This window comes from Strigops habroptila, chromosome 1 (genome assembly GCF_004027225.2).
Source record: "Strigops habroptila isolate Jane chromosome 1, bStrHab1.2.pri, whole genome shotgun sequence".
NCBI classification, from domain to species: domain Eukaryota; kingdom Metazoa; phylum Chordata; class Aves; order Psittaciformes; family Psittacidae; genus Strigops; species Strigops habroptila.
This window is the reverse complement of record NC_044277.2, coordinates 76,014,963-76,591,678: the sequence shown is the minus strand read 5'-3', so window position 1 is coordinate 76,591,678 and position 576,716 is coordinate 76,014,963. Positions and strand designations below refer to the sequence as shown.

General features: G+C 40.5%; 5 protein-coding genes and 2 long non-coding RNA genes across 10 annotated transcripts; 5 read left to right on the top strand and 2 right to left on the bottom strand.

Annotated features, from left to right (window-relative positions):
• Nucleotides 1-99,317: 99,317 nt before the first annotated feature.
• BASP1 (brain abundant membrane attached signal protein 1) lies at nt 99,318-150,774 on the bottom strand. The gene is made up of 2 exons (XM_030508053.1): nt 149,230-150,774; nt 99,318-100,932 (listed from the first exon to the last, which is right to left on the bottom strand). The coding sequence occupies exon 2, from the start codon at nt 100,921-100,923 to the stop codon at nt 100,192-100,194; it is 732 nt and encodes a 243-aa protein (XP_030363913.1). The 5' UTR covers nt 100,924-100,932; nt 149,230-150,774; the 3' UTR covers nt 99,318-100,191.
• A 450-nt stretch (nt 150,775-151,224) lies between these two features.
• Nucleotides 151,225-166,761, top strand: LOC115617494. Its single transcript, XR_003994612.1, has 3 exons — nt 151,225-151,296; nt 155,616-156,996; nt 163,469-166,761. It is a non-coding gene; the product is annotated as an uncharacterized LOC115617494 (long non-coding RNA).
• Nucleotides 166,762-233,222: 66,461 nt separating this feature from the next.
• Nucleotides 233,223-394,303, top strand: MYO10 (myosin X). 2 transcript variants are annotated; one of them, XM_030471577.1, is made up of 41 exons: nt 233,223-233,506; nt 264,667-264,765; nt 300,185-300,343; nt 317,182-317,369; nt 324,185-324,319; nt 325,290-325,414; nt 326,312-326,325; nt 326,449-326,533; nt 327,205-327,308; nt 329,371-329,500; nt 330,493-330,611; nt 331,330-331,476; nt 331,618-331,718; nt 331,946-332,012; nt 333,299-333,391; nt 334,136-334,204; nt 334,390-334,472; nt 335,925-336,033; nt 339,155-339,235; nt 362,340-362,464; nt 362,625-362,739; nt 365,350-365,456; nt 366,433-366,642; nt 366,946-366,985; nt 367,421-368,323; nt 369,618-369,741; nt 371,019-371,262; nt 373,507-373,602; nt 376,923-377,016; nt 377,789-377,844; nt 379,893-380,035; nt 380,491-380,685; nt 381,830-381,987; nt 383,210-383,333; nt 385,081-385,378; nt 387,054-387,261; nt 387,864-388,000; nt 388,915-389,035; nt 391,567-392,019; nt 392,388-392,579; nt 392,848-394,303. In XM_030471577.1, the coding sequence occupies exons 1-41, from the start codon at nt 233,486-233,488 to the stop codon at nt 392,956-392,958; spliced, it is 6,183 nt and encodes a 2,060-aa protein (XP_030327437.1). In that variant the 5' UTR covers nt 233,223-233,485; the 3' UTR covers nt 392,959-394,303. The 2 variants fall into 2 exon arrangements, with proteins under 2 accessions (XP_030327437.1, XP_030327526.1); XM_030471666.1 differs by lacking the exon at nt 264,667-264,765 and having other exon boundaries at nt 233,224-233,506.
• Nucleotides 379,598-404,124, bottom strand: LOC115601615. Of its 3 annotated transcripts, XR_003989433.1 has the most exons (6): nt 403,362-403,602; nt 402,929-403,132; nt 401,642-401,821; nt 389,553-389,614; nt 385,313-385,396; nt 379,916-380,002 (listed from the first exon to the last, which is right to left on the bottom strand). It is a non-coding gene; the product is annotated as an uncharacterized LOC115601615 (long non-coding RNA). The 3 variants fall into 3 exon arrangements; XR_003989426.1 differs by having other exon boundaries at nt 379,598-380,002; nt 402,929-404,124; XR_004389872.1 differs by lacking the exon at nt 389,553-389,614 and having other exon boundaries at nt 379,598-380,002; nt 402,929-404,124.
• Nucleotides 403,714-467,442, top strand: RETREG1 (reticulophagy regulator 1). The gene is made up of 9 exons (XM_030471794.1): nt 403,714-404,077; nt 415,043-415,149; nt 417,232-417,262; nt 453,893-454,019; nt 455,266-455,350; nt 456,998-457,135; nt 458,843-458,907; nt 460,060-460,186; nt 463,137-467,442. The coding sequence occupies exons 1-9, from the start codon at nt 403,836-403,838 to the stop codon at nt 463,646-463,648; spliced, it is 1,434 nt and encodes a 477-aa protein (XP_030327654.1). The 5' UTR covers nt 403,714-403,835; the 3' UTR covers nt 463,649-467,442.
• Nucleotides 467,443-468,423: 981 nt separating this feature from the next.
• ZNF622 (zinc finger protein 622) lies at nt 468,424-482,231 on the top strand. Its single transcript, XM_030489480.1, has 8 exons — nt 468,424-468,537; nt 469,582-469,645; nt 471,406-472,021; nt 474,536-474,790; nt 475,488-475,650; nt 476,453-476,565; nt 477,446-477,589; nt 478,209-482,231. Exons 3-8 carry the CDS (start codon nt 471,415-471,417, stop codon nt 478,334-478,336), a joined length of 1,410 nt encoding a protein of 469 aa, XP_030345340.1. The 5' UTR covers nt 468,424-468,537; nt 469,582-469,645; nt 471,406-471,414; the 3' UTR covers nt 478,337-482,231.
• Nucleotides 482,232-524,218: 41,987 nt separating this feature from the next.
• Nucleotides 524,219-557,962, top strand: MARCHF11 (membrane associated ring-CH-type finger 11). Its single transcript, XM_030506513.1, has 4 exons — nt 524,219-524,721; nt 525,856-526,011; nt 549,186-549,378; nt 556,656-557,962. The coding sequence occupies exons 1-4, from the start codon at nt 524,431-524,433 to the stop codon at nt 556,976-556,978; spliced, it is 963 nt and encodes a 320-aa protein (XP_030362373.1). The 5' UTR covers nt 524,219-524,430; the 3' UTR covers nt 556,979-557,962.
• Nucleotides 557,963-576,716: the final 18,754 nt, after the last annotated feature.

The window sequence follows — 576,716 nt, the reverse complement described above, 5'->3', positions numbered from 1 at the left end:
ATGCCATTGCCCAAGGCAAAAAACAACAGCAGAAAGTGATTGTGTCTATGATTTGGTCACTCCTTGATCTTTGCTTAAACCACCTGTGAAGGTGAGTTGCTCTAAAATGATAATTGCATACTGGAGCATGGAAAGTGTAAATACAGATTGTTTTCTGCGGAGTGTGTGTTAGGCACAGTAATGCCCAGGACAGGCAGAGTGCCAGTTCCAAGCAGTGCCTGAAACGGGCACTACCGATTTTACCTGTGGGTATAAGTCAGAACCCAGTGTTTTTCTAAAGGACTGCCTCAATTCTTTGCATTTAACTTAAGAGGAAAACTCAATTTAGGGTTTAGTAAAATCTAAGGTTAAAGAAATGTGACCAGACTGGTTTCAGTAATAATTTCTCCATGTTTTGCTCTAACTACCCCAAAAATACCACCACTCAGGGACAAGGATTGAACACTGATCCTTAGAGAAATTACCTTCGCTGGGATGTTCCTCATAATCTATTGACTCCTTTACCAATACACCAGGAGATGGCAAATAATCCAATTTGACTGGGATTAAATATAATTTCTGCTGCCCAACAGGGACTTCAGCATCAACTGGGTTCTCATTCATATGTTCACCTTGAAATCTCATCATTGCAAATTACTTCAAGGCGGGGTCTTCTTGGTCTTGGTTTATGTTGGGTTTTGAGTGGTTTTTTAGGGAGTGGGGGGGGGCATTTGGAGCTGGGGAGGAGCATTTTGAGGGGGAAGTGATCACAGCTTGTTTTCTTTAGCTTCTGGGGACTGGAAGTAGGAAGTAGGGAGAGAAACTAGAAGAGAAAGTCAGCAGAGGAACTTGATGGAGGTGGTGGTGGTCATAATGAGGACAGCAGAGTGAAGGAAGGGCAGCTCAGGAAGAAAGTCCTACTACACAAAGACAGTGAGGAAAAAGCCAAAAGCAGAAAAATTCACCATGTTGAATTATTTGATTGCTCTAGCTAAAGATTTTCAGAGAATGACAGTGACAAATACTTTGTTGCAGAGATGCACAAAATCTGAATCACTGTTGGGAATAATTTTACTAGCCACTCTGCAGTGATTAAAACAGTACTTACAGTTACATCTCAACTCCACAACGTAGAAGAGATGATATAAATTGATTTCACAGAAACACTTCATCTGAAGACTAGAAACACCTGAATATAGTTGAAAACGTGCAACATATTTCTAGCCAAACTTCCAGCTAAAACCAAGTTACACAGCACTGGAAGGCTCTAAAATCTATTTACACAAAAAGAGCAACACTAACAATAGTGAGTAATTGGCTAATCATGATGAAGGTGATGTCATTGGGAATAAAGAAAAGGTTTAGGCATGTATTATTTATTATCCCTCTTACAAACAGTTTATCAATAGCCAAGAGATTCTTAATAGCAGTTCTAAGCATGTCACAGACATTGATAGTTTGTTGTATAGTTGATTATAAGCAATGCATTGTTATAAATTATGCATGGATTTCTAGGGCTCTCTAATGGCACTTCATTAAAATTCTGCCAGGTCTATTATTGACCTATTCCACATAATTTATAAAACCTTAATGCAAAGTTTGAAAAACGTTTATTTTGACTTTTCAAGTATAGCTTTTATTCACCATTTGATGGTTAAATCAATGGGTGAAGAAAATTAATGGAAATTATTGCTGTAGAAAAGCACATTTTTACTAAGCATATATTGTCAAGGAAAGTAACTGTGTTATGTAAATGTGTTCACTTTTTATAAAGACTGAATATCAAGATTAAAGTTACTTTGGGCTCTGATTGCAAAGTGCTTTACGCTACCAATCTATTTATCAGTTTATTTGATGTGCCAAATTCTCTGGTTGTCCACCTTCTCTGTTTATGCACTACAGTAAGAGATAGATAGCTATAAAATGTACCACCTCTTTGAGACAGGAAAAATACTGAATCTGAAATGGTGCCACAGGAAGGGAAGTTCTGGTGCCTTTAATTATCATCTCCCCTTACAGGCTCAGATCTATTTCCAGACTGATCATTTGTAACATACATTTCCTACCTTTGTAGTTTTACTAGATCTCTGACAATTGTACACAAACTAAAACCCGATCCTTTGCCTGTACATGTATTGAAAAATGATGATTTAAAACATCCAGAAATTTCATCTGTTTTCCACAGGCCCTTATTATACGTGTGCTTTACTCCCTCCCATGTACTGTCTCCTGCACTGAATATTTAATGTTATTGTGCCCTTTAAACAATGAATTGGTGACCTACTGTGAAGAAAATAAGAATCACTGTTTAAACATTTACCCAGAACTCACTTGAAATAAAAGCTTTCAATTTGCTTTTTGATATCCTGAAAAACTTCAACACAGAAAATACTGAAAACTCTTCCAGTCACTGCTGAGGAATGATCCTTAATTCCTCTCCCTGTTACCTTCCCTCCCACAGGATATTTGCAGGGCCATGCAGATATCCTAAGGTATTTGCAGGGACACAATGGCTGACCTCATCCTTGCTTTGATTGTGCTCTGCTGAACTCCACTATGATGCAAATCAACAGTTACACACCTTTACCAAATTCTAACAATGCTGTTCCCTCTCCCAGGATCAAAGGAACCAGTTTCATTCAGGGTAACATAAAAACCAGGGACAATTTCTGAATTTCTTAGCCATTTCTTTCCTTTCTAGAGATTAGAAAGCTTCTTTGCTCCCATACACCAGCACCAAACATCCGTCTTACAGGCTACCAATATATTTCTCTTCTGTGAAAAAGACCTCAGAATAGGCAGGACTGGTATAGAGCTTCCAAGTGAAAGGCTTTTGATGTTCCCTAATCCAACTATTTCGGATTAAAAAGTATGTAGAAAAGCTCAAATCCTTCCCAGCTGCCCTTAAAATGACCAGCCAAGCCATTGTGTAGCTGTTCAATCACCCTTTCAGTCTAACCAAGCCACATACAAAGTGCTAGATCAGGAATTCTTTTCCAAAGGTACAGCCGAATGAACGTGCCAGGCAAGCCTGGTACAGTCAGTTATCTGCTATCAACTATTTGGCAACTCACTGTTTACACAGTATCGTCTGGTTTCTACTTGGAGGCAATACCTACTGAAGTCAGACTATGTACTCTGTAAATAGAAACAAAATTCCCAAGGGGACTGAAGCAGTGCCAACATTTCACTTTTAATTGTTTGACTAAATTAACCATTTCCTACTGTCTACGATTTGATTTGTTTTATACTAATCCCCTTAATAATTCAGTCTTCCTTTCACAGACAGCTCACAATGACCATGAACTAACCTGTTGTATAAAGTGAAATAATGCCTCAAGACTAACAATTGGTAAGGTATCATGCTGGCAGTTTTATTAATCTACATAGTTCACAGATTTTTATTACCTTCGCTTTTTGAGGTTTCCATCCAAAACCTCATTAGACCTATGAGCATGGCATACCTGAGAGTCTAACCCATTTATAGCTGATGAAATAGTATTCCCTGTTTTCTATGTTTCATTGCAGTGAAACAACTGACTTAAGCCTATCCTGGTGACTAACTCCGTAAACAGGTTCCTGCTTTTGTACTAAGGCATTTCTGAAGGTAATCCAGCCTCTCCTCTATTGAACATAGCCCATGAATTTTACATAAAAGAATGTTATCTTTCAAAGTGGCTCAACTATACTTCAAGACATTTTGCTATGAATCTAAGGAAAAGTAGGCCAAGTGGTAGGACTGTTAACTACCTGAGTAACTGTAAAAAACAACTCAATCACCTAGATCATTCAAGCCAAGGTGATGACACCTAAGGGAGTTTCCAAATATTCCTCGGAGTCTACTTCGGTTTATTTCAATGGGGGATTAAAGAGCCTACTTGCATCTTTCTTCTTCTGAGTATTTTTCAAATCTGACCATTAAGCCATGCAGTCTAAAATCTTTACTATTTTTGTCCCAGAGCCATAATTCCTCTCTAAACTTTGGACTGGTTGATCTATATTCCCGTGAGCTTCTCACCAAATAATGACATACAGAACATCATTAAAAATATCAGCTCACTTAAAGCAACATGATGCTCTCATTGCTGTACCTCAACCTCTACTTAGTTACAACAACTTACTATTAATAACACAGGAGAATCTTCTTTTATCTTGAAAACTATCATGAATGAAAACAGGCAGGGCTTAGTTTTATTTGCAAGAGATAAATAAAATTATGCGAAACCAAAGTTAAGAACACTCACCCCTCCAAGGGTGTTTATCAAGAATACAGTGACCTTTCTAATCTTATGAAGTGACCATGGGACACTCTGGAGGAGAGTGAAGTGATTACTTGAAGAAAAGAAAAATCATTTTACTTTTGCTATGTGTTAACATGTTTTGTTTGTGGCATGCACTTAGTCATTTGAATACTGAAGAACAACACAGTATAGAGTCAGAAGAGCCAAAATGCATTTCTGGAGTTTATTTCTAGCATATGGTGAAAGTTCACAGTCTAGCTCAGAAAAGACCTTTAGGTATTTGTGACTTTTTAACGTCGACTTGTCCCTGTCTACTGAAAAATAAGGTAGGTTATGCCCTGCAGTGGTTGAACAAAGTCCCTCTCCATACTTCCACTGTGTTATTGCAGAAGATCACGGGAAACCCGCTCTTTAAAAAACAAAATAAATCTTCCTGTAACTAAAAATAACTTGAACCAAAATAATAGTTGCAGACATATTTTTAAAGCTATCTTAAAAATGAGGCTTTTCTTGGCCAGTTACTGATGTTATTTACTTTGCAGAGTATTTTCACCTTTTCCTCCACTTGTTTGAATTAAATTACATTAAAAGGTCTTTATTGCAACCAGATCATCAGAAACATTTACTTACTCTTAAACTTACCCTGAAACTTTTTAAAGTTAATGTATATTTTCCAATTAAGCTCAGACCTTGCACCACTTCCCATTTCATAAGCATATGCTTTTAAAAGTCAGTACATAAAACTGTTTATCCAGAGAAATCCTTTGGGCCTGAGATGATATTGTACAGTATTGTTCTTCCCACCTGCAAGCTCCTCCACTCAGTTGGAATCATCACCAGATTCATCATCACATTACAAAGATCAGCTTTGAATAAAACCTAAGTTCTCCAGCAAGGCCCCAGACCTCTTGTTTCAGATCTATTTTAGTAAATTACTCACTACACAAAAAATTCAGTGATAAGGAATGTTATGATTTCTGCCTCTGATGGGACATCCCTCGCAGGTGTATATTGACATAGTTACACAGAAGTAAGTGGAATTGTATCTTTGGAACCCAGCAAATCATTGGGCTTTATTTCACTTTCCTCTAGTTTGAAATTGTGGTGTAAAAGAATAACTGTTAACCAAGTCCACCTTTAGAAGACATTGGACATGGCAGAGAGGTATTTAAGCCATTCAGGAACAAATTGGGGCAGTTTAGAGTTATGGGATCAAAAGCAATTAAAGGGATTTTAGCTCAAATGGCCTTCAGTGAAAGTTAACTATGCTCACACTGCCAAATTTTAAGGTTATTCAGTCTCTGGAGGGGCACTGGGCACTTAAGACATATCTTAATCATTATTCAGTTGTATGGTGCAGATTCAACCATTAGTAAAAATCAGTCTTCAGATGATTCAGGGCTGGGGCTTTTATGGCCACATGAGGAGGAAAAGTCTGCAAAACCATGGACATTTATATCCTGGATCACAATTCTATGAAAAGGATAATGGATGTAAGGTACTCCACAGGCATGGCACTAAAGGATGTAAATGCCTCTGTCCTTTCTGTGACGAGCACCATTACACGCAGCAACACTCTGTTTCTCTATAACACACCATAATGCTCAATTCCAGGAGCATAATCTGGGTACGGATCAGCACACATTACTGCATTACACCAGCAGGGAATCTCTCTTTATTTGCTCCCTGCTGCTTTTCCCTATTAGCCTTGTTGCTCTGCTCTGTTAGGTCTGCATTCCTGTCAAGTTCCTATCTCTGCTAGCTCTGTTAGTAAGGACAAGACTGTGAGATTTTCATGATTCCCAGCCTTTGAAACATGTAGGAGGTATGAGGAGAAGAAACAGTAGAGAGCTATATTAGCACAGAATGAGGAAAATTGTGACAAAACAAAAGGCTAGGAAACAAACAAACAAACAAACAAACAAAAACTGTGTATGACCACGATTCCTTTTCATTTAGAAGCTCAGCGTATTTTTCCAGATAATGGACTGCTCCATTTTAGGACATGAACAAGCTCAACCCGCTGACCTTCAGCAATATGTTCAAGGTCCTTTAAGCAGTCCTGAAATCCTACTCTTCCCTTCATAGTCCATTTGATTGAAATCTAGACTACATCTTAACAGAACAGATAGACAAAGAAAGATTTAACTATATCTTATGTATTTTAAACAATGTAAAGAAAAATGCTAAACCACATGGATAGGCATAATCCCAAACCTGGGTTACAGGTATTAAACATTCAGAGGAGTTGGACCCAGGCTTTTGCGTGTTCCTGCTATAGCAAAGGCCTCATTTGGAGAAGGCTGAGGTTCTTAATGACTTCTTTGCCTCAGTCTTCACTAGCAAATGCTCTGACCACACCACGAAAGTCTTGGAAAGCAAATGCAGGGACTGTGAGAATGAAGACCTAAGGCCCACTGTAGGAGAGGATCAGGTTCGAGACCATCTTAAGAACCTGAACGTGCACAAGTCCATGGGACCTGATGAAATCCATCCACGGGTCCTGAAGGAGCTGGCGAATGAAGTTGCTAAACCACTGTCCATCATATTTGAAAAATCGTGGCAGTCAGGTGAAGTTCCCGATGACTGGAAGAAGGGTAATATAACCCCCATTTTCAAGAAGGGGAAGGTGGAAGACCCAGGGAACTACAGACCAGCCAGTCTCACCTCTGTGCCCGGCAAAATCTTGGAACAGTTTCTCCTGGGAAACATGCTAAGGCACATGAAAAACAATGAGGTGATTGGTGACAGCCAACATGGCTTCACTAAGGGGAAATCCTGCCTGACCAATTTGGTGCCCTTCTATGATGGAGCCACGGAACTGATAGACAGGGGCAGAGCAGTTGACGTCATCTACCTGGACTTGTGTGAGGCATTTGACACTGTCCCGCATGACATCCTTGTCTCTAAATTGGAGAGACATCAATTTGATAGATGAACCACTCAGTGGATAAAGAACTGGCTCGATGGCCGCACACAAAGAGTTGTGGTAAATGGCTTGATGTCCAGTTGGAAACCTGTAACGACTGGTGTCCCTCAGGGATCGGTGTTGGGACCGGTCCTGTTCAACATCTTTGTTGGCGACATGGACAGTGGGATTGAGTGCGCCCTCAGCAAGTTTGCCAACAACACCAAGCTGTGTGGTTCGATTGATAGGCTGGAGGGAAGGGATGCCATCCAGAGGGACCTTGACACGCTTGTGAGGTGGGCCGATGCCAACCTTATGAAGTTTAACCAAGCCAAGTGCAAGGTCCTACACCTGGGTAGGGGCAATCCCAGGCACTGCTACAGGTTGGGCGGAGAAGAGATTCAGAGCAGCCCTGCAGAGAAGGACTTGGGGGTGTTGGTTGACGAGAAGCTTAACATGAGCCGGCAGTGTGCGCTTGCAGCCCAGAAAGCCAACCGTATCCGGGGCTGCATCAAAAGAAGCGTGACCAGCAGGTCAAAGGAGGTGATCCTGCCCCTCTACTCTGCTCTTGTGAGACCTCACTTGGAGTATTGTGTACAGTTCTGGAGTTCTCAACATAAAAAGGGCATGGAGCTGTTGGAGTGAGTCCAGAGGAGGTCCACGAGGATGATCAGAGGGCTGGAGCACCTCCCGTATGAAGACAGGCTGAGAGAGTTGGGGCTGTTCAGCCTGGAGAAGAGAAGGCTTCATGGAGACCTCATAGCAGGCTTCCAGTATCTGAAGGGGGCCTATAAGGATGCTGGGGAGGGACTCTTCCTTAGGGACTGTAGTGGTAGGACAAGGGGTAATGGCTTCAAACTTAAACAGGGGAAGTTTAGATTAGATATAAGGAAGAAGTTCTTTACAGTGAGGGTGGTGAAGCACTGGAATGGGTTGCCCAGGGAGGTTGTGGATGCTCCATCCCTGGCAGTGTTCAAAGCCAGGTTGGACAGAGCCTTGGACCACATGGTTTAAGGCAAGGTGTCCCTGCCCATGGCAGGGGGGTTGGACCTAGATGATCTTAAGGTCCTTTCCAACCCTTACTATTCTATGATTCTATGATCCTATCTTTGAAAAACATATTTGAAGAATTCAAAATAGACTTAATTCATGGTTAGGTAACTGAATTTTTTACTTTTAATTATGCAGCAAATCTTTCTTGTGAGGATTTCTAATTTTTGTTAGGAAGTTTTGCAATGTAACAGCTGGTTTCATCTGGTTAGCACGGAAGAAGAAGGGGAAGCAAGTTAACTAGCCTGGTTTTGTGAAAAAGCTAAGCAGGTAAATAGTTAATAGCTTTGATTTTTATGTTATATTTATTCAGTTCTATTGTCAACTTATTCATGTCACTAATGTCCCTAACAGGCATAATTCAGTTACTTGATCATGATTAATTTGCAATTAAAAAAAAAAAAGAAAAAAAAAGTTTCATCTTTCGAATCAGAATCATAAACATTAAACATGAAGTTAAAAAAATATTTGTCAGACGAAAGCCAAGACTCTAAAGATCAATAATCAAGGAAGAAATGGGCAAGTCAAGAATTATGCCAAAGTCTGAGCAGACGTTAAGGCCCATGCTACACAGAAAGCCACGTAAACCTGTTTTCAACACCCCCTCAGGAGGCAACAGGTTGAAATAGTCCTTAAGGTCATACAAAAAATGACAAGACATTACCCAGGAAACAGAAGGGGAAGTCATTATATGATCCAAAGCCATAGTGACAGTCAGTCATTAACAGTGCTTACTTTCCCTCGTCAAGTACAGACTGAAAAATTGTGAGCAAAATCTCTCTACCAAGAATGAAACAGTGATTATTGTCAATAAATTAGAATGTTGCCCAAGTACTGCCTACATTGCCTACATAACCTTTGTATAACACATGGCAATTTCTTTTCTATCCATGTGAGTACTTTGGCCTACAGACTTCTTTTATTCACTGTGCTTGACAGTGATCTTCAAAGGACTTCAGTTTCTCAACAACATTCATAAAGGGATTTGACCTCCTGGGACAAGTCACAGAAAAACAAACAAAAAAGCAGAAATTGAACTTTGAAATTATCAACATTCAAACACGAATATGAAGCCAAACACTGTCAAACCTCAGTAATGTCCATAAAGGACTATAGACAGTTACACCCAGAAAGGAATTAAATTAAATTAATGGTTTTCTAACTTTGATAAAAACGTGACCCATCAATTAAGAAAAGTGCAGGACGTGTTATTCAAAACTAGCAAGCTTAGTTTCAGAGGCCACAGACAGAATTTCTTCAGGTATAGAGTGATAAAGAACTTTAGAGGCATTGAAAGGTTTGGGTTAGGATTTTGTATTCACTTGCTCTTTTGAAATGTTATTAACCGTGCTGAATGTCTACCAGATGAATGTGCAAGCCTCTCTTGTATTTTCTCTAGCTGTTTCACTAATGCAATTTTGTACAGGTTTCCTAACTTCTATGGTAACTTTAAAATATGTTTTTACAATCAATCTTTCTGTATGAGGACTGAGTTTTCAATTTTGACCCCTAAGTTAGCACACCTGTAATCTCATCTAACACAGACAAGAAACATGATGTGATTTATTCAATTAATCTACCTGTGACAGTACACTTCAACTTGAACTTGACTTCCAAAACCTGCTTTTGGACAGGACACAGGCAGAAAAAGCAACTGTGTTCCTCAGGAACAGAATATTTTTCAAGCTACTGCTCAACACCTAATCATGGGATAATTTAGAAACCAAAAATTGCATCAAGAAAAAGAAACTATTTTCAGTAAACTTTAGGGACCAAACTGATCCTAAAAGGAGCCATCCCATATAGCAACAGAATCCTGTATGAACATCACATGTGTCCAGGTACAGGTGTAGACAGTTTAAGGAAAATATAGGAAGCTATATAGCTATTAGATCTAATTTAAATTAGTGTATAATGTCAAACAGAAAAAAAAAAAAACAAACACAGTTTTCATGCTATAGGCAAGACTTACAGAAGATAAGGACACTATTAAATTCTCTATGCTCAGCACAAACTGGATTTCCTCCTACTATTTGTTGTCATCATGAAATCTAAAAATTAAGGCAAAGCTTGAACAAGTTTGGTAAAACGGAATCCTCAAGGACATTTCAGTCTAACACAGACAAGGTCAGAATAAGTCAAACCAAACTTCTGTTGCCAAAGCTTGAGTTCAAAGAATATTGATCCTAAAAATACAAGACATATACAAGCTGTTCATGTAAATTCAGGCAGTAATGGCTGTACACCTTATTGGAAGCCTTCTTTTGAAGACTCCAGTTGGTGCTGTGCTTCTGCTCATTAGTTGGGGGCAGGGGAAAACATGTTCTGAATGGCAAATATGTTACACAAAAGATCAGGCTAGGAGAATGGAGAAAGACTTACGTTTCTATGTCCACTAAAGAACAACGAAATGTGCTAATTGGTTTTGTCAGAAGACAGAAGCAGGTGCTCTCTTTAGGACTTTAACAAAGACCTGAAGGCTTTTTGGCTGATTTGTGGCATGATCTCCACTGGCAACAAATGATCAGGCTACACAAGGGGCTGCAAAAGGAATATTCAGTCCTCATTGTTATAATATGTGCAGAAAATAGGTAAACATACTCTAAATAGAAAATTATTTGGTTCATTGTGCATTTTTTTTAATGGTATCATTCACTACATTATCTGAATGCTTGAGAAAAGTCGAATTTATCTTCACATTTCTACTGCCAGAAAATGAAGAAGGGCTGAAGTCTGAAAGGCAGCAGGGCTTCACCCAATTTAGAGATTGACAAGAAAAACATTTACAGGAGTGCTACCCAAAGATGAGTAATATCATTTTTTTCAGAATACTTATAATTCTTATAGTTATTCCTGTGCCCAAGTCTCAGTTTCCAATGGATCTGGTAGCAGCTGTGTATATTTAGCACTCTCTCTGAAACTCTGGCTTATAGTTAACAGGAGTAAGTTAAAGTTGTCGTGATAGACAGAATTCTCCTACACAGGGGCCAACTGCTTTAATCTAGCAATACCCTTTTTATTCCTGTGAGCCCTTCCCTCATCCTCTGGATGTCCTCCACAACTGATGTAAGCAACACTGAATATCTGCAGCAATAAATGAAGCCCAGTCTATATACAAAGATGATAAATTATAGATTATAATTATAAATACCAATTAAAATCTTCTTCCTTTATGTATTTCATAATGGTGGAAAAAATGAAAGTGTAAACCATCTTGATTTTGCAGCAACTATCCTTCTACAGTGCCTTCCATACAGCATGCTAAATGCGGTAGAGCCTAACAGAAAAAAAGTATGTCATCACATGATTTAATGTGAGATGATACGAACAAATTCAAGTTAAGCTGATGATGTTTTATTGAAGTTAAAAGCACAAACTGTATTTAATTATGTGGCAACACAGTGACATTAAATCATCAGTGGGCTTTTACCTTTAATGCATAAATCGCTGTCTTCGAGCAAGCAGCCAGAGCTGGCAAACACTTCTGAACCGAGACCAACTTTATAGTTCTAATTGTAAGGGAAAAATATGAAAACATGTTTCAGCAATGTCGTACTCATACACTTGCTGGTAGCCTGTCTGGTCTTTGGGTGCACTCCCCCGCTTCTAGGAGTGTAGCTGGCTATGTAAGGCCAGCTTGCTGATAAGAGCTTTTGTGAAGAAAAAGCTTTGTGGGGAGGCCTCCACAAGTGCTTTCGCCTTCCTTTGCAAGCTGCTTTTAGCTATGACTCTTACCACTGACTCCACCTGGGCTACACTGCAGCTGTATGTATGGTTGACATGCCTGTGCCTGGCTGTGTAGCCCATTGACTGGGATCCCTGATGCTAATCCACAGTCTGACCACCCTGGGACCTCATCACTTTGGACTTGCGTATCAATCTGGACCATGTCTTACTTTATTTTCACCAGCCTTGCTCTTCTCTTTGAGAACTGTGGGACTGCATCCTGCTGGAGAGGGTAGGTGGGCATCTGCCACCACAACCACTGCACTTGTAGAGCAGCCCAAGTTGCCCCTGACAGAAAGTCTCTGACATGTTGTGCTTTGTTGCAGCCACAGGAAAGAAAGACACTTCTTCCCAGTCCAGCCAGTCTTTTTGCCAAACTTCTCTTCCTAAGTGTTTATACCTTCTGGCTTTTGTTCCCTTTGTTTCAGAAACAAATATTGTTGGTTGAAGGAGAAAAGCAGGAAGTGGAGAGGGGCTCACTAGCAACACAAGAGAGATAAGCTCTCGATATGGTACCTGCAAACCAACCAGGTCAAACTCTTGCTAAAAGCCATCACAGTGAAAGCATAGCTTTGCTCCTGCACTTAGTCCCTTGCTGGTTTTCCTCTTTGTTTCTCTCTTAAAGTTGTTCTTAATGCAGTTCTTGCTATGTTAGAAGCTATTAGGGAATTCAATATTGCAGCAAAAGGCTATTAAACAGGAGAAAGCTGCTTCTGAGCATGTGAAGCTTGCACAGCGCAGCTTAGACAAATTTGGGAAATACAGAAAAAATACAAGAAACATATAAGAAATTCATCAAAATTTTGCAACAAAAATGTTTGAAAGCATGTATGGGTACAAGGCCTATTAACTGCCAAGCTCAGTTGTGCTACCATCTCTACTATGGAGTTAGGGAAAACCCATATTTAATGAATAACAAGGAGTCATCCAAATTCTTACAAATAGGAAACAGCATGTCAGTGAATAAGCTTCCTTTCATTATGGATGTATCTTAATATATTCTGTGACTATTGGACTAGAACTATTTCTAATAAAAGCTCATTCCTCACAGGTTTCTTTCACTGTCTACTGAAGTATCCCTTCATTCTTATATTTTCATACATTTAAAGTAGGTTATCTGCATAAGACACATGTGAGGGACACGTTTGTTAGGAAATATTAAAGTCACCATCGTTCTTTGCCCAGCAGTCAACTGTTTGAGGCATTACGATTTTGACCCCATTCTGACTGTAGAACTGCATCTCAGGACAGAAAATGCTTTCACCATGTTTCTTGGGATCAACGATTTTCACAAATGTTTTGTGTTAATGAATAAAATGGGATGCTTTCCTTACTTAGTTACATTATAGTTCTTATTCAAGCCCCAGAAGAATCCTTGCTTCCCAGTGATTTTGATGGCAGCCACAGAAAATGAAGATGAGAATTCAATGTATATTTTCTCACAATTCAGAAACTGGAGGACATCCAGTGAAATTTCCACATACCAAACTTAAAACCACATTACATAATAAACTGTACAACTCATTGACACAGTAAGCTGTTGAGGCCAAAAATCTGAAGGAGTGCAAAACAGAACTGGACAAAAATCACAGAAGACAGGTCCACTAGAGGCTTCTAAATACAATAGACAAATAACAGCCTCTGGCTCAGAAAGTCTGCCCTGTTTAATGCCTTAAACTGGGAGATTTCAAAGGAGTATTGTTCTGCGCCTGCCCTGATGCTTGTTCTCCCTCTAAGTATCATTTATGGGCTCCCATCAAAACAGGAGACAGCAAGCTAAACAGACCTTTTAGTCTCAGCCGACATGACATGCTGCTTCAGAAGAAAAAAAGTCTTTGAAAATGAGTGCATTTTTCCCCATTTAGTAGCATATTTTATTGATTTAGAAGTTTTAGGGTCATGATTAGGAATAATAACTGAAGAAGAAAAACATCAAAAGAAATAGTAACTTAATTACTAAATATGTAGCATTTCAGAAAAAAATTAATATATTGCTATTTCTGTGAGAAAGTAACAAAATTAAATGGCAAACATAGGACTGCTAAGAGAGAGTATGTCAAAGTTAGATATGCATAAAACTGTCAATTATCATTAGACCTGTAACACAGATGGTGAGACTTAATTATTTTGCAGCAAGAGTGAATTTACTGCCCAGAGCAAAATGTAATGTTCCAATTATCCTTGTGCTTTCATAATAATTATAATAATCTCAATGCACTTTGTTTTGAGGATCCCAAAGCTCTTTGAAGGTGTTTTCCTCTCAAGTCCTCCTTCACAGATACTTGAATAGCTTTTTATTAGTTTTAGAACTAGAAACAGAAATGCTAAGGGTTGTAATCACATTTACAGAAGTTTGCTCTTCATAAAGTGAAGACCACATTCATGAGACAGAGCTTATTTCCAAGCCTTATTCCACTGAAAACACTGGAACTGTTTATGAAAGAAGATTACCTGATCATACATGTCAAAAATTGTCCCACACCCTCTAAAACCATTGCAACTCATAAAACAGAGGCCAGATCATCAGAGGGTACAGATTTGTATAAAGCCATTGAAATTGCTTGTGACAAATAGAAAAGTGGAGGATCTCCAAATTTATATATGATGAAGTTATAGAAAATGTTCAAGTTACACTGTCATTTTCTTTTGTCAATATTTACACTGTTATGGGCATTTGAGGGTCTAAGAGTTATGGCAGTTTTTCTTTAATTCTATATTAAAACATTACATCAATGGTGAGGTTTCTATGTACATCTGGCACACTTCTGCCTGGATAAAATAATAAATCAAATAAAAGTAAAGCTAATGCTAGCAATAAAATGACCTTATGTGCTTTTTAACCCATGTAGGATCCTGAGCCTCCGACCTTTTGCCTCTCTTAACCAAAAGTCCCAGCTTTCAATAACAGCTCTTGAACTTCTTGATCTGTAATGCCCCAATGTAGTACCTGCAGGATCAAGTGCATGGTCATACTCATTTGAAAACAGCAGAGGTTCTGGGAGTGTCTTGGGCTCCCCAGGGTCAGTCACGGCAGGCCATGGGAGCCAGGGCTCATCCCATCTCCCTATCCAGGAACAGACAGGAGGCAACTGGACAGCCTCAGCCTTGGACATATAAGCATCATTCTGAGGATTTGGCTGGGATGTGGGTCCACAGGTGGGCCTGGCTCGGCAGGGCCCACAGCCAGGCAGGACAGGGCTGTGGGAAGGTGCAGACCAGCCCTGCTGTGGGGTCACTGGGGCAGGGGCGGGTAGTGCTAGGGGGCTGACATGGGGTGCTGGACCCTGGGGTGTGTGGAGGGGAAGAGCCTCAGAAGTGCTAGGTGGGAATGGTCAGGACTAATAGTGCCCTGGGGCCATGACACGAGAACAAAAAGTCATATACCAAGTGTCATGAGATCCCCAGTCTAACTGGAATCCCTGTTTAGAAGTGCTTGGGGCAAGCAGCCCATCCCCTTTCTGATACAGTACATCTGAGGCTGCAGACGCTACTTTTTCCACAGAGCAGACTGGCTTTAAAAATGACCATCTTAGTAGCAAGAGCATTGACCTCATCAGGGACTGAGTATTTTAGTGCAGTGAGACTCTTTCAAGATAAACTATTGATCATTCCACTTGCTGCCTGTTCTTGAGAGCAATACTGCATATAATATTCATGTAACTTCAGTTGCAGGGATTTCTAAAAATAAAGTATTTTTGAAGAAATCATTCTCAGTCCTCCTCTGCAATTTCACTAGTTGAAGTCACACTAGTCAGGTGACAAGTTTCAGGTCCTGACTGAGCAATGTAGTGTAACATTCATATAAAATGCTAGTATAATTCCAGACAGCCATTTCATTTCATGATAGTAGCCTTCAGGACTCATTTTCCCATCTGTTTGTCTTGGGGCTTTGAGCTCCATGTCCTTGTTCAGGGCTCTTTCGGACATTGCCAGCCTATGATTGTGCTCTATGGTCCCTGGTTCTCTTTTAGTTCCACATTGCTATCTCTAGCAGTTTTCTGCTCGCCAGGATATTGTCACAAATGCTAGTTTCTGCCCCACTGCAGCTTGAGTGCCTCTGTTCTTTGCCTCCTTGCCTACAATTCCCACAAAGGACAAATTTTTCCAGCTTGTGCTTATCCTACCTGTACACAACTGCTATCCAGCATGTTGTCTTGTTCCACTTATTCCAAGATGGTCATATGTGAATGCCTGAAAAAGAGTGAAGAAACAGGGAAGGCATGTAGTAGTGCCCTAAATATTTTCCAAGTCACTATAAATTTGCAGACTTGGCTCTTCCTGAGTTAAGAGTTGTTATCTTTGCGTGTAAGAGCCCACAACAGACTTCTCTTCCACAACATGAGTTTCCAACTTTTGATCCTATGTGAAGTTTTAGCATGGACACACTCCCATAGCACAGGTTTCTGCAGCTTTATTATATATTTTATAATACATCGTCTCATTTTTTTTTATTTTTTTTTTTTTTAGGGAAGGGGGATTGATCTTGCCATGCGACAGCTTAATCTAGTGCCACTTGGTTTGTGTACTGGAAAAGGAAGTAAATAGTTGTCCCATGCCTACCCTCCGCTCTGGGTTATCAGGCTTAATCAGATACTGATCCTTGAGACATTTAGGTAGTAGTTGGCTGGGATACTTCTACACCTTTCTGCAGTAGCATCCGCACTGGTAACATAGCTGTAACAAAGTGACCTGCAACTGCTAGAGTAGCTGTACTGACTGAAAGGAGAGATCTGAAATGTATTAAAATTTTTGGAAGTTCTCTTTGAAAGGCTTGCAATTTTCCTGAGCTGATGCCTCCAATAGAATGCAGAGGCAGTTTAGTCTGCTTTGTTCTACAGTGTTTAATCTTCTCTGCTTTTCCATTTTCCTTGGGGAGTAGGTGGGAGGAAACCACCACAAGCCAGTGTCAATAGGATGTTAGAGGTTAATGAGATAGATATGGATACATAAAGCCTAGAATGCAGTGAATAAGATAACAAATAGGAGGCAACGGAGTGTTTGCCTTCCCCCAACAGTATTCAGGAGAGGGCTGGTGAAGGATATCTGAATGACTGTTGCACTATACCCCTTGATCACTACTCACTAACCCAGTTAGATGCCCTTACATGGGATCTATTATTTTCTTAGTAACCAGTGAGCCTGACGACTACATAGGGGTGCATTTTACAACAGAAGGGGACAGCATAGTGCAATGAAGACAGAAAGGGGGGAAAGGGATGCATTAAAGAGATAAGGCTGAAATAACTGCTTCAAACAGCCACTTAAATAGATAGGTTACTCACCTGCAGAGACGCAGCAGTAGACAAAATTTCTGGATGGCGATTCTGTTTTCTCTTTCCTGCAGAACAGGCCACATCTTCTCATCTCATTCCTCTTTTTAATAACACATGATATAACCCCTGCCAGACTTATCTCTCACTTACAATTTCGCTGGTTATTTTATTTTTTCTCTTTTTTTTTTTATTCTTCAATTTTGCTTTTTTACAGCACATAACAGAATAGCATCAAATTTTTTTAGGACCATTCATCTGTCAATCTGTCAATCCCAGTTTAACAGGTATGACTGGTTACAGGCAATCATTTCAGAAGCAGTGCAGTGCTGAATTAGACCTTCCTGCTAGGAATTAAGATTCCCAATGAAGCACTATGCTTTCATACTGTCCTCAGAGAACCATGGTAGCTAACTAAAATAAAGACATGATGTCTACAAGCTTCTCATAAATAGCATCCGATTGCTTTATTTAAAGTGGGTTTAAACTTCAACAGGGGAAGTTCAGGTTAGATATAAGGAAGAAGTTCTTTACTGTGAGGGTGGTGAGGTGCTAGAAGAGGTTGTCCAAAGAAGTGGTAAATGCACCATCCCTGGCAGTGTCCAAGGCCAGACTGGACAGAGCCTTTTGTGACATAGTCTAGTGTGAGGTGTCCCTACCCATGGCAGGGGGGTTGGAACTAGATGATCTCAAGGTCCTTTCTAACCCTAACCGTTCTATGATTTCTAAGATTCTATGAAAATAGAATTATTTGAAATCTAATTAAAATCTTGTATGCAAACATACATTCTTATTATTGTACATGAAACTGATCTTGGGTATTTAGACACAACTAGCGAGTATTGAACAATTTAAATGTCAACATCAGATATTTGTCTGACTGTAATCTTTCAAACAGCTTAGGGTTTCTACAGCTATCCAACTCACAAAAGAGATCATAGACTTCCCTTGGATTTAGGGGACACAAATCTACCACTTAAAATAAAGAACAGTAAAAAAGTGCCTTATACAGATGAGGTTGTTACCAGCCACCATGAAACATTTTGGAGAGTTCAATTCCCAAACTAGTGGATGGGTGTAAGGTAACCTGAAATAACAAAATATGACCTAATTTTTCAGAAATCATCATCTCTTAGGATAGAAAAGAGTTAATTTAGAGTTCCTATAGGAATTGCTCTTATCAGTGAGCTGTGGTTTTAGCTGATGCTAATGTCACTATTGCCTCTAGCAAGCCAAAGAATCTTCTTTCCCTTTGGATATGTAGAAGATGTTGGACAACAGCCTCTGACTGCCCTCTTCCTCAATATTTACTAAATAAGAGGCTTTTCAGTTCCCTGGATTTCTTCATATGAAGCTGTCATGGTTTAATCCCAGACAGCAACTAAGTACCACACAGGGGCTCACTCACTCCACCTTGATGGGATGGGGGAGAGAATGAGAAGGGCAAAAGTTAGAAATCTCATGTTTCAGATAAAGGCAGTTTAACAGGTAAAGCAAAAGCTGCATGCACAAGCAAAGCAAAACAAGGAATTCATTCGCTACGCCTATATGAAGGTGTTCAGCCATCTCCAGGAAAGCAGGGCTCCATCATGTGTTACTGGAGAAGACAAATATCATCACACCCAATGCCCCTCTTTCTGCTTGCTGAGCATGACATAATATGGTGTGGGGTATTGAGATCATCTCTGTTTGTACTATATGATCTTAAAGTACATAAGATCATAAAAGTACAACTTTAGTTGATTCTATGTTTCTATGTTGATTCTATGTTTCTATAGTTGATTCTATGATTCTATAGCCCTTTGGTCAGTTGGAGTCCGCTGTCCTGGCTGTGTCCCCTCCCAACTTCTTGTGCACCCCTGGCCTACTTGCTGGTGGGAGAGTGTGAGAGGCAGGAAAGCCCTTGGCTCTGTGTAAGCACTGCTCAGCTGTAATGAAAACATCCCTGTGTTATGAACACTGTTTTCAGCACAAATACAAAACATAGCTCCATACTAGTTGTTATGAAAAAAATTAACTCAATCCCAGCCAAAACCAGCACAGAAGCCATGACATATGAAATGCAATTTCTTGCTGCTACTGTTGACTTGACTCTAGTATGGCTAGATCTTCCAGCCTTTATGAATCAACATACATAAGACATGTAAGTAGATCAAACATCTCAAAGTCATGCTGCCTGTTGGCAGTGCTCCAGTAAACTCACAGTTCATTTCCAAGCTGACTAGACCTAACTAAAGTGTATCTATCTATCTCAAGATACAACATGAGTAGGGATGTGTTAGAAATTAAGCATAAGCAAACAGGTTCATAAGGAAATCAGTGATAACTGGAATTTTAGATGGTGGCACTGGCTTACAATGTCCGGGCAGTAAGCATTCCTGTGGAGATTAAGAATTTACTGAAAATTCATGTACAGAATTTCATAGACTAAGTAATGAAAGATTTGAGCAGATGGAGACCCCTTTGCCTTTGGGGCAAAATTAAAATTTTCCCCAAAATTTTTAGAATTTACTGAAATTTTCCCCCATAGAATTTACTGAAAATTCATGTAGAGCCTTTCACAGGCTAAGTAATGAAAGATTTGAGGAGATAGAGATCTCTTTGCCTTTGAGGCAAAAATTAGTATTATCTAAATGCATGTACTTCCCAGAATGCTGCATGCCCTAAGAGGTCTCCCAGTTATTATTCTGCCATTTTATTTCAGAAAAATTGATCTGTTCTTAAATATGTTTAGGTAGCAAAGGATAGGAAAATAGCCAGGTAGGACACTGCATAAAGTGTGACTTCTAGTCATACTCAAAAGTTTCCATTACTTCTGGAAATTTAATTTTGCTCCAACATCTACCCAAAATGTCTGTGACTCCAGCATGACAAAGCAAGTTGATCTCAAGGAATCCATTTTCTGTCCTGCACTGTCATATCACTGGCACTGACAGTGATATAATTCTTCACACTAAAAATATGAATAATATCACCAGTAATATTACAATTCTGTAATCTCAGCCCCTTAACACAGAGGTTATCTAGGGTGGTACTTCAATGCACCTCAAGAGTTTACAAAGGAATTTAATCTCCATGGATCTCATTTTTTTTTTCCCCTTGAAAAGACAGTTCATAAATATCTAAGATTAATTAATTAATTAGATAGTAGAATTATATGCCAAAAATACACACACACACATATGCATAAATTTATATCTGTATTAGAGGTTAAGTGACCCTTTCCCACTGCAGGAGACCAGAGTGTTGTGTGGTGTTTTCTGACACCCCACTCTCCTGCTCAATAGAGAATGGAGCCATACCATGCCTTGTATTCTACTACTCCAGAAGAAAAAATAAAATAAATTAAAAAAAAAAAAATACATTTATAGACAATCCTTTATATGTAAATATTTAGGTCACTATAGAATATGCAAATAGCATGAGAATCTTACACCACAGTTGTGGTTTCCTCTGAACTGTTAATTCTCTATGGCTTTTTTAAAGGTTGGGAAGTTTAATTTTTTTGGTTTTTTTTTTATTATTATTATTTTTTAATAGGGTGTGTAAGAATGGAATTAACTTCAATTCTTGCCCTGCCATTGATTTAAAGTAACTCCACATCTGGAGCATATTACTGGGGAGGAAAGGTGGGGGAAATTACCTGCAATGATTATCCTGATAAAGCTACATGTTGCTGAATAACAACAGTATTAGAATACACAGGATAATATCTGGTCTTTTAAAATTATTTCACTGTAGACATAAACTTCTTAGAACCCTTCATCATATTACACCGTCAAAGTAACACCTTTTATAGCTATAGAGCTGAGAGAAGCTGCTGAAGTTCTTTGTGCTCGACCAAGCAGTACCACTTTAAATCAGAAAGGAAATGACCCGCTGAAAGCTAGTGGTTTTTAGGTTCCAAAGTTACTTTGTTTCTTTTATAAAGATGAGTGACTGGATATTTTGTAACTATTTTAGATACTAAGTAACAAGTAGTTAGCAGGTTACATAAAAGCTGCCTGGAACAGAACCTTCTGGCAGATTGGGTATTTTGAAGGTGTTAGTGTACTTCATGCACGAGGTAGAGTATAAGTTTGCAAGAAACCTGGAAAAGCAAGAAATAAACTTCTTTAGACATATTTGGTTGAGAAGCATTTAGACAGGTTTGTCAGCTTGGAAATTAAATAAAAGTACTCAGTCTCAGGTATCATCACCTTCATATCAGGGTTTGATGACATTCAAGGGAATAGTAATTTAATGTTTTCATTCCTTAAAATGACAAAAGCCTTTGCCTACAAGCTCTGTGTGTCATTTTACCCTTCCAAAGCTCTATAACCTGGATGTTGCAATAGTCAGGGAGACACACAGCTTGACCTGCCAGGAGTAAGATTGTCCTAGTCCACTGGCAAGGACCCTCCAAACAACACCACACTCCTGCAAAAAAAAAAAAAACCAAAACCAAAAAAACCCCCCACATACACACACACCCCAAAAAAAAAAAAAAAAAAAAAAAAAACACCAAACCCAAAACAAACAAACAAAAAACCAAAACAAAACACAAAAAACAAAACAAAAAAACCCAAACCACACAGACACACACAAAAACCCCCCAACAACCTCTTGTATTTCCTGCAGATCAGGAGTAAATCTAAATTCCAGGATGTGCCACTTTCTGGGATGAACAGCAGTCACTGTGTAAAGCTGTAGTTAATTCAGATTCCTTTCTCAAGCTATGTCAGATCAGTAAAGCATATAAGTGTGCATTAACTCTCATTAAATAAGATGTATAAAGGGCTTTCTGGGTCTGTCTACTTTAGCATGTACTGCCGCTAATAGCATTCTTCCTACCATGTTCAAAGAAGCAGGTCTTTAAACACAGCATAAATAAAAAAATAAATATATATACACACACGAAAGAACTACCCAGTCGTGTCTTAACTTTTCCTTTCCCAAAAACACAAACAACACACAACACTACTTGTTTAATATACAGCCTTATATACAATTCTGATATACAACTAAACAGCAGACCAAAACACATACTGAGGTTCCTTTTTGCTGTGGCAGAAGGCTTCTATCCTGCCCACCAGATAAAACATTTCATTGTGGCCCTGTGAGATTTGGAGGGAGATCTGTTACCAAAATGGAAGGTCAGAATGTGAACTACGGCTGTATTTTCCATGAATTATTGACTGAGATTTTTTTCCAGTAATAGGATAAATGCTTTCAGAAAAAGAACTAACACAGCAAGAGGTTTGAAGAAGTGTCCTAGAAGAAGCAGGGGAAGATTGGCATCATTTCATTGTTTATTTTAAGGAATGAGCCTTTTAAACAAAGATTACATCCATTATCACTCTAGTCACTGACCACATCAAAGTAAGAGCAGGTAGGAAATGTATTCCTTTGCCACTTCAGATTACAAATCAATAATTCCAATAACATTTAATATGTGTACATGCTCAGAGCTCAACAATGACTTTCTTTTCTTCTGTATCTATTATTGAGTGCATCTCCTATTCCAGCTTTATTGTATCCTGCCATTCCCTTTGCACTGAAGAAAACAGTGTCAATCAGTGCACATTACCAAGCACATCTCATGACTAACTGCAGTGAGTCAATCACAGCATTCATCATGAACCTAGGGCACCTATTCCTGACAATCACTTCTAGTGTCAGACAAGAGACTTTTTTGCTCATCGCCTTTCCCACATTTATGTTTCCTTTATGCACAGCCAGTGCCTGAAGAAAACTAACTAGAAGAATATAGGGTTTGGGTTGGGATTTTTTGTTGTTGGGGTTTTGGGAGGTGTGGGGGGTGTCAGTTCAATATACATTCTGCTCTTGGTTTAAAACAAAAACATGGGGAAAAAAGCTTAGTGTTCTGGTCACTCAATAAATGTAATCCCTATGAGCAGACGTTTTCCCATCTGGATTAGAAAGATGAGAGCAGCCAAGGCTTGCCTGTTTACCAGTCTATAATAAAATCATAGGGTGCAATTGCTTTTACTTGAATAGTACATAAAGATAATTTACAAGCTTACTATTAGCTGATAATTGCTGATGAATTTCTGTGATGTAGATACTAAAAGTATTTTCCTGAAGCAGAAAGTTTAGGTCCTAAAGTTATTAGAGCAAACAGTTCGATTTTTTTTTTTTTTTTTTTTTTTTTAGGGAAAAAAATTGTTTGGGTTTTTGGATTTTTTTTTTTTTTTTTTTAATGGCTATTGTGTTAAAATAGCCTAAAATTGGATGCATCTTAGTCCATAGAAAAGTATTCATACCAGGGTATGAAGTGAATTAACATTTCAGCATGAAATCAGAATGTATGATTTTTTTACAAGTATTTTTGTTCTGCAAGTGAAACTAATTTAGTTATACAACATTTTTAAGTACAAATATTCCTTCATAGAAGAAAATATTGGCTAGTTCTACCTATTGACAGATAAATCAAGCTGAATAGATTGTTTGCTAGATTGAATGCTGGATCCATTGACCTTCAAATCTGTCGTGTTTTGCAACATTTATTCAATTGTCTTACAGCAATACACTTTTCTTTATTCTCTATCAACCAAATACCTGATATAGTGTGTGAGCTATTGTCAAACAAGGTAATGGCGCTTTCACTGAAGTATGGCATGCAGGTGGGAGGGGAGGAGAGAAGTAAAGGTTATTTTAATTAAGTTCCCAGTTCTTTTTCAGACAAGTTGCTTATCTCACCATAAATTCATCACCACACAGCTCAGCTATTCCTAGTATGTTGCCTTCAGAAATTTATTATTTATGGATACGGTCATGGAGTAACTCAAATGTCTGGAACAATTCCATGACAGAAATTCAAAAGGAATATTACACCTTCTCTACATTTTCTAGTTGTCCTTTTGTGAGGTAAGAAAATGATTAAAGTTAAATGCACCATGATCCATGTTGCTGCACATCTATGTTCAGAAGATATTGCTTAAATCAGCCTATCTAAATCAGAGCGCTCTGTCACTGCAGTCAGAGCATATAAGGAAGGAAGCATAGCTATCAAAGAAGGAAAAGGCGATCAGCATGATGAACAGGAAAAAGTTAATAGCTAAACCAGAACTGGTCTGCTACACCCCATTCAACAGCTCCCTAAAACAAAGTACTATTGGATTACATTTTGTCAGTCAGGGTATTTGTATGAAATTCTAGAGCCATCTAGATGGGATTAAATAGGGTTAAGAGTGTTCTCTGTGACAATAAACATAAAATCCAGTGACTCAATAAGAGAAGGGGGGGGGGGTGTGGGGTGTGTGATCCTGTTTGTGGATGAGTGTGTGTGCATGCGTGTGCATGCTCACGCAGGCGTGTGTTCCCCTGCATGTGATGGCCTCTATAGGCTAGAGTGATTCAACTGCATTTGTGTCACAGCCTTTTGTCTGTATGCACACAGTCAAAACATTAAATATTTATCATTGTGGGGTAGAGCGATGCTGTGAGTTTGGAATACTGGTAACAATCTTGTCCAAGCAACTCCCTAATAAAGTTCAGATGTGGTTTCAAGATGGAACAGAAGTGAAGGACACACACATGCACTCGTGCATACACACAAAATATGCTGTGGGTTATTTACGTTATGCCTGGTATTGATTATTACCAGATGGGAGGGAAAAGCAATAGATGACAGATCAACCATATGGATCTGCTTTAATTTATCCGGAGTTATAGGTTTGCAATTCTTCCCCCTCCCTTTTTGGCTCAGAAACCAATGATTTGCTAAGGGGAAAAAAGAAGTAAATTTGCTGTAAGGCGCACATTTCTATCAAAAACCTCCTAATGCTACACTCAGGGATTGAGCTTTCTTTCTTTACATGAATTGCAGTTCCAGCACCACTTCCTAAAGCCACAGCCAGTACCATGAGCAGATTTTGCTACAGACCAATGAACAAAAAGTGTTTCAATACTGATGAGCCTTGCAGACAATAGATCCTAACTGAAGAAGCTTTGTTTAAGATTCTGCTTTCACAAAGCTGTTTCAGCCAGCCTCATATAACATACCAACAAAAAATCCAGAGACAGGAGTTGTCAAGGCATCATTCTATTCTGAAAACTGGGAGCCTTCAGCAGTGCTTTGAGCTTCAAAGCCTTGGCTCTGGAGGCTTTCTAAATAGCTGCTCTTCCTACAAGAGTCAGATATAGCAGGAGCTACAAACTCTCTCAAAGCAACAAAGGAAAATAGTCTCCCCACCCAGCTGTGACCTTCTGAGACTTGTGCATTTTGCATTAGAAGGCTGGAGTGTAAATGGATACTTCAGAAAGGCTTGAAAGAAAAAAAAAAAAAAGAAAAAATCCAAGTGACGAAAAAAGCTTTTTGGTCTTTCTGCTAAAAGCGGATTTGAAACAACGTATTTTCTGTACAGTTTAACCTTTAATTTCTATCATTTTGATTTGCAGTCACCTCCATCCCACTTCCAAGGGCAAAGGGCAAACAACCCTCTATTGCTCATTGGTTTTATTTATGCGTATGCACCATTTTAGTTATCTAACCTTTCTGCTTTTCAAATCCATCACTTATGCCTACTGCCAAACAAGTTGTAGATTTTTCAGTGCTCTCTAAATCCGTAAAAGAGCTCTGAAAGGAGGAGCACAGACAAGGAAACATGTAGACCTAAGACAGAAAAAACAGGGATGATGCAAGCTGGGAAATCAGCACTAGAAAGAGATGTACATCATGTTTCAATGTGTTATTCATATCTTCTGAGGGTTACAGGCAGATTCCAGCCTCTCTGGCACCAAAAGGCATGAATCCTTCCAATTTCAGTTCTTGAGTCAAGAAGAACTGTGATGATAGCTGAAGCTTGCGAATGATACGAGTTTCATCCCTCAATTTTGTGACTCTTTCTGTGCAATCTTGGACAACTAGGGGATTTTATTCCATTTTCTTACCCCTATATGGGAATAAACACTAATTCATGCACAGCAACTGCTAGGGGAATTAATAAAGCATTTTAAAACTCCTAGTTAAAAGCCATGCTCCATCTACTCCAGCTCTGCCTGGACATAATTCTAAAACCACAAAGAAGCTGAGAAGGTTGCACCCAATCTGGTAAACTATTCTCAGTTGAAAATTTAATAGTCTGCTGGAACAAATGGCAAAAGCCCTGCTGATTTTAACACAGTTAGGATTTCACCCCACTAAACAAATTCTTAATGGAAGTCATGCACTTTAAACACTTGCACACTACAGCCCTGTATTTTCAGTTTCAGAAAGGTTTTTGTAATTCATGCATGACTCCTGTTCTACAAAAGAATATTAAATAAAAAATCAGTGTTCAGTGAAACCTGTACAAAATACAGTAGTTGGCCTTAAAATCATGCTTTTTGTAAACAAAATTATATTTAAAAACAATGACTGCTTGAGCAAGAAATTTGTTTTCTATCATCATTTTTGACAAAAGCTTAACACTGTCTGCAACACATGTAATCAATGTCCGAAGACATGCTTTAGAAAACATGAAGCCATTTGTAGTATTTCGCCTTCCTCAGACATACTAATTCACTTTAAAAGAAGGAAGGTTACAGATGCCTCCCTGAAGGTGAGTAACAAAGACTAATATGCGAGTTCTTCTCTTGAGAGCGGAAACTCTGGCTGAGATTACTTGTGTGACCAGGACTAATGTTTATACCTCTGTGGAGAAACAGGATGATGTCCTGGTGATACAATCTTAGTAGTTTTCTGAGCGTGACATTATTGTTCATTATTGGAGGGTGTTGGCCCTTATTTTTAAGTGGTCCCCCTGGAGCCATGCTGGCAGAAGCTCGGAAAGAGGCAGAGCTGTACAGAGGCCCTTTAGCTTCAGTCAAAGGATAATGCATTTGTGCATTACTTCTCGGCTTGCACGGTGGAACAGTTAGTAGGATGCAAGGAGAGGTGGTTTAGGTTCAATCAGTGTTGTGGTGCAGAGAAGGAAAAACAGACTTGGGATGTTATATAAAAAACATACAAAAGGGTACATTGGGAACCAGGGTTAAAATCTTTAAACTTCAGCCATAAAGCATAGACACAAGTCAAATGAATGTCCCTAGCAGAAGACAGAAAATTTGCTTTCTTTGGAAAGCAGCTTGGAGAGCAATCTCAGTACAGAGCAGGTCAAGGTAGATTTCTTTCAGCTCTATGGATGTGAAAATCCAAACATTTACTCTGAAAAGTCAAATTCAGAAATATTAGGTTTCACACTGCTTTCACTAAACCAGAAAACGTAAGCAACCCTTGATAAACAGCTTTGCTCGTAAGTTTTCCCTCTGCATTTTAACTCTAAGTTTCAGGCATACCTAGCCAATGGTAAGTAAATAATCAGAATATCTGAGTGGGATTTAAATGGCAGTGTAGATGCAAGTCCTTTCTTATAGAGTACAGGCAGAGGTCATGTAATTCATTTACTTGAGATGCTATACATGATGTACTACACAAATGTTCAGATTATAATTGTATGGATAAAGCCCCTGAGTGCAGTTTGAATGTATTCAGTAGCTCTTCTGGGTTTCTTAGCTCCTTCTTTATCAGGGAGAAGTAATACCACTTCTGACATCAAGCAAACATGCCACTTACATGATTATATGCCAGTATACTATGCAAACTTGAAGATGCCTCCATATATAAAGCTATGGAAGAAATTTTAGCTAGATTAGTTATACTGGTTTAATCCAAAAGTGTGCATCTGGTTTGTAAAAAACATCCTTATGCTGCCTAAAGTCCTGGCTTGGTGCTCTGACATACCTACGACAACAGATTAAAATTAGTCAACCCAAGTGTCACTCTGCACCTTCCTCACAGATGCTGCTAGGCAGTGAAATAGACCTAAATTGAAGTTGTGGGCAATAACCCCTTCAACCATCTAGTTTTAATCCGTTGCACAAATCTGCTGGATACCATAGAAGCAGTTATATTGTCCAAAAGTGCTTTTGTCAGTATAGCTCATTTCACACATTGAACCACTGCAAACTATGCTAAGCCTAGCACTTTTTTGCTAGTATGTGATTCCATTAGTAGGGTTTTATCAGGAAAGTTATCCGGTAAAGCTATCTGTAAAGCCAGGTCTTTCATTAGGAATGAAACTGCTAACAAGTCTGACATTTAAATTACCATTACTAGTCAGCTGAGTTATCTTGCTGAAATGAATGGGCCATTTGGACTTCTCAGAACTACTGCTGCAAGCTCTTTGCTCTGTCCCCTGTGATTCAGGTTTCTGAGGATTTTTTTTGCAACCAGAACCCATAAAAACATCATATTTTCCAAAATTTAAAGTACCAAGCTATTGCTACAAAATGGTACCTGAAATGGTCTCTGCCACTTTCAGACCTATCCCAGGCACCTACCTGCAATAGCCTGGAAAATTCCCTAGGTTACCTGGAAAGTTCCGAAGCTCCCACTCTGCACAAGAAAATATATTAAGAGAAAGAGCAATATAATGGTTAATGTTCAGGTTCTCCTACATGACTTTGGGCAAATATTTTTATTTTCTTTGCTGCAGCTTTCCCACTTGTGAAAGCGGATAGTCCTCTTCCTCTTACCAGCCTGCTGTGATGGACCTTGTAACTCATTGCATGAGTAGGGAGAGTAAAAATCAGGCCCCCTTTTTCAAGTGTTTTGAGAAAAAAATAACAAAATAATGTTGATCAAGAGACTGCTAACAAAAACACTGTAAAATACAGCAATTGTGCTTTTTCTGGATGCTGCTATATTGGTTTCAATCTTTTCAGCTGAAAGCTGCAGAAGTCCTGCCAAAGTGGTCACAGGGACTCTTAGCTGAGGCTATGGCTACGTGATCAAAGATGCCATGCTGCAGGTATACACTTGGATCAGAAAAAAAGGTACCATGCCAGTTCCTGAGAAAGCAGCAGACTGCATTTGAAAGCCTGTGAAAGAAGCAAGATGCATGCTGAAAGACATTCAATCATTAAGAAACATAGCCCTGACTCATCCAAGGATGATTTGGGATTGCTCCAAGCTGTACTCAAGTCACATGATAGCTTTGCTGCTTGTCAAAAATCAGGACAGCTCTATTTGCCTTGTGTTAACTGGTCCACATGTCCCTTGCCTGCATGTGATCTCATGCAGCTGTTTACCAGGATGTCTATTTTGTAGGGGGCAAAAAAAAAAAGAAAAAAATCCAAAAAAATTATACAATGTAAATCCACAGATTTGAGTTTAAAAAACCAAACCAAAACCAAAACAACACGGGCTTTCAGGGTAATCAAACCCCTGGTTTCTTCAGATTTACTTGTTAATGTGATAGACTATACTGGTAAGTAACTGCATTCAAGGCAGCTGGAAAGAAACATATTCTTGTTAAATAAGTAAGACCAGAATTAGAAGGCAAGGATTTTAACTAAGGCTACATATTTCTAATGCATGTTTCTGGCAGCTCATTCCCTTGCACTAAATGCTCCAAGATGTGCAAAAATGTACACATATTTAAGACAGCTGGATCTCTGTGCCATGAAGAGTTTCTGAGTCTGCATTTTTCCTTACTGTCTTTTGTTTCCCAAGACAATGCAAGGATTCTTGAAGGTTACAGAAAAAGATGGCAGGAGCATTTTCTCAGGGACATTCACTTAAATCTACTTTTTGAATTGTGAGAGCTGGAGACTAGAAACATCCACAAGAAGGTATAAGACAGAGTAAGGTAAAAATACAGAAAACAGGTCAGGCTTACTGCAAGGTCTCAAAGATAAATGAACACTGTTAAGCTTTACCTTTTCAGTTCAATATAGCTGTCACAGGTTAGCTACTTGCTGGGTTTCACCCACACATGGCCAGAAGTGTGGGTGAAACATTTGAAAGTTTCACTTTGAGATGGTTTGTAGTCAAATTTAGAGTCAAATATAGTGACATTTTCAGACCTGATTCAAGAGCTTATTGCTCAGGCCCTGCTCAAACAGTAAAGACTTTGGCTAAAACTGTGCAAGCTCACAGGTACCGAATCAAAGCAAGTAAAAACTTCTGTGCCCTTTTATTCTTCTCTTTTTCTCTTTTTTTTTTTTTTTTTTTTTTTGTTCTCTTTCCTTCAAACTCACTCTGCTGGCTTCGTACAATGCACAGATCAGACTGATTTAAGAATTTTGCAGAAATGGTTCTTGACATAAACCCAAGATATTTGTTCTTGTTTCTCTGGGCACTGTTCTTTACTCCCTCCTGCAGATTGCATTCCAGCACCTCTCTGCTTTCAGAGCTCTCCACACAGCATGTATGGCTTTTGGTCAGCAATAAATATTTTGGTCACAGAGGTTTTCAAACACATGGGAGAAAAACGCCATGATACATTTGATTATTTGTATCACAGGGCTAACCCAAAAGACAGACCCATTCAGGTAAACTCTGATAATCAGGCCAGCTTTGACCTTTTTGTCTTCTTTCTCTGGCTGTGCTTTCTTCTCACTGAACCAAGACACGAACCCTAGGTGAGTGGGTGGGGGGAGGTATGGAAAAAGTGTTAGCTCAGCTACTAATGACTTGAGCTGCTCAACCTGATGACAGATTTTGGCAGGTGCTGAAAATTATGATAGTAGTAACTGGCCCATGTTACATCAAAATTATTTCCATCTAAGCTTCATAGCATACATTAAAGTAACCTGGTTTCTAAAATAATATTATTTTTTCATGTAGCACTTGGAACAAAAGGGAAAACAAACAAAACTGTTCTTTCACTTTCTACCAGGCCAATGATACTAAACCATTTACTGAGCTATGCTGAGGGTATAAATCACATGTTGGTTTTGTCATCTTCTTTTTCATAGAATTACAGAAAGCTGGGGGTTGAATGTTCATAAATATTTCTTTACTTATCAAATAACAGTCTTCCGTAAATAATCTCTAGTGAATGTCTTTTGATGGTAAAAATGACACTAATAGCAGTGAAAATAAATGAGAAACAGATTGTTTCAATTCTCATTGAAAATAAGAGACTGTATTAATGCAAAGACGACATTGAAAACAATTGTGAGTGAATAAAAAAATCTCTGTTTAATTACATAGATGATATTTAAGCCTAGAAGAAATTTATTGTGCAGTATTTGTAAGGTACATACTGTTCTTCAAAGTGCTTTATGAATGTTAGAATTCAGATCTTAAAATGCTCTGAGGTCCTTCATTTCCTATTCCAAATATTTCAAATTAGGAAGCCTCATTAGAAGCAGACTGTACAGACTTCTACGAAAATAACTTGTTTGTTCATGGATAAAGAAGAAGCAAACATAAAAGGTAGCACTGGATGTCCAAAGCTCCAGCCTCCTCCTTGCTCAGGTTTAGATCAGACTAAACCACCTTTTCCGCTTGTTCAGCAGTGTTTTCGGCGGTAATGATTCTTACAATAGAGCTATTGCTGTGAGTTTCCAACAGTTACTCTGTCTGGTTGTTAAGATACTGCCTTCAGCATGCAGAAGCAATAGTCTTTACCATGACCAGTGCCATTTTAATTCATTACAAAGTGCTCCAACAGTACCTAGATACCCATAGGCTCATAGAATCATAGAATCATAGAATCACAGAATGGTTTGGGTTGGAAGGGACCTTTAAAGATCATCTAGTCCAACCCCACCTGCAATGAGCAGGGACATCTTCAACTAGATCATGTTGCTCAGAACCCCATCCAACCTGACCTTGAATGTTTCCAGGGATGGGACACCTACCACCTCTCTGGGAAACCTGTTCCAGTGTTTCATCACCCTCATTATAAAAAATTTCTTCCCTATATCTAGTCTATATTCACCATGACCCATATTGGTCCCCCATGTGCTAAGGATCAGCCAAAGACAATTGTCCAGTAGTGGAATTTTTTCCTAATGAATAGATCTGCTGGGGACAGGCAAAGTAACAGAGAATAAATGATTCCCTCACTTCATTGAGACCTTGTAACTTTCCCACATTTCAAAGAAACCCAGGAATAAACCAGAATGGGTGGCTGAACCATCTGCTGTTGAGCCTAGAGGCAGTTTTCAGTAACTGAAACTATGAGTTCTAATTCAGAAAAAGTTTACACCCCAGTGCCTGCTGTCCAGAAAAACATTTCAGACACAGCTTCAAAGTACTTAGATCAGAGGCTGCAAGCAGGAAAGTAGCCACACCATAAATCTCAAAGGGTACTAAGTAGCTCAAATATTGCTTAGATTCTGAGGTGGGATTCATAACCTATCTTGGGCATCATGAATACAAGGAGAGCATTACTTGAGTTAGCTAGCTTTAAAGTTATATCGGAAAGGCCTTTGTTAACCATAATGTCTATCATATTGGCACATCCTTAGGTTGTGAGATTTTTCAGGAAAGAAAACGCACATTTGACAATACACTAACTCCAGAGTATCTCTGCTAGCAAGGGCAATGGCATTCCAATGTCCAGTTGGGATTTTACTCACAAATATCAAATTGGAAGTAAGATTTACTAAAAATAGGATGTCAAGTACTGTGCCAAACAGATGATTTTTGAGTATGCCCAGTAAAAAATAGAGTTACTTTGTTTTGACCAAGTTTAACTTTCAGTCATTTCAGCATTAAAGAAAGCAGTACTTAAGAAATGTAAAAGCATACATTTCAAACCCCTCACAAACTGAAACTGGAAGGTCTCACAAAAATCTCCATATATGCTGTAGTTAGTTTGCCATTTTTGTTTTTGTTGCTTCTTTCCTTTATTTTTTTTGAACTTTTGCTCTTGAAGTAACTTGCCGCTCCCACACATTCTTTGCCCATCATTCATCACCTAACTTCCTAGAATAATAATTAAGAGGGGATTTATGTCTAATTTGCTGAAATCACTGTATTAGTTTATTTCCAGTACAGAGTATAAAAAATAAATAAAAAGTAGAAGAAAGGCATTTTTTACTTTTTTTTTTTTTTTTTAATTGGAAGAATGTTGGTGGTTTTTCAATTCCTCAAGTCACATATAACTTTGTTGTCACAGATTCTGGGATTGTGACAGCACTTTTAAAAAACAACTTCTAAATAAGTTCAAATCATGCTGTACAGCAAACTGAAATGAAGCAAGGAGTCACATCTTCCATAGGTATAAGCCTGCAAAATTCCTTTCAGGTCAGTTGTCTTACACTGCTCTGACGAGAACGTGGTGGGGAGGGTTTAATCCCTTTTTGCATTATTCTTTCCCTCTTCTGCTACACTCCTATCCTTTTATCACCTCTTTTTGACTTGTAAGACTTAATGTCTGAAATATTTTCAGGAAGTTTTCATAATGCTGATGACACTTCAAATTTGTTACAAAGGGCAGAGAGAGAGAGATCAACTGGGTAACTATACTTGCATGCATTACCTCAAAAAGCAATTAACTGCTGTAACAGGAGACCTAACAGGTTGGTGCCTTGCAAGAGTGTATATGACTAGTGCTGTATGACTGTATCAAGAAGAGGTTTGCCCACTAGAGAAGCTACCATATTACTATACAAGAAATTACTCATTTTGAGCTCATATTTTCAAGTTTGTAGCTGCTCTCAACATTTTTTTGAGTTTCTGTTTCTTTTTTTCCATAATTATTTTTGACAATTCCGTCCCTCCTACTCAGCCCTGTCCAAAGCAATGCAGTGGAAAAAACATTGCAATTACACCAAGAAAATGGGTAGATGTATATTTTCTTGTCTGTCTAACCCTTCTCCCCTTCCTCCTGCTCAGAAAGCCCCAGACCTGAGGACAAAATAGAGAACAAAAGCAGAATATCCACTCTTCTAGAACAACAGAACACCTATCCATTCTGGTGACAGTGGTGTCTGGCTTGATATTAGAGCCTTTTTCACCTCCTACCTGCCCCCACACAGTTTATCCTCAGTGTAAAATGATCATCCCAGAAGGATCCATTTGTCGGTTCCTCCTTAGCAGTTACTTTGGACTGGAAGATTGGCTAAAAGCTAAAAGCAAGTGGTCCAACACAGGCCACATCCATGCTTGGTTTACAACAGTACTCATTTTGATGCGATTGTTTCTAGCTGCAGTGGTAACTGATACTGTGGTAACACTGAGAAATCACTGGAGCCTTGAGAGTTTGTCCTTGTAGGTTTCCTGAAAGCTGGACCTCTGGTCCTTGGGGAGGACGGAGATGGGTGGTGGGTGAACCCCTGCAGGACTTCAGGTTACACAGCTCAAAGGCAACCCAAATACAGCAGCTGTAAATTCAACATCTTTCATTCTCCTCCTCAGAGGACCCCCTTACCTGTGTCTGGAGTCACACATTTTATATAACTTTACATTCCCTTCCTAGAAAACAGATCCACGACTTCCTACCTAGCCGAGGCTGGAGGAAATTACACAACCCTTCTTCCTCCATTTCCCTTTCAGTAATACTATTAAATATTTTGAAGCCTCCAGTTCCAGCAGATGAATGACACTTGAGGCAAATCTTTAGCTACTGATTATTAGGTTTCCCTCTCACACAGCTGATAGGGTTCTCACATACTCAATTACATTTTATAAAAAAAGTAGTACAGGAAAACTGCTGCAGAAACCTGACACATATTAAGGGTGCGCAGGAACTGATAGACAATACAAAGGCTAAAGATCAATTGCTTTGAGAACGACTGATGAGATCATTCACTTACGAAATAGCAGGCTTGACAGCAAGGATCAGGTGTCCCTGAACTAGCTTCTGAAGGGTAACCATACCAGGTAATTAATATCAGCCCTCAGAGAGGCTAACATTTCTGTTCAAGTCACATTTCCTTCTGCCATCAGTGAGTTTTTCTGCAGGCTCAAGGCACAGCAGAGCAGAACAAGAGGGAGTGTAGTGCTGCTACTATACAGGCTGCATTGTCTGTAGAAGCACACTGCTAGCTGGTAGTGGAAAAGGCAACAAAGAGACTGCTGGAGGGTCACTTGGAAATAAATAATGAAAAAGAAAATGCCAGAGCTGTAGCACTGGATATGCTAGCTATTACAACTTGGCTCAGGAAACAGAGAACTTTCCAGGGCCATTTCCAGCCTTTGCAGGAGGCTGTGCTCTCCAAAACACAGAACAGTGTTTGCCATGCCCTGTCACACTATTCATGGCAATCTTGCCTGTTTTATCCTCTGCTTTTCTGAAGAGAAGGGTAAAAAGAAGTGTCCCAAACAGCTCTTCCAAAATATAGAAAATGCCAACTGAAAACAGCAAAAGTAATTAAAACCTAAGGCCAGCTTAAAAAACATGTTGGAAGTCATACAGCTGCAGTCTTCAAAGGCTTGCTTTTTTTCTGGAGAGGGGTGGAGAAGAGAGCTTTGATTTAAACACCAACACCACCACAATGGATCATTTGATCTTTCAGTTCCTCCTGTTTTATTTTAATTAATGTTTCTAAGTACTGATTTAAAGTCAATCCAGCTTTATTAAAGGTTTGTTGCAGGATTAAAAGAGATTTGAAACAAAGCCCGATACAGTCAGCAGAGACAAGTTCAAAATGGCCACTCAGCAAATAAAAAGTGTATCATGCTGGTGAGTGACCAGCCAATAAAATTAAGCAATATTTCTAAACACTGTTGGGGGGATGTTCCCCCTGGCAGAGAAAATATTTTAAACTCCTGGTTAATAAGCCCTGGTGCCACTTGCAAAATAGCCCTTTCCTTTTTTTTTTTTTTTTTTTTTGTTTAAGAGAACATTCATTCATTTAATGTTAGTGTTAAATAGGATCTTGCATATGTTCTCATCAAGTATGCAGTCATTACCCAAGCTAAATGCAACATACATTAGCAACTTTGTACCATTTGATTCCACTCTTTTGCCAGATTTGCAGGCTCCGAAACAGCAAGATTTCTTAGTTGAAAGGGATGCCAAGACTCTAACATAACATAGACTGTACATTCTTCACTACATGCAGAGTGTACAGGACACAGAAGGAGCAAGGCTTGTGAAGATAATGAACTTATTTTAAATTGTGTAGAATCAGTAGCTTTTCTAACCCATCCAGATAGGTTGCATCCAGTTGATAGCCTGCTTTGGTGGTACTGAGACAGTGTCTAGAAACTTATTAGTAGTTAATATGGATTAGGATCCAAACCTTTTTTTTCACACTCCATTAGAAGTACAGGAATCTGAGACCCTTTGTGAAAAAGCCCTGTATTTTGCTTGCCTTATTGCCACCTGAGATAAGACAGCATGCCACAGGTATCAAAATTGCGCCCTCCTCCCTTCCAGAGGGAATGTTACCAATGTCATACATGCTGAATTCCCCAGACCATTTCTATAGTATTGCCTCAGAAGTTCAGTGCTTCCAGTTTCTGCAGGTTTTGAAGATGAGAGAGACATACTGAAATTTCACATGAGGTATAACACCTTGGAAAGCACCATTCTTTCTCGCAGACTTCTCACAGCTTCTGTAGTGGTCAGGTGGGAACAGAGGAGTCATCCTGTGAAAGAGCTGCATCCAGTCATGAGGGAGACAGGGTATTAGCAGGAAAAAGTGTGCAGCAGAGTGGTGTGGGCATAGGTGCTGGTGTACGGCAGGTCCAGGATCAGCTGGTATGGCTCATCATTCCTCCGCTTCATTCAGCACAGCTAGTTCCCTCTCATTCAGACAAGCAACAGTCCACAGCTGTGTATATATTACCCTAATTCACTCTTTCCCCTCTGAGTGTGTCTACAGAGGGTGTCAGGGGGCCTTCATTGCATTAGTGCTGCTACTAAAGTAAGGCAGTACTTCCAGAAATGCACTTCAATTCTGAGTCCTGCAGACATGCTTCGGTTACTTTTGTCCACTTAATGAGAAAATAATCTAAGGCCCAGCTGGTGTAAGTCAGGACGGAAGCAATGAGGCTAAGGAAACAGTGCCAATTTACCTCAGTGAGGATCTGGCCCAAGGGATTCATAATGGATGGAGATGTCTACTCAAGAAGAGGTTAGAGCAGCTCAAAATGCCTGCATTTATCCCCCACTTTCACAGTTCAAACACCTTCTGCCAAATGGTATGAGCAGCTGGACATCTCTTTCAAATCCATATTTAATTCCATAAAGCTGCACGGAAATGAAGAATTGTCGTGGTTTGAGCCCAGCCGGTAACTCAGAACCACACAGCCGCTCGCTCACTCCCCCCCCCCCTTCTTCCTCCCCCCGCTCCCGGAGGGATGGGGAGGAGAATGGGAAGAATGCAACTCCCACGGGTTGAGATAAGAGCAGTCCCACAACTAAGGTATAACACAAAACCACTACTGCTACCACCAATGATAATAACGATTAGTGAAATAACAAGGGGAGAGGATACAATTGCTCACCACCCGCCGACCGATACCCAGCCCGACCCGAGCAGTGATCTGGGCCTTCCGGGTAACTCCCCCCGGTTTATATACTGGGCATGACGTGCTGTGGTATGGAATACCCCTTTGGCTAGTTTGGGTCAGGTGTCCTGTCTCTGCTTCCTCCCGGCTTCCCCTCCTCCCTGGCAAAGCATGAGACTGAGAAAGTCCTTGGTTGGAATAAACATTACTTAGCAACAACTAAAAACATCGGTGTTATCAGCGTTGTTCCCAGGCTGAAAGTTAAAAAACACAGCACTGCACCAGCTACTAAGCAGGAGAAAAATAACTGCTATAGCTGAACCCAGGACAGTATCCACCCCTTATTCCATACCATTCACGTCATGCTCAGATCCCACATCTCTCAGCACACCATCACCCCTGTCCCATATATACACATATATATACACCCACACCCACACACAGAGAAAGATATCGTTCCCTAGTCCATGGACCAATCCCTGTAAAATTGCTGAACTCATCCAGTCCATGATGTCAGGCTCCATCTCTTGTAATAGTCTTTCAGGGCAGGAGGGACGGTACATAGTGTTGGGTTGTTGCCTGCTGATGATACCGCCAAACTCATCTGGTCACTGCTGAGCTCGTCTGGTTTCCTCAAAATTCATTCTTTGTTGAGGTGATGATCGGAGGGAAGTCAGGGTCAACAGCTGGTGACCTGAAGATATCTAGCTGGTGGGCTACAAAAGTGTTATAAAGCAGGCAACAGCGTACAATTGAGTTCATTGGCTGTTTTCCCCCAAAATCAAATCCCCTTGAGGTACACATCGGACTTCCCCATCTTCCCGCATTACCCACCAAGTATATCCAGGTCCCTGAGCAAAAGCAACCCCACGAGTGGGTTTGCCTTTACCTGAAGCAGGAATAACCCAGACTGTCTTCCCCAACAAATTCTTTATGTGCACCACAGGAACTTTATCCCCCTCTGCAGTACGTAAAAGTTCTGATTGGGCTGGGCCAGCCCTGTTGGCAGATCCCCTACTGTTGACCAACCAGGTGGCTTTTGGTAAATGTGTATCCCAGTGTTTGAAAGTCCCACCACCCATTGCTCTCAGTGTAGTTTTTAACAGCCCATTGTACCGTTCGATTTTCCCAGAGGCTGGTGCATGGTAGGGGATGTGGTATACCCACTCAATGCCATGCTCTTTGGCCCAAGTGTCTATGAGGTTGTTCCGGAAATGAGTCCCATTGTCTGACTCAATTCTCTCTGGGGTGCCGTGTCGCCACAAGACTTGTTTCTCAAGGCCCAGGATAGTGTTCCGGGCAGTGGCATGGGACACAGCGTATGTTTCCAGCCAGCCGGTGGTTGCTTCCACCATGGTAAGCACATAGCGCTTGCCCTGGCGGGTTGGTGGGAGTGTGATATAGTCAATCTGCCAGGCCTCCCCATATTTGTACTTCAGCCATCGTCCTCCATACCAGAGAGGCTTTAACCGCTTGGCTTGCTTAATTGCAGCACATGTTTCACATTCGTGAATAACCTGGGCAATAGTGTCCATCGTTAAGTCCACCCCTCGATCACGAGCCCATCTATATGTTGCATCTCTGCCTTGATGGCCTGAGGTGTCATGGGCCCACCGGGCTAAAAATAATTCACCCTTATGTTGCCAATCCAAGTCCATCTGAGCCACTTTAATCTTAGCAGCTTTATCCACTTGCTGGTTATTCTGGTGTTCCTCAGTGGCCCGACTCTTGGGTACATGAGCATCTACGTGGCGTACCTTCACCACCAGGTTCTGCACCCGAGCAGCGATATCTTGCCACAATGCAGCAGCCCAGATGGGTTTACTTCTGCGTTGCCAGTTGCTCTGCTTCCATTGCTGCAACCACCCCCACAGGGCATTTGCCACCATCCATGAGTCAGTATAGAGATAAAGTACTGGCCATTTTTCTCGTTCAGCAATGTCCAAGGCCAGCTGGATGGCTTTCACCTCTGCAAACTGACTCGATTCACCCTCTCCCTCAGCAGTTTCTGCAACTTGTCGCAGGGGACTCCACACAGCTGCCTTCCATCTCCGATGCTTTCCCACAATACGGCAGGACCCATCAGTAAACAAGGCATATTGCTTTTCACTCTCTGACAGTTCATTATATGGTGGGGCCTCTTCAGCACGCGTCACCTCCTCTTCTGGTGACATCCCAAAATCTTTGCCCTCTGGCCAGTCCATGATGACTTCTAGAATTCCTGGACGACTGGGATTTCCTATTCGAGCTCGTTGTGTAATTAGTGCGGCCCACTTACTCCATGTAGCATCAGTTGCATGATGTGTAGAGGAGACCCTGCCTTTGAACATCCAGCCCAGCACAGGCAACCGGGGTGCCAGGAGGAGCTGCGCTTCAGTTCCAATCACTTCTGAGGCAGCTCGAACCCCTTCATAGGCTGCCAGTATCTCTTTTTCAGTGGGAGTGTAGCTGGCCTCGGATCCTTTATATCCCCGACTCCAAAAGCCAAGGGGTCGACCTCGAGTCTCCCCTGGAGCTTTCTGCCAGAGGCTCCAGGTAGGACCATTCTCCCCAGCTGCGGTATAGAGCACATTTTTCACATCTGGCCCGGCCCGGACTGGTCCAAGGGCTACTGCATGAACTATTTCTCGTTTAATTTGTTCAAAGGCTTGTTGTTGCTCAGGGCCCCATTTGAAATCATTCTTCTTCCGGGTCACGTGGTAGAGAGGGCTTACAATCAGACTGTAATTTGGGATGTGCATTCTCCAGAACCCCACGACACCTAAGAAAGCTTGTGTTTCTTTCTTGTTAGTTGGTGGAGACATTGCTGTTATCTTGTTGATCACGTCTGTGGGGATCTGGCGGCGTCCATCTTGCCATTTTATTCCCAAAAATTGAATCTCCTGTGCAGGTCCCTTGACCTTATTCCGTTTTATGGCAAAACCGGCCTTCAGCAGGATTTGGATTATTTTCCTCCCTTTCTCAAAAACTTCTTCCGCTGTATCACCCCACACGATGATGTCATCAATGTATTGCAGGTGTTCTGGAGCTTGCCCCTGTTCCAGTGCAGTCTGGATCAATCCATGGCAGATGGTAGGGCTGTGTTTCCACCCCTGGGGCAGTCGGTTCCAAGTGTACTGGACGCCCCTCCAAGTGAAAGCAAACTGTGGCCTGCATTCTGCTGCCAAAGGGATTGAGAAAAATGCATTGGCAATGTCAATTGTGGCATACCACTTGGCTGCCTTTGACTCCAGTTCATACTGAAGTTCTAACATGTTCGGTATGGCAGCACTCAATGGTGGTGTGACTTCGTTCAGGCCACGATAGTCTACTGTTAATCTCCACTCTCCATTAGACTTTTGCACTGGCCATATGGGGCTATTAAAGGGTGAGCGGGTCCTGCTGATCACTCCTTGGCTCTCCAGTCTGCGGATCAGCTTGTGGATGGGAATCAAGGAGTCTCGGTTGGTGCGATATTGCCGCCGGTGCACTGTTGTGGTCGCAATTGGCACTTGTTGTTCTTCGACCTTCAGCAACCCCACAACAGAAGGATCCTCTGAGAGACCGCGTAAGGTGGACAGCTGCTTAATTTCCTCTGTCTCCAAGGCAGCGATACCAAAAGCCCATCTATACCCTTTTGGGTCTTTGAAATACCCTCTCCTGAGATAGTCTATGCCAAGGATGCATGGAGCCCCTGGACCAGTTACAATGGGGTGCTTTTGCCACTTCCTCCCAGTCAGGCTGATTTCAGCTTCCAGCATAGTTAACGCTTGGGATCCTCCTGTCACTCCAGAAATAGAAATGGGTTTCACCCCTTGATACCTTGATGGCATCAGAGTACACTGTGCACCGGTATCTACTAGAGCCTTATACTTCTGTGGGACTGATGTGCCAGGCCATCTGATCCACACAGTCCAGTAAACCCGATTATCCCTCTCCTCCACCTGGCTGGAGGCAGGGCCCCTCTAATAGTGATCACAAAATTCTCCACTTCTGTCTTGTAGAAAGGGATTAGTATTCCTTATCACAGGAGCTGGAGTAAAATCAGCTCTTTCGCTCCATCTGGGAAACTGCTCGCCAGAGACTGGAGCAGCAGCTTTCCTGGGAGGATCATCCTTGACCATTGTTCTCCTCTTCAGTTCACGCACCCATTGCTCCAGAGCTGAAGTAGGTTTTCCATCCCACTTTCTCATGTCTTCTCCATGATCCCGCAGGTAAAACCATAGGGTGGCCCGTGGCGTGTACCTCCTATATTTTCTTTCTCGAGCAGTAGGGCGCCTTCTGTTGATAGCTGAGACATGGGTTGGTACGCGTGGAGAGCTGGATAGATCGGATAAATCGTCTCTCAATTGTTTGAACTCCTGGGACAGTTTTTCCACAGCTGAAATGATGGAAGGGGTGAGATTGTCTTCGAACTCTCGGAGTTGACGAATCAGGAAATCCACTGTTGGTGATACTCCGTCATTCCAGGTCATTGATGCCAATGTGTGGGCATATGATGATGGCGCACTCCGTGTAAGTTTCCGCCACATGGGTCGTGTACATTCGACTTCATCTGGGTCTACGGATGTGTTCCTGGAATCCGGCCTACGATAGATCATCTCTATAATGGCTGATTCCCTCAGGGACTGGATGCCTTTCTCTATCGTGGTCCAGTTGGCTGAGCGATTCGTAATATCGTCTTTGTAGGGAAACCTTTCCTTCACAGCTGCCAGGAGCCGCCTCCAAAGACTGAGGGCTCGCTTCTCTCTTGCAATCGCTTTGTCAATTCCTCCTTCCTTAGCAAGTGATCCCAGCTGCTTGGCTTCCCTACCTTCTAGTTCATGACCGTCGGCCCCATTGTCCCAGCACCGGAGCAACCAGGTGACAATGTGCTCCCCTGGAAGACGGGTGAAATCTTTTCGCATATTCCATAGTTCGGTTGAGGTCCGGGGTCGAGAAGTGACCTCTTCTTCTTCTTCCTCTTCCTCTGACCCACGTAGTAGTAACTCTTGTTCAGGTGCTGTTGCATATAGTAATGGCACTGGGTCTTCATCTTTCTTCGCTTCGCGGGTTGCTCTTTGTGCCTTTCGTTTGCTTTTGCTTACAGGGGCAACAGACATTGTCACAAACTGGACATTTGGTTTAGCTGCAGTGTTTGTCACTGTGGTTGGAGTGGCTGCAGTGTCTGCCACTAGGATTGGAGTGGTTGCAATGTCTATTGCTGGGGTTGGTGCAGCTGTTGTGCTTGGGAGTTGAGTAACACCAACAGCTGCATTATCTGTTGCTGTCGGGGTTTGAGTAGCTACTGTGCTTGTCACTGGGGTTGGTGTAGCTGCAGTGCTTGGAGTAGCCATATTGTCTGTTGCTGTCGGGGTTTGAATAGCTACTGTGCATGTCACTGGGGTTGGTGTAGCTGTGGTGCTTGGAGTAGCTATATTGTCTGTTGCTGTCGGGGTTTGAGTAGCTACTGTGCTTGTCACTGGGGTTGGTGTGGCTGTGGTGCTTGGAGTAGCCACATTGTCTGTTGCTGTCGGGGTTTGAGTAGCTGTTGTGCTTGTCACTGGGGTTGGTGTAACTGCTGTATTTGAAGTTGGAGTAGTTGCGTTGTCTGTTGTGGTCAGGGTTTGAGTAGCTGTTGTGCTTGTCACTGGGGTTGATGTAGCTGCTGTACTTGGAGTAGCTGTGTTGACTGTTGTGGTCAGGGTCTGAGTAGCTGCTGTGCTTGTAGTTGGCATAGCTGCGTTGTCTGTTGCTTTGCCATCAGATCCAGAGACATTTTTTTCCCTTTGAAGGTGCTGGATAGTGTTGAGCAGGGCTCTGTAGGCATAGGCCAAGCCCCAGCACGTTGCCAAAATTTGTCCCTCTCTGGTATAACCAGGACGACAGCACACCTCGTTTAAGTGTTTTACTAGTTTTTCCGGATGTTGCACTTGTTCAGTGGTGAAGTTCCAAAGCACTGGAGGGGCCCACTGGCCTAGGTACTTGCCCATACTATCCCACACACCCTGCCACTCATAACTGTCCAGCCTCAGGGAAAATCTCCTGGTGGTCCTCCTATATCGTCGTCTAACCCTAGACCAGATTCGAACCTGATACTGCTGAATTTTTGACATTAAACGAAATAGGATGTTCCTACGACGGGATGGCCGTGGGTAAAACACACTCCGTATGTTTGCCAACATGCTGATCCCCAGCACAATCAGCAGGCAGGTTTCAAGGGTACTCAATGGCCATCTAAAACCTTCAGAACTCTCAATTGCTGTTGCAAATAGGCTGGTGGGGGAACGGGGGGTGAAAGAGAATGCTTCCTTCGTAAGTTTACCCCCCGAGGAGAAAAAAAAAGATATGCAATTGCTAAAATATTTCATTATATACCTCCCAATGTATAGTGGTGATGGCCATGCTGGAAGCACAAACCAGACCAGTTTCATGATCAATGAGTCTATTGTATTACAAGTCATTACCATGAAGTACAGTGAAACAAGAACCTTAGCCCAGGCCCCCCAGCCGATAAACGCTAAAACAGCAAATAGTGGCTGTAAGTAAGGTACAACATGCTGAAACTCTGAGATCAAGCGCAACACGTCTGAGAGCCAAATAATCACCATTGTGACGAGTAGTAACAATGAATGCTTATCACAAATATGATTAAACACACCCTGGTCAGATCTGTCGTTATCTCAACCTTTCGAGCCCCACGTTGGGCGCCAAAAAGAACTGTCGTGGTTTGAGCCCAGCCGGTAACTCAGAACCACACAGCCGCTCGCTCACTCCCCCCCCCCCTTCTTCCTCCCCCCGCTCCCAGAGGGATGGGGAGGAGAATGGGAAGAATGCAACTCCCACGGGTTGAGATAAGAGCAGTCCCACAACTAAGGCATAACACAAAACCACTACTGCTACCACCAATGATAATAACGATTAGTGAAATAACAAGGGGAGAGGATACAATTGCTCACCACCCGCCGACCGATACCCAGCCCGACCCGAGCAGTGATCTGGGCCTTCCGGGTAACTCCCCCCGGTTTATATACTGAGCATGACGTGCTGTGGTATGGAATACCCCTTTGGCTAGTTTGGGTCAGGTGTCCTGTCTCTGCTTCCTCCCGGCTTCCCCTCCTCCCTGGCAAAGCATGAGACTGAGAAAGTCCTTGGTTGGAATAAACATTACTTAGCAACAACTAAAAACATCGGTGTTATCAGCGTTGTTCCCAGGCTGAAAGTTAAAAAACACAGCACTGCACCAGCTACTAAGCAGGAGAAAAATGACTGCTATAGCTGAACCCAGGACAAGAATCCTGCCCACAAAACAGATCAATATATTGCACTGCTTTAACTTCAAATTGTAATGAACAAGGGTCTTAGGAAGAAATCAAATAAAGTTACAGAATATCTAGGCTGAGGAAACCAAGGAAATAAACATTTCAAAACATTTTCAGTTTACTGCCTATGATGTAAACAAATTTATCCCTGATTGTGACACTTTTTTTTTTTTAATTCAGGGCAGGGGTGGGTAGTAGAAAAGAGATAATAATTACAGTCTGAGACTTGTAAGAATTGTGCAAATTAAATGAGAAAATTATGAGTTATTATCATTCATGATACTACCATCAATAGACAGAGATATTATGACTAAGTCAAACTATTTGAATCTGGATCAGATTATTGTTAATATTAATCTCTCTACTCAAGTTTTCTCTTTCCCTACAAAAATACACAAATTTCACATATTTACACAAATTTCACATATTTACACAAATCAGTGAATAACCACAGCTATGGATGGAAGATGTAAGCCATTTAAATTCTCAAATTTTAAAGCTTGAAAGTGGTATCTCTCTTCCTAAAACAAACAAATATACACTACAGAAGTAGCTCATCTCTAGAAATAAACATGGGAAAATATTTTTCCAGAGAAAGAGGCTCAGTTTCTCAGTCAGATGCACCTACAATATTTTCTGCAATGAAACAACTGTCATTTTGATACCCCACCAGTAAGTAAACTGATGGTACTTTCTGCTAAGAAACAACTCTTACTGAAAAATACTATAGAGTGTACACATACCTTATATAGAGTACTCATTAAATCAAAATGGGCCTGATTGATTGTGTCTTTCAGAACTTGTGTTTGCTATGCAAGGGATTCCTAGGACTGCCAGAGTTGGTGGGATTTTTAAAGTTAAAACTGCCTAACCATCAGGGAATGAGAAGCCAGATTACCCGCTTGACACAACTTCAAACACAACATGCATGTTCTGCTGCAAATTCAACTTCAAAAGAATTCCATAATCAAACAAACTGAATGTAAGAGGTATCCAAGGACAGCACAAGAAAAGGCTGTTTTGCAGGGACAGAGAGAAAGAAAGGAATGGGGAATAATATAGTCAGCCCTCACAGGCAAAAGAATGCAAACAGAGAAAGGAAGTGGAAAGTAAAGAATCCAAGTGCATTACAGCAAGGTAGAGTAGGGTACTTTTTTAATTAATTGCTTAAGCAAAAATGTTATACACCTCTTGCCCCACACAGACCAACCAGCTGTCCCTCTAAAGGCTTCCTTCACAATTTAGAAAATCCTTGCCTTAGAAATTGCAGATCCTACTTATCAAAGTCAAGACAATATGTATATTTCTAGTCAGATATCCATGGTTTTGTTGCTAGGAAAGTTTTTTTGCTGAGTAATTTTATTTATTCAGCCTGGATATGCAATTAACAATAGTCCAGACCCTAGTCATACTTTGTACAGTAGCACTAATTTCACAGGATGCAAACTCCACCGATATATTAATACTGAATAAAACCATTGTGTTTTCTAGTCAATAAGAGCATAATGTTGAAAGTTGGGCCTTTCTAATTTTGAGGGAAAGCATGGAGCTGATAATTTCAGTGGAGAGGAACTACAATATATGCTGTAGTATGGAGAACAGGACAAGGAGTTGGTAAATAGTATGGCACAGCAGAAAAAGAAGGACGGACTACTGTATGGGAAGGGGATAATTCTTTTGATTATCTTTGGCCTAGACCTGTTGACTGAATGCACACTGGTGCAGTAGGCGCTTGGAGCACATCTGCCATATTAATGCCCTCCAGAAGGAATCTAGTCTGCATACTCCAAACACATCTGCAGTGCAAACAAATCATGGTAAGAGGAGATACATGGGAGAGTGAATTGACAAGTGCTTTCCTGATACAAATTTAAACATTAGTATGAGTGCACCCGTCACCATCCTGAATGAAAAGCAGAACCAGAGCATGGAAGGAGCAAAAGGGCTTAGGCTGGGAGAAATGAGGCATAGGTGGGCACCACCAGGGCAAAGGCTTCTGCTGAGCTCTGACTGACCTGTGCAGCAACCCAGTAACTGCAAATTGTGCAGCTCTCCCATCTCTGGCTGTTCAAACCAACAGAAAGCAACCTTTTTCTGTTATCTTGAGTGTGAAAAGGTCTGTGCTGTCTCTCTAGAGGATCCAGCCTTGCCAGGTAAGGACGATTCTCTATCAGGGAATCTTTTTTTGGGGAAAAAAAAAATAAATCCAGAAAGCACCATCACATCCAAAAACTATTTTGTATGCTACTTGAGGACATCTAAATTCAGTTTGGAGGAGTGATGAGTATTCCTTGTGCACATCTGAGGCCGGTGGGAGCATGGCTAAACATGTTAGTCTTTCAAACCCAAGCATCTCTGTCAAACTAGATAAAACAAACCCAAGAGTCTGAAAAGTGTCCCTTCGAAAGGAAGGTGGGGAGGGGGAGGTCAGGTGCCTGTGATGCAGGCCAGATACAGGACAGGAATGTGCAATATCCTGCTTCCTTCAACACCAGAAAAATCAAAGAGTTAGAGATCGTCTCTCTGCTCACAGCTCCAAACCTTCCAGCCAATGAGCTCTCTGCTGAGGGGACCTCTCTCAGGGGACTGCTCCAGGTCCTTGGCTGTACCTGGCCATCTGTGTGGTTTCTGGTTTTTTTCCCTTCATTTTTCCTTGTTTGTTTGTTGTTCTTGTTGCTCTTTTCTCCCTCTGACTCCATTTTTCATCACTCATATATCCCTACGCCTTAGTCCACACTTTGCAAATTTCTGAAAGACCTTGGCCATATCTTTAGTTTGAAGACCAGTGCCGCTCCATAAAGCAATTTAAGGTTTTGCACTCAGGGTAGTATTTACACTTAACCACTTCTGTGCACCTAGGCCTTGATGCTGATGTGAGTGGGCATGCAGAGGGTGTTTAGCAAGTACTCGCATAGCCTTTTCCTGTGCCATGGTCCTTGGCTGCAGGGTACTAAGGAAGCACCGCAGTGATCTGCCTCTGAAATTGACATGGAGCTTTCTGAAGAACTCTGTTTTCAAAGCAGTCCCCCCCCGAATTGCCTGGATATATGTATACCCATACGCACACACATATAATCTTTAGTGTTCTGCAGCTTAATACTCTACCTGTACAATGGCAGCCATATACCTTAACCTCCCAAAGGTCATGGGACAGTAACTTAAATAATATTTGTGAAGTACACAAAAATGTTTTTATTAGTAGCAAAGCCCACACAGGAATTAATAATTATTTGCTTAGTACAGGCTTGGCTTGGAATGTACAGCAAACAAAGGGCACTGAACACTGAAGGCTAGTGATAAAGGAGAAAAAATATGGTCATTTCCTCACCATCTCGTGCACTGAGGCAGTAATCAGCGGAGGAAAAAACTAAGTGGTTATTAATTCAAACTTATGTTATATTTTATACTTGCAGCAATCGAGTCTGTACAGAACAGAGACTTTATTCTTACATTTTCTTACTCCCAAGTTATTTTTATTTTACAAAGATGGCTTTACGTGCAATACAAATGATATTTACAAAATATATTTTTCAAATTCAATTAATTACTAATGGAATGTGAAGTATTTCACAACCGTGGCCATCAACCAGTAGTCCAAAGCTTGCAGACACCCTTTTGCAGGAAAGCCCTGTAAGTGTCAGATAGTCATATTCTGTTTTCATGCAATCCTGTATTTGCACAATTAAGACTGAACACAACCAACCATTTGATAATCTCAAGAACAATACAAGACCTTAATGAATATTAGAAACAGCAAGAAAATGTCAGTATCTGAGGGCTAAATTAGGGTAGAGCACTGGGTCGGGGTGTAAAAAGCAAGTAAGCAAACCAGAAAGACAATTATTTTCCATTCGTCTTTGCCAGTTGCATGCTAGCCCTAATGAGAACAGCAGCTACATAGCCCTGCCAGCCCTCCAGGTTGGAGATGGATATGATGACAAGGAATGCGAGGACCTGAGCACTGCTGCTGCAGTTACATCTGTTTTAAAAAGTGACATCAGCCTCCCTTCAGATCTAACTAACCAAGCAATTTTCGCAACTGTTAATGGGACACATTTGCTATTAATGAACTCCAGGTGGCAGGAAGATGCAGACCCAAATCCACCCAGGCTAACGGCCTGATTGCTATTATTTTATCCTCTAAGCTTTTGTTGTCTGTACCTCTCGAGAAAGTTTGCTTATTTGTAAATTAAGTCCAGGACATTAAAAAAACAACTTTGAGCTCAGTCTTATTATATTCTAAAAATATTAAAAGGTGTAATACCTTTGGCCTTTATAAAAGACATCAAAAAATAAAAATGATGAGGACAGAAAGTGGGAAACGAATGCCTGCAGTTGGGAGTCCCCAGCTCAGTGTGCCTGTCACTAGTAGTGCATTATGCCATAACAAAGAAATCAGTAAACTGGAAATTCCTCCTGCTGTGCACAGATGAAGCCAGAAATTACTGTCACTGCTGCTTGTACAGACAACATCAACATCTACGTGATGCTTCACAAGCTGGATAAGTTTGGTAGCCCTGGACTGCAGAGCCTACACAGCAGAGAATATGCTGCTACAGAGTCAGCATATTCTGATGATTCAGCAACACACTTAGTCACAAGCTAGTTTCACTTCCATTCTGATGTTAAAAGATTTTTTGTAACTACTGGAGGATTTGAGATAGCCAAGGGGAGAAATAATAATTTCTTTGAATTTCCAGACAGAAAAAGACTGAATGCCACTCACTGATTTAGTGCAAACACAGTAAGGAAATGAACTTTTTTATTATCTCTTTTTTTCCACCAGTTGTTTGTATTCTACCCAGTGCTTTTTAAAGGCAGAATGATGCTTTTCTGGACAACAATTCTACAACATCCTAATCTGTACATTTGTGTGAGCAACCATTACTGATATAACTGCAAAACATAACAGTCTCTTTTTATGATATAATTAGGCATCAGGCATGATAAGATTAACCAAATTTAATTAACCAAAATTTATTGCCTTCCAGCATGGCTACTGCAAGTAAAACCATTCAGCTCTCATTTTATCTGATTGTACAAAGTGCCATAGCAAGCTTTATGTTTTGTACAAGATGCACAAAAGTTTAAACACAAATTTTAGACTGTTGAGCAGAAACTTTTATTGCAATGTTAGCCACTGTGTGATTTAGTGTCAGGCCACAATCTGGATGAGAAATTTTAAAGACTTTTCCATTGACCTAATTAGAAAGTAGACAGTTTTCACCAGTTGACGAGATTTTTACACAAATAAATATCAAACAGAACCAAAGGAAAGGCTGATTGTGGAAACAAATGAAGAGACCACCACTTTCTGAGTAAGCAACTCGGATGATGTGGTTTAAATAAGGGACAACAGAAGAAGCTACAAACCAACAAAATGGCCAGCAAGAAATGACCAGGGTTAAGATGATATTCACTCCAAAATGATAAAGGACCTCAAGCAAACAGCTGGGGAAAAAAAAAATGTAGTTTGTAATCTCTCTTTTATTAGCCCCTGCATCTGAGGACGGGGGACCCAGCTTTTAAAAGATATTTCACAAGGGAACTACAGGCTTCTAACTCTGGCCCTATCTGTGCTGGGAAAATTAATAGAAACTATAATAAAGACCAGAATTAGTGGATATGTGGAAAAAGATTTTGTATTTGGAAAAAAAATCACAGGAGTTTTTACATGGTCCTGCCTGGCAAACGTGGAAATTCTTCACAGGGTCAACAAGTATATCCAGCTCATAAAAACTACATAGCTTTCCTAAGGGAGGGTTTTTTTTAAAAGCCTCCGCTTCAGTACATTTTAGGAAACTAGTTAGTCATGGCATTGGATGGTGAATATCTGGTTAAAAGTCAGGAAACAAAGCAGGGTGAAAATAGAATAGAACAAGATCATTAAGATCAAGAAAAATCTGTGTTGGGACAATGTGTTCCTCACTACAGTGATGATCAACCTGGAAAGGGCATGAGCAGCAAGTTGAGAATATCTACTGACAATATGAACTGATACTGAATAGGAACAGGAGAGAATGGTGGTGAGAAATTGCAGAGGTTCTTTGCACACTGTAATGAAAAGGCAAATGAAGTTCAGTAGAGATTAATTTAAATAAATACACAAGGGGAAGAACAATCCTAATGTCATATACAAAATCATAAGCTCTGAGCTGACCACTAGCACTCAGGAGAAAGACCATGGGGCTGCAACAGATGAAGTGTTAATGGTTATTAGGAATAATACTGAGAACAAACCAGAGAATATCCTTGTGCCACCATAAGGAATCAGGGTTTCCTACATATTAAGCTGCATAATTCTGTCTCCCCATTTTAAAAGGGACACAGCAGAACTGGAATAAGTGCATAAAAAGATAATTATAAGTGTGAAACAGCTTTAATAGAGGTGATGACTAAGTGGAGTCTCATCTGGCTCAGAGGGAATCCTGGGGAATTAAGATAAGGGTCACTACAACCATAGGCAGCAGGGAGAAGGCACACAGAGATCAACCATTCATCTTCTCTTTTAACTTGAGAACTAAATGTCTTTGAAAAGCCATAAAGGAGCAGGCTTCAAAACAGAGGTAGTGCTTTACTTAGGTATTGTTAACTAGTGGAATTCCTCGGCAGAGAAATTTGTGGACCCAAAATTTACCTGGTTTGAAGAGAATATTACTGAAGTTCATGCAAGGGAAATCCCTCAAGAATTACTGTCTATTTGGAAAAAAAATCTAACTCATGTCTTTTCCAGGATATTCAAGGAGTAAGAGTCCCTCTCTGCCACCTCTGTCAGCCAACCTGGAAGTTGATAATAGACAGATATGTCTGAGTGATCTCTCTAGAGTCCAGCAACAGCCAAAAAAAAGTCTCTGGTGAGCAGCAGGAATAGAGAGATTTTGATGTATAATGCTCTAAGACTGAGGCAAGGATGATAGAAATCTGGATTTATGATAAAATAAGTTGAAAAAAAATTAATGAATTCTAGGAATACTAGAATTATCTATGAGGTCAAGGAGAGATGAGACAAGGCCCTAGGGAAGTACTGCTGTATGCTTGTCCTTTCCTTATAATCTTTGCAGTAGACAACTATTACTGTCAATAGCAAACTGAGCTAGAGGCAACTTAGATCTGACCTGATATGGTATTTTATTTGATCTGAACTCTGGTTTTATGGCATCATGCAAACAGTCAGTGTCAGAGCTTAAAGCACATCCCCCTGCTCCTGCTGCTTTGGCTGCCTGAGCTGAGGGCCAGCTTAGAGAGACCACAGCTGCTGGTGTGAAAGCTGCTGTGAACAAAACTAGAAGCCTCAGCAGACACTGCCTCTCCTACCCTTGGAAGCTGCTTTTAGCTGAGACTAAACCCTGGCCTCTGCCTGAGCTACGTTGCAGTTGTGTTATAGTTGTGCCTCACCTGGCCATATACCCCATTGATCAGGACTCCCTGGGACCTTTCTTATCACTGTGACTTCACCTGGTAATAACCAGCCCCCAGCTTTCCCTTGTCCTCAGCCCCAGCTCTGCTCTGCTTAGCTTGTTGGGGCATGGTGCGACTGTGCCCACCCAACGATGGCACAACCGTGCCAACCTATGGGCACCTACCCTTGCTGGGAGCAGTAATGCACCTACCATGCCCTGCCCATACCTCGTAGTCCATGCTTACCCCAACTGAGCAGCAGTACAGAAGTTTGATCAGCATCTTCTGCTAATATCCACCCTGGATGGGAAGAACACATGAATAAAACATGAGGAATCTGAACAGCCAGGATGCCTGGAAGTGCATCTTTTGTCTTTGAAAGAAAAAGTATCCGACAGCATACTGTCATCATTCAGAGGAGCTTCATTTATATAGAGATACACAGTGAAATTCTATTGATTGCATAATACAACATTTCCTTTTGACACTGGCAGCTAAAATAGATAAAGCTCTTTATCTAGACTTCTGTCCACACTTGGTATACAGTAAAAGTGGAAAAGAAGGCTAAATACAGGCTGTTCTCTTCTTCACTGTGTTTTTAGAACAATGTTCCCCATTCCTGTCTCTGCAAGCAGCACTGTGAGAAATACCTCAAACTGTCTGCTCTAGTAGGATAGCAAAATTGCAAAGCTCTGGCTCTGAACACAAATGTAAAGTACATTGTAAGCCAAGAAAAAAGAAAGAAAGGGGGAGAAAAGCACCCTCAATTGACATTTCCTTTACTGATTGGTTCATTGCAGTAGATATTCTCCTAAATAATATATCGCATTAAATTTTAAAGTACTGCAGGTTTCAAAATGTTTGGTCTGTCATTCTGGCTAGTAAACCTGTGGAGTTCATGTATTTGATTCTTTCCATTGTCATGAAGATTAGAATTTTCCTTTTTAGTTTTAACATGGTAATCTTAAGTCATTTAATCAGCTGATTCCAGGCACTGGGTAGAACATTAAGCATTGAAAAATTAGAAATAAAGTTCTAAGAGTTGGTAACAGTCACCACTGCAAGGACTTTTCTTTTTAGCCGTTAAAGTTTTACAGTCCTGAATCAATAGAGTTCTTTTGATATTGTCTTCCAAAACCTCTTCTCTTAAACTAGAATTCCCATAAAAGAAGTCTAAGCAGCAAAAAGTGCAACAGCTCTTATGCAGGATATCCAGTTACATGTGAATGTACTTCACTCCTGATCAGACACCTCACATTTCTTACTTTCCAAACCCATTTTGCTCATTCACATAATTGTCTGTTACCATGCATGATGAATATTGCTTTGTCCAGAATGTAATGATAGTTCTAATGATCTAGAGTAACAGGCTCACTGCTACAGCCAATTTAAAATATTAATTCTGTGAACTCAGGTCTATGTATATTATAAAAATTAAAAGTTAAAATTAAAACCAGAACATGAACAGTTTCCACTTCAGTCAAAAATGTCTTTTGTATTCAAGAAAAGAAGAATGACTATTAGGAATAGACTTGGAGAAAAAGACGAAGTTAGGGATAGGCTTAATTTTAATAACTCGTACTTTACATTAGAATGAATTTTACTTGAGTTCTACCAAAACCAGGATGAGATTTCAGGTAAAGCTTTCTGAAATAAATGTATGTATGTAATTATGATAGATTACACAAAAGGAAAAACTAAGGTTTGCATTAGTAGACCTTGCTCTCCTTCAGGCATTATTGCAGACCAGAACTGACATGTTTCATGAGCTCAGGAAAAGTTGCTGCTGATAACCCAGATGAGGAACATAGCTTTCTTTCCAGCTACATTTAGATGTGAGTTAACCTGTATTAGCAACGTTTTGGGGAAAGGTGGGCCTTATGTCTCATATTACTAGGTGATATTTGGCTCTTTCCTTCATCCTGCCTCTTGAGTTGAAACAAGAATGATAGGCTCAACTTCTCATGAGCATATTTGTGAAAAATATTTAGGAAATAAGCTTACCTTGTCATCTCTCTGCAAGGAGAAATTCAGATGCCTGACTTCCCATTTACAATGCCAAAACTTAAACATTATGCCCTCCCATAGTCTCTCTCTCTCTCTCTGGTAAACTTCATATTAATAAGACTCAAGGTTTCTTTCCAAAGAAGCCCTGGAGCATTTTGGCTGATTTACATAGAGGCTGATTTCTTCACATGTAACAGAAATACCATAGTAATCAATCCACTAAGGGAGAAAAATTAAATATTCCCCCAACCTCTCAACTTCTAAAGGATTCCAGCAGCTTCTGAATTTAATTACAAACAAGTTTAGATATGCTGGGAGATTCCAGGGCTGGTTTTATGCACTTTCCCTTGAACCTCTCTTGTCAGACTTTCTCACAGTTCTTCATAAATGAAGGCCCTGATTGTTTAGATTAAATTGGAACATTGTGTTTATGTCCATACAGTATAACACTAAACATAAACAAAGTCACATGAAAATTCTTGGTATGAGAAAAGCAGACAGATCTCCAATGTAACTCTTGTTGTATCACAGAGCACATAATTTCTCTTAAAATACAGAGAGAATATTACTGTTTAAATCCAAACAAATTACTGCAATATAAAAGAACATATAGATTTATCCCCAGTAAGGCGAGTGAGCCCTGATGCTTTCAACTGAGTATTCAGACAACTTATTGTGCTACAAATAGATTCAATGCTAGCCCAAAAGTCAAGGTCCCTACTCAGGCTCAGCTGAACACAGCAAGGAACACTAAACAAACTTGCACAAAGTTAGCTATATCAGTTCACGCATTTTCCAGTCCTTCAGCTGGGGAATGTTTGTGTGTACACAGGACCTTTGAATTTGAAATCAGGATTCCTAGCTACACAGAGCATGTAGACAGGCTGTTGCCCTTTTAGTTGTAACCTTTCTCAGCAACTCCTGGCTTTTGAGCACTGTAGCCTGAAGTCAAATAAATTGTTCAAAGACAATGTGGCTGCACATTCATGTTCAGCTACAAAGATCACATGCTTGGGATGCAGAGATCCAAGGAAAAGGCTGAGCAAGAAGTTGGTGGTTGGAAGCAAAGTTCTTGAAAATATTTTGCCTTTAAATTCATGTCAGAATAGTTTCAAGAGAGCCACTTGCCTTTTTTTTTTTGTTGTTGTTGTTTTTATGAAGAACACTTTGTAAAAAAACACCTGAAATTTCTTAAAATTAAAATGTAAGATCAAAAAAATCTCTTTCACACACGAAACTGAACATTTCTCTCAACTCTTCCCAACATCATTATAGAGCAGTCATCTTTTTTCTTTTCCTTCTATTTAAGTAAAAATACTGAGCAGAGGAAGTTCACAACTAAACAGATAGTCAACTGCAAAAATCTGAGAATGACTTCCTGAGCCCTCCTCCATCAGTCCTTCCATTCTTACTACAACTGTGGCCTATGCACCACCGGTAATCACATTTGTGATCACACACTGGCATCATATTTTATAATTTTAAATTCCAAGAAGTTGCAATGACAGTCAGCAAAGTCAAGTGTTTATCCATCTTAGACACTTGTTAACTTGCCCTGACTGATTAAAAAATTGTGTCAGTAATTACATTATTACCTGGGAGATACTGAAAACACTAGGAATAAGTGTAAACCTTTATGTAGCTTAAATATAGGAAGGTTTAAAGGTGTTACCCTTTGCTAATGCCTGTAGTGACTTTTTCACTGTAATGGACAAGAGGTCTAACTGGCTGTCTTTCGATGTCACTTAATAGAGAGGGAACCAAACTTTAATTAAACAGGTACTGTCAACTTTGAAGAACCAGGTATTTAGAGGTATTTAGACACACAGCCCAAAAGAAACCAAAACACATGACAGTGTTTCCAGGTATTTTTACAAGGTGCTTGACATACCTACTATGGGGTTATTATGAGGAAACAAACAACAACTGAACACAAAAAGATTTGTTTGCTGCAAGAGTAAAACTTGAATTATTTGCACTGTCTACATTCCCATGAAGTCATGAGAACTCATAAGTTATTGCTGTACCTCCAAAGACTTACATTTTCAGCCTACAACACTGTGTTTTAGCCTTAAGCCACAAATAAGTCTCTTGAGTCTATTTGGAAGAATTCTCATGCATGTGTAATCATGTTTTGGATTTAATGAGCAGTGAAGAATTAAGTGGCAATGATGACACTTCAACACAGTTTATAAACTGATATTTTGGCATGTACATGCACTGTAGAGGCAGTTCTATACTATTGTTTCAAACAAAAGTAAACAGCTATTAGTACCTACTTCCCTGTACAAAAATACCTCATTTGACAGCCTTACTTAATATTGTGTAAAAAGATCATATTTAGAAAATAACACACAGCAGAGAAATATGCTGCAGAGGTGGCTACTCTTAGAACCTAACTTTAGATCCAGAAAGCAAATCTTGCAGCTGGAGGTTACCTTCACCAGAACTCATTCTCTGATGACTGGAAACTGAGATTTCTTTTTAGGTTCCTTTTTTTTTTTCTGTGAAGCTGAACTGCCTTCTGCATGAAGACTTGAGCAGAAGAGTAGAATCAAATTGTGTGTAAAACCCCTAGTTCATCAGTTACCATTTCACCTTAGCTAGCTAGGTCCTCATCTAATTAAACATCTAAGATACGATGTTTAATTCTTAGCACCATTAAAATTCAACCAATATATGGCGTGACCTATCTTTACTATGCTGTACTAATGATGCAAAAAAAGTAGCAGTTTCTTCCCACAGATCCTCATCATATAGGTTCTTTGATTTGGCTTGAAGCTACCTGGTGCCCTCTTAAAAAAGGCATCTTAAACAGGTGTTATCATCATGAGGATAGATCAAGACCAGATGTACCTTAGCTTGAAATATATTAATTTTGTATAGAGGAGATGTAAAATTAAGGGAAGCAGAGTTGATACATGTCACCGAGGTGGAAGTGGATAAATACTAAAGGAGAAAAAAGCCATCTGTTAAAGTTAAGAACTGGAAAATAGCAGGCGAAAATACTATACAGATGGAAAAACACAGAGTCAAATGAAGGAGTTAACAAAAGGATTGGAATTATGGAACTAGGAAAGTGTTTCCTACTGGAGATAGGTAGGAAGAATGTTATTCTAATTCAGAGAAACATGGTTATGTCCTCTTTTCCTTTTTTTCAACCCAGCAATAAAAGGAACCACTGGACATTTGCACTGTTCTCATATGTAAACAGAGAAATCCCAAATTAAAAATATGGGAACCAACAAGTATATGCAATAGAGGAAATCCAAATAACCATGGCTAGGTAGCTCAGGATAAATAGGAAGGAATAACTATGGTAGAACTGTTTCCTTAAACAAGAGCTTGGAACTCAGCATGATCCCAGTTTTGAAGTTATAACTAGGAGACCTGATCCTTGCATTATAACCTACACTCAGCACTGATTTTCTTTAGAAGAGGTCCTCTCATGGACTGCTATAGAGGGAGAACTAGACTAAACCTGAGCAGAATCCAGCCTACAAAATGGTGCAATGAGACTTTATTCTAAAACCTCCATACCCAAGGGTACAGCAATATAAAAAAATAATAAAAGTATTGGATGAAAGTGAGGTGGAACTCAGCAGCAGGCACATACTATGGGAGATCTCTGTTAAAAAAATGGGAATGGGTATTTGCAAAGACTACAGAAAGAAAGGTGTTTGTACACACACTAACAGAAGGCTTCCTTGTACAAAACAAAAGCAAGAAAGGGAGACAGGAAGGAAATCACAGGGAATAGCTTGAATAATAGCCAAAATGAGGTTTCAGATCTGTGTAAATGTCAAGGTAGGGGACAAAAAAGGGTGAGAGCTCACATGTAGTGTTAAAAAGCAATTCTCCAATCAAACAAAATAATGTGAGAAGATAAAAAAAATGAGGAAGGGGCAAGTACTTCAACCAAGAGCATTACTTCCAAAATATATACTTTCCACCTGTAAAAATAAAAGCCAGAGTCCTAGCAGTGCCAGTAGAAAGAACAACAAATTGCAAACATTAGCTGAAAGAGGAAAAGTGTAATATGATAAACAAAACACGAAGCACAGGAAGAAGAATGTTTAGAATGAAAAGTGGTCAGGTGGAGAACATATTCCCAGATGAAAATTTAGTAATCTCTTCATCTTTCGGTTCCCAGGTGGAAATGGATGACCAAAATATTAAAACAAAGGAGGAAGAAAAGACAGTAGCAAATACTCTTTCTGCCATTTTCACTTAATGTAATGAAGACTGAAAGAAATTAAATGACTGCCAAAGGCAGCAATTAATGCAAGCGGGATAATTCTTTTTAAAGGAAAACAAATAATATTAGAAGGAAACAGGCTGTGTGGAGTTTCTCAGGTGTCAGAGTGCAACAGATTCATGAGTTTCCTGGCTTCCTTTTTATCAGTGCTTACATAGTCCTATCTTAAAGGTTTGCTGACTAACTCTTCCAGTCCTGCAACTCTTTTGCATACAGAATTTTTCAGATACCAGAAAAAAAACAAACAAAAAAACCCCACCAAAAAACAAAAACGAAAAACCAAAAAACAAAAACGAGAAACCAAAAAACAAAAACCAACCTAGGCTCAAAAATTATAACATCGCCTCTCATCAAAAATTTGGTTTTTTTTCCATAATCATAACAATGAAGCCTTACTGCCTTACTGCAAGGTGAGAGAAGGACAAACCACTAACTATAAAGTTAACATCTATCATCTGACCATGGTAGTTGTGGTGCTGCCCTCAGTAATAAACTAGACACATAGAAACAGGTGTTTCTACAAGATCAGGCTATATGCCATGTTGCACAGAAACATCATCCAGAGCAATTGCTGTGGAGTGCTTGCATGGGCATGCTATACTCAGTGTATCTTTCTGATTCTGTATCCTTGTCCAATATATAGCTGCTGGCGTGGTGGAGCAAATTCTAAATATGGAAAAGAAATGTTAAAGGGCAAGTACTAGAATAAAACAAAAATTAAACTGAAGGCAGAAAACCTCTTGTAACAGATCTGCCTTTTAGTCTTTCTTTCAGCCCTGGTCAGAAAGTGAAGCGCACTGAAAAGTCCTTCTCAGGCTCATTCATACCATAATTATCAAATATCTTCACAAAGAATATGAGACCAATTTAGGTTGCTCATCAGTAAACATGGTTGATATCAGAATCAGACTGTGTAACTCTATTTTGAAGTCCAACTAATGCAAGGCAAGGGTTTTTGATGATGAATTCTTTGAATTAACTGGGAATGTAGGCTGTTGACTCAGTATGGCTAAGGCTGGTTTCACCCTTTCTACGCAGGAATATGTATGGTGCAGCATTTTTTTCACCTAGTTCTCAATTCACTAGGTGATCCTAATGGTTTCCTTGTGGTGATCCACTGGGTGATCCACTAGCCTTCCAAATGGTAAACAAAGGTAAAGAAAAGAGGGTGACACTTTTCACACTACTTTCAGAACCAATGAAGGAGGTTGCCAACCTGAGGTGCAAATTTGGACTATTTGCCCATCTGCCCCAATTTAGGAGCTCTTTCTGACACCTGGAATAAAGTCCATCAAGAAACTGAAACCTGTTCTTTTCAAAAACAGTTGGGACTTAAGTGGAATGAAACCTATGTTTTCTTGACTAGAAATGTACATATATGTTCTTTTCTTTACAAGTGTAAGCATATAAATTGCCCAACAACTGAGAACACAGTAGATAATTAAATCAAGTTTTGAGACATCCAAGAAAAAAATAAAATAATAATAAGAATAATCTTAAATTCTTTTTTTTTTTTTTAATCCCTATAGGTAGAGTGTTGAGGTTTTTTAACCTTTAATTTTTTAAAGACACTCTGCTTTTATGCCCATTTCTGAAAACTCAGATCAAGACCTGTGAAGAAGACTGTATAGACTGTTACATTCATTTTTGAAAGAATAAAAGGGAGTTAAAAAGAAATTGCTCACAAAATCCTACTGTGAAGCTCAGATGGCATGTGGGCATGTTCACAAGCTTGGATGCTTCACAGATTTCCTCAGTGAAGAAATCAGATTGAGCCCCACCATAGGTTTCCTAGCATGATTCATTTCTGTGTTGTGAGAAGGTTGACTCTGGCACCACTGGAATGGCTGCATTGCAGACATAAGCCATGCTCCTTTAAAGGTCCAGGTCTGGCCATTTTTAATGCAAAAGTTAAAAGGATGCAATCCTTTCTTAGAAAAAGGCATACAAGCTCTGTTGTCAACTACTGTGAAGAATAATTGACCTTAAAACCTACAAGTGAGTTATAGAACCACTCACTGCCAAGTTTAATTACAGGTGGAATGAACTGTATGTGATGGAAAAGGAGAATCTAATTTTTTGCTGCCTTTCTCTTCACACAGCACCAACAGATGATATCAGAATATGATGTGGTAGATATCTACACTTGCTTTTATGCCAGTAAGAGGTAACATATATTTATATAAAGTGGAAAGCAAACATGGGGTAGAGACGGGGTGGAATCAAGATTTTCCACTCAAGAAAAAAACAAAACCAAAAACAAACAAACAAACAAAAAATTCTCTAATCCTCTGCAAGCACATACAAAAGTAAGATAAAGACACTCTGGAAGGTCCTTTTCCCAGAAAGGGCACACAGTACTTGCTGCTACAACCACCCATGGAAAGGCTGAACTGTGTCTCCTCATGAAACTGCTCCATGCACACCACCTTCCTTTCCCTACTCCTCAACAAGAGGAAAAATGTGATAAACTTCCTCTAACATCTCTGATGAAGTATAACCATTTACCTGATATTGTTTTATCTTGCCTGACCTTGATGTCCCAGTAAGGGCTTGTCCAATGCCTAATAACTGTAGTACTAGGAAATTCTGTTGATGGCTGAAAAAGGATAAATGGTCTTTCCTAAACTTCACATAAAACCAAAAATATTGTCAATGATTCATCTTTCTCTGAACAAAACTTGTTATTATACAGAACTGAAAATGAACATTTAGAGTATTATTTTGTCTTTAATAGCAATTGAGCATCCCCAGGAAAAGGCAATCTTCTATGGGAAAGTAAGGATCACAGGACTTCAGTCTCTTTTTCATCTCTAGCTGACATGTTCCAAGTCATATGGCTTTATAAATTCTTACTGATCTCCATCAACATGTCTCTTTGATGTTTAAAGTCTCAGCTGGAGTCACATTTGTAAGCCAACAACTCCTTTCAAAATATTTATGTCCTTTGACTCAAAGTTCAAAACCAGGCAAGATTCTTTTTGTATAATCGCTTAGAGCAAGCACAGTATTTCTGTTACACCAGCTTGAGGAACAGGCATGACGTGTATTTTAAGACACTATATCTCATGTAACTTTTGGCACTGGCGTCAAAGAACTATAACCTTTCAGTAAAGGAGAAAAATATGTTCAGTGCTTTTCACATTAAGCCAGTTTTGACTGTACTGAAATCAACTTCAGTGGTCTATCAGTTTTCCATGAGGAGACTAAAGCTATAACAACGCTCTAAAAATGGAAATCATGCACACAGTTTACTGTAGCTCCAGTATACACATAAGCTACCTATGAAAAAGTCCAATGAAATGCAGTCCATTTAGTCAGTAGGGGTCATAAGGCATTTATCTTGAAGCTTTTAATGGCCTCCTTTCTCCAGAATTTTTAAAGCGATATGTGCTTTCTCTAGAAGAAGAGCAAATGGTGAATTTCAGTTTAAAGAACACTGTGTGGAGTATCATTTTTATGTATATTGCCACAGATTTTGTTTTGCAAGACTTTTAGATTTATGGTTCTAGTGCCCTTCTGCTTCCTAGGTATTCTTGGCAAGATGTTGAAGCCCCCATCAGGATGTCAGTTCTTTGGCTAGCTGATCCAGAGAGACAGTGTGAGACAGATAGGGAGGAGGAGCAGTTCCTTCACTTTTCACCAGTTTGTGTAGCTCATTCGTGTCTGGACTGGAGGGCTTGAGCCAGCTGCTTCAGAAGAGATATCAATTGCCACATAGAAAGATACACCCCAAATAATTCCATAACCTGTATTCCAGATAACCCTGTTCTCAAAGCAAGAATCAAGTAGAGGATTATATTAAACATAGGTGGCAGTTTCAACCTCTCTGCAGCTGAGCCTGACGGCTGCTGCTGCCTTCTCTTTCTCATTTGCATCCTCCCATCTGTTCTTGCTTCATTTCCTGCCACCCCACACAAATTATTACATTCCTTTCTCAGTCCTCCTCCTCTATCTCTTTCCTTCTCCTGTTACAGCTACTGTCACTGCCTTCTAACTTGGCCCTGCCTTTCCCAGGCTGTCACATTCCTTCCTCCTTACCTAGCTTCAGCCATCACAAGTCCTTTCTTTCCTTGCTCTGCCTTGCTTCTCCCCACCAGCAGCTACGGCAGTGCCAGAACAGAGAGCACGACCACAGAGCTTCCTGAACCTGCTAACTTTATTACAAATCCTTCCCCTGTACAAATAGAGCAAAAACATGGAAGCCTTACATTACACTTTCATCTCTCATCAAGCATATACCTTGGAAAGAGTAGTATAGATAAAAGATGTCTCGCTTAACTGAGGGGCTTTTTTTTATTCTGTATTTCAGTTAATTATTCTTTCATGCATAGCATAGCGAAAGAAATCTCTTTGCATTCTCTCAGCCCCAGGAATTTTGCAGAAAATTCTGGTGACTCTCTGGTTGTACTATTTGAGGAACATGGGAAATTACGAAGGGAACTCCCATGGAAATTATCTTTCAGTATTTTCAACTTTGCATATTTGAGAACAGTGCACTGCACACAACAAAACTAATGGAATACGTCTGCTTCAGAAAATACATACCTTCACACTCTTCTCCCTATATTAAATTCATTAAATAGCAAGCAGAAAATGCCTGTGCAGTTTATGGTGAAGCAGTAGAGAACACCATGATCACTGACATCCCAGAGCAGCTCCGGATGTACGAAAAAGACGATGTTACATGGAAAACATGTACTACTGTTACGAGGGGTTGCCTTAGAAGACTGCCCAGGTGATTAAGCAATTACCCTGTCAAACTAGGAGACAGAGCTTTTAACCACAGACAAAACTAAACTGACAACTACAATGCTGTGGTTTACTTTAAATCCTAATGTGTTTTCTGCACTTTTAAAAAAATTATTTCACAAATGTAAGCACTGTAATGCAAAGCATAGGAAACCATATTCCTATCATCAGTCTTTACCTATACCCATGCTTGACCAACTGGGGACCACTTCTCTCTCAACTCAGACTTTGTCCTTTACATCTATATACCTTCATCCAATTGCAACAATTCACATAGAAATTCACTTTTCAGGCCCTGCTTGTGCCTCACTACTGTTGTACCCAAGTTATTAATACTTAAAAAGAAATGGCATGACACTTTTACAAACACCCTGTTAAGACAATGGGGAATTTTGTCTGTAAGATTTTGTGGCAGAAGGGAATTTTAAGAGGATGGTCAACGTCCACTTGACTCACATGTCTCTGTGTCCTTCTGTAGAAAACACAGAGACGTGTCAACTTTGTGAGGAAAACTATCTTTAAGAAAAAAATTGTTGTGATGCAAATTGACCCTACTTAATTTCAGGCAGGCTTGTTATTATCTTATGAGTGATCAGATGAGAAGGTCCAGTAAATTGATGCTCTAAAGAACAGGTTACAAAAATCCAGAGAAGAAATGGTTTTGCTTAAGAAATTTCCCCCCTCTATGATCTGCAGCATTACATCCAGTCTGCAGCAGCCGAAAGATGATTAGGGAAAACTAATCAGCTTACGATCCAGGGGTCCATTCTATACCAGGATTTTTTTCCGCTCACTGGAAAAGGTTGAAAATGACTGCTCTAGACCACTTAAAATCAGAATTTCTCTGCATGATTGCATTCTGCCAGAAGAGCTATATAAGAGGATTTCACTATGTTTTCACAAAAGAAAAGAGCTGCAACTTCAAGTGGCAGAGAAAGCTTGCTTCTCTGCACTGCCCTATATCTATGTGTCACTATTCTTACCCACCTTTACTGATAGCAAACCCTGGCTTTAGATAGGGCCGGACGAGAGTGGACTGATTCCACCTACACAGATCTCCAGTGAGTTTGCTGGGATTTCCCGCACTGAATGAGGAACTGAAAATGTATGTGATGTGTACAGCTGGTTGCATTTATAGGTTATGACTCCTCTGACCGAGCAACCACGCATTTGGGGATTTTGCTATTACGGAAGATACGCAACTTCCTTTGCTTAATACGAGATGTCAAGGAGGAAATTGTGCTTGTAGAAATAAGATGGCATAAGCATTTAGACTGAAAGCACAAAAATAGGTCTATTGTCATAGGGTAGCCTTGAATCAGGCCCATAAAAACGAGTTCTTTTACTTTGGCCTCTTGCAATTTCACTTTGATTTCAAGTAGGGAAAAGGGGATTCATGTGCATGATGTAATTTGACTATGTATGCCCCAAAAATAACTTATTCTGGCTAATTACTGTGTATGCAGTCTTGCATAGGTAGGTTTATTTTTATATCTATCTGTGACATCTTTATTTGCTGTTGGCTTTTTCTAAAAACAATAAGCTCTTCCTGTGCTTTTGCAGACTATTGTAAGTAAAAAACTCTCCTTTTGGTTTTAAAATTATCTCTTAGACAAGGAACATTTGTTCTACAGAACAGCCAGTAAATTAAAGAGGACATTGACCAGAAAATGCATCTGTGTATAATATATTACAGCAAGTTTGCTGAGTTCCTACAGAGTAACCTCTCTACTATTTTACAAGTGTGGTCCACGAGACATTCTGGGGTGAACAAGAAGTCAGAAACTTCTGAAGTGCCAGGTTTTCCATGAAGATTACAGCAGGCAGATGAAATTTTATGTAAATCTGGACCTTTCTCACCTCTTCTTCCACACTGGTTTATGGGCAGATTTTCAAAAGACCTCAACCACTGTAGTAGACCATTTCGAAGATCTGACCCAAAATATTTAAAAATCTTGGAAGTTAAAAAAATAAAAAAACCCAAAACCTAACACTCAGAACCCTGGAAATCCAGTCTGTATTCAGTATGTGACCTATTGATCCACGCTATATCTTTTTTTTTCTTTTTTCTTTTTTTCTTCTTTTTTCGAGATCTCCTGCAAGATATTAAGAAACCTGTTTAAAATGCTTCTACACAAGTCCTACCCCACTCAAATATGTTCCTTAGAACAGTTGGAGCAAATCACAGAGGGACTTCTTAGTCCAATAGCTATTTGTGAAAGATTATTCTTCAAAATATTTCCATTTCCTACCTCCCCCATTTCCATCTCTCCATTCTTCCACTTCAATTATTCCTTAGCTTAATTACATGCTACTCTTCTACTTTCCCAGCCCACCTTCCAGTTCCAGTAAGTACAAGTCCTGTATTCTCCTAGGTTTTTACAGCTGACATTTCCACCTATTTGTGGAAAGTGTTGAAAGGAACAATTCTGCTTGGTTGAATATGGTAAGAAAGAACTGTGTGCTCTTCACCTTCTGTTCTCCTTCCTGCCCAAGTGGAAGTGGATAGGCGTCCCTAGTCCATCTTTTGTGTTTGTTACAAATGCTGTCCCAGTTTTCCATTTTTAAAACCTGCAGGTTTTCCGATCAGGAAGAGACATGAAGGCAACCCTATGCTTAAGATGGTATACTTAGACAGAGGGTTATGCAGCCTCTGGAGATCAGTTTTGTTGCTGAATGAGGGAAGTCTGAAACAGCAGATAGAGAGGCAACAAGCTGAGAGAGCAAAGCAGGTTGTTGATCTCCAGAAGCAATTATCAGATCGACTTTGTGAGGCACACAGAGCAAACAGAACATGCTAGACTGGTGTCACAGGTAATAGAGAAAACAGGCAGTGAGTCCAGATCAGAAGACAAGGTGCTCTCTGGCAAATTTCACAGGCTTGTGCTCAATGTCAGCACAGATACAGACCAGAAGTGGCAATGCCGATACTAGCCATGGAAACCTAGTGGTCTAGTGCTGCTATCAAAATCACAGTGGTTTTTTGCTGACTACTAGAAAGTAGCTTCTGGAAAGCCTGTGCCCTCTCATCTCAGTCAGGCTGAGCAGGGGGTGAGCCCTGGCAACATATCAGGAAGTAGAACCTACTGCTGTATACTTGTCTGTGACCTTTCAGCACAAAACCCCAGCTTAAAATATCTGTCACAGCTTGTCAATGTAGCCTGTGATACCTTACAAGCAGTGTAACAATAGTCAGTCAGCAGTGGTATTTTATCAAGAACATATTTTAGACCTAGCTGGTTAAGTGGGAAGGGGAGAGGGGGAATGCAAGAAAATATTACATTTTTAATAATAATAATAATAATGCTTCTTGCTTTTTTAAGTTTCACCTTTCCTGAAGTGCAACCTGCTACAGGTTATCAGACCATGTGCTGTGGAGTCTAAAAGTATTTGTAGAGATAGAAGTCACAAATACATGCAAGCCTGGAATACTCCAGTGGAAATGGAGACTTATATGGGAAAAGTAAATGAAACCTGAAGAGATTAGTAAGAAGGACACATACTGTTTAAACAGCTCTTGATCCTTTTCTGTTGATAGTTTTTGAAGATATAGCAAACTGCACGTGGTTTAATAAGAGAAAAGTAGAATGCCTGTACCCATGTCACATCTTGAAGAAAACAGCTGTCCAGTTTCATTTCTAGTGAAGCCAACTGGACTGCATTTCCCCATGGAAGCCAACAGAATGACCAGAGGAACACTCTCCTGCACAGGTCAGTCAGCATTTAGACAGCACTTATAGAAGTAACTCAAAGAGACCAGAGCTTGGCACTGAGACAGCAAGTGGCACAGTGTGACACACCTTCAAATGGCTAGCTTTTCCCTTCCTCACACACAGCTGGACAGGCTCATCCATTCTGCTTGCGAGGAAACATCCTCAGCCTCCCCAAACCATGCCTAGAAGTGTATAAACAACCATGGGTCCTTTTACAGAAGAGCACCAGAAGCCCAGCTGAACTGTGACACAAGGAGGAGGAAACAAAAATCAGTAGAAATCAATTCTGCTCAATTTCAAAACTGAGGGGAGATGAGCTGTGAAACACAGGGATGTTATTTCCATTATTTGTTCTTGTGACGGGCTTGCTGTCATCATTCTACCACACACACCAAGTTCCAAAAATCAAAACATACCATGGCCAAATGCACAAATGGGTTTTGGCAATCTGTCACATACCTCACAATAAGTGCGTTTTTCCTATGAAAAATATTCTGCCTGATGCAACAAACCTCTCTCCTCAAAGGCCTTTTGTTCCCTTGCCCCTGACAAATACTTTCAGTGAAAATAAGATGAGGCCAAAGGGAGAAATGTACAAACAAAAATAAGAATAATAGAAAAACTGCTCAGGCCATTCATCCTTAAGACTTCTACAAAGTTATTTGTCATTGAATACCTGCAAGCAGCTTAGGCCACTTCAAAATGCCCCCCAAAAATATGGAGAGTTTAAATGTTGAAAGCTTCAATTCTCAAAACATTCCCCATTGATTTCATCTGATGGAAAGGAGTTTGATTATATCAAATGGGCCCTACATCAAGGACAGTAAAGCATCCTAGGGTAAGCCTCAAATGACTTCTAAAACCTGCAAACTAGAGTGAAACCTGGATACTCTGTATAATTGGATCAATTATCTATGAAGCAAACTGTTTGTTTTGAATAGCTGAACATTTCAAGGGGAACAGAACAGAGGGAACAGTGCAGGGGAGAAAATTTCAAGGTTGTGTCCAGTTTAAGTAACATCTTTTAATCTGAGACTTCTTAATCACAGTCAATGCTCAGAAAATGTTCTCCGATCACTTCACATACAGTGAACTTGGTCCTGATTTGTACTCTCTCTTTGGTTTGTGCAGTACTGTTACCAAACAAAAGAGATGTCCTAGGACCAAACATCTTATTGCTTTTGGGAAACAGTGTCTGGACCTGGTCTGCAATTATAATGAAGGCACACAAATATACTCAGAGGACTCAGGAGTTGGAGAGGCAGGCTATGAAACAAAAGTAATCTGACAAGGTCAACAGAAATGATTCTAGGAAGGCACTGAAGACATCATTACGCTAGAGGTTAAATGCTGAGCTGTTCATTTAGTGGTTATCCCATTAGTGCATAGATTGGAAGTAAAAGCTATTAAAGTGACATTATATCTAGAAGCTTTGTTTTACCCAAAAGTGCACTGTCAGGTAACATAAAATTGCCCTTCCTCTTGAGGCTTTTTGGCTTTCAAATCTGATCCAGACTGCTGTAGTACTACTGCACCCAAATACATTTTGAACTCATAAGAAAGATTTGCACCTATGAATTAGATTAGTCTCATCCGGAAAAAATTTATTTATTCTGAGTGAAGAGATACAGAATAAAATACTCTTGAGACATGGAACATTTTTATTTACTCCTTCAATTTAACATCTTATGGTTACCTATGTCAGGTGTTGACACTATTTCTTTTCTTTCTTCATGTGTGCAACTACCCCACAGTTTCTTTCATTAATGGGGAAAAATTTTCTCCTTAAGAAATGACTTCTTTCTTATTGATAAGACTTTTTTTTTTTTTTTGCATACTGATTCAGTGGATTTAGATGAAACAATTCCTCCATACAGCTCTTGTCCTCATTTCAACCCTAGCTAAAGCTATGATCTTTATGTACTTCAACTTTTTTCTAAATTCAGACTGAAGCTTTCTTTTAGTGAATTTATTATCATCAATTGTTATTGTAACTGTCTTACTCATTCCTCTGTAAGATTCCGCTCTTTTTTACTTGTGACCTTAACCCACTAAGTTTTGGAGATAAAGTTTTCTCTTCCTACTGGGTCAGCCTGTTTTTTTACAAACAGTGTGCCATTTACCATAGATCAGCCACTTTTGACAGACTAGGGAAAGAAAAGCATGGGGTTTTTTCAGTATTAATACTGGTGATCTTTCCTTTGAAGGTTACATGTTTTAGAGCAGAAACTACAAGGGGAACAAGGTAATGAATGGCCTTTGTATCAGGAAAATGTGCTTTGCGAGTGTGCATTCAAAATGATTTGTGCTACAAGCCTTCTGGTGCGGGGGGAATCATCCAGGTTTGCATATGTACAGCAGAGGTTAACTAGGGTTTGACAGTTAAAACTTCTGTTCTACTCACATTTTCCAGGAATAAAGCAACACCTTCTTTGCTGCATCAGCTTTCCATCATGTGTGACACATCCCAAGTAAGGAACAGGAATCTACCTGACTCCTACACAAAAGAAGATAGGATAAGCAAGCAGATGTGGCAAGAAGAGGTGTCAAGAGGAGTAGCAAAAAGGCGACTAAAAGCAGCAAACCTGCAAAACAGTGAAAAGATGCCCAAAGGGATAGGTGAGACAGATTTGATGAAGCGTGTGGGCATGGAGATGACTGGGCAAAGATACAATGACACAAACTGTGAGAGATTCAGAATGGAGCCAGGGGCATAAGGAACAAGTGACTAGAGGCCAGACAGAGAGTGAAGAGATGGAGGGGACAGAAAGGTGAGAGTAACATTGTCAGAACAATGCTGTAGAGCTCTTCCCAAATATGAAATGCTCAAGTTTGTGAGAGTGGTGAAGACCTTCTTACATGTGAAGGGAGGAACAAAACATGAATGTGGTCCTATTTGAACTATCTTTGCTTGTGCTTATGGACAACCACAGGATCAAAATTCAACGTGATCTTACAGCCAATGAAAATCATAAGCTAAGGGAATAGATAGTCCAGTGCCTGAGCAGATGAGCATTTAAAAGAGAATATATAGAACTACACAGACACAGAAAGAAAACAACAGATTGCAACATGGCTCTAGAAAACAGGAAACAAAGTAAGAGGAGCAGACTGTTACAGTTGTTATGGGCAAAGGGTGTTTTATACTTCAGTGACTTCCCACTATGCCAGTAGCAGACAAGGAGAAATCTTAGTGGTCCTGAGCATTTTTTTCATTAAAAAATCCTGTTACATGAAAGACTCCTTTTTCTATCAAAAACCTGCAGAACAATGGGTCAGAGCTTTGGCAAACTGCACAAAGATGACTGATTCATGCAATTACCAAACTCTACAGGCTGAACTAATTTGCAGTAGAATAATGACAGGACAAAAATCCAGGCACTCAAATGAGAATGCTCAGAGATCCCTTTAACTCTACAGAGAAGTAAAGACAAGTGTATGGCTAGTGAAAAAGCTTACATCCAAACAGAGAATATAAGCAAAGTAGTCACAAAGGTATTTCAGAAGGTAGAGCAAAGAAGTCGTGAAAATTTACTGAAAATTTGACAAAGGCAGCAGACGAACACAAAGCAGAAGAAATTAACAAAATCCAAAGATCTATGTCTATTGCGTGCGTGTGTGTAAGATAATAATGAAATGTCCTTTACTTGGGATCACATGCAAAAATTCTAACAGGACAAGTCATTATGCAAAGGATTGCAGACAACAAAAAATTGCCCCCATATTGAGAAAGTAGCAGCATCTCGGAGATCTTTGCATGTATGTGACATCAATGCAGAGCAAACCAGCAAAAAATAAATGGACTGTGAAGTTCAGACTAGCACCAGATGCAAGACAAGTTGGCAGAACACAGTAAGAAATGGAATGTAAATGAACAGTGGGCATCAATGTGCATGAAAAGCACAAAGACCTCCTTAGAAGTATACATGAAGGAAAATAGCAGAACCAAATTTTAAATTCTTTGATAATATAATCAATCCAAATTTTAAATTCCCTGATAATATAATCACAGTACCATGAGGCTTAGTAAATTAAAAGCAGAATACCAAGCAAGAGGTAGATAGAGTAAAAGTTCAGGTAGTACAAATTTCAGAGAGACATTTAGCATCAGTACTTCGTGCATGGTGCACAAGACAGATATATGCTTACCAAGTTATGCAGAGCAGCCTCGCACTATAAAATAAATAGCAATTAAGTCAGATTATGAGGTCTTCACCCAGCTAGAAGGATGTCTATCTTCCTGTAAGAGAGAAATACAAAATGTAAGGCTAAAGGACTGATCTGCCCAGGTTTCAGGGAAAGGATGTGGAAAGAGTCCAGTAACAAATCTTCCAGAGCAAAGATGAATACCTGTTCATATATGTTGTGGTGTTGGGCACTTGCAGCCAAATGAGTAGTATTTTGCCTCCTATATTCTCATAATATCCACACCAATGAAAACAGAAAATCTCCTAATTGATCAAAACCACTGGAAAAAAAAAAAAGGGCAACAGAAAAGGACCAAATAGAAGCCTACAGATGAATTAATATCTTCTAACTGCAGGCAGATGGAAGTTAGTCATGTCCTCTTGAGTACTTGCTTAATCTGCCCTGAAAGTTAATAGACAGCTACCTCTGGATGAGGTAACTTTCCTGGAGGCACCTACTCCTTCCTACTGATTTCAGGGGGAACCTTATCACTAGCTTAGACTACACACCTACCTTTTTGCTAACTAAAGCCAAGAAGACGAGTCCCAAGCAGTGCAGCAAATGTCACACGTAGGACAATACAGGAAAGGAATTAAGAAAAACATGGAAGAAAATGTACACATGAAACTCAGTCCTTGAAGAAAAAAGGAAGTGAACTTTCCACTGCAAATTATTTCATTATCATAGACAACTAGAAATTAAATGAACAACCCTAGCAGTCTTCTCAGACAAGACAACAAGACATTTTAGCAGCTATGATACCCAATAAGTATCACTTCAACCAATAGACACCACGCAAAATAACAAAACAACAAAATTCATTTTTTCCAATGCCAGTCAAATAAGGAAGCCAAACAAACTGATAAAATTGGTTATATACTACCAAAAGAAAGGTGAAAAAGGAAAAAAACACAGGATCACAGGATGGTTGATGTTAGAAGGGACCTCTAATCTGGCCCAGCTCCCTGCTCAAGCAGGTTGCCCAGGACCATGTCCAGATGGCTTTGGAATATCTCCAGGGATGGAGACTCCACAACCTCTTTGGGCAACCTGTGCTGCTGCTCTCTCACACTCACAGTAAAAAAGTGTTTCCTGATGTTCAGACGGAAACATCACATGGCACCATTCTTGAATTCCAAGAGACAGTCGTAAAAAAACACAGGCCAACACTTTTGTGACAAACCCCTATAATAAATAATATCATTGAGGAAAAGGGTTAGTATTTGACCAAGCACCAGGTTTTTTCTTCACTGCCTGCTGTATCAATGTGGTGCAGCTGATCTGTAAAAAATGCTGGAGGCAAGCTGTGGGGTTCACAGGGAGTTCATGCCATAGTAATTTTTAAGACTGATTATGAGAGAAATTTTACACCAAGAGATAAGAGGTTGTGTAAAACAGGACAAATGGCCTAGTTGAAGACAACTAAAACCCAAAAAGAACCCTCAGGGTGAGGAAAGAGACCACTGCAACAGGAAAAGAAGTAGATTTATATTCACAAATTCTCCTATATGAGGCAACCCAGTATTAAATTTGTATTTCATTGGCAAGCAAGACTGCTACATCACTGAGATGAATAGCCGGAAAAGAGGATACTGGTAATTACGGTGTTTTTCTGAATTTCACTCGCATTTAGTCTTTAGTCAATAAGAAAGAGTGTCTCTAGAAAGTCATGATGATGATGAAAAGGATCCAGATCTGTGAAACAATTAAAAAAAAAAATCACAATACTTCTGGAACTGGCCTCTCGGTAGGGCTACTGGTAAATAACTTTTCAGAACATACTTTTCCAAATATGTCACCAAGTTCCAAAGGCTACTTTTCAGTAAAATAATGTTGATGTAGTTCTTTCATTTAATCTGGTCTAGTAAGAAGGTACAGTTTTACTCCTGAAATACTTCTCCATTACAGGTGCATTTTGACAATCTACAAATGTTCACCATGTGGTTGCAATGGTCAACTTCAGTGATACTCAGATACATATCAGATCAGTAGAGAGAAAGCTCTTCTTTTACTGCTTATCAAGTACTTTGGCAAAAAGCAGCTGGTAGCTGTTAGCTTATCACACCTTTTTTTTTAAAAAAAAAAAAAAAGCACAACTAGATCCAAAAACTGGATATCAACTTGCTCTAACATAAAATGTTAAACCCAGACAATTTAAGGGGGATGTTGAGGTACTTGAATGCATTCATAGGAGGGCAACAAAGCTGGTGAAAGGGCTAAAAGGAATGTCCTGTGAGGAGCAGATAGGGATCTTTGGGGTTGTTTAATTTGGTGAAAAGGGGGCGGAGGGTTGACCCCATTGCTCTCTACAGCTTCTTAAGGAGGGAAAGGGGAGAGGGAGGTGCTGAGTTCTTTTCCCTGGGATGCAGTGATAGGACACTTGGAAATGGTTCAAAGCTGTGTCAGAGGAGGTTTAGACTGCACATTAGGAAGCATTTCTTTACTGAAAGGGTGATCAAACATTGGAACAGGCTTCCTAGAGAGACAACCAATGCCCCAAGCCTGTCAGCGTTTAAGAGGTATTTGGACAATGCCCTTGATAACATGCTTTAACTTTTGTTCAGCCCTGAAGTGGTCAGGCAGTTGGACTAGCAGTCCAATATGAATAGAACATGGGCCAAAATGCAACAGATGACAAAATAGATTTCACATATCCCAGCAGAAGTTGAAGCACGTTCAAGGCAGTAGCCAGTCATCAAAAGAAAGACTTGAAGGTTTTCCAGCATCTTGCTAAACAGGAAAAAGACTTTGTACTAAGACACATAAGTTGTTATACCTAAAACAAAATAATAAACTCTCAGTAGAGCTGGTGTTAATGGATTTTCAAGGAATGTACCTGAGAGTTCAGTATGTGCACAAGTTATGTTATTCATGTTTCATTTCATTAACTCCCATGAAAGTCACACAAGGAAAGTTAGAGTATGAACCTCCTAGTATGGGTCTGTTTGACATATGTTTATAAGTTGGTGCTCGGGAATTTAAAAGCACTTACAGAAAGTACTTCGTGGTTGCCATAACACAAAGAGCAGAATAAAGCCTGGGTACTGCTTTTTGGTGGCTGCCATTTTACATCAATTGAATGTGAACAGCAAGGAATGAAGGCAGGCCTGAGGAAGGAGCTAGGGGAGAGAAAGTGTCTGTAACAGGGACAGATTAAACAGAAAGGAAAAAAAGAAGCAGGCAGGAGAACCTGCACCCATAGACCAAACTCTCCCATAACCCGAGGGAGTCTGAGGGTTGTGAATCTCGTCTCACATCCTCTGTTATGGAGCCACTAAGAAACGCATTGGAAGAAAGACTGTTCTTTTTGCAGCACAGGTTACTACAGAGGATGACACCCCGTTACTGGAATCATCACAGTCTACAATAACCCAAATCCAGAGGTCTGGGTGGCACATCTAAGGGCCTCCAGTCATGCTTTTGAACAATGAAATGTGAATATGGAAAGACTTGGTGGAAGCTGGGTGGTGCAATTTGAGTCACTGCCTTTAAGCACTCACCTAATACTGTTCAGCTAACCAGTTCTTCTCTGCTAGAGCGATCTACACTTTTTCAGCCTAACTGGCAGTAAACCCCAGAGAACTGTCATGTTTTTGATGGCCAAGAGCTAAAACCAGGCTAATTCCTCCCAAGGTTGAGAAGAACACCAGGTATTATATGGAGTGACATATGCATGTGCTGAAATGTGTAGTTGGTAGCGAGATATTTTTAACAGAATTCTAATACAAGGAAACAGTACCTTTTAGTTCAACACTTTCTGAAATTTTCCCAAATGCAGAAGCAAAACCAAAATAAAAGAGAAGATGTACACAATAGGACAAGATATCTGTGGGAAAATCTAGTTCTCAGTTCAATGATCAAAGTTGAACTAACCCATGGAGGTACTGAAGATTTAGACAAGTGTTTTGAAAAAACAGTATTTGCTGGAGACAAAAGTGTCAATTAAAATGTTTACAGTCACAGAATTTAGCTTTTCATTGTTGCATGAAAGCCCGATATTTGTTCAAATAGCAGGGATAAGCCAAATCCACAGCTTTGGAGAAGCACAAGTAAGCAAATTCAAATAACAATACCATAGAAACAACCCTATGATCACTTCAGTGGAAGAAAATTGGATCCCTCTGGATCACTATGTAGACACTCAAGATACTGACACAGAAATCCTGAAATGTTATAGAACTGTTCTTAAAGCATTTATTTCACTTTTTTCCTATTGTCATTATCTAATCAGAGATGCGATAAATGAGATTTCCCACCATTCTATGCTGCGCTTTCTCTTCATGCCACAATTCACAGTAATTGATACTAACTGATTTCAGCACTGAACTGTTATTAGCTACAGCCCAGTGCAATTCTGGTTAAAGTTTGCAAGAATCTAATTTAATTTTGCAACACCAATCAACATCAGTATTAGTGAAGGGGAAAAAGAAAAAGTCAAGGTTATAATTTCTGGGGGAAAAAAAAAAAGGAGCCAAAATATTTTCTTTCAGGGTTAGATGAACTCATATTTGCTGGAGAGGAGATGTACGGCATCAGAAATCCAGTGGTCCAAAACGAGGTAATCTGCAGGGATCAGTGAAGAACAAATAGGAGAGTCACATATAAACAGGAGAGGACATTCAATTTCTGTGTCATTTACAGAATTTGCCTTTCACCTGCATACCTCAAGGATCACAGCACCTTTCTTTTCCACCTGCAGGAACCATGATAAAATCAAGCAGCCCACTCGCTTCAGCCTAACTGAAGAGTCTTCAAAAAATAAAGGTCCTGACCAGAACAGCCACTTGTAGCCAATGTACCATGACAGATCTGGTGCTTCACATACTGAAGTCAACGAAAAGCAAGATCAGCAACAAAATAAAACAAAACCTGAGATCAACTAAAAGCTGTACTGACAAAATAAAAGCCTTAACTTGTGCATCCTGTCTGGAAAGGAAACCATATGCTCATTCTGCTTGACCACTTAATTTTGAAGAAGACTTACTTTGATTGTATGTGTCCACATCATAGTCCATAAATTTCCTGGCTTGACATAAGTTTCTCTGTTCTTCATAGGTATTCCCATAAAGAGTTTAACTATTGTCTCTGCACTGCAAATCAAAACCTCATGTTTACAGTGATGTGTTAAAAGTTTTGACTTCTGAAACCCATGTCTTTCACTAAAATTAGTTATTCTCTTTATTCAGTAGGTCAAAAAAAATTCTTACACAGAAAATTCAAATAACTGAAGTTGGAAGCAGGGGTTCTCTAAACCAAACAACACTGACTTTACTCTTGTCGTAGCTACAGAGGTTTAAATTACTTTTAGAGGCAGAGTATTAAGATTAATCTCTTTTTCACAAATTTGTCTGGATATACTGCATAGCTGTGGCTGTTACTGGAGAAATATTATTTCACCAATAATATTTTAACTCATAAAAAGTCAGGAATTAAAAATCTAAGTGTTTTGATAAAACACAGGTAGAGCAATTTGGCAGTCTGCTTGCATAACTGAAGACCAATAGAAATACTTTTTTTCAATTAAAAAAAGAAAAAAATCCTGAGTAAATTTTGGAATGAAATCGTGGGTTTACTTCATCCATTAGTTTCGAGGCATCTGTCATGTGTTCAAACAAGTGGCAGAAAGTTATTTTAGTCAATATCACTGATAAAATTTCATTCTAAATAAAAGCTTTGCTTTGAACAACATTAAGTACATATTGTAGCTAGAACCATGCTCTACATGCTGGCAGGTAAATGAAAAAACCTAATTTTTCCCCACCGCTTTTCCCAAAGAGAGTTTGTTCATTTGAGAAGCAATTATTTACGTTACACATTGAGTCAAGAATTTCTTTTCCTCTTTTTTCCAGAACCCCATTCAAATACTTTAACTTGGTAGACTCTCTATCATTTCTGTTTGATGTTCCTTCAAAAGGTTGGTTTCCCCCCCCCAACCCCACTAACACAAGCAGCACAAGAAGGGGTTGTGGGTTATCAGAAACCACTTGTGCTCAGATCCTTTGCCACCAAGACTTTCCTGTTACTCACTAGTCAGTGATTGGCAGTGACCATTTTCTGTTGGCCTTATGATGGGAAGATAAATGAATATGCTACAGTCCTGCGTACCCTGTGGAGGTTTCTGAGGGCTCATCAGAGAAGGTAGAAATACCTGCCAGAAGTTCTAATGGCAGAAGTGAAGAGCTGCTGACCAACACGCACACTTGGAACAACTATGTTTTGATCAGCATTGATATACAAAGGGGAGATTAATTTATTTAAATCAGAATTGGCATTAAAGAATGTGTTCTTCATCCTAAAGCATTGTACATAGCATCAGGTGAAGTTTTCTGCCTCAGGCTGAGTAAGAGATCAGATGATGTAGTCCTAACAGTCTGCTGAGATATTAAAAATCTTTTGAGCTGACCATTAATCCAAACACAGTTCTTACAAAACATAGATAACTACGAATTTGAGGCCTACTTTGAATTTGCTGCCAAATACTTCATCACAGAAAGACTAGAAAATATAATTACATAGAACAGCAGCAAAAACTATAAAACCAATAAAATTAATTGTTTTCTTTGTTAATATCCTGTAAGAAAACAACAGCAACAACAGAACTGTAGGAACTGGTGAAGAAAGCTGGAAAAAATAACATAATTATCTGGATATTTCAGGTTTCTCATCTCTTTGTCCAAAGCAAAGACGTAAGCGTTTTTCAGGCTGATACAGTATTCTAATTTTACCGGCATTATTTTCCTGTCAGAGTGAACATATTGATGAGAACATTTAAAACACAAAACATTCCTAATGCTGTAATGTCCAATTAGAGCTAAGACACTAGCTAACTTCAAAGGAGGAGTTTACTGTATATGCCAGTGTTATGGAAATTGCTTCACATTGGAATGCTTAACTGTTAGCAGAGAATGAGACTCTTGAGTATCATATTTGACTTTAATCTGTTGTAAGAGATACATTTACTTCATTGAAAAGACTGCTATCTGTAGACACAGCTAATACAAATGAGTTTCCTTCTGGTAAGGCTATTTAATGCAGAACACTATCACAAACAATTATACCTTGCTATGGCAATTGCTTTGAATATGTATATATGTAAACATATGTACATTTGCACAGGACTCTTTATTTTTATATGAAATGCATGTGTTCATATATGTATCTGTGAACTCGGTGGCAGGTAGAACTCACATTCTGTTTTCTTAGTGTGAAACTAATGTTAAAAAAAAAAAAAAGAGGCAAAACCAGAACTCATGGAAATCTGAAGCATTTTTTCTATCCTTTCTACTATAAGGCTTTCCTACAGTTCTTGGCATGTCTTCCAAACTTCACCTATTTAGACTGAAGTATTTCACATCTGTATTCCTCAGAAGTAAATGAGCAATTTCTTCAGAAATAAAACAACGTAGAGGGACCACCATGTTAGAACACTTTAAGGGTATTTGCTAGGGGTCCACTGTGCTTTTGAGCAGGAGGTTCAGATTTGGCAGATGGATCATCCCAGTACTGTTTTTTTGCCCTCATGAATGTCCACTCAAACTAGTTTATAGGCCCCTGAATATTTCAGTTTGTATATGCTCAGTAGTTTGAAAGCAAAACTCTTAGAAAAGTCTATTTTCTTTGCTCAGATCTTCACAGATCCTGAGGGATGAATGGGATTTTCTTTGGAACTGCACCTGCCATGAGGTAGTACCTGCTGTAGTGACAGCACTACTCAGTGGCTGCTCTAACAAGACCCAGGCAGCAGAGCAATGGTAAAAGAAGCAGACTGTTTAGGAGCTGGAAGGAACAGCTGGAACCAAGATGCAAAACCAGAGCAGATGTTGGAGGTGTGGGATGCTGTGATAAAACCGTAAATGAGTGGCAAGGAGTTGCAGAACTGAGAGATAAAAGCCATATTTTTCCTCTGAGCTAGGTATTTTCTGTAACACTGAATATACCAGAGCCAAACTTTTTTCCACAACAGATGATCAGTACACAAAGTCTTTTAAAAATCAGTTCCCAAACTGTTTTGATTGCTCGCTCCCAGGCTCTGATCTGCAAGAATGCTTAGCATTTCATACTGACTGAGGGCTGTGAGCTATGCTCTGAGCAGAGGAGCTGCTTTCAAGGTTGTGTCTAAAGACAGCCACAGATCCCAGGATGCACATGTACAAACAAACAGCACAGTCCCTCTGTCCTACAGTTTTACAGGAATTTAGGTGCCTAACTTCCACAGAATTGATTTTGCTGGGAACTGGGAATCTAAATATCTCTTTTTTTTTTTTTCCTAAAAAAGTAAGAAGTGGCCCTCAGCTCCAACTGCCAAATGGTCCAGACTTTACTCAGGACTGCTCTCTGGGTCTGCCAAATAGTCTTCTGAATTTTTTTCACAAATCTTGTAACCATGTCATTTGCTCTTAGAAAACATTAAATTACAACCGGAAGAGAGAGAGGAAGATTCTGATCACACAGGATTTTCTGAATCAACAGCAAGATCCTTTGAATAGAGTCAGTTTAGTTGCAAACATCCGTCAGGCAGGTAGTTAATAAACAGATGAGGAGCCAGGCACGGACTAGCAAAAGACTTTATTTAGTCAAATTTGAATTTTACTTGTCTCTCTGGATAATAAAGATCTATCTAATAACGTAACTGCAGTCAGACGAATACAGTATGTCTAATCTGAGGAAGCACTACAGCAAAAGCCTCTCAAGGCTTTCTCAAGCTCTTCCTTAAACACCATTCAATCAACCAAAGCATTATGTCACTTGCCCCTCAAAGTAAAAACACTTCCTCTTCTACTCTCAGTAAGAAGAAAATATATGAGCTTCATTGGAAGACTAACAATTAGCATGTGAGTTAAAGATGGAAACTGCTAGCTGAAAGCAATACAAGGATTGCAATTGGGTTTCTGAGTAAAAGATACCACCCTTGGAGTGATGGTGTGAGGTTACAGGTGATTCTGAGCCTGCGTACTGTGTACGTTAGCTCACCACAACCTGATACTGCACTTGGTGGTACTTATTTCACAAAGAACAGCTTGAAATTCACCTCTTCACTACTGCTACTCCTAATTTAAATCTGAGCAGACTCGTATACTGCCTAACTTTCCCCTTATTCTGAGATATCTGCCTCTGACAAGATGTTTTCCATCTTTAAGATGGGAGTGTTCCTCCTTCTCAGGCAGGCCTACATATTCCTATTCCTATATGTCCTCTCTCAGACATCTAAATATTCCTCTGTTGTATATCAGTCACTCAGCAAAAAGGAGTCAAAGAGGTCTGATTAATCCAGAATCTCAAATATGTCACATCAGAGAGACACATCATAATGTGGTAGAACTTTTTCATATGATAGTTCCTGAAGTTAAATTAATTTGCTTTGAAGAATATGGTCTTATACAGAGATTCCTCTCTATTCCTAAAGTAATGGCGTATATATACAACAGAAATGGCTTCAGCTTTATTTTCATACATTTTCATTATTATTATAATAGTGTTGATACATGTTTCCATGTGCTTGTCAAGCTGAGACGTTAGCTCAGATTATTTGAAGGCTTCACTTCATTGATTTTCTGATACATAACGAAATTTTCTGCTGGCTCAAACTAGCTCAGCAACACTGCATTTGATCAGTAAAGATACAGGCATTTAGAGGATCAGCAGAGTATATTGGACAAATTCAGCTTTCAGTTGCTATAAATTGAGACTTAATTGATTTCAGCTAATGTATTGCAGAGTTGCATTTGTGCATTTGGGAACCAAATTTGGGTCAAGGACAGTAAGGACTGCAGTCACAAAATGATTGTGACATCATTTAGTATCATTTAAATTTAGGGGTTTAGAAGCAGGTAATAAGCAGACTATGACAACAGTGGGCTGGGTAACTGACTTATCAAAAAAGCAACTACAATTAACCCGTGGTTGGGTTACAGCTAGATTTATCCCAGATCTAAATTTCTAGCACTAGCACTATCCAACTAACTGTTGGATAGCAGTTTGTGGCTGCAGCACAGGTATACTCCAAGTTATACAACTCTCTAAAAACCCCCGTTTGATTAACCAGTCACCTACTGCTGATAACATTTTTTCAAACTAATTGCAAATAGTTCCTTACCACAGCTCCACTTTTAGAAGATAGCTTAGTACTTTCCCATGGTGTCATTTACAAAACAGCATGAAAACAACAGCCTCCAGGTGCTGTGAATTTCAAACTGTTCCTTGTGAGATAAGTACCATCAAGACTTCTTCATTTAGTTTTGGCAGTCACATATTTAACCATGTTTTTAAGTGCGCTGAAAGAAAAATCAGAAAAGGCTTTTCTCAGTTTTCATGTAAGTGTTGCTATAGAGCTTGCAGGTTGATTGTTTTTCAAATTTATTTTGAACTATAATTGTTCTTTGGTCTCTTTTCTTGATCATGGGCTGTTTTTTGGTTGCATTATAACTTCAGCTGAGAGCAGGGAAGTGCCTTTCAAAGTTGCACACTAACTCCTAAGGGTGAGACACTTTGAACCTGGCTCCAGATTTCAAAGGGGTACTATATGATCATAATGAGGAAAGATAACCCTGTGCTTCGAAAACATGCTTAAATGTAATTTTATAGATACAAGTTCTGTGTTTAATATGAAATGACACATTCTAAACTCACATTCAGCTTTTGAGATCACACTCTGCGCTAGTTTCTGTTTTCTTCTTGAGCTAAAAAGATACAAATATCAGTAAGCCATATACAATTAAAAAAAAAAAATCTATGCCTTTCTGCTCATAATCATAAAGACACTCTTGAAATCTCAATGTGAGGCCCACAAAGCCTATGTCTTAAAAGGTACTGCCCACATATATGTGACATAGATGTTTTAAACTACAGATGGATCAAGGAAGAACAGACCCAGGTTTAGTCTCTGAATTAAAACACATTACAGGCACTCCTTGTAAATACACAACTGTCTATAATAGTGGCATCTTTTACATCTTAAAATTAGCATGTGAAATGAAAATGTCTTGATCACAAAAAGTCTGCTTCTAGTAGATGAAAAACTTTCCTGCACCTCATGTCTCAGAGCCAATGAAACTGATAAAATCCAGTAAAAGCTTTCTTGAGAAGAATTGTCATTGAGAGCTTCGTCATTCCTTCTTTCTATGCCCAGTTGAAGCATTATTTCCCAAAAATGTACCAATTAGGAGGTTTGGTAACGTTTCCAAGAAACATTTCTGTGGGATGATGAAGTCCAGCATAATGACTATTTGAAAGACACAGCACATCAGTTGAGCTACAAAAAAGCTCCTGCTTTTCTTTGACCATTATTCATTTATTCATTAAAGAAAGCACTAGTAACTAGAACTAGTAACTCCTGTGCTTTCAAAATTTGCCACTCCATGCTCCCAGAGAGAAAAATCCCCTTTCTTCTTTCAGACAGGTTAGGAAACCTTCAGTGTCCCCCTCCTGGTGCTCCAGAGTTCTTCTGGAAAGCCCAGCTACAACTGAGAGGTTAGTTCAGTGGCCTCAGTCACTGCACCCTGAGATGGTGGCTGCCATGCTCTATTGAATGTGAAGGACAGAGAATAGCTGCCCTAATTATGCCTGAATCACTCTGTGTCACCAATGGACATCTGCAAATTAATTTATTTTCAGTACAAAAGTCCACATGTCACTCACCCTTGATCTGCTACAGAACTTCCACTGACAGTGTATGGATTTATGTGTATGACCTAAGGAAAGAAACAGATATCAGTTATTTACTATTGCTTATAGTTTTATTCCTGGGGGAACTATTCACATCCTTAGATGTATTCAGCCTCTTAGAATAAATATAACTCAAAGGGTTCTGAGCGTCAAGCAGTGGTGATTCATCTGCAGCACTGTAAATCACTGTGGTCCCCCAGGAAAGGAACAGCAGGGGAATTATACATCCATGCTTGAGCTTCCCCAGCCTCATACTGTACACATAAGTTCCTCAAGAATTTAAACACATGGGTCTGCGATCAGGAGTGGTAAAGCTGCCATCTAACATGTAACCAGTCATGCTTCCCTTGCTACCAAAGCAGAAGAGGACAAAAGAGAGGTCAGAAAGAAGGCATGGACAGATGAAGCCGGTCTGTTTGGCATCTTAAGCTGCCATGTTTAAATTCAGGAGTAAGAAGTAAGATCCAGTGTTCTTCCTAAATGAAATCTGATAAAATCAACATGATTAAAATTCCTGATTTGGAATCCCTGAGGTAAATAGCTCAGCTCATGTTTTAGAGCTAAACCTTTCAACAAGAACATTCAAGTTTAGGAAATGGTTTGAGGTAAAAGAAAGCAATGCAGAAACCCAGCCTGGAAGAATGTCTCCATCCCCACAGCGGTCTGGCAGGTTGTTTCCTGAGGGTAAAAGATACATGCCAGAACTGCAGTACAGGCTTTTGAAATGGAAAATGAAAGGGAGAAACTAGCTAACTTCATAGAAAGTTTTAATCTTAAAATAGAGTTAAGTGATCAGTATCCTACAGAGAGCGGAGACTGTATACCCTCATTTCTGCTCCTAAGACTTCTTTGCTGCCTACCACTGGGAGATCTGTACGAACACGATCACTAAGGGCTGTAATTTAACACTCAGAACAATGCAATAATAAATCTCATGAATAACACAATGAGCACAAGCCAGACTTGGGAGCTGCAGTCAATGCTGGAAAGCTGATGTGGCTACAAAAACTTTGTCTTATGACCAGCCTGGATTGCTCTGACATGAGTCACTGGACCTCAGAACGCGGGCCTGCGAGGGCTGGGCCTTCTGGTTACCCCTATTAGGGGCTTATTATTTCTCAGGTTTCACACTGCTGGACTGGCATTCCAGAAAATGACAGTGCATCTGATGGAAGCATCCCCCAGGGGTGGCCAGTGATTCGAGTGCTGTGATAAAATTGCAAAAATGTCTTTGTTGCTAGATAAGCAGCATGCTAATCTGATGACCACACCTAGAGGACTCTCTAATGTGGTGTTAAGAGAACCTGACACATATTTCTGATTATGTTTTCACTGTGTGGCAAACATGTCTGCATCAGAAGAGTAAGTCAGGTCCACATAACTGAATCACTGCAAAATGGCTAAAACAACAACAGAAGTACAATATACCAACTTAAGGTTCTCAATTTACTGAGACATGAAAGGATCACCCTTGCTAAAAGCTAATGAAAAATGTCCTTTGCATTCAGATTGCCACTTATAGTGGTAAATGCAAATACAAACTTACTCAAATGCTGTGTCTTCAGGCCTCAGATTTCAGTCTTGAGACTGAAAGGTTTGAATAAGGTTTGAATTCTGAAACCTGTCTAGATCTACATTTGGGATTTAGATTCTAACCCATCCTGGTTTATTACCAACTTCATACATACTTTTCTCCCACCCCACACCCCAAGAATATATTTTCTTTAATGTAAAAAAGGAAGTATTATCTTTGAAAATTTTAATCTTTTATTTCAATAACTCCTAGACGGTGAAATCTGTAGAGCTGCATTTTAAGCTTCATTTTAATTTCTATAGGTATTTAAGCAGTTCTTCCACTCCTATTTTTAAAATAAAAAACCATAATCTATTTCTCACTTACAAATAGCTCTACTGTAGGTGAAGAGGACACTGGCACAGGAGTGACTAAAATCCAGAAACATTTTTATTAAATATTGTTTCACATTTCTTTTCCCTTCTGGGGCAGGAACACTATGAACCAAACCTTTAATCTGAGTGATTGATACGCCAGTTTACACAACCTCTGACTTCGAACTTTCAGTCCTACCATAGTGCAAATTTGGGCCCATATTTGAAACTTGGAAAATCCCCTGGTTCTAATGTCTGCTTTTTCTCACTTCCCATTCTGAAATAGCTGTCTTTTTTGTGGTTCCTTTGAGAAGTGTAGCCCAGCACCTCCTCTTGAACTTTCATTTCTTTGTCTATTTAGACAATTAAAGACCACTGCTTCAAGATTTTTTGTATTACATTGCAACAATTCACATGGTAGAGATCTTCATTAATTCAAGAAATTCAAGAGTGCTTTCAAAAAAAATGCAAGTGTATATGACTTTTAAGTACCTGCTGAAGTCTCATTAAGCTCATGCCTGAAGTAAAATCAATCTCAGAATTTTGCTGAATAGAGCTCTTCTGGGTTTGATCCAATACAAATTGAATCCAGTCAAAAATCCCTATTGACTTCAGCGGGCTCCAAGCTGATTCCTGTGAGGTATTGAGTGTGTGAAGTTCAGCACTTCTCCTGCCAAACTTCAGTTCTTGCTCTGACATGTGTTCTTTCAGTTTTTTACACTGTCTCTTCTCAACAGAGAAATATAAAATTTTTAAGGCCTCTCTGAAAGGCCAGAAGACTTTTTACCGCTGCTTTAAATGCACTCTTGCCAAAACTGGAACATTTCAAAACCATTAATTTCCTCCTAAGAGAAACATAAAAACAAGTAGTTTCAGGTCTAATATAGAACTTTAGGGCTGATAAATGCCATTGCAGCTTTATAATTTTGAAGTTATGTTAACATTTCTATACAAATATTCAGGACATTCATTGCAAATTCTATATATATCTATAAACACAGAATGCAAACACACTATTGTGTTTACATCTTTACAATCTTCTAACAGTTTAAATAGTTTTAAAATATTTTTCTTTTTCAGAATTACAACTTTCATAAATTTGGGTTCAGCTAGAAATTTTAAAATAGAAACCTTTTTTAAATTTCTAAATATTCAGCTTTCCATAGCAGAAAAAATCAGTTTTTCTGTTGACATCTAATAGAACAGTTCAGCTTCAGTTCAGCTCTATATACTTACTTTTCCCTCCAGCCTTTTACTAGCAAACATGGAAATCCACTTTTCAACATCCTCCTTTATTATAAATACTTCTACATTATATATATGACCAGTATAAGAACACAGTACTCAAGCTGCATAAATGAACCTTCCAAGTTACAGTGCATCAGATATTCATCTTAAATGGGAGCTCACAGCTAATCATAGTTTATCTCAGACTTGGAGATTTATACTATGACCATTCTGTTGATTAGTAATTACAAATACACACAACATTTTCACCTTGGCTTGCCTTTTTGAAGCAACTTCAAAGCAGTAATAAATTCCTCTTTAAATAATCTAGCAGTTAAATAAATAGACTACATATACAGTGTGGCAAACTAAGCTAAATCCTGCAGAGGACAGCTCTGGTTTCCAGGCACGGTGTTAATTTTTTGGCAGCTTCATTATATGTAAAAATTGAGAGACAAATCTTAAGAAGTTTTAGGATTACTGAAGCTCTGAAGTCCAATGAGCTATACTGGTTCAATGCAACTGGAGACGCATTCAGTTCAATATGAAATTGAATAATAGGAATTGAATAAAAAGAAAGAAGTTTCTGTTTTATTAAGATACTACATTCAATTAATTTTTTGTGGTCCCTGAATTTTCAAATAGTCTCTTTACTTTCTTGCTGTTTTCCCATTGAAACTGTTAAGAGGGTTCTTGATGTTTAGATACTGGAGATGGGGCGATGGCAACCAAGAAGGTGGAGAAGGAAGTCTCAGTTTCTCAAAGAGTTTGAGTCTTAGGATATATAGACCGGAGAGATCAGGATAAAATTTAACCACAATTAAAATTTATCACCCTGAGATTTCACAGTTACTAGGCCATCAGAGTACACATGGCACGTCTTATCTTTCAGATCCAGGCACAGATTGACAGTACGGACTAAGGGGCCTGTTGCCCCCATCTTCAGAAGGGAGGAGAAGTTGAGGCACTTCTCCCTTCGCTGAGGGAGAAGCAAGGCACTACAAAATCCACTGCCCATAGCTGCTTTAGCCTTGCTGTTTCCAAGGCTACACCGAAGTGGCAAGTGCCTGGGGACAAGGGCATTGCCCCTGCTAGATCCATTCCTGTGGCAGCCAGTATTAGCTGCTAGGGTAGTAATGCTTTGGTATGGAGTTTGGCATCCAAACACCGCTTCCCCTGAAATACCTTGGCTTTCCACAGTACATCCCGTTCTTACCCCATGATGCTTACAAAGGAAGGACTCAAATGTTTCTTACCAGTTATTTGTATAAGAAGCCTTTCCCACATGTTTACAAACGCAAGTGACAGCTGAGTTATGAAATTTTTTCCACACCTGGAATATTACATAAAGCCTAGTGGCAGAAAGAAAATAGAAAGGAAAGTGAGAGAGAGAGAAAGGTAGCAATGAAAAAGAAGGGCCATATTTATACAGTAAGCTGTATGTGAAAAATGAAAATATGTCCAACACATGACGATTCACAGTGCCAAACTAGAGAAAAAAATAGTATACTGAGAGCATTTATAGGTGCAGAAACAATTCTTCCTCATTTGAGTGTAAAAATACCTCTTTCTCATTATCCATTGCCTATAGAGAATCCCCAAGAAAAACCAAGCAGAAATTTGGAATGGAATTATTTATCTATCTCTTCTATTATTTGCCAATGTATTATTATCTCTAGGGGATGCACATGTAGGGTTGACTTGTTTGATCTATTTTCTTTTTCCGAACAAATAATGGATTCAGAAACATTTAGCTAATGTTTATAAATCTGGGGGAATTGATGAGGGGACTGAACTTTCTTCATGGGAATTTAAGTCTCTTTCTGTGCTTGGGTAGCCACTGTACCGGCTTTAGATTGGTTTTTCACAATAACAAGCGTCCAAAGTGTGTCCCATGAAAAGGAAAATCAAAATCATTGTCAGTCATCTCCTTCAAGCACTTTTCCCTCCTCCATCTTCTCTGCCTGCCTGTTTGTTCAGAGCAGTAGCTCTTCCAAGTCAAAAAGAAAATCAGAGAAAATGGTGATTTAAAAAAACACCTTGATACTATTTTGAACTTATCCTCTCCCACACTAACATCAGTGGTGATGTAGTTAGTTCCTTCAGTGTGGTGCACAACCTGATCCTTGTTTTGCAAGGACCTTGTTCTTCAATTATTACCAGTCAAACCAAAACTTCTCTCAATTTCATTCAGAACAGGATTAGGTTACATATTCTTTTTTCTGACCATGTGAAGCAGTACTTGCTAGGATAAACACAGATGAAGTAGAGAGATTATTGGAGCATGTGAGTTCAGTGATTTCCTTTACTCCATGAGAAAAATAACAGATTAATCAGGATCTTTGTTCCCCAAAGGGAAAGCAGTCATGTTCTTTCCGTCAAGATTTTGAAGAGGAAAAAAAAAGAGAGAGACAGAGAGAGAAAGAAGAAAGCCTGAAAAACAAGCAAAAAAAAAAATCCAGAGACATTTATCTCTGAAACAGTAGTAGCTGGAGAAGGAGGGAAAGTGGGAGATTGGTAAGTAAGAAGAAAAATGTAGATAATTTTATTAGAGTACACTGAATAGATTCTTAAAAAGAATGGCTGGTCAGGAATGCTGCAGAGTAAACCGAAGGTGCACAGCAGAGACTCTATGCTTACAATATGACAGTGGTGTCAACCTGCAGAGGATCTTAGTAATATTACAATGAGAGAAGTGCCAAAAACTGCTGAGTCTACAAGTGGAGAGAGAAAATGAATAGTAGAAAACAGAAAGCCTCCACCCTTCATGCTTCCCTGATCTCTTAAGTTTAGCTAGTGCTTCTAAATCTTTTCACTGACTGTCTCCCTGGTGCTTCTCTGGCAACCTACCCTGTCTCCCACCATAGACTAATTAATCCAATAGTCAGTAATTTATACTACTGTAATTCACATGGTGCCTCTTCATCATTCCAGGATAATCCCAAACATTTTCTTTCTTAGTGAAGCATTAGGGTATGTTGTACAGATATCTACATAAAGGCAGCTTACCAAAATACCCAGTTGGAACAGCATTGTACACAGAGGTTAAATAAATCCTTATACTTTCAGATAATTTAATAGAGTTGGTATTATTACAAATACATGAAAACATAAGCTTTTAGGCTTTGCATCTCAGCAGCATTATTTCTTTCCCTTTTTTATCAGCAGCTGTACTAATGGTTACACCAGTGCAACCACATCATGTATTTATTTTCTTCCTCAGATGACACTGCCTGGCCAGACTACGATGCTTGGCTGCGAGACAAGAACTTCCCTAGGCTCTCACATGAGTGGGCTACATGAGTGGGCTACATGAGTAACTAGCACATGCCTGATTTCAGAACAGCAGTTAATAATGAACAGTATAGATAGATACCTTGTCCAAGATAAGGCTGTGTTTTTTCCAGTTTGGCTTTCCAAAACCAAAGTGAATTAGACTGTCACTCTGTAATGTATACTGCTTCTTTACCTGCTGCATTACTGCTCATGCGCTTGAAGCCCAAACTAGGTGCAGCAGTTTTAGAGTAATTTGAAACTTATTTTCAGACTGAGGGCATTTTTTTAAACTTCTATGTTATTTTTCCCTTCATTAAGATCATGCATTTAAGAACATCTACAGAAAGTTTCAGGTTCTAAAAACTTGAAAATAAGAGTCATCTCCTAAAAAGAATATATGTCAGTAAAGAAACTGCCAAATGTTGCATAATAAAAAATAAAAATATTTTTTCTCCCTAACTTTCCACTTCCTGCCCTCAAGCCTCCAACATCTCTTGGGAGCTGTTTTGATTATCCTCTTAGCCAATTGCTTTAAAATTAAGCAAATCCAGGGGAGCAAGTTCTTCGTCCCAAGGTGGAAAAATATCTCATTAAACATAAACTCACATCTCAGTAGTGATATTTGTGATGGTCTGGATGATCTCTCATAGCAGGAGTGGTATCTCTTACTATGTGGCACAACTGGATTGCAGCTGTACACACCATATAACATGACTAAGCTCACTGTAACAGCTGTATGTGATAGAAGTATATATATATCCTGCCATTTATCTTCCATAGTGAAATGAGCTGATCAAATATACCTTGTAGTCCATGAATGAAAGTTGCCAAAGTACGTATTGTGTAGTTCTGTTCATTTCATCATTTAAAATAGCATCACTTCTGCACAATGAGTGCAGATAATGAGTATTATGAGCAATTGCAATCATTGTAATGCCAAATACTTTACATGTAGGAGAAGTTTGGAATATTTCCCTAAAAGAAAATTATGAGAACTGAAAACATTATAACTTTCCAGAAGGAAAGAAAAGATTAAACCACACTGCTATTTCATCTTTCTTAGATCTTTGCATCAGGAAGAGAAAAAGCAGCTCTCTTCTTTTTATTACTGTGTTTAGGTCTGCTAAAATGGCACAAGGAACACGGGTCTCCCCATAGTTATTCAGTAACTTCTTATGACAGGTCGACTTGTACACTCTGTAACAAACTCATGTTTCCTATTTGGAAAAGATAAAGCTGTTCAATAAAGACCAGGGACTTTGTGGGAGTATTATAAATAGAGACAGGCAAGTACTAAAACACTACACACCCGCCTGTATCTGCATAGTGATATAACAATGGAGAAAATCTACACAATAACAGGGTAAGACACCCATTACTTTCAGATATCAAGTGAGCTGAATCTTTGGGAACCACCCATGAATAAACAGTCTAGATTTTGTGGAAGGGCATGGCTGATTACTCAGGAGATCCAGTTTTTATAATGGAAAAGATGTTCAATCATCTTGCCCACATGCAGTTGCTCCAGTTGAACAAACTCATTTTCCTTTTTCCTTCATTTTAATAGCTTTAATTATTATTTTGACAGCATAATTATCCTGGCTACAATCATGAGAAGCTGTATGTGCAGTCTGGTCCTTAAGTTCACTGAAATTTGGATTAATTTGGCCAAACTAAAATGGGAGGGGTGGCGTAAGCATGGAAATTGTGGTGGTTTCCAAGATTTTAATATAAAACCCAGCAGCTTTTGCAGATATTTTGCTCTGAGGTTTAGGTGTTAAAAGATGCCAGGAGTCAAGACAGAGTACAAAGGGAGATGAACACATGGAGTTTGCAACTGGTAAGAGTTTGAAAGAATCCTCAGAATTGCTAGTTCCTGAGTTTCAAATGGATCTAATTGTTCTTATGCACATGGCTGAATCACTGCAGAGCAGCTTCTAGTGCTCAAACATGGCTGTGTGGGGATACACAATGTCTGACTTAGCTTCAGTTTCTAATCTTGTTTCTTCCTCCCTGCAACAAAAATGAATAGCTTAGAAGATTAGTTTCTCTTCTGGATAAAAAAAAGGGAGTTTAAAATGTTGTGGTTTCCCCTTTGCCTATCCCAACTCTGAATTAACTCAGTACTAGTATATCTGTCACTGGCCAGCACAAAGGAAAAAGCACAGAACAGCAATCATTGCTCAGCAGTCAGCACTGTACATGAGGCAGGGATTTTCCAGGTCATTTTTGTCCAGTTCATCACTACAATTTGCTGGTCCAATTCTGCCAAATCAGCACAAGTACTTCGTAAAAGAAAGCCTTGCCCAGTTTTGCACAGGCAGCACTCTGAATTTGCAGGGTTACTAGCACTTTTAATCAGAGATCCATTGTGAATTTCACGTTTAAATAAAGCACACAGATTAGAAAATTCTCACCACTACTGGACATCTGCATATCCCCAAGTCAATTGAAATCAACTGATGATTTTGCCCAGTTGAAATAGCAATATTGTCCTTGCCAATAGCAGGCTGAGACATGAACTGAAGTGCTGCAAAAATATATCCAAGAGAAGATTGTGACCAAAACACGTTATTGTTTCTTATTTGTGGTTTGATTAATTACACAGGAAAAAGCAAACAGTTTTGCCTATAGATGGCCTGGTGGACAAAAGAATGGCTGGAATGAAATCACGTAAGAGAGGGGGGAAAGGTAAAGTCTAGAAACATTTCATTCTGGGCACTTAGACAACACTTCAAAAATCCATTTAAAAAGGGGATACTCAGTATCCCAGAGTAACAGTCTGCAGCTATTGAAGTACAGCACTATGGGTTTTATTTAAGACTGAATGGTACCTTGTACTTTCCTCAGTCCTGCTGAAGGCAATGTAGAGTGAATAATTATGCCATGAAAGCAGACATAATCTAGCTCTTACTCAGGTGAAGAAAAACAGTTCTAACTGGGATGATCTTTGGTTGTCACAAAACCACAGAAAACTTGAAAGACTTTGACTTTCAAAGTCTTTTAGGGCTCCCCATTCCCCTGCCCTGAGGGAGATGATACCATATCCACTTAATTCCTGACAAATAGTTCTCCTCCCCATTCTTAAGCTCCCCCAAGGCAGTTCCATGTCCTCCCCAGGTGATTTACTGTCTTCCAAGCCAAGTGTCTTCAGCAGGAGACTGGTGCAGATAGGCCCTAGGCAGAAGAAGTTGCAGCTGGTAGTCAGGGGCAGGCAGAAGCTAAAGGTGGACAACTCTCCTTGCCTGCACCATTAGTCTGGGTCAGTCCAGGGCTGGCAGCACACAGGGCAGCCAGAGAAGTTGCTCATAAAATGATCTCTCTAGGTTAATAGGACCATTGTTGTTTCAGGGAAGTACTAAATCTCTACACACCCACCTGTATCTGCTCAGTGATAAAACACTGGAGAAAATCTATGTGGTAACAGGGAAAGGCACACGATGGTTTCAGGTATCAGCTAAGCTGGTACGTCTTTGTTTCGTACAATATGCTTTGAAGGGCAAGGCTATACCTGAAGCCCTTCCGGAAGCACAGGAGCTCTCTGGAAAATGCGTGATGTGTGTCACATTCCTTTTAAATGGGTACTTTGGCCACTTTAGGAAAAACTTACTTGTTGACTAAAGCATACCTTGGGGACAAGAAAGACATCTTTGAGGGAAAGGTTAGGCCTTCAGGAAGAAGTAAATATCCATGTGGGAGTGCTGGACTGAAAGGGAACAGAATAGTAGTGTGTGACTGTCTCTGTGCCTCTTCTTTTCCATTCTCTGCTTGTCTAGACCAAGGAACTGTATAGCTTTTTCTCAAGATTTCAGCTTTTCCACTGAGACCCAAAGAAGCACTCTCCAGCTCAGCATGCTAGGATGTATCGGCCACCCTTACTTTTTGAGTGCAGGGACAAGAGGGTGTCAGTGAGATGTGGCTCACCCAAGGTACATTAAAGTCCACTGACAGCTTTTCCCAGTCCCTGCCATTGGTACAGACAATTAAAGCCAAAAGTAGAGCTCAGTTGCAATGCAGCAGCACAGAACTCGGTCTGGATGCTAGAGGCCCACCTGGGAGTTTGGGTCATTGCCTGTTCAGATCCCCACTAATGTAGCCATGTTGCTCCTGGCAGATTATGCTAGGAAAATTGATATAAAATTAGGTCAGGTATGGCTACAAAAATTGTGGCAGTGCAGTGAAAAGAGAGCTACTCTTTAGATCTTGTCCAAAAGTCTATTCCAGCATGTGTGTGATATAGCTAAGCTAGAACACCAAAATATGGTGCAAGGCAAAATTCAAGCCCAAGATATTTAAATGTGGCATGATGCACCAGTTTAAATTTAACACCTATTAGAAAGTGTATACCACTCCTTCCTGCTATCAGTAACTTTTCTTCTCCATTCATTTTTACATGCAAATGTAGAAATATGCTGTTCCTTTTATTGTCCCCCTTGTTTCACAGAAGCACTGTGAAACATTCGTACAAACTATCTAAAGTCTCAAATAAAGCCTTTAAATTTACTATTTCAGAAATTACATTACGTTCCTAATTGGTGTTCCTAATTACTATTCACACATTGCTTCAATTCAAATCCAAATCTGTCTGTTATTAGTTTATCACTAAGGTTAATTGCTTAATTCTCTCATATCCAATCATTCAATGCTACCGACTATAACGTGACTTACTAAGTTTTTTTTCAGATCTATATGGAATAATTGCAAATAAAATGATTTTCATACAGTTCAGTGGACCTGAATCAATGTATTTGTTAGCTGGTGAACTGGCCTCCCATGTTCCAGGTTTTCTTTCCTTAGGCAGTAATGTGTGACCAGACTCCATTAGATTGTCCATTTAGTTATTAACAACAGTTATTCTATAAAACTATTCTTTTATGAACAGGTCGTTGAAAAACTGTCTATCGGGAAACTTTTTCTTTTAAATAAAGTGTTGGAAAATATTCCTAAGTGATGTTAGAGCTTCTTCTACTGGAAAGGTTATGCAAGGTTTAATGGAATTGAAATTTTCATTTGGAATATGCTCAATATGGGCTTCTGGTTTTTCACCTTTTGAAACAAAAATGCTAGCTTAGGAATGCTGTCTTTTATTTGAAAAGAAAAAAAAATGAGGTGCAGTTGACAAAGTTCAGATAATTGGACAGAGCAGCAGAGCTTAAACCAACAATGTACTCAGCATACTAAAGTGATATCTTTTGAAATTTCCATAGGATCTTTTAGCTTACAGTAAGCCATTTCAGAATCCTGAACAAGTGCAGAATAAAGAGTTTGCTTTTTCAGGCTTGCACCAATTTTCAATGATATAATTATTTCTTCAGCTTCTCTTTTCTACCAGATCAATTCATATTCTACTTGGTAAACATATACATTTTTACAGACCCAGTCCAGAATCCTGCAAGTAATGACAGAACTCTGGAAAAAATATTAAAAACCAGAAAAATGCTATTAATAGAGCATTGGTATGGTCTCATTAACACATAATAAACCTAAAACTGGTAGAAAGCCAATAAGATAGGGATAGGGGAAAAGGAGTGCTAAAAATGAGAGACACTGGAATAGATAGAACAGAAGCCCAGCAGCTTCCTGCCACACTGGGTATCAATAGTAGCCCAGTTTCTCAGAGAGGCTATGTAGACTGTGATTAAAACACCTATTATTCATATTTGAGTTTTAAAGTACTGTTAAGTTTTAAAGACCACTTTTTCAGCTAGTATGATTTACAGTCTGGCTGCTATGAGCTTTGCCCCATTCCCAAAGTGAAAAGACCATCTAGGGACAGACTCCTGTTTCACACTGCTTTTCTGAAATACATAGAACAAAATGGAGGGGAGAAAATGGAATTTGATTACTTCTCTACCTCCTAATGTGAATAGTTCTATTCTGTCCTTGTATTGAGCTCAGTACAATTTGTTTAATTTTCAAGTCTGATTGTCAAACTTCACCAAGTGTTAATCTAAAATTACTGGCCAGCTGAACCAGTAGTGATGTTTAGCAAGTCTCTCATTTTGCAGCAACCTGGTGACGTTCCAAATACCAGACTGGTAGGGCTTGTAGGAATATTTTACCTTAGCCTCAGCTTTACATGATGTAGGAACGTCATGTAAAGCCTTTGAATTTTTGCCTAGTAAGGGAAACAAAGTTATAATTCAATCAAATCTGCACCTCACTTGACTGAACAACCCCCAAAACATTCATCTTGATCAAGCCAAGTCACCAAGAAGCTCAGTCAACCTTCTGATGCAACAGGAGACATTCAGAGATGTAAGACTTAAATCGTGAAAGGAAGACAAGCTAAGGATGGAGGCAATACATTTAAACAGCCATGAGGGTAAGAGCTGGAGTTAATGTTTGCTGCCCACACAACTATGCTAAAAGAGAGACAAATATCCTCACAAGCTGGAAAGACTTGGTAACCCGATGGTGGCCAGTTAACATACAATAGTCTTATCTCCAAGAAACTAGCAGATTGTGCCATATACCCCGTGTCTCAACTCCTGTTCCCACATTTTGAAATATCCACTCCTTCCCTCTCTCCCTCAACAAGAAAACACCAGAAAACTCAAAACAAACAAACAGAAAATAACAAAAACCACCAACCCTAAAAATAACTCCTTCTGCTTACCTGACTCTGTGGCTACATCTTGACCCGCTCATGATAAATGCAGCAAGCAAAGCTCTGCCAGTCCTGGAGACAACTCTTTTTTCCACAGTAGTGGAGGAAAATACATGTATACTGCTGTTCCTTGTGGTGTGTTTCTCCCATGACTAGAGGGCCATGGTTTCCAAATCCAACAGCTCTAAGAGCTGATATGCATTCATATTGCATGAAATATGCTGAGGAGATTAAATATAAACAGGGTGTAAAATAAAAAAAAAGTAAATGAAAAGCAGAAAGTCAGCCAAAGGATAAACGTGGAGAGTTTGGTGCAGTAAGAAATATGTGGCCCTGAAAAAGAAAGAGCAAATGAAGTGATTAGCATTTTAAAAGGAGCCTTAAAGACTATGAATTCAGTGCAAGGAGACAACAATTAAAGTAAATGAAGAAATGAAATGTACTGTGAGAAAATGCCTTCTGAAGCACTGACAACAAATCTGAGGTATTTCTTTGACACACTCCCCAGTTTGGCTAAATAAACATAAATTCACAGAAATGCAATCTAGTGACAAGAAGCTCCTGAAGCAAGGCTGAGGGCTTGATTCACCCACTGCTTCAAGTTCAGCTCTGTACACTAGCATCAAGCTGGAGTTCAAGCTGATCCAGTGAAGGCAATTGTTAGGCGAGACAGAGAACCGCTAGGCCTCCTAGCTAAGTGCTGGGACAAAGGAAGCAGCAGAAATTTGGGAGTCACTGACTGTTTAAGTACTGGCAGCCACACAGTCGCACAGCCACATGTCTAGAAGTGTAGTCATATAAGACACCAACACATCCTATGTTTTATTTTAGTTCATGGAAGTGTCTATCCTGTACAGACTCATAAGTGTACAGAAACCAGCTATAGGGCAAGTGGTAAGCATTGCTTCTAGGAAGCTATTTCATTGTGAATACTTTAACATAACTTTAGACATCTCAAAGTGTCATTATAAAAATACCAGCAGGTGCTTTCAAATACAGTGAAAAAAAAAAAAACCAAAAGAAAGGAATGGTTAAGTTTAACTTGCTGTACATTTAACAGCAGCTGCATTTCTCATTGCTGTGAAAGTGCAAGCGAAGTGTGAGCAAAGTCAATGGCACTGACTTTCCTATTGTCAAAGGGAGAGCAACGGATTCTTGACAGTGTCCAAGGCAAAACAAGGGAGACCTTGCAAACATCTCTCTGTAGGGGCTGTAAACAACAGCAAAGGTTCTTTCCCAGGATTGAATTTCTCGATTCCTTTGGCACACTTTCACAAAAGGGCTGGGTCCTTTGAGGTTATCTGCAATGTGCTTACGCTCAAAGCATTAACATGCCTTTTAGCTCCGTACATACTGTTAACTGTTATTCAGTAGTGATTATAAGGCAGAAAAAGAGGATCTTGGAGATGAGATACTGGACTGAGATGAAGAAAAGCAAGGCTCCAGGCTCTAACCTGTTCTCATGCCACTTCAGTCAAGCAACATGCTTCACATTTCTATTAACCATGTATTCTTAGTTCGTAAGTTCTTTGAACAGAGATGATTTCTTTACTTGCATATGTAGGTATAGAATAGGAGCACTGATGAGCAATGGCTTAAGCCAGGATGCCTTGGCACTACCGGTTACACACTAAGCATTTTAGCTGTTACTAGAAGGCTGATTTTGCAGGCTTGTCTATCAATAAAAGAATTAAAAACATTATATGGCAACTTCCCTTTTTATGTTTTGAGAATACTGAGCACTTAAAGCACATTGATCTTTGGCTGCACTGCCTCTCAGCTTCCCAAACACAAGAGCATATTTCTTTGACCATATGCTAGTGATTTCCAGCCACATGGGGCATAACACTCCCTTGCGCCATAAACAGTGTTGGGAAGAAACTACCATTGGCAAGGGGGTTGTGAGAACCACAGCATGTGTGGTGTTTGCTGTCAACTGCTGCAGAGGCTGCTAGGTTTGGATACAGCTATGGAACGCAGGGGTATTTTTAATTGCCTCAAAGAATTGAAGTAAGACTGCATTCAAGATCTTCTCACCAGCTTTAAGCATGCCAACTGAAGAAAGCTCAGAGGAAAACAAGGCATGTGTTGATTGTCAAAGTATTTTAGTAATAGAGATTAAGTGCTATTCTGAATATTATCTTGAAAGTGAATGGGTATACCAGCTAAGGTGTGATATTGTTAGCAGGTACATTTGTGTACCATCCCAGTAAACAAGTTACATACCTTTTGTCCATTGGCAGCCACTTCCAGCCCAAAGACAGAGCATGGATTTAGTCCCATCAGCTTCAGGTCGATTCAGTACTATGTCACCACCAAGTACTGCATGATTCCTGCACTCCTCCTCTCAATCCTAGACTCGTCTCAAGAAAATTCCTGGGGGAGCTGTGAAGTTCTCCCTTTCCAGGACACATCTATTCAGGGAAACAATGGCAGAGGGTTCTTTCTTACGGATTTGCAGGAAAGCCACAAACTTGGCCACACAAAGATGTAGATTGTGAGAGCTTTATATACACAAAGCCTGGTGAACTACTGCAAATGTGTTATCTGCCTAGCCCTTTGCAGTGCTTCAGCTATTTAATCTAAAAAAGTCTACCATCTTTTTAATCCAGAGTGCTTAGCTGACCTTTCTCTGTGCAAAGGAATCCGCTTTATTTTGATATGTTATGCATGAAATTGACTCCTTCGCATTAAGGATGCAAAAGCTTGGTGATGGTGCAAGATTCATGTAAGTGAATGACCTGATCTAAACCCAACAGAACTTTACTCCTGGCTGTTCCAGTAAGCTTTCCATAGGTGCATGTCTGCACATCAGTATCTGCAGCATGGTACAGAAACCTTGCATTTCTGAACAAAATAAAGAGTAAGAATTATGGAAGTCTGTAGAGTAAATCGTCCTTACTGAACAGAGAGTGTATGTGAAATAATTTATGTCATTTTAAAACACCATTTTCCTTTTTTACTAAATACAAGTTCACTCATCCCATCGGTATTTGTACAAGCTGTGTTTCTATTTACCATTGCCCATTTCTCTCAGAATTTCTGCTCAGACTAAGAGTTTGTTAATGGGCAAACCAAATATGCTTCTTTAACTAGTTTTGTGAATCCTGGGCTCTGCACTGAAATCACTGTCTGTGTCCACAAAGGACACCACTCAGCAGAAACTGCAATTATTCAGCAGTTCTGCTGTATAAAAATGGGACAAACAGGCAAAACTATTGAAAAATGTTGCTCATGCTAGGATAAACTCATAACAAAGTCTATCAGCACTAGAAATATTTTAATAGGACTAGGATTAAATTCAATTGCCTCATTTTGAACGATCAGCTTGTCAAATACACTATCTTACTCCCAGTTAAAACCCAGTCAGCATGCTCTTTAAAATCACAGGACAGCACTTTTTTCACATGTAAAGGCGGCAAAAGCCAGTTCTACATTGTCTAGGATAAAACATATATAAGATGTGCTGTTGATTAGCGATTTCTTCCAGCCTCACCTGTGAATGCTTGTGCGTGTTGAAGTAGCAGTTTATGGCAGCATGTTTCTAGGATCCTGAGGTTGATGGTTCTTTCTTTGCCTCTACTTCACTAAAAATAGGAGAGTGAACAGCCGCAGATTTAACAATCCTCTAAGCGTAAGAATCTTGTTCGTCTAGCTCCCAAGGGGTAAAAGTGAAGATTTAATCAGTCTTTACACTTTTATATTTTTTAAATTATTTAACTTTTATTACTGTTGCACCATTTATACAATTACATATAATTTCAATGCATCCATTGTACATTTTGTTTTTTCATTTGTTTTCCAATGAGTGTGTGTTGGTGTCTGTGACACAGAATGGAAGAGAAACTGGAACTGCAATGAACGCAGACTTTTTCATTTCCACTGACCAATAAACAGAACTACAGGTGCACCCAACCACGGACATGCATTAACTCGTCATGAGAAATCTAGGTAGGCTAAGTAGGATGAGAATGCTTTTTACTCCCAAAAAATATTTGGAGAGGAAGAATTGGAGGATTGGCATTGAGAAATATGTGGACAGCTAAGTGGGTTTTGTCTGAAAGTTGGCATTCATCCACTGCATAAAAAAAATATCAAAATAAGAAAGGCTGTAAATAAAAAAACCACAGAAAATACTGCTTTCATAAAGATCTGATTGCCTTGGCACAAACCTAGTGGGCAGAATCAAACGCATCACTCCCAAACCCCATTACAGAACAAAAAGAAGATTTTGATACATTGGTGGAATGCATTTACAGCAGTTCGGATACAAAAGATGTGCTGTACTTTCAGACATCCATTTATTTTACTTTTTTTTTTTTTTAAATCCAGGACTTGTGTCAAGTTGGCAGAAAGTATATTAGATATTTCCCCACAAAAATACTATTTGGATTCTCCCCCCTCCCTCCCTCCCAACTTGATGGGACATCCTTTTCATTTTTCTTTTTTTTTTTCTCCTTTTCTTTCTGGGCAATACATATTTGTTATTTCAGATCTGAAACGAGTTAGTAGAGCTGAAAAAATAAAAAAAAGACACAGGTTGTTTTAAGTGGTTGTTTCAACAGGCTGTCCATTTTAATCTTGCACTGCTATGGTTTGATCGGAATTAGTCGCTGGAACTTCAGAAGGTTTCGCTTCCTCTGGTGGGGCTGCAGGGTCCGAGGCCTTAGCAGTGGAACTAGGTGCTGCTGTTGCCGCGGTCTCCTTGGAAGAAGGCGCAGCCTCGCTGCTGCTAGGTTTTGAGTCTGAAGCTGGGGCCACTTCGCTTTTAGTTTCTTGGGCTGCAGGTGTTGCGGGAGCCTCAGTCTTTTTGGCTTCCCCTTCCTCTTTGCTCTTGTCATCTGCTTTACTGGGAGCTGTGGCTTCTGAAGGCTGGGAAGCTTTTGCATCGTTGCTAGGCTCAGAAGTTTTGGGTGCTTCGCTACTGGCAGCAGGAGCAGAGGCTGCAGTCGGCTCCTCTTGCTTGGTTGCCTGTTCGTTGTTCTTCTGTGGCTCTACTTTCGCATCAACAACAGCCTCTGACTTCTCTGGTTCTGGTTTCTGGATTTCTTCCTGGGTCATTGGTTTCTCCTTCTCTCCTTCTTTTTCTTCTGTCTTATTGGCGGCGACCTGAGTATCTTTTTCGCCCTTTTCCTCCTTGTTGTTCTCCTTCACTTCTGTGGTCTCCGTAGTCTGCTGGGCATCCTCAGCCTCCTTTGGAGTTTCCTCTTCCTCAGTTGCTGCTCCTTCAGCCTTCTTGTCTTTGTCTTTAGCTTTTTCATCATTGACACTGTACCCCTTCTTCTTCTTGCTCAGTTTGCCTCCCATGTCGGAGCTCTGTAACAGAAAAGAGAAAGAGGTGGTTATGAAAGCCCCGTATTTATTACTGAGAGAATCAAAATCAGATCAACTGAGGTGCAAAAGAAAAACTGATGCTGGCTCCTGAAAAGGAGACCACATCAGGTTTGGTAAGATGTTATCAGCTTATGTCCCCCTCAGCCCTGCAACGATGCAGGCAGCAAACTCCCTTTTGCTGCATCCCCATATGAACACTCCTTCCTTGAACCCGTTTAACCCTGATTACTTTTCAGAGGGGAAGATGGGGAGGGAGTAACAAGATGATGGAGGACTAATATACATCACAATCTCTTGTGTCCTCAGAAATAGATGTAAGGTATGGAAGCAGGAAAAAGTTGTATTTATATTCAGGTTGGGCACAAATCAAATTTGACTGGTTGTTCTTGGCATTCACCTCTGGTTAACACAAAGTCCATTCTCACTCTAGCAAAGGCTATGAACAAGCTTTTCACTAAGGTTTGGAAAAATCAAAGCAAGCCTAGACTCAGTGAGATGAAGAAGACTGCATCTACTTACTCCACTCTCACCACCTGTTACCCACACAGCCAGCTCCCACTTGCATATACAGCCTATGTGCAGGGCTGATGGTATCTGGAGGCCAGAAACATATATATCTCCCATACCACCCTGTAGCAGACCCAGAAGCAGAAGCAGCTCCCAGCGGGGCCATCCCCATGCACAGAGACCCATCCAGTCCCTTCCCATCCCACAGCTCCCACAGGGATCACACACCAGTAGCCTCACTTTCCTGCACACAGCAGTGCCCCACAACCCTCCACAGCAGGAAGAAAACATGGAGCTTGAAACATGGCAAGCCCGAGACCACTCCATAAGACAACAGAAGCAAATACAGGCACTGTTGAATGCAAACTTACATGTGGCATGTGACAGGATGCAACAAAAAATTGGTGATGAGGGGGGAAGAGAAAAGAGGGGTACATGCTTTGTAGCTTCTGCTCATGGTTTTCAAGCATGACAAGTGATCAGGTATACTGTTCAGATGCTTAAAAGAAGTTGAGCACGTGTGTAACCATATCAGTATTTACACACCCTTCATGTGGGAGTTTTAAACAAGAAGATACAAAATCCTGCACAGTACTTCAAACAAACTTTGTCTATTAAAACAGGAGACACTTACGGATACATTGGGTCATTAATGAACAGGAAAATCTCTATGGCTAAAGAATTACACTGCTGGTATTAAAACAAATATATCAGTCATAATCAATGAAATGTTAAGGAAAAAAAATCCTAGATTTGTACTATCTGAAAATAGGAGAAGCTTATTTTTTCAAAGTACTGTCAAACAAATGTTTAATTTAAGAGCTTCTCCAGGGGAGATGAATCATTCTAATTTTCTGGTTTGCAAAGGTAGATAGTTACATAGGCCCTATATTTTTCAAACACTTGACAAAATTGTGACTACAAACCAGTAAAAATTCATGAGAGTGCTCACAGAAGACTGAATATTAAATAATTTTAAATACCATTAAGAACCAGCTGCCTCTCAGTAGATTTTCTGCTAACACAGATAAAAGGCCTAGATACAGCCCAAGAGCAGACTTCCACATGCTTTGGGCAGAAACATGATATTATGGTCAGCAGAGACCTGTCTGATTTCAGCTTTCAAAAAGAATAACAATTTGCAAATACTGTTGAAGGGTTAGCACACAGCCTGGCAAAATGGTAGTATAATGTTACTGGAACACTATTTTGCTGTCTGAAATTTTATGGCGAACAGCAATAAAAGGATTAACTTCCACAGAGCCACAGCAGAGCAATCTAATCTCTACCTTCATGGCAGAGATACCAGCTTTTTAGGTATTTAGGGCAGGCTACGGACATTAGTTTATTATCTGAGAAATTTACAGGCTTCTTCATGTTCCATAAATATTGCTCCACCTTATTGTTTATGTACAGCTACAACCAAATACTTTGAAAAAGCTTTTGCAAGTCAGCGGGGTCAGGGATTTATACTGAAGTCATGTGTATCACAGTTTCCAATCCCTAATTAAGCCTGTATTTGTTTCCCAGCAAAGCCCAGGTACTGTGAGCATAATTGCATTTGCTGTGTTTTCTGTATTTTTCCAGTTTTTGCTGTTTCATGGACAGTATTAACTCACCACAATTTATATTTTTTTCCACAAAAAGCTTTTAACCTCAGGTACAGCTACAGAATGCTTTTGGCTAAAGGACCTTTAATAAGCAGAGAAGCATGCATATGAGAAATGTGCTCCCAAACTATGTAAAGAAACATGCGCTGTCTTTGCTCAGAAGTATACTGTGAAATCGCTGTGTCTCAATTTGCCTCACAGCCAGCTGGCTCAAGATACTGAAGCAGAAGATGGAAGAGGCTCAGACTATCATTATGACCTGTTAGCAAATATTTGCAGTTACAAACGGACTGCCACCTTTCAGCATAGTTTCAACTACTTTATAGCAGAATAGATTCACTCTTTGTGACACTGCATCTCACATCTCCCTATTTAAAAGACACCTAGATCATCATCCTAACAGCTACGCCAGGCTATCATGCAAAAGCACAGATATCATCAGGGTCATCACTCAGCCCTGCAGGTAGCAATGCTATGATGCTCCTTTCGTCCTATGTTTGAATACAAAATACTCCTCCTTGTCTCCCCAGTTTCCCGATAACGTATCTGAGCTCCTCTGTCATGTTCTCCAGAAACAGCCCCCACGTGCTCCACTGCCTCAAAGACATGCTGATCTGGCCCCTGTCCCACCTCAACCATGCCTGAAGCACAGCTCTGAACCATCCAGTGCAGGCAGTCTCAGGGTGCAGCAGGCACAAAGCAGACGTTAGAAAGTATTTAAAAATTACAACCAGCTCTACCTGTAAGAAAGGTATCATGTAGATCAAGCCACTTAAACCGTTTCATCCACCCTATGAATGGCAGATCCAGGAAAAAAAGATTGCCTACAAATATTTAACATACAGGCTAAAACTCAGTATGGCTTCAGTTATTTGCACTACCATTGACATGTAGTGATTTTCAGCTAGCTCTATCAGCTACCAGCTGAGTGCAAAGCACTTTGTAGCAAGCATGTCCAAAAGCAAGATCCTTTAGCATGTTGGTGCTGAGCACCACTCCTTTAAAATGACACAACACTTGATGGCCGTGCCTTTTCAGTACTGGATAGAGAATGATCTACAGAGAGACTGCCTAGAAACAGATTTCATATAAGAAGTAGCAGTTATATCAGTTATTTTCAGGGAACTTTGATGAACCATTTGGCAGACCAGTGCTTCAGAAGAGCAAGGTTAAATACAACACTTCTCAGCATGCTCAGTATTCTTTGACTATACTGCTTTTCTCATGGAAGAAGAAACAGATCCAGAGACCACCGAGGTGGACTTCTGCAACACAAACAAGGATTTCTACAGTTTCTAAGAACTGCTGCTCGTTGTGCTCATCAGGAAGAGAACTGAAGAGCTTACACAGGTGTCATTATGTAGAAGAAATAATCTGACTGTATTACAAAATATCATGTTTACAGGTCATCTAGAGCATGTTAAGGACTTTGAAAATTTAATATGCATGATTATCAGGAATTTGTGAGATAACTGTGTCAAAAAATGGCTTAATGTCCATAGGACCATAATACACCAGGAAGAACTCACAGAACCTTTCAGATTTTACACCCGAAGACTAAGCTGATCTAATGGAGATGAGTCCCTGGAACACAGGCAACATACGTTTGTACAGTTTGGGAAAAGAAATATAATTTTGAAGTTTTATATTTCAAATTATGCCTTCATATTGAAGCAGTCTCTAGAAATAGACTCTTACTATCTCTCTTTTGTCTGTCCAAGTAGATTTCTTACATGCTTATAAATTTCTAAATGTTTCATTTAGCATACACTTTCACATACCATGAAAGGGTCTGGCTGTTACAAGAATGGACTGGCTATCACCCTCATTCTCAGTACAGAGTATATCAGGAAAGCACAAAACCACAAGTATCACCTGTATACTACCGTAGTCTGATTGCCAAAGCTAAGCTTCCAAAGCTCCTGTTCAACTTCATGCAAAGCGTGGGGAGCTCAGCCCACCTCCAGAAAAACCAGTTCAGGAAGACAATAGGTATCTTCTGAAATCCCACTGCCTTGTAGCGCAATATAGGCATGTGTGGTGGGTCAGGCCAAAGTAGCCCTTGCACAAGCCTGTTCCCAGGCATGAGTTATCTCACATCGCCTGCAGACAAGTGCTGTAAAATGCACAAACCTCCCAAGGCAGGGTTTCAACACTCCAAATCAAAGGAAATACCAATCCCAGAAAGTGCCCCACCTCCCAGCTGCTCAAAATAAATAAAAAGATCTTGAAGAAACCATTACATCTCTGTAACTCACTGATTCATCCTACACTTCTGTTTAAAAATAAATAAGCAAATGAAAAAAACACCACCCCCCCCAACAAGCAAGCTTTTATAAAGGGACATATATGGGTACTTAAGGCAACAAGGAATTTCCAGACACAGTTTTTGAAAGATTTTCTGAAACTTGTATGAAAGAAAAAATTAACTTACCAGTTCTCAAAATATGCAGTACAATTTCCTGCTTCCCATTACACACATACATACACCCAGAGACACTCCTATCTCAGCAGCCCAGGTCAATCAGTTTACCAGGTGAGTGTTAGAAGATGTCTGTAGCATACCCCTAGAGTGAATTAGACTCACTAGCCTTGTCTTTTAGCAACAAAGCCATGTTTTTCTCTTTTCTCAGTTATTCTCACACATCTTCCTTTTCCTCTGATATTACATGGAATTAGCAGAACAGAAATGCTAGGTCTCGCTCACGTTCAAGCCTTTTCACACCTCAGTAGTGGGTACTTCTTGTCTTGTCTCCTCTTCCTTTCTTTTTCTTTCTCTCTTCTTTTTCTCTTTTCCCTTTCCCTTTCCTTTTCCCTTTCCCTTTCCCTTTCCCTTTCCCTTTCCCTTTCCCTTTCCCTTTCCCTTTCCTTTTCTTTTTTCTGCAAATTACTTCTTTTAAAGGAAAAAAAAGAAAGAAAAACTAGGAACTTCAATTTTTATATTATTTTAAAAATCCTGGAGGGACACACACCACACAAAAATAGGAAGGATTATGTGCTTTTTTTAATATGGGCCATTTGTCATTAACACATCTGAATTATGACAATTGATAATAGATGCCAATTATGAGAGTTATAACAATTTGAGCACACTGCAGGCAGATATAAAATTGTGTCTAGCTATTTAAGAACTTGTGCATGAATAACTGCTTCCTTTGAGAAACATAAATAATAATAATACAGCAAGTTATCCACAAAGTTAATAATCACATGACAATTATTTTGAGAGCAAATTAAAAAGCTGTACCTGAGATATTACTAAGATTCATGTGAAATACTTGAGTTCTGACGTATATATTAATTCAACAATTAGGAGCGTATTTTTCCAAGAACAGAACAGGAATGAAGACCAGCAGTTTCATTACTGGTAAAGGTTTTGGCAAAATTATCAATTCATTTAACATGAACCTGAAACCACAAGAATTTCACACATATAATTCATCTTTGCACTTTACGTGGAAAAAAGCTAACTAGCTGGGCAGAATTCCTAAGTAAAAATACAATTTATCCGTTATTCGATCAAAGATTGATGAAGATTTTGTGGGTTACGTTGAAATCAACTATCAAAGACTTTGGACTTGCATCCTCCTGACTTGGAGTACTGTACAACTGAAGAACCTGGCGACACATAGTGGCTGAAGATCCGCTGCCCAGTCTGATTCTGGTCAGACACCAGCACTACTTTAGCTGTAGGAGAGTCTGCAGAAGCAAATACACCAAGGTACTGCCTTGCGCAGTCGCTGTGTGTGTCACCCTGTATTAAAGCCACTTTAAGTGAAGCTGCAGAGCCATTCTGTAGGACCATGCTCTTGAACATAATATACCTCATTTCTTTAAGCTGATACATCATTAGCTTCTCCAGCTACATCTGCAAGTGATCTTGTAGAAAACATGAGCAGAACTTGGACCAGTCTTGCCTTCCTGAGTCAGCAAGCAACATGGAAGAAATGCTCTGTTGTGTGCGAACTCCCCACTCACCCCAGGCGAAGCTGTGCTTTGTAGGTAGAGATAACATTTTTTATTAGACCAGCTAATGTGGATAGAAATAACATCACACCTATTCTTTTTAGGCAATTGTCTACAGCTGATCTATCTTGGTGTTAATGTTATTTGATACTTTCCTATTGCTGGTTTCAAATCAGAATCACGCTGTTTTGCCACAAATGGGTTTTTTTCAGTGATACAACACAACACTACTTTGCCCAGCAACATAAATAAAACTGCCAGTGCCTCCAGTTTCATCCCTGGCAGCTCCTCCAAGGCTATTTTGCATTGTTTGTAACAGAAAATCAAGCCATACGAAAAACAGAGTGACACAGAAGCAGCATAAAATATGTTATTTTTATGGTACAGTGTACGTGTTGCTCAGCCTTGAGTTCAGTTCATTCAGTGCTCTGACTGCTTAAATTAAAAACGCTGCCCCGTTCAGTCTACCAATCTTCCTACAGACTGGAGACCCCACTAATGTTCGAAGCATGTCTCCTATATTCAGATTAACTGCATATGTTCTTTTTGTTGAATAATAAAAGCAGCTTGCAGACATGCTCGTGCAGGTACACACATGCAGTCAGAAGTCAGCCTGCCCCAGACTGAGATCTTAATCACACTATTGTTAGGCACATGGTTGGAAGGGGAAACTCTGCTGTAAACACCTGTTTTGCAGAGACTGAGATTAATTTTACAAGAACACCTCTTGTAGAAACAGTTTGCAGGCTTTAAAATAACCTGAAAGACTAAGCCAAAAATATAAGCATCTGTCTCCTCCTTATTCTAAGTTGCCACATCACTTCGAGGTTTGCGTTTGACTCCTCGGAAGCAGTTTAATAAATATTTTATGCTAGCCAAAGTTTTCTAAGAATCCTAGAATGAAGTTCCTAAATAGGAAATTGTGCAAATTTCAGAGGTGGTTATTACCCACATCTTTCAAACTGTTCAGGTCCCAGGAACTTGCCCAGCCAAGGCAGAGGCAAGATTCCACACATATTATTCCAATTATGGCCAACCACTTTTTGCCTCCCTCAAATACTTAAGACACCACCATCATGCCTAATCGCAAAAACACACCAGGTGATAAAAGCCCAGATAATGGGATGACTTCCTTCTAACTCACATTTTGCTTGAATTTTGTCTTTCTAGTGCTACCTCTATCATGGATCTCAATACCACAAATATGCTTGGCTTGCAGACACCTGAACTGGTTTGGGTCCCTCCAAGAGACACTCCAAAAATGTAACAGTCAGATGCTAGTTAGCAATGAAAACATTAGCCTCCTCCCCACTACAATCCTAGAGAATAGCAAATGTGGGAAGACCTCATTCCTGGAAGGATTGCTCTCTGAGAAAGGGAATTTTTTCAAGCCTAACACATATACCTTGTATTTCTCTAGCCTCATCCTGAACAAAGAACATATAGTATAAGGCACATGAAAAGATTCCAAATTCATGCTTTCTATACCACAAATTACTGTATAATCCTTATTTACATATTTTCTTCAACAGCAAAGGTTTTCAGTTACTGTTTGCATAAATAACTTACCTGCCATTTCCTTAACAAGAACATGGAGAGCCACATTCACTTTTTGAGAAAGACCTTAGGGTATTTAAATAGGTAACTGTCACTGGAGACAGTTATTTATGGGGATCTACATTTACATTATATCTGTGTAACATTCCATGCTTAAAAAAACTGTATTACTTTAATGCCCATTTAACTGGTCAAACTAGTTTTAATCAACTTTGGGACAGTCCTCAGAATATAAGTTACAGTATGCTATAAGAAATGGATACATTAACTTTGAAATCTTGGAACTATCAGTTTTACTTTGAAAATGGATTCTCCAAGTGATAGCTAAATTCTTCAGGATTTTTCTTTCCGATCTGTAGGGTGCTCTTGGTGCTGCTCACTGGAAAAAGCACTGGGCATACACCGTGGTGGTAAGAAAACATCCTATTGCTAGGAACAGAACTCTTAACAGGCAGCGTAAGCCTATGATAGATCACGACAATCCTTAGACTATGTATTTTCTTCCTTCTGGTTGCATGACACCCTCCCTACAGGCAATGAAACCATGTTTACAAATGTGAACTAAATCCAGTTCTCAATTTTTCCTATTTTAAATACAAGCTACATGGACTGCAGCACACCATTTCTGAATGCAGCATGTGGCTCCCTCCACAATTGCACCACAGCAAAGAGTATAACAGGAAAGCAAGACCAGCTGCCATCCAACAACGCAGCACTGGCCACTGTGATGCTTGTTGTGGTGTTTCTGAGAACATTGCAAGCACTTTCTTTCAAAATACACAGTATCTATCTAGTTTATTTAGCAAAACAAAAGATTAGCAATTTAAATTAAGTATTGTTGTTGACTGCTTTATTCCATTACCTCTTCAACTACCATTCCATTAAGATACAGGATCTAGTCAACCTTCTCTATTTGCTTTTGTCTGTTACAGCTCTATATTAAGCTGCAGCAATGGCTTTTCTCTATTTTCCCTCCAAAAGAAATGATTGCACATCCACTTGATGCTCCAGGACGTACCACAGCTTCACGTTTTGACATTAAAAGAGGTTGGCTGATTCTAAAAAACCACCCATGGTTCTCCCAAATCTCCACAAAAGAACATGCAGCTGCTTCAGTTATGGTGACATGCCCACCTTCCCGATGGGCCCTGAACACTGCAACAGCATCCCTCAGAAATGAAGGTATACCCAAGAGTCACAGGGTTAATCCAATTTCATCCTCCAGTTAATACACCACTGCTAATGACAGTTAAATTAGTAACTGGAAAGTTATTCTGAAAATACCTGCAAATTAAATGTTGCATTAGAAAGCTAAGTACATTTACATCTTTAGGACAGTATCACACATCATACCTCTGGTGGAATTTAACCTCCTGCAAGCAACAACCACAAAACTCACTTATCACCTCGGCAGTGCTCACAGGGTATTTTACACTGACTTCCTGAAGAGCTGCTGCATTTCTCCTCGAAGTAACAACTTTTAACTTTTAGTCTTGTGTACAAATTTTCATTTTAAACTAAAAAATCTGTAATGAAGTCGATGTACACAAGTTAAGTCATGTTTTGTGTAACATCAAAACTATCTATAATTAAACCTGCAAGACTTTGGACTGAATTACAAGTATTTTTCATGTTGTTAAGAAAAAAGTCCTCCTCGTGACCACAGTATCAGTGTCAGAATCTTATCAGCTCTCAGCTGCTCACAGCTCTGTTGTAATAATGTCTTGTAGTAAAGACGTGCTCAAGATAAAGGAGAGAAACGTAAGCCTGAAAGCTCAGCATCTTGGAAAACTTTTTACATTCATTTGTGCCATATACACTTTCTACCAGGCTGTAGCTTGGTCTGTGTTTAAGTTTGTCACTGGTCATTCTCACTTCCTGGTTCTCACACAAGCACAATATGTGGGTTTTTTAGAACAGCATACATATAACACAGAAGAAAATCTCACGTTCCAGACTTTCTTTCTTGATCTTATTTAAAATGCATGTTTATACTGGATATTTACTTTTTTTAGCTTCCCCCCCTCCATTTTTCAAACAACTAGTACATTCAACCAACCAGGCTTACTTTAGTCGTACTAAAGTAAGTAATACTTACTACTTACCAGTTTTACTTTAGTCACTGGGGAAGATTATCAAAATAACACAGAACCAGTACACAACAATCACTGGCAAGCAAAGAGCGTTAAGCAGCTGATTTCTATTTGTGTCTTACAAATATCTCTCTCCATCTTCTTCACCACTACTCTTTCACTCTCCTCTAATGGCTGTTCAAAATGCCAAGTTGTCTTAGGCAATCTTTTATTATGACTGGCAATATTCTCCAAAACTTGAGAAATGAGAGCTGTATTTCTTGATCCAGATGAAGAACTGTACGTATGCTGTCATGTGGAGCCTATTATGGTATTTCAGTGCCACATTTTGGTAATAAATTAGCACGTATTCAGAGTGTACCATAGATGATTGAAAGGAAAAAGGTAGAGTTTGCTTTCTGGTTTCAGTGTTGCAAGCTGACAGAGGGGGCTGCAGAATAAAACCAATCTCTATTACAGAGTTTTTTCTTGTGTCCCAACAGGATGATGGTTTGCTTTGAGAAATCAACTTTGTTGATTTCTAAAAATCCTAAAGTAAGAGCTATGCCAGGCTGTACCATGTCATGTGTTAAGATGTTAGATAAGTCACCTTGGATTCAAGACTACCAGATCTAGATTGTGTAAGTCTCATTCTGACATCTTCACTGACTGTACTTTCTTCTTTCTTTTATTTGGTTTTGGTTTGGGTTATATTGGGTTGGCTGACGAGCTCTGCTAGAGGGAAGGTTACATATAACTGGAGGTTAAAAAGTCCATTTGGCAAGAAGTGAGCAGCTAGTGCAATCCATGAAATGCACTGAGATTTATGTTCAAACCAGGAAAGGCAGAAATCTGATTTAATAATTACTCAGCCAGAACCATTCTAAGCTAGCAGCTACCCAAAAAGAAGAAATAAAAATACAGCAGGAATGAAATGAAAACTAGAAACCAGGAAAGGTCATCAGGTGCCTATCTCCTTTCAATAAAACAGCTTGTTTATCTTTTCCATTTAAGTATCAGTAGGAAATCTGTCCATCTTAAAGCTATCAAATTTAAACTCACCAAATGAAAGCAAAAGAAAAATAACTTCGCAGGGATAGCTGTGGAGTTGGATGTAGCCCCTTTCCCTCCCTCTCACCTGAGCACTGACTTGCATTTTGTGTCAGTAAATATAGTCAATACTTAATATGGCCACAATTCAATTTCTGCAGTTCAGAATGCATATCAGTTGCCTCCAGATTATATTACCCTTGATGTAAACTAGTCCCCCATCACAGCTGTATGTATGCCAATTTGCGATTTTGGTCAACTCAGACCATATTACAGAAAAGAGCTTACTTTCCAAGGTCCACATGCTGTATGGAAAGCTACTTATAGAGAACTCTTAGAATCACTCCTTCAGTTTAAAGAGCTTTCAGCCCATGGCTATTTGAAAAATCATTTCTTCTAACCAAAGGCAGCAGCCAGACATCAAAGTATAACTGAGTTTTTTCAGGGTTTAAATAAGAGAAGTCTATCAAAGAAATGGAGACTTGAGAAATATGGAAAATTGGTTTTCATTTTTCAAGACAGATCCACAAACAAAAATTAAAATACCGCTAGGAAGGTTCTGTTAGATCTTTCAGCATTAACATGCTTCATTCTTAGCCCATGTTTCAAACCAGCACCGGCATCCCATTTTGTTCTCCCCCATATTAGCACATACATGGAACCCATCCATGACCCAGGATGTTCACGTTTTAGAAGAAGTAAGAGAATATCAATTCATTTTAAAGCTGTTAACAGAATACAGTTGCCAAGATTGTATTCTGCATTTGTTGCCGAAGTCAACAACAACTGGCTTTTCCTGAGTTTTTTGGTAATCTATTCCCTATTTGCTTGGGATTTTTTTCCTTTTCACTGGCAGGTTAGCTGGTGGGACAGAGGCCTTGCATTCCATGAGATTTCATCAAGGAATGGGAACTGAATGCCTCAGCCCTGCTGCCTCAGCTCTGGCTCCCAGGGGTTGGCAATTCATTTGCCTGGGGGGTGGGGAGAGGGAGCTGTGCTTCATAAGCTTTAAAATGCTGGCTGTCACAAGCCAAGAGGCATTTAGCTCTGCAGAAATCATGTATACAGTTCTGCTCACTGTAGTCTTTTGGGTAATCCACCCACATGCACAAGTTGAGCACTAAATTCACACGTTCCAAATGGGGGCTGGGTCTAAATACGATTCAAGTGCATAAAAGTCTCATATCCATATTTGGAAATATTACTTTCAATGGTCTCATATTATTTCAGAAATTGTTCAGGTGAGCCAGTATCAAGGAATATTTCTCAAGAAACACATAACTATTTTGAGGGTATTTGCAACCTCAAGTCTTCATTTAAGTCTCTTACCTACCACAATCTCTTAATCTCTTGTATTTCTTCTATTTTTAACCACAGATAACTGGTAAGCCATACCATAGTTAAGCTTATTCTACGATGTAGACATAAAACAGAATAAAAAACTTTTTCCATAAATGGCCAATTTCACTGCCACTTTCAGCTCAGCAACTTTTCACTATAAAAGGGCAAGTCTTCTATTTAAGTATTTATTAGCTTTTGCAAAGGAATGATTAAGACAAAGTTTCTTTTCAAAGTCTATTCTGTGTGAATGTATGGGGCTACAAAGAGGGGTCCTTTTATGCTAGCTGCCAGTGACTGCAAACTTCTCTTATATCACACACTTCTGACAGAATCTGACACGACCCACTTCATTCAAACACAGAAATCAATTATTCTCTTTATTCAGGACAACATAGATAAGTACTGCAAAACTACCATCACACCATTACATTTTGTCATACCCTGCTATTCACACTTAGCTTCACGTGTGAAGCCTGTCTCAGCTCTGCATCTTTCTGCGAATCTAAAGAACCAACCTCATATCCCTAAAATCACATGGTCATTTGGAGCAGGAGTTATCTTGTCAAGGTGAAAATGCCACCCCAGAGCAGTGAGAAGATATTCCCTTGGTTTAAGCTTCTGGGAGATGTCATAGTTACAAAACATACAATGGTAAAAACGACAGATGAGACCTTCCCTCCCAAAGCCCAAATGCAGATACATAATAATGCAATAAAACTATAACGTAGTAGAAAATCATGAGACTATCTCTTGCTCACTGTTTTCAGGGATCCACAGCAGTCTGGGGTTAGAAGATGTGAGAGCCTCAAATCTACTCAGTCTCTTCCAGTTGCCGTTGTTTTAAAAACCAAGTTCATTCCATATGACTTCTCAAATCTCTGTTAGAGAAAGCTGGTTTTCTGCATATTGGTGCTGTACTGAATTACTGTCTCTGAAGCTTACCATTGTATCACACATTTTAGAATAGCATAATGAGCAAGTCACTCATCTAGATTTTATAGTACTGTGCTAATTTTGTAATACAGAGATGTAAAGCATCTCTGAACATTTTCAGGTATTGCTGAAAGCTCCTCCTGGAACCAAGCTCCTTTGCATTTATGCCTCCAGGCTGAGAACATCTGTACACGGACATGAGGATTTATAGTTCCAAATATGCACAGTTCACTCAGTTTTGGTTCACTTGATGATAAGGATTTTTTCTCAAGCTAAGAAAGCTCAGATGTATCCAGCTGGATGAAGATGAAGCTACTGCTTGGCATCCATCTTAGCGCTTTATTCTTACATCTTACAGATGTAAGACAACAAAGTAATTTTGCTTAAACAGAACACTGTGAATGCTTGAAAAACTACAGTAAACCCCTTTTAACCTACTTTCATTAGGGTTTCAGGTGTTGGACTGATGCATCATGGCCAATGCTATGTTTATTCTATGTTTATTAACTAGATGCATGTCTTTGTTAAAAAGACACCCCTTTTAGGAGTAATTACTCAAATTTGAACAGATACAACAGGAAGCTCTAAACTGGTTCACTAACTTTCCAAGACTTTTTTAAAGACTTTTAAAGACTACAACTACTGAGTTATATTTGTCACATACTGAAGAAGCTTCCTTTCCTACCTACAGATCTGAGCTGTAGCAAACTACATTATTTCAGTCAGAGTAAGTCATGGCAATTAGAAATGCTTTCCCTTAATGTGCGATGAAATATCAACTAGACGTAGTAATGCAGTATTGCTGGAGATGATGCTTAACAGAGCAGGATATGAAAGGATCATCTGCAAGGAATGACAAGAATTAGGGATCTGAAGGGTGACAAGTTTAGGTATACTCCCTTCAGTAGCAGCATTTTCACATTGTCTACTCAAACTAGTCTGTATTCTGGAGTTCCAAAATCCTTGTAAGTAAATCAGGATCAGCAGTGCAAATCTGGCCAGAAAAATAATACCAGGGGATGGAAGAATGGTCATGTAGGTCTCAGTTCTTAGTACCTCCACAGAGGGCCATGCGGCTACAAAGGACTGAGCTGCAGGCTTGAAGTCACAGACTGAATTTGCAAACCTCTAACTTTGTACCCATTGACTTTGATGTAATCTTTTTAATACGTTTTGATGTTATTGGGTTTTTTCATTATGAGTAGATGAAGGGCATATACGTTGTTGCAGAGACTTTTACTTCCATGCACGTTACATGGCAATTATGTAAACAAGGCTTTTGAAAAAATTGCATATCAGTGTCTGTTGAGGAAGTTCACAACCATTTTGCAGTCATTGGTTGGATAATATATTTATCTTTAAAGCAAATGAAGTTTGGGGATGAATTTAAAAAATAGGCATAATTTCCATGTAAAGAGTTCGAAAATCTGTTACAGAGGAAGAAAAGATGACTGAGAGGATTTTTTTTCTTTTAGACTAAAAGAAAACTTTCATTATCATATTTGTCAGAGGCCAGTCAGGAAAAATGTTATGTGTGCCAAATAATTTTGAAGATTCTAGCCTGAGAAAGAAGTGAGGTTAAAGTAACTAAATAGCATGGGATCATAGCCATACAACACTTGGTTTCACATGAACTCAGTTTCTATGAACTCTTATATTTGTAAATTATCAGTTCATAATCTTAACATAACCTCAGAGTATTTGGAATTTTTTTTAAGCATCATCAACTCTAGTATTTATTACAAAATAACTTAATATTTCATTTCTAATCCTCATTTTAGCAAGAAAAGTCTGGAAAGACTCCTCAACCCAGAAGGCATTTTTTGTCTCGTGGTTTCTTGTGACATCATTAATTTTAAATGCTTAAGGCTGGGAACACTGCATGCTTGCAAGGAAAGATATCTGAAAAATTCATTTAAAAAATGAGTGTTGGTTGATTTCAGTCATTCAAACCTGTTAGCCCGGTATTCAGATAAATTCCAGAAATACAAGGTTTCTTTAAATTTATTTAAAAATTTGTGTGAGTGTTTCTCCTTAGCATGCTTTGTCCTAACAAGCTAACCTTACATATTCAACAGTCGAGACATCTAGCAGTATCTGAAATAAACCTGATAAAGGACTGTCTAACAAGGCCACAGGGAAGACAGAATTGTGGATGGAAAAGACGAGAACTGTGACTCTGATAAACTGGTATGTCAGGAGTGCAAAAAAGTGGGAATTTGTCAAAATCAGTACAGGTAGAGAAAAGAGGCATTCCCAACATCTTTTCTGTTTCAAACTGACACGGAAAATCCAAAACTGCCCTAAAAAATTAAATTAAGTTGAAAAAGTCAAGAACGATTTTGTTGTCTACAAGCTAGCTACAGTGCATCACTGCAAGACGATCCATGCTCTTAGCTCTCCATCTACTGAGCTTCTGGAGTGTTTTGACATAAAATCCTTTGCTCATTTGCATATAACTGATATTTTTGGGGCTTTGAGTGGTTTTCCAGCTGGAGCACTATAACAATCGTTGGATTTTTTTACATTATTTATAGCATAAAATTAATGAAAACATGAGAATTTTAAATTGGCTGCCAGTTAAGCCACTTCAACTGTTTTGCTTGCACATTTTTGACCATTTTTTTCCTTCCTCATTCCTATTTTCATCAACTGGCAAAAAAATATTTGCTATCAAGCTAGATTAAAATAAAAGCAGTTCTAAAACTTGTTCAGAGTAATGTGCTAATCTTATCTATCTATCTGCTATAACAAGTAATTCAGATACAAATCAATGTGCAATTTCAGTATGACTGGAGACACGGGAGTTTTCTCACTTCTTCTTAAGTTCCAAATTTTATTTTCATGAGTTACAATTTCAAAATTCAGTAAAGTGCTCTTAAGAGTTTTTCCTTACAATCTTTCCCTCAAAGGTAACTATAGATAACAGTGCCAAGCAAGAACTCAGTCTTTACAAAATGCCATCGTCATGAAGAATATTTTTGCAATTTCATTCAAAGAACTACAAAGAAATTCTTAGAAATGCTAAACAAAATTTAACCTGCAATGACTCTCTGTAATTCAGTACTTTCAGACAAGTATTAAAATACTAAGTTTTATATGTAGAAGAGTGAAATTTAGCTGGGATCTTTGATCACATCTCTAGCATTTGCCAGTACAATTCTCTCAATAAAAAACAAGAAGAGAGACAGAAAGACTCCAGCACTGTTTGGTAGCCCTATGAATGAAGTTAGAAGTTAAATCAAAGAATACTGAACTAGAGGCCCTGAAGCCAGTTGGCTTTGTTGAACCTCACATTCAACTTTTCTTTTTTTTTTTCCTTTTTTTTTCCAAAAATGAAGTGTTTCATATGCAGCCCAACTGTATGACATCTACGGTTACCCAAATATGCTCCTCAGTTACCAGAAATATGCTCACACTAGCAAGAAGCAGCTGGAAAACATTAGTATCAATGGTAAACCTGGATGGATATCAATATCTGCAAGCTAATAGCCAAAGAAGTATTACAGTTGTACATGGCCACCTGCCTACACAGACTGAAACCGATTAACTCTCTTATCAACTGAGTGTCACCCTCCTCGAACTGCTTTAATGACTTTAAAACACTGTTTAGAAGGTTATTGAAAGCATATTCTTTACATTTGCAAGGTACAATACCATTTTGTAGCTGTAAATTGCTGAGATTTACAGCCTCCCCTTGACTAGCACCTCAGCACAATGCTGTGGAGCAGAATGCACCAGGGGGCTTATGAAGATTCGACACGTGTTTAAGCATGTGGAACAAAAGTCTTCATGCTCAGCTGCAAAACCACACAACATTTAATTAAATATTTGGCTACAGCAAGATGAAATTAAAAACCTGACTTTCCATTAGCACTCTGTAACTCTAACTTGGAATAATGTCTAAGAAAATATAAAGCCCCCTCTTCCCTCATGTGACATTATCAGGCAGTTGACGGTACTGTTAATAAATAGAAGAGAGCAACAGGAGAGCAACTTTTTGTATGTACATATTCTTGTGCTAAAAAGAGAGATATTAGACCATGACTACAATTACATTTACCAGGAAACAGTCTGGAGACTGTAAAGAGGAAATAAAATCTGAGAAAAGGATGTTCTTTCACCTACTTATCTGGTGCTTGGAAAGGCACAGGAGAAAAAAAACCAAAACAAAAAAAACAGAAACAAAACCAAAATCAAAAAAACCCAACCTCCACACAAAAAGCCAAACAAGTAAATGAATGTCACTCTATATTCCTATACAGGTGTAGGGACATCGTTAAACCTGTCATTTTCAATCACTGTTTACCCATAGAAAATGGGAATGCATCTCAGAGCTGATTATTTCCCATTTAACACTCCTCCTAGAAATATCAGCAGTCTTGCAGCTCTAAAAGGCTTCATACTCCATTGCTGATCTTGCTAAGATTTGAGAGACAACCAGCACTCACGGGCACTGTGCAGATTTATAGACACTGTCGGCTGAACAACCAGTCACAGCCTGAACATTGGTATCTAGATGGAGATACTGCCACAGAATTATTGTATGAACACCTCCAAGCTGTACCTTTGTTCTTGGAGTATAATACTGCTGGGAGGTTTCTATAGCACTAATAAGACTTATTCTCTGATCAGATACTAGCATAGATTTGGTATTGGTACAATAGGTTCATGGAGGTTGTTATTCCTGCCTACTTAAATCTTCCTAAATGAAAAATTTCTGCACTATTTTAAATGCAAAAATAAAATAAATAAAAAAAAAAAGGCAGAAAGCAATCCTACCTTTTATTTTTTTTTCTTTTTCCCTGAGAAGCTACAGGATTTTGCATCTGAGCTGTAAATAATTATTCAGTATCATTAGGTCACAGTGCATGTTCTCGGAGTCTGAACAACCTATACCTGCTAATACATTCCACAGAAAAGGGACATAGAAATAGTTTTTTCGTTCTAGCTATGCTTTAGTTCTTTTCTAATCAATGTTTTAGATCTCAGAAATATTAAGGCATTAGGGAACCAATGTGGACATTACAAGCACAGTTGTCAGGAAAGTCTAATGTGTAGAATCTGAGAGCTGGAGGTACCAAGGAAAGTTAAAACACAGGTTTAAACTAAAACCACTAGCCAGAATGTCACGTACTGAAACACAAGGAAATATTGCAATTCAGAAAATAAAGTTAAGCACTGCAATTGTCCATCCTAAGCATGGTCTAACAGCAAATATGTAACAATGAATGCAGGAAAAGGTTACTAATTTTTTCCCATGCTTTTCTGTGTAAGTATCTGACAAATGGTAGACATCTTTGCAGCCTCCAGGATTAGAAGTCATTTTAGGATGCCACTGATTATTTCTGAGGTTAATCTGTGTAAATGTTAAAGAGTGAAACTATTTTTGTGTCCAAAAGAGTCTGCAAGAGAAGGGGAAAGAACAAAAGGGTGACCCTTTCCCTTTTGAACATTTCTGAAAAAAGGATGTCTCATCTGCTTCTATGGCAGATACTGGAACATGGCATATCACCTCCCTCTCACTGTCTTTCCTCCATTTTTTACTGTGTCACTCACTGAAAGAATATCCAGTGAATTATCCTCACATGCAAAGTAGTGTGGACCATCACAGAGAAGGCAAGAGGTCCTTTGTTCTAACCAAGAACCCAAAGCAACTTATATACAGGGTAAGTATGGTCTGTATTGCTACTTAGCTCTCTATTAGCATGAAAGAGTACCTTGGCTCCAAGCTGCCGTATGCATGTTCAGCATGGAAAGTGCCCAGTTCTCCTATTCCTGGTTCTAGTTAGCATCATCTTCCTGCTTCCTTTGCACTAGCATGAAGCAAAAGACCTCACAGGAGAAGCTGGAGTTACTAGATGAAAACACTCAGAGGAAGAGACTCAGAGGAGAGAGACAGAAGAGAGAATAGATAACTAGATAAAAGGATATATAGGAAATCTATCCTTCTCACGTTCAAAAAGAGCAAGAATATTCTGCCACGAGACGAGCCTTCACCTTATTTTCCATGGGGTCCTTGCAAACAAAAAGTACTCCCCACCCACAGCTGTAAGTCAGACAATGTCCCATCACAATAGATGTTGTACAGAGGTGTAAGACATTGTCTAGGACTAGGCAAGAAAGATACAGCACTAGCAAAACACCAAAACAAAACAGCAAAACAGCAAACAACAAAAGCTCTCTCAGACCCGTATCAGCAACTCCTGCAGAACTGGAGCTCTTCATCTGCTTGGGCACAAGCCTGGCTTGCCCAAAATGCCTGGTGTCACTGAGGCAGTGGCACAGTCTGAATGCACAAGATTAGGCCTAGCAAGATACCAAATGAAATTTAACAGCAAAGTGTACTGAAAAAAGCAGCATACTTAACTCATTCTTGATAAACTGTTATTCAGTGTAATTGGGTTGAGATGTATAGCTGACCTAGGAATTTGTTCAATCTATATTTGCCACGACTTTCAGCAGGAAAGGGGCAGAAAAATTGTTAAATGGGTTAAAAAGTTCTCACCTTGAGTTTAATCTAGAGCAGATAGAAAATAGTTTGGGTACTCAGCAACATACTTTTTTTTCATTATTTTTTTAACAGATCTCAGACAATAATCTACACCTCTCTACTTTTATAACTGTTCATACTGCTATAACTACATAAACTGCATTTATATGCTGGAACTGATTTCTGGGCATGTTTTCTATGACAAACAGGGATAATAAATTGCACAGTCTTCTGCTCTTCACCGTCACCTTCTGCTGTATGCCACATTTCCGTTCATACACTACCTTTCATAGATTACTCTCCCCCTTCACTTACAGTGCCCCTCCACTTTTATGAAACACAGCTGTCAAGGACTTCAATAACAAAGAAATTCCCAAATTCTCGCAGTCTCAGGCATTTTTCTGTCTGTTACAGTGCTTACAACATAAGAGTGGTATTATGTGAAACAAGGCTGCCTTAAGAGTATAGCTGCCACTATCTATTGACACAGGACACTTTAAAATGAGAATGTAGTAAGAGTCAGAGTTCAAGAATCATGAGCCCAGTCCAGCTGGATAACATACAAACATCTTACAACTCTGTCTCATTAGAGGAGTTCAGGGAAAGGGCATTGCTAAAAATGAAGAACAAATGTCTCAATTTACAGATCTACACAGCATTTGCTGCAGTATTTTAAGCAGTAACAGAAGTAATTTTTAATGCAGCCTCTTTCACTTGGAAGCACATAATGACATGGCATCTGTGCTGCTAAGGAGGAACCCTGAAAGGACACATACAGCATAAGTCATTTGTACTACTTTTTACTGAAAGGCCATACTAGTAGAAGGTAATGACAGCAGTTTGGTGATGTACAAAATACTGCTCCAGTTACTTAAATCAGGATCTTCAATCCTTACCCTTCCTTCCTGGTCACTGCCTGTCCAGCAGCCAGCTGTGGACAGCCCAGGAGATGCTCTCAACAATGCCTGAGTTGCCTGATATACTGTATGTCGCCAAGTTTAAGGGCCTCTAATCCACGCCTGTAAGAAACAGGGTAGGAAATCAGAGGCTACGCACTCATGTTTTCACAGCAGAAACCGATTTTACCAGTTTACCAGTAAATCAACTGATCCACAGCAATCACACTGGTTGAATAAAGGCTTTTTTTTTTTTTTTTTTTTCTGAAATATGCACAGGTCTCTGTGAAAGAGCTGTGTCAGGGCAATTGCTTCTGAACCTTTACTCCACTCTTTCCAAAGAAGCCTAAGCCACTTCCCACACCATGTTTTGTTTCTCTGCTGCTGCAAAACACCATGCAGGACAGAGCACACACTCCAGATGCCACTGGGACGGACATGAAGCACTGTGAAATGCATCTGCCACTGTGGAACTGGGTCAAAATGCCCACAGTTGATTCAAAAGTGAGCTGCCTTGATTTGAGATTCTGGGAGAGAGCAGCAGCTCATTTCTCTTAGGCACAGTGTTAGTTAACTTTCTGCAGCTAAGCAGACAATCAGAAAAAAACCTCACAGGATTATAAGGATCATGTATCCATGGTGATTTTAATAAGAAATCTTACTTGCAGTAGAATAGATAGAAGCAAGAAGCAGAATAAGGCTTCACGGGTGATTTATTTAATTCATCTCCTATGAAGTAGGATGTTACTTTTTTGATTTGGAGCCAAAACTTGTAAGCCTGGATCAAGTTCTTGGGATTCAAACTCAACTAGATCCTGTTCTCAGAAACCAGGATGCTGTGGCTGTCTTTATCTTGAATATAACAGTTCTCTTCTGTAAATTGCTTACAACGTATTAGGCCAAGTTTTGACAGTGTCATGCTACGAACATTAATTTCATCAACTGAAGTATCTTGCTTCAACTGCCCTATTTCTTGTCCTGTAGCTTTCTGAGAGAGCAATATTTATGGTACTTCTGTTCCTTCCCAGGGCTACTGATGTTTAATAGTGCTCAGGTAAAGTAGCCTAATATACCTATAACATATACCTAATTTTGTAAATCTTTCAGCTAGGAAAATATAAGAATTTTGCAGCATATGCCAGGATGCTGTGTAGAAAAAAAACCCCACTAAACTGTTATAACTTTTACTTGTTTCAATTTAAATTACGCTATTTTTCAGAATTTATATATATATACACATATAGGCCCCTTATTCCTTGCAGCTGATTGTTACATTTTCTGAAACACAGTAAGTTTATTATTACTATTTATTTTCACTAGCTATTCGTATTACATCAAGCATTTTTAAATTGCTCAACAGCACCGTATTCTCTGAGATCCAGAATAAACAGAGCATTTGCGCTAGCAATACACATGCAAATCTGTGACTAAGCAGTCCAACTGCAGGTGTGCCCCAAGCAGTGAAGCTATTTGTGATGCTAGCGAAACTATTCATTTTGGTTTGCCCATTTGGTTTCCTCTGTTATCTATAGCTATATTATACTCAGTGTCCTTGCTCAGTCAAGGAAGAAGATATCCCAAGAAAACTAGGTCAACAAAGTAGAATTCGATAGAAAGACTTGTAAGAATATGGAGAAAAGAGACCTGTTTGCCTTGAGACTGACTCTGTAGGAGGGAGATGCCACAGTTAGTTAGAGTTTTAAGCTTGAACAAGCTAAGACCAGAATAGAAATTATGTTAAGACTTCTGAGAAAAGGACTCTGACAAATGGCAAACCAGCAGTGAAATGTCTGCATTCCTTTTGCAAGGCCCAATAGCTCTGTTCCCATAGCTACTGTATGTTGAGATGGATGATGTAGCTACAGCAACAGAGAGCCAACATCCATGTTCACTGTAAAATTCCTAAGTTATTACTTGATCCTTCTTTTAGCTCCCTCCAAACTTCTGAAAGAGGGAAAAAATACAGTTAGGTTTGCTTGTTCTTCAAATGAATTGAAATTATACTAAAAATATTAAAATTAGAAGATCCACGGCAGACAACTGGAGCTATAATTTTGTTTTCCTGGCACAAGTTGCATCATCCCATGATCCCCCTCTCCACACTGACTGGGCCATTGCTGCTGTGCTAAAAAGAGAGCTGCCGCTGCATCATTCGAGCGATGTTTGGCGCTTTGCAGCTTCTCCAAGTCCCACCATATTCAAGTGTAGCACCCAGTCATTTATAAGCCAGTCCTTTCATCAGGATACTCGTTTGTTTCTTATCTCCCACCACCCACCATTTCTACCCCACTAATATTTTAATGAAATATTTCTGCTCAGAAAATCTGTACATTTTCATGGCAATCATTTGCCTCTACTTAACTGTGCTAATTCCCTACATAATTAAAAGGGAAATATTGCATCAAGCATGGAAAGTGTTGTTTAAAGCAGAGAGTCTTTTAATCTTCAGCATATTGTTTGCCATGTGATTGCCAACAGGATAATGTTTGGCAAGCCAAGGGCATGTTTTGTTATATGTATGTACAGCTAAACAGAAAAAAGTTTAAAGTTTAACCTACTATAATCGTTTCTGCTTTAATGTCCCAATTCAAGTCTCACCAAAACCAACAGAAGTCACAGTTTGGGGAATTTTTATTGGGTCCGTAAGAGGAACAGTCAGCACAAGACTTAATTTCCTAAGGGCCCTACACAGAAATATGCCCTATTGTTGCAGAATCCAAACATGGAGTTATCAGAAAAAGCCAGCACCCTGAGCTCTACTTAATTTTGCTTCAATGTCCTATTTCAAACTTCTTTTTTCAAAGCTACATAATCTTACTCAAAAGGTCAGTCTTTGCTAAAACTGTAAAAGGATTAAGCAACACTTAAACCCTGATATAACATAAATTAATCTGTAACCATCAATTAGAAAAGCACTGAAGCAGTTTTATGTTAAAATATCAATGCTAGAATATTCTCAATTAAAAAAAAAAACAACCTCAGTGCTCAGAAATAATCTCATGAGAGTCCAGAAGGCAGCAGAATCTCAGTGTAAATATTTAAAGTTCTAATAGCAAGATGTTTATGAAAGCTCGTAAATCCATGTGTGGCATAACTACCCAATGTCGTCTACACTGACATTGCTAATTTTGGTTTGTGCGGACAGAAGGAAGGCTCAAGTAAATACTGCAGAGAATTGTCTTTCCAGACCCCATCTTTTTGTCAGGTCACAATTACTAAAGCTTGCAGAGACATTCGTTTAATGTTAGGATAATTTTTGTCCTCTCCAGGAAAGGTAGAGCACAGGTAGCACATATGCAGTTACTCCTTCAGCAAGTGCCATTAGTCAACAGTTTTCTATTAAAAAGTTAGTGGAGAAAGGATACAAACACAGCCCAGGTTTCACCTTTTTCAGAGGAGAAGATGACCACCCTGATTCTGAGAAACAACCATTTTATAGATGAGGCTGGCTTGGGTTTTTTTCCCCTCCCAGCATAACAACCTGTTTTTCCCACTCCCCAGGGCACAGCTTCTGAAAGAGGAAAGTTTCACAACACAGTGCCAGCAGAGCAGGCATGCATACTGCACACCAGCCTGGGATGACAGAAATTGTCCAGGAAATGAAACTACGGTAAGTTCACAAGTTTTCAAATCCAGAGTTGAATATAGATACAAGCTAGCTGAAAAGTGGAAGAAAAGTAAATTTGGTAGGGTTCATGCAACACAGTGAGAGACAGAAAAATGCACAGTAAAGAACTTACATTTTTTAAAATCACTTCATGAGTACCTAAACAGCTTGATATTTCATGTGTAGTAAGTTCTTCTAAGCCAATTTAAAAATAACCTGCATTTTATCTAGAGATCTCTATCAGCACTGGGCAATCTAACAAAATAGGAGTTTAGTAGGACACCAGGTCATCATTAACCTTGGTGTTGGAATACCTTTGAAGTACTGCAGCAGAACTCATTTAAACATCTAAGGTTAGCTACCAGGTTGCGCTGCTAGAGACCTCAATATCTACAAATTTGGAATGACAGCAAGCTCTGCATGAATTAACAGCAGAAGAGGAGATTGGCTGCTCCATACATGCTCTCCATATAAGCAGCCACACAGGCATCACTGGAATTTGAATCAGAACCAGGAAAAGCTACCTAATGGCTGCACAGAAATGTTTGCCATCACGCTGCATGTAACAGTTCTGAGGCCAAAAGTAAAAAGAGTAGGAAATCATCAGCTTTTTATCTTTCAACATACAAGATTTCACCTGCATGCCAGGGTAGTCTGAAACATGTCTCATACAAGCCTGAGCAAGAAAAGAGGATGCAGAGAGCTTGTGTGTTGCTTCCAGACCTAAACTGGTTCACATTTCAACTTTAACATCAGATTCTTCAAGAGTGAATGACCTGGGGGACCAGGCCTGCCTCTTCTTCAAGCTGTGTCCATTCTGTGAAACCAACAACTAAATGTTATGAGAAGCTGGCCCTACCTCATCTTATAGATTTGCTCTATGGACTTGAAAAGTCTTTGAAATGGAGAATCCCCATATGACACCGAAACCCCTAGATTCCAGAGAAACCTAAGCTTCCCTCCTGCATGCTGGCCATTGCAAAGGGATAAAGACAGGAACTCCAAATTATTATGACAGTTTCAATATTAGTAATGAACCCTGTAAAAGTGAAGTATGAAGCCGGAAAATAATTTGCTGTGGGATTGCCCTAGGCATGCTAAGAGAAAAGAGTGCCATTGCTACTTCTTCCTGAAGGAGAGATGGAAATCGCCTTGGTGAATTGGATTCCAATGCCAGAAAGGCAGTATGAAAACTAGCAATAGGGAATAAATCATAAACTGTGAAATATAAAATATATTTAGAAAAAGAAATCCTCCAAATTCAAGAGAACCTAAAATAAACTGCCACTTTATCATAGAGGCACCAGTCTTATTATTAAAAACAGTTACGGTGTTTACTCCACTGTACACAATAAAAATGAGAGATCCAGAATTACATTTCCTCTGTTCTTCATTAAATTTACTCCTTAATTTTTACACTCTGATCCCGGGCATAACTTGAAAAATGCCTTCCACCCATCTGAATTACATTCCAGTGCATTCAGCATGAGCAGTGCTTTCTCACAGCAATGCAATGGACTCTCAGTGCAGCAACAAAGACTCAGGAGAAGCTCAAAAAGAAAGAAAGTAGCACCTCACAGACAGAGTCAACCTTATGACTTCCATCCTGCATTTATTACGAGAAATGAAGTAACTTGGTCTTGTCCACCTGTGTTATGAGAAGGAAGGTGTTTTACATGCAAAGACATCAGTTCCATAGCATTATTTGATAAGCATTTTCAAGCAAGCAACTGTCACCCTCTGATCACTGTGTCAAAAATGAAGCTTACATAGATAGGAATGAAAATCCAAGCATAAACAGCAGGTGGTCTGCACCCATCCAGTAAAAATAGCACTCAGTGAGAGAATTAGTCTTAACCAGTATTCTGCTAAGGAATCTGCAAATGAGAGAGGCAGCATGGAAGTTCATCCCAGAAATACTCATCTCAGTAGCCCTGACATAGTTTAAAAGAAATTTGCAATTTTAAGTGATGCAGCTTTATTGCATCTTCAACAAAAAAAAAAAAAAGTAAAATTTAAAGAGTGATGTGGACAATACTTAATCAGTATTACTTTGGAGGAATCAGCCATGCCATCATAAAAAGAAATATATTCAGATGGCTCCATCTTTTTTTCTTTATTGTGTTTTTGGGGGTTTTTTTGCGTGTGCACCTACAGATTAGAATAGAAAGTCCTTAAAGAGCCAAACTGATGCAAACAGAAGCTGTTTACAATGAGTGGCCTGAAATAACTGCAGGAAAACTTATTATTACTCAACATTGACAGTGGCAGCAGTGAGGTGATCCAGGAATGGAAGGGAAAAGAATTAGGAGTTCCTGATACGGGTGAAGTTATTCGTTTCTAAGAATGTATCCCAAAATGCAAAAAAACCCAAAAGCGATAGCTGAAAATGTTCACGTAAGACTGAAAAATGCCTTAAGACAGTGGGAAAAGCTTATAACAGATCTAGAAGTTGCCAAGAGATGAATGGTCTGATACACTTCTACGTTTTCATCTGTATTTGCAAGGTAAAAAAGGAGCTTCAGGCAGCAGAGCAGGATTGAGCAAATTCAGGTCTCCCCACATGCCTGTGAAACTGTTATGCAATTTCTTTCCATTTTACATACCTTAATTATTTACTACTTCCAATATACCAAGCACATAGGAAACTTTAGTATTTAAATGAATGTGTTTACTAGTTTGAGGTACTCACTTGCAATTGCCCTGGGGGGAGTGGGGTGAACTATGTCCAAGAATTTTTTAACCCATGAGAGAATTTCGACTCAGTGCAACTGAAGAAGTGGCTAATGGTCAATGAACAAAAAGAACTCCTTGCTCAAGGATGGTCTGCACTTTTTAGAGCATGTGGTGCATGCCTACCAGGCTCCATTCATTCCTAGAGCCCTCAATGGAAAAAATGATGTGATAAAATTTAGGATGAGTAAGCAAGGATTCAAAATAAACCCAAAGTAAGGAAGGACCAATACTTCTAGAAATACTACAAGTACACAAAACAATCATTGCCAGCTGGCAGACTGGGCGACAGATAGCCTGCCAGAACAGAGTCTCCTGTGCCCTGGCGCAAGGTTTTTGCAAGCTTTGCTCTGTCTGTTGGAAGTATATTTTCCATGAACCCTAGCAGCACCAGGCAGTCTCCCACCTAAGCTGTGACCAAGCAGGAGTGAACACAGGGCAAGCGGATGAAGGAGACGAGCTGAGCGTGAAGGGGAGCCTATAGTCAGGCAGCGACTACCTCATACCATGTGAGAGTACAAGAAGTAGAACTGGGACGGGAGCTGATTACAAGAAAAGCTCTGAGATCCAAAGACATGAAGGTCTTGGGGGAAGGATGAGGGAACCACTCAAGAGGGATTCCCATGGCAGAGATGTCTGTGCCAATAATTAACTAGAGAGGGCTCTGCACATTAAATCAACATCTTTGAAAGAGGCCATTGCTGTGATAGGGGGTAGGACAATCATGCCAAACTGCAAGGGCAATGTCCCCACAGCAAGAACACAGAAGTGCCAGACAGGGGAAAATCACCCTGTTGGGGACTGGAAGAGATTATGTGCTGCATTGAGAACCCCCAGCACAAACAATCTTTACTACCTCATTTTGGTTTGGAGTTTGGGGGGGTCGAGGGTCTCAGGAGGGAGGAAGATAAAAGAGGCAGGAGATTGTTCAAGACAGCAAGGCCATCCTTAATTCATACAAACAGATTTTGGTCTCTGTTCCAATCTTCTTAATGAGGAAGAGTAAATGTCTGCACCTGCATGCTGCCTCCCAGACAGCTGAAAAAGTTTGGGTCAAGATACAGGAAGGCTTGGAGGCAGCTGGATTAGGTCTGGCACTGAACAGGAGTTAAAATCAAGGAGTTTTTTTACGATCAAACTTCCCTCTACAAAGCCTTCCTTATCTGTTTTCTTTTCCCTCTTCCCACTATCTGAGCTAATGAGGAATTGTTCATTATGTTGGTCGAGCCCCAAAGCAGTCACCCAAGGGGAGCAGAGGTGAAACAGTCTCCAGTACTGAAAAAAAACTTGACATGTTGGCAGACAGCAATGGATTAAATACAAGCATGGGTTCATCTGTTTTTCCATTCACTCTAGTATTTAACTCTATTAAGGTTATTTTAAATACAGAGGTCTCACTCACTACTGTAGCGAGATATTTTTTGAAGTTGTTCCAGAATATTTTTACTGTGCTGATATTTTTCTGTTTTTCCATTTTAATGGGAAAGCCTCAGAAAAAAAAAATTTAAAAAAAATAGTCAATTCTTTTATGTCCTCCAGGACTTGGCAAGCAGGCAGATTTGGCAAGCAGAGTCATGGCCAGGCAGCAGCTTTTAAGTTTATGGACATGAAGGCCAGTGACATAAGACACATACACTCTGTATGACAGCTGCCTCCTACTGAATTCCACGGTGGGTCAGTGACTTGATTACATAAACAGTGGAAATAAGAGATCAAATCATCCCCAACACAGCCAACCTATTAATTAAACAAAGTCTTGTTGGGTATGAAAAATCAGGAGTTGGCAAAAGACAAGCTAACACAGTGCTTAAAAACCAGCACAGACCTGAATTTGAAGTTACTGGCTCCAGTATACTTGGCTTAAATCTATCTTCAGTATCTACAACTTTTTTGAAATATCATCCACGACTTCACTGAACACATGGTGTATTAGGATTCTGGGCATACAGAAAGGAAAGGCAGTACCTTATAGAATCTGTTTCTAACTCACATTTCCCATCTTTGCTTCAAAGAAATCCTCTGATTGTTTTAATCTCTGTCATACCTGAGGTACGATAACCATGTCCAAGTACAGTCAGTTAGTTATCTTCACCAGCTAATTAGGAGAACTGAGGAGTTTGGCTTTCTCCACCAATGGTAGATGTCAAGGCTTTTAATTTGGCATTCAAGTTTGTTTCTTAAGCTACTCAGTGAGAACTGCAACATCACATTTTCAATTTTAATAAAATCTACAGAACAGAGCAAAACCTTTTATATAATAATAATGATGTATTTCAGAGCACTACTATTCCTTTGTTGTAAGGACCTTCACACATGATGGCTTCAAATCACCATATAACCAGGAAAATAATTACAGTTGAATTCAAATAGCTGCTAACCACAGATGAGTTACAATTCACTACTAAGACCCAGGTCACACCAAAGGGATAAAAACAAGCAACAAGAAGGGAGGAATTAGAACATCCTTTATAACAGTTAGCTGAATATCTTAATCAGCTGTTTTGTATGATTTATTGCTTGGCCTAGCCAATTTGTTAAAAATGTTGGGGTTTTGTTTGTGGTCTAGGAAATGAAACTTCAGGTGCCAGTATCTAACTGTCTTAAGGTATAATAACTGATACAGTTTTCCTAGAAGCATGGTCAAGGAATTTCAAATTGCCACCACGCTTGTCAGAGTGAATCCTTAAACAAATAGTACCTGCAACATACCCTTTAAAGTCTTGAAGAGCTCTGTGATTGTTGAGGCAGCAGCTGGTTGAAAAACAAAACATACTCTGATCTTTGCTTTATTGTTGGTCTGCATGATGTCCTTCTTTTGGCTACTTCATGTGTTGTTCTGTGCAAACAATTGGACTATTTGTCTGGGAATAGAAATATTCTGTATAGTGAGAAAATGGTCTAATTTTAAATTTTCTTTTAAGATGACGTGAGGAAATTCTTTCTGAAGCAGTGCAAGTTACATGTACAGTTGAAATGGAAAATAGAAACATTGTTCCAAGAGAAAGAGGAAACAGTCTCAAAATACTTAATGAATTTTCCATGCATTGCTCCATCTGACCAGTTGTACTAATCACACCATACAAGATGCACCTTCTCACCTCCCAGAATTGCACATATTTTAGGCATGAGAAAATTAAACCCATATAAAATTGAAAAATTGCAAGCCTCTGAAAACAAGTGTTCAAAGATTCCTGTCAATCATGCTTGTAACAGTGCTAAGTTTGGAGAAGATCTTGCTCTTAGCTTAAACAGACACTAGTGACTGATTTGACTTAGATATTGAGAGCTTTTTTTTTTTATTTCAATGTTTCAGTCTTCATAGGAGAAATATTGATACAAAATCTGGACTTGTTAGCTAGGACAACACACACAAGCAAGTTGTTGAGGCCAACAATAACCCTGAAGCAATGCTACAGCACTAGATTGCAGAAATAGCAGAGCAACCCAAATGAACCCAGAATTTCAAGGGAGCACTCTTTATATCCCTCTAATTGGGTGGACGCATCAATCCTTGTTAGAGCACCTCAGTGATTCATTTGTTGTTTACTGAGGCATGTGCTGGAAGAGTCCACTGGCATGCCTTCAAGGGTCACAGAGAAGCCTCTTCTATTGAAATTAAAAATCTAGTTGTCTTTAGCAGCTTAATAAACAAGATTTCCATTTGACCCACATAAGAAGTTTGTTTTGTTGAGATTTAGAAAGGTTTGTCCTTGCAAAAAAGCACAGGGGGCTGTTAATATTTAGATTAAATTTCTGCAGTGATTATGTATTATTAGCACTTGAGTTTCAGCTCAAAATTAATATCGTTTTTTCCTTGTCTCAAGAAGGTCTTGTCAAGGAGTCACCTTTCTTCCTCTCAGAGGCAGTTGCCTTTATAGACAGTAGAGTCTTTTTAGCAAATGGATTGTCAATCAGACCTGCACTAGGTGAGAAACTGGAGTGCACCAACACCTCATCAGGCATAGTTTCACACAAGACCATCTGCAGCACAGATGCATGCTGCTTATCTTTAACACCAGCTATGCCAGGTGCTGGTAATTGTGTGGCCACGCCCCCCAAAGCACAATATGGGCTAACTATTTGTGTATTCACACTGCTGCTTGCAAGGTTTCTGCAGATTGCTGAGCTACATGCTACCATGAAACTCTAGCACATGCCTTGAGCTAGCTCAAGCAGTACATGTGCTGCACTAGTGGTGCATCACAAAGCCATTGCAGTAGCACCAGCAGTGTAGACGTGCCATAAAATTCACAGGCAGAAGGAGAATGAAACAGCTTTCAATGCAGCAGTACAGTTGTGGAGTTTGCCTGGCAAGGAGAACAGGTAAGCTCACATGCCCCCCACACTAGGTAGCTTCACCACCAAGAAGACACGTGACATCACCCAGAAATGGTCAACCAGAAAGCTCCATAGGATCACAACTTCACTCCAAATCACAAAGTACTTTTTTCAGCCTGCTCTCCTTGAGGGCTTTTAATATTTGTACCAGGGTATATACATTTAGCCATATGCTTGTTGTCTGTGTATAAGTTACACCATATTTTTTAAAAGCTTCAATTCTCTTGTTCAACGTAAGTTTGTTTTACAGATGCAAAACCACTAGAAAAGAGGAGTTGATGTCCTGTTCCCTGTAACAGAGGGACACAGTTTGCTATAAGGGATGTTTATGCTGACTCTCTGTGCTGAAGGAATGACATTGGACCCATTAACATTTGTATGATGGAGTCAGTCTTTATAGTGCCATTAATTTGTAGACATGTTCAAATATAAGGTAGTGGAGTTGCCACAATTACTGTCATATCTCATGTTGCCATTTTGTAATTATTCAGTTATTTAAGGTTGAAGTAGATTTTACAAGCATTTCTGAAGAGCTACATGCACAAAAAAGCATTATAATGAAAGATAAAACTAATATATTTAACACTGGGTTTTGCTTTTTTTTTTTTAAATGGTATTTTTATTCAATTTAATTCAATTGAGAAGAATGGAACAAGGATACTTACTGCTCCAGGCAATGCAACACTGAAACTAGTACTGAAACAGCTGGAAGGCAGAACCATGGGGCACAGAGCAGTATAAGATCCTAATGCCCATGTTAGTGGAAGCAGTAGGGTAACATACATGTGAAATTCTACAGGAGGTGTCTAAACATTCTCAGAAGGAGAAAATTAGTTTCCACAGAACTGCCTCATGAATGTGGCTATGGTGCTGCTGGGAACATAGCTAACTCCCACATTTCTAAAGCTACTAAATGCACTACAGTCATATTCCCACTTTTATGGCTGCAGTATTATCAAGCAGAAAGTTGTGGACCTATAGCTGTAGATCTGATGAATTAGGATTAGTCCAACTGTTCTTCACTTCCAGAGATCAGAGAAGAAATTTACTTGCAGTTGGTTTCTCGAAAATCCTGTCAATAGTCCTTTCTTTTTTACTGCATTGCATCAGATATGGTAGAAAAGACTTCTCAGCGAGTTTCGGTAGGCAGAAAGGACCCAATGAGTTACTGTGTGAAAAAACAGTATGATAGCTGGGCTCACACAGCACACTTACCTCGCTGTCCTGACAAACTGTCTCCTACAGTGCTAACTTCTCCTCCCACAAGCAAGTGGTACTGTTTTCCTGCAGCCAAATGGCTGATGCAGTAGACATAGATATGAAAAACCTGTACAAAATGAAGCTCAGTTTTATAGCCATCTCATAAGTACACTGAGAAAACTACACATGTTCATAAATTATGCTGAGCAGCTATCTACAGCATAAGACATTTCATAAAAAGTGCTGCGTTCCTCTTTACAATACAAAGGATTTCTTAAACTGGCATCAGTGTAGCAATTTGTTACATGCAAAACATTTTTGCAGCTTCTTTACTGATCTAATTCTATCAAGGATCACAACCTGTAGTCTCAACAAGCTGCTTTGTAGTGGGAATCAGGAATTACAGATGAACCAGCTGAACTAAAATATCCTTTATCTTTTGAAGCAAACTATGAGTGCCTCTTATATTAACGAAAAGAAAATAAAAATCCTTTGAAGAGATCATAAACGTGTATTAGGAGTTAAAATGTAGTCTCCTTGATTAAAATTGATGGAAATCCCCCCAACTCTCCCAAGTCAGCATTAAATGAACATTAAGAAACACTTGAAAGTATGAACCCAAGTTTCCAGTCCAATGTAACAGTTTCATCATAACAACCTACTCACTATTTTTAATATTCAAATTAAAAGACAACATTAAAGTAAGAATTTTGTAAGCCTTCTGCAGCTGTCTTGCAGTGCCAGGATCATAACATCCCTTCAGAGGTCTGGCTCCTGCCCAAGGCACAGAAGTGTCGGGTGGGCTAAGGCATCCCTTTACTAGCTACCACTTTACTCACACCTGAGTTTTACGCATCCATCTTCATTCAGATGTAAACAAAAGGATTGCATCATAAACCTTGCTCTTACAGGAATTGAAACAACTTAAAAAGACAAAAAAAAAAAAAAAAAGGAAGCTTAAGATTTGAGTCAGTCTTCATTTACTCAAAATAGATACAGATATTAAGAGATGTAGATGGCCATTAGAGGTCATTTTGAGTTAACTCACTTCTGATTTCCCACACTGAAACTCCCTTGTCAGTTCAGACATACAGTGATCTTTGGGTAGATTTAGCCCTTTGGCACTGAGGCAATTCACCTACTAGATTTTAAACCAAAAAGCATTTTACTGGAAGACTTCACAAATGGTTTCAATCTGCAAAAGTTTGTGCAATTTTTTTTTTTAATTCCATAATGCGATGTTTCCATGTTCTAGTAATAAGATGGATAGTCTTAAAAATGTGGATTCAGATTAAAAAAAAAAAATGCTTAGAGGAATAGCATTAAAAATCATAAAAAAATTGAAATTAAGGTGTATTCAGGTAATAGAGCAAAGCCAAATTAAATAGCTTGCTCTTTCAAGCGGGATGGGCCCACTGCCCATTCCTCTTCTCTTGCAGCTCGTCTGGCTCTTAGCTGAGCCCTGGGCTAGGTGATTCAACTCACTGAGCTGGGAGAAAAGGAGCCCAGCCAGAAAAAAAAAGCCCAACAAAGCAAATGGGAGAGCATGCAGCTAGCCCACCCTAAGGAGATGCTGAGTCACTTCAACGGTCCTACCTGCACCCTTGAGGTGGAAGTATCTAACACCATAGATGGGATTAGTTCTCAAATAAGAAAAAAATCCCACATGCAACACAGATTTAAAATTTCAAAGCTATGTAATTTGCCTCTAGCATAAGGAAGCGAGACCAGCTCTGTGGTTAAGATTCATGCCAGGCACTTACTTGGCAGTTGGGGACTTGAACATCTTCCCAGAAACTCCTACAAATAAAATACTGCAAAATGGCAGAAGCGGTAGATATTTAGTTTGTGAATCCAAACAAAGACATTGACATTATACTAGAGCTACATGATAAAAAGCTGTCCAGTCTCCCAAAATATTGGTATTTATGGCATTTTTATATCAGTTTCTGGAGTTAGGCAAAAAAATAACCATAGATTTAAAACCTTTGCTTAAAGAGAGTCACTTTACATATTAAAAAGCATGTTTCAACTCTTCTCTGTCCAGTTCCTACCTGAAGCTCAGCTTTCAATACCCCAGTGAGTGCTCTGACCAGAGATGTTCTCTCGTCAACTTGTTGTTTATATATCATGGAGCCAGCTCCACTAGTAGAGACTGAGACTGATCGAATCCAATATTGGGCAAGAGTCTGCTGAATATGTTACTCACTTGTTCTACAGGAGACAATTCCAATACCCCCGCAAGAGCAAAAATTTGAATCTTGGATGTCCACATGGGTTTCTTACACATGAAATGATTAGCTAGCTCAAAGTTGGTAAGCTTTTCCTTTATTTTTTTCAGCTAGAAATAAAAACTTGAATTTGAGCTGCAAAAACTCAGATATTTTCCAGTAGAAAATATCTCATTGAAAGACTTCCAGACAGGTCCATCGTCATGGCCAAGCCACATATCTTTTTGTGGCAATCTTTTTAAAATAGTAAAAGAAAATAAAAATTATAAAGTCAAAAGTACTCTTCACTTGACTAGAAACTGCTGACAGGATTTTATTTAAACTTTTCCTTCAATCAATATTACACTTCTTATTTGGCAAAAAAATACAAAGGATGTGGCACTACACAGGAAGCTATAAAATCTATTCAAATATGTTTAAATTTCAAGTAATTCACATTACTGGTTTTGCAACAAGTTTTCTTATTGCTGCACACCCTCGGAGTAACTTTAACAATAGGCGTGTGATATATGCTTTTCTTTAATTAACACTCATTAGTTCGTAGGGTTTGTATGCTATTGCATGTTTTAGATCTTAAACTCCAAAACTCTACAAACTGTACTTTTTATTAAGTAGCTAGTTACTTTATGGTAGAAAATGGAAATGTTTCTACTATCCTACTATTGCATATAGTAGCCTCAAAAGCATACTGTAATCCTGTAATATAAACTTGAGGGTTGATTTTAAAGTTCATGTTTATTTTCATTGGCCTGTCTGTTAAGTAGAAAAGGTTTTTGTAGAAGCAGACTAATTATGCCAGCCATGTTTGGTTTATACATGTCAAATATTTCTCTATGACAAATCAGCTCATCTCTGGAGTTTAAACATCAGCATGCACATAGTACTTGAAGGTAAAAACTAATTTCTAGGGCATATCAACTCCTGAATGAAGTTCCAATGTGGTCATTTTTAGTACTCCATGTTGCTTACCTCTTGCTTGTGATGCACAGCTCCATAAGGCAGCTGATGAAACAGGCTTGGTTAGATCACTTGTGGACAGTTTTTACCGAAACCAGATTCACTGCCAAAACACATCTGAAGGCAGTTCTGATGCAGGATGTTGACTCAAACCCATGGCAAGCAGTGAAAGCCCCACAACCACCTTAACCCATCATCCTCATTCAATAGCCCCCACACAGAGATCTACTGCAGAAAAGAGGGCACTGCCTGTGTTATACACTAGTTATAGACTAGTACACACTCCCTACGTACCCTAGTATGTACTACTGCATAGCAGTATGCGCTTGCGTAGACCGATATATGTAGGACACACTTCCTTCCCTTACTGCAGTAATCACTAGGTCTGCTGTTTCTCATCTACATGCCCATGTACTGGAAACAAAAAAGTGTTCCCTGCTCTACAGACTATTCTGCAGTGTTTTGTGCCAGTTTGTATGGGCTTACTAATAAGACCTAATACCAGGGATTTTGTCTCTGATCAAAATAATCCTAACCTAAGGCATATTTTTTCTGACCTATCTACTCAACATGAAAACTGCACACACTTACCTTCTACAGCTTAAAAAGATAATCCTTCTTCCTCTTCAGGCAGTAGGAAACTCAGCTTCAACACAGATACTATCCAAATTAACCTACCATTGGTTTCTCAAATGAACCAATGAGGAAGACAGGAACAAAAGCAAACAGATGACAGAACACCAGGATTTAATGTTTTGGTAAATGAGTGTGTGTTAACGATTGCAAGCACAAGCACTGTTATATCACATAAGAGCATCAGACCAAATCAGTGCTGCCCGCCCAACCATCCAAATTACTATGGAATTCTAGTGGCTCACAGCTCTGATTTTATTAGTACAACTCAATGAGATTCAAAGCAAATGCTTACTGATCAACAACATGAATAAAACCAGAATCAAGCCCACAGCTCTAGCTCTGCTCCCAAACATGCGTCCCACATTGAAAGGTTCATTTTATAAAATGCCAACACACCACTGTGCATGGCTCAAAATCCATACATTGCTGAATAATCTAACAATTAACAGCTAAACGAAGGTGAGTATTCCCTCATCTCTAATAACACCAAGATTCGGGCAGCTAGCCAATAATCTGGTTCATTAAACAGAAACATACATACAAATCCTACAAGTGCTTCTTAAGAGCACAACATTGTTTCCAGTAATCACATATGGAATATGTGCATAAATCTCAGGTTGTCCTCAAGTACAAAAGTGTTGATTGATTTCAAACACATAATCCAAAGCAGACACAGCATGGATAGCCCCTGATATTGAACCAGGAACTTCAATGGCAGCTGCCCACCTGCACACAAAAGATAGAATGCACAAAGATATTTGTTCAGCTAAGCATTAAGTCTATTCAAACCCATTTATGAATACATACCAAGGATTTCTTTAGAAATTAGCCTAATTTATATCAGGCTTAACCTTCAAAGCTATTGTTATTATGCTATTAAGTTTGAGCAACCATGTGTTGAAAACGTGTGTATAGCCTTTGTTACGCAGTTAGATTCTCCACTCCTCTGCGGAACAACCCAGCAAACGTCTCTGCAGCCTATGGATTAAGTAATAAAAGACATCCTAGTGTCGTATTAATCGGCATTACACAGCTGTCCTTAGATGCAGTCACAAAAATTCATCCTGGGCTTACAGAGTATAATTTTCAAATACACCCCCATGACCACACATCACCGTCTTGAAACAAAATTTAGGAACTGAAAAGTCTCAATAATTTTAGCAAGCTTTACTCCCCTTCTTGCACATTAGCCCCAATGTGAAGAATAGCCTCAAACTCACAGCATATTTCAGGAATTCTGTCAAAAGTGGTATGAGAAATCTCTGTTTAACAACCTATGTTGTTCAGGATCAATAAATTAAATCTCCTTTTGCCAGCTCTAGAAAAGCCTTATTTTTATATTTATTTCTAACATACACCATGTCCATAAAGCATCTTAGCTGAGGGTTTATCTTTTCATCTCTATTTTAACTGAGCTCAGACATACTGCCAATAAATTAGTATGCTTTGGAATGATTTTGTTTCGACTGAACTAATCTCTGCACTCAAGAACAAGCTCGCTCAAAGGATCTCCGTGTGCTGGGTCTCACAAACCACAGGGCTGTAAGAAAGTTCAAGAGAAGTCTAGATAGTCTCTCTTCTTGCCCCAGGGCAGAATGCGTTACATTTAAGTGATCTCTCACTGGTTATTTTCTTACCTCTTCTTAAAATAATCATTCTCTTCTTTACACTGCAGAGAATCAATGTGTTCATTTTCCCCTTTCGTAGATCCTGTTTGATCACTCTTATTGTTTACAGGTGCATCCACTTGAATAGTACCTCTCTTTTATGTGGCATATGACCCATGCAAGTATTATCTTTATATGTTCAATGCATAGTATATGAAAGAAAATTCTTAGATGTCCATTTTAGGACAGTTAAAAGGCAATGTATTCTATTTTGTTTGCAAACTAGGGCGTGGACCTCTGTTATTCTTGTTGCCTCTTTCTGATGAACAAAATCTTTATAGTAATTCTGATCACATATTCTTTATGGCTACCACATACCATCTTTATTTGAAATGATTCCACAGACAAGGAATTTTTGCTCTGATTTATTCATTTCAAATTATTCAAATTATTTTTACTCAGGTTACTGACCGTATTCCATCTGTTACAGAGCAAAGGGCAAATATTTTCCACATACCATCTAAAGTTACGTTTATCTATTTCAACAGTAGAAATCCCATTTCTTGTGTGCAACATAGTTACTTGCTAGTCCTTAGTGGTAGAACAGAGAAAGATGCCTCCTTATTTCCATGAAAGACTTTAATGTGACTGTAACTTATGAGGTGTATTGCTAACATAAAAAAATATTCAACCATGTTAATTAAGATGAACTCTCTGTATTTTTTATTGCAGACGAAGAGCAGCTGGAAGGTATTCCTGTTTGTGACTCCATAACTTTGAATATATAGTCTCTTAGGAACCATGAGCAGATTTAACCACAAATAGCTAAATGTGCCTAGATACATGAAGTTATATTTAACTATCTCCCTAGATAATTAGATCAGGGAACCAGACTCATATGGCCAGATTAATTAAGATAAAACAGGGCATTTGTAATAATTAAGTTAGCTATTTGGTCTCCTTTCCAGTTCAGGGAGTCAACGAACATCATCAGTGCAACAGCCGATGACTGGCACTTCAGATCATATACACCCCACGGATGCAGTCCCACCAAAGCCACTGTGTTTGCAAGACAGCACAGAAGGCTCCCATGGGCAGTCTCATTTTATTTGTTTGTTTTAAGAAGAAGACCCAGTGTCCAGAAGAGCTCCTTCCCTGGAGAAGTCCTTGAGTCTGCTCAGAGGAGGGAAGGCTTCCAGAGATGGTAGGGTGAGACAGGCAAAAGATTCAAGCCAGGAACGTGCAGCTCGAGAACAAAACTGTAAAAATGCTGTGAGGAGCATGTAGCAGACCCACAGTCAGACCCCAGAGGTGTTGGAAAGGAAGTTCGGGACCAGGGAGGACTATGGAAGTTTGTTCCAGTGCATAAAACCACTGCATACTTGGAACCAGCATTAGTATTCGAAACTTGCAAGGGCCCATGGGCAGATATCAGGCTGTGAATAAACCCTTCATCTATTATTTTGGTTCTCCCACTGCTGTAAGTTTTCTCTATTTAAGGAGTTAATTAACTGAGATGACTAGTTGTAATTCTAATGAAAATATAGTCTTTTGAGTTTTTTGGTCTTCTTTAGGAGCAAAATGTACAGGAGATGACCTAAATCAATCCACTTCAGTTCTCTGGCCCCCTACTTGGTGACCCTCCACAGTGACCAAAGGCTATTTTGTGTCTTCACTCCGTAGCCACAAAACTGTACTTCAGAAAAAAGGCATATATATTTGCCATCATGAACTCATTCGGCCTGAATATGGCCCTCATCTTGATGGCATTCATAATGAATTTGCACAGCAATCATGTTGTTGTCTCCATTATTTATAGATGTTATGCTTTATTTGGACACAATTAAAATCTCAAGCAATTAGAAGTGGATCCAAAGAAGGGTTTCTCTATGAAAGAAACTCAAGCCAGTATGACTGTGACAGCTACTGGCCTTTATGCAATATGCAGGCCAGCAAAGCCACAGCTTAACAGACGAGCTTTGTCTAATATAATAGCAAATGTTTCCTCTAAAAGTATGTTTTGGAAGGTTTTGCAAGTCAGTAACGTAGTTTTCTTATGATCTTGCAGCAATTTGGTTAATGTCCTACAGGAATCAGCCAAATCTAGTTGTTCTTGAAAAGAAGACTGACAATGCAAGCTATCACATTCAGGTGGGTTTGGTTTTTTTGTTTTTGTTGCTGGTTTTTTCATTTATTCAAAAGCCAGTTTTGCTTAAAACAACATGTAAAAAAGAAAAGAATCTATTCCCTTTCAGTCAGCAGGAGAAGAAATCTCATTAATATTTCTTCAAGTGATAAGAAGTTAAAAGTGTTGAAAGCTTTTGGTTGGCAGAGCTCCAAGATTTCCATATTGTACAGGATTTGCATAAAACTTTCAGACAAAGTTCTCATGGTGATTATGATCTCACTTCAGTGAACATCTAGATGTTCATAGCCATGCAAACTGTTGGGGTCTAGTAGTTTGAGAGTTTTTAAAGCTTTGCAATAAGTGGTTCTGTTCTCATGTCTTTGTCTATCACACAGGAATGAAAGCACACACTTAAGCTTATGACATAGATGTTATTGTGTTCTGCATATCTGCTAATGCACACATCACATGTTACTGCGTGATTCACAAGGTGTTCTCTGAAATAGGTTGATTTAGTTCACAGTCAAAAATACGGACTTCTGGAAAAGATAACCAAGGGAAAAGGCAACGTAGCCACCGTGATAATTTAATTGAAATACAGATAAATGATCTACAGGAACATGGTAAGGAAGGATACAGAGCCAAAGCTAGATGAAAAAAAAAATTGTAAGTACTAGCTTGAAGACACTGAAACTTTTTAAACTGTGACACATTTACAAATATGCACAGACATAAGATATATCTCAACATGTTAGAATACAAAGTTTCTATCAAGAAGGCTTCTTTAACTAGGAGAAAATGTACCAAACAACTTAGAGGTTTAAGTAGAAAGGAAATAAAAGCTGTTGAGACAAATATTTCTATCCTCAGACTGTAAATTTACTGTCATTGTTTCACAGCAAACTCCTGGACAGACATTTTTGATGAACCCCAAATCTGGCAGTGCAGAACTTCCCTCACTCCCTATGGCCTCTGTGTTTTAGATGGTGAGGCACTCAGATGTCCAGTCTCTTTCCTCACACAGCTAATGGCTGTGGGAGGGCATGCAAAGCCATTCCATCTCCCTCAACACTATCCTCCATATATCAACCCCAACTTAGAACACAGATGGCAAGTACTTAAAGACACAATATTTATCCTGCTTCGGGCAAGAGGGATCCATTCTATTTGTCATCTGTTGACTCATATGTTTGGTTTTCTCCATAATGCCTTGGTGACTGTGTTGCTTTAAGAGATGTTTACAAAAACACCTGTGGGTGATTTGCAGTATTGTTTGAACCCTTGGTAACAGAACCTACCTCAGCACTGACTGCCCTTTCAAGACATTGTGAGGTTGTGAATTGTCAATACAGTGTATTGTTCGGTCATGAATGAGACACCATAAGGAGTGCCACATTTCTCTCACCATTACCACTAACAATTTGTTCATGAATCTGTCACTCACTGACTCATCCACACAAGAGGATGACAGCTGAACTTTCAATGACCTAATAATTATTCTAGTGCTTATAAAAAAATACTGTAGTATTGGTCTTCTTGAGCTCTGTCGAAGCTTTTACTCAATATTATATGCATGGGAAAAGAGTACACTTGGGTGAGCTATCATTTTTCAGTGCAAGTGGCAGCTCTTACTTAGCTCGATTCTTATTATTCATTAGGACAATGTTACCAGTTCAAGGCAATTGGATGTAAAGCATGGGCCGCTATGCAGAAAGCACAGGGAAACTAGCACTGAAGAAATCATTAAAATGCACATTACTGGTGGAACATGAGAGGGCCACAAGCAGCTTAAAAGGGTTCTGGTGATACCTCTGCACTGTAGGATGATTTTCTTCAAGGTGAAGACCCCTGAGGGCAGGAAATGAGAAAAGAGAACAGTGTAGAGGAACTAAGAATGGATAGATCCTTCTTACCAAAATCATTCCTTGTGAATGACACCGGATCCATAAGAAAAAAAAGGCTGCATGGACAACTTGTCACTCTCATTGAACTCTCACATCCTACATGCAGCTTTCTAGAGGCATCAGGGTGCTCTTAGCTATGAATGCTGGATTTATACAGAGCATGTATTGACTGCAAACAAGGAAAGAGTTTCCACATTTCCACATTTGCTTTAGTCTGCTAATTTAGGCACTTGAATCAAAGGCTCAGGGTCTATCCTGAGCACAGTTACACTACAGAGGCCTCACATGCTCCTGGTGAAAGCTCCTAGTGAAGGAAAGTAACAAGCCTACAGTACGCTCTTCTCTATCCCAAGCAAAGTATGGAATGGAAGAGCCTGGAAAATCTGGCCAGATTTCATTTTTACACTCTGGGGAACATTTGTCTCCCTTACTTCACAGGGCTTGTAGATCTGAAAAGGAAAGCGATCGTCAACAGGCAGCTTTCACCCGCTCTTCAGTGAGACCAGCTATTCCCAGAGCAAGCTGTACATTCAGTGGCGCGGAGTTCACACACAGGGCTGAGCAGTACTGCTGAAGGAGAATGAGCACCACTCTCAGCCCATCTGGTTCCAAAACCTGTCAGTCAGAGCAGCTAGCATGTCTCCCCCATTTGCCTCGGCTTTTGTGATGATGGCAAGAAACCCAGAAGAGCTGTTTTCACCACCTCAGAGCTCACTGAATGTGCTTCCTCCCTCCAGCTCAGCACAGTCAGTTGCAGAAGTCAACCATGCGCTTACCAGTGCTGACCAAAACACACGCAACAGGCAGCTTTACGTAAGAATGGGGAATGCTAAAACTATCTGAGTACCACATCTTGTGGTGACAGGTTTCACTCTATCCTCTTCCAGACTCCTAGTTTTATACTACCTCTAGCCTGGTTTTGGTTTTGTTTTCTTTCTCCCTGAATGACATGTTTCACTGCTTTGAGGAAGGATGATTACAGGAAGCTGATGTAGCAATTCTCAGCTCCAGCCTATCTTGGACAAACAGATGTACCAAAGTGTTTCTCATGGTTTCACTCTCCCATGTTGATTACGAGTTTGCAGCTGGGTTTCACTGTTTTCTACATTCTTATTTGCACTTGTTTTGTATGTGCTTTTCTAAGGTAGTTAAATGAGACTTTTATTAGTTTTATTATTGTTGATCCATACTTTGTGTTGTCTAACTTTGCATCATTTCTTCTCCATGGTTCAGCAATCATCTTCAGTTTGTCTAGCAGATACACATCTACAGCATCCTGCTATGTGACCATTTTTTACTCCATCCTAAAACAGTTAATAACGTCAAGCTGTAATTTTGAATATGAGCCCCTCCTTCACCAACCGATCACATACAGAAAACAGTAATAGCAGATAATAAATTCACAAACTACAACCAGACCCTCTACTTTTGCAGAGGTGTTGTGGATTAAGCGCTGAACCCAGGACAAGGGGTTATGCTCTACATCCCATAGAGTGTTTAAGGACTATTGAAACAGAAGATGGCCAGCAGCCCCCTGATTTTCTACTTTAATAGAAGTAGCTTCCGTTTGGCATGTAAAATCATAACAGCATAGATTTCTGTCATTAAAATTAGTCCTATAGGAAGCTTTGCCATTATAGTTACTAGGCTTTTGCCTGGAGTAACAAGTTCTGTTTCAACATTGCATTCACATCTTCTTCATTCCAATCATTAGCAAGCATTCACCAGCATACTCTTATAAGTAGCAAAAGGTAGGTGGTTAAAGCCCAACCTTAATACACATTCAATGTTATATCCTTTGTAAGGAGATCAAGTCTCTAATCAAAAAGAAGCTCCTACTTTCAGTTGTTTGGTTTACATTAAGCACCCACTGCATGCTATCTGAACAATTGCTAGGGCAGCATACATAAAATTAAACCTTTTGAAAAGACATTCAAATTCCTACAGAGTAAAAAAAAAAAAGAAGTTAAAAAATAAAAAAAGCCCTCAATCAGCAGATCATTATCATATGTGGCACTACTTACCGCACTAAAATCTAAACTATGCAACATGTGACTAAAAGGCATGTGGCTTTCCCAATGCTACAGCACTGGTGAGGTTCTTGGCAGCCTACACCCAACAAGTCAGATCAGCTATACAGCCAACTTAATTTCTATTCTGCAGAACACAATACCAAACACATCAAAAGAGATCAGACTCTGATTTATATCCTAAGACAGAAGGTTTTTATTAATAAAACTGTTTCCTTGGAGTTAAATTCCATTAACCATACTTAAGAGAGAATTACTACACATCTTGCTCCCAGGCAAAACCTGACCATTCCACATGTGTTACGAATCAGTATCTCTTTACATTTATTGGTATGCTGAAGAAAGTAAAAGGATTTTATTTTCAGATTCTGGCAAGTCAGGAATCTTTCATGTTTGAGGAATCATGTTGCTATCAATCAGTTTCTATTTTAAACTTATGAATTTTCGTATCAAATAACCAACAGCTACATTTTTATACTAACCACGCTTCTCCATCTTAAAGTAAGAAGCCTAGCTGGCATGACACTTTTAAGAAAGACAGCTGTGAGATACAAGATGCCGTAGAGAAGACTTTAAAGTCCTTTCCATTCTGCATGAGGTGTTTCCCCTCTTCTTCCCCCTGCATTTTTTAATCTTAAAAGTGTTTCCTACTGATGCATGAAAACTCTATTGTGCTGCATATGGTTTCTATTTTCAAGTCTCTAAGGCGTTCAGTTTCTCTAGTTCTTACCTCATTCTTATCATTCCTGATTGACACAGAAGTAGAAACGCAAGCCCCTACTAAGTTTTCTTTCTTTACTTATGAAGCTGTCCCTACGCATCTGTACAGTACTCCAAAATGGCCTTCACTGCCCTTGTAGGAATGAAGAGACTTGAATATTGGTTGACAACTCTTCATAATATATGAACAGCATCCAGTTTTCTGACTTGAAGTACTCAGATTTTAACCATTAAATTTACAGTGTACCCAAGGACACTTCATTTACACCTACAGACCTAAATCAAGGCCTGGGATTTGCACACAAATGCATACATACACATGTAGCAACCTCTTCTTGCAGAAGGAGGAGAAAGAATAAATATTCTGAAGCTCTTCTTTCCAAAATCAGTGCAAAATTAGTTTTCAATGGCAAGTGTCCAAACAATTAGTAGTTCAATGGTAGATGAATGCCTGAAAATGTAGCCACACAGAACTCTCCCAAGATTTCATGGGAAGGCCTGTTTCTGCCCTGCAACCAGCTTCTGTCCCTCGATGTATATCCCACCGGGACATGGGTGGATGCCTGCACAAGGAAAGAACTCAGCATTTCTCGGATGGAAGCTGCCCTGTCACGGGAGGCTCTGCTAAATGACTTCATGGTTCGCTGCATGGGGCAAACCCACCAGTAGAACACAGCACAAACACAAGAATTTATTCCAGAGAGATCGAAATACGCAAATAATTAAGGACTGGAGATTGCTCTAGGGATGGTTCTGAAATTATGGAGTGTGTACAATCTATAATTTCAGTGAAAGGGTATGCTCCAAAGGCATGACACTTTCTGAAATAAATCAATCTTTTATCATCAGGTTGCTTCAGTGGGTGTTGCATTTCAAACGCGAAGAAGCATAGAAAGGGAGGGGGTAGGGCGGGAGAAGAGAAAAAGCACCTGATCATTGCTTCATGCAATAACTGGAACAGTAATTTTATCAGTTTTACCTTTTAATGTTGATTTTATTTTAATTGGAGATGATATGCTCAGAGATTTGTACCAACAGAAAAAATACTGCTGCATGATTGCTTTTTGATTGCTTTTGGGAAGCTACATACCATTTCCCTAAATTACACAATCAGCTATTTCATACATGAAGCATATAAGAATAGACAGAGCCACCATGAGTTTCCCAGTGCTCTGAGTATATTCTGTTCACAGACCAGAGCTGGTGGTCTCCAGTAAAGAGCCAGACAAAAAGAAAACATCCACTGCATCCAAATCAGTAGATAGGAAGATCACAAAGCAAAGCTTCTCTCTCATATGAGCGGAGACAGCAAGTGCAAAACCTTTGGTCATGTCCTTACTTCTTCTTGTTCCCTCCCCCCTAAAGCTTGGAGGGTCTGCTCAAAATTCTCAGAATCCCCCTGAATACAGAAGGATCGTGAGGGTCGAGGTGTCTGGAGACAGCAGTAGCAACAGATGCCGCATCTTCCTCTGGTCTGGCACTCCCACCCCACGCCCTCACTGCTGTAATGGGGAACAGCTACACCGGCAAAAATCCCTCAGCGTTTGAAGCCTGGCCACAGGTCTAGGTGGTGCCTGGCAAGCATCTGGCCAGCAGAGGGGGGATATTAAGCCAGATTTTAGGGCTCTGATGGCAACGCTTCTTCAGAAGGGACTTTAATTGAAAACACTGGAAATACCAAGTAATCGCCATGTGAGGAGGGGTCTTGGAGGTATATGCTTTCCAACGAGTGTTCGTCACCCTAGAGGGGAAACAATAAACCCCACTGCTATCCTCTGCTCCCATTCCATCCACTGCATCCCTACAGCCCACTGCATCCATTGCCCGCTTGCAATATTCTTTTGTCATCTTTAACCCCAGCTTGACAAACACACCAGTTGCCTCTGCTCTGAAACTAACAAGTTGTTGGCTTGCAAAATTACCCGTTTCCAACAGGCATGGTCACCCTAAAAGAGAAACATATAGCCTAGTTTTGGACAAGAGCATCTGCCTGGAAGAAAAAAGGGGCGGAGGAGGAACGAGAGCCGGTGCCAGCCGGCATCGAGATGCAACGATTCGAACAAAAGAGATTTCAAGATGTCGCACTAACGCACACACACACAAAATAAATAAATAAATGAATCTTTCTCTCGGAGGGCTGCTCCTCCTCGGCAGAGGGGGATGCTCCAGGAGGAGGCCGCCCGGACACGCAGAGCACCCCGAGCGAAATCTGACTGCGGGCGGGGCGGGCAGCACTGCCTTCATTTTCTCCTTCAAAAATGACGGATTTTTGTCTCGGCGAGGTGGGGGGTGCACTGCGAGGGGGTGTGGGACTCCGCTCCGCCGTCGCGCACGGTCCCAATGCCAAAGCTAAGCCGAGCGCAGTGTGGGGACCGATTATCCCTCCCCGGGGCCGGGTGAAGCCCCGGCAGAGCCGAAGGGGAAGTTGCGGGGGCGAGTCAGGGGGTCGGGCGGGGAGTCGCAGCGCATCGCCTTTGTTCCGCCGCCAGCCCCAACCCCGCCTTCACGCATGCGCCGGGCACAGACAAAGGCGAGGGCAGCGGCTCCACCCGCGTGTGGCGGGAGGGTGTGTGCCCTCTCTCCCCCTCCTTCCCGTTCTCCCGCTTGAGCCGCCGCGCCCGGCCGAGGCACGGGGAAGTTCCTTGCGGGAGCCGCGCTCCAAAGACACGCGTGTGCGTGGGGAGAGGAGGCACAGCGAAGGCGGGGCGGGAGAAGGAAGAAAAAAAGGCCACGGGGAGGTGTAGCTTGTTTCAGTGGTGGGGGGACAAAACGGGGGGAGCCGTGGTAAGAGGGGGGCGGCATTCGATGAATATACATAAACCGGCGCACCGGGCGCTGAGAGCCCGGCAGCACCAGCGGAGGGGCGGGGGAGGATGTGGGGGGGTAGGCAGCGGCGGCCGGTCGGCAGCCCCTGCCCCGAGAACCGTGCCCTAACGCCCCGCCGAGAGCAGGGATTAAAACCGGCGCACGCGTTTACGGCGGAGGCAGCGCCGCTCCTTCCCCTCCGCCCCGCCGAGAACAATCCCATTGTTGCCAGCCACAATGGGCACACGCCGCCCCGCGCCTCGGCTCGCTTCCACCGCGGGCTGCGCGCCTCTGCGCACCGCGTCCCGCCCGCCGATCCCCCTGCACCGCACCGCACCGCGCCTCATCGCCGCGGTCCCGGCAGCGGGGCGCCCGCCCCGCCGAGCCCAGCCCCGCCACCGCCCCCCTCCCAGCTGCCCTGCCATCTTCCTCGCGTGGTGCGTTGCATCCTCCGAGCGCTTCCTTTCGTGGTGAGGTTGGGGGGTATTATATTTTTATTTTCCTTTTTTAATTTATTTTTTAAGCAGCCCCCCTTTGGAAGCAGACTCGAGGCACCGAAAAGAAATGAGGCTTATAACCCACAGTTATTCCTAGCACACCCCCCGCTGCCCCCACGCCCTCCCCCAGTCGGGCATTTAAATCCCAGGGCAGAGCCGTCAGCCCGGTCTGTGCCTCGAAGCCGCTCCCGGCCGGGCTCCCTCCATCCCTCCCTCCCTTCTTCCTTCCCTCTCGAGGAATCCATCTCCTCGCAGCGATACCCCTGCAGCAGCATGCCCGGGCGGGCGGCTCCCCTCTCTCCGCTCTCCCCGCTCTCCCCGCTCTCTCAGGTTCAAACGCACGTCTCCTGCTCCCACACCCGGGACACCACGGGGAGAGGGGGTAGAAATGATAAAAACTGCACAGCTCTCGGGGTCTGCTGCGTAAATGCCACAAGTGCGATAGATACACCGCTGCTTACCTCGCTGTGGTTCTCCTGTGCCCCCGCTCTGTGTGTCTGCGCGCTGGGGTATCACCAAGAGAGTCCCAGGCACCCCGGAGTCCGCTCCGCTCGCTCTCGGCGCCGCGCCGCTCCCCCGCTCGCTCGCCGGGACCGGAGTGACTAGTGCCTGCTGGAGCAATGCCGCCGCTGCCGCGGCTGCTGCCTCTGCATTTCTCGCTCTCTCCCCCTCCCTCTTTCCCTCCCTCCCCCCTTCCCTGTGACAGTCTGTGGGCAGTTCAAAAGCCACACGCACTTATTTATTTATTTTTTTTCCCTTCCCCGGGCTCGCGGGCGGGGGATGCGCTGCGCCGCGCTCGCGCTTAGGGGGCGCACGGACCCGAGGTTTTAAATATTGGCCTTTAAATATTGGGGGGTGGGAGGGAGAGAATCGCCCCCAGGTCCGCGAACGCACCTTACCCCCCCCCCTTAAAAACTCTCTCAGGGAGGATGCCGGCGAGGAGAGGACGGGGAGAGGAAAGGGGAAAGCCAACCAACCTACCCCGAGGGGAGCGGACGCTCCGCCACCCTCCGCACCCGCGCCGCGGCCAGGCCGTGCTCCGTGAGGCAGCGGCGGGTCCGGTCCCGGCCGAGCTGGGAAGCTGCGCAGCGGAGGGAACGGACAAGCCGGGCCGCCTGCCTACAGGTGCAGCCCTTTCGGGGGGCGCGGGAGCCCGCTTCACCGGCCGAAGGGGGCGGCATGGGCGGAAGGGATTGAAAAATCCCAGACGTTTATGCTTTGGGCATGCTTAAGGAGACGGTCTGCACATTAAACACAAAAGGAAAATGCAATAGAGGGAAGCAACTCGTTTCTGAAGAGAACGGATCTTTCCCGGGCGCTCCTGCAGCTGAAGAGCTGGCTTGAACGTCGCTGGGGGCTTCAGGTCTGGTATCCCTCCAGCCCCCTCCACCCCGTCCAAAAGCCTCCCTGGGGCCGCCACAGCACTCCCGCACCCTCTGCCACAACCCAGGGCATTGCCCTCACCTTCCCACCTCCCTCGTTTTAAAGCCCCGCCGCCGGGCACAGCCCAGCCTGCCGCTCCGCGCTGCGGGAGCCCGGCGGTGCGCGGGGCTGGGGCGCCCTCTGCTCTCAGGCGGCGGCGGTTGCTCGGCCGGGCCGGGCGATGCTCCCGGGCGGACGACCGCCCCCCGTGACCCCGCTGCCAGGGGAGGCCGGTGGAAGAGACCCGCTGACATGTCTCGGGAACGCTCCGGGTCAGGGGCTCGGTGGGGAGCGATCAGGCTGCGCCGCGGCTTCAGAGCCAGCAGCACTATCTTTCAGCAGGGACAATGAAGGCTATGTCCCATTCATTTGAGGATAAGGACCGAGTGAGAGACGCGTGGCTGGCCCGTGATAAGGATAACCCCGGTTTGCATTTTCGACAGAGACAGAGCGAAAAGGGCGCAGGGCATGTGGAGAGGGTGGGCGCGGCGGCGGAGGCGAGGATGTCTTGCTGCAGGGACGCGGTGTGCGGGGCGAGGAGTTCCGCTTCCCATACATTCCCATGGAGGAAAACTGTCGGGCAATAAAACGCATGTGGGATTTCTGTGTGCCGCGCACAGCACCCTGCAGCCGTGGCCGCGCCGAGCATCCAGCTGCCGCCGGGGAGACGTGGGGTTCGGGGACCCGAGGACAGCGGCTGGAGCCCCAGCTGTCCCCTACGGTCCCAAAAAAGCCCCGGGCGTGGAAGGGTGGAGAGAAGGAAGGAACGAGCGCAGGCATGGCGGGTTCCCCAGGCGACTGTAGGGACAATTCCCCATATTTTCGTGCAAACCTTCACATGCCAGCCTTCGCTTCAGTCTTTTCCTCTCCTTTCCCCCCTCCCCTTAATTCTCCTCCACACCTCCGTTGCTTCCCCGATGGTTTAACCCTCGCTCTGCAGCTGCGGGGCGCAGCAGCTCGGCATGCCACACCTGCTTAAATGCAGCATCCCATCCCCTCTTTCAGGCGAGGGGCGCGGCTGGCTGAGCCCTGCCGCAGCTGGAGGAGGGAGGGAGAGCAGGCGGGACTCCCCCGCACCCCCACCCGTGACACCTCCAAGCATCACGGTAACGGGCTGATGGGGGGAGGGGGTTGCGACTGTGAGCCAAGCAGCGTTTTACTCTTAAATTAGGTAATCGAGATAAAAATAAGAGGCCGAGAAGCATCCCCCGCACGCCGCCCCGCGCAGCCTCCCGCCCTGCGCGCAGCCTGGGCGAGCTGCGGTCCACCCGTTCGTTTTCCCGGGAGCATCCCTGTGGAGGGAGCAGTAGCACCGGCGCTGCCCGTCGGTGGCCTGCTGCAAGGTCGAGGGAGAAAATCCCTTTCCTCATTTTTTTTCCTGAGCCACGTGTATTTGTGCGATAGGGCTGGAGAGGAGCGAGGGGATTGGGTGCACCCTCGGTAAATTTGTGGACGACACGAAGTTGGGTGGGGGTGTTGATCTGCTGGAGAGTAGGAAGGCTCTGCAGAGGGATGAGGACAGGCTGGATCAATGGGCTGTAGCCAGTGGTATGAAGTTCAAGGAGGCAAAGTGCCAGATCCTGCACTTGGGCCACAGCAACCCCATGAAACGCTACAGGCTTGGGGAAGAGTGGCTGGAAAGCTGCCTTGTGGAAAAGGACCTGGGGGCGCTGATTGACAGCTGCTGAACATGAGCAAGCTTGTGCCCAGGCAGCCAAGAAGGCCAACAGCATCCTGGCTTGTATCAGAAATAGCATAGCCAGCAGGGCCAGGGCAGTGCTCATCCCTCTGTACTTGGCACTGGTGAGGCTGCACCACAAATACTGTGTTCAGTTCCAGGCCTCTCACTACAAGAGAGACATTGAGGTGTTGGAGCAGGTCCAGAGAAGGGCAATGAAGCTGGTGAAGGGTCTGGAGCACAAGTCTTACAAGGAACGGCCGAGGGAACTGTGGCTGTTTAGTCTGGAGAAAAGAAGGCTCGGGGGGACCTTATGGCTCTCTACAACTACCTGAAAGGAGGTTGTACTGAGGTGGAGGTCGGTCTCTTCTCCCAAGTAACAAGCAACAGGACAAGAGGTAACAGCCTCAAGCTGCACCAGGGGAGGTTTAGATTGGATATTAGGAAAAATTTCTTCACAGAGAGGATGATCAGTCTTTGGAACAGGCTGCCCAGGGAAGTGGTGCAATCACCATCCCTGGAAGTGTTCAAAAACCGTGTAGATGAGGCCCTCAGTGATATTGTTTAGTGACGAACTTGGCAGTTCTGGGGTAATGGTTGGACTTGATGATCTTAAAGGTCTTTTCCAACCAAGTTAATTCTATGATTCTATGATTCTATGACAGGCAAGATGGATATGAAATCCAGGCAGGAATTAAGGCAGAGACAGGCAGAGACAGCATCCCACTCACAGAATATCTCAGCCAAGGTCTGAGGGCCTGGGCTGGGCCAAAATGGGCCAACCTGGACCATGGGGAAGGGTCAGGGGAAACCCCAAGTTAGGTTGGGCAGGGACAGTCCAGGCTGACAGTGCCTGCAGGGCCATCACATTTAGACTGTCAGGACTGTCCTGTAAAATTGCCCGACCACTACAAAACCAGTGTGAAATAGAGGGAAATAGAAAGGCCAATATTTAAGCCTGTATTTGAAGGTGAGCTTAGGCCATGAATGTTTACCTGCATGGAGTCAAGCAGTATCTGACTTGATAGGGGAAAGATGAATTACACAGGGTTCCCAGTATACCAAAGAAATAGAATTCCTGAGTGTGTATTGAGTCATTTGCTTGAGAAAGTCTGTACTACCAAAAGTGGCACAGAAATAATCATTGCTGCTACCAGTTTGAGGGGGGTTTTGATCCTTTTGCTATTTTCACCAGCTAGAGGGCTGAGATGACAACCATGGTTGACCAGCTAGTATTCTTTTAAATACACCTATATGCTAAATCATGTATCTCCAAACAACTCCTCAAATTCAGAATTCATCAAATGCTCCCTTTAGTTACTTTGCTACATCAAGATATTATACATATCTTATTTGATAAATGTGGTACACTTATCCAAATGGGGATTCTATGCAGCCTTTGAACATCTTTGTCATAACTAAGGGTATGTGTAAAATATCCCCACCTTTTCCTCATATGTTGAAGGACTTGAAAGAAAAAGTTGGTATCAGGAAGAAGAAAGAGCACTGAGCAGAGGCACCTGTGAAGAGATGGAGAACTAGGTCTGTTCTGGAAATGTCAGTATGCCTGGGCCTTCCTGTGTCACGTAGCAGTTCACTGCTTTTCTGAAATCCACACTGTTAATCTGCCATGACGAACACCCGAGCAACTTCCCTCTTCTTAGCCAGTTCCTCTTGTCACCTCCTGCCAGTTACTCCATCTCAGTGCCTTTCCCTTCAGCTTCAGCCTTTCAGGCCCAATTTTATTTAGCCCTGTTTGTCTTCCAGGTCTCACCCGCTGTCATAATTCCATCTTCCCCCTTAGGGAGCAAATCCAATCAATTCGTCTTCTTCCCCCCCACCCCCCCTTAGCTTGTGTTCAGTTTGTTCTTCTGATTAATAATCAACTCTTTGCTGTGTGATTATGTTAGGTCTAACAACAGAGCCACAAGCCACAGATCTTAGCTCAGCATTATCACAGCGCAAGTCCGAAGTGCTCACGCAGCCACCTCCTCTCTTCTCCCACCCTGCCAACACACCTCCATCCCTATTACCCAGCACTTCCATTGATTATTTTTTTGTGTGTGTTTGGTCTTTTTCCTGAGGAGAAGCTAGTGCAAATAAGGAGCACTACTCTGGGAAAGTAGGGGCCTTTCCATTTCACTCTTTCAGAATCAGCCTAGCAAGAGAAACGCCTCCTTACTCGCAGTCACCATCAGAACGAACCAACAGCAAACCCATACTCGTAATAAACAGCTCAGGGCTTCCCACACCTGCTGACTTGGGCTGCATCTGCCCCGGGGCAGCCTGTCCCCACCTCGACCCCCGTCTGCTGCTTTATCTCCGACCTCACACCACGAGAGGGAGCAGTTTGTTCAGCTTATTGGCAAAGCCTCAGTTCGCCTGTACCGAGGCGAAGCGAATGAGTGCTGTTTTCCGTATGTGAAGTTTTTCCCAAGCCCGTTTAGCCCGAAAGCATTTTCGTGAGAACATTTTGTCTTTTACCATGCAAGGCCATTTTAAAAAATTTCATGCAATTATTTTTCTCTGACAAAATTTTAGAACGAATGTCTAAAATGTAATTTGAGACTAACTCACTGTTTATTCACCCAGTTATGGAGTCATATATTCTCAGGAAAATAAAAGATGTCAATGTAGGGCATATGTAAAATTTTCTATTTGCAGTCGATATCATTCTCCTCATCAGTGTAAGTCCCAGCCACATGAATTTCAAAAATTGACTGCAATAGCATAGGCAGGCGCAAGGTGCTTTTTCACAGCAAAGCACGTAAAATAAACAGTGCTGATAAAATCCTAAAATAATAACTTTGATAAGTCACTACTGGAACACCTCAATCCGAATTTAAGTCCTGACATGAAGACAGATGCAAGCCTCTGATAACAATTAAAATCTTAATGTCCCAAGGTTGTATGGTGGTAGGCATAGCTAAGTCTAGTTTTACTGGGTGTTTCTGGTTATACCATAAAAAATAGTACCTATTGCCAGGTAGGGATATGTGGGTTGTGAACCCTGCTTTACCCCAACTTCCCTGGCTTCAGCTCAATCCATAATACAAAGCATATGTGCCTCACAGGAGGTCCTGCACTAGCCATTGATTTCAAAAGGCTTCCCTGCTCCACGGAAGTCTGTATGCAAGTTTTCCCAAAGATGGATGTAGTTGCCGTTCTGACAGTACAATTATCTGGGTTATTTCTGTCTCTTACCCCAGTTACCCTAAAGAGTTAGAGTTACTTACGTACAAAAAAAGCAAATGTGCTCAACTACTCTAAGCTTCCCTCATGATTTGTGTATGCCAGGCTCTCTGTGACCATCTATAGGTTGGATCTGAGAGTCTTCACTTCATTTTCACTTGCAAGTTTCACCAAAATTACAGCTGAATAAGATATTCACTGTTTGGCTTCTATGGCCACAAAAATGTCTTTCAGTTAACAGCTGGAGTGACTATCTCTATATCTTGATAGTAATCAGAATTGGCTTCTCACGTAGTATTTTCTTCTGTTCTTGTTCAACTACAAGAGTGTCAGAAATGCAGGATCGAATGCATGACTGACTGGATGGTCTAACTAACATGACAGCTAAAATATACCTCCTACAAGGTAGAAGTGAGGTGCACACAGAAAAGAGTGTCAAATACTCTGAGAGAAGAAAAACATGGTTCTCCTGTGCTTGGTGTTTTGATCTCTGCAGTGAAGGCTGCTTACATAGTTTACTTACTGGACTAAAACATTGCTCTGTTTGAAACACAGGTTGTTGGACTCCTACCTTGAGAGAGAACTTCAGGCTGTGAACTCCAGGACCATGGCCCTGAGGGCACTGTTAGCCTCGACTGTCCCTGCCAAGCCTCCCCTGGGGCCTCACCCCACCCTAGCCCATGGCCCAGGACACCGTTCCAGCTCAGCCCAGGCCATTAGTCTCTGCCCCAGTGACACCACAGTTGTGCCTGATCCCATCCCTGTCTCTGAGCCCATGTTCTGCTGCTTCTGACTGAGCCTTCTGGATGGACCCCGCATCTGGTTTATCTTCTCATATTGCCCTCCTCAGCTCCCAGCTCCTCCTCCCTTGTGGAGCAGCTCTGTGCTTGCTGCTCCCTGACATCCAGTTTGTCACAGGTGCCTCCTGACAGCCCAGTTAGTTGTGTAAAGACAGCACAAATTGCAGTTCCTTGAGGAAACTAAAACTTAAGCCATCAGGTTTACCTGACACCTTGCTCCTTGGTGAAGTCACTCATGACATTGGTACCACTGATCTGCTTTCAAATTCAAACTGGGTCACATGAGGCCACTTTCAGAAGCACGTGCACCTGTACTTTTGCAAACTTAGCCTTACAATTGTAACTCTCCTAACTGTGTCACCACGGAGTCAAAACAGAGAAAGAACAACATGGACACCCACCACAAATCTGTCTAACGGGAGCAACTACTCCTGACGCATATCTGTTGTTGCTGCCACTCCTATCCTGGAAGCTGACTGCGGGAAAGCCTGGGGGTTCGTTGCAGGGGGAAATTTATGGGATCATGTGGTTGTCTACTGCTCTAGGTTGCAGCACTCATTTATATACATTGCCTGACATTTTCCACCCTCTCCCAATGAAGGGCATATCTAGGTCAGGAACTGACTGACTTGAGGTGTTCTGAGGATCTCTGGTGATTGAAGTGGTCACAGAAAAGAGTTTAAACCTGCATAAATCACAGCCACCTTCCTAAGTCCCCTTTATTGCTTCAACTTGGAGGCACTAGATTTAAAGCTATCTGCCTCTTGTACTTTACTGCACTATTTGTGCCAAGCACAAGCTGCAGATGACTTGTGGAGAGCCAAATTAAATAACTATGTTTGAGGCAGCTAAAGATGAAAATATTTTAAACCTTGCAATGGAAGCGGCTCTCCCAGAACATAAGAGCCAGATAATACTCGTGCCTCAAAACCATCATGCCTCAACTAACCACCAGACATGTCAATATCACGAGTTGTTCCTATAGCACAAGACCACTCCCATGTAGAAAAACACTCCTCTTCTTCCAGTCAAGAGTCACTTGTGGAGATTCCTCTGAAATTGAAACGTTAGCAGTAGATAGATCATCACGGAAAGGACGCAGTGCTTCAGCAAATGCAAGTGTCAGCAGCTACATGGTAAGTTATGTGACCACACCTAGATGACCTGTCCTTTCCATACCAGAGAGGGGTACATTCTCAAAGCACGCACCACGCATTCAACCACAGGATTCCCCGTGTTGGAGCAAGACATACTGTCTGCTTCCTGAATGCTTCTTTGAAATGCTACACTACTTTGATATTTTTATTTTCATGTTTTTATGAGCCAAGTTTAGTTATCAGAGAGAGTGAGTGAAAGTACTTGAGCTTTAAATAAGCCTTGTAATGTACACTACCAGCTGTTTGTAGCTGAATGACAGCAGATCTGTAGCCAGACTGTACCTTTTGCCTTTTGGGGTGAGTTTTGTGGATACTACGAATGAAAGAACATATGGGGAGTCCTGACATGTGGAAGGATCAAGGTTGTTACAGTGCGTAAATCAAGTGCTTACACACACAGAATTGTTTAAGCTTTAAGAAAAAAAGACTTCAGAAAGAAAAAGATAAAGGCCAGTGACATCTGTGCAGATCCAGAAGCCGATAACTGATTGTACTCCAACACAGAAATATCAGACATTCCCTGTTTTATCAGCTGCAGTTCATTGACTGGTGTAGCTGAATGGATTCATGTAATGGAGGCAGATGCTGCTTTTGTTTGCCCAGCAGCTAACATTTGTTTAGAGACAGGTAACAGCCTGGCGACAGGCATAGGCTGCTATTGTCACCACACCACTGGTCTGTCCTTCAGTGAAGATGAGTCAATTGCAGTGACATCTGACCACGCATACAGCACCTCCAGTTTCTATCTAGTGAGTTTAAAAGCTGAGAAAGAACTTTCCAGTTGGACAAGGAGGGCATCATCTTTCTCATTAAAATCGCTGAAGGAGGCCCCACTGCTGGTAGGTCAGACACAAAGCTCACAGGACAAGCAGCCAGTTTGACTGGAAAGTTGTAACTTTCTGTAAGGAGTACTTTCCTCATTGTATTGTCTGATAGGACTTCTGTGCGGAGGCATAGGATTTTACTTCTGATCAATGAAGTTCATTTTTTTGCCATCTTTTATTGACCTCATCTGCTCTGTAGTCTCAAGCAAACTTGTGTGTTTTAACTTATCAGTCAGGAAAACAGGGCTAATACCACAGCTGGAGGTAAGTCACAGTTTAATAAATGTATCCTGAATTCCATGAGCTCCATAAGCCTGAGGCTGAGCTGTTAATAATCAAAGGTTGAAAGCCAAATCATTAAAGGGTTTTTTTTTTCAAATACGCTGGCCACTGCAATAGCAGAAGGGCTTTCAAGCAGCTATTGCTTTGATCCAAGAAAGTAAACTGGGCAATGGCATAGTATAATGCAGCTGCCAGTTAGCAGAATGATGAAATATTTAAGAGATGTTTCAGATCTTCTTTGTACTCTCCCTGTCTATTCTCCCCTTCATTCCCTTACAAACCAGCACTTTGGCTTCTCAGCAGAGAGGCTCAGCAGAGAGTACTCAGCATGGCTAGAGTAGGAGTTTATATCATCCTTCACCAATGCAAAGAGAATATCAAAGATCTGCAGGAATTCATACTGCAAGTAAAATCAAGTCACAATCAAAACCCAAAATCACCACAGTCAGCTTGCTTTTCAGTCTTTCATGTGATTTCATCTGCACGGTGCTAGGTCTCTGTGACAAGGCAGAAACCTTTCCTGCTCATACACACCCGTGTGTTGTAGGTTCTAGTCAAATCAAATAGATTAGTAAAATCGTAATGATGGCTAGGCTCCTGTGCAGTGCAAGGACCGTAAAAAGCATAAGGATGAGTGATGCTCCTATAGCAGGAATAAAAGACCCTAAGAGGCAACAAGGCTAGATTTTGTGGGGGCTGTTCTCCCCTGTTGTATTGGTAGCTAATGACAGGACTGTTGGCACAGTCACCTCCTGCTGCTTGTCCCAACACAGCCAGCATGACTGAAATTACACATCAGGGAAGATATACTGGTGCCAGAACTGCACTCAGAGCAGATGATTTCCTCGTTGCAGAAAGAGAAGGATGTTGCTACAGAAGCAAGCACTTGCTAGCCTCTTCTATAGCATAATTTTGAAAATCTTTACCTTTCTCACAGACCAACTAACCTGTAGCAAGCAACTTCTTTTATAGCCATGAAGCAATTTAGTTACAAGAGCCACTAGATGCCCCAACTGGATAAAGAAACAGGAAGCTTGAAGGAAGGCTGTCTTCTTCTGTTTCTCGTAACCACTGACATTTGTAACGCTGCTTTCAGCACAAACTGCAAAGGCACTTTGAGCTGATATGGCTCATTCCTATTACCATGCAATGAATGAAAGATGCTAAAGATTTGTCTTTACTTTTTTCTGCCTTCTTACACAAAAAAACCCCAAAAAAACAAAACCCAAATTTTGCCTTTGATACTCGGTAAATAACAGGAATGTTGAGTCCTGTAGTTCTGCTCTAAGGAACCGTAGGAAAAATATACTGCATACTCTTGCACTGTTATGACGGAAAGGCTGAACCAGGCTATTTTTACCAGGGTATATTAGAGTTAATATTGTAAACAAAAAAATAAACATCAGCAGTTTGACTTCAGGTTGCTTTCTATTTGGTTGCTTCATTATCAGTTTCAGGATTTATGTGCAATCCAATTTTATTGGTTACTGAGACCTTTCAAAATAAAGTGCCTGAATATAATATTTGTCATCTCTCTTCAAACAAAAAACTCCAAAAAATATCTGCTTTGAAATAGAGGTGAAAATAGACCATAAACTGAAATGAGCACCTTAGCCAGTTCTCCCTGGTAATCTGAATTCCACAGCCTTCACATGAGCGAAATAAACTTGAAATGCAAGATTTCAGCTTGGACTAGAGACACATCATAGAATATTACAAAAGCTGTTCTGATGGAGCCTTGGGAGGTTTCTAGTTGTGTTTTCTGCTTAAAGTAGGACAATTGTTAACACTAAATTAGGCCCATCATGGCTTCATCTGGCTGAGTCTTGAAAAATTCTAAAGGTGAAGGCTCTGCAGGATCTCTCATAGCTGCTTCTAGTGCTGCACTACAATCTTGGCGAAGAATATTTTCCTAATGTCTTATTTGAAAAATCACAAGATGTGTCCCTTACCCTTGTCTGCTTTATGCATGCTATTGTGAAGAAAAGCCTGGCATTGTCATCTTCATAACTTTACCTTAAGTAGTCGATAGGCTATTCAATCTCCCCTTCATCTTTTCTTCACCAGACTGGACAAGCACAGCTTCCTCAGTTTTTCCTCATAGCAAAATGTCAGAGAAAGGGTAGGTGGATGAATGAGGAGACAGTCTAGTAACAAACGCGGAAATGGCTGAAGTACTGAAATCTTACTTTGTTCCTGTCTTCAAAGGCAACATCTGCTCCCAGAGCAATGTGTGGACCAGCACACATTTGGAAGGAGGTTGTAGATAGGGAGCACAACAATTTAGGGGCTACCTGCAGAAGTTAGTGGTCTATTCAGTAGAGAAGCTACTGTTCATACTAGGCTACCTACTGTTCAGTCCATGGGAGGAGGTGGGTGCTGACAGAGATGACTGATGTGATTGTGATGCCTCTGTCCATGGAAATAATGACAATCAGGAGAGGCAGCTTCTCTTTGTTTCTGCTTCTTGTACACTCCTTCTTTGTGTGCTTTAATTCATTGAGAAGCTCCTGGCTTAGCCAAGCAAGCCCCCTGCCAGAATTCCCGGTCTTCCTGTGTAACAGGATGGTTTGTTCCTGAGCTGTCAAAAAGTTTTCTTTAAAAATTAGCCAGCTTTCCTGGGCACCTTTCCCTTTCATGGCTGCTTCCCAGGGCACTCTGCCTAGCAATTACCTAAAAATAAGCCAAAGTCTGCTATCCTGAAATCCAGAGTCCAAACCCTGCTGCTTTCCTTCCCAGCCTTCCTTTGGATCCTGAGCTCAATCATCCTGTGGTTACTGCAACCCAAGCTGCCAACCACAACTGCACTTTCCACTCACTCTTCACAGTTTGTGAGCAGTGGGTCTGGTAGAACATTACCTATGGTTGAGTCTCTAACATTTCTGTTATGAAATTATCACCAAAACAATCTAGAGTTTTCCTAGAATGCTTACATAATGTTGTGTTATCAGTGTCTTGAGGGTTGAAAACATGTGAGGATGAAAGCCTAAAACTAGGAGACCTTTACCGGTCATTTTAGCCTCATCCGCTATGTCATCTTCGTCAGGTCATTCTTACAGACTCATCCTCCTGTTCTTGACCCAGAGGCATGCCCAATGAACATGTCCTCCAGCTTTATATGGGAGCATTGGACAGTCAGACTCTTAACGAGTCCTCCTCCTCTTCTTCCCTACTTGTCCTTCCTAAACAGCCTTTACTCGTGCCTGACCATGGGCTTCAGTCTTTGTTCACAAGGGATTTATGTTTTACAAGAGGAGAATACAGGATCCACATTCAATTTGTCCAGTGTAGATGTTCCTTTCTAGCTAGCTTACTGTTCACTTACACCAGTTATGCAAAGCATTCTGTGATAAATGTTGTTTCACATTTTGGAGGGAAAAGAAATCTAGTACCTGTCCTTCTTACCCTTCTCAAACAGGGGTGGTTGAAGTTGTGATCTGAAAGGGGACAACCCAGCTGTTCCCAATGACATGGCTCACCAGAACAGACAAGGTATGAAATAAGCCATCCGAAAAGCCCCAACATTCAAATCCAGTTTTCTACCCACATGTGCATTGAAAAATACAGGAATGATTACAACAGCAATGACTTCACCTGCACTGTAATACCACAGTTATGCTGCACATATGACTGTTTGGGCTGAGGAAGAGCAGAAGAGAACTTGCTCTCAACTTCAAAGTAGTAAGCACATTCCTTTAACTCAGGAAACTCTCTTAAAAATGTAAATATATCCTATTTCCCACTATATTCAGTAGTGCTTATATACATACAACAATAGAGTTCGCAGCAATCCTTTATAGAGCTCCAGCCAAAGTAAATGCTTTTGAAATGTTGATGAACACAATGAACCCATTCTTCATAACCTAGAACACTGCTACACACTCAACAAGGGGAAATCATTCTTAGGAAAGGCTTATCACTCCCCTTTATGTTGGAAACACATTAGGTTTGGGCTGTAGAGCTTGTGAGTGCAAATCCAGAGCCACCTTCAGGTTAGTACTCATGTGGATTTTGTTGTATGCATGATTACCTATAAACCAGTTAATTTAAAGTGTATTTCAGCTACAAGCAAGGAAAATCATACTTTTAGTCCATGTAATAAACTGTGAGACTGTATGTGGCTTGTGGGTCCCTCTTGAGTTTGTGATCCCATAATCTTGAACAGTGTCTGGTTTCTGGACTCCAGGGTACAGGACAATGTTGACAGTATCACTCTTGATGCTCCATATGCAGCAAGGTTTGTATGAAAAATACAGTGTTTGCAAACAGAAATGCAAACCTTTACCTCAGGGACATCAGAGAGTGCCCATATAAGCATCCTGAATGCCTTGGGTTTAGGAAAAACTTTGGACACATCTTTAGGTGGAGAGTGAAGTCAGGAGGCAAAAAATTATTAAGGGCATGTTAAGAACGTTTCTCTTGTGGCACATGTACATAGTAAGTCAACATCTCACACAAACGAGACCAGATGTGTTGCACAGGTGTTGCATGGCCTGATTTTACTGCACACATGCTTTGCAGTTGCTATGTGCACATGCAGCGTAACGTGTGTGATAGACACTGAACATCAGCTACAGGGATCCAGAAAACAAACTTCCACTTGTTACAGTAACTTCCATTGCTCACAGAGCTCCTGGTTTTCTTGCACAAAGCCGTTTTTCTTGATATTGTTAATCTAGCAAGGGCAGCAGGAGGATCACTTCCTTCCAACACTGTGAAGCTCTGTAGTGCATAATTCTCACAGCTTTCCAATTGGCTCCTGCCTTTTGGGTGAGATCACAAAGCGCTACAAACTTCTGTGCTACAAATACCACTCAATGCTGTCGAACGAGTGCAAGTCAATGTAGCTCTCCTTAGAATGTTGGCTTTCTGCAGCATGTAAACACTCTCCAAGAGTGTCTTAAGCAAAATGTGTTTGGTCCCTCTTTTGAGAGGGCAGACATAACTTGCAGGTTACCTCCCTGGGGATAAGCAGAGCAGCACTGTTTGCTGCAGTTGTGTGTCCTGCTCTGATGGAAACCAGGGAGCCACCTAGATGATTTAATCCTGGTGACAAGTACCCTGGGAAAGAGCAGATCAGTGCCATTCTATGCAGCAGGCATTGCTAGAAATGGCATTATCAGAAAGCTTCATGCTTCTGCTCATTTACCAAACCAAAAATCAAGTAGAAAGAATGCCATAAGGGCCAGTTTTGACCAGAGAAGAATGACTCATTTCAACTATTTGCAATCTGAGTGATCTTTTGAAGGAGTATCATGTTTATCCTCAGGTCCCACAAAAATAGCAATTATTGATTCGAAATTTCCCTCTGTTTGAACCTGATACCTTTTGTTTTCTCTTTTAAGCTCATGCAAGTGGGGACAAAACCAGCTCTCAAGTAATTCAAACATCCTGGGCTGCCTGCTGGGAAGAACAGTGGTCCTGTGCTTCTAGCAGGATCTTATAGCTAATTATAACTCAGTTTTGGGAGCACTACAGAAGGTGCCCAGATGAATATTGTCCATATGTCCTGGGCACATGCTATGCCCAGTCTTACCCTGCTATCTTGGAGTGGGACTCCTGGAAAATCGTTGCTCTGCTCACTCAACCTTCTGCACACCGTAAGTAAATAACAGCTCCCATCTTTTATTTCTTGGCCAAATGAAAGCTGTAATGCATAGTTTGTAAGACCAGGAGTACTGGTTACAGAACATTTGCTGCCTTTCCTCCCAAGAATCCTAGAATTATAGAATATCTCAAGGTGGAAGTGACCCAGAAGGATCATGGCAACTCCCTGCTCCTCCCAGGACTACCTAAAACTAAACCATATGAATAACAAAATGGTCCAGACACTCCTTGAACTCTGACAGGCTTCGTGCCATGACCACTTCCCTGGGCAGTCTGTTCCAGTGACTGCCCGACCTCTCAGTGAAGAACCTTTTCCTAACAACCAATCTGAACTTCCTCTGATGCAGCTTCACACCCTTTCTTCATGTCCTACCACTGGTCACCAGAGAGCGGAGATCAGCACCTCCCCCGTCCCTGTCCCCCCTTGAGGAAGCTGTAGGCTGCCATGAGGTCCCCCTCAGCCTTCTCTTCTCCAGGCTGAACAAGCCAAGTGACTTCAGCTGCTCCACAGATCCTCTCCCAAAACTATTACTGGAATTATAGCTGATGGAGAAAGTTCTGGAGGAAGTGCAGCTTTCCATAAGGTAGAGAGATTGGGAGACATCTCATTTTGCTAGCCAAAATCACTCTTTAATAGATAATGTGAAGGAAGTCAGAACAACAGATTTACTCAGAATCTGACTGTCATAGCAAGAAGAGAGGCATTTTTTTTTTTTTGCAATTAAAAATATTCAGTCTTTCCTAAAATGGTTGTTAGCCCTGCTATTAAAAGTGTATTGTACGTTACAAGAACATGGTGTTTATAGTCAGTCCCTCAACATCTTTAGAATTTTACTCCAACTAACAGCCACCAAAATGAAATGAGATCTGAGCAAGGCCATAATAGTACATTCATTAGTAGAACAGGAGTCTATTTGGAAAGCGTAAAACATCTGAGATTTCTTAATTATGTTTAAAAATTGGAACATAATGTGTTATTTTTGTTGACATTTGTTGTGCTTCTAGTGAACAAATATGCTGGAAGGATACTAACAGGAAATTCTGTTTGCAAGATAAGCAGCTGTTAGCCCCCAAAGCTTCAGAAGTTCATAGGGGCCAAAAAAAAGGTCTTTCTGTGTCTCACATAATGAATAGTCAGCATTCCACATCAGCCAAAGGAAATGCTTTGGGGGTATTTTTTACAGATGCAATCAAATCTTGTGTTTGTGTGAAGAAGGACAGAGCTTGCTATTTGTCTGTGGAATAACAGTTTCAAAGGTTATGTTTCACCACAAAAATCTTGAACTGTTGTCATTCCAAAATGCTTCAGAACTGGCCTATTTTGTAACTTACTGTTTAATTTCTGGAAAGAGACTTGGTCCAGAACATGTCATTGTTTTCAAATTGGAAACCCTCATTATTTCAATGCACGTTTCTTGAAAAGTGTTCTGGTCTGGTTTATAACCATCTACAAAGCAGCTAACTGAGAACTGCTTCAGTCTTTTGCTCTTCTGTTGTGGCCCACAGATGCAACAGATTTCAAGTAAACTCACAAAGGAAAGAGTAACAAAAGAACACCAGTAGCAGACCATGTGATCCATTAGTAAGATCGAAGATCATAAAATGGGTATGTCCTCATCAAATTTCTAAGTGCTATGTAGTGAGATACATCTTCAGCTGATGAATATGGCATAACCTCATTTATTACTATGCTAACTTACATCTACCAAAGTGGCGGACCTGGTGAGTCACTGGTAATTCTGGGAAAATTCCATGCTTCTTTGGAAATGCTTGTTCTTGGAAAAGTAGTGTTGGATTTTTATACATAAAGCATGTTCTATGACTGTCCTTCATAGCAAGCAAGTAGTAAATTTAACTTTATACATTATTATTTCATATAAAAATGTTGAAATAAAAGTGAAAATTGTGCAAGTTACTGCATGTTCTGTATGATCTATTTGTAGAAGAAGGGTGATGAAACTTCAGAGCTCTGAATTCCTTCCAATGGAAAAAACAAGCTCTGAGGAGCTTGGCATTCATGAAATCTTAATCCAAAAGGGTCAGAGAAGTAGTAAGCTATGATCCTTGCAGGGAGATTGACATAGTGACTTCAAACCCTTCACAAGTCCAGTGACAGAAAACACGGAAGGCCTTCAATCAAGCTGCTCTTTAACTGTCTTCAACATGTAAGAGATATATTACAATGTTTGTGTTCTGCTAAACTTTGGCAGTATAACAGCGCAGTCTGGCTCCTTTTCTGTGTTTTCTCTCCCTGCTTTAGGGTAGAATACAGTTTTACTTGTGGGGTACAAGAAATGTATAGTTAGATGCCTCTATGACAAAAAAAAAAAAGTAACTGTGCTGTGACGAGAACTCCACAAGTTCTCAGCAAACGCAGGGTGGATTTGTTTTCTCAAGAAAATACAATGGCCCTAACTGCAATTATATAAAAGCATTGGGTTATTCAGTTTCAGAGTGATGAAGTATAGTAGGAAACAGCCTAGACAAGACAGAATATGTACAAAATACAACACTAAGTGCTTGCATAAAAACTGTGATTGGTAAACTGGAAATGTCCTTAAGAGTTATTGAGCAACAGAGCAGAGGACCACACAGCAGCTCTGACTGTGTTGCATACATGGACCAGGGCTCTTTTTGCATTGAGCTTGTTTTGGGCCATGACAATTCCAAACTGACAGGCATTCAAGTATTCAGCTGTCTCAGACCAGAACAGATCAAGTAGGTCTAGCCTTTTCCTCTGATTTCTCCATCACTATGTTTCCTCAGAAGGTGCAGGTGTAACTGATGTTGGAAATGACACTATGAAATGGGAATAAGCAATTTTTCAGGAACATCCTGGTCTCAACATGACAAATGATGCTTTTTTTCCCCTGTATCTAGCATGTTGTTTTCTTAGTAATGCCTGAAGTGCACAGAAGTAGAAATAAGTTGTGACATTTATATACACTGATTCCTGTCCTCACATTTGAAAATGTTTTCTCTGGAAAGAGTTGAATAGTTTTATTTTCTTCTGCTGCTGTTTTGGTTTTAGGTTTGGTTTGGTTTGGTTTTTTATAAAAAGCTCTTTTCAAAATGGAAATAGATGTTTCAATTTCAGATGAGCTTGAAAACTGTATTTTGTTGCAAGAGAAGACATTCTTTGAATTTTGTTATGTTTATGTGCATATGCATTTTATTAATGTGTATTTGTATAGAAAAGTTATATAAAATTTCACTAACTAAAACTCACTGCAATGCTTCAGAAATATGTTTTAATGTCTAGTCTACAGGAAACTTGAATTTCCCCTGGATCACATTCCAAATTAGCCACCTATGTTTTTTGAATGAGCACCCTTCAAGACTGAACTGCTGCACTAGGTCGTACTTCACAGAGCTTGGACAGAAATTACATCTTTTTTTCATCCCTTTTTTCCTGACCTGGGCATTTGTGCTGCTTTCACAACTTTCCCTGGATGCAGTACTTGGGTAAACTGAAGTTCCTGCCACCCCATTGCTAAAAGCAGCCCTCTGGATTTAGCTGAATGCTAGCACATGGTACATTTTTACAGCAGTCTCACTGGATGAAGTCTTTAGGCTCTTGTGCTTTTATTTATAACACCATTTTCATTTGTGTATATACACAAAGAGTGCTGATGTTTTTTGTTTCTGTTAGCAGAAAGGATGAACTTCCCAAAGGGTCCCACAGAAGTGGTAAGACTCACGTTCTGTTCAATAGGAAAATCCACCCTGGTCTGTTTCTGGGACCCAAACACACAACTGAGCACATCACACTTAGCTGAGCTACTGTCTCAGGCTGACTGCCAGGACTGTTTCAGAAAATGCTCAAGTTCACCTTTCCTAGCTGTCCTTCAAATTCATATAGACAGCTGCCAAGAAGCTTTTTTAAGCAACAGCAAGTCTGAGATTTACTGAAATAGAAGGTGAAGGTAGCTGATTTTAGTTATCAGAGGTAATTTACATATCACCAGGTATTCCCTGCTAGGAGTGGAGACACCACCACAGAAACAGTGTGCTGCAGCTTTTATGGAGATATATTAGTGCTTGCTTTGCTGTCTCTATGCATATTTACCTGTGTTCATGACATTTTCTTTCTTCACACTAGAATCCAGAACATTCGTGAAGCAGCACGCTTCAGCCTACACTGGAACACTCACAGTCAAGGCAGCTTTCCCTCCCCCTTAGTTATCAATCTGGTATTTCATAGGGTAAATTTTCAGTTCAGCATGGCATCAGCCCTGTCACTACTCCATGGATTGTCACTGAGCTAACCCATATCATGCAACATCCTCAACCCTCCTTTCTGTGCAGATCTTGGTAAGTACAGTTAGCTAGATGATACTGTTTGCTCCAACTCATGAGTCATATAAACTTTCTGCATCTGCTTATTAAGTCAACCACCTCAAAAGATTTCATTTTCCCTTCCCCTGATTGGTTACACACAAGCAAAACAGTCTGATGTTTTGATGTTTGCAGGTTGCTTCCCCTTGCAACTTTGAAAAATCCTGGCCAAGTTACCTATACAAATACCTGCTGTTCAGTCATCTGGAATTAGAATAGGAAAGCAGTTGAAGCTGTGAGACTTTTTGTGATGTAGTTAGAATTACACAGTTTGAAATCCAGCTGCTCTCCTGCCTCCCTATCCCTTTTCCTATTGCTCATAATTCAAATTCCTTTGGCTTCAATTTTCCACAGTCGACCTCAGCCCAAAGGTGATGACGTTGGACGTCTGAGTAAAATCTGTTGAGCCATTTTTGAATAATTCAAGTGTGAAAAAAACACTGCCATATGCTCTGACCAAATATAAATAAAACCAGGTAAAATTTAGAGCTTTTTTTCTCTTTTTTTTTTTTTTTTTTTTTTCTGTAGAGGTCACAGTGGAAAGTTTCTCAGGTTTTTTCAGCTTGATGCAGAAGGTTAGAATGGGAAATTTTGGCACCCACTGTAAAGTAGCAGCTCTCCAATCCAGACTCATCTCCCTTTCTTTTCCTTGGTTCTACAGCAGGGCTCTAAAATTGTACCCATAAGTGCCTGTGGGCACACACATAAAGGCCATCACTCAATCAGTGCTGCCTGTGCTGACAGCAGCAGAATTTCAGTTTCCTCTCTGCTTGATGGAAGTTTACCACTGTGTTAAGAAAGGAAACCCAAAGCAATGTGCAGTTTTCTGTTCCAAGTGAACTTTGTTCATCCAAACAAAGTGTCTGAAGGGAAGACAGGGCAAGGACAGTACCTGGCAAGGCCTCCCTCTCAAGGCCTGTCTAGAGCTGAACCCCTGGAGATCCAGAGGAGGTGCTTGATGACTAAAGAAAGGCATATGCACCTTCAGAAAAAAGGCCAAAAAGTCAACCTAAAGAACTACGGGCGAATTGGTCTCACTTTAATGGTCCCTGGGAAGATGATTAAGCATGGATTTGCCTAGAGTAAATTGTGCCTGACCCACCTGATTGCCTCCTGTGGTCAGGATTTCAGTTTCTGGACAAAGGCAGAGCACTGCATGTCATTTATCTTGACTTCAGCAAGGCATTTAACAGTTTTACAACAATATTCTTGTACCCAAGTTAGGATGTTATGGTTTGGATAGATGGATAATCATCCATCTGAAACATTATTCAATAGGCTTATAAGGGTAGGAATTAATGGGTCATAGTTTGTAAGCCAGAAAGAAGTGGAGCACTGTGGGGCTTTTCCTGCAACCTGTCCTGCTTAACATCTTTATCAGTGGCCTAAATATACTTTCATCCAGTTTGTAAATGACATCAAATTGGGCTAAAATTGTTGATACTATCAAGATCAGAGATGCCATCCATTGGGACCTAGACAGGTTGGAGGAATAGGCCAGCAGAAACCAACTGAAATTCATCAAGGACAAACACCGAGTCCTGCTCCTGGGCAGGAAGCTCTGGTACAAGGACACAGGCTGGTCCCTGCACAGCTGGATGGCTAACAAGGAAGAGTAAGCATTTAAGTTCTTAGGAATAGTGTAGGATCAATGCTTTCATCTTCAAAATGAGGTTTACAAAAAAATTTATTTCAGTAAAAGAGGTGTATTTGCAAATAAAACTAATAAAACTTTTGATGAAACACAGCACAAAGCTATCTACAGTGTGTAGTAAGTTTTGCTAGTCTCGTACAGTCCAAAATATTACTGAGTCATAATGGTGGTATGTGATGTAACAATTAGATGGTATTAATCTTACCTACTTTTCCTTAACCCAAGAAAATCACAGGACAGTTAATAAAGTGATAAACTCTCTGTATGTAGGATATCAATTTGTTTTCTCTTAGTTCTTCTTGTAATGCTGTACTTAAACACAAGACATTTTATGATAAAAGCAAGAAAAGTGGAAAAAAAGTATCCAAATACACCAGTAAGTGAAAAATACATTTGATTTTCATATTTGACAGTATGAAGAGGCTTGTTCTGAAATGAACTTACCTTGGCATATAGGTCGTCCTCAATATCAGTAGAGTCACAGTGTATTAACAACGAACACTAAGTAGCCAGATACTACAACTGAAAGAAAAAACCCATAACAGGTAAGATTATATTACTTTGGAGGGTGATGTTTCCAGACCTGTTTTAATACTTTTGAAAATGGAATTTTTACTTGGAAAGCAAAACCTACATGCATGATTTGAAGTCTGAAAGCCATGGCTAGGAATGAGAACAGTAAATTCAGCCTGGTTGGTGAATTGAAGTCTACAAAACTTAATTGCTGTCTCTGTCACATATAAGTGAACTTCAGTGTAATGGTACTTGCAAACAAAATTGCAGTAAGAGTAATTCGATACATTTTGTTTAGTGTCAGGACTCATTTTCTGATGTTGATCTTGACCCTGGTTTTGTTACTTTTTCTTTGGGTTTGTAGCATTGGAATGAGACTGAGCTAGAATAAGCTCAACAGAAAATCAGTTTCACCTGAAATAATAAAATAAGAGTCACTCAACTTATCAGTATGTAAAATCTCAGGTACCCCAAAGAGGGAACAAGGAGGCAATGAATGCTGCAGAACTCCTGCCCTTTATTGCTTAGTTTGCTTCAAACAATTTCCTTTTCAATCTTGTTGAAATGTGATATTAAAATTAAAATGTTCTCTCCAGGGAGTAGAGCCTTAAGATATTTACTAGTATTTCTTACTAGCTTTTCTAACTAGAACTAAGCTTAGATTTTTAAATAGACAATGGCAAGTATTTTGAAGAAGGAAAGACCTTTTGGATATTAGTGGAAACCACAACACTCCCTTTAGTTTTTTATGAGGTTTTTCTGTGCCTTCTTATACAGTGAGTATTGATAGACCCAATACATAAGTAGTTACAGTTGATGAATGGATCTCCTATATGAACATGGTAAGGGGAAGGATGATAGCTCACCTCATGTGGAGATGGCATTCCCCAAAAGCTCAAGTAGCTATCTTTAAATTGTTCCCGTTCCTTGCTTTCCCGAGTTTTTCCTACATGGCAAATTTAGTTTTGTTCCTAATACAGAATGCTGAAATAGTTGCTATCTATCTCATTCACCAGGAAGAAAAAAATAGCACACAGATGTGACTGAGAAGTATACAAGGTGGTCTTCAGTACAGTCTGTGCATGAATGATTACAGACTGGGATTTGAGCTTTCAGTGGTACTGCTCAGTTGCCTGCAGGTTTTTCATTTCAGTGAACTGTCAGTGTCTGAGATCCACAGTGAACTGAGCACATTAACAAGGTCATTAGCATTGGGTTCATCTTACTCCAGTGCTCCTCATGTCCTCTTATTCTCATGCCAGTCTGAGAAACACAGGAATGCTCAGCCAGGTAAGTGATGCAATGTATCTAAAGCCATTTTACATATGAAGGAATGCATATCTACGTCTTTAATCACATGCTGTTTTACTTTGGGTAGTTCCATTTGGTAAACACAAAAATAGTGTAAACTTGACAGTAAGGAGGTACATCATTTTGAATGCCATCAAATGAAAGGAGAACTTAGACTGAGTAAGTGTTTTCCTAGAAAACAGGCTTGCTTGTCTGGAAGTGTCCTGGGTGCCAAAAGCTCAGTTGTAAAAGACGAATGACTCCACAGGAAAACGGAAGGACTGTGCAGGCTGTGCACTTCCCTTGAGCTATTACAATGATTGACTCAAATGGCTTGTTAGTGTAAGAGACTTCCAGCAGGAACTGGAGCACACCGTATACTGTGTATGTTTTAAGGAAACATGGACTATGTTGATTTCAACTCTCTAGGTTTCTCCTTTAAGCAAAATACAAACTCCAGATGAATTCCATGCAAGGAAAATAAAAAAAGATGACACCCCACCTTCCCCTCCCCACCTTCTCCCCAGTTTAGCAGAAAGCACTGTGAGTAGAGTTAGACAAGCTATAGCCACGTAAGTAGAAGTAGCAGCATTCAGTCATTCAGTTACCCAGTTTCACCATCTGCTTTTTAACTTCACTCCCTATGTGCAAAGCTGAAAATTTTAAAGGACAGAAGGTCACCATTACTTCAGATAATTGGTATTTTAAATATGTTAGAAATACCGTGAGCACTGGCAGGAAGCCATTAGCTGCAGACAAGGAAACAAAATTTATCTTCTCAGATTTATAATGAAAAGTCCATGCATTACACTAAACCCCTGCAAAGAAAGAGTCTTTAGAGAGCAATTCGGTTTCTCAAAGTTTCAAAATTTAATCAGAATATTCCACTGTCTTATCTATCTTACATAGCTATTTGTACAAGAGAATTCATAACCAACAGGAACAGAGTTCATAGTGCATGAACTCTGACTTCATGCGTTTCAGAACATACACAAACCTAAATCCCTAGTTCTGAATGGCATTTGCATTGGGACTTTCAATTGTGTTAATCTGGTCTTTTCCCCATTTAGTAGCACAAAATTTTGCTTTAGGTTTACGAGCATAAAGGTGATTCTTCAATTTTGTCTAGTTATTAAGGGACAATCTTAAAACCTTTAGCCACTGCATCACAGAGTGCAATGACTAAGCCTCTGAAGCAGAATATGCCACACCAAGATACTTCTCCACAAATAGTTTAAAACTAAAAAGCAAATAAAGCTAAGCATTTCAGCAGTGCAGCCCAAAGCCTGGTGTTTGAGTCCCGGGAGGGAGGAGCATGCATAAAGGTCCACACATAGGACATATCAGCAGGTCTTTTTTAACAAAGAAGTTTATTCGTGTAGGCACTTCTGGGTGACATCCAAGAGAGCCCGACTGAAGAAAATAGGAATTCCCACAACCACGTAGTCTGAAGTGAAAGTTTTGTGCAAATGAATGTGACTTCTTCTTTCTTCACCACGTCACATCTATTTTGTTTTACTCTGGGGAGATCCCATCAACTTCAGTTGAATGGAGGGGAAGGATTTAGCAGTATGAACTTTAAAATTCAACATAGCTTCTACTAGTCCCTTTTTAATTCATTGCTGCTTTCATGAAAATGGTACTTATTGGGTAAACTTTCATTTATCCTATATAATTAATTTGATCTAATATTGCTTGGGCAGTTCTTAGAAATGTGATATTAGTATTGGCAGAGTTTCCTCTATTGTCTGCCATGTTGCCTAAAATACTGCCAAGCCACAAGCTGGGTCATCACTGCTTTTATAGACTCAAGTAAAGCCAGCTAGCAATAGTATGCTTTTGGCAATTTTAGAGTTGCTATTTTAAAGCTCCTTTGCCTGGAGCTATCTAGTCTCAGGGGTTACAAAAGGAATCCTAGGCTTTCCAGTATAGCATCTCAGACAAGGACGTACCCTGAATTTTCAGTAATTGAGAATAGCCATAGGATTAGACCATCATTTGATACTGTGTTTGGATAAGACCCTCAATTTACATGTTATTCATATCAGATGTTTATTTTAAAGTAAAGCATATTTAGGGGTTTAGTAGCTCAAGCCAGATGCCACGTCAGCTTTCTCCATGCTATACATAGCCACCATCTGGCACAACTGCATCAGTGCAAACCCTCAGGGTTACAAACTGCAGCTCTCTGTGGCACCAACAGAGCTTAGCAAGGTTTCAAGCAGGTGCGAATTCAGCTTGGGCTGCAGCTCGGTCACTGCAGGTCTAGCACTAGAGCAGATCACAAGTTGACAGTATCTCATGTGTGACACTGAGGCTAACATCAGCTGGAGATTGGACATTTGTTCTCTCTTTATCTGCATTTATCTAAATTATGGATTGAAGAGCTTTAAATGGGCTATCATTTAAATGGGAATATTAGGACCATTTTCTAGCATTCATAATGCTGAGTCAGCTTACTCATGAGCAGGGGCTTGCCAGGCAGGTCGTGAGAGAAACAGCCTGATGTGCATGAGAATTGTGTTACAAGAAACTTAATAAGGACAATAAACTCCATGTCAAGGAAAATATTCTGTGTTGGGCAACTTAATCAGTATTCATTAACTGTGTTCACTCTTGAGCTCTCAGATTGATCCAGAGTATATTGGCTGAATCTTTTACATGAGGCCTTGATACTTGAAATGCTCAGAACTTCACCTTTTAGGGTAACCTTTAGACTACTATTCAATGCATCCAGCTGAAGTTCTGACATTAATGAGTGATACCAAATATTTTATGCAACAAATAAAAATTAATTGTACATGCAAAATATACAGCAGTCTGCACATTAGTGCCTAAACCATCATTATACTTCTTTGCAGAAGCCTGTGATGGACTGTCCATAAAAAAGCATACATAACCTGTTTCTGTTTCACACATGGCAGCAACTTCCAGCCAGACCCCACAGAAAAATGGCTTAATTGGGCTATTAGGTAGACAGCCGGCATGACCATATTTACCACGTTTTCTCACTCTGTTTACAAGGATAACTAATTAGAAGCAGCTCATCCAAACATATTAGAAAAGAGCTTAACACGACACCTGCTGTGCATAGTTTGTGTGCTGCATACACAAACAGTGCAGAATTGCACAGTGGAGAAAGCCAACGTGTGGCTGATGAGTGACCCTGCTTTTGCAGAACAACAGAGCTTTTGACATTTCAGATATACTGAGGAAAGTGGAGATTAACAATTTTGAAATGATCTATTTTATTCTAAAAAACAAAACAGCATTTTCCTGATTGATTTGTAGTCTGCTCTGCTTTATGATATAAAACTGAAGCAAAGGAATAAGAGGGAAAACTTTGTGATATCCTTAGAGAAACATTTGTAAGGGGTCATCCATTTTCACGGTTGCCAGAACAGAAAATGGTGTAACAGCTCTGCAGAGCTATATCAAAGGTATGACCAGCCTAACAGCTAGTACCTATGGAAGAGTGTGGCAGAGCACCTATGTTGCGATGTGAGCCCAGAATACTTTCCCATTCTTTTGCATTTTGCAGTTTGTTGTCATCCAGATACAGATGTCTCAGGCTTTGTATATGATAATCGTTGATGGATACTCTTCTATGAAAGTATGGGTGCTTTCTGAACTTCATGTACTGTACCAGTATCCACACCACCCCCTGGCAAGAGATTTCTTGGACAGTTTAACTTTACATTGGATGAGGAGCTACTTCCTTTTCCTTTTATTTGGAACCTCCTACTTTGAATTTGGCATGAAGATCAATTCTTCTCTTGGCAGAACTGTCAAACAGCCATTCAGCCTTCACCATCTCCAGGCTGCTCATAATGTTGTAGGACTCAGTCATATCTCTCTCCGGTTATCTCTTTTCCAAACTAAAGAGTCCTGGCCTTAGCAGGGAAGCTGTTCCATACCTTGCTGGCTTTCACTAGACATCTTCTAGTTTTGTTTTGTCCTTTCTGAGTTGACAGAGCAGAGCTGTGCACCATGATCTCACTGTAGTTATGCTGTGGAAGTATTTGGTGACATAGTGATACAGCCTTTCCTAGTAACTCTCAACACTAGCCTTGCTTTCTGATTGATATTGAGCTGATGTAGCCACACAATAATAACTGAATTCTCATTTTTGAGTTATAATAGTTTGTTCAGAACCTATCAGTTAATATTTAAATTTGGAGTGCATATTTCCATGAATACCACTTAATATTTATCTACCACTGAATTTCATCCATCATTCAAAATTCCAGTCACTCAGATCAGTAAGTGCTACATGCAATTCATTCTTCCCATCCTGTATAAACTAACATAATTGGAAGACTTTCTTACCTTGCTGCTTGTGCCGTTCCATTTTTTTTATAACTGTGCTGCACAGCAGATCTCATCACATCAGCCTTATCACATTTCACCATAACGTGCTGTCAATGCCCTTCCTCCACAGCTAAAATTTACCTTTTTCTCCTACCCTCATATATTAACAAATTATCTATGGCCCTTTTATGCAAAGGCTGCCTGATTTCCTTAAGAGCTTTCTGGAAATCCAGGAAGACTAAAACCAGCATGTATCTGACTGCACTTTCAAAACGTTCCAAGAGATTTATGAGATGTGACTTCTTTTACCAAAAAACATGTTCATCCTCTGGAGTGTGTCATTTATCTACATGTGCACTAATGCTTCTATTGGTTCTACAAACATAGCTCTGCAGCAACAGACAACTCACTGACTGAGTTTCCTGAATCTCCCCTGGAGTTCTTTTTAGCAAAAGCATTGAGGAAGTTTATCGAGATAATTTCAACATGTTAGGAAAAACCTGCATGCTAGCCAAAACCAGTGAAGATATTTATAGGTTTCTTGCTGAGATCTTCTACAGATTTTATTCAGGAAAAAAAAATACACTTCCATGCAAAGTGTTATGCATTGCCCTTCATTAATTCATGGTACTGTGATGGGTAAATGAAGAAATAGCTGATAGGAAGGGAATAAAAGACTCTCAGAGGCAAATACATGGTTCAAGGGAGTCTGTCTTTATCTATAGCAATAACTACAGATACATTAGATATGTCTGTTCCTCCAGGATCAGTATTTTCTAAAAAGGTGTATCAGCTGGAGATGATAACTCATATTTTATCTCACTTTCTCACTGTGAGAAAAAACAAAATCATTAACACTTGAGCACATGGTGATCCTTGTGATGCCCCTGAGGCAAAGGGGGATGCAAGGCACCACAAAGCAGTAATTGACTGACAAAAGCAGATATGTTTCATCTTGTGTTATAAATATAATACTAGATAACAAAGCATTGAGGACAGATTGTCAGAGGGCACGAGATTCCACCACCCCCAGTCAGGTGGTATTTCAGATGCTTCAGTACCCTGTGAATTTGGCTTAGTGAATATTTGCAAGAATGCTGAGAAAACGCAGCAAGAGCTTTTCTGGGCACCCTGTTCTGAAAAGATTACTATGTGTCTACACTTATTTTAGAGCATAGTCACTTGGAGATCCTCCGCTATACTTCAGTATTTCAATTAGAATATTAGTTGTTGGCACTGACAAACTAGAAATACTGCAACATAAAATGACATTTTATATTATCTCAGACTCATCAGTGCAAACCCACAAAGCATGGTTACAATTTGAATACTGCTGTAAAAAATGAATGGCAAGTTACTTCAGTGCTGTGGGAGCAGTTGCTGACCGATGGGACAGGACTACATAAACTGTGGTGTGTAACTAATACATAACTAAGTCTTATCTTTCAGTAGGATTTACAGTGGGGAATGGAAGCTTTAATCTCATCAAGGTTGTACTCCTCTTATATTCTGGAACACTGAATATCTGCCATTATTCTGGGAATTAATATGGCCAGGGACGAACTGCCAAATGTAAAAAGATTACCAGGCAATCTAAATATATCAGCTGGCCAGCCAGAGATCTAACCATTACTGTTATCACTGGTAACTTAAGCTCCTGACTGTAAAACAAGACCATGCATATTCATCTTCTAAACTACAGTGAAAAATGTCAGAATTAAAAAAAAAAATTCTTCAATATTGGTGGTTTTCTAAAGCGTGGTTTAAAAGTTTAAAATCTTCCTGAAGGATCTGAGAGCAGCTAAGGAGTTATTGCCAAAGAGAACTAGATGCTACACACTCATACACTGCATGTGTGCAAGAACCCTTACTTTGTTGTGGTCACAGTTTAACTAATGCTGATAAAGCACCTCTTTGGACAAGCAAATGAAAACTGAATCTGTCAAACTCCATTAAATAAAAAGATATTTCTTCCTGCTCAGTGAGTCTCTGAGCCACAAAATGCTGGAGGCTAGGAGAACATTTAGAAGACGTCATTCCGTAATGGCCTCACTCTTGTATCCTTCCTACATCTGCTGTGGGCTACTGGCTTTCCCTTAAGCAGAGGAAGAAGTCCCCCAGAATGAAAAGAGGGTAGAGAAATGCCAAAAGAGAGAAGTAGAGACTGCATGCTCAGGAAAAAACACAAGTGAGCTCACAGGAAATAAATGGAAAAAGAATGGGATAAAGGATTAAAGAATTGAAAGTGCAAAATAGCCAGAGGAGCTGCTTAGCTGAGACCTCCAACAGTGTCCATTGCTCCATGAAAATGTCTCAGGAACCAGTGGATGCTGCCAGGGTGCTCTACTTGGAGACATGGCAGGACAAGGGAAGAGAAATAGGATCCACAGTTGGTGAGGTCTCCCCTTGTCATGCTTTTTCCTCCCTCGTGCTTTTATCCACTGTTGTGAATGGTCAGCTCAGTCGGGACTAGGAGGGCATGGAAGAGGATATCTAGGGACTTGGTGGGCATAAGAAAAGGGCAGGTGTCAAAAAACACAAGTGCAGCCCGAACCTCAGCAACGGGTTTACAGTCAGAGGAAAGACAGCCTCAGGCACCCAATACAAAGCACAGTAGGATTTCTCCTTTGCCACTACAGTGCCTTGAATTAGACAGCATAGCCATGCCTGTCCCTCTAAGATTGAGTTTTCAACTTAGATCCCTGTTAAGCAGTGCTTTGATCTCAACTGGGATGGCTGTTCTTACATTTGCTTGCTAATACTTCCCCTGGCAAAGCCATAAAAATCATGTTCTGAGTGTTAATTCTCAAAAAAGCTAATACTCTTATGCAAAGCTTCAGAAATCCACACTCCAGATGCTACCACTGTGCTGTATTGCACATTATGAACACAGTACGGTGTTCCACAGCTCCAGTGTTTGGCCAAACACATTTTTTCCCACAACCTCCAGGTCTCTCAAGTTCAGCTAGCGATGCATGCACACTACTACACAGTCATGCCAAATTCACAAAGGGCAAGGGCTTATTTTTTCATGGATTTTTCAGAGATAGGTGGGACATGTTTAGTTTTGCATGATATATTACATACTACAGCACTTTGATCTGTAGGAAAACATACATCAAACTTACGTCATATTCTAGCACCCCAAACAGCAAATCTAATAATGAGAAATTGTTGTTTAATAACCTTGAAAAAATTGCCCAAGAGAGTGTTCTGTACTATATAGTGCCTTTTTACTGTCACAGAAGACAGAAGGAATCTGTTCTGAAAGCACTTGGTTACAGTGAACTAAGAAATGCAGAGGGTGCATTCTTGGTGTATAAATTATGCTATATGGGATATCTGTGTTAGCTATAAAGCTATCTTAATGTTTCTGTGGTTGGGCATCCAGTTAAACTTGTTTGTATTAAAGTTCTCCCGGTAAAGGTACTTCTGTGTCTCTCGGGTATTGTGAAGGTTGCTTTGTTAATATTTGTAGAGCACATCTGGATTCTTGACAGAAAAATTAAAAAATCAAATGCTAGGTATTATTTTATCCCAATTCTTTGCTATTGAACATGACTATAATGCCAAGAGATCAAAACACCTGTTGCTGTACTATAGAGCTTTCTCTTCCTTATTTGAAAGGGAAATACTACCATAATTTATTTTTAGAAATACAACTGCATTTGGTTTAGCTTTGTCTGTTCAGCCTTTCTTGTTCTGACAGCATAGTCTCTTGAATTCATGCCCTTTTTGGTATGTGTCTGCATTCACATGGCAACACTATCAGAAACAATAAGAAGATGCATTTTGGGAACTGTATGATATATGGATGAGATTTTAGCTCTGTCCTTAGATGCAAATGATAGAATTAACTGCTTCTTCAGCATATTGGTGAGAAATGCTTTGAGCTGGTTAGGTAAAGCTCAATCTTAATTTAGGTCACTGTATTTTAATTTAACGTAACCTTCCTGATAGGCTGAAAAGAACAGCTAAAATAATATTGGCTCCCTAACTTTACCAAAGCTGTCATTTTCAGGAAATGACATAAAATAGAGGAATTCAAATGAAAAATGAGTCTGAGTAGCTGAAATATTGCACGTGTTGGGAGTTCAGAATCCAAACTTGGCATCATCTGTTGTCTTTGACTCTGAATGTATAAATTGGGATAAATACATGCATCTGAGAACCCCATCAATTTGTGGATCCCCTCTCATATTTCTCCTCTTCCTCAATGAAGACTTAGTGCTCATTCCTTCTAACTTCAAATCTGAAAACTGTACATGTTACCGCAGATGTGGAGTGTCTCTCACTGGGAAGCCTGCCTCCTGAGGTCCTTATACAGGGTGCAGAGGAGCAGATGTATGAGATGGGAGCTGCTACAGGCATTGGACCATATGATCATTCTCAGCCAGTGGCTCATATGACCTCACTTTCCTTCTCCACATGAACAAAGAGTGCTTTGTTTGCACTGCAGAATCGAAGACTACATGTGGGCAGTTCCCATGGTATAGTGGATTTACAGAAACTTGGCAGGAGAAGAAGGCAGTGCCAAATATGCTGTGTACCTCCAACAAGCCTGCACCCTGGTCTGCGTCCCACAGCCATCTACTATTGCAGACCAGGAAGATTCGTGAGATTTTTCTTTCAAAAAGGAAGACTGTGGAAGTGAGCCCAGATCTACCTGTCTGCTCTGTGGGGACCTAATCAGTGGAAAAAAGAAAACAACTGGAAAAAAGCCTGGTGCTCCAAGACAGCCAGCTTTCCTCCTGCGGGCTCTGCCATGCAGCTGCTCTCCTCTGCCTGCTGCATTGCCCTGGCTTCCCATCTAGCTTTTGCCTCCTGGACTCACCTTCATTTCTCAGTGCTAAGAGCAGGGAATTAAGATCTCTCTTTCTGGCTGGTGTCTGACATGCACTGTTGCTGCCAAGAGAGAGCAGCCCTTTTCAAACAGTACTCGTTCTTTGCTCTGTACAAACACAATGCTGAATTGATTGTGTAAACAGCACAGCCTGTTTTTCCAGGGGTTATAGCAAACTGTAAAGTTTGCACTTTGCACTAAAACTTAGTGTGCGTGTAGTTGGGGGAAATCATTATTCTCAGGCCTTGAAGAGTTTCTGCGCTGGATGGCAAAAGCTGCCTGTGCTGGCAGGAGAAAGCATTGCCAACTTGTACGTGGTGAAAGATTAGGAGTTGTCCCATGCCGAGGAGCAGCAAGAGCTTCTCTTCCCAAGGACATTCTCATGCGTTAGTAAGTAGCAGCTTCTGCTGGAAGAAAACATGTTACAGAAGCACATGATTGCGACTAGGAATAGGGACATTTCTAATCATCCGTAAACGCAGAAATGCTGCAAACTGTTTGATGCAAACTGCCACATGTGAGTAGGACAAGGCTGTGCAGTCTGAAATCACAGACCCATATTTTAAGGCAGAAGATGGGGGGTTTTTTAGGCTAACCAAATGTTATTAGCAATCCCTTGGCAGAGGCTTTGAAGACTGACTTTCTAAAGATGGAGAGGCTGTCAGTTGTTTTTCACTTCAGAAATTAAAGGCAGGGTACTCATAAGTTTTGAGAACAGGTTAGATAACCTAACCCAAACCCCTAGCTTACTTCCTGCTCCTCAGCTCCAAGCGCAGTTGCATTTCACTACTGGCTTCCACACGGCAATGCAATGATTGCATCCAGGTTTGGAGCCTCTGAGAATAAGTACCTATTACCAGTCTTTGAATGAGAAATTGATAGAAAACTTCGGTTGCAGAGAGCTTGCATGCACTGTCTTAAGCAGGAAAATCTGAAGTTTATAAGCCCTTGAGAAGGATTAAAGAATCTTCTATACATATGTTTTGGTCCTTTTTAGCATGTGTCTTGATCCTTTGGATTACTGGTAGGTATTTCATTTTTTTCTCTGGATTATTTCATTAAAACTGAATGAGCAGAGAGAGACAGCTGACAGCAAGTTCTCAGTATTAGAAAGCACTGAAGAAATTACACAAACCATTTCCCTTTTGATAAAAGCTTTAACATGTGAGTGAAGTTTAAAGACATGTGGGGCATTAGTGTTTATATTTTTTTCTTTTCTTACTATCTTTGTCCCTAGTTGGGATTAATAACTAATGATACACAGAAGCGAACATAACCTTGGTTTGCAGAAGCCCTGTCCTTGCCCCTCATAACATGTGTCATCTTTTTATACACTTCTGATTTATTTTAAAAAGCATATAGTTATAACAAAAAGGCAAACCTTTGTCCATAAGGCTTATAGTTCTCCATTCTTTCCTCTTAGATCTCTTCATCTATAATACTTTGTATATTAGTTTGGAGTCAACAGGATGCTGCATCATTACCCTTCCTGAGGACAGCTTCCTTTATTTTTCGGAAGGAAACACAATAGCCACATGTCAGCAAACAGTCATAACCAGCTACTAATATTTACACTTCTTTAATAATAAACTTAATACCGCATATGGTGTATTTTTATTTTTTAAAGTTGATACAGTGAGCAGTGAGCTTACCATCAAATATCCATGTAAGGTAATAAAAATATTGTTAAGGAAATTCGGATTTGTAAAGCTCAGGCTTTTTATCTAAACTAGCAAGCACCATGCTCATTTTATGAGTGGCAAAAAGTGGAAATCGACATCTGGTGACACAGCTAAGTTTTTCTTTCCAGCACAGTGAGCATTCCGTTCCTGGCTCTTGGAGCTCCCATTGCAAACGCTCCTGCACTGCAGCAGTGACAGATCCCTTCTTCCTCTAACTTCTTAAAGGACTTTAAATCTTCACATATGTGAAAAAGAAGGCACAGTATATAGCATTTTCTTAGATTACTTGTATAGGGAAACATTTCTTGACAAATATTCTTAATAGGACCATAATTATATCCCCAAAGCGTAAGGCCAAAATCAATCTTTTTGAATATAAAGAACAAAATAGAGGAACATTTGATTTCTTGTTTTCATTCTACTCCAGTATGTTGCACCAAGGTGATACAACCTTTTTTATAGTGGCTTTTTACTGGGAACATAATAATTAGAATTCATCTTGTCATTTTTTTTAAGTTCATGATTGTCAGTATGTAAGAATTCCAGAAACTAATTAAAATTCCATCAAATTGACCACGGTAGGTGTATTCATTGTTTACTTTGAGAAGTAATAGTTTGATGTAACGCCTGTGACTGAAGCCTCCTTGATACCTCTTACAGGAAATGAGCAGTCACTGACTAAGTCTTTGGGATGGGCAGAAGTCCCTGCTAGTGTATTGAGAGGGGTGTCTGCTGACAGCTGCTACTGTACAAGTGGGCTTGGCTGGCTGGGCCAGACCCAATTTGAAGCAACGTTTGAGCCATGACTGCTGAGTTTTAAAACTGGGCACACAGATATTCATGTTTGAAACAGGGGACAAGTGACCTGTCTGCTGTGCCCAACTAGGGTTAAAACCTGCAGTTTATAAAAGCATGGAGGGAGATCCAAAGCAGTAATTTGCCCTGCTTGGCATAACTGAGCACAGATGGTTCTGTCACAGCTCATATGGCACCTTCACAGAGGATTTTCTTCTTCCATTCCTAAATCCCAAAGTTTGGGATTAGCACCATCAAGAATTTACTGCATCCTGCAGCTGCAAGAAGTGAAATGTTGAAGGATCACTACTGAGCATGCGTGAAGAGCAGTGTATAACATACAGCTTAGCAAGAGGGACAGTCGCTCAAAAGCTTAGGAGAGCTCAGCACAGGCCTTTACTGAAGTGCCCAGGGACAGCAGTCTTGCTGACTGGGGATCTGGGTGTTGCTGGTTTTCTGTTGTTCTTTGATCAGTAAGGCTGTGTTCACATTCAGGTCTGACCAACTACCCAAGCTGTCTAGCCTGCGTTCCCAAGGTGCTGGCTGAGAGCTGGTGACTGAGTGCCAGCAGAAACCTCTGGAAAACAAGGTCTGATTCCTTGTACTCCCAGGCAGCACAGGGTGACAAGATATGTCCTCTTTTTTCTCCGAAGTGTAAGCAAAGAACATTTAATTTAATTTGGGCTCCTCTGTTTTGTTTTGTTTTGTTATGTTTTGTTTTGTTTTGTTTTGTTTTGTTTATAGTGCTACATCATTATATGAGAGGAATTTCTTTAAAATACCGAGTGATTAAACTGTTAGTGAATCTGACAACATACCTGAACAGTCAGCATGCAGAACAGAACAGATGTTAAAATCAGTTATAGATGGCTCTGGATTACTTTTTCTAACTCTGCTTTTACGTACTTATATTTTGGTCTGACCGTAGTAACATGAAAGGAGTTAGTAGCCACTGTAATGGAAGCTGAGTGGAATACTAAACACCTGTTTTCATCAGTGCTCATCCACAAAGAGAGGAGATGAATATTTTCCTAGAGAATGAAATAATGAAATAAAGTAATAAAGCAGAGAAAACCCCCAGAGCACAGCATCACTTATTGCATAACAAATAACATCATTGTTACAGATGTTTCCGTTCTTCCAGGAGTTAAGACTCTGCGTTACGGCTATAACAAAACAGATTCTGGATTCACAAAGATGAATATAGTGAGATTGACAAATGTATCACTTTTTGGGAGTGAATTCCCTGTGTGGTTTGCTGCTTCCAAGTCAGGAGAGATCCCCACCCTTTCCCTGATAATTCAGTGACTTCAAAGAAGCCCCCAGGATTGTTCTGTAGCCCTTCTGTAGTCCCTTATATGGGCTGTTCCACAGTATGCAAGGGCACAGTGCAAGGAGCAGGAGGCCCACAACAGCCCCTACAGCCTAGGTTATCCCAGGTAATCCTTACCTTGCCAAACCCAGCAATTTTAGTTCTTTTGTACTAGTTTATCCATTTTCCACAAAACAAGGAATGTTTGTCGTTTTTCATGACAAATAAAGCTGGCTTTAGGGAAAAGAAGCAGGCTTCGCTGACATCAAAGTAACTGGGACTGAGGTGGGACTTAGTTTGTCTTAATACAGACTGTGAAAAATGCTATTGGCAATAAATGCAATAATGGAGATAAAAGAATGGATAACTGTTTAGTCTGAGAAAATGCATGAGCTGGGGATTCCCAAGGTTTCTGAGGATATAATTATTATGAGAAAAATTGCCAAACAACTAGAGTTCAAAGGTAGCAAAGTACAATGGCTTCTGGTTAACAGGATGACTCCTTACAGAGCCTCAGGGGAAGCAGAGCTGTCTCCATTCATACATCCTCGAGAGATGTGTTGTTACACACCGGAGTGCTATGCACAGCACCTGTGTGGAGCTAAAGGCTGATGGACCTGCTTATGTGGACTGAAAAGGTCATGTTGAAATTGAGTTCAAAATAAAAAAAGTTGAGTTCAAAACATCACGCTATTACAACTGTGAGATCATCCTGCAACGTCTGGTACCTTCATTAACATGTTGGGAATGTGCGATACAGCCATACTGTTCCCCCAAGAGAATAATATGAGTTTCATAGGTATGAATGGAGACAAATGAGGGAAAGATTCTCTCAGTCATGCTGGTGTGGAAAGAGAATCATAGGAGAAGTTTAGACAAGCAGTATACCTCTTGTTACTTTATCATAAAAGTAAGCTGGGTTTGAGATGGAATTTGTTCATTTGTTGATTATTCGTGGAACCTGGGGAGTTCAAGCAGGTCATAAATTTAATGTTTTGAGTACTTAGCATAGCTCTGGCAAGGGGAAGAAAAAAAAATCACCTATTTTTCAGGATCATTTTGTGTTGAATAAATCCTAGTAGATTCTGTTTTCACCTTTAATTCCCTTGGGTAATTGGGCTGAACAAGGAATAACCAACACCTCTAAACTGATTGTTTGGATGAAACTTGCAGTGGTAAATGTTGAAAATGTTTGGATAGATATAGCTCAGAAATGAACAGTTTTAAGGTCACACCAGGAAAGCCAGGCTCTTAGTATATATTCATTAATGAACATTGATGTATAGAAACATGAATGGGTTCCAAAGCCTTTAATGAAAGGGATGAAAATATTTTGCTCTTTGGTTACTGCTCTGAAACACTCAGTCTTATGAAGGATATCCTTAGGCAGAATCAGTTCAGTGCCATTGCCGCAAGGGCACTATCAGTCCCAACTGTGCCTGGCCACCCACCCCGGTGTCCACCCCCATCATGTCCATGGCCCCATTTCAGCCCAGCCTGGGGCACCCAGACCTGGTTGGAGCTACACAGAGGAGTGCTGGTCTCCAGCCGTGCCTCATGGATGGACCTCAGACCCACGATGCAGCCTTGTCTCCAGCCTTGTCCCTATCTTCACCCCTTTCTGCTCCAGACTGGACCTTGACTGGTTCATCAGTTGCTGTGCCTGGAGCTGCTGGTGGACCCTGATACCAGTCTGATGTGTTCAGACCCTGCCAGACAACACCCACCAGTAAGAGCACTGAGGAGGACCCCAGCTTCTCCTCCCTCATGGATAAGCCCCCACTCTCATTGATCGCTGACACTCTTGTATTAGGTCTTGAAATTAAACAACTCAGGGATGATATGAAACAGCCCCTCAGCAATGTAAAGTAACAGTAAAACGTGCAAGCAAGCCTCACAGCTCTAAGTCTTTTTTTGCTTAATAGGAAATTATCTATGTTCTAAAAGGACTTCATTGTGTTCCTTTATAAACAAATTCCTCCTTCGAAGATTTTTTCTAAGTCTTTCGTTCTTAGTTACTTATTTCTGACTATGGGATTTTCCCAGTAAGTTTATGCACATGCAATAGTAATATTCTAGAGGTTGTATATGTCACCCTTACACAGACAAAATCATGGTAGATCAAGCTGTCTCTCTTCAACCCATATTTGACACTTCCAACTGTCACTGGACTAACCAAGTAGCTGGAGTGTTTGGCATGTGCAGTTTGGATGCTTCCTTCCATTTTTATCCTGTGTCTTGAAACTCAGCATTAAAATCCTCAGGTATGACTTCTTAACAGAAGAAATTATTTCTATTCAGTTTCCAGGCAAGAGTGAGAAAGAGACATTAATAATTCAAGGATTTCTGCTGTTTTCAGAGTTTCAGAAGCCAGGTGTGTAGTTTGATATTTTCCGAAAGGTCAAATGCAAGTAGTTACTGCCAACGAAAGATTTCATATTTGGGTGTTATGACTGCACTTTACAGCAAATGCACAATAAAAACCTCACAGTCAGTGAATATTTAGAAAGTTTGATTCAACTTGCCTGGCTCTCCTGTAGATGATTAGTACCAGCTCTATCTACTAATGATGTGGTCAAGGGAACTTTTTCTCTGAACTGTGGAACGGCTCAGGAAGAGGAGCAGTCTCAGGTTGACCCTTACTAGTCTTTATCAAAGACTTCTGCATTGTTTCAATCCATGCTACAAGAAGAAAATTTCCTGTGCATTTTCAGAGTAGCTCCCATCTGTTAGGATGGGAGCTTTTACTTGGAAAAAAAAAGTAGCATAGCCTTGTTCTGCTTCTTTGTGTCCTATAAGCATATATACTTCTAGCAACCCTTCAAAGGACAGCCAACTAGCTAAAAATTGATTCTTCTATGGAGATATTGAAGATTAGTTAAAGAAAATAATTATGTGATTTCTTGCAATCTAGAGCTAACTCTTTTTTCATAGAGGTACCTGACCGCAAATCGAGCATGCACAAATTAACACGGCGTAACTGTGATAGCTGCACCTAAGCATGGAAGCTCTGCTCATAACCATGACTTTTTGATAATGATATGGTAGAGAACACAAAATTTCTGCAGCCACAGTTGCAGCTGAGTGTGAAAAATACCAAAATAACAAACGTAAGGTTGTATAGTTGTAGGTACACCTGGACTGCCAAACTGTACAAGCCTAAATCATCAGAAGTTGGTCTGTTTTCTTTATCCAAGTATAATCAGGCTAGAAATCTTGCAAGATTTGGGGTTTTGCAAGATTTCCAGTAAAATGTGATTTTTGGCCTAGGAGAAAATACCATGAGAACAGTCTTTACATTTAAGTAGTAAATTTTGGTTGGAGCTAGCAGCATAGAACATAATGAGGTGTTTGCCAAAAGGGAATTGGAAAAGATGAAAAACTTCAAACATTTTTAGGCAGAAAATAATGATGGGACTTAAGCCTCAGGGAAAATTCAAACTGATTCCTATATTATCTAAATATGTTTCCTTCCTTCTTAAGGTGATGGCAATGTTCCTACTGTCCTTGTTGTTCTTTGAACTGTATCTTTAAGCATTAGTATAGTTGCAGGACAGTTGTTCATTATGAATACTTCTAGTGAAGATTTTGAGGATGAATATTTTCAGCCTCTGCCTTTCTTCCTTAACATGGATACGTCTTCACCTCCTCCGCATGCTCCACTTTGTCTAGAGCTGTCTTGAGTGTCTGCTTACTTACTCACGAGCACAACCATATCCTTACAGTCATTAACAGGCTTTCTTTGGGTGTAGCTGCACCACTCTGCCAGAAAATACCATGGCTCTGTACCTTAGTTTGTAATGCTAGTTTTTGAAGGGAACCAGTATTTCTGTGTAGGGTGGGGACCTATTGGTGTCATGTCACAGCGGAGTTTCCTTGAGCTTGTAACAAGGCCTCAGATGGACTACTTTTTAAAATATTATTCTTGGATATTAGAAGTTTGCTGCTTTACAGTAAGTGATGGAGAAAAATGTGTTCCTTTCCAGAGGTTACTGCAGATCAACAGTATGGAGTGACTAAACTAGTGCAATAGAAATAACGGTGTGTGGAGCTTCAGTCTTTCAGATAACAGTCCATTAGGTTGAGAGATTGGAAAATGCAAAACCATACTGCTTTAGGTTCAGGTTGCAAATTACCTTGCAAATAGAATTATTTCCAAACAAACAGTTCTTGTCTCTGTCATACATATATGCCACAGCATGAGAATCTGTGAATAATGCCATTAATTATTTTGGCCAAGAAATGATAACTGGAATTCATATTAGCTTGAAATTTACCCTGGAATAAAAATCTAGACTGAAAAAAAATGGAATTGTAAACTATTATTTCACTTTATTTTGAACCGTGATGTTAAGCTGAGGATCAGCATTTGCTGCTGTTATATTATATACACACTCATGCCAAGATCTGCTCTTCTGCGTTCACTCACCCACAAAGGAAAAGACAGTATTTCTAACAGCAAGATGAGATATATTTCCATTCAGACTACTCGGTATCGAAGAAAGAGCATAAAATGTCAATTATGGCAAAACTGAATCAGTGGAAAAGATTTTCTTGGTTTAGAATGGTGTTACAGAATACCAACCATGATCTGTTATTTAATACTGTGTAACACTGGGTAGACGGTAAGTATGCTTTTAAAAGGCCAAATAGTTTTCAACTCTTTCTAATATCTAGTGATACTAGATAATTTGAGGGTTTAGCTTATTTTATGAAAATATCTTGTGTTTCAAAGGGCTTGGGGGAGAGAGGCCTTTCTTTTTATTTGTCTAGTCTTCGGCAGTCTTTCAGTAGTTAACAACATTAGATAAAGGTATGCAGATGAAACCAAATGATGGCTGACATGACAAGTCACAAGGGATCATCCTGTGTCTTCTGTCATTCTATCAGCTCAGGTCTACCATGAGTATTCACTCTACAGTGACAATTTGTACTTTAATTTCCCACCTGCTGAATGTCCTGATTAGTTCACTGAGAGAATAACCCATAGGTGATTATACTGTCCCTCTGATTCTTTGACAGACTTCAACCAAGTTTACCAGAGATAAGAAAATCTGCAATAATTACTGCAAGCTTCATAAAAAAGAGTCACTCAAAAGTTTCTACTTGGATACCTCTTACATTTTTTTTTTTAGTCTCCTTATAAGACATTAGGAACCCCATCCTCAGAAATACTCAGAGCTGAGAAGACCAGGAGCACACCTGTAGGAAATCAGACTTCATTAGTATTCATGATCACAGCACCACTGGTTCCTAAGGTGCTTTGCAACAGCTAGCCATAGATGCAGCAGATTCTGTCTTTTTCCTTTTCTCGGTCATATATCTCATTATTCCTGTCAGGCAAGGCAACAAAGAAGACAGAAATGAAGTCAGGGAGCAATATTTGTTCACTTCTTGAGTAAGACCAGAGCTAGCAAGGAACAAGCAATGCAGCTGAGGGAAGTTTCTTGTCTTGCCAAGGAGAGCTATGATCATCGTCCTATTTTCTGTTAAACCTATACTTAATGTAGAAAGAGATCTGGATTTTCAGAATTTCACCTTTTACTTCGAAGTAGAGTGAGCAAAGAGGTGAATTATGCACTCTTTGAGAGTGTAAAATGTTTTTCTTCTCACCAAAACTATTTGCCTTCATTTTGTGAAAGGTTACTTGATGTGTTAAGTTACGTAGTAGTAGAATTCCCAGGGCAGTAGATTCTGTCTTAACCACTTTTTTTTTTTTTTTTTCCCAAACTATGCAAGATTTCTTATTCTGGGTTTAGCTTGATAGTTTCTCCTAATGGCTTTGACACAATGCTGACACAAAAATAGCTTTCATCACTGCACAGTCCAATATAAACAGCCCTAAAAAACACCTTCCAGACTTCCAGCAGCGACTTGATATTCCCTTTGGATACCTTTTTTGCTGTAGTAGGGTTGCAGAAAATCTGTGAATTAATCATTTATTTGTTTGATTCTTACAATTGTACCTGAGATTACTGCTCTAAGCATTACTTAAGCAAGCATGCTTTCCACCACCTCTTTCTTCTCACAGTGCTATGAATTTTTTACCCAGAGTATCCTAGATTTTTTCTACAGTATTTTTCTTTAAGCTCTCTTAAATTAACATACCCTTCATTGACACTATACTTCCAGATTAAGTGTGGATCCAAGCATTCTTGAACTGAGTGGAAATTTATATCCAAATTTTGGTTTTGAACCAAACCAAAATCCTAGGTGACAATCCCATTCTCAGGAATAAAGTTAAAATTGGCTAGAGATCAAGCTCACGGATCGTTAGGCTGCTTTTTATAAGCTTTGTATATGTTACGTTGTGAGTAGTAAGATTTACTTTTTTCCCCATCTATTTCCTTTCTCCTGATGAATTTTTGCAGTGTTGTAGCCCTAATGGCTGTTGATAAAAGGAAAGTAAATATTGGTGAGAGAATCTGAAGTAAGTTTCATAGCCCTTAAATTGAATTCACTTCTCCAATCATGAACTAATATACTGCCTTTCTTTTCCGTATGAATCAAGCTGGAACTTGTGATTTAAGTTTAATTAAACATTCTTTGTGTACAAAGGCTTTAGAAACACAAAATTAGCACATAGTAAAATGAAGTGCTGAACTTGTACCATTGAGAAAAAGAGTCATAACACACCCACATGTAATCATGTCTTATACTAAAGACCAAAAATAATACTAGGCATGCCTAAGATTGTTTTTGCATTGTTCTTCCCCTGTAAAAAGTGAACACTAAATATTATTATTTCATGTAGTTATGTTAGAGGATTTGGATGAAGAGCTGTTACTCTCCTTGGAGGGAAATTATGTTCATCACAGGTAAAAATGGTGGTGTCAAATCTGGAAATGAGTTGGAATCTGGAAGAAGAGGACTGCCTTCTAATGTGTGCTTTGTCTTGGGCACTAAGTCAAGGAATGCTGATCACCCTTTAGACCATATGTCTGATAGCTTATTAGCAAAATATTTTAAATCACATTTGATCTTAGTGCTGGGGAGGAGGACAAAGAGGATTTGCAAAACCCAAGCAACATGGAGTTGTAGTGAGGAAAACAACCACCTCCAGAAGTACAGTTGGACTAGTGGCTGAGACAGCTAGCTGCTACCCATGTCTTATCATAGCACTTGGTGGGCAGGTTGCTATAAGGTATGTTTAAATTCTAAAATCTGCCACTTGTCCCAGATTTTACAATTAATGTTTCACCTACTGCAAAATTAAAGGCAGGCTTCAGTGCTTTTAATTGTGGTATTATTCCCAGCTAGTCAGTCCTGCTGACAGTGACTCCTAGCTCTTCTGTAATATGAAGCTTACAAGCATCAAATGCAAAAATATCTGCTGGTTTTTTCCCCAATATGCAACAGGGGATCATAGAATCATAGAATGGTTTGTGTTGGAAGGGACCTTAAAGATCATGTAATTCCAGCTGTGGAAGAATAACCATCAAGACTTTGGCATCTAGTTCTGGAGTTACCTGAGATTGGCTTTTTTGACTATCCTAAAATAGGCATTCGTGCAACCTTGATGATCATGGTATTGACAACTGACCGCCAGCAGAGACAAGAACTGTCCTTCCTCAAAAACTCTAACTTGCAGAGCCTTATATTAACACAGGTCCCAGTTCTATGGTTGAAAGAATGACTTGTCAGCAACTTTGGAGAATAAAGGAAAGTAACTACAATAGCCCAAGCTTAGGCAGGCTTCAGTTTCACTGGTGCTCTATTATATTTGGAACATTTCTATTAAAGATGGCTATATTTTAGCCTTGCATGAACATTTATTTGCGCTGTGCAATCAAGCATGCTGCACTCCAAGGAGTTCATATAAGTTCAGTATTGTGTACTAGAAGCCAGCCTCCAAGTGTCAGAGTCTAGATTATTTTGAGTTTACAACAATCTACATTCTTTTGTGTTTCTGGGAAACTGGACAACAATGAGACACGATCCCAGGGTGGCAAGCTCTTAATTCTCCATGCTTGGTTGCATGTTGCCAAAACTAAAATGCTTTTCTGTTTTGATGGGGTAGGTGAAGTTAGTAGAGAGGTTTGTTTGTTAGGCAAAATTCTGAACTGGTGGCAAGTGCATCCAGATAGGTTTGAATAAGGCAAATTACAAATAAGGCAAATTACAAAGTTTAAGGTTTATGTGGTTTTCAACTTTGGTAATAACACACATTTTGGCCTTGTAAATTTCACATAGTACCCCAAAACCGCAACTTACACTTTTTGACCTCATTAGCACAGGCAGCAGGCTGAGCACGGAGTTCAGTTCCAGGGTTGTTTCTTCTTTCCACACTGAGATACATTCATCCTCCTAGGAACCTTGTTCATGTGCTTTCTCAATGGAGAACAGGTCCTGTTCAGTCACACATAAGTTTTGGCCTAAATTGTGTTATTTTGTGTCACAGAGCAACAAAAATGTTTATCACCAGAATCATCTGCACTGAGACATGTAACTCATTAGTATTTGAGGCAAATCAATGAGAGAGGTACTGTCATACTTCAGACCTTGGGCAGCCTGTAAACCAAAACAAAAATTAAAAAAAAAAAAAAAAGGAATTGGAGCTCTGCCAAATACAGAGTTCCAATAGGAACCTCAAATTCCTATGTTCTGGCATGGTAGTCATGGCAGTCAGTCTCAAACTCTGCAAGTCAGAAAAGATTAGTGGAAAAGAATCTTTTCTTTTAAGCTTTACAGTATAGTACAGGCCATTTAAGAGATATCAACTATAATTTTTACTACATTGGCTGTGGGAAGACTTAGAAAGAAGCTATGGAAGACATGTAACTGTCTATTTTGTAAAGATTGAGTTGGAATTAGGCTGGGATGTAAGTTATAACACTGTCATACGTTATATGAGTGAACCTGTCTGCGTGAATTTCCCCATCAACAAAGACAGTTGAACCACTTGTTTTTTTCCTTAGCAAACAAAGTCATAAAGCAGATTTGGGCTGTAGGAGCTCAGGGACCCTCAGCTGCATAATTTTTCATTTCTTATTGCAGAAATTTGCACACAATCCTAGAAGCATTGGTTGGGCTGGGCATCTGGGTGCCATTCAGTCCATCCTGTTTAAAACAAGAGCTATTGCCATTGCTAAATCATTCCAACTCTCAGCAGCTATCCTTGACTATCACCGACACTAGACTAATGGCCTTGCTTAGCTGAATATTGAAAATCAGGAAAGTTCACTCACTCTCTGTATAGCTTCTTTCAGTGCTGCACTATCCTGCTGGTGAAGAAATTCTTCCTACTATCACTTCTGAATATCCCAAGTCACGACACACGTCCCTTGACCCTCATTATGGTCTCTGATATTGCCGAGAGAAGTCTGATTTTGTTATCATCTCTGTCATATCCTTTCATGTAGTCAACAGCTGCTACTCAATCCCCCTGTAGTTCTACCGTTTGTCATGTAATCCTCCTAATTTAGCATAGAAACCATGTCCACATGAGTTGATTGATTGATTGATTGATTGATTGATTGATGGAAGAGATGTTATATCTGAATTCTGAGAGTTGATCCTAAACTCTCCTTCTGGTTTACGTTGTAAAACGTCTCTCCTGTATGGACCCTAGGTGAATATTGCTGAGAGGAGAAGAGGAGAAGGTGACCAGTAATACTCACCAGATGGCTTCAGCCCACACTGTATTTTTTAGAGGACTTTCCTGTGCTGCTTTCTTATGACCTGATCTACTTTAGCTACTCAGAAAACAGCTGTGCTCATTCTTAAGCACTGTTTACTGGTTGAAACCATGTAATATTATTAGAAACATTTAAAAGTATTGAAAACATAACAATACTGAATCATCTAGCAACTTCACAGTACAGCTGGTATGCTGGTACTATTCTCTGAGATATGTTTTACAGCTGTAAATTGTGATTAAAAGAGAGGAAAAAATGAGCACAACAGTGGGAACTGTTCCAAGGGCAGTGATAAAGATCTCCTTCCTTGTCTGGAATTGCCCTTTAAGCCCTAGACTCTTAATCAGCAGCAAAAGGAAGCAAAAGCTTCCTTCCCTGACTAGACCTGATTTCAACTAAGATGTGAGACTGTCTTTCACAAAATACTCCCGTCACAATCTGTGTAAGAGCTCCTTAAAAAAAAAAAAAAAAAAAAAATTAAAATAGCTTGGTCTTTTGTTTCCTTCAGTTGTTAGACTAAATAATAAGAGAACAGCACCCTTTCTGATGATCACTTTCATGAATACAAAGCTGCCCCTGTTTCACTGAGATTAAGCAGCTTCAGCAGTGCGTGTTCTGCTTTGCTAGATACAGTTTATCTTATTTAGATGATGACTTTTCTGCAAGTAATCTACATCCAAAAAGTGAAATCTACACATTTTTTATGGGAAAAAAGCCCAAATGAAGTTTGCTGGTAGATGGTTGTATTCCTGAAAGCTTCCTATCTCTACAAATGTTTTCCAATACAAATTCAGCAGGGAATTAAGGACCATTGTCCTGAAGTGGATTTCACACCATGTCATGTAAAAAGTGTGAATTTCTTACTAGCTCAGGAAAGGGAGGAACATGGGACAGACAAAAAAGCAGAGGCATGACTATATCTTATTACTGTGAAAGATGCTTTGGTCTTTCCAATGCTAATATAGCCCAAAGACAGGGAAGCCTAATGGAGAGGGTGACTAGGTCTGAAGAATGGTGAATCCATATGGAAATTGTCTTCATGAAAGGTGTGGAGGAAGACTGATAGGAACTGGGATCAAAGATAACAGCAAAAGGTAGTCAGCTGCTGAGACAGAAGAATACACTTTATGCTTTGAGCATGTGGCTTGGCAGGTTGGTTGAATCAGGTTCTATTCCATTGAATAGACAAAAACATGGGGAAAAATACAAAATATTTGTATTTAAGCATTTAAAGGTATGTGAGTGATCTGGTCTGAGTGAACTAAGGCAGGACATTTCCTGGTAGAGCATCTACATGTCAATATTGAGGGGAACTTTTATTCCAGGGATAGTGAAGAGTTTGGGTACCTTTAGAAAAGTCCCATTAACCACTTCTGTGACTCCTTAAGTGGTGACAGTAGAAAGTTTAGGCACTTGAGAAACTCTTCCATTGTATCTTCCAAGGAGAAAGTCTTTGTGGGTTATACAGGATAATCATTACTCTGAATATAGTGAGTCAGGCTGTAGATCTGCCAGAGACAGCTCTGAACTCATAGCTGTAAGCTTTTGAACTCAAAAGCCATAATTCATAGCAGTTACATTTTGGAAAAATTACTTAGGATTGCAGAGGCAATGCCACTGCAAAGAATTGGAAATGTTGCTAAATCTGGTAAGTCAAACTGACTGTATTGTAATGTGTTACTCCCACTTTTTTTCCCCGCCAGTCAGTCAGCGGAGAACTGGAGTCCTGAATCTGCCTTTCCCTAACTGAAAAAAAACCCACTGTGTTTTCCTTTTGTTTGCATATCCTTGTTACTTTTATGAACCGTTGGCAGCTTCTGAAAACTGCCACATGGAAAACAAAAGAGCTACAGTCTCTGATATAGGACTGATGAAGTAGGCATGTAGACATGTCCATAAGAGTTGGAGAATGGAGCTGTATCATACTTCAAGTGCTTCTATCTGGGGCACAGTTGAATATTATGTTAAATTAGGTTTGTTGCCGAATGCCTCAGATCAGTCTGTGAAACCTCTTTTCCTGTTCAGGTTTGCTAGCTTTGATGTTCTTATCTACAGCTCTTTCAAAATTCAGAATCTACCCAGGGAAGTTCAACCTCTGAAGTTAAGTGTGAATTTAAATCTGTATAAATACCCCTTTTTTCTTGGAATAGTTCCAGTGGTCTCCAGTACAGTTATTTCACTCTTGTAAAAAACTGGTGAAAATTGTGCATTTGTTTGCCCAGTCTGCATTTTTTTTCCTGACAAGCGACTTAGTTTACAGCTGATATTCAGGTTAAGTGCTGGTGGAAACAGTTTACCTAAATATCAATTGGAGAGAGTCCAAAGAATACATTTCAACTAAAAAAAAAGCTGACGGTTTAAAATCCTGACCCAAATAAAACATTTAAATTAAGCATATTGGTCAGTGTAATATAAAAAAAGATTTGAACTTTGAAGCAAAAAATTATCGGCTCAGTCAGAAAATATATTCACATGTCGGTCAGCATGAGAGGAGCAAATGTTCTGTATAACTGAGGCGCTGATGTTCATTTTCCCTGCTGTGTGGTGTAAGATGTTTTAAGCAGACAGTGCTGTTCAACTTAGACAAAGTGTAGATAGAGCACGCATAACTCCATGTAAACCTTTCCCATCTATTTGTGTTTATTGCTTGTCCTGCAGTTTTAAGCCAACTCCCATTTGCCAGAAATGGGGTATTTGGTAGGTACTAGGAGTTGGTAGGTATTAGGAGTTGGTGAGGAAAGAGCAGAGAAATACTGAGTGAGCAGGACTGTTTTCAGTTGGAAACTAGAAAGTGGAGGGTTTACAGGTGCTGTGGGATATCCTTTGTATCTAGATATATTAATGGATATCTTACTGATAATGCAAAGCAGATCAATAAGAAAGAGCAGGCAGCAGGACTCCAAAGGGCAATGAGTTTTGGTGAGCACAGGAACAGGGCTGATGGTGATGTTTGCTTGCACGAGGGTAGTGCTGCTGCTGTGGGTTTTAATCTAAGTTAGACACATGAATACAGATGTCACTAGGAAAGAATTTGAAATGTTCAGGTTGCCAGAGGTTATGAAAGAAATTAATAAGGGGTGATAATGTGATTGGTCACATGTTTGTTCTAAAAGTAATTTTTTCCCAAGACAGCATTAGTCTGGGTTATTCATGCTGCCCAGAGTGGAGGGTGTCCATGATTATCTTGACTTTGCAATGTTCAATGTCATGCAGTGCTCAATTCAGAGCAATAATCATGAATTGTGAGTTTTCTTTGCCATGTATCCAATTGCCATTCATTAGCTTTGGGTTTGGGAGGGTTTTTTGATGTGAAAATAGAAGCATATACAAGAGAATGTGTGCCTGCAGGGTGCCATGATTTGTCCTTGCTGTTTGAAATTTTCAGAAAAAATACAGAATTGCCACTTTCTCCACAGAGGCTAATGCACTGCACGGACGTTACTGGGTGAAGGCAGAGCTGGGCTGCAGACATGGCAATGAGGGCGGAAGGTTAGCTGCTAGATTTCATTTTTAATGACTGGATTCCAAGCTAAATTTAGAGGGTCTTCTTCATTACAGGCTATTCTGACACTGGCAAAGGGTTAGTTAACTTACAGACAGCTTCGTAACTAAGGTTCTTATAAGCTCCTATTTACTAAATGCTTATATTTGCCAAATGCAATTTAAATTGAACTTCCTTTGGGTATTTGTCTAAGAAGAAAAGTTTTTTGACCAGGAATAAAGAGGATAGGATGGGGTAGCAGCAGAAACCAGAGTGGGGAGGGAGGATAGTAAAGAAAGGGAAAAGGAGTGATATGTGTGTGGGCAGACAGAAACAGAAAAGGTCTACAGAAGTAGGATAAAAGAAAGTAGGCAGTAAGGACTGTGAGCAACTAGCAATTGGATTCTATCTGAAAAGCTCAGCAAAGGTCATGTGTGTGACATCCACTGATCTGCCCGAACAGAGAAGAGCAGTCTGCTGTGAATATTACTGTTGGGTCAAATGACAGAGGTCTGCACCATGACATTAAAATTCCAGCTCTGCTGATAGGCACTGCTAGGACTGTCTTTGTAAGATCTGAAAAATAGCATGCAAAATACTGAATGTGAAGAATATTAATTCTATAAAATCAAGTTCTCTTCTACCATGCCAGAAATATTACCCGTAGTGTTTTAAGCCAATCATCTGTAACATACATTACCATAGTTTCTAAATAGAGCATAGTATGACTTTCCCTTCCTCCCTGCCAATGGCTTCACAGGTTTGCCTAACATGAATTATGTCACCTTCAGTGACTTTCATGTTTTTTTGACATATTGAGAAGTATTAGTAAAACCTTTTGGAGGCACTGCAAGTATTTTTAGAGGACCAAGAATTTTTTATACCATAATGCAAATCTGAGGCAAATTTGTAATGAATTTCTTTACTGAGTAATATCTTGAATTGAACCCCAAGAAGATGTTATTTGTGTAAAATAAATTAGAAATGTTTTGTTTTCCTGACAGGATTCAGCTTTAAAAAGGGAAATTGTGCATTAAAAAAAGAAAGTGTATCTCATAAAATGGCCCTTAAAAAAATTTATTTGATGGTTTTGAACTACGAAGTTCTACAGGCATGTCAGAAGATCTGAGAGAGCTTTTAGGGATTTAGTAAAGTAGCAGCTTAAAAATTAGCTAAAGAATGCTTAATGTCTCAGCTTTCTCACTGATTACTGTGTATTTTTAGTGGCTCCCTATCTTTTAACTAAAACTATGGCTGACATACTCCAAATAACATATGTAATATATTAAAGTTAATAAAAAGGGTATTTTTGATTATAGTTTATAAATGGCACTAGATAAATGGCAAAAGAACACTGCTCTTAGTTATATAAATTATTCTTTAGCTTGAAGGCTTCTAATATTATAACTGTAGCTCACACTTGAATTCATTCCTACTACAAAGTTTTTAGAACCTCTCACTTTCATTAGTCCAAAATCCTTGAGTAGGTCTTAATCATGTCACAAATTTTTAAGCAGCTTTGAGAGACCAATAGAAATCACTCATTTAAAGCCCAGTAAGTCCTGACCTGTTGTTCTTAACCTACCCCTCCTTGGACAGAACCAATGTTGCTTTTAATGGGAGTGCAAATAAATCATAAATTCAAATACAGCATCTTTACAGAGGTAACAAGATCAGCCTCACCCCCCATCATCACTATCCCAGTGTTACACACTTCAAAAAGGGGAAATACGTGAAAATTAGAAATCTGTTAAATTGGACCTGAAGGGAATAAATCTTTGCAAGCTACAAGGAGGTTACTGAAGGACAGCATACTGGAAGCCCAGCAGTAGTGTGTACCACCTGTTAAGAAAGGCTTGAATAAGGGTGAAAAGGAAGCAAGCATGTCTAATCAGTACAATAAGTAGGTTATTAGAATAAGAAGACATCTTTCATAAAGCCGGAATTGTATCCAAACAAGAAAAAGATAAAGGATTGTAAACGCTGGCAGGTTAATTGTATAAATGCAATAGTGCATGTCAAAATAGAGCTCAAGGAACAATGAATCAAAAAGATCAAATGAATACTAAATATTCCTTCAGACATACCAAGAGCAGGAAGCATTCCAGAGGGGCTGTAGAGCCAAATGGTGCTCATGGCATTAAAGGAGCACTGAGAAGGCAAGACCACTGCTGAGAAGCCAAATGAATTCTTTATGTAAGCTTTCACTGTGGAATAAATTGTACTTACTGTTTACTGGCATCTGTTTATTGACACTGTTGAATCAGTGAATCATAGAATCAACTAAGTTGGAAAAGACCTATAAGATCAGCAAGTCCAACCATTACCCCAACACTGCCAAGTTCACTACTAAACCATATCACTGAGAGCCTCATCTGCACAGTTTTTGAACATTTCCAGGGATGGTGATTCCACCATTTCCCTGGGCAGCCTGTTCCAATGCCTGATCACCCTCCCTGCGCAGTAATTTTTCCTAATATCCAATCTAAACCTCCCCTGGTGCAACCTAAGGACATCACCTCTTGTCCTATTGCTTGTTACTTGGGAGAAGAGGCAGACCTCCACCTCACTACAACCTTCTTTCAGATAGTTGTAGAGTGAGATAAGATCCCCCCAGAGCCTTCTCTTCTCCAGACTAAACAGCCTCAGTTCCCTCAGCTGTTCCTCGTAAGACTTGTGCTCCAGACACTTCACCAGCTTTGTTGCCTTTTCTGGACCTGCTCCAGCACCTCAATGTCTCTGTTGTAGTGAGAGGCCCAGAACTGAACATGGTATTCGAGGTGCAGCCTCACCAGTGCCAAGTATAGGGGGATGATCACTGCCCTGGCCCTCCTGGCCACACTGTTTCTGATACAAGCCAGGATGCTTTTGGCCGCATGCCTGCCTGGGCACAAGCTGGCTCAGGTTCATTCAGCACCCTCAGGTCCTTTTCCACAGAGCAGCTTTCCAGTCATTCTTCCCCAAGCCTGTACCATTGCATGGAGTTGTTGAAGAAAGGTTACGCAGGTCAATGACACTTGGTGTGTTTTGGATTCTTGATGAGCATGCTTCACTGTATGCTTTCCCCTGTGATTATTCTAGGAGTATAGAATACATCATTGCAATCAACCTCACTTGTCTGGAGACCTGAATGGATTATCTGTATTGGAACAAATTTAATCTGTGGTTTATGAAGAATATTCTTAAAATTAGAGAATCATGCAGACAACATGCTATATTGTGGTCAAAGCTGCCCAGGGTTGAAACAGTTAGGTGTTTCAACTGTTTCAATTTCATATAAAAATGATACTCTTATTTAACCCTTGCACAATACATCTTGTTGCCAAAAAAATCAACATTCTTCAGTCATGGGTGAAATTGGATCATCTACATGGCGGCAGACAGCTTGATCTGATTCCGCATCTGATTAAAAACATAAAGACAAATATGCTGTCTCATACTACATGTCCATCTAATATCTTGCCTATGACAAAGGCCAACAGTGGATGACTAAGAAAGTGTGTAATAAGGCTTAAGGGATAACTTCCTGAAGTATCCATGTCTTGTTCTCTATTCTTTACTTAAAATTTCCTAATATGGGGTTATTTTAGTATTTGCTACTGGACACTGAACCAAGGTTTTCAGGAAGGTATAACCCCTAGGTCTTGTTACTGGGTGAAACATTGAGTTCAGATCCTATACTAATGGGTATATAAGGTTAGGATTGGTCTACATATATCTGAATTCCATCTGCTATTTTATCACCCACTAAACCTCATAACATCTTCCAGTTAGCCATTTCTCTTTATTGTCCTCAACAACTTGCCTTGTAAGACCTTTGTATGTCCCTTCATAGTGACCTGCAATGAAAGATGCCTCCAAAGACAGAATACATATTTAGAGCCCTGCTTTACTTAATTTATTTAATTTAGTCCTCTTTCTGCTGCTAATCCCATGTTTTCATAATGCACTCTTTGAACATTATTCTATGAAACAATAAGTAAACATGTAATGTAAAACAATACTATTTACCATTGATTTCACGTTATGGTTTTCTACAGTAGACCAGCAAATGCTCTGAAATACTTCCTTTATGGGAACTTGAGGGGTATATTGCTTAAAGTTATTAAGCTTGTGACTGATATATTAAGGAAGGAAAAGCTTCAATGGAAGTCTGTGACATTTTCCACAGAAGTTAAATACATTTTTTTAACAGCATTGTTGGGCAGATCCCTTTGGGATCACAATACAATTGAAATGAACTGGGTGCTGCTCAGTACTGTGTTTCTCATTGCGTGATAACAACCCATTGTGCATCATAGTGAACTCTGTATAACATGTTCAGTATTCTCCTCCAAGGACTTTTGTGATATGTGGCTTTGGATACCATCAGAGGAAAATAAAGGCTGGTGCAAAATGAAACCAAATATATAATGAAACGGAGATGGGCAGATTGCGTACAGTTAAAATATTGTTGCCTATGGCTGAGACATTAGCTGCAGAGTGCGGCTTTAGGGCAGCCCAAATTTATGTGAACAAGCACTGCTACAATCCCCTCATTTGCAACAAAAATCTCACAGGTAGTTTCTTGGTAAAACAGTTCTAGAGCATGAAACCAATCAAAAAACATCCTGGCAAAAAAGTCAAAAGGTTTATTATTTTTACTATGGACTGGTTTACTGCCATATCAAATGGGCATAAGCTTGTACGAGAAGGGGACTGGGAACATATGGCTGGAGAAGAAGGGGGTACCCATAGTAGTTGACATACTATAAGGTGTTTTCTTGTCTACATATTCTTCACATATACTGCATGATTACAGAAGTGTTTTTACTTTGGTATCTTTCTTCCTTCTGCAATTAATTTAAAATTGGCAAGAGAATATTTATTATTTTGTGGATAGGTCATAGCACTAAAAATCACATAAAACCACTTTTCTGACAAAGCCATTTCTCAAATTTGCACATAATAAAGGTGCAAATACTGCACTTTTCCACCTGTAAAAGTTGAAAGACTTCATTAGCCTTGATGGATTTGCCTTTACACTACTCACTTTCGTAAGATGTATATAATACCCATTTTAAAGAAGGGTAATTACAAGGGATCTAGAAGTCCAATTTTGATGGTTCTGCATCAGAAAGGTGTATTTTGCAAGTAAAGGGAGAGCAATTGCACTTGTACTTACTACACATTCTCAGATCCCTGATGATCTGTAAGGACGAACAGAACAGGTCCGCCTGGGTTAAAATGCCCCATTTAGCAGTAGCCAGAGCTGAAACACAGTGTCATTCTTCCTGTTGTTGAGCTTGTTGAATTTGTCATAAATAACTGCAAAGAGTGTGGACAGAAAGGAATTCAGATGATTCACGACATGGTACATTTTTTAGCCCCCTTTTTTTAGGACTGAAGAATTTTGCTCCTCTGTACCTACAACCTGGCCTTAAATCCTGAGATCACAGGCATTGCAAAACTGTAAGACTGAAGGCTTTTTATTAAAGCTGCCTATTTAAGAGCTGTGTCAGTGAGCCCAGGAATAAGATTTGTTCATTAGCACTGTGCTGTGAGCAGTTCTGACAGCAAGCATTGTAAAGACAGGTGTAGCTGATATAAAGTAACACACATAGAAAGAATGCATACTTTGATGTCTTTGGGTTATTAAACAGATTTAGGATATGTGGTGTCCTCCAGTACCTGTGAATTCGGGTACACATTCTTGGCAGTGTTTTTTTAGTTTAACTCTGTTGTTTCTCAATTGGCTAAAAGATGGAGTTCTTTCAAAATAATTCACCATCCTTTTTTTATTGAGTTTGTGCAGAAAAAAAAAGTGTGGTTACTTTATATGTGTTGTATAATTATGTGTGCAGACTTCAAAATTAGACATCTGATTTTAAAGGAATTCCAAAAGCCCACGCTAGAGAATAGTAAGATGGACTATATTTATGTTAAGAAAAATACAACCAAACAAGAAAGTATTAGAATTCTCTATTAAAATATGTAACCTGACAGGAAAAAAACCAAGTCATTCCTACCAGTGCAAAAGTGAAATTAAAATGGGAAATCTACCCTTTGGACTTTCCCTTTCCTCCTTTGAGCAGAATTTCACATCTAGGAAGGAAAACCTAGAAGTAATGTTTAGATGCAATTGCACCTACGGGGGCAAAGAATATACCTGTTAAAGCAAGGAGATGTGGTGAACACCAACCTGATGAATTCTGTGAAGCTCCTAGTCCTGACCCAAACTGCCAAACCTCTAGAGATACACCCAGCACCACCACTCTTGAGTCCTGGATGTGTAGAATTATGCCACTTCTGTGCACAGTGGGGATGCCACTGTACCAGGCATTTTGCACAGAGCCCCATTTGAGAACTGCTGCCAGTCTGATAAGAGGAAAATGAAATTAGAGGTGTTACCTCTCATCCAAATAATCTGTGTAGCCTCTTGACTTGATATCTGAAAAATTCTCATTTGCCATATGTAGTTTTAGAGAGGGGGAAGTGGGAGTGGGAAGGGATTCAAACAGGCCTGTGTGTATTAAACAACTGTTCATCACTGGTGGAGGCAGCAAGAGCAGGACTTCCAGTCCTGAGCTCCTAATAGCTGCAGAAAAGAGTTTCGAAATTTAAATAAACAAAAACTAATTCTGGAAAGTAAGACTGGACTTTACCCAGTCAGAATTTACAGTTTTCTGTATTATCTGTTCAGCAGAGGCCATGCAACTTCTTCAGCAAGTAATTTCCACCCAGCCTGGTAATTTACGTAAACTGTAACATACTGTAAAATCATAGTATTCTGAAAGAAAAGCATTATATCTCTGTGTAAACAGTATAAACAGCTAAATTTACTTTAAAGCTGCTACCTGATTTATGGTGTGAACTTCACCCCTAAAAGCTTCATCTCTGGCCACTGAATTTTGGAAGTCCTTTCTTTGATAATAAGCTATCAAACCTTCTTTCCATCCCAGCATTTTTGACTAGGATCAAGATTCCTCTTAACCTTGCTGCAAATAAACTAAATAGAAACAGAGAACTCATCCTTTTTTCCATTGGCTTCTACTTGTTTGACAGAATCCCCCTTTTTCACCCTTAGGAGCTTATGTGCTATCCAGCACTTAAGACTTTTATGTTATCAGTCTAATTTAGCTCATAAACTCTGATCAGCAACTCTTTTCACCTAATGCCATGTATTAACACTGCAAGCTAATGTCAGGTTTTCAATCTTTGAATGAGAATGCATTGTGTTGCATAGCACAACACTGATTTTAATGCCAGTGTTCTGTTATTAGCATAAATACATATGGTGAATGGTTTGTTGAGTGGTTTTTACAAGTTTGCCACAAGTTATAGTTTGGTGGTTTTTTGGGTTTGGGGTGGGGTTTTTTTTTCAGTACTGGTCTTATCTGATTTTTAGTCCAGAAGTACATGTCTCTTCTGTAAACTTTCATAATGCTAGATTAAATATGTATATGAATTTTACCTCCAAATCTGAAGTCAGCAGAGTGAAAGAAGAGATTTATTTATTCAATACCCATGACTTTAAGGGATGAGCAAATACTTTCCTCTGTATGTCTTGGTCCTTTTGAACACTCATAACTCAAATTTGGTCAAGTCTTATATTGGAAATACTAATCCTGGCAAACTATTGAGTCTTGCCAGTGAAGTCTTTTAGAGGTTAAAGTACATCCTCAACTGAGGGTGAGAGGAAGTGTGTTCTTAACCATGTATTTTGTATAATAGTAAAATCTTGTGAAGTTCCTATGAACTGTAATTCGTGCTTGCATTACAAAGTTAATGTTAAAATTGCTCACTAGAGCACTTGACTAAAACTGGCAAGATCTATTTTAGACATGTCATTGCCTGTGATAGTGTTAAAAGCAGAATGTACTCCAGCTTTTTTTCTCACCTAGTTATTGGATACAGATCCTATAAATCCTTTACCAACTGCTGATAAGTGAGTTGTCTTTTTGGTAGGAAGGTTTATTCAAATTTCATCAATATTATGGAATTATTGTGAAGACCATAGGCCACTAACTCCAGATGTTAAGCATGCACCTACATCTAGGTCTGTAAAAGTCCAGAGTGTGTTTTGTTCTTCCAGTCCTACCTATGTGGTGTTCTCCTTCAGAATTTGAATGACAGAAGGAAAAACGCAAAACATTAATGCCTTTTGAAGGCTTCTTTGGGATAAGCTGTCTGTGTTGAAGCTGCTTCTGTGAAGACAGTATAATGCAGACCTGATTGAACTAGCCATAAGCTGGTTAGTATGTCCTGTGAGTACTGCAGCTGCCACTTGAGCTTCAAAAACAGTATGGTTACAGTCTGTACATGATGCAAAAAGATAGATGCTTTTCAAAGTGCCCTGTACTGGGCACTGGCGAGGCCACGCTTCAAATTCTGTGTTCAGTTCTGGGCTTCTCACTACAAGAGAGACATTGAGGTGCTGAAGCGGGTCCAGAGAAAGGCAACAAAGCTGGTGAAGGATCTGGAGAACAAGTCTTATGAGGAAAGATGAGGGAACTGGGGCTTTTTAGCCTGGCGAAAAGGAGGCTCAGGGGGACCTTATCGCTCACAACAACTACCTGAAAGGAAGTTGTAGTGAAGTGGGTGTCAGTCTGTTCTCCCAAGTGGAAACCACTGTGGGTAGGACAAGAAGAAATGGCCTCAAGTTCCACCAGGGGAGGATTAGCTTGGATATTAGGAAAAATTTCTTCACCAGCAAAGACTGCCAAACATTGGAACAGGCTGCCCAGGGAAGAGGTTGAGTCCCCATCCCTGGAGGTATTTAAAATACGCCTAGTCGTGGTTTTTAGGGACATGGTTTAGTGGTGGACTTGGCAGTGTTAGGTTAACGGTTGAACTTGATCTTAAAGATCCTTTCCAACCTAAATGATTTTAGAATTCATGGCGCAGCTCCACTGTAAAATGGGCATGTATAGGAGGTGGAAACAGGGCCAGGCTACAAAGGAGCGCTTTAGAAGTATCACCCAGGCATGCAGGGGTGGGACTAGGAAAACCAAAGCTCAGTTTGAACTGGCAAGGACATCAAGGGTAAGGTAAATTGCTTCAGCTTCTGCATGAGCAGTAAAAGGCCAAACAAGGAGATGTGGGCTCACTGGTGAGCAGGGCTCTTGATTCATGGCAGCAAACATGGAAATTTACAAATTGCTTATATGTCCTGAATTATAAAAACAAATCTTAACCCATTACTTCAATAATATGTTATTGATACTTTGATGAGGAAGTCCTTTAGAACTACAGACCTGTACATTTATGTGCTGGCATATGGCACGCATGCTTTTATCACTTGACTCCTCACTAGAATTTAATTCTTAAGGTCACACAGGTTTTAGTACTAATATTAGGTTAATCTTGTGTCATTATCAAGGACAGGTGAAGTGATAGATGCTTTTTATAGACAACACTAGAAATGGAAGAATATATCTTCAAGTTAAGTACTGCATGTCTGTAACTACAGAAAAAAAACATTAGAAAAAATCCGAAGAGAGGAGGCTAAAAGAAAAAGGAGTATAAAATGATTATTCAGGTCTTGAAAGATAAGCTTATCACCTTATCCTGGATTTTGAGGATCAAATTCATGTTTTTGATGAATAGTTTGAATTGCCTAATACAAAGCTGGATTATATCAATGGACAAACTCTCATTAGTTGTTGTGACATCTGCTGCAAAAGGAAAATTACAGAGCAGAGATGTATTTTCTAAAGCACTGTTAAGAACTGTTCTGTTGAAACACTTTCTGATTCCGTTTTAGTATTGGGCAACAGGTCATATTTGTGGTTATGATTTTAACATACTGAAGTATAAAATATTTACATATATTGCAACAAAAAGAATAATTTCTTTCATCATAACTAAATAGAATTGAGAAGTCTTGTGGGATGCAGGGAAGCTTTATCTTCTTTTAAATACCAGGTAACTGACTCATGGCACTACATCCCAAGTCAAGGTCAGACAAGAATTTGGCAGTATTAGAGGGAGTAGAAGATAGACCATTGCACCCCTAGTTCTGCACCATAAATACAGTAATCCCTTCAGGGTTGCTTAAAAAGCAGTGAGAGAGTGCCTTGACATTTAGAAAGTTGATGACATTAGAAGAGTTGATGATGTCAAAGAAGCTATTGGAGATTTGTTGCAACAGTCCTGTGAAGTGATGAAGTTGTGATGTGTCAGCGAATGAGAAAGATGGACTTAACCATCCTTCCACCTCCAGCCAGTGCTGCAGGAGTTTAACATTGCCCATCCTTTGATGGTTTACAGCAGCAGTTTCTTGCAGAATTGGGTGAATAATGGTAGAGAGCACACCCAAACTCAAAGAACATTATGCATGTTTTCTTCAGCCCCTGCAGCTCTTTGCCAGTACACTTCAGTCATGATTTGCATCATCATTGAAAGTCCTGTCTATCACATTTCCTGAATAAAAACAGTGTCAATGTTTGACATCTACACAAAGGGCTGGAAATGAGGCCCCTAATTTTAATTTTACTACTGATCTGTTGAGAATTTGAGTAGCCTTGTTTTTCCAGCAAGAGCTTTAATTTGCAGAACAAGACTGGAACTTTTCTTCTGACTCACCCACTCTGTACGTGTACCTCCTGTCTTAAGTACTTCCTTTGCATTCCCTTTTTAAATACCATCTGTCCTACATAAAAAATAATTTGGGATGCTGTGTTTATATTCAAGTTCTTTAATAGTGCATCTAGATACTACCATATGTTTTTCTTTCATTTCTAAAAGGAAATTCCTTCAAGGTCCACCTGGGTAACAGCTGAATAGGAAACCTGCAGAGCTGTTACAGTTCCCAAATACATTACTTCCTGCCCAGATTTCCACACAGAAGTCTTCCAAACCTGCAGAGAGACTGTGCTTTTGACCAGTTGCTGTCCGTCTTCTGTCTCCCAGCTTATCTAATTTGAAAACAAACAAACCAACCAACCAAAACCCACCCCTTAGATGATATAATAAGTATTGAAGGATGTGCGTGAGGAAGTTCAGACTGGGACCTTCTTTTCACAGTATTATTGGCTAGGACATTAGGACCATACCTGAGATCAACACACCTGGGCATTATTGCCATACAAATCTTTCTTTTGTACCCACAGGCAGAGTCAGAGCCATATATGGAAGTCTGTACTTGAGGATCATGCAGGGATGAGCAAAGTAAACTAGTATCAAGTCAATTGTATAGTTTAAATCTTCCTTGAATAGTTTCCTTTGCAGATGAAAAAGAGAATTTATAAAGGTCCTGAACTAACTTATGGTAATCTCCATGCAGGAAACAATTTTAAGCTAGTTTTGTGTTTGCCTAGTTTCAGTGGCCTGGGAGCTAGATGAGCTTTTGGTGCAACTCCATATAGCCACAGGGCTAAAAATGGGTGGGAATGTTTTTTTTCTATACCACACCAATTTGTGTGTTAAGAACTATTCCAAATCCACCAAGATGGTGAAGGAAGTTGTCCCGGAATAGCTAATGTGCCTGAGTGATCCTTTAGGACACTTGGTTTAAGTTCTTGTTCTTATGTCTTCATTTACACAGGAACATGCTATCCCCCTCAGGCTGACTATTCTTGGAAAGAGTAGAAATGGGCAGGATGTTTCAATTCCTCCCTTTGAAGCTTTTCTGTGTTAATCATTAAATATTTTGGGAAGTCCAGCTGCGACGAGTAAAACTTGGGAAGGTGGGAACTAAGGTTTAGGTCCTTCCTCCACAGAACATCATGAAAATCATGAGAAGTGGGCCATTACCACAGCAGAGACTGGGAAATCCACTCGGCATTGACCTACGGCCTCGTAGTTATGTTGCAGAGTTGAGTCAGAACAAGGAGTAATTTAAGGGTGACCCTAGCTTACTGGCTATTGTAAGGTATATAATTTGGATCAGAAGTATTCCCAAATGAAATTTCCGTCAATCTTAACACATTCCCACACCCTGTTCTTATTCATTGGTATCTTCTGTCAGTTTGGTTGGAGACTTCCCAGTCATCTGTACCAGATGTTAATTATAGTGTGGTATAAAAATAGCCAAAGACTTGTGGGACCAGCTGAGATTAATAAGAACTGGTGAAAAGGAGATGTGCTCATCCTGACCTGCTGACAGAGAGAACTAGCAGGGAACTATTGGCGATTTTGCATCTTCTACAGAACCATTTTCCTGTAAGGCATTCCCTAGCACGCCTGTATCTGCCCACCACCTCCCACTGCCTGTTTACTCCCTTTTGATTATGTAAAAGGACTTTTAGAACTAGCAGCAGACTAAATTTCCTCAAAGTAGAAACCTGAGTTTACTTGAACCTGCCTCCTAATTTTAACAGAGGTTTTCAGGGGGTATAGGAAAAAATATGTTATTCTTTGCCTGGTGATGACCTAAGGGACTCAATCACAGTGCTAGCCCAGCAAATACGTTACAGGAAAACATCCTTAAACTTCCTGACGAGCCGTTTAAACCTTTTTACAGACAATATTTAAGCTTGGCTGTGTGGTCACCTACGTTAAAGTATGATGTTTTGCAATCAGAACATTTTAAGAGATGAAAATATATCCTCATCCTTTAACTTTGTTGGATCCAGAATAACTTGAAACACTTTATATCTTTAGACCTTCATGTAGACCTGTAGTTTACTCTTCAGTCCTTTACACTCAGCTGTACCTAGCACAAGCGAATAGCATAGGATAACCTTAAGGTTTAGAAGAATATGATAATACGGAGAGCAGAATATGATAGTACAGAGAGCAAGTCAGTACATATGAAAAGTAATGATAAAAAGGCTATGTTAATTTCACTTATGCCACCGGAAAATAAAATGTCTAGATATCACTGTCAAAGAGAACTGGAAAATAGAGAGAGGCTTTCCAGAGGCAGAAGTCAGAGCCAGTTTGATTGCTAATCTACCAATAAATTACTTTATGCAAGACAGGATAATTGATATTATCAGTAAATATGTTTATTTACTTTATCATAATAATAATATTTTGTGTAGATTAGGAAAATTTTACAAAATAAAAGAAGAGATAGCTTCCTAGTCATTGTTAAGCTGTATTTTGACCTGCTACTAACTTCAAATCTTCTTCGAAAATTAGTCTCTGAATTTACAGAAGCAAATCTTCCCTAACTTACATAATGGGTTGGCTACCTGTTGGTTTTTAGATAACATTCTAGTTTTTAAATTTGAACACTTTCTATTCACTAAATTACTAAACTTACATGTTCAGCATTGTGTACATCTGTTATTATAAAACTTTCATCAGAGATCATTTCATATTATTGTTTATTTTTCCAACATATGCACATTTGAAAATATGCTTTTTTTTACTTTTTAAAAAAACATGTTGTTATGAAAGATTACATTTTGGGAGATGGATTCCCTGAACAATTCTGGTTCCCTGGTGATTAACATTTATAATTTTTTTTTTATTTGTTGTCCATGTGTTCACTATTTACAAAACCAAATTACTCTTTTGGTTTTGTTTTTGTGAATGGTTAGTGGTGAACGTACTCTCCTTCATATGGTATCACAATACAGACACTCTTTCAAGTATTAGAAACTATAGCCATCTTACAGGTCTTACTGGAATATTAAGTCTCTCACTTCATAATCCTATTAATTAGCTAATTTTAGCAGGGTAGGCTGAATACCTAGTCTAAACAGAATTGTTCCCTGACTAAGGGAACAATTTGCCAAATTACTCAACCTCTTTGTGTGTCACTTTTTCCTTAAAATTGGAATAACACATAGAGTGTTTAAGCATATTTAGTATTAGGAAAAGGCTTTGAGGTCCTTGCATAAAAGATGCCATAGAAAATTATAAACATGACACTATAGGTTTTTTATCCATGAGTGGTTTATTTCCAAAAACACTATAGAGTTCCAGGTACCTGTGTACATGAATCAGTTTCAGCATGTTTTATAAGCTGAAAATAAAAACCAACCCTAAATCTCCTTGAATATATCATCAGCTCTTGCCAAGCTTATGCTAAACTTAGTTTTGAATTAAAAGGATTTTTCTTGGTTTTGAATTTAAAGGGTTTGGAATTAAAAGAGGTTTTATACAGAGATATGGCTAGAGATGCAAAGATAAGGGATCTGATGCTAGACACTGGGAAGCCCATGTAAATTAGCCCAGATGGAGAGCCCCAGGGATGTGGTTATACTGTTTCCCACAGCTCAGAGTGAGTGCTTGTAGCACACGTGTACCGGCATTTGGTGAGCTGCTCACACAGGTGCCCATGCTGTCTCCCCGCTGGGATTTAAGTCCTGTTGCTTCCAGTGGGGCTTGCAGAAATGGGGATGAGCACTGTTTTTTTCAGCCCTGCCTTCAAGCTATCAGGTTACACTTAATTTAAAATCCTACCTGATTTTAAGGAGAACTTACATCAAAGCTCTTCTGTCAAATGCCAGGGTATGGTGTTTAGCTTATGTTAGCTGCGAATGTCAGCTCAGCTTGTATGTCATAGTACTGAAAATCACCTTATTCTTACAAGCAGAACTCATTACATTAGTTGTAACTGATTTAAGTTTGGAGAAGTCTTTCAGAAAGAAAGACTTAAGAACTTAAGAGGTATAAAAATACCAACAAGTGAATATAACACCAAGGTTAATGAAGACTGCAAAGTGTTGATGAGTTGAATTGCGGACCTGGAGAACAAGCTCAGATCAAGAACGTGAAGGAACAGTGGGGATGTGAGCTCCACTATCAATTAGAGCTATTTAATGATATTTAGTGACATATTAATGATATAATGCATAAAATATCTGAAGTATTGCTACAGTTTTATTTCCCTGTGGGCCGAATCTTGTCGCTATTTTCACATTAAAGAAAGAAAAAAATGTATTTACCTGAATGGGAATAGTAGGATTACTACATTCTCATGGGGAAATGAGAAGAATGTAGAAACACAAATGCTGGTTATGAATATGGATGTAAATTTGATGGTAAAGTTAATTCACTTTCCCATGTTCTTTTTTTGCCATCTGGTGTATTGTGACTTATTATTCAAAAACTTACAACCCTGGAAAAATGTGGGCAGAATTATTAACTGTCAGTAAACAATTTCTTATTATTTCTGAACTGATCTGTTTCCAAATAGACCAAACCCAAAGTTGGCTAGCTAATACAAATGCAGATTGTCCCCCAAAAAGCTTCTTTTTACTCATCTTTTTAGTAACATTACGCACTCTAAATAATCCAGCCCATTTGCAACAACATGAAGTGAATTTTGACCTCCCAAAAGTAAATTTAAATTTGCTCCTGGCATGAATAAGAAAACAATTAAATTAATAGCAAGAAAATCACATTCCCTAATTTAAAGTGGGATTTGGACTCTATTATCCCACACAGCAGATGAGCTGCCTTAACCACCAAACTGTTGGTTCTTTTGGCATGCCTTCCTCATTTCCACTGACACTTTATTCTGAACTGAAAATATAATTAAATACATTACACTTTTTTCCTTAGTGTATACTTCAGAAAAAGTATTTTTCCAAGCTTTTTAAAAGTTTCTTCCAAGTTTCTAATCCTGGCAATAGAACTATTGAAGTGAATCTCTGTTTTAAACCTTTTGGCTACAACATGCCTGGATTTTGCCTTTGTCCCAAATGTGTGGTGTATTTTCACACCACCGTAGGAGGTCCCCTGGTGTTCACCAGCGCCAGGGAGAACAGCTTGGGGGATAGAAGACACACAACCTCCCCGCACCTCATTCTGCACCTAGACATGGATTGAGTCAGCTGGGTCCAACACTCTGCATCTTCCTGACCAGACCTCAAAAGTAGAGTAGTTATTCTTTTAGGCGGCTTGGGGTAAAATCTGTTTGTCTGCTTGTTTATTTGTTTTTAATGCCAAGCTCCTAGCACTTCTTTGCACTTAACAGAAACTACCAGATGTACTATTAGACTGCTCTGTGTCCTTGTTGAAGTAGTGCCTGTCAATGGAGGTGATACCCAGGTTCTAGAGGAGTCCCGATAAGGGTTCTTCCGAGAACTGTGTATCATATTTGAAAGTTAGTTATGGTCCTTTTAGACATCTACGTAAAGCATGACGATGCCTGTGCAAAGTCCACCACCCAGTAGCCTGTCAACTCGGGAGCCAGTGCCCAGGGAAAGGCTCATGGTTTGCTCTCTGCTCCTGGGTCTGTGTCACAGGCTTGCTTTCTGCCTTGCATCTGGCAATGAGCCACACTCAGACATATGCCAGATATAGCCTGCACCATGGCCTGTCTGGAGGTGGTGCCATATCTTTGTCTTGGTGAGAGGGCTTTTAGGCAAGGAGAATATCGAGGAGCTGCCCAGCAGTCTTGGCAGGGCAACTTCTTCTCCAGGATCTGTGGGATCCACATCTGCTCCACCACAGCTCTCAGTAGGGGTTCCCCATGGGGTTCTTGCTACAGTCTCCAAGATGTTCCTCCAGTTCACTCTCAAATCCCAACATTTCTGGCTTTATCTTGATCTCTTCCCTTGCCAATATCCCTCCTAGCCCCTTTCAGTCCAGGCCTGAGAGAGGGGCCAAGCCTGAGGAGCAAGAGTGGTCAGTGGGCACCTGCAACAGCTCTGCTCCTAACACCATGGGGCAGGGGAAACACCACTTCTGTGAGAGGTGGCAGACCAACCCTGGAGAAACTTGACAAGACAAGATGGTCTTTGCCATCTACTTCCCATTCAGGAGCAACTCACACGAGCCCATACCATAATTTCAAAGGACAAAAAGTAGAACCAGAGAGTTGAGAGAGACCTTTGTCCTTCCTGCCTTACCAGGAAACTTAGAAATAAACATTGCAAACATGCCAATGAACAAACTGAAATTTTGGTATCAGGTGATTTGTAACCCCTGTCCTATTATTTTAATTAAATGGATGGAATACCTTTGGGCTGGACTGATATTTTCTGCTGATTTTAAACTCCACTTCTTATTTCAAAGCAGCAAGACTGTATTTGCCCTTGGATATGAAAACCTTTGGATCCTGTTGAAATGGGAGATAAAATAGGGAAAAGAGATTGTCATAAATTCTTCTCAAACTCTTTGATTAATAACCTGATTTTAGTTCTGATGCCATCATGCTCAATTTTAGCATGAGATATGTTGCAAGAGATAACTGACCCCAAAAGAGACATGAGGGATTATTAATGGATGCCTGTGATCTGCTTGCCTTGTTCTTCAGAGCCTTAAAGTCTGGAGATTGAAATTTGGAGGAATTTTCCAGATGTTGCAGTAGTTGCACATCGGCTTGCAAGGTTCTTAGATGACTTTTCCACTTGATTTATTATTACTTCATCTTTTCTATTTTGGTTATTACTTTTGCTTGTGTACTTTTGTATTTTCTTTCTACAGCACATACCCCAGACTCATTTTCAAAGGCAATCCTTTTGCTTGCTTCAGCAGTAATAGATCAAAGCCTCCTACTGCTTTTTGAGTTAAACACGGATTTTTGCTTTACAACTTTGGTCCACCTGTAACCAAAGAATAGTGAATTTGACACATGTAGAACCCTTGTATCCACAAATAAGTAATAAGGTGGCTGGTTACTCAGCACCATGCAGTAAATCCTACAATTCAGACAGCATGGGTAAACTGTTTTTCTTCCGTACCATCTTTCTTTTTGTATTTTCATGTGGAAGTATTTGTCTTGGGTAAATTAGTATCTGATAGGCTCTTTAGTACTTAATATTTCATAAATACTAATGCAGATATTCCTCAATTGCTCTTAAAGCTTTGCTTAGCCTGATTACTGGCCCCACTAGCTAGAGAGAAGAGGAGGGGATTATTATGTCTAGTTTAAGTAGCGGGGAAAAATCCAGTTGCTTGTCTCCTCGACACAAAATCCTAGCATAGCTAATCCACTGGGGGTGGGGAGAACAATCTTGCTGAATTTCCAGCTGCAATCTCTCTATAAAATCACAAAATCAGCAACAGTGTTTGCTATAAACAGTGACTATATAAGCAGCGTAACAGTTGCTGTTCCTCTGTTGCCTCCACAACTCTGAGAATACTAGGGAACAATTTCTGCAGAAAGCGACTTTCTAAAAAAATTATTTCTCTTTGAAAATGTTATGTATTGAAGAACATTTTGCTGTGTATTGAAAATAAAAACTTAAAAGAATGATTTTATTTTTTTTTCAGTTAAGTGAGTAAGTTCTTGTTTGAAGAATAAACTTGATGGCTAGGAAAATTTGAGAGACAGAGCTTGGTAGTGATTGGGATTGGAGTTCTAGCAACTTAGCTGCTTTTAGATATTTTGAGGAGTTGGATACACTCATGTCAACATCCTAGAAGCATCATTTCTCCATAAGATGTTCATGGATTTTTTTTTTGTGCTTCCTTTCCCTCAGTTTTTCCCGTCTTACAAGTGAAAACTGAATGCATTGCAGCTATGCGGTTCTTGTCAGAGCTGAAAAATCAGTAAATTTTCATGTGGGCTTTACAACTGGTTTTTTGGTTTTTTTCCAGCACAGACTGCCCACATACCTTAAACATGGTGGTTGATGGTGCTGCTATACACATCTGGCAGGGAAGTGTGCTGAAGGAGGGTCGTTACTGCGTGATGACAAAATTAAAGGCTGCACAAATGGAGAAAATTAAGGTTGCCAAGGTTACCTTGAGGCATTTCCTGTCCGCTCTGTGCTTTGCTCAGCAGACCGGTTTGTTCATTTTGATATTGCATCTGTATGTACGTCAGCTTCAGGACTTTAAAATTAAAAACAGAACTATGTCCTAAAGTGAAAGGTCTTGCCACAGGTTCCAAAGATAATTCTCCCCCTCTTTTTTCATGCAACAGTTTCCTAGCTGTTCTTACCACGGATGAGGAGCCGGTGCTGCAGAAAGCAGCTGCACTAAGAGGCTCAGTCTATGAAGAAAAATCAGTAAAGGATTAGGGCCTGTCAGTGAAGGAAGCTGTTTGTCTTTCTTTGCTTTGGATGAATTGAAGGAAAGAGTATCAGCTAAAATTTTAGGTCTCAAATGCTTGCCAGGGACACCTTTGCAAACAAGGTAATCTTTCCTTTGAGGGTCCAACTATGTAAATGGATGCAGGGACACAGCATTGAAATCTTAATCCTCCTGCACATCTTACTAAGTCCCGTGGGAGTCAAGTACGTCTGGCAGTGTGCCAGTAGACCTTCTTAATGAGTTGCCCAAGGTCAAGAGGAAAATCATTGGCATGATCAGAATCATGTGCAGAATTCAGGTCTCCACATCTCGCATTGCCTGGGCATACTTCAGCTTGGTGGTGCAGATGCACTGCTAGGGTAAGCAGTTCAAAAAACACAGTAGGTCTCTGATCTTGACAAAAATGCCCACATTATGCTCAATTAGACATGTTGTAGATGATATTATGAACAATGTAATACATTAAGCATATGCATAAATCTCTGCAGTGTCACAGAAACTGTAAGATTATGAACTGCACACAATGAGCAACTTAATTGTTTTTCATTTAAAATTTTTATGACCTAAAGATCATGTTTGCTATTCATATACATTTTACACATCTTTGCAATGTTTGAAATAGAAGGCAGTAAGTAGCTGACAGATTTTTGTCCAACATGCACATTTTAAATGTTACCATAATTTGTATTTAACACACTGTCCTGACACAGTGGCCACTCAGAGGAGTTTTGCCATCTCTATGCCAGTATACAATGTTTTTTGATAGATACAGTTTCCACCTTTTTCCCCCAACTTCTTCTCTTGGAGAAATAGGATTAGTATTATATTTAAATAAATATAGTCAATATAGCACACAACCATCTTGGTAGAAGCTTTATTATTGCATTTTCTGATCTGACTTTTTATTTAGTTATTTTAATAATAAGTTAATCTGGGTTTTGTATTGGATACATCAAGAACATCCTTTCAAAAAAAAAAGAATCTTCAAAAAAGCCCAAATCTTAAAAAAAAAAAAAATTCTGCATTGTTGTAAAGGCACAACATAAATTTGGACCATGACTCATTTTTGTGAAATTTTCTATTGACATAAATGGGACTGTTCATGTGCTTAATGCTAAATATGTTTACCCTGAAAAAATCAAAGATCAGAAATTAATATGGCTTTTTTTGTGTAGACTTGTTTTCCTCTGACCAGTTACACTCCAGAGGAACTAATTTACTGAAATTACATTAGTTTCTTATGCCAGTTTGTATTCTTTCTCCTAAAAAAATCATCTGCAGGTAAGATGGTGGTGAAAAAGGGATACTATCAGTACAGGGAAATTATTTGAGCTTTGCCAACCCGCTTGGACTAAGGTGATATGTCCGACAAGCTGTTTGTCCTACGGATGTTTACAGTCTCAGTAAGTGCTTTCTATGAAAGGATAAAATTGTAAATCAAGCAGATGTAGCTTCCATCTTAAAATGATGGCCTGAAGGTTTTTTGGAATGCTTCTCCACATCAGACTATCAGGCTTTAAAATGAGGTCTGAGATCTGGTCTGCAGAGACTTTCCTCACTTTTAATTACTGCTAATCACACCAAAACATAGCTGGTGTCATGAGCATTCATTTCACTTTGTGAAACCCTGGATTTGCGAGCACAGACTTTGATGATGTGCAGTGTCCCCGCACTAATTGCAAGGGAATTTGAAGAGCAACTTTAATTTGCTCCTTGGCTATGATCGTACACAGCTGTCGTATTTCTGCACCTGTACAATCTGTTTTCAAGTGCCAAATTCTGCAAGTCCTGGCTTTTTGCAGCTCTGGATTCCAGGGTTTCATTGCTAGCTATTAGATTTACTTAACCCTTGCTAGCTTTAGCTAAATTAGATTTACTTACCCTTTTCTATATGGTTTGAACTGCAACATTTTCAGAAAGCTACAAAAATCTTAAATTGCGAGCACTGGGGAAGATAAATTGAGGTGTAGCTCATCCGGGTGTAAATGATGCAAACTGTATCATTCTATTTGATGACATTTCATTAAAGTGTGGGCAGGCAGTAAGTGATACAACTGAATCACACTGACAAGATATGTGCAGTGTGTTGTGCTTTGAAAGCATTTTGCAAGCTAGAAGTGGGCGCCCTGGAGCCCTGGCGACTGCTGGCACTAGGCTGCACCCACTGGAGTACTGGCTGGTGGCATGCAATTGGTCCTTCCTCTTGGCTTCCTAGCATCCCCTGGCTCTACATGGAAAAAAATGTAGTATATTAAATATCTTCTTTTTTTCCCAGGTTAGAAATGGAAGGAACCAAATGTCTGTAGTTGCCAAACACAAGCTGTAGAGTTGTGGACAGGTTGGAATGCAAAGGTCACAGGCAGAATGCAGGTAACCTACCAGACTTATTCTGATATACCCCTCCTGAGAAGAAATACAGTACTGTGCCACGCAGAAAAGCCGGGCAGGAAAAGGCGAAGTGGATCATCAGAAGGGCTAGATTCATGAATGACCTGGATTGCCTCCTCCTTTAAAGAAGATGGAAATCCTTTCTCCCAGTGTTGGGGTGACCGAGGTGGGACAGACTGGCAGTGCCTCCTGGGAATCTGCACCAGTATAAATAAGTATCAGGACAGGGATTATACTACACCCCAGGTGCACCTAAGAGGCTAGCACAGACGCTTCCACTGATGGGTTAAGCCAGTTCACTGGCCTGTAAACTTGTGTGTGTCATGAATTATCCCATGTTTTCTTTTGCTGACTTTTCTGGAGGAGGGCAGTTCAGTGATAACATAGAATAGACAGAGACCAGGACTCAAAAGCCTTAAAATTGTGGCTGAGTCAGTGATTATAGTCGCCACTCAAAGCAATATGACCCAGTACAAAGGGATGTGAGGAGTCACAAAAAGGAGGGAATGATGATACAGGATGAGTTGAGAGAAGGCAATCTGGGCAAGGAAGTGTAGAGGTATTGATATTTCCTCACACAGAATTTGTATGTAAAATTGCAGGGTGGAAGTTACAGATCTGTAATTCCATTGGGATTTTAGTGAACCAGGCTTCTCTCCTGTGGTTTATGACATTACCTGACTCTTTTGATAGAACTAAGACCCTGTAATTCACAGCTGGTTGTAATTCATGCATAATATAAATCTGTCAAAGGCTTTCAATGATACCATAAACTATAAGAGAACTGTTCAAAATTTAAAATAAAAATCTTGACATTGTTTGTAGTTGGACAGGCTACTGGCATCCATTAATTTTCATAATATATGGGGAAAATGAAACCTTGCATTTAGATGCACATGTAAACACACAAGCCTAATATATTCCTTTGATGGTGAATATCATTTATTTAGACATTCTGTGCTAAACAAGAAACTTGTTAATTTTTCCTTTTGCAGATCTGTATCTGTGCACCTCATTGCATGGATTGTTGCATCTCGTCTGTGCATCATGAGATTCTGAAGCATCACAAGTGTATGTATTCCAGCAAACTAGAATGTTTATATATCACAAACATAAAGGATGTCTGTCATGCTAGCTGTCATCTAGCGATCAGCAAAAGCAGTAAATAACTGACATGGGAATGGGTCAGTGGGTATTTCATTGTCCCTGAGCCAAATCAATAACAGTTTGTTTGCTGTATGTCTTGTCATCTTCCCTGGAGTCAATTGTGTGCTTTATTGACCTTAATAACGACTATAATAAATCCAGTAGAAGTGAAAAGAAAAACTCTGCTCTGTAATGAAAATCTGATAGCTTATCTGTCATGCTGTTTTATGTAAAGAGCTATGTTCAGACTGTCCTGTTCTCCAGGACATTACCATTAGATATGTTGCAAGATTCTGAACTCCCACAGAATTTTATATGAGGTTCATCTTGTAGGTGTTCTATACAGTGATATTTCTTCCAGTCTCAGTTTTGGTCTCTAATAAACTCAATCCTGTTTGCTTCTATCTTTTATTTTTTATGACTTCTTTAACTGAATGGATGTATCATCCAGGGAGAAAAGTGTAATTGAAAGAAACTAGGCCCGCATCGTACATCATCACTTTTCTGTTTAAAACAAATTAGATGATCATAAAAAGTCATATTCAGAGACCAGTTCCCCCATTCTCACTGCACAAGTTTCAGCACAGAAAGCAGCTCTGAAGTGCACATTTTCCATCACTGCATAACTAAACTACCTAAAGCTCTTTTTTTTGAGAGATCTTTCAAAACATAGTTACTTTCAGAATCATTTGGGCTCCAAGTCAATAGGTATAAGTATGCGGTACCAGTTTTGAGATGTGAAAGTTTAAGGGCTGTTTCAGAGTTTCTATATGGACAGTGTTTTTTTCATTTCACCCTAGTTTAGTAGAAACAGAGACCACTTACTGATGTTATGTAAAGTCTGTACTTACAGACTTTAAAAATCTGATGTTGTTTGTCTGTCACTACTTGGATGACCTATTCACATCTACAGACCTCAATCTCATTGCTGTCCCTGTAAACTGTAATGTTCCTGACAAAGCACAGCTTTCTAAGTAAATACCAGCTGCTTTGCAACCTGCATGTGTACCTATGTGCTACTATCAGGAATATTCAGTACTGACCCTTGGTGGCAGGCTTCCAAGAAAAAAATGGATTATATTTAGAAACTGGATTGCACCTGGTTAAGTGGAAAAGCTTCATAAATACTTTCATTTCGAAAGATTTCAAAAGCTGAATATTGCCAGCAGTTGAGTCAAGAAAACGTTCACTGATTTGTATTTCTACATTGCACAACGTCCAAGTTTGAGTCAGAGTAATTAGACATAGTGTGCCCTTTTTGGATGTGTTTTATCATGATAAGCATAAAGACCAACTGCAAAATATGTCATGAGATTACTGTACTATGAGCATTGATGCTGTTCTGTCAGCATTTCAAATTTTGCTACAGAGCAACATATAGATAAGTCTAAAGCTGAGGCCAAAGCAATTTGACAATAAACTTTTACAAAATGAAGACAATAATCTCTTTGTTGGCCTGTTTCTTAAGATGAGAATGCTTCAGTCTCCATTCTGTTTCCTGCTGGCATTATTTTTTGGAATATCAATTCTGCCTTTGTGAATTTTTTAGGAATAGTGTAAGACTGGAAGAAGAAAACCTCATGAATGGATCTGATGTAGTTTGGACAAAAGATGCTGGGGGAGGGCTGTAGAAGAAGAAGTGGTCACTGTGAGTGTCCTGATCATGCCATCCATTGTTTAGTCTGGGTAATTTAAGGTCACTCTGAAAACAAAATCTCCCATTGCCCCAAAACCAAAATGAAACCCACTTTGACTGACAGTTTTAAAGCAGTAGAGAACTCTTAATTAGAAAACACTATTGATATTTATGAACTGGGAATTTATGGTCTTACAGACCAACTCACTCCCTGGCTGTGCCAGCATAGCACTGTGCTTTGAAGTGGCACTGCACTGTCCCATGGTACAGGTTAGGGAGCAGCTCTCAGATCTTAGATAGGTGCAGAAGAACACCAGGACACCCACAGGACCCCAGAATGTAGCACAAAACCTTCTTCTTCAGGGGGTCCAGGCTGCAGCACAGAGGACAGGCATGGCTTAGCCAGAAGTGAAAGGATTTATGGATTTGCCCTGTCCATGAAGCAGGGTGCACTAATGAGCAGTTGCGGATTGAGGCTCAAGCAGCAGTTACTTGGCTGAAACCGGAGCTGCTTTCCCACTGCTTCACTGTTCAGAGTGTAGTCTAACTGTTTGAATGTAATTCGTCTCTCAGTTACACAGCTGCAAATCCCAGCACATTGCCAATAAGACTGTGGGAGTAACTTCCAATTAGATAAAAATAGCACCAGGTGTATTTCATAAATGTCATCTACTGTAAACGTTTAAAACAGAAATTAACATTTGAGAATTAACATTTTTAATTGCTCACACATCACTTCAGGTTCCCAGTTTTTATTGCTAAACAGTAGTTAGGTGTTCTAAGGGCCTCCTTAGGCAAGATTACTGTCACTCAAGCCTGTTCAGCAAAGACTTAAGCACAAGCTCATCTTCTTGCAGCTGAGGCATGATGCCAAGCCAGACGTGTAGTGTGAAGTGTGAGTCTGTGAGCACTTGCTGTTGCATACGCACAGGACTCCTGCCTTAGCAGGGCCTCCAAACAGTTCCAAAAGCCCACTCACCCGGCAATAATTTGGAAACCAAAGGTACCTATTAGCAACAGTAACAAACAGGCAGAGGTGAATATGTCAGGAATGAGAATAAAACCCTATGAGTGCTTCACCAGGTTCCTAGCCTGTGAGCATCTTGAGGGTGTCTTTTCACTGCATGCGTAACTAATTTGCTCAACAGAACCCTGCTCAGACTTTTCAAACCACATTAGCATTTTACATCTAAATATGGAAAACTTTTTGGTTTTAAAGTTTCTTCGGCTTGGGTCCTTTTAAAATCACTTAGACTACCAAGAATGATTGACTGTAAAATTAAAAATACGAACTTTTTTCTGTAGGATCAGTTATGCTTTTAAAGCTGGATTGCTATCTTGCTGAGGCCAGGCCAACTACTAGGAAAAAATAAAATGACTATTCTGTCTGAAGTACTCTGATAAGGAGAATCCTTTATCATCTTACCATTGGGAAGGTCCCTTTCTACATGCCAAACAAGTATTTTGTGCAGCATGAAGATTACAAAAGCCTTACAAATGCTATCTCACGTCTACACTACTAGTCACACAGTGAAGACGGTGCAATGATTGTGACTGCTGGAAGGTCCCGGTAAACATTAAGCATAGTGGCAGAAGAAGGTGACTTTCAGTACAATGTTTGAATTATTTATCTCCTTTCCCTAAAGGCAGGTGCTTTCCACAGCACTAATCCTGCCACCTGAGTAACAGGAAGAGTTGAATTTCTGACTGAGCTAAAACACCCAAGTGTAAACACAGCTCCGAGCCCAAGATGCACAGCCCTTTAATCTATAGCTTCCTGGGAACAAAAGAAAAACAAGCTGCAAGTGTGTTAGCATTGTGCAAAGAGAAGTGACAGGAATCTGCATCAGAGAAAGAATCTGAAGGCAGGCTAGACTGCTGCCAGAAAATCATTCTGGCCGGCTCCCCAGCTCTGCTCCTCAGACCACAGGTGAGGTCTGTCTGTGCGCATGGCTGACAAACCCCTCCTTGCAGGGATGGGGTGAAGTGATGACTTGCAAAACCAGGCCTTGGTCTGACTGGGTGTGAAGGGAAGAGTACCCAAAGGCTGCCGGTACCCTGATGGTTCCCTGTTAGAAAATCTCACTGGCAGCTGGATAACCTCATGAGATGATAAATTGGTCCCTTCTAGAGAGTCCCAACTTGAGCACTTTACTGCCCTTTTTTCTTGGTGTTGTAACAAATGGCAACTGGCTCTGGAAGCTTCCTTATGTAAAGAAAAGGGAAGAGCTTCCCTGGTTCTAGGCTTATTGGCTCAGCATGGGTCCCAAACCACAAGCACTTCAGTCATCATGTGAGTCAGTATCCTTTGAGGATGCCATTAATAACAGGAAAGACAAAACACACAACCCTAATTTAGCACACATTTTGTTCTTAACAACATTCAGCTTCATCTTTTGGTGTTTTGTTTTTTTTTTTTAATGTTGGCTTTTTCCCCTAGAAGGGATTCACCTATTTTTCTGAAGAGGAAACCTTCTCCCAATGCTTCTAGACAAAAGTTGTTTCACTAAATGAACCTACAAAGCTGGATACTTGTCCCTTTCAACTAGTACGGTTTATTTGGGTCAGTTGGCAGCAAAGGCTGCCCTGAATTCAACCGGGCATTTTTATTTTCAGACAGGACAAAATATCCTTCAGATTTGTTGTCACTAAGAAATTTAGCCTAGATCAGACTTTAGGGATTGCTTCTCCCCGCTAAGGCAGAGTCATGCTGCCAGATCCCTGTTCAGCAGACAAAGAGCGGCTGCAGTTCTTCGCCTGTGCACAGAGCAAGGGCTTGATTTCCTGCAGTTTTTGCTGTGATAACTGCAGCTAGGAGGAATACCACTATTCTGCTCACCTGCCAGATGTCAGCTGGCTATTCTGCCACATCTCACTTCAGATGGTTTCCCTCCATCTATCTTGATTCTGCTGGGCTTTTCACATGAATACATTGGTCTTGGCTTCCTCTCTGAAGAGGTTTCCACCTGCTTTTGAAGTTTTTAAACTTGGAGGAGAATTTGTGCTAGATGCAGAAGAAGGGATTAGCTGTGTTGCAGGGTTTCTAGAAGGCCTGAAATGCTTTTTAGTAAAAAAGTCTTGCAAAGATTCAGTAGTTTTCTAATGGAAAAAATTACTGACATAATAACTGAAGGGCAAAACCCATGTATACCACACTGTTGTTTACAAAATTCTGCCCAAAACACACACAAAAAAAAGCCTTCCAGTTGTGGAATTCTGAAGTAGTTAGGGGAAAAAAAAAAAAGAAAAAGGAGACAATAAAGGTCATTAGCCACTATATTTCACTGTATCAGGAATTCTACCTATTTGCAGCAGCTGAGCAGAAACGGCATGAGGTTCTAGTAGCGCACTTGCTCAGGTACATCCCCACAGGTTTTAGCTGTTTCAAGAATTTGCAAAGATCCAAGTGCAAGTTATTTCCCAGTTTCCCTTTGAAAGCCCATTGGAATTAGGGGGCTCACTACTGTCATGTTGTTGAATACCTGGTTTGCTACTGTGTTTATTACTCATATGCTAACGACTGTATATATGGCATTGTTCTCTATTTTTTGTTTACAGTTTTTTGCTGCATCCTGTGCAAATCCTGTAATTCACTGAACAAGAAAAGACCAAATATTGCTATAGTTTTATGAGTGTTAGAGGAAGTGTGTATGGTAGATTAGTTGGGATAAGAATCAAAGAAAATGGGAGATATGGCCTCATATATCCTTTAATGAACCTGGAACTAAACATCACTACTATGTCTTTCCAGTCTACTAATCGTCATATGTTGCAAGTAAACACAAACACTAAATACTGCAACAGGCAGACTGCATGCCAAGAATGTAGCTATCAGTGGGCTTACTAACTTCCCCAGCTTCCTTTTACATCTCAAGCTGAACTGCTTAGTATCTGTACATGCAAAACAAAGGTTTTCCTATTTCTAAATAGGGACATAAACTACCTCAGCAGCCTTTGATTTTATTCTGGGACAACAAGCTGATGTAAGCCAGGAACTTTGCTTTTGTTTGTATCAGAGAAATGGTATGTTTATTCCCTTGCATGCATTCAGTAAATAAGAAAACCTATATAGTTCAACCCAGACCTAAGCACATCCTAAAATTATGCATGAATAAGCTATTAAAGCAAAATGAGTGTGTTTGAGCAAAGCTTTAAGCTACCAAAATTGAACATATCTCATCAATGCAATACCAGAGAAGGTTTTGAGAGGAATTCAGACAAGAGTTGTTAAGTTATAAAAGTGATTATGAAAGGATACAATGACCAGATTTCATTTTTGTATTATTAATTTTAGTTTTTAACACGCTTCTTAAAAACATCCTCCTCTATGATGTGTAGGTTTGCAGCATTCTGTGTGTCTCACTAAGACTGTGTGCTTGTCATTTAAACCCTCCCAGAATTGGTGGGAAATTCTGTCTGCTTTGAAATTAATATTTTGCCCTCCTGTGTTATGATGGGATTTCTTGACTTCAAATGCAGGAAGGAATCTAGGGGCAAAGGGGAAGAATATTTCTTACCATGCAGATACATGGAAAGAAACATCTAACAGAAGAGCACTGATGGACAGTATCAATTACCCCTTAGGCTGATAAAGCATAAATATCTGAAAGGCAGGAACTTTCTCTGAAGCATGAAAGATTGTGAAGGTTGCTCCTTCACAGCTCTTTGAAGCTGTGACCTGGTACAACGAATAAATGCTAGCAGCAATGCAGAGCACCCTTGTCTTTGTACCTCTCTCTGTTGCAACAATATTTGTTTGCAAGGTATTTTACCTGAACCTGCACAGGGAATTGGACAGAATCAAAACCTTTTTCTGACAAGTTTTTGTTTTAAGAAAACAAAAATGAAACCAGAGCTCAAACCAAATGAAAAGTTTAGATCAGTTCCCCCATCCCATTTGCTGCACTGACCCATGGAGACATAACAGCTATGCTACAAAAGGAAATAGTGCAGGGGAATAGGAGCGTATCCGCAGAGTGAAACCTCATGGTAAGGACCCATTGTCCTTCCTAAGCGCACTTCAGGAGGCTGTATTTCAGACCAGCTCTAATCTGGTCCTATGTCCCCACCATCCTTTAGCTAATAAGAGTGTTTCTGGAGCATATTTTTTAGCTTTATGGAGGGCAGGCAGTTTGCCTACTCTGGGACTGCTCCCCAATACGAGCTGAAGCATGAGAAGTGGAAGAGACCTGGAAACTCACTTCTAAGATGCCAAGCTACAGTGCTAAGGTAGGCTTGTTCTTTGCACATATCACAGCTGAGGGAGCGATAAATGGCAGGGATAGTGCATTGTTTGAACTGTCCTGACACCACAAGTGGGAAGGCAGCCCTTGATTTATATTTGCTGACTGAACAGCTGCAGTGGCTTCAGATACGGCTGGCCCTTGCTGGGGTTTGCTGCCCTTTCAGCGGAGATTTTTCCTTCCTTAGCACCGCCAGTAGTAAGGAAAGTGTGAGTGTTCCTTGTTTGCCTCAGTAGAAATGAGGATGACCTAGTTTAAACTACTAGGAGAAGTGTTTTGAACTAACCTGGCTTACGTGGCACTGAGGCAGCAAGAGGTGCCCTCATGGGTTTCTCCACGGGTTTCTCCACTGGGCTCTGGTCTGGGGGTGGTGACCTTCAGAGAGGGAAAGCAATGTTTTGCACAGGTCTGACTACCTGATAAATGAATGTGTGCATGAATGGTGATTGCAGGGTTTGCAACTATAAGTTGCCTTTAGATGCATGTCTCTAGACAGGCTTCAGGGTGAAGGAAAACATTCACAATCTGATTCAAAAGAAGATGAGAAAAGCTGTCATTTCTTTTCATGCTTTTTCTTATGCTTTCCCACTGTCTTTATCCTTTAACTGTTTCTAAGCTTCTTGATAGCTTTTGTCTGTCACTCCACTGTTTTTCTTCCAGCAGATATCTTCATGTGATAGACCAATGCCCTTGTACAATACTGCTTTCTCTGTGGGCATTTTCTTTAAAAACTATATTCCAATCTGAAAAACAGAATTAAAATGAATAGGTTGCAAGTAAGATTGTAAGAGAAGAGCTGGATTAAAAGATGCTGGTGAGGAAGAACTACCACATCAATCTTAAATGAGATGCAGGGCCAATGAGGCTCAGACAGGCAAAGGTAACAGAGGCTGCACATAGGGAATACCCTGCTGCCACAGGCAGTGATGTTGCCTGAAAGGCCCAGAAGGAAGCAGGCCGCTTCATGGTATGAGGGATGGAGTGGAGAAGCAGCCTAAGGATGATAAGCAAGGAAAGCAAGGCTCTGCAAAGGCAATGCCTAGAGGCTGAGTAGAATTCAGGAAATAGGTAAAAATATCTGGAGTTACAAAGCTGTCCACCTTCATATGTGTGCTGCCAGCTGTTAAATCAAGACATGGCTCTGTGTCATTGGGAAAGAAAAGGCTAGAGTCTGTGAAATTATTATTTTGAAATCTTATGTGGAAAACAAAACTTCTCCCGGGTAGAGGTTCAAGTCACAAACAGATTATAACAACACATACTAACGGCCTTCGCCAGCTCCCAAGCTGATAGGGTTAAATGCACTGTCATATGGCAATCCAGCTCTACAACAGTTTCAGATTTGTACATCCCAAACAAGGAATGAGCCTGCTGTTTTCAATATGTGGGTCAGTCCAGCAGCGCAGAAGGTATCACATCCATGATGTCTGTGACTGTTGTGTGGGACTGCTATGGTTGCTGTTTTTTTCTTATCCAGGACTCCATAAAAGTACTTGCACGGAAGAGACAATCAAGGGAATTGGGGCGTAAGGAGGTCAAAGTGATGGAAGAAGCTGTTGGGATGCAGACGAGAGAGGGAGGCTGAAGAAGCCAAGAAAATGTCTCCCAGCTTTTTTTCTTCATCCCTACTGGGACGTTGTTTACTTAAAAAGAAAATGTTGAAATGACTTTATGTTACAGTAGCTATAAATGAAGCTGTTACTAAAATCTGCCAGCTCTTCACTTTTTATTTATTTATTACTCCTAGAGGTTAATGACTAAAGTTCACTTGTGAGCATGAATAATTCATTTAATCCATTGCTTGTCACTCTTAAGGGCTAGGCTCATCCTGACAAGACGTCGTTCAGGCATAACAGGAGCTAACGCTGAAGCACCTCGCATCTCACAGAGTTCACAACTGCTAGTTAGAAACTCAGCTCCCAGTATAGCCCATGGGGAGAGCTGGCTTGCTACAAGCAGGACCCAGAAAAAGAGGAAGGCTGTCCAGCCCTGTTGCTGGGTATTCACTTGAAGAGAATCCATTAATTATTCTGAAAGCTAGGACCATGACCTGGAACTGGCTTTGAAACTTGAGCACGTGCTTGTGAAGGAGTTAGGATGGACAAGAATGTGAGGAATCTGGGTTTTTTGCCCTCCACAGATCATAACAATTTTGGCTGGAGCAATCTTTTCTTTCATTGTATCCTTCAAAACTTGTGTGGCAGCAAACTATGCTCTGTTCTGGTTGTCTGCCTGTATACTGCCACCCTCTACAGAAATATTTGCTCCTCCAATAACGTCTTGAACTCTGAGATTTTGTGGTACAATGTCAATGCCAAACATCTGGTCTACCAAAAGTTAATTAGCTGAAACCTAACTGGAGCTCACAAGTGCAGTATCGAAGAATAAACACATAGATAGAAGAACAAAAGGTGGTTAAACTCCTTTTTTGGAGTTGTTTTAAAGAAACGGGAATTCTTACCAGAAATGCAGACCATGTACAAAGCCACTCTGAAAACCAAGTATGCCATGGACAAAGACCCCAAGGGGAAAAATCCAAGAGCAAATTTTAGAGGTAGTAATGGATGAAATGAGGCCTTGAGCTGTGCACAAAGCAACACACTGCCTCATTTTGGTAATAAGAAAACTTTAACTTCGGTTCCTTTTAATTAATAAGATTGAATTAATTGAATGCACAATTTAATTCTTTGGCTGAATACAATCCGCATGTCTGACAGAAGGGATAGCAGTGCCTTGGGTTAGGGCAGATAACCTACTTCAGTGCAGTCAGTAGGGAAAGGAAAACTTCTGCTTTTTAGTATAAAGATGGCTCTCACAGATTTTGTACTAAGGTTGGGGTAATCAAATGAGTGCCTGCTTTATTGAACAGGGAGCAGGATTTGTGAAATGCACAGAAACCATCACCATGGGCAGTAAGACACAGCAAAGACAGGGACTTGCAACAGCACAACCTATTTGGTTTCAAACACGGTTACTGTCATGGCCTCGAGGGCACCACCAGCCCCAACTGTCCCTGCCCACTCCCCCCAGGACTCCCCCTACCTGCCAATGCCTCAGTGCCCCCCAGCTGGGGTCATGGGATGAGCCCTGTCTGCCCAGCCCTGCCATCACCCAGCGGGGGAGCCCCTGATGCTCCCAGCCTCAGGGAGCCACCAGTCCCACGGTGCGGTGACAGTTTCGGTAGAAAAGTTACTTTGAAAAATGAACATCTAGAATTTGACCAAGTGTGCTCGAGGTACTGAATGGGTTAATGGTTTGTAGGGATGCAATCATGTTGATGAACTTCATAATAAATGCAGGCGCAATAAATCTTTTTTAAAAAGTCCTGCAAATTTGGTCTGTAGAAATCCCCTGTGAAGAAACACAGCTCAGGTGAAATATATGATTTATAGACAACTGGGCTTCAGTCAGAATGTTGGTTCTGCCTCCAGAGCAGAAATGGAGAGAGCTGCATGCTGATTTCTACTTGTTGATAGAGACAGGAGTGGTTAAAACCTGTTTTAAAAGTCCAGGGTCTTACAAAAGTTGCAGCTACTAAGGTTACTTTGGAGCTAGGGAAGGAAGAGATGTCTGTCTTTTGTCAATCATCTTGGCCAAATACTACTGGTAGAAGGAAGAAAGGTTCAATAACCTGGGTGAAGATATGACCTGGCCCATGTAATGCAGTGAATTTAAGTGAGGAATCTTGAAACGGTCTAACAGACCAGCTAGAGTAAAGCCAATCTTGCAAATGCCAAAGCTGTAACACACAGAGCAAGAGAGAGGCTGAGGGAAAGGGGCCCACTAGCCAGTCACCTCGCTACCAACCACCTGCACGAGGTGGGGAGACCTCTACAGTCTCATTGAGGAGGTGGAGATGAGTCTCCTGGTCCTCACCCGGGCTGAAAATTGAGCTGGCACGCATGTGAGCAGCTTCAAAAGGAAGTAATTTACCTTAGGCACACAATCAGCGAAGGAATTTCTACCGATTAAAAGAAAATTGGAGCTGTGGAGAACTGGCCAAGTCCCCAGATGTTCGTAGATGTATGGAGCTTTGTACGGCATATCTGTGGGGTTTTCCAAATTCCAAAACAATTGCATAAAATGAGTAAAGACTAGTTTGGGGTCATTTTCAGAGCGGGAAAAGGAAACACCATGTTTCAAAATCCCTTTCCTATGAAACACAGATGCTAGCGCTTACCAACTGTGAGCAGAACTGACACAAGAAGACAAAGAAGGACCAAACGGAGAAGCTTGTTGGAGTGACTGTACAAACTGCTCTTCCCTTCTCCTCTGCTCCCCTAAACCCTCTTCCTAGAACCCTCCTGCTCGTGCTTCTTTGCAGTTGTTCTAAATTCTAAGAAAAGTCTTTAGAGTTTTACAGTCTTTTGCAATACATCTATGCCACAAGAGAATACTCGTTCTTTCTGCAATGTATTTTTAGGCTGAATAAATCTGGTCCTATTCTGTTGGTAATGGTTTCTTGTAATTTACTGAAATTCTCATTTAAAAATACACAGGCTGCTTTTATGGGACAACATATTCAAAGTTTTTATGAACTCCTATGATGTTGTGCTTCATAGACCCAAGTACATGCAACGCAGTAGCCAGACATGCATGTTACATTCCAATAATATGGTGTCAAAGAAAGTATTCAATCATAAGTCAAACTAACTTAATAAAAACCTCTGATCTGACGCAGTCCTCCCCAGAGCTTGTCTGAGTGAGGAAGCTTTCTGGCACCGTGACTGTGGAAAAAAAAATGTTCCCGTGGAGTGACTTTGGAAGCACGGTAGTTTGGAATACAGTTATGGAGCTTCCATACCGTGATTTATACTGTATAGTCTATGGTGGAATAACTATGTAGGCTAACTTCGCTGAGAGTCACTACTGTGTAGACAGGCGATTTCAGGTGCAACCTGAGCAACCTGGTCTAGTGGAAGGTGTCCCTGCCCATGGCAGAGGGGTTTGGAACTAGATGAGCTTTAAGGTCCCTTCAAACCCAAACCATTCTATAGTTCTATAATCCTCTGCAAAACTTGAGTTTCAAAGCAACCATAGGAAGGCACAACCTGCATACCTGGGTGTAGAGACCAGGGTGGGCTGGGAAGGGAAGTGACCCCCCCCCCCCAGCAGTCCCCAGGAGGCTGCAGGTTGTCTCCTGGCTGGGCTTGGCAAACTGCAACAAGGGATGCTGCCCAGGGACTCTGCTGATCTACAGCAAGGTGGGAAGTGTTCCTGCTTTTGCTGCAAGGAACAAAAGTTCCTGCTGTGGACAACACCTATCTCTAAGCCAAACCTCTTCTATCCGCTCTGCTCTTTATTCGTTTGGGGCTTTTTGGACACCAAGGTGAAAGAAGAATATTTTTCCTTGCATAGTATATGTATTCTTCAACTAGCTTTCCGAGCAGTGCTTATTGTGCTATACACATTAGTTCCTATGACACCTTAAAGTAATTATTTCTGATGTGCAGGGCTACTCTCCCTTATCATCACTTACATGCTCAAGCTTCCAAAGCAGTTAGGATTCTGCCTGCGACCAGACGACTGAATTCTGCATTCACTTTCTTTATGGCTAATTTTTTGTACATTTCTTTCTGTAATGTGAATGAAATAGGCCTGTAGCTACAAAATTTGATTCTCCTTTGCTGTGTTCCTTGTGGTGCTACTTAATGTAGGGTGAATGCAAAATGGTGAACAAGAAGCATTTCCAAAAAATGAACACTTAATACCCACTTCACAGAAATGTGAAGGACGGGAAAAGCTATACAGTAAGGTGCTGAATGAAGCCCGAAGGCTACTTTAATCTGTGCTCTTGCCTCGGTGCAGAACAATGGCTGTTGCAGTATGTATTTAGTGAAGGAACGTAGGACAGGAGCCCGTACAGAAATTTGCCACAAACTTAAACAAGAGCTTCTTGTATGCCACGGGAGCCTGCAGGTACATATTCTTTAAACGACACTTAACTTCGCTAGGAACTTTTGCCGGGTGGCGGTGCTTTGCATGGCTTTGTGTTGTAAAACACGGGAGCGGAGCACACCCTCATACCGGCGGCCGGCCGTGCGCCCCGCTCCCGTGCCACCCCACGGTCGTTCCAGTCCGCGCTTGGACGCGTGTTCCCATGCCCCGAGCAGCTGCAGCGGGCGGACCGAAACGAGGCCCCGGGGACCCTCGGGAGCCACACCGAGGGGCAGCAGCGGGACGGGACAGGGCGGGCGCGGGGTGCGAGGGGCCCGGGGGCGCTGCCCGCGGCCCGGCCGGGGCGGGGCGGGGGCGCGGCTGAGCGCGGCACAGGGAGCGGCGCGGCCCCGGCTCCGCCTCTGCCCCTGCCCCGCCGGGACGGGACGGGGCGGCCCCGGGTAGCAGCGTGCGGCGGCGGGAGCCTTCTTCCTCCTCCTCCTCCTTCTTCTTCTTGCCCCTTCCCCCGGCTCGCAGCGGCGGCTATGCGCTGCCGGGACCGGCTCTGAGGGTGCGTGCGGACAAAGGCTGCGGGCCGGTGCCGGCGCTGGGGCGCGATGGAGCGGCGCGGCGGCTGAGGCGGCTCGGTGAGGCCGAACCGAGCCGGGCCGGGAGGCAGCGGCACATGGTGCGCGGCTGGGGCCCGGCGCTGCGCACCCGCGGGCGGGCCGAGGGGCCACCATGGACAACTTCTTGGCGGAGGTGAGCGCGGGCCCGTGGGGTTTTCCTTTCCTCTCCTCCTTCCTTCTCCTTCAGCTTTGTGAAGTCGCTTTGTGGGGCAGGAGCCGGCAGCAGAGCGGCAAGGGGCTCTCGAAAAGTGCCGTGTGTTCCTCCGAGCGAGCGCCTCGGCTTGCAGGGGGTTTGCAGGAGCAGATCCTCGGGCATCGGACTTCGTGAGCGGGAGGGAGGGCTCCCCCCCGACAAAGTACCAGCCGTTCGGGCCGTTACCGGGGGCGGAACTCGAGGCCGCCGGCTTTTCGTCGGGAAGGCGCTCGGCGCTAATTGGGGTTCATTAGAGCGGGCAGTGGCTGGAGGTGCCGGCTCTGCCCGCCCGAGCCCCTGGTGCCGCTGCCCCGCGCCCCCCGGCGGCACCCCTTGCGCTGTTGGCGCCCTTGGGCAGCCGGCTGCCGTGGGCTCCGGCACCGGTGCTGCCGCGGGTCCATGCCCCTCTGCCCGCGCCGTCCCTGCTGCCGCGGCGTGGCCGCCTTTGAAGCCGAGTCTCGGTGAGAGGGAGGGGCTCCCTCCTCGGTGTTCCCTGCATGAAACCCGGGGAGGTTACTTATTCTGCCTCGTATGGGCAAGGGAGGCTTCAAATGATGGGAGTAGAGATGCTTTTTAAGGTCTGTTTCTTAAATGTATGTTGTTAAAGTATAGACCAAGTTTTCCGATACAAAATGCAAAGCAGTAAGGCTTAAGTCTTGAAAGCAGTTTGAACTTTACCATTATCTCGTGGATCGTAACAATCTCCTCATGTCGGGTGAGCAAACCGAATCAAAGACCCTTTGCTACTTAGGGTATACACTAAAAGTCAGAACTTGGCTCCTATTCTGGTCTAAGTTAGCTGAATTTTATACAGTGATATTTTACCAGATCAGTTCAGCCCATCTCGTGTGGACCCAGCGTTACGAACATAAGGTGTCTGGTGTTAGCACAGCGGCTTCTGTGCGTGTGTTGTGCTTGCAGGCTGCTGGCAAAGCTTGCATTGTATCTGGGTTGCGACTTCTTGGTGACTGACTGCACGGCTGCTTTAATCACAGCTCTCGCAGAAGCGGTTGCACTGTCACGGTTGTAAATGCAGGTCAGGCAACTGCTTTACAAGGCTGTGATTAAGCTGCAAACCCGTCCTTTGCCCTCACGAAATAACTTCCCTCGTGTTCTCGGTGCTGCTGTTGATGCTCCCACAAGAAAAATAGGTGATCTGTTTACCGGAATAGTAATTAGTCAAATAAAAGAAGGTCATACACCTTACTGCTTGTTAGCTTTTCATTTGTCAGGCAACAAAAGTTCTGTCAAGTGCAATAAGAAGGAAGAAATGCAGGATTAGCTTTGAAAAAGTCTGACTTAAGTAGTAATATTGCTTTTTTTTTATCCCTTCCCCCCCCCGAGAGGATGTAGCTCTTGCCTTTCAAAAGCTTGCAAGCCATGAGCAATATGGTAGTATTAGCCTAGCCTTGCAAAATTAATCTAAAGAGTCATTCACTCTGACACAAAGTACTGTAGCGTGCCCTACATAAAGGTGAAGAAGAGTTTTAATGGTTTTGACTCCCCTATTAGCCAAAATTACTTGCCCCAGGGAAAAGGCAAGTAAATTTTGCCAGTCTCTGTTAGTATTTCTGCATGTATTTATGTTAATTTGTGGTTGCTGCATGCAGACTTTGATCTTTCTTAAGAACTCTTACTCCCTTTCAACATGTTGATATTACTTTAAAAGATCAGTAAATATAGCACCTTGACTTTAATCTGCATCCAAAGTCCCACCCGTAAGTATAAACATTTTCCTTTCCTCACACTGGAGCATATGTAAATGGCATATAGGGAGCATGAGGCACAATTGCAGAAATGCACTGGGCCTGACCCAGCTACCACAGAAAATTGTTGAAGGCACAGGATTGAGCCACTAGCTGGGTAATTTAATTTGTGTGAGGCAGACATCCTGCAGCTGCTCTTTACAAAAATATTTGCTGACTTATCTGAGAGAATTACTGTTCTTGTTAAAATAAGTTGTAGTGCGTGGAGGAAAGCGGAAGCTGGATGCAAGGCGCAGGTAAAAAGCCTGGTCTGCTCTGCTCTCATTTGTCAGTGATGTGAGTCCGCTGATAGAAATTAAATGTAGGGAGGAAGTTCTTTACTGTGAGGGTGGTGAGGCCCTGGCACAGGTTGCCCAGAGAAGCTGTGGCTGCCCCATCCCTGGCAGTGTTCAAGGCCAGGCTGGATGGGGCTTTGAGCAACCTGGTCTAGTGGAAGGTGTCCCTGCCCATGGCAGAGGGGGTTGGAACTATTCTATGATTCTGTGATATACATTATGTTTTGGGAGGAAGGCTGGTGGGTGAGAAAGGTATAGGTTGTTCCTCAGTGTTACCAAGAACTTGCTGCGCTGGAGGCAGGAGTGTTTTCAGTCTGGCTGTTGGAAAGAAAACCCTTGTATTACTATTTCTCCCATACTTTTCCGTAGCTAGATGCTGACTGTGAGCTGCTCTCACTGAAGGGTGATGTTCACTGGAACAAACTGGGGCAGCTGGGTTGGATACTGCCAGAGCGCAGTCACAGAGGTGCTCCTGTTAGGACTTGCCGTGTTAGGTGAGGTGTGGGATGGCACCAGGATCCCCTTGATCAGCTGATGCTGCCATTGTCTGTCACTTAACAGCTTTATGATTTCTCCATCTTGCTGCCCAGTTTCCTTTCTTTACTATTTCTTCATATTCTTAGCTTTTGTTGTTACAGGATGGCAAGTACTTGTCTCCAGAGAAGCCTTAATTTCCATCTGTGTCCCAGTTTTTCTAAATCAGTCAAAAGAAGGGCTCTGAGTAAAGAATTAGGCTGGAAGAGTCAGCCCTGGAATTTACTCCCCAAAATCCTTTTATTGCTGGAAGTTATTAAAGTAGTTGTACAATTGCATTCTAAACGCAGAGAAGTGTTTTCTGAGACTTTAAAAACTATTTAAGGCTGTTGAGTGATCTGTGCTACCTTTCTGTGTTTGAAGGAAGGTCGGTGGTAGAGATGTAACTTTTTTGGTATGTTTACATAGTCATGTTTTCGTATATAAGGTGTTTAAACCTCTAGAAATCCCAGAGATCCATACTCAGAATTAAAAGTATGGATGTGTGCAGCAGAGCTATTTGGCTGAGTTGCTCAAAACAGCCTGAAAAAAATCGTTCCTGTATGTTTTACTAGCAGCTAGGGTGCTTGCAAGGGAGCAGCCTCTTGTGGTAGCTGAGGTCAGGCTTTTTTCCAGTGAGAATGCATCCCTACTGAAAGGGGATGTATGCCATAAGGGAAGGAGGAAAGTCATTTCAAGATGAGAAGGAACACAGGGAAATTTAGCACAAAAAAGGCAGGAGAGGGAAGCTCAAACTGGCTCTTCAGCATCTGAAGTTCCCAAGCAGTGCTTACCGGGGCAGCAGGGGAAGTGGATGCAGAAGTTCATCTTCCTTCTCTTATGTGTGGAGTCACTTTGCCCAAGACATATGGTGTGTTGCACTGAACCATGGTCGCTGTCCTTGTCACAGAAGTGTGGCAGTTGCTGGCCCAGCTGAGATCAGAGAGTGTTTGGGGTTGGGAGGGACTTTTGAAGGTCATCATGTCAGAACCTGCTCTCTGAGCAGTGCTCAGCTCCTGGGGAGTTTGCAGCGCTGTGTGCGTAGCGATGGCTGCAGGGGTTGATGGAGTTCAGCTGCTGCTAAGCTCTAAGGACAAAGGATTTCCCTCTCTCCCTGCAATTTCCATAATTGGAAGAGAAGGATGAGGGCAATTCTGTCTCCTGCCTTCTGTGTAGAAGGTCTGGGTAGATGATGTTGAAGGAGAGGGTTATAAAATCATCATTATCCTAGAGGGGTCCTATTGATGTTTCTCTAAAATTGCATAGAGGTTTGTTGGAGCTGTGGGTAGCCTCCTTTGAGACACAGCAGATACTCTGTCCAGCATACTTTTATTTTTAGCAGTACTGCTGGTACCTAGGAGTTCAAAATGGTTTCCTTCATTTCTGCTTTCCACTGTTGCCTGTATTTGCTTGTGTACCCTGTTTTAAGGGCAGGGCTCCCAGCATGAGTCCTGAAGGAGCAAGTGTTGAACCTCCCTCTGTGGGAAGGAGATGGGACAAAAATTAATTCTGAGGCTTTGAACTTAGCTTCAGGGACCTGTCAGAGGAGGTATTTACCGAGCCTGGAAGCTCTCATTTTGGATACGCAGCTTGCGCCAGGCTATTCTGTGATGCTGCTGTGCTGTGGCATTTGGAAGATTACCGCCTTCCAGCACAGAGGTCCTTCATGGAGACCTTCGAGAGGTTCACCATCCTCTGCAACCAAGTGACCTTGGCACTGTTGAGTTTCTGCTCTTACAGTGAAAATCGGTGATGCTAATAAATTTCTGCATCAATATACACAGTCTTGGAAGTCTCCCAGTTTTAGTTTAGAAGTGTTTTACTGATAGCACAAATATGGGTCTGATGTTCCAGCTTGTGATGTTGGTGTCAGCTGTGTGGCTTGGCCAAGTTGCATTTCAGACCGGTGGGGTAAAACCATCATCCCATCGGTGATGGTGCAAGGGTTATGTTTCTGGAGGGCTTCCCAGCGCCAAAGCTGTGCCAAGCAGGACCAGTGCCTCTTCTGGCTGTTGGGGTTGGCTGCGTTTTCTGAAGTTTCTGAACTGTGACTCCTTCTCACATTTATTTTTTTTGAAAAAGCCGATGGTTTTGTCAACAGTTATTTTTAGGTTCATTAGAGAGCATTATGTTTTGACTAGAGAATGTTTCGGGGGGTCCCAGGTCTACCTTACGGAGTCAGAAAGACGTTTTTGCGGGTTTATTTCTGTAAGTCAGGAAATCGCATTCAGTTCATCAGTAGCACGTCATCGTAACTGCCTAGTACCAATACTTCACATGTGCCTTTCATACGGTACATTTGTGTGACTGAAGCAGAGTCATCGTTGCTGGGCTGGAGCCTAGCAGCCTGGCTGGCACCACCAATATTGTAAAATGACACAAGAATTCTCTTAAAGCTGCAAAACATATAACTATTGAAATTGGCAGTGGAGGCTCTACATTGTGCAGGGTCTGCTTGTGGTTTTTTAGGTACGTTCAGTCAGACTCCAACCAAAGGAGAGCTGTGAAATCCCCACTGTTACAGAAGTCTTGGCTGCTTCTGAGCGTTGGCTTTTTTTACCTCCTAGTGACACCTTGCTGAAATGTTCCTTTTTTTGTTGGTCTTTTCCCTAATTATATGTTTGTGTCAGCACTTTGAGTAAGCCATTTTGCTCTAACCAGATTTTCTTCTTTATATGTATTTTAATTTGGTGAGCCCTCTGTGTGGGTGATACTGAAGGCTGTGAACCTCTTTGGCTCTTTTTTGGTTTTGGAGCCGTCGCACAGCCTGCTGCCAGGTAAAAGGGAATTGTGTTTGAAAGCATGGCCAATCCCGACTTATTTTTGAAGCTGAGTGGCATGGGCTTGTATCATAAGTGCTTCACAGTTTTTTTCCGTGATTCTGTGGAGGCAGGAGATAACTACTTTGCAGGGGAAAGGGAAGCAGAAAGAGAGGGGAGCTGGACCTTTCAGTGTCACAGGGAGAGTTTAATATGCTGGTCCAATGAGTAGCCTGAGAAACCCTGCAACCTTTCAGTGCTCTTATTGCCCCAGTGTGCCTCAAAATGTGGAAAGAAAAGTTTGGGACTCCTTATCAAAAGTTATGCTGTTGGGTGGCTTGGTTGTACCATGTTGGGCTTCTGCTATGGGGTTTTTAGCTGAATCGTGGGTTTCAGCTTGGGAAGACCAATATAGTCTCATTAATATGTTTTTTTTGGGCTTCAGAAGATAGCCGGAGGAAAACTGGTAGGTCCTTGGCTCTGTGTGTGTGCGTATGTGTATTTATATAGTGTCAGTGTGTTTGCACAGAACAAATCCAGACCTAACCCCTAGCAAGTGAATGACATGCCTCCTTTTTTATATTTTTTTTTTTTCTTTTTAATATGGGGAGTGCATATTGATTGAAGTTAGAAAAAGAAAAAAAGATTTCTAGTGAGGGAAATGTCTTTTCATGTCTCTTGGGGGGATGCGGCCCCAGTGGAAGGTGCTGTAGCTTCCCGCGAGGGACAGGAGCAGCAACTCCATCCCTTGTACTCCTGGCATGGTGACTGTGTGCCTGTTGCAGGCCTGGAGGGAAGCGTGTCCTCTGAGTAGTTTGATCTTACCACCACTTTTAGCTGCAGGGCCAGTATTTTTCCTTAGTGAATCACAGTCCCCAGCTGTGGTCAGAGCCAGGAACACAAGTTTAGGGTGGAGCCCCGGTAGAAGGGCAGGAGGTAAAAAGTCACTTTTGCTGGGGGGGTGGGGTGGAGGGAAGGAAGAATTATCACCCTTAAGTCACTAATTGTGGCTACTTTACAAGTTTTGGGAATTGACCTCAAAACTTGCTAGATTGATTATGACTTCAGGCTTGTACAAGGGTCATCGCTTAGGCATTCTCATTTCTCTTGATCTTCCTGTTATTTATCATTATGTGACACTTTAAACCATTAGTGAGATGTGAAGGAGGATAGCTTGGCGTTGGGGCAACAGTTCAGGGCAGGTCACTGGTTTTGGGGTAGTATTGGTTCAAATTTTGCATGGTGGATTTTTTTTTTATTATTAGTATTTTTACTTATTTAGGATTTTCTGAGATATTCTACGAAAATTTGGGCATTATCCATTGGTCGTATTTACTGTAATGCAACTTTGTTTTGGACAACCTCCTGATTTAGAAAAGTTAAGTGGATTATCCTTTTGGTTAGAAGCCCAAGCTCAAGCTCAAACACTTCATTCTTTTAAAGACAGGACTTTTCAAAGTTTGCATGCAGAATGGGAACTGATACTAACTATCCTCCAGACCTGCCTTGTGAAGTAAACTATATCCATGCTGATGAAGAAATTACTACGTTGTTACATGGAAAATAAGAATGTTGTATTGGAAAAGTATACTGTGAAAGGTTTATTAGGACAGAAGGAATGAGTAAAGATGACTAGTGTTTCTAAATGTACCTGTAAGAAGTGGGAACGTGTTGGGGGAGAATGTACTGTCTATTCTAGACTCATTTCTGCAAAGTCAGTGATCAAGACTGTCATCTTGGGTAAGTCCAAATATTGTTTATGCTTGTTCTTGATGTCTTCAGCTGGACAGCCACTGTAAGGCTGTGCCAGTGGGGTGTCTGGTGGCTTCCGTGCAGGGTGTCATTCCATGGACATCATAACTGGGGAAGTGACTTCCCGACTGTAAACCGGTGAAGGCTGCTGAGTTGTTTCAGCTGTAAACATGTCACACCTGTGCTTGTTTTACTGATAAATGTAAATAACTTACTCTATTTAGGTGTTTATTTCCTTTGTGGCCAAGTGACTGTTTTTCAGTCTAGCTTGGAAAAGCCTTCTTATTTGGTAGAAAGTTTAGAGGGTTCTTTTTTCCTCTTCTCTTTTTTTTTTTTTTTTTCTCTCCCCTTTATTGAAATCTCAAACATGAGTGATACTGGAAAAAACTTGATAATATATGTTTTTCCTTGTTGAATAGCCTGTTAGGAACAGACACAGTTCTGGTTCAGATTTGAAGCATGGCAGAAACTGGCATGTGTCTGGTTTTGCTGACCAAAGTTAATGTTTCCATTTTGTGTAAACCCTTCTAGAGAGGGGTTTAAACAGTTTCTGTATGAGATATTATATTTTTTCATTACAATTTTTAAAATTGTAATTTAAAAGTTAGCAATTGTGCTTAGTTATTTTACATTAAGAATAAGCCCCCCTAGTCAGTAACTGAGGGGGGAAAAAGAGCCTTTTATGTATCCTTGTGTATGGAAGTCTTCGAAAGTGAAAGGTACCGGTCACTTGTATGGGTTTCTGAACTTGCACTGAAGATTCAGATTCAGTGCATCTTAAGCTGGATTTCTTATGTGTCTCAATGGCTCTGCGTCCAGTGTGTAAATATAAGTATGTTGGAACAGGGCCTAAATGTGGGAGTCAGTATAATACCTTGTACATCTTCTAGGATTAATGGCATGCTGAAGGAAAATGTCCTGGAGGACAGATGTTACCAATCTCCTGTATCATCTAGTGGCCTGCCAGACTTCAGAGTTGAATAGGGTTCCTGTATTTGTATGTTAATACATTTTAGCAAATACTTAAATTGCTTCTGTGGGGCGTTTTGCCTGGTTTATGGTATCAGACTTTTCTTTGAAAGTATGTTATCTTCATCTTGTGGTGAGCCTCACTAGAGATTTTTGAAAGAATGTTAAGCAAAGGTGAATATTGAAGAAGTCAATATTCTCTTTAACCCATTTCTTAGACAGGTTAAGTATTTCTGGAATTATTTGGGTTTGGGTTTTGGTTTTGTTTTGTTCTGAATGAGGGACAGAGGAAGGAAGAGAGGGGAGCTGATCTACAGGCTTCAGGAGCTGAGCTGTGGCTTCACATGTGATCCTGGCTGATGGCATGCACAGGGTGACTGGCTGTGTTGGAGGACTCGGGAAATAAAAGGCTTAAGTACGCTTTGATGTGTTGGTGTTGCCTTTCTGTATATATTCTTGGGAAACTATTCATAATCCTTTATTGTAGATCAGTGATACAAGAGAGTGTTAATACAAGTCTCTGATTTGTTTTGGAGAATGCCCTTAAGGGAGATGCTGTAAAGACAACTTAGCAGAGGAAAATATTTGGTGTTGCTTTTTCCCCTGGGGCAAAACTATGTTCCCGCTTTGAGCAAGTTTACCCGAGGGCTTTTTATCATGGCATGTCTGCCTCAACACTGTGGTAGTCATTAAAAGTACTGAGGATTTTTTGGTTTGCTTTTTAGGTTCTCAACTTCTGTACATGGTAATGCCAGTAGAACAGCACCCGTCTGCCCAACCCTGCCATCATGGTTTCAAAGTCAGGATTGATTTTGGTGCTTGTAGTGTAACCTCAGGAAGGGACCTAGGGCTCAAATGTTTGATGAGTGCTAGCTGTCAGTAACTCCAGCTGGAATTACAAAGCAGAGTATTTCTGAAAGTTGTCATCAAAGTTAGTACTCCAATCCCCTAGGCCCTCTTCTTTCCCTTGCAAACCTTCAACCATGGTAGACTGTGAAAGTGGTGTTGCTGGCAAAGCCATGCATGGTTTTGATGTCATGCATTGCATACATCTATTCTCCTACTTTCCAACCTTGCTAACAGAAATACAGGATTTCTCTGGGACGATTCTCACGCCTTCCCTCTGCATTCAGCCAAACTAGGCCTGGTTTTGGGGCCCGGAGATAAGAAAAGTTTATTCCTTGTTTTGAAAAAGTATTGATGTTTATAGCGTTATCGGAAATGGATTACTTGGTCCTATTTTAGTTGCTGTTGTTTAGTGTGCCATTAAAATGTTTACTCAGATGAAGTTAAATATATTTGTTAAGAGAATAGGTTTGTTTTTCTTACAAAGTTGTTTATCTTGAGGAAAAGTCAAATCCCTTTGTTTAATGTACCCATCTGGTTTACAGAAGAGTGGAGATCACTTCTATTTGACCATTTTAGTGGGTCAAAATAGATACAATTGTGTATCTTGGTTCGGGTATATTTTTATTTGCTTCAGAAAGGAGCCAAGTTGTCAGGGTGCTGGAGTTCACGTCAGGACAAGAAGTAGGTGCCGATTCTGCAGGTCAGGCTTCTTGCTTTGTTGGTTGTCTTCCTGGATCTCATCCTTTTATTAAATACAGACTGTGGCTTTGTGATTAGGGTTTATCTCCTCATTACAGCTTTCTGGTGATGGGTACAATGGATAGGTTTGTTTGGTGTGTGCAATCAGTTTGTATACTCCCTAGAAGAAAACGAGAGCAGCATTTACAGCTGGGCTTTAAAGGATGGCATTTCCTGCTGCTTTTCAGATCGTGTACCAGAAGGAGTGTCTGATGAAGTGAGCTCTTTGTTGTTAAGACTCCCAGAGTTGGATTCTGCCGTCTGATACTTGATAAGTTATTTCAAGTAATAAACAAATGCAGCAAATCTGAGCTAGAAAATAAAACTTGCGCAGCAGCTCCTTCTCCCCCCCCCCCCAATTATGTTTCTAATATTTTATGTGCCAAATCTGAGAAGTTTTAACAGATGGTAGATGGGATTTTGACAAAGTTGCGCAGCACTTGCAGCAAAACAGCGATTCTCTGTTTTGCATTAGTTTTGAGAGTCTTTGCTCCTAATTTCTGTTTCTATCACACCCTTTCTGCCATCGTTTTGCTTTGGTGATTCAGTACCTTGAATGACTACGACCCTGGTGCACTAGTAAACTCCTTGGGTTTTTTGTACAGAAGCCCATTAATAAACTTAATTGCAATGTAATGCAATAGTTGTAGTAAACTCTTACTGTATAGTTACACCTTTGTCAGTAGAATACCTTTGTACCATGCAGTTAAGGTGGAGATGCCATCAGTAGCTGGTGGAGGACAGGAGGTGGTACCCAGATCTGTGTACTTTTTTGTGTGCATCCAGTGGTCCTTTGGTGGTGGCTTGTTCTTAGCAGTCCTTACTGAGTGCAAAGGAAAACATCAAGTTGTGGGATCCTTTTTCTTTGGATAGTGATTCAGCATTTACTGTCTTCCAGGTGCTTCTGGAGTCAGGCAAATACAGGCTGTAATCCTGATTTTGATTTCTTGAGCTTGGGTGCTGCTTACAGAAACAATCCTTTATATTGCTTGCAGATACCTGATGTGAAAAGTGCGGTCTCTTTTCAAGGTCAGAGGGGCCACAAAAGCTTTGCTGTTTTCCTGGGATTTTCTTGGTTTTTTTCCTGCTGGAAGGCGTCAAAGTTTCTGGGAGGCAGCATGAGCTGTGGCTGTCTTGGAGCACAAGGATGTACCTCCTGCTCTGTATGTAGATGGGAGTCGTCTCTCGTTAGGAAAGAAGAGTGGGTGCATTTTAATCAGTGGGTTAAATTGAAGGGGCAAGAAAGGCTCAAGGCAGCAAAGGTGTGGACACCTGCAGCAACAGATCATGGGTCATGCTGCTGTGGGGATTGCCCAAGGCACCCCTCTGGGAAGTGGAGGAAGGGAGTGTCAGGCAGGAGCAGATGCTGTAGCAGGATGTCTTCTCAAAGGGGTCTCCTTGTTGGATGGGACAACAATATCTGATAGCTACTGCTTTAAAATGCATAAATTAAGCTTTTTTTTTCTTTTTTTTTTTTTTTTTTTTATGACTTTGCAATTCCTGTCACAGTTGGAGAATAACCTTCTGTGCTGTCCTGAGGCCAGCTGGTGTTTTCCTAGCTGTAGGGTTTGAGTGTGTTTTTCCTGGTTGGGTCTCTAGTATTACAAATGCCAGCATTTTGGAAAGTCCTGCTTTTTAGGATTGTCTTTCTGAATCTCTCTTTTTGGCGGTACTGACCAATGACTTGCTTCTGGATAGTTTTACACAGGCTTATTGGGGAAACCTGGGGTTATTCTTGAGAAAGCTGCAGTAATGTATGCCTTAAAAATAGTACTTTGGCATTTGTTGGTACTGCTCCATTGGTGGCAATATTATTGCACTAAAAATTGCCCTTTTTAGTTTTATTTACACTGAAATTCCTACTTCCTGTTGTCATGTGATCATCTTTTCCCCATAATTTTGTTCCAGATGCTGTACCAGAGTAACTAGCAATCAGTGAGTGGCTCTTTCTCTCCAGAAGAGCAGTTGTGGTGCTACCAGTTGCTCTTCAGCAAACAGCTGTATTTTTACCAGATCTTTGTAATTGTTAGAAGAGGGAGACATTTCAACAGATCTCTGTTGCATGGTGAGTGCTTTACCTCCAAGACTGCAGAGATAGCTCATAGCTTGGAATCATTAAGAAGTCCACCCTACATCTTCGCTCGTGGAAGGGTCTGAGACCACCTGGAAGCTAAGATGCTCCTTGTATGTGCTTTTAAAAAGACAAGACTATGGCAGTAAGCTCAAAGGTATGGCTGTGTAAGCTGCTGCTGCTTTTGTGGGTGTGTGTATTTATTTAACTTGCTGATATTTTATTGTACTCCAGCTGCAATGCTGTGCACTGTCATTTCTCTGTGTACCAATGAAGAGGAGACAGGTGGGGGGAAAACGGTACCTTGTACTCTTTGCTGGTACAAATCTAAATATGAATTTTGTGCTGTCTTTTTATATTAAACCTGTTGTTCCTTGCTAATGCTGATGTTATGTAATGTCTTGTGTATTGCACATGGTTTTTTCCACTTAAATTTAAGTAAATGATTTGGCACAGCTGGGGAAGTGCCTAAATAGGCGGAAACATATGACAATGAATTGCTTCAGGATTATTTAAAAGAAAAAAAAAAGGCATTTCGTTTGTATATCTGCTCCCTCTTTCTGACTTTTGTAGTTGGGGTTAACTGAAACAGTGAAGTTATTTGCTGTTTGTTTATTTTTAATGACCTGGGAAGTTCGTTGACAGCTCAAAAGCCATACTGAGCAAAAATAACAAAAATGTCTGAAATAGCTGAAAGCTTAAATTCCCTGCTGGAAAGGTGGTTTGTTGAGGAGAAAAAATAAACTCAGAAGTGGTAACCATTAGTGGCTGTAAATAAAGAGTTACTCATTTAGGTTCTCAGATGGGTAAAAGAGAGAGGTTGTTCCAGGTTTTTCATCTTTACTGTGTGGTAAAAAGTAAGGTATGTCATGCCCTGCCGTTTTTTAGGTAGTTCTAAAAATAGCTGCACTTGTGCTGCTTTCTGCTCAAATAAAGGTCTTTAAGTATGCCTGCATAAATGGCAAAAGAGGTTTGGCCACAGTCTGAAATAAAAGCATGAATTCATGAATCATTTCACTAGTTGTTCCCTGCAGGGCAGCATCTCTGTTTGTTGGTATGTTTGCAGTTGTGATAAACCACTGAATTTTCTTCTAAACTAGCATCCTTAATCCTGTGAGCAATATGGAAACTGTGTAGGGAGTAGCTAATGTGTTCCTAGTAGGTCAGTAGGTCTGGTCTTTTGCAAAATAAAGCCTAGTTTACAACCTCACAAAGAAGTGAGCTGATTTTTTTCTTCCTTGAGGACAGCAGCCATGGTGGTGAAGAGAATGCCACAGATCAGCCTGAAGTAGTGATGTGCTGAGACTCCGCTGGGGACCCTGGAAGAGCCCTGGAGACTCCAGGGGCTTCCATGGTGTTTGGGAGTGGCTTTGGAGGGAATGCCAGTTTTTCTAGTCTTCAGGTGCTGGGATTAACCTTTTCCAGAGGGCCACCTTGTGCAATCTGGGTCTTTGTGTTTCTTGTACTGTGTACAGTGCTGATCCCATAAATTACTTTTTTCGGTTTAAAGTCTTTGTTTAAAGAAGTAGCTACTTTTCAAGCTCAGCTGTGTTTCAGCCTAATTAAGTGAGGAACGTGGAAGCTTGCATAAATAGCTGAATAATAATTAATCTCTCTTTGACCTCACTGGTGCAGAACTATGGCCTTCATCTTCAGACCTAGATTTCTTCTGCCTTGGTGTTGACTGGCCAAGCATTGACACTTGTCTTGCCCTCTTTCCCCTTTAATGCCAAGTGCTTCTGTGGACATGCTGCACTTCCCAGGCTTCTTTGGAAAGTGATAATAAGATGGAATGCTCTTGGGCTTATCCCAAGTCTTACTCATTGTGGCTCCCTGCATGCATTTTGCCCAGCAGCTCTGCAGTGGCTGAGAGGGCTGTTACAAATGTCTCTCCTGAGCCATGGGTAACACAGGTAAGCAGACTGTTCCCGACCTGTGAGCTTTGCTTCTCTTATCAGTGGACGTTGGCAGTTTCCAAACAAGCAGTCGTGATAGCAGCTTCTGGCTGGGCAGGAGGGGGAAGGCCTTGAGGGAGGAAAGGCATGCGGGTGGGTAGGTTTAAAGGCACAGGAGAGTTCTAGGGTTTTCGTGCTTTACAACTAAGCTATGTGATCATGGCTAAAGATAATGAACCCAAAACAAGCAGTGGGAGACAGTGTTGAGGCTTGGGTTTCTAAAATTTGATGCCTTGACTTGCATAATATCGGGATGTGTAATATTTTCCATGGAGATTTAGCTCTACTTAAAATAAGTAAAGACATCTTGATTCAGCAATGTTGGTAATCCCAGGATGAATATAGGACACAGTTCCACCTGAATTAGAAATACCTCGTGGTTTTGGCTTCTAGCTGGGTACAAGTTGCTTGGCTTCTTAACACACCACAGTCCAAGCTTCCCGTGGGAGAGTTAATGAACATCTAGGGAAAGATGTCCCTGACCATGGCAGTGGGTGTTGAACTAGATAATCCTTAAAGGTCCCTTCCAACCCAAGTCTATGACTCTCTAAACACTACCCCTGGTGGGACTCAGGGAAACCCTCAAAACTCCACTTAAGAGAAACTGGTCAAAATTACTAAAATCCAGTAGGTAACAACTGCTGATCTTGGTACAAATTACATTTAAGTGGTGGTGACCATGGTTCAAGCATAGCTTCTGCAACTCTACTCTCAAGCTTACTGAAGTGCCCTTCTGCATAGCTGCTGTATCTCCCCGGTGGGTAACTGGGGGTGAAATGTGCCTGTGTAAGGCATGATGCCGTGTTACCCTTTCACACAGGGGTGCTGGTGCAGCCTCTGCAGCCACCTCTATGCTGTCAGGGACAGGGCAGGAACTCTCTGCCACAATCGGGCCTCTGTGCTCTCTGCACAGATGCGCCTTTGTTAACTAATGACTTGTCTAACTTGCCACTGTTTTTTAACCCGTCTCCGGATCATTGTTACACTGATTTGTATATTGACTGTAGAGCTGCTTTTATTGCAGATGTGTTCCTGGAAAGCTATAAATGATTTTTAAATTTCTAATTCATTTTTGTTTTAATGAAGCTATCAAACCATCTCACCAATGCAGTGCATGGCATGTGTTGAGGGATGAGCATTTACCACTGGTGACTTTTGTAGTGGAGATGTTCAGAACTGACTATGAAGTTCTACAGGGGATTTTTTTTTTTTTTTTTGTTGGCTTTTTAGGAAGCTGTTCCTAAGAGACCATTGCCTTTGGAAGAGTGCAGATGTTGCTACCATATTGGCCCAAAGAGGCTAAGTTTCAACGATGCTTCCTTTAATTTAGCAGAAAGGAAGGAGACCAGCATATGAAATCAGGAGTAATGGAGTTGGTGTCTTGTAGTTCCTGACTTTGCTGAAGAAATTGAATTGCCTTAGGACTGGATAGGGGTAATTACATGCCAGCCTGTGTCCTTCAGGCACCAGATGGTATCGTGAGAGTTATTGTTAGGAAGAAAAAAAGTCTCTAAGTTGAAGGCATTGTATGGAAAATAGACTTAAAGAAGAATTGGCCATTGCTTTCTCCTTGAAACAAGCAGGATGAAGCTGCATATGACATTGTATATTATTGTGTAAAGTAGTAACTGAGTTTTGCAGGGCAAGTAATGTTCAAGTGGTGCAGCACTGTGTATGTCATTCACACAGCTACCTCAGGAAGGGTGGGTGTGGATGTGTGTGCTCTCGGGGTGATTCATAACTAGCCCCTGCTCATTCCTGAATATTCGAGAATCAACTTGCTGGGGAAAATGTCTGCTGAAAGCTTCTCTTGCAACAGAAGGACCACTGAATGTAATCACATCATTTATTTCTGTATATGTGTCTCTTTTTTGACAAAAAGTAACTGGATACCATTTTATCTGAGGGAGAGACTTGCACAGCATACTGGGGTAGAAAACAAACAAACTTCTTGCAATTTGTCTGAAGTTGTGTATTACCTCTGGAAGTTGGATATGTTTGAGATGAGTCTTAACGTGATCTGGAGGAACTAAAAGGAAGCATGTGTCTCCATAAACTGCTAGCTATGAGCCTAGATTTTGTAATTGTCCTCTACAAATGGAATCTTGTTTATGTGAATATGAGGTGGGGATTTAACTTCTAGGAGAAGAAAATATTGTGAAAGCATGTGTATATCTGAAAACATACACAGAAGTTCCAATGGTCACATTTGCGCGTGAACAAACACACTCGTGGCTATCTGAAGATGAAAGGGAACCGAAAACGTGACGAAAACAATGTTGTATGGGCGCTCTCTTCAAAAGATCTGTTGGGTGATAAATGTGCTGCCAGAGTTTAGCTGTGTTCATCATATGTGTGAGCAGCTAAAATTACGATGAAATTATACTCGCTTCTTCAAAACAAAGACAAGTTGATACTTGAAACAACAGGGAAATTGTAGGAAGACTGGCCCATGAGCAAGAAGGAAGATGATGTCATGTGAACGCTGTCATGGGATTTGGATGATTTAAACTGCATCACTACATCTGCCAAAGACTTGCAGCCCTCAACAAGTAACTCAATCATCTTTTGCCTTGTTTCTCTAGTTGGAAAATGCTACAGGATTTTCCATTTCCAACATCTTTTTCCCTTTTCCAGGGTAAAGAGGTGTAGTGCATAAGGCTTTTACCCTCCCTGGGTCCTAGGACTGATGAAAATAAACCCAGATATACCATCCGTGCTAAGCAAAGGGCCAAGTTCTGGGTGACTTCCTTGGTGAAGGAGCAGGCGCATAGTTCTTATGGTTTGCAGTAATTTCCACCAGACACATGAAAGTGGTGTGGAGCTCCAAGGACTCAAAATTAATTTCCTTACAGGTGAGGAAATCTCTGTTCCTCCCTGCAGAATGAAGTATTTTATATGCTGCAGAAGGGGTTAAAGGTAGTATATGCAGTGAGCAGAAAGTTATTGTTCCGTTTGGAGATAAGTTATGACTTTGAAAAGAAAATTGGTTCCATTTAAGGCCAAGACTTTTTTTTTGAGCAGCCAAGTTAAAGCTTGGAGGAAAGTAATACTGAGCTGGCAGTGGAGGAACACATTGCTACTACAAGATTTATTTGCAGTAAAGAGTAAGTGGCTTTTCATGATTCCTACTGTTCCAGACTTAAGGAGTGCTGCTGGGGCACCAGCTTCAGCAGAACTGTTGGGTGGGGTTGGGTTTTCTGGTAATAATGAGCAAGATGCTTCTGAGATTTTCTGCTGCTCTGAGATTAATGATAACAGGCTGGTAGTTTGATTTCTTTTGAAGTGTAAAATTACAGATGGCCAAAGCCATCTGAATGACTCGTGACGTGCTTAAAAACATTCACTTTTTTTGAAATGACACTTCTGAGAGTAAGTCAATAGAGATAGGTACACCTCCAGGTGGCCAAGTCAGAGCCTTTTTACCCAAAGGAGGTCTGGGCTGAAGAAGCATTCATCAACTCTTGGGTGTGCATCATGTTCACATCAGTTGAAATCAAGCATGTGCCCTTTCTGGCTAAGGAGGCTTTCCTGAATCTTCTCTTCTACAGTACTTTGCCAATAGTGCTTCTCTTTACACAATTTCATGTGTCAGCATTTGTGGAAAAGTTGTTTCTTCAACAATATTTGGGTCATTTCATTTTACCTCAGTTATTAAAAAAATAAACCAAACAAATCAAACACCACCCAAACCCAACAAATAGCTGTTTTGTTGATTCACAGTGTAGTAGTATGAGGAGTGACTTTTTTACTAGTATGAAAAGTAGTAAAAGATACTGGCTGTGTTTAGGCAGAGGAAGACAATTATATTTGTTTTTCATTTATATTTGTGTTAGACTTGCATTCTTCAGTGCCATAAAAATCTGATTATGAGTAAGCAAGATGAAATATATTTTAATAGCACTATGTTAAGCAGCCATGGAAAATTCCCAGTCTGAGCTTGTGCAGGCATTTGAATACTACGAAGTCCATGTACTCTGGGTTTGTTGTGTTGCTTTTTTTCCCTTTTTTTCTTTTTTTTCCTCTCTGTTTTTAGGATTCTTCTTATTTAGTACTTAAGAAAAAACACCTCTCTGGGCAGGGAAGAATCAGTAATACTACATTTTGAGTGCTACACTTGCATTTTAATTTAGGCATCCTGGTAATTTAACTTGAACTTACTTGCAGCCACCTTCTTTATAATTCATTTAAAGCAACATGCTTGTGATGGATTGCCTATAAAGTCCTCCCAGATTTGACAGACTGGGGAACTGTACCACACTGTGGGAAGTAGATGTTTATAGAATTGCCTGGGCTGATATTTTCAGAAGAGATGGTTGACTTAATTCATTGCTGAGTCAAATAAATTGCCATGTAAAGGTTTGTGCACCTGCGTAGACATACTTTCATACTAAAAGCCAAGTCATGGTTGCCTGGGCTTTGGGGTCAACAAGGGCTACTGGTCAAAGCTTGCTGCCTAGTGTTGACTAGCTGTTTCCAGCATGCTTTTTGGGGTGGCAGCATGAGGGGGGGAGCTGGGAAATGTGGAGCGGGAATGTGTAAATCTACTGGAGCATTTTCCTTATTGTAGAAAAGCATGCTTTTGCGAGACTTAAAATTGCTGCATGGCCTACATGTGTTATCCCTCTGTTGCCTGATAGAGGTGTATGTTAGTCTGTATGTTAGCCTAAGGTATTGCTTAGTGTGTTTTGAAATATGATAACTTCTTGAAGACAAGATGGCTGGAGTGGAAAGAGGTGCCTGCTCCTCTTGCTAGCAGTGTTTGGAAAGAGGTACATTCTTGCTAGCAGCGTAATCCCTAGGTCTCTGCTGTTGTTTCATTACTTTCACCAGCTGTAAAATCTGCTGGATCTCACTTTTGAGTATCTCTTGTCTCAAGCAGCTGTATTCTTGCCAGGTCTTTCTCTGGTCTCCCATCAGTTTTTCTAACCCAGGGAAGCACAGCTCTCCACAGCTGGCGCTTGCAGGCGCTTCCAGGCTGGGGAAGATGCGGCTGCTGGTCACAGCTGGCAGGTCTTTGTGTGAAGGAAACGGGATCTCCTCCCTGGATTTAGACCAAAAATGTGGATTTTAGAGTCTCAGCCTAAGTAAGTCACGTTGAAGTAAAGAGTGTGGTCTGATTTCAGACCTGATCCTGGAGAAGTGACGCTCTGCTTCTAGCTTGAGCTAATCCCCTTACCTAGTGGTAAGAACTTGGTTGCAACGGATTCCCACCTTGATATGTGAATGGTGCACCTCTGAGAGAGTACAATGTACAGTCAAAATAGCTTGGCTGAGAACATCCTTTTTGTGCTGAGAGGCGTGCAGCTGTTCAACCGTGGTTTTATTATGGTTTTGCACACTGGACATAGTAAACTAGAAGAGAGCCTCACCCCAGATGCATTTCCTTGTACTCCTTGTTTATCTCTGGGATAAATGCCCCTTTTGTCAGGTGTTAATGCTTTAAATCACTTCTGCTTGGTTAAGCTCTTCTAATTGCTTTGTGATTTAGTTTTGGATTAAATCTTCTATCAACCTGTATCACAGTGAAACACACACACACAAAAAAAATCCATACAGAAGCAACTTCTCTGTTTTTCTGCTTTTTCTGCTCCTGCTGTAAGTACTAGGTTGAGGTAGTCATTTTTCCTTCTAACAATTACCAGTTCTTGTAAACATGTATTAAAAAAAATCAGTGCCAGAGCAATCCAGGAAATGTTCATCCCTGTCATGAAAACAAGGATGCGGAATGGGAATGCGTCTAAGGTGTGCCTGCAAGTGAGGAAACGTGCCACACCTCTTTGTTGAAAGGTGGATCGCAGATTTTAAGCTTCTTTGGAAAGATGCTACAAGCAGTGAGGAAAGGTGTGTTGTCATGCATCCAAGGAACCTGTGAGCTGCTTTGTATGACCTGCCTTGGGGATTCGTCTATAGATGCGAGATGGGAAACAGGATGAAATTACAGGGCTCAGTACAGCATATAGTGTGAAAGTATCCATGACAGGAGGGGAGAAGGCTTGCTGGTGTAAATACATGCTCCATTTCTGTTTTTTCTGCTAAAGGTGTTCCCTTCTGAGTGAACAAACTTAAAAGGAGTCAACTTTTTATTATATGTAATATATTTGAAAAAATCTCAATAAAAGAAAAAATGACTTGCCAGAATTACTCGGGTGACTTGCCCTGTAGACACTTCATTTTATAGTTGCACAAGTGCAACTATAAGTGCAAGGAAAATCAAAGCAGATATGCCAATAAGAATAGCATTACTGGAAGGAAATGTATCTGGCCAGGGAGAAGAAGCAGACTAAGCAAAAGCGGGAGATTGCTTTTCAGAGGGTTGTGACCTTGAGGGGCTGAATATAATGAATGCAGTGTTTCAGGCTGCCTTTTTACCTTGCAACTGCTGCATACCATTGGTATTCATCAGTAGTGATGGGGCTCTGCAGTGGGAAGCCTTGCAAAGCATCACCTTGGCTCTGAGAGAAGTTTAAAGCTGATAATGTGCAAAACTGGTCAATGTGCATGCAGGAAATGCCTTTTACTTCATGGCTTTCTATCTTTATCTGAAATAAAGCTTAGTTGCTAAATGCGCCTTCAGTATAGATCCCAAACTCTTTACTACATTGCACCTTCTGTATGTATTACAGTGGTGTAAAATGCCACTGGTGCAGGCTGCTTTGGTGTCATAAAGCCTCTGGGAAAGTGATTAGCCCTGATCCACAGTCCTTCTGCTCGTACCATCCAGCAGCTGAGAGAGAGATTGGGCTAGCATTAGACTTCTATTCCACTACTGCAACCTAATTTTCCTTGTCCCCTTTGCTGGGGAAGTGAGTTAGGTATTTTCAGATGCCTGTCGAAATTGATTTTTGTCTAAAAACATTTGATCAGAGGTTTGAGAAGTAACTCGTGAGCAGCTATATTTACTGACACTTTAGTGTTTGTTTCAGGGTTGGTAGATCAAATCCTCTTGATGAGATGTTTACAAATTGAATGACTTTTGAATTGAAAAATAAATTATTTAAGATTATACGTTTTTTATCCTTCACAGTTTAATGTATTCTCTTAATATTTCAAGGGGATGGAGAGGTCCTTTCATATTGAAATACAACAGTGACCAAATCTTCTGCATTTTGCATCTCAGTTCATGGCTGAGTGTTAAAATTCGCTGGGAGTCTTTCTTGAATTTATGACCTGGGGAGGAGAAGGAGGTAATCACTGGAGGAGGAGGAGGTGGAAAGAGCTGACAGCCAGACCTCCTGTCTGCTCCAGACCCAAGAGAAGTGTCTGCCAAAGTCTCAGAGGGTGCTTCCTCTCAGTCATCCCAGACTATTGATGGGGGTAAGGTAGGACAATCAAAGAGAGGACTTAAAGTAGAAGAAAGGACACTTCTTTGGAGTTATAGACAGGTGCAGTAATTTAGGAGGATCCTGTTAGTATCATATTTTTCAACTGCTGTGGATGCAAATTAATTCTAGCATAAATGGAAAGTGGAATAAGCTTTCTTCTGCCCCCTGCCCCCCAACCTTGTAGACCTTGTTTACAGGTCTTCTACAGAGTCTTAACTGAGGGTTGCCTTTTGACTTTCCCTCCCTACCCCCTTTCTCAAAATAGAGAATATCTATTTAAACAGCTTATACCCTGAATACTCTTTTTCTTTAGGTGCTTACTTCAGAGTTGAAGGTCCCACCATAACTCTCCAGCAAACGTTTGCTCCTTTCTGTGTAGAAATATAATACCTATTACTTAGCAGGTTGTGAGTGCTTTCATATGCTGCTAGGATGTGATTAAAATACTGCTGCCATCTCATTTTTAAGACATGCATTTCATTGCTGTATGCATGGCAGTGAGCAGCAGGAAGTCGGAGGGGAAAAAGGCATTGGATATCACATGCCATAAAAAGTGCAAACGTCCTTCTGAGTTACAAGGTTCTTCGGGGGTGTTGTCTGGACTGCATGTCCTCCCTGCTCTGAGCGCTGCAGGGAGGGTGGCTGTGTGTGTCCTATGCAAGGAGCCAGGCTGAGCTCAGTAGTGTGCCTCTGCATCACCTGCACAACCTGTGTGCATGAGTAGTGCCTGCCAGCCGTTGCCTCGGCTGCATCGGAATAAGCCAGTGCTCTACCCTTTAATGATAAAGTGTGCCATTATGTTTTGCTTAATTGGTTCTGTTTTCATCAGGTGATCTCCAGACAGGCAATTGGGAGCTGCTCAGTGATTATTGTGGTTTGCAGCATACAAATTAGTGTGGGAAGTTGCGAACACTAGCCTTGCAACTTAGGACTTCAGTGGCAGGATCAGCTTTTTCTGCCCTCACGCAAAGCATGAGCAGTAAGGAGGAGAGCGCAGGCAGGTGCCGTGCTGCTTGCTGTTTGTTGGGACATCTGTGCCCTCCAAAGGATCATTTCATCTTCCAAACCTGCTTTGGTCCACGCCAGACGCCACAGGTGAGCTTTGGATGTAGAGGGGTGCACTTCCCTAAAGCAAGTTGCTTACATTCTGGATTTTTAGGATTGATTATTTTTTATTTAATAATTTTTAAAGGATGGTTGGGTCCTGGGCATGTAGTACAAGATCCCTACCACCTCAAGTTGTTTCATAACCCATGTTGGACTTGTTCTGTGTGATGCTGGTCTCTTCTTCCAAGAAACAAGTGATAGGACAAGAGGAAACTGCCTCAAGCTGCACCAGGGGAGGTTTAAATTGGATATTAGGAAGAATTTCTTCACCGAGAGGGTGATCAGGTATTGGAACAGGCTGCCCAGGGAAGTGGTGGAATCACTGTCCCTGGAAGTGTTCAAAAACCATGTAGATGAGGCCCTTAGGGACATAGCTTTGAGGCCCTTTGAGACCTGTGGCAGATGACCAATTCAGTACCTGGGACTTTTTAAGGGCAAAGTTTCTCATGAAGAGCCAAGTTGTGTGGATAAGGCCCAGTACAGAGAGTAGTGAAAATGGTATTTCTACCATCGCTTTGCCTCACTGGTTGTTGAGACACTGGTCCCAAGAGGGTAGCTGTAGGAGGGAATGCGAAGAGGGTGCTAGCGTAACTTCACACATGTGGATTTAGAAATCCTTCTCTACCTTGATGCAGGTTTATAAGCTTGTCATGTAGCATAAGCTACCAGGCTTGGCAACTTTTTGCTTTTCAGTTGGAAACTGCCAGCACAACCAAGCATGGTGGATGAGCTACAGGCATTTTGGCAAGCTGTCCTCATGTCCCCGACTCAGTAATAGAGCTGCACGGCAGCATAGCTACTTACTAAACGATACGGAAAACATTATGTTAGCAGAAGCTAGTGGTGATTTAAATTGGCTTGTTTGGGCAGTCGTGCTGGGATAACTGCTCTTGCTATATTGCTGTAGGCTTTGGTGAATGGTTTTTAAGAGGACAGTCTCTGTTCCCCTGCTGCTTTTATGCGCACTGTCCTTCCTCGGTTCTGTCTTCCTTCAAATACCTGTTGAGGGTAAAAAAACTCAACTCTCATAGATGAAGAATTAGCGTGTGCATGTATACAGATTGGTTAAATTCAGTTGGCTTAAAGGAAACAATGTTTCAGGTTTTTTGTGGGTTTGTGTTTGGTTGTTTTAGTTTTTTTGTTGTTTAGATATTTTTGTGGGGTTTTTGTTTATTCTTTTGCATTTGTGGTCATGAATAATTAATAAAAACCACGTGGTTTTGGAAATATGAGTGCTTGGCAAAACTGCTGTCATCAAAGACAGAACTGCAACTCTTACTGAAATCTGTGAAGGCAGCGTTAGGGCTTGTTTGGTTCTTAGGGTAAGTCCTAAGGGTTTTGGTTTGTTTTTTTGGTTTTTTTTTGTTTTTTTTTTCTGAATATTGTATATTCATCTTTAGGAACTCAAATAAGGGGAGAGAGTTACATGCTACTTTTAAGATGATCATGAATGTAGCAGGAGGTCTGCTACTTTCCTGGCTACTAGTACCCCTCACTCCAGCATAGACTGTGATGGAAAGGTATACAGTGTCCTTGTCCCCTGTGTTCCTTACATCGCTCTGCTGTCATCAGTAAGTCAGCACTCTTCTTTCTCCTCACCCACCTGTTGACTTTTTGAATTACTTCTCTTCTTTACTGAGTTTTAACAGATTAAAATTCCCCCCCACAAGCTAAGGTGCCGGGGGGAGAGCAGTGGAGGTGATGCTGTGTGCTGGGCAAGTCTGTGATACCCAGTGGTGATGATGATGTAGATTGTGACCTGAAACTGCGGATCTGCTAGATGGACCAAAATTGCTGTACATGTTCCCTGCTCCCTTGATTTCTCACTTTTGCAGTTTTATTCATGGTTGGTTGCCAAGTAGTACTTGGAGCACTGATTTTTTTAATTCCAGAATTAATCAGTAATACCACTGACTTGGCAGCACAGGTACTGTTATTTCTTTACCTAAATTTGCAGGCACTAGAAAGAGCTGTTGTCCACTTGCCTGTCTAATTTGACTGCAACTGATAATGACAGTAGGCTTTCCAGTTTCCTGTATTGTCATGTTTCTGAAGCCATGATGCCATGGTATAGGTTGGGTAGTCTTGAAAGTGAAAAAAACTTGTCAAAACAGAAAGGTAACACTTGTATCTCTCATGAAATTCTGTAGCAATAGCAGTAACTCTCATGAAAAGACTTGATGGCATCTCATTGCTGGATTTGCTTTTGATGGTATGATAAAGCTGTTTTTTCCTAGCGATATGGAAACCTCATTGTCCTCAGGAGCTGGTAACCACATCTTCAGAGCAGACAAGTGCAATTGCTTTTTCGCTTTTGAGCAAAGTCTGTTAGTGATGTTTGTCTTCACACTCAGCAGCAGATGATGGGGAGGAGTGTGCTTGGCCACCTGCGTATATAGAGAGTAATCTCTGTGCTGTTTGTGGTGGGCATAGCTGAAAGATAAAATGTATGGGATTGGTGTTTGTGTTGTTTTTTAGTTGTTATTTTTAAAAAGCCCATATTATATGAAGTGGTGCTCTTGTAAGAAGGGCTGATACTTTCGAAGGCCTGGGAAAGGTACAAATTTATTCTTGTTCCCTCTTAAGTCAGTCATAATATAGGTTTTAATCCAGTTTCTTGTTTGTAAAGTGGTATGCCATCGACAGCACTGCACTATCTCCAATTACTGAAACAGAAGGAGATGGAGGCTGTTCAAGGTTAATCAGCAGCTGTTGCACAGACCTCACTCAGGAACAGGAGAGCTGGTGCTTTGATCTGGCGTGGGGGATGGACAGGCAACAGAAACATCTCATTTTCGAGGAGATTTTATTCTGCAGGAAACTAACCCCCCCTAAACTGACCTTATATCCCATGGAAATATCTTCATAGCTTTGTGCTGCTTTAAAACAGTAAAGCAAAATGGTATTACTCAGAACTAAATTAATTGAGAGAAAGGTGTTAGTGGTGTACTCCTGTGTTCTCTGGGGAAATTCTGGTTAGTGTTGTGTTCTGAAAATGATTTTTGCCCAATTCAGCTGCATTAAGTATGTGCCTAGATTTAAATGCATAGTCAGTTCATGGAGTTTAAGGTACTGAAATTTAAATTACATGCTCAAATACCTTCCAAAGCTGTGCTTTCTCTCACTAGCTACAGAAACGTAAGATTCAACTAGTCCTTCTCCATAACTTTGTCCACCCCTTCCTGCCCCAGATGAAAACTGCTGGTTTTTTGAGTATTAACAGAGGGAAGGCAGGCTGGCTGGAGAGGAGTGGAGCCCATCAGTAGTCCTATCTTGGAGTGATTTCTGGAGCATTTGTGTATTTCCCTTTTGTATGTTGTGTGGCAGTAGTGTATGCTGACTTTTGTAGTGGTTTTCGTATTCAGCCACCCCTGACATCTGGCTGTTGTGGAAGCCTTTTGTCGATGAGTGCAGGGAAGTCGTACCGGGGAAGCAAAGGAGAGGGTCTAGATCAGTGCTCTGAATGACAGAATAATATGTCAGGCAAATGGCCATTGCTACTTGTTTGTTTCCCTGGACTTGGGTATGGTCCTTCTTAAGTAAGAACAGGTCAGCTCTTCTGCTTAAGAAGCTGAACACTTCATTTTCGGTTTGCAGTCAGCGAGTGACATACAGCTTCCAGTGAACTTCATGGGTTTGCCACAGAGTAGTCTGAGGCCAGGCATGCAGTTGGCATATTAAGGTGAAGGGTACCTAAACTGAAGTGTTTTCAGTAATGCTTAGCTAACAATGAAGGGCAAGTTTTTAGAAGCAAAACTGTTCATTAATATAATATTAGCAAGTAAGTTGTATTCTTTTCTGGTTAGCTTCTTCCCTGCTGTGGCCCTCCTTGTTTGAAATCAGTGTGTGAACTGGTAAGGGGGAGGAACAAGAATAAATGTGGTTTTGGTTATCTTTTGCATTAGAAAGCTATGTCCAGCTTGACCTAGTTAATAACATCTCTTCCTGTCTCTCAAACTTTGTATCTGGAGCCAAGCTACAGAGGTGCGTAAACAAAGGTTCTTGAAATACAAAATGACTATTGCTCTTTTTGCTTTGCCAAGCCCTAGTAGCAAAATGCTTTTAGAATGCAGATGCAGCATAACCTATGTTCATCGCTCTTAATTTAAAGCAGTTTTAACTGCTTTGAATCAACTGCATTGATGAGTTGGCTGGATTTTATGTTATAACATGTGAATGAATAGCATTTTCACTTGGATGAGAACACGGGTATTATATCTACTCTTTTATACAGAGAGATATACTGTATATATAAAAACATGACTAATGTGCAGACAGTTATTTTATTCAGCATACAACCTGTATACCTACAAAATCTCTCATATTAGTTACAGTTTTGCAATGAATTCTCCACCATTTTACTTTATCTCAACTAAGTTCTTAGTTAATTTTGTGATTTTCAGCCTATATGTCCAATATAAAGTAAAAAAGGATTTTTATCATTTCCAGGAACAGAATACAGAGGAAGGCAAGAGGTAATGTTTGTGTTTTCAGCAGCAAAATCTGAGAGGTAGAAGGACTAGGAGCTTCTCCAGGTGGTCTTACAGCTGTGAGATTTGCAAACCTATTTCCTTTGCCTTTTGCAGTTGGTAGAAATTTATTTGCTATGGAAATGATGGCATACGGCCCTTCTGCAGGTGCTATTCCAAGTATTTTTACAACCTCGCTTCACAGAAATAAAAACCACTGGGTTTCAGTAAGTGCTCCGTGGCTTTGTTTGCCCCCTTACCACAGAAGGACGAGGTGTCAGGGAGCTCTGGAGTAACCCAAGTTACTAGGCTTTTCTCCCCAAAACAGGTTCAGATCAATATAACATGCTGTCATATGCGTTGACTGGAGTCCTTCCTCAGGTGGGTCCCATACAATAAATCTTGTCCATAAATAACTACTCTGGAAGATTTTGTTCTCACAACTGTCACTTGTGCATAGCTAATGCATGGCGGAGGGACAGCTGCCCAGTTGGTGGCTGTAACTTACATAGCTTGTGAGGTATCTTTTGCCAAGACCTTTTTGTTCTTTCCCTCCCCCAGAGGGAAAGGCCTTGCAGCCCATGGACAGATAGGGTATTGTTGAGCTACCTTGCCAGGGAACACGTTGTATTTGCATTTCAGATGCCTCAGGCTTTTTGAACTGCATTGTTCCAGCCTCCCCTGAATAGCAGCTATTGACCCCTAACAATGTACATTTGTTTAAATCAAGCCCTTTCCTCCTTTAAAAAAGCTTATTTTAGGACTAGCCCAACCAAGTGAACTCTTCTGTGCAGGCCCTCTTTTCCCCCTTTCATAGTCAGAAAGAAATATACAAAATTATTTAATTTCAAGATGGAAAACATTCTCCTCCTTGTGAGAGGCTATTTTGAATGCTGAGGTTTTGGCAAATTTTGTTGCAGCTTAATGTTTATAAGCTTTTCATTGCCCTTGAAAGCATAAACTTCATGTTACTCGAGCTCGGAGATTTTGGCAAATAATAAACCAGTGGAACAACAGGAGTTAGGATGTCCTGAAGCACTTGAAGAACTTGACTGCATTTTGACAAATTGGCTTTTTTTTTCTGTTTATACGCCCACCCAGAAAGTATTTCTCTGGGTGGTGGGAAATGTTGGGCTGAATTCCCTTTGCTACTTGGGGTGACTGTAGTATGTGCCTCCACCCTGTCAGCTATCAGCTCTGCAGAGCTTGGTGGCATCAGTAGTCACGGACATTAAATCTGTTACAATTTGTGAACAAAACTGGTTATTTACTGGTGGGGAGAGGTGGGTATAAGCCTTTCTTCTGTGGAGCTGTTAGGTTGAGGCAGGAAAGCCCAGTGAAGTAAAAATTTTCTGTGACCTGACAACCTTGTCGTCCTTCCATTTTATGCCAGAATGATCCCATTAATAACAACAAAATATTTAAACATGACCAGCGATTGTCAGATTGAAGGAGGTGGTTTCATGGGCTGACAATTCATTCTTCTGGTGTCCTGTGGTAACTCAGGAATATTGCCTCTCATGGGATTTCTGTAGGTGTTTCTGTTGGATGCGTTAGAAAAGTATGCCAGCAGGTCAAGGGATGAGAGCGTTCCCCTCTACTCAGCGCTGGTGAGGCCACACCTAGAGTGCTGTGTCAAGTTCTAGCTCCTCAGTATAGGACAGACATGGACATACTGGATAGGGTCTGACGAAGGACCACAAAGGTGATGAAGGGGGCTGGAGCATCTCTCCTATGAGGAAAGGCTGAGAGAGCTGGAACTACTCAGCTTGGAGAAGCCTCAGGGGGGAGGCTTCATATAAGTGTGTGTGTATATATATGTGTGTGTGTGTATATATACACACACTCTCATCAGTGTATATAAATACCTGAAGGGAAGGTGCAAAGAGGACATAGACAGGCTGGTTTTAGTGGTGCCCAGTGGCAGGACCAGGGCAATGGACACAAACTGAAACACAGGAGGTTCCCTCTGGACATGAAGAAACACTATTTCACTGTGAGGGTGACCGAGCACTGCCACAGGCAGCCCAGAGAGGTGGAATCTTCATCCTTGGGGATACTCAGCCATCTGGACACAGTCCTGGGCAGCCGACTCTAGGTGACCCTGCTTGAGCAGGGTTTGGACCAGTTGACCTCCACAGATACTTTCCAACTTCAGCCTTCTATGGTGCACAGGTGAAGAGAGGTGGCTGAGGACTTACAGCAATCCGAGGCAAAAGACTCAGTTCATCCTGCTTTGAGCGTATTTCATGGGATCTCTCTTATTATGCAGTGCTGTTGCTCGTGCCTTATAGGCTTTAGACCCACACTGTGGTGGACTACGCGGAGTAGGTGATATCTGCGGCTGGGCACTGCACTGCACCACCCCACGGGGGCTGATGGGGAGCTGCAAGCCTCAAGTTTTCACTCTTGGGGACAGTGGGCTGATGGCAGCAACTGCATTAACATAAAAGAGCCTTTGTCTCCCACCCCAGGGGTTGTGGTAGATATTCCTTAATAACGAGGATGTTGCCTTCCAAGTTGTCATTGCGCCTACATCTGTATCTAAGGGGCACAGGACACTGTTTACTGACTCCAGTCGGGAGGTATCAGAGAAAGTCCAAGAGCAGTGCCCTCGCATCAGCCTTCTTCCCTCTGGAAGGAGCAGGGTAGAGGTGCCCTTGGGACAGTCGGCATGGGGGTTTTCATGCCACTTGAGAGGATTAAAAACATAGCAGCACCCTGGGTTTTCTGTCAGCTGGAGTTTCATGCAGACCCAGGGGAGCGGGTGGAAGTCTTCCCACTGCTGTCACTGGGTTTTAAGCTAAGCATTCAAATCCTGTCTATTGCTTTTACCACTTCTGGGGAGTCCTCTCCCTACTGCTTCCCAGCTCCCTGCTCCTCCCTGCCCCCCTCGGGTGCTAGCACTCTTCTTTCCACTCCCTTCTGCCCTCTCACCCTGTGCTTTTGAGTTGACATATCCTGCATTTGAACTGCCTCGGACTTGCTGTAAACCTGGAAACCATTTGGCTTGAGGTTCCGGAGGTAGAAGGGCAAAGAGCTCCGCAGGCATTTGCAGCATTTAAAATACAAAGCTGTTTGCCAAAAGGTGGAGGGGAAAAAAAATAATGAGGGGTGCCCTTACCTGTGTGCAGCCGAGCTCTCACCATTTGCAAAAACCAAGCAGCAGGAGTCTTTACATAGTGAGCATTATTTTGTGTCTCAGTGCTGCTGTTCTCCCATCGTAGAAATAATAATAATGTTTATTCAGCATTATCTAAAGTGTATGCAACTGGCTGAAGTCTGTGGTGGACTCATGGGCAACTAGCCTTAACTGTGTATACAGAAATAAAAATTTGTATTTGTTGTGATTGTGAATCAGGATCCTGCACCCCAACAACTTTAACAAGGCTGTAAGTGTGGTTTCTGTGTGTAGAAACTTAGGCAAGGACAACCTTCGGATGGTAGCATGCAAAACTAATTATTTGAATTGGTTTTTTCAATGATCATACACCCAAGTCAAAACTTCATGATTACGAGGTTATATCCCATCCCTTTTCTACTTATTCTTCAGGAGGGAATTTGACTGTTCGGGGGTGGTGGTGGTGGTGTGTGGATAAATATTTCCATTCTCTAAATAATACTAAACTGTTGTCTTTCTGATATGGAGCCTGCTGTCCATTTGCAGAGAATGGGAGCATAGCTTGGGTTGGAGGTCAGGCCATGGGGTGCCGCTGTCTTGCTCAATGTTTTCATGCCAGCTGAAGCCTTCTGCATTGGAGCAACTCGAGTGGGTTTTGTTCGTGGATGGCTTTTGCTGCAGCTGCAGCATCAGCTGTGGTTCCTCCTCCCACATCCTCCTCTCTTGTACTTAGTGCTGGTTAATTCTGTTTTCTTGATGCTGGATCTACCAGCTAGGTGAAAATTAAAATAGTCTGTGCCTACCCTGTCTTACTAGACTGGCTTAGGTGTCTCACCGATAGTGTCTCCATTGCCTCCTCCCCTCTAAAAAGCAAATATCATTTCTTTGTAACCTTGCTTGCTAGCAGTTTGTTGGTTTTTTTTAAATCCTCTGTGTTGCTGGGCAGCCAGGAGAGGAGGACGGTATAAAGGGCAAAGTGGTTTAGAAAAAAGGTGAAAGATGATTGGGGGGACGTGCTGTGAGTGCCTAGCAGAGGTTGAAAATAAACAGGTAGGGAGCCAGCCGGCTTTGAGGAGGATCTTTTAAACTGTGTGTAAATTCAAACAGTGCTTTGTAACTTTACGTGTGCTGACATGAGGCACATGACTCACAGAATTGGCTCCAGCTGCTGTTGCTGGCATTTAGGAACTTCAACAACAACAACAAAAAAAAGGCACTTCAGTGTAGTTCTCCTATGTTTACTGTTCCAGCAGAAACCAACAAATACTTGCTAAGAGATTGTTTTATTTATTTCATTTGCTTATTTGGATTTTGCTCTTGCTTTCTCTCCTTTTACTTGATAAGTATTTCCAGAGAAAAGTATTAATTGAAATTCTTTTCATTAAAACCATTACTGCTATGGCATCTGTAACTGTATTCTCTTTATTGTAGGGGTCTCGAGTCTGGCTGCGAGAAAATAATCAGCATTATCCCAGTACTGTTCATTCCTGTGCGGAAGGAGTCGTCGTATTCAGGACAGACTATGGTCAGGTATGGGCAACACTCCTCTATGTTTACCTCTTTTTGCCATTCTGTGGAAAAGAAACTGTTCTCCTTGTGGGGATGGCATAGGGGAAACTAAAAGCCTAAGGTCTGTGAATAAAATATTCCTCTTGTACAACCTGAATGTGCAGTTCGGTTCTAATAGCTCTTTCCATTGCCTGTCCAGTCAGTTGCTATGATCATGCCAGACAAAGCTGAAGCAGTGCTGCCAGGTGTGAGCCTTGTTCCACGTAGGTCTGTGGTTACAATAGATAGGTGGCCTCTCTGTGGTTTTATGCCCTTACAATAACATAAAGGGTGGCTGGCACATGGCACTGCGGCATCACAGTATTGGAGTGCCACTGATTCAATGGGAGGCAGCAAGGCACACATCCCAGAGCGAAACTGGGGCAGCTCCACCAGCTCCTGTCACAAAAGGATTGTGAAGGAATGATTATACCCACTTCCTAGCTGTCAAGTACTCCTGACTCCTGCCAGGGATGGGGATTGGTCCCAGCATCTCCTTGGGTTATCTTGGCCGTCTCAGGCAGTGTGTAGCTATTTGCCTGGCTGCCAGCTGGTGAAAGAAGCTGATGTGGAGCTGGAGCTTGTCTCTCCTCCCCTCTTCTTTTTCTTTTTTTTTTTTTTTCCTTTAATTATTTTTCCTCTTTAACCCCCAGAAGAAGGTAGAACTTCCTGATAGTTTGGAAGTGCTCTGCTTTCTCACACACTAATTTATTTATACATTCCACTCTCCATTAGGCTATGGCTTATCCAGATCTAGCTTCCTGCAGCCTCCCTGAAGAAATTTCAGTTTTAGTTCAGTTGGTTAATGCTGAGACAGTTACTGGCCTCTGGAGGACACTCCCTTTGACTTTCAGAGGATGTTTGTCCTTCAGTTTTACTTCCTTTTGTTATTCATTTACATGAGATGAAGGTAGTGAGGGAGATGATAGAGCAAAAGCATGGTAGGCTGGAAAATATGCTGTGTGTTCTTGCTGCCTTCACTTAACATCTTTCTGGGTAAGCATGGTGGAAAAGCATGTCTTTCAGATACCGCAGATGCTGTTGTAAAACAGACAGCTTGCTTTGGTGCCCTAGGAAAGGATGGCAGAACTAGTGTTGACATCCACCAGTGGAAAAGCTGCTTGCTAATGGTCTTGTATGTGTGTGTTACATGTGATGTTGCTGCCTTTCCTTGGTCTGCACAATGCAAGCTGAAACTTCAGGTGATATGGAAAAAGCCTCAAGTTGTTACCACATTATCGTGTGACTGATTACATTTCCTTAGAACACCTTCGTGCTACAAACATCATGGGTGGCGGTGGTGGCGGGGAAACCGACAAACTTCTTTGGTTTGGCCTCTTGTGTTCAAAGCAAGTGGTGCGAAACGGGAAGATCATAGGGAGCAGCCTTCAGACCTGTGACGTGGCATTCCCCTCCTTGGCAGGTCTGAGCTGGCTACTGCTCAGCCAAAGGCACACTAGCAATTCACTGCATTTAATAACTTAATCCTTTTCAAGGCATATGGTTTCAGGAGTGCACTTTGTGTGCAAAAGGATTGTGCCAGCTGACATTGCCCAATTAATATCTTTTTTTTTCTCCCATTGCTTTTCCTGATAACCTTTTAGCCCATCCTGCCCTTGCTATTTGGTCACCTGCGTGCTGCAGAAGGTTGTAAGCAGGTGAAATGAAACTGAAATAATGCCTGATGATTTCCCCTGATGGTTTGGAAATCCCTGCAATGCTGTATATCGCTTTGAAGATCAAGGGAGGGGGAAGCAAGGGGTCAGGTTGCAGAAATATGGGGCGATGATTTTTGAAGTGTGGCCAGTGTATTGATTCCCAGACCCTTTTGACAGCTGCAGCTCATGTTCAAGTCTGATGACAAACTGATGAAAGTGTTTGGACCTTATCACATTGTTATTCATCTTTGATTCAGTAGCTTGTACTAGACTTTGCACTTTTTCATCTTTCCATTGAGCATTTTGCATGACTCCTCAAGACGTGCTTGACAGGGTGGTGGGCTAGGAAGGTGTGTTTGCTGGAATTATGCTCAGGTTTTACTTTAGAGTTTGGACTTCAAGCCTTTGCAAATGTGAGTTTGTAGAATAATGGAAACGGCATAGCACAACACATCTTAATTTCTTCTTTCTGTTCTGAGTAAGATAAATTGGCTGCAGAAGGCTGCGGTGGCATGCAGTTGTATGCTAAAGGAGTATTGGTTGTACGGAATACTACCCAATGCTGACACTTGCAAGAATCTGCCATAACCTTTTAATATTTTAAGAAGTATCAGGTATTGAATCCTTTCTTGGTAATCACATGACAATATAATTCATTCTCAAGTATTCTTGTGTTGCCTGAATGCTTCAATTAAGCAGTCTATTAGTTAATTACTATTAAAGATGTCTGTAGTACCGCCTTCTGCTATTGTCACCCTCTGTGTGAAATGGCTGTAAAACGAGCTGATTTCGTAGGCTGTGTGGAATATCTATATGTGGAATATATAGATTTCATAGGCTGTGTGGAATGGTATACTGAAAAGGAAATTTCAGGTTGTAGGTTTGGTTTCCCTGAGCAAATAGCTATGAAACAGTCTTCACAGACTTACACAACGGTTTTGGTTGGGGAGGACCTTTTAAAGTCATCCAGTCCAACCTCCGCTGCCATAAGCAGGGACACCTTCTACTAGACCAGATTGCTTAAAGCCCCATCCACTGAGGGCTTTCAACACTTCCAGGGATGGGGCATCCACAGCTTCCATGGGCAACCTGTTCCAGTGCCTCACCACCCTCACAGTAAAGAATTTCTTCCTAATATCTGATCTAAATCTCCTGTCTCACCTTAAAGCCATCCCCCCTTACCTGCCCTTGTAAAATGTCCCTCTCCAGATTTCTTGTAGGCCCCATTTAGGTACTGGAAGCTGCTGTAATGTCTCCCCTGAGCCTTCTCTTCTCTCAGCCTGTCTTTATAGGAGAAGTGCTCTTAACTCTTTGCGGGGAGGAAAGGAGGATGGGAGGAGGAAGGAAGTGTCGCACTGTAGAGGGCAGATGAAAGGCTCATTACATACAGGGAGGGAATGAGTACATCATGGCTGTGTTTCACCACCCCAGCCCACGATAAAGGAGTGGGAGATGAAAGGTATGACATCCCTTTCAGCACACGTTCATGACGCTGGGCTGCAGCTGGCTCTGGAGTGCCTCATAAAAAGCCTTCTGCAGGCTGGCCTTGAAAATGAAAGGTCTGCAATGGCTCGAGAAGTTGCAGTGAGCAGACAGTTCATTTTGTAAATGTTTTTCTCTTTATAAGCACCTCCCAGATGCTTTACAGAAGAAAAGACGCTGTACTCATTTGCTGGTTAGTGGGTTGATTGGTTTGGTTTTTGTTCCATTACAGTGGACAGAGCTGGTGAAGGACTCTGTGCCTGATGTTTTGGAAACACCATGTCTGTGAATACATATTTAAAGTATGTCAGTGCAGTCTATGAGTAATCAGACTTAAAAAAAAGAAAAAAAAAAAAGTCCTAATTTTTCCTTGTGTGTATAGACATATACATATATATATATATAAAAGACTACATTACAGTTACTATATCTTTTTTCATGTTTCAGGGTATTTTTGCTACCTCTATTTTTAGGGTTAAAATTATTTCTTCCTTAAAAGTTTTATTTGCAGTAAAGCAGACATTTCCTCATTGTCATATTCTATACATTTTTAATGAAGTTGTGTATATATAGTACTCAAGTGAATGTTTAAATAAAATGCTAAAAGCCCTGCTGTTACTGTATGCTTTGTTTGAAATGACTTAGATGTGTATGTTGGGTAGATTATCAGTGGTTTCGTTGAGAAAAAAACCTCTTTCCAGTTTCTCTCCTTTTCTTCTCTGAAAATGTGACCTTTACTTTATTTCAAGTAAAATACTGGCTTTCCCCTTGCGTGAAAGAGGACTGCGTTCTGCTCTTGACTTGTACAGACACACTTGAAACAGACCCCAGTGAAAGCATAGGTAGCAAACAGAAAAAGCTTGAGGGTGTGTGAAATCTTCAGAAGAGCTGTCTTGAGTTGCATGGGATTAATTTCAAGATCATCTTTTTTGTCTCCTAATTAGGACTCTCTTTTTCTTCCATTTATATGTCTAAATATATATAAAAATAATGCTAATAAATGTGTAGTCGGTGTGTTTCCCTCACCCTTTTTTTTTTTAATGTAGTCTTGGTGGTTGGTGTAAGTAGCACTGTGTTTAAGCCTTGGAGCACTGAGGAATTTCAGATCAGCACTAAGAGCACACATTTTAATAATGCCCATTCCCTTGCAAGGGAAACTTTTATAATGTAAGACATAAGGTGTGTGTGCATCTGCCCTGAAGAAATTCATCCGGGGAGAAGTAAAAGTTGAATCAATTCCTGCAAACTGTCCCAGGTCCAACACTGAAATTTCAGGATACTTAGTTGCATACCTGCTTAGTTGACTGAGAGGAACTTTTAAATCAAAGATGATATAAATAGAAGCAGCTGAGTGGTAATATCCCAAAAATGTAGGCTCTTTAAAAAACAGATGTCACATTTTGCCAGTAAAGACTTCCTCAATTAAAGCAGCTTTCTGTGAACTTTCTCTACAAAGAAGTCCTTCACGGCATGGTGTTATATCAGCAAACAGTGCTGCTCAGTATTTGTAGCTTCAAATCAGAGGCACCTGTAAATGGTTTGGTCAGTAACAAAAGTATTTTTTCCTGTGTGTTTAACTTACTGTGGCTCTACTGGGGCATTTCTCCATTTTGGGGATTGGAAGGCTACAGATGGTCCTTGTTAAACACAGCTCAAGTATGTTTTCCATGGAGGTTTTCACCTTTTCTCTTCCCTACCCCCTTCCTCCTCTAGTTTGAAGGCTGGGACCTTCTCATCGTGACCTCATTCAGAAAAGTCAGACCTGGGCTTTGTTTGAGGTTTGAGGGTGGTTTTTTTTTCTTTCTTTGCTTGGTTCGTGGGGTTCCTTTTGTTTGGGTTTTTTGAGTTAGCAGTAGGATTATGTTGAAGTTGCCAAGTGGTTATACCAGAAGAGTGCGTGTTTTCCTCATTTTTGGTTTAAAAGAAATAAAAATCTCAAACCTGCAGGCAATGGTTAAGCAGTTCTCATAAGGACTCTTTTCTTTGCCTTGTGTCCTTTCTCACCCTTGCTTGGGACTCTCTTGTGCTAGCCTTCGCTACTGTGAGGAGCCCTTTTAAACAAGAGTCTTCCGTTCATATTCACAGGGCATGAATAACACCACTGAAGTTACTTGGCTTAAGTTACTGAAGTCAGCAGGACTGTTTATCAGTAAATGCTGTGTTTGGCTTCATCGGTTCATTAGGATCAGGCATCAGAGAAGTAAATCCTTCTGGACAAGGATTTTCTTAGTTATCGTAGAAAAGCATCATACTTGCTTCTAGCTTTTTCATGTGAAGACTCAACAATCTTTACGAACAGTGTTTTTGTGGACATTTCTCTGACTTCAATATCCATTCCCTTGAAATACACCCTTACGAGGGAGCATTTTAAAGAAGCCCTTTGTGTGTTCCGTTGTATATACAGCCTCTTAAGAAAATACACAATTATATTCAGTGGACTTTGGTCTTGGCTGCTCTTAGCGTTAAATGAATCCATCTCTTTCTGCAAACTTTATTTATGAAGACTTTCATGCTTTTTAATTTAATGGTTCTTACGAAGAATAGTGACTACCGACTCTGGCCATATGTGTGTTTCAGGCAGCAGATCCCCTGTCTTTGGGGTTCAGGGTCAATGCCAAATTCAGCAGCTTTACACCAGGAAATCGGATTCCATCTGTCTAAACAGTGTAAAGTTCGCTTTATTGTGCAGTTAGTTATATTTGGCTTACTTATAATAATTCTCCTGATTATTTCTAGTATACTTAAAAAAGCTTGATGCTGTGGCTATTTGCTTGTTGGCATCTTGGGGTTTTTTGTATTTTGGGTCTGTTGTTTTTAAAGGCTCTGTGTGGGAATTTTGGGCTTGAGGGTTGTGGTAGGGTCGCGGAGGGCCAGAAGTCAGCTGGGGCGCCTTTTAGTACTCGGGATTTATCTTCTGCGGAGAAGTGTTTACATCTTTCTGCCGGATGTCAAAGTTCAGCGACTCTCGCTGCAAGCATCTGTTGACGCGCCTGTAAACAGAGCTCATGACAGATGTGAGCTGGGCGCCAGGAGTGTCTGCCGGGAGCATCTGTGGGGAGACTGGTCTCCCTGCCTCGTCCCAGGCTTGGGCAGACGGCATGTGGTACCCCAGTCTGGGGGCATTGCCTGGGAGGAACTGCAAGGAGGGAGGGCTGTGCCCCATCACTTGTGCTTTCTCTGTCTTACGCTCTTCAGAAGGAGGTTTCAATGAACCAAGTGACGCTACAGAGCCATACGTGTCCTGCAAGCCCACACGTGTCCCCCAAGCCCACTGAGCTGCGTCGTCCCATCCTTCCTGTTGAAGCATTTAATGGAGCGTAGCTGCAATGCACAAAAGCCTCCCCATGCCTAGTAAGGATTTAATGTGACCTTAGGGCCTCACATTTTTCCTTAATGGAAATGCTGCTTCAGGCCCCCGGATGTTACTTACAACTACACTGTTTGAGTACTGGCTCAAGTGGAAGCACTCATACATCGAACAAGGTAGTGCTGGTTTTTTACTTTTTAAGTACTTGCTAATTGAAAAAATCTTTAGTTTGGATCTCTTAAATTTTCCAAAATATTTATTGGTATAGCATAGAAATATTAAAAAGGCATTTCATAATGCAATATCTGTAGCAGAAAACTTTTTTCTTGTCTCATTCAGGAGCTAATTCAGCTTTATATTTTATTATCACTCTTTATATCAAGAGTGATATCTTAAAATAGAATCATAGAATGGTTAGGGTTGGAAAGGACCTTAAGATCCTGTAGTTCCAACCCCCCTGCCATGGGGAGGGACACCTCACGCTAGACCATGTTGCCCAAGGCTCTCTCCAACCTGGCCTTGAACACTGCCAGGGATGGAGCATCTATCACTTCTTTGGGCAACCTGTACCAGTGCCTCACCACCCTCACTGTAAAGAACTTCCTTATATCTAACCTGAACTTCCCTGTTTAAGTTTGAACCCATTACTCCTTGTCCTATTGCTACAGTCCCTAATGAAGAGTCCCTCTCCAGCATCCTTATAGGCCCCCTTCAGATACTGGAAGGCTGCTATGAGGTCACAACGCAGCCTTCTCTTCTCCAGGCTGAACAGCCCCAACTTCCTCAGCCTGTCTTCATATGGGAGGTGCTCCAGCCCCCTGATCATCCTCGTGGCCTCCTCTGGATTTGCTCCAGCAGCTCCATGTCCTTCTTATGTTGAGGGCACCAGAGCTGCATACATGAGTGATGTTCTTTGAATATTTGTTACTAATAGGGAAAAGCCTCTTTTTGTGTGTGTTTTCCTGCAAACTACTGTGTATATATTACATAAAAAATACAGAGCAGGTTAAGAAGTACTTCTTGAATATGTTGCACATGTGCCGTCCTTACCTTTTTCCTGTTACTTCCCTTTCTGCCACTATCAGTTTGATTAATTCCAGAAAGGGGAAAGTTTTAATCCTGCAATTGAGGTATCTTAGAAGAAAGGTTGAGTTCTAAAGAAACCCCAAACCGAATAAAAAAAGCCAAAACCCCAAAATCCCACAAAACCACCTCCGATTGCCAGACCAATTTGATTTTATTATTCCTGCAAAAGGAACTTTCTGGCTACCAATGCGTAGCCACTTTTTGTCAGAAGTCAGGGAGTTTGCAAGTGAGCAGCCTGAAGATTTTTAATGCATGAATGATGGGGGCAGGATGGCTGAGCAATGACCATAAATAACTCCTTTAATGTTGAGTTTTCAAGGGTTTTGTTCTCTGTTGCCTAAACATAATGGTAGTGTTTGCTTTAGCTTTACTGAAATTAATTTGTTTGGCATTAGTGTGGTCATTGTAAAGTGTTTTACTAACATTATAAATTAAATCTGCATGAACAAAAGCATTAATCTGTGAGCAGAGGGTTGCTTTATGCTTTTTATAAGACCTGACTGAAAGCAATCCGTATCCGAGATGTTGACAAAGGGGTGCTTACTGTGTGTCCCCTTGGTTCGCTGCGGCCACGCGGTGGATTGTGGCTACGTAAACAGTTGACATGTCAGTTTTCTCCCTTGCTTTCTGCAAGGGAAATCCAAACCATCTGTGCTTTTTTGGTGCTTTTATTATGCTTGTACTAAATATAGCAAAACTGCTTTTGTTTTAAGGTTGAAGCAGATGTATGCAGGCTGCCATATTAATTTCTTTTGTAAGGGAACACAGTTCAGCTGTTCACAAAACATGGGAAGGAATTCAGACTGCATCGTGCCAAAAAACGACAACAATGAATCTGTAGCTTCACAAGGAGGAAGCTTGTCACTTCATTTGTTCCCTTGTTCCTAAAATCCCTTGGATGTGGGGCTGGTCTCATTGTTCAGTGTTGTTGGTGTTTTTAGGGACACGTGGTTTAAGTTAAGTGCAATTAACATTCTGGGATACTTTGCTCTGCAACAGGGCACTGCTCAGCTTTGCTCTGGTGAGGTTTGATAGATACAGAAATGGTAGGAGAGACACTGAGATTTTTGCTTGACTCCCATCGACTTGTGCATGAAGTTATTCCCATCAAGACTTGAGCTAAACGCAAGTAATAGAAAGTGCCCTCTTTTTTTATCATAATAGACTATTTATTGTTCTTTATTCTTTATATTTTAAATTTAAAAGTGAAAACTGACTGGGTAATTCTGGATGGGATTTTACGCAATGAGGGCTTGTGAGAAAATGCTAGTGCGTGTCCAAGCAACCATCTTCAGAAGTACTGAGAGTTTTGAGAAGGGGGTACCCCCTTTCTCTGTGATGTCCTGCTCCTGCCCCGCTGCCCCATCAGGGCTGGGCTTGGGGAAAAATCCTTTCACATGACTATTTGAAGTCAAGTGAGTAGTTTAAAAGCTGCAGCCACCTGGCAGGTGTGCAGGGTGCTGCATTCAGTGTGCTGGTGGTGGCCTCAGCCCACGTACCAGCTAGCAGGTATCGTGAGGTGGGGGCATCAGTGTATAGGGAAGTAGGCAGTGTCTGCTGGCAGGTCCTCTGGGGAAGGCTGTGATGCCTTTGACTCTGTGCTGTTGGTTCTGTACATAGAAGGGTCCCTTGATCTTTCCCCTAGGCTCACTCAAACAGTTCTTGAGGTCTGTTACCTCTGTGTACCCAAGAAATACAGAAATAAAGGGGGATATTCTGCATCTCCAGGTACCCTTCACTGCACAAATTAACTTTGAACAAACTAAATCTGTGCAGTCAGATTGGAGTTTCAATTCCAGATTATTTCCAAGGCTTGATGTCCAAATTACTCTCCATTCAAAAGATGCAGTACTTTCAGACCTTCAGGTTCTTTTAGCAGGGAGCACAGGAGCTTCCTGGTGGGATAAAATGTGTCCCTGTATCTCCAGGAGTCCCATGATGTTTGCATTCTTGAATATTTCAAAGCGACTCGTTTGAAAGCGTCAGGCTTTCTCATGAGAACACTATCAGAACAAGATTTCCCCTAAAGCATTTCTGCAATGTGATAATAAACTCTTTCAATATTAGTTGCAAAAGGAACTTTAAGTGCTCTTTCATGGTGGTACTTTTATGTTTGATAAACCAAAGGAAGGAAACATTAGCATAGGTCATGTGCCTCTTCCTCACCCAGCACACTTTATTTTGTAAAACAAGCCAGGTCCTGTTTACCATACACATGATGGAGCTGAGAGGTGATTTAAGGAGATTTATCTATCCAAGCTGACTTAACTAAGGACAGCCATAAAATGTACTTAGCAAAAAACCACTCTGTTGCGAAGTCAAACCCTGGAAAGCTAGTAAATGCTGCAGGGCCTCTTTGCACTGTGGGAAAGCAGTGTACTGCCCCTATGCAGTTGGGTCGTTGCGGCACATGCGATAGAGAAGAGGGAACTGTGCCAGAGAAAGCATCAGTCGGCTCTGAGCTTGTAGCTCCCTGGGGCAGGGAGCATAGGGGGTCCCTGGGTGGGTGATGGCAGGATCGGGCAGCCAGGGCCCATCGCACCCCCCCAGTCAGGAGCAGGGCTGCTGAGGGGGCACTGGGGCAGCCTCAGCCCTGGGCATGGGGCACCTCCCTGCAAACCCCAGCAGAGCAGAAAACCTCATCAAGCTGTCAGCTCTTGAGTAGCATGAGTGTCAAGATGTTTGTTGGGTCCTCCTTCCGCATGGTTAGGCATCCTGGAGCTGCTGGGGGAAGCATGGGGAGGTCTCACTCAGCAGCAGCTCAAGCACACCAGGGGCAGATGGGTTTTCCCAACGTGTTCAGCGGCTGAATGTCTGAGGTTCTACTGAACACTTGCTGTGGGATTTTTCTCCAGTGATTTGTAACTTTGTTGAACTGATGACTTCTACAGTAAAGATAAAATCTTGCCTCTTGGAAATAATTCATTCCCTCTTTAAATTAAGCTTACCTTATCCAAAGAAGTCTGGTAGAGTGTTCACGTATCGAATCACTAGAATTATTGTACACCTGAGTGAAGCAAGAATACTGTGTTGCTTATGGTGATAGAATAAGCTAATTTGAAAATATATGCATTATTAGTAAGGAATGTACCTGCCACTGAATCCTTCATCTGAAGCTTTCCACGTGTAGCAGAATTGTAAGTTATTGAAAACAGATTTGGGAAGGGAGAGGTCTTAATAGCTAGAAGTGCCATAATCCTATAATGAAAATAATGATATGTCTTTTACTGCTGATTATATTTCTTTTGAAAGTGGCTTTTTTTTTTTTCACTAGCATCAGCAAGGAGTTCTAATTAGAGTAAATAATAAAATCCGTTCCATGATTAATACTGCTTACTGCAGGCATTTAATATACATTGAAATCTGATGGCCAGACTTCATTGGCATTATCTGTGCATCATTATTGACTTAAATGCAATTACACAGGGTTTCTGTCACCACAAGATTTGCCCAGGAAGTGTAAAGTTCTGACAAGGATACTTCAAGGTCTGCTAGGCATTTGAGATATGTTAATGTTTTTCACATGTCCTCTGTGGGGGGAAAAGAGAGCAGTGTTTCTGCACGACCAGGAAAGCAACAGAAGCGTGACAAAGGCTTGGTTAAGTCCAGCATTTGAGCATGTACTTCTAAGGACAATGTGACTGCTGCACTGAGTTTGTACATGAGCGGAACCGTTGAGGTGGGCAGGGGCTGCATCCACCAAAACCTGGGCAGAAGGCAAAAGGGAGGCCAAGAAGCAGAACGCTTCTAAGGGTCTGCATATTCTTAAGCATCGCCCTCTGTTTTCTTCTGGGTTATTTCTCTGGGTTTTTAAAATGCTTGCCTTGTATTCCAGATGTATGAGGGTGTTAACAGATCAGACCAGATGCTGCTGTGCATATTCAGTTACTCTGAATGAGCTGCTGATACCTGTTAATCCCAAGCATGCCCACATGTATATATCAAATGCATTCGTTCAAATGCTTTTAGAAACGAGCAGAGCTATTGCAATGCGATGCAGTTTCTTAATGCTTTTAATAGGTTGATAGTGGCTTTTCTGGAAAGTATTAACTCATGTGTACTTGCATTCTTTATGTAGATGATACGGTGAGGAAATGTGTGTGTGGGTGCTCTCACAGATGTGTATCTGCACTGCTTCCCAAAATCGCTGGACTTAAAATGTGTCTACTTTGCATCACATACATGTCTATTTCTGTGGAAGAAATCCTGGACAGCAGTAGCCTACAGAAATTTCTAAGGGAAGGCTTGATTTTTCAGTTATAATGTCAGGCTGATGCTAGATTAAAACAAAACCCCAGGGCTTGGCCAAATCAAACACGGTTAGGTAGGGCAGTATTCACCTTGTGGTAGCGATAAGCTTCACAGTTGCACTTGGGAAAGTCCTTGAACATTGCTACTTGAGTCAGTGCTGTTTGAGTGTGAAATCCTTAAATCTGACTCTCCACAAGCCGGACAAACTGTTTTCTGTACTTGATGTCCTTAGAGCAGATTAGGCAGCTTCAAGTAGACAAAGATTCAGAGTTGCTGAAGGTGCTCTGGAGTCATGCAGTTTTTTGTATGTCTTTTAACCTGTGTGCAATGTGACGTGCTTGCCAGTTTCAGTGTGGACGTTATGTAAATACTAAGCAGCTTATCAGATGTGGTTCAGGGTTGCAGTTACAAGAAATGCTTCCTCTGTATATGAAAATGGAAAGAAATGGCTGATTAGAAATGGACGACTGATTAGCAAACTAGGGGCAAACATATTATCACAGTGATGCTTGTAAAACAAGCTCACCTTTAAGTGATAGCGATGGAAAACAGTAGCCACTTCTCTTGAGAAGTTTCTGAATGGACAGATTTTATTTTATAATGGAGATGAAATTAGCTTGTAAGGAAGCTTTTAGAACCTGGTTCCAGATTTTTTTATCACTTTTAAGTTGCAATCTTGAGCTGTTAGTACCCATGAATTAACGGAGCCAGACTTTGCCATGTGAAAAGACATCAAGTCAACTTCATTCCTATACATAGCACAGATTTTAAATCCATTTTTCTGGACTTGTGTCACCGATCTAAATACCATAGTAGAAGTATCAGTCTCAAGACAGTGTCCTGTAACCTCCATAGGAGCTTAGGTATGGAGGGATGTGAAGCAGCAGGTCCTGCACTTGCAGCAGGACACAACTGAAGCAGACAAGCTACTGGCTGAGGTGACCCTCCTCATCCCAATCATTGCTTGAACTTTTCTTCCTGGGAGGCATAAGTGGTAATCGAGCGTAAGTTGCATAAGGAGAAATAGCTGCTTTCTGTGCTTCCAGGCTTACTTACCGGTCCAAAATACTCTTGCCTGTTTGGAAGAGTTTGTGAGATGATGGAAAAGTGGAGGGGGGAAAAAACCAATTCTGGACACTAACCTAGTAGTTAGTACTCCTGTAATTAAGCTCTGAGCACTTGTAGCTTTGTTGAATCTCTGTTTTGTTTGAAGCTAATTCAATTTCCAGTCTGGCAGGAACTGTCCCCTTAATGTCAGGTTTTTTTCTTTACCCTTCTTAGCACAGTGCTGCTTTCTGGAGACCAGCACATTATTTCTGTCTAGCAAAGGCACCCGCAGTATGCTGATGCAGTTCTTGAATTATATAGCTACCAGCATACACGTCCCTAGAGTGAGTAACAGCTCTTTGCAGCGCATGTGTAAATATTTGCATCTATTTCCCTCCCACTTGGTAAAGTACACCATTTTTGTACAGTACAAAGTGCTTTGTGTATGAAAAACCCCAACACATTGTTTAGCGCTTCGGTTTTGTTTTGAGGGGGCGTTATTTATTTAACAAAAGGCTAAACTAGACCCAGCATGCAGTTTGCAGGGAAGTCCTGCTTTCATCCAGCTTTGCAGCTGGGGTGACAGATTTATGACGAGGTGATGGACTTCTTGAAGGTCAGATGGTGGTTGACTAGAACCTCAGGTCCTGCTGACTCCAACACTTTGTTTAAGAGTTCCAGCATACAGCTTTGTCTTTGCAAATTACTGCAGCAAATAAACCAGACTTATCCCCTGCCACACAGCTAATTTCAATAAACAAATTTTGTGGGGACTGTTACACTTATTTAAAATGAGGTTGATTGGTACTGATAGGCTCAGACTTGTCTTTGCAGTAGGGAGGGATTGTGAAAATAATTGTGTTGCTTTTTTTTTCCACTCTTTGAAAATATTTGTGTGCTAAAAAATATGTCATTTAACACAAGCAGATGTACGCATCACCTACAGCTGCTTTATGTTTTTTGCGGAGTAGTGATATGTGCAGACCCCTATCCTTTTGTTACACCATTGTACCGAGTAGTGCATAAAGGCAAACAGCAAAAGTAAGAAACTAAAAGTGCCAGATCAGTTGGAAAACTCATGGCAGGTTTGGGCTGGCAACCCTGTGTTGCAGTTGGGTAGGGTGAGCTGCAGCAGTGAGGGTGGCTGGAGCTCCTGCGGCCAGTCCTGCCATCAGCAGTACTTGTAAGGAGCAAGTTCCTCCTTGGCATTTTCCTTTAAGGGAAGATGCTGTATGCTATGTGGCACGTGTATTGTCAGAGGGGCGGGCTCTTGCTCCCGTAGGCTTGCTGGATAGGGGTTCCTTAGCCTTAGAGAGAGACTACCAGGTTTTTGTGCTCGAGATTTTAACAGTGTGACTTCCATGATCTGTTAGCACCACTTCCAGCTTCCTTCCACGTTTTCCTTTATGCTGCTTCTGCTGAATTCACACCTGTCTCTCTCTGTCTGAATGTGCAAGGTCTCAGGAATATAATCTGTGAGATTTAGCAGTGAAATTATTTATGAAATTACCTTTTAACTGATTTTTTTGTTTTGTTTTTCTCAGCAAGCTGTATTTTATGGGCATGCGCTTTAACTTAATTTTCTCATCAAAATGTGCGATTGGTAGCTTCAGGTATTAAAGCTTTTCTTTTCTTATGCATTGATTGTAGTATTCGTGGAGTGCTTCTTTCGGGGGGGGAGGGGGGAAGGAAAAACCAAATTTTTTTTTTTTTTTTTTCCCCTCTACATATGGATGCAAATGGATATTTTAATTTCACTTCTTTTATGATCCCTGAATTTTGGGCTTGATTTGAATTCCTCTTATCAGTCACGTCTGCTTGCAAAGGTTACATACAGCATGTCAGGAAAGTAACGTATGTTCTCGTTATGTCAGATGCAAGGCAAAATAAAATCTAGCTTTATGCATTTAATAGTAAATTAATAGAGATCTTATCAGTTGTTAGAAATGTATATTGCCAAGCTCAGCTGAAAACTTAATGTGTGGTAGGAAATCAAGCTAATACTTGCTCCATCCGTTAGAAGGAGCAAACGCAGCAAGAGGCCACGATAATGAGGTGAGTATACAGGGAGCAATGAATTTTACTATTAGATGTAGTTTTGAAAGTTCATTATTGAACAACAGGTTTGTGGAGAGGCTTGGAAGAAAAGCCAGCTCATACTGTTGGAGTACAAATGGAGTTTGAACTTTCTTCTGAAAGATCTTGAATCCGTTACAAGTACAAAGACCTACATGGTGGTGGTAAGTGTCTGAGATTTAGTGTCTGAGATTTAGTGTCTGAGATTTGGTCTCTGAGCTCATGGAAAACTTGGTTTCTGGGACTAGAAATTTAGTTATTAAAAGGCTTGTTATTCACTTCTTCCTTTGTATTTGAAAATAGGTCTGTGGGTCAAAAAGAAAAAAATACCCAAACCATCCCCAAACTGTGCTCTTTGCTTTTGCCTTCTGCTTAAGAAGGATTACAGCTTTTCTTACTGCAAATAGTCAGAAACAGGACTAAAGTCATGGTAGCGTAAGCATTTTCTGTAACAGAAAATACTAATGAATACACCCCATAACAAGTCGAGAGGAATTTCTTAGCTCCCAATAAGTTTAGCAGCCGTGTGTGCAGCAGTTCTCTGGGCAGTACCTGTGCTGCATTTCCACGTGCATGTGTTGGGTTTAGCCAGAGAGACTGCCATTGCCATCCCTGTGGGTTGGATCTAGCCAGGGTGAAAGCTGTGTGTCTGACGTGAACACAGCTTGTGGAGTGTGGCTGCTGGAGTAGTCAGAATATCTGCTCCTGACTGCCTCTTCCCACTTGCTGGTTGCTGATCTGAACATGCTGCTTTGCCCTACGATCTCTAACAGTGGTTGTGGGGAGTGCTTGCTTGGACTTGTCTCAGCAGTGTTATCTTCTGTGATCTTTATCCGGAGATGGCAGTGTATTACTAACATTTAAAACTCCCTTATGTTTCGGGAGCCTGTCCCTCACCGTTCCTATGTGTCACGTTGCTGTGTGCATGCCTCGATACCTTGAACTATGAAACCTGTGTTCCCTGTGGTCAGTATTCTATTTGAGGCGTCTGCCTGTGGTGCTGTGCTTCAGCATAGGGATGTCTCTCTGATGGTTCAAAACATCTTTCAGATCACCAAGTTGATGAGGCTTTGCATGCTAATTCACATTTGGCACTATTGCTTGGAAACGATCTTGTCTTTCTCACCAAATCAGAGAGGCAAACACGCGTCTGTGTTCTTGGTCCTTTGTGCAGAGGGTCTTCACGTCTGAGGGAGATAGACCTTTTTCTTCAGTTCTTTGCTGAAATGACAGCTGCTGCTAAATGCAAGTACCTCTTTTAGAAGGATGTTTTACAGAAGTAACTGCTGAACACCACAGGCATACCTGTAAGCCAGCTTGTGGCTATGAATGTTTTGGCTACTGTAATGCAAAGTCTGATATTAGTGTTTTATTTTGATATCGCACCCCTCATCCCTCCTTTTCTTCCCAGCACTTTTATCTTTCACTATCTAGGAAGTGGTTTGTGCAAAGTCAAAATAAAAATATCTGTGTGGGCATCTGCCGCTGTAACTTCAGCTGATGTAGCAACTTGGCTTGACTGCAGTGGTGCAGTTGTATCAGTAGAAGGACATGCTTGCAGTTAAGCGCTGAATTTCGTGGGGTCAGAGCCATTATTGGTTCCTTTGCAGATGGGCAGAAAAATCCCATTTAGGTCCAGGCATCTCAGGTGAACATGGAAGAGGGTCAAGTGATTTCAGTAATAGCTGAAACAACTTTGTTGGAAAGGATTTGATATCAGTTGCTGGCGCTGTAGTAGAGTCCTTTGGATTGCTGGAGCCCACAGCACCAAGGGAATAGGTTTTGAGCTTCATTACTTTTGTGCATGTTTTAATCGGATTGAACTGTGCCCCAAGGGGCCTGGAAAAAGATTTTGGCAGATGTGCTAGTACTTCCCAGCTATGGGGACTGCCTGCTAACCTTAAAACAAGTAACCCCAGTAGCCCTGTGAGCAGAAGAAAATTCACTGAAAAAGCACCATCAGCGTAATCATGCTGAGGTTAAGGTCTTCTGCTAGGAAAACTCTTGTATTCATGATTCACAGGGCTGCATCAGCAGGATCCAGTGCAGACCTGTCTTAACAGGAAAAGCTTCTCATGTTGGCAAGTGAATTGTTTTGGAGACCAGTGCTTGCTTACACTCTGTCAGCAACCCAGTATATCTGGGTGCTTGAGTTACCTTGCTCTGAGCTGGAGCAGACAGAGGGGATCAAAATGAGTGCTTTTTCAACTTTGTTATCTGACTTAATCCAATTGACGAGTTGTGTGCCTGGAATGTGCTTTCTTTGACTTGTCCTGTCCAAAAGTGCATCCTGGTAGTCTAGGTTAAACATTCCCCTCACCAACAGGTTTCCTTCTCTGGTACCTGTGCTGCATGTGTTGTGTCTCCCTGCCTGGGAACATGAAGCAGTGTTTTGAATGACATGGGCTCATGGTGGGGTGGGAATTCTCTTATTTTTGTGCAACATCCGATAAGGGTACTGATTTTGGTCTTGGGCAGATCACTTAAATCAAAACCTGTAAATAATGCTAATTGAAATCAGGTGCTCTAATTTAGATAATGATGGGAACCTGCATAGCTTGTTTTTAGGGATGCTAGCGTTTTCCCTGGCACCTTAGAATTGCTCAGTATTTCATATTAAGATTTGTGCTTAACTTTCCAGCAACCGAATTTAAGCCTTCCTTCTCTTTTTCAATCCATTTCCTTCTCTGAAAATTTCAGCTACAGAGGAATCTGGCAAAAATAAAATCATGGGGACTGTCTTTTAATTTAGTAGATTGGAAACTCACATTTAAGACTGTGCAGTTATTCTAAGTGGGCATTCTAAATGTATGCTCCTGTGGGTTGTTTTTTTTTCTCCCCATAATATAGTGGTATTTGTGCACAGAAGCCCAAGAACATGTATTTTCATTGCATCTGCTAGGCACGCAAGGTTTTATGACGGTGGTATCAGCAAATTTGTCGGGTTAACTGAGCTTTTCAGATGAGTGAATCCCAGAATTGAGCACTTCCAATATAACAGTAGTTTTTATATTCTTTACAATACAGGGGTCTCATGAGAATAACTTAATATAGATCAATTTTCAAACCATACCAGAAACAAGTATGATTTTCCTGTACCTACCTGTCTTGAACTAAATGAGGCGTTGGGTGATTCCTCACCGGTGCTGAACTTCTGTGGAACAACTGACTCCTGGAAGTCTTTGCATGCTTTGCCTGGTCACCTATATCTTGTTTGTTAGTGTGGGTGTTCACATTAAAATGTGTGAAGATACGAGTATAAAAATTTGTATGTGAAGCTGTGGTAATACAGAATGACAGCTACATAATGGATCTTTTATTTAAATAGTTTGTAAGAGTTCTATTATGCTGAAAGTAAGGAATATATTCAGTGGACTATTTCAGGAAAATAATCTCTTTTACAGTTTAAACACTTTATATACATTCTGTTATGTTGTAAAAACCTGGGTTTAGTGCTGGTGCAGCTGTGTGTTTTGACAATGAAAGAGCTTGCAGTACAAATGTTAAAGCTTTTTTTTTTTTTGTAGGATCACAGCATTTTTCATATTTTGCAGTTGACTTAGTTATGAATCACCTGGTGGTGAGTCAGCTCCATACTGCATGACTAATTTGTCATGTCATCTTACTTATTTTTATGATCTGTTGAGACGACAGTTGGTACTGCAACTCTGATTGCTATTGCTTTCTTGTTAACGGGAAGTATGACTCTCTGTTGAATTGGCTTGTTACGCCTCAGTTTCATACCTTACATAGTGTTTGTGGCAATAAAGTGACCCCAAATAAAATACTTGTTGGAGATGTTCATGTATAGAAGCCCTACTAATGGGATGCAAAGGTTATTTCCTTCTTCACCTTTTTGTCCTAGCTGAGGTGATCCTAAACACTTACTTGAAAGCACAAGTCTGTCCTTCAATCCAGAGCACTTGAGTTTTGAGAAGAGACGCTGTCTTTTTTAGAGTCCGCTGGTGCCGCACGTGTTAGTATAGAGGGAGCCAGTTTTGCACTGCTGTGCCCGCCGGTGCACTTTGGTCATTTGCAGCTTACTGGAAGTCTTTCTTTACTGCTGAGGATGTGTTTGTGATTGCCTTGATGTTAAGCAGAGCTGTACTCCTATGGCCACACTCGAACTTTGGTATTAGCTCTGTAGCACCAGCTTTATGTAATTGTCCATGTATGTCCATCCTGTGATCTTTACTTTCTACACCGATAGCGGATTTCCTTGCACAGTCTATAGTGTGGTACATTATTGGTGCCTTGGGCTTAATGGCTCTGGGATGAGGACAAGTGAGGCTGGGTACCACACAGAACATTGCTAAACTCAGGCTTTTAAAAATCAGTCAGATGAGAGTTGTGAGCCATAAATCTTGTACAAGAAATGCCTGTGCCTGCAGAAAAGTTTCTACTACTAGTTTAAGTCAATACTGTGCCTAACAAAAGGCAGTATCCAAACAGAGGGTAGTAAATGCAAGATACTTTAGAGGGAAGGAGAGAGATTTGCGGTACTTCAGGGCTGAGACTTTGCTAAATAGAAAATAAATTTAGGTATGTATTCTCTATGTTAAACAGCTGCTCAGATTAAAAAATCATAATGGTGTCTCTATCTTAATAATTTTAGGCTGTAGGATTGAAACATGCCCCTGTTTCTAGAAACTTCTGATTTAATCTGCCAGGCTGAAGCTATGCGTAACAGAAATCATCATGTTGTCAGAGCAGGAGAGAGTTTATAAGAAGTATACTACAGGAAGTATACTACAGGAGTATGACCAAGACCGGGCATATTCAAACCTTCTATTAGTCCTTTTTTAAAAAAAACTTTAAGGTTTTGTATTTAACATCCACAGGCTTTTCACAAGTGCAATGAAAAGAGATTCTTACTCGCATGGTAACAGAAAATGAACAGTAATTCATGCAGTATTATCTGTAAATACTGTGGAATTAAGTAATTGGATTTTGATTCTAAGCCTAAGTCTCAGTTCTGAAGCATACACAGGTGAGGCAGAAGAGGGGAGATAAATTGCTTGAATCATACTGGGCAAATACAGGGTAAGGTGACATTAAGTCAGGCCCTGGGTAGCTAAACAAAATGGTTACTTCCCGCATCCTTTTTCCTCCAATCTGATGCTGTCTGTTCTGTAGGATAATTTTTCAAAATTATAGCTTGTTTGATGTACTGTAGTACGTTTGTGCAAATATACCCATCAGCTTGTAATGGGTCTTCCCCATTGATCTCTGAAGCTGAGTTTTAAGATATGACAAGGGGTAATGGGTTCAAACTTAAACAGGGGAAGTTTAGATTAGATATAAGGAAGAAGTTCTTTACAGTGAGGGTGGTGAAGCACTGGAATAGGTTGCCCAGGGAGATTGTGGATGCTCCATCCCTGGCGGTGTTCAAGGCCAGGTTGGACAGAGCCTTGGGCCACATGGTTTAGTGTGAGGTGTCCCTGCCCATGGCAGGGGGGTTGGAACTAGGTGATCTTAAGGTCCTTTCCAACCCTTACTATTCTATGATTCTATGATATTTATTAGAAAACACAGTAAAATAGACCTGTTTGGATAGTTGAGAGTAGCCTGGGAAGGTTAAGTAGAGTGCAACACTAATCACTAATACGCAAGATTGGCAGTCCATGTATCTCTCACAACCTTTCCTTCCATGCAAGCAATCAGAAAAGGTAGTCTGATTTTAATCTGTTTCTTCCATTTGGTTTTTAGTAACATGTTAACGTAATCTCACCATATTTCCTGTTGAACTTATATCTAACCCTCATTTTAGAGAATATAGACCAGAGCTTTTACAGCTTCATGTGCTTGAGGTTTGTCAAAGTAAATTCAAAAGCAAGCAACAGTATCCTTACAGAGGCAGAAAAATACTGGTGTATTTTAATTTGCAGCGAAAGATTGGGCTTTTCTTTCCAGGACTATAAATGTTAAAGTTATGTGTAAAGCTGCCAAGTAATTCTCTGAATATAAGACATCTTTCTTGTCTGTCTCCTTTATAATTCTGACATGACTACTGAAGAAGTACTATCCATATTTGAGGGGGAGGTGGGGGGAAGGTGCTATGAATTGCTTGTTGCTTGTATCATGGGAATCAATTGTAATTGGGTTTCTCCAACATACACATACAGGCAGGATGTTCATAGTTCAAATGCAAACCAACTAGTTTATATGTTGATTTTATGGGAGTAACTTACAGAACAGCTCTGTCGAACTTTTACAGCCAAGAGCAAGTTCTTTTCCTTATCTGTATATAATGCATGTTCTCACACATATCAAGGCAATATCTGTGCCATACAGTGAGACTTATGATGTGGCTTTTAAAAGTATTACATCTCTTGACCACTTCATCTGCCCATACGTGTGAATTCATGCCCTGCAATGACTGATGGTGCTCCAGTCTCCTCAACAAGTTCTAGCAGTGCCACTTATTTATCTTTTTCCTTAAAAGAAGTATACTACAGGAGTATGACCAAGACTGGGCATATTCAAACCTTCTATCAGTCCTTTTTTAAAAAAAACTTTAAGGTTTTGTATTTAACATCCACAGGCTTTTCACAAGTGCAATGAAAAGAGATTCTTACTCGCATGGTAACAGAAAATGAACAGTAATTCATGCAGTATTATCTGTAAAGGTGTAAAAATGGGAACTTGTAGTAACTCTCAGACAGAAGAAAAGCTTTTTTTAAGCTATTCTGTGAATTCTTATGGCTCCTGAGCCTGGTATATTCGTTCATGCTCCTTGTAATAGAACCAAGGAAAATAACATAATATTGTTTTCCCCCAAACCAGACATATTAAAATGTAGTAGTGTTTTCATATTGGTACTTCAGTATCTCCAAGAGCTCTTTGTGCCAGACACTGTAAAACTTTATAGCAAAGAGGTAGCTTTTTTCCCCTAAAAAGCTTTCAGTCAAAGAAAGAGCTCACTCTGACATACTGAACAAAGTATACTTTATTTGAGTAATAATCAAATTTACTAGCATGCATTTGAGAGAACGTAAGTAATTAGTGCCTGACTATGTAATCAGTCTGACTAGTGCTTCTGTTCAGTGCAAATTAAGACAACTGTGGTCTGCTGCTTGTAACTAAGCAGCTTCTCTTTTTCCCAGTATAAATGTAAAGATTTTGGACTTGGTATAAGTATCCATTCATGCCCACTACAGTATTTTCGTACAAATTAAAGTTGCATGTGGGCTTGCAGTCCAGACAAATACACAAAAATCTGAGATTTCAGTGAGTTTACACATTTAAAGTCTGCCCCCTCTCCCCCCCCCCCCCCCCCCCCCCCCATATTTCTGCACCTTTTCAAAACAAGATACGGTAGGGTTATTTATTTATGTATTGGATGTGTCTGTTTTTCTGTCTTTTTCTTTCTCCTTTTCTTTTTCTCTTTTTCTTTTTTTTTCTTTTCTGTTTACTCCACTACTTCCCTTTCTCTTCACCATGATTTCACGATGAGAGAACGATTGTGCAACATTCAACTGGTTTTGTTGATCTTAAACCAGAGCAGAGGAGGTCTGGAAAACTTCATTTTGTGGTGTCCCCCCCTAAAAAGTAAACAAAACAGCTGAAAAAAAACCAGGAGTTACAACAGGAAAACCTGAAGATACCATGGCATGTCAGTAGCAGTTTGGCTCCTCCAACTCGCTGAAGGCTGGCATGTGGCCATAAGAACCCTCTGACTTGAGCTGGTTGGGCTCTCAGGGCGTGGATCTGGGTTTCACGGTTGTAATGAAAAATGCTTAACCGCCTTAGCTGCTATCTTGAGATATGTGCAGCTTTGTTTCATGCTTGTCCAAACCTGTTTTGTACTTTCTTGCAGCACGCTCTCCTCCTGCTGCAGCTAACAGTTCTGGGGAAGGGGGAGTGGAGAGCCAGTCCCAATTACACCGATTTAAGAAGTTTCAGATTTCCTCACTGGCAACAGTTGTGGCTCTCTGTAGCAGTTCAGGATAACGAGACATGTTGGTGGGCGCCTTGTTGTGAGAGTATCATGCAAATGTGGGAGCCCTGAGTGTCTGGCAGCTTTAACCTTTGCTTTGTGCCACAGCTAGCAAAGTGCCTTGGTAGCTTTTTAGGACAACCTTGGGGTTGAAGAGTGCAAAACAAAGCCTTGCTGCAACAGGCTGAGGTGTGTAGCAATACTAACTGACCAGCAGTGCTTCTCCAGGAGCTGACAATGGTTGCTTGCTGGAGCCTGCTGCTGTTGTCTAGCCACACTAGTCCTGGAGAAAAGTAAGACTTTAGGGGCAAAATATAGTCCGTGAGACTTTAAAATAAGATGGCTTTGTGCTTTCTGAAATTATTTATGCTGCTTTTTGATGATGAAACCTTGAAGAGTTAACCTGTCAGAATATACTATTAAAAAAAACCCGACTTTTTGCTTGCTGTATAAAAATTCAGAATTATTCCAGCTTCTTGCTTCCTTCTCTTACCTTTCACCTGTCGTGTGCTATTTCTGCCAAGTCTCCTGAGCAATGGTAATATCAGAAGGACCCTCTGTCCTCCTGGGATGGGTGGATGCTGTCCACATGGTTGGTGCAGCAGCCAGTGGTAGTTTGCTGGCAGGAAAGCAGGGTGCCTTGCCTCCTTCCCTCTGCAGAGTCCTTTGTCACAGTCCCGCTAGCAGGGCATGCGAGGGCAGTGCCCTTCGGGAGGGATTACTGCAAAATTATTATTTCAGAGGATTTGCGGACTTGGGCAGCCATCCCTGCAGTAATAATACACTGGCAGGTTCCTCTCCAGCATATGGTAGCTGGCATACCTACTCTTTATTTCTAGACCGAAGCTGAAAATTTGGTTTACAGCCAGCTCCCCATCTTCTGGGAGAACCAGGGGTGTGAGGCACCCCAAGTTCATGCAGGATGAGTGGGGAAAAGCAGCACAGCCCTGCCTAACCACAGACACAGCACTGCAGACCAGGGTGTTGGTGTTCAGTGTCCCAGTCTCCAGGAAGACCAGTTCACTGGGGTGCAGAGCTGAAGCTTTACTGCTGGGCCCATTGAGATCTGCAGTGAAGCTGAGTGAGTGGTTCAGACACAGGCTAGTTCCACACATGGACTGCCCCATGTCTCTGAACTGCATGTACCGGGGTCCTGGTTCACACACTTTGTTGGAGGAAACTGTACTCATGCTGCATGGAGCCAGCTGAGATTTAGCTCAGCCTAGACTATAACATGTGGCTAAAACATCTTCTGTCCCTAGACTGTGCTACTCCTGCCAATGCTTATACAGGTTTCACGTCCCACACAAATGGCACTGGCTAATCCTGAGTGTGGATAAACTGCCTGCAGTTTCAATTTGACAGTGCTTCCATGTTGGCCAAAAAATTTTGTTGATATATGGGCTTCATTCTTGGGCAGGGGAAACTGTGCTGTTGTGGGACCCAGTGCTAACTTGGATAGGTTGAAAGGTAGCACTGGAGACCTGCTGAGGGCTGGTCTGTTGCTGCCTACATTATAAATTTACCTCTGCATGCCAGAACCAGATGTGTAGGTAAAGAGGGTCACTCCTTCGCCCTGTTGTTAAGGACCTCTTCCAGTTACTTTCAGCCAGAGCTGGAAAAATTCCCAGTTGCTGTTTAGCTGAGCTAATGGCTGTAGTGACAGAGGGAGTGGCCTTACTGTTTCTCCTCAGGTAGCCCTTTCCTGAAAGGCTGATGAATTGTTCTGAGATCAGCACACATGATAAAAATTAACTTTGAAATAGCATAGCCTTGTTAACAAAGCTATCATAGAAACTGTACTGTATGCTTGGGGTTCGGGAAAATATCCAGTGTTTTGTGTTCACCTGTCCATAATTCTGCTTTGAGCATTCTCTATGGTGTGTTATGTGTTATCATGTACATATTTATTTTCATAAATAGACGTCCTTAGGAGCTTACTGTATTCAGGGCTTCAGTTCCTCCCTTTTCTACATCCTACCCCTCTGTGTAAGTTACCATTCTACACCTACAAGTTTTGGGGAAAGGGGAGTTTACCTCAGTAAAGGACTGCTTCAATGAAGAAGCTTTGAGCTGTAAATAAAATGTCTTGGCGGTCTTGCCAGCAGTATAACTGTGTCAAAACCTCACACCGCAGGCAACCTGCAGGAATAGCAGGTAGTAAACACTGGCTTAATGAAGAGCTCCTCTGGTTCTTTAAAAAATGAGACAAGAGTAAGCGAGGGACTGTTGTTCAAACCAGGGTTCATACTTCAATCCGGACTTAATTGGAAATGGAATGAAGCTGCATCAGGGGAAATTCAGACATTAGGAGAAGGTTTTTCACTGAGAGGGTGGTCGGTCACTGGAAACAGGCTCTCCAGTGAAGAAGTCATGGCACCAAGCCTGTCGGAGTTCAAGGAGCATCCGGATGATGCTATTAGTCATATAGTTTAGTTTTAGGTAGTCCTCAGAGGAGCAGAGAGTTGGGCTGCATGATCCTTATGGGTCCTTTCCAACATGAAATATGCTATGATTCTGTAATCCCTGTAAACTCATACAGAGCTTTATACTGATCTCTTGTATTCAGATTTTTTTATTCTTGTAATGTAAAGGCAGAAAACCTAAAAATAAAATACTGGGTTTTTTAAACAAGCAAAGATGATACTAGACCCATATCTAATTTTTCACCAGTGGCCTCAAATGATCTTGGAAATGAGTTCCTCAAAGATAACTTAAAAACTCTGCCAGTGGTGGGCAAGGGAGAGTGTCAGGAGGTGAGGGGTGGAAACTGGAGGGATAGAGAGGAGAAATGAGAGCAAATAGGGGAGGTTTGCAATGGGAACACAGAGGTGAAGTTGTTGGTGGAAGCCCTGGAATAGAACCATGCTTTGCTCTCTTGCCAGGGGTCTCAGGTACGCAGGAGAAGGTGTGAGGGAGCTGGGTCTGTACAGGTTACTGCTCAAGCTTCTATGGGTGATGGCTTTCAGGATGGAGGTAGTCATGGGGTGCGAGACCTCCCAGGCCTCCCTGACTGGGCATTGTGTTAGGAGCACTCTGGCTTCTGTGGCTGAGAGCCATGCGCTGCTTGCACTAGCCCTTCTCCAGCCTGGCTCCTGGCTATGCTGGCTAGCTCATGGCTAGCCCCAGCACTGGAGCCTGCTGGAGCGCTTGACATCCAGCCATCTCTGGGTGACCGAACCATGATACTGGGGCTAAAACTGCGGTGTCTAGCTGTGACTGACTGGAGCAGAGGGGCTGGCTGCTACCTAGCAGGAGGAGTGATGGAAACCCAAGCCCTGTGTTGTCTCAGAGCATTGAAATTTGTCAGCAAAACCATCTGCTTCTGTGTAAAAACCTTTCTTTTGGCTCTATTTCTTTTTTCTTTCCCTCCAGCTCTTTGCAGCGCCCTTGCTGAGGGAGTGTCTCAGCCCAGCGCCTGTGGTCCCCTTCTCAGGGGACCAACTTGCGCTGTGGTGCTACAAGGACCTTTCAGCCTTTATAGCTGATGCTGTGGCAGAGCCTCCTTGGTTTGCGTAATAGCATGGTGGTGATAAGTAGCACAAACCTTCCCAAGAATTGCTCCTTGGCCAGCAGCTGTGCCTGGCAGCAGTTCCTGGACAGTCCACTGGTCCCCCTGTGTGTGCCTCTCTGCAGGGTTTGGGCACCATCTCCACCCACAGGCCTTGGGTAGGGCTGGTTCATATGAAGTGCTGAGCTGAGAGGAAGATAAAGGGACAAGGCCAAAAGGCTCGCAACGGTGTTGCTCGTGTTTTATTTGGCATCCCACGGGCATCATTGGAGTATCTCCTTCTCTGGTGAGCCTTCATTCAGGACAAGGCTTGCTTTGCGGGAATGGCCCGTCAGAGCTCCAGCTCCCACATAAGCATTGCCTCTGATTTCATTACTGCAGCACTGCACACAGGCTGCTCCTGTTCTAGAGCAGTCCAGTCAACTACCTGCAACATTTGTTCTTTGTTCTTTTTAGAGAAAAAAAAAAAAGACCTATTGACATTGCTTCATGCCTCAGAAAGCTGGTATAATTTGTAAGCTGCTTATTGAACAGAGTTATTCCAGTTCTTGATAGCAGGGCATTTTATTCAAATTCAGTCTTGTTCATTCAGTTGCAGATAGTCATTGTTTATCTCACATGAATCATTGAATAAATATGAGTTTGAAATTGAGAGTTTCACTTGAGCTCTAACTGATTTTGTCAGTCAAGCTAATGCTTTCAGTGCCTGGCATTGTCTATAGATGCACTTTCCGTTGTATGGAAAATGGTGGATAAAAGCTGAGGGAGTTTTTTTTGGGGGGGGGTTTAAATAGTGGTTTTGTCTTCCTACTAAGAAGAGGAAGCCGTCAATTCTCACCCCCTTGTCCTTGGAGCTAGTTAAGGCAATAATTCATTGAAAGCAAAAGGAGTATTGCCATTACACCTGTTTACTGGGTGCTGCCTACAGTAACACTGATGTGGGGGTGCCTTTGGTGGGGTGTCCCAATCCAGACGGAGGACTGAACCCATAGGGAATATGGGCGCAGGGCTTCTTCAGTTCCTCTGCTATGTACCAGGACCTACTGTCTGCCTCATCTCGCAGTCCAGGTTGGAGATCTCTTGCCTTGCTGTGTGGTCAAAGCTGGTGAGACCCTGCTGCTGACCATCTGCCTGGCAGGAAGCTGAAAGCCCCTCTTGTTTTATGTCTCCTGTGTCCTGCCCTTGGACCACTTCACTTGGTCCCCCATTCTGGGAAAGCCTGGGCAGCTGCAATCCCTCTACTTCTTGGTTTATGAAGAGAAAGGAGCACTTTGCTGTGGCAAAACAAGTGCTGGAGACGTGCCAGGAATGTTTCACTTTTTCTGCAAAGCTATAGTCACAGTGTTTGTAGGAAGGCTTCTTAAAAATTGGGCTTTGTCGTGTCTTCAGGTAACGTATAACTGCAAGTCATACAAGGTTGCTTGCAGAGAAAGTTAAATTAAAGATACACTTTTATTTTTACTTCTAAAAATTAGCGTGGACTGCCTAGAGTCTTACTGTAGTATAACCTGGGTAAAATTGATGTGCTTAATTGGAATTAAATTTTTTTATTGTCTGTGTAGGCAAGCCCAGTTGAGGGGTCATAAGCACTGAACCTGTCATTGGAAGCTTGTTTGTACTTGGTGATAGAGCTTGTCTACCAACGGAAACAGATTGGTGTGTGGAATAAACTGCCTTGAAATACCTTTTGTGGAACAGACGTTGGGTGAGAAGGTCTTGATCAGACAAGCTTATTGACAGTGGTCAGTGCATAGGGAAACAACAAAGAGGTGCAATTTACTGGGTTGGCTGAGCTCTGCTCTGATGATGGCCAGGATAGCCATCCTGGCAGCGTGCTTCCCCACGCTGTGGAGCTTGGGAGCAAAGAGGGGTATTCTGCATGAGTGTGACAGCCTGAAAGTTGTAGTAGGAAAGCCACTCAGGGGAATTGTTCCAAGCCATTGCTGGTACTGTAGCTGCTGGAGGTGGGGGAGAGGATGGGGAAAAAGGCACCAGGATGGGCTCGCAGCACTTGAACGTGGGAGCAGCTCCTGACCTAGATGTCCCAGGCCTCTGTAAGTCTGAAAAGCATTATGAAAGGGTGACTGAGAGGAAGGATTTGCAAGTGGTTTGATTGATAGGAGGAGGAACAAAGACTGAAAATGGCAGGAACCCAAGTGAGCAGAAGGTAAAGATTAAATAGAGGAAATTTACAGGTTGGGTGTTACTCAACAGATTTTGTGGATACAGTAATGTGCAAAGTGGACATTCTGCACTAGAGGTCAAGATTAACATCTAACTGTGAAGGGAGGCTAGGGAGTGGGGTGATTCCCAGAGTAAAAGGGTAAATGGGTAGGAATTTTACAAAACGAGTAGGAAGTAAGCTGATTCTCCGTTGATGTGTGTATGGGATATTTGCTTGAAGACCAGTGTTAGTAGTAACAATATCAGTTTAGTTGGTAATAATTTTTTTACATAAATAAATGTCTTACATAAAATTATTTCCTTTTCCTCCATAGTTTAATAGATAACATTTTGTTTTATTTGGGTTTGTTTGTTTGGTTGGTTGGTTGGTTTTTTGTTTGTTTGATGTTTGTTTTGTTTGTTTTGGGTTTTTTGTTGCTTTGGAAAAGATTAAATTATATGCCATCAAAGCAAGCCTTGGGTCCTGGTTTATCTTGTTGCTTGAAAGATTGTTTTGTGACAATACACGTCTAAGGTCAGCTGTTACAGAGAAATAGTAAATTATCAGACAAAAAATTACTTGGGTCATACTCTTGTCATGATTAACTGTAGAATTTAAAATGTTGGTAGTTAATCTGCTTTACATTTGGTCTTAAATTGCTTTTGATTTATAATAGAGCATCCTTTCCTGAATGTTAAGTATCTGCTTAGACGGTAGATCTCTCCAGGAAAAAACAGTGAACTACTATATTTTTATTTTTGTTTTTAATCTCTGGGTCCTTGGGCTTGTCGTGATTTATTTTTCTCCCTGGAACGCTGCATTCCACTGCTTGTAATGTGACACCAAGGCCTCTTTTTTCTGCTTGGACTCATGTATAAAGACATTTTCTAAGATTTATTGCATTCTTTTAACTTCTAAACATGAGGGAAACACAAATGATGATCCTCAGTTCAGACCAACAGCAGAGAAGGGAAAAAAAAAATGGTATTTTAAAGTGGATGTTTCTCTGTACAGTCCTGTGTATTTTGCTGGGCTGTGCTTATCTCTCTGCTGTGGGGTCAGTGACCACAAGCAAAAAGATGCCTTAGAAGACTGGTGTCTTGAATGCTCAAGCTGAGTCCTCTGGAGTTGTTGTTGAGTCATGTGGATTTTCGTGGGCATCACCGTAGCAGTTGGGAGTAACCCTATGAAAAACTCATGTGGAGCAGTTCCTGGGGCAACGGCAGGAAGGCTGTGGGCTTCGCTTTTTGGGTCACAGATAGCTTTGCTTTCTGGTGTCTGTGGGCTGGCCAGATGCTGTAGCAGTTGGTTTGCTAGTATCATAGGCATTATTGAATAAAGTTTGCTTGGTTTTTGTTTTGGTTGGTTGGTTTGTTTTATGTAAACCTTTCTTTTAGGTGACTTCTTTACAATACTTTTTGCCTTCGCTTTCCCTGTCTTACCTGTTTTTATGTTTAAACTATGATATTTTACATTACCCCTCTGGTTACCTGGATTTGAACGAGTTAATTTAGATCGAGTGTGTGACAAGACTTGGATGTTTCTGTTTTCCATGTAAGAATATCAGCATTATCTTCTGTAAGAACCTGCACTTTGTATAGTACACTTAGGGTTGGTAAAAAGTTTTCTTGCATAGGGAAGAGTGGGGGGGGGGGTAGTTGCCCCTTTTCTATTACCCCTACCAAAATACCCCTACCTTTCTTGATTTATTGCAACCACACTGGCAAGAGGGGCGTGCTAAGCTGCGTAACCATTCCCAAGCACTGCAGCATGCAGTACTTGGCTTGGGTCAGACACCACCACATCTGGTGTGTGTTACTGATGGTGAAGCTGATGGCATCTGACAGCCTCAAACAGTTGCTGCCCATGTGGTGGGTAATGGCCGTGAGGGATGGTCCAGCGTTCATCCCTGTCTAAAGGCAGCAGTAGTGGGGAGCCAGTGCCCATTGTCACCTCTTACTCCAACCCAAACCTCGATCTTTGAATTAAAGAAGGAGATCAGAGCCTGCGCTGGTTGGGAGTTGTGTCTGGGAGGGGTGAGTGTTCAGATCACTGTATAGAAGGGGCTGTTCTAAAATGCTCACAATATGTAAACTTCTCAGTAGACAATCTTGCATATTTTCAGAGAGCAGATTCAGTAGTGATCTATTTCAGGCCAGAGCTTCCAAGATGCAGACAAGCCTATTTCTGCATGTAAATAAAAATCTCATGGAATCTCACTGAAACAATGAAGATTGTTGTAATTCAAATACCAAATTGTTGATAAGAAAACTTTTGGAGTACCTTCTGCCTTCCTCCCATCCAATATGGATCATCAGCATCAGACCAAAACTCCCTTTCCCTGTGAAAAATGCCCTGAGAGATTCAGCTATGTAAGGGCTCCGAGCAGACTGGAAGGCCTGAATGTAACTTGTGGCTTTTGCAAGGAGTGGGGATTGTGTGGGCTTTTGATGTGCTTTACCCAAGGACTTAATTCAGCATTCTCGTAAACTCACTTGGCTTAGCCATTGTGGTATCTCTTGTTACCTTTTAATGACCTTATTCAAGTGGGGATTTTTGTCACTTGTCATCATGTCAGAAAATGATACTGTAAGAGAAAGCATTGTGTGCTCCTGTCATTGAAGGCCCACTCTGACATTCTTTCCTGGTGTTAATAAATTGTATTACTAATTAAATCTTTTGTTAACATGTAATTTCCATTAGATCTTGAGCTTAGGGGTAATTTGTCAGTGCAGAAAATTAATTAGACATTGTTTTGTGATATTCCCCTTAAATAAAATGCTTGAAGAACTTCTTTTCTTTTTCTAATGCCAGGTTAGTTGCATAGGATAAGAATGTAAATTTCAACATAAAGAAGTGGGGAATATTAGGATTTTCATGCTGGTGGTTTTCATGCTCTTTTAAAAGCATCGGTGAAATTAATTTAATTGCAGTCATATGCCTCAACTCCTGATATGTTTGTGGGTTGTTTTCTTTACATGCTCACTGGTCAATTTAAAAGCATATATTAATGTAAAGTACTAGTTATTCCAAATTGCATGGCATACAAAAAATGCTTTTCTGAACCAAATATAAAGACACAGACTTGCCTAAGAAATACTTGTACATTTTGGAGTACAATATTACACTACTCATGCAACAGTATTTATGAATAGGGAAAACTATATATTTATTTGTTCAAGCTGTCATTTTTCTTTATATGTCTTTGACTTGGTATGTGATTTAGGGTTTGTTTGTTGTACAAGTAGAGTCCCATTTGAAATTGTTTGTTTACTTATGACACTGCTGCTTCAGAGCAAACCCCTTCACAAAACAGCAACTGCCAAAAACCCTCTTACCCAGTGCTTATCTGCAGTCTCACCTTTAATCTCGGTGCGTGCTGCTCTAAATTCTCCAGCTTCATACAGTGCATTAGAGAGTGTGTGACTGGCATTTTCTGCAAAGGGAAGGCACTTCCTGCAGGAGTGGGTTGGGATCTGGATGGTGTTTCAGAGGGTGACATGGGAGTCTGTCCCATCCATGCAGTGCAGTCATGCCCACATCCTGGACATGCTGGTGTGCTGTTGAGGATTTTCCCCTAACTTCTTTTTCCTAGATCCTATATCCAAGACTAATGTTCTCACTGTGACGTGATGAATTGATTTTCTCTACCTGTCCTTCTTTCTCATCTGGGTAGTACTTTTGGGAAGTATTAGTGTGGATCTTGCTCTCGGAGATCTCAGGGCTTGACATTGTGTCCTAGAGCAGATCTGGCAAGTGCTACAGGTAGCATGGTTGTTGGGCAGATGGACCTTGACACTGGTCTGGATATGTCCTCATCACAGCAAGGCTGATAATTTTTACCCAATTATGGAGAGAACGTAATTGGGCTAGCAATCCTGCAGATTTCTGAACAGATGTGAATGAGGATGTAGGGTCGTATCATCAAAGTTTTGAAACAGGCTGTCAAAACTACACCAGTATGGTTTGTTTTCACAGTTTCTGCGTGTCACCCTATTTTTAACGTTCATTCAAATATTCCTGTCCTCGCTTACCTGTCTCTTCAATCTTTCCTTTTTGACTAGAGGAAGAAATCTGACTCAGCAGCATGTGATTACTTCCTTTTAGTCATATTTGCTTTCTTCAGGACTAAACAGCACTCCTCCAGCCTTCAAGTGTGGGTTCTCAGTTTCAGCAAGCTGTTAACATTTGGGCATCTGATAGTTCCCTCCTACATTATTTTTGAACCTGATAGTGCCTGCACAGCTTTTTCCTGTGTTACCTGGGGAATGTGGTGGCAACGGTCTCCCAGCTTTTCAAGTTGCTTCCTCTTTTTAGCGTGTTCATCACAGCCCTTCTAAGCTGTGGTAGGAACAGCAGAGTGGTTTTGAAGTGTTCTCCTTTCTCAGTGAAGTGCTCTTGACTGTTGTTAAGCCTAGTTTGCTGTTTTGTCTTGAGCTTGTTCTTTTTGTTGTTCTTTGCATTGCTCCTTCCTATCTCAACCTCTAATTTTCACTTCCGTAATAAATTTGAGAGTTCTTTTGTGTGCTGTCTCTTTAAGGTTTAATTTGTAGGTTTCCATGTATTCAGCATGTTTGTTATCTTGGACCATTTATATCTTGAGAGGAAAGAAGTTTTTGCTGAATTCTCATTTAGGTTTGTCTTAAATCTTATTCCAAGTTTCCTGCATGTTTTACTTGACCTTCCAGAAATGCTGGCAGGATCCTTGAGGATGGACAATCCTGCATGCTGCCAACGGGCTCCTGTTTAAATTCAGGAGCCAACTTGTTCGTCTTCCTCTTCTCCATGCTGACCTTGTAGAATGGCTCTTGGTTCCTATTTCCTGAGGATTTCAACTGCTGCAATATTTCATAATGTGATGTTCTAATTAGTAATGATAAAGTTCAAGGTAGCCTTTTCACGTCTTTGTCCTAATAAAGGCGTGAGTCAAGATGAAATAAAACAAAGCAGGCCTGTCAGGGCTTGAGCAGCAGGACTGCAAAAAGCCCATTTTAAGGAAATGAGGTCTGTGCATGTGATCCTGCTGCCCTGGCTGATGACTTTGTTCTTGTTAGATGATTTTGACCAAGTTTTACAGTGTATTTAGGAAGTCTGAGGGATGCGCAGTTCTGGTAAAAATTAAGAGTAAAGGAAAAGTAACTCCCCAGCATTGGAGAAGAAGCCCTTCTCCTTTCTAATTTGGGTGGCAGCTATCAGAAAAAGTTGGTATGTTTTCTAGCTGGTCAGTGCACACACCTATCTTTGAGTTAGCTCACAGAGCCATTTCCTCACCCAGAAAGAAGGCAATGTGTGGGAGAGCTGGAAGTATGAGAACAACCAGCCTGAAGAAGAGGAAATAGTGGGTTTCAGTGGGCCATCCTGGCCAGTGTCTCTCTGCCCTGTGCAAATGGTTGTCCCGTCATCATAATGGTTGTTTACCACAAAATAAGGCTCAGATCTCTTGGTATCTGTCTTTTTCCTACAGTTAGGGATTGTGCCTTGGATGCTCCAAATTTACAGGAACTTTCTGATGGTTTGCTCACGTATCCTGTCGACATCTCTGTTGCCTTCCAACATCTGTTGGAGATTTGTTTCCTGGATCGCCTTTCTTTCCCAGCCTTCCCCCAGTGTGCTTTGTGCTGGTGCAAGTGGCAGCTGTAACAGTGCCATGGCCTGTGCCAGCATTTGGGATGCCTGGAGTACAATTTTAATGAACAAATATCATCAGGCAGTTCATCTCTGTCAGCTGGTGGGATATCAGAGTACAGAGCTTTGATGTTAAGTCCAGTCTGTGTTCAGCCTCTTGCTTCTTCAGCTTTTTCTCACTGGTGCTCGCTTGCGCTCGGGCTGCTGGTTATTGCACTTCTTCCATCTTCTTTATAAATATATTTCAAAATATTTTTGGAAGGTTTTCTTTTAAGTATTCCAAATCATTAAAGTATTTGCATTACCCCACACTTTGTCACAGGTGCCATTAGCAGGGACCTGAGTACATTGCCTGAGTAGTGTTGGCTATGAGGTGCAGGCAGATAGCTATTTATAAGGATGAGCTGCCAAGATGTAAATAAAAAGGAAATGGGAAGCTGAATTCCAAAGCTATTGATTTAGTCTTTAGTGGTGTCATTAGTATTCATAAAAGTTTAACTAGGTTGGGGATGTATACATCTTCTGAGCATATTTGTGGAAGTGTCTTCTGACTGAGTATTTAAATTGTGGCTTTTTTAGAGCTTTTACTGTCTGTTTGGAACAGGCTTCACAAATTCATCTCAAAGTCCATTCACTAGAAATAGGTTTGCCTATTCATTTACAAATATCTGCAGCACACTGAACTTGGCATGCTACTTAAATTAGGAATAATGGACTAACCTGACAGTGGTCCTGCCCGGAGAATTGAAAGGAAACATTTAAGTGGATTTCAGTTCAAACATGTAAACACTTGCAGCCTGTTGGAACAATAATTCTCATTTGCTGTTTTGCACTGTAAAACATTTCCTCACAGGATAATTTGAGTATGTGGGATTTACTGTAATGGGTGGTTTTTTGTTTGGTTGGTTTTGGATTTTTGGGGAACTATTATTGCTTGGTTTATTTTTCTGCTAAAAAAGTCTAATGGTAGTCCTGTGTGAGATGAGATTACATTTGCCCTTAAAAAGGAAAAGACTTTATAGTCCTCAGTACATTGTCAGTATGTACTAGTTTCATATGACCCCCGTGCATGTATTTGGGGCTTCAGTTATTGTCAGAGAAGCTTTAGAAGAAGGTATGACTGGCAGGCTATTGTATTTTACAAGTCTGCACACTGATAAACTATATAGGGAATATGGATGGGTATGAAAGCTGCATTCTCAGATAGGATTTTTTGAATGTGTGTTCTGATATTTTCTTTGTTTCCCTCTTTCAGGTATTCACTTATAAACAGAGCACTATCACACACCAGAAAGTAACGCCTATGCATCAAACAAGCACAGAGAGCGTGGAAGACATGGCAGCACTCGTAGATCTCCATGAAGGCTCCATTATGCACAACTTATTTCAGCGATATCAGCAAGATAAAATCTATGTAAGCTTCTTCTAAAATTAAGAAAAATATCCAGAGGGAATGTTTTTGAATGTAGAAGTGCTGTACGTGTTTTACTGCTCTGTGGTATCTCCCTTCCTAATGTTCTCCAGTTCTTTGTATATTCACACAGAGCTGAAGCGTGCCTCATCTAGTGACTTCTCGCCAACAACAATGGAAGGAGAAGGTGGCTCAGGGCTGGCCAGGCAATCCCTTGGAAACCTTGAAAAACTGGCATGCTGCATAAGCTTTTACTCTTGCAGTGGCAGGGTTGTGTAAAGGGCTCTCATGTTTCTCTTCTCCTTTAGACTCTCTGCCCCAACAATATGTGCTGTGTACATCACCAGGGAGGATGTGGTAGGATTTAGTCTGAGACTGCCATTTGAGATCCCATCAGGCCAAGATCCAATTCCGATCACCTTCACCTTTTAGTATTACAAAAAAAGTATGAAATTGTCAAGCTGAGGACCCGTGCCATTAAGTACAGGGAGTTGGAGTTCGGGGTGTATTGAGAACAGGCAGCTGTTTAAATGTTTCGAAAACTAGGAATTAGTCCACACAGAATGCTTTTTCTCAGCTCTAAAATGAAGGGTTTTGTGATTAGATTTATTTTCGTTAATCTTGAACTGACTAGATATTAATCTTTTCTGAACCTGGAACTACACTGAATGTGAGAAAGATACAAGGAGTAGTGGCTGTTTATAGATTGTGTAATCTCACTTTTCAGTGGTTGGTAGTTTTGGGTGGGGATTTATATTTTTTTAATTTTTTTTATTTTTTATTTAATTAATGGTTGCCAAACATGAAAAATTTTTGTTTGCATCACCTGTCTAGGGCCTTGAGATTTGGCCATATACACAATTTATTCCAAGCTTCATCTGTTAAGTTTAGTTTAATTTATTTTTAAATGTGAACAGATCTTTTAGTGCAAAAATAAACTTTCCCTCTGTTCAGAAATTTATTTGACAAAAACCAAAAAGGGGCATGAGGAAATTTTATTCCTTTGACATTACCTTTAAAGTGGCTAGTACGAGGAATCCTAAATGTTGAGGTAGTTCTCTTTACAAAAGCCTTATGTGTGGGGTTTTTTTCCTTTTTTCCAAATGAACCATTTTTCCTTTCAGAAAAAAAACCAAACACCATATATGAACAATCCTGCATGTGTGGAGGAAAACAGCTACTTGATAAGAGTTTAATTTTCTATCAGTATTATTAGAAAGTAATGTTTAGTGTGAGTCAAACAAAAAAGTGTTTTCTGAGCCATTGTGTGGACTCAGATGGAGGACACTTCCCCCTTTTAAAAAGCATATGTGTAAAAGGGGATGATTTTTTGAAGAGGCAAAGAATAGCCTCGTTCTGAAGAGACATGTCCTAGCTTATTTCTTAGCTTGTCAAGGCAAGTTTAGGGTATTCTGATACTTGGTGTTCAGTGCGGTGTACATTTCTAGACAAACAGGTTTGTGTGCTGTTAATGATGACTGATCTTCAGGTGCTGCTGAATGCTTATTGTCCCTTCAGTTCTACTAATTTTACTGCTTACTCCTATGAGTCCACCTCACCTGAAAAATTATTGGAAAGGCAGTTGGAAAAAAGGTGTTTTGAAATACATATGAAAGCCTCTCTGTTGTCCTATATATGTAACCAGGACCTGGTGTAAGAAGCATCTTCTTTTCTCAGTCCTCATTAGTACCCCACTCCTCCTGTACCAGTGATAGTGTTTTAGCAGGACAGGGCTTCAGGAACACAAACTCCAAGACAAGCCGATTAAATAGCTTGGGTAATTTTTTGAAACTTCATAGGTACATGGGCTTGTGTTGGAGGAGGAAATGCTGTCATTGCAAAATGAACTGTGTCTTTTCAAGCCAATAGCTCTTAACTGTGTTGAATAGTTAAATGATGTTTTAATGTTTGATGTTAAAATAAGGACTGAAAGGTGCATTAAGTTTACCTTTGTCAAAGGTGTACTTGCAGCGGAAGAGATTAGGTTCCTGGCCATTCTGCATTGAGATAAGACTAGCTCTTACACAGGACACTAGAAGCCATTGGAGTTCACGTTAGGAGCAATGGACACTTTACAGACTGTACATCTGCCCTCTCCATTCCTTCCAAAAAGTCCTCTGCATTGGCCAGGAATTGCTTCATCAGAGTAGTGCACATACTGTCTCTAGTATCCACCTTGGTGGTATCTGTCCTTTGCACGTTAGGGTTAAATTGGGAAGGCACGTGCCCCTCTCCACTCTGAGCTTAATATAATCATCCCTTTGAAAGACTTCTTGCCATCCTGAACAAAAACCACCATATAATTGCTGTATCCTGGCTTTTAGCTTACAGGTCCCTTTTTACTTCAGCTCTGTGCACCTCCTCGTCCACTTTCTGAGCAGGGGAGAAGATAAGCAAAGGTGTACGCTGACATTTTTTGAGTTATATGCTTGTAGTATTACAAGCATGTTAGTGTGGTTCTTAAGTCTGGCAGTTTTTGTTGGTTTTCTCAGGGGCAATGAGACTGTACTCTTAATGAGAAATGTACTTTAATCAGGACATATGTTTTGAGGCTTGCTTCTTCACAGACACACAAAAGTTACATGAAGTACAATATAATGAATTGTAGTGTCGAGTGTATATAATTTCAGAAATACAGGAGAAACAATTAAAAAGAAATTTAAACAGTTGCTGTCTCAGGAAGACAATTATTCATGCAAATCTTCCACTGTTAACTTGTGTGTTTGTCTGTATTTGAGGAACTGTTTCTCCAGCAATAAGTATTTAAGGAAATATTTTCAGATGTCTGAGTTCAGTTTAATCTTCCTTTACTGAATAACATTTTTGTCTCATATAATCATAGCCGTGTTCCTAAGCTCTTCACTACTTTCTAATTAATACTCTAAAGATATTTGCCATGGATGCCAAGTTTTGTCAAACATGTCCATGACTTACTTTGCTGCTGCCAACAACCGTGAGTATTACGGGTCAGCAGAGGATTTTCTGTGTTTCTTGCTGTTTCTTGGTGAGGGAGGAATATTGATTTAGCATACAGACTATGTTCAGAGCCTGAATGATGCCTGGCTCTGCTCTTACTGATTTTAGGCTCTTAGCTGAATCTGTGCTGGTAGTGAGAAGGTGAATGACAAAAGTTGTTCATGTCTATGTGCCACCATCTTTTCGTATCAGTGTCAAGTCTGTTGACATCTACTTGTGGTACATTTTGTCTGAATTCCCGTAAAAGAGTGCGTGCTTTCCTTTTTGGGGCTGTAAAAAGCATGGGATGTACAAGCCCTTTCTTGATTAGTTAAAGCAGGCTCCTGTCTGGTGTTTTTTTTTAAGTTTCTTGATTAATACTGCTTTTATCTAAAAGTGTCCTTCTGGGCTATCACCACTTTTGTTGTCCAGGGAAGGAGCCAGGGTTATGATAGCAGTGATCATATGGTGCAGGAATAAAATGGGGGAGTTGTTATTTCCTCCCCCATTTTACTCCATCAGGAGCAACTTGATATAGGAGATTCCAGACATTGGCATACAAGGTTTAATGCCCATCTTTGAACGCTCAGATTAGCTTGCATGCTAGGCTGGTATGTGGCAACGTATGGAAAGATAAACACTGGTGTTAAAAGCGGAAGGTGCCCACATTTGAAAATGGAGCCTTTTGTGAAGGCGAACGCCTCTGAAGCAAGGCCAGCACAGGGCACGTGGAGGGGAAGTGCTGCAGCGGCCGTCCTTGCTATTGTTCAAAGGCGAGTTGTTCCCAAAGCTGTTGACTCTGGTTTACTTTTAGTTAAGTACACATTGCAGAGGAGACTGGCTTAGCCTTGGAGAGAACACCATAAACCACACAGCACGGATTGTGCTGCAAGATGCACAAATTATGGTGTTTGAGCTGGCACTGGGATTACAACTGCGGTTGTCTTGTCTCTGTGGCCAGCGGTTAGTTACTGATGTAGGAGGGCGAATTTCAGCAGAGCAGCAAATTAGAGAGCAGCCTTTGCTGAGGTGAGAGGCAGGTTGGGAGTAACTGCAGTATACATTGTGCAGGTCAATATGGAAGTTTTCAGTGTCAGATCCACCCTCGTTTGCCTGAGTTCAAGCAATAAACAAGTTTCAAAGCTCACCTGATTATTTTTTTCCTTTTGAATTAAGCTCTGAAGTGCCAGGTAGGCACGTTCCCCTTTGAAGTGGTGATGATTTGACGCATGCCTGTCTTGTTTAGGTGGAGAACATGTACCCGTGACCAGAGAGGCATGCTGCTGCATGGGGTGAGGTGTGGCGGTCCTTCGGCCACCCTCCCCTAATGGAGAGACTGGCCTCAGGGGTTGTCCAGCGGCTGGGTGTGGTGGCCAGGAGGGGTGGGAGAGAACATAACTTATTTTTGCTCACTTTCAAATTAGGATTGCAGCTTGCCCGCCAGTAATTATAACCATCTGTGATGTTTGTGTGCATATGTATAAAAACTTCTGTACCCGCCACGTAGACATGTAGTGCTGTAGCAGACACATCCACATCAGAGGGAGGATGATGGTAATTAGGAGCTCAGTTTTCGTGGCTGCCTTCCTTTCTCTCTTCAGCTGAAGCAACAAGCATGGAATAACTCAAATGAGAAAGCAACATTTCGCCAGTTTTTATAGAAGGTGTTAAACTGGAAAAGTAGTCTCATCCCTGACAAGGCTGCTTGCAGAGCTCCTAGCCACTTGATTGTGCTGAATGTTCAGTTACCTGTTCTTAAAAGGTATATTCAGTTATTTATGCAGCAATTTTTTAATCTACTTCTGTTTGTTTACTTTAGCAGCATGTTCAGTTGTAGTCTGTTAAACTTGCAGTAATTAGATAATTCATCTACTTTGAAGTCATGAAGGTTCCCTGAGGCGGTCTTTTGATGTTTGTGCAGTATTAATCAATAATCAGTGTCGGGGGTTTTTCAAATCCTGTTTGCAGACACAGACACTTTAGTATCCAGGTCAGTTGTTCTCTGTGAGTTGTTTGTCTAGGTTTTTGCATATTCATTTTTTTCTGAGTATAGTAATACTTAACTTCACATCTGGTGTAGGTGGAGGCAGAGACACAAAGGAAGATCAGTAGAAGACAATGGTCCCAAAGTGTTTACTTATGAAGACAAAACTGTCATGACTAATTTCTTAAATAGAAAAACTTGAATGCACTCCCTGCAGAAACTGAACCTAAAAAGATTGTGTATCAAGGACTCGTACACCATCCTGGACAGCTCAACAGCCTTGGTCTTTGGTCTCTCATGCTGCATGGTATAAATAAGTGTGTGCCACAGACTTTAAAAAAAGCTTTGGTACACACAAATTGTGTTGTTAATCAGTACTATAAAATTCATATATATAAATATTATACATGTACATTTAGACCAAGTCCTTAGTTATTAGACTAGCTCCTAGAACTATATTTATCCTGGTCTTGTCTGCAACCCTGCTGTGGTTGCACAGCTCCTCTCCACAGGCATCCAATGCTCTAGAGCAGTCTCAAGTAACCGGTTTGCAGGATCTGCTCTGTGGTCACTGAGGAAGCTGCTGTTTATTCAATTGCTCCGCTTTTACAGTAAAGAAATTTTAAAAGTGTGCTGGTGAATCACAGTATGTTTCATGCCTTCCTGTCCCTATGTCCATGGAAAGATGGGGGAAATTCTCTCCACCAGCTTTTTCAGTGGAGGTGCAGAGAACAGAGAACGCCAGTGCTAAGAATGCATGACAAATGTCTGTACATAGTTACTTACCTCCATAATTAGCATGTTATGCTTATACACATCAGATAATGTTTTCAAAATGTAGTTCAAAGTGAGTTCCTGTCTCCAAGCATTAATTACAGCTTCCATTTCACATCTGTTACTAGAGAGCAGCAGACAAAGATCTATAAAAACACAGCAGGCTTTTAATTGGAAATCTAGCGGAATTTATTTCTGGTGATTGCCATTTCTAAAGGATGGTCAGTTATATAGATCAACATTTGTCTGCCAAAGGCCAATTATCTTAATTTTTTATTTGGTTTTTTTTTTTTAAATATGTGTTGGAGGAAGAACATAGTTGTATTGATGTGAGAAGTAAACAAATGCCATCAGCTGGTTAACTGACTTTGCTTCTGAATTCCTCCATACTACAGAACTTGTGGGACTGCTAATAACCACAACAACAATAAAGAATGTTCATCTGAACTTTGTCCTCAAAACTGGGGGATTTTAGACATTCATATTTTCAGATCTTAGCAAATATTTCGGCCGGAGGTGTTGTGATGATATCATTAAATAGGGACCTGCTCAGAAAGGTCCGTGTAATTGAGTATACTATTGCAGCTACGCAAACACTTTGCAATGTATGCGGTGGCCATGTGTATGCAATGGCCACATGTATGCAATGGCTACATAAACACATAAATTTATACTATGGTTAGCAGCACGTTAGGTACTTGTTGGTAGCCTGCTGTGTGTATATGCTGCAGTGATCTTGCCCTTCATCATCTGTTTCTGTGAGACAGATAGAGAGGTGGAGGGGGTCAAAGTTTTATTAAAACGTCAAAAATTTGCTCTTTCTGTCTGCTCTGTACCAGTATTTTTCTTCTCATATGGTTGGTTGGTAGGAGCGTAAGTAATACATGCAGGGTCAACAGGGTCAATTCCTGTTGACTTTCGTGAGTTTTGAATGATACCTAAGCCCTACTTAACAATAACCTCATATTGAAAACTGCAAAGTAGAAATATAATCTTACGCAAGTTTTGTCATTGGTGATGGTATACTTTGCTAATGTCTTCTCGGACTTGAAGGCTTCTTTTCGTGGGGTTTTTTTTCTCCACACCTGTATTGGATGTCACTGATAATTCTTACAAGCTGAAAACAGAAAGTAAACCAGCATGCAGAATCAAAAGGAAAATTTTTCAGTCATTTGCGTAAGTGCTGATAACAGCTTAGTGCCGTTCAGTCACAGCTTTTGCAAATGGTGCTGAATGCTTTTGCGTGTGCCTTTGCCTCGCTTGCAGGTAAGTTTTGGCTACTTTCTGTAAGGGTCTCTTGCTCCCAGTCCCACAAAGCCATTGAAAGGAGGGCATGAATTTCAACTCCAAAACTTAAGCTGCTTGTCTGTCACCAGCACGTTTTCTTTGCAGGAGTTAGGCTTTGACTGTAAAGCGAGCTGCACAAAATTTACTGCTTTTGCTACGCTGTCCAACTGCCTTATTCACATATTCCAGCAGTTTAATACTAAAAGGCCACAGACCACGTATTTAAGCTGAGAATGAATTAAATTACTTTTTTAGTTATTGTCTACCTGCATAAATGGACTACTGATTCATAGCCAGGCTTTTACTTTTATTTGAAAAGATGTAGTCCATTTCTCCAAGCAGCTTCAGCTATTTCCTTTTGATGTCTGTCAGTCTTTCCTTTTTAAAAGCAAGAGGAGTCCAAAAGTTAAATTTAGTAGGTTTTTGACTGCTAATACCATTTACCATCTTAGTGCTGATTTCTAGACCCACAGCTGTTTGGCAACAGTTCAATGCCATCCAACAAACTACCTGGCATAGACTTAGATTTCAGTTACTCTGGCTTTTGATTTTTGTTTTCATGCTCTGTTAAAGCATAATTCCTGCTCCTCCTGCTCCCCTCCTAAAAAAAGTTCTTTCTATAGAAGACGTCTCAAAACATTGAGGACCATGGAAGTTGTGAAACTCTGGATATCAGTGTGTAGAATATTCGCAAGCAGATTGAAACAGATTTCCAAGCTTTATGTTAAAAATATTACTCCAGTGTACTAGAGACACTGCTTTTTGGTGTGTCATCTACCAGCATTTCTGTTTTACTTTGCATGTGTTTTCTCTGAAAAGCCCCTTCATCTTCCCAAGATGAATCTATAGGAAGGAAGACGACCATTTTTTTCTTTTCCTTGCTGGAGGGTGCGTTAGACCTTCAGACAGCTTTGAAAGACTCATTTCAGCATTGTGCAATAACAAAGCGGGAAGAACTAGTGTGTGGCCACAGGCCATTTGAAATGAAGTGACAAGCCATGGGGTCGTCGCTCTGTGGGGCCTTTTCTGATTTGAGCTAGAGATTGCCTGTTCATAGTTAAGCTGTGCACACAGATTACTACAGTCTGATGTGCAAAATCTCCATTCACATGCTGTAATTCAGACCATGAAAATGACAAAAATCAATGTCTTATCCTGATCAGTTGTGGGTTTTGTTCAGGACGTCATCTCTTCTCACCACTTGGCAATGATGGAGAGAGATACTCTTCCATAACTGTTTGTATAGAGTCTATGCACAAAAGATCATTATCCTGACATCCAGTAGATAGGACTGCTACATAATAGAGATTGTATAGTATTACTTAGCAAAAAAGTGCAATAAAAACTAGGAGACTTGGTCCTTTTTGTACAGAAGAAAAACTGACGGAAACCTGGGAAGTTCTTAAATAAGGAAGGATGTCTATCTGGCATCAGTATTACTGTCTGTTGGTTTGGTTTTTACCTTTGGCTTTAACAGTGCTCTTTTATCAGGTTTTCTCTGTATATTGATTTAATATTTCCCAACTGTATTTTTTTTTGGTGCAGATTTTGAGTAACGCTTGTAGAGTTTCCCTGAGTATATCCATCTACATGGAACAGTCTGTTCAGTAGGAGGAAATTAATGCAAAAATAAGATAAGATTAAGCTATGAGTGTATCTTTTAACCCATGGAGAGCTATTAGTTATGTGCAGGTTCTTCACCATCTCTGAGCCCTTTGTGGAGTTAAGGTGAAAGATATGACTGCTTCTGTGTGCTGTTTTGGCTATTTACATTGGCAGGTAATGTAACCAAAACCTAGTTTCTGACCCTTAAGAAACAGACAGATCTAGGCAGTTTCAGCTAGCTGTCTAGAACAAGAACACTATGAATATGCAAGGTTGAAGCTGTAAGGAGTGGAAGGATTTGCTTAGTTTAGAAGTTAAGGTTGCAAAGTACCACTTTTTTCATGAAGGGGTAGCATAGCCTTTGCCCTTGGGGGGCCTTGGGCACAGGATGGTGTTGCTTAAAATACTCTTGTAGCAAGGAAATCTGAAGGTCACATTAGGAGGTTGAAGGATCAACATAACAGACAAAGATGCATCTGCGAGGGTATGCTGTTGCCCGATAGTTGCCTCTGATCATCTGAAATCACATATTTAAAAAAATAAATAAATGGAAAATCTTCTTGTGTACCATGCCACTGAAAACAAGCAAAAAGCCTGGCTTTGAAAATACCTTGGTCTGGTATGCCTTGCATCTGATCGGTGCTTAGCACAGGAAGGGAAAAAGTGACCAGGGAGGTAGTTGGTAGAAAAGACAGCTGCAGCTTACATCATGGACTGAAGCACATGGGCAAGTGCAGCTAAGCAGAGTGAATGTGCCTGAGAAGACGCTTTTCAAAAACAATGTCAGGGAGAACATTTAGCAGGTGGGTCTTAGATGTGAGTAGCTGCCTGTTGGCACTTGATCTTCTTGGTGATGTTCTCTGTCATGTTCTGGTTTCCTTCTGAAGGTCCTTTCCTATGTATGCTAACTCGTGCATTTGTAACGCAGCTTGTGTGTTTACAAACAGCTCATTTTGTCATTGATCCTACAACTGACCTTGAGAAGAAAAAAGGACAATTTAGGGGTCGTAATGTTGTGCTCATCGAAAAGCAACATGGAGATAAAGACAGGCAAAGCTGAAGTAAATTTAGCCAGTTGGAAACCCACCATGAGTCACCAAACATGGTGAGAGCTGCAGAAGTCTAAACATGAGGATGATTATAGAGCGTGACATTTCCATCTCGGAAACAGCTTGATGGGTTGAAAACATCTAAAGTTGTAGTTTAGTACTTCATTTTGATTATGGTTTTTAAGAAAGGAGCTTGGCTTCAGACATGAGACAACTGGATTGTGTCCCACTGAAATTAGCATGGGGACTAGCTGAAAGATGGGGTATACTTATCATAGAGAGGATAAATCAAGGTCCTACCATGAACAAGGGCATTAATTATCATCCTGTTTATGGCATACCCTTGCCCCTTCTGCCGCTTCCCTTAGAAACATGCCAAAATATGGCCCAGCCATCCTTCTCTTTGCTATGCTGACGTGTATGTGGTGGTTGACCTAGTTATCTTTGCCTTAGAATGAACTCAGTCATGGTTACCATCAATCCCTTTACCTGAGACATCTGGGAATGACTGAGGCTTTATCTGCAATGTGGGGCAAACTCTTCTATTCCCAGGTTTTGCATCCTGACACGTTGAAATTTGGTGTTAAAAACTCCATTAAGTTTGACAGCTATTTTGTGGTCTTTCAAATGTTGTCTACCTCTACACGTTCTCTGAAAGCAGTGGTGTTGTAATTTGGTAACATTACTATGGCCACGATGATGTGAAGGTATGAAAGACTTGCAAGTTGTGTGGAACAGTCATCAGTGATAAAGTCTAAAAGTGACATAAAAGTCGCTTTCTAGTCAGCCAGTTGCACTGCAGTTTTATTTGGAGTTTCTCATATATTAAGGATCAACCCAGAAAAATAATACCTGCTGACTAAATTGTCAGGTTGATACTAGCACCCCTTTAAAAAAAGACAACAAACCCTTACTTTTCAGATTCAGTTCCTTAAGTGACTCCAGGAAAGTCAGGCATTGCTCAAAACCAACCCAGAAAGGTAATTTTTGAGACATCTGTAAACATGCTTTTGTTTCTGTAATGGGGTAGATTTTTTTTTTTCCTTGTCCCAAGGCAGAAAGTCTTGAAAGTGCTTTTAAGAGAGCTGGACAAAGTGCTGTTTCTCAATGTTGATGTATGTATCTGTAACAAAACATCTTAATTCTGTATTTGATTGGTTCCAACATTTCTAGTACCAGGTTGCAAAGAATATATTGATTTTTGGCGTCCTTGAAGAAACACAGTGATAGAAACTGAAAAAAGCAGCCTCCTTGTGCCTGTTTTAATACTGCAAGCAGTTTTAATTTCTGTTGGGATTGTTGATCAAAGACTTGCTTCAAGAGCAGCACATACTGCCCTTTGACAGAGTCCTCCAGCCTGCTCTTTCCTTCTCTCCCACTTTCCCTGTAGCATGAGATATGCAAAGCCTGAAAGAAGTCATCATGGTTGTCCTCATCTCCCCCTGTCCCTTTTTTTTTTACCCTTATTTATTTAAGAAGGAGGAATGGGATGTCTTGAATGCTGGAAGTCTGGGAAGTAGAGAGGTACCTTGATTTGGAGGGTGAAAGGAGGTCGTGAGAAGAAGTGTGGGATAAAAGTGATGGCCTTAAATGAGAAAAGCAAGCTTGAGTACAACACAGAAGTCATAAAGGATCCTCAGAAGTAGAACAGTTATTGTCAAGATGCAGAAGTCTTGACATAAAAGGGAAGAAGTGGAAGGTGGATGATTGCTGGATATGGAACAAACCTGAAAGGATATACCCCCCCCCAAAGCATCTGTGAAGGGGAGAAGATGGAGAGGAAGGTGGTCCTGCTATATGTAGTCTGTCTGGTTTATAGGACCAATGAAGTGATCTTGCATTAGGGCAGTTTCCTTTTTCATTGCTTTTTCTGCGTAAAGAACCTGAAAAAAATTTGGAAGGGGAAATTTCTTGCTCTACTTTTTCCTCTTTTAGTCTTGCCATTTTAACCTAACTTGAAAAAGTATATTTTAACCACTTAAGCTTTTTACATCATTTACATTTGTTTGGCATCAAAATAAAGTGAACTGTGTCTTCCTTAAAAAACAAATCCAAACCTCTCTGTTAGACAGGACAACTCTGGCCACTGCAAGTTTTTCTAGCGTATTTCTGTGGGTATCAGAAATCTTTGTGAGCTCTTGAACCTTGTTAAAGAACTAATTGTCTTTGAGTGTTTGAAGAAAGTCTGGGGTGATTTCAAGACATGGGTTCAAAGCTGATTGCTATCAGAAGGCAACAAGCAAAACAAAAAAGCATTCAGAGGACTGATGAAAAATCTCTTCCTTTCTCAAGCACATCTTTCGTTTTGACTCTTGAGATGCCATTGCTGTACTGAATGACTCGCTGAGAAGACAGGGCTTGAACTTCTAATTTTGAAAGTCCTTAGAGGATCAGCAAACAATCTTATTTCCTCTTTTTTGTGCTAAAAAGGGGAGTAGGAGTGTCTGTGCTTTGTGACCGAAGTGTTTTGAGAGATGCATTGTCAACATAAAATTTCAGTAAAAATTTGGAAGTGGAAAAGGAACCCAACCTTGTAATATGATAATCAAAGCGCTGCATTGGGTTTTGGGCTGAATAACTCAAATTAATTCTTGTGTTTAAATAAATAGATTAGCAGTGATCTGATAACAAGTTGTTGCTGGTTTAGTCTGTACCAACCAAATTAAAGGGTTTGCCAGTGGCTCTGTCTAAACTGTTGAGTCAGTCACATAACAGAAAAGTAAACTGTCCTCTTCATTGCCATGGATTTAAGAAGTCAGGCTTGTGATAGGAGCTCTACACAGTATTTCTCTCAAATACCCCTCAAGCTTTTTCAACTGGAAGTCTTCAGAAACCCTGTCCGCTTGCTAGTGCTCTGGCAGATGTATGAGCATTTTTCCTATTCATAACTGCTTTGGAGTGCTTTCATTAAAGTAAGTAATTATTGACTGCAAGGATCAGATTAGAAACTGCAAAGAACAAAGAGAAAATCTGATTCACTCTTTTTAAGCTAAGTGGAAGTGACATTCTTATGTGAAAATACCTTTTCTGAAATTTCATCTAAATGGCTGCCTTGTAACGTTAGCATAATGAAGTAATCTAGAGATCCTGCTTCTGACTGTTAACTTCTTTAATTTGCCATATGCTGATGCCTGGTGCAGAAATAGCGTTCAGGAGACAATACCCATCTGCTGAACAGCCCTGCATTTTTGTGCACCTTTACACTGGTTTAACTTGCTTCTAAGGTGCTTGCACTTGCAAAACCAGAAAGTCTGCCCTCCCAAAAAGGGGTTGTTGGGCAGCTGCTCAGAGCCCCCAGGGGATGGAAATCAGAGCCCCAAGAACAGGGAGGGAGGTGGTGAAGTGGTGCTGTTTGCTCTTCTGCCTGTGGGTGCAGGTCACGCTGCACCTCAAGTCCCTGACTTCGTGGTGCTTAGAGGTGCCAGGGTAGAGGCTAGCCAGGAGTAGGATCTATTGTTCATAAAATACTGCTACTAATAAGAGCATGTGATAGTTACTGGATGGGAAAGTGACTGGAAGTGATGTAGGAAATTATTTTTGCAGCAGATCTTGCTGCTGCTGAGTATCCCAGAGGAAATTTAAAAAGATTTTTGGAAGATTTGTTTTTTTATAGGAACTTTTTTAACACTGGGAATGATTTTTAATAACAGTGCTGCTTCAGCTCATCAATACCCTGCTGAGCTTTCTTTGGTTAAGGTGAAACATTCGCTTGGCCCAGCTAACTTCTGATTAGTCCATGCAGTTACCTAGTTGTGTCTGTTCCTGTGTTGGATTATGACATTTGGTAGATGATAAATCTGATCCTCTGTGTCTGTGAAGAATATAGCTTTTCTTGTGATCTTGCCTTGGGATGAAGAAGTTGTTTTTTGAGGGCTTTATTTTATTCTGTCTTATATCATTATAATTTGATGGCGATTTGTGCACACATTTAACTTGTTTTTCATAGGGGTAATACATACTCAAAGCACCAGAAGACTGGAGCCACAAAACTGGAGCTTTTTCAGTAGAGGTTGTGGTTCTTCAAGTTTTTGCTGAAAGAAGGAGAGAGAAGGAATTTTTAAAATATGACATGTCCTAAGGATCAGGTGATTCCAGAATTGTTTTCACTAGTACCATTTCTGCTATTCACCAGGTTTCTATTATTGCCACAATACACTACCTTTTCTCTATGGTACCTTACATGAATTATGAGGCAATGAAGCCAGCTGACTTTTCTTATTCTCAGTAATGACTAATATTCTGGAAGTGTTGATAGAATTTTTAAAAGTAATGCTTAAGCCATGTGAAAGACTGCCTCTTGTCAAGCGAGTCTGTGCAGAAGTGGGCTGCTGTCACCTCTTACAATATTTTCCGTTTGAAATAGGAGGAGCAAGAAAAGTCGCACTGTAACCAGTGGTGGTACAGTTTTGCCAGTGCTGTATCTATCACAGGAAGATTGGGCAGCTGATAATTTTGTGCTGTCAGGTTCTTGATCATGCAGAATCTATGGAGTGGATGCTTACAGTTATGAAGTTAGATGTTACCATATTTCATGGGGATTTTTTTATCTGAGTCTTTGCCACAGCATCTGTTGTGATGGTGTGCCTGAAGTTACTCTTCTTACAGTTTAGTAAGGCTTTTGTCAGACTTTAGTAAGGTAAAGAGGAAGTTCTGTAGTTTTATTGGTCGTGCTTGCACTGTATTCTTGTAATCAAAAAAACCTCTTTCAGATTTTGCTCCTGCAGTCTGTGCTGAAATATGTATCAAACTGAGGAATTTTGTTCTCAGAGACTTCCTTGTTAGTTATTTAAGAGCCCAAAAGGGGATGATCCCAGGAAATTAAGCTGTTGTCTCAGTGCTGTAATTACCCTGTGATATGATCTTGTGTTGAAATGGTATCTTTCCTCTACATGAAACCTTTTGAGCTATTGCACAGCATGGGGGGTTTTATAAAACACACAGACTTTAAGTTCACAGCTCTGTAAAAGGTACTTGAGTTGCAGCAAGGAGGAATATTCCCCTCACAGCTAATAAAATTGTCATAACTTCAAGGACACTGCTGTAGTTCCCTTAGCAAAAGCTCTAAGCTGCTGCTTGTGTCGGGTCTGATGAACAGGTGGATAACGGGGAATGTAACAGCAGGGTAACAGTGAGAAAGCAGAGCTGATACACAGTGATAATTACATGTGAATTAAGGAGGAGGGAGGAAGGTAGATGTGGAATGTAAATGCTGTGGAAGGGACTGGCAGAGAGGAAAGGAAAACGGGGGGGAGACGATGGCCCCTGGTCTCAGTGAGTGCCCCCATGAGAAGAGGAAGGCTGCAGGAGCAGCATGTGGGGCTGCGTTTCTGTGGCATGCAAGATGCTGCTCGCCTTACCCAGCCCTTTGTGAGTAGGGTGCTGAGGAGGTGAAGAGAGCCCCAGTCGTGCTGTCAGCTTCACAGCTGGCTCCTGTCAGCATGAGAGGGTTGACTGCTGGTGAAGCATCTGTCTGTACATGGGGACCATGTTACAAGGCTGGAGGCTTTGAAGGGCTGTTGGGCCAGGTGTCAGCTTCCCGCCTGCAACCGCAGAAAAGGTGCCTGGCAAAATGAAATTAGCATTACAGTGATAACACCGCACACATCAATTAATTCCACGTGCCCCAAATGTGCTGGAAATCCTGGAGAGAGCATGCTTCATGTTATCTCCTACCTCAGTTCAATTTTATCTAAAAAATGTATTGAAGCGCATAGGGAGTGACTGAGAAATAAACAGCATTGCATATAGACTGTTCCAAATGATGACAGTACCGCAGCCTAATGAGTTAAGGCAATGGGAATGGGTATAAGCTGCTACCTGGGTGGTTTTAACTGATGTGTTCTCTAATTAAAGTGGGATAGAAATGAATGCCTAATCAGCTGCCATTGCACAGCAAACTAGTAATAAATTAAGTTGCAGAATCCCAGTGTTTTGAGAGCATCTGCCAGTTCACGTGCTTTTCTTAGGACCTAACAGCATATAATGGTGCTAGTGTCTACTATAATGTCTGCTACTTCTGTTTTAAAAATGCATAGCAGAGAAGGACTTGGATACTCTACATAGAAATACAGACTTTTGCACCAATACCTGGGGGACAGTCAGGTTTTTAGTAAGTCCAGCAAGTCCCTACAAACACATGAGAAGCTGCTGTAGACCAGTGCTCATAGGCATTACTGTGCATCTGTAAGCAGTGTTAAGGCAGGGATTTGTACAGCCAAGAAGCTCTGTGCTGTAGGCGGGGAAAGCATGAAAATGTGACACAGGCGGAAACAACTTTTTGTAAAGGAAGAAAGCAAGCAAAAATAGAATCATACAATCATGTAGGTTGGAAAAGACCTTTAAGATCATCAAGTCCAACCATTACCCCAGGACTGCCATGTCCACCACTAAATCATGTCACTGAGGGCCTCATCTACGCAGTTTTTGAACACTTCCAGGGATGGTGATTCCACCACTGCCCTGGGCAGCCTGTTCCAATGCCTGATCACCCTCTCTGTGAAGAAATTTTTCCTCATGTCCTGTCTAAACCTCCCCTTGCACAGTTTGAGGCTGTTATCTCTTGTCCTATCACTTGTTACTTGGCAAGAGAGACCAGCCACCTCCTCTCTCCATCCTCCTTTCAGGTAGTTGTAGATAAGCGATAAGGTCCCCACTGAGCCTTCTCTTCTTGTTGAACCTCATACCATTGGCCACAGCCCATTGATCCAGCCTGTCCTCATCCCTCTGTAGAGCCTTCCAGCAGATCAACACTCCCACCCAACTTGTTGTTGCCTGCAGATTTACTGAGGGTGCACTCAATCCCCTTGTCCAGATCATCAATAAGGATATTAAGCAAGAGTGGCCCCGATACTGAGCCCTGAGGGACACCACTAGTGACTGGTCGCCAACTAGATGTGACACCATTCACCACCACTCTTTGGGCTCAGCCGTCCAGCCAGTTTTTTACCCTGCAAAAAATACACCTATCCAGGCCATGAACAGCCAATTTCTCCAGGAGAATGCTGTGGGAGACAGTGTCAAATGCTTTACCAAAGTCCAAATAGACAATGTCTTCATCCTTTCCCTCATCAACCAGGTGGGATTGCTAGGCTTTTGCAAATGTGTATTTGTTGTCTTTCATTCGGGAAGAGTTAATCTGTTCCACTCTGTGTGTAATAACAACTCTGTGGTGGGCTGTGTGCTTGCAGACCTACATTGGTTCCATAGTTGCCTCTGTGAACCCTTACAAGAGCATCCCGGGACTGTACGACTGCGCCGCCATGGAGCGATACAGCAAGCACCATATGGGAGAGATCGCACCTCACATCTTTGCAGTGGCCAACGAGTGCTACCGCTGCCTTTGGAAGCGCCATGACAACCAGTGCATCCTCATCAGGTAAATGGCTGCTGCCGCTGCTGCTTTGGTTGCCCCTGCCTTCCCAAGTGATTTAGGAGCATGGGTTTGGACCACATGGAGAGGAGAACTCCAAAAGCACACAGGCTTTTAAACCATCAGTTTTGTGGACCTCTAATGAAGTGTTAGATTTTCTTATACAGCTTACAATTTCATTTAATGAAAAAAATCTATTGTATTTTTGTGCAATTTTTGCTACTCACCCATCTAATGTTACCCTAAGTGCTTTCCCCACTAGTTAAAAAAATCCCTGTGCAGCTCAGTAGTTTGTTACTACTAGACCCTAAATCCTGTGTCAAGAGAAGAACAAATAACCTACTACTCTTGAGAAATGTGGTAAATAAGAATAGCAAAGGAGAAAACCCTTCACATTTCAGCCACTTAATTCTGCCTGATTAATCTTCCTTGCTTAATCTTGTTGTGCTTTAATTTAACAGTGATAAATAGCTTCCCGTTTGATCCACTGTGTCACTGGTACTCAGGATCTTGCTGCTGCCCAATGTACATTGAGAGCAGTTGGCATTTCAATAGCTTTTCGCTGCTTTCAGCTTCTCCTTCCTTCTTGCTCCAGAAGAGCTGAAAATGCAGCCAGCTCTTTTCCCTTTCCCTGCCTGCCAGCTCAGCTGTGTTGGCTCACATGCAGGCAGGGAAACCAAAGCCTTTCCTGCAGGATCGGGAGGAGCAGGTTGGTGGCAATGGCAGTGTGGCACCAGCCATCGAGCTCCCAGTGGGGGGTGATGTTTGGGGGATGATGTGAGAGAGCTTGTGTTTCCCTTCCCTCTCCTCTCTCACCTTCACAATGTTTTGTGATTAAGCCTGTTTGCAGTACATACTAAGTGTGGAATGCTCTTCAGACACAAGGTGACACAATTTCAGCTGTCTCACAACCTCCGCAGGGGAGCTCTTGTGATAGCCATGGGACCATGGCATGGGCAGAGAGGGGAATGAGGCAGAGTGAGAGCAGCACCTTCTGCAGTACACAGTTTCTACTGGCTTTTAAGATCACAGGCTAGTTTGCAAGGCTTCCTGGGTAAGAGGAGGATTTGGCACAGGTAGTTCAGCACCCGAGCTGTTGTTAGAAATGTGGATCAGATGCAACACATCTAGGTCTAGTTCCAACTTTCTGCAAGTTCTCAGGTCACAGTCCCTGCCTGCCCTTGCCTCTAGGCGTGTTCTGCCTGGCAGTGGCACAAAGACAGAGGGAACCGAGTGTGGTTTTCAGCTTTCTTCAACTGTATTTCTCCTTTTTGTTATTTAATACATAGTACTGTGCATGCAAAGCTGAGTCCAGGTGACACTCCAAGAAAAGACCTTTGTCATGCAAAAATAGCTAGCCTAGAGTCATGTTTTCACATTTTAATGCCAAGTAGTTACTTGTTAACAGTCCATGTACCCAAATTTTGGGAACCAAAATAATTTCTAGTGCCTAGCAGGTGGCCCTTAGTATTTTTGCCGTTTTGTACTGGCTCAAGTACCTTCTTTTCCTAACAGTTCCCCACAAGCTGCCAAGAGAAAAGCAGGTTGTGTCCTAAAAAGGCCATAAGCAGAAATCTCTGATATTCCAGAGGATTCTCCAGCAGTTCCTGCTCTGTAAACCATGGTAAAACTTGGTTAAACAGATAAGCCATAATATGGAGAAGTTTTGCATTAGCAGTCCCTTTTAAAATTCTTTACTGTGATCATAGAATCATAGAATCACAGAATAGTAAGGGTTGAAAAGGACCCTAAGATCAAAAGTTCCAAATGATTTGTGTAAGTTCAGTGTTTTAGACGATGGTCACAGTACAACCTTGTGAGGGTATCTTGTTTCTGTAGGAATTGGGGGAACGTGCAATTCAAATAAGAAAAATAAAAAGTCAAATCTACTTTCCTAAAACAATATTATCTGCTGTATCTGTGGAGGACTCGGAGCAGGGTTTTTTTAAGACTACTGAAGGTTTTCAATGGCCCTCATGAGATGGAGGAAAGTGCCTGTCGTCGTATACTTAGTTCGGGGCATCAGAAGTGGAGGTATTACACTGTGCTCGTCAAATTCAGCATCCTAATTGTTCCTGCGTCTTTTTACTGGCTTAGAATTAGATGTTGCAACAAGTCACCACCAGGCTTTCTTCGTTGCTACTGGTATTTCCTAAAAACGGTAGAGTGGAGCTCTGCACTGTCTGAATTCAGGCAAATATTCTGGTCTTGTATTTAATGTAAGAGATGATAAAAAGGAAAATTTGTTCCTTCATGAAAACACAATTAACAGTTGCATCTGTTTAAAATGAGTGAATTGTTCGTGTAGGCTTCACACTCTGATATGCAGTTTCACCTGCTCTTAACTTCTGGATCTTGAAAACTCAGTGGCAAGTTGTAACAGCCCCATGAGGTGAGGTGCTGAACTGTTTCTGCTGATCCTCTGGACTTGAAGTGCCCTCTGCTGGCCTCCAGAATTAGTTCAGCTCTGCTTTGGAGCTACTTAAGGCATTGCGTTCAAAAACCTGTGAAGCTTCTGCTGTTTTGAAATGCTCGGGATATTTGTCGCGGCGGGGTAAGATGTGAAGGTTAAGGCGAGAACCTGAACTAAAAGCTGTCATCAGCAGTGACTCAAAGCGTAATATAAATGTGAGACCATTTTTCTAGTATAACCACCCAGACCAGAGGTGGGAAGGAAGGAAATGCAGAAGAGATGATATTAAGTGGAGTCATCCAAAGATGCTTATTTATCAGTCTGTGTTACACAGGCTTATTTTAGTACATGAAAATGCTGCAAAAAGACGACTTAGCAGCCTAAAATGTCAACAAAATGGCATACTGAAGAAGCTGTGCACAACCTCTGCGTTGGAATTTTTAGAGTTGTGAAATGGGATTTTGCTCTCCCAGGCTAAAAATTCTTTATCTGGCTATTTATCTGTTTTCTTGTAGACAAAAACATCTACATCAATGAATGCTCAGCTTCGTGTTCATCTGAACCTTACCTCAGGGTCCAGTTTAATTTAAAATGGGAGGAAGCCCACCACAGTTAAATTTGATGCTACAACAGATGTTAAAAAGAAATAATATTAACATCTTTTGATTTTTTCAGCTGGGTGCCTCAGCAAGAGCATGAAGGGAGTCCATCTTACTCAAGGAATAGCCAAGCAGCTTGTCCTGATGTAGGGAAGGGAATCAAGTTTCCCTAAGATTATCTATCTGATGTTCACAAGTTGGGACCAAGTTCAAACCTCCACCCCTTTCTTGTAAGAATAGGAAAATATCTTTAGGGGAGGTTTGTTGTTTTATTTTTTTCTTGCTACTTTATTTAAGGTGGTCTAGTGTGTGCACAAGCAAACACATGCTCTTCTCTCAGATGCAAGAGCAGTTAATATTACCTGAAAGCACTCAAAAAGAAGCGTAAAGCAGTTGAAGGAGCAGCAACAGTCACCCTGAATGACATTCAAGTCAGTGCCGCGAGTGTAAAATCAGTCTGACACCAGTTTGTTCTCTCTGTTATCATATGATGGCCTGACATTTTTGGGTTTTGTTGTTCAGCTTGAAAATCAATGTGAATAAAACTAGTCTTTGGATGAGACCCAGACTTGTGATGGGAAGACATTCTTATGAGACTGACACACCAAAATTCACATGGGCCTCTGATGAACTGTATTTGCTGAAGGGGCCTATTTTGTCTGTGTGTATCTGTCTCTGTGGTTTTAAAGCTAGCAGACAGAACTGAGAAGTGATTTAGAGTGGTGCTGATGCTGCCTCACTTGGGTTATGTCCTTCAGAATGAGGAGTCTCCCTCAGTGACCCTTTTCCACTGCTGCAGTCTGGAGCCTATGCTGAGATGCTATGCCTATGTGCCCTTAGCGAGATGCCCTGCATAGAACAAGTCATGGAGAAAGTCTAGAGATCTCCTAAGTGGGGGCCTTGTGGGTTGCTGTCACACTTAATGTATTCACAATATTGAATGTAGTGATGTGTAATGGGCTGACACTTGAACTCATGGTTTGGAAAGGTTGCTGGAAAGGTTGGCTGTGCACTAAAAAAAAATCACCCTTTTATTAACCTTGGCAACTTCTTGTAGGCATAGACTTTCTAAGGAGTCTGAAAGATTGATCTCTCTTAACCTACTGTTAGTGTATGTATTGTAGGGTTGAATAAACACCTTTAAAGTTTAGCATGGTTGTTCTTGAATTTCATCTCATTAATAATAACTGTTTTTTATAAAGCTTTTCAGAAAGCAAAAATGTAGACCCAACTTGACACACATAAAATTATGGACCCAGAGCTGGGCAACAGCATGTAAGGGTGAGATCTTACTATCATGCCAGATGGCTCCAGGAACCCATGCACTTGGTGCTTGACTGTAATTGTAAAACTGAATAGAGCGGTTACTGTAAATGAATAGAGAACACTGGGTAGATCCATCCTTTGCTCATATCTTGAGTATTTTCCACAAGCCTTTTTCCCGCTTGCTTTATATCCAGGAGGACTTTGAGGTGATTCAGAGAAGTGATCAGAAGTATAGTATGGCTCTGTTTGTGGAATGCCTAATGGAGACAGGCAACTTGAATTAGGGGAGCTATCTGTGGAGTCATAGACAGCAGAGAGAGGGAGTGCTGTGATAAGTTACTAGTTTCTCCTTCCAGTATGAGAACTAAGGGGCATCAAATTATGCTAATAGGAGGCAGATCCAAAAGAACAAGACATGTTCTTATGCTTTTTAAGGGAGCGTAGTTAGAAACTCATAAAAGATAAATCCATTGAGGGTTACAAGACACATAGAAACTACGTTTAGATCAGGAACCCTCTGAACAGCAAATAACTGAAAGCTGAAAGAACGCAGAAGGAAAGTATCGTATGTCTTCCCTGAGCATCTCCGTTTGGTGACTGTCAGAGATACGATAGTGGGCAGGTAGATCTTTGGCCTGACCTAGTTCTGGGTTCTACAAAAAAAAATCAAGAGTGTACAGTCATGCATAATAGCAACTGTACCAGAGATAGGCACAGGAAATATTTTTCCATCAGCTTTGGATAGCTCAATTGAAGAATTGCCCTCAATTATAGTGGGGTAACTTTCAGCCTGCATAGGACTACAGGTGCTCTAGAGCATGGGACAGGAAGGTGGCAGCAGAGGAAGAATGGTGTCGGTGAAAGAGCTGATGTCCTTCTTGGTACCCATGTCCCTGCTGTCGAGCTGTACACTGCTTAGAGGGTGAGAATTTAGGCAGTAATAGGTATGTATCACTTGATTTTTTGCAAGGGTTTGTGAAGCTCTTTCAATACTGGTAGTAGAAATGTTTTGTACAAGGAGTGGATATTAAATACAGGCAATATTAAATATTTTCTCTGTTGGCAAAGGAGCATAATGAGTGAGGGCCTGCAAAGAGAAGGGGGACAAATACAAAAAAAGGCAGCCATCAGTAAAAGTAAATTAAAAATACTACAGAATTTTTTTTAAATGGTCTAAGTATGCTGGATGAATAATACTTGCTGGAACGTATCAGCGGGTAGCACATCTTGTATGAAGTTTTATGAAATATTTTAAAGACTCTCTGATTCTTCTTGGGAAATATTTAAATCTCAGCTACAAAACTGTGTCTCATTGTTTTCTGAATGCCTTTTCCCTGATTATTTTTGTAATTGTTAGCATTTGTTTGCTGGAAAATGCCAGGCTGCTTTCTTGGGCTGTACCACTCTTCGTTTCTCACCAGAAAGCATCATTATACTTTGCCATAACCTAAAATCACTCAGCAATGGCGCAAGAGAAGACTGTCAAATAAACTAAGCTTGTTCCATGTGCCCAGTTGCGATCCATCAAAGTCAGTGACAAAATTCCTGCTTGCTATAATGGAAAGCATAGGATAAGATCAAAATGTACCTCCTGTAAACTGGAGTAAACTTAAATTAGGCACAGCTTAATTAGGAGTTAGAAAAACTGGGAATTTGGCTGCATCTTATGATATAATACCATGACTTCAGATGAAAAGTAAGCACACTAGACAAACTTTTAACTGCAACTTCGTTTCGTAATGTCTTACAGTGTATTTTTAATTACAAGGCTACGTAGTTGAAGGGAAATGATACTGAAGAAATGAAATTTATACCTTCCCTTTTTAGATTGTTGGTTTTGAAGAGAAGTATATTGCCCTCTGTTTGTATCAGCATGATTGCTTACTAATGGTTTGTTTTTAAAGTATCTATTTAGCATTATCAAATAGCTTTGTTCTGCTGTAGGTGAAGGTGGGAGGTATTACATCTCTGATGGTATTGAGAGGTGCAAATTGTATATTTTGAACTTATATGAATCTGGTTTATTTGGTTGGGCATTTAAAAATGTAGCTGGCCTCGAATATCAGTATTAATTATACTAGTAGCCTTTGTGTGTTGTAATATGCATTGGTGTCTCTAACCTCCTCCTTCTCACAGCAGGGCTCTCTCCTTAGCTAGATTGCTGCTTTCCAATCCCAAACTTTCCAAATTTAATTCATATTCTAGACTTTCTCATGCCTTTGTTCTAGCTTTGTTTTTCCATGTTGGTGAGAACTGTTCATAGCTGTCTATATTCAGAGTGCTTTTCATTGCCTCATAGGTGTTGTCGATCCTTAATCAATGCCTTGAAATGCTGTCTGAACAGTGGCATGATGTCTGAAGATAGCTTCAATTTTCTGTTGAATGTCATATTCAGCAAGCTTAAAGGGGTATTCTGCTGAGTATCATTTCTAATCAATCCTCCTGACCTCCAGTAATGTAGAATTGGGCAGGCAAGCCAGACAGAGGGCTTTTCCACTGGCAGCTGGAACTGCGCAAACACTTCCCTCCTCTTCTTTTTTCAGTGGTGAAAGTGGTGCTGGTAAGACGGAAAGCACTAAGCTGATTCTCAAGTTCTTGTCTGCAATGAGCCAACATTCACTGGAGCTTTCCTGCAAAGAGAAGACCTCCTGTGTGGAGCAAGCTATTCTTGAGAGCAGGTACTAGGTCTTGTAATACACAGGTATTTTTTCCAGAAGATGTAAGCCTTGTTATCGAAATAAGAGCTTGCAATGTAATTAAAGATGGGGGTGCATTTATTGAACTATAATATTGGAAAGGAGGGAATTCTCCATTAAACAGAATTACCTGCTGCTCTAGAGAGTTGTGAGCAGAGTGGTCTATTTTAATGAAGCAAAAAGAAGCAGAGGTTTGAAATGGACAGTGCTTTATTCATGGCTTTCATTTTTTTGGAGGGCTGAATTCAGATAATCAGAGTGAGGGAAATGGGTGGTGGGAGGGAAAAGACATTGGTTTGGTTTGTATAACCTGAGGATAAGGTAGAACAAGATACAGCACCTATGAAGTGTGCAAATGATAAAAGCATGCTGAGGAAAGGGAGGATAAGGAAAGCTGATAAGACAGATGAGCAAATGCATCAGATAAATTGGAGACGTTCTACGCAAGCAAAAACCACCATCTTTCGGTGTTCAAATGAAGTAACACATGGCTCTAAACTATTTAAAAGGAAAGACAATTTGAGATGCTATTACTTTTGTTTATCATGCTTCATCTCTGCTTTACCTCCTGTATCTTGATGTAATTATTTCTTTTTTAGTTGCCTTAGGACAAGGACTATTTTCCCTACATCTGTCTAGCAATTTGCATCTGCTGAGATGTCTTATAATTTGAGTATTGCAATGAGAATTGTGTGCATCTTTTGAGCAGTTACAGAGTAAGCTGCAGAGCAGTTTAGTACAATTAATCCTCCTGTTGCTTGAATACTTGCATCTTTTTCTAGAAAATTGAGATGCCTATTGTTAACGATTGATGGTAATACTGAGGATGTAGGCTGAGGACAGTGTCAGAAGCAATCTTTTCAGAGCGCTGTTCCTTTCAGCAGTCCCATGCGAAGCCGTTAGCATGCTGGTCACACATTAATGCTCTTGTCGTTCTTCTGTATTTTCACAGCCCAATTATGGAGGCTTTTGGCAATGCGAAGACTGTTTACAACAACAACTCAAGCCGCTTTGGGAAGTTTATTCAGCTGAACATCTGTCAAAAAGGAAACATTCAGGGAGGAAGAATTATAGATTGTATCCTCATTTGGTGATTTTACCCGTGTTTGCAGGCAGCCCCGTTGTACCTCTGTGGAAGACTTGCTAGAGAAGTGTCTTGCCCTTGTCTGTCCTTTCACCCTATCTGGAAACATACACAATTAAATAGAGCTGATGTAGGTGGGAAAGGGAAGCAGTAGCACCAAATTATGCATGTGCTTGTGCACACAACCACACGTGCATTTGTGGTGGGGTGAGGTGTATATGCTCTCTGAGGACCAGGATCTTGTATTGCTACTGCTGGCATTGCTCATGTGCACATTCCTACCTAGTGAGCCTGAATTCTTGGGGATAACTTCAGTTGTAATCCATTTCCCTCATTTACTATATCCAAAGATAAGCTTCTAACTTTTCTGGAAAAGCACTTGAAGGAGCAGAGCTGCTGAATTTGTGGAGTGTAAGCCTGAGTGGGTTAAATCCTTGGATTTGTCCTGCATTTGGCAAAATTGGTCTAAAAGCCAGCTCCACCAGAGCACCAGAGGTGTAGGGATGAGGAATATACCCAGGGTATCCTACCTAGTATTTGGAACATAAGCTGCTTTTGCAGTGGGACAAATTTCATCCTTAAAGCTGTTTCCAAGCTTTAAGGAAATGAAAAAGGAAAGGAAAACAGATGTTTAAAATCCAGAACATGACAAGTCCAGTTTTGATGGGATGGAGTAGAAGGAAGTGTGGAAACACACTGTTATTAGAACTGCTGCAGTATTATTATTGTTGCTACTTTATTCATTTTGTTATGGTAGTAGGCATGTCATAAGAAAAGGCCATGATGCTCTTTCTGTTGTCTCAGATGAATGAAGGAACAGTATAAATAGCTTGTGCGTTAATTGCTTTTTGCTTTATTCCTTGACTGAAGTTTTTTCTTCCTGGCTATAGATTTATTGGAAAAAGTAAGTTGATGTTGGCTTTTCCTAAGTTAATTTTGATTTGAATGTTTTCTTTGAAACTGTGTAAAAAAAAAAATTATTCTTAAGAATTATTACTGAAATGGAAACTGTTTTTTACTTTGACAGAATCGTGTAGTAAGACAAAACCCTGGGGAAAGAAATTATCATATATTCTATGCTCTGCTGGCAGGGATAGAAGAGAGAGAGAAAGGTGAGTGGCAAAGCACAAGCCACGCAACTGCAGTGGCTTCCTGCTAGTGGTCAGCCTTGGTGACAGTAGTGGAGAATTTAGCTGCAGAAACCAGCTAACCCAGGCAGAGAGATAGGTTATTTATTCAGCCAGGATTCAGTGAGTGTGAATTTGAGCTCAGCTGGATAATGCAACCTGCTTAGTTGAAGATTGTCACTGAGCTGCTGGTAATTTTTTTCCCAGCTTCTGCTGTAGCCCTGGGAAAGTTACTCAGGGACAAACATGCCTCATTCTGTTCAAGCTGAATATTTTTGCTGGTACTAAATAACTCCACAGCAACAAAGAGAAATAATTCTGGTTCCTCTAATCCTCTCTCATAAAGAATAAATCCACTGAACAAAAGAAATGACATTTGTATATGTGCAAAATTGCCTAAAGCTGTCTTGGCATCTCCCTTTGGGCCTGCCGTCTTTGCATGCTAAAAAGTGGAGTTGCCTTCAATGTACCGCTAAATAAAGCAAAAACTAGCAAAATAAAACCCCATATCTGTTTTTAATATAAAACATGGTTTTTCACATTTTCCTAATTTCTGAGCATATGAATTGTGATCTGTGTAACTCTGACATAGTGATTTGTGGAGTGCTTTTGTTTTGGGCTTTTTTATTACTCATCCTCTTTTCTCCCCTCATTAGATGCTTTTTACTTATCTGTACCGGAGAACTACCACTACCTGAATCAGTCTGGATGTGTAGCGGATAAGACAATCAGTGACAAAGATTCTTTCAAGGAAGTCATTGTGAGTTATTTCCCTAGTTCTTTATGCTTTAAAAACGCTGGAGGTTCAGGTGCCTGAGGCCCATTGGCAGAGCAGGGGACAAAGCCTTCTTGTGCTTACCTGCACATGCAGCTCGCTCATTGAGACACTAATTTTACAGGGACTTAAATTTTCTCATAACACTTCACTGTCATTTTGAGCATGTCTTTACCTTCCCTCCAATATTTGATTTTTAATCTATCATTTCAAAGTGTGCTGTAATTTAGTGAAATGATTATATTTGGGAATTAAAAGAATAGCAGTTGGGAAGACGATAAGGCATTTACTTGCCTTTTCCCTTCCCTGCGTTGTTTTATATTACAGCTGTGTCTGCTTCCACTATTTTTCCATCCTAAAGCTTTACCCAGATTATGTAGCATCTACTGTACATCTTTGCCCAGATTATGTAGCATCTACAGATGGGGAGCATCTACATGCGTAGCGCAGCACATGGGTAGCAAAGCACCTGGGCTTGTGTGACTCTCTAAGTTGCAGCTGGGATATCCAGTTGTATGGAGTAACTTACACAACAGAGCTGAAGAAAATGTAAACACATTAAAAAACAGGTCCTGGTAGAGTCTTTCTCTGAATGGCTCTGTATCTTATATGCACACCAATTGGCTACAGTGATTAGTCTGTATTGACTGTTAGGAAAATTGCTAATTGCTTACTATATCACCAAGGTGATATGTGTTAGATTTTAAAAATCAGACAAAATACTTGGGTTTATGTCGTTCACCAAATTATTTTTGCTTAGCTATCTGTCAAGCTGACAAATTAATGTGTAGTAGATGCAGCAGTTATCTTTAGTGTAAACCCCCCTAGTCCAGTATGGTGGAAGGAGGCATTGAAAAAATGGGTAACTTAATCTACATTGTAGTCACATGCTTAAGTTGATTAGTGTGACATTTAATTTGTGCTAATCATCCCAGGGTAGGGAGAGCATGAAATCAGCCGAGCAGGTGCCGCTTGTGTGCTGCCCGCAGTGCGGGCAGGCGTAGCAGGGGCTGAGGCTGCTGGGCTGCGTTCCCAGAGCAAGGGGCAAGCAGAAATCCCACAGTTCACCCTCGCCTGTCTCCTCCTATTACACTCATCTCCTTTGCTTACTTTTATTGTGGTTTAAATCTTGAAAATGTTACTTAAGTGAAACTTATGTAAGAGACAGGGAGGAGCTGCATGGTGAAGGTGGAGATGAGCTCCTAGTGCTGCCCCCTTTGTTAGAGCTCTGGTGTGCAAGGTCTTCTGTACAAAATAAACCTTCAACCATTATCTCTTCTCTGCTTTTAATAGTAGGATGAGTCTGAGGCTTTTCCGTTTGTAATTGATGATGTATGAAAATGTGTCATGTGCCATCTGTCATGACACCTGCAGTAACCGTAACATGATGAGCCTAACTGTAAGGGTGTAAAACTGTGATTTGGGCTCAGACAGGCTCATATCAAACACAAATTTGAGAAATTCTAGTAATTTCGAGAGGCATAACAATTACTTACCCCTTCTATCAGAGAAAAGTGTATGTTCCTCATTTTGTTGTAATATTTCTTTAGTTCGAGATTGGTTGTTCTCCTCATTTATGTAGTTCAGCCTTGATCATTGCCATATTGGTTATTCATAAATTCCACACATTTTCTGTACATCTCTTTTTCTTGCTCACTTTTGCTGTAAGATGTCAGACTGCGCCAGTAAGATGCATGTTTGGTTATCAGTTACTAATGGAAATGAGTGAAATTGCGTCTGATGTACGTAGGGTGTTCCAATATCTATACAATTTTAATGAAGAACTTGAAAGCAAATGACAGCATCCTTACAGCATGAGAAGGAGATTTCTTAAAACCAGAGTGATATTTAACATGTATCACGATGTCCCTGACATGTAGTATGGCGTATTCAATTTGCGATGAAAGCAAAGGAATTCACTCTTGCCAGCCCTCTGTCAGTCCTGACTTGCTTTTCTAAGGCCTGACAGCGCAGTTGGTGGGTTTGTCCTTGTCCCCATTTTGGAGTCAGTGTGCATGTTAGTGAAGAAGCTCACGTGTCATTCCAGACTGCAATGGAAGTGATGGAGTTCAGCAAGGAGGAGGTGCGAGAAGTTTTAAGGCTATTGGCTGGCATTTTGCATCTAGGAAATGTTGAGTTCATCACTGCTGGTGGGGCACAGGTGTCCTTTAAAACAGGTAAGAAGGCTGTGCATCCAAATGTACATGTTTCTTGAGGTTGTGAAAGCTATATTTGTTGCTAGAATATCTGACCATAGGAAGGACAAACATTGAAAGGGTCTTACTGCTTTTTAGCATCTGTAAATATTGATTAAAATGTTATTTTGGGGGGGGGGGTTGACAGATAATGCAAATTAGTCAGCTGCTGAATGCTAGGTCCTAATTAGGGAAGACCATGGGCACCTATTTATTCCATTAATAGTAGTGAAATTCCATTTTAATCTAATTCCTTCTTCAGAAATATTCTTAAGTTGGTAAAGCATAAATGCTCAAGTACGTTCCTTAACTGATATCTCCACTGAAGGTATCTTTTCTTAGAGCTTTCAATACTTCAATTGTAAATATGAAAGTATGTGCTGGTATGTCTAAAGATTCGGCTGGTGAGCATTTTAAATGTTTGTTCAGATACAGCAATAAAGAGTAGCCTTCCAATATCTGAAGAGGGCCTATAAGGATATTGGAGAGGGACTGTAGTGACAGAATAACGGGTAATGAGTTTAAACTTAAACAGGGGAAGTTCAGGTTAGATATAAGGAAGAAGTTCTTTACAGTGAGGGTGGTGAGGCACTGGAACAGGTTGCCCAAAGAAGTGGTAAATGCTTCATCCCTGGCAGTGTTCAAGGCCAGGTTGGACAGAGCCTTGGGTGACATGGTCTAGGGTGAGGCATCCCTGCCCATGGCGGGGGGGTTGGAACTAGGTGATCTTAAGGTCCTTTCCAACACAAACCATTCTATGATTCTATGAAATTCCTTCAGTCTTGCGTATTTCTGATACTATCCCTGTTCATGAGCAGCAAAAACATACCGTAAAGTTTCTAGTTGTATTTTTATCTCTAATCCCCATAATTCTAGAAACATCTTAAATGGTGGTGATAGTAGTAATATAATAATAAGCTTCATAACCTTATACATTTAAGAACATACAGGTATTCGTCTCTTTCTTTTGCCAGCTCTGGGTAGATCTGCTGAACTGCTGGGGTTGGACTCTACGCAGCTAACTGAAGCATTGACACAAAGGTCAATGATACTCAGGGGAGAAGAAATCCTAACACCTCTTAGCATACAACAGGTAATCAAAGCATGTCAATTTTGACATCGTTTTAGGGTCTGTTAAATAATACAGCTCAGTCTTCAAGTCCAGGGAAATCATTGGTCACTCAGGAACAGAAGCCTAGTTCATGCATCAGAGTTGTTATCAAAAATACTACATAGGGTTTTTTGGGGGGAAGAGCATGACTGGACTTCTAGAAATCTCTATAGATCCCCATACTGTCATTCTGTCCAGGGCTTGTAGCTTGGCTTTTTTTTTTTCTCATGAAGCCTGGTTGCTTACCATTTTTTTTCAAATTCTAATTGTGTAGGCTGATATTTTTCATTACAGACATTTGTGTCAGGTGGGTGTTTTTGAAAACTTTCAGCAGAAATAATGTTATTATTTACCAAAAGGGGATTAGAAATAGGTATATGTGACATTATGCTTACATTTTACTTAAGGTGTTACTTCCTACCCTTTTCTTTCTTCCCTCTACACTTTAAGTTTATTATTTCCTAATTTTTGAACACTTTAGCCTTTAAATATAATTATAAAGCCACATAGATGTACAGCTGTTATAACTTACACCGTTAAAATTGTGACGATCAGTAACTGCTAATACAATTGCTGTCAAGGTACATAGGGGTGCAAGCCTGCTTGCAGTATACATTGCAAAGGATGCTGACCAGCAGAGCCTGGTAAGTTCTCAGTTACAGGGCTGATTGATGCATTGTGTATTCCTTCTTTAATGCAGGCAGTAGACAGCAGAGATTCTATGGCTATGGCACTTTATTCTCAGTGTTTTGCTTGGGTCATTAAGAAAATCAACAGCAGAATCAGGAGCAAGGAAGACTTCAAGTCCATTGGAATTTTGGACATCTTTGGATTTGAAAACTTTGAGGTAGGTCTCAAAAGTTTGTTAATTTTTCTACATATCTTTGTCAACTTGATCTTTAAACATGTTATGACTTCAACCAGTTACTTGTTTGCAATGTAAAATACTTGGAGCGTATGTATTTTTGAAAATTTCTTGTGTCTTTAGGTAAACCGTTTTGAGCAGTTCAATATTAACTATGCAAATGAAAAGCTTCAGGAGTATTTCAACAAGCACATCTTTTCCTTGGAGCAACTGGAATACAGCAGGTAAGACAATGAAGAATTTTGAAAATGTCAGTATCCACCTGAAATCTGGGTTCCCAGCTACCTTAGCTTCCTTCCTTTGAAAATCTCTGTCTGGAGCTGTGTGTTTTTCTAAAAGCAAGCTGATTTTGCTGTAATGTCCCAGACAAATACATCAGCTCCTCCTATTTCCATATTTAAAATAATTTTGTCATAGTTCTCAATAAAAAGGCCCTTCTTACTTTCCTTAGGGAAGGACTAATTTGGGAGGATATTGACTGGACAGACAATGGAGAGTGCTTGGATCTTATTGAAAAGGTAATAAAGAATTTGATGCAAGTACCTATTTCTAGGTTTTGTTCTGTGTCAATATGACTTTAAAACACTTGCCAGCACAAAGAGCAAGTGAAGAGAATGGTGGATCTTGCGTATTTAGATAGTGAACTTTTAATCAGATCGTTTTCATGCATGGCAATGTTATAGATAATATTGTAAACTCAATATGTGTATCTTTTCTTGTAGTAACTTTTAACAGTGTATGTTTATATACAAAAGCAATATTTGGAGATGATTAAAAAGAATAGAAAGAGGGGGCAGAAAGAATGGCAGTGTCTCGCTCCCATAATGGCTTTTCATGGGCTGCAGGTAATCTTCATTTGTTGCCTGCCAGTTTGGCTTCATCCAGAATTTTGTTTGTATTCTGATAGGTAGTAAAGGAACATATAAAAAAGCATGAAGTTTCTGCAGAGTTATTGGTAGGAACATGAGCAGTGAGTAGCAGATGAGGTCTGAGTTCACTGCTATAAATTCTAACTCCAGCTGGGTGACAAAGCCAAAGTCGTGTTATCGTTTCATCCATGTTCACTTCTGCCAGCAGTACAAGTGGGCTGCATGAGTTTATCTCTGTAGTGGAGCGTGTGGCTGTGTGAGTTTAAACGACCACAGAAACTGATGGCAGTGGGAAGGGGATCCAGCTGCCAGGACGTGACTGCAGTCAGGACAGTGTGGTTTATCGGGAGCTGCTCTGGGCTGATGGGAAGCGGCTTATTAAAGTGTGCACCTGGAGAACTGTGTTTTTCTGAGGGGCTGTATGAGCCTGAAGCTTGCTGGACACATTAATTGCAGGGTAGCTTGCTCTGTTTACCACCTCTTCTAGTATGAGAAGTAGGGAACATCAAAGGAAATTACACAGAGGCCTATGCAAAAGCACAGGGAAGTTGTGTTTCACGGAGTGAGTAGTTAAATTGTGTATCTTTTGCTGTGCTCCTGGGCGCTGTGAGTGCTGCAAGGTTGCATGCGTTCAGCAACTAAGTAGTTCTACGGAAGAAAAATTATTGAAAAGCTGTTTACAGAAACTCCTCAGATTTAAGGGACTTCTGATCATTGGAGATCTTGGAGGCTGGGTGTATATTCTGGGGCAATGTCACTATATGCACCCAAAACCTGCCTGCAGTCTGAGAGACTGGGGTTTTAGTCATGTATGGGTGGTTTTGCAACTCTTTGCACACAACAACTTCAAGGACAGTGTGATTTTTCCAAACTGGGGACAACATCTGTGTCCATCTGTGTACTAATTCATCTTCTGCTTTTTCTTGCTGTTCTAGAAACTGGGGCTGCTGGCGCTCATCAATGAAGAGAGCCATTTTCCTCAAGCTACTGATGCCACATTGCTGGAGAAGTTGAATACCCAGCATGCAGTATGTGGTGTTTTGCTCATGTTTTCTGTGCAAATTATGGAGGGTCTCTTTGCTTCTGTAGAAATTCATGGTTCACATATACAGATACATAGTTGTAGAGGCTGGTTCGGATGTGATCCTACTTCCGTGGCAATCCATATCATTTACTGTCAAGACTGAGTCGGTTACCTGGAAGAACATACCCTTGTTACTGTCCAGTTAAAGGATTCGATATTGGTGAATAAGCCAAATTCTACTCTTAGAGCTCTGACAACCTGCAGTAACTCAGATTGCTTAGATCTTCACTTTCCCTAGATTTAATGAAGTATTCACCTTGATGTCATTTATGGAAAGGTTGGTATTGCGTCTGTCCAAATTACTGCTACCTTTATTTGTGATCCTAGAATTGTTTTCGAGTATTTCTGGGATACAAGTGTATCTGCCAGTTTAAGACAGTGTCTTTTTATTTCAAAGTGCCTTTAATAGACGGTCCTGCCAGATGGGATCGGGTTTAGTATAATGCCTTTTTAGATACTATAAATCTGTTATTAATGCATTTGAAGCAGCCCAGACTAACAAATCCTATTATCGTCACAAATTGGTTGTTTGCTTTTGGAGCGCTAATCTTCTGGGGAGTTCACTGGAAGACAATGGTTTGTTTAGGTCTGGGTCAAGAGGATAATGTGGCCCTTTGTATCATTCCACTCCCTGATGCACCCTCCACCCCAAAAAAATTTTTTTCTCTTTTCTTTCCCATCCGATTAGAACAATCCTTTTTATGTAAAACCAAGAGTTGCTGTTCACAACTTTGGAGTGAAGCACTACGCCGGGGAGGTAATTTTCTTTTATTTATTTGCTGAATTTATTCCAAACAGAGTTTTCATTAGCTTAATTTTGCCCTGAGGCTGCTTAAAATTAGCTAAAGCACTCTGTTCCCTCAGCACTTTTTACAGTACCACTCCTGTGAGAGGTGCCTGACTACTTGGCTTGTTGTTTGAATCAGCTCTATTTCCTGCTAGGTCCAGTATGATGTCAGGGGGATCTTGGAGAAGAACAGAGATACTTTCAGAGACGATCTTCTGAACTTGTTACGTGAAAGCAGGTGAGTTTCTGCGACTTTTGTTTAGAACATGATGTTAAGGGGTGTTGTATCATCAAATTCTGCCAGGGTTTTTGAATGTGTTAGATGTTGCATAGGATCAGACCTTGACAGGTTTGAAATGAGCACAGAAGGAATATCAGAGGTGCCTGTAAGCAGATCTGACTGTAATCGGTTCTCACAAAGTCGGATTTCCCCACATTGTATAGTACCTCGTCCCTGTTCAGTCCAGGGGGTAGCTAGAGAGCTCACTTGCTACTCGGTGGTGAGTGAGGATGCTGAAAGCTGGTGATGGTTTTTAACTGTTTCAGGGTGCCTCAGAGGCAGTGTGGATGCATAGGTTTTTGCTTCACATACAGCCTGATTTGCTTGTGTTTCTGGCAGTTCCTAATTTGGTTGGAAGCTTAGTGTCAGGGACCTACCACAGTGCAAATTGCCATATAGTAATTGCTTCAAAGGGAGAATTTCTGTGAAGATATATGTTACTGAAAGTCTGAGGTTGGATGTCTCTGGTACCTGCATGCCTCCTGTCATTCTGCTGTGTAAGGTCTCAGGGGCCTTACAGTAGCACCCTGTGAGCCAGAGCGGTACCACATCCCCTTTTTTGGGGGCATATGATTGAGACTACAGGACACACAAAGGGGTGACAGAAGAGGAGGGAGCTGAGCCCCAGTGTTGCTGTCTCAGCTGCTGCCCCATCCCATCCAGTCATCTTGCCTTGCTGCATGAGATGCTTGTTTGTAAATCCCTTAAGTCCTTCTGTGCAGGGGAAACTGTTGATAAGCGTTTCCCTCTCTAAGTTGTTTATTCTGGTTTCATGACATACCTGACAAAACATCTATCAACTGAAGTATGTAGGTAGAAGTAATAAATGAGTTAAAGCTGCTGGGCCTGGTTTTGCTCTTGCACCAATATCTGTCTGGAGCTCAAGCTTAAAGTTCTGGGTTTTTTGTAGAAATGGTAAGAGGAGGATTCGTGGCTGATAGAGTAGAAAACAGCATACACAGCTGGTATCTGAAAGTGAGGCTCATGTGGGTGGTTATTTGTGTCATGGCTGCAAGCAAGCTGGAGGTGGTGTGTTTACTCTTTGTTAAGGTAAAATTCTGATTACAGTCAGCTGGAGTTTTGGTTGAGTGAGTGGAGTAAAATGCAGTAAGGACTTCAGCACTTCACTTTTCATTTCCCTAATGATGTCTTGGGAGTTCAGAAGAAAGAACCTCCTTGTTTTGTTTTGTTTTACTTTGCTTTGTTTTGTTTTGTTTTTCTTCCCTGCATAAATTCTGCAAAGGCAAAACCTATTGCTTATTAAAGATTATGGACAAAATCAATAATCATTTTTTTTTTGATGTAAGGGCTGCTTCCTAAGGGACAATACTTTCTTTGCATTTTATAGTGGTAAACCTCGTAGTCTGTTAAGATACATTTTAGAGATAATATTTTTCTTTCCCATTTCAGTCTTGATTTCATCTATGATCTGTTTGAACATGTTTCAAGTCGCAACAATCAAGACACTCTTAAATGTGGAAGCAAGCACCGAAAACCCACTGTCAGTCTGCAGTTCAAGGTTAGTTAATGTGTCATCTCTGCTCTAATCGGTGATTGATAAACCTCGTAAAATAAAGAACAGCTGCAGATTAAAACAAGCAGAACTTCAGCAACAAAACATTGCAGTCTCTTCTGTGAAACTGCACTTACTAATCAACTAATTGTCCGTACTAGCTAGCTTCAAGCAGACACTAACCTTCGCATCGCACCATCCATACAGAACTCCTGTTCCTATTGTTTTCCACTTGCTTATTTGTTCTTATTTTAAAGCTCATCTATGAAGCTGGTCTCTCCTGTCCTGGTTTTTCTTTCTAATCTAAAACCAACCACAGAATCCCACAAAGCCTTACAGCAATGCCTATATGCTAAGAAAATTAAGTACTGAATAAATGCCTCATTAAGGTGTTGCCTTGCTTTTTAACTTAGTTTGGAAAGCATTTTTATTAAACACCTTTTAATGAGGCTTTATAGCCCTCCCATCAAAAATGGCACTAAATTGAAATCTAGCATAAAATTTATCTGCAAATTATGTAAAAGAGAGAGATGGGCACTAAACCTTTTCTAAATTGCGTGAGTACAAGTCTGGATTAGTTGTCTTTCATTTGGTTTGAATTAATACGTATTTGCACTCTTCATTCACCTAAAAAAAAAAAAAAAGGGAGCAGACTCAAACTCCTTGAGGGCAGATTTTATCCTAGTAGACTATTGCTAAGTGTTAGACAGAAGAGCAAGGAGTGTATGCTCGGGCACACATAGTGTCTTTTATTAAAAAACACTAACATTATATTCCCTTGCTTTGTGCTACCATCACTTGGCACAGACAATACCTGCTTCTTGTGGTGAGGTGATATTATTTGCTAGCTCTCTGGGATGCCGAAGGTAATGTTCCCACTTAATCACTTGTGCCTGTGCAAAGTAGACCTTCAAGATGTTACTGTATAAAAATTGACCATTTATTTGCACCCACTTTGCAAGATAGAACATAATGTACATTCCTTCTCTTCTCCATCAGGGCCCCTGGGCAATATAAAGCATGATAAAACATGAAATCAAAACGTTGGCTTTTACCTAAAGCTGCAGTAACTGACCATTAGCCAGCTGGGCTGCTTTACAAGAGGTTGACCTTCACATCATCCCGTCCCCAAAGAATTAGGTTGGGTGTTTTTTCCATGTTTTAAAGCCTTCCAGGGATTAGTCTATCTCATTTCAGCTGAAGATAAGAACTTTGCCTTCATGGTTTTATTCTCATGATAGGTTAGTTAACTCTTCTTTTCATTTGACAGCCTGCCTCATGCGGGCCTGGGAGCGCACGCAGAATAGCTGAGGTTAGATACCATCTGTTTCAGCCTGTTGCTTAAAGCAGGGTGAACTTCAGATTAGCTTGTCACCTGGCAATGATTTAGAGGCACTGTGCAGAATGTCTGTCTGTACCACAGATGAATGTGAAAATAGTAGGTTAAATCATTTTTGTTTAGACTGACCATTTTTTCCAATCTCCCTAAGTAGTAGTCTGGCTTGAGAGAATTGGCTTAGTTGTCCATAGATGATGTAATGTTCACACAGGTTTGATACAAATGAAGCCTTTACCTTTTGAAGCTCTAAATACCTGTCTTTACACAAAAACATTTGTCTTTCTATCTTCCAGCTGTTTAATGTTTGCTGCCCTTGACTCTTGGTCTGTAGACTGGCAAAGGCAAACATACCGAGAACTATCATTTACGTTCCCAGTCACTTTGCCATTTGCTCCCTTTGCTCAGTGCACAGCCAAAACTCTGGCTGTTGCCTTTATCACTTCATGCTTAATCATCAAGAAAGCTCTTGGTTTGCAGATTAAAGCAAGAATTTGTAACAGACTGCCATTGGCAGTTTGGCTCCAAAGCGTATGGTAGGACGCACAGTGTTGCTCTTCTTACAAGTGAATTTTCTGTGTCCTTGGCAGCCTGCTCTGTATTCTCTCCACTGCCTGACACACAGGGCCACCTTTGAGACATGAAGCTTTCCGGGCTCTTCAGAGCCTGGGCTCTCCTCTTCTACAGTCATTTGTATCTGTGCAAAGTAAATGCAAGACTTCAGTTTAAAATGGTTTATCATACTTAATGATACAGAATGAGGCAAGTTGTAATAAGATATGGAATCATGGCTCAGGCAGGAAAGGGGTGGATGTGTAATTAAAGTAATAATCATAAAAGGACTGAGGGATTTTTGTGATTTTTATCTCCAGGCTGAGGTTCAGACAACTGATAGTCTAATATGTATTGGGTCATTCAGAGTTCTAAAACTAGGAATGTTTTCTAATATGTTGGGGTTTTTTTAGCTGGATCATATAATCTCTCTTTTATTGTTAGACGCAATTAACTATCACCTGAAATAACTGTGAAATGGTGTGCTTAATGCTGTTAGCATTGTCTTTCAGTAAGATGTGTTTTCTTTACTGCTTTATGCTTTACTCAATTTTTGTTAGTTTCAGGAGGGTGGCATTTTCATATCTAGTGTTGATAAAACAATGTCTTCTATATTCTAAAGTAACTCTTTTTTTCAGAATTTTTTAATATTTTTTCTATCTCCTTGTTGACTTACGTTTATTATCAGAGTGTCCTTTTAGCAAGAAAGGTTGAGACCACACAGGAGAGAACTCCCTGTGCACAAAATGCTGCTGATGGCAATGGAAAATGAGTGGGTACAGGGTGGTTGAAATGAAAAGACAGAATCTGGTTTTGTGGGTATTTCAGTTTTGTCTTAGACCTCTTACCTTTCCTTTTGACTTGCTTGAGTTTAGCAGTTTGGGAATGTGGATCCCAAGACTTAAGCAGTCATTCAGAAGACCCCTGAAACAGCAACTTTCTAATTTGGTGGTTCCTTATGAACAGTTTTTTTCATATCAATGTGTAAAACTTGTTCACTGTAGAACGGTGACAATAGTTTTGATCAGAAGGGCAGTGGAAGAAACAAGCATGCATGTGTTGATTCTGTGTGTTCACAAGCAAGAACTTACGTGGTACAGTAATTTCTGGTGTATACCACTAGGTGTTGCAGTTAGTTGTTGTCTGCAATGCTAAGCGGCAAGAGCTTTTGCCGGGCTATGTTGCTTGTATAAAAAAGTCAGTTTGTGAAGTGCTGTCTTCTTTCTACCTGTGTTTTAGGAATCTCTTCATTCTTTAATGGCGACGCTGAGTTCTTCAAATCCTTTCTTTGTTCGGTGCATCAAACCCAACGTGCAGAAGGTAAGATTTAAAATTGCACCCATCTTTTTTATGCATCTCAGCTCTAATCTTTCACTGTCTATCTGGTTATTTATCACTGTGTGAACCAAAGGGTATCATTCACTGACTTTGTAAAAAGCTCTGCAAGGTGAAGGCACTGGGAAAGGATTTGATTTTTCTTGCACGTGACCCCTGTCTTTCAGCGCCCTTTTAATAGTCATTGCTCGCAACTCTGATAAATTACTGGCTCTAAAGATGACTATGAAAGGAAGGTAGAAGGCTGCACTGTACATTTGACAACTCTGTGAGAGCCTTTTTAGGAAGAAAATGTCAAAACTGCAAAGTTTGTTTTAAATCACTAGAGGCAGCGAATGGTGGTGTGTGTAGCAAAACTGATGTGAATGACTGGCTCTGTGTCATCAGACTCTTTGTCTTTCAATTAATGTACAATTCTAGATGTCTTCATACTGGCTGCTTTGTCCTGTTACAGGATTATGTTTTTAAAGCAGGCACAGAAACTAAGGCTTACTATATCGTTTTGTCTTTTGAGTCACAGATAATGAAAGGCAATGTCAACGCTTGCATATGTTGGAGGGCTCTCTATAAACTAAGTGGTAATGGTAATCACTGAAGTTAATGTTGTTAGCCTAGTCCTGATATGCTGGGGTTTTGTGCATCTGGTTTTGGCTTTATAGACCGTTATTCAGGACTGCTTATGTCAAAAGTGCCACAGGCAGAGGTGCTAATGGATCTGGTTTATGTTTTTCACATGGCAACTTAGAAATAGGGGACTTTTCTATAAATCCAGTTTTACATGTTACATCTTTCTGGGATGTCTGGTTAAAACACTAGCACATCAAACCTGGCAGATTTCATTGCAGGTTTTTGCATTATCCGGACAGTTCATCTTTGACTTCACATGTTTTCAGTTGCTGTTAACACTGCTTTTGCACTGTTGCTTGTGATGTGTCAAATAACATGCAGATTATGGACACCTTAGCAAGAGGGAACAGCCTGGAAGCGAATAAGACCTGCTTTCTGCCTCCCGAGGTGTTTGGTGCTCTGAGGTGCGCAGCCATCAGGTAGTCAAACCCACATGGATGACAGTGCCTTGGTCAGCAGCTGGGGTCTATGAGCCTGTGTGTGTAGCAAAGCCCCTGATCTCTGAGGGAGCGCAGCTTTAAAAAGCTTGTTTTCTTCCTGGCCCCATTTCTCCCTGGAAGCCCCATGACCCTTATAAAGCCCACCTACTGACATGATGTATAAGAGGAATTTCAGTAACTCACACATTCTCCTTATTTGTCCTTTTGCATCTGAGTAAGGCTCATCACAGTACCAAAGTCACAAGGATTTGCCATGGCTGATGCAAGAACCGGGCACTTGTATTCTCATAGCAAGGAAAACACTTGAGTTCCCACTCCCGTGTTCCTTGTTGCTCTACCAGTCTTTTCCCACTAGAATGCTCCATCCCTGACAAATTTGGCATATGCTACTGTATCTGCGCATATATTTTACTACCATTAAAACAAAGTTCTCACAGAATGAGCAGCTGTGCAAGCAGAAGGAGCTTGAGACAGCCTTAGTCTCAGGCAACCACGTCTAATTGCAGGACTGCATGCAGGAACAGATTGGGAAATTCCTGTAGACAATCCCTTTCAAAGTACGTGAAAAATGTCACTGAAATCTTACACAAAAATGGTTGTCCTTGTTTTCCATTTGCTTTAATTTGATTGCAAATGTAACTTGGTTCAATGGCTTTACCAAATAAGAAATTCTATTTGAAGAACAAGAGTAAAGGGTCGCACAGTTTACCTACTGTAGCTGATTCAGTAGACGATTTGATGGAAAATGAGAAGGAAAGCCGTATATAGGACTTGTTGATGGCATTCTCACCCAGGGAAGTGTTATCAAAATGTACTTTTGGGGATTCACTGTTTTAAGTTTTGTCTGCTGTGCACTCTCTGCGCCATACTATGTCTCACAGATTTTCAGCGATTTTTAGTGCCAATCTTACGATGTTGTTGGTGTTGCTTCTTCTGCAATGATGTGGGTACAGAAGCAGGCCCGCGAATGGGATTTGCCTCTTCTATAGCTCAACTTGATTCTGTGGATGCACATCACATTAAACATTTCATAGTTTATCCTGTCATACAACTTGTTGCTTCTTTTCAGTTAGACAAAGGGAAATAAGGTGAGTCAGTTTGCATAGCTCTGAACCTGCATGGCTCAGAGACACGTTAGCTGTGCATGGACTACCAGGGATTACTGTGTACGTGACTCACTGTGCAGGGTTGGCGAGAAACGTAACTGCTTGAAACATGCAGATGAGCCACTGAAACAGAGAAACTGAATTGAAAGAAAGTAAAAATCTTCACTGAGCACTTTCTTCTGTGTTTTCTGTCCATAGTTTTTACTCTGCAGTGATGGTGAATATGGAATGACAAAATGTCACTCTTCAAAAAGTACTTAAACGGTGCTTGCCAAATAACAAATGATGTGAAAGAAAGGGGTGTTTTAATTGCTTTTTTGAAATATGCAGAATTAAAGGAGAACTGAACCAGAGAGACTGGGCAAGGAGAAAGCTGGAATTGTGTTATCCAGAGCAAAGCCACTCAAGCTGTTGGTTGCTCTCTGGGTTGGGTACAAATAGGTGACACCTATGGGTGAGCATCCTCTGTAACTCTGGAGGGAGCGAGCTGGTGCTGTTCAAGAGATGCTTTACTCTGGAAGTATGTTCGAATTCTGTAGGTGAATGAGATTGAGCAGGTGGAAGACAAATTCAAGCCTTTGAAAAGCAGAACGTGCAGCAGACAGTACTTCCTCTGCTCTTCTAGACATGAAAGTGTATTCATGTTGGATAAGAGATGTGATAATTTACAGTAATTATTTTTTTATCAAAAGTTTAATTTTTAAATATGTTACAGTAGCGAGCAAAACCAATTCAGCATATGCAGTAAACTGCTGAACATTTACATATCAAAGCAGAATCTACACTCATTAGTGCAGATTCCTAAAGAGTGCACGTAGAATACGTGACCTTTTGTCACAAGACATTTCAGTGAGCAGGCCTCGGACAGAAGAACAGAGGAGCCATTAATCTTTGAGAGACCCCCGAACAATCAGCGTATCTGTTTTCACAGTTTCTGGTCTGTTCTGAACTAGCCATAATGTGGAAGCTTTTCCACTTGGTATGCTTAATGAGTATTTTCTGCTGATAAAGGGTCTTTCTCCTCAGCTCCCCTTATCTTCAGTGGGCCTTGCAGAACTATGTATCATTTCATCCTTTTGGACTTCAACACATCTTTCTCTGTTTCTTGGTCTCATGTTTCTATTTCTGCCTCCTGTTCTATTCAATAATGATTCCTCCATGCAACTTTGCTTTTCTGGTCTCTATCTATCCTTTTTAGAGTACCTTAAATTAAAAAGACGCAAACAGAACCATCACACACTCAAAAAACCAACAAACAAAAAGGACTGCCTTTTTAAAACAAGCTACAATCATTGCTACAATACTCAGCTGAATGTTTCTTCCAGCTTGCTGCTATTAATAAAGTTGCTAAGCCTTGGTGCCACTCAGGAGACAGTTCAGGGTAAATTTAAGATCTGAGCTTCCTATGCAGGATCTTCCAGAGACAGAAATCTTCCTGTCGGCCAGAAGAAGCCAGCTTCAGACAGACTGGTTCAAGTGCTTTCTAAAGTTTCCTTCTTCATTTAGGATTTTTCTTCAGAAAATATACTGGCATAATATTGACATAATCATTGCAAGTGGCCGCCACCTCCAGCATCTGCACCTCCTCATCAGTGCTGGTCTCTTAAAACCTTAATAATTGCAGCTTGCTTCTGTAATTCCCTGTTCTTGAGACTTCAGCAGGTTCAGACACGGCCGATCTCTCATGCACATAAATAGGTGCAACAACTTCTCATTTTTACAGATCTAAGTCCAGTTTGGTCCTGATAAGCAAATTTCTGGCTTCATTAGAATTGGCATGAAATACTTGATGTAGACAACAATTTCACTTTGTGCGGGGTTTGGTTTGTTTTTTAGGAATCCTGTGTTGGTGTGTGTCCCACCTGAAGCGGCTTGCAGGTTGTCTACTCACCTCCCTGTCTGCCCCTTTACTCTCTGTCTCATTCCTCTGTTGCAGTGATGGGCTTGCCACTGGCAAGATGAAAGTTGCCTTCTCTGAAGCTTGTGAGCTCTGAAGGGGCAATTCTGTTTCTCTGAAGGTTTTTTATATTAATTTTTTTAATCTTCAAATTTAATTAGGTAAGGTAAAGAAATGAGATGAAATTAAACCTGCATTGTAAACCTAATGCAGGGTCGGAGCTACGGAGAGCAATAGAAAAAGTGAAACTAGTAATAACTGCAATTCAAAGGAAGACTGGTAGAAAAAGGTCTGTAATAAATTCTGTGAGGCTTACTGCTGGTTAGGAGTCCTATCTTGCTCCATATTCTCTCCAGGAAAATTACTATCATGGCAGTAGTATTGCTAACATCGCTTCTAGGGACAGAGCCATTTAAAGGCATCAAGGTATGACCATTGGCACTTGCACTGTACTTTGATGCCTAGGTCATTAGTAGCCATGAGATGCCCTGGAATAGCAAGCAATATGTCCCCTAATAGGAAATAAGATGCAAACCTATTTCACTTGGCGTCTGAATTAAACTTGTGCTCCTAAAATAGCTCTGAATCATTATAAACATAAGTATAGCGTGATGCCAACCTAAACACCAGGTAGAAGTACAGCTCAGGAGTGCAGTATAAAGGAACAATGACAGAACAGGCCTCATATGCAAGGATGATTGTCTGCAGGGTGTGGAGCAGGTACAAGTTCAGTGAACGCAGTATGTGAACTGGTTGTCAAGCTGGAATTGCAATATTGTCTTATTGAGACTTGACTGTATGAATTACTGAGTTTGCCTTGTAGAGAGATTGGGGCTTTTTTGCAGAAATACAGATAATGGCAGTGTGAGTCTGATGCTGCTGCATTGAGAACAGCACTGACATTAAACCTTGAAAGATGCAGGGAGGAAGACTCTGAGCTTCAAGCATATTCAGTTTTACCTTCAGCACAGGCTTGCAAAGCATCTGCATAAAACTTTGCATATAAAAGTTCTTTTAAAAAATTATCCTCAATAAGTGGTCCAGCTTCAAACTTCTGTGCACATCCTACTGCAGTTGCATACCAAGTATGTGCTTTATACACCAACCTCAGTCACTCATCAGACTCCAGGTCTCCTTACTGGGGAGTAGGTGCCTTTGTGGGTTTTTAAAGTGCTGAGCCCAACAGTTAAAAGCTAAAAAGTGTTAGGCCCTAGGTGGAGGCCTCTTTATGGGTTATTCACTTACTTGCAGAGCCCTGGGGTAGCCCTTCTGCAGTGAAGCTGCAATGTTCCCTGGTACTGGGAGCTAGCAGATCACAGGGTAAATTTGACATGCAATCCATAAGAAAAAGGGAATAGAAAGCCTGATCATCACGTTAATAGCTACTCTGTCACACTTAGTAAAGGGAATAGATTATATGGCCCAGGTACAGCTGCTGGGTATGTGCAGTGCTGTCTGCAGAAAGTTAAGGTCTAGTAGTATTCATTTGCATCTGTAAAAGCAGCTGATGAACTAGAGATCCTTGTTGCCTATTTAAAAAAATCTCTCTTTAATCTCAGTTGTTCTCAATAAATACTTGTTTAAAGAAGGCTTTCTGGCTGCCAAGTACTGCTGTCATTTCTTCTGGAGGAAGCAGAGCCACAGGCTCCGGGCACAGATTGGGCTTGCTCGGACTCAGGGAGTTGCTGTTCAGGCTCATCCTTTGGGAGAAGAGCAACCATTTCCCAAAACCATAGCATGGTGGGCTGATCTCGCAGGCCAACAAGTGCACAGGGCCTGATACAAACTATTTATCCTAAGACCTTTAACTAGTTCATAAGGCTTTATTGTTCGTAATCAGGAAGGCGCAGTCGTAAGGTGTGGCATTGTGCCTGGCCAACACTGCTTAATTCAGCTACCTGGATCTTGTCGCCTTGGGTTTTGCAGAATTACATAGCTTCAAATCAAGACTTGTGGAGTATGTCCCAGCTGCATCATTTTCTGGCACACCACTTGAGTAATTAGGTCAGGCGCTAGAAGACTCCTTAGGTAAAAGTGATAAGGAAGGGCGGGTACAAGGAAGGCAATCGCTCCTGCTCGCAAAGTGCCGGCAGTAATGTTACGTGTAAATCTGAATCCCTGGCTGAAAGAACAAGATGATTACTGCAAGGAGTTTCGTGCTGCGCAGGCAGTGCCTGTCTTCCGTGTTGCCTCCAAAAGATTGCTCCCATCACTCCAGCAGCGCAGCGTGCTGGTTATGCTGCCTGGGAGCCAGGGGGTTGTCCCGTTGTCCCCATCTCAGAGCGTCGCTGCTTGCTGGGCTGATGTAGGTCATTCCACTCTCCAGGCAATCACCCAGACAGGCATGTTCTTCTTCATCAAGGTTTGTTGTTTACCAAGCAGGGCTGACTAGGCATCCTTTTGCTAAGTGTATTAGCGTTTGTCTTTCAGTGACCATTGTATGAGGAGTTTAAAACTGAGGTATTCAAGGCTGGGGGACGGAGAGCTGAGATGGGGTGCTGCTGGGGAGGGAGCAGACGCTGTGCTGTGCAGATTGCATCAAACTCCAGGCAGTGCGGGCAGACAGATTTTTGCATGTTTTGCAGCACGTACGTGCAGAGTTGCCAAGTTTCTCGGAAAGAGCATTTAGTGGGACTCTGTCTGTAAGTGGTAGGAGTCACTTTCAGATCTCGGATAGTGGCTGTGCCAGTGTGCTCTTGTGAGCAGGGTGGGGGGACGCAAGGGGGGCAAACACTGCTTCGAGGAGGAAACTGGGAGGAGGTCACCCAAGCAGCGAAGTACCAGAACAATTCAGGGCAAAAATAAAATGCCTGGGGGTGGGGTATTTCTAAAGGGCAACACTTGATGTGTAGTCTAGTGTAGTATTTAGAAGTGAGAATGATTTTGACTGCTGCAGCAATTGATCTGTCAGCAGCAGAGGGGCTTACTGCCTCCAGCTGACTTCAAGCACTGCAGTAATTCTGCATTTTGTGCCAGCTGATGGAGTTTTTGTGGTTTATGAATTTCTTCATGTGATTGTGTGACATGGATGGGCATTTGTGGAACTGCGACTACTGATCCCAGGTCTGAAGTAGTTGCTTTTTATAAATACTGAGCAAAGAACTTGGCTTTTCTTCCTTGTGCACTCTACCAAGTATTTGAATTGCGAGCATTGTCATGCAAATGTATGCACAGAAAAAGTGTGTACTTCATCGAGCTTTGGAAGTTTTCTTCTTTAACTACAACAACAAAAAGAATCCCCCCACATCTCTAGATGGCAATTTACATTCAAATCCTGTTTGCTGTGTTCTCATGGTAACTACTCCAAGGGGATATGCACAGTCCATGATAAATAGGCATCCTTAGAGCTCCAAAAGCATCGCTGCCCTACAGAGTGTTGTTCTCTAGCAAAAACTTTAACGTCTCTCAACTCCCTTGCTAAACTGTGTCTTAGGGCATTTTGTGCTTTTTATCTCTTAAGGTTTAGGAATTTGTTGGCTGTGAAATATATTTACATTCTTGATGCCTATAAGGTGAGATTAGCCCTTGTGTCCTGTTAGTCAGGAATATCTACAGCAATTGCTGTAGAGCCAGCCCTCGCTAGGCTTTACTTCCTTTGAGTAGCAGGAGGAATGAATTAACCAAGTGCAGCCAAAGATATCACATGAAAGACTTGAAATACCAGTGAGCTGAAGCAAGCCCTGCTCTGTGTGTGTCTGTGTGTGTGTGCATAGCTGCAACCGCTAAAGATTCAGTTTTTCACAATGGGCGAACGCTGAAGGGTGAAAAAGACTTAAAAGGTAAGGGGTTTAATTCATGCAGGTTTTCTAATAATTTTCGTCTTGCATACTAGGAGCTCCACTGGACTTGTAGAAAAAGAAAAGAAAGTGCCTGGAGTTTGGCTGAGCAAGCTGAGCTGGAAATGTTTCTGGGCTTGTATTTTCTTTTAAAGAGGGTAAACGCACGCAGAATCAAGTTTATGAAAAAATGACTAAATTTACTGGTCTAATCATATTTTTGAACGCCAGGAGAGCTCTGCTGCCAAGCAGTCTGCTTTAATAAATCACACTCTGTTTGAAAGTTAAAGGGGTGATTGTTCACAGACCAGGGAAAAAGTCAGCAGTTAGAGCTGAGTGTGCAGGGGGGAAAGACCTGTATTGTAGTGATGGGCTGCTTTCTGGAGAAAGATCTTTTCTCTTGTTCAGCTGTTTATGGCATAGATTGAGGAAAACCAGCTATGTAAAGTTTTGGACCATAGTATTCCTGTAATTTATTAAGGCATAAGGCATGGCTGTTGTTTTGCTTTGATTACAAGGTAATAATGCGATGGGGATGAGTATGTGCAGGGTGGGGGTGGGGAGGGTCAAGCAAGATACCTGCAGCACCCAGAACTTTACATTAATTTTGTAGCTTTACTGGAGAAACTTGATGGGGCACATTTGAGACAGTATGTTCGGTTGGTTTTTTTTTTGCCATAGAAATACAGGAAACAGAATATGCCTGGGGAAAAAAAAAACCAACAACATTAATTTCAGTAGTAATGGAAAGGATACCATAACAGCAGTATATTTTGACTCTGTTTGCTGTGTCAGTTCCCCCCTTCCACACCTGATAAAGTAAACCCCCCAACCCAGCAGGTAAAATATCTCTGCTCACCGCTGATTGCTTCTGGGATCTGCATTTTGTTTCTTGCTTTCCTACTTAAAAAGAGCTTGCCTCTGCGAACATCAGAATTCAGCCACAGGGTAGAAAATTAGGATAAAATTGCTTGAGAGAACCTGTTATGAAGGGAATGGGCTTGATCCTGCATCATTGAAGTCTATGGGAGTTTTATTCTGGTCTCAAGAAGAGCAACCCTAGATTTGCCTTGCAAATCTAGACGGAGCAGATACAATCTGATGAAGTGCCTATAGGACTGGGAAAGGGGGTTCTCGTAACTTGCAGTTTTTCTTCTCTCACTCATGTTAAGATGTGTCCTTTTAAACACCAAGTGGTAACAGTGGTAGTAGGTCAAAATGTAGGTATTTTTGTTGTGTGGAACATCAGTGGTGTGTGTTCAGTATTTCTTTGCTAAAACTGCTTAGTTTCAAAAAAAAAAAAAATTATTTTGTTTTTCATTTGTTGGCTTATTAAGAAAAAAAAATTATTTATAACCTGTAACATGAATGGAAGCATAACAACGATTTTTTCAAACGCAGGCAGGTTACTGATAGGAATTATCTGAAAGTTATAATACTACCCCAGTTACTCTCAGGTCTTTGTCAGAGCTACCCTCAGAACACAAAATCCGTGTCGGAAGCAGGTGACATTGTTTAAGAGTAGACTTGAGTCAGTGGCTAAACTTTTTTCTCTTTAACCGTATCTGTTTCAGTGTGTCTGTGTGTGTATATATACGTGGCTTAATTTAGTCACAGAGTGCAGCAGAGAAGCAAAGACTTCACGGGGAAAACCTCACTGATGAATTTGTAAGGACTAAGTACACTTCAGAATTTATTGGTTTGTGTGGTTTTAGGTAGTACATAATCCTAAGAAGCAAGGCAGATCCATTCCTAGTACTGTCATTACAATTACAGAAGTGAGGTTGTGGTTTCGGTTGTATGAAGTGGAATGTAGTAGCTGTAAAGTCCATGTTTCAGGACATCAGCTGAGTATTGGCAGTCAGCCTACACTACAGGAAGTTTTTGGCTGACCTGTGATGAGATTTGAGGTTGCCGTTGTTGGTTTGTTCCTCCACGTTCCTCATGTGTGTTCCCTGTTGCGGCAACAGGGAGCGGGGCAGCTGGTGCCGCTCGCAGGAGCTTTGCTGGGGAGGTGGTGGTAGCACCACAGCTCCTCAGGCTCTGTGGACAGTGTATGTTCTGTTGTTCAGACCCAAGCACAGCGTAAGCATATGCTCCGTTCAGGTTTGGGAAGTTGCTGGTGAGCCAGGAAGCCCACTGCACCATGTAAATCATTCGGGGCGCTGGGAAGATTTTCCTTTTGGCTGCCACCTTGGATTGTCACACGCACCTGTGAGCATTGCACAATGTATAGTGCAGAAAAGTCAAGTTTCTCACCAAACTCATAGTGCTATGTTATATTCCCACCAGTCACATAATGGAATCTCTTGTGGCATTTTTTAAACTTACTCTCTGTAGACCTAGAAATCTTAAACATGAAGTGGTAAGTAGGGGCTTTTGGGGTCTCAAAACTTTTGATAGTCAATGAAGTAGATGGGTTGAAAGAAGACATCAACTTTTGGAAAGCCAGATAAATGCCAAATCCTCTCTGATACTGGCTTTCTCAAATGAATGGCTGCCCCAGATTCAGCATGAAAAGGACCAGTATGTCCATCTGCAGTTTGCCATCCACTCCATTTGTGCATACTTAGCCAAAAAGAAACAGCGTCCAGCCTCATTAATTAAGTAGTCTTTCATAGGGAGAAATGATGATTTTTGGTAAAAGTGGTTTAGCACTTCAATTAGCTTCACAGAAGTTTTTAATATACACAAACAATTTGCATGTCAAATGAAGTTGCATTTAGGAAAGCTGATTCTATCTTCAGTTTAGGAAAGCTGATTCTATCTTCAGTGTCTCTTTCTGATTCAAACATTAAGGGTTATCTTTTGTTGTATGCTTAAGCCAGCCTAGGAATTTCTCAGGGAAGAAATGGCTGTTCAGCCATCCAAAATTGCCATTTCCCTGTGACCACTGGTGTGCACAACATAGAGTATCTCAAATCAGCCCAGTTCTTAAAGGGCATGTACATCTCATTGTCCTCAATGAGCTCTAAGCACACATCTAAATGTTTTGCTTAAGTTATTACTGGTTTTATGCTGCTTTGGCCAACACATAACAGAGTGCCTGGAGCCGCAATGCCTCTTGTCACACAGCTTTGAAGAGGAGTGAGGCATATGTGCAGCTCCTTACAGTTGCATACCCAGCAATTTGCAAGTTGCAAGTCATCTGTGCAAAGGAGAGAAGAATTGTTGCATCCATTGCTCCAGTGGCGTGGAGTTCATGCTGCTGGCTAGTGCCAGGAGAACATGGTGCTGCTGGTATGTCAGCAGGGAAAGTGGATCTCGCCGATCACGGAGTGTTTCAAACAGTGTTTCACCATGATCAGAAAATATAGAAGAGGTATAGAAAAATATCCACTTCTGGGGCAGAAAGAGACATACTCTTTTTTAAATGTCACACTGTAGTGTAAAACCATAAGTAAGGGCAGAACTTTTCACTACTGGATCATCTCAAGAATGGATAGAGTCAACTAAATGTGTGCTTCATGTAACTATGTAAAGATAGAACTAGCCTTAGTGAAACAAAGGGCCATTGACCAGCATCCCTGCCTGTGAATTCTGCAGTTTTTGTGGATATGAACACTGGCATTGCAATTAGATCAATCAGAAGGTAGTTAAATGTTAAATCACTTAGGTCCTGATGTAATTTTACCATCTATTATAATTCATTCTTTCTCTCTCTGTTTCTCTGTGTATATGTGTGTGTGGTTAGATGAGTTAATAGTTTGATAATGGTGTTAAGGGAGGTTTCTTGTCATCCATTTTGGGTAACTGATTCATGCTAATAAAGCAAAGTTAATTTACTCTATAGTTAACTCTTATTTCACAGTTGTATAGGATTTGGAACAAAGAAGTAGCTTGTGCAGGTTTTTTTGTAAGAGAAAAATATATGGTGACTTTCACAGCAAGTGCCAATGATTGCCAGTATATATAACCTATAGCAATGAGATGACAGTGGGGTTTTTTTTGGCTCTACCAAATGCAATTACTAGCAATACTTGAAGGAAGCACAGGAGCTACCTGCTGTTCTAGCCAAGATGCTGTTGGCTCAGCTGTGCCTTTAGCATGGCCTCTGTGACAACACACATAGCTGTGATCTGCAGAGCTCCTCCATCTTGTGCTTACTGATTTCTTCATATATTATATAATGGGGATTTTCGTTTTTGGTTTAGGGTGGAAATTTCAGAATTATCAGAAATGTCTAATTTGATTTTGATGTGGTTCTCAGAAACATCAAAGACCTCAAGTAGGAGACTTTCCAACTCTTAATGGGAGGATGGGATGGGAATGTTGTGTTAGAACAATGCACTCCAAGGAGAACATACTGGTTGCCTTTTTCTGTGAAATTAATGTACACGAGAACAAATAACTACATTCATTTTCTGTTCCTTCCCTGGAAACACACACACATACTCATTTCACTAGTCTTGATACCTTATTTTCTAGTTGGTTGCATATCTGCAGGGCAAGTTGTGAATTTATAATGTAAAAATGTATAGGGATACAAAAACAGCAGCTCAAAGAACCAAATTCTAAGAAAAATGCCAAAGTTAGGCTGATGCTGTCTGAGATGTGCTGACATAAAAGATGTAGGAGTAATTAAAAACTGATTACATGGCATTGAGCTGGGTCATTTATCTGGGCCATCACGCAGCTCTTGCTGTCAGCCAGGTGGATGCCTGTGCTGATCACGGGGATCCCCATCACCTTCTTGATAAAACATAGTATTTCCCGTCTCTAGACTTAATCTTACCTGCAGTGGTATAGGTTTTCTCATGCTTTTAAACCTTAAAGCAGATCTCCAGACCATGCACTGCAAGTCTGCTGCAGCATAGCTCTTGGGCAGCCCCCAGTGTCCCAGGCTCTCCCAGGCTGAAGTGAGCCCTCAGTAATGATGAAAAGCATCAAGGGCCATGTGCAGCCCGATGGGGTATTTTTGGTGCAGAGGGGCAGGCGCACTGGCGGAGGGGTCATTGTGGGGAGCTGGGTGGCTGGGATGCTTGGGGAGGGCCGGGTAGCAGCACCCGTGCAGGCAGCAGCCCTGCCATGAATGGAGCCCTGTGCGTGCGCCGGGGTGGGAATAATCTGCCCTTTCAGTACTGCCCGACCTCTGGTGTCCTAGCAACCCAAAGCTGTTCGGCTGAATATTTTGTGGTGCTCCTCATTTACACATATCAGATATTGGCTGTGATTTAAGCCTGGCTGATTTCCTATTACGGCTCTCAAACAAAAGGCTTGATACAGGAGGAGAGCAGAAGGGGCTCCTTAGGAAATAATTTTATAAAACCAGATGTATTTTGTTCGGCATACGAATCGCACTGGAATGTTTCTTTGCTTGAGAAAGCACTGAGCAGCAAATCTGTCTGTGTGTTACATCAGCCTTGTGCTTTGTAGGCGTCTTTATGGGCCACTGAGGGAATGAACCATGTGCAGGGGCGAAATGCGTTGGAGAAGGAGAAACTGCCTGTGGCCTCAATACTGAAAAGGGGTGCAGTCAAGTGCTAACTTTTTATCGTTACTTGAACTTGATTCTGACTTTTAGCTAGGAAGTTGCTGGTCCTCATGGCCATACAACAAACACATGCGCTTCACACTTAAATCAATTAAAGACAACTCAAGCTTTTTTATTATTTTAAACCTTACAGTTGGCAGAGGTGTGATTCATAATTGTTGCAGGGCTTTCCCATTTTTAGCAATTGGAGCTGATAATGTGGAAGAGGTTTTTAGTATTTCATGGAGAATGTGTGAAGGCTTTGTAATGACTTAAAGCTAATCCACAGCACTGCAGCCTGTGTCTTCATAGACAGTCAACCACAGTAAAATCTCAGCCAAACTTCCCTCACTGGACCACCAAATACTTGCATAAGTAATGAACTTTTTTCCTGCCAAGGTGAAGCTCACATGTGGGAAGCATGGTTCTGGGTTGCACTGTGTGCTGCAGCAGTAGCTGTGTGTCTTGTTCTTCTCTAGTGCAGAGTTGGTTTTTGAGAGTCCCAGTACCAAAGGTTAAAAAAGTCAGCACTAAGCTTCTTCAAATAAATGAAAGCAGTATTTTTTTCCACAACAGGAGTGCTAAAGGGGGCTAAATAGATGTTTGTGTGGCAAACTAAAGAAACCATTAACGCCTCCTGGAAGGAGGAGGACATGCTGTTTTCCTTGAAGTGTCTGGTGGCCTTAGACAGTCTCGCCATCATGGATAAGCTCTTCCAGTGAATACTCTGTGAGAAAAAGGTGTGCCTTCTGGTTTGGATTTGTCTTGCTTCGATTTGCATGCTTTTTATGTCTTTATCTGCTCTATATTAGAAATTGTTGAACATATGCTCTTGGTATAGCTACTCACAGATTACTATGGAGGCCTCTTTGCTTTCTCATTGATGAGCTTCTCAAGGCTTTTACTGAAGTCCCTTACTGCCTTTTTTAAGTCAGATCTTTATTCTCATGGCTCTTACCTAAATGGTTTCCAGTGTAGCAATCTCCTTTATTGTGCTCCAAAATTGGTCACAACATATCAGTAGCAGTCACATAGCTGAGAAGCACAGGTTAGCCACAAATCACTAAACTGACTTCTGAAACAACAAAGAAATTTTAGTATTCTCTTTGCTTTGAAAAGCAATGTCCCAAAACAGAAGAGTCTCAAGGTGTAAATGGCATTTCGGCATGTGGTCCCAAAGGAATAGAGTGTGACCAGATCTAGAGAAGGAGCAAGTGAGTGCCCAGGACTGAAACAGGGAATAAAGTGAGATTTGGATTTAGAGTCCTCTTCTGCTCTCCTTTCCATGCTTTCTGAGTTGAGGTTTACATCCTTCTGTAAAGTGCAATACTGGCTTCCTCCTGTGCATCATGAGCTCTTGTGGCTGGAAGTGAGGTTCTTCCACCTCCTCCTTTCTACTTACCTGAAATAGAGAAGAGGAGGCAATATCCCAGATTCTTCCCCACCTATATGGAGCTGCAGTCTGAAAAAGGGTTGCTCAGTTTTGTGTCACCAGGGCAAGCCAGGAGAGTTGTGATAATGTGGATCACAGTTATCTGCAAGACTATTTCAGGACAGCCTACTGAAGTGATACTGTGTTAGCATTTCAGTGAGAGCTAGCTACATGGAGGGTTTCACATGTTCAAGTGTGAGATTACTTGTAGTAACACTATACTAGGTGTTAGAAGTACACAGGATTAGGTTCTTACGTGAGTTGTTACACGAAAAGGTTTTACAGCTATGTCAGACTTCAACCATGCAAGATGAAATTCATCTCAAACCACTTCTCTCAAGTATTTTCATCTGAATTTTCTATCCCCTGATGAAACTGATTATCTTTCAGGAAAAAATGCTTGATCCTAAACACCATTATCTGAAGAAATCATGTTAGAGGAACCATCCTAAAACATGATTTACTGCTTTTAAGTATAGAAATGGACTTATATGCCTGGCCTGCCAATAAACTGTCAAATAACAAAAAACTCATGAGGTGTGGATGAAAAGCCTGGTATGGAGCAGTGAAAGCACAGCAGAAAAATAAAAAAAAATAGAAAAAAAAAAAGGAAAAAATAAAAAAAAAACTGAAAGAAAAAAGAAAAATGAAGGGTAGGTCTCAGTCCATGTAAGTTATTTGATGTCATCACTGACATGGACGGTCAGGGTTTCACCATCTGCAGTTGGTCTGTATGCAGCCTCAGCAGACATGGAGCGGTGTGTGCGGTTGTCGACCATTGTAATGAACAGTGGTGATGGTGTTCGCTATATTGACACAGGGTTGGTAAAGAAAGACAGCTGTCCTTGCAATTAGTACCTCAAAGCATGTTTCTTCATGGTATGTCTGTGGCTATCAGGCAGCCTGATTGATTTTCTTCAGGAGAAGCCTGCTGACCAGTCACAATGTGGGGAGAATGAGGCCAGATTGGGGTTTAGTCTGCAGGGACTGGAGGCCTTACTGAGGATGACCTCAGATGAAATGGCAACAGATTATTTGTAGATGGAGAAGGAGGCTCCATAAACATTCCAGATGGGGTCTGTGCTGTGAGTTGCTCCTTCTGTCAGCGTGCTGAGACTCTGCCAGAGCAACTTCAAACCTTAAATCTCTCTTTTCCCTAATGCTTTTAATTGTCTGTCTCACATGGATGGTCCTGCAGTGGCTGTTCTGGGACAAACAGCCTGTGGGCCTTGCTATGCATTTCAATGGACTTCCTGAATAATGTATTCAAGCAACAAGGGCAAACTTCAGCTGACAGTCTAGGCAGTCATACAGATAGCTCTGAAGCAACCTTAGAAAACTTAAATCCAGTGTTCAAGCCTGTGCCTTTAACAATCCACTCCTCTCCCATGAAGTTTTAAGTGTGCGTCAGAAATACACTGTCATTTTGAGGGGGTAGCATTCCTCTGGGCTTATATGAGAGAGGTAGACAAATTCTGTCTGCCTTTAGAAGAAATTCTGAATACCTTTAGAAAGGAAGGGTCACAAAGTGGTGGTTGTGTGTTTACTCAGGTAGCATTTAGTGCATACAAACCAAATAAGATTACTCTGAAATGGAAGAGTACTGTGACAGTAACTAATAAAAGTAGATGGTGAGTTTATTGATCATTGTTGATGAAAGCATGAAATTGCAGCAAGCCCATCAGAATCATTTCAGCATCTCTTCTCCAACAATGAAGCTAGTTCCAACTCTTACATTTGCTATATTTAGACAAGCAGGACCAGAAGTATGACTACAGCATCTTTGTAGATGGATGTAACTCAGCAGTGCCTTGATCTAGTTGAAAGCTTTAAACACTAGTGCAAATGGTCAGTGTGGTAATGTACTGCTTCATAGCTCTTAAATGGAATCCTGTCTTAAAAATATCCTTGAGATGCCCTTGCTTGTAAAGTAAGCTGGGTGACAGGCTGAATATAAATACAAAAGCATTTTCACATACATTTATAGAGTCTTCTCCTTTGACTGTTCTGGTACAGTAGAAGAACTCTAAAATTACAGTGTTCCTTCTATACAGTATTATTTTTAGCGCAGGCAACTCTTAACCTGCGGCATGAGAGTGGCTAGTTCTGAAGTCTGTCTCTTATCTGCAATACTCAGGGCTATAAGGTGAGTCACGCAGGTCAGGTGCAGTAGTTGGAGTCAAAGAGAAGATCAGCTAATCGTGAAAGCGCTTGCTGTTGTTAAATGCAGTACTTTCACGTTCAGACCTGTAGAGATTGTATAAAGGAGCCAGCATATCATTACAGAGTTTGCAGTGAAATCTGCCCTGGAGTTTGCAGCAGAATTTTCTTGAGGCACAAGCATTTTTGCAGTATACCCATGCTCCTTCTCTAGCAAGTTATACCAGCAGCATTAGTAATTTTTAAAGGTTTTTTAATGGGGTTTGGGGTGAGTGTGTGGATAAAGGCTAGGAGAATTTTGGACATGCAAAACATTTACTGTTGTTTCAGATTTATCCAAATATTCCTTGACTTGCCAGTGCTACGCAGTAGAAATACCAAATAAACTTTTTAATTCTGCCATGTTCTTGGGTTTTATTCTCCTATACTCTTATGGTGTTTGTCTGTGGACTCAAGTACTCTGGGACAACAGTAAGGGGATGTATTCAAAAACAAAGCAGGCATCAAACTTGCCTGTGTTTTGACCTGAGCCTGTTCCAGTTACAGCTAGCTGAGTGCTGGAGAAGACCATAGAGGGTTTCTTACCTTGAAATACTCTTAGGTCAGTGGGACCTGATTCTCCAGGTCCTTGGGCAGGATGCACAAGGGTTTTAATGCTCCTTGTGCTGGAAGCGCAGCAGTTCTGAAGTTGAAACTGTTGAATAAGCCAATGCCATCAACGTTTATGGTGCAAGCAACTGAAGAAATGATGTCTAGAAGAGCAGGGGGTGAAATGGTTTCTTGGAGGTAGGAGGGTAACAGACATGGCACTGCAGCTGAAGTCTCTGGATTTGACAAGGAGGTTATCCTGCCCGTCCTGGCTTTACAGTGCATTCTCCTAGTGTAGGTGTGCAGGCGTTTCCCTTTCACTTCTTTCAGGTTACTGGCTGGAATCCTCAGCACAGGTAAAGGCTGCCAAGCAGTATGTATGGATAAGAATCGCTAAACATGATGTAGTTTAAAAAAGGCAAACAATGAGCATGCAAAAGTTTTTGTATCAGTTCAGGTGGGTTATATATTAGAAGTTAATTTATTCACACTCTTGAAAGTGTCTGGGAGGAAAGCCTGGCATTGTTTTTGACTCGTGGAACTGGTGACTGAGATTGGAAGACCACAGGAAGTGTTTCAGGAAGACCTGGCTTAGTAGGTCGCCCTATTTCTGAAGAAATACCAGTACTGTTTTAGATGCAAAAACAAGTTCGAAAACCCACTATAAAGGAGAGGAAGATTGGCCTCTTTCATTTCTGCTGGTTTCTCCAGGGTAAAATTGCCAAGACTTCATTTTAGGAGTAAAAGAGCAGATTTAAAAAACTAAGACATTGAGAAAACTTACTGGGTTAAATAAAAAATTACTTTTTCACATCCTCTTTCCTGTTTTTCATCTTTTCTTTCTCTGTACCTGTCTTCTACAAAACACTTATTCCTAAGACAGGAAAACCAACACTTTCAGAGTAGCAAAGCTGACATAGTCCTACTCAAGTTCTCAAAGAGAAATCTATAAACAAGGGACTTGGGGTACTTTTCTTTCTTTTTCTCCCCAACCAATCTCCCCGTGAAGTTCCTCCAACCTACACAAAACCTGTGAGGCTGCGGTAGTCTGTAATTATTGTGCCTGTACTCTGCTGCAGTAGCCAGTAGTTGAGGGAGGAAGAAGGATTTCCACGGCAAGGGCGGGGAAGTCAGGTATCCTCTGTGTTTGAACGGAGCAAATGATGCCCGGAACAAGAAAATATTGTGTTCTGTGTATGTTATTTGGATGCTTGGGGTCTCTGCTAAGGGTGCTGTCCAGGGAAAAGGGATGGTGCTTTTTGAGCCTCAGTCAGACTGTAATCTAAGGAACTATGTCATCAGGAAGATTCTGTGTAGATGTTAGATGTCTGTCCTAATGGCTGCTTCTTATTGTGATTTCAGGCAGCAGCTTTGCCCTTTAGGATGCTCACAACAGATCAGAGCAACCATTTACCAGCTTTAGGAGCCGGAGTCTTGCCAGCAGACAGTCCAAGTCGCATTAAAGCCTTGGCTTCAGTGATGTCTGGTGGAAATTTAGTGGAGACTTTTGGATTCAGGAAATGATAAATTACAAGTTGTGCTATGAAGGAGTGCACCACAAAAAACCACCTTTATCAAGCAGAACAGACCTGACTTCTAGCTATTAATTTTACATCGATGTTCGTCAGTGCCTGAACGTTGCTGTGACCCACATGAGTCTAGCTGTTGCCTGGTGATTTTGTGTGTCAGAATGGTTCAGTGCTGCCATTCCTTTATAAAAGTGAAATATATATGGAAAATTGAGTTGATCTGAAGTTGATAGAGTCTATCAGACAGTTTTGGAATCTATCAGTTGTCTTCCTTTTCTGTTGGCTTCTCTTTTATAAATTTGATGATACTTTATAGGAGTCTTTTAACAATTATAATTTTTACTTTGGAAGACATACTTTTTTACAATCAGTTATGGTTCTTTTGTCTACCTGACATTTTCTTAAAGAATGCAATTTCTTCCCAAGTGTTCATTTGTGAAACAAGTCCAGTTTTCACAACAACACTGGTAAAAATTCAGCAGAGCCCAGAGATGAGTCCTGTCCTGTGTTACTTTAGTATAAATCCGAAAGTTAGCTTGATAACTGTCTGAAGGCGCACCAGTAAAGAGACAAGACTGTGCTTCAGCTGCACAGGTAACCTTTTGCATGGGGATTTTGTACTATTGCAAGTTGAACTCCGTAGTGCTTCTCTGAGCATCATTCAGGTGGAGATGGTCATCACTCTCTGTCTTAGAAGTGTCTGCAGTTTAATAGTGGGGTTTATACAGCACTTGCACTCTGGGTCAATAAATGCACATGCAATTGATTTTTTAAGTATGAGAAGTCCTGGACTGAACGTTATCCCTTCCTGCAAGTGTTTATACCATCGAGCCTGAAATGCTCTTCATCTTGATGAACGTATCACCAAGTCGTAAGGTGGATACACTGGATGCTGTGGTGGTGTGCACAGGACTGCATTTGTAACTACTTTGGTTGTTTTCATTAGACATGGGAAACCTCAGATGCATTTTAGTGTTTAGGGTTTCATTTCTCTCTATGACTGGCTGCAGCTCTCCTCCTTGCTGAGGACTTTGCTGTGATGGCTCGGTCAAAAACCCCCAAGTGAAGGAGGGGTAACTTCTAGTACTCAGTATGGAAAAGCGTAAGAGATGACTGTGGCACTTCTCTTGCCACCACCCCTAGTTTTTTCAAGGCAGCCAGACTTGTTGCAGATATAATTCCAGTGATATGCCAGGACAGGATTTGACCCTCCAATTTAGTAGCCTCATGTGTCTGTAATTAAAAATAACTAGTAATGTAAAGTGGAGGAGTAGGCTTATGTAATTAAACTTGCAATGGTATTTATGCTGCCCTGCTTTGATAACCATGTTAACATCTCTTACAGCATTTTATGCTTTTCTTTAAACTGGGTATCTTTTAACTGGGCATCTGAAGTTAGGTGATTGTGTTGTGTCAGTCCCAGCTGCTGGTGACAGAGCAGGGCTGCTTCTCACTTCCATAGCTGCAGGAAACAGGTCATGAAAATGTTGCTGCTGCTTCTGCAACTCAAGACAGGGGTGGAAAGAGAAAGGTTTTTTTCTTCTTAAAAAGTAACAGGAGCTTTCAAGACAGCTGTGGGACTGACTTTTGACTTTTTGAGTGCCTGGGTTGGAAAGAACAGGATTAGGTGGTGCAGCAGCCATCTGGCTCTCAAAGTGCAGGGTGAGAGAGACTTTTGTCACATCACCGGAATTGTGCTTGGCGTTGCTGTATCCCCACTTCCATCCATGTGTCTGCCTCCCCACCACAACACATGAAAAAACCTGTTTTGTTTGCAAGTCTCATGAAGAACATCACCTTTTGAGCCTGGGTGGGGTAAAAGGACTAAAGCAGGTGTGGTGTTAAACAAAAAAAATGTATTGACCTGTGTCCACTGGGGGCACGCATCAGCCTTGGGTTACACAGGCAAAAAGTGAGTGTTTTTCCTTGTGATTTGTGCATCCACCTGTGTTCATTCCTTCCCTTTCTTGTCGGGCATCATCAGCCACCTGAATAGAAGCAGGCCGGCAGGTGAGTGTGTGGACAGACATTCAAAGGGTGGCTTTGTGGCTGCCATGGGGTGGGCACGTATTTAAAACAGTGTTGGCAATACCCAACAGTATCGATACCTTTGTTGTTAGCATTCAATAAAAAACAAAGATTTTGTACAAATACAAGGTCTTGTATTTGGATTGGGGTTGGGGCAATCCCAAACACAACTACAGGCTGGGCAGAGTATGGATTGAGAGCAGCCCTGAGAAGGACTTGGGGGTGCTGATTGACAAAACGCTCAACGTGGCCCAGCAATGTACACTTACAACCCAGAATGCCAACCATATCCTGGGCTGCATCAAAAGAAGCGTGACCAGCAGGTCGAAGAAGTGATTCTCCCCTTCTACTCCACTCTGGTGAGACCCCACGTGGAGTACTGCGTTCCGTTCAGCTCTGGAGTCCTCAGTACAGGAAAGACATGGACCTATTGGAGAGGGTCCAGAGAAGGGCCATGAAGATGATCAGAGGGATGGAGCGTTCCTCCTGTGAGGAGAGGCTGAGAGAGTTGGGCTTGTTCAGCCTGGAGAAGAGAAGGCTCAGGGGAGACCTTATTGTAGCCTTTCAATACTTAAAGGGGGCCTATAAAAAGGTGGGGAAAGACTTTAGCAGGGCCTGTTGCAACAGGACAAGGGATGATGGTTTTAAACTGAGAGAGGGGAGATTCAGGCTGGATGCAAGGAAAAAATCTTTTTATAATGGCACAGGTTGCCCAGAGAGGTGGTAGACATGCCATCCCTGGAGACATTCAAGGCCAGGCTAGATGTGGTTCTGGGCAACCTGATCTAGTAGAAGATGTCTCTGCTCATTGCAGGGGGGTTGGACTAGATTATCTTTGAAGGTCCCTTCCAATGCAAACTGTTCTATGATTCTGATTCTAAAGCCAGTTAATAAATATCAAGAAAGCCCTCTGATTTGCAGTTGCTCAGGGCTTGATTTTGCTGTCATTTCTATCAGCGGAAGAACTTAAGGTCTTATATGAACCATTGACTGTATCCATGAGATCCTACCTTCTGAACTTCTTGCAAAATACTAAGCACTGTACTCCAGCCATGCAAATGACTCTGCAGGAGGGTCAGCTCGTAGGTTAAGGTGGGTGATTATGCTGATAAATTAAATGGTGTATTTACATGTGGTGGTATTTCACTGTTGGGAGTGCTGGCATTTTGCAAGGCAGCAGTTAGCACTACCTTGAGTAGCTTTGTGTGTCTGTGGGTGGTTTACGTCAAAGCGTGGTGAAAGTACGGGTGGCTTGGGGGATTCTGAGACGGGACAAGAGGATTCCTGAAGCTCCAAAGGGCAGGAACATACTGATCAGGATTCACAGGTTTTTCATGACTTAAGTGGCTATGGGGTTATCTGTTTTCTAAATGAAAAATGATGCTGAAAGAACTGCATGCAAAATAAGGGAAACTTATTTCAGACAAGCAGATTCTTTTTCTTTTTTCTGTTTACAGATGAAAACATTTCTGCTGTTCAGAATAGCAGCAAATAGAAACTCTTTGAAATAAAGCTTATTTAGGATTTGGCATCCTTGTCCATAGTAGATGAATTGTCACTACACTAAAAATGAAATCTTTTCTGCCCTTGTGGGTTTGGTTTTTTTCTAAAGTTGTACCACACCGCTGTATTTGTGTAGCTTCAACATTTGGGATAATCTACAGTGACTGTAAATTCAGTTGCTGAAGAAACAAAAAGTCAAGCTTGACCTGTTAGCTGCATGTGCTTCTTTCTGTCATTTCTTCCTGCACAGCAATGGCCTGCAAATACACATGAAATGGAAAGAGTGAGCTGATGAGATTAATTGGCTGTAAATGTTGTGTCTGTGGAAATGATATGGTGTAATTACCCCTTTACTTCTGTCCTGTAGATACATTTTTATATGCTCAGAATTGCTAATATCCTTTAAGACACTATATAGCAAGTTTTTAGCTTTTGTGCATTTCAGATTCATATAATCTGCCCTTTGTTTATTTCCCTGACATCTCTAACCGTTGCTATTAAAACCCTTGTTCTGAACCTTTTCATTACAGATGCCAGACCAGTTTGATCAGACAGTGGTGCTCAACCAGCTGCGCTATTCTGGGATGTTGGAGACAGTCAGGATTCGGAGGGCTGGCTTCCCGGTCCGGAGGCCCTTTCAAGACTTTTATAAAAGGTAAACACACAGACTTGTGCACTTCAGATGTGAGTCACGGGCACCAAATCAGTGTTCCCATGTTGGGGAACAAAGTGAAAATCTAATAAGAAAAATAAATCATCTGGCAAAGGTAGAACTTGTCTCCTAAATGAATTAATAAGTGCTTTTGGGTTGACAGGTATAAAGTCCTCATGAGAAACTTAACTCTGCCCGAAGATGTAAATGAGAAATGTGCCGTCCTACTTCGTCTGTATGACAACACAAGCACTGAGTGGCAGCTTGGAAAAAATAAGGTAAAATAATCTGACTGTGCATATTGTGGGGCTGGTGCTTTTACAAAGCTGAGGGGCAGGGTTTACACTGCACAGCTGCAGAGGTGTATTTGTAGTGGTAATTACTCCTGGCCTTAAAAGAAGCTCCCTGTTGGTGCTTTTGAAACCCTTATAGCAACATTAATGGTTGTGCTGAGGAGTTTGCTGTCTAAGACACTGACTGGTGATTTCACTCACGGGGAAAGAGTCCACTTGAATTTTCTGCCACAACCCACAAGTGATAGCACTGGTGAGGATCAAAACTTAAAAGGTGGGGTATCGAACATGTGAGGTAACATTTTGTTCTGCAGGGAGCTCCACTCGTGCTAGTAAACCCACCTGCGTGATACCTGCTCAGTGGCTGAAATCAGGGGAGGAATTTTACCTGGTGTTCATGTAGCAGAGCCATCCTAGTCTGAGTCTTTTCCAGAGTTACATTAGACCTCACTGTTTGTCCTACTGGACAACCTGAACTTTGCCCACAACTTCCTCCCTGCTCCCGAAAAAAGAAATCAAATAATTTAAATTAAAAGAATGGTATTTTAATTTGAGAAATGAAACAATCCAGGTGTGTTTTCAAGCTTGTTTTGCAAGTTTGATTTTGGACAACAGCTGCGTGCAGAGTTTCTCTCTTTGTGAATTTGTGCTTTGGAATTTAAATGATGTGAAAGCATGTTGTACTCAGGAGAAGATTCCCCACTGCAGGATCTGAGATTTCCTAAGTATTAAAATGCATGTTGCAAAGAACTAGAGAGTGCATTACAAATATCAGGCCATCGCTGCCAAGGATCATCCCTCAGGCCTCTGCAGATGGCTTTCTCATCTTTTTTCTCTCTGCATAACTCCTTTTGTGCTCCCAGATCTTCTGTAGTGGAGAGAGAACAAAAACCAGATCCAGAAATAGTTTGCTGAATTACGTGTTACACTTGCAGTTTTCCTGTCACTTGTTAGAATTGTGGGGAAAAAACTCCCCACCCTCTCATTACCATAAGGTAGCAAAAATATTTTGTAAAATTGGATGGATTTCTGTGTGACATGCCCTTCCTCCTCATCCTCTTCTCCCCACACCTGCATTGTTTGGAGGGCTTCCTCCATTCTTCTGCACACTTAAGGACACTCAGAGGGAAAGATGATTTGTTTTACAGTTACTGTAAGGGACAGAATCTGAAATATGCTGATGTCGATTGAAGTAATCTTTCATCCCATTTTTGTAGACAATGGCTTACAAATAATACAGTGATAACATTTGGCTGCAGAGCTAGGCTGTGCTTCCCATTATACTTCCATATGTAGTATATTAATGGTATTCATGCATGGACCCTGAACAGTGCTTTGGCATCTTAGGGACAGATATTTATCAGAACCTGAAATTGTTTTAACCAGCTCATCAGGACCTCAGCAGGAGCCAAAGCTCTGTTATAACTTCCCTCACTGGGGCCTGGGCTAGTCCCCCTCAGGAGCTGCCTGCACATTTGCAAGAGTCTTAATAACAGCTTATTGTAGAAGAGAACAACAGGGCATTGGTTTCAGACTGACCATGGGATGGGGCACTATCCTGCCCATGTTATTTAAAAAGGGGGAATAACAACATTGTGATGATTTAGCTTCAGTGTGATTTTTTTTTTCTTGTCTTTTACATCTCAAGCTGCAGTGCACCTGCTCAGGAAAAGGCATTAGCCTGGGCTTAACATGAGCTTAACATCCATTTTTGTTCAGGAAATAGCTGAATGCCTTTCTGAAGCAGAATTTTGTTGTGTTTTTAAAGCCAGTGTGTGCAGAGCAGAGAAGGATTGCCCACTGAGTGAAAAAAAAGGCTTTATCCATGAGTAAAAACTTGATCTAGAAAGAGCTGCCCAGTGCAACTTGTATCTTGGAACTCTGAGGCTTTCTGTGAGACTTTTTACATTCCTTAGTGTTGGGTGATTTGTGGTAAAATGTAGTTGCTTTTGAGCTACATTCAAAACTCAGAAGTGTGCCTCTCCTCAGGAGTGCTGCTGCTTTGGCTTTGATGATGGGCTTCTTTTTTCCCTAAACACAGAGGGAAAACCTACATTTTTTTCTACTTGAACACCCTAAAAAGTCAAAAACACTTCAGGGAAGCATTCCTGCTTTTAGATGTTTTTGCAGCCCTCTTCCCTTAGCAGAGCCCACATTGTTCATGCACCTTCCTTGTCGCCATGTTGTGTGATGTTACTGTGAAACACCTATATTATCGGGTGGTATTTCTGCCCCTCAACTCAGGAAGTTCATGCTAACTTGTACAAGTTCTTTGGCCTGTTACTCTTCGGTGGGAAAAGGCTGTTTAATGAATCTTGTAATTATGTTGCTTTTGGAAAAATCCTACTCCTAATTAAAATTTGCTTTAGTGTAATCAGGCTCTTTCCACTGAAATCCAAAGTTAGAGCATCATCTGCAGGTATTTTTGTCTAAGAGGAATACATTTTGGTTTTTTCTTCTCTGTTGAGGAAATGGGATGTTTGTCTCTGAATTCAAAGCTGAGGCTTGCAGCTTGGACTGACCTTGGCAGCACCTTGCTGTCCATTATATATGATGCTCTCTGCAGTTTGTTAAGCCAGAAGTTTTCTTATGTAGGTGTTTCTCCGGGAGTCCTTGGAACACAAGTTGGAGAAACAGCGGGAGGTGGAAGTCACCAAGGCAGCAATGATTATCCGTGCGCACATCTTAGGTTATGCAGCCCGGTAAGTGACTAGATAAGAATATGAATAATCAGGCTTTGAAATAAATGGGTGGGGTGTCATGGAGTTAAATCCTTCTGGCATAATTCTTAACTTTTCCTAAGGACCAGGCATCCAAATCCTGTAAGTGGCTTTTGAAAATAGCAGCTGGTATCTTTGCCAGACCCATAAATAAAACACAGTGGCGTTTGAATAGGATGGTATGGAAGTTTGGAGGTCAGCCAGTATCCATATAGTTGTATCGTGGCATTAGATCCATGGTAGGAACTCTAGCTGGATGGCAGCTAGTGGGGCTGCCCCAAGTCACCAGCTAAGAGTCTGATTAATCTGTACTTCAGGATGGTCAGAAAAGAGTTTGGGTCTTAAAGAACCATGACATGAGGTAACTGATTGATGTTTCACTTGTTTACCTGGCTTCACGTATTATGTATTAGGTGGAGTTGCTCATCCCATATGTTTATTTCTTTGCTTTTTCTACAAATCAGTTGAGGACAGTTTAAGGAAACTTGTTTGCATGATGAGGGCATTTCTTTTCATGTGTATATTAGTCCTGTCCTTATAGTCTCCAGTATGTTACTTAAAAACTATATTGTTTTTTTTTTTAATGACTGAGCTATCCTACTGTTCATGATCCTTGTTTTCAGAGTTGTGGGATGACTATTTCTGTATATTCTTTCTCCGCATGGGTGCACACACACAGAGCTGTCCTTTTAGCATCTCCTTGTCAGGGGCATAAGAACATGTAAGACAGGTAATGTGCATTTACTTAATGAAGACACAGTGCTGACATAGAAATGAGAGAATCTCTTTCTTCTCAAAGGGAGGAGAATGTGAATGAGAATGGGAAAACCATCACAGAACTAGAAATAATAAATTGTTTTACTACCTTGGGCTCATTATTGCAGGTCACCATGTCAAAACCTCTTGACACTGCTCGTTAGTTCCTTTTTTCCTTAGAAATCTGCTATTTTTCTCCCAGGAAGTGGTATAGAAAGGTTCTCTACTGTGTGGTTGTGATACAGAAGAACTACAGAGCATTCAGTGGTAGGAAAAAGTTCCTGTGCCTGAAGAAAGCAGCCATAATCCTTCAGAAGCAGCGGCGAGGCCAGCTTGCTCGACGTGTTTACAGAGAGCGACTAGAGGAGAAGCGGAGACAAGAGGAGGAAAGAAGAAAAGAGGAGGAAGAAAGGTGCAGTATGCTGTCTTGCATCACTCTCCTGTCTGTGCCATACTAGGTTTTGGTCTGAATAGCCTTTATTTCAGGTTATTTGTTATTAAGTGATTTTGGAAACCTTTGCTGCTTGTGCTAAAAGATACCTGTAGCTATCATGGTAGTTTCATATTCACAGATGTATCCTTAGTGACCTTATTTTTGGCTGTCTTTTCCATATGGCAGATGATCTCTGCAAACTGAGCTATTGCCCTAGCAAAGGTATGTGATGAGCTTATGTTAAGCTTGATTTACTAACTTCTTTTCTTCTCTCACTTTTAGGGAAAGACAAAGGCAAGAAGCAGAGCGTCTTGCCCAGCAGGTAAATTATATTCTTTATGCTTTCAGCCATCCTGTTTATTTGAGTATCTCAACCCAGCCATAAAAAAAATAAAAGGCATCTGTGGCATTTAAACTAAACTTATTACAGGAGTTGGCAGATAAAGCGAAAGGAAACTTGATACAGTTGTTTGCATGGAAATTTCTTTCACCTCATGCTTCATTTAATTTCTGGCAAAGATTGAACTTTCTGCACGTACTTGAGCTTTCCCGTATCTGTGAGCAAATGTAATCATGCTTTAGTTTTTCTTTTTCTTTCCTTTTCTTTCTGATGTAGGGATAAGGGTCCGTTTAAATGGAACAGCATGGTAGGAACATAGTGCTTTTGAAATAAATAAATGTAAAAAAGGAATCTTGCATTGAGGTGCTTTATTTTATTTTAAGGGGTGTTTTTTTATTTATTTTATTTGGAATGCAGGCTGAAGAAGAGAGAAAGAAGCAGGAACTGGCTGCCATTCAGAAAGCCCAGAAGGAGGCAGAGCTGAAGCAAGAGGTGGAGAAGCAGAAAGAAAGCAGGCAGGTGGAAGAAATCCTGCGTCTGGAAAAAGAAATTGAAGACCTGCAGCGCGTGAAGAAGCAGCAGGAGCTGTCCTTGACAGAGGCTTCACTACAGAGGCTGCAGCAGCTTCGAGACGAGGAACTCCGGCGGCTTGAGGACGAAGCATGTCGAGCAGCCCAGGAGTTCCTGGAATCTCTGAACTTTGATGAGATTGATGAATGTGTCCGAAACATTGAGAGGTCTCTCTCTGTGGGCAGCGGGTATCCTGCTGAGCTGACTGAACAGACTGGAAATGCCTGCAGTGAAAAGCCCAATTTTAACTTCAGCCAGCCATATCCTGAGGAGGAGGTAGATGAGGGCTTTGAAGCTGATGATGATGCATTTAAGGATTCGCCCAACCCAAGTGAGCATGGCCATTCTGATCAAAGGACCAGTGGCATCAGAACAAGCGATGACTCCTCAGAAGAGGATCCCTATATGAATGATACTGTGGTGCCAACAATTCCTGCTGCTAGCAACACCATGCTTATACCTCCTGCCCACGATACGGTCAGTCTCCACAACTCTTCAAGTGGTGAATCCACCTACTGCATGCCAGAAAATGTATCATGTAGACCCCCAAATTCTGTGGAACTTATTTCTCCCGATGGAGACTATGATTATGACCAAGATGATTATGAAGATGGTGCTATTACTTCTGGTAGCAGCGTGACCTTCTCTAATTCACACAGTAGCCAGTGGTCACCGGACTACCGATGCTCAGTGGGGACGTATAATAGCTCTGGAGCATACCGGTTTAGCTCTGAAGGAGCTCAATCTTCTGTAAGTATCACTATTTTTATTATCTAATAATTGATATGTGCTTTCTGATTTACTTTTTTTCCCACTGTGCAGCCTTAGAGTCACTGTAGCTGTTCTTACGAATGTCTGTGTTGTGTAGTTTGAGTTGCTTAGGCTGTGCACGGACATAGTTGTCTGTTGCCATCTAGATGCCACTGGGGTGAGTGCATTAGAGTTAGAAGCAATTCAGATGGTGTTGCGGTCCTAAGCTTATGCAAGGATATGGTTCTATCTGTTTTAATGCAGAACTTCACATTGTTTGGTGAGGAGCTCAGTGCATGGCGTTAGGCACACAATTCATAAGCAAAATTCTTCTCTGTGTGTGTTTGGACTCAGCATACCAGGTGGGGAATTGACTTCAGAAAATAAAAACCAGATTCCGTTATGCATGCAAGTTGCAACAGTATGGAGGAATAAACTGCTCATAGCAGTCCCTGAAATGCCGGGTATATTTCAAGATTACTTGGAGAGTAAATTTCACATGATGGCAAATATTAAAATTATTTAGGCAGACACTCATACTGAGGAGGTGTTTTCCAGTGCTGTTTACTGAGTAGTATACTGCGGGATTTACTCCTACAAATGTTTTTTGGCAGAATATCATTTCCTCTGCTACTCACAGAATACTTCTGTGAGACTGACTGGGAAAGTAAAAAAGTATTTCAGCAACACTGACTTACTTAGAAGGAAAACATTGACACTAAAATGTCTATTATGGTAGACGTACTGAAAACCAGTCATCAAAGAGCCATCCTGGTCGTTGGGATAAGTTGACAGTTCTTGCCTAAGACAAAAACACTTTTAGCTGTCTCTGTTGAGGACTCCTTCCTGTTGTGCAACTCTGGATGTGTGTTGGATACAGAACAGAAATTCTGATTATTGGGGGTGAGGGTGGAGGAAAGCTGTTACCACAGCTTGTGGAATATGTTTGGTTTTCAAGTCTTTTCTAAACTGTTACTCACAGCACTTCAGTGGTGGAGGGAGGTTGCACAAGGTAGCATACCTTGGCCATGCTCTTGAAAGAGGATAACTTTCCTGAGCAGTTACAAAGCTGGTTTGTAGATTTGTTACATGACATTAGGGCTAGTGTATGATCAAACAGTTCAAGCTGCAACTTACTACGATGTACTCCTTCCTCTATTAGCTGGACAAAAAGCAATGAGGAATCATGTCCTTCCAGTAAATTGTAAGATGTTTTAGCTGAAGACTCCTAACCCAGTTTTATCTAAACTCTACCCTGAGAGATCATTTCATCTTTATTTACTCTTTTCTCTAGTTTGAAGACAGTGAAGAAGATTTTGACTCCAGGTTTGATACAGATGATGAACTTTCCTACCGGAGGGATTCAGTCTATAGCTGTGTCAGCCTGCCCTACTTTCACAGCTTTCTGTACATGAAAGGTACTGGGTGAATCAGAATTCACTAAATACGCAAAATAACCAGAAATGTTTATTATACCTTGCACTCCAACTCCTGTCCAGTTAAGCTATTTTTTTATTTTTCAAAGGGGGGTGGAAAAGTAACCTAACTTAAATTTGACCTGTTCTCAAATTAAGTTATTTGCAGTGGCTTACATCTAGCAGGGTTTTTCCCCTCTGCAAGGGAACATCAACATTTTGGGCTGCCTCTGTTTCATTTTATGTCTTTGCTGGCTCGTAAGCAATCGAATATCCAGTATAAATAGGACAAAATGACTCACAAAGTCAAGTTGTGCCGAATTTTGAGGAAAACTGATTCCTGCTCCCAAAATCTTGTAATATAGACAGCATTCTACATTGCAGGCCAGTTTTACTGACCTCAGCTGACTTTCATTTTGGACCTGAAAGACACAAAAAAGGATATGTGTGGCAAAGGGGCATGAGAAACTGAAAGAGTATACACAGGAATTCTCTGGTTAAGATTATTGGTCTTAACTTCTGATGATTGATAGTAAATTACAATTTAGACAAATCTTTGGTACCCCTCACTGCAGTATAACTTATTTTCCTGGAATAGGAACAGTGATGAATGTGGGCACAGCTATGTTATGTGAAAAATAATGCAGTCATCACTAGCAGGGCTTTTACTTTCTGACATGGTTAGCAATAAGTCGTGGAATGACGGGAGTATATTGGTTTGGTTACGGTTTTAGTGGCTGTGATGTAACTACAGTGCGAGGTGTATTGTCTACCTGAAAGCCACACTCCAGTATGACTGAGGTCACTTTAGTGTATTTCCTACTCTTAAGTGTAGCTTTTTCAGGTTTTGTGGGTTTCAGTTGAACGTTGTTACCCCCAAATAACCTGGAGAGAGGACAGACTTTAAAGTTTTCTTAGATTGTCACTGAGATACACTGAAAACAGTGTTAAAGATCTGATTCTCATGTGCAATAAAACTTTTTAATAATTTTTTATTTTTATATATATGTTATATATAAGTATATATAATTACATGGATGTTACACAGATGTTTTTGTTATGTAGAGACTTACTGTAATCTATAAGGTAGACAGCAATATTGGTGGCCTTAAGGATACACAAAAGTAAGATCTTTAGTTTTGTGGCTTACAGCAGAGACTCAGTTTAACTGTAGCATTACTGGTCAGCAGCTTCCAGTGTTAGTTTGGTCACCACTTCTGTTTTACATTATAATTGTTTCTCTCACCTAGGTATAAACCCACATCTATCTCTCTTGCCAGGTGGCTTAATAAACACATGGAAGCGACGCTGGTGTGTCCTGAAAGATGAGACCTTCCTGTGGTTTCGTTCCAAGCAGGAAGCACTTAAGCAGGGTTGGCTTCACAAAAAGGGGGGTGGATCATCTACGCTTTCCAGAAGGAACTGGAAGAAACGATGGTTTGTTCTCAGACAGTCCAGGTTGATGTACTTTGAAAATGACAGTGAAGAAAAGCTGAAGGGTGCCATGGATGTCCGAACGGCCAAGTAGGTTTATATGGGTTTTTGTATGTTAGGCATAGTTCCTCCTAAATACTTCCTGCATCTTAATCTGGGAAGATGTTGAGTGCCTGCCTTCAAATTGTGTGAATGCAAGCATGAAAGTGTGTGTGATGGAGTTACTGAAAGCAAGTGTTGTCCTTACTTGGCTCTCTCTTTAGTCCACAGAGTGCTCAGAGCTAAGCCAGTGCCAAATACTTCAGAAAGCTGCTGCTATAATGAACCCGTCTATGCTTTCTCCCAGACTAGAGGCCCTACTTAGTCTGTAATGATTCCCAAGGCAATTTGGGGCATGTTGCCAAGTCCATAGCTGCAGGCAAACCTAGAATGAAGAGGGTGGAATTAACAGGCCCTGAATATATTTAAGTTAGCATTGGTCAAAGCTGTATCTTCTGTATGCATTTATAATTTTTTTTCATGTTTGAAATAATTGTGGTAGTCATAGAAAAGTCTTTAAAATGTGTATATTAATTAAAAAAAAAATTACTAAACCTAACTTAGTAACTTATGTCTTGTTAACTGAAGTTCCTTACACCTTAAAATTCTATGCTTCCCAAAGCATGCATCAAAACAGGATGGTATTTTTCCTTCTAAGCAGTCAGTGTGCTTTATGAACTTCTTATTATCTAACAAATTTAGAGTGTGCTAACACTGGTAGTCTCATTTCTGTATAAAAGTGTGCCTAAGCTTTCTTCCAAGGAAGAGAAAAGTAGAAATGGCTGTAACACTTCATTCCACTCTGCTCCTTGCAATCTGCAACTATCCATTTTACTTTGTTTATTTAACAGAGAAATTAAATTGAAAGCTTATATTAATCTTTTCTTTGGAAGTCCTGGCTTGAGCCCAATTTCAAGCAGGGCAAAATAAATAGTTTCAGTGAGCATCCTGACTTGCTCTTGTAAAACCAGTGGGCTGCTGGCTGTCAAGCAAATCTCTGAATAGACACTGAAGTTCCTACCACTCTGTCTCATGTACCATAGCATGTATTTAGCATATTTTTCTAATATGATTAAACCAACTTTTTTTGTTGTCACCACATTGTTTCATTGACTGTGCCCTATTGAAGTTCTTTGCTGAATGTACCTTTACAATTGTCAGATAAAGTTTGTTGAACCTAACTGGAACTGTAAGTTCAGTCAATGACTATTTATGTGTAAAATAGCTAAAAGAAAGGGTACTTGTATTTAAACAGCTGCATGTTATGAGAAATAAGCAATAACTTTTGTAGGTGACTTTAATATTCACTGAGTGCATTCCTAACACATCGTGCAACTTACATATTTCACCACTCCACATGAGGGACCCTGTGCAAATTAAATAAATCTTAGGGTGATGCATTTAAAACACAGAACAGGGAGAGATTCTGTTGGACACTGGGAGGGAAGGAAACCAAATTAAAGAAAATAGGACAGAATTATAAATTTTTGTTTAAATAGCAGATAAATTGTCCTAATGAGCCAGATAAGCAAAGGTCGAATATATTGTTTATAGGATGGAGATTTATGAGAATGGTACAGCTGATAAGGAAGTATGGCTAGTTAAGAAAATAATAAGCTTCAGACAAATACAGTAAAAACAGCAAAAAAGAAATCCAGTTGATTTCTTAAGCTTCAGGAAAACCTGATGTAATACTTCAAATATTCCTTAAAAATCTTGTGGTTTGTGGTTCATGACTGTTTAATATATCAATACTTAAATGTCCAAACTACACATTAGAAAGATGTAATTTTTCAGCAGATGAGTGTTCAGCTTTTTCTGGAAGCCATCTTTGGAATTGTCTTTATGCTGACTCACAACCACACAGAATCACGAATCCAGGTTTTGTTTGCTTTTGGTTTTTAATCTTCAAGAGCTTTCTTTTTAGCACTCCAAAAATTACTTGCGTATGCAGCCAGTTCAGAAATACATCCATTTCTCAACTCAGTTATCCTTGCCTCTCTTGAGGTTTGATAATGCCTTTTCTTTAGTTCTTGTTAAAACAATAACAGAGTAGTCAACTTGGTATAGTGACATTCATCATAGTTAATTTGTACAGAAATAGGCAGAAAACACAGCTACAGTTTGATGAATTAATACTGTCTGATAAACCACATTGTGAGCCTTGCACATGAACCTGATTAAGGCTGACTGCTGTTATTTTAAGTGTCAGTAGTTTGTGAGCCTCTTGGCAGAACAGAATTTTCAAAATGTTGACAACCTCTAATGCTCGATCTTTACGTTTTCTTTTTTCAGAGAGATCGTTGATAATACAGGAAAAGAAAATGGAATTGATCTAATAATGGGCGATAGAACCTACCACTTAATTGCTGAGTCTCCTGAGGATGCAAGGTATGAAATCTCTGTGCCAGTCTGACTTGTGCTTGTCATTCGTTTGTCCACTGTCACAAAACATTCAGGCTGTTAAACACATTGCATCTAACACTTTTGAAAGGCCTGCTGAGAAAAAAATCCCATGACAGAACATTAGCAGGGACAGTCAGACTGCCAATGAAAATTTTCCCAGAATTTGGCTGTTATCCATTTATTACTAGCAACGTTCTGAAATATAGTATGTCTGTAGAGAGGCAGCCATCAGCCATTGATGCTTGTCTTGTACATTACCCTGCTGTGTTTAGCTGCATAGATTAAATCAGTATTTAAGACCCTGCAATCTGTCTGGAATAAAGTACTGTTCTCTAGGGTTGGGATCTGTTTGCCTAAGCAGAGCCTAAAATATTTTCAGATAAAAATTGTAATGGGGTGACTGGATTTTAGGGTGAAAGCTTGTTCATGAATAAGAAGAGCGTACAAGAGAGTGTTTTCCTTTCTGCTGATTTAAGAAGAGTCTTGCTTTTCTTGCTAAAGGATCCATATCAAACTGCAGGGGGAGCCTGGCAGGTGAGAAGCAAGCCTGACTTGTCAGATCAGTTTCAGTGCATTCTTAAAAGAAAATCCCCACACTACACTTCATGCGAGATAATAATATGCTTGCCCATAAAAATCAGGCATTTGAATAAAGTGAACTTAGTAATCAAAGCTTATTACCCACTGCCTTGCTGCCCCTAGGCCAGAATACAGAATGCCTATGTCAACATCACTTGGGCTACTTTGCTGTGAAGCCTTGAAAGTTGCTTCGTATTGTATTCTTTTTAAAGGTACAATAGCTACCTGTATCACAGGACCCTGAGTATAAATTTAGCAATGCTTACAGTGCAGAATGATTCTTCATTTTTTAGACGTCCTTAAAATTACCCTTGAAACAAGTTATGAGCTTTCCAGCAGTTCTTGTTAAGATTCTTCTGCTATGTGAGTCTATTTTAAAATGAAGGCTTAGCTGAAGTCTCTTCCATTAAGCTTGTGTACGTGCCCTAGGGACCAGTGAGAAATTATCAGCATAAAGACTTGTCTGTTGTCATGCATCTCTTTCTTTTTTTTTTTTTTTTTCTTAAACATGGAAGAGGAGACACTATAGGCTATTGTTGTGTATAGCACACATAATACACCATCCAGATTAAATTACTTTTTACCAGTGTATTTCATATTTCTTTGTTCTCAGTCATCCCAGAAGCCTTTAATGAGGGAGATGTGTAAGGATTTGCAGTTGGGCTTAAGTCAAGGTTTTGTTATTGTTTGGCATTGTTAAAAGTGAAGTACAAAATTATTGGACTGTGATGGTTCTGGATCTGCTATTGAAAAAAGTATTTTGTACATGGGCTAAATCATGATCTGAGGTTGCTTTTTGCTGAAATTAAGGTAAAAAATGAGAGACATGACCCTCCTCCCACAGACTCTCCCAAAAGAGGAATTACTCTTTTGATCATGGAAATCTATTTGAGGAGAGAAGTAATGCTTCGGTGGGTAGCCATTACTGAGGGTTTATTCCCTTCAAACCCCTAGTCTGTCATTTTCCCTGTTTTTGGGTTCTGGGACTCAGCTGAAAGACAAAGGAGGTCCTGAGGGAAGAAAACAAAAGGAGAGTCAAATCTGCCTTTGTCTTTTGCCGAGTACCATGATTAATTCCTTTGCATTGTTTACACAAAGATTACATGAAATTATGAAAACTCTGAATTGTTCTTTAAAATCCAATAATAAGTTATTACTAAATGAAGTCTTTCTCTGTTTTTAAATAGAAGATTTAAATACATTTAAATATATTTGCAATTCCTGAGCACAAAAAGGAAAGCTGAATTTAATTTGTGGGAAATTTTTGGTAGTTGAGGTTTAGTTTTCTTCAGCTGATGGTTCCTTCTCTGTAGATGACCCTTCCCTCGTTTTTGAAGGGTTTTCAATGACCTTGTCTTACATCCATCAAAGTGCTAAGCACAACCTCTCTGTGGTTACCTCTGAGTCTTAACAAAAGAATCAGAACTAAATGTTTTCATCTTCTTTATTGTCAGGCACTCTAAATCTAAATTTTTCTTCATGCCTTGGATTGTTTCTAGTGAAAGCATAAGCTGTTAGAAAGGATTTAGGATATGGCAGCGATGGTGCTGTCTGACAGACTTAGACAGGTTTTATCAAGCTATTTTGCCAGTTCGGTTTCTAGATTATCTACATTATGCGCAACAGTTGGCTTCTGAATGCTGGAGTTAAGGAGGCAGCATTTCAGTGTCCTAGGCAGAAATTCTGTGACTATAAGCAATTGCAGAAAAGACACCTTTAAATTTAAATTCAGTAGTTTTGCATTTGTTTCCTCAACCTGGTGGTGGTGGAGGAGCCTCTGCAGAAAAGTGAGTAGTCTGTTTTAAAGGCTGGGCTTTTCAGCCCTTTGAAAACTTGGCCCCAGGTGGTTTTCATTAGAATGGCAAATTCCTATCTCAAAGAATGGCATTCAGGAACCTGCCAAACAGGCTAAGTTCTGCCCTCACATTTCAGTGGGATTGCTTAGAGCAGTTGAGCTTTATCATATACAAGTGCCAGAAGGGTAGAGATTTCCCAGAAGCAGAAGGTGTGGTTGGAATTAAATCCTGCAATTGCTGCTCAGCACTAGGGGCTGAGTACTGGAAACCTCTCTGCCACTTTTCCTGTTATGGATGTATGGAAGGCCACTGGAGTAGCACACATTAGCTCTGGTTCAACTTCACTGGTCCTTCCAGTAGCTGGATTTTCCAGTGTTCCATAAGGAACAAAAAAATGCAGACATATTTGCTTGCGGGTTTTATTCTTTTTCCCCTCTCAAACAATTTGATGGACTTGGGTGGTCTTTGTGGAAGTATCATTGTAAGAAACTATTACCAGCCATGCTATCAGTGCAGCAGAATTTATAACCTGAAGGTTGAGTTCCCCATTGAAGGCTTTGTGTGTAGCTAGAAATGTATTTTTTTTTTCCAGATGAAATATATGGAATGTGTTGCAAATACTCTCTAAGCACTCAAGTATTTCAGTATGCTTACTGCCGGTTTTGCAGAGATGCCACTTTTCATAGAAGGTATTTGTCTTGAGGAAGAAGGGTATGACATGATTTTGGATGGCAGATCTGGAGGAGCTTACCTGAACCCAGTATTATCTGAACTAACATAAAACCTTGCTGCTTTTCTACATGTTGACAAAAAGAAATCTTAAGCAATTTCAGAAACCTGCAGAACCTGCTAGATCTCTGCAGAACAAAGGTGACAGAAGGCTTGTTCAGAAGCAACATTTTACTTACACTGCTGCCTTTCTCTCCCCAGCCAGTGGTTTAGTGTACTGAGTCAAGTTCATGCGTCCACAGAGCAAGAGATCCGGGAGATGCATGATGAGCAGGCAAATCCACAGAATGCTGTGGTAAGTCTAAATCTGAAGAACTTTTCAAAGCAAATAGTTTTAGAAAACAGGGGCACTGTGGTGGCCGCAGCTTCTGCGAGTCACAACCTAGGGTTCCTTACATGTGGTCCTAGTTGTGACACTGGCTAGAGGCTCCATGCCCTTGGTCCTGTAGCTATGCAAGAAGAGTGTGACTTCTGATTCCTCTCCCATCATTCACCTTGATGAAAAATGAGTGTTGTTTTAGGGGTGTTTTTTATGGTCCAGTTCCCTACTAAACCACAGTTTCTGCTTGAGTGTGAAGTTTTGCAAAGTTACAGTAAATGAGTAAAATAAAAACCCAAGAGTTGAAAATACGAGATTTCTCTGGTCCTGCATATAAACTGCATTTATCATTCTGTACAACATACACTGAGAATAAATGGAATACATTTGGAACCTTATATCAAGCAAGGGGAAATAAAAACTTCTGCTTAATGGTTTCAGAAGTTTGTTCTGAGGGGATGCCATTTACATTGGGATGGTACTTTTAGGTGAAACATTCAAACAGGTTTGGAAGCATAGAAAAGTAAGAGCAGGTTTTGAGCTGCCTCCAGCTTAACTAGAGATAATCTTTTACTGGAACTGTTTATCTGAGTCTCTTAGTTTTACCCTTAGCAGTTTTAATGGTTAAGAGAAACTGATACCCAAATCTGCAATTCATTTGGCTGCTGCTCCTTTCACCCATCTCCAAGAAGAGTACTGTGAGTAATGTAATAGTAAATGTCTTCCTTTTCTGGTTGGGTGTTTATAGGGTACACTCGATGTAGGACTGATTGATTCTGTCTGTGCTGCTGACAATCCAGATAGGTAAGTCAAAACCATGCCTGGTGACCTTCTTCTCCTTTCTCTAGCCAAAACTGGATGCTTTATACTTTAGTATCTATATTCTATTGACCAACTGCACATTAAAGTGATTCATTATTGCTTCCCTTTTCATAGTACTAAACACCACATGTTAAAACATGGAATAGGAATCACAGAATTGTAGAATCATAGACTGGTTTGGGTTGGAAGGGACCTTAAATATCACCTAGTTCCAACTCCCCTGCCACAGGCAGAGACACCTTCCACTAGATCAGGTTGCTTAAAGCCCTGTCCAGTCCAGCCCTTGAACACTGCCATAGTTTCTCTGGGCAACCTGCTCCAGTGCCTCACCACCCTCACAGGGAAGAATTTTTTCCTAATATCTAATCTAAACTGGGGGCTTCACTAACTTCCCTGACACTGCTTTGAATATGAACTGTTCAGTTACTAAAGTGATCCAAAAGTAAAAGATGAAATATTACTTTCATTTATACAAGTAATGCTCCTGGAAAAGAGCAGCTTATTTTTGAGTCCTTTAGCAATATAATAGGCAGAAAAATTGATTTTAACATTTTTCTGTTCAGCTTCTCATGCAGGAATGTTGTATTCTACAGTGATGAGGATTATTTACCAGAATAAAAATGTCGTGTAACAAAGACGACAATGCAGCATAAAAAATAACCATGAGGATATTCTTAGTTCTTGAACTAGCCACAGTGTTTTGGGGGATAAAAAGTAATCTGGGTTCAGTCTATGACTCTGCTTATAAGGTTACAGGCTGTGAGGTGCTGTTTGTACTGTAGGAATTCATTCCAGTCTCCTCATTGCATATGTGTGAAACAGCTGGGTTTAAGTTACTGGTTTGTCCTTGGCCTCGACACCATAAGTAGCAGTGATTATAAGCCTAGGTTTCCTAAACAATAAAACACAAATGTCCAGAGCTTTCAAAATTTTAAGTTGGAATGGCATTTCTCCTGTAAGCATTTTTCATACAGATTCTTTTTATTGGGTTGGGTTTGGGTTTTTTTTTTTAGTTGTCTGAATCTAAATCAGTGATGGAAGGTTTTTCAACTAGGAACCTAATTTGACTAATTTAGAATAGATTATTTTTATCTTGACACATATAATCCACTAGTGGAAGCTCAAAGGAGAGAAGCTGAGCAGAGAGCTCTGTGAACCTGTGTTCAGAACGAATCCCAGAAACAGCGCTTCTGTCATTTTCGTAAACTGAGGAGAAGGAGGAGGGAGCCTGGAAGGTTGGCTCTTGTTGGTCATAATCTCCTAATAGTTTGATCTACCCTTGTTTACACCTTAGAGCATGGGGTAGCCTGGACTGCATTGTTCCCATTTTCTACATCCCATACAGGTCTAAAAAACTGTGTGTTCAGGATGAAAAAAATAATGGTAAAGGGTTAAAGCAAGTGTTGGTAGGCTGAAGAACCTGCCTCTCTAATCCAGAGAGCCATCAGCACAGTTCACTTGGGCTAGTTCTTCATGCTTCAGTGAATCCTAGTGTAGGATTGGGTAAAAGCCAGACTCTCATTAAAAATAGATTGTACTTCATGCAAATTGGGTTGCACTACATTAAAAATAAAAGCAACTCTGTTCACATGCTGCTTCACTATAGGCCTTTGTAAATTGTAGTTTGTTTTAGCTAATGTAGCTACCGAAGCAGACACTCTAAATAGGCCTGACCCTGAATTAGAGTTCTGATTCACATCCAAAGCTTATTAAAGATTGGAGGTTTTTCTCACCATAGATTTATTTTGAGATAGGACAAGTTGAAATTTAATGTAAACTTTCCCACCATTCAGAGCCCTAGCATTTTGGTGTGAATCCAACATAATCGAGTCTTTTCAAATGCCTTTTACTTTTTATTTCTTTTTTTTTCTTAGGTTTAGTGGTGTTGAAATAAATGCTTTAGAGGTGGATGGATTTTGTCTGAATAGAAAATGCAGGCAATGGACAGTATTTATGGTTATGATGAGTGAGGTATAAACAGTATGTATGTTGATTGTAAAGGCATTTTCAATCTTCTTTTACTTTCATAGACCAAATTCATTTGTGATCATCACTGCTAATCGTGTTCTTCACTGTAATGCTGACACTCCTGAAGAGATGCATCACTGGATAACCCTGCTCCAAAGGTCAAAGGGAGACACTAGAGTGGAGGGACAAGAATTCATTGTGAGGGGTAAGAACAGAATGGGGCAAAAACAGAGTAAATAACATCTATTAAGGTTCAAAGAGATTGTTCCCACAACACAATCTGGATAATGTGCCAGCACAGGAGTGTCGGAGCCTCATCTTTGTATGGTGGAGTTTACTCACAGATTAACATAGCTGAAATTGTACTCCTGTTGTGCCATGTAAGAAAACACTGTAATGTGACAAAAGCATTTTTCTAGGTTGACAAAAGATTTAACTTTTTTTAAGGTAAACATGAAAGTTGAAAAGTTTTCATATTAATTTTATTATATCTTCATCATTTCACTGATTGAGAATTTTACTCAAAGTTGTTTAATATGTAAACTAAACAGTTCACATCTTTTTTTGTTGTTGCTGAGAGTATAAAACTTAACTTTTAGCAACCTAATTTTGTGCAACTCTGTTTTAAAAAACGTGTGATTCAAATTGTGTCTTTACCAGGGTGGCTACACAAGGAAGTAAAGAACAACCCAAAGATGTCTTCATTAAAACTAAAGAAGCGTTGGTTTGTTTTGACGCACAATTCTTTGGACTACTACAAGAGTTCAGAGAAAAATGCTTTGAAATTGGGTACACTGGTTCTGAACAGCCTCTGCTCAGTGGTCCCACCTGATGAAAAAATCTTCAAAGAGACAGGTAATTGCTCTTCTTCAAATATGCACTCAGATACCTTCTGTCCTAATACTTAGTCATGCAGCAAACAGTGCGAAAGAATGTTTTAAATGGATTATTATGGTTGCAGTTTGATGAACAAATCAGGTTCCTAGGTCACTGAGGCATTTTACAGGGAATTCCTGGGGAAAAACAGCAGTGGTAATGTATAGAGGAGTAAAATATGTTCTCACCAACATCCAAGTTATCATAGGCTGACACTGCTGCTGAGTTAGCGTGAACACTTACGTTTACACATCAAAGACCTGAGGAAAGACATATGGGCAGCACTCTTCTCATATACTATTTTATGTGCTGGGGAAATATGAGGACTAACTTTGGTGGAGCAAGTTATAGGGACATCTAGGGTAAGAGTCCACTTTGTGCTAACCTACATGCAGTACCTGAGTCAGCTCTGCTGTGCGTTTTCAAAACTGGTTTTCAACTTGGAAGTGGCTATTTGCAAATAACAAGTGACTGTTGACAGTCCTATATAATCTCATTGGGGTCACTGACACTTCAAAGAGGCTTTTGCTAGTGAAAGATGAAACAGATTTTCTTTAATTGCAACTGCTTCATAGAAAGCCCATACAATGATGCAGAGAGAGAATTTGAACTGAAATGATCTTCCTACCATAGTTGTCACCTCATTGGTGTGAAATTAATGACTTTTTTACAGAAGAAGTAGTTGGTGCTTTATACCTGTTTGTACGTGTGCCACAGACGATGAAAGACTCTCGCGTACAAAGCAAGACTGTCTCAGTTTTTCCTGTTACAGACAGGACTGGAGAAGTAGAGCCCATAAGCCACAAGTAGCTAACAGTATTCCATAGTGTTGTCTTATGGTCACTTTTGCTAAAATTACTGGATGAAAAGGGAGGCTGCATGATGGTGGTTGTACTCTGATATTACTCCTAGGCTTTTTTAAAGGAAAGAATATCATTTAACACCATAGTATGTATTACAATACTTAAGTACTCATGCAACTTCTTAGTTCCTGAAAAACTGCCAGCATGATCCACAATGTAGTACTTGGGGTCTGATGGGATTGGAGCTGTTTTCAGATAGAATTTGGGGTATTTTTTATAGATACGGTTTCTACAATTAATAATTCTTATTGTTGTGCTAGGTTATTGGAATGTAACTGTATATGGACGCAAACATTGTTACCGTCTCTATACAAAATTGCTTAATGAGGCAACCCGCTGGTCAAGTGCCATCCAGAATGTGATTGACACAAAAGCGCCAATTGATACCCCAACTCAGCAACTTATTCAGGATATTAAGGTAGGCACAAACAGAAGGGTGTGGGTTGGGAAAGAATGGTTGCTTAAAATCCTTTTTATGTTGACTTTGCCATATTGGGCAATAAAGCAGAAAATTGTTATTCACACAGTGGCATGGACTGAAATTGTGGAACCTGAATGTATTCACTGACCTGATAAAGGAATTTCTATCTAAAGAGTAAAAGCACAACTTGGACGGCAAGAGGGGGAACTTTTTTCCATGAAAACAGCAACAAGTTTTACTGGTTTGTGTAACCTGACAGAGGTTGCTATACCTGGCAATAGAGCATAGTGTGCAGGTTCCTGAGTTAGCAGACCTGTTTGGTCATGTCCACAGTGAGCAGCACACCAGGATGTGGGCTAGACAGCTCTTGTGATTTATTTTTTATTTATGATTCTTTTCTTGTTCTGTGATAGCATGGGCTAAGCATCTCATGTCTCTGCGTGATGAGAAACATACTCAGTTAATGGTTACTGCTTTATGGTCTTGTTGGAGACACTGCATGCATAGGCAGAGAATGTCCTTCTGGAGATCTCTGCTAATATGCAAGAGGGAAGAACTCTACCAACCTCTTCCTTTAGAGTGCCACCTCTTCTCTCATGGAAAAGAAGTATCAAGTCCTAAATTCCAAGACTACAAATGCTATTCTTCAGATCAGTAGACAAACGTATGTGGGAGTTCACAATTGATACAAGGTAGTGGTCACATATCTGTCAAACTTGGCCAAAGAACAGTTTTTAGATGTCAGACTGGGTACAGGAAGTTTACAGCAGCAGTTTTTCTGGACTATTTTGTTATGGTAGCTCCTGTAGATTCTAACTGAAAAGGCCAATTAGTTATGCTGGAGAAGTATTTTTTAAAATAAAACTTGAATACACATACCATACTCCAGTATCTCATAACTGGAATTAAAAATGAATGTAAAATGAAAATACACTTCAAAAAATTCTATGAAACTTCATTTTTGTCTCTTGCAGCTCTGCTGTGGTTTGCTTTTTACTGCACAGATAAAGTAAGCTTATGCAAGGCTTGAGGTTAGCAAACACTGAGCATTCATAGCCCGCAGAGCGCCCTGGCAGCCGCAGTACCCGCAACTGGATTTAGCACCAAATAGTGTTGGTAACACTGATGACTTATTTTTTCGCAGCCAACCTAAGGGCACAAGCATTGCATTATTGTTAATGCTGGACCCGAAATCCTACTTTTTCTCTTACCCCAATAGGAAAACTGCCTGAATGCTGATGTGGTTGAACAGATTTATAAGAGAAACCCTATTCTCCGTTACACTCATCATCCGTTGCACTCGCCATTACTGCCACTGCCATACGGGGACATCAATCTAAACTGTAAGTTTTTAAATCATAGAAACACTTTGCCTTATGAAAGACTAAACCAGAGGATAGGATTTTTTAGTCAGCAGGCCATAATGAAGTAACAGTAGGCAAAATACATGTTTATAACAGAAATAGACAGGTTTCCCTGTTCTCTGCTGGGAGGTAGGGAATAGCAGTTTGTCTACCACAGATCCATGTGCTTGTGGTGCTCCTGCACAGGTGTTACAGAAGGGAAGGTTGCTTTTGTTGCTGTACTGTAAGTTTGTTACCCTCAGCAACACAGCTAAGACGACTGAGTTTGAAAAGCCTTCCACTGAAATAAGCAACTAAACCAAATTCATTCAGTGTCCTTGAATCATACTCTCCTTCTCAAATCATTGTTGCTTCCTACCCCATGTGGGGAGCTGCAGCAGCCACAACTTCCAATTAACAAGTGTAAGTTTCATAAGTTGTGGTGGGAAGTGTTATTTATGGGAAACAACATTTGGGTGGACATGGTTTTAAAAAGTAATGGTTCATTTACTCCTGAAACAGGTGTAATCATGTCTTCTAATATCCTTAGTTCAATCGCTAACTTGGAAATCTGTTTTGAACAAGTCATTCAGAGCTATTGATGGTTGTGAATTTGGTGTCTTTAAATGAATTTGCTTATCTTATTTTGCGACTGTATGTTAAACAAGATATGACTTAAATCAGAAGTTTCATCCTTGAGAAGAGGGTAGGTAGGAGTTGATTAAAACCTAAGTTACTTCAGGTAAGACTTCCTGGTAACTCAAGTGATATCCTTCTGCTCAAATGACAAGGAAAATCCTAATAGAAACCTTTCCCTTCTCTTCCCCCTCCTCCTGTACAGTGACAAGGCACAGTTCTGGTCTTCTTGGCCCTTGAGCAGATTGTCCCATGGAGGAGTGCAGCATGGTTGCTCTTTATTCCCCATGGACAGGAACGTCTAGCTCCCTCTGAGGTGGAAGTCCTGCCAAAGTCTTCCCAATACTAAATGTAGCTCTACAGATGGACTGATGCTTAGTTATTGCCTTGACTTGCAGTTGAATTCTAGTTATTTTCTGTAATAGTATAATGTCAGGTTAGAAATTTCATAACATACGTCTGTACTGTTCTGTGCTTTGATGGTTAGTAGGCCTGACTGATTCAGACATCAGAACAATCTGTTCCACCTCTTGAACCCAAGAACTGCATGGTTCTTTTGAGTAGACTGTGAAAGTTGTTAGCTCATGTTGAATAACCTGTAGTACAAAAACAATCATCACCTTTTCCAGCACTCAAAAACCAAGTGCAGTGTCATGGCAATGATTTAGTTAAGTAGTATTGTTTGGGTTTAATTGAAATGCCACTGCAGTAGACAGGAGTGATGTATCTTTGTCACTTTCCATAACATAGTCATGCTTTATTTCTCTCATGATCTGATTAGATTTTCACTTTGTTGTGACAGTGAGAAAGGGATAGGCACTCTGGAAGGAAGATTCTCCATCAAAAAAACTCTGATCAAGCAAGATAGACTTTTTAAGTTATGTTGTCAGAAAATGTCAAAGTGGGATTTCATTAAATTTGGAACAAATCTCAGTGGCAAATTAACTGATAAAATGAGTATGCATCATACATTTGAGATGGAAAAGACCCATTCTAAGATCCTGCATAATGAGGGTCACAGAATAGTATTAAGCAATTCCTATGTTAAGCCTGAATGCTTTCTCTTCTGTATCTCAGTCTAAACACCTTTCTCCCTATTTTTCTTTCGTAGTGCTGAAAGACAAAGGCTACACAACTCTGCAAGATGAAGCCATCAAGATATTTAACTCTTTACAGCAGCTGGAGTCTATGTCTGATCCCATCCCTATAATCCAAGGTATCCTCCAAACAGGACATGATTTACGACCTCTTCGAGATGAGCTCTACTGTCAGCTCATCAAGCAGACCAATAAAGTGCCTAACCCTGGGAGCGTGGGGAACCTCTACAGTTGGCAAATACTCACCTGCATGAGTTGCACGTTTCTGCCGAGTCGCAGCATCCTCAAATATCTCAAGTTCCATCTCAAAAGGTGAGAAGCATTGAATTCCTAAAGCAAGAAAATAAGTTTATTCACTCACTGTTTTATTCACCACAACTTGTAACAGTGTTTAGATACCTATGTTGAAGTGAGACTTGAAGATGCATTCACTTAGTGAACTAGTTATGCTAAACAATGAATCTAAAAAGAAGTTGTAGGAAATGTGTGTATGAGTTTATCTAGTGGCAATTTGAAGAATCAATATCCCACAGGACTGAATGCACAATTTGTTACTGTTGATAAAAGGGGAGCTTTCTTTAATTGTATAAACTTGCTTAAATGACTTGCAGCCCATGCCCCCAAGTCCCATTCTCAGCTGTCCAAATCAACGTGCGAAAAATTCATCCTGCTTACCTTAGTTTTACAAGATATGCATCATGCACATAGAATAACATTATCTTATTTAAAGATGTATTTGAGGTTAAAATGTCTGTTTGCAAATCTAATTTGAAGATATTAGTGACCATTAAACAAATAATAAATCATTGTTGACAGTTCAGCATTAACCGGAATGTGGAGTTCCTCTTGCTATGATGCAGCGGAAGAATGCAAAGTGTGCCATTAGGAAAGTTAGTCCAACAACAACAAACTGTTGTCAGTAATTTAAAAGTTTTGTCTGTATTTTTGCCAAAGCATGGACTTCTTCAATCACTTTGATAAATCTAATTATTTTATAAATATTTGTAAAATGCTTGTATTAAAGATACGTCATTCAACCAAAGTAAGATCAGGGAAAAATCTCAATCACTTTATATAATCACTGTATGTTATCACTTTATATAATATTGTTAAAATTCTGTTAAATTATATTGTTAAAATGAAAAAATCCAACATTGATTACTTTTTCAGTTTAACTCAGCTCATAAACTGGCCTCCTAGTTAAAAAAATCGCAGCTGATACAACATTCGTAGGTTGGTTTCACTATTGTAGGTTGCATCTTACAGCATTTCTGTAATACTGCAATAATCCTTTTACGCCTTGTAGATCATGAATCACTGTACTTTTTCACAACAATTAAACCTTAGTAGCTTTTAAGAATCCGGTATTTTATCACTGGAAATATAGAAACACTCTGTATTGAAAGCCACCCAAATTCAACAGTTTTCAATAACTGAGTTCATTAAAGTTGTTAGTGAATACTAACAACTTTAATATAATATTTATAATACTAACTGCTGAACAGTAAGGTCTAGAGAGAATCTTTTAAGAAAATCAGGAATAGAAATCAAATATCCTAAGTGACACTACCACAAAATGGTGCAGTCAGTCAAGTACATTTTATTGCTTTTTGGTGTAGTACCTGAGTGCAGTTTAGTCTTCATACAAGAACTGTTCCTGACAAAAAGTGGAGTTGATTACAAGAAGATTTTCATAGTTTGTTTGCTGTCAAATCTGAGTCATTGCAAGATTCCTGTAGCTAATGATGAAAGTTCACTTTTTTCTTTCCATTAGGTTTGTAGAACAAAATGATGAAAGTATGTAAGTTATCCCACAGTAAATCACAAGTTAAGATACTTTCCTTGACAGTGAAGATAAGCCTTTGACCATGTCAATTAAATAGCATACTGGATACAGAAGTACTTTCAGGAAAAACAAACATTCTCAAATAAGAAAACTTTCTATTTCACAGATTGGCAGCTTAAAGTAGTAATGTTTGTCTCACAGGGTTCGTGACCAGTTTCCAGGAACTGAAATGGAGAAGTATGCACTTTTTACTTATGAATCTCTGAAGAAAACCAAATGCAGGGAGTTTGTACCATCGCGGGATGAAATAGAAGCTCTGATCAGCAGGCAGGAGATGACATCCACAGTTTATTGCCATGGTGGGGGCTCCTGTAAGATTACAATCAACTCGCACACTACAGCTGGAGAGGTGAGAGTGGTGACAGGATGGCTTTGGCGCAAAATCAGCGTGTCCCTTTACGTACCAGTTCCAGACAGCAGTGTAGCATTAAACTTCGGAAGCACTTGGGGCTTCTCTACCAGTCTCTCCTTTCAGGGGAGGGAGGGTTTACAGAGCTGTCCCTCCAACCCCCAAGTGTGTTCTGAAGAAATCCCTGCTACGTAATCTGTCTTTATTCTGCAGAGAATTGCCCAACTGTAGTTCCCTTTTACAGGAAAAATTACAGGAAAGGCTAAGCAATTCAGTAGAGGCATTACTGGAATAACTTGAGTAGATACTGGTGTGTTTGAGAGCCAAGTTGCTTTCTAAAACTAGAAGACTCTTGCTGAGTTGGTGAAATACAGGAGTTATATGAGGCTAGGTGATAGCACATACATATTCTGAAAGAATCAACATTATTTAGTGTAAAAATTAAAGTGGGATTTGACAGCAGGTAATACTGCTGATGAGAACGTTACCAACATTTTCAGCCTAATGTAAAACTTAACTCTAAATTTTCTTCTAATTATTTGTCTTACTCTGTGGTGCTGCTTCTCTGTGCTATGGTTTTTTCATGTGCTGTTTTTCATTAGGTGGTTGAAAAGTTAATTCGTGGCTTGGCCATGGAGGATAGCAGAAACATGTTCGCTTTGTTTGAATACAATGGAACTACTGATAAAGCAATTGAAAGCAGAACCATTGTAGCTGATGTCTTGGCAAAGTTTGAAAAGTGAGTATGCCTCTGTTTCTCTCTCACCACTGTAACAAGTAGCAACCAAATAAATTCAGCATTATTGACATTCAAAATTTTCTCTTTCTCTTGCTTGTTTGTGATGATGCAGCTGAATGACACATGTGGCCATTCCTGTAACAAAAGCATCTTTATTTTTTTTTCTTGAAGGAATTAATGAGCCACCTATTCACTTGTGTTTGGTTTTTCTGTGTCTTGACACCAGTAGAGTGATATTTTTCATCACTATTTCCACATTTTCTTTTCTACTACTACAAATATTTCCACCATTACTAGCGTTATGGCTGCCCAAGCACTGGGAGAACTGAACTCCAGGCAGTCATTGCCATCCTGACTACCCATTGTCTAACTTCACATGGAAGTCACCACAGTATAGCTCACATTTTTCTTATCAGTAAAATTGAAACCACCCATAGGACTCTAGTAAGAAAGTGTAATACAAGCCTCAATACCTGTTTCTCATCCTTATGTTACGTGCATGGTAATTGGCCTCCTTTATCTACATAATAATGGAAGGAAAAAGCAATGTCTGAACTGTTGTGCAATTACATTTTATAACAGGACTTAATAGTGTTGCTTTTATCAACACCTGACTGAGCCACAAATAAAAGTTTATTAAGAGAATTTGGGTTAGTAATAGTTGACTGAGAACTGAGACAGCATATGTAAGATTTTGCTGTAGTTTCTAAATACACACCGCTACCACCACCCCAAATGACATCAGCCAGATACAACTGCAGAAAACGCTTAGCTCCTGTCAACAATACCGGATTGATAGCAGATATAACAAAGCAAAATTCAGCTGAATGCCTTGTTTAGAGTCTTCAGATGTCAATTTAGAAAGGAGTTTGATTTCACAGATCTGATCTCTCGTTCTTCACACATCTGTGCAGGCTTGCTGCCACTGCTGAAGCTGGGGAGATGCACTGGAAGTTCTACTTCAAGCTCTACTGCTTCCTGGACACAGAAAATGTTCCAAAAGATAGCGTGGAATTTGCCTTTATGTTTGAGCAGGTAAAGAACAGAGGTTCTGGTCTGAGGCATTTTTAAGAGGAGTAAAAAAGCAAGAGATCTAGGCAGCACAGAGAGAGTTTTGATTATGCTTCTGTTTAGCTAAATGCGCTACTGTTTGAGCGTCAAGTGCAAATAAAGTAGTTCAGTGGCAAAATAGGCTTATCCTGACACAAGTGAAACATATATGAGTTACCTAGTGTTATGATTTTTCTTACTTCTGCACTGCTTGTGAATTACTTTATGTATAGTGGTAAAAAATTGGATAACTGGGTCTAAGCCACATTAAAAAAAAAAAAAAAGAAAAAAAAATACTTTTAATTTTGCTTGTATGAATCCATTTTCCAAAGAAAGTGCAAGAAATAAAGTGAAAAATGTGTAATTGGCAAGCAAATTAATTATTAGAGACCCATATTGGCAACTGTACAGAACTAACTGAATAATAGCTTTTACTCTTTGAAATCAAATCCTGATTTCGTAGGCACCACAGTAAAATAAATCAGTCCAGTCTCAGCAGTACCTGTAAGATAGCTATGATGAGCAGAAATCCACTTAATGTGCTGAGTTCAGGATGAGGACATACTGCAAAACATAAAATAAGTGAAATTGATTTATAATGAAAATTGACTATATCAACAGTTCGATTTCTATTATATGAAGTCCTGTAGTTGCTCAGAAACTCTCACTGATGGCATTTATTACTGTTGACTGACCTTCTCCTTTTATACTATATTTCAAATAGCTAAAAATTCTTCCAGTGCACAGCTTCTTTCAGGCAGGCACTAGAAACAGATAAAGATTTCTGTGTAAGGCTATTTGCAATGCCAAGACACTGATGTTCTGTTGGTAAGCAAGTCTGATGTGACCAAGAACTGACATATTTCAATTTTCATACACGTGAAGCCTTGTTCCCTTCCACAGGATCAGAAACATCTTGACTGTAATAGAGTATTTCTTCCTTGTTCACAGTTTGGCTTTTAAGGCACCATATTACATCATGAGTCTACCAAAAGTCTTCTTCCAGAGCCTACTACAGTAGCTCAATCCAGAACTGCTTATTGTTGGCTGAAAGATCTGGGCAATAGGTTGCATTGGTTGGGCCTTGAAACATTGCCATTTTGACTGACTGTTTTTACATAGAGAGGAGTCAGCCAGTTAATGCCTCTGCTTTGGGATGAAGTTCAAACAGCAAGAAGAAAATCCATGAGAGCTCTACATCAGATATTTTACATTATATTATTGGTTTAAGAGGCAGATTTAGATAGTGCTCTTTATGAACAGCTAAAACAAGCACATTTGCTGAAGCAGATTGTTTTCATGCAGCATTCTGTTCTGACTGGTGTTTAGCCAAATGGTTTGTCTTGCCAAGACAACAGTATTTCAGTTACAAGGCATGGCACATTCAATCCCTACAATTAATATTATAGCAATAGGTTAAAGAGGTGACTTATTACATTCTAACATCAGTTCTGTTCTTTTTTCCTAATTGTCTGCCTTTGATGTCAGTCATCAACTTCTTTCAGCCAATTAAGAAAGTTCCCTTTTTTCATCAGTTTTAGTTCTGTAACCTCCATTATCTTGAAATCTGAATGCTTTAACTCATGAGGCACTGAAAAAAATCTTGCAGTTCTTCTCTCTCATTAAAATACTGTCCTTCCATTTCAACAAGATAGCTCTTTCTTCTGCGCGTGTACAATCTCAGGTAAACCATCTTGCACGTTTAAAGGCACATTTTTCCCCATCCTAAGCGTACACCTAAATGCACTAGCTTTTACTTAGATCTGAATTATCTCTCTGTGTGTTTTCTAAACTGCTTGCAATTTCTGCATCTCCAGGCATGAGGCATGTTTGTTTCCTGTACTAGTATCATATGAAAAGAAATAAAAAAATCCTAGCTGCTGCTGCACTTTTCCAAAGATTTGAATGGGTGTGCAAAGTGCTAGGATTTTAAAGCAAAGTCTTGGTTCAGAATCTCATCCCTGATGCTAGAGACTGCTATAACATGTAAATGTTTTACTAATTTTGTCTGGGATCCATTTACTGCTTTCCCCTCAGTGAGGATTATTACAAAGCTGTCCCAGGGCTTTGCTTGTTTGGCTGGAAGCATCAGTTTTCACAGCCATATCATTGATAGCAGTAAGTAAAACTAGATACCTACTTTTCTAATGTCCTTGAACATAGATGGCTTCCTCCCAATCAGATGTTTAGATTCTGATTTTCTCCCCTTTACATTTTCTTTTTTTTTTTTTTTTTTTTTTTTTTTTTAATAATTCAGTTGCTTTTATATATATGAGTTCACCAGGGGCTGTACTAGCAACAGTAGTTCCCGTTTAGCAAGTTCCTCAGTTGCCTTGCAGTTCTTCTGGTAAACCCTGTTCAACACATTTGCCAAGAGATTTACCACTTTTGATTTATTTAATGGATCATTTATTTCAGATCCTGGGTTTGCCTGGCAGTAAATCTACTTCCTATTTCTCTCTTAGTCCTTTCAAAGACTTGTTTGTACATAAAATCTACCTTTTCCCCCTTGATAGGCTCATGAAGCAATGATTAGAGGACATTATCCTGCCCCTGAAGAAACTCTCCAGGTCCTTGCAGCTTTGCGTCTTCAGTACCTTCAGGGAGATTACACTCTGCATACCACCGTGCCAGAAATGGAGGAAGTCTATCCCTTGCAAAAGCTAAAGTCTCGCATTACACAGTCTACCAAAACATTTACTGCAGCAGAGAAGGCTGAGAAGAAACGAGCCAGCTTTCTTGAAGGAACATTGCGGAGGAGTTTTCGCAGTGGCTCTGTCAGCAAACAGAAGGTTGAGGAGGATCAGATGTTAGACATGTGGGTCAAAGAAGAAATCTCAGCTTCCAGGACTAGTATTATTGACAAATGGAAAAAACTCCAGAGGATGAACCAGGAGCAGGCTATGGCAAAGTATATGGCTTTGATTAAGGAATGGCCTGGCTATGGCTCAACACTCTTCGACGTAGAGGTAAGACCTCCTGAGCACTCGAACTACAGTTTATCCTGTATACATGATTTCATTACAAAGTAGTGAAACCATAAATATGGTATCACAGTGCTCAGACAGCTGATGTAAAAAAATTTCAGATATTAAAAGCATACACCTGTTAGCAAGCACTGTAACTATTTAAATCTACTAGTTAACCAGAAAATACAGAGGGACAGAATGCTATCCTGATGGGTTTGCAAACAAGTTTGGGAAGTGTAAAAGACTGTGTTCAAAGAGGGATAAGCAGTATGCACTTGTCAAAAATTGTTACAGACAAGAATGTTAACAGTAAGGGTTGCGTGGCTCCCGCTGTTCCCTTTGCTGCTAACTTACATTTTCTCCTCTAGTGTAAAGAAGGGGGATTCCCACAAGAGTTGTGGCTTGGAGTCAGCGCTGATGCAGTGTCTGTCTACAAGCGTGGGGAAGGAAGGCCTCTGGAGGTGTTCCAGTATGAACATATCTTGTCATTTGGTGCACCACTTGCCAACACCTACAAGATCGTGGTGGATGAAAGAGAACTGCTTTTTGAAACTAGTGAGGTAAGAGAAAGAAGGGATTTTGTTATTGCAGTGTTCCTGTTCTGATAGCCAGGCTACTTAGTAATTTAAGTAATTGCTCTAAATGTTACAGATCTATTCAAGATCCCTGTAAAGCTAAAGGGATAAGATGGATAGAAGTGCTGAGTATTCTTGTTTAACCGCAAAAGGGTTTTGTTGAAAGCTCTACCATTTTATCTTGTTAGTTAAAGAAATTAATCCACATACTGTTACCTTACTAAGAACTTTGCTCTTTATACTCTTTTGGCAGGTGGTTGACATTGCAAAGCTGATGAAAGCTTACATCAGTATGATCGTGAAAAAACGCTACAGCACCTCTCGATCAGTGAGTAGTCATGGAAGTCAGGGCAGCTCCAGGTGAAAACAAAACCAGTTCTACCGTGCTCTAAAGAGAACATATCGCTGCTTGGCCTCAAAACGACCTGATGATACTGATCACGTCTGTTGACAAGCTAACCAAGAACTGGAGTTTCCACGGAAAATATCTCCAAACATTGTTTTAGAAAGACCACAGGGTGGGGACGGGAAAATCAGCTGAAATAGTCACATACTAGAACTGCTGGCTCGTTCAAAACTTTCCAAAGCATTATTATCTTCAGTTGATGTAACAAATGCCTTAAGACTTGTTCCGCTGCTACACAAGCAGTAATAAGTGCCTTACAATATTAAACCCATCTTGTATTGACCTAAAATTGCTGATAAAAGTCAAGAGGATTTTTTTTTTTTGACCTTTCAGAACACTGAAAACAAAGTTACATTTATCCATTCTGCACTAATCTACTGGCCTGTACACATGTGGGAAGGGGGAGGGAAGAAGAGCAAGGTATATTTTTTTGGAGAGCTGCTGGCAGCCTTCCTGATGGACACCAACATTTTGTTTCCCCTTGCTTCCATGGGTGTGCACACTGTGCATGCATATTTGAGCTGTCAGGAAAATTTGACTAATTTTATTCTGTATTTCACAAGTCTTTTGAAGCAAAGGGAGTAAGTATGTGCAATGGTGTAAACAGTCTTTCTGTACATTTTAATAGTTCAGAGTTATAGTTGTTACAATTGTATGGTTACTTTATAAGCAGTTTTATTAACAAATTCCAAAATTTTCATACATTGATTTTACTATTGCAAATATGTATTACCATATAAGTAGCAGAAGTCTAAATTCTGTATCTGCTGTATTATAAAGAGAGATGTAGCTGAGAATATTTATAGACTACCCTAATATGGAAATTATCAGTTCAGTACTCCATAATGTCAGCTTAAGTTTTTAATATTAATTTTTTTCTTTTAAAGACATCACTCTTTTATAATTCTGGCTGGACTCGCCAACCCAGACTGACTGCCAAAGGTCAGAGCCCTTCAGAGTTGACTAGAGAACACAAAGTTATACAATGCACCTGCTTTAATACAGAGTTCTCTATTTCACCTGGTTGCCTGATGAAGGTTCTTGACAGTACCCTGTAAATAAATTGGGGAATATCAGCTAATAATAAGCTGATTTTGGACTTTTATTTTTGTACAGAAATACTGTAATATAAGGCAAAACTTTGATCAAAGGTATCTTTTTGTCCACAGCAAAAAAAGAAACCTGAAAAACCTTACTGTTATTAAAACCTCAGCCTTTAAAGAATATCATGCCTACTTACTGAAAATAAAAAAAGTCCAGCAATAAAGAAAATATCTGTGGTGTGCTGTGTTTCCACTTCATACTGAGTTGGACTTGACAAAGTTCTAATTTTTTTGTCTTCTCAGGAGCAAAGCCAGGAACCCAGCGTAAGCTACATGTATATGTATATGTTTTTGCTTGGAAAGGTGCATGTGCTTTGAGTTGGATGGGGCAGGTTTCCTTGACCATGTGATATGTGTCCATTACACTGACAGGACAGAGGAAGGGCTGCTGAGCAGTTCCACTCCACAAGGAATGTGCAAGTCGGGCCTTTGCTATGTGTGTAGCCCTGATGTAAGATGGCTTGTTTTTACTAGCCAGCCACAGCATGGTAGTGCAGCATGTGCTGCCTTCACAAGTGTACATAGCCTTTATAGAGGACAAGGCTTGCTATGAGAAATCCTCCACCCTCCTCCAACTGGCAGATCCTTTTAGTCACTCTATGACACTACCCCTCAGTCCTTAAAGGCTTGCTAAATAACACTACTAATTTAATGTTCCCACCCTCCCAGCAAAAGTAACTTAAGAAAGACAAAAAAATGAGAGCTATAACTCTGGTTTGTATAGCTACACACACACTGAGTATCTGAGACTGTAAGATTTCTGATTTTATCCATATGCCACTTATTTAGAAAGAATTTAGATGCTTTTAGCAAGGCATCCTTGGAATGACAGAATTTATACATTTCAGCCAGCACAGCAAGAAGGTTCAGTTTTGTTTGTGTGCTGTTTGTAAACATGTTCAGAGAAGTCCCTAACAGATCAACATTAATTGGTCAAAAACCAGGAATATACAAGGTGACAGTCATCTTTAGGGTCACAAGCTGACACCACTTGTCCAGTCCCAATTCATTTACCTTCTGATTGACTTCTGAATGCTGCCAACCATTAGGAAGGATGTTTGCTCTTAGTCAATACACAGAAGTGCCTATCACTACATCTAAGAGCTTCTCTTCATTCATGCCAATTCTGCCAACCTGCCATGCAAATCTGAATTCAATTACTATTGTTGAGGCACGTAAAAGATTTTATAATTGTTGATACAAGAAAGAATGCACAGTTTATAAAAGTAAATACTGCATAATAGATATACACCTGGGTTTGGAAGTGAGAACAGTGTTCCTTAAAGGATAAAATCTTTTAAAAGTTGGTTGAGGAGATGATCTATTCTTGCAAATTATTTTGCTTCAGGAAAAGCTTATTCCAAGAACATGTGAGATTTCTTGCCAGAAACAGAAATTCTCTCCTGCCTTTATTATGGTAGCATTTGAGTTTTTCTGAAGAGAGGAGAGGAACTTTTGTCACAGAATACATTTTTACTTTTATTCTTGTTTTGAAATAAAGGTTTGTGTTTTCAAAAGAACAAACACTATAGAGGCTTAACACTACTTATAAAAGAAAGAGTAGATCTGTACTTCTGGAGAGACCATAGTATTGCAACTGCTACACTCTGTAGGTTGAGTGCGTCAGAAATCATAGAGAACTGAGTCTTTGAAGTTAAAGGGTTCTAGGAGAAACACCCTGCCTTGCCCAGTCCCTCCAGAGAGAAGTGGAATTTTACTGTACATGCGGTTTTCAGGATCTGACAATATCTTATTTTCTGAGAGAATGAAGAGCTGTGGTTCCTGCTCTCTTGCCACTGGGCTGCTCAGCTTATGTGGCCTTGCAACCTAGTGGTGGTGCAGCTGCCTGCCACCCATCCCTGTCTTCAGGACTGGGACCAGGATGGGCCCCAGTCGTGGTGCTGCCACTCACTCAGCTCCAAGAGAAATGCCACCCCCAGGCAGTCACATTGACCCTGTCAAAAACCATCTAGGAGCACACACTGGGTTCCCGCATCCTCAGACTGCGCCTGGTTTAATACGGCCACAGCGAGGAAAGCCCCAGGACCCCCCACTGGCCGGACATGCAGTGAGAGCCCAGGCAGAAACTGTGCACTCCAGCCTAGGGATGGAGTGGCAGCTGCAAGGGAAATACAACTGGTTATCATCATCTTAGCACACCTTAAAGCTGGCCATGCCTCAATTCCACCTATGTCCTCAGGCTTCAGTCTAGCACTTTCCCTCTGCCTTGTAATACACATAGATCCCTTTGTCAGGGTGCCAGAATTGTTAATAAACTTAATTACACAAGCTATGCAGAGGAAATTGCTTCACCCAAGAAGTGTTGCATCAGAAACCTAGGTTTCAAACCCCACATTTCTGAGGCATGCGGCTGTAACAGGTACACACAGGTTCACACCAGTACAAACACCTAACATAGACATGCCACAGCATTGCAAGTCATGCTGGCCTAAGTCCATTTTACAGCACTTGGGCAGAACTATGGCAGCTGCTTCAATGCTGACAGACTTTCTCGCAGGGCCTGCACACCAGACCATTTACAGCTCTGTGAAGTAAATACGGAGGGGTACAAACTAAAGTTGACAGCACTGACCTGAATACAACTAATTCTGCATGGTGCCCAGCCCTAGAAACCTACTGCATTTCACTACATCAGATGATAGCGGAATAGAGCTACCACCCATGCTGTGACACAACCATACCTTCACAAAGACATACACACACACAGGGCTGCAAGGTGGCTGCAGATTGTGGGAGGGGCACTTGCAACTAGTTCATGGGACGTTCAATCAATCTACCCCTATTTCTTTCAACCTCCTAAGTTATTAATGCCAGTTAAACACGCATCACTAGCAAACATCTAATAAATCTTAATCTTGAAGGAATCCACTGAGAAAACTTCCCACAAGATGTCACAACAGACACAAGGCCTTTGGTGCAACATGTCAAAACCAACACATGCTGCAACAGCTACGGGAAGCAAGCAGAAGAGGGCAGCAGCGGTCCAAAGAAGTGAACTGTCCGGTTCACTGTTCTATCCGTAGCATGCTTTTACCTGGGCTTTATCAGAAGACAACAGGCTGGGGTAGGAGAACAAAACAAAGGAGATGGGGATGGTACAGTGTTCTAAACACCTTACCGTTGCTTTGTAACAACAGTCTAAAACTCTTATCAACTGAAAGTACTTTACCTGTATCTCACAATCTCACTTGCCCTATTCATAGCATCATCCTTTTAATTCTGCACAATAAAGACAAAAGAAGAGGACAAAGGACCAAATTTCATCAACTGACAAGATTTCAACTAGTTCTTGAAATTAGTTCCCAAGCATATGATATTTTATTCCATGTTGTTACATGCCGTTTCTCTTACTCCTCTCCACAAGAGCATCCAGTTCTTCCTTTAGGATTATTCTACCTAGTTTTGCTTCATACACATCAAAACACTGTTCTTACAATTGTGTCACTAATGAAAACATTCAAAAGGATCTCAAATCCATCCCTAGTAACAAAACTATTAACTTTAGTGACTTATATTAGTAAGGTCCCTTAACAAAAATTAAAAATAAAACCTTTTGCCACCTTCCTACCCATCTTATTTTTGTAAGAATTCCTTTATTCTGTATCTTAAAGCAGCAATTTTCAAACTTTTTAGATTACTTCCTTTTTTCTCACAAAACAATTTATTTTTCCTTTGCTGCTAGTCACTCACACACACCTTGGCAGCCCTGAATCGCACTCCTGATATTTACCAACTGACCAACAATAAGATCACAAACATCCTCTCATCTGACTGTGTCAAAATTAAAAAGAACAGTAGATGCTGATGAAATCCCATCTTCAAGATGTGTTTTCTCAATTATAAGGAAGGATCTTGTGTGCACTCTGGGAAATTCCATATCAAGGGGCCTGTATCTGAAAGACACTTTCCTAACTTTCTTCTTACATGCCCCCTTCTGAGAGACTATTTCCCCTCATACACTACCACAGTCAGTTCCAGGCATGGTGCCACAATCCAGTTTTCTCTAGCTAGGCATTACTTTAGTTCCCACCCCGACTAGAAACTTGACAGTGTGCTAAACCCAACATTACACACAACTGTCCTCTCCACAGATTGGCAAGAATTTCTACATTGTACACTCAAGCGAAATTACCTCTTTGCTATTATCCCCTGCCAGAGCACTCTGATACATTCACTGTCTTCATGTAGCCTTAGCTGTGGAGACCACAATTTGTAGCTGTCTCCCTGACAGCAACTGGGGATGCAATTCTGGCTACTCACACAGCAAACACACTCTCCCCATGCTCAACTGCTCACAGTTTTGTGTCCCCCACGCTTCTTCCCACTTTGAGAACCATGATCTCTTGAACTACAGCTTTTAAAGAAAGCACTTTGATGTCAAACATCAACTCTTGACTGATCACCCACATAGCCTGCATCTGAAAAGTAAGTTCATACAGTCAACAATAATCAAATAATCAAATACATATAATTACTTTCTTCTCTACAATAGTTAAAGCATTGTATATTTTTACCACAATATTAATGGTTTTGCTTATATGCCTCTCCCTACAAATACAGCCAAAAGACTAATGTACAAATTTCCTGATTCTCAACAATTTTGACTCTTCCTTGCCAATGACAGCTCCTGCATAAGCTTACCTCTAAAATCTTACTTCTAAACAATTGCTAGGTCAGAAAGGGTTGCTGGCCTGCTTGGCCTCCTCTCAGATGGAGTTGGCCAAAGAGTGGAGCTAAACCTATAAAAGTATTATTGACTCTCTACCATACATACTCAAGCAGATAATGATATCTAAGAGATTACAGTAATTAGGTCCAGAATTAGATCCAATAAAACTCAATCATTGATCTTCTACATGGCATGATTAAACAGACCAAAAAAGAAACCTAATTTTGTGTTGAACATCTATAAATTGTTGTATAAATATTTTATGAGATTGCTGTACAATAGTATTTCTGGGCTAAAACCACTTGGTTTAAGTGGTTTCTTAACTGGCTTTGACCATAGCTGTTGAGTTTGTCAACATACATTTTATTCTCTAAATTCCTTTGTTTCAGGTCCTAAACAGGGATTAAGAAGCATAGCAGTGAGAAACCTAGCAGTGAGGGAAAAAGATCACCAAATAGTAACATTTGTAGATAAGAAGCAGCAGCAACATTCATATAATTTTGTTACTTCTGTTAAATTTTTCATCTTGTACCACATGGTAGTTTGTATTGGGTTTGCATGACAAGGTTTTGGTAGCAAGGGGGCTACAGAGGTGGATTCTGTGAGGAGCTGCCAGAAGCTTCCTCCATGTCCAACAAAGCCAATGCCAGCCGGCACCAAGACAGACTCAGTGCTGGCCAACACCGAGCCCATCAGCGATGGTGGTAGTGACTCTGAGGTAACATGTTTAAGAACGGGAAAAGTTACTGAGGGGGAGCAACAGCAGCCAGAAGGAGGAGTAAGACTATTGTGAGAGCAACAGCTCTGCAGCCATCAAGGTCAGTGCAGAAGGAGGGGAGGTGCTCCAGGCACTGGAGCAGAGATTCCCTGCAGCCCTTTGTGCAGACAATGGTGAGGCGGGCTGTGCCCCTGCAGCCCATGGAGGTCCACAGTGAAGCAGATCTCCACCTGCAGCTCCTGGAGGACCCCAAGGGTGCCCAAAGGAGGCTGTGACCCTGTGGGAAGCCCACACTGGAGCAGGGTCTTGGCAGGACCTGTGGCCCCATAGAGAGAGGAGCCCATGCTGGAGCAGGTTTGCTGCAGGACTTGTGACCCCGCAGAGGACCCACGTTGGAGCAGTCTGTTCCTGAAGGGCTGCACCCCATAGAAGGGGCCCACACTGGAGCAGTCTGTTCCTGAAGGACTACACTCATGGAAGGGACCCACGCTGGAGCAGTTCATGAAGAACTGCAGCCCATGGGAAGGAGTCACGTTGGAGAAGTTGGAGGAGGACTGTCTCCTGTGGGAGGGACCCCACGCTGGAGCAGGGGAAGAGTGTGAGGAGTCCTCCCCTGAGGAGGAAGGAGCAGCAGAGAGAACATGTGATGACTGAGCACAACACCCACAACTGGGGGGGGGGGAGGAGGTAGAGAAAGTCATGAGTGAAGAAGAGAAGGGTGGAGGAAGGTGTTTTAAGATTTGGTTTTATTTCTCATTATCCTCCTCTGATTTGATTAGTAATAGACTAATTTCCACGAGCCAAGTCTGTTTTGCCCATGACAGTAATTGGTGAGTGATCTGTCTTTATCTTGACCCACAAGCCTTTTGCTACATTTTTTCTCCCCTGTCCAGTTGAGGAGGGGAGTGATAGAGCAGCATTGGTGGGCATTCCCACCAAAACAAGGTGGCTTGGCTTTTTTTTTGGGGGGTCGGGGGGGTTGTGGGCTTTTTTTTCTGCCCTTTTTTTTTTGTTTGTTTGTTTGTTTTGTTTTGTTCTTTAAAGAAAAAAAAATGGTGAGAAAACTCATCCCATTTTGAGCTGGAATCCTCAATTGAATTCAACAATGTCATTCTATGCTGACATCAGAATTTTCAAACATATTTCAGAAGCATTAGAATGCTCTGATAGTTGTAAGCTTCTTTGATATAACCATTTACAAAGCTTTCTCCTCAGTTTTCATCCATCACTCACCCTGACACCAGAAGCGCAGTCCCTAACCTAATTCTTTAGTGTGAGCATTACAGCTCACACGTGCAACTGTACACTGGGGGCTAGTCCTAGTTTTTCCCAGCACAAACTCGCAAACTGCACATAAACCTTTTAAACCCTGGCAGGCAAAACATCAAAATGAAGAAAGATCAAAGCCAGACAACATATTTCCAACTATTTTTTCTGAAAAAGACATCTAAACTTTCAATGGCTGGGAGTGAATCATCCATCTTTTCTCTCACACTGATGTTTATACCAGAGTGCTTTCAGTAAGCTCATTTAAATAAACCCAGCCCAAGAACTATCAACAGTGAAAAAAGGAGAGATCATATCCATCAGTACTTGAAGCTTTTTTTTTTTTTTTTTCCCATTAGTTAAATTACAAAACCTATTCTGGAAGAACTTTTCTCTAATTTCTGTTCGTATCCTTCATGGTATAGGTCAGGAAAGCAGAGACCAGTAATCTAGAATGGATGCAAGTTTAACCAAAAACTAAAAGAATTCCCGTATCTGTAATCTACCCTGCTCACTGAAATCCCACCCCATCCTCCCCTCCCAGATTCCATCCCCCCTTTTCTGAGGAGAGGAGGCATTCCTGAACTCCTGTGACTGGGAGTACAGCATAGAGTATAAATTATGAGGGAGTGAGCATACAATCATCCTCAAATGTTGTTTTTGGTTTTTTTTTTTTTTAAGTGGAATATTAGTAAGGGAGGATCACCTAAAACCTGCCATGGTTATAATCCTTATATTGCCATTATTCTACTGTTGGTTAAACCAAAATTTAAACATTTTAAGCGCAGTGTGCTTTCTGGGGCTAACTATCCCATGGACACTTCAAAAGCGCGCAGGGAACACCTGACTTCTCTCCAGGCTTACCTAGTAACTGTTTGGAGTCAGCTGGAGGTAGACGCTGGACAGGACAGCCCACATGAATGAAGTAACCAAATGCTAGCAAGGGAAAGAAACCTGGCACTGGCTAAGCTGGTTTTGGCAAATTATGGACAGTGTTCACTAGGACAGCAGCTTGGCACAGGTAACACAGCACCTTACAGTGACCTGAAAAAAGAGAAGAGTAAGTACAGCAAGAACTCCCCCATTTGTGCTCCTTTCCCTACCTTCTTCTCCTTGAGAAGACCCTGTTTTTACTGATAAGATTCCCTGCACTACCACTCCCAAAACCTGGGAATCAGTACCTGCAGGAAGCCACTGCACCCACTCTAGAGAGGCATCACATGCTCAAGTGACACCAGGAGTGCTCAGTAACCATAAGCAACCACCAGCACACATATGAGGCATCTGCCTGTTTTCCAGTACAGTGAGGACACCCTGTTTTGACCAAGTCTTTTTACGGCAAGGTTTTTATTCATCAGCACAAAACTGAAGCAAAAAACCAAAGTGTTTCTCCAGTCTTGCTGCAACTACTTCCTAAAGCCTTTCTTTTCCATTTGTGTGTTTCAGTTGCTTCGGCGAGCCTGTCTCTCCTTTTGCTCTCAGACCTTCATAGACAACATTTAATCACTTTTTAGCTGGGCTTATTATTCAGGCAGTTCTGCCTGGTTCTTAGAGGTAAGAGCACAGTAGCACAACAAATTAGTATAAAACCAAGATGTCCTTCAGAAAAGTCTTCATTGGTTATGTAGAATACTGTCCTGTACGCTTTCTCTCGGGCACAATTCATATACTGCATAGAGTAGGTGGAATCAGGGAAGTAACAGAACTTCTTCCCAAGGTCATTTGGTCAAAACACACAGCAGATTTGCAACCCATAGTCAACATTGCAACTTAGTTAATTTTGGGATCTTATTTTGCCTTCTTTTGCCACAGAGAAAAGAAGGCATGTTGACCTTCAAGTGAGTATCACTCCTCTTCCCAAAAAAAAATCCGAGCTAACAAGGGGTACTCAATTAAGCTAGAAACAGATGTTAACTTCCAATCCAAAATTATTATTCTATTTTTGTTACTTTGCTTGTACACTAAGATTATTTAAATGTATGCAGCGTAAGCTGAGACATGTTCTTTGACTCCAATTTTGGCTGTTCGTGTCCAGCAGCAGAATGGGTGAGCACTACTTCTCACCAAGCATGCTCTCAGAACTCAGTTCCCCAATACTCACATTAGCTATTACGCCCACCACCACCTTAGAGGGAAGTGTCAAGCTCCCACCTTAACCCTGAGGCCGGCCAGGAACATAGTAGTGCAAGTGACACGACGACACAGTACGGATTTTCCAGTACGTTTCTTGGATACTTAAGATGAGGATGGAAGACATGAAACTCCTGCAACCTCCTTCATGGTCTCAGGAGAAGTTCCCAGCGCTGCGACAGCAACAATTTACTTCTTTTTAGGATTTTGGAGGCTGTTGCTTGGCTGCGGGATATACACAAGGAAGAGATGAAGAAGGAGTCTCAGCAGTAACATCTTCTGGCAGGTTTCAGCCCACACCATTCAGAATCATAGAATAGTTAGGGTTGGAAAGGACCTTAAGATTTCCCAAACCAAGAAGTCGACTGGCTTTCCAGCTTTCCCCAGGAGGGAGCCAACCCCCCCCCCACCATTCCCTGGTCACTTCCACAACCTGGGCGAGCCCCCCACTTACCCCAAGGCACGGGCAGTTGGAGCACCTGCTCCCCTCATAAGCCCACCACCTCCCGCCATTCCAAGGGCCACAGAGACCGGACGGGAGCGCGAGGGGTGTGGGCTCTGTGCGTGTGTGTGCCCGGGTGTTGTTGAGGGTGATGGTGCGTGAAGGGGGTTACGGGGTGTGTGTGGAGGGGGGTGTGAGGAGGGGCAGGACTGGCGGCGGGGCGGGGCGGGGGGCGGGGCGGCGGCGGCCGGACAACCGGCCCGGGGCTGGAGCGCGTCACACCCCGCGCGCGCGCGCGCGCACGCCGCCACCCGCCCTCCCCAAGCACCGCCCCCCGGCACCTGCCGAGAAAACACCCCCCCCCCCCCCCGCCGCCGGTGGATGGGGCGCGGCGGTTAACGGCCGCGCTGCGGGCCCCACCCCCGGCACCGCGCCCCGCCCCAGCCCCGCCCGGCCCAGCGGCACCGCGGCGGCCGCCACCGAGCCATGGCGAGCGCGCAGACCCCCGGCGCGGAGCGCGACGGGCGGGAGCGAACGGAGGCCGTCGAGGAGCGGGGTGCGGCAGCCCGGGATGCGGAGCCGGCGGAGCTGTCAGGCGGGGCCGGGGCGGCCGCGGCGCTGCTGGGGGACACGGGTCTGGCTGTGGGCTGCTGTATCGCGGCGGCGCTGAGCTGGGAGCGGCCCCTCCACAGCCTGGGCGGCTTCGTCTGCGCCAACCTGCTCTTCTGGTGAGCGAGACTGGCCGCGGTGGGGAGCGGGGTCGGGGTCGGAAGCCCTCCCCCCGGCAGAGGGAAGCTCCAGCCCGGCCTCTCACCGCCGCCCCGCCCGCTGGCGGGCGCCTCCCCACCTCTTCCCTCCCTTCCGCGCTGCGCTCGTCCCCCGGGAGGGTTGTTTTCCCCCATCGCTTCCCCCATCCTCGTCCTTTGTGGGGGGCTGACCCACTGCCCCAGCACTTCCACGGGGAAGGTCTTGCTCTTCACCTGCGTCCTCTCTCCTCTGCTCCCGGGAGCCGCGCTGGGGCAGGGTATGGCCCTTCGGTTGTGTGCATCTGCGTTACTGGGTTCTTCACTCGCTGTGCTTGCTATCTGCCCGCCCCCCCCCCTCCCCTATTTCATACAATAGCAAGGAGCCCCGGAGGAAGGCTGACCTTCGCGGCTGCGGCACGCCCTGTTGAGAAGTTGCTTTTCTGGCAGCTCAGATGAGCCATGGGCCTGCGTTTGTGCGGAGTTTTGAAACCTGAAATGAGGCCTCGAGCCGTAGTCAGCGCTGAGCTGCTGCCGTGGTCCATTGCTTCAGAGTTCATTAAGGGTGTGCATGCTTTCCCACATTGGTGGCCTAGTTAGTGGGGACAGCGGGAGTGTTGCTGCACTGCACCAGTTCTCTTTTTCGACTAAGCTGCTTCTAGTCAGATACAGTTTTGTCGAATAAACCCCAGAAATTAACCTAGGGAAGTGTTTGTTGCGCTTGTAGCAACTCTTCTGTTTCTTTCTGTAGGGAAAAAAAGTGTCTTTCTGTGTGAAACTTTAGGACTTTCCTCTGATCTTGGTGGTGCTTGTTTTTTGTTTTCTCATCTAAAATATTGCTGTATGCCTGCTTGCTCATGTAGAGCAAATTATGAATTAGGGCTCTGTCTAATAATACTGTTGAGACTCTAAAACCAAATTGTGTTTCTTTGCCTGTGACTAGACCTGCCTCCTTTCCCTTGAAGTGAATGAGAGGCAAACAAGCAAAGAGGCGGATTAATTGCAAACTCCCCTTACTTCTCTATAACCCTAACAGTGTGATGTTTAAACATGAGATCCCAGTCATGGAAAAAGAACTTTCTGAAGCTTTGCGTTGCACAAGAAAATATCTCTGTGCAAATATTTTCAAAATCATTTTATCCTCTTTAATCCCAGGAGCAGTGTGTGTGATGTCTAAATTAGATGGACTTTTATTATCCATCTTGCACTTAGGTATCCATCGTAAATCCTTTCATTGAGGAAGTTACATGGTTTTGCTCTCATTTTCTGCATGCTTCAGAGATCATCTGTTCTTTCAGCAGTGTGGAGGAGTCATAATGGTTTATGTTTCTTTGCCTCATAGGCTCAGATAAAATTTTCAGGGCAGTGTTTAACAGAATACATTTCTGCATCACAAGGAATATTGGCTGATTATATAGATATGTATATGTAGCTGCAGTGATAGCTGCTGGGAAAGCAGGAAGATTGCAGTACTAGTGCCAGGGAGTTTTGACAGGTAAAGACTAACCAAGACATATGTAGGAGCAGGTATGATGGCCACAGAATGTGGTTTGCAACTGAAGAACAACAGGAAAGATCTTGTTGGTAAACCTGTGAAATCTGACACTTTGAAAATGAAACAGTTGTTTAAATCTGGTTTCATATTTTTCTGCTGGCATTGTAAGCATTTGCAGCACAGTATGTTTGCTGCTTCGCCATTCTTGTTTGAGCTCCAGCTGGTCAGCCTGGTTTGTGATGACTCAGTTGCTGCTGCTTCAGGACTGGGAACTGCTGCCTGTGAAGTCTCTCCTAACACGGCTTTGTGCTGGCCGGAGCCTAGGCTAAAGAAACACTCCCAGTTACTGCCTCATGTCCCTCATCTATCTTTGTTGTGCGTCTGCAAGTATCCCTATCCCCATGCAGAGGTAGAGTCACTCCCTGTGTGTAGGGCTTCTTATCTCCGTGTTTCTCAGCATTGAGGTCTGTATTGCTTGAGCAGAGACGTCTCTCCTTAGATCAGCAATAGTGCTGGTAGAAGAGGGAGGAAGGGGAGCTGAAATTTTAAGTTTACAGTTTTCTAGATGTTGGAAAAGTAGTGATAGTTCCTTCCTCCCATCCCTTTAATTTTGGTGGGGGTGTGTTTTCCCTCGTGGTTAGTTTAGTTCTTGTATGTATGCCATTCAAAACACTTCATGTGTAAACTGTTGTAGTAGGAGCTGCTGAGGGTCAACTATTTCTCTAGTGTCACAAAATCCTCTGGGCTTTGTGATTTGTTGTTGGGTTTTTTGGTTGGTGGTTTTTTTTTTTGGGGGGGTGTTTTTTTTAATATTCTATTGTAACCTCTTATTAAAAATCATTTAACCATGTTACTGTATATAAATGCATTTTGCATGTTTAGTACTGAAATAATATTCTTGTAGGTACAAGAAATTTACTAGCTTAATTTCATTCTGTTTCCTTCATTTTTTTAATATTCCTAGCAAATCATCATGGACTCTAACAAGACTTAAGGCAACTAGTTCTTGATCAGGACCTTTTTACACTAGGCAGTGCTGCACCATTTTTCACTTTCCTTGGATTCCTAACGTAAAGGCTGCACTGAAGTTCAGACTCTGCAAAAGCTGACACCATGTGCTTTACTTGACTATTTTGATTGAATGTATCAAATATTAATTATAATACAATTTAGATTTTATATATACTGGCATATTCAGTGAACTAACATTCCATACAATTTTATGGAAAAAAGGCTGGCAGTTAAAGTAAAAAAAAAAAAAACAAAAACCTGATATTGGAGAAGCATTTGCCACTTACCATGTCTGTTATTTATTCACCATGAACAGCTTTAACCCCCTCTGCCCCAAATGACCCCAACTGAAAATCTTTAAAATTACCAAGGGTTAAATATATATTATTTAGCACCTAAGCATTTGAAGTGTGATACGGATACTAGTGTTCTGCTGTAGATAGTTTACAAACTGAAGTCAAAATACCACATGAGGAAAAGATTCTCCCCCCCGCCCCCCCCCCCTTTACATATGTAATACTAAAAAAGTTAATAATTTGCCCAAGAGCAGAGAAACTCTGGGCCAATCCTGGATTTTAACCTGGTATTCTAGCCTAATTATTACTTTGTGTGTGTGTATGGGGAAGAGGAATAGTGGCAGCTTTTCATTTTATTCTCCCAATCTGTTGTCTTGAGTATTTCTATGAGGTCAAGAGGACAAGTTGATTTTTAGTAATTCCACGCTGTTACGTCTTTTGTAGTTTGCAGATACTTGTTTCAAATACATGTTTTATATTTGCAGGTAAATGTTTCAGACGTAATACATTAATGTGTCTGCAAGGTCATCCGTAGATGCATCAGTTGCATCTATTCACCAATTTCCAAATGACTGATTTCCATAGGGTTTCTTGGGAAGAGAGGAAGTGGAAAGGCTAAGAGGGAATAGACCTTTTCTCTGTTTCTGTCTCCTTGTGGAACAAATTTATTGCAGTACCCTGTTTGCTGTTCTCATTGCTAGCCCAAACCCCAGTTTTTCTCTGAGGATTTTTACATGCTTTTTGATATACGAATTTTATGTTACTGCAAGTCTGTTGTTAACAATGTTACAGTACTGGATGAACAAATTAACCAATCAGCTCTGGAATGCTAGTCTCATTCCTTGATTTAGACAGTATGCTTAGACAGTATGGTATGCTGTCCAAATATACCATTAAAAATAGTGTCTTTTGTCACTGTTTATACTCAGATATTTTTGTTTGTTTGTTTGTTCTCAGACCTAATGAATATTTTCATTGTATGAGAGAACAGATCAATCAAGAGCTTTTTAGTGACAGCTTGCAGAGTTTTGGCTGAGATTAGTTTACAGGAATGAAAATTGACATTGTTTAAGAGCCAGACAGTGTTACATAAAAATCTGGACAGTTTACAGCATTTTCCAACCAGTAAGATGAAAACAGGATCAATCAGAAAATAAAACAAATGGGATAATTGAGGAACTGAGGGAAAGCGAGTGTTACTGAACAATTTAGGACCAAATCCAGGTTGAGGACTCTGGAAAATAGAAATGCTGAACAAAGAAGAACAGACAAATTGCAGCCTGGCTTGGGCTTATTCTGTTTTGCTAATTTTCTGTCTAAAGCAGTTGTCTTAAGAGAGGAATGATAATTTCTTCATGTGTTAATTCAAAATAATGAGACCTTTCAAATAGTAAGTAGAATTTTGAGAACAATGGAAGTTTTAGGGGGATATGGTATGCTATGCTCTGTGGTAGATGTTACAGGACTAATGAGAGCATTAAAGCAAAGGAGATTTAGAGCAGCATGGTAGAGGTGGACTGTTTAGCATCAAACTGCTGCTGCTGTATGAGAAAATGGGATTAAGATTTCTTCTGTACTTTGCCAGAGCATAGGTTAGTTAAGGTCATCTGGGCATGTTCTGCAAGAATAAAGCAAGCCACGTTATTTGATATTATGTGTTTAATTCAAAATAATTTTGAATTTCATGGAAATATCATCCCGTTTTCACTGATCTAACTGTAGCATTTGATGTTGTGGTATACTCAGAAGTTATGTAGTTTAGGTCGTTTAAACTTCCTCCTCAATTTTTCATTTCATATGCCCATCTGAATGCAGTGGGTTGCAGTAAATCTGATCCACAAGCCACAGATGTTGAAACGTGATTCTAACTGCTGCATTCCCCAAGAGGTTTCCATGCAAACAGCGCGAGATAATTTTGCAATGACATTTTATTATTGACTTGATCCTATTTCCCAGACCACCAATATACTTCCAAAAAAGCATTTTAAAGCTCTTTCTAATATTTTTGCTTAGAGAATTGTACTGTTTTAATTTTTATTTAGACTTATAAATAAGTTTAAAATGTTTTTTCTTTTGAAGTTGGGGTAGAGAGAATAAACAATTTGAATTTATATCCTATGTGGTACTAATTTCAGCTAGAATTGTCCAGCAGCCTTGGCGTTTTGCCCTGCAGCCTGTGCACAGACCTCCAAGACAACTATAGCTTCTAAATTTGGCTGTCAAAGTAGTAGTAGTTTAAGGCTGTGGGAGTCTGTTTCTTAATACAAGAGATTTATTTACTATTCCAAATTCTTTATCCGTAATAAGTTCTAGAAGGTTTTCTAAAGATGAACTGCCCAAGTTTGATCTGATCTGTGCTTTCTGGCTGAACAAATGTGATCTTAATCTTTTGAATAAAACCTGACAAATAAATTTCTTGAATAAAAGGTTGATGACTGAATTGTCTTTAACAAAGAATGAATTAAAGAAAATACTGCAAGTTTTAGAATAATAACCATGCCTCTTCTGTTTTTTTATTTTTATGTATTTAATGATAGAATTGTTAGTCTTCTAGGCACTATCCAATGGAAAACTCATTGCTAGTCAGCATATAAGTCACGTTTCAACTGCTTTCCAGTTCTTCATTCCATTCTGGTTGAAATATTTTATTAAAAATCTGAGATATCTTAAATTGTTGGATGGCATTCTTACTTAGAAAAAACTTTAAGTGAAAAAGGTATTTCTTCCTAGATTATGTCTCTACAGAGGTTTACACTTTTCTCCACTAAATTAAAAGTGATTTTAAACATTTTGCAATGTACGTGTTTTTAAGAAGCATTCTATTACAGTATTCCCATATCTTCAGCTGAATAGATATATAGCTGTTCGGGTTCAAGCTGACAGGCACCCGAAGTGGTGGTGTGCATATTATGAAGCTGGATTAACATAAGATGTAGGGTGAATGTTTCTGAAATGAATATATTCAACAAATTATGCTTTTTGTAGGGGCAAGGAGGTTTGTTAGACAGAATTTATAAAGTCTCTGTTTATTCTAAAATTTATGACAGCCCATATGTAAGTGTATTTTGTTACATGTAATATGTTTCCCTCTCTGCAACAGGGAATGTGCTGTACAACAGTTTTTGTGTATCTTTCAGGTATGCAGATAGACAGTTAAATACCATATAAATATAATAAGTCTCCCAAATTCTATTCTATAAATAGGTTCTATGAAAAAAGCCTGTATAACTTGTTCTGATAAGTGTGTGTTTACCCTTTTTGTGCAGGGATGGGAAAAGAATTTTTGCACTGTGATTCTTGAACACCTATCTAAATACCTTGGCTCAGACCAAGATGTACTAAAGGAACAACAAGAAAAATACTGAATTATTGAGTTTTGGACTTTAGATGTGTTGAATACTTGAGCATTTGGATTTTAATACTTATATATAACTGCATTTTGATACACATAGAAGCTTAATATGAAAAATCATTTACATCTAAAAGCAACTCAGATGTTTAATAGATATAAAAAGCAGGTTTTGCAAATCTGCTTTGGGGTGTTTATTCAGTTAGAGTCAAAGTGTTAACTTACCTTTAAATAAAATACAGTAGAATTTAATATGTATTATTGCTTCTTGATTCACAAGAGGGGAAGCTAAATGATTGAGCCGGTGATAAGAACACAAACTTTTTGATACTGCCTTGCAGCGTATTACAGCAGTGTTCTTGAGGGAGTGCATTTAATGTTTTATTTAGAAGAAAACTAACCCTCATCCCTTTCCTCAGACCTCTTGCTTGAGATAGGCATCAGAATTTGTTGCAACCAGGCTGGTGCTGATCACTCCAGCAGTAAGCATGTAAGAATGGTCTACCTTCAGCTACAAGCAGGAAACAGTGGCCACCAGGAAACAACTGTGACCAAATCTTTTCCTTAAATGCATGCCATCACTATAGGTGTCTGTCTGAAAAGTTGTTGGGCAGTCCTCTGTAAGAGCAGGAGTAGACATATCTTTAAAATTAGCAGATAAAAATAAACCTGTTAGCATTTGAGCATTCTTAAAATGCGCTAGAAATATTTGTTCTGTACAGGTGAGAGCCATTCTCCATCTGGTTTATGTCATAGCCCATGCTTGCTTACCTGTGTCTTACAGAAGAAGACTGGTTCTGTGGAAAACTGTGTCTGGAAGATGTTCATGGATTTTCACCTGAGCATTTAACAAGGGCACAAGTATATACCAACCTGCACTATTTAGAACTCACACAAATACTATGAAGAGTTTGAGCTCTGATTTTAAGATATGTTTGTTGAGCACAGAACTAAAGTCTTCAAATCACTCGTGCAGCCAATAAGTGTGTCACAATAGCTGATGGTGGTATCTTAGAAAACTTTTCTATCTTTAGGTGATGCAATATTAGATAATATTGCCTCCAGGAGCAAGTAAAGGAGCTCTCTAGCCAGATAAGTTTTAATGTGTTGCTCTTCTACTATGTAGAGACTTGCTTTTGCCATTGGGATTTCAGCTGCATTTCTTGTTCCAGCTTTTCTTTCAGTCTGACCTTCTATATGGCTATAGGAACCTTGCCAAAAGGATATTCTTTTTTATTATTAACATTTCAGTTGTCAAAATACTGAAAAGGTTACATTTGAATTCAGCAACTTCTGAATAGGCAGTAGAGATTAATGGCAATGCGTATTTATTTGTGTGACGCTAAAAATAAAGAAGCATGACTTGCTAAGAAAAGTTACATTATGGGATTTAAGAAAGTGAATTTGTACTCTTTAATTGTCTGTAGGTAGGAAGAAATGAGGGTGAACGAAATGCTGAAGAGCAGGTAGGAAGGTAGGATAGCTCTCACTGGAGCTTCAGAATGGCATACTTTTCTCTCTCCTTACCTCCCCCCCAGTCCCCACCTCCGATTTTGACATCTGTATGTTGTATTGTGTACATGTATTATTTTAGTCCTGTGGCACCTCATGACCATTTTGGTGCAGTCCCACACTGCCTACAAGCAGAGTTTCTTGCCCCCTTGTCATGCAAGCTGCCCTCATAACTGCTGAAGTCATTATGTAAAATGCATCATTCTATACATTGTTTTAATCTTTGCTTCAAAAAAAAAAAAAACCCCAAACAAAAAAACAAAACCAAAAAACCTCACAACAAAACCAAAATAAAAAACCCCAACATATCTCTCAAAATACTGCAGAATTTCAAGGGGGGATGAATTTATGTCTCTGGTAATGGTTTTTACGTCCACACCACTTGTAGAAGAAATTAAACGATCTGAACTTCAGTCTGTTTTGTTTATATCTTAAAAAGAGAGCGTAAAAGTTTATTGAGTAAGTATAGCTATTGATTCTTCTACTAAACAGATGTTTTTGTGTAATGTGCAATGATGTAATTCTGGAGCCTTTCAGTTTTGTTAGATATATGTGTATGTTAGAAATACTTAAGTAAACTCTGTTCTTTTTCTTAAGAAGGGGGGGGGGGGGGAAGCCCTAACTCCTAATTATAAGCAAAAGTACCACTGAAACTTTTTGTGATTCTGGTTGCTATGCATCATGTTGATAATTCCTGTAAGAATTTTGAATCCTGACACTGTTAGCATAATAAGTGGTTTTCAGATCCCAGCAGGTTGAAGTAGCCTTTTGATATGCTTATGTTAGACATATGCCAAAAAACCCATACGGGGACCTTACCAGCTTTTGACCAGTAAGGGTTTCAAGGACAGAGATTTCTGACATGTGGCTTGCAAACAATTTTTCTAGTCTGTGGTGTTGGAGCACCTGAGGGCTGACACACACTGGCTGTGAGTGAATTCATAAGAGAAAGTCTTTCTTGCAAACAGTGCAGTCTAAATAAAGAGTAATGAAGCAGGGGCGGAAGGAGTGTGACAGCTGATAATGTTATAGCATGGGAAATCCACTCAGAACAATTCGAAGATCTCCAAATAAGTGAAGAGCCCTTGCCTGGTGACTACATTATCTGCTCCAACTAGATTACAGTTTTTTTCCCCAAAAGCTATGGAGCAGAATGACAGCAGTATCGGGAAGGTAGAATGAGATGACTTGGAAACGTCTTTCAGAGAGGATGCTACCTTGTTAATCCTTGTCTGCTAATCCTTGTCCGCATTAGTGCAGTTGTTTTTAACAGCAGGTGACAGCTGTGATTGCAGTGAAATTAGGAGTATGGTTTAGTTGTGAGCATAAACTAGATCAAACATGTTCTGTGTATTCTTTGAAAGATAGGCTAAACCTTCTTAGTGAACATCTGGTCTAAGAACTAGTAAAATTTGTGTGTATGTATGCAGATGCATGCAGACACACATACCTAAATTTCAGTGTTGATGTATTTTTTTGAAACCATTGAGGACTGGCCAGTGGTAGTCGCTAAGTCAGGGCATAGTGTTTGATTCTATAAAATAGTAACACACAAGCACCATGAAGAACCTATTGGATAGGCATGGTATTAAAACCACATAAGTTAAAGGTCTGCATTTGTTATAAACGTTTGATGCCTAGAAGTTGTATGAAAAAATCTTAATTTGATTTTTTTATACAGTGTCACATCTCTTCCCCTATTCTCCATTATCAGTAAGTTAAATAGTTAAATAAGTAGGCTAAACAAAGTCTTCAGTGCAGTTGAATTTAATCCTTAAACAGAATGAAGGATTTTTAATGCTGAAGATTATTACCAAGAAAACTAGTGGAACAACATGCTGCAAAGCTGTTAGGAGTTTTGATTTAATGAGCTATGCTTGGGCAGCTTTGAAAGAGCTTACCTTGTGATAATTTTTCTTTACTCATCTCTATTGGTTTCCTTGAGCTGGCTGAAATTATACAGAGGTACTGATTACATACTTTTTGTTCATACTGGAAAGCATGTCCTGGTCTGCTCAGGGTGATCAGGCATTATGAGTTTGTGGTAAATGTGAAAATTAATGGCACGGACATTTTCTGTGAGGCAGTCTTGGATTTTGAGTATTGCAAGGAATACTGGAGCAGTTTTCCAAAACTGCAGTTGTGTCTGGAACTTGGTAGGCACATCTGGAAGTCAGCTTTGTTTTCAAAAGTCCAAGCGTGCTCAAAGGGTATCTCCTGGCTTCCTCCAGTGGCAACTCTTGCTACTCCTTTTCACTTCCCTCTCTTTCTTGCAGAAAAACTCTGCAGCAGCAACCAGCTGGGTGGCCAATTGCCCTGTTTTCAAATCCTAGAGGTTTCTTGGAAACCTCCCAGCTTTGTATGATTTTGTTTCTCTTGGTATTCTCATTTGACCCACTGGCTTGGACAATGGCTTCTTACTGGTTTTGGCTATCCCTAATATTATTTTTTTTTTTTAAGATACTTGGTTTTGCTTTTACCTTAAAAAGATACTGATTTGCTCATTATCTGTATTGAGATCTCTGATTTAAAGTGCTTGAAACAAGCTATAAAAAAGCTGAAGTATTATAAATTTAATTGAATTTTAATACCGTTATTCTTCACAGCCTTTTTTGTGAGTTAAGGTATTTGTCAGTAAAACAGATAGAAGAGGTAATCTCCGAACACACCTGGATAGCAGGATCAGTAGTGGATGATATTATAAATCATACAATCTGGGTCTAGGTCTATTTGACTTGAGATGTTCTAAACATGCATGTAATGAAAAACAAAATTCACAAAAGCACGTTACAAAGACCAGGTTGAGTATTATACCATGAATGATATAGTTTTACCTCATCTTTGCCTTTGGTAAGAATAATTTGTATAAAAATCTTGTGTGAACACAGGCCCTATAGGAAACACAAGAAAATGTCTAACTTTTTTTGTATGTATTATGCCAAGACTGTTTATATTAATAAAGCCATAGTTAATTTAAAAAGTAATGGTTCCTATGCAAGAATTAAAATATTTTGGTTTGTAAACTTCCTCTGTGCTTAAAAGTATGGGCAAAAATATACTACAAGCTCAATGTATATTCAGCAGTTGTATCTTTAAATGAGACTGTGTCATCCTTGGAGCTCTCAATGTTTACTTCCTGTGGAAGGGTTGTTGGGAGAAACTAAATTCAATTAAGTATCAGTCTATTTTTGTCTCTTGATGTTTCAGTACTAGTAGCTGCTGTCAGTTTACATACGCTTCCAATAAGTTTGAAAGTATTCAATGTTTATTTCTTCTTGACATTCTAGGTTTGTTGCACTGACCACTTGGAGAGTGTATCACCTGATTTCTCTCATAATGCTTGGAGTGCTAATTCTTCAGATAGTAAAGGATTTGGTATTCTCGAGGGTAAAAGGTAAGACAGTATACTGATAGAGTTCCTTGCTTAAACATCTGCAATTCAGAGCATGTTAGTTCATTACTAAATCCACTTCAATATTATGCTTATTGTCAAAGTATTAGCTAATTTCAGAGAGGATATATCTATGATGATCTGTGACCATTTTCAATGAAGTTTTGCTATATTTTATAGAAAGGGCATTAGGAGATTTGTTTTAGCGTGAGTATAATTGGTATCAGTGAACAGTCATTCTTGTTTCTTAACTGCTTGGTTTGAAAATGCATTATTTTCTAAAATACAAAGTTTTCCTAAACATTTGAGAACATTAAAGTTCTTTACTGTGAGGGTGGTGAGGCACTGGAACAGGCTGCCCAAGGAAATGGTAAACACTCCATCCCTGGAAGTGTTCAAGGCCAGCTTGGACGGGGCTTTGAGGAACCTGGTCTAGTGGAAGGTGACCCTACTCATGACAGGGGGGTTAGATCTAGGTGATGTTTAAGCTCCCTTCCAACCCTAACCATTCTATAATTCATACTTCTTCTGACATTACTTGAATCACATCATTGTTGGAAGGTTTGGGGCACCCAATATGACCTATCTTAACGTTGTTGAAGTAAGTGAGCAGTATTTTTTTTAAAACTTCATGTAATGTTTAGTTTCCAGCATGTATAAAGTTTTATGTGAATGCAACAAAGTTTGAAAGGGATTTTGGATTTATTGGGTGGGATGGTTGTTTCTGGTTTGGTTTGGGTTTATTGTTTTGGGTGTTTGGCTTTTTGTTTGTTTGTTTGTTTTTTCTTTGGTTGGGGTTTTTTGGGTGGAAATTTTTCTTTTGTTTTTCCTTTAATTCCTGTCCTGTACTTCATTATAATCTTGAAAATTCTTTGGTAAAATGCTTATCATCAGTCTGTAATTTTCACTATCAGGAATGTTTTTTAAGTAAGTGTCTTACTTTGCTTTTGTTTGATGTTGAATTCTGATGCAAAGTGTTTGAAAATTCACCTGAACGTAGTACAAAAGCAGGAAATAGGTGTCACAGGAGCATGGTATTCCACTTTGATGTACTACCACGTCATTTTAATTGCAAAATCCTATTGTTCCCTCTAAGTTATAGCAGTTATTTGCAACATTTTCTGCAGCATGGTTGGTTTTCATTGCTTTCTCTAGAGTCTTCCCTACCATTCTGTTTCCTACCTGAGGATTAAATGCTCAGACAGCAACTTTTAAAGCTTAGCAGAATTTGATTTTTAAGCTCTGTGTTGTATAAATCACCACTAATGTTGAGTACCTCATTAGTAGGAAAGTGGTGATTTATGTAAATTCTCTTAGCTGTAATTATTAATATTCTTGTATTGACCAAATCCAAGGTGTGCCAATATTGACCAAGCTAAGAGGTTAAGAATACTATCTCATCTTCATCTGTGTTTCACTAGCATTTCTGTGGGATTATTTAACCAGTTATCATAGAGATGAGGCTAGGAAGACCTCTATTTCCCAGTTTACAGAACAAGATTATTTTACTATAGTTAACCTTTTCATTTTACTCTTGCCTTTGATGGCATTATACACAGGGTTCAAGAACAGTCAGGTTCTTGAAGTAATTCTGTAGAAGTCTTTGGGTAGTGTCTTGAAATCAATGACGTGCCACTCCAAAAAGCAGGGAAAAAAGAAAAAAGGCAGAAAAGCAGAAAGAAATTCTTCCTGCTATAACACTTCTGTGTAGCTTCTTCACACTTCCAACCAACCACTAGATGGCAAGACTATTACAGATTCATAAGGAATGTAGAAAGTGGTTGTCAGTTTAGATCTAAAGTGTAAGTTATGTTGGTTATCTTCTCCTTTCATGTGAAAATGTAGCAATATAAGACACTGAGCGGTTTTTTTTTCCATTTACATTTTTAACTGGTATATTAAGTTTACAGAAAACAATTCAAGAAGTGCTATGCTAAGTCAACATATTCTTCATGTTTTGACTGTTACAGAGACTTTGTTATTCATTTTGTCCCAAATTTGAATATTCCTTATGAATAAAGAAAAAAAATACTACTGTTTCTGTTTTAGTGCATTGTTTTTCATCTTACATTCCCACAATTGCAGGTGCGCAGCTTTGGAGGATCATCACTGGCAAGTAGGTACATTATTTTTAATATATTAGTTATTTAATATCTTATTTTTCATGGTTAGTCTATTTTCCCTCTAATTAGAACTGAATTATTTTGACCTTATCTTTTCCACGTATCAAAATACTTTTAGAAATGCTTTTTCTCACAGTAGGGTTATCATGCTTTGTGTTTTCTGGGAATTGGTGGGTTTTTTAAGTTGGTTATTAGGGAAAAATACTGTGTTGGTTGAGGAGGTAACTTTCTTTTAGAACATCATTGTACCAGTGCTGTTTAGAAGTAAGAAAGTTTGCTGGCATTTCCCTTTATCTCTGTAGTAGCCAACACAAGTAATGGATCATTATAATTTCAAACAAATATTAGTTGATAGCCATAGGAATAGAAATTAATAACTGTGAAGTCTGTTGACTTGCTGTTGGGCTGTCTCAGTCCACAACAGAAAATGGTGTAGAGTATATAACTGATTTAATTTGCAGTGTAAACAGTGTCTCTAAATGGTTTACAGACAGTCCATTTTCAGAATAAAAGATTGTATATTTAGAGCATTATTATTCTAAACAGCTCACCAGGAATTATAGACTATCTGACGTCATTCAGAGCCATATCCATTAGTACGCTACTGTATTACACCCTGACACTGAAGAACCAGTAATGCAAAGTTGAAAAGGGAAGATGCAGGGTTTTGTTTTCTACTTAGAGATTCATACTGATATCGTGGCAATTACAGAAAGCAGTTCACATATGCAGTCATTCCTGAACTTCTAGAGGTATGAAATATCTTCAGGCTTTCTTACAAACCTGAAGTGGAGCTGTATGGAACTGATGACAGGTTAGTTCATGAACTGGGCAGTGTAAAATGGTTCTTTTACCATAGCTAGTGTTACTCTCTGCAGTCTACACAGATGTTTAACTGAGAAGCCATTGCTGTGGCACAAATGTGATCTGTGTTTCATTCTTTCCTCCTGTTCTTTGTGAGAGAAATTTACATTAAACTTACTATCTTTTGGGGTTTTGACGTCTGAATTTACTTGTCTGTTTACATTTGAAAAGAGGGAGACCAAAAAAAAAAAAAATTGCTTACGGATTGGAAGGAAACAAAAATAATTCTACAGTTTGAGACTTTTTTTTCTTCTCATTCCTCAATTCATCGGGTCCCAAAACAGAACAGTTGATTTTCATGAAAGACTATAAATAGTACTTTAAATATCTTGGATTCAAGTTTTCAGGTGTCCAGAATCTTGGCCTTGGCTTTGCTGTTTCGTGAGAAACGAATATAGAGAGTAGAAAAGAGAATTTGATAAGCTCCATGTAGACTATACCATTGGATAATAAAATACAAGTGTTGGATGTTTCTGTGTAAAATAATTTGCAATGGTAAGTCAATCCGTAAGTCCATCTAGCCTGGTATCTGTTCTCTGAAGGCAGCCAGCCAGGAGAAACATGGCCTTGGATATAAAAGCAGGACAAGCTTGCTAAGGTACTTCTAATGGTGTACTTTCCCAGCCTCCAGCAGCTTCCAGTTGAAAGACTTACAGGTATCAGAAGTGATATCTTCCTCAAAACCTCCACCCCCGTGCCCAAGCTATTCTAAGTGGACCTATTCATGGATTTATCTCATTGCTTTTGTTCTTACAAACTTTTGCTATTTGCAACATCCCATAGCACAGATAGCCACAGCTGAACTGTGTGTTTTGTGAACACAGCCTTGTGTTTTTTTACTGCTGTATAATAGTTTCTTAATCCCTTTCTACCTTGTTGGAAGAAATTGTGAGCAATCACTCTCTATTAATATTCTTCAGCATCAATTACATTGGTTGGCTTTTTTAACTCAAGATTATGATCCTAAGTAGAAAACGTCATGTTAAAGCCCAGGTGACTTTAAGATATTTTTTTTTTCCTTTGTGAATCTCTCCACATTTCATTTGCCTTTTTGTGAGCAAATCACTTGATATTTGGTTAAAGTTCTGCAATTCCTTGCAGTTGGTCTCCATCTTTACCAGAAAATTTGCTTTCATATCCCATTACTTCTGAGTCTCCGTAAAAGCATTTGATGAGAGACCTTGTTGAAAGCCGCCTCAGAAATCTAGGTGAATTTTTATGCATATCTGTGTTCATCTACAAGCTGGTTGGCTCTTTGAAAGCCCAGAAGGTTTCTGATAGCATGGCCTTTACACCTTAGCACAGGACAGGCATGCGTGTCCTTTACTAGGTTTTCTGACAGTTTGCACAGAGCGGGGATGAGTCTTTACTGTTTTGCAGTTCTCTGGCTCTTGCATACCTTCTCTATAAATAGATGTTGCTTTAGACATTTCACAGCCCCCTGGTGTTAAGGCAGCTTTAAGAGAGGTTATTTAACAGAAATGAAATTCCAGCTCCTGCACCCTAACTTTCATTTAGAACTTTTATAAGCTCACATAAAGACTTTGCATTTGTTTGCGTTGTGGGTGTGTATTTGGTTTTTTCTTTTCTTCTTTTCTGAATGCTGACATGAATGTGCCTGTTGATTGTGTTGAAATTGGAAGAACTGCTGTAAGATTTTGAGGCTGGGTGATTTGCATGCACCCATACTCAAGATTGGATATGAAAAACTAGTTTCATGTTGTCTCATATAAGCAAGCTGTATCAAATGTATCCCCATACTGTCTGTTTACAAAAAAACGCTACCCAGCAGTGAATTGCATGCTCTTAAATAATATACAGAGAAAAAATGTAGTAGATCTGTGGTACTTTGAATGTGAGGTAGTACCTATTCTAATAAATTAAATGTGTTTGTGGTCATTCTCTGGTGTCATGGCCCACAGGTACAAAAAATCTGTGTCTGTAGCATTTAACTGCCTTATGGTCCATGCAGAATGGCCCTGTGCAGGCTGGAAAGGATTCCTGGTCTGTGCCAACTTTGAAACTGTGTTGGGTTGTTGTTTAGGAAAGTGCTAGTTAGCATGTGCCAGAACTGTGCCAAGAGCTATTTTAATGGTTTGACTACATAAATGACCAGTTCTAGTGCCCCACAGCATTGCCACGCATATTGACTTCCTTAAAAATAGGTAACAACTGTTAAAGGACTACTGGAGGTCACTTGTTAAATTATTCTTTTTCTGTATAAAGCTGTTTTATTTCTTCCTATCCTAGCAAGGTTTCTTTGAAATCTGATGCTTCTTTAGTCTGTGCTAGTAAATATTAAAATATGCACAGAAATTGTGGCACACCTTAATTTCTTGTGTGGTCAAACCTAAGGAGGTCAAATTAATATTTATTCAAAATTATCCATTTATAGCAAACCTGAGAAGAAATCAGTTGCAACCTGAGAAGAGACTAAGCAACAGTCCTTTAAAACGGCCATCAGGGAGTGCCTGGAGAATAAGCCAGAAAGAAAGGAGTTAATGCTGTGAAAACCGGCAGCTCTGTGTAGCTAGTTTTCAGCCCCTTCTATGTTTTGGCATTTCCTTAAACAAATTAAAGTTACTGACTTCTGGAAGAGACTTGCCTGACCAAAGATGGTGTTAAGCTACCCTACTGGACTAATCGCTGCATCAGCCACGCAGACCGCAGTAGGCGTATAGTACTTAGTACATTATTATACATTGAACATCTTGGTTATAATTCTTTAGACCATGAAAATAAGTCCTGAAAGGGTTCTTGTGGTATTGTAGTTTGAGAGAAAGACTTTTTCTTCCCAGCGGGGGGCTTTCCTCCCAGGTAAACTTGTATGCTCTCTTCTGGTCCCAAGAGGAGGGAAAAATAAGAAGGTGCATCACCCTGAACAGCATGTCTCTCCGCTGCTGCCCGTATGATAAGACCGATCAAGACTTAGACTTCTGTGAGAAGAAACGGGAAAAAAAAGGGACACTTGATTACAGCTTTTAACTGGTAGCTGTTATTGAAGCAATTTAGGACTTGATGTTGAAAACCATGGGTTAATATTGAAGCTTTCTTGAAGCTCCGTAGTTGGTCAACTGGGATATTTCTAAGATAATAGCTTTCACTGACAGAAGGTTACAGACACATAGAGTTCATTGTCCAAGTCCAGGATGTTCCTGTTTCTTGCTACCCCCTCCTCCAGTCCCTCCTTCATGGATTCATTTTATCGGAGTTAACTGCGGTCACACTTGCAGACTCGTGGCACCATCGAAGTCACTTCCAGGGGCGTGTTGCTGCTTCGTAGGGAACTACAGCCATTATTGGGTGAGCAGGTGATAAGTCCTGTTGTGACAGATCAGCTTCAAATTCAGGTTGTGACTTTACAAGACTCAAATTCATCTTTTGACCTACACAAATTCCACATTTGCATCAGCTGTTCTATAGACAAATGTCTATAGAACCATTGCAGTGGTCAGTGCGCTCTGAAGAACAGATCCTGTACTACCACCACTCAGACCTTGATGGACTTCACACAATGTGAGGTTATTGGTTTTTTCCAAGAAGAAAAAAACTCTTTTGAACCTAATCATAGCTCTGTAATGCACTTGTGCAAAATTATTTCTAAAATGTCACTGGCAGCAATGGAAAAAACTCTTCATGTTGTCACTAAAGATAAACAAGACAATTGCCCTTCATTTAATTACCATGCTTCATTTATTATATCTGAGGCTTTACATATCTCTGTTGCATATGCTTTGCTTCTGGATTTGCTTAAGACAATCTGCAAGTCATTTGCCTAAAGATCTCTGACATCGTCTTCCTAGTCTTATTTTGTGTTCAATGGAGAAAGAGTTGAAATAGTTTGTGAGATATATAGCATGATTCATCTTGTTCTAAATGAAATGTACAGACATTTCTGTACTGGCTAGTCAGGTACATTGGACCTTAATGGTGACACTTTGTTTCCTTTTAATATATACAGTAAGTCTGGGGTGGTGAGAAGAGTAATTACATTTACAACCCTTGTGTCATTACTCCCTGTTGGTCTGAAGGCCTGTCTATCTTAAAGATGCCATTGGCTGGTGCTCGTGGTTACAATTAAGAAGCTGACTCTTGCAGCAACATGCTGAAATACCATTGCACAACGATAACAACTTCAGGGCTCAAAAAATGACCATGGGGACTAGATTTACCTCTGTCTCTTTGTGTTTGCAAGCAGTTTCTCTGAAGCGAATCTCCAGCTCAGTATGGTGTATATTCAGATCACTCCTGAGACCTCAGGGTATCCTGCTTAATTGTATCTCAAAAGAAAAAATACAAAGTGTTCTGCCCTTCAGGGTGTTGTGAAGAGATCTCCTGGCAGATGAGCGGATTAGGAAATAAGATCTTTTTCCATTAGGAAATCGTAACAGAATCAAGATTGTAATGGAAGTGTTCCTGTTTTATGCTTGTTAATCCATTTCCTTGATGTCGTAAGTAGGAACAAAGCTAACGTAAACCGAGGCCAGTCATGTGCACCAGTCAGTACTGAAACATGGGACTGTCGGTGTCAGTTTCTGTTCTGCAGTCCCTTAATCTTGGTTTCATCATGCAGACAAGATCCGTTCTTCACTTGGCTGTACACAACTGCGTGAAATCTGGTAACAGGCTCCAGAAAAAAACTTCATGGCCGTAGAGAAAGGCAGAGGGCAGAATATAGTCGAATAGATAAATAAATAAAAAATAGGCTTCAGAGTGCAAATATTTCCTTCTTCAGTTGTTTCAGTGAAATCTGAAGGTATCTAGTGTACTCAGACTTCCGCTCCTTCTATTTGTAATATTTTCTGTTCTGTTCATTTCAGTTCATGTATTTGTATGAGCTTGTGCTGGAATATGTATATGACTGAATAACATATCTCAAATAATTCTGCTTAAAGATGTGATTCTCCCAAATGTTCTTAATACAAAAAAGTGGCTTCAGTCCTGCAGAAAGTGGATACATACTTGTGGAACTGTAGTCTTTGCCAATGAAAATAGAGTTTTATTTGCAGTTTAAACCTGTATTTTATTTATTCAGTAGCCTCTGTACTGTTCAAGTATCAAACTGTAATTTTTTTTTTACCTTTTTTAATGCATTGTCACAACATGGTGTTCTTTTATTCCACATCACAAAGGCACATTATATATAAATGCTCAAATCTCCTGCAGATCACAGGAAGAATTGTCTACATTGCAAAAACTTCTTGATACTTGTATTTTTTGTTTGCTTATTTGTTTTATATTGCATGAGTTCATTCCTACTTTCTGGCTAGTTATTTCCAAATAGTTAGCTCAGTTTTCAGGTAATTTGTTCTTCGGGGTTTGCTGTCGTATTTGATAGATGATAAAATCAGCATTTTTGTAAATTGTTTTGTTTACTTACAGGAACAAAAAAATAATAAAACTTCAATAGAAAGTCTGTCACTTTGACAAAAGTGTCATATCTAAAGTCTGAAGACCGTTTAACACATTAACACAAAGGAGGTGGTGCAGCCTTTGTAGGTGTTATATATCTCACTGGTAGAAGCAGTTGGTTTCTTTGGCTTGTTTGGTTTGCTGGTTTTTGGTTTTTTTTTTTTTTCCCCTTATATTTGCCAGAAATAATGTGTGCTGCATATAACTGATTTCTTTTTACACTGAATGGTTTGCAAACTTTTGAAGTCAGGCTTACTCTCTGTGGTTTTCTAGTACTTTGGCAGAACGTGATTCTGTCTTAGCCATCACAGGACATTTTCCTCTCTTCCTCATCTCCAGGAGCTCAACTTGCCTTTCATTATAGGGAGTGCATGGAGGAGATGAGGAGAAAATGTTGGAATTGTCCAGCCTCTGTACTACTACCAAACAAATATTGCATACCTCTTTCTATAAACTTTATTTGCATTCTGTCCCTATTAGCTAAAAAATGAAGGTTAAACATTTTTGTGACTACAAGAAAAGAGCAACTTCTGAGAAAGTAGTTAGGGCAGAAACAAAGGACCAGCAGAATTTTACTGGGGTTGCTTTAACTTCTTTTAACAAGGATATATTCCATCAGCCCAATTTAATATTTGCTGAGTCTTGAGTTATGTGTTCAGAAACTTTTATCATACATGTTTGAGTATCTGTATTCCTCCTAGCATGATGCTCAAACCAAGGCCTTATCCAGTAAAAGAGATGACTTGTGCTGTAGATCATAAATGTATTGTAAATGCATCCCAGGCATAGATATATTTTTTTCTAAGATTCTTGCAAATAACTTGAGTAGCTTATATTCTGCTAGGAACATTCACCTTTTTCACTGCACTGCTTGTTTAGCAAGCTGTTTCCCATTTTGCATTCACGCATTTAGCTTGTTAAATATAGTACATCCCCAATGAGTTTGGCTGGTTAATTTTTCCATGACATTTTCCAGTTTGAGCTCCTCTTTGAACCCTCATTCTGTCTGCCACTCCTCCCAGGCTATTGCCACTCACTTATCTGAAGGATTAGTGCAGATACTGAATGAAAATGCTAAGGACATATTAATCTCATATAACAAGACACTTCTAACACCTGCCCTTTAGTATGGCTTTTCAGTTAAACATCAAGTTATCTTATGGGGACTGATTGTACATAAGCTGTATTTTTGCACTTTGCTTTGCAGTGTCATATTGAAAATTTTCAAAAGCATTGCACCAGTTGTGGTGTACATCTCCACCTTTCCTTTAGGATGGGCTATGTACTTTTTTAAAAGAAATATGCCTCCTTTATTTATTTGGATACTGAATAATCCGCATTCACTGCTTTAACAGCTTCTCAGCTGTGCTACTAACTTGGTCAGTATCTCCGAATATATAGGTGAAAGCAGTTGATCTGAAATTGCTTGGATAGCCCTATTTTAATGTCATAAACCATAATTCTTTGAGAAATGTGTTATTTTTTTATTTTTCCCATAATCCTGTCCCTTCCTTTAACCCACTAGCTAGTTGTAGTCAAAATTACCAAGAATCATTTTAAACTTTTTGTTCTATTTAGAGAGCTCTGAAAGATTTCCATATTGTATATTTTGGTTTTGCAGCACAGAGATACTTGGGAGTCGTTCAGAAGGCTGATGTTGTTTACCCCTGGGAATTTTTTTTCTTCTGAAAATAGTGTTTTTTATAAAAGTATTTAATTAAAATTTGAAGATACAGAAGAACACCTCACATAATCTGATTTGACAGTTGCTTTTTGGTCTTGCCAATCTCTCACAGATAGGAGATTTTAGTAGTAATTTCTGAGCATATTGTTTTTTAAGTGTTCTATATGTAACTTCTCAAGTATAAATAAATATTATTCATTGGATAAGTCAGAAGAAGTAATTTCATGGAACATCTTAAGGAGATTTCATGTGGAGGTCTCTAAAAATCCTTATACCTAGCATTGTGGTTGGACTCGATGATCTTAAAGGTCTTTTTCATCCTAAATGATTCTATGATTCTATGCTTTTGCAAGTTTGCATTCATGTTGGAAAAAAGGTCATCCGGGCACCAGCACAGCGAGGCTTGTGTTTTTACTATATTTAAATAAACTAGGTTTGAAATGCTTTATTCAAGTGAAGTCACTGCATCCATGATTAAATATGTGAAATAAATACCTGACATAAGTGCAGGCTTTGCAAACTGCAAGGTATGCGGCATCCTGTGCAAAAGTGACTCAGTAATTAATTTCCTTTGTTACTCATTGGTAAAAATTAACTGTTACACTCAGCTGAAAAATGCTAGCTCCATAATGGTGGGAGGATGGAAATACAGCCTTTGTTCGTCATTTTTTGTTTAAACATAGGGCAGTTTTGCTTCAGCAATTTTCAACATATAGAAAAGCCAGCTCTATTCTGTGTTTAATTTTTTGAAGCATGGAGCTGCAATCACTGTTCAATTATTCATGAGAGTTTTGCTTCTGGATCTGCTGTGTAGAAAATGCAGGTGTCTGTGAGTGCAGCCAGGTGGATTTGTATGTTGTGAACAACCTAAGAACTGCTAATTCTGAGCTGACCTAGTTCTGGTGGCTCTGTGTCATGCTCGCTGGCATGTCACATAATACCCGTATTCTTATCACTGGGGAAAAAAAGCAGCCTCCTCACTGCTGCCTACCAGCATCTAGTCTGTCTCACATATTTTTTTATTACTATGGTTACAGTACTGATAAAATACTTCTTTTTATCACAGTATTAACTAAACATTAAGTACAAGATACTTAAAATTGCAGGTGTTTTGGTTTTCTTAGTTCAGCTGTTTCCAGCAGTAAGAAAACAAAACAACAATTGGAAGCTGATAGGGGTTGAAAAGAAAGTGATAAAGTGAATACAGAAAATTTCATCAAGGAGGTGAGTGAATAAAAACACCAGAGATTCAGAAAGAGAAGATGGCCAAAATGGTTTGTGTTTCTCTGGGGCTCCTCCATGCCACGTGTCCCTTTCTCAACTTTGCACTATTTCAATAACAAATTCTTAACTCTACTCTTCTGTATTAGTTAAGAGCAAGTATGGCAGGTGCTGCAGTTGAATTTGCTGATTTGTACAGTGCCATTGTGTGCCATTTGCCAAGTTTTTCCAGCTTGCAGCAGGAGAGTTTGGAGGTGCCTTTCACTTCTTAATGTCTTCATGTTTCTTACTGATACAGCAATATTGGCAGCAGTATTTTTCAGCAGCTGAGATAGATAGCTTTAAAAGTGTAATTACAGGAAAAACATAACATACTCTCTTCTGTATTGAGCTGTGGACCACACTTTGGACAAACAATGAAAGCTACAAGTTTCTCTTAAAGTAGTCATCTATCCCATCTTCATGGGTTGACTTCCTAAACTTGTGAATATCTCTGTTGAAAATCTGTATCTGAAAAACTGCAGAGGAATTGCACTGGTACAATCCCTCTCAGATCATATCTTCAGGGACCCTTCTTGAAGCAAGCAATTAATCTTTGCTTGCTGTGGGGTGCAAGACTCACCACAGAGAGTATTGAATTAAAAGGGACAATATTTGGGTACCTCCTGAATCTAAGAAAATGCTGTTCTCTGACCATTTTTGAGCAGATCATCTATTACTCTTTCCCTATTTATTTTTCAAAGCTGGAAATTGTCAGCTACTGACAGACATACTTAATATATTGCTGTCAAATCTGAATATTACTTCATTTTCAGTATAAAGCCCTTGCTTTGTTTCTTTTTTTGACCTGTTTATATTTACAAAGTGTTTATTATAAATAGCATGCTTCAGAGGCAGGGTGTAGAAGGGTATGCTCTTACTTTGGCTGCTGGCCTATTTAGCATTATAAGAAAACCTGTTCAAGGATGGAATTGATAGTTCTCCTCACTGATTGATTGATTTCCTCTATAAGAAAGTAAAACTTGGAATAAAGTGTATGTGGGGGAAAGTGACAAAGACCCCTCATATCCTAGATAAAGATCCTTCCAGTTGGAGGATCCAAAAGGTTTGGACGTACTTTTTGGCTGACATTTTGTAAGAGTGATGTTTGTTCTACGACAGGTGTACTTAGGCTCACGTTATGAGCTGCCTCTTGAAGAGTAGCAAAAGCCTTCCTATGCAGCTCGGACAGGGAAAGGAGAAGACTTGGATGCAGTTGCATCATTCTGAATGGAAGAGTTTGTCACTCCCTGCCTCTGTCAGCTCTCAACCTGAAAAGTCCTTAATCCATAAGGACTTTTGAATAAGTACTTGGTATTCTGGGTTTTTCTAATTTGTGGTGGGGATCCGTGTCAAATGTCTCGCAGCTCATAGTTGTAACTATGCAGAAGTAGCTGTATATCAGTACACTAAAACTAACACTAGGTTCCTGGTTGGAGTGCAATCTTTTAATTCCTTTTTTTTCAAGTGGACATACTGTATTCCAAGGCTTTGCAAGACAGTGCAGACTGGAAAAAGTCATTTTTTTTTTTAGCAAGGTTATGTTTTGGTTAGATGATTTCAAAGCACTTAGGCAGACTTAATGAAACATCTAGATAGGTAGAGGTTGGCTGCATATTGCTGTATCTATCTTTGAATTGGTTAGAAAGCAATAGTACTTTTCTAGAGCAGCAAGGTACCTAAAGTCCTGTTAAAGAGAACAGAAAACTGACATACAGTCAAAACATCTTTCTTGTAATTCCTTGTAGGGTTATGCCATACAATAAATATAACTACTGCCTAGTCCAGGAACAGCCTGTCCAGTTGTCATGGAGCTGTAGGATGTTGTTTGCATGCCTCGGAGATTTGTTCTGCTTGCAAATGTAATGTTCATATTTTTCACCCTTTTTATGTATTTTTAAAATGTTCTTTGTTATATAAGTTGGTGGGTTGCATTGAATGATTTTTAATGCCTAAACTAGCAGAATATTGTTGCAACAAGTACCAGACAGATCATGAGTAGAGGAAGACTGCATTTCTGATCAGTGTGGAGCTTTTGAGCAGAATGAGAGACCTCAAATTGCTCCTCAGGAAAGAAGTTTGCAAAACTGACCCTTTTAAAGGGTAGAGAGTAAATATAAGTGGAAAGACTAATGTTAAAATGGTCATGTGTCCTATTCCCTATGTTTATTCCCTTGCATGTGTAACATTTTCACTGTTGGTATTTTTATTCTATTCTTACCTCTTTCCATTTTAACAGTTGAACAACTGTGAGAGATAATTTACAATCCTGAAGTCATTTGACTTGTCATATTAAAGGGTATTTATAAACTATAGCGTTCAGGGAGCCCCCAGTGTTACTTTAAATAGAGAGACTGCTTTTAGGATAAATTAAAAACCTGGACCATTTCATTTTGGAATTGCTTTTCTTAAACACAAGTTAAATCATATTCTCCATAGAAACAGGTAGCAAGTTTAACCATATTCTCTATTTTCATACTGTCACTAAAGACTGCATGAAAAGCAAATGGTATGGCTTATGCCAAACACAAACATGTGAAAAATGTTCTTCTCCTGCAAGTACAGATAGCTTTTCCTCCTTTAATATTGGTCTAAATTATCTGTGTCCTCTAAGAAGAAATACTGCTTTTGTTATTTTACCATTTTGAGGAGAAGAACAGGATTTGTTCTGCACAAAAAAAGTTACTGAATCAAATGCCCAAACCTGCCATAGGTATGTTTATCAGAGGCATTTGCCTCCTGGTTTCCATGATCACTTGTCTCCGTTGTTGCCAGTCACAGATTTTTTTTTTTTCTTGCCACACAAACCAGCATCAATCCGATTATGAGAATATCTATACATGATGTACAGAAATGGTTCTGGGGCCAGTTGTCCCTAGACATTGATTTCAGCTTCATGAGACCAGCTTTCGGGTCATTCTGCAGACAATGCAAAGCTTTCTAGAACCTGAAACCCAGGTTCTGTATCTGTTTTCTGTGCTTAGAAAGCTTGCTTTTCTCTACTATTATATGTGGTTTGAGAAAATGAATTATTCAAATAATATTCTGCACTGTTATATCTTAGCAACAAGAACAAAAGATTGAAAATTCTACAGTGCTACAGAGTTTTCCATATGCAATATGCCCCCTTGTATGCAGCAAGAATATAGAAAATACATTTCAGTTTTGTAAAAATGCTGTTTTGCACAAGGAGAAAATATGTGCAGGTCTCCTAACAGCATATTGAGTTAATTCCTGTCAAGTTTTCAAATTCTAAACAACTTATAAAGCATATTGGAAATTTGAAGGTGTTAAGAAGGAAAAAGAAACAAGCAATTTCAGTTAATTTGAGAACTTCATAAAAGAAGTAAGAAACATTTATGATTAACAATACAAGAAATATTTACTAGTTATTGCTGTGGAAGGAGGAGAATGTCATTGCTTGGAATCTTTACAACAGTGTTAGGAGGAAGATCAGAGTGAGTAGAGTTGAGTTTATATATTAGTCGGGTTTTGAGCTTCAATTGCATCTGGTTTGCCAAATACAAGCATTAGATTACAGAACACACGATGGAAGTTATTTACAGAGGACACAAGAAGCTATAGTCTTAGTCCCTGGGGTTGGGGTTTTTTTTGGTTGTTTTGTTGTTTGGTTTTGGGGTTTTTTTAATGTTGCAGATGCAGATGCCTGGGTGGTTGTAACACGTGAGGGTGTGTTTCCCAGCACATCATCTGATTAGTCACTAATTTAGTAAGGAATGTCCTGGCACACAGTTCTGTTGAAGCATGTGAGCCTATCAGCAGAATAACATATTATAGGGTGTTTCGACATACAGTTGAGTAAAACAGCCTAGCTGTTTTGAAACAAATATGATATTCCTTTCCTGAGTCTCCTTTTTTTTTAATTGCTGTTGCATGTTTACCTATTAAAATATTTCATGCCTTATTTTTTCTTTTTTTCCTTTTTTTTTTAATATTCAAAGTTGTTTTAGAGTCTAAATAACACTTGATATCAGCCCTATAAAGCTGTCTTTTATTTTTACATTGAGGAAAATAGAGGATAGCATATGTTCATTATGTTTTTCAATGTTCTACAGGTTTCCTTACTCCTTGAATACAGATTAACAGACATATTCAGGAAACTGATTTAATAAAAATTTTCAGAAATAAATACTTCAGCACAAATCCGTAAAAGTTCTCTCAAGTCCACCTGAATGTTGTGGTCACAGCACCATATGACACACACACCTTTTCCTAGCTTAGATTTTAAATCTGGAGAGTGATGCTCTTTCAAAATTTCAGCCTTTTTTCACCAAGCGCTTGGATTCATAATACAATTAACAGATCACTGTCGTAGCTGTGACGATGTTACTGTAGGTCAGTTCATAGTGTGCGGTAATGCTTAAGAGAATTTCACGGTGAATATAAAAATATCCAATATGAATGTAGTAGAAATCTATTTCAAATACTTGAATACTTTACCTTTACAGTTTGAAAGGTAAAATATTAACATTCTTTAAAAATTTATATTAAAAATTTCAGACAGTTAAGTGACCTAATAAGTCTGAAATAAATACATCTGTTTATTTCTGCATTGTGTATATGTTGTTAATAAATTGTGTATAAATGTTAAAGTCTGAGAAATCCCAGAACCTGAGATAGCTGTTGCCCACTTTTAGACTGAGTGGCTGTTGCTACCACCACATTCCACGGAAGTTGCAAGGCCAATGTGTACCTTAAGAACTTGCTTTTATGTATTTAGGCATGAGATCAGAGTAATAAAATCAATCAGAGCAGTAATATCTGAGGTTTGCATGGGTGATCTTTAAAAAAATATTGTTCAAAACACTTTTAAGAACTTTTAGCCAAATGCATGTTTGTGTTTTCTTAGAACACAAACTGAGACAAAGGCATGTAAGACTTTTATTTTCCATATTGATAGCAAAGACTCTAAAAGTGTCTGAACAATTACTGTATGAAGTTCTTATGCCAGGGCTGTACATGAACAAAACTGTTTTCATTGTGAGTTCACTGTAAGCAGACAATTTTCCTAAGATGCATAGCTTGGCAACTTCTGTCCCACCCTGTGAGCTGAATTAGATACTGTGCATTTTAATCAAAGTCTCAAAACATGGGAGTTCGGCTGAAAACTCCTTAATATGATGATCAATAAAAAAATAAAGAATTTTCTGAACAGGACACATAAATGGTATTTTTTGTTAAAGTTTCATATACTTTGCTCAAAACCCTTCCAGATGTACCTTGGAAAATATTTATTTCATCAATCAATAATCAAATAAAAAAAATTACTAAAAGGGCTTTTTTACTTGGTAAAGAACAACTTTAGCATATGGAAATTAGTATTCTGGGGCTTTCTTTGTCAGTTACTGAAATGAGCTGGAGAGAAATTAAGGGTACCTGAAAAGTAGTTGTATTTAAAGTGCTCTGAATATTTCCCAAATAAAATCTTGGGGTTTGGGGTGGTTTTGGGTGTGTGGTGTGCGTGTTTGTTTTTTGGTAAGAAAAACTAACTTCACTGGACTAAAGTCAAAGTCTTAGTGTTACTTTCTTTTCACCCTTCTACTTCCCTCCTCTATAGGAACATCTATAGGAACATGCAGGAAGTTAGACTCAATGACCCTTATGGGTCCCTTCCAACTTGAGATATTCTATGATCTGTATATCAGCACAGAAGGTTTTTCAAAGCAAAGGATGCTTTCTCGTAGGTATCTCAGAGAGCAAGATTCTGAAGGAAAACAACAAAAGCTCTGATAAAATTTTGTAGATTTATCCAGATAAAAGACATGTATGAATAAGTAACTTCTAAAATGAATGCTTAATTTTTCAGTTTTCTGACAGCAAAATATGCTACTGAAATGTATTTTCTATAGCTTAACAAAAAGATTTCTTTAGAAATCCTTAGATGTCTATGAAAAATGAGGGTAAAATAAGTTTTAACAGTGATAGGAGCTGCTGTTGTGTTGTGTGAAACAAGGTAGTCTATACATGTGTTCTAAACCACCTTATAAAATGGATTTTAAATAAAAATTAATAGTACAGGAACATGGAAAGGAAAATTTATGTTGGTTTTTTTTTTACTTTGAGGTAGAAGTCTAGATAACTGAATTTGGCTTCCCAGTAGTGCTGTCAGCCTCTCAGCAAAATGTCATGCCTATTATCATCTTCTTGAGGCAGGGCAAAGGTTATCGGGTGCTCAGCACTTCTGGCTGAGTGTTCTGGCAGCACTTGCCCAGCCAGTTCAGGGGATTCCCCTAAATCACAAATCTGCATGTGCCCTTGATGACAGACGCGTTAAGTTGCAGGTGTTCATTGATCATCATTCCTGGTCTGAACCTTTCTTGGCTTGTATTAGCTCAAGAGCCATTTAACTCTGTAGGGTTTTTTGGTAGTAGGTGTAATTGCGGGAGGGGGTCGAGTTGTCTTTTGCAGTCTTGGCTGCCCCCTTGCTTTTTCTGTGGAGCTGTGTAGTGTTTCATCGGCCTTCATAGCTTTAAATTTGGAGTTGTTTCACAGAGGGTTGGATGTTAAAAAGCAGAATGGTTGTGGTTTGACAAGTATTTACTTTGGAGAAACTCCAGTAAGAAATTGGGCACACCAGTCACTCCAGGATAAAATCAGTTTTGTTTTCATCAGTGATCTCAGAATTAACCATCCTATCGAATCTGCAATTGTGTACGTGTATGAATTGCCATCATGGAAGGATACCATTGCTTTGTATAATATATATCTTGCTGCTATTTCTCATTATTACCTATCTTGCCCTTCTACATTGTTGCTTGTGATACTATGCAGGACTATTTTCTTTAAGTTTTGATGTTAGGATTTAGCAAGTTTCTATGTCTGCTTTCTCTTTTCAGCTGGTAGGGCTATAATGCAAGATCAAATAGTAACATGAACCGTGGCAAGAGGTTCCTTTTTTTTTTTTCTCTGCGTTTCATAGTTTTATAAACTACCACAGTGAGACTGAATAAAGACATTTCTAATGGAAAAAAGCTCTTTTCAAAATGAGAGAATATGACTGTAATTTTACCATCAGGCATATTAAACTCTGAGACTTTATCTCTTGTCACACAGTAAACCACCAAATAGATAATAAGTTGATGTTAATAAGTTGATAAGTTAACAGTATAATTTAGTAATCCGTCTCACTTTCATTATATAGGCATTGAAAAAAGCTGTGGCCCGGAAGGAATCAAGATGAATCATAATTAGTATGAAAACATTTGGCTAGCAATTCTGAATATCTTTGGCTCTTTGAGCTGCGACATAAGAACAGGGTTGATGTCATGAAAATTATTAATAATATATAACTGTGCTGTGCTTCCATTATAAAGTACTTGATGTCCTGCAGTTCTTCATCCTTAAGCTTCTAATTCAGAACTGGTGACCTGGACTTAGATCTAGTTATGGCTTGTGATTGCATAAGCACTCTCTGGTGAGATTTTCTTACATTGCACCAAAGAATAAATTATATGATTAGATGGAAAACTGGCTCATACCCTCTTCTTCACAGGATGATGGCAGCTATAAAGTAATGGGGGGTTGTCTTAGCAAACCGTGAGCATACTGGCAAAAGCTTTTAGACACAGACATTGTCAGTATGTGGCTCTGAGTGTCCTAATTATCTTAAAGATTCTACATAGCTGAGTGTCTTCTTATGTTCTTCATTGAATTATGTATAGAAGTATCTTCTAAATGTTCTAATTTTCTTGGTAGCTTGCTGGCAGTCTGTTTTTCTTGTTTTGTGCTGCATTTAATTCTTTCATTAGAAAACACAAACTTCTCAGGATTGTGCTTTAACTCTGTATTGACACTTTGTGAAAAAGATTTTCAAGTCTTCATGTCTTAACTACTTTTAATGTTTTGACCAATTTGTTTGCAAGCTGATTTCATTGTATAGCTATCTTGCTATTTGGTCTGCCTTTCATATAGTTCATATCTTTTCAATGGGGGAGAATACAATTGCTGAGAAGGAACAGATTCAGACTGGTACAAACCAAAAGAGACAGATGTAGGGGAAGGTTTCAAAATCTTGAGTAGCATGTGTGCCTAGGAAAAAAATTGCATTTTAATGTGACTTTACTGAATTACAGACCATGATTATAGGGGAACTAGTACATAAATACTTCTGTAGGTCTTGAGATAAATAGGAAATATGGTATAGTAAACAAATGAAACAGTATATAAGGAGTTTCATAAAACAGTATATAAAGAGTCTCTTGAAAAATTTGGCAAAATATTTGGTTATCTTTAGAAATTGCTCAGATAATTGCTTGGTGATGAATTATGTGATTTTATTTTTTTTTTCCTTCCAAAATCTCTTTCTTTTATAGCTGTTTAGGCAAGATCCCATGGCCAAAAAGTCCCACAGCAGTTGAGATTTTCACCCTTAGTGGTAAGATCTACCGCCCTGTCTCCAGCTCTTCTATGTTTGTCACACAAATCCAGCATGATGTAACATATTTGTACCAGAGGAAGATTTGCTATCTTTATGTGACTAAAATGTAGTGATTTGCTTTTAAACTTCAGTCGAAGTCTCTCTTACTTCCTTTAACCTTTCTTTCTCCATGTGTTAAAAAACTTGGAAATACTGTCATGCACCATGGCATATTATTATGTGTGCTTTATGATGAAACACTAAAACCACACAGTGACAATTCATTGTTGCTGATACAAATCAGGTTTTGGTGTCTGTTGATAGTCAGTTTGCTTTTATACTCAAATTTTTATGATTCTTTAAACATATATATTTATGTGCTCTGTTCTGCCCAGTAAATATTTCTTGCATGCAATATCTTGCTTAGCTTTTTGAATGTTGCATTACTTCTTTAATGTCAAAATTGAATGCTGTTTTGTTTGTGGGTTTTGTTTGGGGTTTTTTTTGAGGGGGGGGTTGTGTTTGGTTTTGGTTTTTGTTTGCTTGTTTGGGAGTATTTTTTCTGAATATGCAGCTTGAGAATTAAAAAATGTTTTAACAATTATTTATTTCATCCAAGTACAAAGAAGAGTTCTGCTTAGTATGCAGGATTCCATGAAGAGAAAAAAAGATTTCCTAAGCACTTATTTTGTTTGCTTTTTTTGGTCTTCACCTGTGGGAAGATTTTTTTAATTTATTTTTTTGCCATTCCTACTTCTAGGTACAGATAAATACAAAATTATGCTTTGTATGTAATAGGTGTCTTAAATGTTTTTTTAGCACCGTGATTTTTCATTCATGTTTGTATGAAAGGCCCCCTCTCTTATAAAACAAGCTGCCTGTACATATCTTACGGTGTACAAAGATATCTCAAATTTAGGTAAATATAATAAGCATTTGCAATTTGAAGTCAACTTTACATAGCCAGAAAGAATTGGGACAAGTACCATTCAGCAAATTTGGATGTTGAAAATATGGGAAAATTGGGTGTGCACTTCAAATTGATGAAATACAGTAAAATGTATACTTATAAATACACAAAGGTACACGCACCTGCACACACACACACACTCTCTGAATGTGACCAGTATATTCTGTTTTCTGTATTGAAAAAGGGGTGGAAAATACTTAATTTGGGGGGAACTTTATGTATGTTTTTAATATGAATTATTTCAATAGCAGAGACATGCATTTCAAATTAGTTTTAATCAGAAACATGCCTTTGACAGTGATGGCAATTTTTAAACACATATTCTTGCTGAAAATAATGTCAGCATAAACCATCTACAAAAAGTAAAATGCTAGACTTTCCATTCTGTCCGGGTATGTGAACTAGATACAGAACTTTTAGGAGTGTGATTTTCTTTGATATGAGTCATTTGAGGTTTTTTAGGATATCTTTAAGTGCACAGTATGGTGTTCATTATTTTTTCATCCACATTATTAGAAGTGAGACTGAATAATTAGAACAACGTTATACATTGAAAGCACCATCTTGCTCTCCTTTTAGATGAGGAGAGACATAGAAGGGGCAGTGATTGTGACTAGTTCTGGAGCTGGTTGACCAGCTAAAGCGTGCCACAGGCTGACTAATTAAAAATCTTTGAAAGCTTGCAGACTGGGTGGGGTACACCATCTACTGTGCAATGCTAGATCATCCACTTCATACTCCCTGTGGACAGCACACTGCCTTTTACCCACCTGCTGAAGCCCTTGAGCAGTATTCGAGTATAGAAAACAGTGCCTCTGACACTATTTCTGATCCTCTCAGCTGCTCATCAGGGCTGCTTCCTTGTCTCTGACAAGAACATAGCTTTCATTTTCCTTCTTTTGCTGATGACTGCCTCTGAAGTCTTTGGTGCCTGCCTAAAAAAGGAAAATTTCACATAGACGTTTATACTCTTTGCAGGGGGGGAAGCCATTTACTTGATCGTTATGATACATGTTCAGTTCAAATCTGTACTCAGCAAGAGCAAAACTGGTAAGATTCCCTGATCAAGCATGTCAGGCTGGCAGCTGATCTGTGTGCCAGCACATTTTTTGGGGTGTCTTAATATCTGGTGGTAGAGAGAGATGTTAGCAGGTATCAAGGAAGTTTTGAGAAAGGTCTAGAAGAGGTCTCCTTAGTTGAAAAATAGGGTAATGGAGATGAACAGAAGTAAGGATTGATTCTTAAAGTTATCCAAATAAAATAAAGACTACTATGTACTCTGGAAAGTTCTGTGGAAAACCGTGGTAATTAGGGCCAACAGAGCATGAGGAACAACTGATGGAAAGGGTCAAAATGTGTAAATCAGTAGTATGCCCACACCATGAATAGTGGTGTACATTTCTGGTCTCTCCCACCTTAAATCAGTTATAGTAAACATAGGAAGAGTTTGGAAAAGAGCAGGATATTTGAGGACATGCAACAGCTTGTATGCATGAAACAAGCAATCAAAATAAGGCTTTTAAAGCTGAATGAGCTGACCAAGAGCGGAGCATTATTGATAGTATCTTTTTCCTTTTGTTTACAAAGTCAAGTGCTTTCATGTTCCTTTCAGAAGTAAGGGGGTAGGGGTTAGATCTTTCTGTAGGGTGGAAGGGGTTCTTCCTGTTGAGGAACCAATGGAGCCAAGGGGAGGGAAAATTTCAGAAAATGCTGGATGTTAGAAGTGACAAACATATCAAGGCTGGAAGATAGCACAAGCAAAGAGGTTGCTGAGAGGAGCAGGGATTAGTCATATGAGTTGAGGCTTCGGAGGTGGCAGGAAGGAACTTAGAAGGGACAGAGAGGACTGACCAAAGTCCCCTGCAATCCAGAAAGTTGTGGTGTTAGCTGCAACTAAGCAACGAAGTAAGAACCTCCCTGAAAAATAACATGGGCAGGGTAAGAGCTTTTCCTTTCACAGTCCTGTCACTTCTAGTCACTTTGAGTTTTCCATGTTAAAAACATTTAAAAATTATTTTTAGCAATTCTAGTATCAGGCAAGCTCTCTGTCATCTACCTGTTCCAGTATAAGGCTTCTTAGAAGTAAGTTGAAGTGGCTAGATCCAAGCAAACTACCTTAGGTGGGGTTTGGTTGGTTTTTTGGTTTTCAAACTGCCTGTAGTTAAGCTGCAGAAGTCCCTGCCACAGGATGCTGTAGATGCTGTCACAGGATGGAAATCCACTCAGAGCTAAAAATACAAACATCACTGCTGTTTGAGTAAATCTGTGAGCTACAAGTTGGAGTCTGGAAGACTATTTGGAGAAGGCAGCAATGCATTTTTCTCTAGGCTGCGCTCTTGGACGCAGTAGGAGATGCCAGAAGCCCTTTGGCCTAATTCAGTACACTAGTTTGACTCACCTGCTCCTGTTCCAACCAAGCATACTAGGAGAGGTCATTTCGTCTTGTGCGACTGTTAAATAGTCTGCAGTCCGATCTGCTGGAAACCTTCAGATGGGCCAGTACAAGCTCTTAATTCCCTTGGGTGCAGAAGAATTCAGAATGATCAAAAAATTGAGACAAATTTACTGGAGAGTCGGTCTTTTTAGTGTGATTGCAGTTCGGCTGATTATGCACTCATGCTGTTCTGAAGTCTCATTTGCAAAAATGATGAGTAATGATATAAGTAGAAACTAGTCTTTTGAGTATTGAAGTGTTTTATAAATGCTCTACTTCCAAGTTAACAGGTCCTTGACATTTCAGTTACTCATTTAGTAGACACTTTTGAACCTAATCTTCCCAGAACTTGCTTATCAATAAATAAATAAGGTATTATACTCCTTACCTCACTGAGGGTGGGGAAGAGTTCTGAGGAATTGTAAAAGTAAACAGTGAACCATTTTTCTGCTGTAGCAGTGAACACTCTGTACAGTGTGACAAAGAAATGAACAGTCCAAAGGAGTACTTGAAGAGTTGGGAGTATGTCAAGTTCCAAGACTGAAATACCGGGATAGATATGATCATGAAAGCTTTTCAGCTCCTTACTGTAATCATCAAATGCATTACAAATGACTATTTTGTAAAAAGGCGTTTTACATAGTAAATGTATGTGACTATGTAAGACTATATTGCGATGCATGTAAGCAAACAAAAGCAACTCAAATTGCATAAGGGGTTTAGTTTTGTTTGCTTTCGTCTTTGGTGCTACGTTTAAATTTTGAATGGTGCTTTTGTGTGTTCGCAGATTTCTGTTATTTCTTTTGGTGTTTTTCCTAATTAGAGAACTTCAGAATTTTAATTGGAAAATGAAGCTGTCACACAAATCATTTTATTAATTAAGATTTTTTAATTTAGCAGCTCTTGTTTCAGGGTCAGCTTGAAGGAAATTTAGCTCTAAGTATTTCAGCTATAACTAGCAGAAGAAGGAAAAGAAAAGAGAGGATGATACCAGAATATGCAAATATAGGTGACCATGTAACACCCCTGTTGAGTAGGGCAGGACATTTATTAATGCATATTTATATATTGCCTTGCATAATTCAGACATAGGACTTTACTCCTGTTTTTCTTCTCCCTTCTTCCTTTTAAAAGTCCAGTATGATTAAACTGCTTCAGGAAGAACATGTCTTGTGAAAGGCTGAGGAAAGGTACGAATACAGATGACTGGATGAGATTAGGAAAAGGAAAAAAGAACTAACTGGAATGTTGGGAGAAGAGTTAAGGAAGTTGTCATTCACAAATAGGCAGCATTCCTGTTTCATTTTTTTTCCTCACCATTTCCTGAGAATTTTCTTAATTGAGATAGTCACATAGTATGTAGAAATCATGCAATTTAAAGTAATAGCTCTGTGATTTTATGGTTTGGGGAATTTTTGCAATTTTTATCTAGCTCTTCCTAGTCATTTTAAGCATTTTATATTGAAATAAGAAGAAATTGATAGAATTCCTTGTAGTTTTGAAAGTTAAGCAGCTTTCCAGTGAATGATGCATTACCCATAATGCACCAAATGCAGTTTACCAAGTCAGAGGTATAGGGTGGTAGTTTTTAATCTGACATACCTTTTGTTCCAGGTTTACTTTTTTTTTTTTTTTTTAATTTTAAATTTATTTTTAACATTCCCAGGACAATTCCTACTATCCCATGCAGGAGAGGCAGCTCTAAATCTTGCTGGGTTCTTTCCTGGGGGGGAGGGGGAGGGGGCAGATTTCTATGCCAATATCTCTGGATATAATATTTATTTGAAAATATATTAAGAACAGTAGGTCAAGCTGTTTAGTGGAAGAAGGAAGCCATTTGAAGGGGCAGTGCTCAGCAGTGTGCTGAACAATGTACATATGTGATCCATGGAGTCTTGGGCTGTGTGACAAAGCGTCATCAGCACAGATAAGGTTGGGGGGTGTTCAAAATTAATAGAGACATAGCTGGTGTAGCTGGAGTGACAGAATCCCTGTCATGCATGCTGCACAAAGCCATAGGAGGAAAGTGAATTTGTCAATTCATCTCAGGTTGTTCACAGAGGCATTTGAGGTATTTTGGCAGAAAACCACCTCCTATCGGCGGCATACGTTCATTTTGAGGACTCTTCCAGTACCATTTGCTGGAATCCCTGTGAAGCTAAGACTGCTTGTGACAGACAAGCCAGGAATCAGAACTTGAAAACAATGCAATTAATCTGTATTTAAAACTCCTCTTCCTGTTCCTTATTTTAAAAGAATTTCCAAAGTTTGTTTTTGAGTTTTTTTATTTATTCTGTGAATATAGTCAGTGGAGAATAATTTTGCTTCTTCTGTCAGCTTGTAACTGACGCTTTGTGGGGGGAGAGGGGAAATGATATTTTTACAGTTAGAATAAGGTCTTATATTTTTAAGCAGTTTAAGTTTGTGTCATTTATTTTCCTGTCATTTTGGTTGCTGCTCACTTACACCTGAGAAAAATAGGAGATGTTGAGGAAGATTTCCAGTGGAAGCAGAAAAATAAAATGTACTGACTGGGTGGTGAGCCTCCCTCACATGACCAGAAGAAAAAAAAGCCAACTGTTTTGCTTTTGGCTGTGCTTGCTACTAAACACCCTGTCATGGTGTGTGAGGTGAGTCACGACTTGTTTATTTATAGCCTTGGCCAATCAAAGCTGAATGCTCTGAACTTCATTCAAGACCAGCAAGCACTTAGGATGTCTTGTAAACATTCGCTCTCTGAGCAAGGAGCGCTCTTCTCGGCTGCAAACAGTACAGGTGCCCAGGTTGTCGCTTCTAAAACACAAAACAGACTAGAAGATCATTGCCTGGATTATCTAGATCGGTAGAGAGAGAGAGAAAGAGAGAGAATTCCGTTTTACATCTGAAATGCCAGACAGTGAGGATCTGGGACAAGATGAAAGGTACTGTACATTCATTCTGATGGCCTTCTCATGCAGTGCGGTGCAGTACAGACCAGGGCTTTGTGTAATTAATCTGTGTGCGCTCCTGAGTTCTCAGCCTAAGATCAGTTTTCTCTGCGTTGTAACAGATCATGGAATTCTTGGGGATTTGCCTCTAATGCTAACCTAAGGTGTCTTAGTTAATGTCTGCATAGAGCTTAATTTGTACAGCTCTTGGGTATTTTTTAAACTAAAGCTGAAGGGAAGAAAACACTAGGTGGTTTCTACCTAGTCACTTTTCCCAACCATGGGACAACTACTTACAAGCCTCAAAATGTCAGAGACACAAATAGTTGAGATGGAGCCACATTACTGACAGAACCATAACTTATTACTATGAGATAGGGCACTGTGTCCTTTTGAGGTATGCCTGTCTTTCTGAAGTTTAACTTTTATCCTAATTAGTTTGTAAAACAAACAATCAAGACAAGAAGAAAGCATTTGGATCTAAAACTTGTTAGCGATTTAACAATACTATTTTTTTCCAGATACGATCCAGCACATTCCTATGAAATAAATGTGCTAATTAAACTTAGCTAAATAAATTTTAAAATAGACATTTTAAAAGTAGATGTTATTAATGTTTGACTATGACAGAGTTTATAATATAGGATTCTTAAAGTCCACGTGGTCTTTCCATAGTTTCAATTTTTACTGTCTTGATGCTAATGAAAACGTTGGCTCTAAACTGATGTTAATGAAATATTTGATATTGGGAGGAGGGGAAAAAGAAGTCATGTATGTGGAAGTAGACTTTTTTTAAGTTAGTTAACAAAATGATGGAATATAGAGGCCAGTTTAAGTACTACATGAATCAGAAGCGAGCATTTCATTATGGCTTCAGATTTAAATTTGAACATTTCTGTGGATGTTTCTCCAATATGTATGTCAATGTGGTGTTGTAAGATAGGTGGAATACAGAAGACCCCTCTGGTGTCTGTTGTGCAGGCATGGTCACCTAATTGGATGAGAGTGGGTGAATGGATCCCCAGCGGCATAATTGGGTCTCTGCAAGGGTGGGGTCACCTACGCATTTCCGATTGCAGGGATCTAAGCTGTGCCCTGTATATGACATAGATTTAAAGTAATTGTTGTAGTAGGTGGTATTTTTTGATTTGAAGGAAATGTTGACTCATTACTGATAGCCACCAAAGTGTTAAACACTGTTCATTGCAAAATGGTTAGCTGGATTTCCAGTTTGTTGAAGTCTATATTTTTCAATACAGGAAAACAGTAATATGCATGACACATTAAAAAAATAGAGGGTTTAGATCATAATCGTATTTTTTATTGTGCTTTTGAGTCATTTTTGTAAGGGAGATGCAATCTTTCCTTGAGAAAATCTTACCAGCTGAGAAGAAAAATTATTTCTTTGGGGGAAAAAAAAAAATCAAAATCTGGGTTTGGGGAGGGGCAAAAAAAAAGCAGCAGTGTTCACGAGCATGTAAAAGGATGCAACTGGTGTGCAAAACATACAAGCTTTGTAATACCTAACTTACCTTCTTCACAATTCTTTCTCTATATACGCTTATAGCAAGCTTTGGCAGTTAAATAGTGAAGTAATACTAGGCCTAAACCTCTAAGAGTTTGGTTTCTTTTTTATGAATCGAAGATTTTTTGTTTGTTTGTAAATGAAAAGGAAGAACATTTCTAAAGCGGTAACCTGGAAAAGTGTGATAATAGGGCCTGCTCTCCTCATTTATTATTTCTGAAACTGCCATTAAATTAATTAACCCTGATCCTAGTCCCTCATCCTTTTGTGCCTTTGCTCTTGAGCAAGAAAGTTTTGAGAAAATAGTTTAATCAAAAATAGGTTTTTGTGGAATTCATTTGCCTTTTTGTCTGGGTGGTAACAAATAGGATATAACTGGAGAACATTAGTATAGAAGTGCTAATGAGATCTGGTGGAGGTCAGAATACTTTGATCCAAGTTAAACAAGAGGTAATATAAGGAGGAGCTATGGGAACTATACTGGAACAATATGTGAACTGTACCAGAGCAATTAATTTTAGAATCACAAAAGAAGAGATAGTAATGTGAATGCACAGATAGTGGAGTAATTTTAAGGGCACACTGAATCAAAGCTACTGCTTTATATTTTTAAAGATGGAGGGTAGTGGTATTGTAGAAGCTGTGGAATGAGCTTTGTTCACTGATTGGTTTCAGTGCACTGCACTCCTTGTAGCTCCTTCTCAGATGCAAGCAAATACTTCTTATGTCTTCCCTCTCTTGAGTTCATGTCCTACTTCAGAAAATATTTAATATTGCATCACAAGTGTATTACATGAACATTATAACATCATAGTTAAAGATGTGGCATTGGTCAATAGTCTGTTAGTCATAATGTGAATTTATATGTATAATAAGCAAAGGAGCATATGCACAAATTCTTCTTAGTAAAGCTAGAAAAAAGGAGTTGTGAAGATTAGGTACCCACTCATATCTTTTTTGTTTTGTCATATGATCCTGGGCAGTAGCAGGTCAAGAACAGTTCGGAGAGATGTCAAAGGTAAAGGACTGAAAACCGTTTAGCATAAGGACAATATTTCCCCCTACTAATTCTTTATCATGAGGTCCCTTACAGTATTGTGTAAGATGGTATAATTTATGTAAAAAAAAAAAAAGGCAACTCATGAGGAATCTAATGATGGTCAAGAATGTATGAAAGGTACTGTGAATTATCAGTCCTGAAGTGGTGGAAGCACATGGCTGTAGGTGCTTCAAAGAGATACCGAAATGTAACTTCCTCTATCAGAACAATGTCTGCAATGTTCTAATCACTGCCACCTGCCTATTGAAAAAGATGGTGCACTGGTGCACTAAACTGTCAGCCAGGAACCTTTTGACTCGGGTGGGAGGAACCCAAACCAAAAAAAGGTGTAGAGAAAGCCAGGTTATTTTGAACCAGTTGATTTTGAACTGCAGTCTTACAGTGCATGGCCTTTCTCAGTATGTGCTTGGTCTTAGAAAAATGTGGATCCAGTTTAAAGTCAAATCTGCCTATTACTTAACTATTCAAGGTATGTTGATTTGTAATTATATAAGAATATTTGTTTCTTCTGCTAATAGAAAGTGTTTGGATTTCCTTTTATGATTGAATTCAGTGCACAAATGTTGGCAACAAGTGGTTAGCTCATGCCAGGAACCCTCACTAATGCATCAAAGTAGATGATCACCTGCTCATACAATTTACATTAAAACCCACTGAAGAGAATCAGAACGAAGTTCCACACAAAAAGAGTTAAAGCTGCCTTTTTGTGATGCTACACAAAAAGTTGTTTTCATGTTTTTGCGGGTTAAAAGTATTCTTTGTCTGGAACTTGAAAATCCAATTTTTGTTTTTTGTGCAGCTGCTCTGCAACTCAAGGAATGCTCAGCTCATCTTTCCTAGCTGTTTGACTTTGAGAGGCCTTGAACTAGGAATATCCCAGCTGAAGAATGTGGAGGCTGAAGGAGGAAAATCAACTGATTTTTTGAAAAAGGGTTAAAAGAGTTGTCCTTGTGGAAGAAAAAGAAATGTGAAAGAATTGCTTCCAACAGCTGGGCAGAGCTGTTAAAAGTTCTGCTAACAGAACTTTATGCTCCTATTGATAGAAAGAAGACTTCCTTACTTTTCTGACCAAAAAGCGCAATAAAAATGTCTCTTTTGCATCACCAGTTTCTATTACAAATGGGAAGCTGCCCTGGAAGATTCCAGCCCTTGTACTGCCTTGGTAAAAAGATGACAGTGTGTAGCAATAGTATTACAGTCTTTGCTAAAAAAAAAGGCAATTCTATAATAGTATTTATATGGCACTGAAACCCAGTTTTCATGCAAAGAGGCATTTAAAAAAATGTATGCTGATCGAGCATCGTGACTTTGGACTAGTAGCACTTGACTATCGGATCACATTTCACATTTTGAATGACCTCGAACTGGAGTAGCTGGTGTTCTCAGGGGATCTGGACAGGAGTAGTACAGGTCAAAGGAAGGGTTTCCCGTGAGAGCTGACCTATCAGTTTACTTAGAAGTGTCTGTGTAAAGGAGCTGGACGATGTAATGGCCCAAATTTAGTTGCAGTTTATTTTATTTTATTTTAGTAGGACATTCAGTGAAAAGTGACATTTACTCTGCTGTGTTGAGGAACTTGTGTAGTGGGATCACATTCCAAAAAAGCTGGAGTTAACCAGTCCGGTCAGCTAAAGAAAGACAATATAACTCCTTATTAAGACTTTATAAGATGACTGATGTTATACTTGAATAGAAGAAGTGAACACATCCCCTCCAAAATAAAATCCTGGCAGTAATGGGTAATTCTTATTTTTTTTTTGAGCAACATGTAGGACAAGATGAGTTCCCCTCCCCCTTTGCAGAACACTTGTGTGTATTTTTACACCAGTAGGATTGCTTTCATTTTCAGAAAAGTTTGTTCTTGACTAGTAATATAAGCAAAAAACCAAAACCCTTTCGTGTATGGGACTGATATTGTTTAGCAACACACCAGTGGTAAAAAGTTCCCCTGTCATTTGAAGAGAAGAAAATATTATGACTTTAGTTAACACACTGCGCAAGAAGAGTATAGAGTTAGGGATGAAAGGTTGCTTATATTATGTTTTGTTGAAAGTCACATGTCCTGACCAGTCTGCTGTGCAGTCTACTGAGAAAACCACATCCAGCCTTATCAAGTGCTTATGATTTAAACATATTTCTTGTACAGTAATATTACCAAAAATATTCTTGGTCAAGAAATAGGGGCATGCATGCTACTGAAAGCTGTGAAATAAGATCTTTTTTCAGCTTTTTATTGTATTCTTTCCCCTGGGAAAAAAAAAAACAGTAACAGCAAATTGGACTGACTCACTGTTAATAAAAAGCACAAAACCGAAGTGTCACATGAAGGCAGATGATGTCAGAAAGAAAACACTGTAAAAGCTTGACAAGCAGTATTGCTCAGCATTAACAGAATTCATTTAGTTCTTCGAAATTATGTATTTGGACTGCAGGAAAGATGACAAAGGAGATTTTTTGGATTGGGAAATGTTAGTTACTCTTTAAGGTGGATGACTACATTCTCCAGCTTTAATTTAAAACTAAATCTTTCTAACTTTGTGTATCTTAGAGATTCTAAGTGTGCCCAAACCTTAACGTTGAAGGGATTCCAATTGTGATCAGCTAAAGGATATTCACCACAGTAGTAGTAGTTGTTGGTGAAAGCCTAAACCTGTGCAGCACCTATAGATTAGCAGTGGGAAGTAAAGTGCATATGGATATCTATAAACTGGAGAGATGTCTATTAGCTTTGTAGACTTTGTAGGAAAAAGCTTGTAGAAGAGTCTCCCTAAAGTTTGAGTAGAGAGTGTATTTGTGGATGCTTCCTGTGTTCCTCATTCCTTCAGTGATACAGCATCCTTTTGTGGACCTCTTTGAAGCCAGCAGGGTTTTACCTGGTGTCCCAGTGATTCATTTAAACTGCAAGTCTTCTTGACTTTGTCATAGCCACATGACACAAATGAAATTATTTTAGTATATTTAACAATTGCATAGGATCCAAAAGTGGCACAGGATAAAGCACAATTCTGCATAATCAACTTTTAAATAGCCACATAGATCATGAAGATGCTATGCTGTGAGTTCAGTGGACTCGCTATTCTGTCTTTACACATAGGGCACATAACATTCACAAATTTGTTACATGGTATTACATAAGGTGAACCAATATTACACTGTTTCCTGCCACTCCCTTCAGGAGTAGATTTTAGAGGTTTTGCCTTTGGTACTTTAACGGACTTAGCTGTAATATATGCTTTTTACGCTATTTTGTATTTCGGAGGGGGGGATGGTTATTTTCATTTTGAGTATGTCGTCAGCTGAAATTTAAATGTAAAAAACCCATTTTAAATGTTTTTCACAACCTTTTTTATCTAAATGCTATTTTATGTCCATCATCTCTGTACCTGAATAATTTAGAAGACAAATTTTAAAATACTAGAATATATTTTTGGCAGAGGTTTTCGGGTATAAAATGTTTGTTTCAGAGAAGGATAACCGCATCATTATAACCACTCCCGTCTGCACTGTGGTGAGTCCTTTCCTCAGCACAGGTGACAGTAGAGACCTGTGAAAGCTCTGAATAGGTAAACCTGCTTCACTATTTGCTAACAGTTCATACACTTGATCTCATTTGGTCAAGCTTCATGCTTAACTCCTGGTTGCCTATAAGATTTGTCCTTAGACAAACATCCACATCTCTTACAGCTGCATCATTCTATAAGCTCTAGATATTACTTTTTAAAAGACTACAAAATAGCCGTATTACCTATATTTTGATTTACATATCTTTGAGAATGTAACTTTCAGCTCTTCCACCTTGACAAATAGATTCTAAGTTACCTTTAAAATTACAGAGTCTGCAATTAGACTCTGTAATTAAAGCATGTGTGGTTTAAAGCATGTGTGGTTACAGTTGGGAAATCAAGAAGGTTCAGAAGCTCTGTAATTGCTACCTCTTTGTTTATGTAGGTGCAATCCTTCAGATCCACCACATCGTGGTGTACTTTGTCACTGCGACAGTTCTGAGTAGCACATCTACTTGAAGATACATATAAAACCTTGTACACATAATTAAAAAAAATCCAGCACATTACAAAGAGATCTTTAAACCAGTAAGCTGAGAGCTACTGACCTTTCTGAGAAATGTGACAGGGTTTGCTTGAACAGATGTCTAGATACAAAATGAGAGCATGACACCATCAGTCATTTTTAGAGAATGTAATGCCATGACTCCTTTGGCCAGAGTTTGTGACGGTGATGGGTTGAAGCATCTGGGGTGGGAGGGTGTTCTAGTTTGGTTTGGGTTTGTTGTTTTATTTTTTTTTTTTGCAGCTACTAGGTAACAGTTTATGTATTTGCTCAGTTTTAGAAATGATGCAGTAGGTGGTCAGAAGGATATGAGTAATTTTCTCTATTAACACCTTCAATCTTCTTGACAGTAGTTTTAGAATAGACGTGTAGTACTTTATATGAAACCCAGGAGAAGTGATGGGACCATGAAACCTTATTCTTCCTAAATTATGCACAAAAACCTTTGAAAGTGTTCAGAGAGAGTTGACTGCTTATATCCTCAAAGGAGCACCTGGACAAGAGTCCCAAAAGCTGTTTTGGCAGGAAGTACAGGGTTCACATTTAAGCCATTTATTAAGGTACTGTAAATAACTCCACTAATATTATGCTAAAGTGGGTTTTTGTGTCACAGTCATGATCTCCACACTCATCATCCACATCACTTCATGTATCTTTTTTCCTTTTTGTCTTTAAATGTGACTATTGAAAAATGAATTTGTCTGGAGTAGGAGCCCTTTCTGTTAGCTTTTGATCTAACACAGATTTAATGTTTATATCTGTTTTTACAAGGGCATGATATAACTTCTTTTTGTGTACATGCAACTATGCTTTGTACCTCCTTTCTTTCTCACTACTCCTTCACGAGGAACCTCACTGCTGCCCTCTTGTTCCTATCCTCTGGCCCCAGGGTAACACTGCCTCTCAAGTGGTCTCTGGGGAAAGGGCCAGGAAGGACAGATGTTATCATCGGGGCTGGTAGTTGTTGAGAGGTGTGAAAAAGAAGAGGCAGGATGTGCATCTGATTGTCGCACTGAAGATTAGCAAGCTGACTTTCTGAAACCTCTAGTAGCCCAAGATCAGAATAAGGTTTCAAAGTAGCCCCTGTTCCATAGAAAAGTGGCTGTAGTAGAACTGACAAAGGTGTCTCGTGTCATCTTGTGGCGTACAAGAAACTGCTAAGTATTCTTTTGCAGAGCAAGGTTAATAGTGGGTTTGTAATGTTTTGAAACAAACTTCTCTTGTACCATCCACTCTTCTTGTTTGGCTGCTTCTTTGTCAATGCATTATATGTGGACCACTGGACCAAAGCATCTAGCAGTACATTTTATCTGCACTGCAGCTTGTATTTTCAACATCTTTTCAGGTTTTCAAAAGAAAGCATTATTAACAGCCAAGAGAAGCAGCTCCAGAGAACTTTCCCTGCAGATGTGCCATTTTTCTGCATAATTTGCATGTTTTCTTAAATTGTTATGAGTCATCCCAGTGTGCCTTGTTGTATCCCCTCTTTATATTGGTGGTTAGCATATATGAAAGTTGTTTGCATTATTATTGTAGTTTATGCTTTCATCTCCTGCATTGCCCCCTATTTTTGCTATTAAAGTTAGTAAGCTAGCAATCTACATTTGTCTTATGTATTTCTAAGCTCTGTTTTGATAGCAGGCATCACGCTTACCCGTGTTCTCTTCATGCTTCCATGAAGTTCCGCTTGATTGTCAATGATTTTAAATAAAGGGTAGGAGTAAGTAAAAGGGTTTTGTAATTCAGAATACTGTCACAATAGTAGTTCTCAACACTAGAATAAACAGACAACTCTTAAAATACATATTAATGCTGCAAATGGTTTTCAAAAGCTAGAAGCAATGTTTCTTTAAGGAGAGTAGCCTATCCATAAAAATTTCATTTGTCTTAAGACAAAACCCTTGTATACTACTTTTGTCAAGCTGCTAATTATCAGAGGAGATGGAAATTGAAATGGCTGTTGTGGATGGGAGGCGGACAGAAATTTCTGTGTAACATTGCTAATTCCTCCTGCTGTGTACCTGCAGTGCTCTCCATGAATTATTTAATGGTTTTATTTTACATCCTCTGTCAGAGGCAAATAACTGCATTTAGTGCCATGCATGGCTGGAAAATGTGTTGCATTTTCTCTGTCTTGCAAAGGTCACCTAGTCCAAGAGATAGGACTCTCATCTTATGAATTTCATATACACTATTTAAAATTGTTTATGGTTTCTTCTTGAAGGGCAGGAAGGGGAGCCCTCGCCTTCAATATTTTATAATGTAAGAGGAAATCACACTACTGCAGTACTACAAATACTATACTATAACAAAGTCGGGAATACAGCAACAATTTGGGTTTTTAACTTTAATCAGTTTTACACTATAGCAGAAATACTAGTTTTTCTGTAAGTCATGTCCTGCACTCCACTATGCATACGATAGTGTGAATGAGAGTCCCTCATGCATGCTATTCACGTTCTGTATGAAATGGCTCGCAAACCTTGCTCTACTACCAGTGTTGCTGTGTCACCACCTCGTGGCGAAGTTGCTGTGCAGTAGTTAAATATAGGCATAGTGAAAGATGAAGTTTCTCCATGTGTGTTTAACTAGACATTTTTGACCAAAATTATTCCTGACTTTTTACAAAAATTAAGACTCTGTATCTGAAAATAGGAGAAGATGGTTAACCTCCATCGTGTTAGGAAAGCTGCTTCCAAGTAGTCAATATGTCTGCAGTGCAACAGAAAAGAAGGTATTTTACATTTCCAATGTAGAATAAAAATGGCTATCATCTATGTGGAAGACCACTTATTTCTGGCTTAAATATAACTATCTATAAATTCACAAATTTAAATGTGGTCAGCAGTTGACCAAAGTGTACAATTCAACAGAAACCCAAAATCCTCTTACCCTGTGTGTTTAGGAGAAACGAGAGCAAAGATTTGTAACTGTGAGAAAAAGTGGCTTTAGACCTTGCTGAATTGGATGTCAGACATACTGTCTGGAGTTTGGCTGAAATGTTAGTTTTAAAGAGATTTTAAGGTGAACTTAAGTTCAGTGTTCATTTTGCCAAAACACTGAATTTGAAATTCAGTTTGCTTTCTCCTTTTATCATAGTTTGTATAACAGAAGTGATATATTTTTGGGTTTATACAACTCAAAATTTATAAATAGGTTGTTGGGGTTTGTTTTGTTTTGTTTTGTTTTAACTGGGAAATAAAGTGAAGTGAAACAGGCATTTCTATATATAGTCACTTATCATTTGCCTAGTTTTGCTTGTAACCTGTGGCCAGAAACCTGCAGTAATGATGTAATCCCAAACTTTTGGTTTGATGTTATAATATAATAAACGGTGTGGGCTACATTATTTTACTTGTATCATGATTCATTGATCAAAGTTTCTGCCTAATTTAGGCCACTTGAACCTTTCGATAACCACCCCTTTGGTGCTCTGTTAGTATGTCTTGCATGTTAACCATTTGAGAGATCACTCCTCTTTCAGTGCAGAATCAGCACATAGCCCCAGCCCTATAAAGAGAAGCAAGTCAGAAGCTTATCCTTTTAGGAAAAATCTATATATCTTCTTGTAGTCCAGTGCAATTATACATTTAACTTTCAAATAAATAATTTCCAGAATTCAAATCTGGTTTTCCTTCAACCATTATCTTCTTGATCTGTGTAAGTAAACCAGTTGGTCTTGTTAGAAAGATCTGCATTGCAGTTCTTGGTGCAAGTGGGGTGTCAACTCATGCCCATATGAAAACATTACTGTACTGTACACTTTTGCTTTATAGACTGAAAAAGTAAAAATAACATGAGGGAGCAAAATCCTTTGAAGCACTTAAAAAAACAAACAAACAAAAAACCCCAAAACAGACAGACTTTTAGTTTGGGGCTTCCTGCAGGTTTGTGAAGTAATTCTAAGGCATCTGCAAAATATTTATGAGGAAAAATAAGCCTATTTTGGTTGGGTTAAATTTGCTGTATAGGGATCCACATCTGTTTTAAAAAATGTTAGGTGTTAAGCAAATTATAAGCAGTATTTGCATGTTAAGGATGCACCATTATGTCTGTCACTTACGGGAACAAAACTCCGAAGTAACACCTTTGTGAGCCAGGAGTGTTGATAACCTGTGGCTATCACAGCTGTTACATGTGCATCAATATTGCCAGTGGCTCACAAAAATATAAATACATGTTAAAAAACTTTACAATATGCATGGCTTTCCTTATATCAAAAAATGAAACATTCATATGTTCATATCCTAAAACATCATCGCACCTTGTTAGTAAGAATGAACATTAAATCACAGCTAATAAATTATAATACAGCACAGCAAAGGTAGGTTATGCATGTGTCCTTAGTAGAGAAGGCAGACAAAAGCAATGCACTAACCAGCTTTCAACTGAGAAAAGTCCAAATGCTCATGATGGCTTCTGATTTTCACATTGCGCACAAATAAAAATGACTAAGCAATCTGTTGGAACAGATAGTAACAGGGAAGCTTTTAATCACTACAGGTAATTTTAAAAGGGAGGATAGATGATTTTTTTTTTTTTGGTCTTACATTCATTAAAAAAAAAAACAACCAGAAACCAAAAAACCAAAAACAAAAAACCAAAAAAAACCCAGAACTTTTTATTCCTGATATTAAACCAAATGTTTAAATGTTACTTTTGAACACTAAGTTAATCCAGGGTAAAGTCTGAACAGCAAAAATCTCATCAGTCACTTGCTCATGCTTGCTAACATTTAAGTTGTCCCAGGGAACTATCTCAAGGGCATTTGTCTTCTGAATAACAAGAACAACTGCTATCAGGGCCTTGTCTGTTTTAGTAGCTAAATAGCAGAGTAATTATTTGGAAATATGAGTTGGCAGTTTGATCTATGTGTATGTCGTTATTGCTGCACACTGACCCTTGTGCATTCATTCTTTTCATAATGTCATTTTTGATTTATCCTGTCGTTTGATCTGCCTGTGACAAAATGTTTGCTATCAATGCCATGATGCACTGGACATTTAATGGATTATGTATCCAAGTAAAATGACTGTGGGATTGTTTATGGCTTACTTGTATTCACTGGGATCAAGTGAATTCACTGGGATCAAGTACACTGTGTGTACTGAGCAGGGAACTATGTGGAAGATAGTAAAACTAGTGCAGAATTTACTTCAGTTGCTCAGTAATTGCATGGTGGTACATCCATACTTTGTACCAGTTTGATTTGACATTGACTGGCCTGTGTATGTTTTTCCTTTCATTTGTTGTTTCCTAAAACATCTTTGTTGTAGATGTTTTGTCTCTCTAAAAAGGTGCATGATGTAATCATTTGAACTGGTTATTGTCTAAGCTGATCAGCCCCAATTTAGATACATGTGGTTTCTCATGTTTTTCAGCAAATTCTTCCGTACAGGGAGGTTTTAATTTTATTGAAAGGCCTGAATGATCATAAGTTAAGCTTTAGAAACAGTCCTTTCAATATAATAGAGAAATTAAAATTCAGTAAGGAAATTAATGTAAACATCAAGACTTCAAGAGCAGTTTCTTTTTATTGAAGTTAGATAATCTCTCATGGATCATCATAGTTTGCAGAACAGGGCAAAAATTAGAAAAGGAAAAGCACATGGATTTTATGCATGAAACTAAATGTATTAATATATATGGCCATCCTATGGCAATGAAAAGTACTGTGGTATATGTTTTTAAGGAAAAATAGTATTAAGAAACAAGTTTGGGCTTCGGTTGCTTAATTTAGATGACAACTGCGCCTTGAACTCAGTATTTTCATATGGCCAGAATGAATAAGCAGTAATTTCTTCCATAACTGCTTATATAGACTGAGCATTTCTACTACTGAACAGATACTTTCTTAATATTAAAACGGATCAAATTAGCCCGACATAAAATATGTGGAAGCAAGCACAGGTTTCTGTAAGCATAGCAGTAGCCATTGGATTGCTGAAGGCTATAGCTTTACAGCGTGTTGTTTTCAACCAGTTTCAACTTTCATATGAGCTATAACCAAAGCTGTTGGGTATTTTTCTTTGTTTTACTCAGCTGGAAGGTCATCAATTCCAGGCAAGACTACAGACCCAGGATAAATCAGTGCATTTCAGAAGCACTGATGAATTTATTTGTATTTCTTCAAGAAATGTCTCACTTCAAGGAACAAAACCCTGGCAAGGTAAGCACTCCCAAGTAATACTAACCATTCAATATTGTTTAATAAAAATGTGAGAAAAATTAAAAGAAAAACAAAACCAAGCCACATTATGATACATTCAGTTATGAGTTTCTGCTAATTTTTTGCTATGGAGAACACAGGTAGGTCATCAGTGAGCAAAGCTGCTCACAGTAAAGTTTATAGCAATACAGTCTCACCCTTTACAGTTGTTGGAACCCTTTACTCACCAGTCATTCCATGGAAAGGAACTTTAAAACATCACAATTTAATAAAAACTTGGAAAAAAACCCAAACCCAAACCAAACCAAAAAGTATACAGTTCCTAGATATACCCATGGGTGGGGTTTTTTTCCCCAAATAATTAGTTTTCAGGAATACCTGCACAAGTATTACACGATAGAAAAGAATTCCCCATATTTAATTGTGATAATTTTTCTTCTATGCAGATATAATTGGTGGGTTTGATTTTTGTTTGTTTTGTTTTTACTGGAAAGACTGAGCTGGAGAGTTAACCATTTTATTGCAATTCAACTCCAAAAGCAAATTGATTCTTTCTGCAAACTTTCAACAGATCAATTCTGTACTCAGCATTGTGCAGTTGTGGAAGATCCACTGTATGTCTTAGTCACAGCAGAGGCCAAATCCCAGGCTTTATATAGAAAATTCAGCTCAGTCTTCTTGTTCACAGGGATGCTAGCATAGCCAACAGGCATCAAGAGAATTCTTGCCAGCATATGAGAGAAAACAGTTTCTTGAAGCAACAACAGGGGAGAGATCTGTACTTACAAGAAGGATTTTTGCTTTTGTAAACATGCAGCAAGCATGCATTGCAATAATTGAATTAGTGATTTGGGGTTTTTCCTGCATATCAACTCTTCAGCCTTTTTTTGTGTAATAAAAGTGAAGTAATTTCTAATAATTTTGGCAAAACCCATGAGCTTGTTAAATCTTAATAGCAAATGAATAAAAATAGCATATTTTTATAACAGAAGAGAGGGTACATCCTAATTAGCCAAAATTAATTGTTTGGTGCTTATTTACACCAGAAGTGTTAAATTATTTCCTAATTAAAAAAAAAAAAAACCCAAACAAAAACCAAACCCCAAAACCAACCCAAAAGCAACAAAACCTGCAATTTTCCACTGCATTCTAGATCTAATTTAGCATGCAACATTTTTCTTTTGCAAAATTATCTAACAATCTAAGCAGTAGAAGTGTTAATGGCCAATTTTAATGTTTTTGCCAGTTTTGCCTGCTGGTCTGCAGTATATGTACATTTTTCACTGTCTTGGGAAGTTACATTCCTGGAGTTGTCCTCTCCTATGTCCTGCGTAAGTAGAATCTCTTTTTCAATCACCATTTATGTATGTGGTTTGTTCATTATTTGGTCTCTGTATAGGGAGTATTTCTTTATTTGTATTAGACACATGTGCAAGTTTGCAGATGACACCAAGCTGAGTGGTGCAGTTGACACACCTGAGGGATGGGATGCCACCCAGAGGGACCTCGACAAGCTCAAGAAGTGGGTCCATGTGAACCTCATGAGGTTCAATAAGGCCAAGTGTAAGGTCCTGCATCTGGGTTGGGGCAACTCCTAGTATGAGTACAGGCTGGGGGATGAAGGGTTTGAGAGCATTCCTGCAGAGAAGGGCTTGGAGGTACTGGTGGGTGAAAAGCTGGGCATGAGCTGGCAGTCTGCGCTTGCAGCCCAGAAAGCCGATAGTGTCCTGGGCTGCATCAAAGGGAGAGTGGCTGGCAGGTTGAGAGAGGTGATTCTCCCCCTCTACGTCACTCTTGTGAAACCCCACTTAAATACTGCATTCACCTCTGGGGCACCTAATATGAGAAGGACATGGACCTGCTGGAGCAAGACAGAGGAGGGCTATGAAGATGATCAGAGGGCTGGAGCTCCTCTTCTATGAGGAAAGGCCGAGAGAGTTGGGGTTGTTCAGCCTGGAGAAGAGAAGGCTCCAGGGAGACCTTATTGCAGCCTTTCAAGACTTAAAGGGGGCTTATAAGAAAGATGGGGACAGACTTTTTAGCCGAGCCTGTTGCGACAGGACAAGGGGGAATGGCTTTAAACTAAAAGAGGGGAGATTCAGACTAGATACAAGGAAGACATTTTTTACAATGAGGGTAGTGAAACTCTGGGACAGATTGCCTGGAAACGTGGTAGATGCTCCATCCATGGCAACATTTCAAGGCCACGTTTGAGCAACCTGGTCTAGTGGAAGGTGTCCCTGCCCATGGCAGGGGGGTTAGATGATCTTTAAGGATCCGTTAGAGGATCGTTAAGGTCTGTTCCAACCCAAACCATTCTATGGTTCTATGATACGTATACATACATATGTAGGTTCTGACAAGCATTTTTTGTTATATGGAACTCAGCTTACAAGTTTTTTCAACATCTTGATTCTGGCATAATATTACATAGTCATGTTTCTCAGGTAGACATACCAAAATCAGACTAAATCGAGATAATGACACATCTTATAGTGATCATAAATTGGGTCTTAAAGGAAGTAAAAAAATGTGTCTGTTGATTATGAATACAGTGGTATTTTCTGCAACGAGTAGTAACGGCTCCTAGAAACTGGATTGGACATTAACAATTTGTCTCATATGATCATTTGTCCTGGTTTAAGCTGGGATAGACTCACTGGCAGAGCACAAGAGACTGAGAAGTCCTTGATCAGGGTAAGCGCCACTGAGCAACAACTAAAACATCAGTGTGTTATCAGCGTTGTTCTCAGACTGAAGCGAAAACACAGCACTGCACCAGCTAATAGGAGTAAAAATAACTCTATCCCAGCCAAAACCAGGACAGTATTTAACAGTGCATTTTTATGTAAAGCTAATTATATTATGTAAAATTAGTAGTTAACTTATATAAATGCATTGTTTAAGCTTTATTGAGAAACTTCTCATAAAGCAGTATTTCAATATGATTTTTCTCTCTGTCTTCATTTTTATCACAGTATTGTGTGCCTTTTTATGTCCCTTCCTTAAGTGCAATGAATTTGGACAGAAAATGTGCAACAAAATTAAGACTGTTCTGATGAAACTAGATTTTGGAATAGTGGAATATATCAACCAGAAGAAAAAAGAGAGATCTGGTGAGTAATTAAGTATAGTTTCAAGTAATGTATTTCTGTATGCAGAGAAGATTTTATTCACTTTGCAGACAGTTTGGTTTGTCCTGTGAAGCCAATTGTAGAGGTATTTCTTGCTTTGAACCTGGCTACCGTTCTTAGCTTTAGATGGAGTGATAACGTATGTTGGATCTCTGGGTATGGTAAAAAGACCCTACTTCGTTGAAGGAAACAAGACTGATGGTTCTCTTCATACTTGATTAGATGTACTGCTTTTAGGTTTTCAGAGGAAAATACTTGCTGTAAGTATGCAATGCTTGTCTCTGTTTAGATAAGGTAAACTTACCCAGGAGAGAGATTCACTCAAGAACGTAAAATAAGTACATAGCAGAATTCTTTTTCAGAGACTGAACTCTGTTCCAGTATCTAAATCCACCTTGTTTTCACTCCCAACAGCAACAAGATTTTTTCTTCCCCAAATACTCAAAAGTCATTTAAGAATTGCTGTAAAATAGTAGCTACAAATTAATCAAAATTTTTAGTTAGAAAGGGAAGAAATCAGTTTAAAACAAACTCTCAGCTATCTTGCCTGAAATCTGTATAACATTGGAAACTTTGAGATTTTAAGTATTAAAGCTGTTTCAAGAAAAATACTTACATGAACAATGTTACCTTTAGTTTGCGTTTTGTGTGTTCTACAGTTTTGGTAATCAAACTTTTGTAGGGTAGTCACATTGCTTGCAGGTAGCCTACCCTTTTTAGTTAATATTACATCAGTAGATTCAATCTCTGCTTTAAAACATGCATTTCTTGAAACCATTTATCATACAGTGTGCTGTTCCTAGACACAATGAGAGGAACCATCTGCCTTTTCCCCTTCTCTTACATGTAATGCAGTAGTTATTGAAATAAGGACTAATGCATTGAAAATTTTCCTTCATGTATTATTCTACCTTGTTCTACTTTTAAGTGAAACTGGCAGAGAGAGAGATCAGAGTATTGTTTCATGAATTTCATAAGCCAGCACTGGGAAAATGGTTGAGGTTAGATTTGTTCTTTTCTGCCTCTCACTCTCCAGTTTAATTTAACTCAGACAAGTTCCCGACTCTGCTTTCCCACTTGGGTTCACCACATGGATTCACAAATCTTGTAGTGACACAAGAGAGGAAACAGCAAGTTACAAAAATAGGCAACCAAGAATAATATGATTGCATTTTTCAGCTTATATTGGTTTAAAATATTCATGAGGCTATTCTCAGACGGAGAGATGAAATTTGTGTGTCCATTCATCTGTAAGGAGCAACATTCTACCAGACCTCAGAGGATGTTTTGTATGCATATTTGCATAGAAATGTGCATGCAGGGTAGATGAGTGCCAAGAAGAAGGGGTTTGTGAATGACAGTTACATGCAATTATGTAGAAAATTGCATTAACATGCAACAACAGAGACTTCTGAAGTAAGTACAATACAGGTAAGTAGAGCTGTTAGAATGTATTTCAAAGCAATATTCTGTCTCCCATTTTGGCTGCTGCACGATACATTTTGATAAATATCTAGCCTCTCAGTCAACCTCGTTTCCCTCATCTTAGTAGCGTATTACATGAATGATGCACTGTGTCAACAGGTGAAAGTTTTACAGTACCGCACAAGCTGTGTGACAGAAAACACACACTGAACCTGGAAGTTCATTGCCTTGCGTAGGATAAAAAATATTTTTCTTTTCTTTCAGAAACAGCAAAAACAAAACCCACAGAAGATGACAGTGAATTAGACATATCAGCTCTGTGTCCTAAGGTGACTTTTTTTCAGTCAGCCCTGTCTTGCTTTTAAAAATCTATAGAGATAACGGAGAGTATCTAGACTACTGTCTCTGTTCTTCTGTGGAAGACTTTAACCTGCCCAGGCAGCTGTGTTCCTGAACTAAGCAGTATGCTTTAAAAGTGATTCATAGTCTCCATCTTTAGGCTTATACTAATTAACTTATAGCATTTGTGACTTCTGGCCTTCAAGGTAATGGTTTCTTTGGCCTACTAAACTAAGACTCTGTTTACTTTGTATTGGCTGTAGAACGATTAAACTAGAAGTTAATAGCAGAGGTGGCTATTTTTATTCGCAACAGTGAAATTGCAGTTAATTTTTATCAAAATATAAAGGGAAACATTCATAGAAAACCTGCATAACTTGTCAGTTACTTTTGTATCACTTGTCTGATCATATTCAGTGGTAGTGCAAATCAGTGTATTACCTATAAATACCTTTCTAGGTATGTATGAGAATACGCTAATACAGTATCTCATTTCTATCTTAATATTCTAAATAACTGTATGGCAAAAGATTTTCTATTATAGTCAGAACACTGGTTGATATAAAAAAGTTCAGGTTTATAGGAATTCTTAGGCAGTATTGGATCAGTAGCGATTAGAGCCTGACTTTGACAATGATTGCTTTAAAGGTATTGTGAAAAAAATTGTATTCTGAAAAAAATAAATTTCTATCCCATGGGCTAAAAATTTGTAGCTGGCATAATTGAATATTGTTGGATAAATACGTAAAGGATAATGATTTTTTTATTTAAGTGATTTTTGACTGTTCTAGAAAATGGGCTTGGGTTTTGATCCAAGTTTATGCATTTCTTTACATTTATATGTGTAATTTGTATTTGCAGGCTCATTCTGCTTTCTTTAGGAATTTCAGAAAGAATAACTGGAATTTTCTGTGCTTTAGTATAATACAGCTTTCAGTTATTACAAAGAGGAATGCTTCACTTCTAAGTATTATATCCTACTCTTATTTTCATATGTCTGCAACTAAAGCTTAAATAGGAGGTGATTTATATTGCTATGACATGCAAGAGACTTCTTTTTCAGTGTCTAAGCACTGGCTTCCTGTAGTGTGATTTCTTTTTTTAGTGTAAGAATACCATGTATGGGCCTTTTTTATGTGTAGGTTAATCCTGCAGTTGTTGCCAAAGAGCTGTCAGTGTCTGATACAGACGTATCGGAAGTATCTTGGACCGATAATGGGACCTTTAACTTATCTGAGGGGTATTCTCCACAGACAGACACATCTGATGGTATGTAATGGCTTCATCTATTTTGTCGATGACTTGCAGTCATGTAAGCTACCTGAAAATTATTAGAGAATTTGAGGACAAGTTTTTGGGCTGGCAGTTTGTTTGTTTATTTGTTTGCTTTTCTGTACAATTAATTTAACATTAATTCCAGTGTTTTATATAGTTTTGGATACATCTTGTGTAAGAACTGTCCTTATCTTAAAAATAATAAGTAAGTTAATGTATAAGTGATGTATAAGTAAGAAATATTTCTAAATAAGTACTGCTGGGTAAACTAGACACATTCAGTGTCAGATTCAGCTCTCCCACCAAAGCTTTTAAGAAAGTAAACCTTTTAATTTAGTACCAGTGCTTTTGTAGGTGAGCTACAGAAATAAAAGCTGAGGAAAAAAAAGTAATACTTTGACTTGCTAAACAGCCAATTAAAGAAAGTATTACTAGGTTTTGTTACTAGAATGCTAATGAAGACAGCCAGCAATAAGCCTAAATTAGATGTGAAGACTAAGGCTAGGAAAAGATCCTTGAGCACTTATCTTGATCTTGACCAGATCTCTAAGTTCTTCTCACAAACCAAGCTTTCAGTGAGCACTTTGCCTGAATAAAGATTAAGGACACCAGTAGTTTCATGTAATCTTGTCTCTGTATCTGGATTTGTTACTCTGCTTGTCTTGCATTTCTTTTCTTCTAGGAAAAGTTCACTGTAAATGAAAAATAAGGCGATACTACTTAACGACATTATACAGGCCAAATTAAGAATTTAAATTATTTTGTTAATATTTCAAGTTGTAAATAGACAGCTTTATATGATCACAGAATCAGAAGTTGGAGTGAGCCGTTGTCGTTCATCTCATCTAACCTCTTATTCAAAGCAGGCTCAACTTCATCAAGTCGTTCAGGGCTGTGACCTGTTTGAAATTCGAGCACCCCCAGTGGTAGAGATTGAGCAACCCGCCTGGACAACCTTTTCCAGTATTTGCTCACCCTCATGATGAAAAGGGGTTTTTTATAGTCAGAATTTCCCACGTTCTAGCTTGTGTCAATTTACTTTCCTCCTTCCACTGTGCACCTTTAAGTAAAGAGTCAGGCCTCATCTTCTCTTTACCTTCCCATTCAGTAGTTAAAGACAAGTATGCGATCCTCATTTTGCCACCTTCTCTTAAGGCCAAACAAAGCCTGTTTTCTCAGCATCTCTCCATACTTCCTGTTCTCCAGCCCCCCAGTAACTGTGCTGACCCTCCAGGTGACTAGCTCCAGTCTTTCATTATCTGTCTTGTACTGGAGAGGTCAAAACTGGATGAAATACTCCAAATGTATGCTCTCAGGTGCTGAAGAGAGGGGGAAAATTGCTTCCATTGACTTTCTGACTTCACATTTGCTAGTAGAGCTCAGTCTGTGGTTGGCCTTCCTTGCTGTAAGGGCACACCACTGAATTGCTGTCCACAGGTCTTTTTCTTGAAAGTTGCTTTCTGTCTCATTGCCCCAGCCTGTACTGCCACGCAGGTTATTCCATCCCAGATGCAGGACTTCACATTTGCTTCTGTTGAATTTCATGATGTTTCTTTTCAGCCTGTTCATTTCTCCAGCCTGTCGTGGTCCTTCTGAGGGCACCCTGCCCTCCAGAATATCAAAGACACCTGCCCTACAGCAGTTCCTTTCTGCCCGTGAACTTGCCGAGAGTGCGCTCCATCCTGTCATCCCAGTCATTAACATACATCGAACAGTGGTGGTTTCCGTAGCTTTGAAAGACACCACTAATAACTGGCCTCCAGTTGGACCCTGTATCGCTGATCACAGCCGTTTGACCCTGGCTGTCCTGCCAATTTTCCACTCCCCTTTACAGTTCACTTACGCAGTTTGCTCACCAATCTGGCTGTAAGGATAATGTCAGAAACTGCGTTAAAGGCATTGCTAAGTGAAAAATAAACAACATCCACTCTTCTCCCCCACGGAGCATTTCAGCAAATGGGACATACACACAAATGCAAGACCAGATGGGATGCATCCAAGGACTGGCTCATCTCCTATCAAAGCTCTGTGCATTTGAGCCATCACTCTGCATGCAGCACAACCCTTCCTCCTCAGCTTCCCAGCCTGTTTTGGAGAAAATGACATGAGACATTTTTAGGATTCAGTTCCTTAGCCCTTATAAATGCTCCTATTGCTTGTTTTCATAGAAAGTAAGTTCAAAGGGATTACTTTTTACCTTCTCATTCAAATACTAGATCAGAGTATTCCCTTATGCTCATTTAGCGCTCTTCCACAGGCCATGTACTGTACAGTATGTTTTAAACATTTCTATAACAAATCTCATGCCATTAATGCAGCAATTTAAATATAATACTTTATTTGTTTTCATTCTGCTTTTTACCCTGTTGAAAACATGAAACAATCGTGGTCATCTGTAGAGTTTCCATTTTCCGTTTCCTATGTAATACAAGCATTGGCCAAGAAAGGAAAAAGTTATAAATTAAGTCTTTACATTGGTTTTATATCTTTATTTAAACACATAAACATTTATTTTTTTTTATTCTACAAGTGTATTAAAAGCTTGTAATATTTGTAATTTACATACATTATGAAGAAAAAGAGTTTGCAGACCTGTTGGTAGTCACATTATAAATCTTAGGACTTTATGTGGTTGATCTATTTAGAACTAGCTGTGGTAAAGATTTACATGGGTTGTTTCATGTACAGCTAGACACCATTTAGAAAAGATATTTTGCTCACATAACTTCCTGTGTTTGATACCAGGTGATTTGTGGTATGAGATTTAAGACCTCAAAACTATTTTGTTTTAGATGTCCCACCCACTGAGCCTCCAGAAGACTGCTAGGCTGCGGATTAGTAAACATATTCAAAGGAACACTTTCAGCATTTTTATTTGTGGCTGTTTTTTGGGGAGGCCTTTTGTGTTTGCTAACACTGTTTCCTTCTATTAACCCTGTAATAGATTTTGACCGACCTAGTGATCATGAAGAAGCATTTGCTAGAGATCTTTCAGAATTTCCTTCTTTAGAAAATGGTGCCGGAACAAATGACGATGATGACTCCAGCATCGGAATGCCCATCCAGCAGAAGCAGAAAAAGGAACACACATACTTCAAGGTGGATCATGCTTCCAGACAGAGTAAAGAGAGACCGTCCGCTGCAGGGCTCTCCTTGCCTTTGACCAGTGACCAAACCTTTAATTTAATGAGTGGAATTGCTGGGGATGTCATCGCAGCTGCGGTGTCTGCTGCTATCAAAGACCAGTTGCAGTCTGCGCAGCAAGCTCCCTCACATGCAGCGCCTAGTTTGAGCGAGGAGACAGACACAGAGGAAGCTGATGATTTTGAACTGCTTGACCAGTCTGAGCTTGAGCAGATCGAGAAAGAGTTGGGACTTTCACAAGGCCAAGAAGCAGAATCGCAGGAAAAGAAAAAGTCTTCAGGCTTCCTTTCAAATCTGCTTGGAAATCATTAACCTGGAACATAGTAACATAGAAGAAATCAAAAATAAAACACACAAAAAAAATCAAATGCAAAACAAAAAAAAAAAAAAGGAAAATTCTGAGCTGTAAGCTTTAACTATCCCTTTAGATGTGTTGTAATAATAATTTCCCTTATGCAGAGTGAATTAACTGGATAAATTTCAGCTGATACTGATAGTTTAATGTTTCTGGTAGTTATACCTTGATGTAATAGCATGGAAATGAATTATCTATCCACTGTTTGGTTGCAGATAAGTGTTGGAGGTCAGTTGTTTTTCAAAAGAGTGGGGGAGAGGATTTTTTTATCTTTTTGCCAACTATGTATTTTGGGGTCCTAAGCCAAATCTTCCACATGGGCAATTTATTTGCTCTTGGTTGCCAACCATGTAATACAATTAATGATTCACACAGCGAGGGTACTTTATCAAAGAATTGCCATGAGATTGAACTAAATCTCACCTCCTTCAATCATACTGAAAAGTATGAACCCCTGCAGTTACCATTATGTATGGTACATCTAATATAGATGAAACACATTAACCAGCACAACTCTAGTTTAAATATGTGTGCAACACTATCAAAGAACTTGATTTCATTCTTAAAACCTTTAAGTTATTTTGGATATGGTGATGCATTTCCAAGTTTTTTTGCTGTTTTAGGCTTCTAGAGTTGTAAAGTGGTATGCTATTCAACTGACTAACTGCTGCCTGCCTTGATAGAGTCTGGTCCTTGGCAGTATTGCCCATGTAGAATCAGCCAAATTTTTTTATTAAAAAGTTGGTATCATGTAAACCAAATCATGTTTTTGGTTGGGAGCATGTGAAGGGAGTTATTGTTTGGAATAGAGGTTAGAGATTAAAAAAAAAAAAAAGGTATTTTTAGGTGCCACTTCCTTAATTCCAGATTCTGTGGGGTTTGGGTTTTTTCCCCAGGATAGCTGCCACCACTTGCAACAAAAGTTGTATTGCAAGCTGAGTATTTTAAAATTGTATTTTAAGAATTTATTAAGAAAGTATTTGGTGAGGTCATTTGCTATAAAAGACACTCAGAATCTTCTTCTTGGCATGTAATTTAAACAAAAAAGAACCTGTTTAAATTATTTGCCAGTTTAAACTCCACGCATGCTGAGTGAATGGCCTAGGATCTTAAGCAGGTAACTTAACTTTTCCTAGGGCTTTTTTTTTTGTTCGCCTGTGACGAAATTGAATTGCAATATCAAGCAATAGTAATCAAAGAAATAGGAAGAAGTAAAGCTATTGCTTTTAATGTGATGTAAGCCATTAGCAAAGTTGAGGGACCATGTCAGCTGCTACTACTACTGAAGTGATTTTCCATTTGCTGGCATTTGAAGAGGTGAATACCATCATTTAGGACCCTCAGAAAGTACAGCAACAGATGATAAAATTCTTCCACTAACATGTATGTGTAGGTAAACCTGTGTTCAAAGTTAACTCCATTTTATTTTATTTTATTTATTTTATTTTATTTTATTTTATTTTATTTTATTTTATTTTATGGTGAAAAAACAGGCAGATGGCCAAAAAGAGTATAGCGAAACGGAAAATGCTGAGAATTTTTGACACTAGCTTTATTGTTGCTTGTGCTTTTGTGTCAGTAATGCATATTGACCGTGTTTGCTGTCCTTTACCAGTAAAAAAGTGAGCCTGTGCCTTCATTATCAAATCCATTACGAAGTCAGTGGATGCTGGATATAGATTCAAGATGCAGCTTTTGAAATTACATCATCTTAACATTAAAAGCAAGTTTCTGGAAATGATTAAAAAAACATGGCCATGTCACTTCCACAGCGTTGGTTGCTAAGTTTCTTTTTTAGCTTTCCCCAGCCTGTCCTTCCCATTTGAAAAAACAAAAACAAAAATAAAAGAAGCTTTTCCTGGGAAATCAGTAAGTTTAAAGGCCATTTAAATTTCTCAGATGAGTTAAAATGCTCATTCCTTGCAGCACAATTAGGACAATCTATACAGTCAGAAGAGTCCAACTTCCAAGTTGCTGGTGAAACTTTGTAGGACACCCAGGCAACTGTGTGCTTCCTCGTACAGGAGTATACTGGTGCGAGGAGGGAAACGGGCTACAGCACAGGGAGAGGCGGGAGGGAGAGAGCAGACCTTCACAGGCTTTTCTGGAGCGGATTGATGGCACGGACTAGCTGGCTGTCAATGGTGGCATTATAACAGCGTGCACTTTACTGTTGTTTTATGAAGAATACTCGTGGTCATAAAAATACATAATGCAGGGGCACTCTTCTAGGGTAACAGAGTAGATCAAGAAGGAAAAGCAGTTGGAGGCGTTTCTTGGACTTTTTGTAAATGATCCATTTTCTGGTTTCAAGATAGAAGACAGATTGATTTTTCTCTGGTGCGAGTCTTTTTTTTTTTTTTTTTTTCAGAAAGAAAGAAAAACAAAGCAAAACTTGAACAAGCGAATCATTAAAGTTTAGGGGCATAATTACTTATTTGAGTATCTTTGGAATTTTATTTTTATTTTCTCATGGTAGTCAAATACATTCACGTCCCTAAATACTGCATAATGGGAAGGAGCTAATACTGTAACATTTAGTATTCTTCCTCAGATAGTGGAAAGATGTTTAATTTTCTGCAGGAAATCACCTCTTCTCTCCCAGAGAAGCACACATAAGGAACACTTTGCTTGGACACGATACATTCCACTGCCAGCAGTTCGACAGCAAAACACACAGAAAACATTTCTGTCCTTTGTGAGATCCCTTGCACACTGCCTTCAGTTGGAAATCCCTTGAGAAACCTTCACCTTGCTGTATTCTAGCAGCTGCCACAAAACAGCAGTTACTTCAAAGCCCCTGTCACAATGGTCCACAGCATCTTTCCTACCAAGCACTGTCATCGCCTTCTCATCTTCCAAAACCGAATACACAGCCAAGAAGAAAGGCAAGCGAGCTTTGAAACGTGCATCTGTTCCGTGGAAAGCCTGCTGGTGTGCCATTTCCAGTCAGAAGGCATGACAGGCAGCAAGAGGGCATAGATCAGGGTGTGGATGTACGAGCGTGGGATAACACAGAGTATGCTCTTGCCACGGAATCAGTACTGCTTGTGTTACCTGCTGTGCTCTCACCCAGCAGTAAATGGAGGAAGCAGTGTATTTCTGCAGTAGTGGGGTTGAAGTGCGCCCCCTCCCTTGCCATGCAGTGGCTTCCTCACACATCCCTACGGTGTGTGCCGGGGGTGTGTTCTGTGGGATGCAGTTCAGTCCTTCGTGCTCATGAAATTTCCCCTTGTGTTAGTACGTCCGAGTGACAGACAGAGGGATCACCGCTTGGCCAGTGGGTGGCTTTCGCTGTGCCAAATCCAGCATACAAGCACCTGTTTTCGGCACACAGGGCTTTCTGTGTGTATGTATGTACTACACGACTACTTACCGTTCTTCAGTTTGTTCAGGGAAAAAAAACATATTCCATGCAGAGGAGGGGAAATCGTGTTAACCCAAAGTAATAGGATCTGAAGAAACACTCGTTTTACTTGGTTTTTGTTCGTTTTGCACTTTTTCCAGGCTGTCTAAGCCTTCTGAACAATTTCCCTGTAGTCTCCTTGTCTGTTCTCAGCACACGAGCAGCATCAACAGTCTGTAACACCTGTCCAGGTAACCAGAAACTGGAAAATTACAAAAATGTCTTTATTTAAAGTATTTTGCATCACTTTACCTAGCCTGATTACTATTTTGTAAACATGGAATTATTATATTGATTGTTTGTAAAACCATTTAATAAATATGTGTTAGTTTTTATCTTTCATCATATCGAATTGTATGTTTGTTCTCAAAACAGGAAAAAACGGTGACCAAACCCCACAAGGACACCACTAGACCCCTTTAGCAGGGTTTCTGCAGATGTCTGTTCCCAGCCCAGCCTGGGCTCGCACCCACTGAACTGGCCTGACAATGTTACATAGCGTTACGTAAAGGAAAAGGACCTGGGGGTGCTGATTGACGGCTGCTGAACATGAGCAAGCTTGTGCCCAGGCAGCCAAGAAGGCCAACAGCATCCCAGCTTGTATCAGAAATAGCATAGCCAGCAGGGCCAGGGCAGTGCTCATCCCTCTGTACTCGGCACTGGTGAGGCTGCACCGCAAATACTGTGTTCAGTTCCAGGCCTCTCACTACAATACATTGAGGGCAACAAAGCTGGTAAAGGGTCTGGAGCACAAGTCTTATAAGGAACGGCCAAGGGAACTGTGGCTGTTTACTCTGTAGAAAAGAAGGCTCAGGGGGACCTTATGGCTCTCTACAACTACCTGAAAGGAGGTTGTACTGAGGTGGGGGTCGGTCTCTTCTCCCAAGTAACAAGCAACAGGACAAGAGGTAACAGCCTCAAGCTGTGCCAGGGGAGGTTTAGACTGGATATTAGGAAATATTTCTTCACAGAGAGGGTGATCAGGCTTTGGAACAGGCTGCCCAGGGAAGCGGTGGAGTCACCGTCCCTGGAAGTGCTCACAAACCGTGCAGACGAGGCCCTCAGTGACACGGTTGAGTGACGAAGTTGGCAGTGCTGGGGTAATGGTTGGACTTGGTGACCTTAAAGCTCTCTCCCCACCCAGCTGGTCCCCTGGTCGCACCCGGCACCCCGGCCGCAGCACCTGCTTTTCAGCCGGGCACCGCCGGGGGCAGGCGTGGAGACCCCGCAGCACGCGCCTACCCGGCGGCCGCCATTTTCCTCAGGCAGCACCGCGCGCAAGGCGGGCCGCGGGGCCTCCGCAGCGGCAGGGGGCGGGAGCGGGGCGGGGCGTGGCCTCCTCGCCGGAAGAAGGGGGCCTTGCTCTTCTGCTTCGCGCTGCGCGGCCTCTTCCTGCTCCGGGCGGCGGCTCGCAGGGGCCTCTCGCCAGGCGGGCGGCAGGTGCGTGTCCCGCGGGGCCTCCCGGGCGGCCGGGCCCGGCCCAGCTCCGCTCCACCGGGCGTGGCGGTGGGGCGAGGCGCGGCCCCAGCCGGAGCGGGTGGGTCCGGCGGGCCGGGGGTGCGGGTTGGGCTCCCGCGGGCCGGACCTCCCCGCGGGCCGGCCCGAGTCACGCCTGGCGGCGGCGGGAGCCTCCGTGCGGAGCCGGTCTGCTTTGGTTCAGTCGTTCGCACCCCCCGCTGGGGCGGCGCGGTCACTTCCGGCGTCCGGCTGGAAGCGCCGGTCAGGGCTGTCTGGTGTCAGTCTGACGGGCACCGGATCGGTTCAAATTCACATCAGAGCGGCTAAAACCAGGCGTCGGAAAGACCCTGTGGGGAGAACCGGGCAGTTCCTGGGGCTGAAGGCTTGTGAGTGCCTCGGGCCTTGTTTTTCCTGAGCCTCGGTGCTTTGGTTTCGCGGGTGGCAGTGCCCCGGGGTCAGGGGCAGAGCTGGCGAAGCCGCGCGGGGCTCGGCAGGGGCGCTCTGCTTGGCACAGCCTGAGTGGTGAACGTTATTTCTGCACTTAGCGGTCAGACGTGGAGGTTTATGCGGTTACATCCTCGCAGTTACTTCTTCTGGTCTGTTCTGGGTTTCCTTTTTTTCAGTTAACCCCAGGGTAATCTAGTGTGTCTGCCTGTAATCACAGAATCACAGAATGGTTTGGGTTGGAAAGGGCCTTGAGATCATCTAGTTCCAATCCCCCTGCCAAAATAGACCAGATCAGACTGTTCTGTCCCAGAGGTTTCTGTAAGGATTTTGTGATTAACAGTATGATTCCGTGTCCGTTGATTTATGGCAGTAAAATACCTGCGTGTCCTAGGAAAGGGATAGGGAGCTCTGCGGGTGGGAGGGCAGTGCTTCAGAGAGCAGTCGGGATCCCTTGGTAGGCAGAGAATGTGTTTTCCTCTGAAACAAAGAGCATCTGTTACTCCGAAAGGATGCATAACAGTATTTCAAATAAAATAGCATGGCCTTTATTTTCTGTTAATGTGTTTTCTGTCACCACAGGATTACGGATAGCACAGCAGTGAAGTAGGAGTCCAGTTCTTCGAGGGAACAAGTGTTTCGTAAGGTACCTTTCAGCTCTGCATATTTGTGTCTTTCATTGCTGCTTCTCCCTGTTGGTAGCTTCTTGGAGGGCTGCTGTTCCTCTGCCTGCCTTCAGACTCCCTCCTTCTGATGTGTTATTGCTTTTCTTCAGATTAAACCACAATTTTTGTAAATCACTTAAAGGATGGGGGTGGCTTTAGTGATCTCCAGTTAGAACATGTTTTTTTTCTCTTGTCTTTGGAGTGTTCAAGAGGTTCCACCAACTTTGTTTAAAAAGAAGAAAAGGTCAAGTTTCAGTAAGCACTGAAAAGGAAGGAAGGTAATGTGTGGTTTTGGAAAGGCCGGCATCAGGGACAGGTCACTGCCCCCCAGCTCTCCGGTGACAGCCCCAGGGGCACAGCTGAGATGGGTGGTGGGAAGCGGAGGAAGACCAGGGGTGGGAGTGGCTTCAGGCACTACATGTAGGCATGGCTGGCTGCATCTCCAGATTAACTGTTCTGCGGGGTAAAGTTTTGTTGACAGAACATGCACTGCACCAAAATAGCTGAAAGGGTTTTATTTTTAAATGTAGTAGCTTTTGTTCCATCTGATTGGGCTGTGGAAAATGGGAAGTGGGTGTGAGAGCGCGTTTTCACATTTTTACCCTTGTTCTGGAGCAGTCACTAATCTCCTCAAAAGCCTATAATTGGCAGAACACAAGCTTGATAAGAAGCTTTAGTTTCTGATCCTCAGTAAAAAGTGCAGAGCTTTTGAAGCACTGTCACCAGGGCTGGGAACCCTCTCATCCTGTGTCCGACCCTGGATGAGCACAGTGGGTGCTAAGTCCAGAGCTGGGATCCTATTGCAGCTGCTGTGGTATGAGTAATCTCTGATAACTGTATCAAAGTCTTTTCTTCTTTTGCCCTTTGTCCTGGTTTCGGTACGTAACATGCTGATTCATAATCATAGAATGGTTAGGGTTGGAAAGGACCTTAAGATCATCTAGTCCCAACCCCCTGCCATGGGCAGAGATGCCTCATCCTAGGCTATGTCACCCAAGGCTCTATCCAACCTGGCCTTGAACACTGCCAGGGATGGAGCATTCACCAGTTCTTCAGGCAGCCCATTCCAGTGCCTCACCACCCTCACTGTAAAGAACATCCTTATATGTAACCCAGCCTTCCCCTGTTCAAGTTTGAACCCATTACCCCTTGTCCTATCACTACAGTCCCTAATGAAGAGTCCCTCTCCAGCATCTTTGTAGGCCCCTGTAGGAGACCGATCTGAAATCGAACTCCACTGTCCATTGTCCCAAAGATCGGTATGAGAAGCTGAGATGGAATTCCACCAGTCCATTACCTCGAGGATTGGTGTGATGAATTGAAATGGGACTCCACTGACCATTGTCTCAGAGATGGCTGGGAATCGGACCCTGACAGCCCCCTTCACATACTGGAAGGCTGCTATGAGGTCTCCATGCAGCCTTCTCTTCTCCAGGCTGAACAGCCCCAACTTCCTCAGCCTGTCTTCATACGGGAGGTGCTCCAGCCCCCTGATCATCCTCATGGCCCTCCTCTGGACTTGCTCCAACAGCTCCACGTCCCTCTTGTGTTGAGGACACCAGAACTGCACGCAGTATTCCAAGTGGGGTCTCGCAAAAGCAGAGTAGATGTTTAATAAATCTAATTCTGTACAAGAACTGTATGTCTTATGCTGCCTTACATGGGTGCTGCCAGGATGTTGTATTTGGGTTTTTTTGTGACTGTTTCGCCTTTGTTACCATGATTATTATTTTTTCCCCAGTTTCTAGTAATGGCAACCTACACTTGCATCACTTGCCGTGTGGCTTTCAAGGATGCCGACATTCAGCGTGCCCATTACAAAACTGACTGGCATAGATACAACCTGAAGCGCAAGGTTGCTGACATGCCTCCTGTCACTGCTGAGAACTTCCAAGAGAGAGTCCTAGCGCAGAGAGCAGTAGCAGAGGAGCAGAACAAAATCACTGCCACTTACTGCACGGTTTGCAGCAAGAGATTCTCCACCTTCAATGCCTATGAGAATCATTTGAAATCCAAGAAGCACCTGGAGTTGGAGAAGAAAGCTGTCCAGGCTGTCAGCAAGAAGGTGAAAATATTAAATGAAAAGAACCTGGAAAAGGGGCTGACTCCAGAGAGCGTAAACAAAGATGAAATGAATGCAGCTATTCAGCAAGCCATCAGAGCTCAGCCGTCTTCGTCTCCAAAGAAGATGCCTTTGCCTCCTAGTGATGCAAGTAGCTCTCCTGTTTCTGTGGGAAGTGCCAGCTTATCAGAGAGTAGAGAACGATCAGAAAAACCTCCACGGCTACAGTGGTTTGAACAGCAAGCGAAGAAGCTGGCCAGACAACAGGCAGAGGAAGAGGAGGATATGGAAGAAGGTAAGGCAATAAGCATACTGACAAGAGATAGCCAGGGTTAAATGGTTTTGTGTAAAAACCGCATTATGTTTCTGCAGTAGTGCAGCATTTTCCATCACAGAAGGTCTTCCTTGTTCATTAAATTGACAAAGGAGTGAAGGTTGGCCCAGGCTTGTAGTCAGGGACTCTGTGTCAGTGTCTGAACTGCCAGCTGCCAAGATATTAATGCGTGTGAAGGTTGAATGTAAGCAATTACTAATCTAAGCACTGTTTCCCAGGTAAAAATCCATGGACAGTTTCCTTTAAGGAAGGCTAACATAAAAGGTTATCCTAAAACTGCTTCTGAAAAATAGATGAACAAAAATCCAATCGTGATCATTTGCTGTTGTCCCATCAATCACTTTACTGATCTGTTGAAGGGAGGTGGAACTGGGGCGGTTTTTGCTTTTCTCTGTCTATCAAGACCAGCAGAGAAAGTTTGCCTTACACTGTGTGGCACAGCTGCTCAACATGTCAGCATTTGCGTTAAAGCTGGTTCAAGAGTTGCCACTCCAACTGCCTGTTCCTGCTGCTTCTCCCTTGTGTGGGAGCTTGTGTGGAGACAGCTCTTTGTTGGAGGTCAGTCCAGGAGTCAGGAGACAACTGGAAAGATCAGACTGTAAGATTTCCCAGAAAAGGCTTATTTGTAACTTGGATGCTTTCAGTGCTGTAGTTTACAGTGCAGCTCCAAATGCGTCTCTTGGAGCAGCCGAATGGGGTGATTAAACTGCAGCAAGGGGGCAGGTGTGAATGGAGTAGGAACATAGTACGCCTGCTCCATTACTGAAACCGTTGTGTCATGTTATTACATCTGTTTCAGCAGTTTTGTGCTGGTGAAATTTCAGCTGCAGTTCAGGGAGTCTGTTCTACAGGAGAAGAAACATACACCTCTGAACATGCTTTTTAACATCTAAAGAAGGAGCCAACTTGCACCTGTTTTGTATTAACATGTTAGTCATAAATCGTAACGCTAAAATCCTGGAGGTTTCTGAATGTTAATTTTTCCTTTTAAGTGTTCGTCCAGGAATGTTTCCTACAAGTCCTGTTAATTCAGCGTGAGGCTTTTAAAATTACTAAACTATTTCCTATAGCCAAGTTCTCTAATTATCATCGTACAGCACTGGGGAGCACCATGTTCCCTGTTCACAGACACTGTGCACAAGGCAGTTGGAAGGGGACCCGTAGGAATAGAATCATAGAATCATAGAATCGTAAGGGTTGGAAAGGACCTTAAGATCATCTAGTTCCAACCCCCCTGCCATGGGCAGGGACACCTTGCCCTAAACCATGTGGCTCAAGGCTCTGTCCAACCTGGCCTTGAACACCGCCAGGGATGGAGCATCCACAACCTCCCTGGGCAACCCATTCCAGTGCTTCACCACCCTCACTGTAAAGAACTTCTTCCTTATATCTAATCTAAACTTCCTCTGTTTAAGTTTGAAGCCATTAGCCCTTGTCCTACCACTACAGTCCCTAAGGAAGAGTCCCTCCCCAGCATCCTTGTAGACCCCCTTCAGATACTGGAAGGCTGCTATGAGGTCACCACGCAGCCTTCTCTTCTCCAGGCTGAACAGCCCCAACTTTCTCAGCCTGTCTTCATATGGGAGGTGCTCCAGCCCTCTTATCATCCTCGTGGCCCTCCTCTGGACTCGCTCCAACAGCTCCATGTCCTTTTTATGTTGAGGACACCAGAACTGTATGCAGTACTCCAAGTGGGGTCTCACAAGAGCAGAGTAGAGGGGCAGGATCACCTCCTTCGACCTGCTGGCCACGCTTCTTTTGATGCAGCCCAGGATACGGTTGGCTTTCTGGGCTGCAAGCGCACACTGCCGGCTCATGTTAAGCTTCTCGTCAACCAATAGAGTACTGCAAAATGCTCACTGTCCCAGATCTGAACTCTGTAAAAAAGGTTTCTAGACCCCTCTGGAAGTATAATCAGGTTGCTGGTTTGTCTATCCCTTAATCAGCTCTGTAGTAATCTTGCAAATGTGTAAAATTGTTAGTATATCTTGGTATATGCTAACACATAAAGCAGCATAGTTTATCTGTGACAGCTGGCTTTGTTCTTCTCTGTTGTTAAAGGTGTATGTATGAACAGGAGTGTGGTTCCCCTCACTGCTTGAAATGAGTATTTGCATGATTCTAGCAGAGTTGTATTGTTTTTAATGAGCCGTGCTTGCATTCTTGTGCTGTGGTGAATTAAATTTAAGGCTTCATAACAGCAATAAAGTGTTAATAGTTGGGAAAATGGAGGGGAAAAAATACTAGACCTGCCAACTTTTTTTATGAGCAGACTTAATCTTTGATGTGCATATTACAAGAAAAGGTGTTTTACTCGCAGTGGTATATTCTTGCACCTGGAAGTGACTGTGAGGCACTTACGTGTCAGAATAGAAAGTGCAGTATTTTCTGTGATAACTTTTTCTAGCTTAATTGGGACACCTATTGCTTGGGACAATCATATAAATGAATACTTTTTTAAACTTCCTTTAAAAGATTGGGAAGACATGGATTCCGATGAGGAGATCGGCTCTGAAGAAGAGATGGAAAGTGTGGAAGGAGAAGAGGAGGAGCAGGCAGAAGCTGAAAGCACTCCTGCTGCTGGGGCCATACCAGTCACAGACTGCTTATTCTGTCCCCACCATTCCAGATCTCTCACGAAAAATGTGGCCCATATGACAAAAGCTCACAGTTTCTTCATTCCAGATATAGAGTACCTTGTGGATCTCAGAGGACTAATCAAGTACCTGGGTATGCCTGCAAATGTTCTCCAGTTTTTTTATTGCTTACTTTTACTTGGATATGACTTTAAAAGTTTTTGGGGTTTTTTTTTTTTTAGTGTAAAAATCTGAATGCTGTCCAGTTTAGTATTTTGATCATGAACAGGACCATAGGCTTTCAGGGTAGAGTAAGGGAAGACCTCACTGAGCAAACATGTGGTCTTGCACCTGTATCACTTTTAGTTTTCTGATGCTGAGAAAGTTGTCCAACTACGTGAAATCTAGGACAAAACTGTAAGACTAAAATGTGCACATGAACTGTGTTATTCTAATAATGGGTCACAAGTATTTACCTCATTGGTTTACAATACTTGTAAGAGAGCTAAAAGCTAGGAAAAAAAATGTATCTTCCTTAATGTTTACAAATAATGGAGAGTAAAATAAATTTGGAGTATCAGATGGAAAACTGTATTGGAAGTATGAAATTTGTTGGTGAGAATACATCATGGTCCATACTTTGTCATAAGAAACCTTTATATGCACAGATTTGTCCTTGATGGAGCCATATGGTCAAGGCATGAGAACAGCAGGGCTGTTGTGGAAATGAAGGGCTCAAGGCTCTTGCTCGGTCGGTCTGTCTGCAAGCTGGGAAGCTACACTACAGAAATGTTAATTATTGACAAGGGAGGCTCTATTCAGACCAATAGAAGTGTTAATGTTTTCTGCAGGAGAGAAAGTTGGCATTGGGAAAATCTGCATCTGGTGCAATGAAAAAGGGAAATCCTTCTACTCTACAGAAGCAGTACAGGCTCACATGAATGATAAAAGCCACTGCAAACTCTTCACAGATGGAGATGCTGCCCTGGAATTTGCAGACTTCTATGATTTTAGGTGAGAATGCTTTTCTTTGAGTGGAGCACAGACTGGGACAGACAAAAGGACAGTTGACTATTACGTCAGAAACTATTATTAATTCTTAAAATTTCATCCTGTTTCTGGTTGTGATGCTTATTTTGCATAGCTGGTTCACCACTTTTCTAGGTAAGCATAAGAACATGATTAATTGTCCTCTTCTGTGACCACTAATGCCAGTTCTACATTAAAATATAGTTTAAATTCTGTTTTGTATGTATGCTGTTACTGAGTTTAGATATCAGTGCACCAGCAAAGACCATAAAAGGGTGTACCTGTCTCTTACCTTTTAGGCAGATTACGACTTAATACCTACTGTGGATTTCTTTTTTTAAGTAGCTGGAGTTAAACAGGACTGCTGAGATTTAGAGACCTGATGTTGAACTACCCATAACATATCCTAAGCTGCGTTCATTTTGGACAGAAATACCTCCTGTTACGGTGACAGATAGCTTAGTGGAGCTTCTTGGAGCATTTATTCAGTAGCTGTGCAGAGCTGGTGGGCTGCACAGTGGTGGCTTTTCAGTATAAGTTGCTGTTCAGTGTGCAGCAGCAGAGCTGTGCTGAGTTCTGCACATAGAACCAGGTGGAGGATGGGTGGTCTTTGTCTTCAGCCTGCATTCAGGGCAGGGTGCTACTGGAGAGAGCTCTCAAACCAAGGTAAGTGAAACGTGACAGGATCTGTGGCTTGCTGTAGCTGTGTGTGACAGTTCTGTGTAGTGGCTCTGGATAGTTGTGGCTGCCCACCATGTACAGACAATGTACTGCTGCTCTTCCACAGGAGCAGTTATCCTGATCACAAGGATGGGGAAGATGTGGAAGTGCCTGGAGAGCGCCCAACAGAGAGAGAGTTGGATTATGATGATGACACCATGGAACTGATCCTTCCTTCAGGTAGTATAGGCATAGTATTTGTGTTATGACATACTGTCTGCATTTCTCATAGCTGCAGCCTTTTCGTGCAGCATAGGTCACTGTTTTTTCCTTTGTCAAGAGAGAAAGTAATTTTGCATCTGTCTTTGAGGTTGTGTCCTCATTTTCCATTATTTTCACTACTAAGTAGTTCAGCTTGTTCAGCATTAATGTATATGTGGACTGAGGCAGGGGGTTCCTTTGCCCACTTTACCTCTTCATTAACATGTGACTCTCATGGTATACTCCTAATGTTTCTATATCTTGTTCCAGTGCAACTTGGAGAAGCTCTAACTTAGGTTATCCAGTGTCAGTATTTTGCAGAAAGGCAGCTGGTAACTAATTTAGTAAACTAGTTCAGAAAAATTAATTTATTTGAAAAACCTTACTCTTACCTTGTGCAGCATTTGGCACTCTTGCTTACTTATATTTGTTTGTTTGGTTTGGTGGGTTTTGTGTGACAGGACTTCAATCCTTTCATTCTGAAAAGTGCTGCCAACTATGTAGTTACAGAAGACTTCCTGAATGTCAGCAAGTTACTTCCCTGGTTAGTTTGAAACAGCATTGCCTGTCTGCTCATTCCCCTAATTAAAATGTAGTTTTATGGTTGCTGCCTGTTTGTAGCTAAGGCCCTCCTGAACAATAGCATTCTTTGGTTTTGGTTCTCCAAGGTAGAGTGCAGTATGGCAGCTCTTAGGGTAATTACATTGAGTTTGTTATAGTCCTAAAGCTTGTAAGGGTTTTGGACTTTTTAAAAGCATTTCTCAGCACAGGGATTTTCTACAGTTTTCATAATATGCTGAGTCCTACGTTTCAGAAGCTGCTTCATTATGCATAATAAGATGTCCCCTCCTCTGAGCAGGTGCGAGAGTGGGTCATCGTTCTTTAATGAGGTACTACAAGCAACGGTTTGGTCCGTCAAGAGCAGTGGCTGTTGCAAAGCACAAGAAAACAGTGGGTCGGGTGTTGCAGCAGTACAGAGCTTTGGGCTGGACAAGTCAGACAGGTGAGTAATAGTGTGGCGTTTTTGCAGAGGAAGATGTTCTAGGAAGTCATCACTCTGCAATTAAATAGGTTGAGTTTGTTTCACATTTGGGGTTTTATGCAGTAGTTTGTCTTCCACTCAGTTCCCTTTTCATTCCTGGCATCCAAACAGAATAAGTTATAGGAAGTTGTTTGTGTCTGAAATCCATTGCAACTTCTATGCAAGCCCTTCAGTGCATTAGCATGTGTGTTTTGGTATTTGGTGACGTCCTAAGATTTGTTGGTTTCTGCCTGTCAAAACCACTGCTCTTGCTATTTAATAATGTAACATAAACCAGTCTTTCTTTGACAGTAGAATACTTTTCCAGTTGGGGAGCGATGATGTGGTCTATATCCACTTTTGAAATAGAAGAACCACACCCAGCTATACGAGTGCTGGAATGCAAAACAACCTTTTCCTTTAGTCATGGTTGTGGATATTCATAGAGGGAACTGACTGCCCAAGAGAAAAGTGAAAAGAAACAGACCAGTAGGGGAAGGAAAACATATAGCTAACTGCTGCTGTAAGTGAACGGATGTGCTGGTTTGCATACAAGTTGCTTACACTTACTCATCTTTCTCTTCCTCCTCTCTCCCTGAAGGGGCAGCCTATGCTCAGCAGCGTGATATGCAGTACCTGCAGAGGATGAAGTCAAAGTGGTTGCTCAAGACAGGAATGAGTAACAATGCTACAAAGCAGATGCATTTCCGGGTGCAAGTCAGATTCTGAGTTCCCAAGAGAGCTGCATGCAACTGTTTTTTGGAAAGAGGGATTTAATGGCTTCTGGCTCAAGGATTCTGTTGTTGAAATGGACTCGGTACCTATCAAATGGGATGTGTGTGCTGCTGTGCCTTCCTGTCTATGGGAAGAAGAGCAGGGAGCTTGTCTGTTCCAGTGAGATGATGATTGGCTTAACTTAAAAAATAAAATATCTTAAATGGGATATATGGCAAAGTCGTCCCAGCTGTTAACTGTGAGGCAGTTGACATTTTCATTTGTCTGAATATCTTCATTTTCCAATTCTGCAAAATGCCAAGAGAAGATCCTAGGTCTGGGAGCCTGAGATGCAGTGTCTTGAAGGTTTTCACTGGTAATACCAGACATAAGTTAGCTGGGTGTTTTGGACTATCTAGTTGTCACTAAAGAGGTGAAAACTTGAGAGCGGTGATTGTGGGAAGGTTAAGTGGTAATTGTTTGAAGAAGTGCACTGATGAAAAGCAGACCTCCAGGATTAATACTGTCCTCAGAAGCTGACTCTACTTGCTTAATGCTCCATCTCGGGGCTGGAGTAATAATTTACAGTGAAGTCGGTTTATGTTGAATTTAATCAATTTTTATTACCTAAAACCTGCTCAAAAGTACCATAACATCTAGATCAAAGTCAATCAAAATTTCAGATGATCTTTAAAAGATTTTTCTGATTAAAACTGTAAAGAAACTGTTGATGACAGCTTTGGTTATTCCCATTGAGTACTAGTGTTTTATATGATCTTGGTAAAGGAAAGTGACCCCAGGGGACATGTATTGACTGTAATGGAGGCACTCTCTCCCTCTGAAGCAGGTGAACTGTTACAGGCAGGTATAGGCAAAACCTCGCTGTTAAAGAGCTGAGGCAGCAGCATTGGTGTTGGTCCTGGTGTTGTACATGTTTAAAAGCTTCCATGACCTTACCAGTTCCTCTGACCTCATGTAAGGAGGTGGCACTTACACACAAAGGTGTAGGCTCTCGCATGAAGCCCCAGGCTGTAGCATGTTGGACGCTGTGAGTGTGTGATGCCACGGGCAAATTGCTGTTTGTTTGGCTGTGCATTCATCATGAAGGCATTTGCAGCTGGTTACAGTCAAATTGCACTTCTGCATTTTAGGATGACTCTGGATTCTCTAGTAGTGACTTTCCTTGGCATGACTTTAATATGAAGTTTTCTTCTTCTCTTGTGAATGGCGTGTGCATAATATCACTGGGAATGGCAGGGGGAGGCTTTGTAAATTAACACTGTATTTTGACCTCTTAAAATAATCCACTAAGGTCTTCCTAAGAAGTATGTTCAGGAAAAGTAGTATTGTTGGCATATCAGCAGTTCTGAAAGAGCAGTGTATTTATGGGACTCTAAGGAAAGCAATCATTTCACAATGGAGGTGCGTGCTATGTGTGCTCACATTTCAGTTTGTTCTAGTGGGTTTTGTCTGGGTTATTTGGCTTTACCGTCAAACTTAGAAGAAAGAGATGTAGTCTTAGTTGTGTGACTGAAACTGTGTGGATCTTAAGACATCATATCTTTTACTAAACTTATAACCTGCCCCAACTTGCAATTATGGTGTATATTTCTGGCACTGAGGGTATATCCTACTCGTATTTGTCAAGCCTCAACATTTAGCCCTTGGGAACTGCTAGTATCTCTTTCTTTGAAGTTAGAGCTTACTGTCAAAGGGTCCTATGCTCATGGGCAAGTTAGATTGTCTTTACGCATAGAGCAAAATGAAATGCCACAAAAATGTAGAATTAGAAGGGTTAGACTTCTTAATCAGAATCTTAACTTGAAGCCTGCTGAAGTGGCTTTGAATACCAGTGTAAGTCAGCAGTGAGCATCAGAGCGGTTGGGATTCAGTCTGGAGCTTTTGGAAAACGGTCATGGAATATCCAAAACTTACATTACAGACAGAACAATTATCCTGGAAGAGTCTTGGGCATAACCTAGTACAGTTGCTAAAGTCTTAGAGGTAGGTGTTAAAGAGGTCTTGGCAATGAAGGCGGAATTACAAGGAGGTAATTGATCTGATGACAGATGACATTGGGTCTGTAAGGTTTAGTCTGAAGGTACATAGAGTTTGCTGCTCTCCTCAACGTGAAAGGGCAAGCAAAGGAAACTTCTGTTCTCTGTGCAGACTTGCTCAAAGAAGTCTGCTGCTTGTAAAAAGATGGGGATTGCCTGAATTTCCCAAATAGTCGAGTTCCCAAAGAAATGCAAGTAAGCAAAAATAAGAATTGGTAGTCATTTGCCAACTCACGGGGAAGCTGAAGGAGACACATATGTACATATGGTTCTGTCCTGTACATCTTCCTGCAGCTTAGTCAGAAGAATATGGAGGAGAAGTACGGAAACTACTGATACTTTACAGGAAGATTTTAACTCTGAGCTGAAATTGGGTGCGTTGGAAAACCAGCAGAGGGCGTAGGAAACCCTTTCCCAGAATTGTTTACTATGAAAATAAAGTCTAGTAAGAGTACATTCATGCAGAATGCTGGTAGAGTGAGAAGGCAGAGCTTGCCATTAACACGAGTTAGGACTGGCACTGGACTTCCCCGAGATGAATTGCTGTTGGCATCTTTATGTGGGTCCAGGGAGAGCATTGCTGGCAAAGGGTGGCTAAGAACCAGTATGCAGATTGTCTGCAGTATTCAGCAACAGTGCTGCAGTCTGCACAGCTTGTAGGTAACTCCAGCTATGTCAAAGCATCTGACAGTATTTTTACTAAACACACTTCACAGTGTTACAGTTTAGTCTTTTACCTCCTTGACTAAATCCTAAAGATTGTACGAAGGATAGCTAAGGGCAATTTTTTGTTTCCTAAAGGAGTTCCAAAAGATGATGGTTCCATCAGGGAGCTGCTTCCAGCTATGACCTAGCCTTGCACTTGTGATCCTCTGCTCTGACCTTGCGTTTTCTGGCTCTTAGGATCAGAATGAGAAGGAAGTAAAGTCCAAAGGCAACCAAGCAGATCTGAGACAGTCTCTGGATATAGTGGTTACTCTGGGACAAGAATTTCATGGTATGATTGCGATTCAGTGAGTATTCTGTTCCCAGAGGAGGAGATGATCCCTTCTCAAGCTGGTGCATGCATATTGGGAAAGGCTGAGAAACAGCAAAGAAAATGTGTTGTGTTTTGGACAAGGCTGGGGTTCTGCCTGCCTGTCCATCCAGCAGTAGCTGAATGTTGAAGTGGTCCCAGTGTTGTGTCAGGTATTGGAGAATGAATCAGCAGAATGAAAGAATTGGTGAAGCTGGTAAGAATATCTGCCATCTCCTTTTGGAAGTAGTTCATCTGTTCTGTACACTTAAATTATCTAAAAGCAACCCAGGTGGTACTAGAGGGAAAAACATGTACCCATTATCTGGAAGGGAGGGGTTAGGAAAGAGAGGGAAGCATATGAGATGTAGAGTGGCAGAGACACGGCAGGCTCAGATATGTAAAACATCCAAACAGCTTATTACACTGAAGCTGCAAGTCAACAGGTGAAATCTATTTAAAGTGAGCACTCCCTATAAGAGTGAGTTATTGATCCCTAATTGGTTTCCACAAGGTCAAGGGCCTGAAACATAAAGGAGTTGGACCATTGCCCAGCGAACATCTGATGCTGAGAGGCATCTGAGTAAGATTCTCTACTACAACTTTTGAGAGTTATTTTTGTATTATTAAAACTGAGGCATCCTGTGCTATGGGCTTCGTCTGCTCAGGGGTTTGGGCATCTTCCTCTACAGTATCTGCATAAAGCTGCTGATGGAACACTGCACTTCAGAGGCCCACGTGGGTTTATACTGTTACGACCTGTAATAGATGAGAGGGTAGAGATAAGCTTTAGGGCACACCTGACTGAAAATGAAATATAAATCTTAAATGCTTTGAATCTTACTGGTTAATTGCTTTAGTCCAACTGACTGCTATTCTGCAGCTGGAGAATAGCAGTCACCAGACTGTCATCAAAGTCACTGAATCCTCAGCAGCCAGCAGAGCCTGGATAGTTAAGATGACCAACTGATGGCACCTCATGTGTCAGAGCAAGCCAAACCACCTCTTTTTCAGGAATCTGACCCAGAGGAAACCTCTCTCCTACCATATCCCAAACTACCCTGCATAAGATGCAGCAGAAGGCACTTCAGAAGCTACAGAAGCACTAACAGGAGACCTGTAGCCAGTTTTGGGAGAAGGATTTCTGCATATGTCTAGGGCATCAAGACTAAAAGCAGAGGGAATAAATGCGAGCTGAGCCAGGGAGGGAGTCAGAATCCCTCTCTTCTAAAAGTAGTCGGCACTTTCCAGTGTAGTTATGTGACTCTTCCCAAAAGCAAAAAGGGATCGTTGAACAAGTTTCTAAATAATGACATTACCAAACCAACATTTATGTCTTTGTACAGGTCTCTGATGCAAGAAAAAGGGTTGTCTAACTTCAAGACACATTTTCTAACATTCATTATGCTTCTTGTGTTGGATCCTTATCTGCTTCCCACTTTACTGGATTTATTTTTTCAACTTTTTTATCTTTGCTGAGGATTTACAGTGTTAAATTCCATAACTGTGGGTATGGAAGTAAAAGGTTTGCTTTTCCTGCATGATGTGTTAATAGACAAAAGTGAACATGTACCAGGACTCAGAAGAAGTGCGTATTCACATCATCAGATGACTCCATATATTAATGTTCCTATCTTGAAGGATCTTCAGGAAACAGGTTTGGTAGGAATTACTGACAATCAGTAACCTGAATAACATCATTAGCAGCAGCAAATGCTATTGGTTAAAGAGGAGAAACAAAGGAAATCTTTAAATTTCTTATGAGCTCTAGAGGCCACAAAGAATAACCTAATGTTTTACAAAATTAAATTTGTAGCAAGATACATTTCTCCTTGGAACACTTTTGTCTTTATTCTGCCAGCTCAATGAGAAACTTTATTTTTTAATTATTATTTAATAATTAAAGCATGCCTGGAAGAATGCAGAGAGAAATTTACAAAACCAAGTGGCTCAGTGCATAGTCACCAGAGCAATAGAAGTTGTATTTCTACAACAAATGGATAAACCAAGCACCTCAGAAGAGTACGTAAGAACCCTGTAAGAAGAGCGCTGCAGGGCAGGCTAGCACTCAGCTCTGGGGACATTTTCCAGCAAGCTAGGAAGGAAAAAGGAGTCTTCCTGAGCATACAATCTGTGGCACATCGGCTGCGGTGCTCCGGAGGGCATTTTGGCTTTTGCAGTGCACTAGTGTCAGGCTTTGCAAACACAGACAGGTGCAGCCCCAAATACCTGCTGAGGCCTGAATGTGGTGTCCTTACTTCACTTTCCTCTGTTACTTTGGCTCTTTTAAGCTAGAGAAGAGGGCGTGCTTGTAAACTTCAAGGCCAATTTGCCTTACATTGCTGCGCTTCAACCAGATCGCACCAGACAAAACCAATTTCACATTTCCGATCCCTGCCAAGGGCTGTTAATGATTTGGCAAGGTTTATGCAGTCGTCTATAGGTGTGTTGGTTTCTTTTTTCTGATTTGGGTAGCTTTCCACCCTTAAATTTCTGCTCTTGACAGGCGTGAAAGCAGTCTGGTTTTCCTGTGTGAGAAGTGCCATTGGTCTCACACAATTCTGCTACACTATCCACCACTAGTTCCTTAACAGGTAGGGCAACTATGGGTTTGCTTGTTATGTGCACTGAAAGTCTTGATAAAATATTCACTGAGGTGTTCCAAAATCCAGATATTTTCTGACATCTTTCATAGGTGCAGTCATACTTAATTCCTTGCAGTCATGATATTTCAGTAAATCCTGCCATTCAAGTTGCCATATTTTAACTATACTGATGAAGTGCATGCTTCCAGAACACAGCAGATGAAGAATTGTTTCAAGGTTGTTTTTTTCCACTAAGTGTTAAGCAAAACCAACTGAAATTATCTTAAATGGGCTATAGACCAATGATAAACCTGGTCTGTTATTTTTATTCAAATGGTACATGTTAAGTTGATTCCACACTGAAGTGCCTGGTAAATGGCATTGTCTGTCTTCATCTTGGATATAGGACGCTTGTCAGCTGCATCTGCTTTCCTGTTAGTAGAAGGTTCATTGTCCCACAGAGAAGGGAACAGTGACCTGTCAGGTGCGGAGCTCTGTCCATCATGCTCAGATGCTTTAGAAATTGGCTGAATAGTGTCAGTAGAAGTCCCATAGTTCATTGTTCAGTTTATTTTTGTTTGCTTACTTGTCTGCTTAGCTCAGCGAAGCCTGCCCATAGCTGCATGAGAGAAAGCACGTTATGCTGGTTTGCCCTTGACTCAGATTCAACACCTAAGTCATAGTAGTTCTTCATACAGCACAGTTCCCAACAGAAAAACAGCATTTTATAGGAGAGGGGAGGAGCAGTGCAATCATGGCTTAGTCCCGTAGCCACTTAGAGAGCACCAAGAGAGGATTAGGTGGCTCAGCTGTGGCCACACAATTCTCTAGCAAGGAGCTACCAAGAACTGATCAACAGGATCTAATGCAACATCTCACCCCAAAGTCTGGGCACCAATCTTCAGCTGTAATCTGGAGCAGAGTCCTCTCCTGAGAGCAGGTGCTTTTCAGGTAACTGACCAGAACTGATTCGAAGGTTTAAGTGCTTGCAGCAGGGTGCCTACTTCTTAGTTAATAGGCCGGCTGTTCAAATTCTTTGTTACTAGGCACTTAAATATAGAAATCAGCTAAATGTCTTTGAAGTTTTATTTTAAATTGACTCAGTCTTTTGGCCCCATGAATCATCCACTTTTTTTTTTCCTGTTCTGTGGCATAGCTCCAATAAGCAATCCCAGTACAGCCATTAAGAATAGGTGAGGTACTTTGGATGGGATTACAGCCAAAGCTGTATGTGCATACCTAAGTTAGTCAGGGTCATGTGTACAGGAAATTAGCGCCAGAAACTGCAGTCAGCCCACCTCAAACATTTATCATGTCTCAGCGGAGGTCACCAAGCACCGAATAGTTTGGAAATCCACCTGTTCTACTGATGGTTAGATACCCTTGCACTGTGCACTTGTTGTACTGCTGCTCATATCACCTTGTTTCTAGGGTATCTCGAGCTGTCTAGTAGCTTCCAGAGCTCCCAGATCTACGCTTTGTTCCTTGGCACCAAGCCCTCGTACAAGATCGAGCCCAAAGTAAAAGAAGCCCCTTGATGACTCTAGCAACCAACCAAAGGAAATCTAATAGCAAAATAACTTTTTAGATGTCTGTCTTTCTGCAGTTTGTCAGCATGAGCAGATCACAGCTCACATTCTTGCATGCTTGCTTAAGCCAGGCATTGCAGCATGCAGGCTCTTGAACTTCCAAGCCCATTTATATGCCTGTCTGTGACAGCTGCAGCTATTAACAGCAAATCCTTCAAGCAGAGAGAATAAATAAATACTCTGTTATTCTGTATGATATTTTACTGGCTCAGTGATTGTGAGGAAGTAATCATGTTTTACTGGCTCAGTTTTTTGATGTCCAGTGGCAAAGGCAAGAAATTGCCATGCCTAGGACTGAAGGTCATACAGATGCATTAAACGATGAGTCAGGAGCATCCAGTTTAACCATGCCCCACCTGCCCACGTGGTCAGTAGCTCTCATGAACAGTTTTCCCCTAGGCCTTCCAAACCTCCACACAAAAAAACACCTGAAGAAGACTGAAAGGTTTCCTCAATACACCTGATCAGATCCTGCTCTTTTTGTTTAAAAGCAGCATTACGAGAGCAGTCTGTGGGCTTTTGTCCCTCATTAGCATTCAATTCTTGCTAAGACCTTGCATCCTCAATAAATCTTTGCTTCTCAGGGTTTTATTGTGTACCAGTTACAACCGGGATGCTTCCAAGGTCTCCATGACCAAGGCATTCATCTCACAGCTACTATCTCAAAAGGAATCTCTGCAGAATATTCTCAGAAATAGACACATGATTATCTTTCCTGTTTTAAGTCATTAGTTGCCTAAGAGCACCTCTCAAGATTATCAGAGCAAAAAATGAAATCTATAGCACAGCTTAAAGGGTTTGGAGGAAAAGAAAACTATAGTATGATAAGGGGAGGAGATTTTGTGCAGTCCAAGACCCCTGCATACTGAATGTGTAAAGGTTTGCAACCTGAAGACAAGTCCCAATGGGTCTTTAGAGGATAAAATATACAAAGCAGTTGCTTAATGTTCTTACGGTCCACTGAAGAAGCAGGTGAGCTATTCCTATAAGTGCTAACCAAGTGCTTCAGGAAAATATTAACTATAGCCACTTCAGCATTTTCCAGCTATGGAATTGGTGGCTGCTTCTCAAGTAGATGTCATTTATTTGATTTAGTTCCTTTTTAACTTCGTTGCTCCTCTTAATTCTTAGTTATCATGTACATGGGGCTTTTGATTTTTTTTTTCTCTGTACTGTGCTATGGCTATTTTATGGAGCTATTGAAGACTAAACTTGAATTCCTTCATGAATACAACAGCATCAATTTATGAATGAGTATCCCAGAGGCTTCAAAAGACTGTCTTTCTCCTTGACCAAGGTGATGATACTGCAAAAAGCCTCCACATTCTTGCACGTCTGTCCATCTTATGTGCCCTAGCTGAAGAACAGCTACATGTCAAGGTTACAGCAAGAAAGAGGTAAATGTATCCAGACAGAAGGAAAAATAAATCTTACAGTAGGGACCTAGGTCTATTCTACAGCTTGGAGGGCCACATAACACTGGGGATGTTCTCTCCAAAAGCTTAGCTTTTTGGAAGGGCTCTGGCTCCACTGATCCTTGAGGTTGGGATAACATATTTTGTATTATTTTCAAACAGGATTTTAGTTGCTTGGTATCTTTGATTAACATTGTATATGCTATCACCTGATTGCTTTCCTCTTCCTGTTGTTATCTGCATAACTCCTGCATTTGGAGACTCAAATACAGAGAAACCCTGCTGATTTAGTCATCAGATCAGTCCCTTGGGCAGTGATCTTTAAACTTACTTCCATCAATGTCTCCTATCTATTCAGTTACAGAAGATACTAATCTTTGCAAGAACCCAGCACGTGCAGAATGGCTTTGAAAGGGATAAACCATTGCTTGCTTTTGCTATAGTTGAGTTCAGTGCCTCACTTGGGGGCAGAACTTTCTTTCTTACATCCAAAACTTTGTTATAGTTTTGATGAGATGTGTAAAACTTTGTAAACAGCACCAGCCTCATAGAAAATGCCAACTTCTGTCCACATCCACTAGCAAGCACACAAATTGCCTTGAAGTCAAATATAGGCCACAACAGCAGCAAGACAACAGGGCAGACCATTTCTGTTTGTGATACAGTGGTCTGTAATACAGCTGTGAAATAGCAGAAACATTTCTGTCGTGGAGATAAGTTGTCTCCAGAAGTCAACCACCACAAAGCGAACCGCAGCCAGCTGACTGGAAGCAGCTCAGACTAATTTATTGGGAGTACCTTGTACCTGTACCTTGACAGCTTTCACCAAAACCCAGCTTCCATCACAGCCCGTTACACTGCAGAATGTGTGTGTGAGAGGTGAAGCAATCTCTCCTGCAGCCTTCGGGAAACCTGAAGCACTCCGCAGAGTTAAGGGGCTTGTATAGGAAATCCCGCCTCTGCTTCCAACCCAGGCTGTGCATTGCACATGCAGTGGGAGAATCCAGTGGAGGCTGCTGCCTAATGCTGGATCTCTTGGGTCTCAGTTTTTCATGCTGAAAGCAGAAAGTAGATGATCTGACTTTGCTGAATCTGTGCTTGAACCTGTACTTGAGTTGTGAGCAAACATTTTAATAAGGGAAAATTTTCCCTAAGAGCCCTGAGGTAAAGCAGGTAAAAAGAGGGAATGGGGCAAAACATATGAGGAAAGACTACATGTGGAAAAACACAAGTCTGTGCACTGTGGTAAAGACCACCTCACCTTTATTCATCCTCTGTGATTGCATTTCTGCCTAGCAGAGATACACGGCCAGGACTTCTCACAAGTCACCCTGCCCATTTCAGCTGGCACGTTGATGTTACTCTGGATGCAGGAGTGCTTGAGTGACAGGCCAAGCTATTTGCCACCGTGACAGAAAACCAGTCTGCAGTGAGCAGTATCAAGGCAGGTGTTCCAGAAAACACGGACACCAGTTGTGATGCCAGCCTGGCAAATGAAGTTGGCAGGACTCTTGAGGACAGAGTCTCTGTTCTTCTCTCTCTGCTTTCACTAGTCTGTTCGCCACGGAACTCCTTCCAGCTTACCCTCATATGGGCGCTGCACCGGGCAGATGGCATGCGGGGGCAAGTGGATGGAGAGCTTTGCATTTGCTAGGAGCAGCCTTGCTACGTTTCCCTGAGCTGGTACTTTGCACAAGCCGAATGCTTCTAATGTTAGCTCAGGCACCATATGGGTGGGAAGTGTTGAGGCTTCCTGCACGGAGCCGGAGGAACGTGCGTTCGGCAGCTCACGCGCTCCCTCTGGCACCCGCGCTGTGGGACCCCCACAGCCATGTCCCTGCGCTCCTCCTCATTTCATGCATAGCATCTCCACCTGCCCTACTGCACTGCTGCTCTGCAGTCTGCCACAGCCAGGTTTAGGCTCCAGCTGAGTGTCAAGCCTCTAGGATTTTCAGCTGAGAGGGAATAAGGGTTAGCCTTTGCGTTGCAAGCAGAGCTGTGTGCAAGGTCAGAGAAATAACAAACTGGGCCTGATTGTCCAAATCCAGGAGTCGTAAGCCCTGCGTAATCTTAATGGAAATGACAGCCCCTCTGCCCAGCACACCTTCCCAGGCTGAACTGCGACAGCTTTTAGATTTGTTGCCTGCTCACAAATGCCCTTTTTCCCGCTTTATCTCCTTTCAGTACTGACATCTTGTATGATTAATAGTGTCGCTGTGTGAGATCTAGCTAGCTCAGTAGTATAGCATATGCTGATTCACCTAGGCTTGATTTTTATTTGGCTCCTAAACGCAGAAGCCCAGCTCATCAGCATCGAGAGCTTTATTAACAATATTCATGACCTCAAGTTTTTATCTCACTTGGAGCCACACTCTGTAAATGATAATGAACTTTAAAATGTTCATATTGAGAAGATAGCCATGTAAATCAAAACCTTTTTTGCACGTTATTAGTGTAGTTAAACAAGCTCAAAGCAGTTAATGGTGGAATGGAAGAAGAGCAGCATGCAGAACATCAAGAGTGACGCTGATCCATCTAATCAGAATGAATTATTTGTGAACGGGAATTGCACTAAATGCCTTATCACAGTAGGCATGATGTTGTGGACTGAGTGTCAAGGTGCTCCCTTTTGCCAGGGCCATTTCATATGTACTGTACTTGTACATCCTTGACAGCATCTGCCACTGTTTGGGCAGATATGCAGGCTCCATGCTCAGCGGTAGAGCTTTGTCCACTATCTTAACTTTTCCTCTGCATCATTTCTAGAGGTGTAAGACAGTACGGGGACTCTTGGGAAGGGGAAACCAGGAAGTACTGGAGAAATGGCTCCATCTAGCCTAGAGCCTGGTTATCCTCAGGATCTACAGGAAAACCCCTCAACCCCACTGAAACGTCTCCTCTTCTGAGATATGGGCTGAAGTCAAGAACAAAAGCCCAAGATATTTTGCAGCATTTTAGCAGCATTTTGCTTACTGATGGCTGCTTTTGGCAAGCAAACATCCCTGGGAGAGTGACAGAACAGCAAGAGACATGATCATTGATCAACGGGACTAAAATTAATATGTTAATCCAAAGAATCAGCCTCACATACCAAATTACATGTGAGGTATATTTATGTGGAATGTCTGTTCTTTACAAGCCCGCAGGCTTAATATGCAATTGGAGGAGTGCCAAGGCAAGGGAGAGGAATATTTATTTTCTTACTACAGTCTACTTTCAAGTGCATTGGTACTGCAGCTTGAATGATGAGTCCAAACTTCAGGTTTTGATTGTTTTCCTTTTTAATGGGAAGAACTCAATGCTCTTGTCTTAATGGACTAATCTGTCCTGTTGAACTTTATATTCTTTAAAATGCATAACTGTGGCACTGGAAGAGGTTCAATCCTTTCAGAAGAGAGGCTACAAAAGATTGCTTTCATCTTTCTCACACTGCTGTAAAGACTAATAAAAGTCAACATTGCACAGACCAGTGATGCACCTGGTGAGATTCTCTGTCTTGGTGGTAGTTGGTTCTGGCCAAGCTGCTGTTGTGCGCTGGCAATAGCAGCTCTGTGCCACCTTCTCCACTCTCCAAATCGTGTTTTATTTTTCTTTTTTCAATTGGGAGAAAAGGGAAACATGGCAGAAAAGTTGCAAGAACCCTTTAAAATATTTTAATATATAGTTGGGTTAACTCCTTTCCTTTTACATGGCACTGTAAAAAGCCATGAAGAACAGAGGAGGCCCCAGTGTCGCTGAAGCAGGTTTTCATAGGAATCACAAGTCTTGTCTCACTCCCACTGGAATGCTAAACCCTCCCCTACAGCAAAAGGGGGCAAATCCAACCCTCATCTCCTTCCTGCAGCAAGGACATCTAGGGTGCATGTGGATTACATTTTTAAGCTCCTCTGCAACGAAGGGAGAAAGAGCTTTTATTAGCTGTCCCTCTCTCAGCCCAATGCTGTTTAGTATCTTCATAAACGATTTGGATGATGGGATCAGGTGTACCCTGATGAAGTTTGCTGATGATATGAAACAAGGTAAGAAGTAGTCTGTGAGCCTGGCCATTTTCAGTGATCCATTCTCATATTTCCTCAGCAGTCATACTTTTTTAATAGGAGTGTTGAAGATCCATTCCTGCTTATTGCCTTTGTTATCTCTTTGTGGTCCATGAGTTTGTCTTTGAACCAACAGCTGCCTGTGATAAGTTTCAGAGGTTACCTGTGAAATAACCTCCCCCATCTCCAAACTGAAGCCCCAGCCTCTGTTAGCGTCTTTGTACAAAGACAGGTGCTTATTTCCTTGATTTTTGCTAAACCACCTCTGACTCTACTATGCCCTTTCTTGAGGTGCAGTGAACAGTGCACATTACTTAAGACAGTTGTGGTTGTGCATTCATGATGATTCCCCACATTTTGTAGGCTAAAAAGCCAGTTTCAGAGACCTCTCAGTGATGACTCCAAGATCCCTCTTGAGTTATAACTGCAGGTTCCAAGTTCAGCATCATATACATGTGGATGAGATTATTTTCCCCCTAGATGTGTAACATATATTTATCTATGCTGAAGCTCATCTGTCCCCACTCCCACCACACAGACACACAGTTTTACAAGGTCCTTGCCATCAGGCTGGCATTTTGCTACTGGAAAGATTCTCACTTACTTCCACGGTTCTGGAGATTTCAGTGTTACTTTTCTGGAGAATTGATAAGCCATTGAAAAAAACTGATCTCAGCAGTGGTATGGGATATGTTGCATGGTCATATTCCCAGCTGACTCTCAAGTGAACATCGACCAGTCCTGATGACTTGTTAACATTAACTTACTTGTTTCAGCTAATGCTTACTGTTGGTTCACCTTCTATCAAGATACCTTCTTTGACCTATCTGCTACACGGAGCGGGTTGGAAGCAGGCATCTCCCCACCATCTTCATCAGCAAAAAGAAAAGCAAAGAATTAACTGAGCTTCTCTACCATGGCTTTTTCATTCCTGAATGTCCTTATTACTCGTTGGTCATCCAACCATCTCACAGTTCCTAGGGCTTCCTGCCTTTGAGTATTTACATAACTTTTTTTCTGTCATCATAAGCAATGCATCCATTCCAAGGTGTTCTTTTTTAGCCCTCCGAATTTCCTGTTTACATTTGACCTGACTTGCTTTATGGCCATTCTTGTTCTCATTTGAGTATTTCCATTTTAAAGTATCGACTTCCCCCTCCCCTTCCCAGTGGTAACCTACCTGACTTTTCTATTGGATCTTTTCTATTTTCTACTTCTGTCCAGGGTTTTTATTGTTCTCTTTTTCACTTCTGCTATACCATCTACTTGGGTTTCTGATTTAGTATCTTTGAACAGTCTCCAGGCTCCTGGAAGGCATTTGAATTGGTCTTTATACGTTTGATCAATTCCCTCATTTCTGCATAGCTCTCTTATTTGCAATTGAATAGCTACGGCTTGATGCTATTTGGCTTGATCTTTCCCACTGTAGTGTTAAACCTAGTAGCACTCTGGGTACTATTACAGAGCAGCCCTTTAGCTAGTATATCATGAACCAGATCCCACACCCCTTGGAGAGTCTAGGAAAAGGTTATTTAAGTGCTTCCTGAAAATACTTATTCTGTGTCTCATCCTGATGATAAATTTATTCGCTCTGTGTAGAGGTAGCTTAAGACTTCTAGTCTCACCAGCCATAAATTCTCAGGTTTTCTGACCCGAGATTGCATTTCATAAATGTTACCATCAGCCTGATCATGGTGTTAGCACCATCACAGTATTTCAACCCACGAGGATTCTACACTGAGTCTCTTTCCTATGGTATATTTGTTCTATTACAGTTCATATAGTCTTTCATGTACCATGTCACTCCTCCATCTATATGTCCTACCCTATCATTCCTGTAAAGTGGGCAGCATGGCAGAGCTACCATTGATTATCTTCCTCCCACTGCATCCCCGAGGTGCAGGTTTGATCAGGATTGCCATTTGATGCCAAATGTTCTGGCTCCCTCATGCCATTTTTAGACTTCTAGTGTTGATGTAAATGTACTTGCAAGTACTGCCCTTGCTCTGTCACTCAGTAATGGCATCGTAGGCAGTTTGATTTTTTCTGTTCCTTGTCATTGTGCTATTTATTTCCCTTCTGGACTTTTCAGAGGCCCAACAAGTATTGGCCACGTCCCTTCTGACAAGTGTGCCAGCTGTAAAAAGAGATTTTTCCATGCCTATCAGCGCCCTCAGCCCTGGCTTCCTGCACCAGCAAACTGGCTTTGTTTCTGTTAAGGTGTAACCCATCTGTCCTTTACAGGTTACTTCTGTCTTCTGGTATTGATAGGCATAAATCCCTCCTTTCTACCCTAAGACTTGTCCACACACTGTCACCCAGGATCTCAACCTGCCCCCAGGGTCTCTCCCAGGAAACCTGAAGTATTCAGAAAAAGACCAGGATAGACGTCTTGGGCATCTCATTCTTACAACCAGCCCTTATCCTACAGGTTACCTTCCTATCCTTCCCACCATTTGGAACCAGCATACTTACATACCTGTGGGCTCATTATTGCACTTGCAAGTATCCTCCCTAGGCATCAAGCTTCACTACCTTGGTGCCAAGCAAGCAAGTTGCCATGCTGTCCTCTCAGCTGCCACAAAACCAGCTGTTGGTTTCCAGTCATAAACCCACAACCACCACCACCTTCTTCCTGTTGTTGATGGTCCCCTTTCTCAATGGATTGTATTTAGTGCAAGAGGACACTAATACGAACTGGAAGACAAATCTCATCAAAGACAGTAGATCTTTCCTTCCACGAAGATGCCTGTCTCCCTGGAGAAATTACTCAAAAGCCTGACCAGAACAAAGGTTCCCGGGGGACCAGTGGGACCCATGCTGCAATTAACAACCAAACAGTATAAACTACCCATGGTGCACAGAGTTGACTCTCTTCAAACTGTGGGCTTTTCTGTTCAGATGCATACACAATGTTGGTTGTCTCCAGTGTTCAATGTTCCTAAAGTGCACTGCTTAACAGCACAGGTGGTCTACCCCAGAGTTTCACTGACACTGTACATAAAGTGCCATTTGACTGATCTTTTATTAAATGTGCCTCCTGAGACCATTGTTCTTGGTATAGTGCCATTGCAGAGCAGTCTTTTCAGGATTTTTTTCTGTATTTATTTTTTAAACCAACTATAGATTTTATGGAAGTTATCCTGGCAAATAAAACCAGGAATAATAGTAAATGGGCTTCACAGTCAGACTGTGCAGTGAAAAGATGTTCTTGCACTTTTTAAGTGTTTTAATTGTATGGACTTTTTTTTTTTCTCCTTGCTTGAAAGGATTCTGATTTCTCATCTGATAGCAAAGCAATGTTTGATCCTCTGTGCATTCATCACCATGGTACCAAAGTGCCTTACAGGGAAACAAGGCAGGCAGTTGGCAGTCTTTTCCTTAAGAGTTTCACTAGGAGAAAGGGCCCTTGCAGGATTATGACAGCCTGCCCATATAAATCTATTATTATTGTTATTGCATTGGCACATATACACCACTGAAACAGACCCAAGGATTTCTGAGCTGCCTGGATGGCATTGTAACAGATGGCTGGGAGTAGGAAAACAGCCCAGAAAGCATTTCTGCATACAGTAGTCTTCTAGTTGAAGGCAACCTGAAAGTGTTCACCCTGAGAACTTTTGCCAATGCTTTAGAGAATGTACCTGTCACTGATAATGTGACGAGTTTAGTGAAGTACTGAAGTTTTGTCATCTTCAGAGATAGATAGGTTTCAAATGTGTTGAGCTGAGCTCGTTACTTAAGGGAGAAATTAGCGCAGAGATATTGCAGTCTCCATCGTCAAAGGATCAGGTTCCTTCGGATTGAGACACAGGACAGACTTTCCCAGCAACACGTGAAAGTACACATTTACCTTCGTGAAGGTCAATAACAACAGGTCAGAAATACAGCCCCCAACAATGAATAGGAACATTTTTTAATCATAATTAACTTAACGAGTTCTCTTTCTCCTTTACCAGCCCTCCTATGCACGCTTATTTTCACTTTCCCCCACCACCTGCCAGATTTTCCAGTGGTTTCTGGGGTGCTGTGTTATCAGCTCTTTCCATTCTGCTAATCCCGGTTGACTGCAGATGCATGTAACAACAGTGCTCATTCCATTTCATACATGTAACAACAGTGCTCATGCCATTTCATGACCAAAGAGAGGATGCTGTAAGGTATTTTCTGAAAGAACTCTTTTTTTTTCTGCTTTGTGCTCATCTGGCTGAAGATGCTCCTTGAGCTTACAGGTATTTCTATTTATCATTGTCCTGCCCTTTCCACCCTAAAGCAATCTCTTTCTTTCCAGGAGCCACAGTGTGGATAAAGTGCCACAAGATTAAATCTAATGATAGTTCAGTTTCCAGAAGGTGGAAACAGTTCACTTTCCAGCAGAGGGTGGATATGCAGTGCTGGTGGAAACAACAATTAGTCAGAGGAAAAATACGCATGTGTTCCTCTGCAAGATATCTTTTTTTAGTTAGGCAACATCAACACAGATGTGAGGGAGCAAATACCTGTGGAGAAAGAAAATAGCTGGCATGAAATTTACCCTTGCAAATATAAATACCAAATACATCATATGTTTGGACACAGATTATGTTACCCCCTTACGGCTAACATACGCTAAAATGGTAGAAAACCCTTTTTACCTGATCCTCTATGAAACATGAGCAAGAGAAGGATTAGAAAAACAGAAAAGCATCATCTTAAATTTTCAGAGGATTCTTTAAAGCCTTGGCACCATGTCAGGCAGCATGTGGTATATATTACAGACAGCTCAGTTGCACCTCACAGATATATCTTAAAGGCTTGATTTTTCCACATACCATTTAGCAACAGCTGGCATGTTTATTTAGTTTCTCTTTTTTCTCCTTACTAATACAAAGTTCTTGAGTGGGTTGGCTGTGCATCCGCATCTTTATAAGCAGTTAAGAACCAAATTCTGCTTTTTTTTTCTCATTTTGAAGAGCTAGACGTGAGACACATTGGAGAACTGAGTTGTAAGAATCAATGTCTGCATCTGATGGGCAGCTGGGTTATGGTGAGATCTGGGGTGGTCCTGTGCAGAGATGAACATTAAGAAATCTCTTCATGAAACGGTGTCTTTCCTTTTATGAATGGAAAGAAACCCCTAGAGCCATGGACACAAAAGTCACTCTGGATCTCAGGACACTGAGAATCAGGCACTTCCATTCTCCCCATGCCATCAACAAGGGGAGCAACCCTGGAGCTGGGCAGAGAAACAGCCAGAAAGCAGACAGGTTTCTAGCAGAATGCCTGACAAATTCCCGTGAAATCATGTAATCTACAGAAATCATTGTATCTGAAAGAATCAGCAAATCTGATGAAAGCATGTCTGTTTCTGAGCAGACCTAGCTGGACTGGTATATGGCATAGCAGCTCCTAACAGTCTCCCCTCCCTGCAAATATCTTGCATGTATCAGCATATCTCCTCCTTTTATTCATTTGTCAATAATTTTATTGTTCCTGTTTCAGCTCTATGGGCACTGTGCAAATGACGCTGAACTGAATATCAGGACTTTCCCAGCCTTAGCTGAGATAAAGACTTGGAGGGGAAAAGTGAAGATGGTAAGTTAGCTTCAGTGGGGACACACAAGTGGGGCTCCATTCTTGAATGCCATTCCACTTCAGGTAGAGAAATTGTGAAAAATGGCACTCCAGATCCTGAGGAAGAGTCCCCAGGTAGATTAACTGATCCAAAATACAAGGGAATGAAACTGATGCTTGAAGACGATGGGATGGGAAGAAGAAGGGAGCCTGCTTTGACACGCAAGCGAGGTTCATTTTGACCGGTGCCAATCTGGTGAGTAGCAGACACAATAAGTATATTTCTAAAGAAGAATTTTAAAAGGTTGATAAACATCACGGTAATGTAAGCTTCCTGGTTACTTAGAAACAGAGTTGAGTGATTCAGAGCCATTTCTTAAACATATCTTTGACTGATATAGTTCCTCCGATGCAGGTAATAGAAGACTGATTCAATCTATATCTGACACAGACCATCAGGTCTGTACTTCCCCTGTTCATCTCCATCTCCTTCATTTCCTTCTCTGAATCAATGTATTTGTGAATCTTGGACTGGATCCCAGCCAGGAAGATCTGAAAATGCAGTCTCATATTGCCCAGATCTATAAAGAGGAAACTATTCAGACAATTGATGCACCTTAAGGGAAGAACATTAAATTGATCCTTTGGCAAGGAACACCATGTGTAACTTTACACAGCAATTCCCATAAATACTAATAAGATTATCAGGCAAAGCAAACATTATCTAGAGCTGTGGTTTTGTTTTAGGAGCAGCTATGAGGATGACTGTACTGTGTGCAAGCACTTGCACTGTCTATATGCTCCCCCTGCCCTCCCCCAGGCTGTGCCTTAAGAGGAGTTCATGGCAATGCATCATCATGTATATCTGAGGTGGCTGCATGACTGAAGCATGGCGAATCATCCAGTGGAAACAGCACTATCAGACCTGCTGCTGCCCTAAGCAAGCAGAAGGGAAGTAGCTGTTGCTTCCTACATCTCCCACTATTTTTATCTAAACATCAGAAGACCTCAGGGTAAGTCGTGTGGGGTCTTTATGGGGCACCCCGAGTCTTGATTCCCCTTCTGCATTTTCTCAGCTGAGCAAGTGGCCCACTTGCCACCACTGTAACACTGTGTGTTCCAGCTCCCCCCTTCTCAGTCCCCAGATGCTTTCCAATCAATCTATCAATCAATCAGCACTGAAAGGCATAATATATGCAGCTGTGTATATACATAGAGTTGCATATATGCTCACATACACACTACAGATCTGAGTTACAGTTTGAACTACAGTCCTAACTAGGCCATATCCTGAGTTGCCTGCATAATTCTGCAGAAAGTTAATGTTCCCCAAACCAATTTTGGAATTTAAATTTAATATAAACAAGCTTTGAAAAGAGCTTTTTTTATATATATATATTAAGGAGACTTAAAAAAAAAAAGTCATATGTTATTTAGCTTGTTTTCCTAGAAAGCCTTCTGGTTGCCACTATACACGCTTTCGTAGAATAAGAGTTTTCCTCTGTTTGAGAAAGATAAACATGACTTCAGGTTTTTCACCATATTATTTTTAACCCTGCATTCTAATGCACGCTTTTGCCTTTTGGCCTCTCTTTGGAGACTGGTTACCTATGGACCCATAGAGTAGCCTAAAGACATTCACTCTGGTGAAATGTTATTTGTGATCGGTATCAGTAAAATGTTTGATTTCACTCTGGATGCAGGGTATACTTACATAAAAATTTATATATACACATATATAAATATGCCTAGCTATTTTTTCACTTGCTTTTAAGTGCTAGGTAACAACGGCACACAATGTCATTGTCTGTGCCAACTTCCACTAGTACTGAAATGGTTCTCTGATTTTTTAAGTTGCTGTATGGCCCCATCTGATACAATAAACACATCACCATCTATTCATGAATGCCTATGGATAAAGACCATCCCCTACTTAGAAAAACAGCTGAACCCAAAGTTTCAGAGTTAAAAATTACCATGCGTGTTGTCAAGGCCCAAAGTGACAATTTGAAGGATTGACATGTTATTAGAGGCTTGTTTCCACTCTTATGATGGTTATTTGAGTTTATTTAAGAAAATATTTTGGAAAGAGATTGCAACTCTGGCTTCTATATTGCCTCCAGTTCCTTACCCTAACAGGCGAGACTCATACTGACAGCAGGAACATGTTCACATGGTTTCCAACACGGAAACACAGGGCATCCTTTTGTGAGTGACTGACAGGTAGAAGACTTGCATGTTTTCCCATCAGATACCATCTTTTCATTTCAAATAATAGCTATATAAAAACTTGCCTGCAAACACTTGCCATATTAAATAGTAGCTTTCTTTTTAGATTTCTGTGCAAATAAATATTAATGAACTGGACTAATTTAATGGGCTAAAAGACACATTTTAAGGGTTGTTCAAATCCAGTTTGTGCCCCTGTCAGAATATGACATATTGTTGATCATAATTTTGCCAGCTTATACCCATAAAAAATCAAAACAAGTTTCAAGCAAATATTGCAGGTATTGCCAGACTCTTTTATGAATTGTGGTGGGAAAATTATGCTCTAAGATGAAAATTCTGTAAATCAAAAATTCTTTTAATATTTTAATCAAAAAAGAGGAATAAAAAAAGTTAGTGCATGCAGCCTGTGGCAGGTCTACCATTGCACCACACCAAGGAAAACCTCAGTTTTTGCTTTCTCTAACTCTTTCCTAACTAAGGGACTGATGTGAATTCACAGAAATCAATAGCAGATTTCCCCATGACTTCAGAAGAATCTGTATTAGATCCCTATTATTGAGTTACTCTGATATCCGTTTCATTAAGAAAAATAATTTTCTAATCTAACAATAACAGTGACGTGCTACAGAAAGTGCAACAGACAGTGTTAACTGCTTCTCTCAACTGTGGCATCCAGTCTGGTAGATGATGGCACAGCTCCAGCGAAATTGCTAAGATTCAGTGGCTTTTTGGCTTTTTGGGGCTTTGAGTACCTTTTCAAAGATTCACAAGTCCTGACTTGAAAAGGGTGCTAAATAGATTTCCTCAGTTCATGTACATCTCTCTAGGAATGCATAAGCCACAAGAGATGCAGAGACATGTATCAACTTCAGTGTTACAACTGAAGTTCTCATGATCAGCAAGTCTAGCTGGCAGATTAAGAAATCTTACGATACAGCCCTTCAGGTTTGGGTAGGTTGGTGGTGTCTGCATTTTCAAATTCCTGCTTGCATCTGAAATCAGGAATAATGTTGCTGGGAAATTCCACCCTCAGAGGGCTACCAGGTTTTTCCGTATGTGAAGGACACATTTCTTACTCAGACTGATTCATCTTTCCTTAATGCAAGGCTTGAAGGAGTTAAAATCTCAGTCTAGTGATGACTGAGGTCTTGCCAATCTTTTTCTTTTTAAGCTGCCAGACATAAAAATAAAGGAGATGTATCAGCACACTTCCTTAGAAGCTGAGCTTCCTGATTAAGAATAAATGCAGGATATACAGTGTATTTCATGCTGAAATGCATTCCCTGCTACAATTTCATGAATACAATTAGCCATTAGTAACACCTCTACACACAAAGAGGATTCATATCAGGAAATAATAGAAACAGCCACATACTGCTAAAATGTGGAGAGGGAGAAAACCACAAAACGAGAGCCAACTATTGAGTTAGTATTGTCCTGATGCTGCTCCATTTCTGTCTCTAGTCAGGCTGAGGAGAGGGAATGAGTGACTGTGTTGTAAAACACTCAGCAGGAACTGTGATGCAGTGGTTTTGTGTCCCTTATTACTGTGCAGCAGTAATGGTTAATCCCAGAGTGCTGCATTTTACCAGTTTAGCCCAGGGTACCTATAGGTCACTGCTTTTAGGTGCTACAAATACTGGTGACAAACCTGAGCACTCAAGTGTGAAACTTCATCAGCGGGTTCCCTACATGTGGTGCTGCTTAGGGCCATCTCAGTGTACAGGAACATTTTCTTTTTTTTGTTTGTTTGTTTCTTTTGTGATTTCTTTTCCCTTGCAACATTTCTCTTCTTGGGCATAGGAAAAACTTCTATTAGACTGGCAAGTGCAGCATTTGCATGTGGCCTGGTTCTGACCTTCCCTCACCGGTTGCCTGTGAAACATTAGGAAACATCTACTCTCTTTGCAGAATCTTTACATCTATGGTGTATACAGAACCTGCTGTCAGGTTTAAGACATAGGTTTTGGCAATCGAGTGTGCTTCAGTTTTCTTTGGTGCTTGAGGTTAGCTTGCGGCGGGGTTACCTGAATCTGGTGCTTTCAGGAAAGTCTTCTCTCTGCCTCTCTTTCTACTTTCTGTTGAGTTAGTTGCAGTGTTCTCCATTTTAATGTGTAATACAACTAAACATTGTGCTTTCCAAAAAGTAATTCCAGGTATTTCTGACACCCTGGTGAGGAGCCAGGTTTTATCATGTTAGGACTAAAATGAGTAGAAACAGTTTGTGTTTCTGGTGGCTAGATTTGTGAGGTAGCATCATAGCTTGAGCTGAGTACTGTAAAAGAAAAGGCAAAGCTGATATGAAGCATCCACTCTGCTTTTTTCAAGGTTCAAAGGGGATCGTTTCAGAGGACTTTCTGATGTCCAATCAGAATTTGATGGCAAATAAAGACCAGGCTTAACAGATTTACAGCTTTCCCTCCAAAAACTACAAGGAAACATCTCTCCACATACTTAAGATTTATTTATTTTTTTTTTTAAATTGAGAATTAATTTTATTGTCTGTGTTTTAGTGCTACAGCTGGTTCTTACGGCTGAGGATTTTTTTTCTTCCCCCACTGAGTCTAATTTCCTCAAAACTGAAACAAATTGTAATTCTCCCCATGATCGTTCCACAACGATGTTGTCATAGTTATCTTCTCTTGAACAAGCCATATTAAATAGTGAATATTGTAAGATTCTTTAATTTAGGCTGAATTGGCAATCTGAAGCTTACTAATAGTCTTTTACCATTCATCATAATGACTTTAAGGTGTACTCTGCCTAAAATGCTAGCTCCTGTAAATCAGGAACAGGGCATAGCTCTAAGAAGAGAAGGAGGCCTAAGGAGGAAAGTAAAACCTCTAGGTAGAACCTGCTTGAGGTTCAGCTATGTTCCTATGGTGAGGCAAGGCTGGGACATTCATTCCCCAGCAGTAAATTGCAATGTTCAGTTCTAAAGAAATCTCTGGTGGACAGATCAGCTGAACAGACATTGTAAAGGTTTGGGAGAGTTTGTGGCTTTTATCGAGAAGGGAAAAGAAGCACATTGCTGAGCAGTCATGCTTGCATCCTGAATAGGCACACCTTCTTGCTTAAATGTTCAAGACTTTGTATAAACATGCAGGGTGCAGAAATTGCCTCCTTCCCACCCCTCACTGAGATCAATGTATACCAGGCTGGAGAAAGATACTGTTTTTCTAAAGTTTCAGATTAAAACTGAAGTTTACTTCAATAACTTAGTTGTCCTGGACTGGATTACCAGATCCCTCCTTGGTTTATTTAATTGACCCTAACATAAGTAAGTTCTCTTTGAGGATTTCAGAACTATATATGTAATGTAGTGCATATACACACCTGAAAGAAAAGGAAGAGAGAAGGTTAAAATATCTGATTTAAGCTGGCCCTAAGGAAGGCCATTGTTCTACCTGTAGGTTAATTGATACAATGCATATATATATTTTTTTTTTCTTAATGTTTTACTGTATGACCCCAAGGCTCAGACCCTTATCGACAGACTCTAAATGACAGACTCTTTATAAACTTCTTTCGGAAGCAGCTTTTGCTTTGGTTTACTCAAAATCTGAAAACAGCAACAAGGGTTAGAGCAATCTGAAATTCATCACCTACAGCTCCTCAAGTGTGAATTTAATATGAGCGTAAAGCTGACAGTATTATTGCTGCCAGGGTGCATGGCTCTGAAACCATTCAGCAGGGCCAAAATGAATTAGGTTTCTATCTGAAAAGGACGCCTATTGACAAAAATGCTTCAGTCCATTTCTCAAGGGAAAATCAAAACCATTCTTTTCCAGGATTCACATGCAGAGCTTTGGAAAGCATTTATTTTACAAACAAAACCAGACATATTGCTTCCTCTCTGTGCTGTACTTATCATCTCAATAGTCTAATAGATTTAACAAGAAGCACTAGTAAAAAACATGGTTTGAGCTGAGAAAATTATTTATAATTAATAGCCTACAAACCAGATATTAATTTAATCTCATTCCCCTTAAAGCAAATGGTTTCCCTATGTAAGCAAATGGTTTCCCTTTGTAAGCAGTCCCATTGCTAAGAACGAAAAAGCTACCTTTCAAAATGGTTATGAGTAACCGTCTCCATCAGAGTTGCATTCAGATAGATTTATTCATCATACTGCTTCCTTCTTCTTCCTATTGCTATTGGAGTAGTTGCCTTAAAGTACTTGAGATTTTATTATCTGAACTATAGGATCACTCATAATTCATGTGAAATTGTTTGTTTCCTGGCAGGATGATGCCACGTCTGGGGATGTGGGTAAACTGATTATGATGACTCTCTTTCTCCCTTTGGATGAGGAAAAGTTGGAAGAAAAGTTGAGGAAGACACATCTGCTTTTATTTCCTCAGTAAATTGTGGCAATTTAAAGCCAGGTAGCAGAGAGAGTTACAGAACTTAAATTAATAATATTGATTTTCATTTCTGGAACACGCAGCCCCTGTCCAAAGCATTGTTCTGAGAGAAAATATTAGGCATCTGTCCCTATAGCTGGGCTTAGCACAAGTATTTGTGTTACTCTTAGACTGAATTAAGCAGGGTGACAGAAATACACAGCAATAATGATATGGTCTACTAATTTTACCATCACTACAGTTATTCCTGTAATCTCATACGTACTGAAATTGCAGAGATTTAGTAGAGGCCCTAATATTTTCTTTGAAGCTTCTAGAAGCTACTTTTGCATGTCTCAGAAAGCATGTTTATATAGTTACATATATATGTTCCTGCTTGTATTTTTGTAAGTAAAAATCTTTTAATGTATTTTAAAGAAACTGGATGAAAAAAGGAGTATAGTAAAAAAGGGCCCAATTTCTTTCTCCATTTGAGAGAACATGGTCAGGATCTACTGAGCTGTAATAGAACTACTGATCAAAGCAGCTGCAAAATTGCATGTAAGCCAGGATTCACAGTTTCAAGGACTTTGATAATCTTTCATCTTCTTTTATCTCCTCTGGATAAGATGAGGAGTACCCATGAGAGCACACTCTCAGAGTGTAACCTTAGCAAGTTTTCTGATGATGCGCAACTGGGAGGAGCGGCTGACACACCAGAGGGTTGTGCTGCCATCAAGAGAGACCTGGGCAGGCTTGGAGAAATGGGCTGACAGGAACCTCATGAGTTTCAACAAGGAGAAGTGCACCTGGAATGCTGTCTCCAGGTCTGAGCTCCTCATACAAGAGGTATATACACACACTGAGAGAATCTAATGAAGGACCATGAAGATGATGAAGGGACTGGACCATCTCTCCTGTGAGGAAAACCTGAGAGGTGGGACTGCCTGGAAAAGAACAGGCTTAGGTGACATTTTATTAATGTATATAAGTACCTGAAGGGAAGGTGCAAAGAGGACACAGCCAGGCTGTTTTCAGTGGTGCCCAGTGACAGAACCAGAGGCAATGGGCACAAACTGAAACACAGGAGGTTCCCTCTGAACATCAGGAAACACTGTTTCACTGTGAGGGTGACCAAGTACCAGTACAGGCAGTCCAGAGCGGTTGTGGAGTCTCCATCCTTGGGGATACTCAACAGCCATCTGGACACAGTCCTGGGCAGCCAGCTCTAGGTGGCCCTGCTTGAACAGCGGGGGTGGACCAGATGACCTCCACAGATACTTTCCAACCTCAGCCTTCTGTGATTCTATGGGGATCACAGGCCAGACTGACCTAGCTGGGATGCCAAAATGGCCCCTTGGTTGCCATCTTCTTTGAGCAGGTGACTGCTGCTTGAGGGCCTATCAATGGCAGCAGAATGGGAGGGAGGAAGAGGTCTAGGACTGCATGAATGTCCGTGTGTTCAAGACGCTAAGTGACCTGGCTCTTGGAGTGAGAATGAAAAGGGTAGGAACCTAGGAGAGATTATAATAACTGACAGCAGCTGAAAAGATAAAAAGAACTGGATAGAGCCTGCCCACAAGCCTATTGCTAAACCATATTCTCTCATGCAGGCAATTCAGTGAGATCAGACACCACTTGTCTACAACCTCCCAAACAGCACTATCTTAATGCTTGAGTGATGTTCTGGGGCTCACTTCCTTTATACTTGCCGCTTCTTCACTATATTGATTATGGGAGTGTAATAAAAGGAGCCACAAATGCCATCGAAAGAAAAGACTTGTGGGTCATGTTGTAGAAGCAGTACTTGAAGGAGGAGGTGACAGCAGCTTGTAGACCTTGAAGACATGATGAGGGAAACACAAGATTTTCTTTTTATTAAAAAAACCCCAGTGTTGCACAGGCAGACCCCTCATGCTGATTTGAAACCATATTTAACAACAAATTTCAAAGGGTCAGTGATATAGAGGTCTCATTAACAAGGTTCTGCAAACATGTGAGAAGACCTGTTTCAGTGGGATGATAAAGAGGAGTAAAATGAGAGGTGAAAATGACATTTTTAAATTTTAGCAGGAATATAAAAGGAAATTTTGCTGCAGACTTTCACTGCTTTGCACCTTATTCTGCTCATGTTAGGCTTAAATGTCTGGTAAAAGCATTTGATTTCCATTTCCATACTAGTTATCAGTCTTGCTACAAGTGGGAGAGAACTTCCCTGGTGAAAGAGCTACAAGTGCAGAGTAGAGACCAAGCTTACCCTAGTCCTTGCTACCTGTGTAAAAGGCTGTCAGGTCAGAACGGCAGTTTTGTATCTAACTCTCTTGATATAAATCTGCCAAATGGGAAGAGCTCATCTTCGAACTTTGACATACCATGACGGATATTTCAATTAAAATGTAATTTGACAGTACAACATTCTTCTGGCATTGAAGAACATTGTACCTTTGGTATAACATGAGATGATATTGCTAGTCACAACATGAAGGTTCTGCAAGTCTCTCTCTAACTGGCAGAACAGAAAACATGCCAGGTTTTGCAGCCTATGAATTTTGGGAGAGAAGTGAAGGGAATTGGAGAGGGCCTATGAATTGCCTCTGGCAATTATAAGATTAAATGAAGACACATGTCTTAGTTCTACACAGATTTTATCAGTGCAGAGAATAGCCCAGCAGACTGCATTTTCCACATTTTCACCAGCCTTACACATCTTTTTGCAGTTAACACATGGTTCAAAGACTGGAATAAAAATTAATCGATATTTTATGTTTATGTCATCTGGCTTTCATCCATCATTTCTCACTGAATTATTCCATGTTGTCTGGGAACAGCATTTGACAACAGCAGTTCTCAAAGGGTTAGTACTGCAGGAGCTGTGTAAAGCAGATTCTGCAAACTCTTACATGGATAGTACTGGTTTAGTCAAATGACAGTTAACAAGGAGAGCTGATCCAAAACAATTAATGTAATGTCTTTTTAATGACTTCAGGCCACTAGGCTGAAATATATAATACTGTGAAACCCAGTGGTGTAATGTCTAAGAGCTAGGTGTCCATCTGACAGGGCAGGATCTACAGCACTCCTAGCAATCATGTTACATGTGTGCAGGAAAAGCAATCCTACTTATAAGGGACCCTTCCACAATGTCTAAGTGTGTGGGAACAATGAAAGCTGCAATTTTTCTTAATGTCAGTCACATTTAGATTTTCAGTGTATATCAGCATTAGAGAAATTCTATCTTGATACCAAATCTTGAGGTTTTTTTTCTTAATGAGCTTAGGTTTCTTACCAATTATAGTGGTCCAGGTTCTGATATTCCTATGCCTGTTGAGTCATATATTTTCTGTCAGTATTACCAAACAAAAACATGAAAATGAAACCAAAGAGGACCATTCTTAGAGAAGCAGCTACTCATTGAAAGAGTGGCGAAATTTGGCTTCTCAAAAGGAAATAAAGATTATTTATGCGTTACTGAATGTTGTTATGGTTATTATAACACTGTATTCTTATAAGCAGGAAGGAATTTTTGGAATGTAAAAGTTTGATTGTGGTTGTGATTGTGATGGTGGTTTGTTAGTACTGCAGCTAAAAGCTACGGCAAATATAAACAAGAACAGTCCTGCATTTGCCATCTACAGTCATAATTCCAAGTTTGTGAAAGTGCATTGATTGGTATCGGCCTCTGGCAAAGCCTTACTGATGTGAATGGCTGCCTCACATAGATTGGCACAGGACCAAAACACTGGGCTAAGGCTTGGCCCAAAGTCCACTGTACATCTCTGCTTAAATTATTTGCAAGAATGGTAACATGCAGCAGCACAGTCACTGTTTCATACACCAGCTTAGCATTGCAAGACCGTATATTTCAGGGGATGCACAGAAGTGTTTGTGTAATTGCGCGACATATTGATTACATTTAATCTAGGTGTACAGTGAAGCCAAAGAGACAATAAATGCAAAGAGAAATATTAACACCCTTATAGGTGTGGAAAGCCTATTTGAGGCAAGCAAAAACTATGGATAGGTCTACACTGCAAGATACCTGCACATTCTAACTGATGGAAGGCATCTGACCAGATAGACCACATTGTCATCTTCGGCAAGCAGTGGTTACATCCCCTCATGAAGCCTGATACTGACAATGTCAAGCTGATATACAAGGTGGACTTCTCAGGAGTAGCCCAATTCCATATCAGGATGAGCCATGGGTAATACCCTTACCCTCCTGCACATATGACTTCCTTTGCAAAGACCCAGGAGCACAGGCAAGGAAGGCAGGTGCAGCACACACCAGCAAACCTCTCGAGCTGAACAAGTGCTGCACCAAGACTGTGACGTGCACTGTGGAGCGCATCTGCCCCCTTAGGCACAGAAACAACCACTATGTCTATCAGTGGTCATGGCTGGGATTTGTGGGGGCAGGACTCAATGCCTCATCACTATAACAGCAAAGCTGTTACAGAAAATAATATGTAATGCATTATTAGACATTGTCTTTAGACAAATCCAGCAGTAGATTTGTTTTCATGCTACTCGATACTTCACTTTTGCACCAATTTGCAGGAACAGAAATAGCCATAAGGGGTCAGACTGAAGGTCCATCTAGCCCAGTAGCCTCTCTGCTAACTATCAAATATAGATGCTTTGCAAAGGGTGTAAGAACTGGACAAGCTTATATGATACTTCTTAGTATTGCTTTCAGCCTCCATTTTAGAGTCAGGGACTCCTAAAATCAAACGTGGCTCCTGTGTATTTAGTTATCCTCAAGGGATTTCTGCTCCATGAATTAGACTTATCCCCTCTTAAACTAGCGAAAAAGTTTTAGCATCTGCAAAATCCTACAGGAAGGAGTTTCACAGCCAGTGTAAGTACTTGGTGTGAAGAACCACTGCCTTTTGTTTGCTCTGAAACTGTTAGCCACTACTTTCATTTGATATTCTCTAATTTCTACCACGGAAAATAAAATGAACAATTGATCCTCCTTGCTACTTGTGACTCCATTACGTGAGCTGCTGTACTCAACAGGGGAACTACCTATGTTGTACACAGGGAAAGACACGAGTAAGAAATGCGAAGAATGAGGTTGAAAAATTAGGGACAATTTTAGCTGACACTATGTCATTTGCCATGAGGTGTTCACTAATGTTTCTTGAAAGGTTGAACACACATAACACAAAAGATGTTCTCTCCTTGCCAGTTGGGTAAGTAGCAGTAAGTCCAGCACCTCTGCCTGAAGTAGTCATACCTCTATTACAGTGTGTGGTAACGTTTAAATGACTTCAGTGAAAGTATCAGGTAGCAGGTTTAAAATTAAACAAAAGGAAATACTTTTCCACACATGACCTCACTGAGGATGTCAATAATTCTGCATGGTGTCAGGGCAAAACTACAAGCAGGTTGACAAGAAGCTTGAAAAATCCATGAATGCATTAGAAGCTATCAGCTCTAGATGTAACCTCCAGCCTGAGAAACCCTTAGACAGGCCTTAAGCAGCCAACAGAAATTGGGAAACTGCAACAGAGGCATATACAGACACTATGCTTTAGCTTATATTTGCCTAGTTTCTTATGGTTAGAGTCAGAGCATTAAAGTAAATGAACCCTTTAAGAGGATCTGAGATGTAGTTGCCCAGGTCTCTGAATACCAAACCAACCAGTTAAAATGGATGTTAAGAGAGGTTACGATACTCAGCTTCTTACCTGTGGTTTTTTAACATACTTTTTTTTCCCCCACTAGTTTATTATTTAAAAGCTCTGTTAATGCAAATGCCACTCTCTTGAGAAGCATTTAGTATCTTCACCCTTACCAGGAAAGATTTCTCAAGGAATCAATTTGCTGCAGAATATCACCTGAATATCACTCGGCCCTCATGGAACCCACTCAGTACAAACTTCAGCATTGACTGAGCCCCTCAATAGCCACTCTGCCTCTGAGAATGACTTTTCCAATGTGGGTTGTGTCTGTTCTCTTCTAGACTCATCTACATCATGTTTTCTCATTTGCTGAGGAGAATGTAATGAACGACAGCATGAAAAGCCTTTCTGAAGTTAAGAAATACAGCAGTAATTGCTTTTCCGTTGCCTGCAGTGTCTGTTAGCCACCATAGAATGAAAGTGGATTATTTTATTCTGATATAATCTACTCTCACAAAAAAAAAGTAACATTGTTTTTTACTTTCTCTTTGTTATCCTTCAAGAAGTCTGTCTAGTTACTTGCTCCAGTATTTGTTTCTAGAAACAGAGGCTTTGCTGACTGTCCGCATTTTCTCCTTTTCTTTTTAAAGCTCACATGTTTACATGTTTACTCTTCCCATTATCTGAAATGCCACTCATATTTCATAAATTGTCAAAAGTAATTTTTAACAGCGCTGAAATTTTGTCAGCCAGTTTGGTATGTATCCTCCTACACAAAGGTGCTGCTATACTTGCCTTGACACTGACCACTCAGCCAACAAAGCTAATTAGCAGTAGTAAGTAAATCAGCTGTCTGGTGATGGTGGAGGCCCATGAGACTACAACGAGGTTCAATTACTCATAGGGTGGGGCACAGCAAACAGGCTGATAACAGCTGCCATTGAGAGAACTCCACTGTGAGCAAGACAGGACATTCAACGCCCTTTGAGCCTTTGAATGGGAGTGAGAATACACTGCTGAGATCTTGTAGAGGTAGGTTCATCAGTTCTCCTTTAAGATTTACTGGTAAAGGGAATGCACCAGATGATGAAGAGATGAGGCACCTACATTCTTAGATAAACTGCGATGTTTCCTTGTTGCAATGGGATGTAAGTATTGTGACTATTTTGTGGGATAAAAGCTAAGAAGTAAAACTTTGTATTGTGTTCCTATTTTCTGCTATCACCAAGTTTGAAATTTTATTGTAGCACTGTAAGACAGATAGAAAATTTAATTATGCTCTTAATAGCTGCACAGTGATAGCAGAGTGCACATTTTGAAGGTTAAAGGCAAGATAGTGGTGTTTCCGAAGTACCTGGGATGTAAATGTTACAAAGCACTATATTTGTGTGTGTGGCCGTCTGTGCTCTGTGCAACATCTGTAAAGTTATAAGTGACTCTTCCCATATGGTGAAAGTTCTGGAAATTGACAGACTAATTTGTACAACCAGAAAGTACTCATATAAATAACATTACACTAGGATCTGGGGGCAAGGGAAATTTGCAATGCCATATGTGTTCATTTCTGTGCCAGGTACAATGATTTTAATGAATAATCCACTGCAATTGTACGTCCTTTGCCCAGGAAAATGATACCCTTGATATCTTATTCTCTTTGCTGCATTTCTGAACTTCTTGGACAATGAAAATGCTAATATCTACTTGAATAAAATCACATACATTATGTTAGTCTCTGTGCTTGCTTGATTATACAGTATGCCACAAAACCAGCTCTTGTAGTATTTGCTCTTTTCCGATATCAGCCAAAATGGTAATTTTATAATTTTTGGGGAATTTTTGATATAATTGTTGGTGGAAGGCAAGCAGTTTTGTGTGCATTGTATAAGTTCTGGAAGGAAAGTGAAAAAACAAGACAGACAAATCAGCTGTCTGCAAACAGTAATGAGTTGTGCTTTTTACATAACAAAACCTGTAAAACATAGCAAAAAGAGAAGACAGGGAGCATCAGCAGTGCAGTGCCCTTCTTCTTTTCATTTCATGCTTGTTTCTCTTGCTATGGAGTGAGAACTCTGCAGTGTGTAAGGTCTATGTCTGCCCACCAGCTGCTGGTGGAGTTCTCTCTCCTACAGAGCCAGAGGTAGTTCCAGCCTCTGACCAGGCCACACATGCCATAGGTGAGAAAGGGAGTGGGGAAGCAGTGAGCTGTAAAGTTTGTTCGTCTCAGCTAGGCACTTGCAGAGAGGCTTGTAATAACAGGGGTCTCATGCTTGCATAGGGGTCATCATCAAAGCTGACATCCAGAACTGTGGGATATCTGACTGTCAGGTCTCGTTTAGGACCTCTGTGCGAAGCATATTTCGCTCCCTCTCCACAGCCAACATAGCTCCCATTTTTTACATTCTTATCTCATTCTTTCCTAATTCAGTGCCATTCTCCAGCACCTTTCCAACAGTCTTGCGTTTTCATTTCTGTAAGTTTCAGAATGCACCATTAGGTAGAATGGCTGGAATTGTGGATTGTGAAATACCTCTATAAACAAAGAAAAGGTAGCAGTTCTTCCTCAGAAAACATTAAAGCATACAAAGATGCAAAACCAGAAAAACCCAAAAAGCCAATAATTCTTATAACTAAATTAAAAAAACCCCAAGCCGCCAAAAAACCCCAACAACCACCACCTTAAAGGATAACTAATGGGCACAGATGTTTTATTTTGAAATTTCCAGTTTCTTGCACTTTCCTACATCCATTTCTCATGTGTAAAATGAAAATGCAAAAGACATTAGTAGCTTTATCATTTATATTAGTGTGGCCATGCTGTACAGTTTATACAACAAAGACTCCATTTATGTGTATAATAATGAATTGTGAAGGCACAAGCAAGAGAGTGTCAGAACTGATTTGACTGAGCAAGATGAGTATGTTAGATATAGGAGGACAATTCTTTTATTCCCTGAAGTTCTTGCTATAAGCTCCCTCCTGGTAGTGGAGCAGACATATACAGACAGTTGACTATTAGTTTTGACAGGAAAGGGAATGCAGACCGACTATGCTGTCCTCTACAAATACTGAGTGCAGCAGAACACTGTCAGTGCCCTTGTTAAAAATTTGAAAGTATTATTGAAGTCAAAGTGGGATTTGCGATTTATTTCCCATTGAACAGACAGATGAATAAATCTTCACAAAGTCTATTTGACAGTGAGTGTAAAAGTATCTAAAGCGAAGACTGTCAAGATGACTGAGACCACCTATAATTCATTGGTTTGGACACCCTTCTCTCCAGTTGGACACCTTCAGAAATTCCTCAGCTTGAAAGAGTTATTTGATCAACATGCTGTTTCCAGGCCTGATTTGTTTTTCAGTATAGGTGCAAATACAATAAAGTCAAGTAGAGTGAAATGAACTGGCACTTGAGATTAATGTCAACATTCGCGTGCAAATACTCGCCATCATTGGATGGCACTATTAGCTATATCTACTTTGTTTAGATAGCAGTATTTAGTACTGCAGATTTCTCTACATTGCAGCTGCAGGCTATTAACCTAGAACATGACCTCTTTTAGTTATTAGTTAAGGCAATAATAGTAGTGATACAGATTACAACGAAGATCCCTTGAGAAAAGGTATGGTAATTAAACTCTATGTCACTAGAATTTTTCGTGTCCTATTATGAAGCCAGTGTATTAATGAAAAATAAATAAATAGAGGGAAATCATGTGGAAACACTTAGCTAAAGGAATCTCATTGTTTGGATTACCTTTTCTCCTAAGTATCAAAGATGAGATAAAAGGAGTGTGGTTGAGAGCAAGAAGAACAAGAAACTTGTATTAGAATGATTTAGGAAAGCAAATCCAGTGCTTTAGTGCACAAACAGATCTCCCATATGACTAGCATTTGAACATATATTTCAGATAGGCTTGATTCAGTGTGGAAATAAGCCACTTTATTTGAAAGACAGACCATTGCCAGAGGCAGGGCATTTCAGCATTTAGACCTTGATCTTCTCTATCTTGTTGAAACTTATGATCTTATGAATATGTGAAGTTACCACAGGCTTCTGTTCATGTACTTGCCCTGGAATCCCCTAGAGACTTTTATGCTGCAGTTTCATGTTTATTCATAACACAATATTAAATTTGATAGATAGTCAATAATGGCATGCAGTTGGATAATAATGTATGCTCCATGTTCTTTGGTATCAAAGTTACATATTACTATGGGAATGTTTATGGGAAAGAGAAGATAAAGTACAGAAATATGCAGAAAGATGAATTATTTGTACTATTGAACTTTGTTCCCAGGATCTCCAGCTTTAAAGTGCTGATTGAGGTTAGCTGGCAACTTCTTGTATCTGTATCAGCTGTTGTATTGCAAATTGGGTATATGTCCCAAGGGAAACTTTTTATTAAAGATGCTAAAACTCATTTTCCCGGTGATTCAGGTGAACGTGACCCAGACATAAAAAGGTAAAAATCACTGGATATTATGATTTACTCTGGACCAAATCATAGAATCATAGAATCATAGAATCGTAAGGGTTGGAAAGGACCTTAAGATCATCTAGTTCCAACCCCCCTGCCATGGGCAGGGACACCTCGCACTAAACCATGTGGTCCAAGGCTCTGTCCAACCTGGCCTTGAACACTGCCAGGGATGGAGCATTCACAACCTCCCTGGGCAACCCATTCCAGTGCTTCACCACCCTCACTGTAAAGAACTTCTTCCTTATATCTAATCTACACTTCCTCTGTTTAAGTTTGAACCCATTACCCCTTGTCCTACCACTACAGTCCCCAAGGAAGAGTCCCTCCCCAGCATCCTTGTAGACCCCCTTCAGATACTGGAAGGCTGCTATGAGGTCACCACGCAGCCTTCTCTTCTCCAGGCTGAACAGCCCCAACTCTCTCAGCCTGTCTTCATACGGGAGGTGCTCCAGCCCTTTTATCATCCTCGTGGCCCTCCTCTGGACTCGCTCCAACAGCTCCATGTCCTTTTTATGTTGAGGACACCAGAACTGTATGCAGTACTCCAAGTGGGGTCTCACAAGAGCAGAGTAGAGGGGCAGGATCACCTCCTTCGACCTGCTGGTCACGCTTCTTTTGATGCAGCCCAGGATACGGTTGGCTTTCTGGGCTGCAAGCGCACACTGCTGGCTCATGTTAAGCTTCTCGTCAACCAACACCCCCAAGTCCTTTTCTGCAGGGCTGCTCTGAATCTCTTCTCCACCCAACCTGTAGCAGTGCCTGGGGTTGCCCCGACCCAGGTGTAGGACCTTGCACTTGGCTTGGTTAAACTTCATAAGGTTGGCATCGGCCCACCTCACAAGCGTGTCAAGGTCCCTCTGGATGGCATCCCTTCCCTCCAGCGTATCAACCGAACCACACAGCTTGGTGTCGTCGGCAAACTTGCTAAGGGTGCACTCAATCCCACTGTCCATGTCGCCGACAAAGATGTTGAACAGGACCGGTCCCAACACCGATCCCTGAGGGACACCACTCGTTACAGGTTTCCAACTGGACATCGAGCCATTTACCACAACTCTTTGCGTGCGGCCATCGAGCCCGTTTTTTATCCACCGAGTGGTCCATCTATCAAATTGATGTCTCTCCAATTTAGAGACAAGGATGTCATGTGGGACAGTGTCGAATGCCTTGCACAAGTCCAGGTAGATGACATCAACTGCTCTGCCGCTGTCCATCAGTTCCGTGGCTCCATCATAGAAGGCCACCAAATTGGTCAGGCAGGATTTCCCCTTAGTGAAGCCATGTTGGCTGTCACCAACCACCTCATTGTTTTTCATGTGCCTTAGCATGTTTTCCAGGAGAAACTGTTCCAAGATTTTGCCAGGCACAGAGGTGAGACTGACTGGTCTGTAGTTCCCCGGGTCTTCCACCTTCCCCTTCTTGAAAATGGGGGTTATATTACCCTTCTTCCAGTCATCGGGAACTTCACCTGACTGCCAGGATTTTTCGAATATGATGGACAGTGGTTTAGCAACTTCATTCGCCAGCTCCTTCAGGACCCGTGGATGGATTTCATCAGGCAATCACTCAGGTAATCAATCATCCAACTCACTCCACACTCATTGGAATATTATCAAGAGAGAGCTGGGAATGCTTATTACGAATAAACAAGGATAGACCAATTTCGAAAGAGAGGATGCTGTCAGGAGAAGCATCTCTTAGATGAAAGCAGGGCTCAAATTTAAGGTAATGCGCTCAAACACTTTTCATATTTTAATTAAACATCCAGGCTTATCTTTCAAGTAGTGCTGTGCTTCAAGCACTTGGCTAGAAAGAAACAGGAGGCTCTGGGGTGTGCAGAATTTGAAAAGCTCACAGCCAGTCATGTAAGCCTTATAAAGGTTGCCCTATTTCACCTGAAGACAGACACATCTACCATGCATATTCATGGATCCTAATTCAGTAAGGAATAGCAATTAGTTTCTAGTATGCACAGCTTGAGGATGCTTCCCTTCTTTTCTTGAGTGTATAAGGTTCTTCAGTTAAACACATGCCATGTCCTTAAGGTAAATGATGGGGGGGGGGGGGGGAACCCCTGTTAGTTAAAGTAAATGGTAAAAAAAAAACCCCTATTAGTTAATTTTAAGACATCCTACAGGTTGATTGCTTTGTAAGTATGCCCATCTATTACGGCACATAAAAAAAATAAAGAGCAATATGTGGTACAATACTTTCATACTGCCTCATGCCTCCATAAATATATAACTCAGCTAGAGCAGCCCATGGCTGCATTTCAAACTAGCAAGAAAGAGTACCAATTTCTTTTGTGTATGTTGGCCAAAAGCCACTTTCTTTCCTGCAGTGGGAAAAGTTGGAAAAGGAGCACTTCTCTAGTTAATTCTGCACTTTTCTTATCACAACATGATTTGCTACTTTCCAAACAGTTAGGATGGCTCCCTCAGAATAGCTGCCCTGCAGGGCCCTTTTACCCTTGGCAGCACAGCTCTTGAAGACACTGTGCTGCTATTTGTGGCTTCCTACCACAGCTGCACATCAACTGTACAAAGCAGAAGCCAGGCATGCTTTGGCAACAGAAATGAAATTATAATATGAGGACTGGGAGAGAATGACTTGGTTTTTATTGTTCTGGTAAGAAATTAGTAATCAAATGTAAAAAAGAAAGAAATTGCTTGCTGTTTCAAGCAATTGTACCAGAAAGAACTCTTTGTTAGCAGGAGAACAGGGTCAAGTTCACTAACTGTAGATTCATGATCAGCAATAGGCTTAATCTAGGAACATTTTAAAGTTGTATCCAGGAACTGTTCATCCAGTTTAGCATTGCCCACGTATCTCTTTCTCTACCATCACCACCCCAAATGACAGAGAGAAAAGGAACTGTGCCAAAACAGAAGTGGGAGTGGTAACACTTTAGTTCTCATGAAGTCTAGAGAAACAGTGAGGGGTTGAGATGTACTTAAGTGCGGTCTGATTTTCCCAACTCATGTTTCTCTAGGTGTCTGATTCAGGTTTTAATCAGCTGCATGCACACAGGTATTTGGTACCATTTTGAATGCCCTTTGGTATCTTGCTTGATCTATAGACCTCCAGATGCTGCCCCAGAAGGGCATGGGTTCCTTATAGGTCCTATGGCATACCTGCAAGCTCTTGTGTGAATCTCAGAGCAATGCAACGATAGTTTGTGTCCAAAGGACACAGGTTTCAAATGAGCACACCTGAAGTTTTCACTAAATTGTCTGCCACTGGATCTGAAGCCACTCCTGTCCCAGTGCCTCCACAACGACCAGTATCATTCAGGCATGTTTCACTTTGCAGTTTTAGCAGTCAGGGAGTGTTCAAACCAGTTGCAGGACTCATATGCAGTCTACCATTTTCCTGCAGCTGTGCTTTAAAAGGGTCGCATATGTAGTTAACACATGCCTTCATCTCTGCAGGAGATTTTATTCAATTCAGTGTTCGTGTTCAGGTTGGACAAGGCACAGTTCAGCAGGGAGAGGCAGTTAATGAGCCACCAGTTCTGCAGCTCTTTAGCATATTTTGTCCAATTTCTCTTTGCAGTGACTTTGCACACTCTGAGTAGGAAGCTATATCTGCTAGTGAGAACCCAGCATGCCTTTCTGGAGTGAAAGCAAAAAGCGTGCAGTGAAGGAAGCAGGTATCCAACAGATCTGTGCTCTACCCTTTGTGCACTTAGCGTGTTGGGAGTTCATGCATGAAAGAAGTTCAAAGACAGTAACTCATGCCACACACCATCTTTGGGTGTTACTGTGCTGTAGGCATGTCCATGGTTGCCTTTTCTGTCCTTGACCTGTCCTACCTTGCTTGCAAAGTATCACAGTACCATAAACAAATGATCCTTCATAAAACTATCATTCACTACCTAATTGATCACCAATTCACAGGAAATCCTACATTTCCCTTGTTATAGATTTCAGGCCACAGACCTTGATTAAACACTCAAGAGCTTGCACCAAAACCAACCATTTCCTTTTCCTTTCCCACACCAGATGACATGCTCTTGCATTATTTCACATTTTCTGCAAGCGTCTTTAGAGGAAGAAAATGAAATAAAAACAAGCTAAAATAACAGATTTAGCTAACATCTCAGTTTGATAAGGTAGTCATCTGGCAGGATTGTGGGATCAGCAAGAATGGAGTATTTACTGTTTCTCCTTTAAGCAGCATAAAAGATGTCACTTCTTCTGGTTTATATAACTGTCTTTCTGAAACGAGATTATTTAACTGGCAAACACAGTGGATTTTGTAAGAACTAGAAGACCCTCTTCGGTGATGTAACATCTAATCCAGTGTGATGTGTGGTGACGATTATATATTTTCTTACAAAATTTATCACAAGAAGCAAAATTTTGGCTCCTGATACACATGGGCAATCTCATGAGATAGGGGTTTGGTTTGGTTGGGGGTTTTTTTTTTTTTCCTTCCTGAGGGGGCTAGTGGGTAGCAAGATAAAGAGAACAAGGGGTTGTTTCACAGAAAAGCACACTCAAACTGCAACCTTGAAATTATAAATTCTATCTACAGCTTTTCTATCAACTCACATCAATGTTTTGGAACCCCTTATGAAGCAAATTTTTGTATCTGTAGGAGTTGATTTCTTCTTTAGCGGCTGTATAACAGATAACTTCCACAGGTCTCTTCTGGTAGAGCTGCAAAGAACTCAGTCCAGAAGCAAATCTGGCAGTTTGCATTTTTGTCACAGAAACCACTTACTAGATGAGGTAATTCTGTAAGTTACACTGATTCATCATAGCTGTGACACCTTCTGTGGCTCAGACCACACAGAGAAGTTTACAACTGCTGCTGCACCAAGAGTGGAAGGTCTGCTCTTTATTTCAAATCACAGGGGCTTGTACTTTTACTTCCACAATGAGACTGAGCCTTTGGAGAGAAACCAGTCAAGAACTGCCTATGGTGTGAGAAACAACCAGACCAATGCTTCTTCATCTGGGAATGAACATCTCAAACCTGGATGCATGCCTTTTTCCTTTCACCACATAAATAGCAGTAAAATATTTCGTCAAAATACGTATTTTGTTGCCATTCGTAGTTTGGTTTATCAAGAAAAATATCCATTCTCTTTTAATGGGTATCTGATGTGAGTTTTGACACGATGACGTATGATGAGCTCCAGTTCCCACCATTGCAAACTCACTCTTGTGTTTCCTTCTTGCCTGCTATTATTTAAGGGAGAGACCTACCCTGTACTGAAGTGCTGAGCATACCAGGGTTCAGATCGTGGTGGTATCCCCCAGAAGGCATTTCAGCAGTAGAAGTCACATTTCACTGCCTTGCTACAAACACTGGACAGTTTGCAACTTTTTAAGTTGTCAGACACAGACTGGAGACACGCAGAATGGGGTAAAAGCCAATGGGCAAGGATTTGGGAATCTGTTATGTCATTTTTTGATGTTTCACCATTACTGTTTACAGTTTGAGGTTGCTTGTACTGCATATTAGTCATTCTGATCCTTATAGACAGGGAAATACAAGAAAAATTTTTATATATATATAGAGAAAAAGGTTTTTTTTTTTTTTGTTTCTTTGTAAACAGATAAAAAGGGATCTGTACAGCTGATACTAAAATAAATTCACTTTGGCCCTGCACAGTAGCTTTTGTTCACATAACATGTAATGGAAAAGCTAATCGACATTCTGTCATTTCTGCTTCAATAAACTGAACTCAGTGATGCCACCCTCTAGAATCTGTGACAGCTGATCTATTTCCAAAATAAACCAAGGAACTAAATTTATTTGCAAACAAAGATTACCTCATTCTGGCAGTCATACTAAGCTTTTTCCCCCTCAACAACGGGTAAAAGGGAAAATGTTTAAAAATCCCTTCCAAACAGTTAAAGATCAAAAGGGAGACTATATTTCACAGGAAGCTGCGTTTCATGGTGGAGAAAAACTAATTACAACTAGTTTCAAATGTTTTAAAAATAAATTAGCAGGTCTGAAGAAAAACAGTGTGCTGGCAAGTAAAACAGGAATTCAGCAGGTAAAACATAGTAATTATGAATGGTGTGATAATGTTTGAGGAATAAAAATTATATGAAAATAAAAAGTTTAAACTTTTATGTCACCATCCATGTAAGCATCTGAAAGCACATTAAAGTAGTTAGCAGATGCATGTTTTCATAAGTCGCCTGTAAAAGGAGAAGAATGCAAATCACCATTTCTTGGACAATACAGAAGAAAAGGCACTACAGAGAACTGCCAGGGCACCATGGGCTCCTGTGCCAGGAGTGTTGGGGGCTCCCTGGGTGGATGATGGCAGGGCCTGGCAGCCAGGGCAGCGGGGGAACACTGGGGCAGCCCCAGCCTTGGGCATCAGGCACCTCCCTGGGGATGGGGATGCAGCCAGGATGGAATGTGGTCCCATGGGTGGGCCCAGGTTGGTGTGGCCATGGTCAGGCACAGTCTATGACATGGCGGGAGCTGTAGCTCAGATGGGGGCCAAACAGCAGAAAGTCAGCTTAAAAGCAACTCTCACAGGAACTTTTGCTATGCGGAGATTTATCAGTGATGAGCAGTACCGGGTTAGATAGGAACCTAGGTATGCATTTCCAAAAAAGCAAGAAAGCAAAGTGAAAATAAAGATTTTTGTTAGAAAATAGTTTTTTGTCTGCATGAGGTTTTAATTGGTTGGCATAACCATAAAAGCTTCAGCTGCAGGATCAGCGTGTGTTCATAATAAAAATCAGGCACGTTCAGCGAACCAGCAAATAATAGACACAGTCAATAGCATGGCTATTAACCATCTGCACAGATCTTTGAGCCTAATAAAGTTGAACATGGAAATTTGTCAGGTGGGGATACTAGTCGGAAGCACATTTTATGTTGTATTAAAAGTAAAATGCATTTAGAATTAAACTGAAGCATTTACTTACAGCCAAAATGCCTTATTTTTGTTTACAGGTGATCTCTGCAATGCTGAGTTTTATTCTGAAAGGGACATATCCATGCTATTCAGTAAATAGAATAATTATATGTCTCTATTATTATTTAAGTAGATTTCACTTTTCACTGTCTCATTCGTATTTTGTTTTGAATGTAATACACTGGCAACTACTCCCTTTACTTCTTCATTAATATTTTAAAACTATATCATCTTGTTTTGCTCAGGGACACAGGAAGCAGCAAAATGGAACAAACCCATCACTGAGCTGTTCTGTCACTGTATTTATGGCGAAGGCCAATGCATTATGGAACTTTCTGAGAAAAAAAGAAGAGCAGGGGCTGGTTTCTAAATGTGCAGTAGCACAGTGCTTCCATTCTTTTAGCATCCCCCGAGTAGTTTGTTACCTGCATACATTATTCCTGTGCAACATCTTCCTCACAGAAGACTTTACTTAAAGTGCTTATCTTGATAGATAATAATTAAAAAACCCCAAAACTGTTCTGTCCATTCCCTGAACATTTCCCCTCCGTTCAAACACCCTCCTCTGTTTTTTCTTCCTGGATATTCTACCTAAGCTGTTTGTCTTCAGGTAAAAAAACCAATACAATACATACAACAATACTTGCGTGAGTTTCCATACTTTATTTGGAGGAAAAAATTGCACAGTGCTGAACTGGCATAGTGGGGAAAAAGAATGTACCTGGAGCAGAACTGAGGGGAAAATAGAGGATAGAAAACTTCCATTCTCTCAGGGGTTGTGATTCTTCTGCCTCTTCCATTGCTTGCTGAAAATGCTGTTCATTTCACTATTCCACAGCCTTATTACCTGGGTGTTATTTTTATCTGTATCACTGCTCCTTGTTTGTCTTGTTATAACGCCTAGGTACCTCAGCCAAGATCAAGACTGTACAAGTATGGCCTGAATCTGACAGTAAAATACTGCGGATTCTAGTGGAAGAGGCAGGAATAAGAACAGAGAAAGTAAACATCGTTTTAGTTTTATGTAGACAACAAGACAGAGGGGGAGACTAAGGGAGATGTGCCTACAACTGGGAGTCTAGTGCCAGTGTGAATGTCCCACTGTTCCCAAAAGAGATGTCAGGTGCCACAGTCCTCCGGAGGCTGTTGGGCACCTGGCTGGCAGTATGACCACCTGCCTGTGTGTAGGTACCAGGTGACTATGTTCAGCACACTTGAGGTCATTTGCCCAAGGTTGTTCAAGGAGTGTGCAGCAAAGCTGTGCATGAACATAAATCCCATCAGCTCTGGCTCGCTTTCCTAATCACAAATTAATTCTTCCTGTTTTCAGCTTCTCTCTTTTTCTTTCTCCCAACCAACCACCTACACTACTGCTGTTACGAAGCAGAATATCCTTTCTTGCCTTAAATCTTTCTTCTTTCTGTTTCCATCTTTGGTTTTGGCTCCTGTCCCCCTCTCTCGCTCAGCAGAAGGCTGAACGCTACCACGGTTGGAGGCTGTGTTATAGAATGTTCTCCACCCCTTCTGCTCTTTTGTCGGCATCTCCTCCCACCCCCACCCAGCATGCCCAACAACTCTCATGTGCTCTGAAACGCGGGGACTGATAGCTTTAGCTACTGTGTCAGTAGCTGTTGGTAGACATGCAAACAGGTGATGTGTTAAAAAACTCATGTCTGTGGAATACCCACTCCCAATCAGCTCTCCAAATCAATTACATAAAAGTGAAAGAAAAATTCTTCTAATTCATATTAGATATCTTCCCTTTTAAGAGTCATGTTACACATTTATTTTGGGCAAGATTCACTAGAAAAGATTGACCTTCTTAACACACTCTATTATTCTTTATAGTCAAATCTCTCTCTCCTTTCCGTCACTAGGAAGTCATTCCATTTCTGTTTCGACATTTTTATCTTCCCTGTACATCTTTTCCAAAAGCCATGTTATTTACTGAATTTTTGCTGACAAAAGGATGAGAAAGAAAAACGGCATAAACCCCCACATACAGCAAATGGCAAGGACATGCTGTATTCCTCTGGAGCAGATGAGTAACATTTTAGTATTCATTTACTTCACTACTTTAGTTTCACTGTCTTTTCCTTCTGCTGCTGCCTTAGTTCTCTTCTAGCTGGTATTTTGGACTCATCTGTGTGTTCTGACGTTTCCTGGTTTTTCATTGTTTGTGATTGCCCCTTCATTTCTTAGAATTAGTCTATTTGATTAATTCTGTCTCCAATTCTGTTTAGTCTCTCTGGCAACCCTTTCTATTTGCTAAGAAAGAAATTATATGTAGAAGAATCTAACTCCACAGTGTCTGTAGCTCATTGAAATGTCAATGTCAATGTGACATTTTTTGTTTTACGTTACCAAATCTGGATGAATCCATGTTACTTACCTACTTAACAACTGCCTTGTGAACAAAAGTATTTTTAGGGTTGGAGCATCTTGTCCTAATGCCAAGCTAAATGGCCAGTGCTAATGCAGAGCCACCAGAAGAAAGTTCTTTGTGGAGATGGGCATTAGTCATTGATGAGAAAAGGTATAATGACATCTCTTATTCCACTATTGGAAGACAACCTCCGAATATGCTCTTTTTTAGAGCAATGTTGTGCGCAAGCAGTGGTGTTCTTTGTCCTTAATGTATGTATCGCATAGCCTCCATAATAGATGCTGACTGCAGGAGGACCAAAAGGGCTTTAACTGCAACTTGCCCCAATCGGTTTGAACATCACTCTCCTGCAACATGGGGCTGCTGCTTTCCCGTAAGTAGCATAATGCCCGAGCTGGTCTCCAGCCAGGCTGAGAGGTCAGACCATGTGTTTGGTGTATGCTCAGCAAGCCTCTCCAGAGAGACAGATGCATGAAGAGGACTGAGGAGTCCCGTTTCAGTTGTGTTCTTCTTTGGTGTCCTGATAAAATGTCCACACCAAGAAAGCCACCACTACCAACACATGGCTGGTGAAGGCAGCAGTTGAACTCATCCAGGTCCACGCTCATTTTGAGACTATGTATGAAACAGCCAGTGAAGAAGATGGGTGATTTCATCATGCTCTGGATCTAAATGTGGCTATGGGAGAGCATATAGCTTCACAATTGTTTCTTGAGGGTTTTTTTTCTTCTCTCTTTCCCAGCGCAGGCAGTTGCTGTCATTTTCACGAGATGAAATGTGCGCTGGTGTTATACTCAATGCTGAAATTCACACATGCTTCCCTTTAGCAACCCCAGCCAAACTTTAAAGAATTTCTAACCACTGAGTGCTTGCATTTTTTTTTTTTTTTTAGAAGGTATTTGATCATGATGCTTTTAGCAGATTTAATTTTGAAAATGAAATGGTGATGTAATGAGTTTGGGGGGGGGGGGAGTAAAAAAAGCCAGCCACAAAAGACTAGGAGGACTACAGTTTCACACCCAAAGAACAACTGTTGAATACTTGTTCTGCTGAGCTTTCACAAGTGCAATCTTCTGCAGCAAAAACCCTAATAAAGTGAAAAGTCTGTCAGCATCCCTTAAGGGCGCGGGTCCCCTGGCACTGGGGCGCCAGGCCGAGGAGCCCTGTGGACACTAGGGTGGCCAGCGGGATCGGCGCTTGTGCATGGGCAGGGTGAGGAAAGCCGCCTGCCACTGCCCGCGGCTGGGGCCCGACCCTGGGCTGAGGCGGGGGACGCGGAGGAAGGACAGCGCGCAAGGCGAGGCCGGGGGGGGCAGCCGTGTGCGCAGCCGGTGCTGAGGGGGAGGGCAGAGGGCGGGCTGGTGCCCCTCTGGCTCCCGGGGACGGGCAGGGGTTGTCGGGGCCGGGCGGGCGCTGGGCTGGCGGTTCCCCGGCGGCCCGGAGCGTGGCGGAGGAGGCGCCTCGGCCGCGGCGGGACCGCGGCGGTTGCGGTGACCGGCTCGAGCCTGCCCGCCTCACCCCCCCTCCCGGTAACGGTCCCTCGCTCGGGGGCGGCCGTTGGCGGCTGGACGCGGCCGGCCCTGCCCCTTCTCCGCCCCGCTCCGCCCAGCCGCCTCCAGACACACGGGCGGGCCCGGCCCCCCCGCCCGCACACCCCCCCCGCAGCCCCGCACTCACGATCACTCACACGCACACGCCACCGGGGCGGCTCTGGCTGCCCGCCGCCTCCCTGCGCCGCGCTCCGCCAGCCGGGTCACCTTCCCGGCCGCTGGCACGGGAAGGGCGCCCTAGCCACTCTCTTTCCACACACACGCATCCCCCCCCGCCCCGCCGCCATCCGTCGCTTTGGGCCGTCCCCGCCCCGGGTGAGCGGGTGCCCCGGGCCATGAGCTGCGCCGGGGGGAGCGTCGTCCTCCCTCCCGCGGAGCCTCAGCGAAACCCCGGCGCCCCGCTGGAGCTGCCCGCCGGAGCGGGGGAGGCGACCGGGGACACCCCAGAGGAGGGAGAGAGCGGCGGCCCCAGCACCGGCGAGGGCCGGAGGGGCGGCTCGGAGGCGGGGGCCGCCGGCGGCGACAAGCCCGAGACCCGCTCGGTGTGCAGCAGTGAGAGCGGCAGCGGCAGCCACCCCGGCGGGGCCGGCCCCATCTGCAAGATCTGCTTCCAGGGACCCGAGCAGGTGAGGAGAGCACGGCGGGCGGGCGGGCGCACTTAGTGCGGACGGAGCGACCCTCCTCACCCGCACCCGCCGCTGCCGGAGGCGTCGGGCAGCGATCAGCACCACGGACAGGGCTCGGCGCCTCCGGCCCGGCCGCGTCCTCGCTGCCCTCTCCGCGACCGCCCGGGAGCCGGGCGAAGAGAGACCGAGTGCCGCTGCCTGCCCCCGGGGGAGAGCCCCCCACAGACCTGCCCTGCAGGAGCAGCCCTCTGCTGTGTCGCCGGCGGAACGGGTAGAGCCAGCCTCAGCTGTGAGAAACGCTTGGGGCAATTCTGAGTCGGCGCAGAGCTTTGAGGGAATTCAGAGATTGCGATGGCTGGCTTGCACACTGTGCATCTTCGTGCCATCGCGCTCGCTGGCTCTCCTCTCAGGGACTTTGAACAATACGAATCTCTCAGGTTTCTGTTAGACTTTAAAATGAGAGTGTTAGCTTACAGATAATGTCGAGAAGACCTCCAAGTATCTTCTGTCATGACACTACACTGGACAAAATATCAGCAATGGTTCCGTAACTAGCACTTTATAGTTTGTCTTGTAGTTGAGCTAAGCAAAATCTTGAGCTTTGAGCTAAGCAAAATCTTTTCAAGGAAAGAATAGCTGATCTATATAATCTAGAAATAGGTGAACTGCTGGGGGAAGTGTTCAGTTACATCATTTGGGGTCCTGCCTGACAGCTGTCTGGCTGTACAGCACAGAGCCCTGCTCCAAGAGTAGGGTTCTCTGTGATGTCACCCACTTCTTTCCTTGTGATGACTGCAAATAACTGTTGGAAAAATTCATCTGACCACTTTGGGTACTATTTGAGGTATCTGAAAAAGCTAATGCTTCTATTGCTTGATGCATAGTAATCTTCCACTTGTTTCACATATGCATGTAGACATCCATAGACAGTTATCCGGCTTTGTCTCATTAGAAGCACCTAGATGGTTTTAAGACGTTTAATTTGTGACTATTTTTGTAGCCAAAAATACATGCTTTTTCGCATACTGAAACTGAGACCAGCTCATTGCTATAGACCTGTCAATATTTGGTAGTGAGTATGCCTGTATAGAAAAGATTCCTTTAAAATTAATGTTTCTCTGTTGCCCTTTTCAGGGTGAACTGTTAAATCCTTGCCGCTGTGATGGGTCAGTACGATATACACATCAGCTTTGCCTGTTAAAGTGGATAAGTGAAAGAGGATCATGGACCTGTGAACTGTGCTGTTACAGATACCATGTTATAGCAATTAAAATGAAAAAGCCTTGCCAGGTAACTTGTTTTTGTTGGTTCTTTTTTTTGTTTTTGTTGTGGGTTTCTTTTTTTCTTTTAAAAATATGTTTTTCCAATTATTTTTAAAACCAAAATGATTCTTATGTTTATTTCAAGGTTCTTGGAAAATAAACCAGCACCCACTTGAAGCTAGTTTTTAAGATTATTTTAGTACATTAAGACATATTAAACCATGCAGTCCTTTGATTGTTATGTTCTTCTAGCTTTTGGCTTGCCATAGGAGTGGTCTTCAGAGGTTGTGAAATTCTATAAGTAGATAAGTCATACTGAGACATGACAGAACAACTTGAATCTCCCTGATTCACTTTCTAAACTTTAAACATGTCTTTATAGTTTGCTAAAGACTCAGTCAAAGGTTGATTTCACTCATTCATTCCAGCTTGGGGTCCAGAGGAGAGAGGCAAGGAAAACTTCTGTTGCCTGTGCATTCATCTGTAAAAAAGTAAACGGATTTGACTTTTCAGTCTTGGCATGATCCAGAGTAGCAGAATGTTCTTTAAGTTTTGTCCACTGATAGCTGTTTCAGAAGCTGAAATGTGCAGTAATGTTTTTCACAGCTCCTTTTTAACACCATTACAATGTGCGGGAAGTTAGAACATTACAGTGGTAGCATGTTCAGGGAGAGGGGAGGGGAAACTCAAAGCTTCAGCAGACCTGTTAGGGAAGCCTTAATACCACTTTGTATATCAGAATTCTTTAGAGGCTTAAAATTCCATCCTAGAAATTGTATTTCATAACATCTGAGGAACACATTAATAAGATAATCGTATCTGGTTTTAGTTGTGATTCTGTGAGCTCAGAGATGATGGAGCTCTCGAAGTCAAGAGCACTTGGGTCATTTTTCTGTGCCTGAGTTTGATTGGAGTTTTAGAGAAAAGACATGCTTGGATGGTAATGGCACTTGTGTGAATGTGATAAGCATTCCTTGGGTGTAGAGGATGTCTGTAATATTTGCTTACAGCTCTTCATATTAGGTGCAAGTACTTTCAGAGACAATTGTGACTTGAAGGTTTTTCTTTATGAATCCACAAAGCAAACCTTTTGATGAGCTTTCCTAGGTAGGACCTTTATGATATAAAAAAAGTGATGGATTTGTAGAACACTCCAGAAAATAAAGGTGGTAGATTCTACTTCTACATAGACTTTATCTGGTGGTTTAGCATGGGATTCTGTTTGATCTTTTTGGCTTTTTTTTTTTTAACCCTTTAAAAATATTTGTTTCCTGTGTATCCACAGCAATCTCATCCTTCTTCTAGCAGAGGTTATATTAGCAATAGTTTGCAATGGTAGTCTCTGAAAATAGTTGTTAGACAGCAAAGACATGACACAGTTACTTGCAAAGAGGTTTCTAATATTATCTGATATGTCCCAAGGTAGCCAAAATACCCATACAGGACAGCAGATATGGCACAACTTATGAGAGACTCTGGAACAGCTGGAGGCCAAGTGGGATATTAAAAGACACCTGAAATGGCACTAGAAACCTATCTGTGGGGAACAGAATCAAGCCTCAGTTTGAAGAACTATTCAATTTCTGTGGAAAATAGAAGCAAAGAAGAAAGTGTCAGTAGGTGACAGAATAGACAACAATGTTCAGCCAAGCTATGACTGAAGTAGAAAGAAACAAAAGAGCCAAGTTAAATGCCATTCTCTTCATGAGTTATGGCACTGTTTTGTTTGGGGTTTTTTTTGGGGGGGACACACAGGATGGGATGGGAGTAGATTCATGTTCTTTCTTTGAGAGCTTAAAAAATATTTGATTTATTCTTAACCCTGTCTTTCATTTTTAATGTAAATTATTTAAGTCTGTCCTTTTTTATTCTTGACAGAATAGCATAAAAAAAGATTTCACATAGTTGCACACTCAAATAATAAGTTAGACATAAATTCATTAGGTCAACTGACACCCAAAAGGTCATGCGTCTCTTCGGAGGGATGCAGTAACACCTTTCTCATTCTCCTACACTGAATATTCCTCTTGTAGTTACAAAATTTAAAAGGAAGTCTCAAAACTGCAATCGTTTGTGTATTTTTACGAGGGTGATCAGTCTTAAAATGCCCTCACTCTTCTCTCATATTCTGGAGTGTAATAGTACTGGCATTTTTAAGAGCCATCTTGGTTTAAGCTGTTGGACAAGTTCTGAATCATTTGCTTGACTACACAAAAGCCTGTTTTAAGGTTACTTTTTGTTCAGATTTGGTAAAATCTAAGGGCTAGCCCATTTCAATACAGAGTAGTTTACCACATCTTTACTGAGGTAGCTAATGTACTTAAAGTTCCCAAACAAGCAAGACTTCGTGCATTACGTTAGATACAATGTTTGAACAGTAGCAGGTCACTCTTTTATGGCTAGTAGCAGTCTGCCCCAGTGCATGTTCTTCAGATTGTCTCTACCAGTCTTTTACTTACTACATCTGTGTAGGCAATGTCATATGAGGGAAAAAGGATGCTGTTTACCAAAGTAACTTTTTCTCAGTGAATTGTCTATGCAGATTTACACCAGCTCCTCAGGTTTACTTTTAGCTCCTGTATTTATGGAATGTAACAATGTGTAGGGAGTTAAGAAGTAGGAGATTTTTCTATGTTTTCTTCCAGAATATTGGAATAGATGTGAATATTCCCTTTAATATCTAACATTTTCTATGGTTTCTGTTGCTTCATGGCAGGGAAAGTAATCCCAAAGGGGGGCCTCTTTGGAGGCAGTACATTCAAGGAACAAAATTTGCTATGGTAAGTGACTATTCCGATAGAAATTTTTCCAGTGTCACTTCGTATATTTCAGCAGCTACTACTTATCACTTTTAAGAATCCAATCCTGGAAACACATAGACTTTTAACACAGGAATAGATCTTAAACCATAAAAAATAACAAATTTTTTATTTGTTGTGGTGGTAGGTGAGCACACAAACAAGAGATGGCGTTTGATATGGTGTTTCACAGAGAAATGCAGGTTTGAATTTTTTAGAGTGTCCTTCTCAGGGTCACAACAGAAAGATACTTAACCTTGCAATAGTCCATTAATGAAAGCACATGTTTACGTTGCTGGACTTTCGCCTCATGGCAGGGTGGAATTTGATCCAGTAATAGGCAAGATTATGTTAATAACTAGAAACTCTCTCCCCCAAACTATAGTGAGGGGAGTTGGAACAAATACTGCTCTGGGCAGAGAGTTTGGAAGGTTTTTTTAAACAACTTGAAAAGGAGGGAAAAACTTTAAATGTCTGACTTGGATATTAAATTCACTTAGAATTATATTTTAAATTAACAAGGAGAAAAAAAGCACAAGCAGAAATATTTTTTATATTGGTTAAGCTTTATAATTTGTACAGATTTCCTTCCCAAAGGAAATATAAACAGATTGCTTTATTTTTTATTGGTGATACATAATTATTAAGCTGTTAGCAAATCAGTTCAGTAGACTTGCATGAATGTATATTGAAGAATGTCAATTCTTTTGTAAGATTAAGAAATAATGTTTGAAAGTGGAATACAGTCATGCAAAGGTTAAGAAAACATACTTTGGTGCTAAAACCTATCATTTCTATAAAAATGAGCAATAAAGATACTTAAAGAATAACCTTTTCTAGAGTGTTACTGTAGTCTGTCATAAAAAAGTAATACATTAGATGTTTAAGATGCCCTGTGCTTCTGTTCATTAAAACATTGTTTTCTGGTACTTTAAGTGAACTGGACGTATTCCAAAAGCGATAGAGTAGGTTAGTATGCTAATTTAAAAGCTAATTGCATGACAATTCAGCACCTTCTCTGACATCAGAAAAATCACAGACCAGTTATCAAAAAAAGTAATTTCTACATTGTTAAGTCTGATTTCTTCATATAGACAAAAAATTAAGATTGTTCTTAGTATTATTATTTAAGCAAGTATGTAGTTACTGTAGGTGGAATGTGGCTTACGAGTTCAGTGGTTTTCAGTGGTTCTAATTGTGTTACTAACATTTGAGATATTCAGCATAAAAATTACTCTGTTCAACAGTTTTCGTGAATTACAGGTTCAAATTTTCAAGTCTTGTTGATGTGAATAGTCCTCACTCATTTGAGTAATCTCACTGGCATCAATTAGCTAAGCATGAGCAGGAGGCTCTGTAGCAGATTGCATGCACGTGTATGCATGTTATATTAAAAAATGAAAAAGATCTTCAGATACTTCAGTATGGAGGCCAGTGGCCAGAAAAAATATGTAATAAATGTTTAGTAAAAGTTATTGCTAATGACTATGCTCAGCTGGATGAAATCATTTACTTTTTGTAGGCATAACTAAAAAGGGGAAAGGGAGAAGGCTCAGGTCTCCAATAGTGCTTTTAAAACCACGCTATGGACTAACAACAATCTACTAATGTTGTTGCTGTTACTGTAATGAAGATCGAGGAGGATACATTGTGCTATTCAACATGTCAGTGCACACAAAGAAAAAGGTTTGTCCCAGTCTTGGACTATATACAAAGAAGTCTGAACAAGAGATAAGGGACAAGTCTATGGGGATATATAAAACCAGTGATCTGTGTACAGTAACCATTTTTAACTATCACTGAGTTCTTGGCATCTCAAATGGGATGAGTTTTAAGATGCCTCTTGAAAAAAAGATAATGAAGCTTTGCAGGCAGCCTTTGAATGTGAAGGCAGTATAGAAGGGCTGTTGTTAGAAAATTAAATACTTGGCTGAGATAATTATCATGAACAGAACAGAGATGAGAGTCGATGTCTGAGTAACCATTAGAAGGTAATTAATGTCAGTAAAAGCCTGGAAGGACTTAAAAAATCAAGTCAAGTCTTTTTTATTTGATGTGATGGGGAAGAGAGGAACCAGCATAGCAGAGAAAGAAGGGCAGGGACATGGTCAAAGCAGTGGACTGAAAAAAAAAAAGCATTTCGAGCAGTCTTGTAGTCATGGAGGAAATTGCATTTGTCTTGAGCTTAAAAGCTGTTACAGTAGTGCGGATATAAGATTAAAGAGATGATGAAAAATTAATTTTTCATATATGAATAGTCTTAGATATGCTATATAGAAAGCACCTGCAAGCTTTAGAAATACTGTGAACAGGAAGATCCAAAAAGATATTTAAATTTAATGGGTTATAGAATCCTCATGGGTTGAAGGACAAATGCATACTTGAGGAAAGCTGCACTGTGAAAATCCCAGAGACTTTAGTGAACTTACATGTATGGTAAGATTTGTACAAAAGGTGGTAGAAACAGACAAATATTTTAGTTTTGACAAGAGAGAGAATCCTGAAACAGAAAAGTAGGTCTGTCAGTCATCAGCATAGGTACAGTCATTGTACTTCTCACTCTTTCTTTTCTAAGCATCTACTTTTGGCTATTTCTAGGGAGGAATTACTAGACTAGATAGACCTTTTGATTCGAAACACTCTGGGTGGTTCCAGTGACATGCACTAGTGGTGACTATGGTCAGTTCTAAGTAACATACTTAATGAGTTTAGAAATAAAAAAATAGCAGGGCTGTTGGAGAGGCCAATGATGTCAAATTTGTGCGGTTTTTCTATGGTGGGAAAGGCAAATACATTTCCTGTTTACTTTCTGGAAAAGAACTGAAGGTAAATGAAAGACCGACAAAGAGAATTGGTGTGAGTGGGTCAGGAGGAAGGACAGAATCATGTCACTGATGCAAAGTAGAGGGATTATAGAAGAAGAGAGGACAGTAAAAATTTCACCACTGACAGGAAGGACAGAAATGCAGAAAGAGAAAGCACCAGAGGGAAAACACTAAGGGGTAATGAATTTCATGTTGTCTTACGCTTTCTTTGTTTTCTTGTAATTAATGCACAGAGAGACTCAGAGATAAAAGGAGTAGAGAGCTGAAAAATAAAGACAGCAAAAAGGTGTGGAGGCGGAAGTCAGTTGAGCTTGAGAAACACATTTGGTTAGCCATTCAGATGAGGAAACAAATTCATCATGGAGCAAGTGAGCAGGCCACTAGTGCATTTCTAGCATCCTAGAAGCAAAATACACATCTGTTAGCATACAGAACTGAAGAAGTGCAAGATGGACATTACAGTGGAAAGGAGGAACAAAACTGTACAAGCTTTAGAAAGATGGAGAGAATTGCTAACTAATGACAGCTAAGAGGGAATGGGATAAGAAGAATCATCAGTACCAATGATCTGAAAATTGTGAAATAATAATATATGAACAGATGAAGTGATTCTATCACATTGATATCACAGTGATAGTTGGGTAGGGATAAGGAAGAACTAATAACAAAAGACGAGAAATAGACATATGTGAAAAGCTAATCAAAGCAATGAATGGCTGTTTGTTGAACGTAATCACCAGCATCTACCTAGTGCATGTCACTGAAGCCACTCAGAGTGCATGAAAACAAAAGGTCTATCTGCTCTAGTAACTTCTCTCTAGAAGTAGCCAAAACTAGATGTTTAGATAAGAGAGACTGTGAGAAGTAATACAACTACATCTATGCTGTTGACACCGAAGCATACTTGTAAGTCCAATGAGGAGAGATGATATTCATCTAAGATGTCAAAGTGGTCAGCAACATGGGAGCTGAAGCCATTAGGAAGGATCATGGGAAACTATAAAGAGAGTAAAGAATTGAAATTGGAAGGATGAAGTAGAAAGGGATTAAGCACACAGAAAATAGAAGCTTAAAAGGGGAAGAAGATGGATTTTGCTTTAGAGAGTCCTATGAAAGAACTGAGAGTGAGGAGGGGCAGGGGGGAGATTTAGGTCAGAACTGCCAAAACTTGGAAACCAACTGTTTGAAAGCTATGATTCAGTTCAGAAATGTAGATATTCCTAGTCTTAAGGTTTTAACATTGTATGGCAAAAACTGCGCTTTCTTGCTGGTTGGCATGGATCAAGCCTGGATCACAGCAATCCTGGGCACAGCTACAGCTTAGGCAGAGAAGAGATTGAGAGCAGCCCTGCGGAGAAGGTCTTGGGAGTGTTGGTTAATGAGAAACTTAACATGAGCCGGCAGTATGCGCTTGCAGCCCAGAACGCCAACCGTATCCTGGGCTGCATCAAAAGAAGCATGACCAGCAGGTCAAAGGAGGTGATCCTGCCCCTCTACTCTGCTCTTGTGAGACCTCACTTGGAGTACTGTGTACAGTTCTGGTCTCCTCAACATAAAAAGGACATGGAGCTGTTGGAGCAGGTTCAGAGGAGGGCCACGAGGATGATCAGGGGGCTGGAGCACCTCCCGTATGAAGACAGGCTGAGAGAGTTGGGGCTGTTCAGCCTGGAGAAGAGAAGGCTGCGTGGTGACCTCATAGCAGCCTTCCAGTATCTGAAGGGAGCCTACAAGGATGCTGGGGAGGGCCTCTTCGTTAGGGACTGTAGTGAAAGGACAAGGGGTAATGGATTCAAACTTAAACAGGGGAAGTTCAGGTTAGATATAAGGAAGAAGTTCTTTACAGTGAGGGTGGTGAGGCACTGGGATGGGTTGCCCAAGGAAGTTGTGAATGCTCCATCCTTGGCGGTGTTCAAGGCTAGGTTGGATGGAGTATTGGGTAACATGGTTTAGTGAGAGGTGTCCCTGCCCATGGCAGGGAATTGGAACTAGATGAATTTAAGGTCCTTTCCAACCCTTACGATTCTATGATTCTATGATTCTAAGATCGAAGCAGTGATCTAGAAGGTGTAGTTAATATTTGTAATTTTGCTGCAGTGATTGGACTGCCACCAGCAAACACTCGAGATCTGCTTTCCTGATTCTCTGTGTCTTCCCACTTTGCTAGATGGAACATTTGGTCAAAGTTGGCATCTCAACTGGTAGAACTCAGGAAATCTGTTGTTCTTGTCAGATCATCAGCTATAGCCTGCAGGGAGATAGACAAGCCACTCTGGTGCTCATTATTTAAGATAGGGGATTATCTGTAAAAAATAGATTAGGCAAAGAAATGCTAATTAGATCATAGACAACAGTTTTGTACTAACATGTGGATAGTGTTTTTAAACTAGTTCTCTTGCATTCACTTAGGCAGTTTTGTTTTATACTAAGGTAATCAAGCACCTACACAAAATAAATAAATCAGAGCATGTTTTTAAAAGAAGAAGGAGCATTAAAGGTACGTCGGGGTGTGGCCCTGTATGTTCCTCTTTTATTTTCTGTAGCTTATTAAAAAAGTAATTGTTTTCTTGTTTTATTTTGTGAAATGTGTGGATTGTGCTCACAGCAGCTTGACTGCTTGAATGGTGTGAAGCAACAGTTAGTGCAATGTAAACTGTGAATGGTACTTTGAAATAAAGTCTTAATTAAAAGTGTCGTCCTGATCTAGTGGTAAGATAGATTCAGGTATAGATAGATACAGATATATGATATAGATATATGATATATGATATATGATATGTATATAGATATATATCTATATACATATATAGATATAGATATATAGATATGTAGATATATATATAGAGAGACAGATAGATAGATACATTTAAAAAATGTCATTATCTTGGTGTATTAAATAGTGGCTTAACTACTTCAATTAAAAAGGTGGATTCTTTGAGCCTAAGATTTTCTTGGGGCAAATTCATTAACAGGAGACATGGTACAAGGTTGTTTTTCAGAGGAAATTTCTTGAATAACAGTTATTACTGAAATTGTAAGCATTGATTATGTATTTGCAGCAGATTGCTTTAGAAAAATACTTCCAAAATTAAAAGGCCTTGTGAATGAAAATCTAGATAGCTACATGTACATAGTTACTGCAGTTTTAAGTGGATATCTAAGTAAACAATGCAAGATTTAAGATATGGTGTGGGACCTGCATTCAGGAGGCTTTGAGTTACTGGTTTTTGTCATTTTTTGTCTGTTTGATTTGATATTTTTCCAATAGCTTCATCTTCTAGCCTAAAATTGATGAAATTTATTTAGCGATGAAACATTTGTGAGGTTTTCAAATACAAATTTTTATCTCTTTGTCTTACATCCAAAATCTTGATTATTCAGGTCTTTAATTACTATCAACAGAGATTAGTGAAAAACATTGTAACCAAGTACTGGTAGTTTCAGCATGCTGCTTCTATCTGTTAGTGTGAAAACTTGCTAATAAGTGATAGTGTGCTGCTTTTATACCTCGTATCTATGATTCCTTAGCTCATGCTTATTTGGCAATGTAAGTAGCCTGCCCTGAGCACTAAATGCTACCATAACCTCCTGAGTTCTCTTCCAGTTCTCTTCTGTGCTAACTGTGAAGTGCCACTGCAGTTTTTTCCACAACTGAAATTTGTCAAAGAAAAGTTTTATTAAATTCATTTTGAAACTTCCTTTTAATGTTTCTTGGTCTTGAATGTTGGTCAGTTTGCATTTGGAGTCTTCAGTGCTTCATCCGAATGACTGGTAGTCATGCTAACTTCTTTCTTAAATTGTTCAGCTGGGGAGACAGCTTGTGCATCCATTGCACTTAGATTTTTTAATTTTTTTGTCCCATACGTGGATTCAAATTGGATGTTTGGTATTCAGACTCAAAACTCTTATTGCTTCAACAGTGTGCAGTGGACAGCCCCATCTCCTTTCATGCTAGCACTGCAACAGTGAAAGAACAATTTGACCTCAGTTCTTTTGAAGAACTCATCTGAGTCAGAGCATTTGTGTTGTGAGTTTTTCTTGTGTGACGCTTTTCTCATAGGTTTCTTTGCTTTTTGTTTTCATTTATTTAATCTTTCCTTTGTATTTTCTTTATTTCTAAATTTCTTTTTTCTGGCTACTTTTGTTTACATTTCAGTGAAGCTGATGGAGAATGAGTATTCCAGATTTAGCCACATGCTATTTACTTTCCTCTTTTTTCCCCTTCCACCCCCAATTTTTACATCTTTTTCTGGCAGTGTCTTCCCTCCAGGGCAGCATTAAACTTTGCCATTTCTGTGACAAGCATATTCCCAGTACAGGAATACACTGTACTGATACCCACACAAACTATATTACTGGATGGAGGCTATTTCCTGAGCTAACACTCATTTTTCTTTTCTTTTATGCCCAAAACCCAGATATAATAAATAAATAATTCATTAGTAGTTTCAGAAAATCACAAACCTTACCATCAAGATGAAATACTTGTGAGCTTCATATGCTTCATATGTATTTTGTTACTCTGCTAACACTGAAAGAAGATTATTCCAAGCACTACAAGGATCTTGAAAAAGGCAAATTCCATAAAACTAACACTCAGGAAAATGTATCTGGAGAAAATGAGAGCAAACTTCAGTATGCCTGCTCTCAGGCTAAGGAAGCTCCCTCTTCTTACCAGGCAAGAACAGACAAAGAGTCTACTTCTTAATGGAATGCTTTATGTATCTTTCATTGCTATTATCTGAGCAATTTGCAATTTACAATCTACTTGCTTGTGATTACTTCCAGTACTTTGTGTTCCTCCTTGGATGACTAAATTCTGCATCTCAATTTCAGGGCTGCTGTTTCATAGGAGGAAAGCAATATGACATATTTTACTTGAAGGAATTGGCATAACAGCTGATGTGAGCTCACTGGTTCACATCAGAATAGCACAAATAGAATATAGGAGCCCTACACTTACAGCCTTTTCCTGCATGTGCAACATTGTCCTCCACATAGCCTCCTCCTTTAGTGAACACAGGAATCATCAGAAACTCCAATCATTTGATGTCACCTTCCAAAAAAGACACTTTGCCTGCATTTAAAAGTACAATTATGACTTAGAATCCTCCTGAGACTTAATAAAGAGGGTCACTTCCTCCTCAGGCAGCATTTACAGAGTATTACCTATCATCTCATTGCTTTCTGGATTCTTGCACCAAATAGAAATTTGATTAATTACAGATGCCTTCTGACATATGTCAAACCTAAGAGCAAGTTCTTAATATCATCCACTAGTCAGTGTAATGAGAGAGACCATCAAATGCATCTTGGGGATTTCAAAATCTTCTGGTCCAGCCTGTCCTTTCCTTCCTATAGCCTTGGGTAACAGATTTAGAAAATGTGTGAAATTGATGGTTATTCTAGGGAAATACATGTACTTCAGAGTTTCTCCACTGAGAGTGGATATGGTCACCATGTACTTGAATATGTTCAGAAATCTGTGGAAAATCTGCATTCACTGCAAAGATTTTATGGCTGTGGGGATTTTGGAAACTTGCCTTTCCTCTGTGCCTTTCCCTCATGCTTTTGTAGATCTTGTTGGTATAATTGCTGTGAACCTAGCCACAGCAATTAGGACCTACAAGATCCAAGGACTTCAGTCTTCTAGCCTGGACTATTTCAGAGGAAAAGATAGTTTTGGTAGTTTAAAGTTACTCCTGGTGTTTATCACATGACACAAGTGAATCTTTGTCTTTGTTGTATGTCTCTAACGTACTAGATCCCCAGGATAACCTCCAAAATGTTTCTTTCTTCCTTATCTGGGTTCAGAGGTACAGGCTTCAAGTCTGTTTACTTAAAAATCATCTAGATTTCCACAGTGCTATGTCCTCTCACCTGGAATTAGCATAGTTGAGGTGTGAATAAGAAGCCATATCTTTGTCTCTGTGTCACACTGTCCCTTTTTCCCCATCCTTTCCTAATTTTGCTGATGAATTGGCCATGTTATCTAGGTACTGAACCATTGTTACCTCTGACTTATCAATCCCTAAGGAAGTGACCCTTGACTATGAGATTCAACCTGTGACTATTTCTCTACTCCCCTCAGTAACTATGCTGACTACTCCTTTTCCAGTACTGTGACAGAAGTCAGGAAGATTCTTGGTATAGGGAGTTGCTTCAACAGGAGTTATGGTCTATTTTTTTTTTTTTTCTTCCTGGTAATCAAGGCCTAATTCCATTCAGGGGAATCATAGAATTGTAGACAGGTATGAGTTGGAAGGGAGCTTAAAGATCATCTAGTTCCAACCCCCTGCCATGGGCAGGGACTCCTTTCACTAGACCAGGTTGCTCAAAGCCCTACCCAGCCTGGCCTTAAACACTTCCAGGGATGGGGCAGCCACAGCTTCTCTGGGCAACCTGTGCCAGTGTCTCACCACCCTCGCAGTGAAGAATTTCTTCCTAATATCTAATCTAAATCTACCCTCTGTCAGTTTAAAACATTAAACCTCATCCTACCACTACACTCCCTGGTAAAAAGTCCCTCCCCATCATTCCTGTAGGCCCCCTTAAGGGGGAAGAGGGTTTTGTAGAATATGTGTTATGATATTAAAAAGAAAATTACTTGAAAAAGTTAAATAACTTTATTTATAAACTGAAATTCGTGTGGGAATTTTCATTGCTCCGAGGGGAGATTAATTTGCATCTCATGTTTATTTTCAAAGCTCTTTCTGAAAATTTCTGTATGTGCTTGAAGACCACAATCCTACTGATTGTCTGTGGCACTAGGCATCTCTGCAGGGTGTTGTACAGCTACCTGCTGGAGAATTCCACTACTGGACTCAGTTAGTCTGTTGGCTGAGTGCCTGAGCTGCTTCACTTTGGTAGACCATGAGCAGGCATTCAAAAGTGACATTCTAAAAGCTGTTCTACTATTGAAAAGTTGCCAAGGCTTGTTTTTTCATAGTCACAAAAAAATACCAGCATGGACCATGCCATCCTTCAGCATGGTCATTCCCAGTTCCCTGGGAGAAATCATGCTTTCCTTCCTTCAATTGTTCTTCTCCCTTAGAATCCTGTATGAGTTACGGCCAATAACTGCAGAAATGGTCCTCTTCACTACAGCATAGCAAAAGCTGTCTGGTGTCTGTCAGAATACTGCCCATTTTCCTGGGTTTGGGTTTGGTTTCTTTTTCTTTTTCATGTATTTTCTTCAGCTACTGAGCCATATTGGGTATTCTCTACTTCAGAGCTGGATGCTGGATAAGTTACTAACAGTCAGACAGGTCTGAGTGGGCAAACATGCGTGAAGAAGACTATTATGTCCTTCCCTTACCAGCTGCCCAGGCCAGTTATCTCTTCACATGCTTTGAGCCAAGAGATCTTATTCTAGCCGTTTCACAGTGCTGAGACATATTCCATTAGCTCTGTCTGCAGTCATTAGTCTTAGATGCTTTGCATTTTCTCACCTTGCAGTCTTGGTGTTTCTTAGAGTCTAGTGAGTGAGTGAGAGTTCCACCTGAGATGGAGAAACCTTCCTTGCTTTCTTCATTGGGGATTGTCCTTGTAAAGATGAGTTGCTCACGAACTTTGGGTATTGGAATTTTTCTCTAACTGCAATGGCAGAACCAGAAGACCTGCTTGCCTGACCTCTTATTCCAGAGACGTCAAAAAACCCAGCAGCCTATGTGCAAAAAATTTTCCAAGTGGGTAACAAATTGTTTCAGGACACATATCCTATAGGACCACTGGGGTGTTTTTCCAAGAGTGCTTTGAACTAGTTTCATCAGAGTTCAGTTGTTACTGCTAATATTTTTAAGGAATCTAGAAAAAGTGCTGGCTGTAGGACAGAGCAATCTCAGAGCTGCTGTTCTGAAAAGAAGACTTATACCTCCGTCATATGTAATTAGCGAACATAAGGACTGTTGTCTAGAGACAACAAAATGTGACTGTGTTTATAGACATAAACTTGAAAAACAACACTATGCAAACGAGAAAGTGGTTCTTTGATAAGGATATTTTCCATGCAGGCAGAATGTACTTACCTTTCATTCTTTTAGGTGCTTCTTATATTTGAGAGAAACTGAAGGTATTTTTATGTTTATGTTGGTACTGCAAGAGATGGTACATGGGTTATGTGTAAGTCCTATAAGCACCATTAAGCCAAGCACAATTTATAGTTTAGGGATGTTCAAACACAATTATATGAATGGATATTACAGTTTTTGATATTATAACCATTGCTTCTTGCAGTACTATGAATACTGATGCACAATATAACAAGTCAGAAAGCTGGATATTTTCACTGTTCAAAAGCATCAGTTATATTGTGCAATTTAATGTAATTAGTCCAAGGGATTTCAGACATATTCATGATATAGTTAGAGAGAAATATGTAGTTTCTGGTATAATGTATACTAGAAAGGCAACTATTTTCTTTTTTTACAGATATAGCTATTGCATTTGATGATACTTTGTATCTAAATTGCCACTTTCTGTAATTAAGAACTACATCTTATATATTTTCAGATCTTAAAAATGGAGTCTTAAATGTAACTGGGTGATTAAAACCATGGCTACCCCAAACTATTAGTGTCGTGGTTTGAGCCCAGCTGGTAACTCAGAACCACACAGCCGCTCGCTCACTCCCCCCCCCCCCCCCTTCTTCCTCCCCCCGCTCCCGGAGGGATGGGGAGGAGAATGGGAAGAATGCAACTCCCACGGGTTGAGATAAGAGCAGTCCCGCAACTAAGGTATAACACAAAACCACTACTGCTACCACCAATGATAATAACGATTAGTGAAATAACAAGGGGAGAGGATACAATTGCTCACCACCCGCCGACCGATACCCAGCCCGACCCGAGCAGTGATCTGGGCCTTCCGGGTAACTCCCCCCGGTTTATATACTGGGCATGACGTGCTGTGGTATGGAATACCCCTTTGGCTAGTTTGGGTCAGGTGTCCTGTCTCTGCTTCCTCCCGGCTTCCCCTCCTCCCTGGCAAAGCATGAGACTGAGAAAGTCCTTGGTTGGAATAAACATTACTTAGCAACAACTAAAAACATCAGTGTTATCAGCGTTGTTCCCAGGCTGAAAGTTAAAAAACACAGCACTGCACCAGCTACTAAGCAGGAGAAAAATGACTGCTATAGCTGAACCCAGGACAATTAGAAAAAATTGATTACTGATTCAAGCAACAGTACCTACTAGTTTGTAGTTGTGAGTATGTAACAGTACCCGAAAAAACAGGCAATCTACTTCTAAAATGTTGCTGTTTATTTTTAAATTAATAACTTAATATTTAAAATCATTATTAATAATTTTAAGCATACATGATATTAACTATTGTAATTATAAATATATTGCACATCTTCTAACAAAGTTTAATTATTATACACAATTTATAATATATAAAACAATTTTAATTAATAAGTTAATTCTTCCATTAGGTCAAAGTTTCAAGCAGTATATTATTTACTATACTCATTTGCACAGTTTAAGATTTTAAGATTAGGACCAAATTGTCTTCAAGTGAAGATTTATTACTAATTTAATTGATTCCAGAATCAATCTAATTGATTTGCCAATCTAATAAATTACATTCTAACTGACTTTCAGAGCGGGCTCTGCCAAATTTTGTACAAGCCAGAACACAGGACTGTCTTCATGCTTACATGCAAGTAGATAATACCTTGGTTACCTTGATATTCTTATCATCCTGCCTTTTAACCTTCACTCAAGATACACATAATCTTGCTTAGGGAGTAGTCAAGGCAACAGCCTTACTTCTGACCTCAGGATATATTTCTTTAGTCTTTTTGTTACCCTCAAAATCCAAAGTTTCCTTCAGCTTATATCTTACAAAGAAGCACATGAAATAAGGATCGTCTCTTCCCTCATGTGCATTTTCCAGATGTTCACATGAAAATTCTGATCCCATTCTGTGAATCAGTTTTTATTAAAAAATGTCAGGGGCCAATAGTTGTACTCAGTTGTTCTGGTGAAGTTGTACCCTTCAATGCTGAAACACATCATTGCCATATGGCAATAGGAAGGGTTTTTCAGCATCCAGAACCCACTGTAATAGGACAGTGTCAGAAATAGTTCCTGATGCTTTGTACCATACTAAAATCATCTCCCTACTCATCCTGATGGTGATGTGAATAGAGGAATCAATTTAATTTGCTTCCTCTTTGGTTCAGTGAATATCTAGGTGTTGTATGGGAAATGGAAGTGTTCCAATAAATTACTTGAAAGGAGTGCGACTATTGAATATCCTAAATACCATGTAAATCTCAGTTATTAAAATAGCATATTTAGAGGTGGAAGTTTAAACCCTTTCTATAACTGAGGTGAACAACAGGTTTGAGTGAAGGTCTCTCACAAGGGCATGCACCAGCCATGAGGGTGTAGAATATTCTCAGATATATCCTAAGTGTTTCCTCTTGTATGGATTGTAAAAATTATTTAATTATTCATAGAGTCAAAAAGACAGAGAAAGAGTCGCCAGCACTTTTGGAAAATCCAGCTAGCAGATGAAGTGTGAGTTTCAATAAGTGAACTAGAATTAATACTTGAATACTTTCACTAAGATAGACAAGAAGACATCAGCAGAAACAATCAAGAATAGATGACCTCTCTTTATACTGATGGGTGTCTAAGGCATTTGTGTGAAAGAAGCTTGTTCTGTACCTCCATGCTGAGCAATTTTTTGCACATCTTTTAGCTTCATGCTCAAAAACTTTTCAGTTAAAAGTATTCAACAGTTTTAGCTAGAATTTACAAACAGTACCTTTCCCAGGACAGAAGGAAAAAGCAACTCCAGAACCCCTTTTGATACTATTTGTGTCCAAAGAGAAATACCCTCCTAAGTGACTAGTCAGCATGAAAAATGTTAATACCTCCTTCACACAGCTGGTTTATAATCTTGCTGAGACTTATGTTTTTTAAATAATTAGAATGAATGTGGGGGGTTTTTTTCCTCAGTGTTCTTCAGGAATGTGGACCTATCCATAACATAAAAATCTCTGCTTGAGCTAACTTTTCAGTTTAATTTTGCAGATCATCTTTAAGTTGCAGAGAATTCAACCACCATAGCAGGCTTTCATTCCCTCCATTCATTCATATTTAATTTTCAGATAAGACTATCAAGAGTACATATATGTTGCAGTGAAACTCGGTATTTCCAATAAAGTTGCAACAGAAATTGAACAGTTCCTTCTTTACAGTAGAAATAGTATTTATTCACATAGAGTGGTAATTTTCATTCACTGGCTTTTGCCAAATACACACATGTCCATGAAATACTGAAGAACTAAGCTGCTAAGCTAAACTTAATTGATTAGAGTCTCATATGAATTAAAAGCTGACTTGAGAATAATTCACTTTAACCTTGCAAATTTCTCACAGATACATCCCTACAACACACCATGACTTTTAAGTATTTGGTGATATGTATTTTGGGCAGAATTTGATCCTGGTGGATTGACAGGCAATTCTTAATGAAAAGTAGAAATCAGGAATTAGAAAAAAATTGATCTTGATTTTATTATGATTTTAAAAATAGTAAGATAAAATCTTAAACTATTCTGCTTAATGAATACTAAGATTTTGAAAGGTGAATGTAATAGAATGTGAAGATTTTGTACATAGCTTAGGATGTCCAGGTTTCTGGGCACTCAGAAATCTGAGCTGCATCCACTGTATGTGTAGATGAGGTAACTATCAACTAAATTGCTATGTGGTGCACGGATGGACAGCACCTCCACAGTAAATGTTATGCTCTCAGAACGTCCCAGGTAAAATACTGGTACAGCCTTCCAGTCAGACTGGGAAGTTGCATACACGTCAAACTATCTGTACTGATGAGCTCTCTAATATATGAAAAGATAATGGGCATTATGACTACAGGCACTCTATGTGTTAATAATTTATCAAAATTATTAAAAATTATTAAAAAGCATTAATAGTGAGCTGCAATTTTCGTGGCATTGATTCTTTTTTTTTTTTTAAAAAGACATAAACCCAGAAGCCTATAGCAAAAAAAGACATTTCAAATGTTTGTGTGTATGTATGTACTCAAAACTATGCATTTTCTATCCAGGCTGGTCAATAAATTAGCAATACTAAATCAGGTTGCATATTAAATCACATAGTCAATGTCTGCTTATTTCAAAACATGTTAGGAAACTTTATTATCTAATCATCTAGACTACTAACAAGGTACAGAACAGACATTTAAAAAATGGTTTGTTGGACCTAAATCTTCATGTTCTTTTGCTTCTGTAAGAATTTTATTCATACGTACACAGATTGCAAATCCATTATGCATAATAAATGACAGTAAGAAAGAACTTTTTTCTTGTCAGAGCTGCCTGATTGTAGCAATCAGAGCAATTAGAGCAAACCAACAAAAACTTTTGAAGTCATATAATTGATATGTATTCAGGTTAATCATGTTATGTTATAATAGGTCACTGCCAGTTCTTTTTAGTTACCTTTATATAAAATACGCAATCAAGAATGACTAGAGGGAATGAGAGGTTTCGGTCAGCAATGTCCATAATAAGCTGTGTTTCTGAGAGAACAAAGTGGTTTAACCCGCAACAGCTCTTTGGTTTAAGGAGTTTTGTTGCATTACAAATAGGACAGCTGAAGCTGGTACATGTTCAGGGAGCCATAGGGAAATTTTTTATTCTTTATTAAGGACGTAGGAAGACCTGGAGTTTCATTGCAGACATTTTTATGTAATGTATTCTAAGTACAAGTACAGTCTCAGTCAGGACTTCTTTTATCACTTCTCTGCCATGTATTTTACAATAATCAATGGGCTTTTACAAGGCACCATTAAAAAAAAGCCAAGTTAATATTGATTTATCTCAAAGATGACAGGTATTTGAATATTATATCCATCTTTATGTTAGCAAGGACATGCATATTAGTGTATTAACTTTATTCTTTAACAATTAGTCCATCAAAGCAATATGTTTCTTTCAACTTGCGGAAGTCTCAGCCTCAAAAAATAATAAATTATGCAGTATTTCTGCTTGACAGTGCCCTTAGAAGAGAAGCAATGTTTCTGGGGTCAGCATTAGAAATACAGTCTACCATTAATGTACTAGACTCTCAAATGATTCATGAAAGGAAGAGTAGTGGTAAATAAAAGATTAAAAGAGCCAAACATAATGAAGTGTCAGTAGAAGTAAAAGTGTAGGAAGTTTTCAAGGGGCAGACAGTATTACATTAAAATCAGAAGCATGAATTATGTTTTGTTTATGAAGGAACTATTTTCAAAGGAAGATTCCATTGTCATTGTGTATTAAAGTAAAATGTGTTCCCACAAAATGGGATCCCAATTCATAGAAATTTAAATGAGATTCTTTTTAATGAATCTGAAAATTTGCTCACATTATTATTATAGTTGTCAGATACAAAATAACATTTTCTTTCAATTTCTAGTTTCTAAGAAAAAATGGTAATCTTTCTCATAATATTTATTTTTTAGGGTCGTACTTTACAGAAGCTGACACTAAAAGGCTGTATAGATCTTTCTAACTTGGCAAAATACTTAGCTAAAAGAACTGTTAATGATTATGGAATGTATAGTCAGCAAATGACAAACAAATTAGGAAGTCATATTTTACAATCACAAGCAGTTATGAATTGTGACAAGTTATATGAGGAAAATGAGAAACACTTTTATGGAAATAATGGATTTAAATTATGACACACTTATAATGAGATCATTCAATTTGGAATGTTAAATAATTCAGTCTGTTAAATTCTAAATGGAAATTCTCAACTATCACTTAATAATTTTTACTACATTATTTTTGTGACCCCTTTATTGTAAGCCATTAATTTGACATTAAAAGGCGAAGTGATTATAACTACATGTAACAAGGCATACAATAAGGTAAACGATTGTGAGAAATCAAAGTTTAGGTGGCTTTTGGTACTATAAAAAGAATGTTAGAAAAAGTCTTCTGTTCCTGAGTGTCTGTCAGAGTGTATAGTCACATGCATTAGCTATGCTGTGACTGAGTTCAGGTAGAAGAAAACAGTGTGACCACAATTCCAGTTTGTCTTCACAAGCCTTGTTATGAAATGCAATGCCGCCAAAGGATACAGTCCTATGCAGTTCCTCTTGTTGCCTAATGGCTAACACTGTCCATGGCTAAGTAAAGAACTGAACCTTCAGAACTTATTTAAATGTGAGTAACTTCATAACTACAGAACAACTTTTTCAGTATGTAAAAAATATGCCTGTCTCAGTAACATCTGTTAGCTGTTTATAATTTGTACTCAAACTCAGTAAAAGTTATAGGGGAAACTTCATTTCCCAAGAGGCAATCACAGGCTGTTTTGAATCAAAACTGATTGGAGGTGGGCAACAAGGAGGAAAATTCGTTTGAGGTAAGTTAACCATTGGGAACATTCATAGTCTTCTTGCCATTAGCACTAAGGATGGACATACACGGAAACCAAGGTCCCCAAACTAATCCCATGTTAGAGCTTGCTACCAATCCATTCTACCTCATCACTCTAAGGGTGTTGGATTCTTATGGCAGGCTGCCTAGCAGCAGGAGGAAGGTCAGCAGTTTCGCATAAAACTTTGTGGGCTTCCTGAATGTCTTCCATCTTATGCACACAGTCCTTCCTCCATCAATTGTGGGATCTCATCAATTAATTTAATTTACAGATTAACTTACAGGGAGGAAAATTTCCTAAAATGTTTACATTGCTTGGTTATTACTGGGCTTCATATCAGGAAGGTAGAAGACTACAGTTTCTTTTGTAGAAGAAAGGTAATGAACACCTCAATGGCCAAAGTAGATGAGTAATAGAAGAAAACATCCAAACCCGTTTTAGGCTTCTTGGTTGTTCTATTTTGTTGGGGTTTGTTTTGTTTGTTTTTTAAAAGCAAAGGAGTTAGGAATTACAACCTCTGGGATCCCTGTGTATTTTATCACTAGCTGGGGAGGCTCCCCTTCCTGGTTAATAGCATGCTAATATGCTGACTCTTTGGTATTAGTGAATTTATTGAAGTTGAGCAATTCAATTGCTAGCATTCTTGACAGACAATTCATCTGATCAGGAGAATAGCAAAATAACCGGAACACATTCTTGAGAAGATGTTAGGAAGAAATGAAGATCATATCTATGTTAGGACTTTGTAAGGTCAAGGTTTTATAGAAAGAAAAAGTTAGGGAAAAGCCAACAAAAGCTCTCATGAGATGGAAAAAGATGGTAGGAGTGGTTGATTCTGTTTGAATGGGAGATAGGAATAGAAATTGGTTGTCAGACAACACCAGAATAAGGGGTTGGCTTTACATCTAGACTGCATGCTGCGTTACTTATCCCAAATATTCAGACTACTTTATCTTCTGTTCAGTGCTATCTTTGCAGAATACTTATGAACAATCTAAGTTTAAAAAGAAAAAAATAATTAAAATAAGCTGAAGTGAGTTTAGACACTTCTGCATTGCTGAAATTGTACCGTGGAAGATCTTCTGTTTGTTTCAGTGATATTACAGTCTTTTCAATTTATTGCCAGCTTCCGTGAATTTGACAGTTTAAAATTTTTGTGACACTTAAAGCTTTGCTTCATGTAAATGTACTTTGATTTCAGGCATTCTGAACAAATTCATTACAGGTCTGTCTCATGCTGATAATAAAAGAAGATAGAAAGAGATACATAACCAATTGCATTTTTGACAGTTTTCTGCTAAGTCACACTATGCAGCTTCAGCTGAGAAATGGAAAATAATTTTGTTGAACATAACCTTATAGAGTCTAAAGAGAGTCTGATGAATTTCAGCCCTGACATTTAAATACTGTATGCAAGTAATATCTGAGTCATAAGATGCTCACACCATTCTGTCATACATCACTTATTAATGACCTTGCTTGACCTTATAATAAAAAATTCTAATAAAGGAAATGAGTGTCTATATTTGCTTTACCATAAAAAGGTATTATTTAATATGAATAGCCCCATTCCAAACCCTGAAGTTCGATGAAGTAGCTAGTATGAATTTAATAAGTTTATTATGAAAGGATAGTATTTCAAGATAGACAATTTAAGAATTGTAATACAGCTTTTTTTTTGATACTATTATATTCAGAAGGCTGCAACAAGACAAGGCATGCAGCACCAGATGTGCAAATTAGGCAACAGTGGAGAAGTTAATGGAAAAAGCTGAAAGAGAAGAAAGGGCAGAGGACCTCATTGCTCATCCAGGCCCTTCACAGTGTACTTGATTGAAGAGAGCATAAATCCGAACAAAAGAGGACCAGACTGCATACAAGAATTTTTTTTTTTTTTTTAAGAAAAGCATTTTTCAACCTGAGGACAGTCAAGAAGTGAAGCAGGTTACCCAGAGAGGCTGAACAGTTTCCATACTTAGAGGTTTTCAAGGTGTTACCTGAGCAACCTGGTCTGAGCTTAAAACTGACCATGTTTTGAGCAGGAAATAGAATTACAGTACTCAACTGTTGGTAAAAACAGAAAGCTTTCATAAAGTAACAGGAAAAAGGAAAAATTATTGTCAGGTGGGAAAAGAGGTCATAAAGCCCTTACTGGAGTAGCTTCCTCCACCTGTTCCCTATAGCAGCTATAGAAGTGGGCAGGCATGTTAGGCAAAATAAGGAACAGGAAAAAAGAGAGTCTACAGAGTCTGCATACTAGCTTTAGAACAGGTGATGGGGTGAGAGTGGCCCATCTGCCAAACTGATATAGACAATTATGGCCAAGAAAGATAATATAAGTTAAGGGTAATCTAGAATGCTTCTTATGCTGTGTTTTGCTTTTGTGACTCTTTGTTTTGACAGAATTTTATTTCTATTCTTATCTAGACAGAATCAGTAAGCATACTCTTCTATATTTAAATTTTGTCACACCATAAATCAGTCACCTCACATATGGAGCATACATCCTTCCCTGGAAAGGTAGACATAATTGGGGTGTAGTGAAAAGAAATGTCAGTGTTACCTGTATTCAGGGCTCCTCCTGAGTCTTCAGGTTGCTTCCACGCTAGGCTGCAGGTGTTTTTGTACCATTAACACTGGTTTATGCGGAGAAAGACAACTCCCGTGGCATGTCTGGAACTTCGTTGATGAGCAGCAGGAAAATGGAAAATGGCTTCTGACTTTAGGGGTGTGGGATGGAAAGGAATGTTGTCATCTTCAGCTTGTCACACTTACATACGGCATACTTAAGATTGTTTTCCCAACATTTTTTTTATTCTGTTCGTTAGCCTAAAAATGTGAAAGACTGAGTTCCATTCCTAAGACTAAATCTTTCCTTTTTTTTTTTTTTTTGCCTATGTATTCAAACCAGAGATAAAACTATTAACTCTTCTAAAGTTCACAACTAAATGGTGATAATAGTGATGCTGGAGAGGACGGGGAAGCAACTGTTAGTTTCACTTTAACTAAAATGAAATAGGAAAAAAAAAAGTCAGTATTGAGGATATTAGTAAATATTTATGAAGATATGTATAAATATTAATTTCTGATTTCAGGAAAAAAGTGGAGTTGAATGTACAATCACAGAAAATAACATTTTTATCTTATACGACTTTGTTTCTCTTTTAGTGGCAAAGCATTACTATTACACTGGTTGAGAAAGTGCAGATGGTTGCTGTAATCCTAGGATCTCTGTTCTTAGTAGCAAGTGTGACTTGGCTCCTATGGTCAGCCTTCAGCCCTTATGCAGTATGGCAAAGAAAGGACATCCTTTTTCAAATCTGCTATGGAATGTATGGTTTTATGGATCTAGTATGCATAGGTAAGCTCAAAATCTTTAAACAGCACAGACTGTGGTTTAAGACTGTGACTATATCTATTTTTCTAATTGGTCACTCCAGTGGATCACTCCAGTTCTTTGCAGACTGATTCTCATCTGATACCTTTAGCAAATGCTGCAAAGAGAAAAGAACCAAAGCTTTACTCTCAGATTCATCAGTGTCTCCCCAAGATCTTAGTGGTGAGAACACAATCAGTTTCAATTTATTGAAAAAAATAAGCAGCTAGCAAAGTTCAGGAAGTTAAATAGGTGAAAATGACAAAAGACATTATTAAAATAATAAGTCAGATAATTGCTGACTTATTATAATAAGTCAGATTATTGCTAAGTGCTGTCAAGTCTTCTACTGGTGTCACTGTATATGAGATTGTACCATCATGAGGCGCAGAAAAAGCCCTTGAGGATGTCATCAAATTACATACCCCAAATTAAGTTGCACAGACTTATATAGGTCGCTGTGCTAGTAACAGAGAACAGAGAGGACAGGCATGAGTTCTTTGTACATCATAAACAGTTATGAAGCGCTGTAATGGTGCTAACTATAGTAACTTAATTCACTATTAAAAAATCGCGAGTCATTTAACTCTAGCTGAAATCTTATAAAAGAAAATACAGTTTACTGCAAAGCTATTTTGACCAGTTTTGAAATTTCTGAAAATATACTGGACCCAGAAATATTTAAATAGAAATCTCCCATAGTATTTGATGAAACAACCTTGAATTGATTGTTAAAATAGCTACGATTATTTGCAGAGAAAAAATAATAATTGCAGTAAACATTAAACCACATTCTCAGATTACAATTTAAGAAAATTCTAACATTATCTGATGTTTGATTTGAGATTTCAGAGTGATAAATGTTGATCAATCTCAAATGTTGTCAATCTCATAAATGGGAATTCAGAAGGACAGTGCTGAATTCTGCTCGATAAGGTGCAAAGAAACAGAGTGATTCCTAATATCAAGGCTTTTTCTCCAACCATAAAGCCATATCATCTTTTATTGAAACCATCCCATTACTGTAAAAGTATTTATATTTCAGCTGGATCAGCAGTTCTGTTTATTTTGTAATTTTTCTAAGAGAAGCCCACTCTGCAATATTTTAGAACACAGGTTTTCTTCTGTGAACCCAAATCTCAGACAGGAAAATGAACAGAATCTAGGCTTCTTAATACTCTGGACAAGTGCTCAGCTTTTAAATGAAACAAAGGGCTCAGCTACGTGTCCTCTTAGATGCTGATTCCTGAACACCACTTTTTCTGCCTGAACACTAATATTGAGGTTTTTGCTTTTGTTTAAAAAAAAATCAAGTCAAGACAAAATGTGCTTCAGGCATTGTAAATGTTTTATTTATATGGAATTCTGTGGGGGTTTTTTGTTGCTGTTAGTTTTGTTTGGTTGGTTTTTTTCCACAAAGATTACAATCATAAATAATTTTCTTTGGTATGCATTAACGAGCTGGAATAACCAGTTATTTCAAACTATTTCCATTTCCTTCCATTTGTTTGACTGTTAAGACACCTAAGCCAAATTAATCTCAAAGTCAGTCAAGAACGTCTGTGAGTGATCAGAAATCTTAGTGTATTTAACTATATAGAATCATAGAATAGTTTGGGTTGGAAGGGACATTCAAAGGTTGTCTAGTCCAGCCCCCTGGCAATGAGCAGGGACATCTTCAACTAGATCAGGTTGCCCATAACCACATCAGTCTGGCCTTGAACGTAAACAATTGGAAGGCAAACCTTCAATAGATTGATACATGCAGACATGTAGCTGCCCTTCAAGCCAGCAAGGCTCAAGATACCTCTGGGCTGGAAGCTACTGAACTAACATGTACCTGACATGGCTATGGAGCTTCTAGCCTAACTGGCACCATGCAGGAGCAAAGTAGAAGTGTGGCTCTTCACCCACCAGATAAAAACTGGCTTACCTGTAATTGCACAAATGCATACTTTATTGTCCTATCATAAATTATACATGGAATTTTTTATGTAAGACAGACTATAATTAAAGATATTTGGACACTGTTTTGTAATTACAAACTTAAGTGCAGGTATGACTTAATAGTTTACTAAACTGCATCTGTAAATTCAGAAAGCTTTACAAAATGAGGTTTGGTAATTTTAGAATTCTAATGATGCAGATTCACTCATCCCACTTATTCTGCATATAATTTCGAGTAATCTGCATCAGAAAATATTTATTAATATATTCAGCTTTATCCAATTTTATTTTTTTCTTTTCTTCTCTAAAGTGAAATATTTTTAATTGATAGTTTCAATTTAAAACCTTCAAATAAGGTTCGTTAATAGATGGATGTAATTATTATATATGCATGATTAAAAAAACCCCCACAACACTGTGCATTGTGCTGATGACCTCCAAAAGACACCAACATATGATTTTACCATTGCCTATTATATGTAATTTCTTATATCATAAAGCTTGTAATGCTTACAGCCAGCCACAGCTCTCACTTAGTATGTTCTCTCCTCTCATTTGTGTTTAGTCATCCATGGCATTCTCTTGGTTTTCAACAAGATTTACAGTGAGTGAATACCTATACTCCCACTGGAATCTCTCTTTATTTGAATGAAAAATCTATGCAGACATACGGGTTTTCCTGTGCAGCACATATTTCAAGACAAGTGCTAGAGTTACTGAAGCACTTGTCAGTAAGTGCTGTATTCCAACTGCCTTCAGTTGTGCCTCCCTACAGCTCTGCATAAACAATATGAATATTTTTGGTCATTTGTGATGTGTAAATATCTCTACTTTTTGAAATGCTTTGTTGTCATTATTTTTAAAAGCAGTTTGCCTAAAGATACTGACACATTTTAATGATATATTTGAAAACTTGCACATATAAATTTGTTTTCCCAATGATTGATTTCTACACCATATGTAGCATACCACCCTCTTTCTTATCAAGTAAATTACATGTAACTTGTATTTTAATTTTCAGTCTTGTTTTACTTTTCACCAAAAGAAACTTCCCAAAGATTACAGATCACCAATATAATATGTTCTTTTCATTCCAGTGTACATATTTTATTGGTATCCATTACTCTCCTTGTTCTAACTTTTTCCAGAATTCTTCCTAACAAACAGGATTGTTTTTGCTTATCAGTGTCAGTTTCAGCCCTACAAGTCACTAGTTTGTACTTTTCTGCATCTGAGCTGGGTGTAAAGCTGTTCTCTTTGAAACTCGCTGGCGGCAGAAGTTTTCTAAGCAAACCTTGAACATGTTAATGAAAGAACTACTGCCTGTGAAACCCAGAGCTGTTGCAGCGGCTCTGCAGACCACCAGGAATTACCAAGGGAGTAAGTTCGTGAGTTAATACAAAAGGAATGCATAATATAACCCCCTTGTTAGGGGCACAGTACACCAAGCCTTTGCCATTTTACTTTGTAGACCAAGCAATTATTTCTTGTAAAAGTGAAGTCATATAATTTTATGTATTTTCACCAGAATATAATCAAAACTACTAGTCATAAATGGTTCTAAAATGAACAAAATGTCTCACAAATGATAACAGCTCACTTCTAATCCCAGAACAACAGTGCAGCTCCTTTAGAGCATGAAAAGCAGTTGTAACATTGCAATAGAAAAATGAGTGGTGCCAGTAGTACTATAGCAAGGGAGTAAGAGATGGGAGCCAATGTGAGGTGTGAATAGCCCTCTGGAAGCCTCTTTCTTCCCTGCCAAGGAACTTGATGCCTAGCAACATTTGTGTAACTCCTAGTTGTAAAAATGTATAGGCTGAAGTTACTTATAATGAATACCTCTAGCTGCATTTAATATTTCTTTACTCAGAAAGTCTCCTTTTTTTTATTAGATATAATTCTAACTAGTTTAGAAATATTGCTATTTTTAGAGTCAACGTGTTTTGCTAATGCTTTGAGCATTTACTGCATTTTTCTTAGATCTGTGGGCCCTAGAATAGCATTAAGACGTGACATTTTGTCGAATGGTAAAGTTTGTTTCTGAAAAGGTCTTTTATTACCTAGTAAAAGTTCATGATGTTTCTAGGAGGACCATTCCTAAATGATTATAAGTAAGACTAGTGTGATAAATAAAACAACACTGGAACCTAATACCACCAAATCTGAATGAACTAAGATGAGTTGCCTGCTTGTAAAGATATGCAGTATGAAAAGTTCCCAGTGGTCTTGTGACTCAGGGCAAGAAATCCTTGGGATAGAGGGAAGGAATGTCATAGTACTTGGCAGTAGGAGAAAATTAGGATATCTCCATAATCCTATTGTTGGGATCCTACTGCCATCCCTACATCTTAGACATTAATCTAAAGACCTTAATCTAAAGTCTTCTTAGAGCTTTAGGACATTTTGCCAGGTCCATCATCCCAAAACTCTTCCTTGTAGATATTAATTGGACAGAATGCCAGAACAGCTAACAGTAGTGAATTCTAACACTTCCTCTTGGGATCGTCGGGATCAAACACGTAATTTCCACCCCCCTCCCCTCGCCCCCACCCCCTCACCCCACCCAGACTGTGCAACTATGGTGTCCTCTGTGTTGTCGAAATCATGGTATTTGGAACAAGTTAGTATTATTCATGGATTTATCCCTGATTTCTCTCTTATATCTTCATTCATTGCTATGGATCTCTTAAGAAAAAGGAGAATCTGCCATTTCCTTATAGCTTCACTTTAGCAACTAACAATTAACATTTTGAGCATCAGAAATCTGCACCTGGAAAATTTCCAGCTTACCCAGTTTTCCTCTTGTTTACCTTGTTCCTTTCTTGACAAGGAAACCATCATTGGAACCGTCAATGCTGAGAGCTGTTTTTCCCCTGCTCCTTGGAAAATACCTTTCAAAGAGACAAAAGATCTATTGGAATTCTTTTGCCTCTTCTATGTAGGTCTTTTTCAACCTGTAGTTTTATCAGATGGGAAATAAGCTTTTTACGGGCAGAATTATGAAAGTGCTCCTTTTCTCCTTCAGCATTGCCAAATCCGACAACTTTATTTCAAGCCTTTCAGTATTTGATCCTTTGTTCGGTAGCTCTTTTAGAACATTTGTGACTTTTACAGCTTCCATTTTAAAGAAAACTTCTTTGCCATTGTTGAAAAACTTTGAAAACATAATTTCAGTAAATCCTGAAAGCTCAAAAACAGTAAAAAAGAGCTCCCCAGAAGAAGTTGTCCTACAACTTTTTCTGTCATAATTTTTGAGGATACTTTTGACTGTTCAAATGTACCTCATGTACCGAAATGATCCTTTCTCAATTGCTTCCTTCTCTGTTCTGAAATATGTTGTTCAGGTTCCAATGGAGTGCAGGCAGGTATCAAAAATCTTGACACGGGGGTAAATAGGTTCTCTCAATTTTGCTTCATCACAGTCTTGAGGGAAATTGGGCCAAAGGATACTATGATCCAGGGACAGGTAGAGGGAAAATTATGCTCATCTGCTTTATCATTCTACAGGAAATTCAACAGAAAAAAAAGGGGGTGGGGGGAATCTTTGTCACATCAACAAAATCATGGCTTATTTGGTTTGTACATTCTGTATCTGATCAAAGATATTTATCCTTTTTCCTTTTTAAGGCAGTATAGCTAGTCTTAAAGATGCATATATGTATTAACATGGCTGCCAAATTTTTAGGACAGGTTGCTTTATATATATATATCTGAGAAGATGAAGGTAGACATCTTGCAATCAAGACCACTAAAATACTATGCTGATATAAAATGCATTTAGAATATTTAACATTTAATGAAGTTTATATTGTGTTAGTTTTGCTGTATCAGATGCTTCAATGAAATCTAGGCAACTTGAAAGCCTACAGAGATGCTACATTTGCTATCATGTCTTTCTGAAAGTAATCTTTTAGTTTCTCCATCTTCAAGTGTAACGATCTTTAAAAATGTGTTAGGGTAGTCATTGCTATCTGCAAATCATTGCACTTGAATCTGAGGTTTGCTGTTCATATAAATGTTTTTATCATCCTTTCTGCTTGTGTCATCTTTCTTTGAATCTGTTTGTTAATGAACTAAGAGCCCTCAGACACTTAAATCACAATTTCGTGGTGTAGGAACAGGTGATATACAGTCTCCTGGGATAAAGGACTATAGCCTGTGACACCAGGCTAGATATGCCCATGTATAGGAAAATATTAGGCAAGAAACACACTGGACAAAAAATCTGTAAATGTTTTTGGCTAGGCAGATTGCCCCAAAGCACGGAGCCAGAGAAAACATGTGACAATGCTCAGAACCATATAAGTTACCAGGCTTGTTGAGGAAAAACCTAGTAAAAAGGCTGAAGCCCCATGCATCTACCCAGTAAATTCATATTTGAAATACTTACACGTAAAGAGGGTGTGTATAAATACATATACATATATACATATGAAAAATTAAGATTGATTTTCATTTAAATAAATTGCTTGAATGCACATGATTGATAAGCATAAGTATAAGCTACATGGAAGTTCATAAGCAGATTGGCCTGTTGAGGATTCCAAATAAATCTGTATTTTCCTTTTACCTTTTAAAGGACCTTTTAAAAGATTTCCTGGGTCTTAACAAAAAAGATGTTTCTTAACCTTTTTTGTACTGAATTTTGAAGAGAAAGAGGAAAACCCATCAGCCTTGCCACGCTCATCATAGTTAATAATAAAATTTAATTTCTTCTTGCCCAACTGAAGACAGGAAAGTCATTATACTTACAGCCGTTTCAGATTTTCATAAATCTTCTGTGCTCCTATGTTGAACTAAGAACGTGAAAACAGTTAGATTTGTATCTGTACTGAATTCTACAAACACTCTTCAATGAATTTAAGACCATCCTGTTCATTACAGAAGTTCTAACCTACTTAAAAAGCTACTTAAACCAGTATAAATCTCAATAAATAAACAGTATTTACCATAAACAAAGATAACACTAGTGTAAACGGTCAATTTACAAATCCTCCAGTAAGGTTCTTTTATATTGATTTACTTGAATCTAAGTACTTTATTTAGTTAGGCATGCTCAGATTATTCCAGTATTGGTTATGCTGAGCTTTCATTCAGATCAATTTTATTTCCCCTGCATGTTCCTGCATCCCAATCTTAAACACACAAATAACCGGTTATATTGCATATGTACAATTTATTTGAATTATCAGAGTTACAAGTAATTTAATAGGCTCTGGCAATTGCCAGATTCATCACAATGTGTTACATCTCTGCTTTCAAAATGCCATCTATTGACATTTTGTACAAACTCTTTGTTTTCTTAATTTCAGGACTGATAGTACATGAAGGTGCATCTGTTTATCGAGTGTTTAAGCGCTGGAGGGCTGTGAATCTACACTGGGATGTGTTAAATTATGATAAAGCCACAGACATAGAAGAGAGCAATCGAGGAGAATCCTCATCAGGAAGGACATTGTGGTTACCACTGACTGCATTTAGAAACAGAAGTTTAGTTCACCCAACACAGTTAACCTCACCAAGATTTCAGTGTGGCTATGTATTGTTACATCTGTTCAACCGCATGAGACCTCAGGAAGATTCATCAGGGGATAACGGCTCTGGGGAAGTAGTGATGAGAGTGACCTCAGTGTAAAGATTATACTCACTGTGCTACACAGATAAGGATAATGTGCCCTGATGTTGCACAACTTTGGAATGTAGTTACAATGAATGGTGAAACCATTAACACTTGAAAAATATATACACATTTTTTAAAAATTTAATGCTTTTTATATATATGATCAGCTAAAACACAAATACATTTTTCTGGGGGAAAAAAAAAAAAGTCTCTTGCTTTTTATATAGTCTGGTTTATTAGATCTTTTGTCAATTTGTACCTGAGGTGTATACAATGTAGTTTAACTCTTAGGTCTTTGAATGATGAGGTAAGTCATTTTTAAGCAAAAAAAGAAATATTTGAATGTATTTTCTTAAACTCTGGCTTTAACCCACTACTGTTATTTTTCCCACTTTAATGAGGATTAAACTGAACCATCTTCTTCCAAAAAAAAAAAAGATTATTGACACAAGTCAAGTAGTCCTCTTTTTCTGGGTTGTTTTTTTTTGTTGTTGTTGTTCTTAGCTCAGTTCAGCTGTATGAAAGTAAGTAAGGGATATATTGTCCCCTGCCTTTAAGTAGGAAGTCCAATATGTGTTCAGCAAAACATAAGGGAAGATGTGAGCTCTGCTTTTAGATCTCCCACATGGACGTGCAAGATGTCAGACACAGTATGACACAGACAGGGGAAGAGTCTGGCACTTCCTCTTGAGTCTCTAAGATCTGCAGAGTGCTGGTGCTTGGGCCCGTGCACAGAAATGACATTACCTTTAAAGCAGTGGTGCTCAGTTCAGCAGCCTGTGAATTCTAGTATCATTCTAACTATAGGACATTGACATCTCATATTTTTTCTCTCTCGCCTTTTTTTTTTTTTAAATGTACATCACAGTTTCTGGGATAATAAGAAATCCTAATGGAAACCGAAGTAGAAATAATGCAGAGCCTTAATTTTGCCAGGTAATGAATCATCATTAAAAATGAGACGATATTCATCTGTATCATGATAGCTAACCAATGCTGTGAAGTTTGCTTCTCTGTTTTTTTCTCATGGCAAAAATTCTGACATCATTTAATCAAATGGAAATGGAAATATATTCCAAGTTAATAATTAAGTCTGTTAAAGGCCAAGATGAAAAAGTAGGGCTGAAATGACTCTGAAAGCGCTAGCTTGCTTAAAAGATTTTGTGGTGGGTTGACTTTGTCTGGCCGTCAGATCCTCACCAGCTGCTCTCTCACCCCTCAGCAGGACAGGATGGGGAAAATAAGATGAAAAAGCTTGTGGGTTGAGACAAAGAGAAGGGCATCACTTACCAATTGCTGTCACAAGTGAAAAAGAGACAACAGGGGAAAATTAATTTAACTTATTTCCAGTTAAAATGGAGATGGATGGTGCAAAACAAAGACAAAACCGAAACCATAACAAAACCTTCCTTCCACCCCACTCCCCTTTCTTCCCAGGCTCAGCTTCACCCCTTCACTCCCAACTCCTCTACGTCCTCCCCCCAGGCAGCACAGAGGATGGCTGTCATCAGTCCATGACAACTCCTCTGCCGCTCCTTCCTCCTCACACTTTTCCCTGCTCCACCCTAGGGCTTTCCCACAGGCAGCAGTCCTTCAGGATAAACCTGCTGGAGCATGGGCTCTCCATGCGCCACAACAGCTCCATCAGGGCACATCTACCTGCTATGGCGTGGCATTCTCCAGAGGCTGCAGTGTAGATATCTTCTCCAGCACGGTCCTCTCCAGGGGCTACAGGGAAATACCTGCTCCGCCAAGATATCTCCATTGTCTCAGGGGAATCTCTGCTTGGGACTGGCTGTGTCCAGCACAGGGCAGTCCCAGCCTCTCCTCACACAGACCGCCCTTACAGCTTGTCCCCCCCAAGCATCTGCACCCAGTACACAGTTTAACATCTTTCCATTTCAAAAGAAGTTGTAACTAAGAACTGAAAAATGTTAGCTATTTCGTTAGTGGCTGGAGTGCTGTGGCTGGAAAATGCCCTTTCAAGAATCAACAGGATGATGCTGGAATCACTGCGTGCCTTCCCTCCATAAGAAGCTCACATGCCAAGACCAGACACAGGAGGCTTCTGTAACTAGACTTGGAAGGGAGACAGAAATAATTTAAGCATTGGAGCTAAGAGCTCCTTATATATTCATAAACATTTAGCCAGCCAAGGAACTCCACACAGGGCCCAGCATTCTGTGTTTCAGTCTCACAAGCTTAAATTTACACTTACTGAATCTGCACATGACTTACTGCTCTTTAAACAATTACTGTGAAAAGCAGTACATAGCCATGAACAACAAAATGCTATCTATCTCAAAAAAGCCAATTTATCTCATCTCCTGCATGGCAACTTACCAACTTATGACAGGCAAGCTCATTGAGAAACTATGAGAATTCTAGATCATTCTAGATTATCTTTAAACAATTTCCCAGAGAAGGAATTTGTGGAAAGACAGATGAGAGAAGCTATGACTGGGGAAACTTGCTGTATCATTGGGAATTACTTGTTCCTAATTACTACTTAATGAAGCCCGCTTTCCCAGAAGGATCACAACTCCACATGACCCAATTGAGATCAGACTTAGTATCTCAGAAAGCACTTGTGATATAAGGAGAAGGCAGCATTCTGGGATCAATATTCTGAAAAGGTTATGTCTCACGCCTTCTAGGTGCTTGCGATCTCTGGGATTTAAAGAGTATTGTAGTGGTCTTTTTAGAGGATCCTAAAACCAAAATAGAGAACTATATGAAAATATTTTGTTGTAGAGAAATCTTTTTCATTCACATCCAAATACTTAGGGTGCAAATATTTGAAAGACACCTGGGTCTAGAACACTTAACAGCTTCTGAGGGAAAAAAATGGTCCAATTAAGAGTAATGAAAATCAGTAGTGAGAGAAATGTTTAGGGCAAATGTCAGAAAGGCCTTCTTAATAATAGGGCTAGTCATCAATAATTTCTATGGCAAATATTTTGCATATGTCTGCATTTATGTATTCCTGCGTGTAGAAAGCAAGATCAGGAAAAGTTACACAGTGACAGGATTAGTATAGGCAGGCTGCAGTTGTAAGAAAACAATGACATCTATGGCTGTGTTGTCCTGCAGAATGTTTTCTGTAGCAAGAGTGCAGAGTAGGACTATTTCTTCATTGTCAATGTATTTGGATTTGTGCAGTACTGCAGTGCTGTGATCACCTACATGCATGATAGATGAATTCAAATCAGAACAGGTGCAGAGAGGGGATATTAGGATGAAAAAGGAGTACAAACTCATTTCACATGAGGAAATCAGAAGAGTGTAGCTTGTTCTGCTTAGCAGAAGTTGTGAGAAAATGTTATTGCTCTCAGTTAATACATTGCAGAATAAAATTTAATTTGGAAAAAGAACAAGCCTAAGAAGTAAAAGAACTTAAGGACAAAATAGATCACAAGTAAATTTAGCTGGAAGTTCAAGGTAGTTTTAAAATATTCATAGAATGAGTCACAGGCAACAATTCAAGTTGGAAGGACCTGGAGGAAGACACCTAGTCCAATCTCCAGGGACAGATCTGAGGTCAGACTGGGTTACTCAGGTCAAGGATGCAAATTTCACAACTGTTCTTGACTGTCCCCAGGGTGAAGTATTTCCTTCTATCCTACTTCTTGTCCTGTTCCAACTTACATACACTGTCTGTCATTGTCCTGTAATGCCCTACTGTGAAGTGGATGGCTCTGTCTTCTTGATAACTCCCTTGCAGGTCCTGGCAGGCTGCTGTTAGGCCTCCCTTCCAGCCATCTCTTGTCCAGGCTGAACAAGACTTGATCCCTCAGCCTCCCCTCACAGGGCAAGTGCTCTGTGAGTATCTGTGAGTGAGGGCAAGTGCCTCCAGGTGGGGGCTTTCTGATGGACTTGCTCCAGTTGCTCCATGTCTTTCCTGTACTGGGCTGCCCAGGAAGCTGCTGGCCATCCCTGCAGCCAGGGCACGCTGCTGCCTCATTCCCAGCTTACGCCTGCCCAGAGTGCTGGGTCCCTTCGCACATTGCTGCTCCCAGACGGGCAGGGACCAGCCTGTGTCCTTGTACCAGAGCTTGCTGCCCAGGAGCAGGACTTGGTGTTTGTCCTTGGTGAATTTGAACTGGTTTCTGCTGGCCCATTCCTCCAACCCGGTTAGGTCCCTCTGACAGCCACCAGGGACCTCCCTGATCTCTATGAGTTCTTGCACATAATCCCTGATTTAGTCTTTACCCACTGCTTGTTGTTCCTACCCTCCCTGAGCCCTTTCACTAAGCATGAGGGCTGTGAGAACTTGGTAGTGAAGACAAAGACAAAGAAAGCACTAGGGACATCTGCTTTCTCTGTGTCCACTGCCACAAAATCACTCACCCAATAAGAAGCGAGCTTGTTTGGAGTTTTACTGCTCATGCACAGACTGAAGCTCTTTATTTTGCCCTTGATGTCCTTGTCAGTTCAAGCTGAGCTTAGACTTTCCTAACGCTACTCCTGCATGCCTGAACAACATCTCTAAAAGCCTCCTTTGTAGCCTGGCCCTATTTCTGCCTCCTTCTGTGCCATTAGTTCTTGGCTTAGCCAAGCTGTGCTGCTGATACATCTGTTTGTTTCCCCAGGTATCAGGATGAACCATTCTCACACCTGGAGGATGTGATCCATATAGTCATCTCCTTCATCCTTCAGAGCTGCTCCTGTATTATCCCACATGCCTGCTCCCTGCACATGCTGCAGGCTGCTCGCCTGGTGCCCCACTTCTGGGTTTTGTGATGCTCCTTCTTCCCCTTGGATCTTCTTTATACTCCCTATAGCCAAGGCTGCCATGGGTCCTTGGCAGGGACAGCAGATCCATCAGTGTGACCCCTTGGGCTGTATGAAGAAGTTGTCCCTGACACCCTGTGGAAACCTCTGGGACTGTCTGTGTCCCACCATGATGCCCTTCCTGCAGGTGACAGGGAGGTTCACAGCCCCCAAGGGTGCCAGGCTCTGCCCTCCCCATGCTTCCTTGAGGGGGTTAAGGAAGGCTTTATCCCTTTCCTCACCCTCACCCCACAGGCTGTAATTCTATTCCCACATGCTGCTGCCCATCCTGGCCTTCTCTTGGTTCTGACACACAAGTTGTCACCAGACCCTTGTCTGTCCCACAGGTGAGCTCCATACATCCCAGGTGCTCCTTTAAGCCTTGGGCATTCCCCCTCCTCTTCTTCCTTGCCTGGCTTTCCTGCTTGTCTTTCCTGAGAGTGCCACAGTGAATTACTGGGAGCGCCTCCCAATAAAAACAGTGACAACAAAACATCCAACCTGTTTCGGAGGGAGTTTGAGGACTTTATGGAAGTAATTGAGGTGTTACTATTATTGGTGGCAGAAGACTGGGATTAATACCCTTCCCCCTCTGCGCTCATTCCTGTGGACACAAAATGCATGCATCTCTTCTGAAGAATTCATGTCTCCTCCAAGCAACTAAACTTTTTTTTTTTAATTAAACTTTGGAGTTAAGTTATTTGAGAAGCATGTATATAATGGATAGCAAAAAAATCACTGTTGACTCAACCACAGAACCAGATTACAATGAGAGGTGAGGTCTTCCCTGAAGTTCCAGGCAGAGGAACAACACTGGAAATCAGACCTCATGTAAAACCTGTATTTCAGTCACCATCCTGCTTGAATATTAAAACTACAAATGGGAGAGAATCAAGAGAACCAAAGTATAGCACAAACTGAGAGTTTTTGTTCCACCACCTCTAGAAAGTCAGATTTTTTCCATTTTCCTTGCATTAGTCCCCAGTGGCAGTAAAACAATGAACTACTTTGAAGTCTTCCTGTTGGAACACAGTAGAAACAGCAAGAATTGTGTATGGTACAGCCCATGCATTCATATCACCTTGAAAGCAAGGAGGAATTGGGTACTGCTCTTTCAGGGATGCCAGTGTTGGTGCTTAAACTGAAGATTACTATCCCAAAACTCTAAAGTGGTGAAATACAGTCTTCCAAGGCTCTCAAGGACAGACCCGTTTCCAGTCACTACTGTACATGTAAGGTTTTAAAATGTTTAAAGTAAAAAAATACAGGTTTATAACAGATTACTGTTAGAGGCATACAGTTTCGGGAGTCAAACTCAGCAGAGGCCCCTGGACACACTCAAGAACCCTTTTGAGTCTTGATAAGAAAACCAAGAAAAACAAAATAAAATTGCTTCATAAACATTTTTTTGACCACAGAAGGCTAATCTTATGGGAGCTTTACAGAACAGCTCCCTGGATTCCCATTTTTTCCCCTTTGGAACTATATTTAAACTTCAATTTGTTGTTAAAACAAGTCATGTAATATTAAAGCAAATCTTTTCACATATTCTCCACTTGAAACGCCATATCATCAGAATTAGCCTGCTCTAGTGTGTAAATCAAATTTAGCAATTCAAACAGCACTGCAATGAAATAGGCAGCACGCTTACTGAGCTCTGCCAGTCTAGTTACACTACATACCAAGCCACAACAGTTTGACAGGAATTTTTTTACTCCATTCATAAGATACCATTGAACCCATAGCAACTGCAAAGCAAACTGCTGTTAGCTACTCAGGAATTGCTTTGCAACTTGAACTCCATGGCAACAGGAACTTTGAGGAAAGGATATGTGTGATTCGGTTGATAGATGATTGATGATGTTTGGAGTTTTTACCTGCAGAATATCTTAGTTTATTGTATCTCTGTTCTGTAAACGATGTACCCATGGAATGATTTCCAATATTGAAATCTACCTCAAATCTTTGTACAGCAGCACAGGACAATACAAGCAGGTGCTACTATACCAAGAAGCTTACTTCTCCTTCTGAAACCCTAACAGATGTTTTAAAGAGAACTGAAGATTTCTAATGGACTAAATTTGAAAATTGTTAGTTATTATCTGTCAGATCTGTGACTCCAGTAATTACATCCTAAAGAATATGAACATTTCCTAATGATAGAAAAATAGGAACTGTTAGCAGCTATTCTGAAGAGAAATGAAGATGCTCTTTAAAACATTTCATCTTTCATTGTCATAAACCTCATAATACATTCAACAAAACCCCTAGTGAGCTGCCACTTCCTAGAATTACCTGTTAGCTGCTGTGTAGGAGGAGATAAAGCAGTGTTCAGGGCTTAATTTACTACTTTAGAGAGGACACCAGAGATATCTCTGAAAACTGGTAATACTTGTATTTCATTTTATTTAAATCAGAAATGAGGTTTCAGATCTTTCCACATTCATAAATTTGGCAGACTGACATTTCTCCTGGATTTAAGAAAAGATACTTACAGTGCAGTGCGGAGTGCAACCACGTCTGAATTAAAGGTGGTGCATATATTAAAGCCGGTCACATGGCAAAAAAATAAAAAGGAAGCATTAGGAGACGGGCCCTTGAGAAGCATGAACACCTTTCAAAGATCACCTGCAGACAACAGAAAAATAGCAATCAGTAGCATAATTCTTATCTGTTGTGGCCAGTCAACTACCCTGCAGGCATGTAGAAATGCATGATCATCCTCCCACTGAATGAGTTCTGGCCTGACAGACTGAAACTATCCTTTCCCCTGGAGTCTCCACATGTACAGACTCTAGCTGAATTTGACCCTGACTGACCACCATTTGCTCCCTTAGTTCAGAAGCAGTGGGCTCAAGGGGCTGTCCTGTGAAGGGTAAAAAATGTATCAGCTGGCTGAAGATTTGTAAAAGCCTCATAAAATCACATTTTCAGCAGGAAGCAGCTGGCTGGAGCCAAACACAGAACTTGTGTTAACCCCAGTCCAAGCAAACTGTGCTGAATCACATCCATGCTGGCAAAGTCTGTATGAGTGCCAGAATTCAGATCAGCCTTGGACAGACACCAGAAATGACACCAAAGTCACTGCAAGAGCAAGAGTTAGGGTGAATGAAAGAGCTTGGACAGCAGTGACTTGGTGACCCAGAGAACTTCCTCAAGCTTCCATAGCTCCTTCCTGGCCCAAAACAGCCTGCGTTCTCCTACACATGAAGCTGGAAGAGGAACAGCCAAACTTCTGAAAGCAAGAATGATGTTGAATAATTCATCCACAGGTCCCATTTTCTAGGTCTGATGGCCACTAATTCTCGAGAGAAGAATACTTCTCCCTTCCCTTATTTTCAACTTTTGCCTTGCCACTTTTGGAAAAGGAAGTGGTAGGGAGAGGAGGGGGGCAGGGTGTAAATGTGGCCAAAATCAGGGAACTTCGTTTTTCTAAGGGTCTCGGCCTGTCTTTGCCCTTCTGCTTCACTTCAGGCATCCCTGCCAGCAAAGCTGCCCTGGAGGAACATGCCTCTTCCTTCCCCCAAGAGGTGGTGGGGCTTGGCAAACAGACAGCTGTCCTCCCTCCTGTCCACCACAACCTATACACCACACAGTAACCTGAATAAGAAAAACACTTTTACCATCAGACACAAACATACAAATTCCTCCTGTGTAGGCGCATGGACATACCTGGCTTTGTTTTTTCTAATGCAACCAGTCAAAATGAATAGTAGCTGGAGTACAGTTTAAGGACAGAAGTTCAGTCCCAGCTGCATTATTCCTATCAAGGAGCATCCCTAGATATAACTTTTTAATCTCTCTTACAAAAAAAGCAACTAAATGCAGGAAAGGCCCAAATAATTAAAATATAACATGTTTTGTCCCCTCAGACATAACTTCCCAAACCGTGCGATAGGTCTCTGATCTACTCATCTAATAGGATGAGGAAATCTGTTATCCAGGCACAGACTCACTCAGTCCAGGTGGCATTTCTTGTTAGACTTTGCTGTTCCTTGTCCCAGGCAGACGTAGCTTGTATTAATGAACTCTAGAAAAGAACCTGTGTAAGCTTTTAAACTTTGAAATGGTAACTTCTCTGTACATGGGCAGATATTAGCAATACATCTCAAACTACATTCAGCACATGCTGGGGTGGGGTGTTCATTCCCACTAAACACATCTGGGCTATCATACACTCCCAGACGTTAAGGTAATTTACCCACATCCCAGTTTGCTGCTAATGACAGTTTGGCATTAGTCCATGGAACAAGAGTTTCTAAGAGACCCATTCAACATTTATCCTCATGTCAAGTGTTTATCACATCTGTAGGACATTAATTTGGGTATTACACATTTAATAATACACCCATTTACTCCAGTGGAGAAAAGTGTGCTTCATGTTATTTATCACTTAAAACACTTAAAAAATGCAAACACAATCTCGTGGTAAGTAACAACCTCTAATGACCAATCCACCATTTCCAGTCATTCATAAGGATAAATTAGTTTTCCTGTCCTCTTCCCAAATTCTCTTGTCTTCTGTGACAGTTCCTAACCTATCATTTTAAGAAAAGCCCCAGAGAAAACATGCCTTTGAAAGGTGCATGTTTTGCATGATCGGACAGATTTAAACTCACCATTTAGGTCAACCTGGCACTCAGCTCTTGCACCTTCACTCTTTTGATGGAAGGGCTAGAAGCCAGTCTTTTTCCAAGCATCATCCAGATGGGCTAAATGCTGTAGTTAGTTAAGGAGCTGCAAGTCAGCATTTACCTCTGTTTCCCCAGATGACATGCACCCTGTTCATGCTGCAGCTCCCTGGCAATGGACAGACTGCTTTCTTACCTCATTAGTGACTCCAAGCCTAATGATGACCAAATATTCCCTCACTCCCTCCACACACAGTCCAGCTCTTCTGCTGCCGGTCTTCCCCCTGGTGCCTGAGACCCCTTCACACCTTGTCACCTTGCTCTGGGGCACAGCCATCAGCTGTCTGCCTCTTCAGCTGACTGTCTCCAGTGGAAAGGGGAAGAGCCTCACCTCTTCTTCTATTGCAGATTTCCAGAGAACACAGGCGGCGCTTACCAAACTCCCACCTGGAAATGAGTCTACGTGCAGAGAAGGAGATGCCACTGAGCAGACATAAGTAGGGGGACAGCAGGAGTGACATGAATAATCCTGGCAGAAGCTACTTCAGACAGGCTGCAGTAGACTAGAGTTAGCCCTGAAAAGAAACAGGCAGTGAAACAGTATATATCAGCTATTCTCCTGGAATTTGTATGCAAAATGTCACAACCATCTCCCGAGCACTTGCATCCGTGGGTCTCAGATGCTGCCTGCACCTTCACTTACTTCTGGGTGGAGAAAGCAACAGCTGGCGTTCACTATAGGATGTACCGTATGCTCAGTGTAGTCTGGGAATATAGTCCTGGCATCATGTCTAACCTACAGCTCACTGCTGGCACAGTGTCTGTGCCCAACACTGTCCTGCTAACCCCTGTTACATTTTCTTTCTCCCTCCCAGTGCCATCGGCCTGGCAGCTCTGAGGGCTCAAAAAAGCTGAAACCTGTGGAGCTGCCGGTTGCCAGCTTGAGATGCCTCTGGGTATTCAGCATAGGCGTACCATTAAGATCTTCTGCTGTTCACTGACTGTTTCCTCCTCAAGTTCAAGGGAAATTTTATTCTTTGGAGATAATCCTGGCAAGAGCAAATGGTATTGCTGCACGTTGGGTGTTGTTCTCAGATACAGAGTTGCTTCCTTTATAAGACATCCTCCAGCTGTCCAAAATGGAAAACTTGATTTATCTTCCATTCCTTCATTGAAAGGAAAATGTGTAAGAAGACAGGAACAGACCCCTGCCAGTGACCCATGGGAGGACACAAATTCTCCCATTGTTTGACGCCTCTTGATTACCCGGAAAAGGCCTGAATGAGGTGGAGTCTGATGAACCTACCAGACAGCCCTGCTTGACACCCAACCTCCTAACCTTGGGGTCAGATCCTTCCCTACCTGCAGTAAGAGTGGAGAGGCTCCCCTGAGGAGCTCGATGCTGCTACCCTCACAGCACATGGGTTTATGGTGCTTCCATCCTCATCCTCTGGCATCAGAGTGCAAGAAATTAATTCTACTGATATCCTGGTAGTTCTTCCCTTAACTGAGGGAAAGCTTCAGCAGCTTCCCCCACCCCTGGTGGTAATGCTTGCGAAGACATGACATTTTGGCACTACCAGACAGTTTCTTATGCCTAAACTCAGACAGTGGCTTATATTGACGGTGCAAAACACTTAGAATGAAGAAACTCTTAACTGATACAGTTTAAATAAAATTTAAACTCATTTTTACTGAGATAAAAGTAAACATAGAAAAGAGAAAAATCTCTTCCCAGGCAAATGTTGGAGATGCAGAGAGAGAGGTGAGATGGAAGCAGGGCATGAGGAGCCTGCCTAGATGAAAGATGACTTGAAAAAGTGGACCTGAGAGATGATGGCAGACAGCTGGTGCTCCATGCAGCAAAGGGTGGTGAAAAACCTGCCTTGTCCCAGCCACTGTGACTTGGTGAAATTTTCTTCCTGACTCTAAAGGAAGTGACTGGCTTTACACCAACACAAGAGCAGAAGTGGCACAGCTGAGTCCGTGGGGTCTCCCAGGGGTGGTCCATGCATGTGGCCATCATACTGGCCTCCTGATGTCCTGGATCATCTGAACTGGCACCATAAGGAGGATTAGGAGAATCAGGTTCAAGCCAGATGATTCCTGACTGTTCATCATCCCCGGTATACACAGCAACCATCACTTTTAACAGGGCCTATTTGAGTAGACCATGGTAAATGATCCTTTTGCATGTCAGAATTGGCCGTGATCTGAGGCTGCAGTTCTGATTCTAAGAAACTGTTCAGATTTTCTAGCTGCAAATATTGTGTTTCATGCCTCATCTTATTTTTTATAACTGTTTCTTTTCCTAGCATTTTGTTCTCACATATCTCCTAACTTCTCCATTACTGCTCACAAGCAACATCCTTTTTTGGGTATTCCATTATAAAAAGATTTTTCCGTGAGAAACAGATACAAGCTAGCAAATCACATCCATTTACAAACAGGAAAACTGATTTTGAAGTGAGGTTTTCCCATAACTACCAGGCTACAAACCTGATTTATTGTGTGGCCGTTGCCCTCCAATCTGTAGTGTGTACTAAAATACAGAGCTACCTGGAAAACGCAGATTTTTTCATAGCAAAACATCATAAGGCAGACCAAATATGGGAGCTTCCAAACTTATAGGGTTCCCAGCCCTTTTGTATTTGCATTTTGTATCTTTTTTTTCTTTCCCATTTTCTTTGTTTACTCTGAGTCTTTACTCATCATGTATGATAAAATTAATCCCTTGGAAGACAGAGTAATTCATCTTCAGGTCCAGTTGTAACTTAGTTTTTGTTCTCTGATGATCTCTTCACCTGCACCTTGTTTGCAACTGAGGAATATGTACTAGCCACATGGTGCATACTAGTCCCTACATATCTTTGAATGACCCTGAAGAACCACGCTAATGATGCTGGGTATCTATAGCTAATGTTATGAAGATTCCCAGATGTCAACACCACAGAGCTGGAAACTACTTCTAAAAGTAGACCCTGAGGGAAAAATACATTGACAGTAAATTAAAAATAGACACTTGGGATGATCAGCACATCCAGTTTTAGAAAACTTATTTTATGGTAAAGTGGAATATTTAAGCCTACTATAGAGCATCTTCTGAAGTACGTCACTACATATAAAGAACTGGGAAGTTTTTAGAGGCAGTATTCCTATTTCAATGTTGCATCCATTTATAACTCACATTTTCAAAATGAGCAATGGGGTTTTTTTGCTGTTTTCACCATGTTCCATACTACAGCTTATCCAATACCTTCTGGATATGATGCAAGAAAGCCTGTGAAAACTCTTAAGCCCTTATCGTATATGATGCAACCCAGCTTCTTGATTATTTTCCTCGAACTCAGAAATCTCTCTCACTTTAATTCTGAATCTATTGAAAGAAAGCAGAAAACAGTTGACCAGGGCAGGGGGTGGGAATTAGCTTGAAAAATACAAGAATGTCTTTCTTGGCTTCCCTCTTTTTGGCTACAGTTTGTTTATGGTGTACTTCCATTCTCACTTGAAAGTCATTTGATGCCCATCATCTGATGAATCTTTTTTTTTTTTAAAAATTTTAGTTCCCTCCCTAACTTTCCAGTTATTTATTTACATATTTACAAAATATTTACAATTTTGCATATTTACAAAAAATCTCAAGCATTTTGACAGTGTGAATCAACTGGTCAAATAAATCAAGGCCAAGGTAGCACAGGAAAAACAAAGGTATTGATGGAAAGGGGCACTGGCAAACCAGAACCTAGGCTACCAGCCTGTCTCTGCTCGGGACTTTTCACTCACTTTGCTTCTCTGTGCCTGCATCCCCCTCACCCTTAGTGTGGTTAAATCAAAGTTTAGATTCTTAGATTTCTAAAATTTTAATATACAGCTTCCTTGCTGTGCATACATAGCATAGCACAAAAGGAGCCTCCACTCTCCAGCAGGGCTTTTTAAAGCCTACCTAAATGTAATATGTGATGTAATACAACAGCATCCTCACTCTAAATCTCCAGGATGATACTAAACTCTGGTTGTAATGCACGCATTCAAATGTGATGATTTTCATTCAGGGGACTTTAAAAGAAAATATCAAGCCAGCAATTAAGCTTTTGAGGCCAGATTTGGTAAGGAGAAAATCCCCAACTTTCTTATAGAGCCTCCTTTTATGAAAGAAAAGGCATATTTCTGGGAAATAAAATAATAATCACCATCATCCGGATTTTACGAAGAAACTCAAGACCCTGCAGCATTTTAGCTTTTGCCAGCCTGGGCATCTCTGCTTACATGGAGTGTCTTTCAAACCAAGCTGCCATTTGATCTTTCAGGTTTTTGTTTTTCCTTTCATCCTGTTCAACTCAAATTCTCAAGTGGTTTCACAATGACGAAAGAGTTCTACTCAGCCAAAGTGGAGGACAGCCAAAATGCACAGATAAAGACATTTTCAGATGAGCTGAGGAAATTCATTATGTTGAAGGTACATCATCATTTTCAGTAGCATTTGGTAAAGCAGAGCAGGCAGTAGGTGATTATTAATTATAGAAACATCAGCACTTTGGCTCGTCTATGCAACCTTTCCTCCTCTACTTTAGTATGTTGTTGCTCTGCAGTCATGCTTACTCTGGGCTATGAGTCTTAGGTCTATGCTGTACGTACTATCTCAGCATTGGCAGTGATGTAGAAGTTTCCTCTGCAAAACTAAAGCAGGAGATGCTGCTGTTGTACAAAAGCAAGCAATAATGCTATTTTAACCCAGAGTACTGAGAATGCTACAACCCACAGAGCAGAAGTGTGTTATGATTAAATACTTTTTTCCACTTCTATAGAAGAGAATCTGTTCTCACAGTCTCACCTTTCCTTGGTCTCATCTGAAAGTCAGATAAATTAGTGTTAATGGTATCTGGAAAAGGAGATAACTGTACTTACGTGTAAGCAGTCACCTATTTGTCCTCTTCTGCAGTGGAAAGTCCACAGATTAATGCCAGTGAATTGCTTACCACTGTTTAAAGGATAAATTAGAGCAGAATAAAGAAATATTGCCGAGGAGAAGTTAAATTTTTCTGGAAAGCCTCCATTAAATCACAGTATATTGAAATGCAAATTTAATTTAAAGAGGACCAAGTAATATAGAAATCCACCTGTAGCAACCTGAGCTCAGAGCCAGACTCTGACTCTGACCATGAGAAAAAAAGAACAGAAGCATCTCATGCAAGTTTCCCTATATGCACACTGCAAATCCACCTGTAATGGTTGGCTAATGGTTTTGGAGGAAGCTAAAGGATTAAAATACCTGAATCTAGAAGATCGTAATGGTGGCATATACCAAAAAGGAAAAAAAGCGACTTTCAGTAGTGGCAAACAGGGCACAACTCTGGCTTACTTAACCCAGAAAATGCTCTCATGTGGCTTACTTGGTAAAAACCATATCAGACATCTCTAAGTGTCAGAGCATCAGCTGTCCCTGTTACAATGAGTTCAGGTCTTAACAACTTTTTACCATGCAACAGTTGTAAATATCCAGTGACATGTACACGAGCTACTTTGGGACAGTGAAATACTTATGCTACATCAAGTATACTATGCTTTTTAGGCTGTTTCAACCTCCTTACATTAATTCTCTAGAAGTCAAAATTGCTAGACTGCAATTGCTGTTTTGGCATTGAAAGTCTATTCTCATATGCACGGTGGTAAGAGACTGATTTGTTGAGTTCATGTTTTAGTAGAGGAAGAGCCAAACTAGTAGACAGCAAGACACAACAGTGTCTGAAGAGTAGCTGTGCTGCAGCCTGCCTTCCCTGCCCCCATAAAGCAGCTGTTTTAAACAGACATTTGGGTGCTCTGTAGTTTAGATATGAGCTTTGCTACAGGTGATAATGGATTGGGCAATTTTCCACAAAGGAGCCCCTTTTATTGTATTATTTCTGAACCAAAGGCTTTGCAGTCTGCAAGCAGATCAGGTTATTTGACGACCTTATGAAATCTAGGCTGGACTTCCAGTGTACATGCACTCGTCTGTTTATCCTTGAAATCTGAAAAAAAATCTGACCTCGATAAACCACTATGTCCTACACATTCCCCAGTCTTTTTGCTTGAAAAAAAGAATTGAATCACTTAGCAGCAGTAACGAAAACCATGGGAGCAACATAGTGAAGCAGCACCAGATGAGGTGGTCCATAAAGTAAAATCAAGCATATGTGTGCTGAGCTGCTGCTAACACGGGAGCTGGAACCTAATGTAGTAGATTTAGACTTTCCCAAGTCACAGCAGGATTGTCTCAACTTAGACACAGAAATCAGTCCCCAGCACCTAAAAAGGGGGAGGATAAGGATTTTTGGTTATTCTTTTCAAATGATGCTTCTGGATGACAGTTGCATCTGCTCTCTCCATTGTAGGAGTGCAAGGGTAAGTACTGGAGCAAAGACCTGTAAGAAAACCAGCTCCCCTCTCCCCTGCATCCTGGCTTCCTGTTGCACATTGATACCGACGTGCGCATTTCAGAAGTAGGCAAAGTGATATCCAATTTGTCCAATAAGTGTTTTCTTCTCTAGAGCCAGACATAATTGAATATTGGATACATAAGCAATTCTGCTATCTAAATTGCATACAATTTGTTCTTTAAAAAAAAAGAAAATTGATTCAATTCTGCTGTTGTGTGGTGTCCTTTTCGAGTTAGGTTAATTAAGCCAGTGCCATTAGTTGCACAGGGAGGAGTTTTTTCTGCCTGGAACAAGCAGGGCTGGGAGATTTGGGCCTTGTATTTTCTTGGGATGATCAGTCAGAAATGTAAAATCACAAAGGCAGTTAGTGCTTGTCTGCTGTGATTGAACTTAGCTTGACAGCTGGCCAGCCTAATGGTAAATGTGCTAATCACCATAAAAGCAGTGCAATTAATCAGAGAAGGCAAGGACACGGTGTTAACAGTGCTTAAAGCAAGTAGAGGAAACCTTCCTGCATTACAATACATACTTTTCTTCCCTTGGGAGCTTTTAGGATACCTATTATGGAAATGTTTACTTCAGTAACACTAGGGGGGAAATGGTGCAGTGACGTTGCTAATGGTTATAGCCTTGATGTTTTACAGGGTAAGCAAGCAGTTATCTGTACAGCAGTACACCAGTAAAAGTATTTCCTACCTCTTCTGTGATGAGTCTCGTAAGAAAACTTAAACCAGAAAAGAATACACAGTGTAATTCAGATACTGGCCTACTAAGCAAGGAAAGACCTTTTCTTATTAAAGTCAGAGGGAATTGCATATGGCTAATAATTAGGAGACACTTTTTGGTCAGCTGTAAAAATCCATGGAGTTAAAAGGATTGCTGCTAAAGCACAAGAGCTTCATACTAATACTTCAGGTGAAAAGCTACCACTTTCATGCCTTGGCTACTTATCAGTTTTTTGGCTTTATTTTCAATAGAAATACATTATCTACTTAAAGGAAGAAAAATCCTCTTGAAACAAAGGCCTGAGAAGCCTCAGTTCGGTACCCAACTCTTGGGCAAGTCACCACTGCGCTCAGAGAAATAGCGGGATGGAAATGCAATGCATGCTGCAGCCTTCCCAAAGCCAAACTCTGGCTTGGCCCCTCCACATGCACATGGGATCCTGCCCTGTGACTGACCCATGGCTGGTGGGAGGCCACCCGTAGCACCACCAGGCTGGCCAGTGAAGAGTTGAGCAGGGAAGAGGAGCAGCACAGTCTCCTAGGACAGGGGCATGGGCAGGATGTCTGCCTGTTCTTGTAACAGCTGGCTCTACACAGCTGGCACAGCACTGCCTAGGAGGGGATGTGGTCTGAAAAAGGAATATCCTATGTGCATTCAGTCGTGCTAGCTCCAGATCTTGCTGCCTGTGGCTATAAGGACACTGACTTGATGCATTTGTTGTTTTTCTGCAAAACAATTACACAGGCTGCGACAGAGCAAATTTACAGCAGTGTTTCATGTTTCACCCAGAGTCACTGAATCTTGGGTTCATGTCAAGCTGTTTGCCAAGCTATGAGAGGATTCCCATGTGAAGTGATCATTGATACGGATCCATAGCCTCTCAGCCTCAAAGGAACAATTTTCACAAGCCAGGTGAGTATCCTGCATATCCCAAACTGCAAAATGCAGTCCATATGTGGGGACCTTGAACAAAACCTCCTCTCTCTTTCACTTACAACCAACTGAGCAACAGGTAAGTCCCACGGAGGCCAACCAGCATGGTAAAGCACAGCATCCTTCACTAGCTGATGACAGAAATAACAGACAACAGCTATGGATTGGACGTCTCTGTCCTCAGAAACAAAACACTGTTATTTTCATAACAGCTGAAGAGACCTCAGCTATCAGTGAGCCACGTTTCTCCCTTGCCAAACAGAGGGATTGCCATATATTAGGCATATATTAACTCAGAGGATGACAGCTCACAGACAAATTACATGAGGTAATAACAAAAGTAATAGGGAACTGCCAGCTGGATTGTCATGAACAAGAGCTGCGAAAAAATGTTCACCCTGATAGGCACTGCCAGGAGCATCAACAGTTGGCCGCTCTCCCACCGTAAAGCTATCTAGGAACTGCTGCTGCTGCCACCGCCAGTGACATCGGGCAGACTTGGCCATAGCAGGGCACACATGCAGAAGACATGTTCCTTCTGACAGGTACACCACCAAATGCCCATGCTTTGTATATGTGCCAACAGCAAACTGAAAAAGAGTGGGAATGGGAATGGAGAGGAAGCAGCGTGCACTCCACTGGCACACACACACACAGGGCCACTTACAGGAGTGTTCCCAGCTTGCTTGCACACATGAAATGTTCAGATAACCTGTACTGACACCGGTTCCAGGCATGACCTAAAGGTGTAGTAACCTAACGTCAGAGAAAACAAATCCTTACACATCAACATCTCTGCTTCAGCAGCGCCTGGCTTGCTTTGCTCACTATTTGAACACGGATTCATAGAGTTAATTTTTCTGTGTGGGTTTTGCAGGCAATGCATTTTAGCAAAACAGTAACTCACAATGCTTTCAGAGAAGGAGAAACTCTGAGGGTTTTCCTCTTCTTACCAGAACATAACATCTCGGCCAGGATGCTGGTCCTTTTCCCGCAGATGGAGCCCTTGCTCAAGCGAGCTGCGCGTTGGCTGAACCCCAGGCGGGGGAAAGCCAGTCTGCTGCAGAGTCAGGTTTCAGCTGCTCATTCCCTCGGTCTTATCAGATTGTGATTCTTTTTTTTCACTCCAGGAAATTTATTAGCTGGGTTTATTAGCAAATTCCAGGAGAAGCCAGCATGGTGGGGAAGCATGGAGTGGGACCGGCAGCTCACTGCTGGGCTAACAGGGGAACGGGATCACAGGGGGGCTTGAAGACATATTAAAAGTAATCGTTGGTGGTTTTTTGTTTGGGTTTTTTTTTTTGTTTTCATTTGTTTGTTTTCTTCCAGGAAAAGATCCCATTCTGCAGGAATCTACAAAATATGACAGCATTTTGATCCCATTTCCTACCGTTGTGACTAGCAGTTGCCCTTTCTGTAGGACTCATTTATAGATCACTCTGGTTTCGCCCAGAGTGATCTATAAATCACTCTGGGCACGTGTGAGGTGCACGCTACAGTTTGCTACCCATACAAGAGGAATGGTGAGTGGTTGAGCACAGCAAGCCATGTCTCCTGGAAAGAGCCAATGCAAATCTGCAAATTCCATTTTCCCCTAAAACACTGCAGGTTTCAAATTTTGTTTTATCCTGAACTAGGAGAAAACAATATTAAAAGTGTTCACAGAGCAGAGCTGTACATCCAAATGAATCATGCTAAAACCAGTAAAATGATACATGCTGATGAACTCCAAATGTTTTCTTTGGAAGCTGCTATCATTTTGTTGAATTGATTTTAAATGTTTTTGTTCAAACACTGAATTGAAGACATTTCTGGAGGGAGGCTGGTCAGGTTGGTCAGGAGATAGGTCAGACTCGGAAGGACAGGAATGTAACACAGGTTCTATCCAACCCAAAATGAAAAGCCCAGCATTTAAAAATTGTTTTAGGATTGTTTTGAAACTGTTTTGGTTCTGTGTCAGTGAAACTGATCTCATTTCACAATTCCTGAGGAATTAAATAGTTTGATCTAAAAGAAAAATTTTTTCAAGAAACAAACCCAGCAATATTTTTGATCCCGAAGCACCACATTTCTTGGCTGCCAGTGCAGCAGAGAACTAGATTATAATACTGAGGCAGATGTTATCAATAATAATAGGCCAAGAAATAACTACATGTCTCAGTATGAGGGAGTCCTCTGTGTTTTGCATCCAGTCGGGCTATGAGGAAACACAACAACATTCCAGGAAAATCAAGAGCTGTGACATTAGCTAATGTCATTACTCAGAAAATACGA

Bases quoted from the DNA above. Each gene is read 5' to 3' on its own strand.
- BASP1 (XM_030508053.1), bottom strand. From the start codon at position 100,923: ATGGGAGGCAAACTGAGCAAGAAGAAGAAGGGGTACAGTGTCAATGAT.
- RETREG1 (XM_030471794.1), top strand. From the start codon at position 403,836: ATGGCGAGCGCGCAGACCCCCGGCGCGGAGCGCGACGGGCGGGAGCGA. The intron at 417,263-453,892 runs GTAGGTACATTA...TGTTTTACTCAG, and splicing joins TGGAGGATCATCACTGGCAA to CTGGAAGGTCATCAATTCCA. The intron at 457,136-458,842 runs GTGAGTAATTAA...CTTTTCTTTCAG, and splicing joins GAAGAAAAAAGAGAGATCTG to AAACAGCAAAAACAAAACCC.
- MYO10 (XM_030471577.1), top strand. From the start codon at position 233,486: ATGGACAACTTCTTGGCGGAG. The intron at 324,320-325,289 runs GTACTAGGTCTT...GTATTTTCACAG, and splicing joins CAAGCTATTCTTGAGAGCAG to CCCAATTATGGAGGCTTTTG. The intron at 380,686-381,829 runs GTAATTGCTCTT...TTGTTGTGCTAG, and splicing joins AAAAATCTTCAAAGAGACAG to GTTATTGGAATGTAACTGTA.
- MARCHF11 (XM_030506513.1), top strand. From the start codon at position 524,431: ATGAGCTGCGCCGGGGGGAGCGTCGTCCTCCCTCCCGCGGAGCCTCAG. The intron at 526,012-549,185 runs GTAACTTGTTTT...TTTCTCTTTTAG, and splicing joins AAATGAAAAAGCCTTGCCAG to TGGCAAAGCATTACTATTAC. The intron at 549,379-556,655 runs GTAAGCTCAAAA...TCTTAATTTCAG, and splicing joins TATGGATCTAGTATGCATAG to GACTGATAGTACATGAAGGT.
- ZNF622 (XM_030489480.1), top strand. From the start codon at position 471,415: ATGGCAACCTACACTTGCATCACTTGCCGTGTGGCTTTCAAGGATGCC. The intron at 474,791-475,487 runs GTATGCCTGCAA...TGTTTTCTGCAG, and splicing joins AGGACTAATCAAGTACCTGG to GAGAGAAAGTTGGCATTGGG. The intron at 475,651-476,452 runs GTGAGAATGCTT...GCTCTTCCACAG, and splicing joins GCAGACTTCTATGATTTTAG to GAGCAGTTATCCTGATCACA.